Genomic DNA, 516019 nt, shown 5'->3' on the forward strand with positions numbered 1-516019 from the left:
TAAACGAGGATATCGACAGCACAGCAGATAACTGTGGCGAATGACAGTGGTGACCGAAACTTGCGAAGGGGACGAAGATATGATGCTGCGGAATAGTTGCGAGACTAAAATGAGAGCCGCACAGTTCCTTGGACTTCTTATCCTAGCGTCCCATCGTTCGTATCTACATACGGTGACCGCCAGAGTCGCAAGCTAGGTTAACCTAACCCTGAAACATTGAGTTTCCGCGGATCTGGCGGCGCTGACGTCCGCGTTCCTAGCTTTAACTATCTCATTCACTCCGTGCCAAAGTCTCCTCCGCCGTCGCAACGAGTCACCATCGCCGTGTCATTGGTACTGCAGTCAAGACGGAATCCGTTTCTTGCGTCGGTACTGCTAACCGCTGTGTCATCGTCGTCTGTTGCTTTGCGCGACCAAAGTAGTCAGGCGCCCGCCAAACCGCGAGTGGTCGGAAAACGTACGTGGGTAACTTACCACTAGACACCTCCGTGCTTTTTCTCGTATCAACCTCAGATTATTACCTCACCATCGTCTTTTCCAATGTCTTCGGCCAAAGGGAGTGATAGTTTGGACTGCAGACGCTAATTCTCGTTGCAGTACGGTCACATCCGGTTTTAGCCAACCGATCAGGTTAGCAAACAAATTTCTCACTTCCGGCACCTTGCAGGCCGGCACAACGTCCTATACCATCACTGTTTCCACCGCATCGCTTTTCGGCCCCTCATAAAAATGATGGAAGTCGTTCATTGTTCAAGAGATAGTAACTCCACCGACTGCGCTAGCATTTCTGACAACAGTGTGTCTCTATCGGGCAACGGATGTTACATACTGTAACATGTATAATATTATTTAAAAAAATAAAATTTAAATCACATAAGTAGGTATGTGACATGTTAACATAAAAATGATGTTAATATATAAATATTCGTTCTTATACACGTTCTGAAGTACGTTATGGTGTCTAATTTGTCGATTGTTTGCTAACTGAATTGAATACTGATATTTAGGGACGGAATTTAAATGCACAAAAAATCCTCAAAATATGCTTCTAAAAACCCTCTAATATGCTATAAAATATGCATATATTATTAAATATGCACTAAAAATTGAATCAAAAACATTTTATTAAAAATTATATAAAAAATAAATTTTTATTAACTAAATCTTAAAAATTTATAAAAAGGTTTTAAAAATATAAAAAAATATTTCACCATTTTCGTCATTTAACATTCTTTATCTTCAATCTATAAAATATTAGTCCAAATGAATGAAAAATTAAAACAAAAAATGATCTATATTAATATACTATATAAATTTTGCATGTGAATATGTCATCTTATCTTTGACAATAACGACCGGTCGTAATTTTATCGATATTATGTAGCTGTGAATGTAAAGATAAAACGAAAAACAAATATATGTGCTTTAAATAATAATATGCACTATAAAACTAGTAACATGCATTAAATATGCATTTTATAGATAAAACCGTTAAAATATGCAAAATATTCAAAATACAATTAGTGCTATTTTAATAAAAATGATCTTAATCAGAGGCAATTCTCATCAAATTTCAAAAACTTTATTCCAATATATATACGGGGCAGTATATTTGTTTTGCAACTTCTGATTATTGCTTTTGTAAGTAATTTCCATGAATCACATCATAATGATACAAACAGTAGTGATTTTATTTTACATATTTTAGCGTATATTGAACAAAATGCATATTATTGCATATTTTGAATAAAATTAATATTGTTGCATATTTCGACTATAAAAACGCGAAAATGCATATTTTGAGGTATATTTCATTACTAGACGTTTTTATCATGCGACAGTATGTATTAACGCTATTCAAAAATACCTATTTAAGGTACACCTATATTAAGGTCTAACAAAAGACCGATTAGTTTTGAATATTTAAAACACCGTGTAATTATTTTGTGTAATACATTTGAATAGCGTGAATAGTTAAGAATATTATTTAATTAATTTTAAATCGTATGACTTTTTTAAAGCGTATATTTTATATTTTTTGTTGTATATGATATTAATTGTATATTTTACAATTTTTTTTTTTTTTGCATATAAATTCTAGCCCTCATTATTACTAATTACTAATAAGTTATTAGTAATAACAATCCAAGTAGAGTTGTAATAATATTATGCGTGCAAGCATCAATATTGCATACTCGAAGTGCCTTATTACATTTTCGATATTATATTATATTTATTTGTCATTTTATAATATCATTATATATTAGATAATAATAACATTAGGTAACAAACTCCTATTTTATATAATCACATGCACTTTCATAGACTATATTAATAATATTTGTATAGAAATCATACTTTATTAAAATATTTAATTAATTAAATTATTTTCTTATTTTATACGTCATTTACAGCTATTGTCTAAAACAGAAAATTATTGAATATGATTAGCAGTAAATCCCATGACATAACAATTAAAAATTTTCAATTGATAATTAATTAGAACGATTACGGGATGTCTAATAAATATTTGACTATAACTGCTTGCCATAATACATTATAATATAATATATTAAAATATTTTATCTAACATGCAATTATAATAGATATGATTTAAATAATTTAGTTATACAACATAGCATATAAATAACATATTTAATATTCCACAAAACTTCGCTATGAAGGATTTTTATAATTTACTAGGTTTTTTAACAGAAAATCCTTTATAAAATTTGATTTCAAAAAAATATATAGGATGTAGTACATAATGCCAATGATATGATAACGCGCGTGATATGAATAGATATTATAATGCAAGGTCAGTAGATTATAAAGGTTGCCTCATTTCTGAATTTTTTAAAAACAAAAATAGGAATAAAACGGTCGTAAAATCATTGTAGAAACTAGGTTTCATAAAATAACTCGATACTTTCTGTGCAAGCAACTCCGTTATATATTATTTTAATAAATATCATACATTTATGTATAATGGAATTTCTCACCCACACGTCATCTCTAAAATGAATAATAAGTGTGTAAGTGCCAAATATTTTATGATGATTGTGATGAAAACCATTTCGTCCGATAATGTTGATTTAAAAAATAGAAAGGAATTTCAACGTTTTTCAGATAGACGATTACGCTTATTGTTTATTTTAGACTGAATTCGCGAGCGCGATATTTCAAAATTAACAACTGTATTTTATTTAATCGTACAATACAATTAATTCGCAACTGAATAATATTTGTGCATGGCTATACGTCGAAACCAACCGCAGCCGAAAACCTAAACACGAGTGTGAGAGTCGTTATGTTAGCAATTATGGACGAGCGACCGCGGCGTACAGAAAATGCAGATGAGACGACTGCCGACCGATCGGCTACGACCTGTGTGTAGCTAGTAACAGCGAACTGACCGCGGCTAATAACGACAAGGACATAAAATAAGTTCATTTGGTAACCTAACCAGTAACCGAGACTGGACTGCTTGATGAACTGTTGTACGGATTTACTGCAATAACCATTGACGTTAAAACGATGCGAAAAAGTCGTTGTGTTGAAATATATGTCTTGTATTTATTGGTTAGTCGTTCCTGAACAAATCCTGAATGGAAGAATGTGAAACACGAAAACACAGTGTTAAAAGAATAATCTTAACTATTATCATACTACATATAAGGTTTAACAGCTTAATTTTAAAGATTTCATTTTTTAATCCAAATTGATTTTGGAAAAATAAATTTGGAAACTTGTTTCTAGCAATCATCATTGCATTATAATTTTCAATCATATGCTAAAGGATTGCATGTTATACATTTGACGCTTAAAATTTAGAAAACCAATTGCGAAATCTGGCTTGCTTTTGATTTGAAAAAGCAACTATTTTGTTTGTAAGCGCTAAATTAAAAAAGAAGTTGACATGAAACGCGGGTTTTTCATATAAAAATATATTCGTATACTGTTTATTTTCTACTATAATATAATATATATGTGCGTGTGTGTGTGTGTGTATGCGTGTACAAACATTTTTTATTTTTATTTCCATTATAATATCATATTGATAGTATTCTTAGATTATTATTATGTCATTACAATAATAACAATTAACAGTAATATAATTTTAATAATTCGTTTTTAATATCATAACAATAATTCATTGAGAGTATTTTGTTACCTATTATTATTATTATTTTGTAATGTATTATTTTTTATTATACTTTAATGATAATTTAAACATAGGTACAGGAGTAATTTTGATAAGAAATATTTAAAAAATGCAAATTAATTATAGTAAAAATATGGATTATTAAACCTACTAATATAATATTATTTAAACAATTCATTTTTATAAAATAATATAATCAGAATATAATATTAATAATAACATATATAATAATAAGTTTGTAGTGAAAATTTGACATTTATAAAACATTATCAATGCAAAAAATGCTATCTGGATACTATTATTTGTCAAATAGTTATCCCGTCAAAGTACAGTCCACATCACATGTCAAAAATAATTATTTAAATATATATCAGTAGTAACAGATACCACTAACTACTGCTGTAAGTTCGTTAATCTACACTAGGGACCATATGTGTTACGAATTCGTAAATTACTGTTAGAGTAACATTAATTTACATAAAATACTTAATAATAATCTTAATTTAATAATATAATATATAATAAACCATAATAAATTAGATAGGTAAATATCATCACAGTAGTACTAGTTTTGCACGGTATGCGCATCTCCTTCACCCCTGGCCTATGTCGTAGTTCTTCACTTCTGATTGGTTTATTTTGTTTCCCATGTTATTATCATTACATATTATCAAATTTCAATTTTTTGTCAATTTTTCTTTTTAGTAAAAAACACTAACTGAAGCAAAGAATAGTCATATATTTTATTCAGTGACAGAAGTAACTAAGTAGGTACACAGAATAAATTAAGTAACAGTTTACGAATTACGATGATAAAAACATTTTGTATTTACGCAACAATAATAATGTCAGCCAATAAAATATGGAGAACTACGACATAGACGAAATGAAGAAATATTTGAGCGGGGACTGCGTATCAAAAAACCGTGATGATACCTTTCTAATTTGTCATTCAATAAACATAGCTATAATATCTAATAATATTACCTATTTTCATTCTTGTACAAAAAATTCTGCAGCCAAATCGAGTAACGACGTAAACATTTTAAATAATTGGTAAGTATCAAAATACTAATTTTAGAATTAGATACTAGATATGATTCAAACATTACCTATCTATGTTACCCACAGCATCAAAATTATATTTATAAAATTTAACTGAAAATTTTTTTATATTTTTGTACTGATTTTGTTATGTTATTTCTATTGTATAATATTAACAATAAAGGCCACACTTTACCATAATACAGACATATTATGTTAATTAATATTTTAGTTAACGATACGAAACAAGACATATTTTCAGCCGGTTTCGTAAGAGTGAAAGTTCTAAACGTATATAATGTGTTACGAATTCAAAATAATTTCTGTTTCAATGTTTAAATTAATTACAAAATATACTTTAAAATTTAGATTATTTTTATTTTATATTGATTCATATGGCGGACAAATAAAAAAATAATAAATTGACGAATTCAAGGAAAGTATGACATTTAAAAGATAATTATTGTCATATAATACATTATAATAAAATTTTATCATAGAATTGTTTATCTGAACACATATATAGTTTATTCGCTCTTTATAATTTTAGTATATAATATTAATAATTATGCTTAGATATTCATTGCTTGTACTGCACTCTGGCCGTAAAATACACATACCGGATTAATAATAAATTTTAAACATATAACTGTAAAAATTTGAAATTTTTAGTGTATAATCTATTTACAACTTTTTTTCAGTATTTTTATTCCGATCATATAAATTAGAAAAAAACTTCAAAAACGAACATCAAATAGGTAATTTAAATTTAAAAAAATACCATGGTTAAATTAACAACAACTTATGTTTACTGTTAAAATACTAAAAACGTTATTTAAAAAAGGAAAATAATGTTTTTATCTATCCCCTATTAAATTAAATTTAAATGTTTGTACATTTAATTTTCAACAATATTTTTATACTATACAAATTAACAAACAAATTATTAATGAAAAAAAAATTAGTAAATAATAGCTGTTTCATAGTTAAAGAATATATTTTAAAATATTCAAATATTATTATATTTTTGGTGCTTAAAAATATATTCTCTATAGAGTATCTTAACACATTTGAACATCAAAAAAACCGCACAGCTGAATCCGCCAACCAACCGATTAATTGCAAGGAGTGAAGGATGAATCTCAGAGAAAACGAGACCAATAGATGGAATTCTTCTTCTCACTTTCAACAACCGTCGTACAGACTCATCGACAGATTTATCTGTTTGAAAACTACTTATTGGAACAGAGAATATGCAATAATTTTACTTGGATTTATAGGTAAATTGTAGTATTTTTTCAATTAGAATTTTATAGTTTCTTGTTTATCATCTATCAATACTCCGGTGATGTTCACTCGTCTTCAATCGTCTATACTAGCATTCAAACATTAATATTTCAATTAAGGTGGCAATGTGTCTATATTCTATATGAAAAAAGCAAATTAGCAAAATTTCACAAATTATGTAGGTACTCTATGTTTTATAACCAAATCTTTAAGTTTATTTATATATTTAAATATTCTAATAATAATACTTTGTAATAATTAATTTATTAGAAGGTAAAGGGTACTTATAATTATCTTGTATTTATTATAGCTGAATTCTTGTTGATTAGTAATTGAAATTTATTAGATAGGTATCTCTGGTACTCTATTTTTAGTTAAACCTGTTAGACGGAAATATATAATTTAAAATATATATATATATAATATATTAAATAATATGTTTGTATAGTAAACTAATATTTTTTTTTATAGGTTTATCAATTTTGTCGTTTCAATGTTATTTACATTTTATGTATTTTGAGTTTTTGTCCGATCAAAATAAAGTAAGTGCCTGCCCATGCAAAATAACTGTTTTCAATTTTTTTATTTACCACAAATATACCGCTGAATATATCAAAAAGATTTGATAATACATTAATACCTATTTTTCAATTATCTATTTAAATAATAATGTATGATTACAGATTGACAATTCCCATTTTATTTACTTATATTTCTACGAGTATGGATATATTATCAGTTTGATACCTGTCGGTATCTTGGCCACCGTTTATCCAGCTCACAAGTAATTAATTAATATATTTAATAGACATAATATAAGGCCAGGATTTATAATATAAATATATATAATGTAAATTTAAATTTGATGAAATTTAAAATAAAAATGTATACTTGTTTTAACTTTAAATAGTTTCTGTAGCGACTTGCGTATTACGCGAATTTATTATTTGGGAAAACTTTATTCTAACATGCATATAAATCCTAGCCAAACCCTACGCCTCACCTAAAAGTGTATTACCATAATGCAGTATAGTTTTAAAATGGTGTTTTTAGTATTTTAGGGCTTTCCATCATCATATCGTCAATTGGTCATTTAATTGTAGTCATGAGTTTATGTTACATAAACACTTACACGCATTTTTTCTTACAATTTTGTTTGGGAATGGCCGAGGTAAAAATAAGATAATTAATTGTGAAGTTCGACTACATAACAAACATTTATAATTATGGTGTGTATTTATGCCCTAGGCCGCGGCGAGTTCAGCGTTTGATAGGGTTTGGACATATTGGATTCCGCTGAATATGCAGACAATACGTCACGCTCCAATAGTAATGTATGAGTTGATATATGGAAGCGAAAATTTCAAAGAGAGTATTATTAATAATCTCCACCATATATATTCGTCTTATACGTTAACTCTATCTATTGGTATACTTACATTTAAGTCGCGATACTCAACACACTTGAACACCAGAATAATAATCTAACACGATACAATGTATTTTATTAGGAGTAATCGGGTTGGCGTGGTACGTTTTGTGGTTGTACGTGATCAATGGTAATCAATTTCGAAACTTGAACCGTGATATTATATTGTTTGGAGGTTCAAACAACCCGCAATATTCTTTTGAAAAACCTGGTGTTTCATTAATCCATTCAATCGTATCGGACATACCATGGAAATCGTTGTTTACTTCTAAGCATGTCCTTGTGATTGCTTTATTATACGCGTGTAATGGTCAAGTTTTTACTAAAAAAATAAATGGTGAATTCTACGTAAAAGTAAGTAGTCTTTTATTAAACACCAAAACATTTAAATTTCTCTATAAACGAAATTAATATTTAACGTTTAACACATTATTTGACTACATAGGAATTATCAGAATGGCATTTGAGAACATACACTACCATTGTATTGTTTCTCATCATCGTCTTAGTCGAATTAGTTCCAGAAATTACCGTTTCCATTTCGACCACCAACATCAGAAAGTTTTGTAGTTGTTTATATTTTATTTCAATAAGCATATATTATTTTCTGGAAGCCAATATCGGTAACACTTTAGAAACCTATACAACTTACCATTTTGTACTTATAGAAATGGAATACATCAATATTTTCGGTAAGTATAAAATTATGTGAAATATATAATATTTAAAACTACTTTTGTAATGTTAGAAATCTAAATTATGTCAATTTTTACAGGATTTTACATAAACCATTTAGATATTGCACCAAACTATGCTAGTTTACTTTTTAGTATTCTGACCACCGTACATGTTATTTTCAATTCATTGTTGGACACACTCCTAAGTATGACATTTAATTTTAAGGTAATAAAATAAAAATATTTAAATATTATCAAACGAAATTAACTGTTGCAATTACGTTTTCACAAAGATACTTAACGATACCACAGCTGATATGCTTATGGCGATAGTATGTTTAGCGATGGCAATTTTATATGCTATTTTCGCTTCGGCGGAAATACAACCATGGGCAACAGATAAACCAGTAGAACAACAAAATATAATTGAAAACGACAATCTACCGTCTGTATAATATACTAATAAAATTCGTTTATTTCTGTTCACAATACTGAATACATGTTACTCGTAAATATGTCATATAGATAATAAAATTATTAATTATTAGTATTGTTATTTTTGTTTATTATCATCTATACGCAGAACGAACAATATATAATCAATAACCAAGGCCGTAATTGGAGGATAAGGATCGACCAACCCCAATAGCCAAGTTTTTAAAGTAAATAAATTTAATTTATGAAACTCAATTAACTTTAATAATTTTTCGTGTACGCAATAATAATAAGAATATGATTACTATTTACTACATTTTTAAAAACAACATTTTATATTCTTAAACAAATTTTATTAAACTATTATAATATAACCATGTAAATATAAATTCTATTAGAATTGTACGTACTTATATCATGTATTTTATGTATTATAGCCTATAGGAGTGTTTTTCTATGGATATAATTCATGTCATAAACTTTTGTTAGCGATGACTTAAGAGTTAAGATATCAAATATAGTTCCACCCATATTGTCGTCTGTTTATTCTCGAAATATGACAAGGAACTTTCAGTATATTAGTAATTTTATTTTTTTAATTTTTTTTATCGTACATTCGTACACTGTGTAATTAATTTAATAGACTCCTAATTGAAAAAAATCAATAATTTTTAGTCACAATACTTTTTATAAGCATTTAAAGTTAAATTTTGGCTACTAGTTAAAGTCTCAAAATTTACTAAATATATTTTATAATTAAAAATGTATAATAGATTTTCTGTACATATACCTACCTACCTAAAATTTGAAAATGTAATATATAGTTTTTTATTCATGTTGAGGCTTTTTTAAACAAAAATTTTTTTCGGAACGATAAATTAATTTCTAAAATGATATTTTATTACAATAGATCCTCAAACAATTTTTGCTATTCGCTGTTATTCAAAAAAAAAAAAAAAAAAAAAATAATTGAAAATTTGATACTTTCGCCAAATGTTTAAATTATCATTTTTTAAACATAATGTTATTTCAAAAATATTTTATTTTATTATAATTATTTTCTAAATCAAAATTCTTAAAAGCTTAATAGTTTAATACAATATCCCACATAAGTTTTTTTTATATCTGTATAAAATTTTTATAAATAAATAGGCACAATTTTTTTACATATATATTTTAAGTTCAAATAATGTTTACATAATTCATCAAAATAATACAAATTAACAAACTATGAATATTTTGTAATAAAAAAATGTATAAAATCTATAATATTTATAAATAAAATATGCAAGTTTAATATAATGTTATTCATAAGTAATTCCATTATCTATAATACGGCTTACTTCTCAACTTTAATATACATAACCAAACGGAAAACAGGTAAGAACTTCATAATCCTGGCCTTTAAAAAAATCTCTATACATCGTCGTTATAAATCATTTTTATAGTCCTATTATTAATTGTTCAAACCATTGTTTATTCCAAATAACATTTATTTCAACAAACATTTATTCAAAACTTTGATAATATATTATAGTGTACCTATGTAATAAAATGTTCAAAATGGTTATTTGCTACAAATGTAAATTGGAGTAGGTATCTAAACCAACATTGGAATAGGTAAAGTTTAGAACAATGAATCTTAGAACAAATTTATAATATACTTGAAATTTGGAAGTATTAGTTACACAGTGATATATTATCTACTCGTAAATAAAATTGTGGAACAATAAATTGATCATTGGAATAAATAAGTGTCGGAACAAAATATATTTCTCAAAACAAAATATATACTGTAACGAACGAATTGTCCGTGGTTCAAATAATCAAATGTGAATTTTATGATTTGCTCAAGTCGATTTAAGTCAAACAGGTTGTTTATTTTAGTATAACACAGGTTAGTAAATAAAAAATACAATTATTGTATGACTTGTGAAGCGTGCAGGTGCCGTAGACTCTATGGACTATGGTACATCTACAAATTCTGTATTGCGGACTTCTTCATATTATAAAATATTACCCTAATATACAGTGGCGTGCCCAATGGAGGAGGATAGGGGTTAAACTTTTTCGATTTCAATGACCATATATTTAAAACAATTATATTATTTAAAAATATAACGCGACCCACTAAAAATATGATCGTAACCCATAGTTTGGAAACTTCTAGTTTAGGACTTATAATAGTGTTAATCACTGACCTTATGTATGGTATTTCCGTCCCTTTTCTCCTAAACCAGAGACCTCATAATTTAACTACACTGCCACAACCTCACAGTTGCGTCTTTTAAATCATGTCACCGCTGTCAAATCATAGTTCATATTAGAAGTCATTCTAGTTAAGACTACTAATTGTATACCTATATATTATATACAGTATACACATACTTTGATGTGTAGAACTTAGAACCCAATTAGTACTTTAATAAATCACTCATTATATTGATCAATAGTGATAATATATTTGAAAAGATATCTCGGTGTTAATTTTTCAAGTACTAACGCTTATTGTGAAATAAAAATGTTACATGAATTATGAAAGTAGGTATTGAGCATATTACAATATATTTATTCAATTCGAACAAATTGCTTTTGGAACAACTGAATTGTGGAACAAAAGGTAAGTGATCCATAACCAGTAAATACCGTCAGTAATCACTGAATCATGTTTTTTAGATCAAAGTGGACTGATGATTTTGATAACGCCTTACGCGTAAACGCGTTCCTTTAGATATTTCTATTTTCTAATAGATATTTGAGAAAAACGTTGTGAATCTTTTAGTTAAGAAATCGTTTATCATCAGCCGATTCATTAACCAGTAAGCTTTTAATCTCAAGTCACGTCAGTCATCAATACATAATGCCTAAGAATAAAGGTAAGGAATTCGTTCATGCTTTTAGTGTTCAGTTACTTAATCCAGTGTTTTTGGTATTTATAATTATTTACACACCATATTTCATCTTACTTTTTAATATTATCTTTTATGCCCGTAGGAAAGGGAGGTAAAAATCGTAGGCGTGGTAAGAACGAAAATGAAACTGAAAAGCGAGAATTGGTGTTCAAAGAAGATGGCCAAGGTATTAATATTTTATTAAGTATTCAGTATATGCAGCATGTAATGATTTTGGAATGATTTAGCATTATAAGTAATTTAGAATAAATAGTGTGTAATAAAAGATTAGGATATAGTGTTAAAGCATTGTTTTTGTATGTATTTAAAGAATTATAAAAATATAAAAACAAATTGATAGATATTATTATAACCTTGGAATTGTGTATATATACACACATAGAACAATAAGATGAATAACTCTGATTTATAAAACGTATTAAATATTAATTAGAAATAAAATATATATTTATTAATCCAAGTTTAAATAGTGATTTTTCATTTGAGACATTTGTAACTATAACATTTTATGGGTCTCGTGTCTGAGCAGAAATATGTATGTGAATCTCATATAATATAATATTGTAAATTGCATAACAGAATAAAATCCTACATTTCCATTGCTACTTACCGAATTTAAACCATTTTTTACTGTTGAATGTTGTGTAATTTAGGTTTTCTTTCTAAAGAAAATAAATTTTAAATTACATTTCACAATTTTGGATTCACACTTTTGCAACGAAATGTATAGTAATTATTTATAATTATTTTAAGTATAAAATACATCTTAAATACTGTTTATATGTTTAATTAATTTCCTATAAACTCAAATTAGGGTATTGTACATTTATATTTAATTTTATAACTACACTTACTTATTAAATAAAAATCAAAGATAATTGTTCTATTACTTTTAATTTATTTATTTTTCAATTAAAAACATTATTATATTTACATTTTTTTGTACAGAATACGCTCAAGTTACCAAAATGTTGGGAAATGGTCGTTTAGAAGCTATGTGCTTTGATGGTGTTAAACGACTCTGTCACATACGAGGAAAACTTAGGAAAAAGGTACTCAATTTTTATTAATATTGTAAATGTTTGCATTATTTATAACTAAACCTCTTACATTTTGTTCAAAGTTAACTTACACTATTCTAATTAAATAATGAATTTATAAGTTATAACCCCTTATTTAATTTTGAATATAATGTTAAAATTGAAATTTGACAATATTCAAATTCTTAAGTGAATATGAGTGTATAAGATTATTGATTTTATTAAGATTAAGTGCTCATAACTCCCAAAAAATTTTAATTAAAAAAAACCCTAACATTTAAATACAGGTACTGTTTTTACCTTTAACATTTATAATAGATTAATTCTCATTTGTATTAAAACTAACAACCTACAAATGATTTACTGAATGAAACATTTTATATTTAGTTATCTTTAGGATGTAGACAAGATAATAAAAAATATACTTAATTTATATATTTATTTTGAAGTAAAGCTTTTCACTAATATTGTTTTATTTTGTTTAAATAAATATTAATTATAGTCTAATAAAAAATGGTTTATTTGTATAATAGATTTTTAATTTTAGGTGTGGATTAATCAAGCTGATATAGTATTAATAGGTTTACGTGAATATCAAGACACAAAAGCTGATGTCATTTTGAAGTATACACCAGATGAAGCTCGTAACTTAAAAACTTATGGAGAATTTCCAGAAACTGGTAATAACAATTTCATTAATTTATAAAGATATTTAAAATATAATTGACATATAAATTTATTATCCTTAGTTCGCATCAATGATACAGTCACATTTGTTGATGATGGATTGGATGAAGATATTGAGTTCGGAGATGATATTAGCGATGATGAAGAAGCAGACAATGCTGTTGATAATGTAAGATCAATAAAATCATAATAACATAATTATTCTGTTAAAAAAATAACTTTTTTTTTTTTTTTAAATTTTCAGATTTAAATTTATTTTAAATATGTTAGCAGTGCAGTGATGTCATTTGTTTAAAAATCAAATTATAATCAACAACAAATTTAAATAAATACATACTTACATGATGATTATTTTGTGTGTGTCTATATTATTCTGTGCATTTCTTTAAAATTTGATACAAATAGAATTTTATTTAATTGTAATAATTTTTTTAGAAACCAATTTTAATTTATCAGATACAGGTTCCTTTTTATTATAATTATTAATTTGCTATTTTTTATGTATATATATATATATATTTATACATATACATATAAAAGTATAATAAATAAGATAATTAATATTTTCTTTTATTTAGTTTTAAATTTTATAATTAGAATCAACAAATTATTCAAGATAAAAAATTATAAAAATTTCAGTACGCATTGTGTGTAATGTGTATTAATATAAAATATTAAAATAATTAAAAAATACAATTAGTTCTACCTTCTTTACAATCTATACTCATTGTCAAATATATCATTAATCTAATTATTTTTTTAATGGATCAGCTTTTTTCTCTGTAAACTTGTATAGTCACACAAAAATTTCATAAGAAATTTATATTAATAAATACAATGAACAAAAATATGATCAGTTGTATTCTAATATCATTTGCTACTTCATTTAAATGAAAAATTTGTGCAAATTAGATTCATTCTGAAAATTGCAAAACATTTTCACTTATCACTAAAAGATAAAATTACAATTTAACTATATTTTTTGTATATAATGTATGTATAATAGCCAATAGGCAATTGTATTGATTATGCTAAGTATACAGTAAACAAATCCAAATACATAGTACATTAGTATATTCAAAATCAATGTCAATAGTTATGGATAGCTGAATCGAATACAGTACTAAGCCCACAACCATTTTTTTTATTGCTTGTTTTTTAAATTATTTGATTAAATAATTTACTGTCCTGTACTACTGTTAACAAGTCAGTGGCGATTTTTAATTTATCATAACTTACATCATGTGTAATTTAAAATATTCAAGACAGATAGGTATTTACTATTTAATTTATGGTTTAAAAATTATAATTACTAATTGATAACAATAAATCAGTTGTATGGAACTACAGATCATGATTCGCGAATCAATGTTCTTTAGCCTTAACGTCGTGGTGGGAAAATATCGTATTCCCACTAACATCATGCAAGTTTCTTATTTCATTAGTATTAAGTAGTCAAGTAAATACCTAGAATATTTATTTTCTTTGACAAATTATAATATTCATGAACGGACTTTTTTATTTTCTAATTTTATGGCCAAAGCTTTAAAACTTTGAAGGCATTAACTAATAACTTATATAAAACGCCAAATGGTATCTACTGCACGTATCGTCATTTAAAATAACCTTAATATTCTAGTCCAACCAGTACATCATACAATTACACTTAGATTCACCACTAGCCGTGCTTAGATCATAATATTAGCATGACAAATTAAATTAAACGTGGCTGCATCAAACTTTGATGCCAACTCAATAATCACCAGCCTAGTACTCCCCGTATCGAGAGAAAGACGTGCGTCATCTGCATGCTATGTCACCATCTTACAAACGTGTAGAATAGCAAATTCTTCAATCTGAATAATCTATTTGACTCTATCGTGTTTAATATTACAGTGAATTTACCTATAATCAAATTTTAAATAAAGAATATAAACCAGTGAAATTCGGTCTTTTTTTATATATTTATTCTCAAGTAAGTTATGAGCAGCATTTTAAAACATAATAACAGTTTAGATTTTCAAAAAGCTTATAATTCATTTTAAAATAAAAATATAAAGAAGGCCTACGAGGTTCACAGGGTAATATTCTTACTTTTAAATTTGATAATTACGTAAATTCACTTTAATAATAACACGACAGTTAAATGGATTTTTCAGATCAAACAATTAACTATGCTATGCATTTGTAACACGAAGACCCCACATGCGGTCATGCGAGTGTAGCGTACTATTAAGTATTAAACAAACGCGTATATAATATTATGACCTAATTTCAAGAGTAATGCTAATTGAAATATTTGAAATTTAAAATTGAAGCACAATGGTACTAACTAAAGAACCCAAAAACATATTTTATTCTGTGATAGTGTGATAGTAGATGGATTCAACCAAGTTTTAAACATTTTTAATTTGTAGACATCACTGAATATCTTTTTCATCCATGACTAGCGGCATGTATTAACCTTAAAAAATGACGGGTGTTGAATACATTTCCCAGTTATTATATTCAATGTTGTTTAAAAACCGAAATTCGACACGTGCGTGTATCATGTCTGTTTTACTAGTTGAGTGTTGTGTTAATTGATTCAAATTTTCGTATTTAAATACAACTTTATTGTATTGTATGGTTTTCAACAGTTGACGATCCAAAACAACATCAAATATGTTGGTTCTATTCGAAACTTCTGCCGGTTACGCTATATTTAAGGTATATTGACGTTTTTATAAGCAATATTATTCATTACCACGTTTATGTTTGTCTACAATGTTAAAAATTATACGTGTAACGTTTCGTGTTTCAGTTACTGGACGAAAAAAAATTGAAAAATGTCAGTGATCTGTACAGCCACTTCGAGTCACCAGAAGCAACTTCAAAAATGTAACTAAATATTCCTTTTTATTTTTATTTAAATGTTACTGGGCTTATATATTAGGTATATTACAAAGTTGGAAGTGTTAATATCAACCCTAGATTAAATGCTGTTAATAGGCTAATTTTATTTTTATTATAGTTGACCATCTTTAAGCACAATTTAAAATTAAAACTAGGAATTGTTTTAAATTAGTTTGATAGTTTTAGCTATTTTTTGATGATTAATATATGTGCACATGTTAACTTTGATTGTTGTTCAACTATTAATTTTATTTTCCAGTTTCAATCACCAATCTAACCTGTTAATAAATTTGATTAATTGTTTGTAGTTAGGTCAACTCTTTAGATTTTAAGAACTGAATAAAATCTACAAGTCCCCATTATTCATTTTACCAAGATGATTTCATGCATTCAATTTTATTATGAAGAAAAAAAGGAGATCAAATTATAAATTACTATAATTATTTTTTATGTTGTTGTGCTATACAAACACAAACATCCTGGTCACTCCATAGCAGCAATTTATTAATAAATGATAGACACTATATTTTATTTAAATATTTTCATTGTAATAGTTTTAAGTCATAACAAATGTGATGAAAAATTAATATTCATGTTATTCTATTATAGTTGTCAGTACTAAATTTTAAATATATGTTTTAATTTTTATGACATGTTAATATTTATATTGCATTTTTTCACTAAGAAAATGTATACAATCATTGTTTTTCACTTACTTGTTTTATTAATGCACATTTAAAAACTTATTATTTATTAAATTAAATATTGAAAAACTAATTAATTACAGAATAAAGTTGAAACATTTTCAAAAATTTGATGACACTACAGAAGCTTTGGCGTCAGCTGCTTCCTTAATTGAAGGAAAATTATGCAAATCTTTGAAGAAAGTATGTTATTAAAACAAATTATAATTTTTTAGATTTTTTTTTATATTGTTTCAATTTTTAGGTTATTAAATCACATGTCAACAGTAGTGATTCGTTAATGGTTGCTGACCCTAAATTGGGTGCAGCTATTAAAGATAAATTTAATATCAGCTGTGTTTCAAGTTCTTCTGCAGCCGATTTGTTACGATGCATTCGGTCTCAGTTTGAAAATTTATTGGTTGGTCTTCCTAAAAAAGACTTAACTGCTATGTCCTTAGGTCTTGCTCATAGGTAATATATTTAATTTATTCATATATTAATTATTTTATTTATAAATCAGTTTTAAAATAAATTTATTTTTTATAGTTTGTCCCGATATAAGTTAAAATTTAGCCCAGACAAAATTGATACAATGATAGTTCAAGCAATTGGACTATTAGATGAACTTGATAAAGAAGTAAATAATTACATCATGCGATGCAGAGAATGGTATGGTTGGCATTTCCCAGAACTTGGAAAGATTCTTACAGACAATTTAGAATATGTTAAAACAATCAAAGTACTTGGTAAGCTGTAATAAACTATGGTGTTCTAAAAAAAAAAAAAATTTTAGTTGTTTAGGAACTATGTTCAGTATTTGCTCTTAATAATTTAATAATTGTTGTTTAGTATTCACTTACTTATTAGAGTATTTCCCTCTAGGAAATAACTATTCAACTTTCAAATTTTTTTTTTTTAAGTAAAAAACTTTCAAAGACTAATTTCCACGTTTCCAGGACTTTTCAAAAGATTATCAATTATTTGTCATTTCCATAAACTTGTGTCTATCAGAGTCTTAAACACAAATAGTAAAAATTGTAATAAATTGATTTATTTCATTTTTTTTCTTTTTTTTTTTTTTGTATATTGTGTTATTATTACTATTAAATAATTAAAATAAAAAATACATAGCTTGGGTTAGGTAATGTATAACTTTTTAAAAAAAATCGTTGGATGATGAATTAAGAATATAAACCTTAGCTACATGAGTTAAAGCTGGACTTATTTTTATTTTTGTACTTATATTATCATTTTATTTTGATTAGGTATGAGAGAAAATGCCAAATCAATAGATTTATCTTCTATTTTAAGTCCCTCTTTAGAGGATCAAGTTAAGACTGCTGCAGAAATATCTATGGGAACTGAGATTGCTGAAGACGATATACAGCATATAGTACAAATGTGTGATGAGGTAATTTTTATTATCATAAAATACATTGCAATTTTTTTTTTTTTTTTTTTGATTTTTTAGAGTAATAAATTATTATTGATTATAGATTTTAGATATATCTACTTACCGAACATCGCTATCTGATTATTTAAAATCTCGAATGATGGCCGTAGCACCAAATGTTACAGTACTTCTTGGCGATCTAGTTGGAGCTAGAATGTTAGCTCAAGGAGGTAATTATTTTTCTTCGATTCTATCAAAACTATATTTGTAATTTATTGTTTTAATTTACAGGATCTTTAGTAAACGTTGCTAAAATGCCTGCATCTACAATTCAACTTTGTGGAGCTGAAAAAGCATTATTTAGAGCTTTGAAAAAAAAACATGATACACCTAAATATGGTCTCATTTATCATTCCAGCTTGGTTGGTCGAGCAACTGCTAAAGTTAAAGGAAGGGTAAGTGTATTTAGAAAATAAAAAAAAGAATAGAAGATAAGGACTTTAATATTACCAGTGATTTTTTTCTGTTTTTATTTTGACGTATATATTAAATTTCTAGATGTCACGTATGTTAGCAGCAAAAGTTGCTCTTGCTGCACGTTTTGACGCATTTGGTGAATCTGAAACAATTAATTTAGATTTGGGCACTAATCATTTGGCCAATTTAGAATATAAACTTCGTTTAATGGAAGAAGGTTCAATGACAAGAATTAGTGGAACCGCTAAAGCTAAAGCTAAATTTGAAAAATATCAAGTTAAAAGGTAAATACTTTGTTAGTTTTTTTTATTTTTTTATAACTTACTCAATTTATACTATGATATATCCAGAGAAATAGTACAGTATTCAGCTGCAGCCGATTCTACTATTCCTAGCAATAAACGTAAAATAGAAGATACTGACATAAAAGAAGAATATTCAGAGGTAGCAATTAAAAAAGATATCAAACAAGAACCGGAAGGTACATTTTTTATAACTTTTTTATTTTACTTTTTTTTTAACAATCTTGTACATATCAACTATAGGCCAACAACCTCCAAAGAAAAAGAAGAAGAAGAATAAAGAACAAACTAATGGGGGGGATAAATCTATTAACAATGGTGCCGATATTTCAGTAAAAAGTGAACAAGAATCAATATTAACTGAAGGTAAATACAAAATTTAAATACTATACCATATATTAAATTATTTTTAGTATTATGGTTTTTTATAATTCATGCTATAAAATATCTTAAAATATGCATGCATTTATGTCCTTAAAGATATTTCATTTTTCATTATAAACCCAAAAATTACAAATTTATTCATCATTTAATTTTCATATGAATAAAACTGTACCTAGTCTAGAATATTATATATATTATAACGCCAAACAAAAACACATACAATACCAATAGACAAATTCACATCAACTGACTATATAAATATTCCTTATGACCTGGCTTAATGTTTTTCATGGCATAAATAATTGAGAAAATACGTGGTAGATGGATTATTTAATCATTTTAATCTATTTTTAACTTCTAGAAAATGTATATTAAACATTGTATAGCATGTAATAAATATTATTCTCCACATTACATATTGTTTTAAAAAATTTTTAGTAAAATGTATGAAAGATGTACTTAAATACAAATTAAACAAAATATGTGCTGAAATAGAAAAATAATTGCCTTAAACTTCTAGTACTATGAAACAAATGTTTATATTATTCAACTGTTTTAAATAATTATTAAAAAACGTGTTAAGGTCCTATAAGCCCCTAGCTGTATTGATAAGTAACTAAATCGCCTATGTTTTGTTTAAAAGAAATATTTACTATATGTTAAAAGTTGATTGCTGATATAAAAAATAAAAATATTATAGAGCAAACTCCAAAATCTAAGAAGAAAAAGAAGAGAGAACTTCAAGAAGAGCCAGTTGTAGAAGAGCCTGTAGTTGGTATGTAAGATTTATTCAATTATATTACTAAGTATGTTAATCAATGTGATAAATTTGGATAACAATTAATTTAAAATTTGTTATCTTTTTTTATAATTTTTTCCAGTTTAAATTTTAAATCATACATATTTTATAGATATTTAATATTTATTTTAAATATACAATCTGTTAATCTCTTAATCAATAAGTATAACATTTGAATTGGTCATTAATATGAACACAAAATACATATTAAATATTATTACCAAGCTGTGACATATTTTATACATAAAGTGTTAACTGTATATAATACTTAGTTAAGTAGCCAAAAGCAGCATAGCAATATTTAAATTCAACCTATTTAATCTTGTGTAGTTTGCTTTAATATTACTAAGAAATTTTCTTTTGTCAAAGTTTACTTAAAATTAAAAATCTGATATATATGTATGTTGGCTTAAGATTTTTAAAGTATTGTGCTATATATAAGCATTTTCAAAATTTAATATTTTACATATTCATAACTTATAATTTATAGATTGATATATTTTTTAAAAGTGATAAACAATTTAAAATAATATTCTTAACTGAAAGTTTGATAATTGGTTAATTCTTATAATGAAGCTAATATCACAAGAAGATTACTTCTACCAAATCCTTTTGCGCGTGGATTACAGAAAGAAATTAATTAAACTACTTTCATTGTCCTAATATTAAATATTAATCTTTCTCTTTTCTTTAGAAGAAAATGTACCTAAAAAGAAAAAGAAATCAGTTGTTGTTGATACTTCAGTTACTGAAGTAGTTAGTAAGTAGACACTGTGTACTTGATGATTTAAAGTTTTATTAATTATTAATTATCATTTTATTTCTAGCCGAATCAGGCAAAAAGAAAAAGAAAAATAAGAGTCAAGTTGAAGAAACTGAAGCTATTGGTATGATAAATTACTTAATTATTTACCCTACTCGTTTTCTATTAAATTTTATTATTAATTTTTTTTTTTTTTTTTACAATAGAAAATTCTCCCAAGAAAAAAAAGAAATCCGTTGTTGCAGATATTTCAGTAGATGAAGTAGTTAGTAAGTAGTACTCGAGTAAAAATTTGTTTAATTCGGCTTTTTATATTGTTATTAATGTATCGATTTTTTTATAGCTGAATCGGGTAAGAAGAAAAAGAAAAAGAAGAAAGATCAATCTATTTAATTTTTTATTACTGAATATAATTTTATCGCTTCCAACAATTATTACAATGATTCATCATGTTCAATTTTTAAGATATTATATTGTTATGAATATATACTTAACAAAATTGATACACAATTTAAATATGTGTAGTTATTTTTTTTTTACTGAGAACTTGAATATATTTACACTCAATTTTATATTAAAGTGCTAATGCGTGCTATTTACAAATGAAAATTATTTTAGCATTACTGTTGTATTTGTATATGGGGTTACTGTATAATTTACCAGGTGATCAATCTGATCATAGACGTGTGCAGAGTTACTGATCTGGTGCAGCACATATTTCTATTTTATTGATGTCTGTTGATAACTTTTATTTTTAGGAACATTTTCAGTAAATGTTTAACCAATAGGTATGTTGTATATTTATCAACACCAAAAATAAATATCTATTTTATGTGGTTCTAATTTTAAATATAGAGTATATACCTGCATTATCGTATCACAAACACGTAAAAAACTAAAAAACTAAAAAAAAATTGGCATTACAGAAAGAGCAGATGCAGCCTAAGCTATTTACTATACCCATACCTATGAATCCGAGTGTACTCATTATTGTGAGACGTCATAAATGTATTAAATCTTTTTACATAATTTGATGTCAATACACAGTTACATGTTCATTTTATTTATCGACAAAATAAATTTTTAGTTTAATTTCCTTAGACAAAATATACTTGGGAGTACTTTGATACTTAATTTTATATTATAAATATAAATTTTAACATTTCATCAGAGAAGTTAATGCATTATGAGGATTTAAGTTTCTGATAAGTGGAGTAGTAATTTTAGTGAAGTAACCTGGTGGTATTTCTGATTCCAACATCTTTTCCATTGATCATAATATTTATGCAATAAATAAATATATGTGTCATATAATTTAGAATTATATAAAATGTGTTGTCATGTTATATTTTATTTGAAAATTAATAAATATAATAGAGTTAACTCCCCTCCATTGAATTATTTACATGTATGACAAAATGCTTATAAACACTCATTTAAATGAGGATCTAGTATTTTTTTTTTTTAACAAGTCTATGGTAACAACTGACAATTGGTGAATGAGAATCACATGTATAATTACTACATTTAATGGTTATTACTATCAAAAATTTATTTAAAATTATATCTAATCAATGAACGATATGTCTAAAAAACATATTGCCATTTTATGGTATATTTCGTGTTTATTATTACTATGAATATTGAATAAAACAACCGAGTATGTGAATCCCCGCCCCCAAAGATATTTAAATATAATATCAAACCCTTCTCCCTAAAAATAATATCCTCGTTACATGACTGAGTAGGTAAGTAATTTATTTTTTTATTATAATTAATGCTTATTGTATAAACTATTAATAGGGCATAGGCAATAGCCTAAAATTGATTTGAATATTTTTTAAATGTCAATGAGTGTATAAAATATGAAAAAGTTTCAAATCACCATGAAAATTATTAATTTATATATACATATGTTAATAATTAAATATTACAACATAAAATAATAAATATTAACGCTATGCTTTTAATAAAACTTAGCGACAGCGGACAAGTTCTATAATAGATTGCTAATAATTAATGACTAACATTAAAATGAATTAGGTACCTACTAGTATTTAAATAGCAATATAAAAAAACATAATATCATAAAATGTAGGCACCTATACTTAGTGATATAGGCTAATAGTCCGTCTCCACTCGGAATCGTTTATCGTAATTCGTAAACAATAATGGCTGCATCCTAGTTGGGCTCTGAATTAAAAATTGCTATACTAGTTGGATCCACGATTTTTATAGGTACTACACTAGTTGGGTCCGTGATTTTTATAGGTACTATACTAGTTGGGTCCTTAATTTTTTTTTTTTTTTATATTAGTGAGTACTACATAATATCATTTTCCTTCCCATTTTAACAGACTTAGGACTGTCTATGATCTATTTAAACCAAAGGTATGGTTAAAAATGTTTTTTAGTTTATTTTATTTATATTTTTTGCCATTAAAAATATAAATTATTAGATTTTTTTTTTAATGGTAAATGGCAATTAAATACAGGTACTAAACAAAGAAATAATATTAAAAATACCAAAAAAGTAATAGCTAAAAATATATTGATTATAATCAATGTAAATAACAATTTTTTTTTTTCGTTTGGATTGTATATTTACTTTAAATAATCCCGGATCCAACTAGTGTAGTATGTACCTAAAAAATTAAATCCCGGACCCAACTAGTGTAGTACCTACGATTTAACCCTAGTACTCTGGAGACTCTGGAGACACACTAGTTGCCTCCCGAAGTCAAAAAGGTCAATCATTTTTATACGAATTGCCTCCCAACTATACCTATACGAGTTGCCTCCCGACGTACCCCAGACAGCAAATGTTTGTCTAAAAATACTATTATAACATTATTCTACATATTATTATACCTAAGACTGATGTTTTTAACTGCACTATATATTTTTAATAAGTAGTATAATATGTTTTATTTTTATTGATTATTTTTATATTATTATTGTTTTTAACCAACTCTGATATTTTTAATAATGAATAAACATTATCTATTTATGTGGAATTGTTTAGTGAAGTTTATGAACCACTACTTAATTCTATATGGGAGGCAACTCGTATATAATTATGAACTATCTGGTCATCGGAGGCAACTAGTGTAAATTAACCTTTTTATTTACGATAAGGATGGGAGGCAATTCGTATATTTTGAGAGGCAACTATATAGTATGCGCCGAGTACTCTGGACCCAACTCGGATGTACAGACAATAATGTATCATATTGTATCGTTAAATTAAATTTGTATCATATCATTAAATCATTTACAGTGATGTTCCACTCGAAACCTGCATGTACCTACAGCAGAATGGTATCCACTTTTTATTTATATTTTTCCTCGTTATTTTGTAAAAAATATATATTTTGACCTTTCAAAAATATGATATTAGATTCAATTTGCTATTAGTAACTATCATTAAAGTTATGAAGATCGAAACACTTTTTTCTACTATAAATATGGTATATACCTACAAATGAAAAATAATCATATCATTGTAAAATTTATAATGCTTTCAGCCCCCACTCAAAAAATGTATTACAATGTTCCGAATACTTTAAAGGTGCACACCTATAAAAGACAGTTATTCACAATAGTACCTATTGAATTAAAATATAAAACCTTTGTATAACTTTCTATAAGACATTATAATTCTCATTGGAATTTTAAGCGTTAAGCCCGAGTTACTTTAATATCTTACGATTCTGGTAGTCTAGTACTGCAGTTCTCAATCTTTTTGAGGCCGCGACCCCCAGTAATGTCACCTAGATTTTGAACGACCCTTTTAATTTTTTTCATGATAACATTAAAAAATAGCGATAAATTAATATGATTATTATTGCATTCAAATTAAAATAATAATAATAACTTGATAAATTCTTGGAACTAACATTTGAAATAATAATAATTAATAAGTTTATTTAAAATACATTATTTTTAAATAGTGATAAACATTATACCCATCTCCTATCTGTGTACCTACATATCAGTAGGTACATGGAAATATTTTTTATATATTTGCAACTCTCAGTTGGAGAATTGCTGGTCTGGTGACTAGTACACTGTTTTACTATTATTTAATGAAATTAATATTCTTTAGATGTACCCATAAGGCATAAGTACCTACCTGGCTACCTATATTAATAAACCATAACATTAGGTATTCATAATATGGAAAATAACAAGGTCTTCTCCCTGTCATGTATATGTATACCTAGCCTGATTTCGACAGTTAGGTGGTAAAGTAGGCAGTATACTAAATATTTTTATTGAATGTGAAATTAAAGACAAAATAGTCATGTCAAAACTAATTTGTTCACTGAGTTTTAGCTTCATTATGCTTCGACAATACATGGAATAACTTAGTACTTACCCTATTAAGTCGTGCCAAATGTCTTTTGTAATTTTGGAGTCAATACAATAATACATTTTCAGAAGTTTATAAACTCCAACTCAAATATTTAAGTGTTCCCATGACTTCTGTTCCTTCTGAACGGATATTTTCAAAGACTTATCAGTTGACAAATCACTACTGAAATAATATACTTCACAGTTCACCCTGATAATTTAGATCACATTATTTTTTTAAATATAGGTAGTAATTCAATTGTAATAGATTAACTTTTTAGTATTATTTAACATTGTACCTTGTAATTATACTAAGTCAGTAAGTTATTGTCTAATCGTCATACAATTTAGCTTAATCTTATTTTTATTTTAAAATATGATATTGTGTTAAATAATTGTATTTTATAGCTTATCTATTTTAGACTTCAGTTAAAAATTATAATAAAATTATTTATTTATTGTTACAAATTTTAAGTTAAATTATACATATAAATAATTAATACACATAATTATATAACTTTAGACATGACATACGTCAATCATCCAAGTATTTGCTTATCCGGACCACCCTTGAGATTAATTAATCCGGATAATTGGAGTTCTACTGTATCAATAAATAAAAATCAAGCCCGTCTTATTATACTTATTTATTTTTTGAAAATTTACACATTATTTACAATTTTGTTTTATTACTACACTTAAAAACTATGATTCTGCTATATGTTGTTTACATATATCTTCAAATGGTAAACGTGTTATGATTTTACCAATAGCTGGTCCACTTTTGAGCTTGATATCAACACAAAAATTATCTGAATCTATTTTAATTATTTCCGCTTCTCGTCCAACATGCATACCATTCACTACTATTACTCTGCCACCAACATTTGGTATAACAGTTTCAACATGATTTTGATCCAATTTCAATTTCACTTTTGGATCAAATAATTTTACCATGCAACCATATTTGTCGATTACTTTAAGAACGATTCCTTTTTTTCCTAAATATTCTAGACCTAAAGTTTTAGTGGTTACTTTTACAACAATATTTTCTAAAAGCCAATAATCTTTTCTCATATAATTCTTCTTTTTAGTCTCTTGTTGGATTATTTCTTCAAGAGCAGATATTTTTCGTTTCTCAGATTTACGACTGCTTGATTTAGATATCATAGACATGCGATCAGAACCAGCTGTACTTAAAACATTTTTGATTGGGGCAACAGTTGGTTTTTTGAAAGTATCAATTTTTAAATTCAAAGACAATTTTTCATCTTCTTCCCGAATAAGTTGTTTGGTATTGTCATCTTCAGTTTGTTTCTCGGTAGATTCTTTTTTTTGGCCTTCTCGAATTTGACGTTGCAAAAAGTCCATTTCACGTTCTTTGTCATCTTTTTCTGCTTTTTCTTTTCTTCTCATTTTTTCTTCAAGTTCGATTGTTGCTGGATCACGGTCAATGTACGTTATAAACCATCCTTCATCTGTCTCATCAACCACACATTTACCTAAAAATAAATGTAAAATACAATTAATGTAAGTAAATAATATGCTTATATTTTGAATAAAAAAAAAATTAAATAAAGGTATTGATTATTTTATATATTTTATAAGGAATAATTTTTATTTTGAATAGATTCACTCATTTGATCTAAAATATTTGACATTAAAACATGATTTATTTAAGTTTTTAGAAAGATAAGTTTGACTAAAATAGTCATTAGCTAATTTAAATAGGTAGGTATTATGGGTGAACTAAATTTAATAATAATAACTTAAATTCATACAAACAATGATTAATCAAAATAATTTAAAATAATATCCATATAAGATGTGTAGGTATCTAAATAGGTACTATTTAATTTTTTAACATATCAATTAAGTACCTGTTTTCCCAAGCCATTTGACAAATCCGGTTAGAGTTGTCCACTGAGTGGCATTCATGTGCAGATGGTTTCGATCTGAAATGTATTCCTGGTATACTTTGTTCGCTTTTACTCTTTTAGTACCAAATTGTCGTTTCAAAAGGAATAAAAATCCCTTGGAGAATTCATAACTAAATTCACTTAGGTAACGTCCGGCGTTGTCTGCAAATAATAACAGTTGCCGTTGATGTGATTCAGACATTGTATGACATTTGAAGCCATTTTCGTCCCGACACTGTTTGTTGCACATCTGACAAAACCATCTTAGTTTTTGTAATCCTTTAGACTTGATCTTGTTAGCTATATATTTTGGTGTTCCTGGTTCTGCTCGACCTTTACCCATTGTTAGTTCACAATAGTTATTACCACGTCCGATAGGAAACTACTAATTAAAGTACTATAATAATTATTAAAACAGTTAAAACTATAATATTTTTATATTTTCAGTTTTGCCACTGTTTGATCAGTAAACTCGTAGTATTAGAACTTGGAAGTTATAGTATCAACATCAACATTTTTATCATATTATTGATAAGTAAAACAATACCGTGAGTAGTTGATAACCATGGACATAATATTATTTTTAATTTTATGGCAGTAACAAAAGATAAGTGTTCTAATCGTAGACCTATATAATATTCTAGTATAAGGTCTATGGTTCTAATACTATACCAACATTTCCCGCATAAATTTAAACACAATTATTTTAGAATAAAATAATTTTATTATAGTAAGAAAGATATCGAAAAATGCATTATTAATAACTCTTGAATTTTATTTTTGTTTATCCAGACTTTTTTTCTAGTATCTAAACTAAATATTTCTGCTCTAGTAGTTTATGTAAAACATAAAGAAATGTACCTACCTATTGGCTTATGTATTAATATTATGTGCTTATTTACTAAAATTTATAAATATTAGTAAAAAATGAAGTTGAGGAGTCTAAAGTCTAAATATTATTTATAATTTAGCTTCAAAATATTCAAAAATATTCATTTAAATAATAAGTCATATCAAAAGAACTTGAAAGAAAGAATTTGAGAGTTATTCAATATTTTAACGTGGGCCACATCTAACGCAGTTAAACATTTTGCAGTATATTTATCAAACGATTTCCAATAAAGTAACCTTAGTGATTTGATTTTTCGGAAATATTAAATTTACCATTTACCAAACAAGTAGGTACCATTTATATCCTATTTCTATACATATTTTATTTAATTAATAGTAAAAATTTGATTAATTCTTTTTAAAACTAATTTTTATGAATAAGTATGAAAATATAAAGTTATACCTAAACATATTTTCAAAGTTTGAAGTACTGTGATGATTTGTTTAACTGTATAGGTATACAAATAATTGGCGATAAAATGGTTCTTTTTCTTTGTAACATTGCTGTTTTGACTTTGACTTTAATGTTATATATTATTGCATACATATCACTTGGCATACTTTTATGTTTGTCATTACACATTACATAATACAATAAGAAAATACTCATGAAATTATGAATACCATAATAAAAGATATCGATATAATAAATACAATAACATAATTTATTCATGTTTAAACATCTAAGTATAATTAATTAATATTCAGTCATCAGTAATAAACTAATAAATTCAAAACAAATTGTGTAATACATAACAATTAACTGAATTAACAGCATAAATATTAAATAGGTACACAATACATATAATATTATAATAATAATATTATTATTGACGATATTTATACTATATAGGACTTTATAGTGACGTCATTATTTCTTGGCATAAATGGCGAATTTTATTGTATTCCATGGATATTCGAAAATGGTTTATCTTTTTTAATCGTTCTCACTTCTCGTTACTACAAGGCAGCCTGGCGCCTGACCCAGTGCCCCTGCAATCTGCATTCTGCATCTGCAGTTGTTGGCGTCTGTCATAGTGACATTGCGAATTGTTATTTGTGATTAGCTGACTATTAACCGCTGCTAACGACATAAGCGCATAACTCTGTCACTGTAATGAGTCGACGAAATATGTCCACAAAGCATGTCGCATGACGTATTGACTTTGTTAATTCGTCTAGTTGTTAAGCATCAACCAAAAGACTCGGCATCCATTTTTAACTTCTAGTCTTAAAATAGTTTATTCTACGTATTTCGAAACCCAGCCACGACAACAGAACATATTTTGATAATATTATCTAGGTCTCTGGTTTTACGTGAACTCGTCGTAGTGTCGTGTTTAGCTCCATATATATTTTTATAACTCAATTTATGTGTAACAAGACGGTACCAATACGTAGTTATCTACGTAATGAACATGGGAACACGACAGGGTCTGGTGTTTGAAGTGAACCACTTATCATCTCGGTTCGCCATGGAAAGTGGAAACCCGGGTCTTACGATAAATCGAAACGTAACGTCGTAACGGAATCCTAGACCGTCAATGAGATCGATCGGTTTCACCCTACCCCCATTGTTAATCGCTATGGATATGGAGCCATTTTTAGTTCTGACCAGCGGGTACGAACCCGCATCGCAAACCACGTTACGGAATTCGAGAAAACGGGACGGCGGCAGTGCAGTTTTGAGTGCATTGAAATGCCGTTGCAGCCGCACGCCCGACGTTACCATTCTGTCGCGGTGTGCTGCCACTGTCTATCTGACAGACAGTAAATAACCCGCGGGCCATAATCGCCGCACGACTCAACGCTCTTAACAGTTAACTGTACACGGTCGACAGTCGGTGCCGTGTGTGCGCGCCCCCGTCGGAACCGCTGATCGTGCGTGCGCGAGATGACGGGAGGCGCGGCGCGCGCCGGCGCGGAGTGTGCGCGTGTGCGTACGCGCGTCCGTGTGTGAGGTGCGCGCGCGGCGTGTCCGTCCGACCGCACTACGACTACCTACCTACAATACTATACGTACACACACAGTGCTCGCCGCCAACCTATACAGTGTTATTATATGCTTATATCGGTCTGCCCACCGGTTATCGCGTATTACCCGCCGCGCGCAGACGGGTCGACTTTACGCGATCGCCGTCGCACCGAGTAAAGTTTTGCCGGTCGCGGACGGGCCACCGTGTGTGACATTAGAATGACCGGTTCGTCACCACCCGCCACCACCGCAACCGCCGCAGTAACGTCGCCGTCCCGCCGCCGTTCGCAGTCGCCGTGTCCGCCGTTCTTTGCCGCCGTACAGATGACGCGCACCGTAGCGTAAAAGCCGCCGCCTCGTCGGTTGCCCGACATCCGTCGTCGTCGTTCTCGTCGCCGTCGCAGTAATATATAAATGGCATCGTTGCCGCAACCCAAGTTTGAACCCAAAGCCCCGGACAAAAGCTCGTCGGCGGACGCGTGCGACGTTCACAAGAAAATCCTAGAATCCGCCGACTGTTCGAACGTGAGTAACAACAATACCGTTTTCGTACCATTTCACCATTAGTTTGTCTGTGTACTCTGAGTCCTCGGCACCAGCGGTTTTCCGCACGTTCCGTTCTACTCTCACGTCATCGCCATAACCCGTGCCCCCCGAGTCCCAATAATTGCATTGCACACAGCAGGGCGCGCACCTCTTGAGATGTTTTTCGTTTCCTCCCAGATAGTAATATTAATTCTGTACGAATAATATATAATATTATATTATTGTTATTATTATTATTATTATTATTATTTGTATTATGCACACATTGTAACAATTATATTATTATCCGTACGACTCGTGTACTGGTCGGTTTGCGTTTACTTGACTGTTTTTATTTTTGTGTTTTTTTTTCTCTATCTTCTTATTTATCGAATGTTCAAAAATAGGTATCTACCTATAACATTTCCAGAATTCTTACCTAACCTATTCCGGATTTTTGCGTCTGATGACGACCATGATAATGACGGCGACGACGACGACAGCGATGATAATAATAATGATAATAATAATAATAATAATAATAATAATAATAATGATAATAATAACGCATTTTACTGCAAAGCCTCAACACCACCCGACTTCTATACTTTAGTTTTATGTTTATATATATATATGCACGTATTTATATATATGAAATAATGAGTAATCAATTTTCTATATCAAAAACACTGCAGTGTGTGCGTCGGTGCGTTTATGCGTGTTAGTGCGCGAATGTACAGTGGTGATTGGCGAGGTATGTCCGTCGTGTGTTCTCCGGTACGTTTATGTATTGCCTTTGATTTTTTTCTATATTTTTATTGCCCTTTAAATCGAGAGCAATATCTCCGTATAGTACCTTTGTGTGGACACACTAATTATGTTACTCAACAGTTCTATACCTTATAGTATATTATATTAATATATACAGGTGTATAAATAATATTAAACATGTTTAATGCCCTTTTTTAAAATCATAAGGTCATGCATTTCTTATCTATGTATCTATCCATCCACGTTTAATATTAATAATGCCTTAGAATAATTTAATTTATTTGTTTATGTGTGTTACCTATATATTTATGTATTTTAGTTTTTTTTTAATTTTTTTATAGAACAACAAGTCCAAATCATTATCCTTGGATTTATCCAATTTGAACACTGCTAGTTTTAAGTCTTTATTAGAAGAAGTGGTCGCATATGATACAGCCAAACAGACTAAAAGTGAATTATATAATGTATGTATTATTTCAGATATCAATTTTAGTAATCTATTGTTTCAATATCATTAGCTTTTTGTTAATACTCTTGATGCATGTGTATCAAACCAAATTCGTTTTTATTTATATATTTGGGATAAATGATTTTTTTTTTTATTATTGCTTTTTAAATTGTGTATTAAAACCATGATAAATTAATTAAAACATTTACTAATAATTAGTTGAATACTTTTAAATTAAAAAATTAGAAACATTTCCATTTAAAAACATTCAATAGTTATAAATAAATTATAAGAAATAAAAAATACTTTCAATAAATAATTGTCAAAAACAAATTATTTACCATTTTGTTTTATAATCCAAGGCAATAACTGATTGCTCTCATACTTACCTAAATACTTCTATTTGTAACTTCAAATTATATTTTCTTATTTCATAGGTTCATGTTTTAAAATATTAAATGAAAGTATACTTAAGTATTTATGCATAGCTTGTATTAGTGCAATCACTATACAAAAGAGATAGTTGATTTATTTGTTAAAATTTAAAAATTATAAATCTATGAATAGGTACCTAAAAAAAATTAATAATAAAACTTTGAATGTTTTTTAGAAAAAAAAATCATGAAAAATAAGTTTAAATATATAAAAAAAAATTTCTAATCAATCATTTGCATATTTAAAATTAATAAGTTATGGATTAATGAGTATTTATATGGCCAGACACTGTTTATAATAGTATGTTTTTTTATTAAAATTATTATTTACTATTAATTACTTAATAATTAATTTTCTATAATTAGATATCTTATTTCTAAATTTTATAGGTATTTGTATATGTAGTTTATATTATTCTTTTATAATGTAAAAAAATTTTTTGAAATCGTATCTGGTTAAGTTTAAGTAATTACTTTTTTGCGCGTATAAATTAAATATAGAAAATAAATGGAAAGTAAGTATAAACTTAAATAAGAGTTTATTTAAAACTTCAACAATATTATAATAACACATTTTTGATTACTATTTTATAAATACCAATTACCTTATCATTTTCCAAGTTTAATATTTTATTTTCAATTAGAAACTGTATGTATGACATGTCTGTATATATTATAGGTAACTATATTATTGTTGAATGTTTATAACTCATATATAAATTTTAATTTGAAACAACATACCATAAGCTCTGTATTGTATATTATGTTTATTAATTTTAACTTCTTTAAAAAATTAAGTAATAAAATTACCTAATATGAACCATTATTTTAATCACGTTACTATTTTACATAATTAACAATAATAAATGCTACTTAAGTTGATAAAAAAAGTAATTATTTGATTGAGTACCAATTTTATTTATTTTAATATAATATTATCATAAATCATGATAAATATACCTATGATAAATGTATGTGATTTATAATAGAAGTAAATCATTTGTTTAGAAATTATGAATAATAATTTTATTTTAAGTTTTATTATTGAAAAATAAGTTAGATATTTAGTTAAAATTAGTAAATATTTGTAAGACATTGAAATAACACATACATGTTTAAAAATAGTAGATTTATATTTATTGTTTCATCAATGTTTTTATATATTGTCTATAATTATATAAACATCTTAGTAAAACTACGAAATCATTTTTAAATTAAACTAAATATTGTATAATTTATGTTGCAGAATTTGCTAGAAGATGTGACTCAAAACGGAGAAGATGATGTAAAGCGACCGTTGCATAATCAACGATTAGTTGATAGCCAGACTGATCTTGATAACTTATCATCTAAGGAACAACACATTAAAGAAAATTCTTCTCTTGAAGCTTTCGATTTAGCACCTGACTTCAAAAAACGGCTCTCAGGTGTCACTACCAAAGTTAGCGCCCGTCAATTAGAAGGAGGTTCATTGCCAAGTCATGTTAATCATGCACAAGCTATTTCTGTATTGATAAATAAAAAAAATACCCAAAATACTCGTAAGAGAATTGCAGAGTCATCGAAAATGGCTAAAAATGTAGATAAAGTGGTTGATCTTGGAGATTTTGGGTATGAAGAAATTCAGGTAAAAGATATGTCAAATTATACTAGTCATGCAAGTTTGGAAATCTGTCCTGCTAAAGATGAGACTAAAATAGATGAGCGATTCACTACACCATTACTGTGCAAGGTAAATATGTGTTAATAGCAAAATATGTTTTTGAATTATTCATTAGCTATACTATAATTACTCCTATAGGCACTGACAGTGCTACACTATTAAAAAAATGTAATTGCTTCATTTTCTATTTAATATTCAAAAACTAATCTAGATTTAGCTCTAGTATATACCAATATAGTCTGATTTTTATAACTTAAGTATTCAATAACATGTACAATTTTTTCTAGCTTATGCCCTACAAAAGTTAACACTTGAGTATAATATAGATAAATACAATTTAGAATTATCAACTATACAATATAATGGCAAGGATATCAAGTTATAATATAATAATAAATTGACTTATTAATAGGTGGCCAAACTAGTTTCTTATTTCAGTCAAATAATGTCGAAGAAAATATATTATATTGATGAAATGAAGTATACAAAATATTGGCATAGAAATGAAAGGTTTATTACATTTTGTAGATGATAATTGTTCTGGTTAATCATTAATCTTGTAATAAAATTCGTCTAGCTTAAATTGTTGTACAAAAATCTTACAGTAACACATTTTTTTAGAATTTTTAATTTTATTGGGTAATTTTAATCTTAATGTCTTCTATTTTTTTAATTTATATTTTTTAAACTCTTACAATACTTGAACTTCAATGTATTTCATATAATATTTAAGTATATAATTAAAATAAATGTTTATTAAATCAATTGAGTTATTAGAATTTTAAGCATAGATTATCATAACTCAAAATGAGTTTTAGTGGTCATTAATTAAAAGATGAAAATTTGGGGAACATTTAACCCTCAATGAATGGGTTTAATTGATAAAATTAATAAAACCTAAGAAAACTATTTGGTTAGGTTAAAATCGAGAAACAGTATAATATATTCTTTAAATAACAGATGCAATTATAATGATCAATTATTTTTATAGAAGCTATTAAATGAAACTGTGAACTTTCCTTAGTTTTTGAGTTTTATTGGGATTGGAGCTTCTCTAGTTAATACTAGACATAACACTTTAATTTCATATTGCACTAAATAAAAATATTTTTGTTATTTTTAATCCTGTTAATATACTTTTATATTACAGAAACAAACATTTATCCAACTTTGATTTTTTCTTTAATGATGTTGTAAGTTAAAAAATTAGTATTTGTCCATTGGTTTTATATTATCTGTTTTAATTATCTTCTGTTTTCTTTACTCTAACTGGTGTTAATATATAAGTATAAATAAATAAATAAATAAATTCTTGAAACTTAATGTTACATCTTAAATAGGTTTAACACATTTATATTATGACAAATACAAAATATTATCATTTCTATATTAAAATTATTGAATATATTATTCTACATAATTTATCTTTTTTATTGTATACTAAAATTTGTGATATACCATAATCTGCTTAATATTCCAATTTAAAATAGGTATCTTAATACATGTATACAACCCACATAAAATTCCAGATTGTTACTTCAAATTATTTGTTCTAATATTTATTATTATTATTTAACAGTTTTAATAGATACATTTTTTATTTTTAAGCTATTTTTTAATAAAAATATTTTAGTGGTGTCTTATTAATACTATGCTAATAGTCATACAATATCTGCAAACAGATAATTGTACATTATATATAAATTGATATATATTTATCATTTATTGAAAATAAAAATAGTTTTTTATAATTGTAATGAGTAATTACTTAATATTTATATCTAGTAAAAAATATCTTTTTATGATTTTAAATTAGTAAATAATTAATATGTATTATGTTATTTGGCAATAAATAATTATTTAAATTTATATATATATATATATATTTAATTTTAAATCATAAAATATGTGGAAAAAAGCTCAGTATTAATGATAGAATGAATTGGAAAAAACTAATTGTCTAACATTGTCAAATCATAGCTCCATAATTTTGTATAATATATAATAAAATTTGTTTTAATTAAATTTTAATCATTTATAAAATTTATTAGTTATAAATTATAGTTTTATAAGATGTAATCAAAGCTCAAAAGTTAAAGCACTTAAAATTAATAAGTGTGCAAAATAAAATTTGTAAACCAAATTTTTCATAAAATATGGTTGTAAGTATTTGGTCTGACTCTGCAAATACAACAAATCTGATTATTGCAGTACAATGCATCTGACATTATTTTAAAATTAACCAAATAATTGAAAATTAATGGAATAAATTTTTTGATGTAATCGGTGATGACATATAATGACAAACCGACTCTTTGAAAATAACAAGTGAAAACACTTGTTTTCGTTTGCATATTTATATATTTTTTTAGATATATTGTTAATTTCTTTTTTAATATAAAATATGCCTCTGAATAGCATTTAAAACTTTAAATTAACAAAATAGTACTAGAAACTGTAAATATTTATTAATTAGTAAACTAAAATTTCTTATTTAATATCAGAGAAGTGTGACACAAATTTGTAACTTTCGATGTTCTATGACTTTCCAAAAATATTATGCGTTTGCTAGAACTCTGGATATAACTTTTAATTATTTTTCATTTGGATGCTTACTTCATTAACATATTCTTTTATAAATGTATAAAAATCTTTATTTGATTATGTTAATTTAAAACAAATTTTTGAATAGTTTCATCAAACATGAAAAACTTGGTAAAAATATCATGATATATATGTAATCAATAATAATCACCTTTTTAATAAAACGGATGATTTTTTTATTTTTACAATCCAGAATTAAACATTTAAAAATATCCTACTATAGTAAACTAAGTTAGACCTGGATACGTTATCATTGCGTTAATATTTCTAATAATCAACCATTATACTGCTTTTAGATAAGCAAAACAAGATGAGTGTGCGATACCTTGTTTTTCTTAAAGTATTAATGTCATTCAAGTGTCTTTGATATATCCCAATACTATCTTCAAGTTGTTATAATTAAATATCAAATAGCTAACATTCCTACCAACTTAGATTTGATTTTTCATCACATTTTATTTCTATTTCAAGTTTCAATTACTTATTAATAAATAATCATTTAAATGAAAAATAATAACTATAATTTTTTTTTATATAAATCACAACTGGGTAAATATAAATGTACTGCTTTAGTTAGCTGCAAAATAGATTTAAATTTTTTTAGTTTTTAAAACCTAATCTCTATAGATACTACAGTACTTTATAAACATTTTTTATTTATATTTTTTCTATTTAATAATGCTTTTGTAATTATAATATATTATTTTTTCTTTTGAAGCAATCAAGTCAAAATTATGAAGACCATGATTCCTACATGGAAATAGATGCTTCACCATACATTAAAGATTCTAAAGACGGAATGACTAAAGGTAATATATTTTTAATTATTTGAAGGATAAAATACATTTTCAAATTTATTTTGCTTAAAAAGTTCTAGTTGGAAATTATAGTTCTTGCATTTATGCTTAAGTAGCTTTTTAAAAGTTTTAATAGATTTTCCACAGCAATTATAAAAAAATACACATTTTTTTTTGTTCGATATGTAATTAATTGTGCTTTTCTTTTTTGATCTGTGACTAGAAAAATAATTTATATTTGTAATTGATTTTGTAATATATTGGTTTAATAATTTATATTGAGTAGTCAATACATTTTAAAGTAACTTTAATATTATATATTTATTGTATATTAAATAAAATATTTATTTTATACTTTTTTTATTAAACTTTTTTTACTATATAAATTGTACTTATAATGCTTATTATAGTATATTTGTATTAAGAATTTATTTTAATTCAAATAAACTGCATGAAATATGTATTTAAATAAATTATTTAGATTATTTTTCATCTGTTTGGGTAAGTGATTGCCAATTCAATTAGTTACTTGCTTTTTTTCTGCAACACATTGATATTGACAAGCCTCATTTATTCTCTTGCTTGAGTAAGGAATTTGATTTTAAAGTATTACTTAAGCAATATTATTATAAAATAGTATATTTTGAGATAGAAATATATAATATCTACTTATAAGCATAAGATATTTTTTACAATATTTTTAATTTTTAGGCTTGTTAATATTATTTTTTTATTTATCTCAATCGCTTAATGTTGGAGAAAAAACAATTTATAATATTTTAGATTATATTTTTATATATTAACAAATTATTTAAATATTAAATTCATTGAATATCTAATTATTCAGACTTACAATTGATAGTTAATTTTAAAAACCTAACCATAACCTTAATTTTAAATACTAAAATATATCTAATTAACTTCAAAGGTAGAGGCACAATTAATTATAATTAAATTAATCTATAACTAATAAATCATATATTAATATAAGTGGTTCGATACTTAAAAAAAATATTGCTAACAATAATTGATTCCATTTAAAAAAAAATAATTGTTTTAAAATTAGAGTGTGTGGTGTTTTTCTTTGTTTAATTATCTAACTTTTTTCAAAAATGCAGAATATTTCTTGTTTTGTTTTTGTTTTTCATTTTTAATTGGCATGCTTTTTATATTCTATTTGGAAGTACTGCCACGGACTTCAGGTGAGGGCGATCAAGACGTGAAAAACTGTTTACATCAGCCAGCTACAGTGGTAACGGATTTTAATAAAGATGCACAAGTGATAGACCATCGTTTGTTACACCTATTTGGAGGCCAAATTAATTGCTATCAAAATCCTTATAACGGATTTTCACAACCAATGAGTTTGCATTTTTTAACACCAAATGGTAACTTGTTATTTACTATAATTACATTCATTCTAAGTATACTAATATTGCTAAACTCATTTATTTTTCTCTAAAATTGGTTGTAGGTAGTTGATGATAGGCATACTTTTAAAAAATTAATTAGAATCAGAACTATTACTTTTAAGACTTATAATTAAAAACTATATTATTATATTTTTATATCATAGTAACATAATATTATAGACAAAACAACTGACATTAAAATTCAATACTTTCTATTTTATTTTCTATGAGCTATAGTTTTATTATATTTTTTTTTATTAAGATTTCAGAATTATAGATTTAATAGGTATTTGTTTCATTTAATTCAGCATTAAAATGAATATTAGATTTTATATTATTTGTTTAATTTGTATGAGGTTCATTTATATTTTTGATCATTGTTTTAGACTTATTATTCTTTTTATGTAAAATAACAAAAACACTGATTTTTAACTTTTAATCTTTCCCCTCCATCCCAGATATGACTGCATATTATGCATATTTATTCAAGCTATTATAATGACATGCTATTCATGCCCACAATTATATAATTTTAATACACATTTAGTGTTTTATATCAATGTTTATCAATACTTAAATCTTAGGAACTGTTAATGTAAATATTTTTACTTCTAAATCGTACTCGAAAATGTGTCACATTTTATTATATTTTAGCTAAAAATGTTTCTATTTTTGTTATACATTTATAAGTAAAAATAAGAAAATTATAATTCATAAGTACATAGTATTATAATATCTTGTATCAATGAATTATGTATGAAACTGAAGGTGGTTTTCAAAATTTTCTTATTGTGACACTCTACTAAGAAAGTAGTATTTATAAATTTAAAATCTAAAACCAAATATTTGTATGCTTATTAAACTGTATGTTTATGAAATAAGAGATGCTCTTTAAAGGCTTTTACCCACTGTTTTGATAACAGTAAGACGCTACTGTTTAATATTTTTTGATAACATGGTGGCACCGACAAGACAAATATTTTATCCCAACCATTGCAGTGTGTGTTGCAGAGCTTAACTCAAAACGTATGCATATTTATTAATTCTGTTTGCAGAACGTGCAACTAGATTACTGATTACTGGATTATCAATTTTTTTAGTTAATGTTTTTAGTACATGCATAGTTAGACTTAATTTTTTTGTATGAGAATCCTTATTTTTAATAACACATTTTAAGTGTTCAAACTTTTTCAAATAATTTTATAATGCATCAACTTGTATTCTAAATTGAAAATTAACTGAATGTGAACTATTTAAAATTAGAAAAATATATATCTTAATGTATGTACTTTATAGTTTTGAACTATGATATAATAAACTTTAAAAATTCAATTAGATTGAATGTTATTAAAGTGATAGTATGCTTTTTGAAAATTCAGTCTTTATATGTGTTTAAAATAAAATTGAAATATCTTTAATTTCGTTAATTTCAAGTTTAAAAGTTAGAATTCCAAAATAACTTGAAAAAGTTTAATTTGTTATATGAGTTATTGATATATATATATATATTTGTATAATTTGTGTTGTGTGCCATGCATGAGTCAAAAATATTGTAAACCATAGAAATAGATGTGATATTAAAAAATATGTATAATGTATTGAGCTGTTTCTGTGAACACAGTATATCAAAATTAAAAGAAAACATGATATTTATAAGAAAAAAATGATAAAATTATATTTTCTTTAGTTAAAATTTACTTTACTTGAACCAACACTTAATCACAGAGCACACTTTAAAATTTACTGACATTACAGTTGATAAATTATTACTTATATTAAACAGTATTTAGTGTATATTGTTTATATATGTATGTTTTTGCTTTAATTCTATTGTACAAATTAAAAAAAGCTATCATTTGGTTTATAAAAATTTAAGTAAAAAGTAATAATACTTAAGTTATAAATTATATTGATTTAGTTAATTTTATAATTAATAACTATGTCATGTATTTTTTTTTTTTTTTTTTTTTTGTAATATAATATACATTTTAGCTGATTTGATGTCAATATTGCTGTGCACATATTTATAGGATTAACAAATCACGTATTCAAGAATTAAAACTATTTAATTGTGGCTTTAATTTTAATTGCTTAAAGTGGTTTTTGTTGGTTTTTTTTTTAAATGCAAGGAACTAAAATTATTTATAATTTTATTAATAAATTGTCTTATGCTGTGGTGTATGGTAAGGATTAAAATTAAATAACTTAAATTTATTTAATTTATACTTTAAAAGTAGTCTGTATAAAACTGTTTTTAATACAATTTTTAAATTTCCTTTTATTTAATAAAAATAGACAATATATTTTTTTAAACTCTTACTTAATTTCTATTTTTATTCACTTTCACAAATATTATTGGCTATCAAATAATTTTTTTTGAAAATTCTATAATTATTTTATTTTAAATAGCATTATGCAACAAATATTTATTATTATTTTTTTATAAAAATTGAACAATTGATATATAAAAAAAAAAAAAAGAAATATAAAAAGTATTTTTACTATATTTTTTTTTTGTTGTAGGAATATCTATTTTAAATAACGTATTAATATTTTTTTTTTTTTAGGTTTTGGACAGTTAGGAATATTTTTTTATAATTTTATTTTATCTTATATACTTTTTGGAAATTTTTTTCTTGTACTAATTTGTATTGTTTTATAATGTTTCAGATAACCTAGGATTACAGACTGCATATAATAATAATAATAATAATAATAATAGGGTATGTTTAATTTTAAAGTATATTACGTATATTCTTTTTAGTCTTAAATATTTTGAATTATTATTATTGTTCTAACATACAAATAAACTATATGTAATTTAACTTACTTACATTTAAGAGTAATATTTTTATTTTTTATTTTTATTTGATTTAAAAAAAAGTATAATAACAACAAATTAAATAATTTAATTATTAAGTCATACTAAGAATAATGACTTATAACTAAACCAATATTTCTGTCAAAATCTAATCGTTTTTGTTTTATTTCTTCTAGAGAAACAATACTGAAGATACTAGTAATACTGGACTTAAAAGAAATAAGCAGAAAAAGGAATTAAAAAAGGTTTGCCTAATAACTAATTTAATATTAAACTATTATTAAAATATTAATAATTTATCATTTTTAGAAAGATGAAGTTGTTCGCTCTGAAGATATTCAAGGATATCGAGGTGACAAAAATATTGATGAAATCTTAAAATTCATTGGAGATAAAAGTAGTGATTGTAAAAAAAATAAAGGTAGCAAGACTAAAAATAAAATAAAAAGCCGAAATGGAAAAGGTTCTGATGATGATTGTGGTAGGCCAAAAAATGGTAAAATGAAAATGACAAAGTACAATAGTGTTGAAGAAGTATCTACAACAGTCTTTCAACATATGGATAGTTCAGACGATGAATCCAAATCAATAAAAAATAGTAAAAAAAGTAAAAAAAAAGTACCAAAACAAAATCAATCTTCTAAAAAGTTTGCATCTACTGAACAGAGACTTGATATTTTATCATCAGAATCACAAGACACTGATTCTGCCGATTTTTTGTTAGTTACCAATAAACAGAGGAGAAAAAAACAAAAATCACAAAATAAATTAAATGCAACTACTAGTAATTTTCCTCCTCATGACTCATATTTATTGTCACAGTACACACAACCTAAAAGTGTAAAAAATAAAAAAAGAAGGAAATCCACGTCTTCAATGCCTCATTCTGACAAATCTGAAGATAACTCTGATTTAGATTCTGTACACTCTCTGCCTGCCTCATCTACGCCTTCTAAGCAGCCATCATACAAAGAAGCTCCTAAAACTGATTTGATTAAACCAGCCTGTGTAGTTACCACTTCTGAAGAGTCAATACCAACAGTTACTGTTGCATTACCACAACGAAATGCTGACAGTTTAGTGAGTAATGTACATTACGATAATGAATGTATCAATGGGGATGTGCATGTCACATATATAGTGCATGAACCCCAGAAAGCGGATATTGAGACCGCTAAAAAGACTGCCGTTTTAAACAAAGTTCCTGCAGCGATCCCCCCACAGAGCGCCTCGCTTACTGTGCGTGTACCGTCAAAGAAAAAACAAAGCCCAATTATGTATAATAAGTATGAGGTGGATACAAGCCTGTCTTTTGGATTTGAAATAGACCAAAATTTACTGTGTGATAGTGGTAATGATTATTCACCTCCAGTACCAATTCCTATGCCTATAGAGTACAACTATAAAGAAGTAATATTATTCATCAAACAAGGTAATTAATTTCAATAGCATTTTTAATTTATACATAATTTAGAAAAAAAAACCATATGGTACTTTGTAATACTCACTGCTTCTTTTTTAAAATAAAGATAAAAAATATTACAGCTAAAGGATTTTTAATTTTAATTTTCATTATTAGTATTAAATTTAAAGTTTCATGTAATTTAAACCTTATGTTTTTGAAAAATTATACACAATTTAATAATACGAGTATGTAACATTTATTTTCCAAAGATTATGTTGTATAGTTTTTTCATTTGAAAACTTTAAATTAAAGAAAAAATTTAAAATGTTTTTTTATTGTTGTTTACCAAATAACAATTGATAGACAATAGTACCGTAAACTGTAATAATATAATATTTATTTTACTTTTTATTTTATTCAGCTTGGCAAGATGTTGAAAAGGAGAAAATCAATGGTAGATCAAACATTTTGGAATACAAACGAGATAACAGTGGTGTTGTTGGGGACATATGAACATTTTGCCAAATAATGTCATGAATAAACATAATTTGTATTTGACAATTTATCATATTTTGTAATAAATAATGAATTTTTTTCATTCCATAGAAAAAAATTTTACAGAATTCGTTAATATTCTTCGATAAATTTTTATATATAGTAATTATTTATGTATGTAATTGTATATATATATATATATTAAGAAACAATGTTAAAAATTACTCTTCTCGAAAAACAAAACAAAATACTTTAATTTAAATAGTGACTATGTCACTTGAAATATTTCTTTTTCGGCAAATAATGTGTAAATGATTGTTAATTTAAAAAAGATCATTACATTTTTTCTTTTGTTAAGTTTGTACGTTCAAGTTTGTTTTGCTTATTTAAAAATGATAATTATATTTTGAGGGCAACTAAAAACCTGGCCACAAAGTTAAATTTGTGAGTTATTCAAGTTGGTGGTTAAACGCGTCAATATTAACATATATTTTTTTTTTTTTTTTTTTGATGTACTTACAATACTTATTTGTTTCAAAACTTTAAAATTGTATTTGTTTACCTTACAAAATATTTTGTACATCATGTGTTAGGTTTTTGTTTCAGTTATATTTATGTGTAACTCATCTGTAATAAACTGATTTGATAACAGATAATTTCACGAAACTATATAACCTAAATTGTTTTGTTATTTTCTTTACTTCATGTCCATTATAAGTTATAACTAACAAGTTTTGACAAATTAGTTAAAACAAAAATAATATTTTGTATTATTTTGCTAAACTGGTTTTAAGAAATTGAAAGATAAAGTGTATCTAGACTATTATTAAAAAAAAAAAAATTGTTGACTGTTTATTAAAATTTGCAAAAAAGTAAATTGTATCTGAAATAAATGCTTAATATTTCTAAGTATTTCAATTATAGTGTATAAAATGCATTGTACCTATATCATAAAAAGTCCTTAATTATATAGCTGATATTAAATTAAACCATTATAATTTAATTAGTGGTAACTTTAATAACAAAAATCTTTGTATACCTATCTAGTTCCTTGTAGGTTTCATTTTTTTATGTCACATCAAATTCATTTTATTTTTTTTATTAAATATATTTGTAATCTATTAAATTAATTTGATTGGGAAATATTTTTCATTTTATAAAAAAAAAACTTTTTTTGAATGTATTGATTTCACAATTGCCAATTGGTCCCCAAGTTTAAATTTAGTATATTGTCGTTTTTTGCATATTAATATTTCAAACTTGTTGCACTCAGTAATTTTTCATAGACGCTTCCTGTGCCCCTGTAAGAAATTGTAAGTACTCAGTGAAAGCCAGGTACGGCAGGTACCTACTATCTACTAGTTACTATATTTTACTGGTGATCAATCGATCGTTAAAAGCAACGAAGTTCTAAAAATAGTAAAATCAATACAATACGTTATAATAGTATCACAGAAAAAAATTTAATTTAAATTTTTACGTAGTATATAGCAGTGATACTATTTTCAATGATTAGGTATTTATCAATTTTTAAATGGTTAGGACCTTATACGGTCTATGTGTAAAAATATACATTTAGCCAGTGATAACAAATTGTACCCTATGCTTATTGCTTACTTCTATTGGCGGGAAACATGAGTTTTTGGGACATGGTTGTATTCAGATTACAAAAACAAGATTGGTCTTTGTTCAAGTGTCAGTGCCATGCTCCGTCTAGGATTGTGTTAGAGAGAAAGGGAAAACTTACGAATTGTCTTGTTTGCACACAAGTAAACAATTATTATCACTCATTAGTCATTATTTATATTCATTTATTTTTCGTAAAAACCATTGTGATATAGCTATGACAAAACAATATAGGTGCTATAATAATAAATAATTTAATATTGAATTTTTTTTTTTTGAGAGGTTTTCAGTCCTTATGCAGAGCCCCTCCTTCCTTAGGCGAACCGTTGGTAAGTACACATATGCTATTTATAAAATAATTTAGTAGGTATCAATTGTCATTGTGGCTATGAATTAGGCACGAGCTTATAATATAGATATAAGGCTATAATTCACCCAAGACCATAGACAATACTCGAGTGTGAAAGCTGGAGCTGTATACTCCACAGCTGACGTGTTTTCGTACGCTACGTTCTCCGTTGGATTCAATAATATTTGTTGTTTTATAAAAAAGTAACTGTAGTCGTAGGAAACGCTGTTTGTCGAGTTTTTATTCTTGACGAAAAACGCGTTCTGGCACTGGGGTTGCAATTGAATCCAATTGAAGTTACGACGCGTACGGAGCGTGTTGGAAAAAGCTGTATTCTGTTTAGTCCCGTACCAACATTTATTTTTACACTTGAATATTATTCGTGAAATTTATGTTGTGCTGTACCTAGAGGGAAAGAAATATTATGTGTCTTAATGTTATAATTTGCATGAAGATTATCCATACCACGTAAGTTTTTGAAGTATTTTATAGTTTAAAATATTTATAACGTGTTTAATTTTAATATCTAAAATTTACAAATTTAATACAAAATTCTTTATAATTCTTTTTAAATGGATTTTTTTTTAAATGTAGTGTAAAGTCATATTTATTTATTACGGATCTAGGATCAATTACAAAATAAAATGCTGTATAAGATTTACAAAACTTATAGAATTGTAATAACAGGTTGAACAAAGAAAAAATTAAAACATTACATGAGGATCAATAAAAAATAATAATAACAAAAATAACAAAATAAAAATAATGTGTAAGAGAGTATAATTAATATTTAACAATAAAATTTATGAAAAATAAAAAAATAAAATTAGTAGGTACCTATTGGTCTTATTAACAAAGTTACCATTAAGTAATAGATTATTAATAAGGGAGTTAAATAGGTATGTAATTGAGGGAAGAATTTTAGGTATCATATAAAATTTTGTATTATGGGTATTAATTTTAAAGTTTATTAAATTTAATAAATAAGAATTATCTATGTAATTGTTCAATAACATTTAAAAATGTACTTCTGTTATCGTAATCAGAATATAAGGTGTCCTCGAAATATTGGATTTAAGATTGGTAAAGCGAAAAATTTGTTTTAAATCGTTTTAACGTGATTAGAAATTAAAATACCATTGGAGTTCTAAATTATAGTATCATATTTTCAGACCTGACAATGAAGATGAAAAAACATTTAAAGATGAAAGAATCGTTAAAAAAAAATTTTGCATAATGTGACTTAAGCATAGATAATTTTTTATTTTTAATAAAAATAATATGAGGAGAGAATAATAGTTTACTGTCAAGATGAATGCTATATTTTTAAACTAGATTAGTGTCAGTAAGAATAATATAATTTAGATTTTAGATCATATAGTTAAAAATTAGGCTAGTCTGTTTCTTAGAGAAATAGGTAACTGTTTGACATTTATTTATATTTAAGAAAAGACCATTAAGTATATGCATCTAATTGCCATCTATAGTTATTAAAGTATATTGAATCAATCTGAAGATCATCGGCATCAAACAGTAAATTTATGACATTATATTATATTTTCGTATCGTCAGTAAAAATTAAAGTAGGTATTAAAATAGTTTATAGAATAAATAATATCATTTATAAATAAATTAAACAGAAAAGGAGAAAGATGATCACGTTGAGAAACATTCGAGGCGAGGTATTCACTTCAGATTCATAAGTTTTTATTTTCTCAAATTGCGATCGTTGAGAAATAAAGGAAGCAAAACAAGTCAAAAATAAATTGGAGAAGCCAATTTATTTCATATTTTATAGACTTTTGAAGTTCTAATTGGATATTTAAACATAAAATAATGTGGAGAGAAGACACCGAGTTACGTGTATATATTATAAATAATTTCAGTTTTTCTGTGAGGTATTTTAACGATTTCATAATTTTAGATTCTGAGACCTGAGTGATGAATATACTTATTTTATAACAACAGTTTAAAAGTAGTAGAAAAATTTTTTAATATTTTATTTTAAAAGTGGTTAGGTATTCATGGAAATTATTAGTACCTAAATTGAATCTATATTTGGTACGTTTGAGTTTTGAGCCTATCTACTTAGCTTACCTATTTATTTATTATTTATGTTTTGCTTCAGTTGAAATATTCTTAATTTTTTTTTAATCAAAGTTAGTATAGTATTTTTTCAGGATATCGAACTTAACCATATAATTTAACTTTTATATACAATAACTATTACATAATTTTATATTTATATAGAATATCTATTAGCCTAAATGAAAAATATAACACAGTCACATAGAAAATTATATCAAATTATAATAATTAATAACTGTTTTATTATTCATATTTAATGATAATCCTAAAGCATTAGATTTTTGTGAGTAGAAATAGAATTTTTGTTCTATTATATGCATTATGTATGACATAGAAAAAACCGTTAAAAAAACCTCAACTCATGGCAGGAAAAACGCTAAAAAGTTCAAACGTTCGGTTATTTTATTAGTACACTATTGGATGTAAAAAAAAATTATTCGGCGTAAACGATATTAAATCTGTTGATACACATTACACTAGTGTCTATAACGCCCAAACGTTGCACTTATAATACTGTAGTAACTATACCTATTCGGCTATTCCTATTAATTACGGGATGTACCGCATAGACGGTATCCGGAAATATGACTATAGAAATAAAATTCCGCGCGAGTGCCACTTATTTTTATTGATGGAAATTCAAAAATCTAGATCGATTTGAGTGGGATAGGCAAAGTTTATATCATTTATATCACTGATGCGGTTCCGTCGAAATTTCGTTACAAAAATTAACGAAACGGAGAACCGTATCGTTATGATCTTCGGCAGTTTTCACTGTGGGCTTATTTGTTGTAAAATGAATTTTTTTCATGGGACTTTTTTTCCCACGATCTGCCGCGTACAACTTTGCAAGTCTATACCGTTGCAGACGTTTCAGTGGCGTGGTCGTGTACGAATCGTATAAACACGTCGTGCATTGCCTATAGCGGTCAAGTGGCGTCTGTATGTAATTCAATTTTCTCGGATGTCCGAGGAAACGCGCATACCTCGCTAAATTATACCGATCACCTGACCGCCACCGCGATCGCCTACATTATAGTTGCACTTTCCGCCGCACGGCGCCGGGCCAACGCGCTTTGACGTCACGGACGCGCGCCGGCGGGGACGACGACGGGCATACGCGAAAGCGGTACCGGCGCGCGCGTCAGCCGGCCACCGCAGAGCACTGCCGGTGATCCGCCGCGCCTCAGCGCATTCATAATATCATTACGGTCCCGTCCTGGTCCCACCGCTGCCGCCGCCGCCGCCGCAACCGCCGCCGACGCTTTACACACCGGCCGCTCATGCCGGGCGACATTGTCGCAATCACGTCACATTAGAATAGCGTAATATCGTTACAATATCGTGTACAATATAGCGACTGCCGTCATGCGGATCGTGTCGGACTATCGCCGTAGCACCGGCGGTAGCAGTAGCGCCGCGTCGTCCGCGTCGCGTATTCCCGCGACCACCGGACGTTCGATTGCCGCCGTCCCCCGCAACGGGGCGACGTAATAACTGCTTCACCGCGGATCCACACCACCGGCCACCGGCGACACGCGACGATGGACTGCAAACCGGACACGATCGGGTTCTATACCATCGACCGGCGCATCGGCAAAGGCAACTTTGCCGAGGTCCGGTTGGCCACGCACCGGCTGGTCAGGAGCGAGGCAAGTGGACAATATAAGCACATCACTTTACACGCGCGTTTGTTCCGTACTCATGCGATACCGTTATAAGACGACGACGACGACGATGATGACGATAATGATGATGATGATGATGATAATAATAATAATAATAATAATAAATAATAATTATAACAAAATGTCACGATTAGGCGAGGTACTTACTCTACATTTCGACGGTTATCCGTACACCGTCGCAAATGTGTAGGTACATTTTTGATTTTTGAGTGGTGTTTTTTGTGGGGAGAGGGTCGAGGGAGACTGAGGGTTTTTGAATACATTTATGGCGAATTCAAAAATTAAAATTCTACGCACTATGTATTTCCGGTATTTTTCAAAACGTCGTTTTTACAATACTAAATATCTATGAATATTAAAAATTAAAAAATCGTATGTGTATTAAATGTAAAACCTAAAAGATAAAAAAAACTTTGTATACGTTTAAACCTTGAGGGGTATTGTGCATTATTTATAAAGTCATCCGGTCGTTAACAATAACACCAATAACATAATAATAATTAAACGTGTATTTTTTTGTCACATGCGTAAAAATAATATATGCTACTATGTAACAAGTATATTATTAATGTTAACAACATGTTTTATGGATAAAATGTGCTGGAGTTAGGAAAAATGTTGTTGAATACATATACGTAATGTATAATTTTTACAGAATGATTCACCAAACATGTCCATCCCCTTTTTTCTTCAATAATGTAGTTTTATTCATAAATTTAACCTTAGGAATTTTTAAGTACCTATACTTTAAAACTATATTTTCTAGTTTTTGAGATTTTTTTGTACGAGTACTACTTAAAAGTATCCTGTGGAGATAAAAACTTCTGTTTTTCAAATGAAAACTTCCTTTTTCTATTGTAAATTATTTAGCGGATATATTTTTTGAAAATTTTAACCTATCAAAATTAAAACTTAGATGAGTAGTTTTTGAGTTATTTAAGTTTGTATACTGAGAAAAATATGTTTATGATAATGGGTTTGAAGATATGTGGGCTACGATGATTTGTAAATTTTAGTAACTAATAACAATCTATTAACATACCTATTATTATTGTTATTTAAAAAAAATGGGGCAAAGTATTACAAATACTAGATTCAATATTATATCAACGGTTTTTTATAAAACCGTTTTTAGTTAGATACATCAAAATTTTCAAAAAATTATCCACTACAAAATGTACATAATAAAATAGGAGAGTTTTCATAAAAAAAAAAAAAAAAAAACAAAACAGAAGTTTGTATCATTATAGAACAATTAATTACCTACTGTATAAAAATCTCAAGGATTTTAAAACATGGTTCATAAGTACGTTTAAAAATTCTTAAGATCAGAATCTGAATAAATTTATTATTATATGAAAAAATGAGGGTGAGTATGCTCAGTGTTCATTCTGTATATAAGAGTTTTTACAGCTACTAGAATATGTAGTAGTAAGGATGATGCAGGAATTGAGGAGAAGCCCATTAGTAAAATTTAAATTACGTTTATGTATTAAGTACATCACCTAATATGCTATGTTACACATACCACACGCGCGAACGGATGATGATAGTTCTATTATTGTTTTATTCGCTCTATAATATATTTTTTACCATCATTAAACAGCTCATTTCCGTCATTATTATCATATAACACGCATATAGGTAGGTTGGTAGGTGGGTAAGTACGTCATGTGTATCTACCTATTTAGTCTATGGCATATAGTATAGAGAATAATATACTCAATGCTTACGTTTATTGTTCCTATTGTGGGTAGGGATTTAAATATGTGGGTGGTTGCTAAAGGTGCTTTAAAATAAAATTAGAGCATTATGCCATAGACACTCTATATATATATAAATAATATGTGAAATATGTCTAATTACAGTTTAATCTTAAAACTTTTAATATATTCTTCAACTTTTGTATGTTTAATCTAATTAAAATTAAATGCATACACGTTACACTTGATATACTTTAATAATAATAGTAAGTAATGAATACTTTAATAAAAAATAATAATAGAAATAAAATATAATAAATAATATCAATAATAGAGTTGTTGTTTTAAAAATAAATATTTAGCTAATCAAATCAATTTAATTATTTAAATGTATTTAATATTAAAAATAAATAAATAACTATCCTATTATTATATTATTCATGCATAATAATAGCTACAAATTATAGACATCTATTTATCATATTTTAAGCTCAACATATTGAAAAGTGTTATACATAATGAAAAAAAAAATGAACAATTGTTTTTTATTTTATTCACTACTTTTTCTCAAAGAATACTAATACATTATTTCAAGTAGTACGTGAAGATCGTGAAGTTACAAATTATTCATAAGTCATAATCAAAATTTAAATATTTTCCAATTTTGCAATATTCTCTATTGTAGTTTACAATTATGATATTAATGCATCATACGAGCATATAATGATATTTTCAAAACACTATAAAAAGTATGTTCAGAAAAAAAACCATATTTCATTGTATAACTAATAATAATTACATTTGCTATCGCATATAGGTAATCTAAAATGTAATTTGTTTGTTAGTCATTACTATAGAAGGAAATAAAGGTGGATAATGTAAATCTAATTATAATATGTAGGTATACAATTTATACTGTAACACATGAATTAGGTACACCATCCAATACAATTCACGTTTAAAAAATTAAATAAAAAATATTTGGTGAATCAATGTTCAACTTGTTTTTTAAAATTTGGTATTATTACGTTTTTATAGGTTACCTTTCTTGGTTATATGCCTATATTAATATCTACCTGAGAAATTATAATTTGAATATGCACTAGCTTATTAAAACTTATTTTTATTAATTTAACTTTGTTCTATACGAATTTATTTTATATCTATCTCTATGCATTTTATATAATAATATGATAATATATGACTTTCATTATAAAAGTTAATTATGAAGTGCCAAGTGCATTATTATGAAACTTATTTTTCATTCAAAATGTATGGAGGTAGGTAGCTTATAAATAGGTAGTACCTACTAAGTATTCGTATTATGCATGGGAATTTGTATTTATAGTATTATTTATAAATAGTTTTATTACTTAAAATGTCAATTATAAAATAAATTTCTTTCCTTCTATTTTAAAAAAAGAGTCCATATTAACGTTTTTTTTACGGTTAACGTGAATTTTTAATTTACTCAATTAATTTTGTATGCAGGTATAAATAGGGATTGAAATTTCTAGTACTTAATAAATTTTATTAAATAACATTGGTTGAATTTAAATGGCGATACTATTTTATTCTCACGAGTATTTAGTATTTACCCATATTAAAAAATAATTTATTATAAGAGTAAATATTTGTTATAAACTTTTATGGTCATATTACAAAATTGTCCCTAGAGGAAAATATTATTTATCACCGTTAATACTATTACTTGCATAATAGTATAAATTATAGATGAGTTGAGAAAAACTGTTTGGAGACGGCTACTAGTGAAGAATGTGTAGAATTTTATACACAGAATTTTGTTGTTTTTTAAATAGTGAAAATGTTATTTAAATATCATATATTACAGTAAATTTAAAAAAATATATTAAAAAAAAAAAAAAATAAATAAGTATTTTGAGAGTGATAAACTAGGTATGGTTGTAGGTACTTGGTGTATTTTTTATTATTTTTTTATTTTGTTACGCCTAAAAATATATTGAACGTACAATTAAACTGTTTACTTTTAATAATTGTTAAATTAAATTTTTTTATAATCAAAGTTCAAACCTATATAGTTATATAAAGACATTTAAAGCAAATAAAATATATGAAAGGTGCAGTGATTGTTTATCACGAACCATCGGGCTATAATGCAATATCATAGGAAATGAAGATATTTTTAAATTTTAATAATACAGGTATTGATAAAAGAAATTTTTTTAGTTTATTTAGTAAAACCATTAAACTTAAGTCTTATTAATTATTCAACATTATTTTATCAAGAAAAATGTCAAATACTAATAGTATATTTTAAAAATCATGTTTTCCTAAGATATTTAATGTTTGGTTTATGATTAAAAATTCATTTAGTATTCTAGTATATAAAGTATAACATTTCAGTTTATAATAAAAATGTAGTAAATAAAATTTTTCTCTAATGTATTTTAGACTTTAGTCCTATACGTTTTATTGTGTTTTATATTGTTAATTTTTTGTTTAAATGAGGAAGTAATATTTAATTTACATTTTAAAATTAATATTTGCATAAGCACACAGATCTGTTTAAGTTATTTAAGATAAAGCAAAATATCAAAGCATTATTTTTCTTTAAGCGCACGACGATTGCTTTTATATTTTATGAAAAATTTTTATTTTAATCTTAAATTTATATTTTGGGTGGAGATTTACAAAATTATGATAAAAGTATTAAATGAGGGGGCGTAAATTTATGTCGCCTCTTAGCTATACTTATGTTTTTTTCAGTAATATTTAAACAAGAGTTCCCCCAGTTTTATAACTAGAAGCATAATAAAAGCATACCACCCATGTAACTAGTATAGTTAATAGCAGTATTGAACAGAGATAAAGCACGGAATTAAAACAAGTTTTATTTTATATTTTTGGATAAAATAATTTTTTTAAAGATTTAAAAAAAAAGTTATAGAACTAATTTTTATTTACTGAGATTTAGAATTTTTTTTAAATCAAAAAAATTGATCATGAGCAAAAAAAAAAAAAATTATCATTATTGTTTATTGGATTAAATATGCTATTATACATTATTTATAGATTTGTATTAAAACTATTTTTTTTATGTAATATTTGAAATGTTGAACACGTCATGACATAGACTATAATATAATATTGCGTTAAATAAAAATCGTACCTAATAGGTAGGTATTTAAAGTAAGATCTATAGTTGGTTTTAATACTTTTTATTTTAATGTAGGTTTATTATGTACTTTGTTATTTAAATGTACTACTAATAGATATTTTTATGTATGATGTACAATAAATGATAAATGAAATTTCAATTATTTTCATGTTTCATTCAACAATAAATAAGACATTTGATATTTAATTTTAATTTTACATAATATAATTTCAACTAATAATAAATTATTTTGCTCAGTATTTGTAGAACACTATAATAATAGTACAACGTTCAAAATGTGCTGATTACTGGAAATAAAAATAAACAATTGTGATGACAAAAACTTGTGGTATAGGTACATGCTGGCAAAGGCAGCAGCAAGAATAGTGTGTTAGGAGAGGGGAGTCATAAAGAACTAGATCCTGTAAATTAGGATTACTTATTTTTGATATAAATGATAATATTTAATATATAAACATAATTTTTACTTTGACATTCAGTGGTAGAATATTTAATTTTTATAATTTGGTGAAATAAATTTTACCTGCAAATTATTTTTTTATAATTTACGATAATATTATATTTTTTATAGTTTGGTAAAACTCACAAAACGAATAAATCGAATCTATGTCATTGGTCGTTTTTGAATGCGAGACATTTGATCGAGTGACGTAAAAGCAACGATTGTGTACGTACGAGTGTGTATACTTGCGGTATGCGTGGCATAAAAACATTTCTAAATATATAATAACACTATGTAAATCGCCAAATCGCCACTATTTGCTTTTGAATATAGAACTTATGTGTGCGTATCGTTTATGTCTTTTACATTCCGCAGAATATAAAAGTTTTTAGTTAAGGGTTGTGAGTACGAAAGATTTCATTGAATTTTTTAGGCTTTTGGTTTTTAAATACCTAGGTATACCTACTTCTTATAATAAACGTAAATAAGTACGAGTATAACAGTTTTTTGAGTACTTATATCTATAGTTACTTTACAAAATTAAGTGATTTTAATCGACAAATGTATATAAGTTATAATTTATAATTAAGAAATGCATAACACTGTTTCATCGTGAGGTTAGGACGATATCATAAAATTAATTACCTATATGGTAAAAAATAAAAATAAAACATTAATAAAATAATTTGGTTTAACACCATATTTGAGATAATTTGGTATTATTATAGCTCAGTGGCTTTCAAGCTTTCAAACTTTTTTTTAAACACTGCATATTGTGCTCTTCATGAGAAATTTACCACGTACATCAATAATTTTTACGACCTTTTTTTTATTATTTAATTATTTTGAACAAAATCTCGCATCATTCCTAGAGACATCTAGTTTAAAAATCACTGAAATAGCTATTTAAATTACTCGTAATAACGGTTACGTAGGTAATAATTATAATTTAGGTACCTAATATATTCTTTTGGCTTGTCCAAGTCCAACACATTGTTTAAATTAAATCATAAGCTAATTAAACTTTATTTCGAATGTCTTGTTTATGATATTAAAGTTAAAAAATATATACTACATGTTTATTCTAAATGTAGTTTTGACTGAAGTACCTAATCATTTTTACAAATGTAAAACGTAGGTATTAAATATAAATTTACATTTATAACCACAATAACCGTTGTAATTTTAGTTTTAACTGTACTATACTGTAGTGGTGAAGAAAGTGTATGAATAAATTGAATTTGATTTTTAATTATAAAAATGTAAAATAAAATGTTGCCAGTTTTAAATTTTGGCGGTAAATTAATAATTTTATTTTTAGATTTTGATTCGTTTATGAATGTATTGAATATTACTTAAATTACATGTCATTTAAATTCGGGATTTGTTCAGTAACATTTTTATTTTTTAGGATTAAAAATATACACATATATTTTTTTTGTTACTATTTTATTTTGGTAATGATGCCAGAGTTTTCTTAAACATAGCATATTTATTTGGAATGTTGACGTACACTAACCGGGACCAGAGTGTATTATATGTATAGGTATGTGGGAATATTATTTCAACCCACACTAGGTATTTATTTATGAGGTTTGAACTACATTGAATCTAAAATTATCTATTATTATATTGTTCATATCTTTAGTGTACAGTCTAACCCCCAGATAGTATACCTATTGAGGATTTTAAGTAAATATTCAGTTTAAAATTGAATAAACTTTTTTTAAATTTTATCATTAAATAAATTATTAAATATATACTTTAGATAAATAATGAAACGAATGTTATAGTATTATAATGATAAAATTGATAAGGCTCAGAAGAGTCAAAACTTAAAAGTAAGATAACATAAGATACAATAAATATTAAAATGCATGCTATTTTTCTGTATGTAATATTCTCGCCGAACTTATATTTTAATTTTAAATGTATTAAGTATTAAAAGTTAAAACAGAATTGAATATTATTTCAATTAAATTTTGTTTTATAATTGTATATTATATTTAGTTACGGATAATTATAATAGTTTAGGTATACCTACAATGATAACAAATAATATAACATTACGTGCATACAAAAAAAAAAAAAAAAAATTGAGTATATCATAAATAAAATAAAATTTATTAAAATATATGAGTAAAAAATTAGTAGATTTTAAATTGATTTAAATGTATTATTAAAGTTTTTACAATGATACATTTTAATATATATTTTAGCAAATATATAAGTAATTAGATAATTAATAAAACACAAGATATTAAATATCAAATTATGAAACATCATTAAATAATTACATTTGTTGGTAGTAGAAAAGTAAAAAACAAAAAAAAAAACAAAAATATTCAAATAGTGAGTAATATAAAATAATAATTTAGCATATTCATTGCTTATATAATACTAACCTTTTCGTCTTCTTATTTTGTTTATATTATTGAAAAAAGAACATAAATTTGAAATTAAGATTAAGAATTTTATTAGCCATAAAACTATATACATAATAATTATTTTGTTTGAAAAGTGTTTGGATACAAATATAATATATATTTATATATACATAAATTTTAATGACTTATTTTATTTGGTTTTTTTCAGGTTGCTATAAAAATGATCGATAAAAGGAAATTGGATGCAGTTAATCTGGAAAAGGTTCATCGTGAAGTAGATATTATGAAACAGCTGGACCATCCTCACATCATTAAACTATATCAAGTGGGTAAAATAAATAGAAATATATTTTTTTAAATAATGTGAGGTTCAAAGATAAATGCCTTTGTTTTAGATTCTGTGCAGAGCGATAAATATATTGATTTTCCAATGTTTCTTTTTTGTGTACAAGTACGCGATAAGTTGTCGATAAAACTTTTCAATTTAAAATTTAAGGGTGGTTTTGGATAGAAAATTGCATCTAGTTTGTACTTTATTATAGAGGTCAAAATTAAAAATGTATCAGTAGTTTTTTTTTCATAATTAGGAAAACAAACAAATAATTAAGGTATTTTTACGCTAAACTAGAATTTGAATAAATTGATTTCTTAATTTTGTTATAATTCAAAAACGAATAATTATAGACTCTTAAAATATTATAATTTTTCTTATATGATAACATTTTTAAAATATTTTGAAATTTTCTTTTTTTTTTGTTAGTTTTTTTTTTTTTTTATAAATATCAAAACAAAAAATTTAAATAGGTAAAAATTCTTGAACATTTAATACAATGCTCTTGCTCCTATTAACTATTAAGTGATTAATTTCCTAACTGAGAAATATCGAATATTTTTGGCCACAATATTATTTTATAAGCATTTAAATTTAGATTTTTGGCAAAATTCGTTGAAAATCACAATAAGTAGAAGTTAATTTTATAATTAGAAATACATAGAACATTTTTTGTTTATACCTAAGACTAAAAAAAAGGATATAAGATTATTTATAAGCATGTCAAATTTTTAATTTTTTTTTATACAAAATAAATATTATTTATTGGGTCAACATTTTTAAACATTTAATACAAGATTTCTCATAAATACTTTTACTAAAACTTTAAAATCTAATAAATATATAAAGGCTATTATTTTTTTTAATCAAATTTGGATTTGATTACTTATTTAAAGATACATAGATACATAACGTTGTTAATTATTTTTTTTTATAATTTAAAAATGTTATTCGTGAGAAATTAAAATGTTTACGTTTATTACATTATTATGAATTTTAATATACGCAATGACATTTTTGATTCATTTTAAGATATTATCTAATGGTACTTAGAATTTATTTTTAATCTTTTAAGATATTTCCAAAAAAGTTTTCTAACATTTTATATAAGTTGATATAATAAACCATATTTATATATAATTATGATAATTCAATAATAATATAGTTAAATAAATACATTATTTTCGGAAAAAATTATATCAATAGCTACTGTAATACTAAAATTACAATAAATTATTTTTATATTTATATCAAAAAAACATATTATGAAGTATACTTAGTGATATAATAGATTGACAGACCGTTTGAGATCAGAATAATTTTTTGTAAACGTTGATATATTATTGAATTAAAATTTAACACATACAAAACAGTGACTCACTCGACACTTAATGTATAGCAGAGCGATACTCACTTGTCCATTTTTTTAATTTTTCTTTTACAAGAAAAATTATTCGTGTATAATTTAGTATGATTAAATTATAAAATAGTTATCTTACACAATAATATAATTTTTAGATAGAATTGTTATAACATAAAATATATGATGTTTAAATTATTTAACGTCTGTAATTCGGTTAATGCATAGGTACAAATTAAAATTATTATTGTTATTTCAAATTATAAACTACTAAATACCTATTTTTTTCTGAAATTATATTGTATCTAACTATATATAACCATATAAGTATCTATACAATCATTTAAATGTTAGTTACCTATAGTAGTATTGTACTTTTAATAGAGGGTTATATATTTACGTGAAGCGAAGTTTTTGGTGTAGTTAAATAATAAGATAGTTAGAATTGTGAAGTTTAAATAACTAATTATTATTAAGATTTAAGATAAATATAAATTTAAATCAAAATAATTTTTGTTATAAATAGGTTATGGAATCAAAAGATATGATATATATTATTTCAGAGTATGCCAGTCAAGGAGAAATATTTGGTAAGTAACTAAAATTTTGACATAATAAGACAGTACACATAAATATGCTATACATTACTTTCGATGAATAATTTATTATTATTTATTAGTTTTCAAATTTTAAGAATAATAGGGATAACTACTTATAATTATTTTTAAACGTTTTCTGGAATATAAGGATTTAAATTGATTTCGATTATTTAATATTTGTTTAAACATATTATAACATTAACATATTATAAATAATAAATTATAATAATATTTTATAAATATTTTCTAACTCATAAATAATTTATAATTAATTCGATAAAAGTATAGAGCTTTTTTACTTATTAGTACTATTTTACTTTATTAGGTCATATACTTTCTATGTCTATGACAATAATTCAAAAGTATGCGTTTTACATATTGATAAACAACAGGTGTATTTAACTACCCTGGTCAAATATGAGTATTCTATTTTCATTATACCATGACTCAAGTATTCATTACAGTGATCCATAATTAGCATACTGTTTTCAAATAACACTAATTCAAATTTACACTAAAAACAAACTCTTTATTGTTAATTAGTATTTGTAAAACAATCGTCAATGGCGAAAGCTTAAATAAAAACTAAAAGTTGTTATTGAACAGAACCTTGAATATTAAAAGGATTTATTTTCAATTTCTAATTATTTTCTGTATCTATTCTATCACAGGATGTAAATAACAACTATTCTTTGATATTATAATTATAGTATGATTTAATTATCGTTAAATTATTTTAGTTGAAATGTTAATCATGTTTAAAATGTTAATTTTTTTTTCATGGAAATATTAAAATGTACTTTTGAATTTTCTTGTACTTATAATGGTATAATACCCCGAGAGGTTAAAAATGTATGTTCTTCCCGGCAGTAATAATAATTTTTTAAATTTAAGATTTTATTTCAAGTATAATTTATGTACAATATATAATATTATTTTTTAAATTGCTACTTCTTTAACATTTATATGCACTTTAAAAACACTTTATACACTATTAAAAACTTTTACGTATGGGATAGTATATAGATTTATAATATTATGCTTCTAAAATATTGAAACCATACGCGCATTAATACCTAACAACATTATACATAGTTACGTTTGGAGTTTAAATAAGGTTGAATAAGATTTTAGTATTAATTTAGTTTCGGTTTTATCAAAAAAATTCTCTTTAAAATAAGTAGGTATCTCTACTTACCCAATTTTAAACTGGATGTTTTATCGTAAATCAAATAATATATTATAAAACATATGAAGTTTTTCATCGGTTGAAAAAGTATTAATTGAAAATAAAAACTGGTAGTACTTTTTTAAATGTATTTTATTCATTTAAAATTAATAGAAATGCATATCAAATATATATTATGTATATTTTTAAATAATGTTATCCAGTAAAAAAATATAAAATGTTAACTATAGTATAAAACACAAAACCAACGATTTTGTGGCTTCAATCATACCAACGTTTAAAAATAAATTGTTAAAACTATTGCAGAGAAATTCGTTTATTGTGATTCCTCGTGGATTTTAATGGAAAGACTAAATTATAAACACTAAAAAATATGGTATTATTTGGTTTATATACTACATAATATTAGAAAAATTCGTTATCTAAAAAAACATAAAAGTCAACGGTTTATCGTGTTGATACATAGTGTAAACTAAAGAAAAAATAAATAAATATATTTCAACGTTGGGAAAAAACTAACTCATTTTGCAAAACGATAAAAAAAATATTTTTATATTTACATATTCCTTGCTTCTCTAATAGTAAGTACGCCGTACGTGTATTGTGCGTGTGTTGCATGGCTTAACAACATACACAGGGTGATTTTATTACAGTGAATTACGTTTGTTTTTTCAAAGTATTGTGTTTTAAACAAATATTTTCGTACGATTTAGAGTAACCACAAGGTCTAAAATTTATTTATTTGTTTTTTTTTTAAATATTCTATAATCACGAATCTGGTGGGTTTTTAAGCGATATTTTTTAATAACAGCCTATAAATATTTATTAAAATGATAGTAAATAATTATACTATCGTGTATTAAATATATCCATGACACTAAATAACAAATATTGAATTTCAATACGATCATTTAAAGTTGTATGGAGGGCCGCTTGATGGTGCTTCGCGCCACCCCAATTTTTTTTTTTTGCTTACATTATATTATGGACTCGTGTTTAACTATTATAAAAAAAAAAAAAAAGGAAAAAGAAATCTACTGCTCAAACAATTTATAAAATTAAAATAATCGCTCTGTATAATGTAATTATACTACAGTATAATAATATGTCATAAATTGCATCACGGCGAAAGTATAAAACGCGCAGTGGGTGGTGATATGTGACGATAGAGGTGTAAGACGGGAGCTTTCGGTGCGGATAACGTTGGCTACAGCGGTGGTCGCAGTCGTCGTCGGATAAGGAACGGGAAGGTTGGGCACCAAGCCAACGATCGAGCGATCTAGCGACAATCGCAACACACACACACACACACACACACACACACACACACACAACTTACGCGCGCAAGCGCTCGCCCGCTTGTTTGTACAATAATATGAAACAGCAGCTGAAGAGAGCGCGTACTATAGAGAGCTTATTGATCGCGTGCGAGCGGTGGCGACCGGCTTCAAGGCACCTCCGCCGCAGCCGGTCTCTCTGCACACCCTCGCCTCCGCGGCACACAATGCGTCGACCCCGAAAGCGTAGCGTACAACAGCCGTCGGTGTGTTGCGTTTTTCCCGTCCCGCGCGCATCGTTGTCGACGACGGCCGATACGATATGAAATGCATCGTCGCGATTATGATATACCATAATATATATATATATATATATATTATAAAGTAGGGCTGTGGGTATTTTAAATTTTGATATCCGATATCCGGTATTTGTTTACTACCTGTATCAACGGCGGTATTGCCGATTATAAACGGTACCTATATAGAAAAAAAAATTATGTATATATATTATATATATAGCGTTTTCGGTGAATTTAAAACAGTTTTATGCGAACCCAGGAAAATGCTTGATATTTATTACTATATATATATACTATGTTAGTTATAATGTTGTTTAAAAAAAAAAATAAAATTTATTTACAAAACGTTTTTTAATGCCGTTGGGAAGGGGGTGTAAGTAAAAAGGGGCATTGAATAAAAAGGTTTTATAAACTGTTCTCGATCAGAATTTCATGACCTTTTTGCAGTCGTGGTCAACCACTTTATTGTTGTATTTTACAAAATAGTACTACGGATCCGTAAGTGGTTTAAACATTACACCAAAAATAGATTTTCGGGGTATAATACTGTCTTGTATGCTGCTTTAAATCGATGAGAGATTACATGAATTCGTTATTTTTGGCAATTACTTTAGCATGGAATACCATACCATAGTTGATAACAATGATAGTTACCGAATCGAGGTATTCTGGTATTTTTAAATATCGAAAATACCGGATACCGGTAATACCACTTGTTCTAAATACATATTGTATGAGTACACATTAAATGAATATTTTTATAGAGAACGTGTAAACAAAAAAAAAAGTATATTCTGCGTAAAAATAGTTATTCATAAAAAAATAGAAAAATATAAAAATCACGAGAAAATATTTTTTAACTCTCTCGAAACCTTGAAAAATATTACTAAGCCCCTTTTGCCGTATAACCATCGATATTACCTATTATTATCAGTAGCGTTTGTGTGTATATAATATATATTCTATGTATGTATAATGTATATGTATATTTATATTATACATTACACACTACTCGATACTACCGAAGACGTACGAGTTTTCAAGTAATGTGAGAGTATAATTTAATTACTTTTTGACTTGTATCCAAACTAACATTAATCACTATAAACACTACGAGTTATTTGATACTCTAAAACCTTATGAAACTACTAAACTTTTCTTTTAAACAATAATTTTAAGTATTAAATTTTATAATATAAAAATAATAATTATAGAGTATAAGTTACACCAATCACTGCTTGCTTTATGTATATGTACCCAATCACACATATCACTTGAAGGTTAAAGATGTGGAAAAGAAGATTTATATATATTATGTATATATACATATTTCGAATTACGTACGTCTCTTCTTTAAGGTTTTCCTGATGGGCGCTAAGAAATATTAAAATATATAAAAAACTTTTTAACTTTTAACTTTTTAATTAATAACGTTTAAGCTGTTGAATATAGCCTAAACGAATGACGGTATTAATGCTTAATGTGAAAATACCACGTTTAGAAACTGAATAACAGCATCTGAAAAAGTGCATGTACATCCTTTCCCGAATTTCGAAAGAATAAGAAATTATTTTTTTATTTTTGTACGGTTTATCGATTTTTTTACATAGGTTCAGTAGGTCAATATAGGAATGTTTTGGCACTATTGTACAGTAAGTAAGTGATGGAAAATGGTGACACATCGCACTAATGAAATGGCCACGCTGTTTGATTGTATATGAATATAATATATAATATAAATGCGAATTTTTAAATATACCTATGCAGATTGTTTAAAAATGTTCATCAACATTTATTTTTCTAATAGGTACTAACATTTAAAATGCGATTTTAGATGATATTAGTTTTCAATTTTTTAATTTTTTTATACTTTTGAATATTATTTTTTATTTAGGAAAACGCAACTATTATACTTCACATTTAGTAGTTTTTGATTTACTTAAACTCAAAATAATAAATTTAAAATATTTGTTTTCTTAAATTCTTGAGATAGACAATTTATAGAGCTAATTTATGTAAATATTTTAAAAGTTTACTAATTTTCATTAAGTATTTAAATAGTTGTAAAATACAAAAGACGAATTGATGAGAATATATGTATTAAGTTGAACAAACGCACGCAAGACAATCTGCAGTATTATATACTTCCTAGGTTAATTTCATGTATTTTACTTAAAATTTAGTACACCTACTTCAACTTTTTTGAAATATTAACTGAACGAAAAAAATGATAATATAGTCATCGATGGACAAGAAAATGTCTATATATATATATATATAATATAATATATAATTATCAATAGAAGGTCCACTATTAAAATTCTTACGTTATGTATATAATAATATGTAAATTATTTTCATACTTCTTGTTGTTACTAAAACGTGTATTACTAACAGTAAATACTAGATATTATACTATATTGTGTATAGTTATATAAGTTATACATTTTTCAACTAAATGACTAACTCATTAAAAAAAATTTTTCTCCAACACTTTTGTAAAAAATATATTTATGTTACACAACATAGTATGTTTCTAGATAATTTACTATTTACTTAAGACCGTTTTGGATTATTAAGTTGGAAGAAAAAATAAAAATATAATACGTTATAATGTTTTGAACCATAGAAATGAAATCATATTCAAATTATTTTAAATAACCATCAATATTAAAATACAATAGTCAATTGTATTCAAAACTACATTTTACCTACTATTTGTTCATTTATACTTTTTTTTTTGTATAAGTATGTGTGTAATCATAAATAAAAAAATAATAATATTTCTATAACCGTTTTATGGAGTCAAAAAACCGTAACATTTTGTTTTGTAAGATTGCTTATAGAATCTATAAGTGAAACGACTGGAACGAGGGATCATCTTGTTTACTATTAATATGTAATTGTATTTATATAATTTTATTAAAAAAAAAAAACTTATTGGGGAGAAAAAGTTTTGCACTTTGTTAATTAGGTCGTAGTCATTAGTAATAATTTAATGTCAGTATTGCTTTAATATTAGTTTGTTCTTATAATTTGTACTCAACATTGTTATACTTGTGTTGTGTAGTTTTAATAAAAAAAACAATGTTGATTCAACTAAAATTTAAAATTACAATTTCATTTTATATATTAATAAATCTTATTCCAACATTGAAAATTACGTAATTTTTGTATTGTTAATCATCATGATTATTAAAAGTAATTCGTTTTAATGTTATGTAAATGATGTTATATTGTTATAGTCATATCTTCTTTATAACTATAATTTATAGTGTATAGACTCTACATACTATTCAATACATTTAGAAAATCTTAACACATTATATAAATTTAAATGTTTATAAACAACTTTATTTTAAAAGTTCTATAAATATTTAACTTTGGTATAATACTAATATTGTAGTAAACCTAGTTTGGTTCAGCAGTTATTATATTTAACGCAATAGTTAATCATTGTTTACCACAGTATACAAACAGCGTTTTCAAAAAAAAAAAATAATAATATTAATATTAAATATAAAGGGAATACGTAAATTTGTTACGTATTTATTTATTTCTATTGATCGGGAATAGTCTAGCTAAGTTTTAAGCTTAATGTTATAACAAATTGATGATACAACTTTTTTATACTTTAGCTACGTCAATCTCATGTGGTCGCTCATGGCCTCACGTTATACAAAACTATCAATTATAGTGTATTCACTTTAATAATCAAATGTAATATTCATATTAATATGTTAATATATATACAATAATATGTATCTTACTATCACAATGAATAAATGTATGTTTGTAAAACAATAGTTACTAAAATAGTAAAATCTGGTAATAAAAGTACTATAAAATATGATACTAAAATTGCTTTTTTTTATGTGCGATTGTACACGGCACTTGGTCTCTATATAATGTCTTTACTGATATAGCTGTTATAACAATGGTTTTTTTATTATAAAATATAAACAATAAAGAAATAAGCTTATAAATGACATTTTTCAGCTGAATTAATAAATGATCCATAATTTAAATTTACCAACTTAACTTCTATTTTGTGTATAAACGTGTTATTGAAGCCAATAGTCATATTATATACTTATAGAGAATCTTAAAATAAGTTGTAACATTAAACATAGGTATATATATGGGCTCTATACTTTTTTTAGTTATTCGGTTATATTACAAATTAAATTAATATGGATATTTAATATTAGATAATTTTTATACTAATTTAAATAGTTTAAGAAATATAAAATCTTCATAGTTTTACTATAAATCAATTTGAAATTAATTAAATCTGTTTATAGTACATAATATATTTGTATTTGTATAGATTACATTGCGAAATACGGTCGAATGACTGAAGCAGCTGCAAGAAAAAAGTTTTGGCAAATACTCTCAGCGGTTGAGTATTGTCACAACAGACATGTTGTTCACAGAGATTTAAAAGTACGAAATTGTTTAATAAAAATAAACAAAAACAACTTTTAGGATAAATATTGATGAATACATTTTTGTATAGGCAGAAAATTTGCTACTTGATGCTAATATGAACATAAAAATCGCTGACTTTGGATTTAGTAATTATTTTACACCTGGCGAACAGTTGGCTACTTGGTGTGGATCACCCCCTTATGCTGCTCCTGAAGTTTTCGAAGGCAAAAAATATTATGGTCCCGAGATTGATGTTTGGGTAAATGTTTCGAATTATTTAAAATTATAGTGTATTATTAGACGGGTATCAAAAAATTCATGGTTTGGATTTTAGTTAAAAATGAATTACAACACTTTTATTACTTACTATTAATACTGCAATAATAATAATTATACAACTAATTTTATTTATATCAGATTAATGATTGTTATGGATTTTTTTTTAAAACTGTTTTGTTTTTGTTTCATTTGTAATTTTATTTTTATTAAAAATTATTTTTCAGAGTATGGGAGTAGTTTTGTACGTATTGGTTTGTGGAGCACTGCCATTCGATGGAAGCACGTTGCATTCACTGAGAGATAGAGTTTTGTCTGGACGATTTCGTATACCTTACTTCATGAGTACTGGTAAGTTACGTATAATATATTTAACAATATTTTATACTAAATATCTTGTAATTTTTTCCCGGAGAAATCCTTGGTTTTTTTAAAATTTTTATTCGTTCAGATTTGTGTATGATTAGTAATCATTGATTACATTTGTGGAGTGAGCGCGTGACGAAAATTTCAACTAACACTGTTAAATTGAACTTGATTCAAAAAATGCATGAGTAAAAAATCAATGAAACAAATTTAAGAAATATCATCGATATTGAACTAAAAATCACAAAACATAATATCTATATAATTTTCCACAACTAATTTTCAAATGGCTGTTTAACGCGTTGATTATTTTCAGTTTTACCGTATGGAATATAATATCTTTTGTACCTACCCATTGTTTATAAATTTTAAACATTTCAGTTTACTATACATATTTTATATCGTTACTTGTTAGCTATTAATGCTCCTTAGTTAATACTTGATAAGCATTTTAGGTGCTAATGTATGTATCTATTATTTTATGTATAATTTGATCCTATAATCATATAAGAGCAAATAGTATTAAATATTTAAATTTAGTTAAAATTGCCATCATGGTCTTACTATAATATAAAATGTTAAAGTTTGACTTTGCATAATAAAAAATATATAGGTAGACATAGAATAACCGCAGAATAAGTTAAAATCTTAAATAAATGTTTACACTGTAGGTACTCGCAATTAAAATTAAAATATCTCTTTACTTTTTTCGAGTGCATCCCGTTTTCAATATTTAGTAGGTACTTTCATCAAATATAAAACTTTTTCATAGTCCAAATTTGTCTACAATCTTATTGGTAAATTATATTCAAGCGCGTTTGTAATATTATTGACAAATTATATTGAATAGCTTGAATGCATTACTGTTATACAGCTGTAAATATTTAATTATAGTTAAAATTCAAAACCATAATATTATAAAAATAATTTTCACCATAAAGACTATGACATTGTGGGGAAACTGCATTTTATTATTTAACTAAGGATAAATTTGACTCATTTACAATTAAAAAGTGTAAGTGAAGACATTTTATTATAGGCAATTCATATTTTTAATTTCCAAATAAATCGTATTGCTAAATAACATACACGGTAAGTAAGATACTTTAATATTTTAACAAAACATTTTTAAAATAACAAAAAAAAATAAAAACATAAAAAAATAGTTTATACACCCAACATTTTAAAAATATGTGTAAGCCAAAATAATTAAATAAATATGCATCATGACCTCTGGGTAATTCTAAATGATCTGGGTCACCCTGGAATTACGTAGAATAAATGATATATTTTTTTTTGAGATGTGCTGTGTTGGTACTTTTTCCATACGCACTAGGGACATTAAATTAAGAGTCATTTCGGGACGTACTCGGTAAACTTCCTTAATTTTATTATTTTCATTGGTAGTAATTTGTTTAATATTTTTATTACATTTATAGACCTATGTAATGTATCTATTATCTAAACATTTTTATAGAATATATTATATTTTTTCTTAGCAATGGTTAATACTAAATTGAATTGATAATTTTGTTACACATATAAATTGATTAGGCAGTATGAAAACTATTAATATATTCAAGTGTGAATGAAAATGACCAATATATATATATGGATATATACTACAAAAACCATACTAAGCTCCCTATAAATATTTGTTTATTTGCTTTTATATAAAAATATTATATACGTATAATGTATATTTAAATAACAGATGATATATCATAAATGCTGTTCAGTATTTACGGGGGATCATTGGGAGATAAACTCACATTTTTATTTACAATTCTTGAAGGTTTTTTCTATTCATGAAATATATCCGAGTCAAAATTCTCATCTGTTGAACATTTTCATAGATAGTAGAAGTATTGGATTTTTTTTTTAAAGATTTAAATAATTAAACTGTAATGTGAGCAACGTGATAAATTGAAGGCAGTGGTCTCAGAAGAACATATAAAAGTGGACCGAGCATCAAATTTAATGATTGTAATGACGTAACTACGCGTTGGTTTGTCGTAAATTATCAAACAAAAAAATCCAGTGGTTTCGCCAGGTTTTATTTTCACTCCGTGCCGGGTCTGCCCGCGTGGTATGACGCACATGCAATGACGTCACTGCCATCAACGACGAAGCGATCAATTTTACAGTACTAACTGCTGAACCGCTTGGTTGGCGGAATAAAAACGAATACTAAATATGTCAACACGTGAAATGTGAATGTATAATAATACAATAAAATATTAATGTACTTTACAGGTTGTGAATCATTGATACGTAAAATGCTTATATTAGATCCGAATAAAAGGTATACGGTCGAACAGATAAAAAGACATCCTTGGATGTTAGAAGAAGCGCCAAGACTTCTACCGGGTACAATTGCAGAAATGCCCGCAGAACCTAATGATCAAGTGTTGCGATTCATGAGCAGTTTAGATATAAATACGACGAGAACTAGACAGGTTAGATTTTTTAGTTATAATTACCTATTTTAAAGGACATATTAATATTTAATATTTAAATAAACATTTTTATTCATCTATTAAAATATAATATTTATTTATTGTGTTTGTTAAAAATCTGTTATATAAAAACAATTTCGAAATAGCAAGGGATGTGAAATAAAACAACAACTTTGTTGTGTTAAAGATTTTTTTTATAGTATTTGGCAATAATTTTCTCTGTTAACAAGTCAAGCGTTAATGGAATCATTCAGCTATATAAATAATACATTTTTTTCATGAATTATACATCGATGAAATCACTAACCAACACTTAAGCGATTTCAAGATCAATGGGTTTGGTAGCAGTAACGATAATCAACAGTGACACACCCCGATTTAAACTATATGTATACTTACATTTATATTTTTGACAAATAAAAGAATAATAGTTTTCTTAAACTACAACGGCAATATAATTTATAGCAAAACAAAAATGTACTTAATTCTTCCACACCTACACATACAAATGCTTAAAATATGCGTATTGTTCTTGAATATTTCTGCAATTACTCAAATGACAATATATCGTTTCATTAATTTATAACCTAATTAATTTTAGCTGATGTGTGTACAATTGGGTATTATCTTTTGTGTCCGATCCAGTAGTCGAAAACCATTTTTGAAATTATGCATACCTTATAAGTAATCATATATAATAGAATTGACAATCTATCATCATACACAATATTATATGTTTGCGTCAAACATTTCAGTCGCTGAGGAATCGGACGTACGATCATTACGCGGCCATTTACTACTTGTTGCTGGAGAAACTCAAGCAGCAACAGTCGCAAGAGAACAGTAGTCACTATCTGCAGGATCGGCGGCTGTCGGAGAAACTATTCTCGTACGAACAGCCGCAGCTGTTCACCGGACACTCGAGCCCCAACAAGCGGGCGTTGATCGACTGTCCGGCCGGTCACCAGTACATGCAACCCGACCTGTGGAAGCAGCCCAAAACCAGTGCAGCCGTGCACCTGAACAGCGGCCACACGCCGTCCAACCGGCCGCGGTCGTACAGCCAGGGCCGGGCCGTGCAGCATTCCATCAACCTGGCCGACCTGTGCAAGTCGCCGCAACAACAGCACCCGCCGTTCAGAGAGTTGCCCCAGCTGCCCAAGTTCAAGGGCTGCAAACCGGACAAGATCGACATGGTGCCGCACGACGACGGCCCAAAAATGTGCTACCACAACCGGTTGGATCACATGACCATGATGGCGCCGCAGTACTCCACGTCGACGGACGAGGGCATCGAAACCGACCTGGAAGACGCGGCCGCGTCGTCTAGTAGCCCCACGCAACAGTCGCACCGGAATGCGGCTTACCCGTCCGCGGTTGGCGGCGGCCCGGTGATCAAGAGCCACAGCCAGAATCTTGCGGATCACCTGCAGTGCGCGGCCAACTTGCAGCAGTTCGAGTCGGAACTGCAGGTGTCCAGCCTACCGTCGTGCGCCAACGAAATGAAGTACGCAGCGGACTGCACGGCGATTTGCACGGCCGCGGCTGCAGCGGCGGCGACCAACGGCTGTCCGCCGCCGTCGTGGGACAGACGCGCCTCGTTCTTGGCGCACAACCACAACTCGGCCGGCGACGGCGTCCGACCGCGCGCCGACAACATGTCGCCGGCCAGCTTCCGGGAAGGCAGACGGGCGTCGGACGGGCTGATGAACCAGATCGACCCGGCGGTCATGGCCGCGGCCGTTGTGGCGGTGGCCAACGCCGTGCAGTCGTCGTCGCCCAGGTCGCCTCAGCTGCAGCAGCAGTACAACGGTGGTCGCATGCCGGTCGGCGGCAACGGGAAGTTGTTTCAGATGCAAGAATGCGGCGGCGTGCAGAAAGAACACGAGACGCTCAAGATGCTGTACCAGAGCTGCCTGCCCAACGACGAACAGGTGGCGCCGAACCGGAAACAGGCGGCCGGGGCCGAGTACCGATCCGGCAAGGACGTGCCGCCCAGGTCGCCGTCGGCAGCCATGGCCAAGCGGTTCAACTACACGGACAATTATGCGCTGGAAAAGTCCGGGCTCCAGCAGCAGTTGTTCCAACAGCGATTGCTCCAGCACAAGCGGACCGCGTTGCACAAGCAGGGCGCGGCCGCGTCGGCGGCGGCGTTCGGTCAGTGCGGCGTGACGGCCGCCGACTTGTCGGTCAACAAGCGGCAGCACCACGCTCACCGGCAGCCCTCGTTGCAGTATAACAACAAGACCGCAGTACAACTTTCGTCGCCCCAACACGGCGGTGGCGGCGGCGGTGGCGGCAGCGGTGGTGGTGGTGGCGGTGACGGCCACGGCCACGGCGCGATGCAATTCCAATCGGACGGCAGCTGGCAATCGTTGCCGCACACCATGGCCACGTGTCAAATCAACGACTTCGACAGTCAGGCTAATTGGCTGTCGGTGCCTGATCCGCAACATCATTGGTACTGCACGTCTGGGCAGCAGTACAACTTCTCTAAGAATTATTCACAGGTGACCGTTCATATATATATATAATATATACCTAATTGTTTTTTTATATCATAACAATAAAAGTATATACCTAACATAATATATATATATATATATATTATAAAGGCACAAAATATCTCGACCTAGGTTATAACCATATTAACTGAGATTTAACTCTTCCGGAAGTTAGCGAGAAACGATTTTTGTAGGAAAGGACAATGATTATTATAATTTATTATTCTTATATACACTTATACGTGATTGTTTTTCGATCGATCAGTAAGATACATAGTTATCTAGTTTGTGACCGTGGACGGTATTATATCTTAGAAAGTGTACGTGTTACTCAGGATTTCCTTATACGCCTCCGACTTATCTATATAGATAATCTATTTTTGGCCTTAAATAAAGGATGTACTTATATATTATGTTGTGTTACATCATCAACAAAAACTTGACCATTTATTTTTGGGTTATTTTTTTCTTAAAAATTTCCTGTAATCATTAAATTTAACCGCCCGACTACTAATTTTAATTGTGTAGTTTTCTGTAGCTAAAGCAGCACGCTCGAATCGTAGATTTGCTGCCACTGACTAATGAGTACAATAATCCTGTTGTAATAATATGATCTGACAAACTGTTTGTTTAGCCGCTTAACGTGATAACATTTGAATAGATTAATTAGACTTTAAATTTTTTGAACATTCATTTTATAAATATAATAGTCTTAAAAAGTTATCTCAAATTAAATCAGGTCATTCTACATTAAACAATATGATAAATATTATACATTGACGCTCCTGAGGTCATGACGCGTGTGCAGTAGGACTAATCCTTGTATATTGTCGACAATTCCAGGTAATGGGTATTATTTATTATTCATTCATTTTATTCTTTGAATTCGATTCAGAAATTATTCATTTCTTACACAATAGCTCACGAAGCTGTGTACTTGACATTTATTTTTAAAATTAATGAAGATAACTCTTCTAATATTGTCTAAAGAGTTAATTGCATCCTTACATAGTTACATAGATTAAAGTAGTAAATAAACTTACTCATTAGAGTAAAGAGGTTAACGGACTATATGTCATGTGAACTCAGATAATAAATATATATTTTTACTCACGTGGTTATATTGATTAGTTTATTTTTCTCTTTATAATGTGACCGATGGTCATTACAATTAAATTATCACTTATTATTAACAGACTTAGATTTTATTATTAACAGTTTTCAAAAAATCGAGTAATATTTTTTTAAATTTTATATTTTCTATTAAATATCTATACACATTTATGTATAAATAATACCCATATGTTTTATAAACTTTTATTTATTGGATAATATATAATATATTTATACATATTTAATAAAGCGAGAATGAAGAACCTTGACCGAAATTTAGTACTGATTATATCATAATTACATCTTATTCCAATATATGTGTTTAACTTATCTTTAAATATAACTATTAACGGCATTTAAAAAATTTACATGTATAACTAATTAACCATTTAATTACACAATTTCATTAACATACAATGATGCTAATAAAAAACTTTTGATTATTACGATTACAATTATAAATATTTCAATTTCTAGGTAAATCCAAGATATCTAAATTTAAATAGTGAAATAGTCATTTTTTAACAAGTTTATTAAAATAAATCCTTATCATAAAATTTTTTTTTTACTAATGTAATATTCAAAAAAATTCAAACACATGTATTTTTTTTCTAATTACATATACACTTTGGACATCAATTAATAAATATAATTATTCATACAAATCATATTCAAGGTTAGAAAATCAAGAAAATCACAAGAAATTTTAAATAAAATTTTTTAAATAGCTGAATTTGTGCAAAATATTTTAAATACCTTTAATTAAATATTAAAACTGGAAAATTAATCCACCTTATCGCTATAACTAACATATAATCCAATAATTTGTTACAGAAAAGTAAATATAATTTTGGAAAACAAATAATGCCATTACAGTGAGATTAAATGTTTAAAATTGATAAGTTTTTACTCGTATATATTTACATTATACACATTACACAGCTAGGATTTCGTTAATTTTAAGTGGTGGGGTATAACTATGTAGATAATAAATTTGTGAGTAATATTTATTCATGCAAAGGTATTAATTAAAGTAATTTATTTATTTTATTTATTTTAAATTAAATGTCAAGACGACAATATATAGTTTGTAAACAACTGTATTATAACTTAAAATAATTGTTTTAATTTAATCAAAAATCACATAATATTAAACAATATTTATTTCTGCATACTATAGTAGTATAACAATAACAATTATCGCACGTTTAATTATATTTATCCGTGTATTAACCTTTACAAAATATAACTTAAAGACATTAAGTCTTTAGGTATTCGTAATTTATTAGACCAAGATTTATTGCTTTTATTTTTTTTTTATATGATTGAATTCATTATCTAAATTTGTAAATAATTCTTAATATAAGCATAATGATGAAGTAAATTATAAAAAATAGGGTTTCCTTGTAGTAAATTATCTTATTTTATTATTTAAATGTATTTTCTTATTAAAAAAATGAAAATGAGTTAAATTTTATTTAAGACACGAAATCATTTATTAAAAGGAAACCCTATTTTTATAATTTTCTTAGTTATTATGGTTGTATTAGGTATTATTTACAAGTTTATATATACTAGTTATTACTTATTACTTTACAGTAATTGCTTTCTATTAGGTAAATGTAATAAAAAAAAAGATGGATAATTGAATATTTATAATTGTATTAGTAAAAATAACAACAAACAAATTTCATGTATCATAATTTATACAAGAATATTTTGTTATAATTTTATTGTTTATTCGATATTTAAGTTCAAAGTATTTGACATAGTATAAGCGCGTGGGCACTGAGCTAAGTCCTTCAATGTTATAGAAAACTGTAGTATAACGAGTATAGGTAATAGGTAGTTAACGTCGTGTGGGTAATAATTGAAGACTTACAAGATTGATTTTTTGGCGGTAAAAGTCAAAAATAAAAACGTTTCTTAATTATTATTACTCATTATTAAACTAAAATATGAATAAAGTTAATTAATTGTATGCACTTAAATACATTTTATTCTATTTATATATTATATTTAATGATAGTTTGAGTAGTTGTTTTTATCCAATAATTATTATGTTACCTTATTTTTGTAGAAATAATGATTTAAACTATACCTAATCTTGAAAGTTTTAATTGATTTTAGTGCAATATATAATACTATACTAGTAGGAACTATTTTTAGAAGATTATATTATAATATATAACCCTTTAATATTACTATAAATATTGAACAATAACATATACATACATTTTATTAACGCTTTTCATGCGGAATTCACGTTTTGTTTTATTTTATATTAGTAAGATGACAAAAACATCCCACTGCAGTTTGGACTCTAATTTGGAAATAAGATTAGACTGTATTATATGTTTATGTAACTAAGTTAGCTCATTATAGATAATGAAAATCACAACCAAAACGACAAAAAATTATTTTCAAATATTACAAAACAAATAAAAAATAACAACTATATGTTACGGTTATATTTAAAAAACTTGTAATGTTAAAAACTTTTTAACTGTAATTTTATGTTATAAAATAAAAGTAGTTGCTGATATGATAAAGTAGTATAGCTATTAGTATGATGAAATAAATTTATTAGTTTCCTGTAGATATTATTGTAAAAATAGATTAATGATAATTTAAAATTTGGTTTTCTTTTTTTTTAATAATATAATTTTTTTATTTTGTTTTTAATTTTTATTATATTCATATATTATGCTTGCTATATTTTATTATAAAATCAAACCATAAACATAATTATTATATTAAGTATACTAATCAAATCTACAATCCTATATACCAGCGGTTCTTAACCTTTTATAGATCGTGGACTCCTGATCAGAGGTTTTTGGAAATCCCCCTTAACAATTTTTTTGAATACTTTTTTTTTACATAATATCTCATGTTATCATAGCAAAATGTAGGTATAATACTTTTTATTACTCTTAATTTTTCATAAAAAAAAGTAATATAAATAAGATAAAATATGTCTAACTTTTTATTTATTAAGATTTATTATGTATGAAAAGAAAATAAGATTCCAATAATATTGTAATAATGCACTCGTGCTACGTATTGACGTATGTTATGTGTTAAGGTTGTCGTGGACCCCCCAACATGAGTATCACGGATCCCTAGGGGGCCACGGACCATATAGGTTAAGAATCACTGCTGTATATTATTATAATTTATAATTGTGTGCACTAGTCATATAGATTATCGGCTACACCTTGCATACGGTATATCTTCAGTTAAATTACATATTTTGTATATTACTTAATATATTATAGTATTTTTTTATAATTTCAAATAAACTATGGTAGGTACATTACTATTACTTGTTACTCTTGTTAGTACATAGTCTACGTATAGCCTATTATTATAATAGTAGACAAGAATAACACTAAAACAGTTATTACATACATAGGCGTGCGCAGATTTCTAAGTCAGATATGGTTAAATTCAATCTGACCACTCATCCTTCTCCTCGTCAAAATCACACAAGAAAAAATTATGCATATGGGCAATCAGTATATCTTTAATCGAGTAAATATCTATGATTTATTCTGTTATTGTTCTTAGGCTATAACGCCTTATTAGTTTTTTAAGTACCAAGTACCCTCCCCCGTAAAAAAAGATCAGAGGGGGGGGGGAGCTAAAGTCCAATTAATCCTACCGGTGCGCACGTCTATGAATACAAATAACCGTTACAGTCAAAGTATTGATGTAGCCTCTAATTGATTGTGTATTGATCGGACGTGGGCGTATAATATACGTACTTGATGCAATGCCAGATTTAGAAAAATGGAGGCTTTCCAGGACCCGTTCTTATTGCCGTGGTTCCATTTTCCATTGCATATGTATATTTAATATTGGTACAAATATGACTTATACAATATAATTAAAATAATATTAATATATTGCATCAAATAATAGATTACATTTAACTTTTGAAATGTAATTATTATATGTGATACTTACAGGCTAAATGAATAATATAGTAGGTATATATACATAAACTAAACTTAAAAAAATCCCATTGTCTGAATTTCCTCCTACTTTTCTCTAAATTTGGTCCTGAACTCACACACAAATAAATAATAATAATGATCATAATGATTGAGCCGGGTACACAAATACTCGATAAAAGCGATACTACCTGTAGGTATCATATATTTTATCATTCGAGTCGGTTTTATTCAGACTGTATAATATTATATTACGAACCATGATTATTACGAATAAACTTTTGACAGTCTAAAATCTACCCCTACGATGCTTTTTCGACGGAGTACGTTCTTATGCCACGCTATTCTGTAGCAATGCTATCATAACGATGATATAAATTACCTATACATTTGTAAGTAATAAAATGAATTATGACCAATGTTTATTTTCTGGCAATTTATTTTGAATCTGTGTATCTATACGAAATATATACGTGCAATTTATTTCATATGTCAAACGTGGTTAAATGTTGATCAATAAGATCAGTTTTAAAACTGAATTAGAAATTACGGGGGAAAATGATACAGTAAAATGATCAAATAATAAAAAACAAGTGTTTTAAATATTTGTTTATATCAATATTAAACAATATATATAGGTATCATAAAACCTTCATACAGTTATTTTAATCCTTCTGAATGACCTACAAAATAATACGTTTGGTTGTGTTAACAAGAGGCATTCTCATAATATTTATTATATCAAATCGTGTTATTCAATACCGATATGGCGGTATACACATAGATTAAATATAATAACGTAATACTAATTAATATGCTATAGTAGTTTTGTTATAAGTTTAAATTTGTAATTTCCAATGTATGTTACAGCTCAGCAGTACAGTAAACGTGCCAATGGGTAGTTCTTTGTTGGCGGCCAACGACGTGATGTGGACATCGCCAAGACTGCAATCGTTGTCGGAAAACACTATTTCGGAACTCGGAGAACAAATGGAATCCGGTTAAGTTCATGTTCTGTCAAGTTTGAGAGGTGTGTATAATTTAATATATTGATAGGTATTTGATATTTGTTGATTCTATTCTCTTTACATCAAATCGCTAACAGCTCTTAGTATCTAGTATTTGTAATCAAAAATTAAATATATGTTTTTTGAGTCTTATTAATATCAGACTAGTATTTATATATAATGATCTTTTATTTTAGGCTCTTTTCTGGATTTTTATTTACGATTTATATAGTGTGTTTAATGATAAAGGTACCTAACACGAAATATTTAGAGTGATAACTCTAAATATCTTTTTGGGGGTGTTTTTTTTTATCGCATAAAGGACTAAATATTAAATAGGTACCTAATTTATTTTTGAAAAAATTTAATTTTTTAAATGATTTCAATAAATGCGGGCCAACTTTTTTTTTATTTGTGCATTCCGCATTTTTTAATTAAAATTTAAATTAGGTAACATTGTTACATAACTTTGACTCATTGAGACTAATTTGATAGTGAGTTAGTGTCGATTTATGCATGTTGAATTTATGATATTTTTTAACAACCTATTTACAATTTTAAATTTCGTGTGACATATTTTTTTTAAGCTTAGATGTGATGTCATAAGTACGAAATCTCATAAGGAACTTTGTAAAATTTTAGATTGACTATTAATATATTCGATAAATATACATGTATAAATTGAAACTTTTGCAATAAGTAAATTTTTAAGATGAAAAGCTTTAAGTTAAAGTTGTTTAAAAAAATTTTAAAACTTAAACCTGAAGTAATAAAGGGAGGTAAAAACGTTTAGTTAAATCCAGGGTCATGCATGGCCCACGCATGCGTTCGAAATCGTTACCTTTATAATATTGAACACGCTGGATATTATTCTATGCATTATGTATACCTACTTAATTATGAGCTATGAATATTATGACTACATGACGTATATTGTGGTTTCCTTGATATTGTGATTTAAATACACTGAATATTGATGTATATATTATACATTTTTTTTTTTAGATCTCAGACTCGCAAACAAAATTATTATCACATAGATATTAAGCATATTTTATACAACACACACTCAACTACTCAAGTACTCAACATTCATTAGATGAGACATCATGTTTTTACTACAATATTAGACATATTTGAGTTGGTTATTTTTTTTTTTTTTTATATATATATATTCATAACTATGGTTTTTGTTTTAAGTACATCTTAGAATTCACCGATAAGTATATTTGTAATCGAAACAATCCAATTTGTGAAATAAATGGTTTTTAATCGTATTATTCTATGATGTTTTAAGGTACCTTGCAAGTCGTGTAATGGCTATTTGGCCTACTCAAGGTATTTGATTAAAATATTATATTGTTTCTAAAGACATGGGTACTGTGTTGCAAATTTTATTTTATGAAAGTCAACGTTGTAAGTGCATTTGAATTATTTTACACGTACCTACTTTGATGAAAACACCCTAGTTTTTCAATTAGACTTGTATGATTATTACTTACCTACTCGTCATTAGACCATGAACTAATGTCTAACACTCATCACCCATGTATTTGAACTTTATAAATTACGCCACATCACATTAGTTTTCATTGCTGCATCGATACGTTTTGATATATTCAAAGAAAATACCTACGATTACATGTAAACCAATATATTATTTTTCTTATAGGTACATCATTGTTTTAAATGAAATTAAATGACATGCAACTGCATAGGCGTAACTAGACCTTAAAGTTAAGGGGGGCTTCAGCCCTAGAATTTTTATTATAAGTAAATTAAGTGGGAGGCTCTGCCCCCCATACCCCCCCCCCCCAAACACCTTACATTCATTGATTATACAATATACATATAATATGAATGTAAATTAATATTTAATTATAAAACAAATAATAAGCCAAGTGGTATTGAGGTTAAATATATATATATTAACATATTATTAAGTATTATTTTAGATATAAAGAATTTAACGATTTTTAGTTTATTGACAACTTCTTAGTAGGGAGTATTTGTGTAGTAAAAATTACACAACGTTATACGTCTTACACTGCAGGATCATTACATACAATAATATAGTTTAAATTAATATTTTTCCAAGATATTAAATAAAAAAAATAAAACGATATTTTAAATTTAAGTTTAAAAATGTTACTAATATTGGCGGGAGTGTGGGACTAGGAATTATGACGGGGGGGGGGGGGCTAAAAATTATATTGGGGGGGACTAAGCCCCCCCAAGTCTCCCCTAGTTACGCCTATGTGCAACTGCAAATACTAAAAATGATCTTTAATAAGTTATGTGGAAATGTGGAATATCTATACGGGAAGCCGCAACCTTGTAATGACGGCTGAATTCAAAATCATGATATGTTAATGCGATAGAAAAACAATAACGGTTTATTTAAATCTTAAATCATCAAACTCAAAAATAAAGGTCTTGTATTAAAATGTATTTTATATTCGAATTATAACTAATGGTATGCAACCAGATTGTCCAACTTAATCGTTATGCAGTCCATAAAAGTATACTTACCTAAATGATTTCCGATTTATGATGAATGATCAGTATTACTTAACCCATTTTGTTGTACATCAAACATTGAAAATAAAATGTGCAGAAAAAGTTAAATATTAATTTCTAGTAATAGGTATTGGTAAACGGTAAACATTTAGAAAACTAGCCAGTAGCTATGCTGCACTCGTATAATGGAGTAGAATTTTTAACAAAAGCTACTAAAAACGAATATGAACTTAATTTTGTGATATATAAGGTAATATGAATATTGGGAAACCTTGAACATTGATTAAATATATAACTATTTAACAAATGTCTTAATATAGTCTGAACAATGGCGTGTCCAGAATTGTTTTTAGGGGGGAGGGCCACACTGTCTAAAATTTTACCGAATATAAAATAATATTGTACTACCAAAAAGAAAAAAATCAAGCAAGTCAAAGGCATAGAAAGCAAAAAATATAAAAAGGGTTCGTGAGCAGCTAGTTACTCAAGAGGCAATAGAAGTTAATACTCTCAATAATAAAAAAAAAAGTATAAAATACGGCGAATTAGGGGGGGGGGAGCACGGGCCCCATAAAAAAAAATCAATTTAATAATTAATAATATACTATAGTTTCATATCAAGTCAAAATGGTTGTCACTCTCATTTTTTAAAACAAAAAATTCTATTTAAATTATAAAAAAATTAAAATATTATCCAATTTTTAAACAAAACTAAGCACTTTCCATGTCAAGAAATTAAATTCTTTTGTATTTTACTTTAAGATAAACTCTAATTGTTGAACAAGTACTAATAAATTCCTTTAGACCCCAACAAATATATGTTTAAACTAATTTTTTTTTTTAAGTAATAAATAAAATAGAGTTGTTTTTTAATAAGTATTCTTCAACCTGGCATGAATAAACAAATTTGGAAATTATAAGTCAATTCCTCTATTAAGATATGTAAAAAAAATGTAGTTTAACGATCAATCACTATATGTATAGTAAAAAACCATAAAAAATCATATTACAACTAAATTTTTAATAAAAGAAAATAACATATTGTACACAAAAATCTACCTATAAACAAAGCATTTTAATTTATCTGCCTTGTGAAAACATATCACTGCCTGTTTGTCTCGCTTTAAGCTTAGCTTGTTCAGGTGTTAATGATTCTTCCTCACTGGGTTCTATAGGTTCAAAATTTTCTTTCAGCTTGTTGTTCTTAAAATCATCAACAATCTTTTTTCGATAAACAGCATTGAATAAATCTTTCGCTGTAAATTCAGATTGAGTAATTTCTGGAGCTCTATATGATACGTATGGTTTTAACTGAAAACAAAGTCATAATATGTAGTACAGAATTATTCTCCATTAACACTTATTCATGACTATATTCTGATACTTACATTGAAATCATCCAAATTCGGAACTATAATATCTGGAATTTTTTCTTGAACAGTTATTAGTTTACGGCCAACTCTGACAGTGGTGTCTCGTATTCCATAATCTATTTTTTTTTAAACAATAACATTAATTACTAATGAGTTATGATAAATATAATTCAAATATAAGTAGAACAATTTATTTGTTTTGTATAATTACTGGTTATTTGAAAATCCTTATTAGGGTTTTCTTCTTGTTGTTTTCTGAATTGATTTGTTCCTCGATTGTGCAGTATGAAATTTTTAAAATTTCGCTTTCCATATCGTACAGAGCAAGTGGAAAATGATCTAAAAAAGGTTTTCGCCGGGAGAGACATTTTGGAAAATATTTCTGAAAAATAAAAGTTCTATGTTCAATGTAGGGTTGTAAATTTTTAAGACAACAGTTAAAGACAAGTATTTTTTATTTTTTATACTTAGAGCAGGTAAAACAAAAACTAATGAGTAAATTTAACACTTTGTTGTTATCACTTATCAGTATTTAGTAAACATTATCAGATACCGGCTTATCATTATCAATTTGCAAGGATGTCATATAAAAATACTACTTAATTTTATTAAGTAAAAACCTTGGTAGCAATGGTACAATAAAATCATACCCTACACTACAGATTGAATTATGTTACAATTTATTTATTTATTCTATGGCTACACTGATAGATAGACCATTACTGATTTACATTTAAATTTCTGCGTCTTGCAGTTGTGTACTTGTGTCATAAACTCATAACTCATAATCCGATATTTGTGATATTACTAAATAATAATTGATTTGGTACATCTTCATTTATTTTCCGAATGCCTTTTTTTTTTTTAAATAGGCTTAATTAAACTATAAATAATTATCTAGCTTTAAAAATATTTCGTAATCTTCAATTAAATTATACCTTTTCTAATTTTTCCATTCTATTTTAAATAGTATATTATTATGGAATACAAACACAAATTACAAGTGTATTTACCTAATTCATTATACATAAATAATAATATACATTATACATATTATACACTTGTTTATTACAATCATAGACGCTTTAATGGTTGGGTAAGCGGACTGCATATTTTTACGTATAAAACTAGAAAATTTCGTTGGAAACTGGAAAGATAGCTGTTCACTCTGTTATTCTTATGGAAACGTTTGTGTACATAAATATATAATAATACTTAACTCCACATGATGTTGCCCGCGATAAATTGAATAATGTCAGTTGAAAAATACGTTCTAAAATGATACTAGCAGTTGTTTCATATTTGAGTGGTTTTATCGAAAATATATATTAATATACAGGTCCTAATTCCTAAAATTATTTATAATTAAAACGACTATTACAGAGTATATAATGCTGTTTCAAAAAAATCCGACCAAGAAATAACGATTTTTTATTTTTGCCCATTTTGACCACTTTAGGGGTTAAAATTTGAAAATATCCTTTTTAAGTGGGTTTTTATATTATAAAACAAAACTACTTTGAATTTCATACTCATAATTTTAGAGCGGTTTTGCCTAGATGATTATGAATCAGTGATTACTTAGTGTTATTTTATATAATATATTTTATTATATAGCGAAAACCTTCAGAACAAATGTATTTTATCATTAAAATATTTTTTTAAAATTGAAAATTATTATTTGTTTTTTTATAGTTTTTGAAATTTATTTCTAGTTTATTTAGTAACTATAAATTATTAATCTAATAGTCCACAAAAATCATGCAAATGCAACAACTTCCAAGTACTATAAATAATTCACTATTTGGTGATCATTATATGAGATATCCACATTCCCCAGAGCAATAATTAGAGGGTTTCTATTTTAATAATTGAATAATTACCATTATTATTATAACTCTGTGAAATAAAAACAAATACACAGTCATCAAAATTATATAGTAGGTACTTGAACTATTTTTTGTTTTTAAATAATTATTAGTTGTAAAAATGGAGATTATAATTTCAACTATTTTTATAAAATTGGTTATAAATTATGTTAAACTTACTTAAATTTTGTATTTAAAAAATATCATAATACAATTATTATATATTTTTATGTTACTTGCTTAGTGTTTTTTACAGGTATAGTTTTTTCTTGTTAATTTTGTAGGTGTTCTTATAGATCATCTATCTTGAAAACCATAACAAAATAAAAACAATGACTTGCCTACACATTATTTAGATATAGGTATTAGTATACCAGTACTATGGAAATATCTTTAATTATGTCCAAGCCCGTATCAAGAGCTTCAGGGGTCCAGGGACCAATACATGGTTGTGGGCCCCCGTCAATAAAAACAATTCTTTAAAATTATAAAATTATATAATAAAACAAATTTAAACATTTTTATTTAAGTATGATAACTATTGATGAGGATAAAAATATTAAAAAAATATTATATTTTTATTAAAATATATATTTACACATAAAATTAAGTTTTGTTTATGTAAACAGGTTTAGTCGGTAGGTATCTGAATTATGAGTATTCATGACCAAGACAGTCACATAAACAAATTTTTCCAATTCTATTTTTAAATACAGTAATATCAAAATATATGCCTATTCCCAACAAACACAAACATGGCTATGACGCTATGTTTCCCCACTTACCATACTATTGGTGGTAAACACGGTCGACGGGCCCCATCAACTGTTAGCTCAAACAAGAAAAAAATAAAAATATTTTTGTAGGTACTATAAAAAGTACAAATTATCACTTAATGTAATTTTAAACTGAGAAAACTATGGGCCCTTAACACACGTGGGCCCCGGGGACTTGGCCCCTCCTATCCCCCCCTTACTCCAGGCTTGGTTATGTCATTTAATGTGCATGATTTAAAAAAAAAAAAATATTCAGTTAATTATGCATTTAATATTTATTTATTGTAAGGACATGAGTCATAACATACACTTAAATTTATGTCAGCTTTGTATCTATTAATATATAAACTTATTAATTGTATTCTATATAGAATAAAATACATAATTAAGTTGTTTTGAAACGTATTAAGCAATTATAACGTTTGCTATCGTGTATAGTATATCATCATCTACGTGGAGCTTGTTGTATAAATTTTAAGAGAATATCTTTTGTAACAGGTGTTTCAATGCTGTGGCAAATAGCTGTAAACATTGGTTAATAATTTTGTGAAAAAAAAAAATTTATACTAATAAATACATACCTATTGCAGTTTTGAGAGCATTTGGAAATGATTTGTCAGTTCGCTCTCGCATAAATTTCCAATTTCCGTTTTCAAATTTGCATTCAATAATTTTTCCATCCATGTTTCTAAGTTCTTTATTATATTTTATTCGGGCAAAGGGATCAGATTTACCACCTACATATAAATATCCAACTTTCGATTCTAATATTCTAAACGTAAAAAAATCTGTTAGTATATTTTCAAATTATTTTTATATAGATTACACAATATATTAATACCCAGTTCCACCTTCTGTAACAATTTTAAGTCTAAAATCAACAGAATTCAGTTCCAATGGCTTCCATTTCAAAACTTCAGGACACGTACCAGCTACATAAGGCTGTGTAAAATTAAATATAAGTTATTGGCAATCAATGTATTGCTACCAAATGTGATAAATATAATAGTACGTCAGTGGATGGTTGGAATATGAGACCATCAGGTTCATGAGATAAATTTTTACTAAAATTTCCCAGCAGTTTATCTGAGGCATTAATGTCATAGAATTGTTTCAAACGAATACTAAATGGTTCTTGAGATTTGTCTAAACGACCACACATAATAGCCTGATGTCTGGGTTTAATTATATCAACCTGAAAATAAATTGTATTTTTTAATAATCATTACTTTTATTTTAGATATGCATTTTAGTATAGATCATAATTCTCAATAATGTGAACCCCGACAGCTCAAAATTTTAAATTATTAATAATATCTTAAAAAAATTGTAAAATAAATAAATCTTTCCATAAAATATTTGATTCACTTATAACTATTTACATTTATCATGAAAATTTATACTTCTTTAGTTTTAATTGAAATTAGAAAATTAAAGTCTACTAATATTTTGTATTATTATATTGTATAATTATTACTTACTTCAATTAGCATATACCTATTGGGATAAAATGGTTGTTTACCAACATCAAAACCTTCAAATGCAACAACATCATATACTAAATAGCGAGGTATATTTTGGTCATCAACTTTATCAATAATCATTTCCTAAAACATTACAAATTTTGGGATTTAGTTTTAAATTACACAAATATTACATAAGTACTTTGTTTAAAGTCTATTTACGCCATCTAATAAAGTGTCTTTCAAATGATGATCTAGATTTTTTCTGTGTAAAAACTTCAAGCCCTCTACTTCAAATACACTGTTATCTCTATCAATAAAATATATCTCATTTTCGCCTTGGATAAACATTAAATACCTATTAAGTATAACATATTTTAAACAAATATAAATTATAATACAAGTTATTTCATTTTTATTTAATAAGGTATTAAATTAAAAAAATGTGTGATGTTATATTACCTAGTACCATCAGCTTTCCATGTAACACGGTAAGGTTTTGTATGTAATAATTTCATATTCTGAATATCCATAGACACTGGCTGCGATCCAGGAAATCCAGATCTAAACGATTTTTAAAGTAAAAAACTGAGTATATTACAAATTTATATAAATATTATAGCCAATAATTGTAACAAAAATTGTAACATTTTATTTATTTAATTATAAAATAAATTGTTTAACATATGATTATGCAAGTATTATACAAGATTTGTAAATAACATAGAGATATTTGACAGTTTTCAATTTGTCAAAACTTCATAATATGATATTAATTAATACATGAATTATTTTATTTCAATGTATTTTTCATAAGTTTTAACTTATTAATTATTCTGCTAGGAGTATCAGTACTAAATATTTATGTATAATCAAATATAATAGAAAAATAATTTATTTATAACAAATAATTCTATCTCATATTAATATTAAATATAGTTATTTAAATGCATTCTTACTTTTTCCATTTGCATAAGTCTTGAGTTCTTCTTTGAATGCTGCTTAATCTGGGTTGATCAAAAATAGCAGTAACACCTGATACACCTTCCATAAATACAGGATTACGATTATTTATCTCATTTCTTGACCGTTTACTAGAACTAAAAAAAAAAAAAAAAAATAATTAATATGACTGTTATGCAGATTGATTCACCAAGAATATTCACAACTATCATGATGGCTTGAAACTTAAATTAATTTGCCAAAATCTATATTTAAAAGCATAACATTATAATATTTTGACACTTAACACAAAAGTAGGATAACTTATACAAGTATGTTAAATGGTTAAAGCTGGGTTGATTTAAAATATTCTTATTAATGATAAATCATTAGTTTATATACAATTTAATAATTGATTACATCAGTTATTTGTCACCACAAGAATTATTCATGTATTTTTATTTTTACTGTGCTTGCATAATAAATGAATTATTATAGATATTAGTTTTACAAATTTAATTAATATAAGTTTTCAAATACTTAATTTAAATAATTTTTTAAAAAAATATAAGATTTAAAATTTAAGAATGCTATCATAAATATTTTAAAATATAGTTAGGTCAAAATGTTTAAAATATATGTAAATAGAAGAAGGTTATAATCCAATAGAATTCTACAGAAGATTTGTAAAAATAATGACAGGTAAAGATAAAGTTATAGTTTACATTTTGAATTTTTAAGTATTCTTATAACAGCATGTTTAATAACTTATAAACAACTAATTATAATTTGTTTTAGCAACAAAGAAGTCTGTATTGCTAAGAATTTTTTTTAAATGACATAGGGCCAAAAAAAATATATTTGAGGTATTAAAAGTATTTAAAAATATGATTTCAAGTATACTTGAATTCCTAAAAATTAAATTTTGAATACATGTATAATGTATATATATAATTAAAGGAAAAACTAGAATATTCTTGGTGAATTATGATGTTTAATTGTTTAAATAAATATTACGGTTCATGTTCTCTTCTATCTTTAGAGTCATGATCTCTGAATTCACGTTTATTTCTCGAAGATGATTCATGTTTACTTGAATTATAATTATCTTCTTCGGATTCTAAAACAATCAATTATTTCCATTAATTTATTTATAAGTTGAACAAATAAAATTAATAGTTTTGAAATATTCTATATAATAATAGCAATACGCACCTAAACACCAATCTGGAAGTTCTGGAGCTAGTATAGGTTCTTCATCTGAATACCGTTGAAATAGCTCAACTATATAATCTTGTTTGTAAATTCCAGGAGGTCTAAAATACATATAATTTAAAATCGTATAAAAAAAACATTTATAATTTGTCTAACTATATTTAGATATTTTATTTTTTGAGAATAAGAAAAAATTTACTTAATACACAATTTATAATTTATAATAATTTTCTTATCTATATGGTTATGATAAGTTTAATAAAAATTATTAATTAGTAATGACTTATTATTAGAAAGTGGATTATTGAATGCATGCCATATAATTCATGTATATTTATTCAAATAAAGCACTTAATATAAACATTGTGTAACAAAAATATTAAAATGTTCAATTATAACTTAAAACAAAAATCTAAAAATGCTCTTTCTACTGACAATATATAGAGTGAATAGCCAAAAATTCTTACTTTCTTCTTTTCTTTAATAATACAGTTATTCAAAATCTGATTTTTGGAATTTTTAGATATGTTTAGACTTTATTATTAGATTATAGAGGTGTTTTTTTTTTTTTTTTTATCATTTTAAGGAGTGTTCTGAGGGAATACAAACTATTATTTTCAAATAAGAACCAACCTTTCTCTACTGTAAATTATTTAGTAGGAATATTTTTTTTAAATGTTGACATAATAAAATAAAAATTTAATTGAGTAGTTTTTGAGTTATTTAACTATGTGTACTGAGGAAAAAATGTTCATGATAATGGATTTATACATTATCAAAATACATATACATTAAGAATTATGTTTTTCTATTTCCAGTTATTAGTTTAAGGAATTTCAGTATTTAGTATATACTATAAATAAATTAAGTAATTTTAGAAATAATTAGAATAAATTATATTTTACCTAGCTGCTGCAAATTGAGCTAGGGCACTAGTTACATCAAAATCTAATGTTTCTATTAAATAAGTAGCTATCATAAATCCTGTTCGGTTAAAACCATGAGTGCAATGAACACCTAAAAAAAAAAGTAATAATGATTAATATAGGTTAAAGTAAAATAAATAAATAAATAAATTACAACTAACCAATGCATAATAAAGGATTTTTTGCGATAAATTTTGAACAAATATCTACAAATAATTGCGCTTGCTCTCGTGTAGGTGGTTGTTCATGACCAGCACATGGAATTTTTACATACTTACAATCTGAATCTTCAATTTCAGATTTATCATAAAAACGACTAGTTTTGGTCAGATCAATCCATAAACCTATACTCACCTAAAACAATTTAATATACTAAATAAAATATTAATTTATTGAACTTTACATAAAATAAGTAATTATACTAATTCAAATGTTGTAATTTGACATTTTATTATCATTCTAAAATTTTAAAATTTAAATTTAGAGCAAATGTAATGGCTATTGATTTAATAAGTATGTGTATTTTAACAAAAAACGTTGGAAGGGGAGAGCAGTAAAGACATTTTAAAAATAAATATTAAAAGATTAAACACAAATGTTTCTCCTTTTTAGTACCTTAAAAACATCAAGAAAAAAAATAGAACATTAGTTAAGATTTGATCAGAGTAGTTTCCTGAATTTTATGATTAATTATTGCTTTCTAATTAATAATAATGATACAATACTGAGTATATGACGTGTTATATTATTAAAAAAAAAAAAAAATAAAAAAATCAACTGTTTTTAAATAATTGAATTAATATTTAAGTTATTACTCATATATACATGGTATTATAGTAATAATATAATAATTATGTTTGTTTATTAGTAAAATAATTCTTTTAAGTATCAATGCTACTTTATGATTTAAGAGCCAGTTTGTTTCTTATTAATTTTCTTAAAAAGATTAAAGAGTATTACATAATACCTTCATATTAGACATTGATGAGAACAACATTTCTGTATTGAACCTATTCTGGATAGGTATTTGATCATCATATTTACTATCCAATGGTGTTTTGAATGCTACAAACTTTTCGGTAATAGTCGTGTAAGATTTACGAGGACATTTAAGCCACCGTTCAGGAATAGGGGGACTATGTGACGAATATGAAGAGCTAGATCCAAAACGCTTTGAACCTGCAAATTGTTTGTTTAAAATACATTTGGTTAACAAACAATAATGTTTTTGGGTTAGATATTTAAAGCTATTCTACTATACTGTTATATTTTCATATGTTTTTTGATTTACCCGACATAATTATTAATTTTTTCACAAATTCTAAGAAATCATCTTATTGTAAATTAAATGTGATGCGTCGACATGAATCATAATATGTATTTGGTTTTATTTAAAATTATAAATAAACAATATATAATTAAATAAATTAAATATTATGATAATTGAGCTTAATAGTTAATATTTAATAATAATAGAATAGGATTATGATAATAATTCGTAATGATATTAAACACAAAAACAGTAAAATACGTCAAAGAAGTTTCATCACGAAGATGTCGAGAATACTAAGTAGTAAATAGCCGTCTTTTCATTGACTCTTTACTCTTTACTCTTTAGTCGTTACCTGTCCTATATCAAGTATCAACGATGATAAATTGATAACGTTGTTTACTTCTTCGAAGATACAAACAGTATTTTTACTGTTCCATGATGTTCCGACAGCTTTTTTTCTCGTGCGAACGGTAAGTTTTTCGGTTCTAACTTCTGTACCAACAAACTTGTTAAAATCTCGTACGAATCAAATTTTTTCCGATTTTATAATTCGGCATCGGCTATCCGCTATCCGGCTTATTAGGTGTGCGTTTTGAACTGTTTTTTGCAAGTATTTATGATTTATATTTTTTTTTTTTTAAATTTTTTTTAGTTTGAACTTCGAACTATCGACATGGCCGAGTATCTGGCATCCATTTTTGGTACCGAAAAGGATAAGTAAGCAAAACAATACCAACTGGCTCGTTCGGTTGTTTTATATTTATTACAATACGATTTTAGAGTTAATTTAAAAAAGAAGAGCTATTTGTTTTGAATGCGGTTGTTGTAAAATAAAATCACCGACTTATGCATGGTTATAATTGTTAATTTTTTTCCTTTTAGGGTCAACTGTTCATTTTATTTTAAAATCGGTGCTTGCCGTCATGGTGATCGCTGTTCAAGAATTCATAATAAGCCCACTTTCAGTCAGGTGAGTTTTCATTTAAATATTCTCTAAAGTTTCACATTTAAATGTAAGTACTAAAATATTAATATCAAGTTTCCATTTAAAAATATAATTGTTACTTTATAAGTACATATTAAAAGCTAAATTGGCGTTGCTAATTATTTAAATTGTGTAAATTTTATTTTAAAAAGATTTATTAAAAGATTGGTATTTTAGTTAAAAAATGTTTGTTGCAATGTTAAGAATCCAAATGAAAATAGTAAATTGGATTACATAAACTTAAAGAAGAGTTCTTTTGTTAAATATGCCTCTAGATGTTTCCATTCATAAATTTATCTATTAAAAAGTAAAGAGTATATTATTTTTTTAAACAATTGGGTATTATGTATTATAGTAATACTCTGTCATATGGTTTTATTATATATTAAATATAATATATTATACAACTTTTTGTTTTAGATAATAATTATTATAATATATACTTTAACATACTATTTTAAATAAATATGAGTATATAATATGAGATATCTATTAAATATGGAATTAAATTCCTAGTTGACAATCTCTTGTGAGAATTGCAATTTTTTCAATGATATTGGTATAATAAGTAATCATAATTTTTTTAATTAATTTTTATTGAATTTCAGACATTTTATTGAAAACTAATAATATTTAATATAATTTTATTATAATTCACCTTACACCTTAGTTTTATTTATTCCAAAAAATATATATAAACCTTTATGCTAGGTGTTGTATTAATTCAATAATACTATATTATATTAGAATCATAGTTTTATAAATCTGATATAAACTTAAATCTAAAGTACTTAAAAATGCATTGGTTAGGTCATTCAAATTCAAACAATATATCTTAAAGAACCTCTAAAAAATTCTTCTAATATTATCTTTTAGTTAATTAGTCACAAGTATATTTAATCATAGTTAATATAATTTATGATTTTATTGTTAAAACTTTTATGATAAATTTTTTTTTTAGACTGTACTATTGCAAAATCTTTACGTAAATCCACAAAATTCTGCAAAGTCTGCTGATGGATCACATTGTAAGTAATAATGTTTAACTGAAATGCTATAGTTCCTGTCATATAAGTGAAATAATAAATATATTACTTTTTAATTTTAAGTAATAAATTAATATAGTATATTCTTTAAATGATAAGATTTTAAAACAATGTTTTTATAAACAGACTGATTAAATTGGTAATATAATTTAGTTATAACATATTTCTTTGAATAATATTAATATATTATTTTATTATTGATTGGTTGTGTTTCAAAATTAATTTTGATTTAAAAACATATTTTTATTTGGATAGAAATGTATAAAAAATTTTTTTTTGAATAAAACAACTTTATTAATAAATTATTGAAATTTATTCTTTTTAAAATACAATATCAACTGGTGAAAAATGTTTTTATTACAATTTATAATGTACTATTATAAATTTATAAATAAATAATAAATTTTCAATTAATATTAACTACATTGTATAGCTTTACTGAGTAGTTATTAGGTTTAATTTTTTACTTTTATGTTTACAGTCGTTGTCAAATATCTTGAAAGAGTGTACTCTTTCTTTGTAGTTTGAAGACTCTGCTCTAGCTTGAAGACTACGACTCGTCAGTGTTTTTAAAATTTAAATTAATTTTTTTTAATAGCCATTTTCATTCATTATTTATTTAAAATAAGAATAAACAAAATAATGAATTTTACTAAATCAATTCAGGTTGTCTGTTATAGGAGTGAATATGGATGTTTGCATCAATATGGAATTTTGACCAGTTTAAACAAAATATGTTGTTTTACTACTCCTTCAAGATATTTGATAGATGTTATCTTTATTTTTTAAATACCTATGGAGTTATACTATGGTAAATTATTTGTTTCAATTTAGAATCTGCCCCATAATTTGATCACCTTTAACATACCTTATTATTTATGTAAAAAAACATTTTTATAATTTTTAAATCTTCTTAATTTATAACTAATAATATCAGTTTTTGGTGGTTGTTTGCGTCCATTTATTAAATTATTTGAATAACTGATGTTCAATTTTAGATGGTGATTATCCACTACAGATAAAAACCTTCCGTGGATTCTGTAACCAACTTGAATGATTGTAGTCACTGTTTAATCAAGGATTTCTAATAATATAATCATCGGATATCTGGACAATAATAAATGGTAGTTGGTTGGTTTTATCATGCTACCAAAATTAAAATGTTTAGAGAATTCAAAGTTAGCATTGCATTTGAATTCTACCCCTCCATAAACTTGCTGATTGATAGGGGAGAAAGGTCAAATTCAAACCTTTTCTGCTTGAAGCATGCTTATTCTCATTCTATACAACAGAGCGACTTCTCCATTTTTTTATTTTACATAATTATTTTGTAAAAATAAATTCTATTATCATAATTGTGATAAATGTTTTACCTACACAAATGTTAGATTATGATAAAAAAAAAATTATGTGTGAGCCAAGTATTCTATGACACATTTCAATATTTCAGATGATAGAGATTGAGTATATCTATAGTATAATTATTAAATTACAAAATATCGCTTTATTAGGGAATGAAATACACAATAGTTGTAACTAATATAACAATTAAAAAAAAAAAAATTATGTTCCATATTAAATTATAATAACATAATTTATATTATGTTAATATTGCATCAATTATTGTGTTATACATAATATCAATCAATAATAGTTTTGTTCAGGATCACATATTTATTTATTTAAATGTATGTATATATTTTTTAAATTAATTTAAATTAAAAGAAAAAACTTTTATAAAATAAAGTAGCCTACAATTAAGAAAATAATTTTCTATTAAATATTTTGAAGCTAAATTATTTTAATTTTATAATATGAGGCTAAAATATAAAATTTGTGTAAAATATGATAGTCACTAGTTGAATATATGATTTAAATAATTCAATTATAGGAAAATATCTATAATTAATTGATTATTTTAATTATTATAAATTAATATCAAAAATCTGATTTCTTAGTCATTTTAGATAATTTTGCTTTACAATTTTATAATAGATGTTTTTACTGTAAAACTTTCTAGTGAACCATACTAAAAGTACAAAAGCATGTTTTTATGCTATATTTTTTTCACTTTTATGTCCTTTTAAAATATGTTTTTATTATAGAAATATTTTACTTTTTAATATATATTAGTTTAGTATATAGTTATTGTACATTTATACTATATTAATAATATATTTCTATTGTAAAAATATTACTATTCACTTAAATAGATACTTATTATTTAAACAATTTTTAATATTATGTTATAAAGGTTTTATTTAAATAATTTAGTGGGCTTTTTGAACAAATATCTGTTAGTTACTTATAAGTTACTATTTGTTAATCAAATATTTGTTTTAATATTATAAACCAATAAATTATGTATAAAAAATTTTAAAATGTAGAAAATTATATACCACATTTCAAATAAAATATACATTATTTATATGTGCATTTTTGCATGTAACTAATGTGATATTTTATAACTAGTATTCATTTTTTGTCTTTTAGTGGTTTCAAATGTAACTGATGAAGAAATGCAAGAACATTATGATAATTTCTTTGAAGATGTTTTCGTAGAATGTGAAGACAAGGTATAAATCTTAGTTTTAAACCTTATAGATTTGAATTCAAAATAAAGATAATTATTTAATAGATTTAAGTTCAAGTCAAAATTAATAAACTTGTTAATGTTCATTTATGTTTTTAGTTTTTACTTGAAATAATTGTATATTCTCAGACATTGAATTTAAACTATTGTACCTATTTTATTAATATGTATGTATTATTATGTTTATTTTTATTTATCATATTAAATTTAATTATTTATAACTTAGTATGGCGAAATCGAAGAAATGAATGTTTGTGACAACTTAGGGGATCATCTTGTTGGCAATGTTTATATTAAGGTAAAATATGTTCATGTATATACCGATTAATATTCATTTTTTATTTGCATATTATTTTTTTGAGCATGATAAACATAGTTAATGGTTTATCACATTATTTATGAATATATTCTTTTTTTTTTTTTTGAAAAATATTAGTTTCGTCGAGAAGAACATGCAGAAGCAGCTGTTAACGATTTAAATAACCGATGGTTTGGTGGACGTCCGGTTTATGCTGAATTGAGCCCTGTAACAGACTTTCGAGAGGCTTGTTGTCGTCAGTATGAAATGGGGTAAGAATAGATACCTTAAATAAAATAGTTAAATTAATTCATGTTTAATGCTATTCAAATATAATTTATAACCAATATTTTGGTATTCATAAAAACTATTTAGAATTTAATAAAGATTGAATAAACTCAAATTAAGTCATAAAAAATTTTCAATTTTTATATTTATTGTAATAGTTAGTAATAAATGTTAGTAAAATATTTATAATTTTTGATTTCTAGAGAGTGTACACGTAGTGGATTTTGCAATTTCATGCACTTGAAGCCAATATCACGAGAATTACGCAAATATCTTTACAGTCGTCGATCACGCAGACATCGTTCACGTAGTCGTTCACGTGACCATGTTGGAACTCGTAGAACCAGATCACCTTCTCCTAGACATGGTCATCATCGTGGAGGTGGTGGTGGTGGTGGTGGTGGCGGAGGTGGACGTAGAGATCGTAGATATTAATTATGTTTTTATTGCAGCAAATAATTTTTCTCGACATTAAACAGTGTACCATAAAACAATAACTTGATACTTTCATGTAATATGTGTTATAATTTTAAAGATAAGGCAAAGTAAAATAATAAGGACTTTATAACCAAAGTAGTTTGTTTATTTCCATCTTTTAATTATAATGGCTGATAATAGTGCATATTTTTTTTTCTGTTTTTATGTGTTACAATTTAATATAATGTCATACATTATTTATTCTAATAGTCATAAATGCCTTGTAGTTTATTACTTTTTTTTCTAAAAATAACTAAATGCTATGTGAACTTTAATTAAATAATACTGACAATAAGAAAAAATCATCTAGGTACATCATTACTAATTTTTTTTAATTATATTTATATTTATGCCAAGTTATTATTTAATATTTGTGTTCAAATAAAAATGCACTTTTAAAATCTTTTAATTATGTAAAAAAATAATGACTTAAACTTAATGTTTTTAATTTTTTTTTATTACTCAGCGAAACATGTGGTATTTATGCAAGTAAAATTTATTCAGTTTTTTACAATATTCCACTTCTTAATATTAGTAATTGTGTTAAAGGTTAAACTAAGTATGTTTATTTGTTAAAATAATAGTATCTAATTTACCAATCTATCGTCATAATATATGATTTAAATTATTTTTTTGATCATTAAAGGGATAATACACAGCTTTTGAATACTATACTTTTAACTTAAAGTGTATTATTTTTTATATCTGAAAATAAAATATCGTAATCAAAACTATAGTAATAATAAGTTGTATAGTTAAATTCTGTAATCCAATCTAATTAAGTTAAGAAGAAAGTACTAAGACTTAAAGTGTAGTTGATATGAGGTAAATATTATATTGTTTAGTTAAATTACTATAATTTTTTATGTTTCAAAACATTGACTGTAATAAATCAGTGGCAGATTTGGAAAGGAGAAATGTGGAAAATAATTACCCTTTTATTACTGTTCCAGCATATTACTCAGATAATAAAATTTAACCAGATTTGGTTTGTATTTTTGGTATTGCAAATTTTCTTTTCTATTATATTGATTATTTAAATCCTCTTTTGTCTCTTAATAGAACCAATCCTCTATTTTAATTATCTATATAAGAGGTCATCAAATTCTTTAAAAATTCAACAAAATATTGTTAAAGTGCTAAAACAAATCTGAACTGAATGTAAATAATACTAAAAAAAAACATTATATTCTCTTGTGTTTTCTCTGTTTTACAAACATACAACTTAGAAAATTGTTTTCCAGTAGAACGTAGAACTTATTGTGTGTTATTAACTTTAATATTAGAGCAAATTTACTAATAAAAATTGAAGAAGTCAAAGCCTTGAGCTTAATTACTTTATCACAGATAACATTTTTACCTTCAATTTTGATAATAGATCAATTCAATCTAATATTAATGTAACACTATATTTGGCTGTTCGGATATTACATCCTATTATTATGACTACCTAGGATTTTGTGTGATAATAATTTATTACGGTTTAAATGTATTTATTAATTTCCATTTTTTGATAAAAAAATACTACTTTAAGAAATACCTTCATGATTAAATTTATTAAACGCTGTCTTAATGATAGTTAATAATGGATGATTCATTTAGAGGTACTTTTTTCAAAAATAAAAAATTCAATTTTATTGGATAATCTTTATTATGATTAAAAATTATTAAATAAATTTATTTTTTAATTATTATGTTATTTAAATACTGGCCGTAACTGCGGTTAACACGGGTCATTATAAAATTCTAATTTTCAATGACCCATCTAAGCATTTCGACTGGTGTCTATTTGGCCAATGGCGTGTGCTTCCAAATAAGTTCCAATTAATTTATCGTAAACGGCTTAGCCTTGTAGACCCTGGACTTCACGTAGCCAAAAAGAAAAAAACCGAGAGATGTGAATGGTGTGACATTACATGATCTAGACGGCCAAATCGTGAAATTAATTGTTCGTCAAATCGTTTTCGCTATATATCAATGGTTTCACGTTCTGTATGGTAAGTAGCGTCATCTTGTTGAAATCAAATGTCTCTGAGATCACGTTCTTCAATTTCAGGCAAATTTTCCGTTATCGTGACGTTTTAACGGGCGCCATTCACAGTTACGTTCTGCCCGGCTTAATTATTGAAGAAATTCAAAATATGGACCGATAATTCTACCAGCGACCAGCCCTTAGATCACGCCAATCTGTTGTTTTTTCTGGATGCAATGGTAGCTCTTAAACTTCTTCGGGTTACTCTTTATCCAAAATGCGACAATTTTGCTTGTTGACATAGCCATTAAGCCAAAAATGGGTCTCATCGCCCAACAACATTTTTGTCGAAAATAGGGTGCTGCTCTCATATGCGGACTATAAATGCATGCGGTCTACTATCATAAATGTAGACCGCATATCGTAGCAGAAAAAAATAACTATTTAATAAATACGTACATCCACTAAGAGATAAAATAAAATTGGTCAGATAAAATGTTCTGTTATATAGGTATGTCATATCTTGTATTTTCCAACTATGTTTATTGTTATTAAAAAATAAGATTGTTGATATAGGTACCTAATCTACCTAAAATCTGCCCAACATAACGAATTTAATAAGTTTGTTAGTTACCTACGTATTGGTTGTCGATTGTGTTGTATTGCGTTTATATCTATTTGTGTCCGTTTTGTTTATCGTGTGCATTATGCAATTTAAAGATTTTTATTTGATTGTCGTAAAGAGTGAAGATAATGCCACTGTGTTTTTAAGGGAGCACGGTTTATTAGATAATGCCGAAGAAACATTGCTATGTCAAATGTGTGGTTCTGGAATGGTTAATACTAGAAAATGAAATCGAGGAGATGACTTTCGTCTTATTCTTCGGTGCAAAAAAAAGATGTCTGACCACGCTAGTACCTATACGACTGGGGAACAAGCTTTTTATTTCGAGGACTTGAACAATAGTTGTAATAGTAATCTCAAATTTACCGAAATTTTAGAATTGGTTTTTCTTGTATCGGATATTTCTTTGAGAACAACAGCCACTTTAACAAGAAGAGGACGAGGGAGAGTTGCCGACTGGTTTAATATGTGTCATGAAGTAGGTATGTTCAAATGTTTTTCACAAACGTCTAAAGATGTTGGGAACTGAGATTGATCCAAAACAGATTAACGAGGCTAGATTTGTCGGAAAGAGAAAATATAATCGAAGTAGGTTATTCAATGGTGATCAACCCTCTTCATCTGAACACAGTGATGTTGAAGTCCAGAACGGTAGAAACCATGGACAAAGAGTAGATGAACTTTGGGTATTTGGTTTAAAAAAAGGTTCTGACTGCCGATATTTTTATGTACCTACTTCGAAGAGACAAAAATACATTACTTCTAATTAGGTATACAGCGAGAGTGTGAAGCTAGCTTTGTTATTTACTCTGATGAGTGGGTGACTTATAGATGTTTAAATGGTAGTGGATATATTCATAAAACTTAAACAGTCAACTATCAGCAAACCTACGTGGTGGATCTTTCGATAGAGGCTCACACTCAAAGCATAGAGAGAAAATGGCTGGATGCAAAGACAAAGCTCATGAAAACAATGAGAGGTACCTACAACTAAAAAATTATGTCAATCCTATTTTAATCATTATTGTTGGAAGGTTGTTTGCAAAGACGAACCCGATATATTTATAACATTTCTGAGGGATATTAAAACAGTTTATCGTTAAAATTATTATTTATTATTTTTTATATTTATTTTTTGACTATGTGATTTTTATCATATCATTATTGAAAGTTTATCATACATTTTTTTAAATTATTTTTTCATTTATTTTATGTAAAAATATTATTATTATTACACTATATTTTTAAATTTAAGCTAATAAACATATATTATAATTATGAAAATATAAACATGGCGTATTACAATATAGGTGTCATGCGATTTACGTCTTACAAGGTAGACCGCGTACGTGAGCAGAAACATGTCGGTAGTCCGCATATGAGAGCAACACCAAAAATAGTGGATTTTCTTTAACGTTTCAAGAGCCCAAACACTGAATTTGTGATGATTTGGAATGTTAACTGGCTTCAATTCTTACGCGAGTTGGATTTTGTATGTTTTTAACCAAGGTCTTTACGTAAAATTTATCAAGCTGTTGAGAACGGTGTTGAATTGATTTAACACGGTCATCACGTACACTTCCAGCTACTGCCGCTGTATCTATTTTTTTCACTATGCGCTGAATGTGACCTATTTGGTTGCATATAATCTAATAATTAAAATTAAGTTTCAAATTGAACAACTGTTTAGCGAATTGTGCGTTCGGTATACCGATTTCGTGGACCCATAAGTTTTCCTAAGCTTTTGAAAAACACTCCCTGTAGAACGCTTATTTTCGTAGTACAGTTGAATTATTTGGGTAGGCTTTGTGCCGGGCTAAATCTTTTCATGACAAAATTTCAATTAACACTCAACAAAAATATTACAACAGTTTAATACGACTTACGTGTTATCTCTCATAAAAATGATTTATTCTGAATGAATCACCCGATATATATATATAAGATAAATAATTTATAAATATAATCAATTTTTATATCTAATTTAAAACATTTTTTCCTTGCATTTTGATTTGAAAAATTTCAATTATGTGATCAATATTTAATTCATTTGTTCGTGCTTTTTTAATGTTTAAAATGCTTATATTTGTAAGAAATTCTTGAGTAATTGAAATTAGTAAATAATTTTTTATTAACTTCAGAAAAGAGTTTTCTGCCGATTTACTTGTAACAGGTAGAGACAAACAAATAAAAAATATGCAGGTATTAAATATTTCACTAAAAAGTAATGACATATACTTTTTATTAATATACTAGGGTCAATAACAATTATTTTATTATTTTAATTTTAGTTTTTATTAGAAAATTTCTTGGTGATAAAACTTGCCTAGATAAATCAGATGAAAAATAAGTATTATAAAATAAAATGAAATCATACCATGACTTAGTTATATTCTTTCCATTGTACTTAATTAAATTTACTGGTTATAAAAGGTCAAATTTTCTTAGAACTGCTTCAAGTCCTTTGAAACGCTCTTGTAGGTAATTGAAATATAGCAGTATTAGTAAGGGGCAAAAAAACAGTGATACGAAAATTTTCTTTGATTGTGTTTAATCGTTTAATTCGTTTATCATTATTAAATAATATCAATACTATCTATTGCTTCTCTATAAATTTCTTGCATTTATTTTCTTTTGTTATTGATATTTGCCACTTTGATCGTAATTCTGTTATTGAAAAAACTAACTCTTCATAAGTATTCCTCATTTTAGATTCTGAACGGAGTGATGAATGTATTGATTTTACAATGTGTGTGTGTTTTTTTTTGTGTCTGTGTAAAGCAAAGTAGTCGAAATAATTCTTCAATTTCAAACTTCGGGGGTGGTTTCCGATAGCAAAGTAAATTAATTCATACATTTTTAAATAAATAATTTATCACTGTACATATTATTATTTTGATCAAAAATGTAAAAAAGGTATTTAAATAGTAATAATAATAATAAAAAAAAAATCTTTAAACTATTTAATTATTTATATGCAATATAAGAGTTAACTATTAACACTGTTGGTATAATGATCAAACATTTTTGCAACTTTAAAGATAAAAAATTCCCAAATTGTAGTATTATTATTTATTGTATAACACAATATAAACATTATTCTATTTTTCAATAAAATAAATAAATAGTAGTACCTAATATAATTTTGATAATTTCATATATTGTCATTCTCTTCAATTTATAAAATTTCATTGTAGTCTACATTCACTGCTAATCTTTTATATTTTAATAAAGTACTAACTTAAAACTTCTACACCAAAATATACTAATATTAATATTTTACATACACAACATTAAAATGTATTTATGCAAATAAATTACGAGTACAAATTAATTAATTTTTGAAAATTTCTACATAAACTATAATTAAGTTAATACTTACCTAAGTTTAAAATTATTATGTTTGATAAATTTTCAATTTATTAGTTAAAAATTAATTAAATAAATAAAAACGGATATAAACAATTTTAATAAAATTAGCTTGATATTTCTTTTCAAATAGAAGTTATTTCTATAAGTTTTAATAATATTATTATTTTTACTTATCTAATTAATTTACATACTATAATTGTTGCTGTCTCCAATGGTAATACACAGTTTTGTTCCTGTAAGTTTAGCTTAAATTTTGTCAAAATTGTAACAAGTCCATTTGGACCAATTTTTGCGATACTATCATGGACAATAATACTAATAATGTACTTATCATTAAATATTAATATATAAAAATACTAAGATTATGACAGTTTTTCAAAACTCGTCATCTGACATTTTGCATGCGTTCGTCCCTAATTTATACACTTTGAGTCGTTAAACATCAATTTTCACATGTTCCTCAACTTTAATTAAGTACAATTTATCACCTTAACATTGGAATTTGCAGTTTTAATTTCCGCTTGAGCTTAAATGCGCAGCTCATTGGTGTCCGCATGGAGTATGCAGCCACACGCTTGCACACTCTGGGGTTGACGCTTATTTTAAGTGCAAAATATGAACATTGAACATATATCCTTTTCTTTCATGAAAATTTGCATTTAACAAATATGAATAAAGTTTAAATTTTAAATTTGTTGAACGTGAGTACTTCAGAGGAAGTTTTCAAATAATAAGTGTCGTGTTTAACCAAGCAACTAGGCTAAATATTTCGAACTAATAATTATATTAAACAATCAGACTGTTGAACATTTATAAATGTAATTATAAATCACCAACAGGGGATAGACTATCATTTTGAAAATTAATTTAAGAGATGACCCTACAATGTAGCTGCACCATAGCCATAAGCGCGAGTAGACTTTGGTCGTAACGGGTATGTGGTTGATAAAATTCACTTCTCGAAAATATAATTAATGACCATGGTACTGTCAATGTTTATTATATCAATTTTTTATCATTGCTTTTTATTGTTTAGCAAATAATAGGGTTTTCAAAATTTTTTTTCTTGTTGAAAATTAAAAACATACATTTTTATAAAGACGTGTTTATTGAAAACAAAAAATGTATAATAATGTCATAATTCTTATTGCATAATTTTAAGTTGTAAACGTAAATTGTACCTACAAAATATGTTATTATTTTTCATTTACCAAAAGTGTTATTTAGCAGAAATTTGTTCACATTATGTCCTAAAAATAGCGTCTGCCTTAAAGTGTGTAAATGGATGGCTGTGAACTCCATGCGCACGTCAATAAGCTGCGCATTTGTGCACAAACGGAAATATAAAGCTGCAAATTTCAGTGTGGGGGTGATAAAATGTACTTGATTAAAATGAGGAATATATTAAAATTTATGTTTCACAATTCAAAGTGTGTCAATCAGAGACGAATGCATGCAAAATTTTGGATGACGAGGTTTGAAAAACTGTCATGGTATTAGAACTTAATAATAAGTATATATTATAAGTATAATTGATATTTCACGGGAAGGTTCTTTTTGCGGCGAATAGTCAGACGGAAAAATATTAAGAATCAAAGCTTAGTATTACAGCTGTGAAAATTATATCATTGGACTCCAGATGACTTACACTATAGTCTCATACTTAAATGGGAATTTTGGTTAGTATTACACGCCGTAATCCTGGGCTAGGTTAGGATTTCAAATAGATAGGATTAAATTGATATCAGGATTATTTTAGATACCAGGATTTTAAATAGATGAGATTACTTTTAGTTCAGAATTTCAATTAGACAGGATAACTTTTATATCAGGACTTCGTACCTAACAGGATTTAAAATAGACAGGATTACTTAGGTATAAAACTAATCCTGCCTATTTGAAATCCTGGTGTGTAAGTAACCCTGTCTAATTTAAATATTTTACGGCAAAACAGTCACGGTGAAGTGTCCTGGATCCGATTTGTTATTATCATCATTAGGCAAGCCCGGATTAGGCGGGCAGGAGGGGCCAAGTCCCCGGGGCCTACGTGTGTTAAGGGCCCATAGTTTTCTTGGTTTAAAATTACATTAAGTGATAATTTGTACTTTTTATAGTACCTAAATTAGTACCTACAAAAATATTTTTATTTTTTTCTTGTTTAAGCTAAAAGTTGATGGGGCCCGTCGACCGTGTTTACCACCAATAATATGGTAAGTGGGGACACATAGCGTCATAGCCAAGTTCGTGTTTGTTGGGAATAGGCATATATTTTGATATTACTGTATTTAAAAATAGAATTGGGAAAATTTGTTTATGTGACTGTCTCGGTCATGGATACTCATAATTCAGATACCTACCGACTAAACCTGTTTACATAAACAAAACTTAATTTTATGTGTAAATATATATATTAATAAAAATATAATATTTTTTTAATATTTTTATCCTCATCAATCATTATTATATTTAAATAATAATGTTTAAATTTGTTTTATTGTATAATTTTATAATTTTAAAGAATTGTTTTTATTGACGGGGGCCCACAACTATGTATTGGCCCCTGGGCCCCTGAAGCTCTTGATCCGGGCTTGTCATTAGGTATATATAATAATAATGTTTCTATAGCCTAAAAGGAACTTTTATTTTTCATTTTGATGAGACATTTTATAATATAAAAAAAAAAGTTCGAAATAGTTCGGTTACCGGTCTATTGTGATGTGATTTAATGGAGGTTTGGGTGTTCTTTGCTCCTCCGGTAGTTGCAGTACTGACAGAGACCCTATGTGTTTCAAAAACTTATCGTAACATACCTACTACAGCTTATGACTATAGTTGTCGATGCTTAAGATCAATTAAAAAAAAGATTATTTTTGGCTGGTACAAAAATATTATAGTTAAGCCAAAGTGTAATTTTGATAAATTTTAAGTACGCATAAATATAATATTTTCAATAAATAAATAAAAACAATTATAATATCATAATCATACATATATATTTTTTTTAACTTAAATAACAATAATATTTTAATCAACTTTTTTTTTTTCAAAGTAATAATATTCATAACAATTTGCCACTTTTTTACCATTTTAGTAAGTATAATTAAATTTTAGGTAAAAAAAAAAAGAAAATAAGATGATAACAATTTTATAACCAAATACAGTTGGTTTATGTACATAAATAATATTTAAAGATGTAGTATAAGTATTAAATTAATATTACATATAAAATATTTATTTATAACATTTTTGTATGAACTGTAATACACACTTTCTCCTTGATTTACTGATAGACATATGTCTGTCCGTTTATCTCCTCTCTGTCGTATATGTACTATTTAATCGTTATTTTATTTAGTTACAACCAACTATTTTAATTTTATATTCACAAAAGAGACAACCAAGATTATTAACATTCAAGTTGACAGCACTTAATGTAAGAAGAAAAATCAAAAAACCATGTTTCCTAAAGAGCATTTTTAATTGTATTTAAATATATACAATAAAATAATTTTATGAAACTAATGTAAAAAAAAATATATACATTTATAAATAAATAGGATTTAACTTAAATACCTACCTAAATATCATTAAATGAACTGTAGGTATAGATGTTAATAATTTTAGTTTATTCGAACATATTAATCTGCTCATCAAGAACTGGAATAAAATAATGTTTAATATGTGTTATTGTGAATTAAAACAAACTTTGGATATTAAGTAGCGATTAGGTTAGGATAAATACATAGAATAAGGTTTATACACATTTAATTAAATTAAAATAATATTTACATAATTTTACAACCAATTTTGTTAAAAATATTCATTATATTTATAGAATTAAAAAAAAAATTTTCACGAAAATTTGCAATACGATTATAATTAGGTAGGTATATAATATACGTATTATATATAATAATAATTATGACGAATCGGTAATACGATTTGTGTCATACTCTTATAGTTTATAATATTTTATTTTTTTCAGCGTACAATATATTATTAAACCTAGTTGAATATTATGAAATACGGTAATTATTAATGTATTACATTTATAATTACATAAGAATATAGGTAGAATATCAACAACATCAGATTATTAAAGTAGTCATAACGGATATTTTTTAGGATTTATATCAGATAGATACACTTTGAGGAAGACATCTATACCTACTAGAAATTGATAAATCGTATAAAGGATACTGTAAAACTTTGTAAACATATGGTAGGTACTTAAGTTGAAAATATTAAAAAGAGCACACTCAGGTGTATCTATGATAAACTTTAGTACTTCACCATTAAAATATAAAAATGATAGAATAGACCAATAACGAACGTCGAACATATCAAAATCGAATCCGTACTTTTTACCTGTTGATAACTACTAGTTAGGTACACATTTGGACCATATTATGGTGTCGATGTACCTTGTAATAAAAATTTGGGGAGTAGGTGCCAGGGTCTTTTCGATTTTGGTATCAGATGGTATACAAACTACGAGACAAATATTATTTCGTACGATGATTTTATAGAAAATGCTGTTGAATATTATTTAGTCTTTAAATTTTAGTCATTATTAAAATAAAAATGTCAAGTCTTTGTTTTTGAAATAGTAAAAATTTTCTAAAATTTTGTTTTTGGCTCATGTTTATGAAAAGTACTGATTATGACAATCATCAAGAATGCTATTTCTTACATGATGATAATTATTAAACAGACTTGAATATTATGTGTTTCAGATTCTTTTGGGAGAACTAAATTTTATATTATCAGTTACATGCGAAATCGAGTGTATGAGTATAATATACTATATACGCGAAATTGATCCTTTGACGTATGCGATAAACTGCACGTGAGCGTAGTTACAAGTTTTAAAGTCTACATAAATCGTCAAGTATTACTGTGAATCGAGATAAAATATATCATCGTCGTTGCATTTTAACGTGTACTACCTTTCTATCTAGGTAGGTACATTGGTAAATTTTATTGTTATCTCGTCTGAAATTTCATGCGTGAAATATTTTCGCTAACAAAAGCGATTAATAATTTGATAAAATACGATACTACGACAAATATCCTTCGATTTACATTTACAGGCGCCGAAACGTACATCGTTCGAAAGTTTTTTGACTATTGAATATAACTTGAGTATAGGTATTACATTTGTCATTTTGATTTATTTTTCACAATTTATAATTTACAGCACCTACGAACACTCTAACACGGTGTTTAGAAGTGTAATTATACTGTTGTAATTATATTACAGATTATAGAGTGACTGCAGAGTTGATATTATACAATATATATTTTATCATACAAATAAGTAGAGATAATTGTAATAATCACCGACGTGCAACAGTGTAAAAAAAAATAAATTCAACCCAATATCGCTAAAAACACGTTGTACGCAGTATAGTAGAACCTCATTAATCCAGACTAATTAGGGGGCTCTTGGTTGACCGGTTTAATGAAAATCCGGATTAAATAAAATGACCAAAATATGTCTATTATAGATTTAAGAATAAAATATACAAGATACATCATATAATTAGGCCCTATAAAACAATTATTTAGTATATACATGTCATATAATCATTATACTGATTTGAAAAACTGCTGATCTAAAGTTGTCTTCCTTTCTCATTAATTCTTTTATTAATTAACTCACACAATTATTATTTCAAATGTTTGTAATATACTGATATGTTTTTATTGTTGTTATCTTTAACTTATTTAATGACAATGTTTAGGTGACCTTTAATTTCACTAAGTTTTGGCTTTGTGTCTGCTTCATTTTAATCATACTCATCCGATTCTGCAGCAATCACGCTTTTAACGATATCCTCTGCTTTTAACCACAACACGATGTTTTTCAGTGTAGCTAAGTTTTCACTACCTTGGCGGAAAGTGTTGTGAAAATAATTTGTTTCTAACTCAGAAATATTAGGCTCAATCTATTTATTTATTAAAAGTTTCTTCCATGAGTTAATAAAATAGTTGATGATTTTGAATCTTTGACAGCAGATGTGAAATTGAATATTATCATGGTTTATTCTACAGTAAGCATGAAAACAGCTTTAAATAGTTTTCCGGATTAAGCGAGTTTCGATGTAACGGGGTTTGGATTATTGAGGTTCTATTGTACTTACAATATATCTATTGGGACACTCTAACATTTATCTACGTATACACATACACACAAACACACACACACACACACACACACAAACGCTCAACAATATAAAAGTATTTCGGAATTTCGTTTTTTGGCGTGTTGGCAAAACAGTCTGTGGTGTAAGTTGTCGATCTTACATCGGCATCCTGAACGATTCGTCGCAAAACAATCTTTATTCTGCGCAGGTAATAATGACTATTGTTGTTGCGCGATCGACGAGCATATACTCGTAAATATAATGAGGCGGCGTGATCGCTGTGCAGGTGTTTTGGACTCTGGTGTCACTGTTTACTGCACGGGACCGGGGAATCAACTGGACAGCACCAGACAGCACAGAGTCAGCAGCCACCAGCCGGCTACGCAGCACACCAGAGGACCCGAATTGCCGTCGTGCACCGCTGCCGGTTGTTCTCCTGTGAACACGCAAAAAACCATTAGTCAACGAGGGATCATATTGTTGTACGTCTTACGACAATATTATATTTTAATAATGTTCATAATTTGCTATAATATTATGCATGGCTATTGAGATTAAACAGAGCCGGATGAGGAAGAGACGACTTGATCGGTATTGAAGTCATTATATATGCCACAAGTATTATATTATATTATACGTGCACATCGTGGATTCTTCGAATAACCATCTATTTAACGGGTATATTTCACTAAGAAAACTCAAAATCTATATTAAACGTTAATATTAGAGTTTAAACATTGCAATTTGAAGAAAAGAATGTTTTCCAGGAAAAGTCACACATTATTTTTGTAAAATATTGTTTAAGAAAGAACTATTATGATAGTGCTTATAAAAAAAAAACGGGTTTTAAACTCCAATATTCTATAATGTACTTATATTAGATGCTAAAATTATGATTTTGAGTGGTTTTCATTTCGCTAAATTATTTATCACATGATTTTGATGGAAGGACAAGGTATATAAATACGCTGTACCTATTACATTTTCTCAAAATAAAATCATAATAATATTCTAAACGTAGATAGATTTACATGAAAATATATACGAATATATTGTCATTGACCACATTCAAGTCGACACAGTAAAAAAAAATATTTATTCTATAAATCACATACGTTATCGATAGGTACGTGAACAGTTTTTTGAATAGCACTTATATTGTCATACCTATCTAATAAAAAATGTTTTGAGCTCAAGTCCACACAGAAGTAACTGCTGTTATAACAATAAACGACAGTTGCATATTGTCCGGTGTCAACAATAGTAACACGTTTATGCCAATAAATAAGTGTCGTCATCATGTTTTGCTTAATATTATAAACAATATATTGTGTTCTATATTCGCTGAAACTTAAACTTGCGGGCGCCTAGGAATTTGGGTCACAATTAACGTTTTTTCAAAAAGTTTTACGGTAATCAAGCAATTATTATTATATATTTATGACAAGTAGGCTCGGTTATAAGGCCACTATATTTAACAATTTTTTATTTGGGTTACTATTAAATTTTAAATTTTAACAAAATAATAAATAATATAATACATCATGTATAAATTGTTATAATACTTGACACTGCAGTGCACTCAAAACTTTATTCGAATTGACTGCGTATCTTATCAAAAGGTAATAAATAATCCAATATTAAATGATATAGAACTAGCAGGGGCTGCCATCAAACTAAATGAATAAGAATAGCCAAAAGCGTAATTTACAAAGATTATAAAACATTGCGATCGTTCAGTTGATTGCAAACTGTGTGATCCACATTTGGTATTATATTTGTGTGATTCGGTATTATACAAATATAATGGAAGTTATAATGCTGAAAGAGGAAAATAAATTATTAATTTTTAATAATTATAAATTTTCTTTTGCTGATAAGAGTCGATGTGGCAAAACTCTTTGGCGGTATGCCAAGAAACATGTCCAGTAAAAATATATACGATTTAAATTAATTTACGAACGGGTACGTATATCAAAACTGTAAATACTTTTTATTGTTATATAGTTATAACTATTTTTAATTTAACAGATTAAACTGTTAATTTTTGTTATCTGATTGCTACTATTTTGTATTTAACACATGAATCAAACTTATAACATAATCACGATGAAGAGGTAAGACAAATTGAGCATTAAGTTATCCGGACTAACCGAGAAAAGAAAAACGACTGAAAATACGAGCACTTTGGTAAGACCATCCAAAATTGTTATACCAGAAATTGAGAACTGCAGCACATCAATAGATACTGATTTACTTTTATTACGCGATAATGTATGACAAGCTTGCCCACAAACACTCTAAATTTTTTGACAACAAATATTAATGAAATATATGACTATTTAAAAACAATTCAAAAAGGAAAACTTTTAATTAATTTACCATATTATTATTTTTTCTACAATTACAAATTTAAATTTCCTATGTTAGAATCTGTTAATGTTGATGGCACTTTTGGATACTGTGTAAAACATTTTTATCAATTATTTTAAATTCGTGGTTATAAAGATAATTCATATTTTCCTTTAGTATTTTGTCTACTTTAAAACAAATAAAAGAATACTTATTTTATACATAAACATTAAAATCAATCATCCTTTATTATTTTAATTATAGCCAACACGAGTTATTGTCGATTTTTGACGTGGACTTCAAGGTGGAATCAATTATATGTTAAATCATATAAAAATTGTAGAATGTAGATTTCACTTTGCGCAATTATGATGGTAGCGAAAAATTCAGGGAGTAAGTTTAAGGAAAAAATATAAAGATAAGACTTCTGAAATAGGTAAATGGTTAGAAAATATATTTAGAATGCCATTTTTATATACAGAAGAAATAATTAACTGCTTTGCAATGGATTTTATAAGTGAAAAGAAGCTTTAGAATAATAAATCAATAACATTTTTCGGTTATATTTTTGACATTTATATTTGTGACAGTGCTATTTTTTCTTCACTTATATTGGCATTACGTTTTGAATCTATAATTTGAACTACAAATGTCATCGAGTTTTTGCATTTGAATTTCAAAAATAACTTTTATATGTTATATCCTATTATTCATAATTTTTTAAATGTTTTATTGGGAGTTCAATCAGAAGTTTATATAAAAGCTAGGAAACGAACTTTAATTAAAAAAAAATATTTTTAATGAAATTGAAAAATAAAAAGGGAAAAAACAGAATTGAATTTATAAAATCAGTATCATAGTAGGTATTTAAAAAAGTAATTTTATTATTATGTATTAAGAAAAAAAATAGTTAATATGCCCGACTTGACTGGTAGGTAACTGTAAACTGGACAATCAAAACAAGTAGATAAGTTTATACGGGTATTTAGGTTTGTATATGACGTATACTTAGTCGTATAATTTCACAGATTATTAAATGAAATACATCATTATCTAAATTTATTCTAATTAAGAAAGTATTAAACGTGTCACTATGTTTATACTATTACAGTACGTGGTTTTTAATCCGAAATAAATGTATTGCTAAAAATTGGTTCCACCTTTATCAGATGGATTAAAAAAATTAAATTTTGTTTTCCAATTAATTTTAGAGAAAAAAGGTTTTACACGCTCGTACGATTAATTTTAAAAACCTGTAAAAAAAAAAACCATCAGCTTATATTATATTAATTTTGCACGGTTCAAACGATTAAACTTTTTTTGGATATTAAATGTAAAAAATAATAATGAATTACGATGGAATTTTTTGTACATGTGCTTACATGTCAAAGTTTTAAATACAAATTGTACGTTATAAAATATACATCTTTCTAATTATTATTGAATGTTAATTTACAATTACATAATTTGAATTAGATATATTGAGAGTATAAACTTAATTTGCAGAACTTTTAAATGTAATTTTAATTCACCATTCATTAATTTAGTATAAGTTTATTGCTGTCTTATAATTACTTTGATTCAAATAATATATATGTCTGTCACTACTCAACGATATCTATAGTATAACATGTAGTTAACATTTATTCTAAACGATACAATGAAGTTTTTGGTTTCGATATAAGTTGATATAAAAAAGAGTATTTTTGAAAGAATGAAAGTTTTATTTACTATAAATTGGACTTAAGTCGTATGGTTTTATACGATCATTAGCTATATAGGTTTAAATATGGATAATACTATGAACATCATTAAGCTTATAAATATAATAATATTTAGGTATGCATGATATACGAGTATACCAATTGTTCATATAATATGTAAAATAAATAAAAATGTTACGCTAACAGTAGATAAAAAAAATAATCGATTTTAGTATTGTATGAAACTAGATGACATGAAATTGAAATTGTCTGCGTGGGTACATATCTTATTTTTATTTTAAAGGGATCATATTATGGGATAAGCATATATGTTAAGGGAAATGGTTTAAATTTAACAAATCTCATCATCTAGATTCGATTAAATGTTCAATCTTCAAAATACTTTAAAATTAATTTTCTGAACTTAGCAAACGACATAGAAATATATAATTATGTTAAAAATTCTAAGAATGTATAAATTAAAATAATTTTATAAAATAAGATAGATTCAGAATTAATAGATAGATACGTAGCGTTTTAATTTTTAATCATGTTTTATACATTTAAGGAGTTTATTTGATTACGAAATGAATCACTGAGTTGGAAGTAAATAATTATCTTGTGTTCATTAAAACATTAAAAAATAAAAAACAATTTCAAAAATTTTAGCTTTTAAAATGAATAATTAATTAAAATCATTTATGCATTTAATTGTGTAATTAAATAAAATCCAACTTGCAGGAATATGTTTCTTTTTAATTTATTGTGGTTTTTTTTTTTATAATTTTCAAAATTATAATATATTTATTCCATCAACTTGACTTTTCATATTCTAGTATAAGAGTAATAATGAACTGTTATGAAAAATGAATTGTCACTAATCTTAACTAGTGGACAATTTTACATACAAATAACATAATATATAGATACTATCAATTATTAACAGTCAAAATACATTTGAATATTTGATTGGTCGTTATGTTTCTCTTCACCAAAAAAGTACAAAGGTAGGTACTTAGCTTGAAAGAAATAAGTGTACGGGTATTTTTTAAATAACATCATACATTATTGATCAAAATTTTAAAATGTCACAATTACAGATGTAATTAAGTTGATAAAATATCTATAAAATTTACCTGAACTTAAAACATCGTTTTGAATTGCTAGAAATTTAAATTAATGCGCGTAGAAATATATTTTTAAAATTGTCTTATTAAAATACATTTAAGATGTAATCCAAAGTTTTCTGTAAGCAATTAAGTACGAATACCATTTCACATTTTAAATAAAATACCACGTACTTTTGTGACAATAATTGTCAGTAGTTAGCGTGACTGTGTAAGTAATAATCACGCAAATAAAACACCGGTACAGTATTTTTTTCTAGATTAAAAAATATCTGAATTAGTACCAAATACCGTATAGCGCTGTAAGATACAGTAGATACCTACGCGTAGAATATTCAATAGCTCTGAACGCTTAATGGTTTTTTATTGTCAATAACAGTGAAATTATTCTTATTTATTTTTATTTTCTGTATTATTATTATTATTATTATTTTTTTTAACTTAGAAGAAATCATTTAAACGACATTTTTTAACTGAAATTACTTTTGACTATTCAAAGGTATTTATATTAATTCGGATGACATTTTGTATACAAAAAAATAAAAATACTGATATAAAATGAATTTCAAGAAAATATTGTGTTCTTTACAATATTATATTGTTGCGAAAAGTAAAATACATCTTATTAATTTACTACAAAATGGAAAAATATGAATGTGTATAATTGAAAGAAATAATAAGAAAGTAATATATTGTTGATTGGAAAAAAATCACATATTTTGTGAATCAGCTGAGGAAAAAGTCATTATTATGAATCATGATATACTTTTATTCTTGTTTTTATTTTGAACTATTTGCGCATTATAGTTCTGTAATAGGATTCGATTAGAAACGAAACGCATTTTATTAATCACTAATCAGCAATTTGAAATTTTGAACTGACATAATATTATTATTATAATATAAAGGTACATATTTAAGTGGAATTTTAGTGGAACTAAAAGTTTTGTTTTTCACTTTGACCTGGTTTAAAAATAATGATTAGTACATCGATCCGCCGGGCATTGTGATATTCGCATATAATGTATAATAATATACATCATAAAAAAAAATCAGTCATTAAAGAGGTTTTGTTTTAATTTGTTGTTAGTTTTTTTTCATATAGATAAAAATCCCGTCCAGTAATATTATTGTCGCCGTCCGAAGACATGGTAAATAAACTGCAGTGTAAACACTTTATTATTAATATACATTGACATTTCGCATATTATTGGTTTAACCGGGACCGGCCGATGGAACGCAGACAAATAATATTATACTGCGGTATTGTGACGACAGGCTTCGTTGTTAAAATATGATGCGGAAACCTCTGCTACTATTGCATAATATGTATTTTATAGTATTATTGTGAGTCTAAGGGCGGATAACAAATGAAAATGCAAAAAAAAAATAAAAATATGAAAACAGTTGACGTTCACGTGAATATTATTGTTAAAAAAAAAAAAAATCAACGATCGGATCATTGCGGTTTATAAGATATTATATTGTATCGTTGTGATTTTGCCACGTTTGACGTTCGGGGAGTTGAGTTTTATATTATATTTCATTTTTGACTGATCTGCAAAAACGGTATGACAACAATAATAATAATATATCTAAACAGACTTTCCACGTTTTGGTCATGTTGTAAATTCCATTGTGTTTCGACATTGTGTAGTCTAAATAAATAAATACATAAATATAGCTATCGTCGTGTCTAGAGTCTAGACGCCCTCGTGGCGACAAACGGTCTGCATCCACCGATTCTACAGTCCACACAATTTTTCAGTATCATTCATTTAACATTTCAAAAAGTATGAATATTTTTGAAAATATTTGTCTTACATTATTAAAATTCAATAAAAAACAATATTTTGAAAAAATTAACTTTTACTGTTTTTTTATCACAAACATTTTTTTAGTCGAGTTTGATTTTTGTGCGAAGTGTTGTATTGTGGCCACTCACAGGTCAGATGAGGATGTGTCCTGTAAAATGTTAGACCACTTATTTGTTCATCTAAACTTTAAATACTTGTAAATAATTAATAATGTATATAATTTTTACACAACAATATTCTCAGAAAATCTTCGGAACATGATACTTAAAGTTTAACGTTGTCGTTCAAAAAATTAAAACTTAAGAAATTTGCAACTAACGGTTTTAATTTTAAGTAGAGAGTAAATAATTGACTATAACAATTAATTATCTTGTTAGTCGTAACGATCAGTATACTTAGAGTAAAAATGGTGTGATGGCGGTGGAGACTCTGATTTAATAGGTAAGGAATATGAAATGTTTGACACAAAATCCGAGTTAAGAACCGTAGCTGTTAAATCTATTAAAATGTATAACTTTTGAAATATATAAATTTGAAAAAAATTTATATACTTGTATTAGTGTATATGTAAATTTAGCTTCTTCGTATTGGTAATTTACTTATATATTATTTTCTTACTTATACATACTATCTAAGAGCGTACGTGATGCGTTATTAATTTATTTTTTGAATTTTTCAATAATTATATATACGCTAGAAAGCATAACCAAACAAAATGGTACGATCGAATTTTAGTTGGAATAGTTGTTTTAACATTATCTTATATTTTATTGTTTGTAATACTTACGTCGAAATGATTTCAAGCCAAAATGTCCTTGACCAAATGCCATGCATAAATATCTCTATACAGAGTGGATCGTAGTAGATTTACGCGGATGATCTGCAGTGGTCCACTCTGTACTGTGTACTTGCACCTACGTGGCTATGTCGACTGCTTCATTCGCAATGACATCCAATTAGTATATTAATTACTAGTAAATGTTTATGTGCTATTCGAATGAGGTAATAATGCATTTTCCATTTGGCTGTGAACGTTTGTTACGCGATCGGTAATTTTTATGATGAGAATATTATTATATAATATCACCGTTGCTGTTATGGCTGTCTATTGAGTATTAACGGAAAATCATACATTTCGTTCCAAATGAGTGTAGTATTCGACATCTGTAAATATTTTTTTCCTTTAAATCGTCATTAGAAAATGTCTCGTGTGAATAATTACTAGTAGCTTCGCGAGGCATTTTTGTAAATTCTTGGAAAACTTTCAGAAACAATAATTTATTTCGAGCTTTTGCCACTGGAATAGAGAGAAGAAGAAGACGATATTTGTATTGTTTAGGTCATAATAACATTAGTAACTAAAAATCGAGTGCGTATGGAAATCACGATGCAGTCGATGCAGATAAATTTATCACTGATTTATATTAATTATATAATCTGTACATTTTGATCTCTTTGAAGCTGTCAATAATTTAATTTTAAAATGAACAAATATTATCGCATTGTTTTATTTTAATATTTTACATTCAATTATGATAATATGTTTTAAAACGACCGGGTTGTTCATTTTAAAGCTGCAGTACAACTACATCTAAAATAACAGACATGCTATAATGTTGTTTTTGTATCAAACTCGTTTTGTAGTGTATATTTTTTAATTAGAAAAACAAAATGTTCTCGGGTTTCGTACATAAAATCGATGATACCTATTGTTTTCCACCAAAACTTGTAATTAGATTCGAGGAACTCAATTTTCATCCGAATTTTATACGTGACGTACATCATTTGAACAGTTAAAAATTCGAATGCGTAGCGAATACGTTTCCCACTAGTGAGATCGTCGTGTATACATTAAGCGAGTTTTATAATTAATAGAATTAATGCTTTCTATATAATTAAAAGTTTGTGTTGTTCGTACACATATTCACAACAATGCATAATAATATTGCCCATAACGTGGTTTACTATAATTGTACCGACCGGTTGTTTAAGTGGTGGTAATAATAAACTTACAGGCGTTTTGTCGAAGACTAATTTTTGTTGTAACATTATAATATATAATTCATACGGGCACTAATCGTGTATATCGTTACTGAAAACCCATTGCCGTTTATACTGTTTATAGTGCCCTGCGTTAGTTATATTATGGTGTTGTACAACATCGTTATACCATACCGATGGTAGTTAAGTGCAAACACGTGTTATATGTAATTTTATTGTGTTTAGTTTACAAGAAGTTAAACTATTTTTGAAATATCTTAAGCGCGTTGCGTCCCAACTCGTCGATTCACACATCAACGTAGGAATGAAAACTTGATGTATTAAGTGTAGAAAACCCTTAATTTAATGTTAACTTAGAATAAAAAAAAAAAAAAAAAAAACCGATGTATAAGATATAAGATGATGAGCGGTGTCACGATGATTTAATTCCAAAATACTGATAAATAAGACCGTCAATAGTGTTACGACTCGCCTTTAAATATCTCAAGTATCCTCCTCAACCCACTAACCATCTGCCGAATTTTTGCCTCGATATCCTTCAAGCATAATCTGATCATAAAGAGTGGTGGTCGTGGTTGTGGCAACTTTATTGTCACAAGGGATCTTGTTGCATGATTTAGTATGCTTTTCGACTTCTATGCTTATCCGTGAGACATTGAGTTTTGACTTTTTCAAGAAAAGACATGTGATCATACTTAAATGGTTAAATTAAAATAATACAACGTTCACGCTCTTTGTTACAATCTCAAAATGCTTGTATTATTAATTATCTTTACAAAACGAGTCGCCACACTGTATAATAGGTGTATTATAGCATTTGATTTATATATAGATTATATGGTTCGTAACAAGTGTAATATTGTTTTGAATATTTAATATTACTTTCTCGTAAGTCATAACTACTTATTAGTGTGGTTCCAGAAAAAAAATATCATATGATTTATATGTATGCGCTTAATAATTATCGATTATCCCTGTCAATGCGTACGAAATCAAAAAATTTTAATTTTCTACCTAGCTTGAAAATGGTTTCAATTTTTTTCAAATTTTTGTTATCGGTTTTTCAACTGTACCGTTTCTAATACGGTTTTAGTAATAAAAGTCTTTAAGTATACCTATCTGTTGGGTTTAAAACCGATCGTAGTAGTGTCCTTTTTTCCACTTACGACTTTTCGCGGTGGTCTGATTTACGCTGCGTTATGTTCAACGAATATGTATAATAATAATGTTATACCGTAAATGACGTACATTATTATGATTTACGGATGTTCGTCGGCCGATTGGCTGAGGCTATTATTTTTGACAGGTGTCATCGGTGTCCTTTCCGTCATCCCACATCTTATAATAATATAATAATATTTTTCTGAGTCGGCGTGTTTGGTTAATGGCTAATGCGCTCAATAATAATAATATTTGCAATAATAATCGTGGCGTAACAATTTTCTCTGTTGATGCATTTGACACGGAGAGACGTCATAGTCGCAATGGAATCAATAAAAGGAAATGTACTAACGGTGTACAAATTTACTACGAAATCCTTACTTTAAGTATTATAGTAGATCCTATATAGGATACATGCACTATAGTATAAAATATACTATGCACAATATTGCACATAGTGTAATATACACGTCATACGCACGATTCTTCCATTAATAACAATATCGATCGTCGTATAGCTTAGGTTTTATAGAATACAATGTGTACCATATCACTGTATATAATATAATATAATATTATATACACCGGCACCTTGTAATCCGAAAGGCGACCTACAATAACAACACGACGGTTTTGTCAACGGATCTGGTCTCTAAAATAGCTTACGCCGTTTCGTAATTAATTTCGTTTTTACCTCTGCAGCCCTCTCCTCGAGGCAAAAAACAATAATGCGTAAGTAAATTTGTCATGAAACGAAAACGTCGTCGTCGAAATGTAAATATTTAGAAATATCTACATAATATTATTTATTATATACCTACGCGGTATATAGAAGCAACTGGAAACACAATTCAACAATCGTCGTACTCTCTGTACATGATGAATAATATAATATACAACGGTGTGATATATAATACAATATTATATAATGTTATATTAACAAAATTCAACGCGCGCCCGTTCACGCGTAAACGTACAACGATATAACTATTTTTCATATTATTAAAATTTTTTTACTTTTTAATAACAACACAAACATGCTATGCGAAATAATGCATTGCAGCTAAACATTGTCTATAAATAATAATAATCACATTACCAGAATATGTAATTATAAATGTACACGGTTAATACAGTTACCGTCGTCAAACTTTTATCGACGTCCCCTCGACGATATAATATCACGATTTCTCGTATACTGCAATCGCTATATGATTATTATTCGCGCATTGTTCGTTAAAACATCCGACAGAATCTCACAAAATTTTCTCCACCGAAATCCGCTTATGTCGTTCACAGATAGTAATAGTTGGGTACCTTATACTATTATACATTATATATCATCGTCAGGCTGCAGCCGTAGATTCATTATTCGTATTTTTACCTATACAGCTACTGACTCACCGCGCCGGTCCATATTATAATAATATATTAACTATAAATTAAAGTAATAGGCTTTGCGATCCTTTTGTCTCCGGTCCGTCTCATTTAATCGCGCCTGCTCCTCTCGTTCGTCTCGCGTAAATTTCCATCACAACAATGTACGTCGCTGGCGAACGGCGGTCGCGGTATGTATAATAGGTATATAATATATCATATATTATATATGTCTGCAGCTTTCCTTCTCGTTCCATTGTGCACTGCGGTGCGTATATATTGGTACGTTTATTTACACGCATATATATATATATAATAATAAAATAAAATTGTATATGTATAAAATATACCTATTATACGTATATACACACGTAGTTTAAGTCTCGTCCGCACACCCCGCAGCTGTAGTGGTCTATTACAAATATTTGAGTTGCGCAAAGTCATCGTCGCAGACGCTACCGATTATATTTTAATATAATATATGCCTATCGGTAGGTACTCTGCGAGTGTTGACGAGTTTGGATATATAAAATTATTACACATATACATTACAAACAATCCCCGTACACGGGAAGGGGCACAAGTATCTCGGATAGGTACGCCCCTATATGTATGTATAAATATATCGTATACACAACTATGACAATATAATATATATCTTTTGTACACGCCCATGAATTTAACAGCGGTAGTGTTAGCGGTGTTGCAGCAGAAGATATCTATGCAACCTAACCTAATACGCGAAAACAAATCAAATCGAACCACCGTTTTACCTATACACGTATATGTTTATTGTATATATATATATATATATATATATATATATATATATATATAATATATCATATACGCGGCTGCGACGATGAATAATTTGTCGGCAGCAGAGGTACACATCGTGTTTTATTCGCGATAACAATAATAGTAATAATACCAATTGTTGGAAGCGTGCGTGTTATCCACCCTCGAAAGTTACCGACTGCTGTAGATCGTTGGTGGTGTTATACGTCGGACTTCAAACAATGCAACCTCCCTTGGGTAACACCGGCCCATGGCACACAGTCATTACGTTTGTCGGATTTTACACTTCCTGTCTGGATTGTGGACCACGGCGGGAGGGGAGGGGGTGAAGATGATCAGACGTCTCCGAGATGTTCCGTGGAAATATGATATTACGTTATATTATAATATTATTACATCCTATACGCTAGCAAAGTTTACCGTAATTGGAGCCTCAGCTGCAGCGTCCGCTCTTCCGTATTAGTATCAAACGCCGCTCAACACGCTATACTTGGGCCTTCGGAAATACATTCATTTTTTTCGTTTGTTTAGTAAACAATTTCGTGTTTGAACGTTACGTCGTTATATTTATATTATTATGCCAGATTGTTTAAAACACTCAGAACGGAACGAGTAAACAACTAGATAGACCGCGTGTGTCAATAGAAAATTTTATACCAAGCGGAAGGATAATGATAATTAATTAATTGCCAAAGCGAATTTAATAATCGTAAGTTTTGTGTCGAAAGTATAAATAAAAACACTGGACTGTAGTGATTCCGGGTGTTGACCGTTCCTTTTTCACCAACAATTACTACACTAGTTATAGTATATTTTACCGAGATTGGACAAACAAGACGGGTAAACAAATTTTATACCAAAAACGTATCACAATTACTTGTTGTCATACCTTAGTAAGATATACCTACATATAACTTGTCTGTTCATGTACCAACAATTTGTATACACAAATATGAAATTTATGTCACTTATCAAAGATAATATTTCCATTGAAAACATAAAATTGTTTTGGTACAGACAAAATACTTTGCATCCAACAGTAGGCAATGTAAAAGTTACCTATAGTGAAATTTAATTGTATCGAACAAAAGGCACACAATATGCAAGAGACACTGTATATTAAATTATTTTTAGATACTGAACAGAGTGATGAATGTATTGATTTTACAATGATGTGCGTGTTTATTTATTTTTTTTTTGTGTGTCTGTGTACAGCATGAGTAATCGAAATAATGCTTCAATTTCAAACTTCGGGGGTGGTTTCCGATGGCAAAGTGAATATCCTTGGTGCATTATACAGGTAAAAAGTAAATATTTTCCAACAGTTTTCAAAAAATCGAGAAAAACAAAAAAAAAAAAAAATGACGGAAAAACGGGAATTTTTACGCAAAACCAGTTTTCAACCAAATCGATTTTTTTATATGGTTGTAATTCAAAAATTAATCACTGTAAATACTTGAAATTTTCACCAAATGTTTATGTTAGTGTTATCTATATACAGTTTAATTTTCAAAACATTTTGACTTTTTTTTTAAGTTATTTATAGACCACTGAAATTATCGATTTTTATGAGAATTTTTTTTTGAAGTGTCGATAAAAAAATGTTGGATGACCAAAAAATTTTGAAAAATTAATACAAGGTTCTTTATGAGTTGTTCTTATTGTAGCTAAAAAAAAATTAAAAATCGTTAGTCACAATTTTTTTTTATAAACGTTTATAGTTTACGCGAAAATTTGTATGTAATTTTGCAGTTGAAAAATCATAAAATTGTTTGTGTTTATAACTAAGAATTAAAAATACTACACTATGTTTTCCCTAAGTTGTACTTCAAGAAGCTATAGTAAAAACTCAAAACATTGTTATAGGAAAAATTTTAAGTGCGTTTGAATTTTAAATTTTTACGAAATAGCGATTTATCCTCAAACGATTTTAAATATTTGTTAATATTCAAAAAGTATAAGTCGTAGATACATGAAAATTTTACCAGTTATTTAGTTTTGGCATTTTATTTACATGATTTAATTTTAAAAATTTTTTGACTTTTTTTGAGCTATTTATAGATAACTGAAATTTTCAATTTTTTTGAAGTGTTGATAAAATTTTTTTGGCCCAATCAAAATACTTGAACATTTAATACAAAGTTCCTCATAAGTTATTCTCATAGTGATTAAAAATTTTTAAGAATACATTGGCACAATTTTTTTTTTATTAACATTTGAAGTTCAAATATCGACAAAAATTCGTCAAAATCATGAATATTTGCAAACTATTTTGTAGGTATTATTTATAAAAATTAATAATTAATTGATTAACCATGACTTTTGAAAATGCGCCTTAATTGAAAAATAAAATATTTGTTTCAAAATAGAATGTATGACAATATTTAAATATAATATATCCTAGACTGACAAATCATCTCCGTTCAGAATCGTTTTTCGTATACAATGATACCTATCATTGCATTCAAATTTAACCTACTCTAGTCCGAGGTTCACCCCACCCACTAATGTACAGCGGAGCGGTACCCACTTGCTCGCTTTTTTAATTTTAAAGTAAACATTTTTTTTCGAAGGAATGGAAATATATTATGCAACAGCACATCAACTATATAAGTACAGTTTTAAATATAAAATCGGTATTTTTAATAAACTTTCAATTTATACAATGTTACTTTTTTTACATTTAAATATAGGTAGATGCTCCCGTTTAGTTGTCTTCTATGACATCCCGAGAGTCATTGTCGTTGGAATAACGGTTGATTTACTTTTTGTAAAGAATATTACTCGCTGTGTTTAAACAAAAAATCCAAGGACCGAAAATTCAGTGTGTTGCGTTTTTTTCCTGATGCGTAATCAGTTTTGTGATTTTTTTTCTTGCAATGCTGAAAGATTTATTTGCACGATAATCGAATTTTTACAATTTCAAAACGGTATATTCTATCCTTATAATATTTCCATTCGGTTGCATACTATTATTTTATACTTGAATCCTTGAGATAATTTTAAATTACGTCTAGAAGGGGTTTCAAAAAGACTGCAAAAAATAATAAATTGGTATATATATTATATAGGCACACAGAAAGTTGTGTAAAGCTATAACTGATCTCTCGGCCAGATCTAAATCTAAAACTACTTGTAAATATAAAATCAGATTTTTGTACTGCTTTAGACGATATCGCATCTTGATATTATTATAACACTATACAAATGACGTTTAAATAATACATAACGCACCCGGATTGATAATATTTTTGAGTGTATTAGTCTATACTCTATAATATTAAAACACACAGACAAATATTTATCCATACCGTGTTAAACGTCTGTAAACGTTTAATACACCTAATGCTGTTTGGTGGTGTAAGACATAGTTCGCAAACTATATTATTATTTATATTCTCTGTTACCGATTTAAATAATCCTACTTATTAAGTACTTGGGGACACATGCGGCGGAAACTGAAGTACTCAATTTGCGTGCCGCGCGTACCAATCCTTTACAAACCGTATTTTCAAATTGTTCAACCGGTGTGGTTGACAGTTACATTGTGCACGCACAATAATTAATCCTCAGCATTTGCGTAGTAAAAGTAACTCTCCGACTATTGTTTGAAACATAACGCACACGTAGCTATATTGTATATATATATATAAGAATAATAAAAATAACGATAAGTTCAAAATAGAATACATCTGTCATCTGAGTATGTGTATATATATATATTATATATATTATACATACGTATATTATAATAAACAATAATAGTTATGTATATACACAAGTACATATAGTTACGGTTAAAACGAACGTTTAGTCACGTAACAATACGATATTACTTTTAACTAATTTTAGCGTTTAGTGGTTAGTATGTATGTGTATCTAGTATCTATGCATGTTGGATCGGAAAAGAAACGAGAGAATTGCTTTTATGATGTGATCCAGTGGCAAACTCAAGGGGATGGACACCGGTTCCGGATTCTCTCCCCTCTGGCTTATGTCATAGAATTTATTTTTAGTTTATAAAGTTATTCTGAAATTTTCATCAAATTTTATTGATTAGATTAATTATTAGATTTGGTATCAAATTGGCAGGTGATCCTAGAGTATTCAAATAATATTATACATAGGTAGTATAGAATCTTTACTATAGATGATGATTCACTTAAAATTCTCACTAAAATATCACCTTTTAATATTGCATTTGTTTAAATTTTGATAATAGGAATTTTTAAGTATACCTACCGTCTATCTATACCTAAAGACTAAATTTTTAACTATTTTCATCATATGTAATGCCCTGTCGTAGCGTTATTTATTTTTTTTTAAACGAGAACAATAATTTTTGATTGTAAACTGATGAATCGATGATTTAAATAAAATTTCTAACAATGAGTAGTTTCTATGTTATTGAAATGTTTTTATGGTATGAATTATAGTCCATTATAATCGATTTAAACGACATCTATTCAACAGCTTTGATGATGATTACTATTTATCTATTTTTATTTTTATGATTTGTAAAAGTAGTCCGAGAAAATGCTTGTTATACTATATTATATAATGATGTATATATTTTATCCATAGCCCTAATTATAAAAATCCTATTTGTTAATTAGGTTAGAGTAAAAAGGAAGATCCCAGAAGAATCCTTAAATTTCATACAAGTATCAAACAAATCAAAGTATATGAAAGTATGGTATGTACTCTTTGATTTTAAAAATCAGTAGAATTTGAATCAACACATGGTTAAAGACTAATTATGTTTGCAAATGTACAATCATATGATTACCCCTTGGCACAACGGTATTCAGTCATAATTACGTGTTTAATTACTTTGAATTCTTAGTATACGTTAAATCTATTACCTACATAATATGATTCATAATATAATATCGGGTGATGTGAAACGTGAATTAATTTAATAACAATTATAATATTATGAAACAGTTGAATTTTTGCCTATCATTTTCGGTTTGCTGGAATTGTCACTGTTATACGACCGTTGGCTGTTCCTTTTATACTTATTCGCTTTTAGCTGGCGATAAACCTACCTATAGATAATAATTTATGTTGTAGCAGTGCGTATTTTGCAGTTACTTGTACAGCTAGTAGACTGCAATTACTTTGTATTCCATTTCAACGATGGAATTAACTGTTACTCGAGACTTGGTCTCGACGCGAAGTTTCAAAGTCATAAATAGGACTTATTAGGACATTATTCATGAAAATAAAGCATATATGCTATAATATAATTTATGTATCTATGTATATTGTATATGCGTTTGTGAGCCGTATGTGCATGTTTTACATGGAGATTATTAATTTGGGTTTCTTTTACTCCGAGAGTTTTGTCGATTTTCCGCTCTCATACTGTCGGATTTGGTTGATTTATGGCAACTGGAGCAGTTCTCCGGTATCCACTGAATATAATAATACGAGTACGTATATAGTCTTCACCCTATTTATATTAACGGAATCGCAGTTCATCGCCGATTCTAGAATTTAAAAAAAGATTTTTCTACCCACCATCTATAATAGATATGCTGCACCATTAGTTTATTGGTGTTTTGCTCAAGTCGATAGTAAATCGGTAGGAATCGAAGAATAGACATCTTTATATTTTATTGAAATCCTTTATAACAACTAGAAAGCTTATTTTTAAACATAATTGAATATTTATAAATAAGTGTTATTATATCAACTGATCAAAACCGCATTATATTTAACCTTTTAAATTTTCATTTTTTTTTTTTTACTTTTTTTTATATTTATACATTCTAAAATATATTATGCAAATATTTTCTGGCTTCAATGTTTGAAATATTATTAATATTTATAAATGCATTTCCTACAAGTTGGGGACATAATTTTGAGCTATTATTCATTTGAAAAATAAAAAAATCATAACTATAATAAAGTTTTTAAAAACCGTTTAATCAATTAAATAACTATTAAAGCAATTTATAAAATGCAAACATATTAAGGTCGTCGAAATAAGAAATATTATTTGAACTATTTAGAAAATTAATGTTGTTTAAATAAATTTAATTTCATATTGAATTTTAAAATGAACATAGGTAGTTTATGTTATCGACAATGTATAATATAATACATGATATAATATTAATATTAACAATTTTATTATTATTTATTTTCATGATTGTTGTAAATTCTAAAATAAAATTAATATGAAATATTGAAAATTTTTTATTTTTAATACATTTTTTTTTAAAATAAGCTAGTCTTGATAAATTAAATATTTTTTAACTTTTAAAAGGTCAGAACTCGTTTTACATAAAAGTTATTAGCCATGTCGTAATTAAAAATAACTAAACCACACGAATTCCATTTACATTAGTGATAACTGATAAGGAAATATGATAATATTATCCTCAATATATTAGATAAAACTATTTGATACATGAAATATATTAAAACTTTTGTGTGGGATTCCAGAGCATAAGTATTATGATCAATGACGTTAAAGAGAAACAGAAAATGAACTTTGAAAATAAAGTTGCTGAACCTATTTTGTTATTACAAAATCTTATTGTTCGTATAATAGGAAACGAAGTTTACGCTATTACTAATAATATAAGGTTGTGTGTATTGTATTCTTAGGCCGTTTCCATAAAATATTTACAGGAATCTAAATTAATTTAATTGTACTGGCACTTGGAAGTGAAAGATTCTGAATGATTACACAGAATTAAGTTAAAAAAATACCCTTGCTTAGATTCCATAGCGATGAAGACATATACTGGAATAATGTTTAATATGATTAAAAAATTTTCTGTATTAAGTTTGTATGTAATCGTATAGAAGAATTTCCTTTGAAGTTTACCGATCTATTCGATTGAATCAAACTGTTTTGGGTAATTCGTTGTAGCAATTGATCTAAATTCTAAACCATATCGGAATACTGCATACGACTTTTAGATAGGACTATAGATGGAATTGTGTCATTGAAATTTCATTTTATATGTACTTCAATAAGTCTTTTAATTGCAACACAGCAGTGCAGGTAGTTTTTGTGTAGGCAATCCTCGAAAAATAGATTAGAAGCTAAAATCAAATCTCACAGATAATTAACTTAATCAAAAACTGTAAATGAACATAGTTATTATTTCGAGATAGACATATTATATAGAGCATATGTATTTCACCGAGTCTAAAATATTTAAGTTTAATATATCTAATTTAAAAATTTGCTTAACATTCCATATACTAACTAATATAACTATAACTATAACTATAACTAACTATAACTAATAAGTAGTTATGTAAACATCTATATGATGTAGTCTAGATGATTTGAATGATAAATAAAAAAAAAATAAAAATTATAACTCTTATTTTTGTAATTTTATTATATTAACATACATTCAGTATTTAACTGTAATAAAATTTTTAGGTATTATCGATACGGCTTGTAGGGATATCTGTGCTTCAATGTACTCAATTTAGATGTGAACTTACAATAAATTATACTTCTATGTTTAGAATTTTAATAGTCTTTAAAACTGAAATGTTATTCTCTCTCAAAAGTTAAAGCAATATTTTTTTAAATTTCATTTTAATACGGTTAGTAAAAAATAATAATGCAATTATGTAGTGTAACGGAAACGGTTTAAAATTAGAAGGGTGTAATAATACGAATATAATGTCTACCGAAACATTAACATAAAATAACATAAAATAAAATAAACGTTTTTGAACTTAAACAATGCGGATAGATGTACAAAATTTGAGTGCAAACACTTTACCGTTTTAATTGAGCGCTAAGGTTGAAATGTTATTTGAACGTGGGCAATTTAAGTAAGTACGTATAATTTGAATACGAGTGAAATGAAACGTGATAAAATAATTTTCAACTTTTACATTTATACTTGATTATTATTTTTTTTAACGTTCACCTAATAACTGTGCCGTATAATTATTATTTATTAATTTAAAATAAATTAATGGTTATTAATACATGATAATATCATTATTATTGTCGCTTTGAATAGTAGAAAGTTATCACACTATTAAATAAATAAAAATAATCTAATATATAGTATTATATATGTATATAATGAAATATTTGTTAATAATCAAATTTTTTTCTTATCACGTTTCAGTTAATATAAGTACATATTTTAAAATGGCGTATACTGCAGTAATAATTGCATCATCAAGTAGAATGCAATTTAATACTTACGATAAATATGTTAATTAATATTTAGTAATTAGAGAACGAATAGAAAATATACTATGTCTTTTCGACAATCAACTTGAATGTATTTACTATATTTATTGTATATACTGGATTATACTATGAAGTCTTATAATACCTATTATAAAATTAAAATTTAAATGTTTTTCATTGGCTTGTGGAAATAATAATTTGATCTGAAATTCATGAGCGTGAAGGAAACTAAATAGTGAATAATGTAATAGTAAGCTGAGGGATAAAATGTATCTTGAATAATTCAATTGCCGGGATTAAAGACTGGACGTCACCACGTGAGAAGGACACCAAATGACGCTTCCAAAGAGAAAGGTAATATTAAAGACTATCTATAAGCTATAGAACATCATCGTAGTTATATTTAAGTATAAAAACAGAAATAACATATTATGTGTTTCATTGTACGGGAACGAAAAATTAATAAAAAAAAAAAGTAATTTAATAATTTAAGTAATTTAATATAAGGATAATTTCAATTAATCAATATTTTGTTGTATTAGAATAAAATGGAAACTGGATGGAAATATTTAAAATTTAAAATTATTTTGTTTTTAATTTTTTATATTATTTACGAAAGTATATATTATAATATATTATGTTTTTTAAATTTTATATACAATTATCCAATAAAAAGTTTTTTATTGAGGTGGAAATATAGATGATTTTTTAATTTTTCCGATTTATTTGGTTAATATGTATACTGTACCTATTTTTAAAATGTATTAACAATTTTATTTTACAGTTATAACAAAAGTTTATGGTAGATTTAAAAAATGAAAACAACAGAGTTTATGTGTACCTTTAAGAATACGTCTTATGTAGTTGCAATATGTTTGAAGTCTATAAATTAGATTGTTGTTCAAAAATACAGCTTTGATCTAAGTGTACTGGATTGGAAAAATAATGTGGTCTCGACGAAGACAGTACCAAACCTGCAAACTAATTGAAACGAACCAAAAAACGTTTTTAAGGCACTACAAAGAAAATATAGCTCTAGAAACTTTTTTTAACAACGTCCAACAATATAATGTATTTTGCCGTATCGCATTTTGTACATGTATATATAATAATTAGCCAGACGGAAAGACCGCTTCCGATGTTAATCGTACCGAGAGCATTTAACTAAGAATTTTTTATTCCCCAGTGAGGCGTTTATATATATATATATATATATATACCTATTACCTATATATACTTTTTTTTGTTCTCTCTAACGTAGATATGGAAACAGCGGTCGATTAATAATGCATTATTAATAAACCACATGCATACGATATTGTATATTAGAAAACACGATAATTTAACACGTTAACCATTATTTGTTTAATCTAGTCAAATTTTGTCTTTTTATAGAATTTTAAGTATTTTATTATAGTATTATGATAGGCTTTAGAAAAAAATCAATTGTTTCTGATAACAATCAGAATAATTTTTAAGCTTAACTACTTGCAATACATTTTCAAAAAAATATTGAATTTAAAGTTAAGACGGGGATCTTTTATTTTTTTGGAACATTTTTATTTTATCTTATTTTTAAAATTATTTATTTTAATGTTTATTATATATTAAAAAATTATTTGTTCAATATTTGATGTTTATGAATGATAATAGTCAGAAAAATATTTTAGCTCCTATATAAGAGTTTGAAACAAATAAAAATCAAAAGTATTTTCAAAAAACCATTCTATATTGTATACTAATAATGACTTAAAATTATATACAAATCAAATGTAATAACTAATAACTAATGAGTAATGATATTATGGTTTATAGTTATTGTGCTGAAAAAATATCACTTTGTACACGTAGAAAACGCTCAAATTGTAATAGTGTTCGAAGTGCCTAGCTTAAAATAAATAAAACAATAGAAATGCATTTAATATCTATAATTCTTTTAAATTCATTAACAAACCACTTACAGCACTCTTTCAAAAAATTAGTTTTAAGTGTTTTCTGATGGAGTTTTATCTGGAGAAGATTCACGTCCTTTGGGATATTATAATCTATTAAATATATCTTTTTCACTATCAAAAAATTCTGTTTAGCAACATCTGTGGTATGTTCGGGGGCAATGACTTTTAATTTTTTCAGAGATTGGTAGGAAGTGATTTTGTATGTTGTTGTATTAAAGAAATGGAGGTCACGTTTTTGGTCTGTGGCACTGTTAAAACAATTTTCACGTTGTATGTTAAATATAAACATCTGTAACTAAAATTACACACAATTATTTTTTAATAGGAATATTATTATTACGCTTGTTTGTATACTTACTATGTACGAATAAGTAATAGTATTATGTAATAGAATAGTAAACGTATTAAATTTGACTGCACTGGATAATATATTTTTAGGTTGTTATATTATATAGATTATAGATCATAGAAAATGGGTTTGGTCGACAAAAGAAACTTCATATGCATATTATACTAATATAGATGCTGATGTAACTTGACTGAATTTAGGTGACAAAATAAAAAACTTTTTACAAACAAATTTAATCAAACAAAAATTAGAATTTCTTATTTTTTATTTTACCCCAATCGAAATAGAATTATCAAAATTATTATATTTTGATATTTAACTTAATATTTAAAATTATTCTTTGGGTTTATAATATATAGTATATTATTAAAAAGAAATCCACTGCCAGTTATTAAAAGATAATTTCTTATTGGTTTTCAAGAAACTGAGTAAGAATTTAGATTTTATTACTTTGATTTTCGAATTTTTTAGTGTAATACAAAATTAATATTATTATCATATAATAATGATAAAATTTTATCTTGTTTTATTACAAAATCAAAATTACTTAGAGATTTTAGTCATGGGATTTTATTTTCAGTTAGTTAATCTGTATAATCGTTTTATAAAATCGATATTTTTTTTTCTTCGAAAAGAACAAAAATTATCAAAGTTAATCAAGATATTTATTGCACGAACTGCCAAACCTGTGTCTCAAACAATGGGTCATCGATTCTTTACGAGTTAATAATCGCTTTTGTTTCTGTAATATTTTTCTGTACAATAATATGCATTATATTTTCTGTTAAAATCCTGTTGATTTCAGTTCTATACGAAATTGCAAGTATCACGTACGTGCATATTATTTAATGGTGGCTGCTGCAGAATGGAGATGGTGACGAAAACACTGCCAAGTGAATAATAATTATGTTGTAAATTATAATAGGCAATAATTCCGACTGAATCGTTGGAATAATTACTGCGTTTTAGTTGAGAGAGTGATTCGTCGCAAAACAGTAGGCGTGGAAACTAATATATTATTATACAATGGAGTAATTCGAAATAATATTGTGTTGTTTAAACATTTTTAATTATGCACACAACTTTTTCACTAGGATTTGACTTTTCTTGAGCAAAAAATAAACAAGATTAATCTATTAAACTGTTCCAAGAGTTTTTGTTTATACGATTTTCGTACTTAAATAGTGTAATAGTAATATGGTTAAAGCGTTCTGAGTTATTTTTGTTTATATCTGAACGATACATACACGAGATACACGGACTTTCATTAGTGCAGCAAAATGAAGAATCTAATATATCAAAATTTTAACGTGAAGATAAAATATTTCAAACATCTAACACTATTTATGTGAAGATTTAAAAAAACATGATCAGTCCTATTTTTCATTTAGTAATGAATTTATTTTAATTATTCTGATTTTTTAAACTTTTAGATATACTTTAAGACTCTTAATTCTTAAGATATTTTGTACTATGCAAGGAATTGCTTGCGGTAATACAAATTTTTATTTTTTTTTATTGAAAATCTACCCTTTTCTATTGTAAATATTCTTAAGTGAGTTTTTTCTGAAGATGTTGACTATCAAGTTCAAAATCGAACGTGTAGTTTTTTAGCCATCATTAAAATGTTTATATCAAAGATAATTAAAAGTATTTAAAAATGGATTTACAAAAATATGAAATAGATATAATACTGGGTATACGAATAATATTTATTATACTTGGATAATATTTTATAAATTGTAAATATTGATAGTTTAATATAAATTATTAAAATTTTAAAATTGCCATAGCTGCTATAACATTCATACCCATTTTAATGAAGTTATTATTCTTAATACACAAAGTTAAATTATACAAAAATTTAATTTTAGTTTTTTATGTCAATATTTTTCGATTAAATTTTTCATCAAATAATTTAACGTATATAAGGAAAAGAAGGGTAGAATTTCATTTAAAAAACAGAGAAATATGAACTATATAATATTATTATTTATTTGTTATATCATAAATATTTTTAAATAATGGTAATTGACTTAATTACATTTTATAATATAATGAAAATGTATAACAAATTATAATAATGATAATAAATATATACGAGTAGGTATATAAACTTAATATTTATGGCATAACGCCATGCAAAATAAATGAATACTTAAGTTATTATTTATTATCATATTGGAATTATTTATAGAATTTTATCTTTACATATTTATTTGTACACAATTTACTAGAACTGTAATCAAAATTATAAAGTTTATCTGATTTCCTATACTTAAATCTATTTTTTTTAAAGCAAGCTTATAATATTAGTGTATTTTTCATACATAAATAATATGTATAACATTATTATTATTAGGTAACTATTATAACTGTTTTAAAATATTCAGATTACAATAAAATTATAAATAATAATATATTAGTTATAGCCTTTTTTTTTGTTTCTTCATAAATATTATATAATTATTATTAATAATAAAGTTATTACAAGATAGTGCACAAAAAAATAATTCATTTGTATTCGCGATTCTATATTTTTCCCGAATAATGTACATCTTGCCTGATATTTCACATTGCCCATAATATATTATATCATATACTTACACTATATATACCTATACATATATATATTACCTATATATTAATTTTTTTATCGCTAATATACAAAGAATATGTCATAATCTCTATTACTTATTTTTAGATTTAATTGTCTAATATAGTATTATTGCACAATATGTAATCAAGTTTTATTATCGATTGCTCTACTAAACGACAGCGTGTGATGACTGATGAGCTATCTGTGTATTATATAATAGTATGATATATATGATATACAGTTCACATACACACATACATATATTATTGTATATGAGGTGACTTTATCATACGCATTAGAGCAAAAAACCTAAATTTATTTTGTAAAATATTTTTTACGACTGTTCGTTTATACATGATAGGTATATGTTATTTGTTTACATATATATCATGTTATATTATTATATGTTCGACAATTTTCCAGTGAAATATAAATCGCCACTACGTTAAACAATGGAGATAAATAATATATTTTCTGTATTTCGTTTATCAGTATTATTTTGTTGGATACGTATCGGCCGATTTCCATTATTCTCTTCTAACGTCGTTTAGAGAGTATTGAGTAATTTTTTGTCAAGAAAGATTTAATATGGACATATTGGCGGATTTTGAGAGTTAGGATCTTCGCCCCACCGCTCAAACAGCTAAATTTCTATCGAATAAAATACTAAAATATAATTGGTTTGAACATGTTAATAATTATTAGATATGATAAATTAAAATAAAACCTTATATATTACAGAATATGCAAAGTTATCGATAGTGTTATTATTTATTAGTGTTTGTTTTAGTATTTTCATAGCATACCTTACAACCTATATAATATGTTTATTATATAGAAATTTATAAATTATTTTAATTATTAATATTATGTAAAACAGTGTAATGTGTCATATAGATAATATTAAATTATGTATGTTTGTCTACATTTTCAATTAGAAATATTTTTTTATCAAGACACCACAGAATTCAATCCTAGATATGTCACTGCACAGACATGCCATATTAACGGTCGATTGTGTTTCTCGATAGAATTTAATTTGAAACTTATTCCGGTACTCAAGTAGTTACTTGTTAGCTTATTTGTCATGTGCGCATTATAAGTATGTAGCTTTTCATGTATCTATTATAAATTTCTACCTAATAAATCGTTCACACTAGATATTGGTATTTTGTATGACATTAAGAGGATATATTATTTAAAGCACATAACCGTCAGACATTAGGGTTTACCTAAATTTATCAGGCATTTTGAAATAACGATAATGCTATTTGATTACTTAGTGGAGATTTATTAATATCTATTTAATTATTATGGTTTGATTGGTTTTTCGGAAATTCGGTTAGTATAATAATAATTTATTTCAATGATGTTGTTATAGGTATCCAGTGCGTATTCTAAGGTCTCTATTTGTATCAACAAGTTTATCTTTGTATTACAATATTAATATTATGATTTTTTAATTCCTACAGAGGCGGGTATTAGAGTATTTATAATATTATATACCATGATATAATATACACATATCGATAGTTTAAATTTGAATCGAAACCTTGTTACCACCGTAAAATTACATTATAATTAGTATTATCCACTTTACAAATTTTTGTCGTAAACAAAGACTCATAGCTGTGACCGATTGCAAGTATTCCGTTATACATATCTATTATAATTTATAATATTATATAAGTCTAAATGTTTAATTTTGTTTTGAATTTATTCTAATATTAACAACTGAATATTCTGTGCGTGTCTTATATTTCTATTGTACATCGATAAAAGCATAAAAGCAAATAATTAATATTAATAGACAGATAAGATAAGTTGTAAAGTCGGCGTTATTTTTTTCGTTCTGTTTGGCACTGGAATAGGTTAAGTATAAAACAAAATATAAAAAATAGTATCCGTTTTGCGTAGGTAAACAATTTACCATTTGAAAAACAATATATTATTTTCTCATAATTAATTTAGGTATGTATGTGATATGCATATAAACTTGAAATTTAATAGGTATTTTATATGTTCTATATTAAACAAAAGTAATAATTTTCAACCATTTTTGTATTAATTAATATAATTATCAAACTTAAACTTGTTAACACACTGAAACATGCTTGCATGAATAATTAAGGTTCATGTTATTGTAAATATTTACAATAATACAGTTTGCACCTACCTATACATTATATAGTAAATAGTATTTATAGTATATTATTATAGTATTTTATAGTATTATTATTTTCTAAAACTCTTAAAAAAAAATATTAAATATAATAATATACATTATAAAATCAGTAAATAAATTAAAAATATTTCTGATTTATTAGTTAATAATAGCATTCCATAGTTTTTATCTGAGTGTTATAATAATATGTTCAATATTCATAGTAGAGTAGAATATTTTCAAAATATCATGCAGTCTCTCGTGTTTGATATTTGAATAGTATTACACCTAAATATTATACATCATACACATACCTGTCTAATATCAGCTAGGTTTATAATTTTAATGTAAGACTTATTTAACTTTAAAATTATATAGCTCGTAATTAAGAAATGTTTAACTTGTAAGACACAGAAACGATTTACCTAATTAAAGAATACAAATGATAAAATATTATAATATTATGTTGTATAATATTTGGTCGATGTGTTATATAAAATTAATGACTTGATTTAATTTCGGTCTGCAGATGTAGTGCTCAACCTAAAACCCGTAAACATACTTCTGGATATTATAATTTCTTAAAATGTTAACCTTTACAAATATTGTTCATAATTCATTACACTAAATACAAATATATATTTATGAACATGTGGTTATTATTAAAAAAAAAAACCAAACTAAAAAAAGCGAATCACGCGTGGAGTAAAATTTATATAAATATAGATAATCTCATCCAAAATATATTACTAGAGCCTCTATTGGTATGTAAACGTAGTTTTATCTATCTTTATTTTTAAATGAAGGGAAATGTTATCAACTGTATACAAAAATATAATTTTTTTTTGTATACGTACAGGTGGCGGAGTCGAAAGCGGATTGTTTTGAGATGGACTACGTATAAAAACTGCACAATGTTGACTGATTATCATAAGCAAGGTTTGTTAAAGTTTAAGTATAAAAAGGTAAATCTGTAACGATTACGCATCAATCAAATTTTTCTTTACGGGAATTACTATTTTTGACGTGACCACATTTTTCAGAAATGACATATGCATTGGAGCTTTGGACTACTAAAATAATAAGGGTGTGTTTATAATATAAAACAGACTTTGAAGAAACACATTCTGTCACTATTATTTAGATATAGAAAAGCAGACGGACACGAAAAAGTTATTCACGTACGCATAGTATGTAGATCGTTATAGCAAATAATTTGATTTACTGTAAGTACCGATCACGTGACTAGATGCTCCACTTTATTTATAGTATATTAGGACGCGATAAATAAACTCCAACAATATCCAAAAGACATACGAGTTATCTTTTAATGTACACAGTCGTCATCGTTGTCGTTAATTCGTTAATTTGCTATTATCGCCTGGTAATTTCGCTAGAAATTGTGTTTTTCGCCTCTGCAGAGTCTCAAGGGGGTGGTTTGAGATAAATGTCGTGTGCATCGCGCGTGTGCAGCAAAATCGTTACATAGTTGTAGCAGCGGAGCCAGTGGAAAACGGGTGAGGGGGATGAAAAATCGTACCGATTTATCAGCCGAATATATGAGCGGTCAAATCGACCGTGCAGATATGGAGCGTGGCAATGGAAGGCCGGAAGTCCGAAAGTCGTTGTTTCGCCGTTTATATCGCATTATATATGGCCGCCGCCGGGGTGAATCGAATGATATAATGACAGTTTTCTATATTATATGTATTGGTGTTTATTTGTGTATCTACATTGAGTGGTGTGTGTGTCAATGTGTGTACGCGTTAGTTTATATACGTACTTTTAGTCACTTCGTACACTGTCTCTCGTCCTCCCTGATGACAACTGCGTATGTTATTGACCAAACGTATTCCGAGTTAAAAAAAAAAAGATTATTGTATCGATGTACGTCAAACATAATATAACTGTATACAGTTTAAACAATTAATACTAACTATATATAGTACAACGTATTCGATATTATTATTAATATTGAACTAAGCTCATTCGCGTCATCGAGATGACCTATGCCGGTTCCGTAATACATACTTACACCTGCAGTCTTATAATATTTTTAGAAGTCATTTTAAGGTTATTTTAAACTCAATAAACAATCCTCTGAAAGTATACTATATAGTATGTATATATATTATACGTGTAAGTCTATACACCCAATCGAGTAAACAAATATGTTTATTTAATGCTATTGTTTATGATATTTTACTTATACATTGCGTATACTGAACTAAAATTCTACGATTTTTTTTTTCACCTAGTGTATTTTACCAAAGCCATGATTTTCAGAATATTATTGATCAGCAAGTCTATGCTATAAATTATTAATCAAATCGCGAAATGCAATGCAGATATCTTACATTTTTTAAGACATTCGAGTTCAAACAAATAACGATTTTTTGTATTTTTTTTTGTCTGTATTACTGTTTTATATTGTAATAATAATAATAATAATAATAATAATAATAAAAAAAAATGACTTTGATTCAATAAAGAATTTGATCAATTTAATGCAATCCGTCGTTGCGATTTTTTAGAGTATACATTTTTTAAAAGAAAAGAATACACTTTAAATTGAAAGTAATATATTATATATATTAAATTATAATCTATATACAATGCGATGTGAGATCATAATAACTAACAATTTAGTTGAGTTTGAACAAACGCGCTTAAGGTTTTATGTATTGTTAGCTTCTTAGAGTGCTGTGGCCACAATGTACATACTTATTTTTGTGTCCTCTTACTAATGATGTAGGTATGCTATTGGATCATAAATTATCATCAGGTAGTGATATAAAATTTAGTATACCATAAATTAGTTCAAATAAAAAATGTAGACTTTCTATATATAGTTAAAAATTTGCGTTTGAAAATCTCTAGTACATAGCAAACGTCAGTTTGTGGATAGTTAATATTTTTGTTTCAAGAAAATCTACTGTATAATTGTGTATAAATTATACACTACAGGCAAATTTATTTCTGATCAGAAAATGAATGTAGTTTTTATCTCTTGTTCGGAGACGATGAACGTAGCAATTTCCTCGCATAATACGGGAGAAAAAAAGGAGTATACTTACAATTATCGTTAAAATATTTATTCATATATAATCAATGAGCTCTCAACTACAGTGCCTAGTTTCAATATTGTTATTTATTACGAGAAAAAATTATTGGATTAAATTTTCACTACGCTGTCTCGACAGTTTCTCAACAACGACTGCGTATAATACGAGATTGGCAAATTAATGTTATTATTATTTTTTTTGTAATTAAATAAAAAATATACGCTATAAACTTTTTTGAGTGTATTTTTAGATATTACTGTCCACCAGATCTTTGAATCTCCGTGCGCCACAACGATAATATGAAAAGAAGGAAAAAACTTCAGTGAACGAGGCAATTAAAACTGAATAAAACACGTCCTTATTAAAAAAATAAATATATATATATATATCAAAATAAAATAATTCAATTTTTATTCATTTTGTGTATATGATAATTAATAACTCATGTCATCGGATTATTGAGATTGGTAGTAGTTTTTCGTTTCATCTAAATGATTTTTTTCCACACGACTGCGTGATTGCGTTAATTTTTTAAATCGATGATCAAACATATGCATAATTAAATATTAATTGATTGTATGTAGATATACATGATATGCATTTTACGTATTATTTATTTATTTTATTTCCATTAATTGGTTTATTTTTATTTTAACGAATTTTTAGTTTACAAGTTAATGCATATTTTTCATTTGGACCATTATTTTATATAAAGTAGTATTTGTGATTTCATTTACTTAGCACGTGCGTACGTTTGCGGTAAAATAATTAATTGTATGATAAAAGTAGATTTGTATTCTCCGTAATTAACGTGTACAAAAATAATATTATGATAATATTATACTGTTCTATTGAAAATGGTTTGTGCCTGCTGTATTGTAAGTTAAAATTTCACGCATGTTGTATTTTAATAACTCACAAACTCATAATAGTCACATTTGAAAAATAAATAAATTTATATATATATATATATATATATATATATGTATAGTATATATGTTTGTTTAGAATGTGATTAAAAGTTATACGTTGGATTATGTTAAAAAGGTAGAAATGCGCAAGTGCGGGTAGTGAACGAAATAACTGGAGTAGCAAGACTACAGACTACGGTTGCAGCGGTGAGCGTCGAGATCGGGACGAGGGAGACACTCACCATATAAAGTTTTCTTCTTTCGTTAGTGTATAATATTATGTGTACACTATACATATATTGGCGACCATAAACCATATCTGTACAACAGATCTCGTGCCGTGTTTCACGCTGACGATACATTTCGGGTAAATCCATCTACACGGGGGCAACAATAATGGTTATTGTTGTAAGTGGGATCAAGAAATTATTACGTTAAACTAGCTATATAATACGAAATAATAATAATTGTTATATATTAATTAAATACAGCATAAACGCACGCACAAAAGTACAGTTCTGTAATAAAGGTTTGTTATACTAAATGCGCTGAATAAATAAATTACGATTAATGTTTTGTAATTTTAGAAATAATTTTTAACCTTTGAACATGTAATGTACTATCAGTTATTATACTGCAGATGTAAAATAATTTTTCTGAGAAAAAGTTTGAGTTGAAAATTAATTGAAAAATATTAGTGCTAGTTAGAAGAGATGGTTTAATCAGAATATTTGAATGTCAAAGAGTTATTGTTTTTCTTGTTGAAAAGATTGAGTTTTAAATTCCAAAGATGTTGCAGTACGAATACATTGATGATAGTTTGAAATTCGTGGCATATAGTGGGAATGAACCGTACATTTTTCTCTTTAGGAAAAAATTGGTTTTTCCGGGGGGGGGGGGGGGTTGAGATTCAAATTTTAAAATTGCTATGCACATTTTTGTAAATGCATTGTAATATATTGGGCTGCAATGAAACGGAAACTTGATACTTCTCAGTTAAAATTAGGTTTTTTTTTTTGAGAGAGAGAGAGAGTGATAGAGAGAGAGTGGTATTGAGCATTTCAAAATTGGTGGTGCAAACTCGTAAATCATTTCAGTTGCAAGACATTGGAAGTAATGTAAAATCTATATAGTTTAAAGTGGGGGTGCCAAATTCATGGCTATCGAAATAGGCATATAATTTATGTTTTTTTTTTTATATTTTATATGTTTGTATGTTTTCAATTCAAGATAATATTAATATGATCGATTATTAAAGATTTATTATGTGATTACATCGTTTTTGACTTGTTCAATTTAGAACAATAATTTTTTTTTAAATAATAATTCAATTTAATAATTTCTTAGTTATAATTTAAATTATAAACATAATATTTAAAAGTGACAACGATATGGGGTTTCATGGAGTAAAAAAAAATACAGAGATGGAAATAAAATCGAAATTTAATTTAATTTTGGTATGCTTGTTACGTGGATAAATGGTTTTATTTAAAAAAATAAATTCACGGAGTACATTAAATATAGGTGCACACTTATAATAAACTTCAAATCAAAATTATCAATTTATTAAATTTTTTGAAATAAATAACTAATAAATTCTACTTATTAATTTTTTGTCATTTTACGTAACTGTAAAATGTCAATAAAAGAGAGCAGTTCTGAATTTTGAAAAATAAAATACATCATTATTATATTTAATTATAATTTATAATACTAGATGAGTTATAGTATATTATGTCTGTTGAATTACGATTTAAAAAGTTTTATCACTTACCTACCTCAAATAATATATATTTTGATTTCGGAACGTCAGATAAATGTTGAAACCATATAGAACATCGTTTTTGTAAAGCTTTACCCATTTTTTAAATTTATGTATTTATTTATTTTTATTAAATAAAATTATCAACATCACAGGTTATTAACTATAAAGTATTTAAGATATAAATAAATAAATAAATATAGAAAAATACCGTTTATGTTGGTTTTTAAAGATTAGGATATTAGATTTATATGTAAAATCTAAGAAATTATATTTTATAATATGGATTTTATTTAAGAATTTGATAATTTTGTGGCATTGTTTTCGTCGAGAGCTTGTTCAACATTCGTTTGTAAAGAGAGATCTGTTCATATGTTTTGGTCCTTCATAATTCATATACTTTTGAATTATGATTTGAATAGAAAGGTCAGTTTGAGATCTATCACATATGGTTGGAGGATTTTTGCTGGTGAGTAAAGAGTGAGTGTCCAAAGGTTTCTAGTTTTTATAATGAAACTTCCTGTTGTCTGCTGTGGAGGCGAGGAAAAACCATTTTTTGTATTTTTCTTAAGTTTTTTAAGTTGATTAGTAAGAGGAATGGTGTTTCAATAATTCTAAACTTATATATTTTGATTTTTAAATGTATTTATTTACAATAAATGTATTAAATAAAAGGGTTGATAATTAATAGAATAAAAGTAAAAATTAGTGTAATATAAAAACACCATATGGATATGGTGACGCTGACCCCCGGACGTCGAACATACAATATACTTTACACTTTTGTCGATCACAACATATTTAACTTGATACATACAAATTAACTACACGTGGTTAACACAACATATAAATATTAAATAAATTGTTATCCTAACGGCGTTATTGGTTAAGTAGCGCGTTTCAATTATGAGGACGTTATGTGAGGCGGAAGTTTAATTTACGGGAAATGGCCCGGAGTTAAATCCGGACCAAGCTCGGCCGGATATGAAAGACAATTGCACACACGTTGTATACTACAATAAATACCGCTATATCATCAGCGCTTCGACGAGCCCGCGACGACGTTATCACGACTATACTCTAATCTGCGCCGATAACTTGATAGTATTATATAGTATATATTACACAAGACTATCTAAGCTCCCAGCTGCTGTATGTTATTTGTCTCAGTAGATGTTTACGTATTTTCCCTGTTTTTCTTTCGTCGCAGTGATTTTTCACGTAAACATAATAACTTAAAACTAAGACATGCACAAATCGTGTGTATAGTCTATCACAATATCGAGTGTATTTCGTACAAATAAATATTGTAATATTATTTTTTAGAAATTCAGATTAATGCTTCAAATTAGTAAATTACCACGTGCAAATAGTAAAATAAATCATTTATTCAATTGGGTAGTGATTATATTTCTATAGATTAAACCCACGCATTGCAACCAGTTGTTAAAATATGATCACATAAATATATTTTTATATTTTTCTTTTAAGACACTACTAATTGTAGTCTACTCTAGTATATTTTTATACACAATATTTTTAGGTTGTACGATTCGGCTTAGTACGTACACATTTTCTCGTTTATAGTATTTTTAAAATAAAAATAATGTTTTCTTTATGTTTTTGGTATGGACCAGTAGCGGCTGTATTGTACTGCTCGTGAGTTATTACGAAAAACAATAGACCATATTATAGTGTAGTAATAACATTTTATAGCTATAACATTATTATTATTATTTCATACTTTAAAGTACCCGGCGACATTGTTATCGTGGTGTGTTTCAATGTTTGGTTGATGGCTGACAACAAATCGATTCATGTAGTGAAATTGCCTACACGTTGGTTGGAAAACTATAAAAATATTTTATCGTTCGGCGTAAGTATTATGATTCACCAACCAACAACCACAAAGACTTGTTATCTGACGGTCGTACCTGGCGTTAAGTTTATAATAGTAATAATAATACAAAATATTCAAACGAGGAATGTCTATATAAACACATGAATGCGTATCGATTACCATTTTCATATTATTATATTGATTTTTTTTTTTATATATTTCACTATTTCAGAGACAGTGTATTTGTTGTGATTAATTCACTATGCCTTGTGTAACGATATACGGCCATTTATTTTTTATTTTTTTGTAAGTTTTTTTGGAATTCATAAAAAAAAGTCGTTCAACAGCCTAATAATTGGATATACCACGTAAAATATATCAAATGACAAAATGTACAATTTTATTTGAAACATTGCACGTGATACGAATGAAAAATTGCAGGAAAGGTGTCGTCATTAGGTCTCTTGAATTATTTATTGCCAATAATTGACGTTTTTCTAAAATTTTGTTCACCAAACAATTTTAGCTTAGCATAAATATGTTGTTAGAATTTTGAAACTCATATTTGTATTCATTAACGTTAATTTCTTTAATGTTCGTAATACGATAAAATGCATAAACCGAAATTTAGACAACATTAATGATTAATTTTATCAAACTGTAGATGAGATTTCAAATTGTATGGTTGATGTTCTTTGTATTTTACTATACATTTGATGTTTTGATATTAATGGGATTATTGTGAGGGATTTATCTTAAGCTAGTATAAGGATAAGTACTTAGAATTAAAATTATTAAACTGTTAATTATGCCGTAATGAAAATATTGAAAATTAACCAGTATCTTACTGTATTTATAGAGTAGGTACTTATCATTATGTTAAAAATATTGAAAAACAAAAATTAAACTAAATTACGTTTCTAGGTATATAATGAAATAAAACGTTGTAAAATATTTTAATTTTGAATGATTCATTTGTGAATACGATATTAAAAATATGTAGAATATGTTTAATACCAATTTAAAATAATTGTAACTGAAAGCATTTCTATTTTTATTTTAAGCTATCTATGTTTGTATTATGAGGGTGTTCATTTATCACAAAACCTTTATTTTTAGTATAGTTTTAAATTTTAACTATAAAAATATTGAATAAAATTGCAAGCTCATCAATGACATTATTGAATTATATATCAACTAACAATTATTATAAGCATATAAGTTTATTAAATCAATTAAAATATTTGGTGACGTTAGCTTATATTAAGACTTTTTTGCATGTTTTCTATAATATACACTTTCCTTATCTGACAATAACTCGCTTATCTTTATTCTTATTTTATTATTGTTATACTTCCTGTTCAAAAAGGTTTTTTTTCATTTTCTTCTCTCAGGTCCCACACCGCACATAAATTTTGGTGGCAAAGTTGGTCTCTCGCTCGTTCGACTATATGCAGACCAGATAAGTTTTATATTTAAAAGCGTATCCGCTGGTGGAATATAGAAGGGCGCACATTTTTTTTTTACCACCACTCTTTTTTCCGAATTTTCCTTATAACATTTGGCTATGATCCCAAAAATAAAATATATCACTTTACGTTGTATTTTTCATCTACACACTCTTTAATACATACAACCGTTACCAATCTCTCACGACATGTCATGTTTTGCACGGTGTTATCATTATAATGTGTATTATTATTACTAAATCGTCGTAGTTATTGTTATTATTATGGTATTTTTAGATAAGATATTACGCTTTTTGAGTTATGATGTATATGGGTATATAGATGCAGGACAAAAATATAGATAGAAAATTACAATAATTAATATTTCATTAAGTTGACGATACAGAATATTTTTGGAATTAGTTTAAAATTTTTGGTAAGCAAACATGATTCATCAAAGGTATTTTTAAAATTTTATTTCCTAATTCTATATATTGACACTGTGTTGATGAAAAATAATTATTTTTAAAGTTATTTAATAGTGAAATGTATCATTAATAATCTGTAAATAAGTGGGATCCGATTTTTAAGTATGTATATAAAATTGTTATAATTCGTGAAAATTTTTATTAAAATTTTTGTTCCATTATAAATAGCATTTATTCATTTTAAATTCAAAGTTTTAAGTTTTAAATTTTAATTGGTACTTTCTTAATAATTGTCATTTTATTATACCAATTGATAAGTCAATAAATTCTATTTACAATACATTATAAAGTTATTTATAATTATAATTAGTATCGTTAAAATTAATACGAAATACACCAAATTGTGGTTGAGTTTAAAAATGTTTGTATATAAAATAATATATTTCTGTGTGTTAACATCAGTATATCATGTATTGCATAAACATTAAATGAGTATAAGAAAATGCAAAAATGTTCTTAAGTTAAAATAACATAGGTATTTAAGTTAAATAATTATACATATATTAATGAAATAATTCTGAGCTATTTTATTAAAAATTAATATAATTTTAAGGTGATGATTAAAAAATACTAATTTAAAAAAATAATGAAAATACATATTTTAAAATTCAATAACATTTTTAATTTATCATTTTCCGTTAAATGTTTAAAATGTTTATTTATTTACGTTGTCTTTTACTTTGTAAAAAAATAAAAGATAAAATATGACCCTATAACTTTTGAAATACCTATTCGAATTTTTTAATTATCATTTAAGGATTCAATTATAAAACATATAAATATTTTATAAAAATAAAATAAAAATAATAAACTTCTAAAAACTGGAAATTAGTTTTAATTTAATTTTTAAGTAATATCATGTTTGGAATCATTGTAAACAACATTTTGCTTTATTTGAGCTATTAAGTACAGATAGAATTTCCTTTGTGATCTAAACTTGATATACATTATATATCAAAAATATTAAATTTGAATACCATTTTACATTATAGATATATTGTAGAGAATTTAATTTAGTGTTGCACAATGGTATAGTTTATAGAAGTATAGTATTCACCTTTCTAATTATTAATGTATGCACATTTTTTCGAACTAAATATGTGGAATACAACTTTTTTTCTTATTTTGTTTTAGTATTACACATATTAAAGATAGATTATTAAATGTATTAACATTTGTAATCCACCAATATATACCAATATTTAATTTAAATATATTAATATTTCTTTCAAATAATTGAAATTATTTTTACTTGTGGATTACACAATATAGAGAATTATATAATAAAACATGTTTAATTTAAAATCTGATATGCCTATGCCTAATTTTCCTAATTTATTAATATTTTGTAATTAGTGCCTAAAAAAAAAAAAATAATAGTTAAAATTTGTATTATAAATTTTTTATTTTCATAATTTATGTTTAATCTGTATTTATTATATTAAAAACAGAGTTACATAATATATAATATAATCTAATTGGTTTGAACTTTATAAGGTGTATCAAAATACTCCAATATACATTACAAATATAATCAAATTGTCATATCTTTCTGGCAAACAGTGAAACTTTGTTCGATTATATTATAATATATGTATAATAATATTTAGTTAAATATTAGTTTATACTTTATATTAATAAAGACCGAACTTTTAACATAATTTTATATAGTGCATAATAAGATATGACTTATGAACGGTCGACGATAGAAAACATTATTTTAACACATAAAGTTGCTTACCATTAAGTATATGAATAGTCACAGCCGCTGATGCAGACGGTGATCCAACCAAGCACGTATAGTTGCCCGAATGTGTTTTCTGTACATGTTTGATTTTCAGAATGGACACGATTGTCGTATAACTAGAATCATTGCTGGTTCTACGTGGTACATAAAACAAACACAACATTATACAGGCGAACAGTGAAAAGACAATAAGAAAAAAATACGCAAAACACTTCTGTGCGTAAAAGATTATTGCAAACTGTTCAATACGTGAGCATAATATTACAATCGTGATCGAATGATTAAATTGACATATATAGGCATGTATTTTAATATAAGTATGAGGTTTTTATAATTTAAATTTTTATTCTGAGTGATAGTGGTTTCTGTGTATTATTTAAATTACGAATAATAAATAGAACAGTATTTTATATTTTATTTTTTAAGTTATCGGCATGGTTTTTATTATCTACAACTGTTATTTAAAAGTAAGATTTTCTTAAATCGGACTATACTTTTTAATTATTTTACCTAAAAATAACAATTATTTTTTTAAATAAAACTGATTATTCTTTCAGGTGTTTTTGGTGTTGTTATACAACAATTTTCAATTTTTAACGTAGTATTAATTTATTATGCAAGTAACGTTAAAAACTACACATACTAGTATAGTAATACATATGTGAATTATAATAAATTTGTTAATAATGTATTATATATTCAGATATATTAAAGGTTAAAACAAAAGTCAACAGCTTCGGTATAGAACATAAGAATATAAAGAGGTGGTACCAAGGAAGAAATAGTCCATTTAGAAAATTGGATTTGCCGGAAGTGGATGGTTTTCTTGTATTATCTTAGTCGTATTATTTTTTTTTCATTTATAATACACACAAAGAGAGAAATAAAGTGTATGTATGTATTAAAGAAAAAACGGAAATAACCGTGAGATCTCACACGGGCGTTTTACCGGAAGACAGCCGTTTGCACAGACTCTTGTCATCCGTAGTAAGCGTTCTTAAAGTATTTGATTAACGCTGTTCCGGCAGTCAACGAGTTTGAGCTTTGTTTTTACGACCACCAAGAACGTCAATTTAAATTCAATAGTTTAGAACTACCGCTTAAATAAAGGAATCTACTTCTAAACAAATAAGACGGGTAATTATTTATAACTATAAACAATAGTTTTAAAGGAATTATATAATATAACGATATATTATTAAAATTTTATTTTGAATCATTTGTATGTATTTCCAAAACCTGTCACAAAAAATACATTTGAGAATCGAGTATAATATAAAATTCATAACCTTTGCTTTGTATAACAGTTTATTAATTTATGTAAATCGTTTACATATTTTTTACCACGAAATAATTATTTGTTTTTAATAAACAAATTTTTATTTTATTTATGTTAATTTTATTCTCGCTTCACATAAACAAACAATTTTATTCGATATAATTAACTGATTTAAAGGCTTTTTAAATTATAGTTGTCACGTAAATTATTAAAATATGTAGAAAGTGAGTTTAATATTGTATTATAGTATGACTAGTGTGTTTGTTAAAGTTCTATAATGTGCGTTTAACCTTATAAATAACTTTGATCACAATTTAAATGAATCATTGAAAGTGCTATTTATTATGTGAAAACTTCGTAGCTCGGATAAATGTCTACGTTTATTATGATTAAATATATTTGATGTCGCAATAGCTAAGAAAATACAAGAAACGAATTCAAATTAAATTTTATAAAGATTAATGCTGACTGCTTTTTAATGTTTCAATTTTTTTTTTTTTTATTTAGATATACACTTTACAGTTATAATTTAAATATAAAAATTAATTTTTATAAATTTACAATACTTAAAAGTTTAAAATATTTGCATATTTTATGTAAATAACAAAAAAAATTAATTTAAAAATAAAATAAATATATTCCTATAAATATCATAAAACGGTTATATAATAAATGTAATTACGCATAAAAATATGAAAAATATAAAATAATAAATTGTATAACATTGATTATGCCAAGTAGTGTTTTCAAAATATATATTTTAATTAGGTGTTACTTAAAGTTCTAACGAGTAAACTCCTATCACATACTGATGTTCTAATCACTAAACTATCAACGAATCCATCACGATGAAAACTAATAAGGAAATTATGTTAAAACTTTTGGTTTTAGCATCTCTCAATAATTAATATACATGCTCGATGTTATCACTGGATAATTTACCAATTTATATTATTCACCGCTTATCAAATCTGATTGTTATACAAAAATATTGTATAGATTGTAGATTTTTTATTTAGTAATTAAAAAAAAAGTTCTAATGGAAATTAAGAATACTATATTTAATTTCAATTATCAACATGTATACAACCATTGTAAGCAAAAACGCTGTAAGTTTCTCCCCCCCCCCCAAAAAAAAAAAAAAAAAATGAGGTGATTATAAATAAATAATTGTGTAGATAAATATTCCGTATATTTGAAATACTTATTACTCCAAAAATATAATACAAGAAATAATCAAATAACTAAAACGCCGTAAATCATAGAAAAATTAGTGGGTACTGGGTACTAACACCGTAAGTGTATTGTTGAGGATACGGCATTTTATTTTAATCCATAGTAAAAATTATAATTATAAAAATGTTTTGGGAAAGTATTCCAACATTGACTTTCAAAGTTTTACTTTATGAATTCTTTAAAAATAATTATGTATCTATAAATTTAATAATTAAAATGTATAAATAATTTTATAATATTAGAAATTGTAACTTACTGCGTTATTGCTTAGGAACAAAGTATCAGAAATTTTTACTAATACTAAAGTGCAACGTGAAAAGTAAAATATCTTGTTGAAAATTCATTTAATCATGTATTTTATTATTATTTCATGGTATTTGTCTGGTAAAATTATATAGGAACACATACACCATATTTAAATAATTACAACATACAAGATGTTATGTGTTTAAGGAAATGCAAAATACAAAAACATGTTTTTTTCAAAGTCGTTCTACGGTGACTTACAGCGTTTTTGCTTAGGTTAGCAGTGTATGTAATAAGTATGATACAACGTATTATATATTAATAAAAATGTTTTCATTATATACTTAACTAGATAATCTAAAATAAATAGTAAGTAGAATACTTATTACTGTATTCACTTCTAATTCGAATAGTTAATTTGACGTTCTACTGATCTTTTAATTTTTATTTATTTTATCTTTTTTCTTTTTTTTTCAGAATCAATAAAATATATTTATTTATATAAAACACTTATGGCTTAGTAATTCAAATTTTGTTTGGCTCGTAAATTAAAAATGTATAATATTGAAGATTCCCGTAAGCAAATAAAAAGTATTTAATAACGAATATGAAATGGATTTACCTTTCGGTGATTCCGGTCGAAATCGTTTGAGGTCCCTTGTACCACGATACTTTAGACCCGTTGTTGCTACCAGCGTGGACGACTTTGCACACGATCTCTAGAGTGCTACCAGTCTTGTAGAAAACGTCACTACCGCCTCTTGTCACATCACCGGTACCGGTTACTGACATGCGTACCGTAGGCACTGTGGACAAACATAATTCTATAAATTAAACAGCTAGATAAAGTCGGTAAGGAATGTTGTAATGTTTTTATTAGTGGAGCTTTTAAGATGGAACAGGGCGGAAGAGAGACACAGAAGTTAGTTGAGGGACGAAAGATACGATACGATTCATTAAAGAATTATTTGTATAAAACCCCTGGAAATCAATTTTTTTTTTTATACTATTAATGTAACCTTTGAAAAGACTCAATAGAGGCGTCAAGCCACTGCAAGTAATCGGGGTAAACTTTATAGTATTATGTACTCTGGTAACTGGAAAACCGCGTTTGCCTAAATGATATAAGCGCGTACAGCATATGTTAACGAAAAAGGGTACATACCGGTCGGATAGTACGACAGTATATGTATATACGTGTATGTGTAGAGAATAAGCCTTTATTGGATCTCAGTGGAGGCGGCGGCTGACGCCGTTTCCAAACGACTGGTTTGGGAATATTCTAGGAGGTCACTCGTTTCCCGCATAAACGAGACCCAGGGGAAAATGAAAGGACCGAATTTAATATGCGCCTCTGGAATTATGTGTATACATATTATGTACATACATGCGTATATATATATATATATATATATGTATTTTGTTTCAATTGGCGACACCATAACCTTTTGTCATAACCTTGAAATATGCAACCAACGTTGTAACCATTTCAAATATAAAGAAATACGTTTTAATTAAAAAAAAAGACAAAACAAATCATACATCTTAATGTGGTTATGAGCTGGTAAACAAAGTACAGTACACCTGTTTATTATAATATTTTATGAAATATAGCTATAGCGTTACTGTTAGTTTTTATGAACAGAGTAAATATTTATAACCCAAACGCATTATTATGTTTAAGCAATTTTTTTCTTCCAGTTTTAGAAACTTTTTTTCTTATAACTGAAAATATGAAATACATTTTTAAAATTATATTTATTTTTAAATTATTTTAAACTTTTGAATAAAAATATAAATTATCAATTAAATTTTGTTTAATAGTTTTATGATTTTTCTTTAGACAGTTACAGTTTAGACCTGTAGAATATTTAAAAAACTATATTTGATATACCGTAACAAATATCGTTGAATTGAATGTTCTTATTATCCTTAAAGATTATTTTGAAGTGAATTCTTTATGTTATTTATAAATCAAAGAATCTTAATTACTATAAGTATTTTATATATAAATAATTGTTGATAATTAAAAGTTAGCATAGCAGGAAAAAATGTTTAAATTCAAAAATTCTATTTGTATGGCATGAAATAAGAAGTATAAAACTATTTAGGAAAATTAAAAAATTGTATTGACTTATAAAAATTTAAAATAGTTTAGTCCATTATTCCTTAAAAAAAAAAAAAAATTAAATATTAATTTTATAATATTTACGAGTAAAGAGTAATAAAGGATCAAATATTTTCTCAGACTATTTGATGACGTACAAGATTTTAATTTTTAAAAAGACAATTTTGTTTTTGATCGTAAATTATATTTAGTTTTATGAATAATTCGTATTACATTAAGTAATCAAAAATATATTGTATATCTATATCTGAAGTTTTCAAGGTTTAGCAACCGGTAAAAATAATAATAGTTTTCTTCATCAGTTAAACTCAGCATCTAGGTACACCTTTTGTATTAAAATTTAAATGGTAACAGCTCGTGAACCACTGATTAAACAATAAAACTTTACAATCAAAAAGTTTTATTTAAAAATATATAATGGTTATATTTTATCAATAAATAAAATAATTAATAAAAAAAAGAATCTTTTTCGTAACAATATTTTCTTTTTTCTTATCATAACTTTAAAAGAAAATCAAATATGTTAATATCATTTATAAATAATTTTGTGTTATATTATACATTGCATTTGATAAAAAGTGCTTGATTTCTATTATTGCATAATTTTATCATATTAATGCAAACAGTGAATTAAATATGGTTAAAATACTAACCACGTTGTCGTTTTTAATAATGAAAACCTTAGACATACGAGTACTATCTTATAACGTTTTTAATTGGTTTTACTTTAATGTGTGGAAAATGGTTTTAATTTTTTTTTCACATTGTTTATTATTAAGTTTATAAAGTTTTTATTCGTTTTATAAACGACACTAAAACACAGTACCATATTTGATAGACTTAAGGGAGAACGAAATCATGAAGTTCGGTATAATAATGCAATTTAGTCAATCAGAGAGTAAAGGCTAAAGTATATATAAGGAGCGGTGCAATATGAATAATTCATCATTGAACATTTTGAACAAAATTATAGAAGTTAAATAATACTTGATAAGAAACATTCTATGCAATTTATTTACAGTAAGTTGATTTCTTTCTTTTATCAAGGAAATATATTATTGTAGAAGAATTTATGAGCTTAAATAGACCAATCTAAATTTTTGATTTTCTCGGATTTAGAGATTATTAATTCCATATTTTTAATGACATACTAGTATTTAACGTTGACAAAACTAACATTAAACTATTAAAATTATTAAAAGATTTACATCAAATCATGTATACCAAAAACATTATTAAATGTGAATATTCAAATTTTTTTAAGAAGTGTGAAAAATATACCTATCTCATATTATATAATTAAATGAATTAAAATTAATAATATGATGTTAACATTATCTATAAGAATAAAATTAGCGTATAAAGAATAGGTCACAGATATATTGTGGGCTAGTTCAAATAAATATTAAATGTTTAAAATTATGTTTAAAGAGCCTATCAGCTATATTGTTGAAACCCTTACAAGTATCTAACAAAAATGGTACAAAAACAAATGGACCACTGTAGGGGATAATATAAAAATAAAATTTTATGAGAATGAATTAAATCTTAACACAAAATATATAAACGTAACCTTTTATTAAAATATTATTTCTATATTTAAATCTGACTTAATATATATCAAAATTTATTAGTACTGTTTTTAATGACCAGCGATACTGAACTTTTGTTAAGTGATGACTTCTAAATTAGGTATTTACTCAGTTTTTTATGACATTTATAAGTATTTTTCACGTTTACACGTAAAAATAATATTATGTGTTAGCGACCTTAAACAATTACTAATTAGTTGTCAACTCTCTAGATTGAGAATTACTGATATAGATGGAAAAGATTGGATTTATATTAAACAGCTTAACTTCTAAATTTATTAACAATAATATTATAGATCACAATATAAACAAAAAACTAAATTTATAAAATAATTGATTTAAATACTAATTTGTATTTGCAGATACAACATGATATTTGTATAAAAATATAGCACAGGGTTTTCATATACAAAATATTATTGTGAACCACCCACTGTCACTGCATATTGACGAAACGAGTAAAAACAGAGTTAAATCGATGGGATAAAACAATACGTCGGCATGACAATAGTAGGTAATACTTAAAGTTATAACAATAATAAATGCACAATTGGTGATGTTAAAGAAACAATGGTTATATGATGGGTCTCGTGTTCCCCTGTACGCTGCCTCACCTTCGCGTACATTAGCTTTGTAAATAAACGTCTTGTGAAGAAGAGTGCTCACAGTGACAGTGATCGGTAAAGCTGGGTACTGGACACCCTACAATATAATTTAGAGTCTAGACTACTTTTGTGCGCAAACTGAAACAGTTATATAATACAGCTAAATCAATTTTTTCTTGAGAGACAGATTCATGGAAATATAATATAGAGTATTATAATAATAATTATATCTATATAATATTTACATATTATGTAGATTCAGTTAATTTTAAAACTACAAAATATTTATTATAATGTTCAGGAATTTGTCAATGTATAAATACAAATAATTAATGCCACAAACGATAAATCATACAGTGACGACAACATATTTTTCGTTCAATTATTTTTGTCTTTTAGTATTTTTAAGATTTAAATTCTCTGTGAATAAGATAAAAAGTCTATGCAAACATATTTTAAACATTATATAAAAAAAAATTTAAAAATCACATTTTTTTAAAAAAACTTTTGCAAACATTTTTATATTCAATCGTCATTATTTTAATGGTCTTATAAAGTCATTATAAAGGCATTCTGGGATAGTGTTTGGTCATAAGTCGTGCACTAGTATAAATAGAGGTATAGGGTGAGACAGAGATGGGAAGAATTGCTTAACTCATAGTGAATTTTATATGATTTTACCGGTATAAAAAATATCCATATTTACAAATTATTGTGTTTGTTTAGGTACATACGTTATGATAAAGCCCTTGTATGTGAAAACATTGAAAAAGTAATGGTCTTAACCGACTTAACCACTACGTTAATTATTTTTAACGCATATCTAACGCATCGTGCTTTTAAAGATGTCATTTAATATGTATCTTATGAAGACAACGACAGCGTTACTAAGATTAAAAGCCGATTTTCCGATGGAGTGAGAGGCGTTTTTTTATGATGGTCGCTAGTAGAGGTTTTGTACGGCCGAGAGTAAACAATAATTGTTTTATTGAGGTTTTCGGTCTCCTCGTTTTCCCCAGTATGTATATTATACCAGCTATTACGCCATCACCGATACAATATTGATAAACACGACATTATACGCTTTCGAGTTGACCGAACATATATTTTATATTTAAAACGTGATCGACCGACGGTTGGTTTTATATCATAGTATTTAATCACATAAAATGAATTCGGAAACAGATGGCATGACCGCTAATAATATTAACACGTACGTACTTATCATATTATTTAATATGATATTATAATGAAATCATAGTATTATCGACGAGACGGGTTGGACTCAAATCACAACTACATCGAATTCTATACAAACGATCTCGAAACGCTATAAATATAAATATTTTATAGCTGATAACTGCATGGCTTTATAATAAATTGTATTATGTTTTTATAGTTTATTGTTCTCGTTTTTAGATATATTTAATAACGGCCTGATAATAAAATACGTTTAAACGTTTTGATTTGCAACTATTGGTATTTTAAATATTAATGACCAGATCGAGTATTAGTTTACAAATTTACTATCTATTTTGCTTCCTACTCTTGTATATTATATTTATGTATACGGGCGAAACGAGAAAAGTTATACAATTTTAAGAACTATTTTCAAATACAAATTATAACTCAATATAATAAAAATATATTGATAAATTATAACAAATTATAATTATGAATAACAACTAAGAATCATATTATTTAATATATCGTTATAGTTAAAAAAAACATTACTATACTTTGCAACATGAAATAAATAGATTTCTGAGAATATTCGTTTTTTAGACATGGTCATAGATAATAAGCTTTCATAAATTCTACATGTCAGTCTGCATCTTGGCACTAAGATAAATAAAATTATGTATTAATTATTAATTATAATATTAATTAAAATATTAATTTATTTATTTAATTAAATATTAATTATATTATTTATTAATTTGTATTTTACTTACTAATAAGTAAAATACAATATATTTTACCGAAAATTTTCATCGGTATTTAATTATTGCTCTATCATTACATTTTTATCTACAATTTTTTTTTAAGATTTTTGTACAAACGATAATCTTAGAAAGTAAGTGTTAAGAACAAACATTACACTACCTACTCAAACAAATAGCAATTTTTAGTGTAAAAAAAAGAAAAAGAAAAAAAGCTTTGTTTTCCGATTAACTTCATAATAATGTTGTACTACTTGTATTGACACATAAAACACAGAAAAATAATTTACTATAAATATATATATATATATTTATGGGATTTTATTGAGTTATTATTGTTATCATCATATAGGTGTCGTAGTTTTTGTAATTGAAATTGATACTATATATTAGCCGAGACTTACGGTAGATGATGATAGTAATGATTGCGAACTTGGTGAAATAAAGTTTGTTGTTCATTAACTACAGAAAATTTAAAGTTATCTTTAAGTATTAAATCTAAAGTTTTAAAATTTGAAATTGAAGTATATAAATTCTAAGACACTAAACTCTAATTCACAATATAACTTTCTGTTAAAAAAATATTTATGGAAAATAAATTTTTTATTTATTTTTTTAATGCAAGAATGTAAGTGACAAAGAAATGTTATTTAAACAAAAGAACAGTACCTTCAGCATAATTTAATTTCAAGTAAAAAAAATATAATATATATATATATATATATAAATATATTAAATATAAAAACAAATGTCTCTATAATTTCCTATTGTAACATTTGAAAGTTATTTTTTTTGTGAAATGTGAATTATGTTTGACATAATAATAACTGTCGATATAATGTTTCATACTCATCGATATGGATTTGTTATATTTCACTTTCAATAATATACTTTATTTAGGTACTTGCATATTATGCAATTTATTTATTTATTTTTGATTATATTTTCCAATTGCCTGTTTTCGGGTAATTTAATAAGATATATATTTTATAAGAAATCACTTATTTATTACCTGTATATTAAAATCATTATACCAACATTTTCTATTGTGAAATAGCTCGGATATATTATAACTTATTGTCATAATATTTTTATTGATGTTCATTTAATGGTGTATTATATATTTATCTAAATCAGTAGGGTATTTATATTTAAGGATTATTTAAATTTTAACTATTTATATTATAGAATATATTTTAATTTATTTTGTTTTTAATATAATGGATTATAACATGAATATAGTTTTTGACATATTAAACTTTATATTTTATATTTTACCTAAAAATAAAAAAATAATATGTTTAAAAAAGGACTTGATTTGGATTTTTAAGACATAATTAAGCGCATTTAATAAATATTTTTTTTAAGTTAATAAAATATTTTAATAATTCAATAAATTAATTTAAAAATTGTATTAGTGGTTTTTATTTTACTATTTAAATAATAATATTACATGCAAAAGAATTAAATTTAAAATATTTTTAAGGTCAATAAAGATTTAGTTTTAGTTTTTAGAATAAATTGTACCTGAATCATTATTTAAAAATGTTTATACTTTTAACTATGTTTATTATATACAATTAATGTTTATAATATATAAAAAAACATAAATAAAATGGTTAGATCAGCGTACAAGCCTTATTATAACTAACTTAACACCTTGCTTACTTAACTGAAGAGTTGCATAGTGTATCAGGTGTAGTGTAATATTAAATAAAAATATGCTGGTAAAAATTGTATGTGTATTATTTATAAAATATTTTAAAAAGAACTTACATTTATAAATTTAAATTTAAAAATGAAATAAATGCTCTAATAGTAGCTATATTGATAACTTTTTTCTATTCTTATGAAACGATAATACTACCAATGGTATTTAATAACGTTTATAAGACATACGTTGAATAAAAGAGTAGATTGTTTAGAGGAAATAATGTGCTGAACAATTTGGAAAGATATTGATATTAAATGATAATGCAATGTCTAAGAGCTCTTGATTTTTTTTCCATTTAATCGTTGCATATTCCTTAAATTGTTTTAATTGTGTGGTTTTGTATGACTTAAAAAATTATCTAATACGAGTAATTTATATATTTTGTTTTATTATAATATACATACCATCGACCCTAAGGTATGTTTTCTTGGTGGTTGGTGGGTGTGTTGCTACTTGACACTCGTACACCCCATCGTCTCTATCAGTTATATAGACGATTTGAAGTCTCCAGTTATTAGGATATCTGAAGCTCAATGATATCCTCTGGTCTGAGCTATGCACTTGACGGCCCACAGTAAGTAGCTGTATATCGTCTGATTTTCGATGAACCCATGTAACCTGTATAAAATATATGAAAAAATACATACTATTGTAAAAACTAAATAGGTACATATTTCGGCAACTTTTAAAGTTTTACTTTATTTACACTTATACAATAAAATTGCCAATTTTAGTTTTTTCCTTAATCTTTGCTAAGAAACATATTATAATTTATTATTAATAATATAAATGATTTATTTAAATAATAAAAAAAATGGTATTTTAAGTAAATTCTCGTTATTTAAATGGTTAAATAGAAAGTAACCTACTTGAAATAATAAGATAAAAATAAAAAAATATGGAAAGTAGGTAACCGTACTGTGCTGTTTAGTAGTGGTCAAGTATATCTCGTAATTAAGCAAATTGCTGTAAGGTATGCGTTGAATATGAAAACAATGATAATTAATTGCATACTAAAAATAATTCTAAGTGCAGAAGTGGTTTGTCGGTTAATATTATATTTTATCAAAACTATATACTGTGATAAATTATTATAATTTATTTTACTATAAGATATAAGTACCATTAATTAATTATAATTGTTTATTTTTTTTTCCTAAGATGATATGATATAAATTATAAATTGGCAAAAGCTTAAAAGTAATCTAATGTTTTATAGAAAATGTTAATATTTAAGAAGAATAAAAAATTCACACAATCTATAATCCCAAAATCATAATTTATCTATAAGTTCAGTCGTGTTTATACTTAAATAATTATCATAATTGGAAAATTTGTATAGTAATAAAAATATAAAATACACTAATACTGATATTCAGTTATCATATTACTAATGATAAATAAAATTATTTTCCAATTAAATTTAATAAATATAAAAAGTTAAATAAATCGTTTTTCTTATGTAAAAATTAACTTGAAAATAAATAGGTACTAAAAATATGTCATAATAGATTCAGATAGGTACATGAATAATTTTCTTCTTAAGTTCTTATTATGTTCTATACGTATTCGGTATAATTATTAGTGATGGTCATTATTTTTTTTTTTTTTTAAAAAGAGATATATTTTTTATCTAATATCTTATATATACGAATAATTTTTAAAATATTGAATAACCCATTGTTTTAATTATTTTATTTTTTATATTTTATTCATTATATCAAATTACTAAATAACGCAGTATACTATCCAATAGCCACCTACTCGTCAATGTACTGAAATTGCCTACACATTGCGCCGACCAGTTAATATAAATATTAAATAAGACTATTAGGTAAATTTAAAAGTATAATTATATTTTACGAAAATTATTTATTTTTTTCTAAAATAAATTAATTATTTGAACTAGTTTATTATTGATATACTTACTATTATTTTTTTCACAGTGAACTTTGAAGGTTTCTTACTATTAATAAAGTAACCAATAGTATAAAAAGATTCACTTAGTTTATACATTTTGCTTATCTTACATACTCAATTATTGTTTGTATTGTTAATAATAACTTTGATTTAATTTTTATGAATATCGTTTGAATATCTGATAAATATAAATACAAAGAAAGTTTGTTACCACTGGTCATTTTAAAGTTTGTAATATTTTTTTATTGACTTGATTTATTACTATTTTATATTTACTATTTTTTAGTATCCAGGTTAAATCTGACTAAGCCAAAATATAAGAAAATTTATTATGATACATTTTTTCTTTTTGGTTAATCCACAGCTATTCTTTTTTTTTTTTTTTTTTTTTTAAGCGTGGCATAAAAGTTTTAATACTTTGTAATAGTATTTGCGAAATAGTTAATTATTAAAAAAAACTCTATTCAGAATACAGAAAAAACTTTCGCTGAAGCAGTTTAATGTGTAGAGGTGTATAGTTAGTTGTACATTTAATAGCAATAATACATTTTCGCACTAGAAAAATGGTCTTACATGAAGCTAAAGCTATTAGTTATAATATTTTTTGTATTTCAATATGTTTATAAAATTAATTAATGGATGAGGATTTTCAAAATTAATAAATTATGATGAAAAGGTATATGTTTAAATGATTTAGAAGTCTCTACACTTTTAATGATATATTTTATTGAAAATCATATATGATCATATCGCTGTAAAAACAAATTCATAGTAATAATAAGTCATTGATTATAATAAGACCAATTTATTATACTTCAATAATAATTTGTTAATACATATATTGATCATAAATGGTTATGTTATGGTCTTTATTATATTTCAACAGTATTGAGTAATTTTGAGATAATATAAATTTACTGTTAGACTTCGGATATAGTATCGCTTGCAATATATATAATTTTAGGCTTTACATAGTGTGTAATCAATAACCTTTAATAACGTAGAAGAACATAATTACAATGGTTGTAAATAAAAAGCTTCTTGTCTGTAAGGTCGGTCTGTATTTTTGTAACGCCAAAATCTATGTATTACTGTTGACGTTTTAAATATGGGATGATATAAATTACACAGCAAACAGATGTCGAAATAGTTTTGAACATATTTTAGCAAAAATGTTCACCAGATGATACTATTTATGAGAATAATGATATACTTCTGTAATAGTAATATTTATAGTTTTCGAATTTGTGGGTCATTTGACGTCAAACAAAAATTTTTAATATGTGAGTAGTAATTAAATTTCGTTTTTGGTATATGTTTGAATACACTGTTATATATCAGCTTTAAAGTAATAGAATGATAAAAATAAAATAAACTACAGTAAATTTTGAAGTGATAAATACATAATACATATTTTGGAAACTATATAACCGTGTCTGTATAAAATATTGTATTATTTACAAGTGAAGTATTCTATGCACATTTGATTAACTCTTTTCGTAAAAATTGTCGATATATTTTGTGACATTTGATTGAAACAGTGTTAGACATATTTGTAATGAACTTGTCCAGGTATGCGGTCAGAAGGAATCTATTTACGGATGGTAAGTCAATGAGTTTTTGGACGTGATAAAGTTAAATTTTATTACAGTATGACGTTAGATTGAGTGATAATTGTCAATAGTTCATACTGTTCATAGGATAAACTTACTGCAGTGGACAACAAAATAAGCATGTGACAGATTTGACAAAACTTTTGTGGGATTTTTATGACTATAGGTGGAAGGAGAGCGTGGTGAAAGTTGACTAAGGCGTGACTCTACGTTTATCCATTAATTTCTTAAATCTATCCCGTTAAGGTAGTTGCAATGTTAATAGTTTTAGTATAAGAGCTTAAAACAATACTAAAATAACCCAACAAAGGTAGGATGCGTTATTGGCGGTGGTTGGAGTTCAAGGCGGCAAGTCACCTTGTCGACCATGGTCGGTGGTAGCATGCCAGAATCAGTGACTAGCGGAGACTGCGGGAAAAGATTAATAATTTTGGCGTCAACGTGATAGTTCTCGACAACCCCCCTCTCCTTCATCGATGACCCTCGCACACACACACGCACACAGAGCCACCATCCACAAATACAACAATGATTTTTGTGTAGCATGTGTACGCGCAGTTTGTGTGATTACGGTATAACTGATAACAACAAATGCACGTCAATTTAATAACAATAATATCGTATGTACCTACAGAGGGATTTCTATACTGGCGCGCAACACATTAGGTCATCGATTCTTGATATTTATGAAAAGTCAGTTAAAAAAATGTTTTACTCATGTGAGTACTCCAGTACATAACTAATAACATAATATATATTTGTTTTTGAAACCACAAAATTTGACTCTGGAAACGAGTGTCATCCTTACTATATATTATAATAACATATTATGATATACTCAAATAAAATACAACGCTGTTGCAGAGGTGGCGCACGCTGAGCTGTCGGATTGATGAATTGCACTGCCTTGTCAAAACGCCGCCGGAGGGGTGGAACACGCATACTGTCTTTATATGTGGGCGGATGGGGGGGGGGGTGGCACCGTTCGCCAATGAATTGATGGCGTTTTTGAAAATAATCCACGTGACGCACACACATATTATATACATAATACATATATACACATCTGCACGCCCCGTGGCCATGCAGTGAGCGAATGATGTATGCGCGAATTGGCCATAAATTGCGACGGCCGACCGACCGACCGACCCGGCTCACTAATTTTCCAGATTTCGGCCGTTTTTACGAGTAACGCCTCCCTACAACGTCCCGTCACGTTGCCGCACGTCGACTGTGAGTGCATGGGCGAGGGCGCTTTTCGGACAGCAATAGAAAAAAAATCCTGTGCTACAAATAATGTGGCAAGCACATGTATCGCGTAAAAGAGAAAAGGACAACTCGTATAATTAAAATAGTAAAAAAATAAATAATAACATTAAAAAAAAAAAAAAAAAGCCACTATACGTTGAACACAAAACAGGCGGATGAGACTGTTTAGAGATTTTTAATAGCGTTTTTTTCTGTATAATACTCGTTTATGTATTAATATTGCATGTCATTGTTTCATTTATTATGTACAAAATACGTGTGTTAAACGAGCAAATATCGCGGTGGTTATAATATAATATTATATAATTTATTACATTATAATAAGACCACTGACGTTGAGTGTCGGACTGTTTTATGAAACCAAATCAAAACGTCTCGGATTGTATAGATTTAATAACACATGCAGACATAGTTCGAGAACTGAGTATATTATTTTAACTTCAATATTATAGTTATTACACAAAAAGTAATTCAGCTCACGTGTTGGGAGCTTCGCTGTTTTATTGTAAATTACCTTAAACAATATTATGGTTCTTTTTTTTTTTTTTTAACTCCCTTTGTTTACGTTTTACAAACGTAAACAAACATTTTTAAATAATTTAAATATAATTTCGTATCATTTAATAAACTTGTTAACAATTATTAGAAATCAAGGTGTTAACCATAAGTTCATGGTAAATTACAGATTAATATTACAGCTATACTCGTAGAAAAAAAAATATAAAAACTCATCAAATATTGTAAGTTAATGTTATGAAATGAAGAATTTTTCACCAAACGAGATTTGCTATAAATTTAAATAGTATAAACGATGTTATCCATCAGTTATTAGTAATGACTCATTACATATTTTATAATTTATTATTTTTCATAAAAAATAACCCAACTGTCTTTTATTGTACTATTATTGGTACTTATATTATATTTTTATTGCGTTATGATATAAGAAATTTCCAAAGTCGTAAAAACAATACCGTTTTTGAAAATATACTAGCGTGATATTGAATATCCAAAAATAGAAATAGAACGAAAATATGAATTTTATCAAAGAGTGTTTTAAGGAATACGATTTTCTTTTATACCTTTTTGTATAATACTATTAATACAAAATAATACTAAAATTGTAATTTTACTGAAATTGTTTGATTGGTAATATTATTTTTATCGCTTTGATTTATAATATAAAATACTGGGAACAATAGTTGCTCCTTTTTTTTTTTTTAAAGGAAAGTTTTACCCGAATAATATGATTTCATAATATGCTTAATACAATTGTTCAAAAACAAAATAATTTTAGTTTCATTATTAGTTTTAATGTGTCATAAAAAATAATTCTTATTTTATAATTTTTAATTTAGCTCTTGGGCATTATTAACTTTAAAATTAAAAATTAAGCAATTTATAGAACTACTTGGATATTTAATACAAAATTTAAAAAAATAATTTAAAATATGGATTTAAATGTTACAATTTAATGTTTTTACATAATAGTTATACTATAAGTAAATAATAAAATAATGTATTTTAATATTTTTAAAATTAATTATAAGGCGTTTATAATTTATCTTAATACATTTTTTTCATTTTAAATGTATTTTAATTTAAGAATAAATATTACCGAATTTTGTAATAACTGTGTTATATATCTTACTTATATATTTTTTAAGTTAACGCTGATAAGAGCATAAAAAAAAAATGTCATTGATACATTAACAAAGTGGATTAAACTATATAAAAATAAAAAGTAACTGTATTTTCTTATGTTCAAATAAGCACGATGTTAAGAAAAAAATAATTCAATATTATTTCTTTTAGTTATTGAAATAATAATAATAATGATAATATAATACATACTTGTGCCTATAATATTTTATTGGTTTAACTTACGAATATAGTTCTTCACTAATGTTTACTAATAGATAAATAATTTGTGAAAAATACAATAAATATTTATTATTAACAAACTGTGCACTTTAATATGTTGGAAATGCGGAATGCTTTCTCTCGAAAACGTTTATCTTATTCCAGTCATCATCATTTATCATATTGCGCATCGTGCAGTTACAACACTCAAAGATAGTCCAACGCTTCTACAATTTCGGGAATGTTAATATAAAGACATGAACAACTGACTGTGATGTTCGAGTCTTAGAATAGGTATAGTGTTTTAATTTTAGCCACGTGCGTGTTGTGTAGTTAAGTTAGCGTCGTCTAACGTCGTATATATTATACAGCGCTTTCAAGTAATCTGAATAGGAAACCGACTGCTCCTGGCCTCGTTCGTCGATATTGCTCAGCAGTTAAGAGTGATGTCTTTATCGTCTTACTTACTACTAGATTCCTCGATAAGAAGTGGTCACAACAGTGGTAGTATCATGAGGGTTTCGGCGTGATGTATTCGTGTGAAAGTGATGTATATAATAGTTGTAATCCTTCTGAACGGCGCAATGGATTTAATAGTATTAAGTTGTTGTATTTTGTTTTTAAAATTATTATTATTTTTTGGTTTTGGGAGCCTTTATTCTGTGCTTTTTATACGCATTAGATATGAAAGTTTTCGTGACGTTGTACAAATATTTCGTTTGTTAATTCAGTATTTATTTCCGATTTTAATAAAAACTAATACTTGAACTTACACATTATGTTTATAGTTACTGATTTTATACTATGATTGCCGAGCCACCGGTGCTCATTTTACAATATCGACAGACATATATACGTCATACAGATCATAATAGCTAGTTGTATAGGTTATGTGTTATTAATGCGTTTACAATTATTATTGTGAGCAATAAAACGTTGATATAGCTACTTGTCGCTCAGCTGAACTGAATACAATGAAATGCTTCTATCGAAATGCAGTTTTGGAATACTATAGTAAACAATAGGGCCATCAGGAAACCGAAAACCCCACGGGTGTGTTTTTCAAGTAATTTCAAATCGAAAACATTGTTTGTCACTCTTCTTCCCCCTCTTCCTCCTCGAGATAGAAAGTACCCCTCGGATCGTTAAATACTAACGCCGCTCTTTGATCGTAATATTGTTAATACCGTACCAAAGATCAAGGCCAGTCACAATATTTGTTAAATACACCTATTGCGTACATTCTATTAATTATTATTGATGAGAACGAGACTGTTTCAAAAAAAAATTTCGTTTTCTTCTGATAAAAAAAATAAGTTAAATTATGAAGTATTCTTTTGTTAAAAATAAATTAATACTACTTTCACGCGAAGTCAACTAATTAAAACCAATGTTATGAATTAAAAAAGTAATAATAGTTACAACGTATATTATACTCATTTATATACATAATATACACGATCATAAACTATATGCAGCGTGATAGTTATTAGTTTTTACCAATTGAATTTAGGAAAAACAATTAATTGTGTGTAAAATAACATTTTAATTATTAAAATATGTTAGTCAATGATACGTTTTCTGAGGGAAATGAAGAATTTATATGAGAACATATAACAAAGTAAAAAATTAAAATAAAAAATTAAATATATGTTTTGTTCATACAGCGTATAGCTTATTAATATGGTTAAAAATGAGTTATAAACTATATAATAATTTATAAAATTACTTTAATTGAAAAAAATATTAAAAAAAAAAATTACAGAATCTACTTGTGTTGAACCATTTATGTTTTAGTTTTGGTAGAAAATTTAGAATAATAAAATTATCAATGATACAGTAGTCTTTGGATTTTATTCAATTATATTAATTTTTAATGTGTGTAAGCATCATTAAAACTTACGGTTAAGCTGAATAATTTCGCTGTTATTAACTTAATTTTAGTAAAGTGTTGTTATAATTATAGAAATATTCCTTACATGGACAATATTTTTTTTAAATTTGAAATTCCATGTAATGTTTTTAAACAAAAAAATTAACGACATTATGTTATACAAATTATGAATTGAAAAATGTATGATAATAATTATTATTTCAACCATTTACAGATTTTGTTTTACTTAACACACATATTAAAAGTAAAGCCAGGAGAGGATTGGAAGGAATTATCATTATAAAGGGAAAGCTGGAGGCAAATTTGTTGGACGGTATGGTTTTAAAGGCCGGTAACCACGAAAAAGAAGAGAAAGAATTATAATAGGAAAAAGTAAATTTAACTAACCTAATCTTTTAGTATGTGATACAAGTGTACGTAATAAAACATTTATTTCTAGCTTAGTGGTAATGATTAAAAGTTTTAGGCGGTTGTTAGCATCAAAAATTGATTAAATTTAACAACAGAAAAAAATGTGAACAATGAAAGTAATGACAGAATGAAACAATAGTTATATACAATAGTTTCTTAGTAATATTTTTTTCAATTAGTAAACCAAAATGTTTCATGATAAATAATTGTAATCCATCTGTGATTTTAAAGATAAAAGAACTAAAATTGTAAAACTATATAAATATGTTGGTCATTTAAATGTTTTTATCCTCTATACAGTTTTACTACTTTTATAAAGTTTAAAAAATACAAAATAATAATAATATTTTAAACAAAAAATTATTAAATAATAAATAAGACTTGCTATGATAGTAACTTGCCTTTTTTTACTTATAATAGTATGTCTATAATGTATTTTATTATTTTTAATTTTGAAAATAGTTAGACATCATCAAAAATAAGTACTTTCTCTAAATTTTATTTCTATAGTTTTTATGGTTATATTATTTTAAATATTCTTCAAAATTATTTTTAAATTCGAAAATGTATCTCTTTATGTAAAACTTTTTTTAATTTACTCTCCACTAAAGTGCTGCATAAGACTTTCTGTAATAGTTTTATCCAAAAAATTATTTATAACAAAACACATTTTTTGTCACATAAACCGTTAAACCAATAGCTGTTTATTAGTTTAATAGAGTAAAATTAAATTAACTCACTAGGCTAAATAGTAAATTAGTTTATGCATGCGAATATACAATTTTATAATGATAAAAAGCAACTCAATACTTCCTAGACTTTTTTTTTAAGAAAATAAATCTACCACGGACAGTTAATTATTACTCAAATTAATTAAGTGAACACAAGACCTTCTTTCCAGTCATTTGTTGACTCTGCTTTTAAACATATAATGTAGTAAAATAGTATTCAGCATAACCAATTGTAGACTATAGCTTAAATATTAAAATTTATTAAACTATATCATCAAAGTTAATGGTAAGGCCATTATCTATAAGTACTTAAGTTTTTTACAGTATTTAAATTTTTGATTAAATTATAACCATTTTTATAATATAATAATTTACATAGGTAGATTTAACTTGATAATGAACATAAAAAATTGACAATATTATGTTGATTCACTTTAATATTAAAGCTAAAAACACAAAATTGGTTCTGATAAATTTAAATTTGTAATATTGTTATGTTTTTAAGATGGAAGTAATATGCACGGGTATCTTGTTATATTTAACGATAAAATAATTCTAAGTATGCTTACCGTCACATAGATAAATATTAAATTAAAAATATATAATTCGTAAAAAATATATATGTAAATAAAATTCATATGCATTATGAGAACAAATGATACCTACTGTATTTACTACTACTACTAATACTACTTTTGACAGTATTAGAACTTTTAAATTTGAGTAAAGTATATAATTCAAGACATAAAATGGCTCATTTAAAATTATTTTGATCTTAAAGCTTATATTTATATACAATATTACATTCATTTGAAGTAATGTGTAAGATAAAATATTATTTTCATATAAGCTTTACAAGAAAAATTATGTACAGGTAGCAGTTTGTATTTTGAACTAAGTGTGGTGTGTTTTCTAAAAAATCGGTAAAATGACTAAATTCTGAAGTTTAACAAGATCCATTTTTGGTTAGTGTTTTTCATTCCAGTTAAACATTTGTTTAATATCAAGCCTAAATTTAAGATACTTGATGTCGATCATTATAATTTTGTTGCTTAGAATAATCGGAGATTATGTATAACATGAACTGATCCAAATACAAAAATAAATTTTTTTTTCAAAACTCTATAGAACGAAAATCTGTTTTATATGAATCAGTCATCGACTACATTATTATTATTTATATTTTATTAATACTACCAATATTGTTTATTTCAGAATATCTTTATGTGCTCACTTTGTTTTTCAAACGAAGTGAAACTATTTGATAGAATCAAATCAATAAGTGATTGCGGTCATTTTCAAAACGGTTGAACAGATTTGTCAATTGAGGTCAAAAACTCGTTATAGCTGCATTTAATATATCTAAATGTCACTCAATGTCATTTACCTACTATAGAGGTCACATTTCTCTTTTCTTTCTTATTCTATTAATGACATGGTTTTTCTTTACGCTGATTACAATTCAGTCTATTCGTTCCCTTCAATCGAATTCCCTATCAAAGTTGATATAATATTATTTAATATTACTAATACCTATTCTTATGTAGTTGTTACAAAATTCATTAATTATCAAATACCTAGGTATATTTTAAATAAATTTTGATTACAGCCAATTAGAGGTAATAACCAACTTAAAATATTGGCCAATTTATGTTAATGTAAAAATAATTCAACCATTAATGACAAAAACTATATTAAAAAGAATAATCTCAAGTATTATTTTGTACCAACATTGCATTTTCATAAACACGAATTTGGATTAAATAAATTTTAAATATATTATATAATATATATCGGTCTATATCTCTGTAGAATAATTATTTATTTCTATTTTATAATAAACCACCAATTTATTTAAATCCTATGTCAACCAAATTTTTTTTGTTATTTTTAACAATCATAATATAAATAACTCGTATATTTCATACAAACACTTAAGCCTAAAAATAAAATAATACCTTACTTGCAATATTTAGCATTTCTAGCTAATTTTAAGTGATTTTACGAATACCATTTACTTAGATATATTTTTCCTGAATTGTTAACTCAATAAATGTAATGATTATGATTTATAATTTCGTAATCTGTCACTCACAGCATAATCAGTCTTCAATGAAATTATCGTCGTATTCAATCAATTATGGTAAAAAAATTAAAAAAGTACTCGCTGTGAAGAATATTATATAGGTATTTCAAATTTAAAATGCATAACACAAATAACTGGGATTTTTTGAAAAAAAGTTCATCCACATAACTTTACATGATGTTCATACATATATATGCATATCATATAGCATATTTGTATATACATTAAACTCATTACGCCTACTGTGTAAAATACGTGCGTTTATTTTCTCACAAGCATGTCCATAAACCATATTGCGTTTGCGTTATTGAATTAAGTTATCTACATAACATTAGTGGAACATTTTCCAATAGATTTGGAACATTTAATCGCAAATGTCACGCATGTAAATGTGATATTGCGGGCCCTTTTGTTAATGAAAATGTGAATTCGATGAATAGGAAGATAATTAATATTTGGTAGTTTAATCTCGTTGTTTTAAAGCTTTTTTCTTGACGTTTAATGCATATTGGAATGATTAGGAATCGTAAGGATTTAATTTGTGAAATCATTTCAAATATATAGTTATTCACGCATAGTTTTTGTGATCAACGAGATATGTACATTAAATTGATTGATCAGAAATAATATTCAAATATATGGATTGAAATATTATTTTTAAACGTGTTTCTTTTATCATAGGTAGTATTTAAACGAGAAATAGCATAACCTTTTAACACGTAGCTATAATAATAGTTTGTCGTTAATAAGTAAAATAACAAAGTTTTTAATGACATCTTTAAATTATTTAAATAAGAATTTTTTAGGATTTTATTGACCTGATACGTTAAATTTAAATTACGGTTATATTTTCCTCTATATAATATAACGTTTTTATTAACGTGATTATTCATTAAATAGAATTTTTTTCAGAAAAGCAATGAAAATAGTTTATTAAGCAATTAACATAATAAGCGAAAATTTTACTTAAGGTTTTTGTACAGTTTAATTAGAATTTAATTTTTTTCGCACTACCCATTTTTACGACATGATGTAAATTATTGTGTACGGCAAAAAATAAAATTTTGTTGAATAAAGTACCATGTTAAATGTTAAATGTATTTTATTAATACAATTTTTAGTAATACATTTGAAATGTTTCAGTAACAATATATCACCAGTAAGTTAAACTGAAGTTCGAAAACAAACTGCAAAAGTTTTCAAATTAATGAAACTTAGATCGAATATTTCATCATGAAATCATATATTTTAGTTTGCTGTACGAAAAAATGATGAAAAATAATATTTAAAGATTTAAATTTTCTCAATCTACAGGTATAGACATTTTTTTTCATGTACTTCATGCACTGTGATTTAGTGAAATGATATTTTTAATACCGCTTTAAAATAATTTGGTAGTGATCAGAAGGTTATTTTATAAAACTTTTTGAATAGAAATGGTAAAAATACATAGGATTTTTGAATAAATTTAGTAATTATTTTCATAGGACACGATTTATTCTTGACGATAATGACTAATGATGATAACCATAATATAGTCCAGAATAATATATATATATATATATATATATATAACGTAACTTTTAAAAATTAAGCTATTAACCTAAAATATAATATTTAAAATAATATATATATATATATATAAAATAGTATGTTAAAAATTCTCATTAATTATATATTAACATGTTTATAAGCTAATAACAAACAGTATTGCATAATATATCAACCTAATTTTTTAAGTAATTTAAAAGGTTTCAATATATTAATAATGAAAAAAAAAAAAAAAACATAAATTGTATAATTTGATAACTCGTTTTTACTGCATATTATGTTACGTTTTGAGAATTCCTACATCAACAGCGTATATGATGGGATGTATAGAATTTGAATGATTTGAAATAAAAACTATATTATGTATGTAAAAAAAAAAAAAAATAGGTCAATTAAATGGATAGTTCAAAACTTATTTTTAATTGTTACAATACACTAGGAATGTCTAGTTCAACAAAAATAAAATTTAAAAAAAAATTATCGCTCTATAAAATACAATAAAAACTATTTGCTAAACTAATGTCAATAAAAAAACATATTTACAAATTCCAGAAATGCAGATAAATCATTATAGCAAATAATAGAGAACATAGAATAAGAGAACATTGTGAAATTTTCAGTCTTCTTGTTGTAGGTTCTAATACTCCAATAGTTTTTGAACCAACTATTGTTGTCGATATGTCTGGGTGCAAAAACTTTTCTTAAACTACGAAAATGTGGAGAATGTGAAATTATATACATATTGATATTTGTGTACGCTGAATTGCATTGAAAGACGTCAACTTTGGTCATTCTAGTGTGATGAATAGCATGGAAAATTATGTTCGATTTATGGTCATGCATCACCAATTGGATAGCTAGAAGTCAATTTGAGTTGAACTACGTGAGCTCTGTACATTAATAAGTTAATTGTTGAGGAACATTATGCATCATAGATAATCTTCTAGAAAAAAGATTCGGGTACTTGGAATTTTAAAATAAATATTTCTTAGGGTAGGAAAAAATATGTAATTAATATTTACTTCGATGAAATACTCGGTTCTTTTTTTTTTTTTTAGTAGCTATTAAGACTTCAATAACTATGGTTATTGTTTAGACTACTTTAAGCATAAATATATGAGTTTATAAACGAAACAAAAGGAAAATGATTTACATTGTTTAAATTTTTTGGCTTAAGTGAATACTATTGAAAAATAGGAAAATTGCTTGAGTGTTTTCTTCGTTCAGTACCATTCGAGGTGAAGTTGCGTCAGTGAAGTTTTTTCATATTTCAGTGTAATTTAGGTACTCAGTCACTATGTGGTAGATTGGCGGGTTTGCCTTGTTTGACGTATCTTATATTGAAGCTGATTCATTGGTTATGATGAAAAAGTCGGTTAGATGGTTATATCTTATTCTGGCCCGAGTGATGGTAACTTTGTTTCTTTTCTTAAGGCTGAGGAAGATTTTCTATTTTTGATTAGAAGGTTTTATATTTATTAGAGGTATTTTGTGATAATAGTTTTGCCATGTTTCATTGATTCTATTGGAGATAATGATATAAAGAGGTAAGTTTAATTTTCAAGGATTGATCGGATATGACAATTTTGTTGGCAATTTTGCCAGATTTTTCGTTTCCTGATCATGATATGAAAATAAATTCTGATGAATGCGATTGGCTTAGTGTTAGTTGATAACAGTTGTTGGATATATTGTACGAGTCTTATTAAACCTTTCTCTAGATTATAATAATATGTATCGTGCTGTAAATATGATTTTTAATTTTATAATATTTTCAAATATTCATTTAAATAACTATATATAAACTATACAGAAAATAGATTTCAAAGATTATTATTTTTAAGTATCAAGCATTTATAAAAATATTGGCGTTTTTTTTCAATTACTGCGATTTTAATATATATACTATTTAATTTGAATATAATTCTCGGAGTAGGATATAAATATAGGTTTTTTTTATTCAAAGCTGAAATTAACTCTGATATATAAAGAAGTGGGTACTCTGATTTTGAATGATGTAAAAGCTAATTTGTTTTCAGGAAGGCCTAATGATAACTTGGCGTACCGTTTCTATTATATTTATTATTGTGAATAATAGAATATTGTTGAACGAACATTCATTATTTTTGTTAATTCAAGAATGTAGAGATAATGTGGTGTATTTAGCACCTAATTTGTTTGAGTTATTAATGTTTCTTCATCTGTTTTATACATTAATAATAATTATTAGAAACGTTATAAATGTTGACGTAAAAATCGAGAATCAAAACTTACGTTAATTTATTTTAAATAGTTCAAAGTATATTATTTACTTAAAATATCGTGTTAGATTTTTAATTTAAAAATTACAATTCAAATGTAGTTTATCAGCTATATGAAATGTAATAATATTTAAAATATATCATGCAATTATTAAATGGAGTTAAAATAAAATTTAAAAATAACGATTTTTTTTTCTTAAAACACTGTGCTGAACATAAATTTATATTACTTTGAATTTTTTTTATAAAAAATGTATAAAAGGTTAGTAAAAAGCTATTTTGAAATAAATATATTCCAAAGCTTATCTTTGGAAAATAAATACTCGCATAGTCAATAATTTATAATCAATAATTATATAATTGTGGTCAAAAATGAAACTAAAAATACGTTTAAGTAGAAAGATTTTTAAAACACTTAAGTTAAATAGTCGTTAGTCAAAATATTTATATTTTTATATGATATTAATTTAGATTATGGCCTGATACATATTATGTATAATTGTATTGTTATTCGTTAGCTAATAATGTATAAACTGAAAGAAGAACCAGTAAATTACTATCATTTCTATTTCGATTCTAATACTCTGTACATATCAAAATTGAATCATGTTCGCAAAATAAAGTCTTACAACAATATAAATATAATAAAACTTATCCACTATGTATAGTATATATATGATATTGAATTGTAAACGCATGATGATACGAATAAGATTAATAATATTTTTAAAAGTTTGTTTTATTGAATGGTCTTTTTTTGATTTCTTTTTAAGCTTTAATTTTTTTTTTTTTATATAATAGCACATAAAATATATTATGAAACATCGCCAGTAATAAGTTACCATGAATCAAACATTTTGATTATGAATGTTTTGGTATCTTTGATTTCGTCTTAATTAATTTTAATAAGTTTTTGATATCTCTCACTCTTTTCTTGTGGTACTATGAATATTGAATGGTGGTTATTTTATTACACATTTCATATTAACTTTTAAGATAATTGAACATTTACCATTAAACAGAGATAACAACATCTACACTATAAATCTTAATATAGCCTTTTGTAAAATATATTTATTTGTTTAAAAATTATTATTTTTTAATATGATATAAAAACGGACATCTTTAAAATCATTTTAATGTTTTAAATTTTTATTTAAAGTATTAAGTTGATAATTTAAACGCATATAACGAAATTTGGGTGTACTTTTTTAAGTTTTTGGAAAACGTGAAGACTCTATTTTCAAAAATTTTAAAAAGAATACTCTATAAAGCATGAAATATTTTTCTGTCAATCTTTTATACATAATCTATTAATATAAATATAATAATAATAATATAGTAAATAGTAAATAAAAATTATAAAAATTTTAAAACGCTTTAATAAAAACTTCATACCAAAATTATAGTTATTTTTTATTAAAGGCAGTTTGATATGACTTGAAAAAAAAATAATTATATGCCTTTAGCTATAATATTATAATAACATGAGAAACCGTAAATGAGTTACATATATTCACAGTAGCAATTGAATAACTACCGGTGCTTGGATTGTTAGACAGAATTACCGGAAGGTTTGACAAACCAATAGCTGGTATGAGCAAACCAACGAACGAATATAATTGACATCTGAGAGAATACCAGCAAAGTGGTTTACATTACAATGAATGGTGGGTCAGCGTTCATTAAAGGTCACTAATGAGAGAACCACTGAATCGGGTTCGGTAACCAATTTTGATGTTCAAACACCGCACAACAGTGTCATTTATTTCGTTTGGTGAACTAACCTCCTCACGGTCGTCGAAATACCATTTGCGCGTTGAGTGTATTCAAATCTAAACCGTTATAATATAATTATACTGTCAAACTTCCGAAATTATGTTTGTCTAATAACAAAAGATGAATTATTTACAACTAAATTATTCAAAAAAATATTAAAAAAAAATCTATCGTTAATAATCTCGATAGTATATGAAATAAAATAGAAAAATGCTTGCAAAACGAATAAATAATTGTTCAATTATATTATTCTCATTGTTATATTTGCACGACCCCTATAAGTACTGTGGTTAATTAAATTACTTGAAAGATACATTTAATACTGTATTTTAAAGTAGTTACAAAATGTGTTTATTAATCAATGATATTAGCTCATTTTAAGATATCAAAAGCATAAAGAAAAACAAGTATGTAATATTGAGACTTTATTCTGTTATAATTCTCATTTGTTAGTTTATTTTATTTTCAAGTTAATTATTTATAACCTATGTATAATATCAGCATCAAGAGAAAAATATTAATAGCATCAAGTTAAGTGATTTTTATTTTTTCATAGCTAAATTATTAGAAATAATTATATAGATGAATTGTAATCTAAGCTAATATCAACTTATTAGTTATAAGTTAAACTTATCTTTAAAAAATAATAAAATTGATGTATTTTTTAATGTTTATTCCTCGAATAATTCTATTGTTTTAGGTTTTACATTTATTAGTAACTTTTTAGTAACTTGAATAACTATTTATTTACATATAAATAAAATATTCATTAAATCATTAAAATGTTGTGTATTATCAAAAAGGTGACCGTTGAAGTTCTTGATAATTTATTCTGAATCATTTTTAGTCTTTGATCATTTTGTTCCCTAGTTGTTGTTCGATCGCAAGAAACAGAGAAATCTGTACTTTCTATACAAATTAATTAGTGATTCTATTCACTTACTGGACATGCATTCTGAAATAAATATTTTTATCCCATCACGCTTCATTAATTAATAATAATCCTTTCTTACAGGAATTATGGTATTTATCAAAAGAGAATCCTGATTTTATGTATAAATTTTATATTATTGATTAGTTTTTACTTTTAATATAATTGTTTTATGTTTAATATGTTAAGAATTATACTATCTATGTTACCTATTATTCATTTTGGCTGAACTGTAATTTATTAAATAAATAAAATATAGTAAGTAAAAATGTATATGTAATTGCATGAAATAACAAATCAACTATATTATAAGTTTAACAAAAATCAAAACATAATAAGAAAAAATGTAACTTTTTTTTTATTTTTTAGTTTTTGATAATATGCAGTCCATTTAATTTTAAATTTCAATTTTTACAAATATACCTTATCAAAAAATATTTATAAGTTTTTATGGTTGATGTTTATTTTAAAATATTCATAAAAATATTTCGTTATGGAATACAAAAAAAATAATTGCTTAATACAAGAAATAAGGATAATATTGTTAGTATGATTGTCCGTAATCAAAAATGTTTCGTTAACTTTGATAATTACTATTATAAAAAATTTTGATGATACAAATTGTGAAAATACTTCTTAACTTAAATAAATTTTCTTCAAAAGTTTTATCAAGTAAATATGTTTATTAGATTTTCATGATTATTTCATTAGGTTATTAACTAGTTATTCTATATTTTTTGAATTAAAATATAAAATATGAATTAAAATATACAAATATAAACTTAAAAGTACTTTTAAGTTGAGCTTTCTATTATTAATTAGTTGAAAGTCTGATGCTGATAAATTAAAACTTGATACTCAAACGGGTTCTTAGTATAATGTAATAAGTTACGTATCTGAAAATAGACTTATGTAATATTATATTATTGCGAACATTATTTAATTCGAAATTTATACAAACATTTTTATATTTCTAAGAAAAAAAAACAATTTAGTTATAGTTTTTATTCAAATAACGAAATTCACGTGGGTCAGTATTATAAAAATTCCAAGAAATTGAAATCGTTTGTATATATAAATTTGTGAAATTTTAATAAGATTTACTCTTCACGTTACTTTATGACTTTTTGTGATACGTATTTTTTAGCTGATGCACAACTAATTTCAAGTTTAACCTATAGAAGTTATTGTACATACCTTTAATATAATATTATAATATTAATAATATTTTTAAATCGTAAAAAATAAATTTTATGCGTCGAAACATAAATTTATTTTATGGCTTTTAACAAACTACCATGCCGCTTATCATAAGATATTATCTGCATTTGTTTTTTCATCCAACATATTATTAAACTTAACCTAATAATATTAAACGCGCTATTATTTTTGTATTATACATTAGTTTTCGCGTCACCCATCATAACGTCGGGAGATTACGCCATCAGAATACGTGTCGTTTTAACGATGTGAACAATGTTTTATTTTACTCGAGACAATTTAATATTACAATATTCTACAGTTCATATCAAATACCTAACATGAATTCGATTAGTTTATATTGTTATCAGACGTGAACGTTCTCGCCGGAAACGGTGAAAGTTATGATTGCCGCGACACCGTTATCGCAACCGCCTGACAAATTTCGCGAATTAAAAAGTTTATACAACTTGTAATTTTACGCCGAAAACCACGAAAAACACGTGTATCTGACGTACATGACTTGGTGGTACGACAATACGTTAAAGGTTCGATGTTATTTTGTATATAGTATTGTATATTACATTATTGTATTATCAAAGAGTTTGAAAGGAAAAAAAAAAACTAAAATGAAAACGTTTACGTGTGTCGTCGATTCGATTGTAATATCGTTGTGTATAATAATCTTGTGCACGGAGATTAAGCCGCTCACACTCGGGGCATACAAAGAAGGCAAGGAAAGTTTCAGCAAAACTTCGAAAATACCTATGTGCTTTCGTCTTTGGAGTGTGCTGGGTTAGACTGGGTGGAGTTTGTACGCTATACGGATTAAATTGCACCAGGGACCAAAGTGCGCAAGGATTCAGCGAATCTTGAGGAATTCTCATGATTTTTAAGAAAAACGAACGGTGCGTATAGAATGATTCTTTTTTCAATAGTCAGCAAGTTTCTTAGTAAATTTATATTTTTTTTTCTCTTGCATAATTCACGATTATATGTCCTTGGATAAGACAAGCAAAACATACCTTCACCATGTATAACAATAAAAGTAACAAAATAAAAACATACATTTTTAAATACATTATATTATTCATTTAAATATATTATATATTTTTTATTGTATTCATTAGAATCAATACTTTTAATAAAACGGCAATAATTCTTAATCTAGTTTTGATTTTATATGATTTAGATTGATACATTAGACTTGATTGGCTTTTTGCTGCAAATTTATGAACATCTCGCGTATATTTACTACAACTAAATTGGAATGATCTGTTTTAAAACGATTATTTATTCATTGCAAATTGCTAACTAGGATTTTAGCTTACCGGACGTGTATTATTATGGCTCTTTTACAATTGTGAACAGCAAAATGGAAGGTCGAACGGAAACTTATTGTATTTACACATAGTCATTGTTCACATATCCAAGCAAATTCTTATGGTTAACACACACTCCCACAAGCAAAATACCCGACTCACGATTTATTGTTGAGCTCTAAGTTCGGGTCATGTATTTTTATTATGATTTAAATTTTCTTTGATATTGATTCAGTTATTCAGTTAAAAAAATGATAATTTTAACATGATTGAATAACAATCTAAAATAATAAAACAAATAACAACAACAATTAATGTGTTTAATAATCAAACGAGTATTGTTATAGTTTTCATGGTTCGAGTATATTAATATAATATTTTTACTATTATAACTTTTTTTTTTTTTCATTCGACTTATAGAAAGAAAATTCAATAAAAATTCATGAGATAAATCGTTAAAAATAATTTCACAAATAAATAATAATATTATGTTCTAATATTAGCAATAGTTTAAAGCCCGAGATCACAATAATGGTTATGACTTTTGCTATAGGTAGAAGTCAAGATAATATAAAAATGATGACATGTGAATTACAAAATAAATTCAAATTACAGATTTTAAACAGACAACGCCAATCTTAAATTTAATTGTAAGACAAGAATTTTAATTATTTTTTTTTGTTGAAACATAGGTAACTAAATATTTTTTATAGTTAAATTAATTATGCTGATTACTATTCCTTAAACGACTGGTATTGCTCATTTGAATAATTCATAAGATAAAAATTATTTTTAAAAGTCTTAAGAGATATTACTTAACATTAGAAATAAAATAAAATAATAGTTAAGTACATTTATAACATTATTTACTACTATATGGAATAATGTCGAAAAACTAACTTATTAAATATATTGAAGAGTAAACTATTCAGTTACTTTCAGCATTCGATTTAAAAAAATAATTAATAAAAATATTTAATTATTCAAACCATTAAATTTTAAAATCAAATAAACTAATAAATTCATTTGATAATTATAATGCTATATTAATTATATATATTAAGCGTATAATATTACATTTATATTATTGAAAATTTTAAATTTATTTAAATCGAAATATAATGCCAAAATTCATATAACCACGTAACTGTTATTTAAGTATTTCTAAAATGTATACGCATATAACAGTACAATAAAAGTACTTTTAATATATTTCTATAGTAGGTACTGAGTATAAGAGAAAAAACTGATAAATATATTTAACTATAACTATTAGTATATTACCTTAATTTAATTTAGATTTCATAATAGGTATGACAATTGTTAATTATTATATATTGGTAACTGATAACAAACCTATTTTATATAAGTATATTATTAGTTAAATACATTTGTCAGAAATTTCTGTAGCTCTGTATTTAAGTTTATATTTTATTTTCATAATGTATACTCGTACATTAGATTAGTATATAATTGAAAACGGTTATTTTACCACTCAAATCGGTATTTACTTTAGTATTCCCCATAGTTTAACTTAACATTTTCTATTCGTATGCATATCATTATTTATATATTGACGTTAAAGAGATTATAATTTATTTATTCTTTGTGTATATATTTATACTGGGCAGTAGTTATTCTATCGAACTACTCTCATTATTGCAAAATCCATTAATGTTTTTGAAAATATTTTTTCACATAAATTTTAGACTAAATAAAACAATATTTCTTAAAAAATTATAATTTTAAATAATTTTTATAAGTTTTTACTTTTTTGAATTACATTAACAACATACATTTTTTAATTTAATGTTCAATAGTAAAATATTTTTTGGATTATTTTGATATATAAACATCGAAATTTGTATGATTAAATTATGAGTTTTAGGTATTTAAAGTTAAGATTAGCCAAAAACTAGATCAGCATTTTGTGGGGTATTCGCGTACCACTGCACTCATACACTATAATTTTAAATATTCACTTATGATTTAAAAACTACTCGTTCGAATTTAGATTTCTATGTATCTAAATACTCCAACAAATATTTTAGAGTATAAAATAAAAATATATATTGTTATTGTAATTAAAATAAGTATCTGAATGTATCTAAATACTTCGAAAAATATTTTGCTTCAGAACATGCAATTAAAAATGAATGTCATCGTTCAAAAAAATAAAAACTTAAAAAATTAATCAAGCATTGATTAATAAATTAATCACTCAGTATATTAGAAGAATATTTTATGAGTTTTACTGTCGGAAACTATCTGATATATTCCATAAATAGATATTGCATACCCTAAATTTAATACTAATGTATTTGTTAGGTCTTGTTTTAATTAATACACCTATATATTGTCTGTAAACAAGAACATATTATCGGTAAACAAGAGTATATTATTATATATATTGTATAGAAGTTATGTCTGATAATATGAATTACAACAAAACACATATTAAGTTATCACCTAATACGTAGTACATATAATGTTTCTGAACTCTATAATATCGCCTTATTTAAATATTTAATCCCTTATTTATACTTGAACTATTTATTCAACTGATATAGGCTTATTTACCACGACAAATGAAAAACTGAAAAAAAAATATTTACAACAAGAATACGAAAACCACGATGGAATAACACCGCGTGAGCTATAAAACATTATCCCCGTCTAGCATACTAAGGTGATTATCGGGTCACGCGTAATTTGATACGAGCTTTTATCGTCTGGTGTACGAGGGTCAGGAGAAAAAAATTGTTTCACCAATGAAAATGGTTGAGGCGCGACGTTAAAATAAAAAAAATAATGATAATAATAAAAAAAAAAAAAATATTAAAAAAAAATTGAGGATAGAATGCGGAGTGAAAAAAACAACAATTATTCGTCCGGGATGCTTTGTACGGAAACAATAAAGGAAATAAAAGTTCAAAGTTCTAGCACAAAGTTGCGAGCACACTTTCTATTGTATAATACATGGACCAACGGGTAAGAATAGAAGTGGGAATGTTTGGGTGTGCGAAAAAAGTTTTTTTTTTTTAATTTCATCGTGGTCGTTATCACAACCGGGTTTGTGTCACCTCGATGAAATTGTTAAGAACCATTATTCGTCCCTCTTCTCGATATGGTTTGCTCAACAATTTTTTATGATTTTATAACATTAATACCGACCACTGGCCATGTTGTGATCGTAACACGCTGTTGTCTAAAAATAGTTAGGTATGGCATATAGTTTTAACTGTACAGCATATATATATTATATTATTATACTAAAATACTTTGAAATTTCGATAAACCAAAATGTAATTGTGAGTAAAGAAAAAAAAAAACTTAAATAAATGGTCTTACACGGATATTGGAACTTAACATATTTTGATATATTAACTTAATTGACACTGGCTGAGTTTTAAATTAGTGATTTTTATTTGTCATTAATTGTTTTGTTATCACTGAATCGAGGTATTTAAATATTGTTTTATTCCGATATCCACCAGTTAATGGCTTTTTCTCGTGAAAATACATTGATTAGATAGATAATGAGTTTACACAGTAATGTACCTCTTTATTAAATGGCGACCTAAACTATTACATATATTTATGAATTGTTGACTAAAACTAATAAAGTTGTTCAAAAAATGGCTATTCGTAAGAAAAGTTGATCTGTATTTGAACTTAAATATAACATAAAATACGAGTAATAATATCATAGAAATCTTTCTTTATTTTCATTATATCTATATAAAAGTATTCGTCTTAAATAGATGATGTAAAATTCTCAATATTAACTAAAAATACATCAACGAAATTTCATGAACGTTACTTTGAAACACTGTTGGTTAAATGTTTAGTAAATAGTGTAAGGGTCATGGAGTACTACTTTTAGTATATATTTTATATTTTATATATTTTGATTGAAAAAAAAACTCCGAATGCTCTGTTAGAATTTTACTGACGATATCCGGATTTGTCGTATTTTGATCATTATATTGATAACTTATATGGCATTATCTGTGTGAGCTTTTGTATGTGTATATATATATGTATTCATTATTTCGTACTCAGATTACACGAAATTGTAAAAGGAACATTTTTGATAATAACCCAGAGACATCTGTTTGGTCGTTTGAAATAGAAAGCGGTACGCATACAGCCAAATAGTAAAATGGTTGAACTAATAAAATCAAATTGATTTTGTAACAAAAACAAAACGTAACGACGGCCAAATGAAAGTAATCTGCGTGAAGCAACGAAGGTAAGTACTCGTATAAACAAATAAAATAAAAAATAAAGAGTCATTCACATAATAGTGTATTTTATGTGTGATATACACACACACGTATATATTATATATATGGATTAAGTAAATGAAAAAAAAAGTTTACTGTTATCATCAATTTAGGCGCTAAATGAGACAATATAATATAGTCACATATAAAATATGCAGTGCAATGAGCGTTTGCCAAGTAGAGGTATAAGTAGTTAACGAATAATGAAACGATAGCCTTAAAGTTCTAGCCACTAACATTGAGATTGATAAAGTTTTGGTCTTTAGAAAACTTTACTGTTGTTATTTAACTTCCACAGTGCTATAGAAAAACCCTATTGCAACAGCTCACTATATGTCCAAATCAAACGCCAAGGAGTTTTGCAATAGAATAGCAAAATATTTAATAAAAGTAGGAAAAAAATATAAAAGCGGTTAAACCGTAATTTCAACAGTAAAATAAACGTTTATTATTGTAAAATATACCGTTATGATATTTTTTATACATTCTAATGACGGTACTTTGGTTAATTTTACTAACTTATAGTTTATAAATTAATATTTGAATATAGAATTTAATTTTGTCAAGTTCTATTTGTACATTAGTTATGTTTTATATTTAGAAAGAAATTTATAAATGTGGTTCCAACCGATTTTGTTATATATTAAAATATTCGTGTATTCGTTCATTTATGTTATTTTAATTTTCACTCATAAATTAATCAAATTCATAATTTTCTTTAAAATTTACTTTGGTCATGTTAAAATTTTGTATTTTCATAAATTATAATGTGAGATAAACAGGGTACTGCTATGCTGTACATTAGGTATTATGCGTGTCTTTCTTCATTGAGTATGTCACTAAAGTGTATAGTGTATGTATTAAACTTGAATGTAATGATAAAACATTGCATACGAAGTCAATTTGTTAGCTTATTATTTATTTATTTGATACGTTTATATTACTATTAAAGTAATTTATTTTACTATTAGTAATACAATAAATTGAATTATTTGTTTTAGGAAAACGTGGCATTTATTATATTATTATTATAATAATATAAAATATAATCTTATTAGTTTTTAGTTAACACTGGATTTCTGAAGAACGGTATGAATAAGTTCAATATGTAAATAAGTAATAGTGAATCTAAATGTCTTAAAATTGTCATTATGTACCTGTATATAGAATTAAATTTTATATAGAATGTTAGTTTCAAGTCCCTATAAATAATTTCTATTTTTATTACTATGATTAGAATTAATTTTTATTTTCCTTACAGGTTATAAGATTTGTGATTAATTTACTCAATATCACAAACACAAATAAAATAAGTAATTATTAATTATTTAATTTTATAAATTTAATAAATTGTAATATATTCTATAATGGTTAAATATCATCGGCGGTGTTACAATTTTTTTGTTAGTTTATTTTAGAAACGATTTACTTAAGTTCAATTTATTTAAATTTTGCTATCTTATCATCTTATCTTAGTTTTATGAATTAGTATACTCATCAAAAATCACTCCTCAGTCAAAATTTATCCAATAATAAGAGATATATAAAAATACTAGACAGCTTACTTCCCAATCCTATTATATAAAACCATGAAACTAACAAAATGGCTAAAAATATATTATCTAAGAGATGAATGTTTACAAAAATAAGATATAAAAAAATAATTATTGTTCTTATAATATTTTATTAGTGTAATGCAAATGTAATTGATATCTATATTACATCTGTGTATAAATGTAAATATTAATGCCTTAATTAAGAATATTTTGGCTAATTTTTCGACTTTAAAACATTTCTAAGTCGGCCATCTAATATTTTTGTATACTTATGTTTCTATAATTCTTTTGTAAGTTATTAATTTATAGTTAATTCATGTTTGACATAATTTGAACCTCTTAAATACAATAATCCCAATAACATTGTAAATATTCAACTATTTTTTTTTTTTTTTTAAATTTAATTTGATTTCTTTTTTAAGCTGACGTCCAAAGAATTAAGATGATAGTCTAATTTTATAATTCATAATGTGTAATTATAAATATAAAATTTAAAATTGACTTAAGTGGATACATTTTTTTAGTTGGATTGGAATTTAATTTGTTCGCTTATACTGAATAGTCAAAATCGCAATAAAAAATTAAAACATACCTATCAAGTATTTCCTTAACTATTATTATGTTTCCAATTTACTAACACAATCTAAATATTACTGATAGTGATTTGAATTCAACTACTCATTATATTGAAAAAAAAATGTAATTTAACTAAAAAACATCCCAGCTAATCGAATAAATTTAAATTATTCATAATTGTATACACCTCTATTTAATGATAATTAAAATGGCATAATGGCAATTATGTTAGAAATCCATACCATACAGATATGATATACGACTTGAAATGATTTAATAGTTTTAGAGCTTACGCACGATTTTACTGTACGTGTTAAATGATTTATGCACGGGATTTACATACCGTTTTATCGTAAAGTAGTTGGATTTTACAGTTCAATTGCACTGTAGAACCAATACGGGCGGTGACGTTGACGGGCCCAGGACCATCCTCAAACAACGGCGACCATTTCGATCCAACTTCGTGTTGATGATGATTTTCATTGATTAAATTTACATCCATCGAAGTTTCTGTCGTCGTGATGTTTTCTGCAAAAATACGAAAAATAAAAATTTTACGTTGTCAAATTTTAAACTATATTTTACACAAAAACATAAATACACTTAGTACATAATACAACACAATAGCGTTCTTAAATCTGTAATGTTGGCTATTTTATCATATTTATAATGTTATAACTTATAATATTATCATCGGGGTTAAAATATTTGTTAGTAAGAGAAAGTCATATCAGTAAACATTTATTATAACGCATTCACCACGATGATACACGTAATAATAACGTAACACGCTGTAAATATTATACATGTTATATTTATACTATACATTCATAAGTGCCTACTGTGGTTTTGCACACCGTTCGCATGGGTGCATTTTGAGAGTTTATGCACGCGTTTCTACAATAGTTCACAGTGATAAACAAAATACTAAACAGTTAAACGAAAAAAAAAGTCCCTAACTCATAGTAGGATAACAAATACTAAAAATAAATCGACATAGAATGGCAAGCAAAGACAGAAAAAATGTCTGTCTAAAATAAACAATTGATTATCTACTTATCCCTAATACACAAAAAAACCATCACGATCAGAAAAAATGCCTTAAAAATGTATACCACAATAAAGATTTCATTAAAATAACCTAGCCCCTCTTTGCGACTTGTGTCACTTATTTACGCCTGTAGAATATCTAGTTTATAACCATTATATATTATAAAAGAATAACTCAATGTTGCAATATCAAATCATGAACTGGATACAGAAAATGAAAAATTAGAATTGTATATGAAACAAAGGTAGGATATAGTAAAAAATTAATCAAACAAAATAATATGTAAAAATTACTTAATGATTATTGATTTCTCTATATGATATAGATACGTCTATTAGTTTTTCCTACGCAGAACATAAGCAATACAATTACTAAATTTAAAAAAATCAATTCTTATTAAAGTGTCGACATATATTTGATGTAGTTTTATTAAATTTTATATATGAAATACTGATAGAATATAATATAATTACCATATCTTATCTATAATAATTTTAAAATTTATACCTAATCAATGTATCATTTGTATACTACTTATTTTTTGAATTTATGTCTTTGATAATTATTGAGATTTTATTCTTGTATGTAATTTATTATTAATAGTTAACCTAAAAGTTAAAAATATACACCTAATATATATAGTAATATAATATTATAAAATTTATAATTTTATATTAAACACATATTTATTAAAATATGCAATACATTTTACTTACTATATGTGTATTTTTTAATTTAATTTTTATATTATATACAATTTTGACCAGAAACAAGTAGTTATTAATAGATTTTTAACCCTTAATACTCTTTGTATGAATTATAGATTTTAGATTTAAATTTTATTTACAATAAAGATATATTTGTATACATTTTTTAAATAATATTCTATTAATTAAAATGACATAATTTTTCTAACCAAAATATATATTTAAGAGGATTATCAACAATTTTCTGGATTGGAAATGAAAATATTAGAGATGATCAAATATATAATACTCAGCTATTTTATTTAAATGAAAACAACCTGATACAATGTTTTGTCTTAATTTTCATTGTTCAATGGAAAGAATAAATTCAAAGTTTTTTTTTTTTACATTGATGTATCAAACTATTGTCTGATATAGTGAAATATGACGGACAAATTGTAGAAATAAAGTATAATATTATATATTTAGTAATATCAAAGAATATAAATGTATAGGTACTACCGTCATAACGCACCTAATATGCAATAACTTTCATTTAGAGTAACTCTTAATATTAATTTATATAATACACGTATTGGGCTCAACAATCGAGTTATAGTTTTAAACAAATATTACGCAGCTCTATGCGCATACTGTTTGCTGGGTAGTCATTATCATTAAATGATTGAAATCGATATGAATCAGTAATAAGATGCATAATATGAGCGATGATGGAATGTATGATTTTAATATGAACTAGATATGGTTTCGTATTCGATCAAACTCGTGTAAATAACTCAATACAATATTCGTGGAAATTAAGTGTTGACACTGATATTTTATCATAATATATATATATATATATATATAATACGGTATACTTATTAGGTTCAAACAAAATACGAAAGAAATTATACTTTTTTTAGATTTGATTTAGAAGGGCATGGTGGTATGGGAATAAATAGGTAATAATATGAGTTTCACAGCATACAGGTGTTCAAAAACCAGAGAGTCACTTTGTTATGTCATTGGTAGTTGTTAAATCTACATTGTCATTGAGTAGTTGGATGTATTGGATGTATTAAATTTGAATTTAACAATAAATATTATCATTTGAAAAATGATTCCTAGTGGAGACAGTTGCTGGTTGGACTATATTATTATAAAGGATATTATATTATACTATATTCAATATTCATATTATTGAGACTAGTAATCACATAATTTGTTATATGTATGTTATTACAATAAATATCTATTATAATATATTTTTTATCATATTATTATTAATTGTCATTAAAGTGTTATATAATATTTATTATTTATATCACATTATATTATTGTTATTAATTTTTAAGTTTATTATATAACCACTAATTTTTGATTTTAATTTGTAATAAAAAACTCATTTATATTTACAACTGGTTATTTGTAAAAATTTTATATTTTCTCTATTATCCTTCACCCGATTATTTTAAGACATTTTTAATAAACTCCCCAGTAATACCAACTAGATTCAATTTGCTACCAAAAACCAATTTCGAAGTTAAGAACCAAAGCATTTTTTTTTTACCATAAAAAGTGTCAACAGACACACACACACAAAATATACATCATTGTAAAACCAATATATTTATCGCTCTGCTTAGAATGACAACATCCAATAAAACCGTTAGGAAAATAAAATTTAAAATTATACAATATTATCATAATGCTATTATATTATACTTGGTACCGTAACGATATTTACATGACATTTATTGCTCAATGAATAGATGAATGACAGGTAGTTTTTGAATAAAGTTCGATTGTGCAGATAAGCGTTATGGCTTTAGAATTGACGAAAAATTATATAAACATTCGTTGCTAGAGAATTATTTTCAGCTGCCAGGCGCACAATTTATATAAACGTGTAGTGTACATATTCTGATATATCTGTGCTTTTTTGTCTATGGATGTTCATCCAGTCACAACCAATCATTTGGCAGTTGAAAAAAATGTTTGAAATCGGAAAATTGATTGTTAGATTATACTATAAAACTATTAAAAAAAAACCCGCGTAGGAGACGCCTACTTACCTACATATCCCGACATTTGACAGCGATAAAACTTAATTACACGATAAAGTTTAGTTTTCACACACATGCAAATACATGTATATGTCATAAACGCCGAGATAATAAGATCCTTTGAAGTGGTTAAGTCGGATATTGAATTAAAACCGTTTCCGTTCCACAGCTACGACGATAGTGACAACAGTGGTAATGTGGTGATAGCGATTGGAATATTATAAAGACGGTTATTAACTTACACGTTTCCGATAATTATCCGAGTTTAAACTATTATATGCCGCACTCACTCTGCAGAAATTTAACTGTCTACGATTACACACCAAATTACGTTTAATATAATAATATAATCTCTAATCGACACGACTAAGCAAACTGTAATAATTATCATTGAACATCAAATGTTCATATTACGACTAAGATATAAATTCAATTTTTTATTTATTACAAAAAAATAGAAAAAAAAATAAAATGTTTAAGAAATTTATAACATAATCACATCATACTTTGATGCGCCATGACTGTCAATCAAAAGACCATTGTGGCCATCATTTACGTCGCGTTTGCTATCTATACTGAATCTTTCATCACTTTCAACTGTATCAAATCTCATTATACTCCAGTGATTAATTTGTTGTGCTATATTGAATCTCCTACTCTGCTCGGCACAAAAAAACGTCGAATTTAAACATAACAAAATCTATTTTAATTTTATATTTTTATTGATTTATTATTATTATTATTATTATTATGTATTGACAATTTTGTGTTTCATAATTTTGGTTTTAAACAAAAAAAATAAAACATTTTCCATTGCCCAACTGCAATTACTACTCTTCTCGAATCCAAGTCCTTTTCAAAAGGATTTTGTTTTAAATGTAGAACATACGTTCTAATACTTAAAAAATATCAACTTCTTTATTTTTTGGCTTTATTGACAACTTAATCTTGAAAATAACAGTTTGAATAAAAATATTTTTTATTGACATTTCTGATCGACATAAAAAAAAATAAATATAATTAAGATAGTACAATACGTTTATACATTTTGGCAAAATTTACCATTATTACTAAAAGTGTTTTTTTTTATTTTCTCTTCACTATCAGTCTTATACCATAACCTAGACCAGGGATCGGCAATTAAATTTTATGGAAGTCCAGAAAATCAAAAAAAAAAAAAATTTCGAGGGCCAGTAAAAACTAAAAACTCAAATATTAATTAATAATTGTTGTGTTATCGCAGCTATTACTGTAAATCGCAATAAACGATAAACACCATCGTAATCTCTAAATACATCATAAAATAGATAAAATGTATATTATGTGTGGAAAACCAGCATTATTAAAAAAATAATATTTTTTGTGGTCCAATTATTTTTCTTTCACAGGCCGGATTTGGTCCACGGGCCGTCTATTGCCGACCACTGACCTAGACTAACAAATGTAATTGATAATGATTGTTTTATTAACACTATCCAAGAAATACGATAAGTGTATTTGTGATATACGTAATTTACACAATAGTCGTTTATTAAATTGTAAAACTCGATTTGAAAAAAAAAATCAACGGTTTTCGGCAAAGTTTTAGTATGGAATTATAATACTATATATAGTATAGTAATTGTTGCCGTAAGGCCAGTGTGCAGAATACACCCTTCATTTGTCGCGTCTATAGTTATTTCGCCACCCAGCTGTGAAAACAAGATTACACGACAAATTTCCATTGTCTGAGACACACACACGTGTGCATTTGTCATCAACACGGAGTTAATAAGAGCCTTTAGTAAGTTGGCAATCGAATTAAAAACTACCGTTGTCGTCTCCTAACAATACGAAACAGTCGGTAGTAGGTGCGACGACGATAGAACAGTGTTTCCTAACTTTTTTATTCTATTAGATAAAGAATGTATTACTATTCTAAATTGTAATAATTGTTACGTGATTAACCTATTGCAAGTATACCTCGCAGTGATTCATAGACACGTCTTTGTGGTCAGCTGTAAGTACTGCAGATTGTACTCGTATGTTCATTACGCATAATAGTGTGAAATTTAATAAATAATAATCAATACAGGCAATGTTAAAATCGATTATACAAACGCATTTTATAGTTTTACGGTTTTTTTTTTTTTTTTTTTTTTTTTTTATGTTGATTAGTAATTCTTTTTTTTTTGATCGCGTGAAGGTATAATTAATAAAACAGCGTAAGTATTGATTCTATAATGAACTTTATTTTATATTTTTTGCTAATACATTTTTTTTTTTAAATGATACGCATAATTAAAATATTTCCAGAAAAAAATATAAACATGATACAACATAAAGTTGAGTCAAAATAAATTATGATCAACCAGCGTGTTATTGATATAAGTTTGTATAATACCACATGTGCTTATGATAGCATGACAAGAAATTATCTTTTTTAGCACTGGTTTTTGTATTATATTTTGTATAGGATTTCACCTTCATATTTTGCACACGATTATAGTTTTGAAACTTTTGGCTTACAGAACATTTTAAAATTGTCATAATATCTGAAATGTTTGTCAATAATAAGCTGTATACATTTTAAATCAAAGTAATTTACTTTAATTTATATTCAAAAACAAGTGTTCAACTTTGGCATGGTATCTATTTGGAGAATTATTGTGGTAACTAACTTCTTAAAAAGTCACCAAATAAGTCCATTAAAGATTCTCGTGAACACAACTTTTATCAAGATTTATATTAAATATTCTAACAATTTATTATTACTCATAAACTTCGAATGATCTTATATACTTTGATTTTACTTAATAGTATTACAGTTATCGTGGCCAATAATGTATTTCTAAAGATTTATTTTTAATTTATACTATTTTCGAAATATTTTAAAAATATATTAAATGTTAGCCAAAAAATAAAATTTATCTTATTATACAAGTTTTAAATACAATCAGTTTTAAAAAAAATATACTTAATGTACTGGACCAAAATTATATATGAACTATACCTGATTATATATTAGTATGTTGATTTATAAACTTAAGTTTATTTTTTAATAAATAGCGAAATAGTGAGGCAAATATTTTTAAAATTAATGAGAAAAATGCTCTCAAAACTTTTAATTACAGATACAATTGCAAAGAATATTACCATCATTCATATGATTACATATTTTCTTTGTGATTTAAAACACTTAATCATAATGCTGAGATTTTAGGTTGATAAATCGATGAAATGAGAGATATTTTAATGTTTAATCGTTCAGTATCTTGCCATCAACTACTTAATACTTTAGTCGTAATTTGTATGACGTATTTATATATGAAAATAATATAATATAATAATAAATGATTAAATATAAAATGGTTAATCAATTGTATGATTACGTTTCAATTGTAGTATTTATTCATATAGATAATGAAAACCAGGATAATAATATAATATATTACGCGATACCTATATCACGTGAAATATATACATTGCACATATAAACGTATCGGATGATAGTTTAACTGAATATCACTAAGATGGGCGTATACTGTAGCACATGAGGCAAAACCAACAAGGACATACACCGCTAAAGTTTGTACACGAGCTAATTTATAATTTGTGTTGATTGTTCCGAACTTGTTGAGCACACAACGACTAAACCTTGGCCGTTTACGATAAAGTCTATGCCAGTTATTTCCACATGCAGTGAGATTTACGGGCTCCACCTGACCTTCTTATATGTATAATACCTATTATGACTACTACCTGTGTCACTGTATAATACTAATCAGGAATTTATGATATGAATATGGTAACCTGCTGTCGACAAATTTGAACATCTGATTTAAGTCTCAGTTTGAGTAGGGTCACTATATTAATAAAATATAAAAAAATGGATTAACTCTGAAAAAATCTCCAAAAATCATTTGATAATTTTTATATTTAAATAATATTTTGGAAATATCATGTACTCTAGACAAAGTGTGCTGTTGGAATGAGTAATAGTTAATACGAGTTCGTAATTAAATTGTGCGTCTTGTGCTTACTGCTAATAAATCATTGTTCGTAGCATTTAGTGATTATACCACAAAAATGGTTGTTTATTTATATGTATAATAAGGCTTTAATATAAAAATGTGGAAAATGTATTGTTTTGTTAGTTTTGTGTATTGTCTTTTTTTTTTTTTTACTTTTACGCACACATAACAATTATTAATGATAATAGCAATAATACGAGATCGTTTTCTAAATTCGTACAAAAAGTATCCTGATAGAAATATGTCAGAAAAATATGGGACAAGATTTTATTTTATACAGTCACCCTAAATAAATGGAATATTGGAAGGACTTTTTAATTTTCTTCCTTAGTATTGATATGTAAGTATAGATGTATTCTTTGAGTTTGTTGTTTTTGTTTTATTAAACAACATAATATATTTTTTATTTTTTATTTTGAAGTAGAATATTTAATCTATTTAAAAATGTCAAGGTATTTACTTTAAATATGGATTTTTTAACTAGTGTAAGTAATAGGTAATAAAGGTAATAAGTAATACTGTAGAATTTTGAATTCTCTAAATTTTAGTTTTGATGAGTTGAACAACATTTTGCGAAGTATTTTTTGTGCTATTCCACTCATATAAATGTTTATTACTTAAAAGTTAGGTATAATAAAAATTAACTAAACAATATAAATGAAACTAATCAATTTTAATAAAATTGTATAATAAATAATCTGCTCAGGAATATGTTATAAAATATACAATGTAATTATCTAATATTTAGAATAGTAAAAAATAATGATAACGATAAAATAAACATAATTTTTCAAAAATTGTATTTTTTAATTATTTAAAATTACCTTGAAAAAAAAAATATATTTTTATAAACATTAAAACTCTTTAATTAAGTGTTTGCTTTTAAGAGAATAATATTGTATCGATCAAACAATGTTTAACGATTCACAATATTACACAAGTAATATAAAGTTTCAACTTATATTTGCTCACTAATAGCTAATAATGATAACGTTAACTAATATCACAAATAAGTTGAACATACTAATTAGTTTAACTTTATTGAATAGTGTTATGAATGTTATGATTAATATACACAATTTACAGCTTACCGTAGAAATTAAATTATTATTATGATCAAAAATTATTGTTCAATTCATTTAACGTAAGACACTATTTATTAAAAAAAAAACACTAGTGCATTAGTAGATATTTATGTTTTGTAATCTTTAAAAAGTCAAAAAACAATATGTTTTGAAAAAATTATGTTACTTATTTTTTTACACAACCAACATTTTTAACTATTTATTTCAGTACAAAATATTATTTGGAGTATCTTCGATTTTATATAAATCAAATTTCAGACAAGTAGCTTATTAATAGTTATAAGAATCCGTTTTAAGTTTAGATGAGCAGAGTATTCGATAAATATTTTGAGTGGTACCTTTGTTCCATTCTACTTCAATCATAATAAAACATACAGCTCATGAACTACTCATACAATATTTAATTATTAAATAAAAAAGTGCTCCAAAAAAACTATTCTGCTTTGGAACAAGAAATTAAAAGTAATCATTAAAAAAAAAACTATAATTAAAATAGTAAAACTATAATTTTAATGATTTAAGACCAGAGCTTGCATTTGAAAAAAAAAAATGTTATACGTTATACACATTTTGAGTTTATCGTTATTCAGAATTTAAACCTTATTTTACTTTTGCGTTGATCGTTATTCAGAATTGAAATATTTATTATATTTTATAATTTATTAATTAAATAATTGAAATTATTATTTTTTTTTTTTTTTAATGTTTTACTATATAATAACGTTTTGCATTATGTTTGGTTTGATGTTATATCATATATTTAATCAATCATCGTTATGTTTTGTTTTGTGTTATTTAATTATTTATATTTATCGTTTTCCATTATAATTACATTTACAAATTTCAATCGTTTTCTGTCAAATTAAACGTAATAATCATAACGTTATAATAACGTTTACAAGCTCTCCTTAAAACTATGTAAAAAATATATTTTAAAAAAAATGTAATAGTTTTAAAAATTATGAGTATCTTTTGTCAAATGGATTATTTAGTATATGAGTATAGTATCATTTTATGCACAGTTAATGCACAATATTTTATCAATAGTTATGTATACAAGTATTGGATTAAAACATTATATGACTAGTCAATGATGATATTTTATAAGTATAATGCATATGATAAACTGATCATTTTCAATAAAAAAATATACTTTTTCTGTATGTAATTTTATTGATAATCAGTTAACATTATAGGATTGCGATGAAATCATATAATTGATGTTAAAACAATTAATACAATTTTATCACAAATATTATTGTATTTTAATTTATGAATTTAAAATTATAGATGCATTATCTATAAACTTTATAATCATAAATTAATCGTTTATTTTTTCCGAAACACTGCAAGCCGGTAAACAACCATAATATATTTGATCATAGTTTTGTAACAATATAATTCAAAGGTTATCAATTTGTGTATTGAAATACATTTTTCAGAATAGATAATACATTAATATAAAAATCATATTAAAACGTTGATAAGGTTTCGAGTCTTTGTCTGTTGTACGTAAATTGTTTCTACTTGACAAAACACACTTTGGTAAATTATTATTTCTAATTGACGTGTACTCAATATGCTGGCAGGCTTCATTTTATTAACAAATCAGATTATGCTCTGTCCATTTCAATAGCCGTCCTTCTAACTATCAGCTTTACATCGTTATCGAGTTTATTTAAAACAAAGGGATAAGTTTGACATGTCACAGTGTTATCTGTTGCCTATTGGTGGATGAAAAGTTTAGAAAGGAGGAGATCGAAAAGTGCCTCATCCCTCTTAAAATCTTATAAATCTAAAGAGTGTCTTGAGATTTTAGTGGCTTATTATAAAAATGATATACTGCAGACATTATTATTATTATTATATACGTGAGCGACTTTTATAAGTCCATCATGACGTAATTTCGAGGAAAACGAACCAAAATTCTGGTTTTACATTTGCGCATAATTTTTTTTTCCTCGCCGCATCAAAACGTATTTTTTTATTCTTAACTACTGAAAAAAATAGCGTAATTGGTCAATCAAAAAATGTTTATAAAGATAATGTAAATCACTTTATCATAATTTATATTAACAAAGTACGTCTTGATACGATTTTTTTTTTTAAATTAATAGTGTTATTTTTATAAAGCGGTTATTATGTATATGGTTTTCTTGTAATGCTAATTTTACTTCACCGATTTTTGAATTTGAATATGTCTCAAGTCATCGAAACATATCAAACTTTAAACTGCATTGCTCCTTCGCACGTTTTTATTGTCCCCAGAAGTTCTATTTGTACAAAATGCGTTAAATATTCCTGAAGAAATCTGACAAGAAATTTCTGAATATTTTTCACTTTTTTTAGTCACAAAAGTATTTTACTCTCACGTATACTCCGAATAATAAAAAAAATTGTAAAAGTATTGCGTTCATAAACCTTTTTTGAATCACGTCCGAGTCGTTTGTATACGCACTGTAAACGCACTTGGTTCGCAGTCATCCGGGAAAGTTTTCACTCGACGACGTCAGATCATTCGCGCATTGGTGAATATATTTCAATACATCAAAGACGTAATTCTTTTAAAATGCACAGACTCACATTTTATAAATTTTGGAGCCGAGAAAAAATGGAATTTATTTGATTTTATGTGGTTTTTCATGTACAATTACGTATATTACCATTCGATATATTTCTGGTGAATTCTGGTGTTTATTATTTTGTCGATAACGTGAAGCTATACAAAACCGTCATAAAAATTATGTTATGCTATAGAAAAAAAATATACGTTTTTTTGAAAAAAAAATTACACTTATTGATGCATTTCAGTCGATACAGGTCACATATTCTAGATACACTAAGTATTTATTTGATCGAGTGTATTGGATAATATAGTAATTTAGTGCCATTTGCACATTTGAGTCTTGCAGACTGTTTAAATGCTTTCTTCACACGATGATAATAAAAAAAAAAAACAACAAAGTTTGCTTATTGTTCTTTAATCCTTAGAGATTCGACAATTTTAACATAATAGTAGTAATCGTTTTAAAATTCGAAATATATTCAAATATGATAGAAAAAACTCTTCGTACGAAAAACTTTTTAAAGTATTCATCAAGCTCTTACATATAAGTAATGAAGATGTTTGATCGACTTAAACATTATTAAACTCTTCAATTTAGCTTAAATTTTTAATGCGATTAACAAAAAAGGATATATGCGTAGCTGGTAAAACGAAAATAGGTTTTAATCAAAAAGATAAAGCGTTGAACCATGCGCCCTTACCGTTTTCATAAAAATGTAATTTTATTGTCTGAAATATATCACCAAAAAATGAACAAAACCCAGCACGACTGTGCTGATTTGAATTCCTTCTTTTCTTCGAACACCATCTGTTATGATGCGAATATTAAATCGAAGTCACCCGTTTCTTTACCGTTTAATTAACATAACACGTTGAGTCGCATATCACGTATAAAATGACTTTCCTCCAGAAACGATGAAGATAAAGATTATTATTATCATCATCAGCATAATTATTATCGTTATTGTTGTGTCTGTCGTGCGGTGACGCGTGCGATCATCATAGGAACAGAATATCAACTCTAAAGCAGACTTACCAGAAAGCAAGCGCGTAGGTACGTAGGTAATAATAATATATTCTACTGATCCTTTGACTTTTCTATATGTTTGAGTCGTAGACACTCGACAATTCAAATAAGTCTCTCGCCATTAATCGGAACATCGAATGAAATGCACTCATAGATTACGAACAAATTAATTAGAATTGCGCATGTATTAATATCATTATGTTTTAACTTTAATGTTTCAAATTTGACGGTGTTTTCAAAATTTTCTATAAGTAGGTATTATTACTAATTTAATAACGCGTTTTTTTAAAGTAATTACACCATGGCCCGGATCTGAAAATTAAAAAAGTACATTTTTAGCGTTTTAATACGCACTTGAAAACATCAAATAAGAGCAATACATAACACTAAAACAATTGGTGAATAATATATAAAATAAAATTTCAACTATATTTTCTATTTTTTTTTTTTTTTAAATTTTACAAAATGTTGTACTTTTTTATAAAATAGAGTACTAGGTATTTAGGAACAACTTTATGGGTATTTGGACTGGCTCTAGAATATCAAAACGTTAAATCTGATAATAATTACAGCACAATGAGTGTTACATCATTTTAAAAATTAATAAAATAAATTATTCGATAAGATCGGTAAAAAAATATTTATAGTGTATTTACTATTTTAAAATAAAAATATAAGTTTTCGTTCGCATATTTGTATATTAGTTTCATATGATTCATGACAAATAAAACTGTTTTGTTATTTTATTTTACGTTATATCTAAATATTGGTTGTTATTTTTTTTTGTTTTTAATGAATATTTAATCTATGTTTAAAAAAATATATTTGTATAAAATATTAATAGAATAAGTTTTTTAAATTGAGTATTATTATAACAAAACAAAGTAAGTGTATTTTAAAAACATATTTTTTTTGTTACTTATATTAAAATAGTATACTATTTTTATTGTGCTTATATTTTTTTGATGTTTGGATGTTTATATCAGGTCAGGATATAAATATTTAGCTGTAATAAATGTGTAGAAACTATTACTCGATTCTCCTGAAATATTTTTTTATTTTTGTATTGTTTGTGTGTAAGTGGGCGCAGGAAAATAAATGTTTTATAATATAATCAAATACGAGCCACAAATTAAATAAATTCAAATACTATAGTCTACAACAATATAAGTACTTAATACTAATGGTATGAATGAACGTAAAAAGTTCATCATATAATGATTAAAAACAAAGACAAAATGTGAATAGTTTACATAGAGAGAGGGTAAAAAAAAAAGAAGCGCGTTTTGAAAACAAAATCTCGTATAATATCTAATAAATAATTTATCTAATTAATAAAAACATATTCAAATAATTTATTATATTTCATAATATTATTAATTTATGGAACATTTATTCGATAAATCACTATTTTATAAAACCGATTTTATTCATCTACACGTACATTAATAATATAGTACTTTAGAGTTTCAGTTACTTGTTCCTGCAGCGAGTTAATATATATATAATACAAACGACATACGTATCTTGTATTTAATATGGCAAATAGAAAACGTGTAATAGATCAAAAGAAAAATGTTTAAAATGTATTAGAATTTAAAAGTATTAGAAATTTAAATTAGTTAATAAAATAAATACAATCAGTAAATACAATCAATAACTGTGATGCCACAAAAAATTATAAAAAAACGAGAAAAAATAATTAAGGACAGGATACTTAAAAATTAAAACTAAATTATTTTTTTTATTTTATAAAATTATTTTTATATAATATGTATTTTATTTTATAAGAATTTATTGTTTTAATTTCGGTTTTTAACTGCAAACAGCAATACAGTATAGTTAGATCAATAACTTTTTGTGTGTCAGCATCGTGATTATAATATTATTATTTAATATTTTACAATAACTATAATGATTGAAAGGGTGCAAATTATTGACAAAACCTTAATTCTTACTGATTTTGATCAATAAAAATTTTTAATTAATAGCAAGCATATTTTTTTTTATATTAGTATTTAAAATTCCAATAGAAAAAAAATGTTTAGATTATCATTTAGTTTTTATTGCAAGTGCATTTTGTATTTATTTCCCAACCCTTCCTGCATATGAATACCTTTACTGTGTATAATTAACGACCGAATCGAACATAGAATGAACATTAGTCAAGATTAATCATAATACCTACTCTAAAATAGCCACTAAATAATTTCAACAATAATTATACACATTTAACGACATTAATTGGACCTATTTACGCATAACATACGTATTGTGTTTATATTATAGATATTTGCGAGGGTTATTGAATCGTGTGTAATATATCAAATTCATTGTTCGTTGTATCTTTTCACGGTTATTGACCGATTACTGTGACCAACAGAGGATTCTTCATTCATTTAAAAGAATTAGGAATTCAGAATACATTAGCCGATATTAAATTTGGATGTATTATTCGTGGAATTGGTATAAACACTATAAACATACACACACGTCATACACATTTCAATTTTCCTATTCAAATTCCGTACAGGGTCATGGTCTTTATTTTTTTTTGTTTATTCAGTTTTAGTGTAGGTACAGTTTACAATAATATACTGAAAACCTCTAAACGGCAAACGCATTTCCACAGTTTCTTTTTGAAACCAACGATGTCAAACATTTCAACCGCAAATAATCACTTAAAAAAGAAAAACACATTTATAATTTTAAAATTTATTTTAATAATTATATGTGATTTTTCACTTTTAACGTTAGGTAGTTCAAATTTATACTCGTAAGTATTGCGTTCTGATATGTATACAGTACATATACATTTTTAGTATTCGAGTATATAATTTTAAATATTTCAATTTTAAACTGTTATTTTTGTGTAATTTTACTGGGTCAAATCCAAACATCTAAAACTTTTGATTGTGATCGGTGTATCGAGTACTTATATTTGGATTGGTTTTTAGAATTTCTATTCGAAACGTTAAAGTAAAGATGTGCTACGTGAAAACTTCTTTGGTGGTGGGCCAAATTGAACATTTTTAACTTTGTCGTACACTGTGAATTGGCTGAAGGAAGACAATTAAAACGATTACGACTTTAAGTTTATGATACTTTGTCTTAAACATTTGATCTTTGAGTAAGAATAAAGGCGTTCTATTTACTGATTACAATACATATTATACTAAAAGTCTAGCAATATTATACATTGACAAGTATAGTGCAACTTATATATTATTTTATTTACATATTTTTTTTTTTTATTGTATTTTATTATTAGTATCTATGTGTTGTGTATGTATAATTATTGTTGTTATTTTTCTTTTTATATGTATTATCTATTTATAGTTTAATGATACAACGTTCTGGTATGTTATTATTATTAATGAAAATATAATGGAATTATTCTGATTATTGTTTAATTTAATTTATTCAAATAAGATATAAATGATTATTATTCTATGTAATAAAATATATAAATATCGTATCTTTTAACTGTCAGTTGATATCTATTTGGTACTTATGCTAACTAAAACAATAAATTACTCATTTCGATGTGTAAATTATTTAGTTAATATTATGGTAATGTACTTTTTAAACTTTATTTTCTTGACATTGTTTGAGATAAATCTTCACCATGATCGTATCCCTCCATATAAAATCTGGCCATAAATTATTATCATTCATTAAACTAGCTAAGTTACTTTATATTTTCTGTGTATCGATATTTTACATCCGATTATCCGATTATTATTATGTGTAGAATGATCAAATATTTAAATAAAACAAAATTATGGTGTGTTTTGTAGATTAAGAAATTAGGTTTAAGTTTTTAATTTCTTAATTTTATCACTTTTTTGCTCGGATAATTAAATATTTTTTAACTTACATTAGAAAGGTTTCTACATTAACTTGAATAAAGTATGTATATTAATTAAAATAAAAAAATAAACATTAAATACACTTCATTTTTGTTTATATATTAAATATCATTTTTGATTGAATTTATTTATTCTAAATTATTTTATGGGTATAACATTTGTTATAATTTATTTGATACAGACCGTTACTCATTATGATTGCACGTATACTAAATTGTAAGAAACAACGAATATCGACCAAACTAAATCTTAATATCGCTATCAGCTTATCGATGTATGGAACAGGTGGATTATTGATAACGACAAAATTATCGATTATACTTAGTAGTGACTAATCAGTAAACATGATATTATAATATTATTCTCATATATTCAAAGTTAATTATTATCCTATTAAATGATTTAAAAGTCGAGTAAAAACTCGATGATATAGAAATAAAAAAGGATTGATAATTAATTATTATTTTTACTAATAATTATTTGTTGATATATTACGAATTACAATAATTATATTAAGTATAATAAAGTTAAACATATAGTTAAAATTATCTAATAACCGATTAAGAAATTGTAATGCTTTAGCTAAATATTAGGTTATAATATTTTAATCATGTTTTTCAATTATTGATTGATATTTTTAAATATCACAATTTACACGATTATATAAATGAGTACTTATAGAGTTAAAGAGTATAAAGTATGTATTTTGGAATTTTTATTATTCTATTAAAATTTTTGTATAAAGCAATATCAGTTTAATATTTATTGTATATAATATAATATGTGTGGTTCAAACATGTACAATGTATACACATATATTTAGTATACGGACTGTATGAATAAAATAAAATTAAAAAAATATATTATTTAAAACATTTTAATAAGAATAAGAAAGAGAAAATAATTAAGATTCCTGTTTTTTAGAAATTAATAAAAACATTTAGGATGTGTTTTTTTCATTATGTACGTAGAATAAAAGTGTTAAGGTAAAATTTCAATTCACTTTCAGTATCCATAGAGACGACGCGCAGATTTTTTACGAAGAATGATTAGATTTCCTATTTCAAAGGAAACTTTAGTTTAATTAGATTGTGTTTTCTTCAGTAGCTCTACTACTAATTTGACCGTCTTATGGAGGTGAGTAATTTGTATGTGATTATAGGGCAGACATAATTTTTTTTTTTTTTGGTCTCCCAAAATAAGAATACATTTTGGTTTAAGCGTATAACATAATATGATATGTGTTTAAGCATATTAATTATTATATAAGCTCTATGAAATTATTTTTAATTTTTAAATCTGTTTTTAACTGAAACAACAATAAAATCTATGTCATTCATAAATAAAATGTTTTACCTAAGGATGAAAATTCGAAAATATTGATTATTATTTGAAAACAAAAAGTTTTCAGTTATTTCACTACAAATAGATGGATAAAAATAATAAGATACATTTAAAATGTTAGTAATGTGTGTATATTAAATTTTCCGAAGAGAAAATTTTTGAATAATGTGAACGCTAGCTGATAAAACGATCGCCCTATTTAAACACAAATTGATGGTGTTTTTTTTAGACGAATGAGGACAGCAACGTTGATATGTACGCTAATCTTAGGTAGTAATTTCTATCGTAAATCCTGAAATGGACACCGGAAGGATGTGAAATTACTTGGTCAGCTGGGAAATATACGTCCGGACAGGAACGCAATCGCGTTTTCGTGACCACGCAATTCGAAGAACCATCGCCTACACCACTTCCGGCAACGACAATATTTGAGTATACTTACTGGCAGCTCTCTTTCACTGACCACTACGAAGTTACCACAGTAAATTCCACTAGAATAATAATAATGATTGATCCCAGATATTGAGATATATTAAAAATTCAAATTAATATATACTAAAATAATACGAATTTATTGTACGATTTGAACGATATGAAATATACTTCATCAAAACAACGATCTGATTACTAGAAATTCTGGATATTAAAAAATATTGGGGTCTATCTTACATGGTTCGTAAAATATACCATTATAATAACGCTGTAGACGAATGTATTGTACGATTACCTACGATACGCATGGCGATAGCCTACCGCATAATTACATTTCAATTTAAAGAATATTATCTTTATTCGTTAACTGTATTATACAAATATTATGTGTTTAATTAGGTAGACTTGCATGTCTGTTATTTTATTATCAAGATAACTGAACTCTACTCATCTTTAATTTAAATTTAGAAAACAGATTTTCAATTAATAAACGGATCGACAGTCCGCAGGAGAGCGCGGATTCCACGCGCATGTTTCAGGATATAATAACTTAAATTTGAAAAACGCGCAACGTGCTTGTAAAACATTCAAAGCTTAAGATCGTCCTAAACCAGCAAGCGCTTTCTTCGGTGAGCCACCGCTACTCAATGCGTAACGCTGATATAAAGATCGTGACAATATTCGCGAGCGACGGCGATCGAACGTGTTGATGTCATGTTTAATACAAGATATATTATGTGCAGTACGCGTGATGGCACATAATAAAGGACTCAGTGTCATAATAAAACGCTTTTTGGTTCATCGGAAAAATAAACATTGTGCTTAATGCGTAGGTACTCATAATCGAAAATAGTCTTGCAGTTAACTCACGCGCGAAAATGCATTGTCGTGGTCGATGGATTTACGTATAAGTATATTTCGATACGATGTTTGAAAAATAGGTATAAACTGTGAAGATTGTGGAAAAATTTTGTTGGATAGTTGGATAGGTTGTACTATACTGAATATACGAAGTGTTTTATAAATTTTTTAACTATAAAATAATAATTTGCAAATGTTTATGATTTTCACAAATTTTGTCAACATTTTATTTTTAAACGCTTAAAAGAAAAAAAAAATCATGTTTATAATAGTAAGTAGCTATAAAAACATTTTATGTAGAATCAGGCATTAAATATTCAAGCTTTTTGTCCGATGCTAATTATTTTTACCAATACTTGAAAAAATTCGGAAATTTAAAATGTCTATAAGTAGCTTAAATTGGGTAGGTATACGTTTTTTGAAAGTTTCATAGAGTATAGATAATACTATTATCAGGAATATTAGCATACCTCAACTTAATATTAAATTTTGATAAAATTTTTACTATATACGTTAATATAAAAAACATTTGGAGCGTTTTATTTTATTTTATTATTTTTTTAACAACAATTTATGAGAAATCTTATACTATATTTTTAAGTATTTTGATTGAAAATATTTTAACCAACATCATAAATTAAAAAAATAAATATATTGAATTTTCATAAATAATTCAAACAGTGTCAAGATATTTTAAAAATTAAGTCATATATAAGATCTATTTTCAGTTTTAAAAAATATGCTAATATAATATAATATGAAAATATTTCAATAATAATCGTTTTTTAATTATAACAAAATAAGAAAATCGATATTGTTAAACACTCGTTTCGTATAAAAAAAAAATTTCCGTTTGATCCTAAAAAACACTAACCAGATTAATTTTTATTTCTAAAAACATATTTAATTTTCAAATTAAAGTAATTTAGTAAAAAAGTTTCTCTAGAAACACACACATCATTGTAAAATCAATACATTCATCGTTCCGCTCAGAATCTAAAAGGTAAAAATTACTATAGATTATAAAAGAGAGCAAAAGGATGGGTCTCTGCAATGCAAAACGATTAAAAAATGTATAAAAAAAAAAGGCATTGGAAAAATGAAGCATTTGTATTTGACCGTTCTATAATATCATGTTACATAATAGATGAGAATTGAAATAAAAAGGAAGGTGTACACGAGTAATTAATGGTTAGATGCAGAAGTAAAAAATAATAAAATAATTTAACACGAATGATATAAACGAAATCTGATTTATTGTCATCAATTATTTGTCACAATATTATTTCATTTAACAACGCTAAGCTAATATCTGAAAAACTCAATAAATTATGGTAATAAATAATATATTTAATTCACATTCATATATAATTGCGATATCGGATAACTACATACATATTATTTCAATGGTTATAAAAAACGTTAATTAATGAGCAAATGTTCTATGATAAGAAAAAAAAACCTTTTTATAATTATAATTTATACAGTTGCTGAAAATATAATATTAGACTAATTAACTGAGTAATAATAAGTTATTTGTTAATAACAAACGAAAAAAACAAGAGAACTGCAGTTTATAATGAATCACAATTAACTGTAGTTGGATATACACAAACTATAATAAATTTATTAAAAATTGTTGTATAACAGTGGGTACAAATTTAATGAAATTAAACATTTTAAAATAAATCTCGAAAAATAAAATCCTGTGTGGGCGGAGTTGAGGTGTTTACCGTATTATAATATTTTTTTTGTAGATACGAATGTGTAGTGTACGATATTTGAATAATATTATTTTGCATTCGATTATTGATTAGAATTTGGATCATCTGATCAAAACGTTGAGGACATTTCTGTGATTTGAACTTTATAGGAACATCAAAGTCACTAATAAGCTACAACTGGATCATTATTTAATAATCTCAAAGAACTTATAGACATTTGATGTTACATAGATATATTATAAAAGGTGATCACAGTAAGAACTATAATGATAAAAATCATAATTATGTATTTTTTGTAATATATTCTAGTATAGGTAGCGTCCGTTCTGACTTATCCATCCCGCTGTTCAACGATAAAAATTTGGGATTTTCCCAGATTCAAATAGCTACTGTTCTATGGGATACTAACTATAAAAGATTAATTAAATTATCATAATAACCTAGCCCCTAACCTGATTGTACTATTAAAGTGTATGTTTTTAATGCACTTTTTTTGTTAAAAGTAAAAATAAAACATACAACTAAAAGAAACATCATATGGGACGTTATCCACTTTTAATGATTGATGAGTTTTGAAACTCACGCTTTAAATTTATGAGAAATATTGTTGGTACGTAATTTATTAAACCAGAAGTTTGGAAACCATTTTCGCTCAAGTCTAATTGATTGGTTTGATTAATCAGATAGGTACAAACTTTGAACAGTATTTAATATGACGATACATTCATCTCGATAATTATTTAAATATATCCTGAGGTAAGATCATGAAGAAATATGTTTTTTATTTATCCAATCAACCGATATATAATAATTATCAATGCAAATGAATCATACTTTGTATAGAGTAGAATTTAAGAGTTGAGCAGTACCAAAAATATATAACATCTATTGTATCACTGTTAAGTAATTTCTTTTAATTTTGTATTTATGTTCACCTAAACCAATTTATTTAAATATAAAATATAAATTATGTTAAAATGATTTGCGGGAATACTATAATTATGTTTACAACTAGGTATATTTGAAACTTAAATTATATTATAAAAAAATAATGGAATACTGAAATGACTACCTATTGACTATTAATGGTTGATGAGTAATAAAAAAAAGTTAAGTTCAGAATATGTGTACTGCAACATGATTTATAGCGACGAGCGTTATTTACTCACTAAAACTAGCTTATCTCATATCTATAAGAAAAATAAACTGACAATAATAAAAAATAATTTAACCACATTTAAAAATATATGACTTTAAATAAAATCATCGCAATATCAAAAGGCTTAAATACTTTGTAAATGATCATTCATTGAAAAAAAAAAAAAAAACTATAGGTCAATTTGAGAACTACTACTAGACGTTATTATTAATATAACAATAACAATAGTAATAATATTTTTACTGTAAAATAATATTCTATGGTTTATACCATAATGCGAAATGTGTTGAGAATATACGTTCCATTAATCAACCACCGACCCCATTTTAAAAAATGAATAAGGTTAGCACTATAAATTGTCGACCAATGACGTACTGAATATGGAACAAACTTAAGTCATGTGACGGTGACATGCAATTGTTTTAACTATGATTTTTTAGTGATATAAATACATTTTAAGTGAAATTTATAAATAAAAACTCAAACCATCAATTGCGTTAAACAGTACCCCTCCCTCCTCATCAAGTTCATCGAACACGCTAAACGATTATTGTATGTTACATCAATATATGGGCACGATTTTCAGTGAAATTTTGACTATAATAACAATTATTACAAACCATATTAACATTATTTTTACATGTGATGATATGAAGTACTTTGTCAAGTCTTGTATAACTTGCATTTTTAAAATCTATTTTTTCCTTTTCGTCAAAGAAAACAACATCTTTGTACACTGACAAATATGATCGAGCAGACGTGTCGAGTAAGTCATATACTACGTAAAACAATATTTGAGATTATAACCACAAATGCAAATAGCACAATTAAGTAAATTAGAGAATTATTAACGTTGTAATTTTAGGGTACGAGTATTGTCGTTATACTGACCAAATGCCAGTATCTCATGATACATAAGTGTTATAGGGTTGAGTCATAACTTATAAGTTATAAGTATATTATGTGATATACATAATATTTACCGACAAGTGTATACCACACGGTTTTAACCTCTTAAAAAGTTACTTTATTTTTTTAATTTCATAAACACTGACACATAAATAATCGTGCAGAGCATAAATTTTCTGAAAAACAGAAATTTACGTTATTTATACCTAATAATGTTTTAATAATTGGTTTGGTATATTATAAATTAAGTCCACACACGTTAGCTACACAAACACTTAAATAGTATAATTATTTTGGACATAATAAAAAATAAGCATGACATAAATTTCACACAAGAATGACATTAATAGTTAAAAGGATTAAAGTATGTTTGCTTATTTATTTTATGACTTAATCCGGCGAATTTTAGGCGCAAAAGAACCGCGTATATTATAGCAATCGCAAATAATTTCATTGAAATACTTGAGAGCTGCTAAACACAAAAGTCTTAAACAATATATTAGTGGTTTTTTTAATTTTATTCAATATTTTTGAGAAACAGCTAGCAGAAGTTTCCATACCATTACTTGACAGAAAAGTGTATTATACAGCCTGTATATATTCGTGTAAACTTCTGAAAAGTCTTGAAACATTTTTTTACTCAGAATTGGGGCACTGCGTGCATAATGGGGGTCGGTCTAATGATTTTCGAATTATTCGTCATAATAAAAATGATTTTCCCTTACACCATCCTTTTGAACTCATTTTGTTTTCACATGAAAAATTACAAATTGATAATAAATTATTGTACATAACCCATTATGAAAATATAAACTATGTGTAGTGTAACTTCTATAAAAATCTACCCGCATGAGATGATCGATGAAAAAATAAATTCTATTTAAAGCAGTGTGAAGAATTAAAAACGTGTTCCGGGCCAAAACGATTTAAAATTATTATAATAATACCGTAAAATATTATTTGCTTAAAAAACATCATAGGTTATCGAAAATCACAAACGACTTGATATTAGTAAGAAACGTATGCATATTACGTGAGGTGTTTTAATAAAAATGTGTATAATAATATAGTTTATTCTCTACAATGTATATTTTTTTTTTAATTATTTTTTTTTATCATCAATAAACCTACAAATAAACGGAACATATTTAAAAAAATATAAATTATTTTTTTAGTTAGAAATAGATGAGATTAAAGTTTGTTTCCAAATGGAAACACTATGCATTTGAGGTACGAATTTACTTAAAATATCTTTTTTTTTTGGTAAAATAAGTATGACAATAAATAATATAGGTGCCTTAAATATAACACATTAGGTTTCTATCTATAATATAGATATGCATATAATTTATACACCTACACTATGTATATATATATATATACACATAATATATTTAATTATAAAAAAAAGTAAAGTAAAAAATTTAAATTTCAAATAACCAATTCTAGGTAAAACAATAAATAAATAACAATAAACCTGTCTTAATGATATAAATGAAATTCAAAATTACATCTTGTAAATTAACAAAATTTAAAAATTTAGAACCATTATATATATACAATAATCAGAACATAACGCATACGAGTATAAACCATATTGTATGCCACAATGTAAAGTACTCTAATTCTTTTCCACAACACAGACTAACATTACACTTTCCACATTTTGAAAATGTGAATCTTTTGTAACCAGATTTCTTGATCTAGTTTTTTTCTGATTAGTAATGGGCCAATGGGCATAGATCTTAATTTTTTTTAGTGGTGTCTTTTCCTTTTGTTTTCTACCTAATTTTCCTTTATTTATTAAACCTATGAAAATACGATAATTAATATTATGAGGTCATAATAATACATATTTTATATTTACTAATTCACAAAAATAAATTCCTATTTTAATATCAGTCGACAGGCGTCCTTATTTTGGCGTGTTATTTTCACAAAGTCAATGCAAATTACTCTCTTAATTCCATTAATGGTAAAACATTATCTAATTTTTTCTTTTGGATTCGTTTGTGTGATAGACAAGAATTTACGATGGTGATGTCTAGTAACTAGCAAGTAATGTAATACTCGAAAATACCTACCAGTTGTGACTTCGCATTTACATTGTTTGCCTCCCAAGTAAAACCATCCAGTTAATCAACATCTCCTATGAGAGTATTTTATAATTTTATAATATGGGGGTAATCCACTTCTACTCTTTTATTCAATTTTCTATCATATCAACTAACTTTCGTAATAGGCTCAATAGCAGCAAAATTTGATAATAAATTGACATTTTTCGTTTTTTACCATGTGATAGCGAGTAAATCTGTATTTCTAATATTAGTGACACAATGATTATAATGTTCCTTTAGGTTTTTTTAGCATCATTGAATCATCAGGTAACATTACATTCTTGAGTCTACTTCTTCGAACAGTACTGAGGAAGAGTGTATTTTTTTTTTCAAATAAACTAATAGTGATAAGGTTGTGTAATAGTTATCGAAAAACAATTTATTATTTTGATGTCTAGGCATAATTTTTCCTAGAAAAACTACTATATTAGCGCTGGAACCTAAATATGGTTCATTTATATTTCGTATCTCCGAATTGTTTTCTTGGTCGGTAAAAAGTTCAAAATTATAAGCAAAACCAGAGGCACCACTAAGAATGAACAATTTATTGCCCCATTTATGTGGTTTGTTATAGGCATAAAAACTTTTAATGAGCTTTTAGCTTTGGTGCTACACATTAGCTCGTCAACAGCTAAATTTTCTTCTGATGAAACACAATTAAAACTGTTTTTTAATGTTTCTATAATAGGTCTTATTTTGTGAGTTTTATTACGATTTGGTCCGTGTATCCCAAGTGTATTATCATTAAAATGTAAATTAATTCTAGTTTTTTTTTTTTTTTTTAAATATTCAGGTTCATTGTGTCTATGATAAATTGATAGCCCAATATTTTTAACGTTTGACATATTTACTATACTCATTAGAACAAGTACCCTAATATATTTTTGTAAATTAACTGTAGAGAATTTTAATTGATTAGATAAACTGTTTTGTAGACCATATTTATAAGTTCCATCACAAATATGTTGCATCAAGTCTGCGGTAAAAAGACATTTAAAAATTTGATAAGATGACTCTAATTCCATAATATTTGTAAGTCGGGTTTTCAAGAAAATTAATATTTACGGGTAGAATATTATCTTTTGACCATGTAACTTCTTTTATTTCAATCGGAATATGATTTTGAATAATAGATTGTACAGTATTATTACGTTTGGATCGATAACATTTTTTTTGGAAAGTTTTGGTAATGTACAAGTTATTTGTTGAACAGAAGATGTTGAAGGCAAAAATAAATCAGAGGTATTAGTTTCAATAGAAATTTGAGGCTCATTGTATTCGTACTCAAAAATTAGTAATTCATTCTATCATCTAAAATTGTCTCGTTGTCTCGGTATTAAATTGTTCAGCTAAATTTTTTTCAATTTACTCAATATTTGTTTCATATAATAAATGTCCATCCTCATTCCATAAATCAACCTTTTCATACTCAATATCATTCTCAATTTCAAACCCTTTTTCTGACCCAGAACGTATTTCAAGTAAATGAATAATTTCTTTATTAACCTTTTTTTTTTTTCATGGTGGATAATAAGGAACTATCACTTACAAGTTCCAGCATATCACTTGGGTATTGTCTTCTTTAGTTCTCTGTTTTCTAACTGCGTTGTTCGTTCAGTAAAAAAAAGTATAAGAATAAGTGAAATAAATTGATAACACAATATAAATGTGTTAACGATAAGATTCCCTGAATGCATAGAGTAAGTAAATTGCTATCTGGCAACAATATTAAAGACAGATATTTTACAATAATCCGAAATGACAACTGTTTTACAACCAAACCATTGTGTCAAATGTAACTAACATAAAAATATTATTTTAAATGTTACTAGGATAATTTACTTTGATATATCTTCATCATTGGAAGTGATTTCATGTTTTACATATATATATATATATATATATGTGTGTGTTGCACATGAAAATGTATACGTAAAATAAAACATACGTCTATATCAATTGTTCTACTTATATATTTTTAGTTTAATTGTTATTACTACTTTTCAAAGATATTCAAGCGTAAATCATACTATTTACTATTTACGTATACTATCTTATATCAATACAAACAGATTGTTGCCAGTGGGCAACACTATGCATTGTAGGGTTTTAAAGCAGAAATAAATAATCGTTAGCCAATTTCTTTGAAAAGATGGAATCAAGCTATTTATCGACAAATATTTGTGAGTACGTTAAAACAAAATGCCACCCTTTGGATAAAATATCTTTAGCTCTGAACTCTTACACCGATTCAATAAATTTCATTATCACCTCAAAACTTTTAAGCACATTTAATTACTATAGCTGTAGTGTATCTAAAACTATAACATGCAATCGTATTATTTTATTTATTTCTAAATTTTACTGTTTACTATTATCAATTAATTAATTATTATAAACAATATTATATAGTGCATGTGTTGATATATTTATTTTTTTGTTTTGCATAATATAATCGTGCCAATTACAGTGTATTGCGTAATTAATTTGAAACTCGTGACATTTTCTAACAAAGCGATCCCTTTGACGGGCACTACACTCTTGTGAAAATACTCACCCAATACCTACACGGTATTGGTACTACACAGCAGAAAATCATTTCGTTATTAATTAATTCGATACTGGAACAACTATACACGAGGAGTAGTATAATTTTATTCGTTGTACTCGTTGAATTTAATATATCTTGATATTGTACAGGATGATTTACTAAGCATTTACTTACTTCTTTAATATTATCTACGCATTTACTTAATAATAGTTATTAATTTTTTTTTTTTTTATACACTTAAAATACCATATTTTCAATCATGTTTAAATTTTTATTTGTACGATACCAATTTGTTTTTTGAATATTTAAACGTAGGTATCGTTTTTATTTTATATATGTAATATATTGAATTTAAATCGAAATTTAAACAAAAGAGAAAAAAATTTAACAACATTTTCAACGATATACGATTTAGAAAATATTAGTCATTATGGCGATTTTAAAATAATAGTTATCAGTTATTATCAGTCAATATTAATATAATACTATTTTTTTTTTTTTTTAAGCTCGATATAACTTAACATATAAATATATTTTTTTTGTTACCTCATAATATCATGACGTATTGTAGTCACTATATTTTCTAAACGTATTAGTATTCACTATTATTCCTAGTTCGCTATGTTTAATAACTCAAAATATTATCGTTAAAAATGAAATTTTAATACATAACTATATTCAAAGAAGTCATAATATAATGAATATAGTTTACAATATAAAGGATTGGATATCATATGAAAAAAAGTAGTAGTATCATTGTAAAAAAAACTCATTGTATTGCATGAAAATATCCATGTATTTTAAAATATAGTTTTAAAGTATACAAAAAATAAATAAATTAAAGAGTGATCATGGTCAGCTATTCACTCTGTTTAATGAATACGACTTTATAAAACTAGGCCCGCTTATTAGAGTGAGAGTTATTATCATGACTCTATACAATAATAGTAATCCGTTTAAGTGGAAAAAATGTTTACCCTTGTTGTATATACTTAATATGCACCAATAGTGTATTATAATAAGCCATTAATAGTGCTTATTATGTAGGTAGTCCATAATCGTCTTTACGCAAAACTTTTAAAACTCGTTTAATTTTTTCACGTTTCACAAAATTAACTAAAAAAAGTTTTTTTTTTTTTAATAAAGAGGTTACTTCATCAATTTAAACAAAAAACTTTATACTTAGCCACAGCTATAAGAAAATACAATTTAGGTATACGTACGCAAATGTATATCGTTTGATAATTAATAATTAACTAAAACTGTTATTTTTGAAGAAAAGACAACAAGTTGCAAATAACTTAAAGTTAAAAAAATAATTTTATAAAGACTTTTGCAATGAAACTCAAAGATATAATATTTATAGTGTTTTAAAATGTGTTTATAGGTAGGTATCGTGAATGTACCACGCGCGTGACATACATCATAAGTAATTGACATTTTTAGGGTTTTGTCATATTAAAGGATTAAGTCTTACTCACTAAAAGTGAATATCAATCTAATTATAATATTATCCTTAATGACGCCAAAAGATAATTACAACACATATTATTTTCGCCATAAAATTACGATAATGTATAATATAATGGTGGATATCATTTTTATATCCATCTATATCAATCTTAATTTCATTGGACGACAATAAATAACGAATAAATATTTTATAAGAATTGTTATTTTATGTTTAAATACAAAACTAGATATGTTAAGATTTAATTTTTAAAAGCTTTTATAAAACTAATGTAGCTTTTTGTTTATTTTTTTTTTATAATTTGCAAGTAGGTATGAGGTGTTTAAATTGAAAATGCTATGCATTTTTAGGCACAATATAATTTTCAATGTTCTATTATTTTAAATACCTATAAAATAAAAATTTATACATAAAAAGAATTTTATACCTATTATAATTTTTGTTTTTTAAGCTATTAGCTTAATTCTCTTCCCTTTCCTCTCCCAACTTCTTCCATCAATTTTATCAAATTTCCGATAACGGTTTTACTAATACGATGAAAATTTAATAATACGTACATTATGCAATAATAACGACGATAATTATTATGATCGGTACGATTTTCAAGTAAAACGTTTGAACACCATCGAAAGGGACTTTTCAATATTTATCTGACTCTATGGAACATCGATTGCACGATAATATTATAACTGTCGATTTTCGGAAATCGTCCTCACATTGATTTGGCGAATAATAACACGTCGACAAACACGTCGTTGGCACGAACTCAGATAAGTGTCGGACAAACGATTTTTCAACGGTGGATTTTGCAGCCCCGCTTATTCTTTCCATTAGCTATATGGGATCACAGGAGCACTCTAGTCATTAATTTATTTCGCCGGGCCCTGCTGCCTTTATCGGTCAACTCGAGATGTGCTTAGATATTATATATATATATATATAGCTTCTTACTGGCCGCATATTCTGTGTATACGCCGTGAGCTTTTCTTGTCCGTTACCACAATTAGTCCCCGGAACGTCTACGTGAGAATATAATAGATCATTCCGCGTAGAGGTACGTATCTATGGTTTTTTGGCAAACCGCACAACCCCAGAAGGCACTTCTTATCTTCGCGTCCGTAAAAAGGTAGATCAAAAGTATAATATTATTATCATTATTGTATAGGTATAGTATAATGACGCTGACCTTTTATACCCCATGGTTGTACTCGTTTCGAGATATACTGATATAAGCATCACCATAAGAAGTGTATGCCGATCGACTTTGGATTTCAGTTCCAAAATATTATTATATGACAGACTCATTTCAATGTATACGTTTCGAACCTGACCGATTAAATAACATACGTGTTTATAATATTATTAAGTTTACAATAATTTCGTGTGTACATAATATAATCGTTTTCTTGAGTACTTTGCCTGAGCCGATGTTAAATAATAGATCTGCGAAAAAAAAGTCCTGTATATGAAATAGACAAGTTAAAATGTAAATTAAAGTAATTGTACAATAAACAGTGAGTTTGGAGACAATACATTGTGTATGTATATATTACTTTTCTTTTTCTAATTTTAAATATTACTGTAAATGCATTATGTATTATGTACATCGAAGATAAATAATAAAATATTTAGATTTATATTTAGTGTAGTTATAATAGAAGTAATGATTGAAAATATTATTTTTAAATTATTAAATATAACATACGATATGTTATCCATAGTACATACATGAGTATTTGGACTTCAATCAAAACGTGTATGAAGTTGTAAGGTTCATGTAGTGGACACGTACTAGGTCCGCTTTACGATATGAAAGCAATTATTTTATACTCGCTTTATTTAATTTTTTTAAAATTTACATCGTCAAGATTTTTTTTATTTAAACCATCAGAAAAATGTTTGGTATGACGATCGATTATCTTTAACAATACATTACAAACGTGTACATAAATACTTATGGTAAGTGTATACAAAACACGTTTCGCTATATACTTTTAATAGAGAAGTTTTGGCATCAGTCTTAAGCATTTAAGATGCATTATCACTTGATAGTTGTCAAATAATTAGATTGCTGCTGAATTGATATTTCGATCTAGTTTTATATGGTATTTGTAGGTAAGCTTAGTTATCTCGTCTTAGAAGATAATTATCATAAAATCTGGGTGGATAATTTGTTTCTATCGTATTAGTATGATACAAAAAATGATGAAAATCAATGTTTTGACAACGTTGGATAGTCTCAATGTTGGACTTGCTAGCACAACCTAATGCTATTGGTCCATAATGGTTTTATTATCAATACGTACAATAGATATTTGTTTGTAAAACTTTAATTCAGAATGTCTTTCAACCAGCCGATAAAGTTTTCTAATTTTATACTTAATTTACAGTTTCTGCTATCGATCACGATGATTTCAGTTGAGTTGTAAGACAAGGTTCATACCTATAAATTTTACGACATAGTTTTCCTCTGTGGGAAGATCTATCGATCCAATAGTATTAAATTTTAGACTTTTTTACGTAAAATGTAATAATTTGCACCAATTTGTCATTGTTAATTTGATTTTCTAATATTTTGCCTAATTGGAAATATTATTGATCGCCCCTTGTAGTCGATTAATCATAGTTTGTTGGTTTTCATCAGTTTCTAATATTGCTATGCCATTTGTAAATATAGCTGTCATTGAATAATTATTATTAGTGGAAATATCAGATTTTTAGAGTAAGTAAAAAGTAGGTCTGAGGACACCTTGTTCCACACCAGCTGATATGTTTTCTAGTCAGTAATTACTTCTTTCTACATAACCTTGAACTAACGTTCACACAGGTATATGATTTAATGAATGTACATTACGTTTGTGGTATCTTATCATGTAGCTTAATAAATATTCCTTTGTGCTAGACTTTATTAAAAGCTTGTAAAACCTTAAGAAATACTCTACGATAATACATTTTTATTCTAGTGATTTACTTATTAGTTATTACATTTGAAACATGATGGACCTGATCAATGATTGAGAATCAATTCCGAAATCCAAACTGGAATTCAGGAACAAATTTTCTAATTTCTATAACGGTTTTAATCGCTTTGATAGTAGTTTTTCAAATAACTTTGATAAGCTCAAAATAAGAGACATCAGTCTGTATGAAGTTGCTTTTTGGGCGGTTAACATTAATTAATCAGTATGATAACTTGAGCTCGTTTCCATTGTTTAAGAACGTATATTCTGTGCATAGAACGGCATTGTAGATGTGATTTAAATGAATCATAACATTTGTATAAAACTTTTTCAGTATTTTCGGGTTTATTTGATCTTAACAAGGTGCCTTTTTTGGTTGGTATTCATGTATTTTGTGATTTAAATAGGAATGAGGTTTTTACTCTTTTTGTGTATTTCATTTAATGCTTGCAACTTTACTGTACTATATTAAGTTCAGAAGCTTGCTGTATTGATACTATTTGGCTGAAAAAAATGTTCCAGATGACTTGTATACATTTCAGTTTAATCTTAAGCGCTATGCCCATGATCCGCTTTCTTTACGAATTTTCGGTACATAAACTCTAGGCTTTTCTATTCGTATTGTAGCTTGTAATAATGGATAATTTGTCATTCATTGCAGAAAGATCACTTAAATAAAATCACATAGATAAGGTAAAATTTATCGGAGATGAATGTAATACATTTATTATTGTTATTTGTTCAATATACTGTACTACATAGTTATATTTTAATGTAAAGAAAAAATGTTGTTGTATGAACATAGATAACACTAAAAGAGACAAATAGATATTAATTTTATTAAAAAGTAAAATTATACTATATGGATGTATTGTGTATACTTATTATTAAAAAAAAAATGAAAAAAACATTCTTCAAGTAACTTATTTTGTTTATAAACTTAGACTTTTCAGCCATTTTAAAATTTTATTTTACATTCATATTATTCTTTATGTATTTCGATAGAAATAAAAATAAAAAAAATATTAAATTTTAATAAAACAATTAAATAACTTGTTTGTTGTATTGTTGCAACTGTGAAGTAAAATGCTCTTAATTGATAGTCTTCGTATAATATGTTGAACATTTGAGTTAATAATAAGTAATAATATAATATAAACAGTTTTTTAAATACTAAAACATTAAATATTTTGATTATATTTAAAAGAAAATATTGTTAAAAAAAATGTTGATATGTGCAGTATAAATGTTTAGAATTTTTAGTTGTTTTCAAAACGATCTTTTAAACTATTATTTTGGAATTTGGTTTTAGCGTAATGTAATTCTATCGTAAATCTATATTAAATTATATTATAACAGATATGTTGGATGTGATGTTGGTTTCGCGTGTAAAATAGAAATTGAGTGAGTTTAAATACAACTATATGTAATAATAAAGACATAATATTATTAACTGTCTACTAGGCCTGGATAATAATTGCTGTATTTTTTGAGTACATGTAACGGTGTATATAAAATGTATCAAACGATAAGATCTTCATGATAAGTAATTACTGTGATATCAATATTATCTATGATTTTTGTTAAACCAAAATGTATAAGAACATTTTTCTTTTCCTTTTGTTTAATAAAAATATTTGAAAATTCCCTGATGGTATGGATTAATAAAATATTTCTTAAAATCTTTAAAAACACATTATTTTAAATCAAATTTCATTACATATTTTTTTTCACGTTTCAAAAATATGAAATAATGTTATATTATATACTCGTTTAATAATACGTGAATTTTAAAAATGTGTTTTAAACTAAAAAATTCGGAGTTAAGGTCTAAAAAACCTGTTTAATGCTATTTAAAAAATAAAGATTTTCATGTGTGGGACCAGGTGCTTATTGCACATTTGATTTGTTAATTCGTCTCTGGTGGGTCATATTTTATTTTAAAGAAATTACATTTTTTAAAATTCAACGTAATATAGATATTTAAGCCTATATCCTATTATTTTAATATGTATTAATAATGTTTTAGTCAATAATCTTCTAATGATATTATACAGTATATAAATATTAGGGTATAAAATATAATTCAAGTTTCTATACTAATTATATATAAGTAGGTATATTTTTATGTAGGTTTAATTAAGAAAATAAAGATTATACTTCTTTTAAATTTTTTTAAAAGTTTAAATCTGCATTGAAAATGCATTATTAATAATTTTAATGTGTTTAAGTTTTTAAAAATTTAACGATAAGACTTTGAAAATCAAAAATCATAATGATTGATAAAAATAATATAATATTTTATTGTATTATTCAGTTAATTTTCTAACACTATATTTAATATTAGTATTTAGGTATCTATTTTTAAAATGTCTTAAATAAGTTCTTTATAAACTATCACAATTATAAAATTACTTTTTTAAACTAAAACTTTGAAATAACTATCCTTATTGAATTCGTAACTTAATTATTTTTTAAGTTAAAATAGAGATGTTTTATAAATTTAAAAATATAGTATACTCGATATATAAATTAAATATTTTCTTGTTTGGAGTTAATTAACAACTATAACGATTGTACAAATATTTAATAAATCTTTGGAACTCAAATGTTAAATACATTATTCATAATTCAATATAAAATTTGTTTGGTTTTCTGTTGAATATTAATTTATAAGAATTTGAAATATCAATGCTGCTATATTATAAGTATAAGTATGCAGATCGAAATTCATGCTATTATATGAAAATAACCAATAATAAATGTAATTGTTTTAAGCAAACTTTATATCCATAATACAATTTAAAAGTAAATGTTTATGAACAAAATAAAGAGTTTTATCATTTAATAGGCACTATCAATTAGTTTTAAACAAAATTAAATTTTATTTATTAATAAAATAATAATTAATATAATATATTTAATAATTTGTTTGATAATTAATTATTATGGTTTAATTAAGTAATATTTTTTATATATATTTTAACGTTCGATTAATATTTATTTTAATATATTACAGTCATTGGATATTCATATATTTTTTTTTTTTTTTTTTATTGAACTTAAGCCCGGCAACTAGTGCTATTAGCTGTTTGTAGGGGTTATGAACTATGGTTAGGAGTAAGGTTGGTACGGTAGGTTGTATTTTACGGTTGTTACAGTTGATAGCAAACACGTGTATGTGTGGCAAGATTTTTAACCATTATGATCCTAAGTGGTTACCCATTCGGGAGCTAGTAGCTGTGGCCGTTACTTACTCTCAGTCGCATTCCGCGACTGGTAGCAGCCAACGCGCCACGCCAAGCCACATATTCATATTATAATAATATATATTATGTATTATAAATTTTTCTTTATTTTTAAATATAATTTTAATTTTTTATACAATTAATTGTTTAGTAATGTATGATGTTAAAAAGAAAAAAATATGTTTATGATGTTAAAAAAAATGATTTATCAGTTGAAAATTAACAATACTATTATATTATAATACAAGTACATTAAGCGTGGAATAATATGGGTCATATCTGTATTTTTAAAATGTATCAACCAATCGGACAAAGCATTTTAGTATAGTAATTTTCTAAATAAACTGTACTATATAATGTTATTTAGTTTTCGTTACAATTTTATGTAAAATAGATATTTACTATTCAGTAAACTCATTGAAGTTTTATGGAAACGATTATAGTATTCTGGTTACGATCACTCTTTAGAAAGTTTGTCGGATTGTGCATCGCATGAATTGTTGTTGAGACACGTCATATTTATTCAGAACATGTCTTTGTCGTGTATGTTTTAAACGAAATTAGGTATTACCAGAATTCAAATTTAAAATTTAAAAAAGTAGAAATTAATGTAATTTTTTTTTCTTTATAGGTGACGTTGTCATGGTATGCGAGTTGAAATGATATTTTGATTTCTTTGCACTGATCAATAGTTTTTGGTTAATGGTATTTCAATTTTCTCGCAATTGTCAAAAATAATTGTTTTCAATTTAAGGAGGCGTGTGCTTTGTTAATAAACTACACCACGTGTTCTATAATAATAATTGTACGCACATGAATAGTAGTTTCGTTTAACATACAATATTTCGATAATAAATCATTACAACGTTGTTTATGATTAATTGCGTACATGTGTTTTTAGTAAAATTTAATATATTCATACGTTTTACTTACACACAGTATCATAGTATGTATAGATCATAATGTAAAATCATATGGTTTCTGCTAACAACATCGCTGTCAAGATTTACGTTGATAGTCTATTTGATAAATTATTTATATCTTGAGGGTATAGAAAAATGAATGGTAACAGAAAAAAAGTGGTTAACGAGTTAATCAAAATACTTAAAGTTTTTAGTAAGAATATTCAAAAAGTGCTTTAATATTAATTTAAAATATATATTATGTATTTACAATTTTAGTGCCTATGATTGAATACTAATATTATGATATAATACAATTCTTAAATTTAATGTAAAAATACATTCTATATAATCCTTAATCATAACATAATAAGGATTCAATATCGACCTTTTTAAAGGAGTTCAATGTAAACAGTTATCTTTGGTATATGCGTGTGTTTTCCTTTAATTATATAAAAGAGTTTTAAGAACTCAACCGCTTGTATAATATGACATCAATTTGTGTTCAAGGAGTAATATTTTTCACTAAAAACCATGTTTATATTGTACAACAACTATATTACCGATAGGTAACAAAACTCGATCAGGAATCAAGGAATCTAAAAATATACTTAAACTTGCTATTAATCTTACTCAAGGTAAACATCACAATTCTCTTTGGTGACCATCTAAAATTTAAGCTTTAGATGATTATTTTAGAGTAAGATAAGATTGTAATAGTAGTATGAAGTTTTTTAATAAATTATAGAAATTAACGAGTTCAAACGTGTTTTCGGCTTTTATATCACTTAATTTTATTTAAATACTTAGATATTACAGATATTATATTACATTATTTATTGTTTTATTGGTACAATGGAAAAGATATGGATTTGTTTTGGTCAATTATATGGTAGGTATCGCTGCGAATAATGCAAGATTAGGTATTAAAACATTTTATTTGAATATTGATTATTAGTGTACATTGTTCTTACACCGACTATAAGCATATTATTGTAATCAGTTGTATAGAATATATTATTTTAAAATTTACAGTGCGTGAAATAGACAGTGATAGAAACATTGGTTTCATTTTAAGACATAGGAACATAACAAATTACTATCATAAATTATTTCTTATGTAAATTATTATGAATTATTTCTCTATAATAAAAGCTATAATATTCATTGTTTAAGTTTTTACAAACACGTAAATTTACGATTTGAATCTTATTCTTAACACGTTATTTATTAATTTTTTTCTTCTTTGAAATAAATTATTTTTACGTAATACACATTTTAAATAAAATATTGAATTTCATATTTGTAAAATAATAATAAATATCCCAGTAATACGTCATTATAAAATCCTATACATTTTTTTATCAACTGTTCAACCATTTTGTTCAAATAAATTTAATAAATTGTTTTTATATGATAAATATAATAGATAAATCAAACTTATAAAAACTTTATATAACATATTTAAAGTATATATGAATTTTAAAAAATAATAGAACTAAAATATTTTGAAAATTATTTTATGTCTAGAAAATGCTATTAAAAATATTCTGTGAAAATGTTCAGTTTTGACTGTTATTCATTCATAATCTACAGCAAAAAAAAATAAATATATATTCTTCCAAAAACCGTGTTACATGACATATACTATGCATTGTATAACAATCATTATTGTTTATTTACTTTGAGTAGTCCTTGTGTATACTTTAGGATTATAATTAAAGTTCTTCTATGCATATATATATATATTGTATATTATGAATTTATGTTCATAAAATCCTTAATAATATATTTGAATATGTACCCTATGTGTAGGGACCCAGTAGAATATTATTTAAATAGGAATGTATACCAAAACAATTATATAAATAAAATATTGTTCAGATAATACTATTCTTCAGATACAATGCAGTAAATATATTGATGTTTTTTTTAATTAAAAAAAAAGAGAATAATTTACAATCGTTATAACAAATGACTAGCTAGTTTTCCTTTTATTCTTTTGTTATGTTTATAATATAAACATATTAACATAAATATTATCTAAAAATATTTGGTTTTTAGATCCAGTAAGAATGAATGAGTGATTTCTTTTAACTATTGTATTATATGTTTGTAAGGAAAATCAATATATATTTTCCAGCTACTATATAAATTTATCTTTTATCAATAATTTATTGAAACATATATTGGTAATTATATTATTTTCACGAAACATGATTAATAAATATTAAATCTTAAAAATATTTTTAAATTTCGTACTCATCATATTGTTTGTTAAATGATTCTAATTCCAACGTTGTTTTTTTTGTTTTGTTTTGTTTTTCGTTAAACATATTTTGAGACAATGTAAAAGATAAAATACATAAAGTGATCTACATAGTTAAGAATGAGCTGCTTGATGCTTTAAAAAAACCAATTAAAATATATCATACATAAATATTCAATACGTTACATTAAACATTTCTGAAGAGATATTATTAGGTTTTAGATATTTTGTTTTTTTTCACCCAATTAAGAACAAATTAATTTAAATAATAATTTTTAGTAAACAAAAACTGCTAAAATATAATAGGTATTTCAATATTATACCATTAACTGAGTGTTATATTTATGTAGGTATATAACTAATAAATAGTATACGTTTTAACTTTTAAATGAGACAAACATCAACGATAAATCTTAGTAAAAAATCTTAATGGTATACATATACAACAGTATCTAATTCCTATAATAATAAAAGTTTTTTTTTTTTATTTATTTATTTTCTTTTTTTTTAGAAAATATAAAACATAATTTATTTTAGGTTCTAAAGCTATAATTTGTTTTTAGTTGAATCAATAATTTATCAATACGATTAATTTAATAATTCCTTCAATTAAAAATGAGATAAATTTAAATTTATTTCAATAAATTAATAGTTTTGTTCCTTAACTAAAAAAAAAAAGGTATCTTGTATATTTGTTATAGTTTCAAACGCAAATAAAATATAATTTACTACTATACATAATACTAGGTAAAAATATATTTAAACTATGTATTATGTAACCCCATAATGTTTTTTTTACCCTAATCTCACATATACTTATTGTGCTTAATTGTATAGATTGTATATTTCTTGTAAAAATATATAAAAAAAAAAAAAAATTATGTATTAAATGACGTATTTATGATATTTTTTATACTGCATACAGTATTTTTAAATAAATAATCCCAAATTTCTAATAAAGTTTCAATAAAAATTACATAAATACCAAGTCATTAATTAATCGAAAAAAATGCAAAGAAATTCAAAAAACAAATTTGGTATAATATCGTTTTTTTAAATCGGCGCGTTTAAGTTACACAATTTAATAAAACAGCAATATCGTAAAGCAACTTCTACCTTCCATCTCAATGCTGAATTTGAAACCATACACAATTGTTTATTATATAAATTCAACTAATACAATTCAAATATAAATTACATATAATTTAATCGTTCAAGATTTGTGTGATGAAAAAAATTTTTATAAGCTTAGGTAAATAATATTATATGTACTCAAAACCTGTATTAGTTGATGCAAAAATGTCTTGGTAATATAATTTGTTAATCAGTTTTTGACAATTAACATGTAAAGATAGAACTAAATAAAAGTCGATTTCTTTAGAAATGTTAAAAATTCCAATATTATGAGGTTAGTGAAATGGACCTACTTAATACATATGTTATATAAATGGATTGCTTATTTATTACTCACTAACGCAAAATTTTACTTGTTTCTATTTTCTATAACACGGCGTAAAGTTATGATAACAGATGGTCTTTTGTATATAGTAAGATCGATTATTATTAGAATGAGTCTCAGAGTAACTAAACAGAAAAGTTAAGTAATTTGTTACTATTTTAGATGGTATACACTGCGTGATTTGACTTTTCAAAGTATCGATAAAGAAGAATTGTATGGTTTTCGACAAGAAATAATAATTAAAAAAAAAAAAAAAACATTAAATAAATAAATAATTATTATTTTTGAGTTTTAAAGAAAATAATTTTACAAGTATTTTTAGTATAATTTCCAAGGAAATTATAACCTTAAAGATAGTATGATAGTATTTTTTTCTTTTAATAAATAAGTTATTAATCAATAATATTTTTTTTTATACTTAAAATTTGTTATTTAAGAATTACTCAAGTTAGATATGCATAAAACTAAAAAAATATTTTTCGATTCAAATATTTAGTTATGTTCAATGGTTTTGTTAAGATGTATTTAATTAATTTTATCATATATTTAGATAATTATATAAGAAATGAAATCATCAGTGTTCTAAAGTTGAATTTCGCATCACAGAACAAACTTTAAAAAAAAAAAAACAAAAACCTAATTAATATTATTTTTGGGAACACAAGTTATGGCTATATATATATATATAAAACAGGGGAAAAATATAATTAAAATATTTTTCTTGGTCTTGGTCATAAAACATTTTAAATTTTAGAATGAATAATTAGATTTAGGCTTTTATATTTTATTTTTGAAAAACGTGACTTTTGTGACTATATTTATCACGAAGAAATTAGAATAAAAGTGTTAAAATACAAAAAGTTAATATCAATGTTATTCTTTATAAATAAAGGTTTGTTTAAATTTTATTTGAGAAAAAAAATTAAAATTACAATATGCTTAATATAATATGTTTGCATAAATATAATTTGCTTATGTGTGTAAAAAATAAAGTTTGTTTGGTGCAATTTTTGTATTACCATGAATTGCATGACATGAAACAACTTAAATAAACTTATAAATAAAATAATAGAGATTATAATGGATCTATAAGAAAAAAATCCTATACTTTTATTTATATATATACAAATTAAATTTAGTACGAAATTAAAAGTTTTATAAAAATGCTCCGATTGTTTTTTACAGATTTTCTGTTTCAAGAAAACTGTTTCTGCAGTATTTTAAATTATGACAGTGGATAACAATATGTTCATTTGTAGTTTGTTAAGTGTTTGTTAGCACGATGAAGGCTGAGTCTAAGTCATCGCCCATCAAGTATCTATGTGTCACGTGAGATTTTAATGTGATTAATTTTAAACTTATTTAGTGTTATTCTTTCCTTACGGGTTTAAACTTATGTGTTTTAGTGAAAGTTCAAAAGTGTTTTATTTATCTTAACTTGTTTTCCATAAAACTGTGTCATATATATTCCATATTACATGGGCGTTCCCAGAGGGGCAAGATAGGGCATTTCCCCCCTAGAATTTTAAATTTGTTACGTAACTGTAATTATTTAATGTAACAATGACGAAACATAATAATGTTCTATAAATCCCTTGTTTAGGTTACTAAATAAATATAAAAATAGTATTTATGATACATAATTAATAATAATTATTATTTTTATTTATAAATTATTATTTATAATTAGAGAGACATCAAAATATTTAGAATTAATTTTATTTTTCGGTTGCTTAACAATACGTATGATCCATGAAAAATGATATAATTTGATTTTGGTTCATCCCGGTCTCTACTTAATACAAATATATGAATACACACCGTAGGTACATTCTATTATACAAATTTAGGCATAAATCACGAAAAAAAGAATAACATTCATTATTACATAGATGAAAATTTAGCATAGATATATTTATTATAGAGCTCATTTTAATTAATAAGAAAAAAAATCATGACATATAAAAAATTACACCTCTAAAGTGTGGTAATATTATTGTTCAAAACGGAGAATTAAACTACATAAATAAAATAAAACAGTCAATACTTCCATAGCCCCCTCCCGTAGATAGTTCTAGAACAGTGATGCCCAACCTTTTTTGTTCGGCGTGCCACTTTGGTTAATAATTATCTTCGAGCGGGCCACTAAATATAAAAGTACGAATAATCCCAATCTTAATCTAATAATATAATTTTGTGATACATATGTGTACAAAATATATGGTGTATATCTTATCTTTTATTGATTGAAAAGATTATGGATTGAGGTATACATTGTAGATACATACGACGATCAGTCTACTCTTTTAAGTGCATAGGTAATAGCGATCGTAAAATTTTTATTTAAAAATGTCCGACAGAAAAAAGCGTAAATATAATGACGATTGCCGAATTTTTTTATTTTTACAATTACAAAATAAATTTATAAATATAATTTTACTTTTTTTTTGAATATTTTGTTTAAAACGTTTAAACATTTATTTTGATTTTATTATTATTATTATTACTTTTATAAAATAAATAAATATAATTTTACTTTTTTTAGAATATTTTGTTTTATTTAAAAATTTGTGACGGGCCACACAGAATACTTTCGCGGGCCACATGTGGCCCGCGGGCCGCGGGTTGGGCACCACTGTTCTAGAAGACAAGCAACCATACTAAATTGTCTCAAAATAGGACATATATTAGTGACATATCAATATCAAATGACTGAAGAAGAGCCACCCAAATATCCTACCTGTTGTGTTAAAATTACAGTGAAGCATATCCTCACCAAATACCGCAATTTCTATAGTGACTGCGAAGACATACTACCTATCTATACGAAATCCTCAAACCGGAGCCAAAGTCAACACAAAATCTATTAATATTCTTAAAAAATCCAATCTGTTTAAATATGTACCGTAAAGTCAGACCAATAACCACAGCCACCGCAAAGTCTTTAATTAATAAAAAAATATCATAAAATTGTGTAAAAAAAAAAAAAAAAGAAGCAAAATCAAAAATATTTTTATGATGATATTCAACATTTATATTATAATTTAAAATAATTTCAATCGATAACTTATACAAAAATAACTAAAATTTAATTATTTTTTATTTAAAAGTTGATTAAAATATTGTTCAATTTAAACTTAAAATTCAAAATTATTATTTATTGGTAAGTAATTTTGTTACCGTTTCACAGCCACACATAACGACCAGAATAATATGTACACATGGAACTCATCAAGAATAAACGATCCTTGCACACATGTAGCTTTTAAAAGTTAACTTCAAATTTAAAAATATAAAATTTAAAATCATTATTTTAAATTGAAAAAAATAAAAAATATCTAACTGCATATCAGAAAATGATAAAATCGATATTGAGGACAATAAAATTATCATAACATTTAAAAACCAATATATTATTTTTTATTGAAATTACTAATTAGTAAAAACTGATATCAATAAATAAAATAAAAAATAAAATCGAAAAATGTCTATCCGATTTCTAATCTTGATTTACGGCGTTGGAGGTATAAAAATGTTAAATACATACCTGCGACGAACGACAAACAGCAAACGACGTGGAAACACAAGATCCATAGCGCCTGACGGTGCACCGTACAGTGCACTCTTTCCATCCCTCAATTTCAGTTTTGTTTCGGCCCCGTCATTGTCCTGTAACAAAACAATTCACCCCGTCAAACAAATCGTGGAATGATCACATTGTATTTCACTATAGTTGGGAGCCGCCATCGCCACGGTGGTCGGAGAAAAATAACATCATTGTTGTAGATAAAATGTTATATTGCGATTCGTGTGTTGACGTGTTGTGTATATACTTAACTGTTGTTTTATTATATAGATATCAGCGCTAGCATATCTGTGGCTACTAAACGCACATACTATGATAGTAAAATATATTAAACTATAATTATAAAAAACACCAAATGAGGTGTTGTTGTTTCTATAAATTCAATAGGTTTCTTTTGTATACATCGAAATTTGGAAACACCAGATTTCAGAAGCAAACAAGATTTTGACCGTAAACAGTAATACTTAAAAACGTGATAGGGAAAAAATGAACAATATTTTGAAATAAAAATTTTTATGTTCATCATTTTTCTAGAGTAAATGACTGTTTTTATTATTTTTTATTGTATTATTATTTTATGTTGAAAATAATTATAATACTTTTATTTTTGTTGGTAATTTATGTACAGGCACGATTATCTGGAGTTTTATATTTTTAGCAAATCGATAAAATTTATGTTTTCAAAGTATAACACATAATATTAATATCTAAAATTTAGATAATACGATACGAGTAGTTATAATATTGTATTTGTTTAACTTCACAACAAAAGAATTATAACAGGAAAACAATCTAACGCATAGTGTACAATATACATTTTGGATTTGTTGATTTGGTTATGATAGTTACATAAACATATTACACAGTGTAAATTATTATTTATTTTTAAGTAGCATCAACAAAAATAAACAGTTGTTATAACTAACCAGTGTAACACATCACATTGTGAAATCTATAAAACAATTATTGTTTGTAGCAAAAACACACTTTCGTACTTCCAATTAATAAAACTAAAGACTCATTAATCATGGAAACGTCATTAATTTTTCATTATAAAAATGTAGATGTAGATAAAAAAAAAAAATGTTGCTTAGCTTGTTAATAAATTAATTTATGTACCTATTACCTATACAATGTACGTATGACTTTTATAAACTACAATGACACATAGTACAATCTGCTATAAAAATAAAAATTTAAAAAAAAAACTACGCTTTATTTTAGTAAAAAAATTAAGATTATTTTTTGGAAATTATAGCGTTTCTATTAACAAAGAAACTTAATTCTCTTCTTTTGGAAGACGGAAGCATAATTTTATGGTAAATTTTAGATAATGTAACAGCCTCTTAAATTTCAATAAAACGAAAAGAAATCAAAAACTCACTGCCAGTACTTTTTATTATGTCCTTATGGTTCATTTTATAATTATTATAATAGTTATTGTCCTACGTGGATAGATAAATACGATTCTCTGGTTTCAAATGCGACTATGGTTTATTATAAAGGTAGACTAATTTGGTTTGTAAAAATACGATAATTGCAAAATACGCATATTCAGATAAGATAACTTTGATATAATTGAAATCGCATACAATGGAACATCACACCAATGGTATTTTTCCGATAGTCATGGTTTTAACCACCAATACTTTGGTAACAACTAACAACCACAAAAAGGTTTATCTGTAAGTATAGTCACTCGAGACCGTGAGAAATTCAGGGCAAATGCCTTGACCACATACAGACAATTGATACAATAATATTATACTTTTTGGTCGTTTCAAATGAAAACTAACAATTTTTTTTTTTTCAAATCGTTATTAAAATGATTTCTTTTTTTTGAAAATATTTACACAGCTAAATCAAAATTCTATTGGAGTCTAACTTCTTTATATGGATGTATTCTTATAAAAAATTTTATAAAATTAAAGAAAAAAAATGGAGTCTAGTATGCTTGTTTAATAAAATTAGCATGTAGAACGTAGATTGTAACATTATAAAAACATGTATTAATGTACACTCAAAAGTGGTTAATTTAAAATTTTTTTTTAATCAATTTGATACACATAAAAATTAAACAAATTTAACATGGGTATACAATATGGTAGTTTTATAACCCACATTGATATATTTTAATACCATCGTATAATATTAATAACGTCAATATATTGTGATCAAGCTCCGTTAATAAAATTGTCGTAGTCGCATATCTAAATAAGAAGTATTATTAAAACACATTAGAATAATTGTAATGTGTTTATGTATTTATACTATTGTATTAAAACTATTACAACAGATTCTAGTTATATTATACGTTATTACGACAAACAATTCAGATTCATGTGTAATAAGTATATTTATGAAATTATTAATACGTATTATTTAAAGAATTTAATATTTGTGTTTAGTTCCGAGCCTCCGAATAAAACTAATTATAATAATACCCGTAATTTATTGCTTCAAGATTTTAATATCGTAACCTAATACGGGTTGAATCTAAATACAGCCACAATCGCATACGTAAAATGTTTCGAGAAGTTTATACCCAAAAGTTGAGCACTAAAAGTAGTCTTCCGAGTAGAGAAATGTAAACTGATTAAAACTGGTACCTAGGTAAAAGTACTTAAAAATTTTACCTCTGTCAGTTTATGATAAAATTAGACTTTGAATTTGACTTCAATAACACTGGAATATTAAACAAATTACAATTACTTTTTGTATAGTATGCTTTATTTATTTACTTATTTTTTTGTCTTTGAAATGAGAAGTCGTTAATGGAAATTTGCACTTGAATAAATTGTTATTTATTTTTGTACTAGCGTACATTTTGTTTTATAGAAACTTAAGATATTTCGTTATCTATTTTTAATAATTATGTTTTGATAGCAATTATTTATTACTTAAAAAGTTTAGAAAAAATGAAAAAAAATGAAATTGACTAAGTTTTGTTTAAGCTATTATAATACATAAAAAAAGTCTATATAAATTAAACTATTCAAGAAATATTTATATAATTTTAATTAGGCATACACATTTGCATTCATTTAAAAATAGATTTTACAGAAATCATGAGTTTTGTTTTAAAAAAACCGAGGAATTAACATTTCAGTAAACAGTGTGTATAGTTTATCTTTAAATAGATCACCGAAATAAGTGTATTAAATATTATTGAAATGCATTAATAAATCATTGCATACAGTTTATACATTTTTTACAATTCTATCAAAATGTGTATTTGTATCTAAACAAATAATTGTGCTTACGTATTTTCAATATTTTTAAATAATTATAAGAACAACTTCTTTAAAAATATCTTATATTGGATTTTTTAATAAAATAATAATACAAATCAGTTATTTGCAAAATAATGTTGAAATAAACAAAAATTTAATAATTTTATTGTTTGCAAGACATAAGAGTTCATTAAATTTGTAATAGGTATGACATAATCCACTATAAAGTTAAGTGACGTTAAGTTATTGTTTATTTTAATAGGAGGTGATAGTGGCAGTAAAGGGAATTTATCAATTTAGTGAAGCTTAGAATTTAACATTTTATATCTAATGGTAGAGTTTTAAATTATTTTTTAAACTTAAAAACATAAATTTATTTTTAAGTCAAAGAAACAAGTTTTTTGTTTAAAAATACTGCTTTGGGTTTGAGAATTATTAAAATAACACCATCTCAACTCTTGTTAAACAAACAATGTATCATAATAATACATACAGCAAATGTGTAAGGAAATATATTATTATCTGTATCATTACAACAGTGTAATAAATTTTCAGATATTTGGTAGATAAACGAAGCATCGTACTCCACTAGCTTATGCTTTCACTTTATTATTTGTCAGTATTTTGATTGCAGTTGTGTCACACCAACTATAAAAAATCGTTCAGATTTGACATATAGTGATTTTGAATCATTTTCAAATACTTTTGAATTACCAGGAAATATTGGAGAAATTTATAGGGATCAGACGAAGCATTATAAGGTTCCATACGAGTTTTAGGGGAAAAAAAAAGATAAAACAAGAGTTCTTTATGGAATCAACGTACAACTTATCTCACGTTTTCAAAAATGTAATATATTGAAGTCAATTCCATTATAAAATATAAAAATATTTTTTACCACTTATAATACATTTTTTTTATAAATAAATATTTATACAGTTTCGTTTTAACACATTTTTTTTTTTTTTTTTTTGAGAATCTTGTGTAAATATAAGTTAGCCATAGGAAAATCCAAATGATTATAATAATTTTAGAAAGTACTTTTAAATTTCAAAGGTTTTATGTTTTTAATTTATTTTTTATCACAAATATTAGAGGCAGAAATGAATATATTTGTTTATTGTATATAATTTATCATTAAGTTCATCTTAATTTATTGTAATTATTTTATAATTAAAATGAACGTTTTAATTATTCAAAAAGAGATTTTGCTTTGTTAATATCATAGACCAAACTTGAAACGTATTAAATAATAAATATTCGGAAGTTTTAAATCACTTTAGGTTTATTGCTAGTTAGAAATACAGTAAGCTATTGAGTGTAGTGGAATACTTATCATTTTTTTTTGCATTATCGAATAATATGTGGCTGATTTCAACTTTCATATTAAACTGTTGATTTTTCATGGATGTAAGACTATAAAATAGTTATTTTAATGCAAAAATATCATCAAAGGTTCCACAAATGAATATTAATCTAATCACTCATTCCAAAGTCACACATGCACTAGATTATTTTCCACTCTACTTATTCCTAATTATTCAAAACTTCTTCTAAGAGAATCTCTCGCAAACAGCCTATCCTATTTACCACTCGTCATAATATAAATAAGGTTGTGTATAAACAATGCTCCGCACTTCTTACCGAACCATCGCTATGTGTTCGTGTTATATTATGTAGGTTAATGAACCATTGTGATTAACAATGGTTTTTATCAGAAGTTTTGACTGTAAGTAAAACGACAATTATCATCTTGCTCCCGATGTATTGATTGATTTTCAAACGAAATGTATTGCGACACGAATTCAATTATCATTAATATATATCGGGTGATTTATTTAACGTAAGACCCATATCATTTAAATAAATTAAAAATTTTTTAAACTATTTGTTTAAGTAATTTTAAGTCGTTTAAAAAGCAACTGTATAAAAATATATGTATTTTTAACTGTTTTAACTTGTTTTAACAAAAACATTTTAATTCAATTTTTCAAAGCAGAATATTATTTAAAGTACTTAAGTACATAAAAATCGAACTTTGGATGAGTTGTTGATAGTAATAGTTTACTACTCATAAACTTATGAGTTTTAAGTATATTAAAAGTTAAGATTAGTGAAACACTTTAATTGTGGCTTTAGATACTTATAAAAGTAATAAAATAATATTTGAAAATTTGTTTTTTCAGATCTAAAGACTTTGAATTATATTTAAAATTACAAAGATGTAAAAAAAAAAAAAATAAAAAAAAAATATATTTTTCCTAAAACGTTTTTTAATAACGACTTAAAACTATTAAAAAAAAAAAAAATTCCAAACACGTAGATTGTTTTTGAAATAATAAGTGTCTTACGTTAAATTAATCATTCTATATAAACGTTATTACATTATATTTCTGTAGCAAACAGATACCGACATTCAAAATTAATTTAATTGCGACGTCAAACAAAAAATAAATTACAAATGCTTCTATTTCTATACTTTTTTTTTCTGTAAAACTGTATTGTCGTAAAAGATTCTCAAATTGAAATAAATTAATCGATTGTTTATTAGTACCAAAATTCATTATGACATATCAATCAATGAATTTATTCTTTGTAGAGTACCTAAGCGATTCATTTCAAGTAGAAAAAAAATACCCTTACGTATATTCTTTACTCCTCCGCACTATAATTTTGCGTAATTTTTTTAATGAAATAATATAATTTCACCTCTACTGAAAAAGGTCTACAAATATCTTACAACCCGTACGACCACTTGTTTTTAGTTGGTTTTTAACGTAATCAACACGATCAGTACACTTTTTTAAAGTAAATTAAAACGCAGTTTTTTGGAAATGTTTACACACAAGAAAATACACACGGATAAACACTAAATAATAACTTAACCGATGTATATGTATATATTATAACGTAGATATTTATAACCCCTTTATGTAAAGACTAACATTTAAACAACGGAATAAATATCATGGGAGACATATTCTTAGAGTAGTAGAAGAAGAAGTGGTTGTTAGCTGTAGAGGGATTTATATGCAGTCGTGTTGTGTGTCTATTGAAGTAAACCACCCACACGAAAATCGAAAAATAAAATAAAATCATACACACCCTACAAACATTAAATCGTGACGACGTTTTGATACATTTACATAAAGTATATAAATGTATGTACGACAATAATGTACTGGTTTATTGGTAGGTTATGTGGTGAGGCGTGATACATCTAATTTTTTTCTAATAGTTTTAACGATCAATTGCATACCATATGTCGTGACAGTACATTTACGAGCTGAAACATCTTTTGTATCCACTAAATGATTTTTGGAATGACCGGCACGATAATTGTTTTTCAAAATCGATTGTAATTGCAAACGTTTTGGTATAAAACCACGTTACTAAGCTATTTAGCTTTATCACTAAAAGTCTATAAATTGCGTTTTTCGCGTTTTTAACGAATATAATTAACGCTTGTACGTTTCCACATCGTATCATTTTTTTTTTTTTTTTAAATCCAATTGGAATATAAAATATGCGAAAAATGCAGATATAACTGCGACAACGGTTTGTCTTCGTAATGATGGTTGAAGAATTTTTCTAAGCCACAACGACAATGCGCAACATCACCGATATTATTGTAATAAAATTATTGCAAAGCATACTTACTACTTAAACTAATGCTACGATAATGTTAGATCGTGTTTTTCTCAAAAAAGACGTTCCGCCATTGCGTTAGTGATCGACGACGACATTGTTGACGGGTCTGATCCCGTGACCTCCGGATTATTTTGGTCATTGTTAGTGAATGTACGTATAATATATTACGGCTATATGTACTCCTTACAGTGAAAGCTATCTTTTAAGAGTTATTGTACTTGTGTAACAGAGAATCTAAAATATACGTGTATATTGCATAGACACGTGGAAATAGTATGTGAAAAACACTATTTTTTTTTTATTGATAATTATCTAATAATGGATCAATAACACAAAAGGTTACCGTTTATTAGAAAATAGTTTATCAAAAACAATTCATCAATAACATTTTTTGTCAAAGTAATTTTCATCGCAAATAAAAATATTTTATGCACTTAATAATGAACATTTTTTTTTTTTTTTTTGTTAATTACATTAAAATTAAATTACATTAATGTAGGATATAAAAAATATATATATTTTGTATTGATTAAAATTGATTTTAAAATCATAGACATTAACAACTTTTGTGTACAAGGCGATTTTTTATCGAACAATACTCATTATTTTTAATATATTAATGTTTTTGAAAATAATTTATTTTATTACTTTCTAGTCATAATAAAACAACTTTTTTTTTCAATATGTTTTCCTCGACAAGAGCTGAAGTATGAAAACAATGGATAAGATCACAGCTGGAATACTTCAAAAGTCTTCTACTTTCGTTTCATTATGGCAATGACCGGTCGGTAACTCGGAAGGCGTAAAACGTATTCATGTTCGAAAAATATATTTAATGTGAACACTTAATTTTTAATTTTATAAAAAATAAAAAGCAAGAATTATTTTTTGACTAACAGTATTTTTCACGAACTATAGATTGAATCAATTTTTAAGAATAGTTTTTTTTTAAATTTCTAAATATCAGTTGGTATAGATGACATGACATGTTTTTATTTAAATAAACGATAATTATTATATTTATATTTAAGTAAATATTGATATTACAAAACTTATTTTATTTTACTTGTTTTAAAGAGTTGTGTGGTTTCTGGAGTTAAAACGGAAATCATATTAATTTAACGAAAGATTCTGGCATTTAGTCTTCCGTTTATTAATCATAAACGAATACTTCGCCAGTAAACGAACGTTTCACAACAGACAAAGTGAATAGGCTAATAAGACTATACAAACTCAAATAAATACGACAGAAAGATAACCGTAGTTGTTTTATAACTTAACTTTTATACGTAAAAAAGTTTGAAATTTTCCGATTTTAAAAATCGTCACAATCCTGATAAATGCTATACGAATAATGATGTAAGTGTCAAAATTGATCTAAAAAGAGTACGATATAACATTACGAAACAAGTTTAATCATTGTAAGATTACCACTGGTTTTCATTCAAGTGCTATTAATAATCTCCATTAAAATACGCAATAAAAAATTTAGAAATTTAAATATTAATGCATTTAAATGCATGTTTGGTATACATTTTTTAATGCACAACGATACATTTCTCAACTAGATTATCATTAAGGTAAATATAATATATTTTAGATAGGTACTCTAATTTATATGTATCATGATGCCAAAAATGTGCTAACTTATAAAATTAAAAAATATATTCTATGTAGAGTTGGGTTGATCTAGCATTCCGAAATTTATAGTATTATACAGTCAAAATAAACCCAATTATAGAAAAATTAAAAAACAAAACCATTTTATGTATATTTAAGTTAAACTAATAATTTTTTTACGTTTCTAAACATTTTCTCAAATGTTCAAATGATTGATCCTTGACTGATTTTATTAAATGTCATTGTTAGTTATGTATAATATTTTTTTAACACAAAAATGTTAGTTTTGATGTTCTTTAAACAAAAGGCTTAAAGTAATTAACAAAAACTTACTAATAATTATAAGAATATTATAATCTGTACCTTAATTTTGAAACACTAATGTTATGGTTGAATTCATTACCCTATTCAATCAATATAAAAATAAAAAAATTGATGCAACATTTCTAAAAAGTAAAATATTAATTGAATCTCATTGGTTTTCTTAGTGTGAATTATAACACATATTACTTAAATTTCAAAAATTATACGTTTATTTTGTTATTGAAAAATTATTTTACAGTTTACACTCATTATATTAAATTTAAAGTTTCCAAATCTTAAACACAATAATAATTATATTGTATTCATTTACAAATAAAAACTTATGAAAAATATTTAAGCTTACGGATTTTTTAACAAATACTAAATTATTTATCACAAACAATTTGAAGTTCACCAGAGATAAGTGAGGTGAAATAAACATTTTCACTTAGGTTTATAACTTTAAACTTTGAAATGGTTATAAATAATAAGTTTCTGTTTAAATTATGTTATATTTTTTGTATGTATTACAAAATATTTTAAATTTGAGTATAATACATACCAGCGACTACATCGATTACATTATTTTTTGCCTTTAAAATATAAAATCAATATCTATACAATTTTCATGTAGACAAGTGAAAATACATTTTGGAATATCTATCAAAAGTAGATAGATAAATTAATATTTATTGATAAACAATAACGAAGAAACTTATTAAATTTTATTATTATTATTATTATTATTATGTTTCGAATAATTTGGTCATTGATGTTTTGTACATTAAGAAAACCTGGCATGTCAACATGTATATGAAGAAAAGTTTATTTCATTACAATAAAGTCTATTTTAATTATATTGTTTTAAATTTAATAAGTTTATTTTGTAATTAAAGTTTCAATATATTGATGGAATCTTATAATTAAAATCAATTTTTCCACCCCGTTATGAGTTTAATAAAATATAATATTATGATTTCTCAAATGCAATATTTTCAAAAATTAAAATACCTACTTTTACATTTTGTGACTATGCAATTTTCTGCAATACAACATAATCAAAGCAGCGAATATACTATGTTTAATGACGATGTAAATAACAATAAAGTTAAAATGTTGATGAAATTTTTTTAAATTATATAATATTTTGTTTTATATTTGTATACTAATTCTGAGAAATAACAGTTATTTTCAAAGATAAAAATTAATTGAAAAAAACAATAATTATTAAATATATTATAAAACAGATTTTTTTATTTTATGTAGAAATTATTAAATTTACGCATTGTACGCTGATAACTAAAACATGAAAAGTGAATTATTTTTTATTGAATTTTGAGAATATAATAATAAAAATTTAATTAATAATGATTTAAAATATTGAAGAATATCGGTAGCAAAAATATTTTAAAATAAGTATTAAAACTAAACACTATTTATTCTCGTAATATATTTAATAAGGTTCAAGTATTAGTCCAATTAATTTTTAGCATAGTGATCATAGTAAAATAAAAACCTATATATAAGGTATTGTATATTTGTCGTATAACATTAATATTATATCCATTTTGATAAACAAAAGTACACCAAATTGACAATGGGTTTAATTTAAAAGAAGTCAATATTTAAAAATAATCCAGAAAATATACAAAATTTTAAACCCGTTCTATTATAATTATGTTACAAATGGATTATGTTTTAAGGCCAAGTACATTATTGCACTAAGAATAATGTTCATTAATGCACACAATTTGCAATCGATATGTGACATATATAAATATAATTTCATAATATTATATTATATTATGACATATAACTGTAAACTACAATTAATTTAAATAAGTAAACACTTATTTTATCAAAAACTAAAATATATGTTCTCGGAAATATTTTTTTTAGATAATTTTATGTCATAATAAAGTTTATTTATTTACAATTTTTTTTTTTCTTTAAAAAATATCATTTATTTTCAAATATTTTGTTTTACAATAAGTAATAACACAATTTCTGTATATATTTTCAAAAATATACATAAGTTTCTAGAAAATTACTTATAATGGTCCTTATACATATATTAAATTATACCAAACGGACTGTGAAAAGCGATTTTTTTGGTAGTTTGCGAATTTTGTTCTAAAAACGAATTCTATAATTACGGTTTATAGTCTAGTCGTGTTTCTATGCAGTCTTAGAATTTGTTTCCGGAGGCGGTTCAAGTTTTCTTGATATATATATATATATATGTATATATATTCACCAAGAGACAGTCTGCGTGGGCCAAGCTGGTCTTATTGCAAGCCAACGTTTCCTGTCCTGATTGTTCGGATCGTCAGAAATTATGGGGTTTGCGTGTGGCACTACCGTTTGCGAGTTACTTAATTTTTCGCAGTCCTTTTCCATAGTACACTTTTGCACAACTATACAATTGTCTTCTTTTAATTTCTTATAAAGCCCCAAAAACTGTTTGATTTTGGCGTCTACTCCTCCTCTTTATCCTATAAACCATTGCAAATCGTTGATGCCCCTCGATTTCCGCATCCAATCGACTTAACTCAACAGAAAAATTTTGAAAAAAAACTTAAGGGTATGTACTTTTCAATTATTTTTTAATTATGTGGTTATTGTTTACTGTTATTATGCTAGTATATTATTCACACTTCCTTCGTCCATCAAATATGTCTCATTGAAAAATATTTTTCCACATTCATTGTATGGTTCGTAGTGTATGTAATATTTTTATTATTTATTTATTTATTTTTTAATACAATTTATTGAAATATTACGTGTGTGTAATATTACGGTTACAATACACTATAAGTTTTCGGTGCATCTCTAAACATTTATCGATTCACAAACAGAACGGAACGGTGCAGAAACTAATGTAAAGTTTGTTCGAGAATTGTGAGCAAATACTGCGCGCATAAACTCAGTTGTATCGTCAACATAAATGTAAATGTATTGAAAATTTTAAATTCAATTCCCCCCCCCCCCCGACGCTTGATACGATTATGTTGAGAATAATATTATTAAAATTTAGTTTTTCGAGAGACATGGTTGAGATAAAACTAAAACGCGATTACCGTCAATTGATCAGTAGAATAGCTACCACACACCGAGTTCGGAAGAAATTTAGCCTACACAAATCCTTAGAAATAATATGATATAATATATCAATTTGGATATCAACGTAAATACTGCAAATGACTTAGTTACCGTTCGTCTTGATTTTGGGACGTACAAATTACCATATTGTTTTATCAACATGTCGACAGTTCAACACACAATGTGTTATAATAATCTATTAAAATCATACCTAATTTAATATTTCATATTTCTATACCCTGCTATCTTAGCTTTTGAAGTTTTATAAGTTTCCAAACGCTATTACGAGTCGCACCTTCAAACTTCAGTGACATTACACCCACGGTACCTGGTACCTGTATAAAATAGTACCTCAAACCGATTGTTTTCTCGTCGATGATGAAATTTTCATGTGATATTTTGCTTATCGTTATGATATGCGTAATAACATACGGATTTAGACAAAACTGTAAGCTTTCCATTGCCTGCAAACCTTATAATCAAATAAATAAACCGTTTGCGCGCCCAGTAAACATTAGTATCTCGCAGCCAGTCCCTGCGCCGCCAATTCTCAGTATCTGGCGCCACGAACACTGCAAAACTACACATAAACAAAAAATCTACGATGGCGCGAGTGTATTTATATACTCTTTAAGATTAAATTTTATTACCGACCATAGTTACATTACATAGTGTTATTATTACCTTACTTTAACGTATACGTGTATAATATTATACTTAATTGCGCGCCTCATAATATTTTATGCAACAATATGCGATTTTCGCAACACAGGAATATATTTGATAAATAAAATTGTATTATATTGAAAAAATGGTTATTTTTTATTTTATAACTATTAAAATCTGTAGAAAAAAAAATAAAATATCATTTGATCAGCCATGCTTTATTATTTTATAGGTACCATTAACAACTTACTGTTCAAGGAGTATCGGGAACGTCCGAAACAAAATATAATTTATGTTAAGTCGTTACAAAATACTAATTAGAATGTTTGAATTTCAGTTTTCATAAAACATTTATTTTTAAGTTTATTATTTTATTGTACATAGTTTAAATATTTTTTTATTTTTTTTTTAACTGATTTACTATTTTTAATAATACATCGAACATTTAAGAATCTAGCAGATAATTGACTTTAATAAAAACACATTATATAATATATTATAGATTTAATCATATTGGTTAAGAATTCTATAGTGTCCTATAATGATGAATACGTTCATTCATTATTTAAGTACAAAATAAGTTATTTTTATAATTTCAAAAGTGAGTAATAACTGGAGTAAATTTAAGTACACTACATATTATATGGATATGTCTGTTAAAATAAAAATTATGTTGTTTAAATTAAAATATTGTGACATTTATACTCAGAAAAGACCTCAAATGTATATAGAGTGCATATTTAAAAAAAATAAATGATTTATAACGGATGTATACGGGTCAAGAGGCATCATGTTTCACAAAAATTATAGCTTCACCATTACCCTGTACATTAGATACAATAACGTTTGTAATTTATGCACACCAGTAACAAATTTTTAAATGAGCGAAATATAATTATTCTGGGTATAATCAATACAAATGTTCAGTCCAAGTATTCATACAACAAAGGTTCAAAAAAAAAAAAGTTATGGAATTATTTATTATATTTTATTATTGTTTACCCCTGATGCTCGCATATAAAATATATACACAACACATATATTAAATACGTGTATAATGTATATGTTATGAACTCGACTTGTCAACATTTAAGTAGAATGACGCATATACAAGCTAGGAAAATTTTATTTTCATCGGAATATTTAATTTTAATAAAAAAAAGTGTTATTTTAGACATGCGCTAAATTTGCGTGTTTGATGCGATGACTTATTATTAGATTTTGATTATTAGAAGATTGTTGCATATTTTAAACACGTTTGTTAGTCAAGTGCATAAACTGACATTGGATTAGATCAAATTACAATAGTAACCTAATGGTTTAATGATATGTTGATATTTATATTTTTTGACAGAATTAATTTTAATGTTAGTTAATTAGATATTATCGAAAAAAATTTAAAAACAAATTAAAATGTCTTATATATTTGTTTATTATACTGTTTACTAAGGTGTATTAAAACGTAAAAGTAAGACAACGTTCAACAACAATAGTCTTATTAATAATATAATTTAAGTTTACAATTTAGACTCAATTATCTTTATTTTCAATCAATAAATATATAAATTTATAAAGCACGCATATTATGGACGCTTTTGAGAATTCATTCACAATATAAAAAAAGTTTTCATAGATAAAGATAATAACAAAAATAGTAATAAAAATATTATTGAAAATGCAATGCTTAAAACAGTGTACACTTTTAGCGTGTAAGCGTTTCTAATAAAAAACTCAAGGTTTACTATAATATCACGTTGCCTTTTATTGTAATTTCTTTAAATTAAATATACAACAAAACTACAGAGAGGTCATACATGGTTAATGTAAAATTAAGCAATTACCAAAGTAGATGGTCCCGAAAGCCTAACCTATTATTTGTAACATTGAAGGGTTACTTATGTTTTGCTTTATAATAACCGGGATTGGATCTTCATACTCTCCATACTCGTTCATTTGGCTTGGGGACAAATACTTGAGCATGTATGTCGGAAAGATCAAGAGTTTGCGGCTCTGAAAAGAGCGCTTTTCATTTTTTGCGTGGATAGATCTCCATAGATGCAAATCACTTGGCCCCAGTGTTCGAAATTCTTTCTGTGTTGCATAGCTAATATGTACCAATCATGAAAACACGGTTTTATATACTACTTGTGATAAAACAGGGTAGCTACGTCCGGTCGGAGATATGCAATTAGTTGTTAGCTAGTACTAGGATTTTGTGATTATTTTGAGGAAAAATGTTTAGATTATTCGAATATATCTTTGGGTTAGGAGCCCTATAAGATGATTAGGCATATAGGCATACGATTTTCTATTAAGCCAAAACATCTGACCAATTGTACGTCAAATTATCGAGATGCCAGTTCACTTTTAAGCTCGTCGATTGAGATGTCTATTAAAATATCTTTAACAATCACTTTAAGTTGTAGTTGAGTGGCGAAAAAGAATGTGTGAAAATAAATGTAGTTTGTAAAGAGAATTTTTTTAATTAGACGGAATTGAATAGAGTTTAAGATTTTAAGATTGATTTTTCCGTCAAGTGAAGATTTGACGTTTAGACTATAGATCGACCAGAGAGGTATCTTGGTGTTCAAAAAGCTGTTCCGGATACAGTATGATGGGTAAAAAGGAAATATTTTACCAGACTAACAATAGTTGTAGAGGTGTTTTGAGTTCCAGTAGCTTATGAAGCAGCCCATAGTAAATTGTCGATGATTTTTTTTGAAGTCATGAAAACTGCAAACGTTTTTATAATTGGCTGAGTTTTTCAAGTGGTTAACTACTTTCATCAAGTATGTTTTTTCTTTAATGAGGCGGCCTGAATGTAATCAAAACAATAACAGTAGTTAGCATTATGTTTACAGGTATAAAGTTGCAGCACATGGGCGGCTGGTTCTGTGTTTTAATACATGATTTGATAGTTTGGTTAGCTACGCGTTTGAAACAGCGAACGGTAATAATAATATATTTGTATTATCAGTAAAAACAGAAAATTATTGTTGTTCACCTTGTATTATATTATTAAATATTTTAAATATTAAATGCATTTAAATATTTGTAATTTGATTATCAAATTATAGAAGTAAACATTCATGTGAATAGAATACCAATAAATACACGTATTTTTTGTTTTCAGTAATTCCATAACGGTTAGATATAACTTATTATGATTGTATTATCTCACTAAATTTTATTATGTAATCCATTGAAATATATAAATAATAGCAAATAAATAAATGCATACACAAATTTTTTAATAAATTATTATTGATTTTAGGATGGTACATCAAAACTACAATTCATTATACACTACGATTAAATATTAATTTATTCTGATATAAAAATAACTTTATGAATGTATGATAGTGGTAAAAAAGAATATTTCTAAATTCTCGCAATATAATTTTCAGCTATTTATTACTAACACAGATAATTTTCATTTTGAATTCAAGAACGTGAGTAACTTTGGAGACCATATTACCATTTAAGTTGAGAACTAAAAGTAAGAACATAAATCGTATTTGGCATTATATTATATAAAGCCCATGGTTATTGGTAAAGCTCATTTTATCCAATATACTTAAGACGTCAAATTTCTCATTTATGAATAAGTACCTGTAGACTAGTAGCCTCTACGTACCTACTTTTGAATAGAATTCATTTGATATTTTTCTCGTACAATAATATGAAATGAATAAAATAATTGTGGCGTGTCGTTACCTCAAAGAAAATAAAGAAAAGCGAAAATAACTCCCGTATGTAAAATGTGTTTGTACCTATTGAACGTAGCGTATGCATAAATATATTAAATAGTATTTCACGACAACAAAATAAAAAATAATATCAACCGAGAGAATATCATATGGTACGTATACAATACCATCGTCATTGAACGAAACCGCCAATAGACGTTGTCGTCGTAAAATAAATATAAGAGCGTACATATATTGCTATAATAAAACCCGGTGAAATTAACATTAAGTTAACGAGTGATTTTACATTATTCTCGTCGATACGAAGGTAGTATTCGTGCACAAACATCATCTCATATTATTTCATACACTGAACAGCATTCGTTATAACAGTAATTGTAATAAATAATGATATATTGTATTATTGTAATTTCCAACACGAACGGTAAATCGTCACTCTGCGTTAAAACATAATAACGTACCTTACAATAATATTATCGTTAGGACGGCGCACCATGTAGGCAATTTCGCTACGTCAGCGTGTAGAGAGACAACAGACGTCGTTCAGGATTAAAACACAATCAATTACGATATTATTATTATTATTTTGCAGTTAATACTTCGATCGCGGCGGATGCACGACCAGACGTAATAATACCGTTGATATAATTATTAAACAACTAGATAGAGGCGAGTGTCTAAATACGGGTTGGTAGGTGATGCGTTGTATATTTCTGTTTGAATACGAATGTACAACGTCTCGTTGAACGTTTTTCAACCACGTCCGATATAAGTATATAACTTTTAATAATATGATGTGTTCTTAGTTATTAATTATTATTTTAAAACTCTCACTTGTGATGACGTTTAAATACCGATAGCCGGTGGACGATGTTTAACAACAAAGATCACTAAATGAAATTATTTCGATCATTTGGTCTGTTGAGCCGTATGTGTCCGTATTCGACCAACGCCGAACTAAGTGCTTGTACATCAGATAATATTATAATAAGATAAGGACTTTGCTAGGCAACTATTATTTTTAGAGTAAAAACTGGTTCTATCGATATTGCTTTATGACGATGGAACAATTTTTTTTTATTTTTTAATAATTTGAATTCATAAAAACAATATTCTCGTAGTAAATACATTTCGTTAATATTCATATTTTTATAATTTTTGGTCACTTACGTCTTTTGAATGACGGCGTATATATTTTATCCAATAATTTTATAAAGCGTAGCATAGTTTTAGTATTATTAGTTTACTAAAATAAACAGACAATAACAAAACATTTTTATTTGTATTCGCATGTCTTAAAGACCGATTTGAGTAATATCGAGTTAGATCATAATTTCATAATGATCAGCATCTGTTTAAAAAAATAAAAAGCACTGTTTGTGTCCCTTTTAATTTTAAAGTAGTTAATAGACATTATGGTAATTAGTAATTGAGGAAACGTCGAAAAATCGTGATTAAAAAATAATATTTAATATTCAATTTTTGTACAATTTTTTTTATATTTAGTATTTATATAATAGGTATGATATGATACACAATTATAAACAATTGCATACTTAAATTAAAGAAAAAAAAATAACAAGTTGTACATTCAATAGACACAATTATATAATTATAGTACTTATTATTTATGTTTACTATTTGAATATTTAATGTATTGCACAATTGACGCAATAATTGTTAATGATATTAATGTATACATCCACACCATGTTTATTTAATTTTTTTTTAAATTTTAAGATAGGATAAGATGTACCTCTGCCTTGGCTATCTACATCTATTGATATTTACAATGGTACATTTTTTTTTTAACAATTTGAACATTATTATTAATATACATAGAAATTTGAACAGTAAGATAATTTGCTATCTAGTATACATGCATTAGTGATCGTTACATTAGTGATAGTTACTAAGACATAACTGACTATAATTTAAGTAATAGTGAACACATATAATAATAATTAATAATATAAAAGTATAAACAGATATAATACACAGCAAGTTATAAAGCTTATATTATGTAGACTACGAGTAAAATACAGTTGCTGTATATTGTGTGAAGTTGTTAAACCAGAAGGTCATGCGGACATCCACGTTTTAATCTACGTTGAGGCAGATGTATGTGGAGGTTATAGTGAAATGAGCCAGAAGAGTTGAGCAGTGAGGTATGGAAGTTTTTTGATGAGGTTTTTATGTGGTCAAAGATTCCCTGGATCTGAAGGTCTTTGTGTAGGTTTACGTTCCTTATAAACACAGGTGCATTTTCGATAATACGTACCTCTTTAATTTGAAAAATTTGAATTTTACTGATGTGAGTGGTCACGCATTTCTTCCAGACCAGTCATGCATAAGTGAGTAGTGGCCGTAAAATGTGTTTATATATAAGAAGAGAGCATTTTTTCTATTTAAAAATTTTTTTATTGAGATTAAAGTATAACATAGAAAGGCGCTGATATGCCGGTTGAAGTTTTGATGAAATATGGGGCTGCCATGTTAGCCGTTTATCCAATGTCAAGCCGAGGTACTTTACTGACGAGTTCCAAGGTGTATATACATTGTTAAATGTTAATTGTGCAAGGAGGTAGTAAGGATGAAGACTGAAAATAACACCTATGCTTTTTGACCCATTTATTATACCATGTTTAATTAATAAAATAATATGTATTTAATGTTTAATATTAGTTAAAATATATGTAATTTAAGAAAAATACATGAAATAAAAATATTTGAATTTTTGTTTTTTAAATTTAGATAACACACGTAGATAACGTGATATTCTCGGAAAATGAAGGAAAAAATAAATAAATATCAAATTGCGTTCGTAAAAAAAAAAAATATGTTAATATACTTTTGAAATTGAAGTTTGGACGATACAAGTAGTTTTGAAGTCCTTTTATGGTTTATATATCACGATAACGTTACACTGGGAATTGCTCCACTGGGATAATACATAAAATCAAGATTCGAATTTAAAGTATGAATTCGAGGCAGTATAGCATAACAACATAATGGAATTTATAATTTCCGTTTATAGAGCTATATTATAATATGCGTAACCACGTGCAGAGTTCGATATATTTTTTTTTTTTTAAATCATGTGTCGTGAATTTTTAAATGCACAGATTAAATGTATAATATATTTCAAACAGGTGTGTATTTGCTTTGGTCGGTAAGATATCAGATCGATTTCTGATGCAACGTAAAATTGTGAGTGCCGAAAAGGTTTTATTTTGGTACTCACGCGTTGATAATATATTAAAATGAAAATAAATTATGACTTTTAATACTCATATGGTTTGATTAATACTTCCTCTTATATTATTGTATTTTTCAATTATTACGGTTACGACCCATGTATGTATTAAAACTTTTATTCTGACAATACAGTTCATACAATTTATTAGAGACGCGGTAGAAAATAAAAACAAAAAATACCTAAACGTATATGTAGTCATATATGCGTATATATTATTATTGTATTTTATCGTCTCATCGTTTTCACTGTCATTTTACGGCTTAATAGTTTAACATACTTCCCCGGTCGTTGGTAAAAATAACTTTGGTTGTTTTGCATTAAAATATTTTCGGATTCTGAATTTTATAAACATTTATTACCCGGCATTAAGTAGGCCAATAACTATGGAGTAACTTCAAAATTTTAAATACTTTGGTACCTCTACGTAATGAATTCAATTAGTAAAGTTAATGATACCATAATATAAAAATACATTTGAATTATTGTTCGTAATTTTTTTTTTATTCATAATATAGTTATGTAAACCGTTTTAATGATGTTTAATAAAATACTTTGATAAGAAAAATGATTTAAGTTCATAATATGTAAATTTTATTTATACTAGTATATTATGCAAGCACTTTTTATTTTAAATATAATATTAATCATTTTATTATGGCTGTACGAGATTTATACATATTGCTATAAATGTGTTTTATACGTTTTTGATTAATTAAATAACTTATTTTGTTGATATTTATTGAACGTTATAAGAAAATAAAATATTTTCAGTTACGTTTATATGAAAATTGAATTAAATCAATTAAAAAAAAACAACTGTATAACAATTAATTTACATTGTTTTTAACTCTATCTTGTAATGATTACAATTTTATGATGATTTTTTTTTTTTTTTTTTTTAATTGAATTTATATTCTCATCAATATTAATTGTTTTAAGTTTAAAATCTTCGACTACTATATTCATTAAATTTGGATATATTTGAAATAAAACAGTTTTGACGTATTTATTCATAAAATACTTTTCTTATAGAATAATAAGACTAAACTGTAGCATAATGTTTAGTTGTCATGATTCACAACTATCATAGAATATAATAACCAAATTTTAATTATGAAACTTTAATAACGTGTTTAATAAATTATAAATTATAATGCATGTATTATTATTTTACAAAGACAATAACACTTTTAAATTAATATTTAATTTGAATCTTATTTACAAATAGATAAAAAAAATAATATTTTTAAAGATCGTGTTTGTATTCTATAATTCTTAAAATTTGATAAATAAAACACATTTAGTTTTTAATATTTTTTTATATAACAATTAAAACAAATATGTGTTTTATTATATCTGCTTATATTTTAATTATCTATCTTTTATGTTTTTTTTTGAAACCGTTACTTAAAATTTAAAAAAAAAAAAAAGGTTCAACCGTATATTTTATATAATAAATTAATATTTTCATTTTTTTATTGTTAACATGATATAAGTATATCACAATGATAGTTGTTTAATATTTATATTGCGTTTTTGATCACATCTATTCTATTTAAAGTTTTAGTTTAAAACTAAACTAATATATAAATAAACAAATATTATGTTTGAGTACATCGGAATAACACATGTCTAAATTATAAATAGAGAAATAATATACGATTTTTATCAAAAAAATATCTATCGATTGATAGTGCATATAAATCTCAGTTAAAATTAATGTTTGCTGTTATATTACTGTCAGTGTTATATTTTTAAAAATAATTTTTGAAAATTTAAGGTAATTGAAATATAGTTTTCAAATATTTTTATGATAATTAATAGGTTTTTTTTTTTTATACTTAAGTAATTTTAAGTATCAGTCGTTTATTTAGCTACCTAAATATATATTATTTTATATATGTTATTTATTATTAATTATCATTATTTAATCTATTCTTAATTTTGTTTAAAGTTTACAATAAATCTCACGATTTTTTATTTAATTTATTTGACAAAAAAAATTAAAAGTTGTTTTTTGTTCACATTAACAAGCTCACGATTCTCGGAACTTACTAATTATTATATTTTTAATAATAGGGCACCCAACTTCTTGATAAGTATTTTATCACAAATAACATGACACATAACAGGTAGTATAAACCGGTTTCAATCAATAAACATATATAATAGCAATTCTTAATTATAATGATTCGTGCACGAACTATAATCTATAATTATTTTTGATGGACGGCAATATCAACTTTTGAAGGACGCAATAGCAAGACCATGGCTGATTTATGGACTTCAGGTATAGTCGTAGCTGGTAGCTACATACAAGGAAACACTCAGCACATATTCAAATGTAACAGAGTCATTGAGTCTCCGGCACTTTCATATCTTACACTTTTTTGTGTACTTTATAAAACTAACTTGTATTAGTTAAATAAACAAACTATTTTCGATTACAATAATGACTAAAATAATAATTTTGAATCTTCAACTCAAAGAGATGGGAAGTAGAAACGCTACAATACTTTTAATATAAAAACACTATTGTAATAACAAATTTAAAAAAAATAATAAATAGCAAATATTACATCAATAATTCATAGAAAAAGTGAGGATTTATAATATAAGAAATTAGTCTTGAAATAGAACGCTACACGATATAAAATTTCATAAATTTCGATTAAAAAATTTCTCATCAAAATGTATGATCAAGAGTAGGTAATATTATTATTATTTTAATTGATGAAATCTGTTTAAATTCTACTACTTAATTAAATCATAAATAAAAGTATTTTATATTAAAATAAATATATATTAAAAGTTATAGATTTAGATAAAAAATACATTTTTCATTGTCCATACAACATTTTAATATTAAAATTTACTATTACTTAGCATATTTTTGTAATTATAGCGGACAAAGTAAATAAGTAATATTAAACCACGTTACCTGCAATACAGTTATATTAATTACCTACTATTTTTACATTTCAATAGAGATATACGAAATTCAAAAGAAAAATTTATTTTCATTTATTCCACTATATCTAACACAATCTTCAAGTGTATAAACTATTTAAAGTATTTTTTTTATTTTTTTATATTTTGAGTAATTTTGTTGGATTCTATTATGTTTATAACGCATATTTAAATGTGCGTAAGTAATTTATAATGCACACTATGCCGTATATTATTAAATAAATGCGTATCAATGAATGCATAATTAGTTGTAGGTCTATATTTATTAACTTAAGTGTTTAATTGAGTAGTTTACCCATTTAATCGATTCAACGGAACGAAAATTTGTAAAAATAAAAAAATTATTTCGTACTAAAATCAGTCACCTAATAATATAATATAACGCGTGCCGTCATGATATTATATTATAAAATACCTATAATCTTAAAAAACTTAATTTATACATTGGCTAATCATGCGGTTGTAAAAAATGAATTTTTTAATTATAACAATTATTATTTCTTGTTTTTAATATTTCTCTAGGCATTTAATGAAATTATTAACTGATAAATAATTTAAACGATTAAAACGTCGATTACAAGATTTAATTAAATATTATACTTTATACGTACACTATTAATAAAGGTCGGTTCACATAAGCTGACGCGCCATGACTTCCCGTTTCATTGCAATTATTGTCAAGTATGAAAATTGAAAAATACTAGGTCATTTAAGACAACACACTATAAAACCGAATTGTTGATACCTTTCGACGAATAAAATGATCAAATAACAATTAATATATTTTTAATTTTTGTGAAAAACATAAAAATTGTTTAACAACAATAATCAATTTATTCTAATGCGTTTTGGAAAAATACACCATTCTCGTCAAAATTGAGTTCGATTTGGTAACTAACGATTTTTTCTCAAGTTTTCAAATTTCTATACATCCAAAACGTCTAGCGATGTAAATCAACGCAAGAGATACAAGAAAAATCTAAGGAAATTAATGCTTTAGGTTTATTATAGTATATATTATATAATATATATAATAAAAATACATCGATAGTTCATTTTTTTTTTAATAGTTTACTAATCTTGTATCACAATTTATTAAAAAATTAAATGGAATTTTTAAAAATAACCCATTTTAAAGCTATTCAATTTTCAATATGTACCAAGTGCTTCATATAAAACAGCTTTAAGTGTTTTTACAATTCAACATACATATGTAGAACGAAGAAAATCAAGACATAGGATAAAAACACATAATTGTAAATATCAATGACTTGGCTGCACTTTTTTAGAAGCCAACAGACTCACGTATTAATTTAAATCTTAGCAATATTTTGCAGATAATTTATAACAATAGATATTTAGTTTCACAATTATTTTTGGTATCCTTATCTTAAGAAATGTTTATGATGTTTTATTGTTTATTATTATTATTATTATTTTTGTATGTTAATACTTAATATATAACATAAAAACTCAAAAGTGTAGAAAGAACAACAATGGTATACATGAGTAGATAAAAAAATAAAGCGAATTTTTGTATCTTTTTTTGGAAAATAACTGGAAAATCATAATTTATTTTAAGTGTCATGCCGTGTTTTTAAATATCGAAATTATATTGGTTAGCTAATATATAGACCAGCTACGACACAAAATTCCAAAATTCGATTTACCTACTAATGATTAATGAATACAGGCATAAATTAAACTTCATATAATAACTTTAAAAAACTATTTATAAATATTTTATTAACGACTTTTGCACACTTACTTATTACATTATACTCTAATCAGTTAAAATATACCCAATTCAGTCGAATGAAATACGTAATATCCGAACAACTAAATATACTAATAAAACATTGTATTATTATTATTTTTTTTTTCTTAGGTCTCTATTTAAAACGTACTGACGTATAGCTCTGAAGGTAAAGTATTTTATTTAATTATCGTTTTAAAAAACACTTGTCGCCGGGGGTACATTTGAGGTTGCAAAAAGTAATTTTTCTTTTTATGCGCTCATCTAATGCTACTACCACGCACCTATCTATTCAGCGGCAAAATCCCTCTTCATCTAGAGCACTCTACTCTATCTCTATCTCTCTTTTTCTCATCCTTTCACCTTCTCACCACAACGAATCTCTCATCCGCAGAGTACAAGCAGAAGCATATTACGATGACTAAGATATAGTGCTTATATATATATATACATAGTGAATAGCACATCAGTTGTTTTTGTATTGGGACTTTTGTATTATGTTTCTGTGTGTTATGTATACACCCTCATATTATATTATGTATACATATATATTATATATATATATAAACATTCAAAGAGAGGAAGACAGACATAGAGAGAAAGAAAGAGATTATAAGAAAGAAAGGCAGAGAGAGAGAGGCATGTTTATATTTTCAACGAATTCCGGTGCAGCGGTCTTTATTTTATTTTCCAAACCATTAAGTCACGGGGCGGTTTTAGCGACGATGACGACGACGACGACGACGACGACTATACTTGCACCCCGCGCGTCTCAGCCGTTTTTCGACCAGTCCCCAAAAAAACAAAAGACGGAAACCGTTTTCCTTCGCATTATGTTTTTGCTAAAAACATCTTGAACCGGCGATAATATTCATAAGTGACTGCCGGGCGCTTTGTCTTTGTGATTTGAATTACGAGCCTTTAACGTCGCTTCCATCGTTGCCTCCGCGTCTGACGGATAACAACATTTATATTATATTTATTATATTTACTATTATTGTTATTATAATAATACGCACAAGCCGGTGGTTGTTTGTGGACCAACGCAAGATGCGTGTACTGTCTACGCATGCGTTGTAACTATCGTTGCGAGACCAAACAAAATAATGACACAATGGTATTATTTATAAATACTATGAATAATATGAAATATAGTAGTGACAGAAAAATAAAAGTCATAAAAATACCCACTCAGAGTTGAGCGAAAATATTGTGAGAATAAGGAGAATGAGTTATGAAAATAAATATAAATTTGTTGAGACATAATATAATATTTAGCTTAGACATTTTACGGATAAGAATTATTTAAAAGTACTCAAAATAAAAATAATATAAAACTATAAGTATAATCAATCAATAAAATATATGACTAATAATTATAGGAAAATAATTAACTAATATAAATAATAGAATAAAAAAAATTTGTTTCAAGTTATTGATAACATTAAGATTAGCAGTATTAAACAAAAGGATACATAAATTGAATTAAGGAATTTTTATTTTTAAACAAGAACAAAAATATAATCATTATAAGCGTAAATATTTTAAGTTAATAATTCTTATGAACAAAAAATGTTGAGTATACATTTATTAAATACTCTGTGTAAAAAAATATTTGGAAATTAAGTATTTTCAGTTGAACATTATGATATGAAAATTATTTTAAAAACTAAAAAAAAAAAAAAAAATGTTTTTTTCTAATAATAGCTTAGACAAAACTTATAGCATTTCTTCTTAACATTAAAGTACAACATGGGTAAAAACAATATTATTTTTACAAACATACGCCGTATACCTATTATTGGTGAGTGTAAATAAATATAATTATTGTGTTCGATTGGTCAACCGTGTTTAAACACTGGACATATAAAAGCAAAAATATATTTCAAAATTATTTAATTTAGTTTTCTTGAAATACTGCAGGTCTTAATTTTTTTTTTTTTTTTTATCACATCACTTTTATCCTTAATAAACTTTTTGTTGACTATAAGTTTTGTTTTTTATGTAGAGAACACATTAATTTTATTCAGCCTTACTGAAATCTAATTTTAAACAACTTAATTATACTTGATTAAGCAATTTTTTTTCATCTGACTTGCAACGCACCTAAATCGTTTTTCTCTATTGTATAAACCGCAGATATTATTATAACAACTAGATAGATAATTAAATAAATTAATTAAGAATTCATAATTTAAAAGTTTTAATTCATAGTTAATTTAAAAAACAGAAACACCATTTAAACGTAATTGATTTAAAATTTTGCTTTTTGTATATACCAGCTGCAGTGAATCATACCAGCTGCAGTGAATCATCGCAACACTTCTGTACAAAATTAAAACGCAGATAATACATACTTATCATAAACGCGTACGCGCATAGATATCTCACACTTCAATATTAGTAATCTCAAAATACGTTTTGCCGTTTTTGAGTCCATCAAAATGTATTCAAGCTAACTATAATATGCATACATTACAGTAAGTTATCTTGTAGTTTTCGTGTAGATAATATAGTTTCTTGTCTTAATTTGCATGCATATGAATGACTAATGGATTTTTAATGTTTTATTCAATATGTTTAAACGTTTATTGTCGAAAGAAATTCACACGATACCAGATGATCGTTTACCTAGTACATAGGTGTTGGTTGAACCAATAACTACTAATGACCCGCAAAAAAAAAATATAGTGGCATATATATATTATCGGTTAATCGGTGTAACGTTACTACACAGTGAGCAAACAACATACATATCAATATATTTTGTACCTACTTACACCACTCGATAACAAAATAAGAGACAACTGAATAGGAAAAACGACGAGTAGGTTTATATAATCTATTGAAACTACTCAAGAATTATTGTCTAACTTAAATAATAGATCTGCGTATTGTAATAATTTAACGTCAATAATTATTTGCATCAATATGTGTTTCATTATTAGTTACGTTTATCTATGCGTTTTAATTAATACCGTTAAAAACGACTTCTTCGCTGTCTATAATATAATCATACAAACATTTTGTATATTAAAGCTTAAACATTGTTAGTTATGTTCAAAAAAACACTAAAGCTCCATAAACTAAGGTTATAAAATTATTTTCGGGCGTGAAGAACAGCTTTGGACAACATTTTTTAAAAACTAAAACTATAACCATTAGCAACGAAAACGTGACATTTTTAAATAAATTGTTCGAGTTATATAAAGCAATAATTTTCAAACAGATAAACAATTAAAACATTGTGTTTACTTCTGTAGACTTTGTTGTCATTGTTTTGTATCATTAAGTTAAAAGAAAATCATCTTTAATTTCTATGAAAATAAAGTTAATTAGTATATATTATACCTTGTCTATCGCCAAATAATGGCATGACTGATGTATTGTTTCATTATAAATTCATTAATTGCGTTTTAAAACTAAAACAAATTTAATGTTTTCATTATGATGTACTGAATAATGCGTAAACGATATTTTACAAATATTACAAATATTATCATTATTATGTTTGTTGCACGTTTTAATTATAATATTGTCGTATGATTTTTTTAACTTATCCAACATCATTTCATAAAAAGACTCTCCATTTTTATAAGTATTCCGTCCTTGTAAAATAATTATTCGACATCGGAATAAGAATATCATAACAATTATAATTTCATTTTTCCTAGTATCCCTTTTAAATTATTATTGAAAATAGTGTTTTACAGATATATGAACATTAAAACGTATTTATAATAAAATAAATATTATTAATTGTTGTATACATTATAAAACAATGTTATATGTTATATTACATATAACTAATAATGATAAAATAAATATTTCTTTCTGGTGTAGTTCTGTTAAAACAAATGGCAACGCAATGTAAAAGTATCTGTACTACACTACACCTTAAGAAGAAATCTAAATAATCTAATTAAATCATAAAAAAAACAAGAAAAATCAAGAAAAAAGATAGTATTGGTATTGATTAGTACATTTAATATATTTTCTTTAACCCATTGAAATTATTATAAGAGTTTAATTTGACTGCAGTATTGTCAAAAACTCAACGAAAAATATTTAAAATATACTACAAAAGAGAAATAATAAGTATTTATACTCAATTACAAATATATGAAAATTTTATGTCAAGCAAGTAAGTATGTGAATGGTTATTTAATAAGCTATAATATGTGTTAATATATCCAAATTGACGGAAACATAAATTAAATTAAGAAATTTGTACCATTCAATATTACGCTAGTTTTTACATAATATTCATTTAAATAACCCTTGGCTATAATATTAATTATTTTGTATTTGAATTACTCCTATCAACTACTCTGTATCATTATTTATGATATTACTTTTTTGATGATCTTGCAGATATTTCATGTAGTGTTTATGATAAAAAAAACTGTATAATTATTATCATAACTTCAATTTATTGTAATCAAAATACCTGCCTAAAGTTTCTATTATCATTATTTATTTTTATTAATAGATTCTTACGTTATTTTTTGAACACAATCCTCAATGGTATCAGCAGAAAATTATCAAAAATTATTTTTGTTATAATGATAGATATCTTATTAAAAAATGTACTCATGATTACGAATATCTATACGTAAAAATATTATTAATTTTGTTTTTTTATAAGATTTATGAACAAGAGACTTATGAGTCATATACTTATATAATATGTATAAGATAAATTAAGACTTATTAAAGTTTACTAGCATTGATTACTATATTTATGTTCCTATGACAATAATAGAAACTTTCATGATTTTTAATTCGTTATCATATCCAAAAATAGAAAGAATATTATATTTTATACCTAAACTAATGTCAAATTCTTAATTCAATAAAGATTTATAAATTCACTAGATAAACAAAATTATATAACGAAATATCGATTTATATTGAATGAGACCCATAATGAGTAGAGAGAATATCGTACTGAGATGACACAAATTATTTCAATCAATTCCCAAACTGGTTTCTTTAAAATAAGAAATTTATATAAAATTGGAATTTGGAGATTTTTCACAGCTTTAAATTAATTTTATCATACGTTAATAGAAATTCGAAATTTTATATAACTATTAGATATTTTTGGTTCATTGAAATGTGTTTTGCTTTGAGTAATGGTTGTTAATAGTTGTAAAACAACTACGCATTCTTTGAATTTAATAAATTTAATGATAAAAATCAATTTGACCACGAAAATATTCTTAATATGGCCATAAAATGTTTATCATAATATACATAGTGTACATACATTATTGAAAATAATATATTGTATAATACTACATAATATAATGTACAGTGTTAGATTAGGTCATGAAGCGCGCGTCAGATTTCGCGTAATTTATATCTTTTCTTCTGTACACGCGGGTTACATAATAATATACGATATAAAATATTATATTTTATACCAACCGCAGTTACAAGAGTAAAAAAAATAAAACACGATATTAATATGTACTCGCGTTTGCATGCACAATGAAGTATCGTATTTGGTGTCAAAAACATTAGACAATAAGTATTAAATAATAATAATTCAGTCTTAACTCAATAATCGTTTGAATTTATAATATACTATTATATTAATATACACCGCACAACCGTAATAATATTTAGGAATAAAAAAATAAAAATAAATAATTACACGAATTAAGAGTTTATGCGGTCACAACGTCCGTCCAAGAGTTGTTACTGTTATTGTTATTTTTTCTAACACGATATCGTAATACTATACGTTAAACGTATTTCATTTATAATTGGTTTTAAAACGATACTCGAAATGCTCCCACCGCAGCATCCCTCCAGGCAGGGGTAAAATGTAGATTAGAGGCGAACCGCAGTGATTTCAATCGACGTGAATAATGCTCCGGGAAAACCCACTCGCGCATCGTTCCTCAACCCTTCGCCGTATTTTCAACTATGGGTTCGGACAACAACGCAAAGCGCTGTTTGATTGATAACAAACTCGCGCCGCCACTGCCGGTCGATCCCGCCATACCGCCACTAACGCCACTGCCGACTCCGCCGCCGTCGCCGTCGCTCATACACCACCGCCGACACCTCCGGGAGTACATCACATGACGTTTTCGGTCGGACGTTATTAATCATCTAGGAGCCACCAAAACCGCTGTACCGTCAACCACCTTCCACATCCATAACCGTCTGCGTTGGTTTATGCTTTTGCAACAGTCTTACAATTACCACGTGTCGGGTCCCTTGACGATGACGACAATGACGAAGAAAACGACGACGACGGCGACCTACACGCAACCATCTGATAATTATATAATGATTCACGGCAAACGGACTTGCCGCCCACGTCATTACCGTCACGTAATGCGTAGTAAACTCATGCGTAAGTAAATACTATACGTGAGCATTTGTGCGAGAAGAAAAAGGCAAGTTACCCGTTCGCGAATAATAGGTGTCGAGGACATTTTCTCGGTAGATTTGCGTGGGAACTAGCCAAATGTCGCAATGTCCCGGTGTGTTGTATAAGCTTTTAGGTTAATTACTACGAAATATTATTTCGCAGTGCCATTATTGAATACATAAGACGGTTACACCATGCATAAAGTGCCCTCAAAGCTATTATAAATATGGCGTTTACGAGAAAAGAAATTATTTAAAAAAAAAAAATCTAATTTTTCAATCCATTGTATTCTTAATGCGAAAAAAACGACTGTTACAATAAAGAAAAATGCTGGCGAAAACCCTTCAAATAGTTTTTTTTTCTTTTTTAAATCGATAAAAACAGATGAAACTTGATTATTGATATATTTCAAATTACAATAGAAAAAAAAAAAAAAAAATGCCAGAAATTAAACAAAGATCAGGTGATAAGTTCTCGACTCTCTTTACACATATCTGCGCATATGCTTATGCCTTATACTGCTGAAATTTATTACGTTTTGATATTGGATATTCGAACATAACGATAAATCAAAAAGTATTAGAAATACATAGTTGATTCTTAACGGTACTTGGTCAAATCTACAATAAAATTGTTGGTGTTTCTTAAAAATGTTTCTATGGATATCAGTAGTGTTTCCTCATGCTTAAAGTGGAAAACAGAATATAAATTGCTCAAAATATAGACTATTATTTTGATATATGCAGGTAATACAAGTAGTTTTTTGTAAAATATTTATACTTTAACAATGTTATTAACAGAAAAATATATAACTACACATCTATTTATTTTTTTTTATTTTTTTTTTTTTTATAAAATAAACATAATTGCTTAAATTCAATTACAATCATTGATTCAGAATCTAAAACAAAACGATTTAGAATTTAATAAAAACTTTAATCTAAACAGTTTATACTTTTCGTTTTTCACTTCTATGAGCATTTATTATAATATTGAGTACGTACACATATTTTAAGAAATAAAAATAATATAATATTTTAATATTCACGTATGCTTAAAATTATAAAAATTAAATTTAAAATATTATAGTTGAATATTGTTATATTGAAGACTCCGAAACCTTCTTTATTGTAACTTTGTATAAATATTTATAGTTGCTGACCAAATAAAAATATGGATAATAGATTTTTGTATAGAGAGAATATCTCTCTTTCTTTTTTATTACAACTTGTATATTGTTCATACTTTATTCTCAAGTGTTTTTGTGTTAAGCCTTAAGGTCACCCGGGCCATCAGAAAAAAAAAACGACACCCGTTAATTTATGTTGTACATCGATGTGGTCTTTTATACATTAGAACAAAATTATTTGGAACAATTTTGTTTCTTATACTAGTGTTTAAACTTTTTTTAAATGTTAGTTCTACAGAAATAAATGAGCTTTAAAATGGTGATGCATTTTTTTTATTAGTTATCTCAAAAATGATCGAAAAAACTGATCATATTGAGCAATATATATAAATAAATATAAAAACCCAGAAAACATTTTTAATATTATTCAATGGTTTTATTGACAACTCAATAATTTATTGAATTGTTCATGTTTATAAATAATTAACGTTAAATATGGTATTAGATATCAAAGATGCTTAAATCACAATGTTACTCAACGATTACATTCATTTTTATGAACTCAAGTAATGTGTATACATACTACCATAGACCTTATACTAGTATAAGGTCTATACATACTACTAATAAATATTTAAAAATAATAATATAAATATTACTTTCTTTAATTCTAAATAAATTCTAAATTATTCAGTTTTTTGTTTTACTGAATGTGTCGTTTAACTGATTTATATTGTTACTATATCTTTCACATTAAGCATAGTATTATTTCAAACACAAATACTATTAATCAATAATAATCAAAAGTATTAATAAAATTCTCAATGTTAAATAAAACTATTACATTATAGACTTGTTTAACAAAGATAGAAATTCTTATGTAATAAAAAAAAGTATTACAATTAACTGATACAATATGATGGTGTATTAGTCTTAATACACTTTACCGTACCTATGATGGTGTTTTGAAAATGCAATTAATATTAATGAGCTACACTATTGTAAATAAATATCAAGTTTGAGTAATGTTACATAAATCAAATACAAATTTTGTAATCAACCAGCATTAATAATTGCAGGAAAATGAACATTCACTAATCAGATATATGTTTAGATATTTGATTTTCTATTACAGAATTTTGATTTATGTAGGTATACTTACAGTAATTTATGTATTTAAATGTCTCTTATGGTGTTACTAGAATAAAACTAATTTGATATATTTTATTGAACTAATCTAAATAGTACTATTTTATAAAAAACATATTATATATGAAATTTAACTATTTTAATATAATGTTTATATAGTTATATAAATTTATTGTTATAAAATAAAATTCCATTTGAATAATGAATAAAGTAAAATCTTGGCGTAATTCATAAAGAAAGATTGCATAGACGGAGATATGTTGGTTTTACAGTTTATTTTTAAAGAGGTTTAATAGTTTTATTTTTTCGAAATTAAGTTTGATAAATTTTATTAAATTTGACTAACAAACATAAAATATCATGGTGGGAAGGAGTTCATAACTAGTTGACCAGGGACCCCTAATGGTCTGTAAAGTGTCCCTTGAGTGTACATGAGTGACTCTCAATTTTTGTTCAAATAAGCCAAAAGGAAATTTTTTTTAAATCATTAAAATTATTTAATCAGTTAGGATCGCTAAATAAAATATAAATTTTTGTGATTATTTAACTTTTAAATTTATCTATAAAAAGTAGACATTTTTTATTTAAATTTTACATATTAAAATTCAGAAACATGGATACGTCTATCAATCTCGAATCAAATCTCGTTAAATATGATATAATTGATTTAAAATCAGAATAAGTAGAACACCAACATTTTGAATCAAAAATATAATCAAATTTAGACGTATATTGAAAATATGTACAATGTAATTTTTGAATGGTTTTACATTCATAAATCTGCCAATTCAAGATTTACTACGATGTTTATTAAATTTAATATATAATATTAAAAGAATAAAATCAAAATTATTTTTCTTTTATATAGGAGAGATTTGTTGATACACTTTATGAATTGAAAGGCTCATTTTTCAGAAAGGGTTAAAACATTTTCGGAAGGATAACAAACGTTTGAGTATATTTTAGAAAATAAATACTTCCTAAAATTTGATAAATCTTTTGCGCGATATGCCACTTGTACGCGGAGCTATATGGTTAAATACAACAAATCTTTTGTATGTTTACATAAAAAAAAATATTTTTCAAAACATCAGTGGATAATATATTATTGCCTAGACACATGGTATATAATTTTTTTTTTTAAAGTGTTGATCGTTTCTGAAAATAATATGACAATGGTCAAATCATCTGCGGTGAGAATTAAATGGTTATATTAGATATATTATCTAGTAAAAATTTGTGCATATTTAATAATATCTAACCGATGATAATGCAAAATATTACTTATTATGTAAATTATGTTATATCCAGTATAAAATATATAAAAATAAAAATCATCATATAGTACGCGTTACTCGAATATATTATCAAAGCTTTTCCTATAGGATATTCCAAACTTATACCTGTATTAAAATATGAATATATTAATATAAAAAAACAAAAAATACAATAAATTCTTGTTTATAAACAACAGCCGTAAAGGCATACGAAAGTTTTTATTTATTTAAAGAATTTGAAAATAATATAAGTGACTTTGTGTATCCGCTCGACACCCGACAATCCTCAGAAAACATGAGAAATGTATGGCCGAAGAACACTCGACTTTTCGATTACGTCTATCCGTGAATTTTAAATTTGGAGCGTAATTGGTATATAAAATAGTAATTCTTAAGCACAATTGATAAACTCTCCATTTATTCCCGGACAACGCCGGATCTTATAGCTAGTTTATTACCAAAAAAAACGACAGATTTCACGGGTATTATTTACCCATCTCTTACGAACTAAATGCTCTGACCACATATTATAACTGACGAGTGGGGAGGATATTATGATATCCTAACAGATGTTTATAGACAGCGGTGCGGCACAGATGATAGTTTTAATAGTTTTCATCTGTCTACGGCACTAGCTCATTACAGAGTCGGTTGCGTCTCTGCAGCGCGGTGGGTTGTAACGTGAATGAGCGGGCGAGGGAGAAGAAGGTATTTACAGATACGGAGATCACGCATACTTTCGGTTCTCGTTGAATACCCACGTATCGGTCGCTATCAGAGTGTTTATAACCCCAAAACTTTGGAGAATCTGTTCCGGAGAGACGAGGGTGTGGTATTAGAAGTGGTGGAGGGAAAACCACCACTCTCGCCGCACCAGTGAAGGAACGGATTCAATTCGCAAAATATACATATAGTATATAACGATACGTATATTATATATATATATATATATATATATATTATAATACTAATAACGCACATTATACATAATATAATAACGCGTAAAGCCGTGCGTATACTAATCGTATTACCATAACACTAGGTACGTAATAATATATACATATTGTGTATATATTGTGAACTCATACACCAATGGAGTGTTACTGATGGGTCGTGTTATTATTATCATTATTATTTTGTACCACTACCGGGGTTACAGTTATCGGGCGGGTTGTTGCAGGAGTCGTAATTTGCCGTGCATAATGGCCAAGTCGCATATTATATCGTATTATACACATAAATGTATGTATTTGTGTGTGGGTAATTCCGCGGGGCATCCTTTTCGAAACGCTCGCACGGAATCCTAGCCCTAGTCCGACGCACATACAATACAATATAAGCCTTTATATTTGTACGTAGGTACTTTACCCCTCTGTAAAAGACCCGGATACGATTGCAGTAGCAACGTAGGTCCAGGCCGTTAATAATTTATAATAATAATATATAAACATATACACACACGCACACATACCAATATATATATAATATAATATATATATTAATTCAGGATCGGCGTTCGCGGGCCCCCGCCGATATTAATTATACACTCGCCGCGACGACAATCATTATTCTATTAATGTAAATATATTATTATTTCTATTATGTGTACAACACGAGCGTATTGTTGTCTGGTTAAAGTATTATGGTCCGAGTGTAATTGTTTTTGTTACCATTGCGTTGTAAAACTTATATACATTATATAACTTTCTCACGCTCTCTCTCTCTCTCTGTCTCTCTGTTTCTATCTACATAATATTTGCAGCTGGGTTCAAGAGCATTCATTAGGACTCGGAGCATTTCCGTGATATTCTCTCTCTCTTACACACAAACACACACACTATCTCTATCTGTCTATCCGTTTGTTTCTTTCTATCTCTCTCTCACACACACATACATCACACTCATACACATTTTCTCGACGACATAGAAAACGACGAAAATATCAGTCGAATTGCCAAGTCGACCAACCGTTGTTTTACGCATTGCTCAGAAAGTTCTTTCTTTTGAAAAATCCATTTGTTCACGTTTACGTTCTGTGAGTTTAAAAAGTATATTTCACTGTTTGTGTTTATCACTTGAGAAATATGAAACTATCGTAAATTCATATGGTATGTTTTCTCAACCATTATTATTATTTTTTTTTAATCACAAACATCAAAAATAACATTACAACAAATATTTTAGTTTGATTTATTTATATTGTCTCAATCAATATAATTATTACTTCATCGTTACTTTATGTTATTATTTCAAAATTGAAAATATACTCAACATAAATTAAAATATTTTCATTGAAAAATAAATATTTCTCTTAATCTATTTTCGAACAAATATATAATAGGAATATTTAAATGTTCCTATTAAATACAATTTCATTCACTAATTACATTTGAATTTTTTTATAAAATGCTTTTATCCTGGAATTTACATTTTAGATTTTTTACTATTGTTATAGGTACCTACCTAAAGTAACTATTCATAGTAACTCAACTTAATTAATTGATTATTTAAATTCGCAATTGTTATGAATGAATTAATTTCAATAAATTGAAAAACAGTGTAAGTACTATTGATACACAAAAATAGTCCCAATAAATTTTTAATTATATGAATATTTCAGAAATAACTTAACGGATATAAATATTTTTCGATTAGAAATTTTAGGTTGAAAAGATATTATTATATTTTATTCAATCAAATTAATGCATTTTAAATGTACTAATATATTACAAAGAAACTTTGATTATTATTGTTGGTTTACCTTTTTATACCGATTTTTATCGTATAGATTATTTTGATTTTTGGGAATCAACGCGTTTTTCCGTGGTTCTCTTGAGACGGCGTTGAAAATATCAGTCGGAACGCCAATTTTGCTGCTCGATCATTATTTCACACATTCATCGCGTAAAGTTTTGATAAATCACACGCGTTCAGGAATTTACCACCTGCTGTCATATGAGTAATCTCACGCCGATCACGCAACAGTGATTTTACGTGGTTGACTTTATACATGTGTGAAAATATAAGAATATATATTATTCTACGTGCTGGAAACAACTACGCGATTTGATTATATTTTTTTTCGTTGTATTATTTTCAAAATGTTTAACTATATTGTTTGACGGTTCAATATTCGCTGTGAAAAACACAAAGATGTAACAATATAGTCATATGCATTTATATAATATAGAGCAACCACGTAAATTGGTAAATTGAAAATGTGTGTTAAACGAAGGTAAAATGCGTAAACATTAATCGACTTATTAAATCATCTGCGTGGATCGTTTTAAGTAAACGTACGATGTACAGGTAGACAAAGTATACAATAGTTATCTTTTAAATCCCCTAGACTAGACAAATGTAATAATATAGTTATATTGTTTTAGCTGGTTAAAATAATAAACTGATGTGTACAGCATCTAGACGTGTACTTTGAAATGTACGTGGTAGTTCGTGGCCAGTCCCTCATCATCCATTGTCCCATTTAAAATGCATATATATCGTGGAATCCTTTGATAATATGTTATTTTCTAATTGGATTAATGTAATATTTATGGTCGATAATGTTCATAAATGTTATGTTTCAATTTAACAATCACGTTTTCTCGAAATCATTTTAATTTTCAATTAATAATAATTTTGAATAAAATTATGTTTATTCGATTTTAATAAAGTAAGCTTCGATAAAAAATATTTAAAATCACGTATAAACCTGGTTAATTTAAGTAGCTAGAATAAAATTAAATATATTGATTAGAATAACACGTAAATAAAGCTGAAAATATTTGAAAAAATGGCGATGTTCGTCGTACGTTGGTAAGTACTTTAATAAATACCGCTCTTATTCCAAATGAACCATAGTTGTTATTTGTATAAAAGTGTTACTAGTATACTAACAAAGTGTATTGATAATGAATTAATAAACATAGAATGGAAGAATTAATTAGTACTTAGGTGTGAAAAACTCATATATTTCGATAAATTAGATTTAAATATTGTTTTGTTCGCATCTTTAATGGCAAGCTTAAAAATGTTCGTGATTTGTTATTATGTTTAACGGATGGTTGATCTAATAAAAAGATAGAATAGGTATTAAATTATATTTTAATGCATTTAAACATTTTCAATAAACCATAAAAAAAATACATACAATATTATTTTCGGTATTTGTAAAATATTTTATTATATATTTCAAAGACCCTAGCTATATTATTATAATATAATGATATGATATAGTCATATAATATTTATAGAGTTAATAATTTAAAAAATAATAGATTTAATTTTACAGATAATCAATTTTTCAAAATTATTTAGAATAGTGTACAGGTTTACCATAAAATATGATCACATGATAGTTACATTTTAGAATTTCAATGAAAAAAAAAAAAAACAATATAGAACAATAGTTATAATAACAATAATAACGTCGTCTATAGCTCACTGGACAACTACTGCTTTAGTTGAGCAGATATTTCACTCAAATTAATAAATCACATCAGCAAAGCGAGTTATAAATATCGCATGTTATTTTTAATGCAATTTAAAATTATGTAATCGGGTTTAAAATGCATTGAGTTTATTATAAAACAAAAAAAAATGTCTAATAAAAACACGACGACTTATCATAGTTGATTAGGACAAATTCCATTTTATTATGGAATATACTATAACAAATACCACTTCCATGTTTAGTATTATAGTTTAAATAAAATTATTTGGAGTATAACTTTACGGTTTAACAGATGGACAAAATCAAATATGATTTGAAAAATTCGGATTATCTAATATTGTGAAAATTGTTTGTAATGACTAATGTGTGTGTTGATAGTAGTTAACTGTAGTCCTATTTAATTTAAGATACACATAGTTACCATAATCATATCATATTATAATAAATTATTATAGCGTATTATATTATTATTGCATCATAGATAAAATAGATAAAGTTATGTTTATAATACGTATAAATATTAATACAGTCAAATTTGCTTATAATTATCTTCAAGGGACTTAGAAAATTTGATCGTTACAAGCGAACTTTGTTATATCCGGATTATGAAAAGTAACGACACATAAGATATAAGACCAACCAAATACATTGTTTGGAATCGTTTTACCTGGAATATCGTTATATACGGCATCGTAATAAGCAAATTCGACTGTATTAAATATTCATGTTAAAATTTTAAATATCAAAATAATGTAAGAATACTTATATAATATAAAGATTAGTTTAGATTAAACCGAAAATCACTATACTGCTTTCATATAAAATGGATACAGGGTATAGTATATATTAAAATACAAAAAAATGGATTATTATAATTATTTATAGAAATATGAAAATTATACCTATTGATATATATGTAGATATATGTTCACAAAAATCAGAAGATTAGAAGAATAGATGAAGGTAATTGACTGAGAAAAATGTAATAAGACACCATTGTAATATTATGTAGGATGTAGCAGAAAATTTATTTTCTGCTTTTCAGTACGAGTGGCTTACTATTGAGAAATTGGTTATAGGATTTAGTGGGTATTGCAAGACTCGTTTTTACAGTTTATTTTTATTTTTTCCTGTTAGTTGCTCAATAGTATTATTTTTTGTTATAAGTATTATTTTTTTTTCCTAAAAGTATCGCATTGTGGTTCAGAAGAAAGTAAAAATGGCTTTACAATATAAATCTAGTTAGAGTAAATAATTAAGTTATCCTTCGATTACTTCGTGTATTTTGATTGAGCCAGGCAAATATGGTTTCATGTAAAACATAGAAGGATAATGCATCATAAATGAAAAACATAATAATAACAAAGTACCTACTTCAAATATTAGGAAAAAGATAAAAAATTAAACTTATGTGTATTGGTTTCATGTCTCGGTCTGTAGTTTAAAATATTAATAAATAATTTGCTCAATTTTTGAAACTGAACAGATTTTCAGAAAGTTTTTACACAATGTTTATCAGTACACATATTAGCTAACCATAGTAATTATTGGTTTTTAAATATACATTACGTATATTTTATACATATTGTATAGCGTATAAATAAAAATATTACAATTTTAAATATTATTTTCAATTTTTTTGAGTGAATTAGTTTACTTCATATGAAACAAATTTGTTGTATTTATAAAAAAATTGAGCTTAAGGTATTTTTAAGTAAATATTTATTTATTTATTATTTTTTTTTTTTTTTTGAAATAACGGTATGTTAAATTTGTTTAACGCTTTTGAATTATTTTTTTTTTTTTTTTAAATAAACGATTAAAACTTTTTATGTTGATCTATGGCTTTTAATATCTCCAAAATAAATTAAAATCCTATTCTTTATATTTCTATAGTTAATTTAACTTAATAGCAATAAAAATATATAAAAACAATTTTTATATTTATTTATTTTTGTATTGTTTATAATATTTTTTTGTTAAAAACATGACGTTCTCCAAAGAGATGAAAATATTTACGGTAGTATATTAACTAACTGAATACACGCAGAAAAAAAATATGTGCCGATAAGAGAACTACTATTTTATTTCCGGACTATATTTATGACGGGGATAATAAATATATTTTTTTACAAAATAGTGATTTACTCATTTGATAATAATTTATATGCTCCGGAACTAGGAAGTAAAATGAAATCTACAAAAAAGAAACAACATTTCGCTTATATTATGCAAACAATACACAATACATGCGTATTTGGTTAATCGTTTTCGTTACAAGGTATAGATTTAAAAAAAAACAAATGTTCAATAATAATAAATATAAGATATAGCCGTAACCCACGGGCCTGAGGATTTAAATGAGTATTGAAGAATAGCTAGTTTCCAAAGTTGGTGATAAAAAGAAGGCTGAGCTTACCCATATATTACGAACGGAGTAATAATGCATCTTGTCTGGATTTCTTGCGATCAGAATGGTTATAACAATAAAATTGCCCTTTTGATAGACTGGCGAGAGTAGTCAGAAAGACGGTTATGTCCTTGGACTGCGCGTAGTACAAGAATTGACGTCACTTCTTTTGCGTGGGATGGCAAAGTATAAGGGTCCCACCGGACCGATCCGTACTCTGAGACCATATGGAAAAAAGGACACAAGAAGCTTTTTAATGGTTTTTGTAGCTTAAACTCTTGGGATGCCCTTTGAACGAAGCAATTTATATAGCCCCAAAGGTCTTACAAAAAATCTACCTGATGTATGATCCTAGACATATCATCGAAACGAATAAATATAGATAATCGAAATCACGAAAATCGCTGATTTATCGTGGCTGTAATAATACGAAAATGGCGCAAATTATGCGGTTGAAATGTATCATATTCATGGCCGTATCTGAGGAGGTCTAAAGAGCCTGGACCTCTTGCCACAAAATTTCTTAAGTAGTTTAAAAATGTGTAAAGTATCTATTTTTAATATCAACATAAATGGAAAAAATTACAATTTATTAAATTGATTATTAACTGTTTTGTATTGTAATATTATTTTAGCGTTTAATAATAAATTTGTATTAATCGACAAAAACCGCTATAGATGCCGGTCAATGTCTCGACGGTCGACGACGATGAATAACAACAATATTATATTTGTGTAAATTAAAAAAAATTATAATAATATTCATAACTATATACCACCGTCCCCCAGAGAGTGATTGTAAACACGTCGAATTGTTTTATTAAATTCGTTCTAATAAGTAAACGTGATTAGAAAAATGTTATATTAAATTATTTTTCTAAACTTCCAAAGGTACGTAATATTATTTCATATATTATGTGTATTGCTATATTAATAATTTAACATTGTTATAATTCATATAAATAAATTTTAACCAAATGTAAAAACCTAAAATTAGTAAATATATAATATACATTATATCGATTTTGAACTCCCACCAAAAAAAAAATTCTAGATACAGCCTTGATCATAATATATAATACATATATATTATCACAGTTGGGTCATCGATATCAGAATAATTTTCGAGAAGAATTCAGTTCAGTATTAGTCCAAAAGTTGTATTTTAAGAAAAATAAAATAGGAAAATTTATATTAAGATATTTTGGTAACTTGTTTACAGTATAATATGACAAGTAAATAAAATATATTAGTGTATGTGGCGCAAAGTATCAATAATTGTTATCAGTTATCGCCATTTAATAGAATAATTACCTAGTTTATTTTTAAAAACGGCGCAAATAAAAATACTCATCAGACGTACGGTTTAAGTATTATACTTGTGATATGACGATGATAAAATTGTTCAAGCCTTTCAAAACAATATAAAAGTATAATGTCAGCTAACAAACCTGTGGGCTTGTGCTTGACAGATTTGATTATTTTGATAATTGATAGCAATAGTATATCATGTTTTTACCGAATTTTGTTTATTTTTTTTTTGTAATTAGAAACTAAAATTTCAAAAAAAGTAAATATAGTACTTCTGTTTAAATATTTTATTATTATTAAAATTATAAACAGTTTTTGGAACAATAAAATCACTTCAATCGTATTCGAATTACTTATGCATACAATAATGAATCTAAATCCATAGTTAAATGCAGTGGCGTATTTTCAATTTTTTTGTGGTGGGGGGGGGTCTTAATATTAAATATAAGTTTATAACATTATGATAAAATACAAACGAGTTATGATTTAGTAATAATATTATTTATATTATATTATATTTCACTATTATTATGAAAATAAATGTCAATTAGTTAAACCCGAGTTATTTTTAAAAATATTGTAATACAAACATTAAAAACACATAATATCAAAAAATAAATAAAAATAATAATAATAATAATAATATTATTTTTTTCTCAATACCACATAGCAAGCTATTTATGATTTTTTCTGGGGTGTCGAAACCCGGGACCCCCACCCCCCGTAAATACGCCACTGGTTAAATGTATAATAGTATATCTTCAAGATACATATTGTTTTATCGGGCAATCGGGTGTAAATACCACTTTTCGTTCCACAATTGAAGTGTTGTTTAAATTGACACGTTGCAGTTGCAGTATCATGTGATTCGATAACGATACAATTTTAAAAAGTTCAGTTAAGGCCGTTTTCCAAATATTTACGTACTTGCGTGGCGTATGTGTGCATATTAAGTCATTATTACAGTTTATGTAAATGTATAATTATAGTGTAAAAGAGATTGACAACTGCTACGCAATCACAACCACGAGTTACCGATGTATGGTCGATGAGTCATATTTTTATATGCATTTGTCCATCGTATAAAAAATAGTAATAATGCGATAAAAATCAAAATCCTATTTAAATTAGTTGCAGAGTTAACTTAAGTTCAATCGTTCAACTTTTTTTATTTTATTCAATTCTTTTTTATCACTTGAGATCATTTTAAACAATTTTCAATGTTTACATTTTAAAATGAAATTTGAGAGTAAGAAGAGAGTCAACATTTGAAAAACTCAGATGATCGATAACGAATAAACATTATAACGAATTAAAATTATAGTTCAGATATTTTACCTTACAACTACATAGTTGTATCCATATCATGGACACAAGATTGGTATGATTTTGTAAATAATTTATTCTATGGAACTTTCTGAGTATTATAATGATATATAATTTCCTCTAATATACTGGTATTTTATCATTATGACGTCATAAAATTACCGCACGTTTTCTGAAACAAGAAATGCAATATAAAAACAATCGCAGAAAGCACGCCAGACGTATTTTTAACGATAAATAATATTCGTCGTTTTTTCATTTTATGGTATATAATATTATATTCCTACACAAAAACACACACACACTTTTGGAGTAATCGTGTGGAGGATTAGTACAATTCGTTATAACAAAATATATCGGTAAAACACCGAAAAATCTTGTGTTATTTTATGTACGTTATAATAATACAGCGTATAGTATTTTCAACATACGTTTGATGTATGATGAATGATTGAATTCGCGCTGTCACACATCACGCTCGAACTCAACAGGATGTACTATGATGCAAAGTCGGGTTTACCGCGGGTGGTGTTTGCAACCGGCCTTGTGTAAAACAAGCATTTCCACTCACACTTTTACGGAGAACAGACTTGAAGGGTCAAGCATAGTAAAATAATAATAATAATAATAATAATAATAATAATAATAATAATAATAATAATAATAATATAATACGCAGCTTATAGGGGCGGTTAGGTTAAGTTCGACTCCATTACGTGCGTACCACCGTGTCTGCCGATCAGACTCGCGAAGAGTGTCTTAAACGCAATTCGTGCGATTATTGTTAATGATCCATTTGTTTTTCATATAATGTGATCTATTATTTTCTATTACTACCCATATTGGGTGTAAGCTTTTATCGAAAGTGCATTTTTCAATTCTGTGGTTGGAGATACAATAGGTAAGTATGTACTTGTACGACGACCGCAAACGATCAGATAGCGGGAAATACGTGGATTAAATGCAAGAAGACGGGATGTTATGCCTTTTAAAAGAAATCGACCGAGGCCACAAAACTTTAAAGATAACAACCCGTCCGTTATATTGATGGATCTGCAGATAACTTGTTTTTCGAAAATAATATTGTATAAACATGGTGATTATCGCTGTAATACATACAATCAAAATGTTCAAAAACTGCGATTTAATGTAATATTATATAAAAATGGGAAACATGCATTAGTTAACAACAAGCTTTTGATTTACTTTCAATAATAATTTTATTTTTTTTTTTTATTATTGTTTTTACTTTACAGTCAATACATTAAATATGTCTTAAATGTGAGTGTACCGGTTAGGTTTTGAACTTAAATTCTAAAAATCCGCAATTCACTCTTGCAGGTCATCACCGCAGGTTGTTCGCCAATAATGATACATAATGATACAAGAGTGATTTTTTTTTTTACAGTCATAACAGTTGCAATATTTGTTTTTATCATCATACATGTATATTAGTCAACTACCGAGTTAGAATATATATTATTATATAGATGTGGCACTATTTTAATAAATAAAAAGCATACACAATTCGTATAATATATGTGTGTGTGGTGTGTGTGTGTATTTGTATATTATATGAGTGTGACATATAATAATAATGCTAATTAATTATTTTTTAATCGATCCCCGCGCACCCCAGCCAAGGCTTTGCCTGGGTCCGGAGTCTCACACTCGAGCCGAAAATAATTTATCATGCATCTCTCGAGTATAATTAATAAAATAACGCCACTACTTCTGCAGGACCGTGCAGAGCATTTTTACACGTTCTATCGTGCGCTTTGCTGAAAATATTGTCAACGAATAATTTATATGTGAACGCTCGTTATTAAACTTTTGGACACGCTGTTCTATTATTATTGCTATCATCGTCATCCGAACGAAATATTAATAACTTATTAGATTAAAAATAAGTATCCTGGGTCCACGAGCATAACAGAATACTGTACAATATAAAAACGTACTTCATGCGAAAAATAAACCATAACCACCAGCTACATAGGCAAAATAATAACAGTGGCATAATTTTATTAAATTAAATTCTTAAAAATCATTATATCCAAATCATATTCATCCCTGTGTTTTTTTTTTCTATGCATTTATTTAAATTCTAATTCCTGGTTCCTGGTAATTCTAATTCCAACTAGAATGTGAGTAGACTTGTGTACATATTAAAGGCTTATATATTATTTTTAAATGAGAATCTTTTTTTTATTATAAATTCGATGCTTATTTATTTTAATTGATGTAAAACTACGTCAAAGTTCTTTCGAATAGTTATTGTCGTTATTTACTTATTTAGTTTTATGTACTAAGGAATAAGTTCACTATCATAGGCCTGGAACGTATAGAGATAATAATGTGAAAATGATAGTAATCGATATATTATATCTGTCAACATATTAACATTTTATAGTTTTTGATAATTGTCTGAAAAAATAAACAATTGACAGTTAAAACGATAGTTTGGTAAATTATCTCTAATCATCAAAAATATTTATAAATAAAATATCTTCGATAAAAAATATGTAAATACCCTGCGTAAAGAAGTTTAACTTCAAAAAAATTACTGGAATTTCCATGTACTGTACTATACATAATATAAAATTATACAAATATTACATAAGTTTACATAGATAAAATACATTAAATTATAAAATCAGTCGACCAAAATAATCTGAGAAATGAATTCATTATTGTATCGATTGGTTATTAATTGGGTTCTTATCAAAATTAAATATTAATAGTTTTGATGACTATGAATAAAATATGGCATATTTATCAAATAATAATATTCGTATCATAATAATATGTTTTATATATTTGGTTACTTGTGCGATATTATTAACAGTTTTTTTTTCAAGTACATTGTTAATATTTATCAATAACTAATAAGTATTTTTTTTTTTATTTATAATATATAATTATATTTTAAAATTATTTAAAATATATGAATATGTTTAAATATTTATAAGATATACATAAATATATGTATCTATTTTTTTTTATTTTTTTTTTTTTTGAGGTGTATTGAATTAAGGTATTTTTGATAAATAATATATTATTACCAAGAAATATGTTTTCCTAAAATATTTTTACCAAGATATTTCGACCAAATATATTTTTTTCAGAAATATTTTTACTTATAACTCTTTACTGAGTATTACATAATATTATATTTTATTTTTATCTAAAACAATTTGCTATAGAAATATAATAATCTTTAATACTATATTTTATTTTTTTTTTCTAAATCCATGTTTCTTGTCTACTATATTTAGACTCAATAAGATGTAATATTTTGCTCAATTAATTTTTCAAAAAACTTAAGTAATATGCTTAATCTCAATATCGGTTGTATATGTAATCTAGACTCTAATTTATAAACTGGGCATAAATAATTAGATTTCCAAGAAATAAAAATATTCCTTATGATAAAGATAATTAAAGCTGGAAATTAATTTGGCACATAAAAAAGTAACAATCAATCAAATAAATTATATTCTTAAGACGACTAATGTGAGAAAGACAGTTTTTGAAGAAGAACTATAGCAATAGTCTGAACAATAACTGAGTAAATGCATTTAAAAAATAAGAAACTACTAGTTCTTATTTCAAATACATAAACTTTAAAAAAAAAAAATCTCTGTTTAACAACATACAATAAGAAAGGATAGTTTTTGTTTGAATAATAGAGTATTTTTACTGTTCAAAAATGTAATGGCATACACACAAATAAAAAACAAATTATACAAAAAAATATTAATAGTTTTAAAATCAATATACATTTGTTCATCGTTTTACTCAGAATTTAAAAATTATATTAGATTGTATGTCATTTAAACTTATATTAAATGATATACTTAAAATTTGAGCTTATTATCATTTTATAGAAAGCAATAATTGCTATAGAACTTTAAAATAAAATCTACTTCCGTGATATAAAAATATATATTTTTATTTAATGATTCACGAAGATATTATTATTTTAACACGTATCGATAGATTATATTATGTATACCTATTAAATTATATAAATGATTGAAACTAGAAATTTATATGATTTATAAAGGTTAGGTAACGTATCTTTTAACCATTTATATGTCAAATTTTACGAGTTAATGCGGTTGAAACTTTTCATATAAGATGTTATAGATATGCGATCAACTGAGAACCGAACTGGATGTGCTGTATTAAACGTATAACATATATGTAATATGAATGGCATTTCTGATTCATCAAAGTCGAAACACACTAGATGTTCTTTGAAAAAAAAAACCTCAAAAAAATAAAATGTTATAATAAATGTAAGATAAAATTATTATACAGACAAAATACATATATTATTTCGATTTCCAATATAATATTATGTTTTATAAATCAAACGTTGATGTACCTGCGTACTACACAAAACCTTGAAATGTATATATGATGGAGAATATTACTTTTATTATTATTTACATTCACGAAAATTTCTGCAGATAATTTTGTATTATATTACTTCCTCATAAATATTTTTGTTTTTATTAATGAATAACAAATGGGCTTATATGTCGACAAAATGTCTTTGTTCGGAATCGATATTCGTTTGCAATGATATATTATTGAATTAAAATAGAACACATACATTACAATGACTTAATGACTAAGTATACTCGAAACCTATAATACTACAAAATGGTTACTTACTTTCTTCTGCTTATTCATTTTCATCTTATTTTTTTTATTGATATTTAGGCATTTTTATTGTTTGTAAAATTCAATTTATTTATACTAATAATTGATTTTGAGAGCCAGACTTGAAAACTATATTAATCCTTTAACATAATAATTTATTCATTTCTTCATTAAAATTATAGACTTATTATTTATACATGACAGATATTATTAAATATTTTAATAATTTATTAAGTTAAAAATATATTATATGTTGACATTTGGATAATGTGTAATTTTTCGTTTATGAACGTAAAATATCAATATTATTCTGGTAATGTTAACGTTAACCAGTCAATATTAGATCAAATTAAAGTTTGTGTATTAAATAGAGAAAGAGTTTTTGTTGGTATTATGTATACTTAAATATAAAAATTCACAATAATAAATCGTTGGACTACCGACGTATAATAACTTATCTTAACTTATAATTATTTATCTTAACGATAAATTAAAAAAAAAAAAAAAAAATGAATGTGTCTAGTATTCCAGGTGGCAGATAGGTATAGTATTTTAATGTAATGATATTTCTGTTATAAAAATAATATTATTATATACTGGTATACTATACAATACACGACACCAATTTGTAGTTAGTTTGTTTTCACACGTAATATTCACAAGTCTAATGCCTTTTAGTTATTTTATTCAAACAAATTGGAAACAATAATATAATTGTATTATTTATTTAAAAAATATAAAACGATTAAATAATTTATTTTATTTATCAAATAAAAATAGCTTAAATATAATTAATAAATTAAAAAACAGCAATAAATCTCATCCTTTGAATAAATTTGAAACTACTAATTTCCATCTGAGTGTAAATCATTTAGCAATATATGTGCGATTCAAAATTTTATGGAACATATCATATATACTAATAAAGGATAACACATAATACTATACATAAAATATAAAATAGGTACTCAATATAATTTTGTATCATTAGTAAGTAATTTATTAAAGGAAAACTTATATTTTTTAATGATAATAATAAAATTATATTATTTTATATTATCAATTTCATGGTTTTAATAATAATTATTAATTGTATTTTAAATATATTTAATATTTATAATAATTTAAAATAATTTTATCACATGCGTGAAACATTTTTCTAGTTACTAGGACATTATTAAAAAATGTTTGACTAATATATTATTATCTGGCCAATGCTAATATTAGCCAACATTTTATAATATTCACGGTGGCTAATGATAATATATAGTTAATTTTGTATTTATTTATTTACTAAAAATTAACGGGCTTTGCCCTTTAAATACAAATGGGTAATACAAATAAAGTAGTAAATAGTAATGGTAGTGTAAATAATAATAGTAGTATTACTTGTATATCCAGTTAACTTCGACATTGATACATTACCTGTAACATATAAATGAATAAACATTATGAAATTAAAACTGCAATTATAATTAGATATATTATTATATATTATGATGACTTAAAATAATAAAAATAGGCACTTTTATGACTTTGATCAGATATTGAAAAAATATTGAATAAAACCACTGAGTAAAAATGCAATTTTAAAGTCTTCTCACGCATAATATTAACTATCGAGGTATGTAAGGATTTTTCTATAAGTTATATTTTGTCTAGAAAATAAATTATAACATATTCATCAATGGTGTCTTCATAAATTAGATGCCTTTAAATAGATAATTTTTCGATCTCATCGATACCTATAGTTTGACCGTGAATGTGAGAAAATTTACCAAACACCTTGAACAACGTTGATGAAACGTAAATAATAAATACTGTATTGATAAAATTGACACAGTCCATAATTTTATTTTGTTGTCATTTTAAAAATATAATAGTAATTTAAATCATTCAATACGTCTAATATTAACACAATGATATTATATTATAATAATGAGCCGAAATCCGTCCAAAATCTTGTTTGGACATTTGCAAACACGAAAATTTACTGTATATAATTTAAATATGTATACAGTAGCATTTATTCATTTCATTATTATAAACACCGCATTATACAACTTTTAAAAAGGTATATATTATTTATGTTAACAAATATAATTTTCGTTTGGTTATAAAATTCAATTAAGGAGAAAAAAATCTATAATTATGACGTTTTAAATTATATTAAAAAACCATATATATTTTACACAACGTTTATAGACAATTTTAAATTAAATTTATTATGTTTTATATTTTTTTAATCGGCACTTGATTAATTCAAAAGTTATTTTACAGCCATAATCATATTTAACTGTATATTTTTTTAGGATTCTTAATGAAAACGCCGTTTTCTTAATATGTGAATAACTAATAAGTAATAATTGTATTAATATTAATTCGATAAATGTTAATGTAATAAATATTATTACTATATCTTTTGATTTCATTTTCATGTTATGACATTTATGTTTGGTATTACAATTATTATTTTTAGATTTGATTTGATTTATTTGATTTGGAATTTATCTCAAAATTTAATATAAATAGTGAAGTATGAGAATGGGTTATTTCCCAAACAACACTCAGTAACCGAATAAATTTGAATAATTTTGTTTATAATATGGAACCTTTTTTATTTAAAACTGTGTATCATTATAATTATAATATTATTGTATGAAAGATATTCCTGATTATATATCATTGGAACAACGATACATGACGTATTTTGTATTAATTACTCAGACAATGTTTAGGGAATATGACACCATATGAAAAAAGTAATCAAATGGGTTACGATTTTCAAAAAAAAAAAATGAAACTTTGTAAAAGGAATTTATTTTTTTAAATGAAGAAGCGTAAAAAAAATTGCATATAATTCATAAACAAAGTATTGCAGCAGTTTTGTCTTTATGTCTATTACCTAAACATTATTATATTAGAATGTGTGGGTAGTTTAATTTTTTCCTTTAATATGTGGTCCGTTGAAAATCTTATTCTCATATCTTGTTTATATAGTTTATAATATTTCTATTTATTCAGTATAATTAATTTATATTACTTTAATCATAGAAAGTATAAATTATGCAATATATTATATAATAGACATGCACTTATAATACTCATAAAATATCATAATATTATTAATATTTAAGCAAATATATCAAGAATTTAAGTCTTACTGTTTAGTCTATGAAGTTAATTAAATATATTATATTAATTTAATGATGTAGTAACATAATTAATTTAGTCAACTATTTTATAAATTGCAAAATCTTCATGAATTATTATTATAATTTATGTTAAATTGTTTTGGTGATAAATAATAAATAACTGTGACGAAATTATATATTTTACACACCAACTGGGGGTGATTTTAGAAATAACAAATGTGGTTGGGCGAACACAAACTATGATACACTTATAAAAGTATTATAAATATAAATTAATTACTCATAGCTTTTAAAAATGATAATCAACAAACTTAAAATACATTGTAGGTATTTTTAAATACCTACTATAAAGTATTACATATTTTTATAAATTAAATTAATATAAACGAGAAAGAATCTTTAATTTAAGATTCCATAGCTTCTTCCCAATTGTTTTCATCCTAGCACCAATTATAACTACAAAAGGAAAATACCTCAATGAACGGTAATATTATATTCAATGTCTGCAGCATATAATCGTATGCATTACAATGTATTGTCGTTAAAAAGGTCAGCTAAAAACGTCTTTCAAACTCAAAATTGTGATTTTTTCTTTAATAGCTTTCTAGGCATAATTTTACCATAAATGAATTTTTCACGAACAACGTTAGGGTGGAATAGAACAGTTTACTATTTCTAGTGCCAATATCGCGCCAATAACAGAACACGTAACCGACAGGTAATATGATTGTTTATAAGAATATTATTAGAGGTTATCGTCATTTTTTTGGGACTTTTTAAAATATAAATGCCAGGTTATTGTATTAGTTAGTCAATAGTATAAAAAAGGGCTCGAAGTTTACATCAGAAAAAATATTATATAATTTACTTAAATGCAATACTCTAATATTTAAAAAAAAAAAGCGATTAGCTTATGTTAAAGAAATTTAATAATTATTGATCTTACGTTATGACTCTCTAAATGTATGGTAAAACAAAAATTGACTTAAACAAGTAGCATCAATATAAAAATAATGGTCTTTATGATATTCATCGTATATATTATTCTTTTTATGGAATGAAAATGGTACGAAAAAAAGGAAACGCTAAAATAAAATTACCGTCCGCGACGACTGATAATCGAATTCAAATGGTCGTTTTGATTGATTATCGAGTTAAAAAAAGTACTGAAGTTTTTGAAAATATTTTATAACATTATTTATATGTATTACGAAAAAAAAAAAATTTAAATGAAAAATGAAAAATGACATAATATAATTACACTTTTTTAATAATAATTATTGTTAACATAAACTTTTAATTCCTGTGTAATTCTAAGCAAACTATCTTCAAAAAAAAATCACAATTTGTATGAATAAAAATCTTATATAAATTAAGTATGTGAAACAGTGTGATGCAATGGTCACGCAGCCAACCATGACGCTCATAGTCATCGGTTTTAACTTCGATAAAATGCAAAAAATATTACTTAGTATTTTTAGAAAAGATAGTAGTATGTGTGTTAAACACACTTTATCCCTTTAAAGTGATAAGACTTTAACATAGACTAATAAAGTTGTTTCAATGAAAAAAAATGAAGTATTTAAAGTTTAAACGAGCAAAGAAATGAAAAAATATTTTTCGGGGTGCTTGTGACTTACAATACATTTTATTTTTCTCGTCTAAATTAAAAATACTTGGAATATTTATCGTTAAAAAAATCATTTTTATATTGAGATATTCGATGATGGTGATGTGATCGACTAAATTTAATCACATTCTCTGATGATATAAGACATAGATATATAAACCTAGTAAGGTTACTCAGTCAATTTAACGGATAAAATAAAATGTACGTACATTAAACAGACAATTTTTCTTACCATTATATCGAGTTATTTTAAATAATCCTACTACCGAATACTTTAAGCATTAAGGTACTAATATATAACTTCAGTCTAAACAACTATAATAGACACTAAAATACCTATATATACACACACATTTTCTAATTTATAAAATTTTAAATAAATTTAAGTAACAAATTTTAATAGAAAGCTTCGCATATATCATATAATTATTTGTAGGTATAGATCACAGATAGTAGACGTTTAAATAAGTACGATATATCATTGTCCTGCATAAATTTTGTTTAGTTAAAAATCTGGTTGAAATATAATCGCTAAGAAGATAAATTAAAACAACTAAAGCTCGTTGGCCAAAACCATCGGAAACGATATATTATTATACACGTGCACACGACAATTTCGGCACAAAACTGTTCGTCGATCTAACGAAACAAAAAATTTCGAGCTCTGGGCCTGGGATGTTTCATTTGTTCTCTAAACGAGCTCACGGAAACACGCACACATATGCAAGGCGGGCATTTTACTTTCATCGACCGATAGAAAGCTTTCTCTCTCACTTACACACACACAGCTACTAATATACAGCTGGTAATAACAATGCATTTGCACGCACGTGTCAAAAATAATAGTACCTGTTATTATCACGGTCACTCCGCTGGTGGGTGAAGAGTGCTAATTGGTACTGGTAATTATTATATGAATGGACGGATGGTTATAACTTTATCAACCATAATATTATTATTGATATTGCGTGCGGTATATTATACAACGGCTTAATAAGTTTGAAAGTATGTATCTTATTTAATATTTTGATATTATATGTGTACGTCTCCGGATTGTTTGATCGATAATTATCTCCGATATGGTCGAAAGTCGGGCAGATACTTTAGCTACACGCGCAAGTCTAACGCCAACAAAATTGGTTAAACTGGAAAGCCGGAAACGATATTGACCGTATGACTGCAACAACGACTCATTTGTGCCACAAAAAAACACAATTCGTTTTGACTCAGAGGATTCAATACCAACCATTGCAAGGGTGATCATTAGTGAATGATTCGCACAATATGTTGCCAAATCTGTGGTCAACGAATAATATAGTAATATGTCTCTAAGAAGCTTATATGTTATGTTCAACTTGCTAACGAAGCTAATAATGTCGTAAGAAATTTAAAAATATCATTCAATTTTTTATGACTTTATCAAGTTAACTTAAAGCTAATCAACTCGCTTTATTGATTTTTTTTTAGACCACTGTTTAAGAATTCTTTATTTTAAGATGTTCAAGACAAATTTTAAAAGCAAATATAATTATAAGTAGAAATAAATTTAAGAAAATATACTTAATTTCAGACTTACTATCGAAATTTAAATTTAAATTTTTATGCAAGACTACGATATATAAGTGCGTTTTTTGTCGATATTGAATACCTTTTGGAAAAAAAAAAAACAATAAAGAACTCAATAAATGATATACTCTATATGTTTCATCAATTGTAATTTTATAAAATAATTTTTAAAACTACTTATTTAATTATAATTGAGAAATAAATTTTGCATTTTGAGAAGTGTAACAAAACATTAAAAGCTTACTTCTAAATAAATAAAACAAATAATATTATTTTTTGATTTATTTTATTTATTTATTCACGACAAAAAAAAAAAAAATAATAAACATTTTATTACTTGTTTATGTTCTACTTCCGGCTAAAAATTCGAAGTGATTAATGTATACTATAAACATGTTCAATAGCTTCCACGAATTTTCAACGAGTAGTATCTATCTTTAGGCTTACAAAATCTTCAATCGGTCACTTTATCAACACGAATGGTTCGCTGAACTCGATGCTTCAAAGTGCAATTTCAATAAAATTCAAAATCCGTTTGTACGGTATTTTATATAAAACCACAAAACCATAGAATATACGTAGAAATTATATATAAACGAGTATCTTTTACTTATACAGTATACATTTTCTGTTAACAAAAAAAAATACTCGAATATGTCCGTCAGCTATAGCGTTAGTTTACTATATAGAACGCTATACATCTAATTCTACGACCAATAAAGATATTTTTTACGAATCTAAAAAAAGTTAATAGAAATAGTTATACACGTTAATAAAATACATTTAACTATTGAACGAAACGTTATAAAATGTTTTATTATAATCAGACACATTATATTATACTTAATTTATAGTAGGTAATTATAAAATATATTTTAATAGTGAATATTAGTTTAATAAATTATATCTTTGTCGTAAGTAATACTGCATGGTGGTCCGGTAGTGAGTGGAAGGAGTGGGATACAATATTTATTAATAAATAAATTAAGTATTAAATCTCTATTTTTAATGGTTTAGCACATTGTTATATTGTAATATGGATCAAACACTAATCATGAAATAATACAATTAATTATATTTATACGTAATAAAATATGACAAATGTGCGTCATAATATACAAAGTTGGTAAGTCACAAGCGACTTACACGGCTCTTTTGGTGCGGTTCGGCGAATACCGTATCACCATAACTCTTCTAGAATTGTATATATGTACTTGTAAGAGTAGATGTATGAAGTATCAAGTCAATATCAGTCGTTACAGACCGATGGTCATAGGGAAAATAAAGATGTAGGTCGGCGGTAGGTGTTTAATAACGATTGATAACAAACCGGAGCAATTTCATCTTCTCCTAACCTAGGTATGTATTTTAATTGTTATAAATTGAAGTCCAAGTAACTTCTCAAATGTATATTTTAATATGTAATCCAAATAAAAAATGTTTAGTTTATCTGAAGTAGATGATAATAATCGAGCATGCGCTGTCGAACGATCGAAAATATTTTGTTTGTCTTCTTTAATACAAAAATAATAATAATAATGAAATACGCATTCCTAGGTCCGATTGGAATTTAACACTAAAATAAAAGTCTTGACCGATTGCGTTCTAGAACCGACTAGGTAGTACGCACCATAATTCAATTAAACGGACGACTTGAAAAATACGTGCGCTGAATAATGAAATTACATGTCACCCGTCTTCAGGTGTTTTTGCGTCATGTTATAGTAATATATTTGTAGGAAAAAAAATGAAATAGTAACACGAAAAAATACTTAAAATATATCCACATTTATATAGTTAATACCCCACATCCGACAAATACATGCAGCGCATAAAGATCACATTACTGTTTTACAATACTGAAGCATTTGAAACATTATTATAAAATTCATATTACGTTTAGTAAAACATTTCAATAAATCTGAATTTGATCAAATATACATTACTAAAAAATAAATGTGTGGTGAACGACGTTTTTAGTGAATCACTCATCTGTCAAGCAAGGCCGAGAAATTCAATTATAGACCATCCATGTCAGAGTTTGGCGTATACTTGTCCAGCGTATCGTATTCGATCAAACTCACGTCTTGCGATTGTAACAATACCTTGAGACGTGTAGGTCGTATTTTAAGATATCATTTATCATTGCGTTTACAGACCACCACCACTATTACCACCATGATGTAGGAATCTCCAAGAACCGTGTGATATTATTTAAGTATATCACGCGCATCACGTGGATGAGTCGTCGAATTTTAATTTTCCTTCATTGCGGGTTCCAAGATTAACAAAAGGAACAAGACGTCTAATGAAGTGATGATATCGATATGAAAATCAATAAAAGCTCGATATTGCTGTGTACATTGCACGATTCGCGTGTAAATATTATATTATTACAAATTTAGAAAACCACTCGTCCGATGACAGTCGTCCCAGTAACCGTTCTCCAACATAACCGTACTATAAAACATACTCGTTCAATATTATCATCACGTACACGATATGTAGAATGATTCACAAACTTTAATAACGCATTATTTTAAGTATAGGTACACATAATATGTATTTTAATTCTGCTAATTATTAGGAATGTTTTAGTATTTTAACACTAAGATCATGTTTTGAAATTCTCAAAAGTCTTGTTGAATTCAAACAATGACGTTTGAAAATACAAACGCATTTTTTTAAATAAAAATCTAGCATGCTACCCCGTTTTGAAATGTACTTATATATACATTTTGTTTGTATGTCACATTCTGACGCCGTCATCTCTTTCCTCTCTTCACATTGGCAAATTTTGTGTTTTACATTTACATTATAATAGTGTACGACCAAAACCTAAGTGAAAACAATATAAAATTATGATTTTGGCATTTAAATAACGTTAATTTTTTTAATCCTTCTAAAACTTATTAACACAAAATAATGTTATTGAGCAAAAAAGTTACAAGCAACACAAAATATATAATAGCTTTTTTTTGACTCTCGGAAAGTAAGACAACTATAAACGCACATTAATTTTCCATTAGAAATTAACAAATAAAAATAATTATATGGTTATTTCAAAAATTGTGCAGTATTATAAAATTTGATTAATGCATACCTAAATATATAATATAATTATTTTATCAATCTCTTTTTTTCCTTTTTTTTTTTTTTGTTTACTGAAAGATATACAAAATATACAGTTCAAGGCTTCCTTGGTAGAACGCCACTGAAAATAAGTGATTTACTAGCCCGGGGAAATTGTAATTTGTAATACTTGAAACACTGTGGCCATAGTCCGATTATTGAATGTCTAAAATTAATTATCATCAAAGTTATTCTAAAGGTGTTTATGAAACTATTCTTTTTTTTCAGTTTGTATCTTTAAGACGTCATTAAGAATGAACAGAAAATATAATAAGATTAATATTTTTGTCAAATTCAAAAATCCCAATAGTGCTTATTATTGTATACCTCTGAGGTTCAAACTTTTACATTGAATTGCTCCCCTGTCTTTCCAGTTTCTACAATACTTTGATGGTTCCTAAATCATGAGTAAAAAATAAATATAACATTTAAAATGTACGTACATGAATAAATTTATTAAATTATGAATAATTTAAAATGTATATTTATTATATAATTTATCAGATTACAAATGTTATAGATAGGTCATAGACTGAAATGCTTTATGTCAAGTATAAAATGTTTAATTACTGTATAAAATCGCATTTGACCAACACTCACGATGTATCTTTAATAAAACGATGCTCAGTTTAAATATCTCTGGACAATACTTCAAGACACATCAATATTATTTTATCGATGAAGTGTAAATTATTTTACTATTATTATCATATCAATAATTGAATAATATACTTTAAATTATTGTAATGGCTATGGAAAAATCAATCGTTGTTTTTTAAATACATTTTATGTGATGGGTAATAAACTTTTACAAAACATTTGAGTTTAAGTTTTAGTTTTACAAACATTTTTTTTTTTTTTTTTTATTGAAAATGGAAATTGTACCTTTAACTTGTTGTAAATAACTGTTAAATTTGAATTTTTGGATTTCATACATCACAATATCTAATGTATTTATTTTTTTTTTTTTTGAAAACTTACAAAAAAATATGCTATACAACTTCATGTTTAATCATTGCATGTTAAATATTGTAATATATATTTGAACGAAAAACTATTTAATGTCCAATAATCATTACGTCATAAAAATTTGATACTTTAGATTTTAAACGAAGCGATAAACGTATTGATTTTACAATGTTTTGTGCTTTTTATATGTCTTTCGCCACCCTTTGATGTATTAAAAATACTTAATTGTTTATCTTGAAGATAATATTTCAAATGTCATTCAGCAATTAAAAAGTTTTTAAAAATACTTAGTAATTTTTTTTTTTTTTGTAAGTGTTTAAATTTAAAATACTTACGAGTTGCGATATTCTTTAAAACCACTAAAACGTGTAAATAATTAAATAATTTTGAAGTCAAAATAGAGCCAGTACATCGTTGTAATTTAGTCCAGTGTAGCAGTCTGGTAGGCAGATGTCCAACCTCTGCCAATTTACCTACTTTGTCATAATATTTAATCTCGTTTTAGCTACACTGGTTTTATTTTGCTGAATGTTTTTCAGATATTTTTGTGAAGATTTCCCTTGGGATTGCATCTCTGTTTGAGCGTACAAAATATGTATTATTCGACAGGCGTGTTTTGGGTTCAGATTTTCTAAGCTAAAATTCATATTAGCACATTCGCTGAACGTTAAATATATAGGTAAAACTTAATATATTATACCTTATGTGCTGCTAAATATATTTAATTGGGTTCATTTTGGAATACGTATGTAAACATCGGTCATTTTCGATACATTGTTTACATTTCCCTTAATAGTTTACGTGATATTCAAATGATCAATATTGATTCGAGTATTCTAATTTAATATATGACCTTCAACGAGCAAAAAAAAATGTTGAACGTATTTACATTGTCAAAAGTGACAAAAAAAAACATTTTTTGTATCTTTTAAGTATAAGACCATATTTTCATACACGTATTAGATTTATTTATGACATAACATAATTAATGTATTATTTTGAGAACACATTCTTAAATAAGAGCAAATATTAGTTTTATTTTATATACTGTTTATAAATGAGTTATTTTGATATTTATGTGTATAAATTAAAATTATGTAAATTTTGTATTATATCTTAAGTTTTTAATATACGAAATAAAATATATTATACTACTCTAACATTTATCTCGTAGTCGTAAAGCAAAACAATACTTTTTGGTCGCTGTTTATGTATACTATTTTAAACATAACTAAATACTCCCATTTAGCAAAAATATATACAATGTGAAACGATATTTAGGCGATTTATATTTTGGAAAAAATATGAATTCAATTTTCTAATTTAAAAAAAAAGTATTTAATTTATGGAGTTTCTTAGTAAACTCTATCCACAGTGAAGTAACAAATTAATTGTAAACCTAGTACAAAATCAAACCTAAAACCTCTAAAATCAAAATATATAATAACAGTATCATATTAGTTATACATGTATATACACTTGTTTTGTATTTTCGAAAGATACGCAAGATACGATAATGACACCATAGTCAAACGAAAAGGTGACTGAACGCGGATGTTGTACACATTGAGGTTGATGAAAACGTGGAAAGTCTCTTTAACGCCTTGTCACGTAAAATGGAAGAGAGGATTATATTCGTTAAGAGTGTAGCTCTCGCTCCCAACAATTCTTTGGATAGGATAAGCTTCTTAAACCAAAGGACAGTCCACATCTCCACAAACATCCTACACATATAACTTTTGTTGCAATAATAAGCCTGATAATCACTCTGTAAGCCATATTCGACAAGAAGTAAAATAAGGCAATTGATAGACCGAATTATCAAATAATGCGTTTAGCGGACTTATGATAAAGTTTAAAATTGCAGTTCTTACTACATTGAACATCTAACGTGACCCGTAACGGTTTGATGAGAAGTCCTTTGAGATTTATCGTATTCCATTTATTTTAACCGAAACAATTCACAATGTTTCCAGCAGCTTTAATACTAGGTTATGATATACAACATAACATTATATTATGTTATTCCTTATTTTTCTTATCACGATCCCACTAGATTTCACAGTTTAATATTTTTCATTTGACATTTTACTTGAGACAAACAATGTTTATCATCGTTACAGCGTACATTTTTAATATGATCGTATATAGAAGTTTAACAAGTTGGAAATATCACGCCTAATCAATTATTAGTATCAATAGCTATCAATTTAATATTAAAGTCAAATAATTATACAGAAGTCATCAAACGGCGGTCGGTAGGCAAGGAAAAAAATAAATCCGATAATAAAATACGCATAATAGAGTATAGTAATATTATTAATGTAATTTTTTTTTTTTTTTGTTCATTGTATTATACTGATTGCTAAGCATATCTAGTCGTTCGTATCTTAAAGTTAAAATTGGGCAACTATCTGCAGATAGTGTAGATTACACGTCGACGTCCAACGACAGTCCGTCAATTACCGCCGACTCGAGTTGACTTTATCTTCGTTTGTATTACGTTGTTATTTGTGTTTATTTTGTTTTTATTTGATTATGGATAAGAAAGGAAGAAAAGTTAAATTTTAAAACAGTCAGTTTTTGCATAAATAGATTAAATCATATTGTTTTATTTAAATATATTTTGTGTATTTATTAGAATATATTGAAGTATATCTCATAATAATTTTAAATAAAATGTATATTTTATTAATGATATAATTATGTACATATCATTAAATTAATTTATAATGTTTTCATACTATTGGATGTATTAAGCTAAAGCGTTCATTTTTTTTTTTTTTTTTTTTCAATAACTTATTTCTTAGATAATATGTGTTAAGTATTGCTTAAAAATATATATTTAATATATTTATATATATATCTATAATATTTATTATTTTTCAGTTGAGACAGGATCACAATGTTTATTAACTGATATCATTAAATATATGTAGACGTATTATTACTCGGTTGTATAACATGGTCAATAAAGTGTTAAGTCTGATTAGTATAAAACACAATTTTATGGAACATTTACTGTTTTGAGATGGATAATAGCAGTAATAAAATGGGCCTAATTAAAAATACGTGTTAATTGAACTGTGATACAATAAAATTATCACATTAAAAAAAGTAAATAACAATTACGTATTATTACTGGATACTCAAATAAGTTGGAAGACATTATATTATAAAATTGTTCATTAATATAATTTAAAGAATAATATTAAGAACAACACTGTTTCATTTTTAAAAATATTGTAGAATATAATTTAATAAAATGACTTAATTGTTATTTAGGTAAGCCTGTCATCGTCTTGTTGATTATGATTTAAAATAATATTATTTTACTTTAGGATTATTAAAAATACTTAATTATGCAATACATATTATATGCCTCACTTAAATTATATTATAAACTAATATTATCTACGATTTTTCTCATCTTTCGTATTAGGTACTCTTCAAATACTTTATTTAAACAAAAAAAATGTTGTTACATTTTTGAAGTTGAATTTTTATTAGAATGTCAAATTTATTTTTTTCTTGTAAAATATATTAATGCGTAATATTTTCTAATAACGAAAAAGTTAAAAATTAAAATAATGTTTGGTTTATGCTAAATAATAACAAAAAATAAATTTTATTTGTTACCAAACAATATTTTAGAATATCTTTTGAAAAAAAAAAATGGTAATAATAATAATATATCTTCATTTGTTTATTCTCTATTTATCGTTAATAACATAGTAATACAATCCGAACAATTTTAAAACCAAACCTTTGATTAGAAATATAAAAAACATTATAAAATCATAATCTATTGAAAAATTTCTCAAAAAAAAAAAAATGTTTTAAATGTTTTGAGTTTAATCAGATAATATATATATATTTTTTAAATTTAACTATATATTATTATATATTATTATCTTTAAAATAGATATTTAGCATTATAATGCCTAATGTGTAATGACTAACAATTGCAATAAATTATAAGGTTATACGTCGGACGTGCGTAAAAGGGTTTTTATTCACAGTATAGAAACCCCAAAACTAATAATTAATTTAATTTAGCATGCATAGATTTCAGTACCTGTCATGTAAAATTGTATCGTGTTATAGTAAAATCTATACTATTATACCACATAGATAAACTTTAAAATTATATTTACTGTAAGTTTAATTTAGTTTTTGTTGATGTTATTGTGGCATGAAATATTGTATAATATGGTAATATTGTGTTTTGTTAAGACGGCAAAAAAAAAAAACGATTTTCCTATCTCACTACAATACGGTTTGTAAAACAATCGTAAAACATAAACAGAACCATGGAGGTATAACGCACACAACATACAATATCGTATAATACCTATATAAGGAATCATCAGAAAGATAATGTTTAATTTGTCACGGACGATATTATGTTATCGGTATCTGCGAATCGCGCTCAAGGTCCAAAAGTTTTGCGTACTAGTGAACCACAGCTCGTTCGTATCGTCTATGTCTGTACACGCCCATTTGATTTAAACCCATTTCGCGGTCCATGATGAATGCGCAAAGCGTGCTATACAGCATTACACTTTGGCCGAAATTCAATCCGCTCTGCCAGTCGATGAGCACGTGTAATAATAATAATAATAATAATCATAATAATTATAATAATAATAATAATAATAATAATATAAAGCAGCAGTTGTTTTTACGACCGTCGTAAATCGCGTCATTTATTGTCTGAAATAGCGCGAAGTTCACTAAAACGCACACGTGGGCTGGACATATAACTGCGTTGCCACACATACTGCACAGGGTATCATCCCAGTACATTTGTATGCCGACCGGATACGGTTATCCGATACAGGTATTGTACGTGTATAATAATATTATGTGGGTATAGGATGCCCAGCATTACCAGACTTAACCTCCGCACAATAAACGCAGAATTTAGTGAGTTTTTCGTTTAAGATGAAAACAATGTTAACGAAAATCTACCTCGTGCTATTGATGCAACGTGGTACGTTGTTTTTCAGCTTTCCATATGTTATATATTATGATATAAGTTAACACAACAATATAGTATAATAAATTAATAAATAATATATGTATACAGGGTAATTCGCCAAACATTCTCATCTCCTATTTTCTTCAATAATTCAGTCATTAAAAATCTGATATTTGAAACTTTTGTTGCGTATATTTATGGAAACAATATTTTCAAATTGTTTTATATATAAATTCTTAGTAATTATTTTTATAATAAATTAATAAATACTAATACATAATTGTAATTAAATTTTAAAACAATAAGAAAATAAGTTTTTATCTACATAGTACACTACTATTTTATATAACAAAAAAATCTCAACAATTTCTTAAAGTGTGATTGAAAATTACAAAAATCAGGTTTTAAATAACTGCATTTTTTAAGAAAAGGAGAGAAAAAAAGGAGTAAACCTGGTTGGTAAATCAACCCATGTATCTCACATAAATATTTAATTGCTTTATTTTACCTAGTAGAAGAGCCTGTGTTTAAATTTCTCACCGTCGTTTTACACACAGGCCTATCTACTGTCCTCTAGTTTATTTTAATATTCTAGGCATGTCTTCTCAAAATATCTTTTCTGCGCCCTTTTACCCTCACGTGCTTTAACAATACATACATATATATATATATATATGTATTTAGATGTGCGTGTATATGTGTGTATATAAAAGATAAAACCCACAACGTCGAAAAACAAAAATAAAAACATAAGAAAGACCGACAACAATTTGTTATACTGATAAAATATATACCACCCCCATTCCGTGTCGACTGCTGTAGTATATGATTTGTATAGTTGGCGTTGTGCTCTTGTTTGCCATTTTTTCTTTTTTACATAATATCATGTACATGCACTTACCTATATCTAAGGAGAAGAACAACAAAAACGAACGCGTAACGTTTCCCACATTTATTCGAATTCGGTCGCTCGTGACCTAGATCGAAATTTTGATACTTCACCACTTTTACACATCATAATGCCGTCATAAGAATAATATTGTGGTGTCCTGGTTGCCGTCAAGTTACAAACTCTACTGCTCCTTAACTCGTCGGAAGCGGAATAAAAGTCCTAAGAATATTGAACAATCAGCGACACGTTGAGCGACGACATGCCACGTGATAACAGTATTATTATTTATGTAATTTCGATATATCACAACAACTCATTGCTTCCGCCTTCTGTGGTTAACAATTTTGCAGAGAAATGTTAATGAAATATAATATAAACTTGCCATATTCACATCATTATTATTACAATGATATTGTTTAGTACTCGCTAGTGTTTGATAAACGCATTGGATCGTACGGTATAATATTTTGATCATGTGATCATAATACACGAGTGGTCCCTAATAAACAAAAAAAAATTTATTGATAATGAATAATGATATTAAAAAAAAAGTTTATTTTATTTATTTATTTATTTATTTATTTATTTTTTTTTTAATCATAAATGTGGTAAATGTAGAAGTTTTCCAAAACCAAAACAATTGCGTGTTTGTGAAATTTCAGATTTTATATTATCAAAACTTTGTTTTCTCTTGTTAGGGATAATTTTTATATGGTAAATACACAAAAAAAAAAAAAAAAAAATTATAAGTGTCAAAATGTAATTTTATTTAAATGAATAACAATAAACTAAAGTATTAAAATTACATAAAATAAAATTATTGAAAAGTTTGTATTTAAAATAACAACAATAAAATGTGGTTTTTAGAAATATCGATCGTTTTGATTTCTAAACACAAAAATTACATGAAATTATTGCATATTTAATAGTATAAGGTACATTGAATTATTTATAATTTATTTATAATTTTTTTTTTTTTTTTGATATTAAAGTTATTTCATTTTTCCCAATACCTTATGCGAATTTAATTTAAAAAATACATACAAAGATTCAAAAAATAATTAAATTAAGTTAATCAGTTGTTAAAACTATTAAAATACAAAACTGAAACATTAATTTTTTACCCTAATGAGCTAGTTTTTTTTTTTTGTTTTGATTTTATAAACTTAACTTCATTGCATATAACAATAACTATTAAAATTCTTCATTACTTAAACCTTTACAACTTGTTTAAAAAAAAAATATGTAGGTTATCAATTTTAAACTTTTAACTTTACTGTGAATTATAATACAGGGACTTTCCCACTTGAATACAATGTATAGTATGACAGAGAAGAGGAGGGAGGGAGTAAAAAATATTCTGATTTTTGTTTTTATTGATGTTTTGGATCTGTGCCAATTAGTTCATGCCCACTCTGACCACGAACTAATTAAATCACTCTAACCGTAACTCGCCTCGGCATTGCCATATCTGATTGTAAAATCGTATTAAATCCACCGCCCTCGCAAACGCGACCACATAGCCTCGGGAAAAGTAGTTATTTTGTTTTACTACAAACTCGTGTTATACAGTGGTAACTGGTAAATACAACGAGTAGGATAAATAACTCTAAGAAGATTTTCAAAAACGAAACTCGCGAAAAGATATTGTCACAAATTTTAATGAACAAACAAAAACTTTGTCAAGAAAAAAAAAAAAAAACATGATTTATATTATGTATTGAACAGCTCTGTTGTCTATATGAATAAATATTGTTATACTATTTTTGTGATGAATGAGAGTTTATCTCAAATTAAATTATATTATAGACACTACAGTCGATAAACCAATAACTGACACCGATAGATTAAAGTCGATACGGTGGTCCAATGTTAAAAAAGTCCACTATATCTCGTAATAATTCACACTAACCATATAATATATTTTAATATTATATAAAACACATAACTTTAAATTTTGAATTTACCAACTTTATCGCAATAGTGAATTATTGCTATACTTAATTGCTTTAATTTTTTTATTGTACGCTGTAACTGTGAATATGATAAATATTTTTATTTTTTTTTTTTAATAATTTTTAATAAAAATCGGAATATTGCTTAAGTTAACAAATAAATAGAAAAAAATGTTTAAGTAATAAATTATAACATTTAAAAATTATTGATATAAATTAACGTGACTAACATTTTTAATTCAATGAATACAATTTATCTACTATACCTATTCAAAATTATGATAGTAAAGGTATTTTTAAATTTCAAATGGACGTAAATTCGGTTAATCGTTATTTAAATAAATGTAAAAAAAATAAAAAATATGTAAACGGATTGAAACTCACCACTTCGCTTATTTTTAAAATTATCCGAGTATTATGTTTGATGAAAATAGAATGTAGATTAACTTTAAGGATCGTTTTTTTCTACTTTGATTTCCCCTGCGTAAATCCGAAAAAATAATACTATGGTGGCAGGATAGTATGTTTTATACATGTTAGTAAAAAAACAAATAAGTAGTAACCTTTAAGTCTTAAGTATTTAAATTAAAAATACTATGATTTTTTAGCTATAAAATAATCAGTATTCTTGTGCGATTTTGCTAACTTTTGTTAACATTTTTGTTTCAAATCCTTGTATAAAAATAAAAATTATGACTATATTTGATATATTTTATCTAATATAAGGAAAACTCGTTAGTTTGTTTGTTGAGCAATCTTGTTTAAAATTAATATTGATTTACATTACTTTATAAATGCAGTATATTAAAAAATTTATTATTTTTGCTCAGTTTTTGCAAGTCTTAATCCTTTTGTTATTAGTTTATTAAAACTTTAAGATATATTAAATGCATAAAGAAATAAAATATATACCATTAGTAAAATATCTTATATTTTATTTACACATTACGTGGATCGAATTTATACATATATGTATTTTATTTTTCTAACTAAGAAGATTTGGAAATTTTTAAAAGTCCTTAATCAATTCTATGATACAAGACTGCAGTATTAATCGTCGATTTAACCACCTAATACAGAAATAAAAAGCTGCTATTATTATTCAAGGGAAAGTATTGTCACGGGAGGTTTTAAACGATGATTTTTGATTAGCCAATCATTATGTTATATACGCGTATTATTTCCAGAACACTTATCATCGTAATAATTCTTACTCTATTTATTTTTAAACATATTTCAATTTACTTAATCTGAGTAAGTGTTACCTAGAATTAAAGGAAATTAAAGATAGATTAACCTTAGCTCACAGAGTGTTAATTCGTCACCGGTTGTCTTCACAAATATTTTTCTATTTATTGTTTTCCAAATCCCAAAAAAATCTTTATTGATATTTTAATTTCATTTATTTTTTTTAACATTAAATATTTAATCAAAATATTATATTGAATACATTAACGAGGAAAATAATATAAACATATTTACAGAAATATTAATTGAAAACCCGATACCAGATAAAAAAATAAGTTAAATAAAAATTTGCTTAGTCGAGAGCAAAAACGATGTGACTTTGTATTACTGCGTATATATTACAAGAGAATAATATACAATACATATTTTATAGTTACGGGTAGTGCGTTCAAAATATATGCATTTCTTTTTAAAGTAAAAAAGTGTGTTACACATCGTATACGCTTGACGACGTCCGACGACAACTGTTTCGAGCTCTATTCGATTATAACTTGACACGAGCGTGGAACGATATACATATGTATATACCTACACCGATTTTTTTTTCTGTAAAAAAGCAACATAAGTAGTATTTCACGTGTAATAATAATGCTCTACATTCATGTGTAATAATAATAATAATAATAATCTTATATTCGTCTAAACTCTTCATTATTTAAACTCAGTTTGAAAGCATTTTTAAATAATAAATTACGATAACATAATATTATCGTGTCACTAATGTATAACAATTGGGTTAATTATATTATACATAATATATAAAACTCGCTTTAAAATGATAATAATAATAATATTGTATTGATCACATTATTTGCTATATAGATGGTCAAATATAATATAGTGTTTAGTGAAAGCAAAGTTCTAAAAGCTTTTTTTGAAATTTGAATTCAACATTTACAATATAAACTAAGTACACGCATTTTTTTTTTTAAAATCCGTATTACATAACGACATAATATAGAGGATGTTTCTTTACGAATGATTTATAGTTATATAATGTATGTTATTTATTATATAATATAGTATATTGTTCGGCGTAATGCCGATCTGCAGGAATGGATGGTTTTATCTGATAAGGCTTTTGGCCTTTGATAGACTAGCAAAACAAACGAAAAAGGCTCTGCTGGAGGAACAAAGAACCGTTTTTAATGGGGGATCTGGGGTTCCGGTCGGGAAACGTATACAATAGACGACTTCGCAAATATGACATGCAGAGTGTGGGGATATTCGTAAATAGACCATTCTTCCGAAAAAATATAAGAAAAGTCCTGTACACTAAATCAGAATTTTATGTTGACATTTAATTATTATATTTTTAATGATGCGAATGATTCTTACACAATGGCTTTTTATAGTAACTATGTTTAAAGATCTTCGGAGAGATCGTGGTAACTTTACTCAACAAGTAAAACAATAACTAAAAGACTCAAAATACAAATTAGATTATTATTATCAAAACACCTATGTACCCAAGCATCAATGATAAATAAAAAAATACTATTAAGTGTAGTATAAAAAAAGAAAAATTTAAATTGTAAATTTTATTTTACATCATTAATGCGTAAATGTTCATTGAATTTTAATATTTAAAAAAAAAAATTATTCTTTGCTTTAGTTAGATAATAAATTTGAAACTCATTAGGTTATTTTCAAGGTTTTAAAAAACAAAAATTTGACTTTTTAATTTTTGTTATTACTTGACTCAAAAATATAAAATTCCAAGCAAAACACTAATGGTATTTTATATTTTTTTAAAAAAAAAAAAAAAACAAAACACTTTTTGAGCATTAGAAGTTATACCATTAAACATAAAGTTTATATTTATAATTTCCCAGTGGCTTTCTAGAAAATTACGGAAAAAAATAACTACCAAAATACAACTGCCTTGTAATATATACACTGGATTAATTTTCTTTTGAAGATCAGAATTTTCAGAATTTTTTTTTTTTTGGACTATGAAAAAGTAATTTTTAAAAAATGATTATAGATTATTTGTTTGTGGATGAATTAAAAAAAAAAGTATAAATAATTATAATTCTGCCATTTTATATTAAATTAAATTTAGTTATTTCGTATTAATTTAGTAGGTAATTCACAATATTATATACAATTTATAATATGTTCGATTATTTATTGCTGAGTAAGTATAATAACAGACATTTCACAAGAAAGGTTTTAAAGAGTGTTTATATTTTGGTTTTAAAATAAATATTAAGAACTTTGCATGTTTAAATATTGATATGTCTGAAGTATAGTTTATTTAAGACTTAATACTAAAGTTATTTTTTAATTTATTTGTTGATTGTATTTAAAAATATAAATAGAATTATTGAAATTTTTTCATTTTAAAATTAAATATTTATTTTGATATTTTTCAAAACATCTATATAAATAAACATAATTTCACTAAATTTGATCACAAATACAATAAATTTCAAATTTAATAGTAACAATTGTACTTTTCTATTTAATATTTAGAATATTATTTATCATACACTTTCCAAATCATAGATAATATTGAGGTTTACTATGTTATTTTATATAATTTAATAAAATGTATGTTATTTAAATGTAATTAATTATGTTTAATGTTTTTCTGTTCTACTAAGATTATCAGTAATACTAAATCCTGTAGTATATAATATTTAAAATATTTAAAATATATATGTTTATATTATTTATAATTTTTGATACAATATAATGTATTGAATTATTTATTAGATCTTAGAAATGTACAATGAATAAAATTAAATTATGTTCATACAATATATTTTAAAATACGCCAACAGTTTTGATTAACAAACATTTATGTCTGATTATTGGAATTCTTCGATTAAAAATACTCTACTACTCTAATCAATAATTAAATAGTTAAATTTTCATCAAAAGCCGGTATACTAATCAAAAAGTCCTCAGCAGTTGTTTAGAAACGATAACGATGAATGGGTAATTATTTTCGAATTGGAGGTACCCATATTACGGTTCAAATAGGAATTTACAAAGGCATAAAATAACTACAGAAAATTAATAACACATTGTAATTCAATTACAATTATTCGCCATAAACGAACCATAAACATACCTAAATGGCTGATTTCACATCCACGAAAGTAAATTAAATCAATAATAGAATATATCCATTACCAATTGTTCTCCCATTAATGTAGTTCAGTTGCAGTGTTGGGAAACATCTAGATAAATTCATCTATATATAATTGATTTATCTTTTATCTTTTCTAGATAATTCTCAAATCATTTATAATTATCTTCGTCTTGATAAAATTATAGTTTTTATATCTAGATAATTAATTTTTATGGGCCAAAAATAAAATTAAAATAAAATATACTATTTTTTTTCAAATATAAATTGTTTTTGTTTTATTAACTCAGAAATTGACTTGTTATCTTTTTATTAAGTTTATTCAAAAATTAACATTTTTATTTATTTTTTTTTTTTAATTTAAACTTTTTTTGTATTGTTAAATCAGAGAATGACTTTTTATATGTTCTAAAGAATCAATAATTTTATTTTGTGTTATATTTTAAAATATTTTTAATGATATATTTATTATCTTAAACCCATATCACTGAATATTTGCAAAATCAATAAAAAATATTTAATATTTATCTAGATATTATTTTTTTTCTTTATCTAGATAAAATTTAGTGTAATAATTTTTATCATTATCTAGATAAAAATGTGTACAGTTATCTTCATCTTTATCTAGACAAATTATTAATTATCTATTTCCAACACTGTTCAGCTGGTGGTGATCAGTAGCTGTTATTTGAGTAAGGACAAACGAAATATATTTCAACGGGACGTTGATATTATTATTAACATAATAATATAGTATATAAAATACAACTATAATACAAATAGATTGAAATTATGTGATAATGATGATATATTTATTATTAAAATACAGTCTGTTTAAATGGATTTTGTCCCAAAAAAAAAAAAATAATATAAAACTAGCAAATTTAATCTATCATTAATTAAAACAAGATTCTCCTATTTAATACTTTGTGATATTTTTCAAAGTTCCGAATTACATTAATAAATGTAGTGACAAAAATCTTTATAAGTATCGCTAATTATCGAAACGTGATATTTATAAATACAGTTACATAATAGTTATCCACTAAGAATAAATTACGAAGAATTTGTTTTAAATTTTAACAAAATACATATACCTACAACTATAATATTCTAAAATTTAATTTAATATTAAAACGCTTTTTTCTTTAGAAATACGTTTGAATTAAAAATAATTCAAAATACCAGTACTGATTTCTTACATTGAGGTCGTCGAAGCAAAACAAGTGTCAATATGTAGTTCGATGGTAAATTTATTTCACGTTTTAATACTTTATGAACATACATAATATATTATAATATTAAATATTAAAAAGAAAGATCGTAGCTATACGAAATACATTTTTTTACTGATAAAGTTTTAGCTAACCGTTTAAAAAAGTCAGTACGTTTGGAGGGACATTAGTTTATATTTAAATTACTGAAAAAAAGTATAATTAAAATTATATATACATAAAATTATAAGTTTTTTATATTTAAAAAATACTCACTAAAAAAATTAGATGACAAAGAATTATTTTTATAATATTCCGTAGCAAAACATCATTAAAGTTGGTGTGATATGAGATTTATCAAACTATAAATGTTATAAAGATTTGCTAAACAGTCGATAATATCGTTTTAATTATTGTTGTGTATAAAATATTAAGTAAAATATTATTATAAAATATTAAAGTGCTACTGCACTACATTAAATATCAAATAGTACCTAGTAATAACAATTATTCAAGCACTCAATTAAACATGAAAGTTGTTGTTTTTTTTTTTTTTGATAGTGAATTATAGGACATTGTTTCCAACCTTAATATCTTGTCCAACTTTATTTTTTATTTCGCGTTTCCTAAACATTAATACATATACATACATTATTATATATATATATATATATATATATATATATATATATATATATATGCTATATTATGATATGGCAGAACTACTAAACAAAGATTACGTTGACGGAATGGAAGGTAAGTCTGGTTACTAAAAATCCCATACGATCTTCTAACCAAAATGAAGCAACATTTGGCGAGGATTTACTTGTCAGTGGTGAAGTAAAATAAGTTGACCACATTTCTATGTTTTTTTTTTTTCTAAGCACACAACTGAGAGAATTTTAAAGGTCTCTTAGGATAAAAATACTTTAAAAACTGCATCCAAAATGCCCGAAAAATATATTTAAAAGCTTTAATAATAGTTTAATAGAAAGTATTCAGTTACTCAAGTCTCTGTTTTTTTTTTTTTTTTTTTAGATGTTTTTTTTAATCGTTTAAATTTATAGGTATATTCAATTAATTACAAAAAAAATTAAATCAAAAATTAATATGTACATTTTCAGTATACTTTATTCTTATAATTTATAATCATCATTATATTTTAAAAATAAGTAGTGAGTATTGTATTATGTAAATGTATTCAGTTATTATGAATTCAGAAAAACAAACATAATTTTTTTCACATTGAAATTTACGTTTCTAATGTAATTTGTTTGATTTTGGTTTTAATATTATAACTATATTAGTCAGTTTTCGTCATGTTTATGCCGATTAATGTTATATCTGCAAATTGGGATTTTTAATGCAGCAATTATTGACTATATTATATACGTATTTTCAGTTGTTATCAGTAGAAAAACTGACATAAATCAATTATTTTTCAAATTATTCAATCAAAGTCCTTACCAATACCATTTATGTTCATTATTTTTGAAGAGTCACTAAATAATTAGTCAGTTAATTATGTATTTTCTTATATTTTATATTTATTTATTTTTCGTAGTGTATAAGATATATAATATAGATTCATACAATTTACAAAGATTAAAATGTATTTAATATTTTTAAATTATTTTAATTTCAGTATTTATTGATTTTTATTTCAATTACGCAAAAAATAACCAAAAAAAAACAAAAACTCTATTTTAAAATTCAACGAAAAAAAAGATCCTGGGAGGTGATGAATTTATCCACAAAATAGGAAAAATATTATTTTGTTTCTAAACCATTTGTCATCGTCATTTTTGAACGTCACAGTATGACCGAAATTAAATTTAACTAAAAAATAAAGAACAAACACGAAAGAACTTAGACTGGTGATAAAATGGTATATACGGAATTAGTAATAACTATTAACCAAGAACTCAAAATCCTGTCCAAAGAACAATAATAATAAGTAAGTCAAAATAAAACGAAGAATTGAAATTGATAATTTTCCATTGAATTCATCTCTGCAGAAACATAGGAACATGTTTTTATTCATACATATCGATTAAACCTGTAAATCGACAAGAATCCTAAACATTTTTTTTAAGTCTAATTAAGATTAACTCTCTCACATTTTTCTATTTAATTCTACTCAAGACTAAAAACGTTTGAATTCATAGTTAGAAATTTCAAATTAAATAAAGTGTCAAGATTCAATTTCTGAAGAAGAAAAAAAATCAAAAATTTGGGAAGATAGGTACTTTTAATATAATTTGTCAAAAATTGTTATTAGTTTTCAAAATGTCAATTACTTTACTAGATTCAAATATTGGAAAGAATACTTGTATAAATTCGTATATTATCGCGGGTTGATTGGACGGGCGTTTATCGATTCCGCGAATTTATATCGATTCCGCCGGTTATTGACTCCACCGACAACTCTTTATAATATCTACATATTGATTCTACTGTTTATAATATTTGCATAATGACTCCCCGGCTACTGTTTATCTCTTCTATGTAAATGTATACATGATTCGGAAATTTTCGGAAAGTTACTACATCCAGCAAACGTTTGTCCACATTGTTCTCATAAAGATTAAATATTAATATATTAATAGCTATTATTGTTATTTTTTTTATAAAAATTAAAAATTTTATAATACTTTAAATAGAAATTCGATAATATTTATTGTTGATTAATTTTATCATAACAATAAAAATATTTCTATAATTAAATACTATAAATTTGTTATTTATTTATTCGTAGGAGGCGCAATTTATTTTTTTATTTTTGAGGTGACATAAAGTAAAAAAGTTTGGGAATCGCTGCAATATATTTTAAATACATAAACAATGGTGGGGGGACAAACAGTGTCCGGCGGAATCGATGTGTAAATATTATTAACAGTAGTCATTAAAATTAATAGTCAACGGAAGCGATATAAACCTATTTCCTAAACAGATAGTTTTAGCGGAATCAATAATTCCCTGGTTAGACAATTAGTACGACTACCTAATCTTTTTCATTTAATTTGGTTCGTATTATTATTATTTTTAAATAATATTTTTTAAGTTATTCGTTTATTTAAAACAACACATTTTTTATATTAAACATTTTTTTTTTATTATACACTAAATAATTGATTATACAACAATTCGATACAGGACACATGTAACTGCTTAATACTATATTATTTATTTTGTGAATAACCGCTGATTTCTGTCTGCACTCTTTTTTATGCTTCAACACACGAAAATGACTACTAATAGGAATATAAGCGTTATTTTTTACTATTATATTTCTGAGAAAAAAAAAACATTAACTTTGTTTATTGTATGCTATATTATACTTTTATACTTTCATTGTACTAGTGTATTTCAGTTCTTAAGTGTCCGAAAATTCGATTATATTTTAAAATATAAGGTATATTAATTTATGAATACTTATATTTGGAATCTAATACAAATGTTTGTATCTTATCTACATAATTCTTTTAAAATTGTACGTAATTCATGCATTATTAATTTAAATATTTATCACGTTATCTTTCGATGTTTTAATTTTGTTTAATATTATTTATAGTTTAATTTTCAAATACTATAGTATTAGTGTACATATTTTCGAGTGACAACTGATATTAAAAAAAAATTGAATTGGCGATCACGACAAAGTCCCAGAAATATAAGATATTGACGGTATAAACGTTAAAAATATACTATAAAATATAAATTACAACGATTACATAAAGCCATTTATAAAAATTAAATTAAACGTTTTATGTCACTTGGCAAAACTTATTTTTTTGTGATTCAGAATTTAAATTAACTTTTTGATTTTTTGGAGAATAGTTTGAAAAAGAAGAGAAGATTTTCAGAAGAATTAATATTTTAACAAAGTTATTGGTCATAAATTATGATGTAGAATGATATGTCAAATTAATTTTTAGGGAAAAAAAATAATGGTATATTAACAAAAAAGGGTTTTTAAATACTATTTTGACCATGAGTTTTGAAAGATAATAGAACAAATTATTTGAATTGCTGTAAAAATAGGTACCTATCAATCATTTAATAAAATATAATTCATTATTTTTATTTGTTTAAATGACTTATTTTTAAAATAATTAATATAGTAAATAAATTATAATATAATTATATAAACATTTATATTATATATAATACATGTAAAATAATATTATAATCAAAGATATGGGTAAGTTTTAAATTAAAAACTGGAATTATTAATTTTTTTTTTATATAATTAGGTTTAAGTTTGAATAGGTAGTTAACATTTCACAAATTATTTTTATTTATATATTGTTTATAAAAATATTAGGACTATTTGGGTTAATAATCAAATTTATCTTACAGAAAATACTGTATGACATACTGTTTTACAAGATTTTTATTAATCTTATTTTAATAGAAAAATAGCTTTTTTTTAATGATTTTCCTTGTCAGCGTTAGCATTGTAAAATATTCTCGCTTCATAAATTTGAAACATTTATAATAATTTATTTAACATTCATTTTTTATTTTTAAATTCGGTTAAAATATTTTTTTTTTTTTACAGATAATAGTTAAAAAGTACAAACAAAAATTTAACATTAAATATTTAAAATTTATATATCTTCATATATAATATTATAATATGAGCATAAAGTTGACTTTTAGAAATATATGAAATCAAAATAGTAAACAATTGCAAATTATACATATGTAAATATATTTTTCAAATTGAAACGCACAATATAAGCATAATATAATTTAAATTTAAGCTTTGAGCTTTGAGCTTTTTAAATGTATTATTAAAATTAAAATATAAATATAATGATGATTTGATACTATATTAACATATTATAATTTCTTTAAAATAATTATGAATATTGTAAGATAACTGTATATAGTAAATGCACATAATATCATGCCATATTAATGTGCAAATAATTTGAATTTCATTATAAATAAAATGTAGGATGATTTAATTATAGGTCAATATTGCTAAATATGATTTTTTTTCGGAAAATAATACATAACTTCTAGTAATGATTGTTTTTTTTTTTTATAATATTTTTTTTTCATTTTTTTTTCAACATTACTTTGAATTATAAAATAATCAGAGTATAATATTTTAGGTATTTAAAATAATTTATTGAATATGAAAATAAATATAATAAATTATATTTTTTATTGTTAAAATTATAATACTATACAATAAATTAAACGTGTACATTATACAATTTATTATAAATATATATAATTTAGCAAAAATAATTTGAATAAATGTAACATAAATATTCATATCAAACATTCTAATAAATTATAATAATGATCCAAATAAGAAAATATGTTGATAAAATGTTTACCTACGTTTTAATTTTTTTTATAATAGGTACAGTAGGTACACTGTTTTTAATGATTGAAGTGCACAACCATAATAATATTTGGATTGCAATTATAGTTTATATTATTCGTGAGAGAGTAATTTGTATCAATAGCATAGCCAGGATTTTTTTTCGAGGTTGGGGAAGTCTGCAGCCTCTTCAACCCCCTCCCCCAGCTATGTCACTGATTTTTATGCAATAGTTCTCAAAATATTTGATAGTAAATGACATGGAAACTTTCAATTGTTCTTCAACTATATCTAAAAGGTTACGGGGTAATCTGAAAGAATTCTTTCTTAGAAAATATATTGTTATTAGAACCCAGTTTTTCAAAATATAGTATTACAAATTTAACGTATTTCCTCAAATTGATGATATAATATAGACATCTAATCGAGTCACTGATTTAATTAAAAATAATGTAATATATTTTTATGCTGGAAACTCGTAAATATTTAATTTTTAAAGTTAATTTATTATTTCTTTTCTTTTCAGTTGTACCAATTTATCGAATATTTGCTGACTAAGTAAATTAATCAATTGAAATATAAATTAAATTAAATTAAAAATATCTTTTAGATAATAATCTTAGATAAGATATATAATATTACCTATTGTGTAAAAGGTATTTCAAAGTCATAAACCTTTTAAATTATTATAGTAACCATTGTATTACATAATATTTTGATTTAACGTAAAAATGGATTCTCAGCATTTAAATATGCTTTGTTTTACAATTCACAAATACGACTGATGACATAAAAAAAAAAAATAAAATAAAAATAAAAATGTGTATAATATTATCTTTGTATTGTGAACTGTATCTGCATAGCTATTGTGAGGTTTTTAATTGAAAGAAATAAAAATTTATAATTTCTACTGTTAATCGGATGCAATTTTATCCAATTTTATTCAATTGAATATATTTTTTTGGTGTTTGCATTTATTTATGTATTCACGGTTAAATAATGATTTGTGTATTATATTTCATAAATGTGAATATACATAATAAAAATTTAAAATATTATTACGATACAATTTACTAAAATTTTAGTTTACAATAAAAACTTATGTTATTGACATGTACAAAAAAAAAGATGAATTGTAATGTAGAATAATATACAAAAAGTTAAAAAAAGATAAAATACAAAATCAAAGTATAAATCAAAATAATTTCGTAATGATGAATATTAATAAATTAATATTATTGTAATTAATTGTAATTTAACACCATGATTTTCAGAATAAAAAATAAAGTTATTGATTTTACAAGTTTTACCAATAGAATATCTGAAAGTACAGACTAGTGATATTTTTTTTCGCGAATATCAATTATAATCTCAAATAATTCCAAAATGTTTCAATTTTATTTTATTTATAATCAATAAAAAATCTAAAATCATTGATGTTGAGATAAAATATTAGACTTAGGTATATTTACATAGTAATATAGTACAGAAGAATATTATAAACCCAATATATGAAATTTAAATTAATTTTATATTAGGATGAAATAGATTAAAATATTATTTTGAATTAAGTTTATTATAAAATTACCTTTAATAGTACTATTAAAAAAATATAAAATAAAAACAATACTTTAATATTGCAGGTAGGAAGGTAGGTAGGTATACTTAATAAATGTTTAATATTTTTATTACGGTATTTTAGTCAGTTATCTGAAAACACATATTAACGAGCATAATATACCAGAGCTAGCGCTAAGAAAATTTTAGAACTGCCCAACATTTTAATATTTTTGTACATGCAGATTAACTAAATTTGCCGTTCGCTAAATTCGTTTAACAACCACTATTTACTATAAAATGACTACACATGTAAATTCTTTATTCAAAACTTTATTCATTACATTATTACAATTAATAATAATAACAAATTAAAACATTTTTTTTTTTTTAACAATATTTAAACATTGTGACAGTTATGTATTTAATATTTATCACAGATATCTTATACTATATAGAAATCAGCTGTGGTATTTATTACCCGTTATAACTTTTAGTTTTTACCAAGTATGTGATTCATATACTATATTATACTATATTGTTCTGTGTTATTGGTAATTATGGTCGGAGTTTAAATATTGAATGGTCACATTATTATCAGTACTGTATTGCTCGAATTGCTTCGTGTTATCATATAAATTATACAATCTTCTACATGTATATGATAATAAATGTTATGGAATGGATTCATGATTGATAACATTTGTGGTGATAAAACCAAACAAAAAATATTAAATAAAATACATATTATAATTAAATTAAACAATATTACATAATATGCCAATAATACAGAAAATTCACGATTTTTGGTAATGACCAAATTGGCTTTTAGAATTGCCCATTTTAATTTAGAACTACCCATATTGGTTAGAACTACCCATTAGCGCAAGCTCTGTAATATACATTATAATTACATTCATAAATCCTTAAAAATAACCCAATTTTTCTGTTTGGTCAATTAATCATATTATTTATGCACAAAAAAAAAAAAAAAAACTAGTTCATTTAAAGTTATGTTGATTTTTGTAATTCTAATTTCTAGAAATCTGTTGCAGTGTACTATGTTTGTTTGTTGATTAATTATTTAAATGACTATTTAAGAGGACTTTATTCTTTTATATTTGGCCATTTTATTACAAATGATCAACATCACGAATTCCCATTCAGAATTTATAATTATGATTATTATGTTGTTAGCTTTAGTATTAAAGTCAATTATAATCTAAAATTAAACATGAAGGAAAGAACATTATATATCTTCCTTCGTTAGAATTTTTAAAATTTTATGATTTGTAAGTAAATTCAGAAGATTTTCAAACTATAATATTTTATATTCATACTTATAACTGGCTTAAACAAAATAAAATATTATATAAATTCTATAAAAGAACATGGACGTTCTTATATACTTTAAAGTTTTATAATAGGTCAATGCACTCTAATACTAAAACTAACAATAATAACTGCTGAACATATAATTTGGTATGTTATACTTAGGAGTTACGTTAGTAAAACGTATACTGCAAATACAAGTAAGATTGTCTGTTAAAAATATACAAAAGTGCATTTAGTTTATTGGTAGTACATAAGATTCGGAAATTGATTAATTTCGCAATTTTTTTTTTTTTTTTGCAACTTATTAGACAATGTTCCCTCGACCAAAAATGTGTTCTATAAACATGTAAATTTAAATAATCTTTATTCTGCATTTTTTAGTTTTTTTTTTTTACCTTTTAAGTCATTTGGTGTCATTTTTAAGTCCTATTTTCCTTTTTAATTCAATTTCTTGAACTGAGTTAAGTTTTGTCAATTAACATATTCATACACATAGTGTTTATAAGTACCTACATTAAATTTATATTGTATAAGATAATATTTTACATAAATTATATACGGGTTAAGTAAAAATAAAGATTCGATAGAATAAGACAATAATTGCTAGCAGTCAATTCTACTTTTGACAATATAAAATATGCTTTAATAGTACAATGTAATAATTTTAAGTAATTTTTATTATTATTACTATTATTATAATTCTTTAAAAAAAAAAAAAAAAATGATGACGTGTTTTTCTAATTTGAAACAAATATTTATTACTTTTAGGTCATTTTTTGTGATTTTTAAGTCATATTTACATTTTTTTAGGTTATTTTTCAGTGATTTTAAAGTTATAAGTTCCAAGCCATAGTAATAAGTCACTGAACTTCAGATTTCAAGTATGATAAAAATAAACGAACATCAAGTAATTAAAAAAATTGTATCTATGTATTATTAAGTCTCGTGGACACAAAATAAGTACCTAATACAAAAAATTAAAATAAAACGTTTATCAATAATTAAGTATCTACAATTATAATAAAGTAAAATGTAATTATTATATGTTTGATTATATTTCATGGTTAAACGTACATAATAATACATTCAAACCAATGAATCTACATTCTTATTAAGCAATATAAAATTTAGAACTGTTAAATAGTATAAATGAATAAAAAGTTATGACGTGTCTAACCACCTACTATAAGGCATTTAAATATTTTACCGAAATAGTTTTTGATACAAGCTAAAAGTATGAAGGAAATATGACATCCATTATGTATTGTGTATTAATGTATTCCTAAGCGTAATTTAAGTGTAAGAATCCATTTTTTTCGAACCAACACCACGCAGTAATTTGTATATAATCAAATGGCTTAAAATGTATCATAAATAGAAGAAAATTTAAATTGTTTATCTACAGTTTTTATAGAGTAAATATACTATTATTATGTAATGTTATATGTCTTTAAATATTAATTAACAAATATATTGTTCATTTTTTATATTTTTATTTAAATGTATATAATTAGAATGGTAAGTAAATAAACAAATAAATTTAAAATAAATAAAATACATCGATAAAACTATTTCATTTGTTTATGTACAAATTTAACTTTAAAAATATATTGAATAATTCAAATAGTGTTTAATTAAGTTATTATTGCGTTAAATAACTTTTACGGAAATAGATTTTTTTAAATATTATTTAAGTATAATATCTTTTAATTTTTCTTAAAATATAAAATAATTGGTTGGTAGGATTTAATGGAATTACCTATAAAAACAACTTCCTTCTAAGGTTTTTTTTGGCTTTAGTAGAACGGAGTCCATTTGCTGTTTTATCGAGTATTTAAATTTAATTTTTAAAAATAAAATTTTCACCAACTATATTATTAAAGATATAGGGTAATAGTAACAGTTTTGTAAGAACACATACACTACTTTTATGACGACGTATAAGTTCATGTCACTTGTGACATATACCTATAGAAACACAACCGAGAGCTTTTAACCTCCCCCACTAGTTGATGTTAAATTATGTCAAGGGCCCATCTGTTAAATATTGCAATTGGTACATTAATAATTATTATTAACATTAAACCGTATCTAAGAACGAATATTAATATAATAAGCATTTCATAATGGCAACATAAAACGTAAAATTACCTTTTATTTTACCTTTTTAATTAAACAAATTGTATATAATATCCTATAATAAATATAAATATTTTTTTAAGCATTATATTATATACTTTAGGTTCTATACTATATGCGCCTCTATTGTTTAAATAAGTTTTGTATTTTTAGAATTTTATTATAAGCAATTATAGTTAGGTCAAATAAAATTTAATATTAAAATTACTAAATAATTAATGAAATAACCATTAAAAAAAAAAACAACCAGAATAACAACATAGGCGGAGAGTGGGAATTCATTCATTCATTAAATTTTATTAATATAATATAATATAGATAATTCTTCTAACTATTGTATTATAACAGCATCATGGATAGTAAATGATTACAGATATACTAAAATAATTATTTTCCATAAAATTATATAATAAAAATAATACATTAAAAAAAAAAATCATCTGTTTAATCATATCAAGGGGTTGCAAGAGCGTCCGATTTCAAGGAATTAACTACAGGCAATTTCCTAAGTGCAAACGAACGTTTTATGTGAATTTGTGCGAAGTAAATGAACGTTAGTACGTGTGACTGCAGTCGTAGTGTAAAAGAGATAGCGGAGAATTCCCGCACGTGCGCACGTTCATGTCAGCAATTTGTACATAATCGACAAGATATGTTTTAAGATTTCTTATCACATTACTAGGTACGTTTACTTAAAAAATAAGTCAGCTTAAAGGTAATTTACAAAACTATGAATTTTATAAATTTACCACAGATATAGAAAGTAATCAGTACGATTTTTGAGTGTGTCTCAGGATCAGAGACATGTTGCTATTAGTGTGTAATTAAAAACAAAAAAAACATGACAAGGTGTAGTTTTAACGATAATACGTATTTTATCGACATCAACAGTATAGTTCTAACTCCGAGACGATAATAATCGACGTCGTGGGGCAACCCCATCTGTTAATGCGTGTCCAATGTCCGTGCACATTAATTATCGTTAAACCGTTGTCGAGGATGGGTCGTTTAAATTTACGATTATACCGAATGGGGGAGGATAAGCGACGGGTATGGCTAGATGAAAAATCACTTCTCCGTGAGTTAGTCAAAAATTTCGAGGAAATTCCTAGACTGCAACAATGCGATGGAATCTCCACGGTCATATTATATTATAACTCTAAATCATTTAAAAAAAAGAAACACCATTTTTTACACTGCAAATTTGTTTTCACAATGTATAAAGAAGTTATATTTGTTAAACTACTTTTATACTATTAACGCACTATAAAACCCATAACTACAGTTTCACGTGAGATTACATACAAAAATTATTATTTTTCGTATTCGTGGGTTGAACCAAAGAATAGTTTCATAATACTACATATATGTATAAATTGCTGTGTAATGATATAGATTCGTGAATAATCGAGATAAAACAGTTTTTTGTCGTTGTTTTAAGAATATTTTAAGCAACTATAACAAGCATTTATTAATATTTGTAAAAACAATAGGTATTTAAAAATATATTCAAGATTTTAATATTTGTCTATTATTTAATCAAATTGATAGGTGCATTAAATTCAAAATATATATTAGTGTTAAGAAAAATAGGTAATGTATAACACTGTGCAATAGCAAAACTAATACATTTTAAAAATTAAATTAATTTATTAATTAATATCTACATTATTTATTAGACATTCATAAGATATACTTTATAGACGAAACACAATGAATTATAGCACATAAGCCATTTGGATTAATTAAAATTTGATTATTAATAGTTTTGAATTTTGTCTCATTGGAAAATTTTTTATATTTGTAATTAATTTATTATTTTTGTAGGTTCCGGTGGATATAATATTATTTTCAACTATGTTTTTAGTTTCATCTATTGGGATAGAATATCTAATTTTCTAGTGTTCTAGATATGTTTACAAAAATAGACTTATCTTATATTGTTAGAATACATTTTTTAAATAAATTAAAAGTACCTACTGGCATAACAAAAAATCTGTTTCAATCTTTGGTGTCTTACTTAACAATTTGTAACACATTTAAACATACATCATTTTTTTTTTCAAATTTACAGTGAAAAATATGTTGAAAAACATTGCAAAAATAAATAAAGGTTTGTCTGACTCAAAACATTCATGAATTTCAATAAAAAAACATTCGTAAATTTATTTTAATCATAAGTTTTCCCACGATTAGTAAAATGTTTCAAAAAAACACGTTGAACTATTGCAGATAATTTATCGCAAATGTCAAGTATTTATTCCATCAATCCTTCTACGAAATAAATGTACGGGTAAAATAATATTATACATTTATATAATGTATATTGTATAATGTACAATGAATATATCTGTTGAGACTTTTCGTTTGTTTTTGAATACAAAAATGAATGATTATAACAAATGAGTTTGAGCGAGGTATTTTATGTAATATACTAATATAGTTTTGGGCCTTGATGTTCGTAAATTTACAAATGTGTACAATGACTTCGTATTTTTTTTTTGCCGTTAAATGTTTCAACAAATCAACAAAATAAAATACAGACATAAAGTACACAACTATTTTGAAATAACCATTTTTCACAACCAATTTTCGTTTTGTTTTGAAACAAACGTGAGTATGATACTTCATTAAACACTCGAAAAAATAACAAATTCGTGACAATATTTTTAAATTAGATTTTTTTTTTTTTAGGAACTTGTCTCAAATAATTGGATTTTCCACTTTAAATGGTCGTACTTTTTCTACTTCGTCAAACGATACGTGCTTGAATTTAAAATCATTTATGAAATAAAAAGTATTGGTTTTTACTCTTGTCATAAATCATTATAAATGAATTTTCACGAAACAAATGACTATCTTGCCGAGTTGAGATTTTTTGCATTAATTCAATACATATGCATTTTTATCGTATTGTATATCTCATAAAATTAATAAGTTAATAGGGTTGAGAAAAATGGTCACTTATTTATATTAAATACACTTATTTGAAATACATTTCAAATAATAGCTATTAGTTTCAAATACGTCTCTACAATCAACTACAGTAGTGGTGAATATATATATATATATATATATTATAATGTATACTATCTGTGTTATAGATTGTAATAAAATATTATTTATTATTTTAATTTTCAATAGTGAGTATTAAAAAACATTAAACTTTATTAATAGTTATTTTTACAATTTTATTTACGTTTTAAATATTTAATATTAATATGCAAATATTATATAACTAATTGTAATACCAAATAATTATGTATATGCTTTATTTTGTAATTTGATTTTTAAATACATTAAAAAAAAATATTTATTTTATGTATAAATTTATTACAACAATACAACAAAAATTATAAATCTCTTTTGCATGCTACATTATAAATATAACATATAACCATTTTGACAAAACCTTAATTTTATAAGTAAGACATATTTTTCATTCTTTTTTTTTATTTTTTAGTTAGAATATTAATCAAAACTAGTAAGAAAAGAAACCTTAGTATTGTATTATAAAGAAACAAATGTGTAATGAATAAAAATTTTTATTTTTATTTGTTTTTATAATATAATTTTTAAATCAATATTATCTATATTTTGTATGTTCTTTTACGATAATAAATATCAAGTTAATTGATTATACAGTACATGAACTTCTTAAAATAAAAAAAATATTGCGTCGTTACGGTAAAATTCAAATGCCTTCTGTACTATAAATAACATTTTAATATTTACCAATTTAATGTTTTATTTTGATGGATATTTTAAACATCTTACCTGAAAAAAAAAACAGTTCAATTAATCAATTATTTAAATCGTATTAAAATATTTTAACCTTTTTCTAAGTATTTAAATATAATATGACTATTAACTTTATAAGATGTATGCTAACTTGTCTCCATTACCATTTTTATCATTTAATACTAAATCGACTTAATTATTATTTATTTTACATATTTTAAATTATAATGTTCTTATAATTTATTTACAATAAATTATTAATACTAGGCTATAATTTTTTTTTCGTAAGTTATAGATAACAATCAGTGAGTATTAAGTTATCACTTATAGTTTGCTTAAATTAATTATTTGAAAATAACTAAACTATACGAGTAGGTAATTTCAAATTGTATAATGTAACTTAGAATTAAAATAACTACTTAAAAATGTTTATAGTAATTTAACTGAAATGATATAAATATAAGACCATTTATAGTTATACAAATCCATCATCATATAATTTTGGGCTATGATGAAAATAATAATTAATTGATATATTTTATACATATATAATATTACCTCCATAAAATCCTTCTTTTTAACAAAAACTCATGAATTAATAGACAAGTATACTTTGTCTCCTTCATAAAAAATATAATTATTTAATGGTACGAAAAATATAATGGATCAATTATCGAACCATTGATTCATTAAAATGTATAAGTCATTGTTTATGCAACTGGACATTAATTTAGTATGACAATAAATAGTATTTTTTTTTGTTTATTGAAAATGATTTATACTAGCGAATACTAAAACGATTAATATCATTTTTTCTCTAAGTTCTGAATAAATTATAAAATGAAAAATGTTTCATTTTATTTGAGATCTTTTGAAACGATTACAAAATAAAATAATTTTAAATTTAAGAATATTTATGTCTTTGGTAATCAATATTTAGCATTTTCGTGATATTCTCCTAGGTTTTTTCTACCTTCAAGGTTAATTCTTCTTTAACCCCTATGTAATATGTGTTTCCCTTGAGTATAAAAAAAATCTAAGTGTTAATCTACATAGAGGGTATAAAAAGTTTCAGGATTGATCGCTCAAAAAAAAAAAAAAAAAGTAATTGGTTATGGGTTGAAACTTTCTCTCAACGTATCGTTCAACATTATATCCCTACATAGTGACACATTACAATTTTTTTCAACTAATTTATTTGAAAAATTTAACTAGTTATATTATTTTACCATACTGTAACATTTTAATAAATTGTAATGCAATGATTACATATCTCAGATTTCATAAAAATGTATTATACACATTTCCAATATTGAGAAATTTTAATGAAGAAAAATGAATACATAAATAAATATCGACGCTGATAGAACTGTTGAATATTGTACATAGAGTTAAAAACAGAGTTAAATTATTAGTTTAGCAGCTACATATAGACCACATGGTTTAAATGTTACCATTGTAATACTCCACTCCTCTTATTGAAACTTTAAAAACTAATTTAAAATCAGATAACTATAAATTAAATTTATAAAATATGAAAAGAAATTATTTTATACGGAGTATAAAGATACATGTTATTATTAAATACATTGCCATTCAAAAAAAATAAAATATTTAAAATAAAAAAATAACGTTAACATTTTTTTTTTCAAATCTGTTAATTGTACTTATATTATTTTACGGATATTAAACATGTATAATTAAAACAATTTACCTATATAACATATCATAATATGATACCATCATCATAGTAGATATTATTTTATTATTATATTACGTACGTAAATAAATTTGAAACAAAATAAATAATATATATATATATATACATTTAATGTATATTTTAAATTATAACTTTTTCTTGTACTTATAAAATCACGAAAAAACAAAAATACATTTATATATTTAAATTATGAATTGCATTGTTCATATACCATTATTCAAATAATAAATAATAATAATAATATTAATAAAAATAATTATATTATGATATTATTTATAGTATAGTTACACAATATATTAGAAATAAGTGAATTTTCTCTTAATTAAAAAAATATATATAATTATTATACACCAAACATTGACCTTATTGGTTGTAAGATACAATATTATTTAATAATTTATATAAACAAGTATTACATTTGTTCTTGATTAGTTTCAATCATGTCCAATAAACCCGAGGGATTTTAAGGAACAATATTTCCCAAAGTATAACAGCAATATAATTTATTGTGTCAAATCATTTTGTTGGATTGGGTTTTCTATGTGCTTGACGCTTGTTTAACCCAATAAAAGAAGCAGGCAAGTACAATGTTATTTAATCATATATAATAATATACATACTACATAGGTAGTATATTTATGCATTTTAAACTCTAAGTGAAGCAATAAATGTATTGATTTTAAAAAGATATGTTCGATTTTTGTGTGTCTGTATGTCCGTGTAAGCAATTGAAAAAAATGTTAGGTTAATGTTTTATTTTCAACTATGAGAGTGGTTTTGAATATAAAATTGAATCCAATTTGTAAATTAAATAAGTCACAGTTAAACATTCATAATATTTTATTAATAATAGGAAAAAAACAAAAATATAAGGAAAAACAGGTATTTGTATTACGTAACTCCACTATTAAAATAATCATTTTAAAACCATGATTACCTTAAAATGTGTGCATATTATTAATTATAATTATCATTATTATTATATGTAGATTAATTTTAAGATTTTATCTACCTATTTTAACCATGAACTTATTCATACTATTTTACAGTATTAATTCAAAAGTTAATAACAATAATATAATAATATGGTATATATATTACGATAATAATTAAATAGGTGTTAATAATATAATAATAGTACTAAGTTTTTTAGCAACAATTAAATTAATTTATCGTATTATAAAATAAATAATTTAAATAATTTAAAAAAATATATATATCATGAAATATATTCAATTAATTAGTAATGAATCAAAATACTGAAATATTTTTTTTCTTTATGAATTATAAATCATTATTTATTTAGATTGTATTTTATTATATTTATAACTGCAGAAGTTATCAAAAAATACTATACCTTATTATTCAAATAAGCTTACGACACAGAAAATAAGGAATTACAACTGGATTTTACGTTTCTAAATCCTGATACTAGGTACTTTTAAAATATGTTTCACTCACTGCAATTTTATAACTTATCTACTATTTAAACGTACATTTATGATGTTTTATTATTAACTTTTAAGTTGGGAAGTTTAAAAAAAAAAAACAATTAGATTTGTGTTCATTATATTCCAATATTATATGATGTAAATTTTCTTAAAATTATTATCAGTTTTTTGATTCTCTTCTCCAGTGAAAAGCTACTTCTTTTTGTCTTTTCTATCACTATTTTATTTTATTTTTCACTTAAGTCTATTGCTCAAAGTGTAATAAATGGCATAAATAAAATGTTGAGAAAAAAAATACAGCTTACACGAAGTTTATATAGACTCATGATTTTACTACACATTTAACATTATTTGAGTCCAATAAACTTATAAGAAAGCAACCAAAAGTAAGACGGATGTGAATTGTAACATTTTAAATAATTTAAAATTTACAGACTTCGATGTTTATCAGTAAAAATCAATAAGTTTTTACTTTAATTATACATTTTTTTCTTTTCTGCCTAATAATTATACTAAACTAATACAGAAAATTCCTCTTCATTTCTTTAAACTGTCACTTAACGATTCCCCTCTAGCACACTCTATAATGACCCAATGGTCTAAGACATTAGCCATTTACTTTTCATTTTTCCTAGCCAATCAACATATCGTGACACCTTTTGAACTCTTCCAACATCTCTTTCGATACAATAAACGTATTCTCAAACCAACAAAAACTTATCATATTGAATATATTATTATTTTATGAACCATACAGGTTTTTTATTTTAATGTTATATATTTACTCTTTTCTTTTTTTGTAAGCAACTTTTATTTTGTACCAACTATTTGTCGAAACTAATTGTAAACACAAAGTTTCAATAAAAAAAAAAAAAATGCATGTGCTATTTAGTTTGATATGCTATAAAAAAATGAAAATGTACAACATAATGAAAGATAATAATTTTATTAAACAATATATTATTATATCTGTTGATTTTTAAAACAACGCATCGCTGAACTGCAACCACGTAATTGCAATCTATCAATTTATCAAATAATAAGTTCTTATAGTAATAATACCTTATAAGTTAATCAGTTTTCTATGAAAGAATAATACCCAGAATCAACAAGAGGTGTTAATCATATTATATACTATTTTCTTCACTCTTACTATACTGATAATACCAAGGTTATTAATAATAGAATTATACTTGAAATATAAATTATTGTTGATTTAATTTGTTAATAATTGTCCATCATATTTATTATGTAAGTACAACCATAGGTATTAAAACTAAATTATATTTCTAAACGATATAAAAATAAAAAATAACATAAATTGATAAAATATTACTATAATAACGATTAATATCTGTTAATCAAAATAATAAATTGATCATCATTTTTATAAAAATACCAAAATAAACTCAAGTAAAAAAATTATAAATTTTTCATTTTTAATTGTTCCTCATCAAGAATAATATTACAGTAGGTATTGTCATTTAATTTTATATCGACCTAATCTAATCGAGCTTCTATAGATGTTTTCCAAAACTTAAACTCGGCTATCCATATCGTCAAACAGTAGAAATATTTGAGCTGTCAACAAGTTTTCTCGTAAATCACTATTTAACGTAGTTTATGTTTTAACACAAAACATTGTTTTTACCTCGTGGTAGTAGTCAGTTGCGATGACATATTTAAAATTGTGTTAAGAATAAAATAACGACAAATATTTTGCTATTGAATGACATACAAGTAGAAATTAGTGCAAAGTATTGAACGTTCTAGATTTATTTCAAATTTAATAATTGTTTGATAAACTAATATATTATTATAATATTGTATAGGTATAATATAGTTTGTAGTTTGGCAACCATATGCTGTGAATGGTAAGAATTAAAAATAAACTGAATGATAAGATTTTGACCATTTAAATTCTCATCACCGTTTTATGAAATACATTATACATAATATTATATACGAAAAAATAATAAATATTAAATACGGTAAAAACGATTGAAAAATAAAATTGAGGTTACGGTTAAAAATCAAAACTTGTTTTTGAATTTTAGAAAATTGAAAATCAAAATAGTAAATCTAATCCAATAAATGTAAAATTTAAATACTTGAATTTATAACTTTTAAAAATTTTATAAAATCTGTAAATATTTAAAAAAATGTATAATAGGTACGGTTCGTTTATAAAATAATTTAATACGATATTAGTTTATGTGGTCCCTATAAAAGCCTGGATTTGTGTGGGTCTAATTTAACACAATATGTAATATAATTATTGTAATACGTCAATATTTATTTTAAAATGGTACAAATTTACATACTTAAATAAAAATGTAGGTACTGCTACGAGTCAATAAATTATTATAATTTTTTTTTTTTATATTTTTTTATTATTTTATGTCTTTTATGTATCGTTGTATTAAATTATAGTTGACCGATCAATAATGACAGTTACAAATTGATAAATATTAATTTATAAAAATGTATCACAAATTTTTTTTTAGTTGCCATCATATTAGTCAAATATTTTAAATTACATGTAACAATAATTTAAAATAAAAATAACAAAACAGCGTTAATTTACAAACCTGTAGTAATAACACTACAGTCAGTCTGTGTAAAAATGAAAAATAAAATAAAATTCTAATGTAAGTAATAATATTACTTGTATTCATATTTTATACTTTTAATTAGTATGTAATTAGATTACTTTATCTGTCATCTTTAATTATTTCTAATGTCTATGTTGTTAATATTAATGTAAAAGGAGCGCGCTACTTCATTATGTGTACTTGAGATATTCTATTCTTAAACACGCCACTGCATCTATTACTGAATCAAGAAAACGTCTGAATACTGTGTGTTTTGGGCTCTTTGCTTATAAATGGTAACCGCTTTGTCTCTTGTGTCCTTAGATCGGTTAGTCATCTAGTGTAACTTCGTAATTTCTGTTTTTGCGTATATATTGATATTCACGAGTTAATTGTTCAGCATAATCTTATAACGTGCTGATTAAAATTTTTATAAATGTCTTGACTGTAAATCACAATTTATTATAATATTATTAATATTATAATTAATTATTTTTACTATTTCTTATTAAAATAAATGTGCGGTATTTGTATTAGAACATTTACCTTATTTGTATACCTAATGAATTGATATCATTCATAAAATCTGTTAGCTTACATTAAATTTAAAGCTAATCAATAATAAATAAACTCACATTTTATTTGTTAAATTTTAACACTAAATATGGGTTATATAGTTCTGTTAACATTTTAATGTCTGCAGATAATACTGTAATACATTCTGATTTGTTCACTTGATAAGTTTAATAGTTATCTAAATAATACTTACTAAATTTTAATTGTATAAAATGTTTACTTAAATAGGCGTACGTTACTTAATAATAAATTATATTATTTTATATTTTACTTTATATCATTTAAAAAAATAACATGTACATTTTCATCACTCTACAATCACTATACTTCACAAAATATTTGTAGGTAATTAGAATTTATTCCATTAATAAAGAATTATTATTATTACTCATAGTTCTGAATATCATCTATTTGATTTCAATTAACATAGGTATCATTATGGAAGTAAAAAACTAGACATTTATATCGTTTTCTGTTGGAAATACTATTTCAAATATAGAAGTTGTGTTAGACTATACTATATGAACGCTTGTGTATTGATTTATGACTTAAGACTTTTAAAAATATTGTTTTTTTATTTTGTTGTAATACAATTTTATTATGTAAATAATAAGAATACATTTATAGAAAAAACTTATCATCATAAATTGTAGCTAAAATTTATAGATAATTCGATCGGTGTGTTTTAAATTTAAACTATCAGAAAAGATTACAAACTCGTGAACATCTAATATATAATGACACACGATTTATTTTTTAAACTCAAAGTAATAATTTTGGTAATATTATAATATGTTTGTTTAAGTATTTATATTGGTTGTCATCTTCATAATATTTTATTTCTTTCATATTGTAATCTATAATTATTCTTTTGTAATTTTTAAAGTATTTATGTATAGTTTATAATAGGTATTTATTAGATGTAATATAATAGGTTTATGTCGCATTTCACAAATAGATATTTAAAATATATATTTTATTCTATTAGAAAATTAAATGTATTTTAATTATTATTTCTCACAAAAATACACAAAACGTAGAAATTGAAGGTTCTCTTCTATGGAGTATTTTCTCATTTCTTTGTTAATAAAATATAACACAGGAGATATCAGACATCAGCTAAATAATTATAAAGACAAGTGTAAATAAAAATAACATTTTTAATAGTAATAAAAAGTTTCTGTGTTAATTTTGATTGGAATTTTATGAATTTTAAATGATTGTGATTTCTAATGATTACCAATTCGAACATAGTAACTTGCATGACTACGTGTTTGGTTACGTTGATCGTATACTCGTATTTATAAAATTTAAAATTTATGTCAATATTTTATTTTATTTTTTTAATGTTGACGTAATTATATGATTTAATGCAACTACATTTTTAGAAAAATTAATAATAACAACTGAAATTAATTCGACGATGGCAGATATTTTGGAAATAAAAACTTAGGCAATTTAAAATGTCTATAAATAGTGCAATAAGAGCCAAAACATTTAAAAAATCATATTATTTCTTTAAAATACTAATAATCAATATATTATAAACGTTTAATAAATATTTCAATTCTTATAAGTTTTTATTAGAGCAATGAATATATTGATTTTACAATTTGTGTTTTTGACGAGAATTTAAATTTAATACATTCATAAAAGTGACCTACGTCCCACTAGACACTTAATATACAGCAGACAAATTCCTACTGACCTAACCTTTTTTTGAAATTACTCTCAATTTTTTTGAATTGGAAAATTTAAAAAATGATTTTTAATATTTTTGTTTGTTTCCTCTTAGTTATTTTGAAAACATTTTTTTTTTTTTTTTTTAACTTTTTATCATCTCCTTTTACCACCACCACAATTAACTATATTAATAAGTTAAATAAAAAAATTAAATTTATGACTAGAAAAAGTAATTGAATTTTTTTACGTTTGAAACCCCAAAGTTCCAACTAAATTCACTTTTGTATTAGAAAATATATTAAAGTTATAAAGCGTAAACATAAAAAAAATTCATAAAGCATTGTAAAATCAATAATATATTCATTCCTTTGCTTAGCATTTAAAATGTGTTCGTTACCAATTAATCAATTTTCTTATAATATTTTTTTGGATTTTTCATTAAAAGTACAATGCTTGCATGTTTATCAGCGTCATACGCTTTTTAAGATGTAACACATTTATATTATTCTTATTGAAACTATGAACCGTTACGTCAAAGAACTGTTATTTTTTTTTTTTTTTTAACAAAGAAAAAAATCAATATCTTTGTGAAACCAATATTATGTTATACATTATCGTAGATCCACATAGCTGAAATTCGAATTTAAGTAAATAATACCGATAAATAATTTATTCATGATAAAAAATGGAAATATAAATATACTAAGCCCGGTAAAATTTTATGGAAAATAAACATCAACTATCATTAAGATTAATGTTTTTATTTACAAACATTTAAATTTTTATTGGAGAATTCATTTCTGCCAAATATTGTATTTCGTTTACCTAATAAAAGTATTATTGTCATATAGAAAGATTCAAAAAGTTTATTCGTCCACGAATTTATCACGTTAGCAACAGAATCACTGATTATATATTTTATCGTGATGAATTCGGTAATATATTCTGTGCACTCGGTTCGCGTACTCGTTATTTCCATTTGAACTGGTATTTTTTGAACCCTTCTGGTCAAACATATTATTTCCTAGGAATATACTATACGCGTAAAATAGCAATTTAATATGTTCACATTTCAAAAGTCTTATGTTTGATTTGTCGACTACGTAAAAATTTGGTGCAAGTCCAATCAAAAAAAAAAAAAAAAAACCACTAATCTGTTGGAAATTATATGTTTGCAATCGGTTATTGGACCCAATTTCCTAATATTATGCTTATTTATTAATAATAAGTATAATCTACGCTTGGGTATTATACACTTTTCTTACTACGTGTTTATATTCTAAACATCAGTAAGTCGTCACTTTAACGTGATATTTCGGCCAAATGTCTATTAATATTACTAAAAATAATGGGTAGTGGATATTGCTAAAAAAAAAAAATTGATTTATTGAAATTTTCACCACTTTTATAATGTAAAAATTACTTAATTTCTTTAAAAAATCTTAATGCCATAAATTATAAAATTACAAACAATATGCCTAAATTGGAAGAAAATAATATACAATTATATAATAATTAAAACAGCTGAAATAGCTTCAAATTATTTAACTCCCTGCAGCATACTTACGTTTCAAACAAAATTATTTCGTGGGCGATTTTCCTCTTTATCAAAGGGACTATCTTACAATTCGGTTTATATTTTGGCATCAAATAACCTTCCCAATTCACCACGTCATATAAAAATTAAAGATCTCTTATAAAAAAAAAAAAACTGTTTTAATTAATAATTACTCCTATGGAGTATTATTTATATATCTTTTTAGTAAAAGTGAAGATAGATTTAAAATAAATATAACATTTCAGCTAGTAAAATCATGGTAAAATGTTCCTTTATGTTGTGTTACAAATATAAAAAATACATTATTTCTTCAAAGTCATGTCGATACACATAGTTTTAATTTATTATTTTTTATACTTAATAAAAGCAAAGGTGAAAACACAATACCCATGTACTCATTTCAGTTAAAATTATTAAATTATAGAATTAATTAGATCATCTGAAACTCAAATCGAAAATTACGTCACATTTCAAATTTTAAAACTGGTTTATATTTTACAAACTTTTAAGAGAAAAGTAGAGTAAGTTTAAACATATTTAAGAAGTTTTAACTTTTTAACTTGAAGTGTTTTTTTTTTTTTTTTTTAAGACACGTTAACTCAAAATAAGTTATTTTAATTAAAAACAACAATAAAATTAAAATGAGAATTGTATGTATATTTATGTAGATTATTAAACAATCAACTATATTTTTATTTTTATTCATGAAAAACACATAAATTAATAAAATTGTATACTTAAAATCACAATCGATGAATAAAATGAAAACATTTAAAACTCATTGGTATAAGCCATTTCATTAATGGAGTCCTATTATTTTTATTAAAATTACAGTTCAAAGACGACTTACCAATTCTATATCAATTTATTAAATATTAATTTAATCAATTGTGTGTAAACCTTAAATTGTAAGCTGTAATAATATGTATTATTAAAATATATTCATTTTCTCATGCATAGAAAATAAAACCAAGTTATTCATTATTATTTTCCCACTTTGCAAATCGACATCTCATGCATTTTTTGTTTTATTTCATTAATTTAGTTGTTTTTTAAAATACTAAAAATTCAAATATCTAACATTGAAACAAAATTGAGTTCCATAGTTAAGAAATACTATAAATAACAAGGTAAACATCATTCGTATCTGTCTATTTAATATATATGGGCAATACCAAAAATACCAACATGATTGTAGCGATCGCATGAGCGTTTTAAATCTCGGTCGATAAAATATATTTAAATAACTCGATAACAAAATACCTAAATTATTATACAGATGATAAACATTTTTGTAATAATAAAATTTTAAATAAATAAATTTTATTTAATACTGATGTCAACTTCAGAAATCTAAATAATAATGTGTAAAAATTATAATTTACAATATAAAAAGAAAAGTAATTTATTCAAAGCAAATTAATTAAGTCTTATTTCTTATTTTATCAGTAGTTATAAATAATTGAATTAGATTAACACGATATAATAGTCTTGGTATTCTAAAATTTAAAAATTATCAAATCTATTATTAAACTCAAAATATTTACCTAATATAATATTACATTGTACAATAATTATTATTGGATATATTTCATCCTAAAATAAACAATACTTATTTATACGTTATTCTTAAACTATATTATTAAATATGCATACATTATAAATATAAGGCAAATAAGGCGTAGGAAATAAAATTAAACGAAAAAACGTTGATGCGGGTCTAGGTCTACAATGAATAGAATTCGTGGAATAAATACACATCATATTTTTCTATTAATACAATGTGTTAAGTTCTGGAAATGTTGGGAGACTGATTTAAACATGTTTGGTATTTTTAAAACACATGAGATGACTACACCGTTCGAATTTGATTATATGAACCTAAATTATTCTAAATTATTTTGACATTTTGACTAGTGACGTAATAATTGTATAAAAACCTAAGGGATAAAATAATTTACAGTGAATTCCGCTTAATGTGGGCACGTTGGGACCAGCCCTGTTTGCCCATATTAAGCGGTTGCCCATAAAAACCGAAATTAGTAAAAAAAAAAAAAATTATAATAAAAAAATATATTTGTATTATCATATAATTGAAAAAATTTTTAAATAATTACTAGATATATAAATAAAACTAAATACATATAATATATTAAATAAAATTAATCTTTGGATGTAGAAGTTATACAAAACGTTGTAATTTTTCGTTGTCTAAGCTGTTTAGTATGGATCTGGTTGACAAAATAGGCACACGCTTCAATTTTTTCAGACGGACTATTTTCATTTCCCTCTTGCATGAAGAACTTCTGCAAGAAATCAATGCACTTTTTCGCCTCTCTTTGGCGAAATTTGTTTATTTGAATGGTAATGATTTTTATTACTTTCGATAAACACAATCTCATAGATACGACGGAACCCGATTAAATTAATCGTTTTTAAATACTTATGTGTATATTCTAACGCTATGATAAAAAAAAATTGCCCACATACACCGAATCGAGTGTCCATATTACGCGGTTTTATTTGACATTGTTAATATACATTTGTATTGAGACCAGACATGTTTGCCCACAATAAGCGAATGCCCATATTAACCGGTGGCCACATTAAGCGGAATCCACTGTATTCGCAAAATCAAAACTGTAACCTAATTGCTTAATCATACATAAGTTATAAAACTCATTTTATGTCTAAAAAATCAAATCATAGGTTGACGATATCGTTATATAATATTAAGTAATTAATAATTTGTTAATAAAATATTCTGTTTATTATTTATATTTATAGAATATTTTTTGTTATTGATCTTATGCCTGAAAACTAAGGCCATTAGCTGTGAAAAGGAACAGTAGGTTTTTTTGATGTGTAAAGTTTTTGTTTGTAAAGTTTATTTAGTAGAATTGGAACACGCGTGTGTATGTATGTGCACCATGGATTTGTCACTAAGAACTCGGATGATCACCCATCCAAGAGCTAGCGATGCCGCCTAGTGCTTAACTTCAGAACACATTAGTATCTGAGACAACCACTGCGTCACACCAGGTCACATTAATAGAATAATTTGTCATTTAAAAAACATGAAATTGATGCCATTTTGGTAATTTCATCGATAATGAGACCTTATTTTATTTTGTAGTATTCAGGCTAATCAGTAATCACCTAATTATAATTTTTTATATTTTCAGTCGTATTTTATGAACAAATTTTACATAAGAATGATTTTTGTAATAAAACAAAATTTTTAGTTATAAAAATATTATAAAATCATAAATTAGGATAAGTTAAATCTTATTATTTATTAATATTAATAATTATGTTTTAAATTATTTATTTTTTCTCCATTTAATACATTTTTTTGCATATTTTAGCATATTTAAGCACTTTTATCAATGTTTTTAAATGCATATTATTTTGCTTATTATGATCTTTTTTTAGAGCTACAAGCCCACGATTTCGTACCAATTCTATCGTAATGTTCTATTACTTTTCAATAGTTCACGTTTTAAATTTTGTCAAAGGTAATTAAATTGTAAACACACATTCAGTTATGCTATTGAATGCCAATATAATTTTTTTTTTTTTTTTAATAATTATGATTGAAGACAGTTGGTTTGATATTAAATGTTATTATTTTATCACTGTATGATTACATTGTACCTGTGAATGTTATTCGTACAGCATACTTAGTTCTGTACCAATCAATAATACAATATGGACTGTTAATTTTGGGTGGTCAATCAGCTATTTCTTTGAAACCTCTTCTAATACACTAAAGAAATAGAGTTCGTATATATTTGCATAGATCTTCTTTTGAAGGCTCAACTAGAATAAATTTCAAATCATTTAATTGTGTTGCCAGTGGACTTGTTATTCAAAACATTGCCATCTTATGGATTGAAAATAAATTAAATAACTGAATAAGTAGCTTATAATACTAAAGTAATTTATTTAAAAAAATCTTTCAGCCAAAGATTCGTGAGCTACCTAGGTCCTATTTATTTTAATTATATTCCTGTTATTATAAAAAATAAATGTTCTAATGCTAAAATGCCAGTTAATAAATGGGTATTAATGTCTCTAGACTAAATTTGGATCAGTTTATGATTTTTCCATATCCGATTTATTATTTTTTATAAATACATGTATAATATTATTTAATTATAAATATAATATAAAACTATTTACTTTCTTCCTTCAACATAAGTTATGCTTACAGAAGGAAGGTAATTTTAATCAATTCATGTATTTAAACTTTTTTGTGTGTAAATGAGAAAAATTAAATAAATAAAATTATCATTATTGTGGCTAAGTATTCAATGACAATAATTTATTAAATATTTTATTTAACAATTTTTACCAACTTATTAAAGTTATATATAATAAATTTATAAATTATTGATATTAAATAAAAAATAAATTATAATTATAATCAAAAAAATTACTGACGAATTCATAAACACTAGTATTATTTAGTAGGTTAGTTTAGTGTTTTGAATTTTTACATAACTCTGGATTATAAAAACTATATCGACTCTTTTTTTTCTTTTGTGTCTATAATTCAAGCAGTTTCTACGATAGAACATGTATTATTTTTTACTAACAATATATTTTACTTATATGACAACCCAGGACATATTAAATGACGCGAGCGGGATATAATCGTATCTGGATCATAAAGGCAATAACATTTTATTGACTTATTCTTTGTAACAATATAAGTGTCATGATCTATAGTTTTGTATATTATATTTAATATATATATAGGGGTGAACTTCACGCAGATAGTTTGTATCTGCCATTAAAGATCATTTGGCCTAATGTATAGGTGGCGATAATTTATTGCCAATACATTTAAAATTCCCATAAAAACTCATTGTACAAGCACGAAATAACTTAAGTCCTAATGCGATTTAAATTGATTAAATTATCGTAATAATGGAAGTAAAAAATTATTGAAATGGCAAAAATGTCATAGGTCATATTAACGATGGAAAAACAATAATTGAAGCATAAATAAGTATTTATGGTGGGTAATAATTTTCGCCAATATGACAATGATAGCATAAAACAAAAAAAGTTAATCGTAAAATATAATAACTTGTGCGTTTTCGCCCTGGTCATCGGAGCGGGTGGGGAAACTTTTAGATGACGACGCTACCGAATAAAATAGTTACGCATACTGAAAACGATTTCGGAACAGTTGTGTTATATACGAAAACCTATCCTCTGACTTATAACAATGACGCGGAGATGCGATATTACCAATTTAATCGCTCTAGCGAATATTTAAAAACCTCGTTTAATATCGGAGAAACTTCGGAGCGTCCGTAAAGTGTTATTAATATAATAGTGTAGAAGTGAGCTAAGACTTGGTGGCGATGAAGGGAGCAAGATGGTTAAGTAGAGTGGAAAGGTGAGGTGCAAAAATAATGGAAAGAAGCGACGGTTCGGGTTTTTGCGAGTAGAAAAAAATAATACGTCTCGTAGAAGGAGACCCGTTGCAGAAAATGCTTTTAGACTCGATGACATGAATTTTTTTTTTCAACCGCATCTCTCAGGCTCGGGTTATAATTTCGGATGAAGCTTCGGGTTCCCAGCTGGTGGAAAAAATCCCTCCTTACCCGACCATTCTGTCATTGAGAGAGACGCGAGTAACTTTATTAAAAAAACAGACAGACGGCAGAACGTTTTTTTTTTTTCATGCTGTAGCGATAGGGTCACAACCAGGGAAGGTGACTATATCTGAATATGTAATATATAGGTAGATATTATTTTACAGGTGAAAAAAACCCGAAGAAAATTAAATAATTTGTTCAATATTCAATTTCGATGGGGATCGTGGTAAAAGTTGAAAAACTACAGTGGGATACGGGGAAAAAACAATAATATAATAACGAGAAAATGACGAGTAAATTTATTATTATCATTATTATTATTGCGACATCCCTGCAGTGCAGACGAATTATGATTGTGTTTGTATTAATTAAATATAACGTCACTATAGCTGCTGCAAGAGTTTTTTACAAAAACAATTTGAATAACACAATAAAAATAATATTTTTATCGAATTATGTACGGTGTGGTTAGGTAGTTGATCGATCGAGCAATATTAAGCCCAGATAATCATATATATATAAAACAAAGATAAATTACTTTTTTGACAAGAAATGTTAATTTATTATTTTAAAATTACAATTAAACATAAAACTCAAATAAATAATGACACATATCAGTGCTCGTTCTATATATTTGGATAAATCAACCAATTAAATATATATTGTCGTATATTTAATAAAAAACTTTTAATATCAACATTTATTTTCAAAAAAAAGCATAATAGATAATGAGCACCAATTACTACTACATTCTTAACAATATTTTTTCTGATGATAGGTATACAAAATGAATCTTATAAAATGCAAAATAATAATAAAATTATTAAAATGAAAGATAATTAGAGAGTGTTTTAGATAAATACCTTATCTAATAGTTTGAATAACAGGTTTATATGTTATATAGTAATGGATACTGAACTTTATTAATTTGATGCAATAGTCATAACGAAATATGTATCCATTTATGCAATATAAATGTAAACAATACTACATTTTAGAAAATAAATCATATAATAAAATAAGTTCATAGTTATTTATACAGCTTGAAAGATATCAAAAAATGATTTGACAAAAATAATTAAGTTGCAGGTATTATATTACGAAGCGTAAATCACGAAGAAAAAAAATAGAAGGATATTAAAAAATAAAAATAAAATGTATGTAATGTAAAATTACTATAATTTTAAAATATCATATTCAAATGAAAAATAAATACTACGTATATAAGAAATTCAAATAGCAAATATTTATGTTTTCCTCTCAAACGTGCAATAAACATATGGAAATATAGTTTTACTAAATTGTGTTTTGAACTAACTCCTAAAATATACAAAGATATAAAATATACAATTTTCAGTTTAGAATAGTTAGAATATACCTAAGACAATGTATGTATTTTTTATTTTTTTTTTTTTTTGAATTAAGAAAGTGAAAAAATTCACAGTGCTGCGATTATCTAAGTAAAATATTTTTGTTAATATTAACTAGTGATTTATTTAACAAGTGTTAAGTATTTTAATTATAGACAACAATTCATGTAAACTTGCAAGTGCAAAAAATAATTTATTCGATGAGTTTGAGTTGACTTTACGTTTTTGATTTTCGTGAATTTGTATCATTAACTTAACTATTTATGTGTTGATACGTATGTGTGCATATATATACATATTTAAGACTCTGTATTTTAACATCAACAAGTAATGTATTTCCACAAAATAATATGTACATGTATAAATCTTTAATAACTGTATTTGTTAAACGGTTTATGAACGTGAACCACGAATTTGTCATACTTAATCGCTTATAATTCAGCACCTCAATAACCCCCGTAACGTGTTATGACGGTTTATAGATGAATAGATGCAATAATATTTAGAGATGGTGACTTGGTTTTTTTGTTGTGTTAATAATACTGGAAAAATTGTTTGATAAACGGTGCATTAAGTAATCAATATTAATACTATTAATTCTGTTATTGTTGTAATAAATAATACTGAGTGTCTAAAAGAAGCCTTCGTCATTGATAATATTTAGTGTTTATTTTTATTCTCATTCTTAATCAAGTTTGCAGTAAGTACGTCACTTGGTGGGTGTTGGTGTCAATTTATCTATTTTAGGTCCTGAGGAGATAAGAGATAATTACAGGATATTTTCAAAATATCAACTATTAAAAATACAAGATATCTTGTATGATTTAAAATATTAAATATTTGTTGGATGGACTGGTATTATTATGAACTTTTAATTAACACCGTGAAATATTTTATTGATTAGTATAGAATATACGTCTGAGTGCGTAACAGGAAAAAATAGCAATTTTTTTATTAATCGTAAATCTCCAATAAACGTATCGATTGCATGATCAAGATACAATGGGTGTTGTCTTCGGAACAACAATAGTAATACAATAAAAATATAATTTGCCACCGTCCTATTGGTTAATACAATACTTAGAATAATTAATTCGCTTTGTAATAGTTTGATAGCGCATTAATATCGTAGTAAAATATATGAAGAAAAGTATGCTTAAACATATCTTGAATAAGATTTCGACCTTGTCATTATTACATACCATACCCTCGATTGGCTAAAAATAACTTCCTATTAAAAGCAAACGCACACACGTTGATATTATTTCGGTTTTGAGCTGAAATCCTTTAGAATTTCAAAAAATAAAATCATAAGCTTAATAAAGTAATCACATCGCAGCAGTCACATTCGTTCTTATGTATTTACAGTAGACCGAGCTAATGCACTACCTAAATATAATAAAAACTCATGTTGACTCATATTTTTTCTCTTTCTTATCAAAAAAGTCTTTCAAACACAAAATTATTAAAATATTTTAATAATTGTCGTTTATTTAATATTTAAGTTTATCTTTATTTTCTTCCAAGTATAGCATATATGCACATTAAACGCGTTTAGAAAGAGCTTATAGTATTAACTATTGGAGAGCCATTTGGTTAGGATATTATTATTCAAAATTAATTAAGTGAAAAATTTGACTTACATAAAAAATATTAGGACATAGTATATTATTTTACATAAATATTTATATTACCCTTTATACTATAAAATAAAGCTATGTTAATGGTTATACAAATATTTTTTTTTTTAAATATTTTAGAACAATCTAAAAACTTGGAGGTACCTAATAATACGTTTAAAATTAAACTTAAAGGTATGATTTGCACTTTTCATATCACTATGCATATCAAGTATATATAAACCTGATTGAAATGACTGGTCACAGCTATCGAAAATATATCAGTTTACATTAGATTAGTTACATATTATATTAATAATATATAATATATTATGTTTAGCTTAGTGAATTTTTTCATGTTCTTGATCACGTTAGATATTTTTTTATTCGTTCATTTTTGGAAAGTATAAAAATTAAATTTTCCATTTATACAGTATTTTATTGCATATTAAGTAAAATTTACAATCGAAGTATAGCCATAGTATACACAATCTAGCTTAAGTAAATTTCGTTTTGTTTAACAACAACACAAACCATATGTATATTATCTTATTATTTTATAATTTTGAATTCCATAATTACATCAATAGTGGGGTATATAATCATAATGTACATTTATTTTCCATTTATTTATTACGATTTGCGATTTAGTAAATCACTATAGAACGACTTAAAGATATCGAAAATCATTAAAACTTAAAATAAAAATCGTAAAAGTTTTTAAATTAAAATAAACACCATACATTTTACAAAAAATCACGGGAAATAAGTTACTTATAAATTCGTTTTAAAATCTTTATTTAATCGGTTTCAGATTTTATTCAACTCAATGATTACAGCTTTAAATATTATGTCAATGCTTTAAGTTATTTTACTTTTAAAGTGATCACTTTGAACTTTTTATACAAATAAATTTATTTTAATTAAAATTTTTCACGTGTATTTGTTACTTTTTATCATAAAGTTATGAGTATTATTTATTTAATTTCGTACACTCCTGACATATTCAAACAAATAAATAAAATAATAATACAAAGCACATTAAAGAACTTTGAATATTTTTTTTTTTAGCAGGCTATCAAAGGATTATAAGATAATATTAGAGTTCAGATTTGCTTTTTTTCTATCGGTATAAAACGAAGCTACAACTGTTCCAGTGCTGCACAATCAAGGAACCAATTTGAATCAATTAGGTTCGAACCTTCTTAATTCCAGTAAATTTAACTTAAGTATTTAATAAAATGATAATTTTAATGAGTATTGATGTAAATTTTAACCATACTTAGTTATAAATTGGTATATAAAAAAAAAAAATATGTAATATGTAGACACCTTAGAAAATTATTAATTTGCTCTTGAGTAGAATAAGTAATAATACATTTTTATTTTTATTGATGTAATTAGTATGTTTTGCTATTATGGTAAGTTATTGGATTTAAATAACTTAAAAAAAAAATGATTTATATCCATATTTTGTTTGAAATACTATAAATTATTGTATAATCCTCTCTTGTGTCCTATAATAATACTAACTGTTTAATTATCTATAAATTTAAAATGTACTTGCTTACTATAAATAATTTATTGCAGTATAATTTTTGTTATATGTATGAAAAATAAACAAATTATAAATCTATAATTTTAGAATTTCTTCTAACTATAACCTGCTAATAGTAGCAGTTAATATTTATTAAACCAAAAAAGTAATTGGATATTTTTAAAGAAATTTCTAAACATTTTAATAATATAGTTTTACATAACACATATGTCGTACATTTATGATAAAATATGTATTATCATTATAGCCAACGCTTTATAGTTACCAAAATAACACACCACTTTCACGCAGTAGATAGACATTAGACAGGTAAATAATAAATAGTTTAAACTGAAGTTCCGTTCATGTATCAACATACTATTATAATAATAATATATTGTCGTTGTCAACTTCACAGATGCGTGGCATGCGACTGAGATAAAAAACAATATCTTTCCATAACATTGTATAATGTATGTGTCGTTCGTGATGGACGTGCTGACATTGTCCGCTGAAGCGTGTTCGCTGTAATTCCTATATATGACAGACTGTGTATTACAGGTCCAAAGGCTGCCTCCGCGTCATTGCATTAAGAACGTATATGAAATAACCGTCTTGCTCACTTCGGTCGGTGTTGACGTTTTCGATACGCCAAAAAGCGACGGTGGCGGCAGACCTTTATTTCGGGGTCAATGGTCTGCTAAATGGTTTGTTCATTATTTAATCCTAGTCTGAGCGTCGGGGTCCCGATTCAAGACCGTCTTTGGTCGGACAAATTCACATTAGGTTAGGTTCAAATTAACGAACGATTCGGTGGTGCGATTCATTCAATCCGAGTAAATATTTGCTTTATTTTTATTCGCTAATTAATAGTGATTGTTATTACCACCGTAACTTTTTGTATTTTTTTTAAGTATCTAAAATATATTTTTTTGTTATTTATTACACATTGATATCATAATATTAACGTAACATATTAATTAGGTATATCGTCATATTTAATTAAATTTGATAACCAAAAAGGTACAAAAACTATAAAAATAATATCGTTTTACTGGACTTTGGACCATGTACCGTATTAAAATAAAATAGTAAGCTATTGCGTCATAATTAACTTTAATATCGATGTGATTTCGATAAATGCATCAAATTGTCACAAATAACAGTAAATTTAATTTCGCTAAATGACAAATATTTGGGAAGACTACTGATATCTTCTTCATAGGTGAGTATATTATATATAAAAAATAAAAATTAAGAATAAACAAGACTTAATAACTAATTGATCACCTTTTTCTGAAAACGTCTATTTTAATATTAAAAAAAAAAATAAAAAAATAAAAACAATGTTATTCATTATCAGTTCTAATACTGATAATTCACCATTCAACAATAATGACATTTAATTTGCATAAAATCTAGCATAACTTTTATTAAAAAACATATTTTGATAGATTAGTGAAGGTATCTATAAATCACGTGACCCATTTAGAAAATTGCATTTTATCTATTTGATTACGCTCACACATTTAACTTATAATAAAATTACGCTGTAAAGCTCCCGTGAATAATAACAATGATGTGTACCGTTTAATACGCGCATGTGTAAAACGTTAAGACACGTGGCGCTGTTTCAACAATGGAATTTATTTTTTAAGTCGTCCGTTAAGTTTTTGGGCTTGTAATGAATTCTGAAATTAATAAAGATTAACAATGTCTAATATTTTAACCAAACACAATTCTTCACGGAATCTCCTGACCTTTTGTTCCAGCGTCCGTGCGGCTGCAGCGGCGGAATCGTCGACGTACTCGGCACCATTATCTGCCGACTTAACTAGATTACACCGCAACAACCGTCTGTTTTTACGCATTCCCGACATCCCTTTTAACTCGATTGCTCGTTACCCACCACTGGATAACCTACTCAGAACGATATCCGACTGTTTTATCAAATAAAGCGGCAATGCACCGTGGTCTTATAATAACACAGGCCTGATACAATCCTCCGTAATATAGACTATATTATATTAAAATGTCATTATATCTAAATAAACATGATAGTAGGACTTCCAAATTCAGGTATTCAGGTATTCGACTTTTGGAAATTTGTGGTATAATTACTTACTCTTCGTAGTTACTATAGTATGGTGTTGTTTAAGACTGTCCGATGTTTGTACAAACCGAAAAACGTAAAAAAAAATACGATACTAACAATATCTTATGTGTACTCACTCGATTAGAAAATGAATATCAATCGTTAATAACTGCATACATAGAAATCAAAGTAGTTTTTATCAGTAAAAAGTCTTACGATGGTATCATAAAAAAGTCCGTTCTGATAATGTCTGAATGAGAATCAATCATTGTTGTGTTCAACAAAAAGTGTCAAAAAATAAATTTTCCAAACATTTTTTATAAATATTAAAACAAGGTGCTGCGCATAAGCCCACATCACATTCTGTACACACGCATCTAGTGTCAGTTCTTTTATTATTCTTCTTGCATAGTTGGCATCTTCTTCTGGCAAGCCTTCCAGATTGTGTTGCTGGAACTTCTGATGGAAAATGCCTATCAATTAGTTTTGATGGTTGATCTTTAATCGGTTGTCTTGATTTTGTTACACGATCGGTATGATATTTTTCTATTATTTGTCTTATTAGTTCTATCTGAAACTGAGCTATTGGCATATGGTTTCCAGTAACTGTTTTATAAGATGAGTAAGCATTTAACAATGATAAATCTATCAAATGAAAAAAATATTTTTTTGTACCATTTTATTGTTTTTCTTACACACTACACTACTTAGTATCATATCAGTTTTATCCACAAATCCCATGTTTTCGTTGTATTTTTTAACACATTTAGGTTTCATTGTTATTTTACCATGTTTTTGAATTGGTAATTGTTCATCTTCGTGTATTGTGGTAAGCATATGCATCTCTCTCCGGTCCATCCATTTTATTGTTAACATTTTTCCAGTATGTTTACTTTCAGTTTGACCTGGTTGAAAATTAGTTTTTTTAAATGGTGGCATTTGACGATTGCATCTTACAGTTCCAAAATATTGGTATTTTTTTTTTATGCAAGAACATTGATAGTATTGGTGATGAATACCAGTTTATAAAATAAATAAAGGTCATACTCTATATACTGACAGATTATAACCTTTATTCAAATATATTTTCATCAATGTTTTTACAATAGCACCTGATTTCTCTAAGTTAGCATCACATGAAACAAGACGTGTAGTTTTTCCTGTGTACCTATATTATAAATCTAAAATAATCTGTTTCTACATCACATCAAATAAAAAAAAATTGATTCCAAAATGATGACGTTTAGTCCTTATGAATTGCTTGAATGAAAGTTTCCCTTTCCATAACATCAAACTCTCATCTATAACACGATTTTGAAATGGCACCATAGCATATCTGAAATTATTCTTTATGTCTTGTAATACCATATCAATTTTGAATAAGCGGTCATTTTTTATTTTATTGTTATTATTATAATAATTAATATAACGCAAAATTAATTGAAACCGATTTCTACTCATAGTTTTTTCCAAAAATAGGAGAATAAAGTAGTGGATCTTTAGACCAATAATCTGCAATTTCAAGTTTTTTATTCCTGGCCATAAGCATTTGTACTGAAGTGAATGAATATAACTCTTCTGATGTAGTGTCATACCAATTTAGAAATAATACAATACATAAGTATAACACTCAAATAATGAAATACATAAGTTTATAGGGTATACATTTTATATAATACCGTACTATAATTATTTAATAATAATAATTACCGAAAAAATCACTAATGAATTCGTCGTCTGACTCCTAATTTGCTATAATTGCATCCAAACTTGCCAATATACTTTCATTATATCATTATATGTGGCATGATAGTACTATCGGTAGAATAATACTGACAACAAATACACAAGTATAACAAAAATTAATACAAACGTAGTCACTCAGATGTACAGTTAATACTAAATACGTGATGACTGATGAACATTCAAACAAGACAGTCAAAAATTCAAAACATCAAATATTGATAACAAATTATCAAAAAATAACAACTGATAACAATATTTTGGAAAGCCTGGGACATAAGAAAATATTAAATTGCATGTAACTTCTTTGATAAGAACAGCACTAATTTTTGTTTACGTAGTTCAATTCGTCTTTGAAAATACTACAATTTAGCAGTTATCAGTTTTTCTATCAGATTATCTTATAAAATTATAAACGAGTGAACGCGCATATGCATCAATGGCCTATCAATGTAAATTGTCATTGATGTACATGTGCGTCAATGGTAGTGAAAGGACTAAGAACTCGATATTGTTTAAACTTTATAAAAATAAGATATCAAGCTGTTATAATTAATATCAGTCAGAAAAACAATATATCCTTAACCGTTATTATTGAAATAAATAATAATATTATTATACTTTTCATTTAAAAATCAAAATAACGGACAATTTGAATTTACTATTTTCGTTTTTTTGAAATTAGTATTTCATTCATTCTATTTTATAAATTGAAATCATTTCAGAACGCTTTTCATGTTCAACATAAAATAATAATAATACAAACAGTAAGTCGTTTATTGTGATAAAAATAAATAAATAAATATATAATTGACATAATTGACATTTGTGTAAACTCAAATCCTTCTATTGTTTGGTATTCAGAGTCTCATAAAAACCATAAATTAAATTGAATCCGATTTCAAAATATATAGAACAATTTTTTAGACGACGCGTTTTAATATCGGAAACAGTAAGCTCCAAAAGCATTTCAAATATTTAAGCTAAAAAGGATTTATTGGTTAACCATTTTATACAGTGAATTCTACTGTGAGAATTCGTCCGTCTGTTGTAACAATGACAATTATTATTTGTACGAGAATCCATGAATTCACGGGTATTTGGTCATCAGAAATACTTATCAAACTTAATTCAAATTATCTAACAAAAAAAAAAAAAAAATTGCTGATAGCTATTTTTGTCCTTGTTACAAAGTTTAAAAACCATAATGTCAAGATAGATTCGTACTTGAATTGTTTGGGCCGCATGTTGAATAATAATAATTAATTACATTAATATCGATAGATATTAGGTAGACACTAGATAATTAAATAGAAAAAAAAATTTCTCATTAAAATTACACTTGATTTTAGATATAAAATTTTAAATTGGTTTTATTAATCAACAAAATATATATAAATAATGTAATAATAATTTAGTTTAATTCATTTTTTTACTTATAGTTGTAGTTTTTATTATAATAAATATGTTGATAATTCTTCAATCAGCCTACGAAAATTTGAAAATGATTAAAGAACACAATATATTATAATATTTACTAAACGAGTTTGATGTACCGCCACTAGAGATAAACGTGAATATTTGGTTGACTGAATATTTGTAGTATGCAGTTTAAGTTTTAAAATCTATATCATGATACGGAAATAAAATATACTAATATTTGCTATTCTTTAGCATGGAGTATGGGCGTATAATTAGGTTTCCAAAAGAGAAGTCTTTCGGTGCTTTTATTTTGATAACTATTGGTTTTTACAAAATATAATCCGAATAACCCGAATTAATCTAATTTAAAGATTAAAACAATGGTATCATTAATTTACGAAGAAAATATTTATTTATAACTTTACTTAGATTAAACTATTGTCTGATATATAAAAGTTATAAAACATATTAGCAAATTCCTTTAGACAATTTTATGTAAATGTCAAGGGTTTTATATACAAAAATTTAACTTTTAAAATAACTATATAGTGTTATAAATTGATCACACTATAATAATATAAGCAAGTTTTATGTGTATGAAAAGTTAATGAAACTATGAATAGTTGTATAATTACAACTATTTAGTGTGGATTCTTAAATAAAAAATTAAAATTTTAATGTTTTAATTAAATTTTAAATTATACCCAGTTCAAGTAATATTGTTATAATGTATTATTTTATTTTAAATACATAAATTCAATTAATCAAGAAAAATTTTAATTTAAAAGTTAAAGTAACCGCATATTCATTTATTTTAATAAACAAATTATTAATTTTTTTTATAACCGAATCATTTCCTTCGATAAAGTTAACGACAATATTTATAAAATTGATCAGTCTTCACTTTTCAGCTATTGAATATTTTTTGATTTTTTTCAACTAAATTTAGAAATGTATTTACAGTTTGATTTTCGATAGAATTCCGACGGTCAAGTCAATTGAAAAACACTTATTTTATTAACATATCTGGTAGAGTTCAATTTTTGAAAAAAAAAAACATGTAAGTATTAACTACCCTAACATAATATAAGTCAACAAGCTGTGTACATTTTATTGTGTAAAATTAATCAATCATTTTACTTAAAAAAAATAAACTAATAAATAAATAAAAATAAATATTTTCTCATTGATTGTGGTCTTTTAAAATAAAATAAAAATATGTTATTTTCTATATAAATCATGTATAAACATAATTTATTTACGAGTATAATAATTAATAATGTAAGTTACTGAAATCGTGCAACAATGATTAAAATTTTTGAAAAATGATTTTTTTTTTTTAACTTTATTTACATTCTTATCAAACCAAATGTTATCATAGTTTATTATTGTTTTGTTAATGAATTACTCAACAAGTTAATTAAAAAAGGATTTAAAAAAAATAAAATACATTTTATTTTTTATTCAAATTACTTATTGGAAATAACACATTCAATCATAAAAAATTCACTATAAACACTTTATATATTATACAAAAAAATAAAATATAAAATTTTTATAAACTAATGTATAAACTATCTATGTATTAATGCTTGTTATTGTTATTTAGAAACAATAAATAACGTTAGTTTATATGTTGAATCATTCAAATGAAACTAAAAAAAAAAGTTGTTACTTAAAAATTATTAAGAAACCTTACTTTATAATTTCTTTCTTTCTTTTTTTTTTTTTTTTTTTTTTAACTTAATCCCGTCGACTAGGGCCATTAGCTGTTTTAGAGATTATAAACAATAGATAGGTGTAAGGTTGATACGATAAGTTGTTATTTACGATTTTTACGGTTGTTACGGTTGATAGCAAACACGTGTGTGTGTGGCAAGGTTTTTTAACCACTAAGAACCCGGATTGTCATCCATCCGGGAGTTAGTAGTTGTTGACTGTTACTTACTCCCAATCGCATTCTGCGACTGGTAGCAGCCAACGCGCTAAGCCAAGCCACCTTTATAATTTTCTTCTATTGTTAACATCATAAATATAAGATAATCTAATTTAAACCTAGAGTGGAAACAATCATGGTAATTTATTATTACTTAAATTTTCAAAATTCAATATATTTATTTAAATATCAACCTATAAAAATTCTGAACTTAATAGAAAAGAAAAATTCATAAAATCATAATTAACCGACTCTTAATTGGACACACTCATCTAACACACGGCTTTTTGATAAGTCAAGACAAACCCCATTATGTGATATATGTGGTGGTCAATCTCATCATTACCAAATGTCAAAAATCTAAACATTTTCGTAACAAATTCTAAATTTCTGAACAAATATACCAAGTTTGAATACATTGTGATACAAAGAAAATAATTTAATTTCTAAAAGAATTTAAATCGTATTATTTAATATAAATATAATATATAAAAAAAATATAAGAAATATAAATGTATGTATAATAATGGCCAAGTTGTAAATATTATTCATATAACAATCACAAGTTTTTAAATTATGTAAATTATAAAATAAAAAATTAGATAATTATCTATTATTTCAATAATTTAAAAATTCAAAAGAATATTTGTTTTTAATTGGTTAAAACCTGCTTTACACTATATAGTTTTCAGATCAAGAAAGTTTAATTCTGGGCTTTGATAAAATGATATTATATTTTACCTAACTCACCAGTTTGAATGAGTATTATATACCTATATAAATATAATATTATATATACTTATATTCTTACAATATTTATCAATTTAAGCGAAATACTGTAGTAAACAGTCTGAATGAATCAGAGTAATGTTTTTGAATTATATCACTATCATAAATTTGTTCAAATTATGATCTTAGAAATTTTTAGCATACCTACTGAAGATAAAAATATATGAAAATACCTAGTATTTTCATGTCATAAAATTAAAAAGACTATCATAGTGTGGTGATAAAAATTTATTTTTAAATTACGATCTTAATTTTTGTATCAAAAGTTGGTAATCTGATGATTTTTTTTAAATATTTATACATAAAAATTAAACTAACATTGTAAACGTACATAACATATGTTAAGGATAATTTAGTTTATTAAATGTTAAAATAAAATACTTAGGTATAAAATATTGTTATAGTATTAACATTATCATTAGTTATACCTAAAAACATAATATTCATATGATACTTTATCAATTCCTTATGCCTAACTATTCAGAAATATTTTTTATTATAAAAATCTTATACTTTTCTAATCATTTAAAATGTATATCATGTTATATCACATAACTGTTTATTTATTCAATCTACTAAATTATTATTAGTGCATAAAGTTTAATAACTTTAATTTAAATTAAAAAAATAATTTAACACATTTGAGTTTCTAAAAACTCGTCTGCTTAATGATTTTCCATGAAATGTATTCGAAAAATAAAAGTTTATATTGCCACATAACAGTGCTCAAACACATAAAAATCATAAGTATTTGAAAACACATGGTACTTCAATAAAATTTCAAAAATCATAATTTGGACAACTGCAGTGTCATTTGAGTACAAAAATTATAGGTCGAGCGTTTTCATTCGATTCGATTTTCTAGGACTTGTTTATATATTTTATAAATATTTTATCAATACAAAATTCCTATGTGTTTGTCAGTTATTACAACGTACCGTCATCTATATGGTACATACTCATAGTCTATATTAATGTTTACATGTCAATTACGATCATATGTATATGCGCAGCTCAATTTGGTCACAGAAGTATATCAAGTTTGGACTATAATAGTATAAACTTCAAAAGTTATCATAAAATGACTCAATTTTCGGACACGTATTATAGTGTATTTAAGGACATACAGTGTACTAATTGTTAAGTTGTTTTTTTCTATCCCCATTAGTTGAATATAACTGCACAGACAGCAAATTGGACCGCAGACGACATCGCACTAAAATCAATATAAGTGTATTGTCATGTTTCGTTCACTCGACCGTTCGAAAGCAGACTACTATTGAAAGATGACCAAACGTGCAAAATCGCGATCCTTGAATGACAGTTAATATAATAATATAATATGTACTTAAACTCAAGTGTTTTAGTTATACTCGTACTTCAAAATTTAACACATTTAATCCGATTCTCCGGAGCCGCGACGTTAAGATAAACTTATCTATTGTTGTTATTAAGTAATATTTACCTCCCTAAAGTTTAGTAACGACTTACAGGCAACAAAATATACTTTCCTTAATTTCATTATATCACATTCCCATAATATAATCACTCCAGTCATTAATTCATGAAAAAAAATGTATGTGTTTTCTTTAATCACAACGAGATGTTTTGCGCTGATTTTGTTGACTGTTACAATTTTTTTTTTTATTCAAGCTGTTTTATACATTATAGTTATATAAGTATAATACCTTATAGTTACAAAACTCTTACCTTTAAAATTTTATAAAAAATCATAAGAATAATATCATATTAGGTACACGTGCATAAGTGGTAGTCTGATATATTTTTTAAATACTATTTAAAATTATTTTGTTCGTTTAACTAAAAAAAATAAAATAAAATAATTAGTTAATATTTTTGAATCCAGTTTTGCTGAACATCAATTTCACGTTTCATTTAAGTTTGCCAAATTTACTAAAACTTTAAAAGGAGGTCGGTGATTAATGAACATGGATTTTAGCGTTGTTTGATATTACACTGAGTGGTGGAAATGGTCGTAAAGTAACTTTGTTATTTGTTAATAGTGTGAGTGTGTTTTTACTTTTTTTCAAGTTGAAAATGTATACTCATTGACTACAAGCCCCGCTGGGCATTAACGATGACTTTTTGTTTGTGATCGTGTCGATCTTACTTGAATGTCTTCACTTAAAATGTACAGATTACACAGATCAGGCTTTACACTAAAACTAATACTACAACGGGCACCTTTGTTGAACGATGACAGCTCAAAGTATAACAATGAAATAAGTTTATTTATTATTTTTCGTTTTGTTTCAAATATTCAATTTTCATTATCTCATTAAAAATATAAGAACCAACCTGTAAGCCGTTATAGTGTATATGGATTATTTTATTGATATCATACTTTATTAGACGATTAAAAATATGATCCTAATCGGATAAGATACAGCGAGACAAATGAGCATTTTTTTTTTTTAATTTTTACGTCGAGTTTTGTTTAATATCACATTGGTGAAATTAATTATTTATTTAACATATTTTAAAATTTAATGTAGATAAAAATATTATTTTTTTTATAATAACCTAAATGTACAACATTTTGTAATGTGTAATAATTAATAAGTAATTTTTTTTATAATATGATATTTGTGGAACAACTACAGAAAACATTTAATATGATAAAGTAAAGACAAAATTTACCTCATGAACGAAGGTTAAGTTTTAATTTTTGTCGGATTATTTAAAGCTTATTTTTAAAACTCAGTTTATTTTAATAATATATATATATATATACATTTTCAAAATATTTTTTCTTATTTTTGATTATAGCAATTTATTGGCTAACTAAAACTGAGCTATAGGCGATTTACTTAAATACATTTTATTTTGAAAAGTTAAGTGTCAATAAGATAATTTTTTATTGTTATTTATAACTAAAAAAAAATCAAATCTTAGTACTATGATTTGAAATTCACTATATTTATAAATAATTTAATTCATGCTAATAATAGTCTTCTTCGTAAGATAAGATAAATTGGAATGATCAGCTCAATATTGAAATGTAATGTCAATGCACTGTTATTATTATTTTCAATGGTCTATTCTTGATGGGAGAGGTAAACTTGAAACTTACTATACACCAGAGCGACTTCTTGTTATTTTTTCATTATTGTTATTATTATTGTGGTTTAAAACGTTCGAATACAAATGAATATTATAATAGAAAAAGTTATAGTCAATGTGCGTGTATTATATATAATATGTATAGTGCATACGTTATAACGTGAATAGAGCTATTTGAAAACAGCTACGCTTAAGCGAAACAATTGTTTATCAAACTTTGTTTGAATGATACAGTACATAACATTAACCTCGTATTTCATATATAAGTGGTCGATCGGTATGCATAAACGTTGAAAAAAAAAAACAATATTCATTCGAGCTTACTTAATTTATTGTTCACTCGTTGTTGCAGTATTTGAGTTTAAAAATGTGGTTAAGCTATTTTGAGAAGAAGGCAAATAACTAAAAATAAAATAAAACAAAAAAAAATCAGCAAATAAAAACCTTTTCTTCCGACGAACATTCTTTTACCAAAGACTAGCTTATACATACGTGTATACAACATGATGGTATATTGTTCGCTATTATAGATTTCTGTTCCGAAGTAGTGTCGTTGTAATGTACACTGTGTTTATTCTTGTACATGGCTGCCCATAAATTTATAGCAAAAACTTTTGTGCATTTGCATATTTTTTCAGTTCGATTTACTTTATGTTAGGTAAATAAAAAATAACAATTTAAAACATTTTTAAAATGTGTTTTTGTATATTTTTAATTTTAAGTGTATATTTTAGATTTTAAGTATACATTTTGACGTTATAGTGCAAATTTTGATACAATGTGTGAAATAACTTTGCAGAATATAATAAGACATTTGTTAGTTTGAATACAATTTTATTTTCAGTTAAAATAAATTTAATTAACCTATATCAAAAAATCCTGTTTGTACTTCATCCATTATACGGCTAAAATTGTGTACTCTAAATGTGGCTCTCTGTGGCTTTAAATCTGATAAAATGATGATGTATTCTACTTACTTAAGGTAAAATATGTAATTAGTCCGTAATGTAAGAAACATTTTCAACGATTTATGTTGTGACGTGTTATTATAATGATGCGAATTGTGTCGATATTTAAACTAAGTTATACATTATTGTATATTATTTTCGAAACTAAGTTAATGAAAGTAAAATATTTTCATATTTCACAATGTTTATATTATAAATAATTTAAAACAAACAGAGCTTATGATACAAAAATTAATGTTCTTTATACGATTTTAATAGTTGATAATGAGTTGGTTAAATTAGAAATATATGAATATAAAATAAATAATAACTCAATCAAAAAAATATTTATAATAATTATTATTTAAAAAAAAAAAAAATTAAATATCTGAATTATTTTAAATTGGATATAAAACATTTTAATGTTAATGTTTTTTTAAATTTAATTATTATTAAAAATACACGTTTTTTTTTTTTTGTTTTATATGTAATTATTAATGTTAAATATATATAGGTGTTCTATGTACATATAATTGCATATGTCTTATCCCGTATATCATTATAAACTTGATTTAAATGTTTCCACAAATTTAGATCGTGTATTTAGAAATTTACCAGTGACTGTCAGTATTCATCATACCATAGACATGTATTCAAAATTATTTATTATTAATAAATTTATTTTACATATAATAATCTTAACTAATTTTTTCAAGGCTAGAATAATTATCAATATATGTATAATAATATTGAATTGTCTCCAAATATATTGGCTGAGAAGGAGGTAAGAGTTCCACTAGTTATGGTACATTAGTTAATTAGTCATAATATTATTTATAATTTGTATAAAAAAACAATTTGATAAGTAATAAATAATAAATAATAGAACTAAGATGTTCAAGCGCATCAGATCGGTAATATATTAAGATTATAATCCATCAAAATAATATATAATAGTTTATTAATCATAATATACACAAAATAAATTCTAATAAACATTATTAGATTCCTTGAATCAAATTAATATACATATTTTATTAATTGTTTAAATAAATTAAATTGATTTGCATTTATTTTACGGCTAATATAAAATAAGGACTTGATTAGCTAAAAACTATTAAGGCAATAATGAATTACGTTTCAATCAGTGAGCTTGCTCATAGGGATAATAATATTAATACACAAAATGTGCATCCCTCATTATACCAGTCTATCCCGCTATAGATAACATAATATTATTAGGGAAAGATGGCTGATATCTGTGCATATTATATAACCTAAAGTGTATGGTATTATTTAAAAAAAAATATTTTACCTTAGATTTTCACGAATATAATATATACGTATATTATATTAAATCAAAAAAACTAAATTAAGTATGAAATGTAATTAAAACTCGACCATAGTGTTTTAGGTCGGAAAATTCTTATAAATATAAAAATTGAAAACTTTTTCAAAAATCTAGTTTTTTGTATAACTTAGGTTGTATGCTATCTTTATTCTAACAATATTTAATGCCAAACCTTAATCTCACTCACTCTTTCTCTCTTCCTCTATCTAGTCTTCTATCAGCTTATATATTTATGTTATAACTTAATAGCGTAATGAATTGTTTTAGTCATTTCTCATAAAGCATTTTGGTTTTATTTGTGATGCATATATTTTATAGTACGATATTGTCACTCAAACGAAATCGTGTACTGATCTACAGCTTAAATTATTTTAAATTATAATATGTTAAAAAGATCATATTAAAATTGCATCCAAAATATTATATTCAATTTACTATTGGAATTATGTTAATAATATTATTATGGATGTGTATTTAAGGATACTCAAACGTACTGTACTGATTAAACCAGGGGCCTCATAAAAGAGGGTACATTTAGACCCAGAGTTCAGTGGCTTGGTTTTTTAGGATTCTGCTGAAATAAATTTGTAATTTTTGATATTTTGATATATTTATTACCTATATATTTATATATTTTATATTATATATTTACATTTTTTTTTTTTTTTTTTTGCAGAAAATATCTAAAAATATCCGATATCTAGAAATTATCATGTACTCAGTACATTGTACTGGATGCAGTGTTATTATTATTTTTATACTTATTTTGGTTCTATTTTTATAGCTTCTTAACTAGATTTAATTAGTATTGTTCAATACACGAGCCACGCATATTGTACACCATTAATATAATTTGTCTTATTGTATTAAATTATTTTATTGCGTTCTTCATTCATTTATTTTTACATAAATAATGTATGAACATAAATCGAGTGTTCCGAAACATAGATAAAAACAGTAAGTAAACAAAGTACCACCGTTCTATTATAAAAAAATTTAAATCAAGTTTGGGAACTGACATGCTTGTAGTTAATAACGATTAAACTGTGCCAGATACAGATTCTGTGGTTATCGTGAACACGAATAAGACTGATATTGTTTCTCCAAGTAATATTAGTTCTAATTTACGTGGAAATGATGAAGAAACATCAATTGTACTGACATTGATGACATTCATAAATTTTAAGGACCCTGCTTTGTGGCCAATTTCCATTTCGAAGTCAGTTCGTGATACGATTATTTGTTGTTTATCAAAATTTCGTGAATTGGTTCATTATGTAAAATATTTGTCAAAATACGTTAACAGTTAATCTTTTACTAACTTAATGTATCATACAATATCATCAAATAATCACCAATTCTTGGGATTGGTTAATTTTAAGTGAAACAAATCAATCTTTACACTGTTTTCTTTGTAATATAATATTAATTGAATAAAAACAAATATATTATATTAATTATTCCATGAAGTCAAATCAGAGATTACTATTTTTCCTTTTTTATTAAAATAATGTTTTTATAGAAATTATATTAATATATGCTAATTATTTTTGACTTTTAATAATTTGTGGTCAATTTTATTTTTGGTAGTTAACTGTATAGAGCCTAAAAAAACATTTAGTACAGGGGTTTAAATTTTGATGGTGGGTGGGGGGACTTGGATGAAATTGTTTAATTGTTTAAGTACAACTAGTATCCTAAGAATAATAATAAAAATAAATAAATAATGTAAATGTAAATAAAGCTTTGTTTATACACTTAACATTATTCTTTCTAATTCTTATGTTTATTGTAATATGAAAATTAAATAAAATTATCTATTTCGTTGTTTATATTGTTTAAACTCAAGAAAAAAATGTTTATCTTTTTTAAACAATATATTAATAAGGTACAATATTACTAATATTTGTGTTCATACAATTTGTGAACATATTTTATAGTGTATTTTTATTTTAAAAACCCAAATAGGTATCTCAGTAAATCATTTTCATCTATATTTTAAAGTGTAGGAATAAAAACATACTGCCGAAAACGTCGACGTTGTCTTTAATATAATATCACGTATTAGAGTACATTTTGAATGATATGCTAATCGACGCACATTTGAAAGAATCTGAGTCACTGGTAGAAATTTTAAAAGGCAAATGTATTCAATTTTTTACATTAGTTACTAATATTTCCATTTTATTATTTTATTTTTTCATTCAATTTTCCGATCATGAAAAACAGTTTTCGTTTGTATACATCCAAACAATAGAGTCGTTATCGCATAAAAAACTACGCATTGGTATCATATAACATTGATATTTTCTTCGTATTATATCATTTTCAATGTATCTTTCATTTGTTTTTATTTTTCAACTAAAAAATCGACTAAGTGATGACTGATGACATGTCGTTTGTTCCACACACGCATGTGTGTGTCAGAGTTTGAGAAGCTTGCGGAAACTAACATAAACAATAATATAGTATTTATATAATAATAATAATAATATATATATATATATATATATATAAATAGAAAAATAATTACAATCTAAAGACGTGACGATCCATTTAATTTACGTTTTAAAACTTTAATTCTACAATAAAAAAAAAATATTATGAACATGTCGAGTTACCGAATCACAAATCATTTGAATTTTCTAATTGTATATGAACGACTTTATTTGTCAATTCTTACGAAGTTTGTTAGTCGATATCAATATTTATTTCCATGTAATATTATACATGAGAATTATTCTTATGGTGTGAATAATAACGTGAAAATTGTGTTAAATTTTAATATTGACGGAAAAAATGTCGAAATGAACATCTGCAATTGGGAAAAAATTGACCCATGAGCTCTAAATTTATTTCACTGGTACTAAAAAAAAAAAAAACAACACAGGTATATTATACATTATGGTCCACCAAGCATGTTCAGTGCTCATCCCATTTTATCTTTAGATCTTAATTTATTCTGATTCTTTTTTTAAAGTGTAAATAATACTTAGAGTTAGGATCATATTTTCAACAACTTGGAATTAATTATTTTATACTCTTAATTGAGTGATAAATATAATAATTTTATACTTTATAGCTATAAATGTTTCTGTTTTTTTTTAGTGCATGTATTGCCTATATCCAATATATTTTGAAGTAGAAAAATGAATCTATTTATCTACAGTTTCTTTTAATTTTAGCACAAATTTGAGATAAAAATCACAAAATTATATTATGTACTGGGAATATAAAGATAATTTTTTCTGTAGCATATACATGACACATTAAAACATTATAATTGCCGTTTATAAAATTACCTGTCTTTGTGATATCAGTAATAATCCTAAAAAGTTAGTAAAATCATATTTAATATTATATTATTATTTATAACAACAGAGGTTTGAATTTAAGAGTTACTTTTGTTCTATTACTGGTTTGACAATATTCGGAATTCAATAGCATTAATAACAATATTATATACCAAGGAAACAATTAGGTATAAATTGAGTTTACCTGCACTTGTCTATTAGTGAAATAATTATAATACATGTATTATTATATTATAATTTAATAGTGATCCACACAATCGCCTTCAGATGCATTAGGAGTTATATGAAATTTGATTTAACTACATCGCATGTCATTGTATGAAAATAATATAAAATTAACATAAACAACGATTGTCAACATAATATTATTATTTAAGTTTATAGGTACATCACAAAATCATAAATTGTGATGGAAATAAATCCAGATCATCAAATATTAATATGAATACTGGAAAATCCTAAGATGTGTCAAAAAAAATGTTACTTAGTTTGTTATATTAAAAAAGTTTTCATATGTAGTATAAGAAAATGTTTAAAGCTCATCAACTTCATATGTTTTTCTATAATTTTTTTTCGAGGTTTTAACTTTTACCATTCAACTTGGAATCCAATGATCAGTATTGAGAAGTCCAAGAAAATATAAGACGAAACTTCTATAAGTTCAAACGCTGTCCTTGTCCGATTTTATTTCAAAAGTTATTTTAAAATAACAATTGGAGATTATATAAATCGGATTGAGTGTTGAAACGAAAATTTAATTAATTTTTTAAGATTTTTCAAGTATTAAATGAATCAAAACACTATTTTTTTAGTATCATAACGCGTTACGTTTTCCTTAATATCATGTGTATTTTATGTATATATACATAATTTAACGTACAGACAAAACAAATATAATGTAATATATTGGGGAACAAACTTTATTGCGTTCGTGTGATTTTTTCCTCATAAGATTTATTGCTATGAAAGTAATAACAACTCAACGAATTTAACTGCATAATTGGAAATCTTTCTTAATATTTTATTGATGTGTTTCTTGATATTTTTGATTTGTAAAGGCGTAATGCATATTTAACGATCACGCGTATTTTACTAGTTATTTATTAATACTTGGATATTAAAAAAATTATTAATTAAAAATGATTAATGAAGCTATTGTAATAGTGGTAATTTTGTGGTTGAATTGTGAAATTATGGCTAATGGTAATTTTTATACTTCAAAGTCAGCATGTTTATTGTAATACAGAATACTATTTTAATAATTACTTATTGTACAAACATATTAGATGTAAATACGAGTAGATAATAATAATAATTATGCATGTGGTTTAAATGTAAAATAATGAATTCACTATTTTTTTTTCAATACAATACCCGCAAATCAAAAATAGTAAAAAATAAGTTCATCTTAATTACGTTTGGTATTTAAGTCTGCAGTTAAATACATATTTTGTGCACATTTTTAGTGTCTTAAACATCGGGGCGTTATATAGATGTATAATGCGTAACGCGTATTTGCTCCCACGAGGAAGTCGTACAGAATTCGTAAACTCATGTTGGCCCTCAACCGGAGAGTTCAAATAAATTTATCGTTATACCAAATTCAACTATTGGCGTAGTTTTACGTCAATATTTCTCGTACGAACGCAAAATCAATGGGATGCGGGAAAATTCGGAAAGAAATTTTATTGAACTACCCGGGCCGCACACGAGAAGCTTACGCGTCTACATTATATTTCGATTCAAGAGCTTATGTATATAAGGGAGTTATTAGAACAGATTGCTTCACTATCAGATTTTTGTGCATATTAAATTTTTTATCAGTAAATTATCGTTCCGAGATTTCCCCCTCCCCCCCCCCAAGATAACCATAGACTTATTGGCTTTCAAGTACGCTAATATAAATTTAATTAACATAGGCACAAAAATCCTAATAATAAAATTGAAACAATTACTTGATTGTCCTTGTCTGTATACAACAACCAGTGGCATTTATTTTATCATTAGTAAATTACATTAGCCGTTGTTATGCGTCCTGCGTATTATTATTATTAATTTATTTTAACGCGAAACGACATATCGTAAAAATGTATATTATACCTCTATTTGAATTAGATAATGTTAACACATAACACGTTATTATTTATTATAAATTGTTTTATACCATTCCTTATAATAGTGGTTTTACAGTATTATATAACACCAAAGCGAATGAATTATGAAAATATTTAAATTTTTTTTAATAACACCACAAACTTATAAAATTGTTTTGTGGTAAACCTACATCTACCCCTAAAATAGATGTAAAATCACCCTTAATCTTTCAACACTCATAATTTTGCTAATGCTTGAAACGCTTGAGTTATAATCGCAGTTTATTAACGGGTCCTTGGAGACTAGGATTTAGTAATTTAATATCTTTTAATTGAACTAGTAACCTAAAAATATAGAATTCATTAAGCTAACTTACCTGTATATATCAAATTAGTTTTACCACTATGGACTGATATGATATATTCATAATTTAAAATATATTGTAGAACTTATTCAAATAAATATAAACAAAATTAATCAAAACTAATTGTTGAATTATTTTTTGATAATTGTGGATTATGATAAATTTTTATTATTATTTTTATTTTGATGTGCAATTTTATTTATTTCGACATAAAAGCATCATCTTGGTACTTAATATGTTCTAATTAAACATTTTTAATCTGTGTAATTTAATCACCTCTTATTAATGTATTTTTTTCTAATACTAAACGATCTATAATTATTTGTTAATAAGTTGTAATATCCGTAGATGTATAAATAATATTACTATTTTATATTATTTTATTCGATCATAATAAAGATTTTACCAATACGAAATTAAATCTGTGCTTAAAAGCGGTAACTCTATAGTAGTAATCTAAACAATAATAATTTTTCTAAAATACTTATTATTCATGTCACAGGGCGACACGCATGCAATATATAAATTTAGCGTTAATTAAATTCCGTTTTTACACCATAATCTAGAGTAAATTAAAACGCTTTATTGATGATAGACCGATGCTACAGTCAATAATTGCAATTTGTAACTATTTTTTTTTCTTTGAGTAAAATTAACTTGATATATCTTTACATCTAAACACAAGGTAATGTATATTGTTTTGATATTCAATATAATAAAATGTTTATTAATATATTATGTATTTAAAAAACAATTATTGAACTATTTAAAAATTTTACAATTGTATACAATTATGGTTAGAGAAATGCGATAAAAGCTTAAAAAACTTAATCAGACTTTTAGCGTGATACTTATTTGTATCATTAATGAACCCTGAAACGAAAAAAGTAAATGTTAACTTTTTTAAATTGTTAACGTCTTTAGAAATTATTTGAATCAAAGTTAAAACAAAAGTTGTTTAGTGTTTCTTTAAAATTAAAATCAATTAAAAACAAACGATAAAAAAAAATATATCCTAATCAATCTTAATGATAGTATATAAACCAAACAAATGTAATACTGGCTATCCTTACGCACTTCGCTTTCCGTATAAAATGTATTTGTGTGGAATTTGATTGCCTAATAGTAACATTTAGTGTAACGTATATGGATAAATAATATTTTATGTTTTCTGATTTGGTGTATAAATAACATTTCTCACATATTAACTTAACAAATCTATTCCGCTCAATATTAAACTTTTTTTCTTTATATAGGTAACAATTTATTTAGCATGAATCAAACTCTGTAAACTGCGTTATAATAATAATTTTACACTTCGATATTAATTGTATTTTACATTACCTATTTTAGTATAAATAAACACGTTAATAAGAAACAACAATGTATAGTTCGCAATAGATTTTAAGCTACTAGACTCTTATATTTGGGTACTTATCTTATATTATAATATGTACCTAAGATAGTTTACATTTAATATTCATAGTTAGAACACTACCGTTAAATTATCCATATGACTTTAAGATGAAAATATATGTATTTGTTAGGTACAAGCCATAAAAACAATAAACCACCCGTATTTAGACTAGACGAACAAAAATATACAATGCAAGTATTAAACACATAAACTTAAACGGCGTTTAGAACATTTATATGACCTGATTAATGTGAAGTTTTTACGATTATATATTACGAACATATAGATGATGTCACTATACAAAGAAGAGTTGGTACATGGATTTCGATTAAAATTATATACATTAAAAATATTGGTGAATCATTTATAGATAAATCAAAGCGAGTATGATCGTACAGAACTGTGCTTTTAAATCATAAAATAAATAAAAGTTTAAACTCGAAAAATTATTAAATCTAATGGTATTTATTTATCGATAAATATAATGCACATAACCTTATGAGTTATGACTTTGTTGTATGAGTTTAATTCTGTCATATGAGATTACATATAGGTATAAAGTGAAACGGTGCGTATTTTTCGAGTATGCTACTGCCTTGTAAATGGCTTGAACTTGGTGTTTTTAACTGGTAAAATCACGTTCACTTTATTTCTATGTTAAAATAATATGTGATATATATATATATGATACAATTTAGGAGATAGTAAGAGAAACTGGATCAATCTGACGAAGCTTACGCTGATAGTTATCCCAGATTATCGACCATAAAGGTATGACAAACTATTTACATAATATCGGTTAATTTGCGATCTGACATTGAACAACCACACTTGTAAGCTGCAAATAACGGTTACCAGAGTATACAGCTAGACTTAAACCAATCCAGCCGTGAGCTGTGTAGTTTGGTTAAGAATATAGCAGGTATGTTAGGAATCCAGGGCTTTTCTTAATTAGTGTATGAGTATAATATAATAATAATAATCTCTCATCAAGTGTTACATTTTAGCCATTCATAACTTATTGTACAAAATAATATAATATTTATAGTATGAAAATAATTAAAATAAATCATTATTTTTTTATTATAACTTCTATCATAATAAAATATATAATTAAGATGTTTTTTTATATAATATGTTGTTATGATGTTTTAATAGTTAATACTTGTGTTGAACCTACGGATAAATAATAGATTTTGTATTATTATAACTTAAAAACATAACGCATATTAATTAAATTTCGTAAAAATATAATAAGTTATGGTGTTTAATTACTTCGTGAACATTTGTGATAACTAAACAGAAAATGTTATTCATTTAACTTTAATGAAGTACATATTTTTAACGATTAGTATTAAGCTTAATTTAGTTTTATCTATAATGCGTAAGATTATTGACTTTATTATTATGTTTGAGGAACGTTATCAAATATATGCATTTCGATATGTTGTATACGAGTAAACTAATTTAAGGGTCAAAATGTAATTTTTTAAATTATTATAATAATTAGTAATATACATTTATAAATTCAGATATTATAACATCTATTTGCCGGTCAAAGATAATTTACATAGTATGCTTCGGTTATTATTAATTATTATTCTATTATTTATGTCTTAAACGTTATGTAAGAGACCGATTTTTAAAATTTCTTAACCTGAAAACGAAATAAATTAAGTACAAACGTGAAGCTTAATAAATATTGTTTCGAACATCTTATGTTTGGGTTCGACTTGTACATTGTAAATATATTGTATATTCCGTTTGTAACATGGATTTTGTGTGTTTGTCGGGGGACCAACCAGCTTTAATACAAAGAGCAAATTCGATATGTTTAGCTCTAGACGTGCAGAAAAAAATAATTTTTCCCCTCCGAGCTAAAACTGAATGTTCGATTTATTTTTTTTCGAATCGTCGTAAGTGTCCTTGAGTCATTGCATTAAGCTGGAATTCTCAGGAAAATTCTGAGTACCTATATTATACGATTCCGAGGTTAGGGTTTGATAAATTTAACGCAATATAAAATGTTGAAATATTTAAAAAAAAGCCATTTTCACAAAATATTTCAATATATAATTTTTTTTTTTTTTTTTGGAAAATGCGTCAATTTATTTATTAAGGAGATTTATAGGTATTAGAAAATTCTAAGAAACTTTTTCATAGAAAACTATTTTATGGTTGACCATATTTTTTATTAGTAGTAAATAATCGTTAATAATTATTAAATTTAAATATATTGTAACCACCAAATACGGGTTTTTTACTCAAACATTTGTTAATAGTTTTCTGTGTTTAAATTTTGAGGGATTCGTTATTATTCCCATATAAAATAATGATTTCTCATAAAATAATTGTTTATGTTATTGTAATTCGTAAATTAATAACACATTAATAGACATTTAAAATTCTCACCGATTACTTATATTATTGTAATTGTCTATACGTGGTATAATTTTAACAATGGCATCATTAGACATTTCTATAAATTTTAATAAAAAATTGTTAAAAAAAGATTGAAAAATAGCTTGAAAAATTGAAAGAAGATTATTAAATAAATAAATCAATATTATGGTTTTGAATCATTTTTTTTATAACTATAATAGTTTAAATTTAACACGCATTTTATAATGACTTACTCGATGATGAGATACACTTTAATAATAACATATTATGTATAACAAAGCTGTTAACTACATCCCGTCTTTTTTTTTTTACTTATTAATTATTTATAGATTTATATAAAGCACACCATTTTCCATTTTGTCCATGGTATTCTACTGTTATTATTTTTTTTTTTTTTTTTTGACATGCCATTCATTCCTAACTATTAGTTATTATTGTCTTTATTGTGTCATATGTTTATTCCCAAAAATCAATCGTTATAAACAATTTGAAAATGTCAATGTTTTACGATAAAATTGTGAAATAATTAAAACCTAAAGAAATATAATATTCAGACACCAAACTTCAATATTGTATAGCCGGCGAAAGGAACTCAATTACATCCCTTACTCATCTTGCTGATTACTGAAATATTTCGTTCAGACTTAATATTGATACACGTCTCCTACGGATTAGAAAACGAATAGGCTTAGCTTTCCGGATAGCCGTTTAAAAGACGAAATAGTGTATTAGTGATACTTCTACAAAATGAAATTCATTAGTTGTTGGATGACAAAAAAAAAAAAAAAAAAAAAAAAAACTAAACGATTTTCTTTATCTATGTTTTTCTATCGCCACTTCGTGTTATATTTTTAACTTTTCAGTCAACATACAGAGCAATGGACTTGACAGTAGACCATAAATTCTGTCAATTTACCTTGGCATTATTACAACAATATAATTTAATATTATAATACCTGCTACAGTTATTTATATTGCTATTTTATTTATAGAGCTATCTGACAAATTATATTGTTACAGCTTAGGAACTGCAAATATAGCGTTATTATAATATCAGAGTAGGTAGATAATAAAATTAAAATAATAATAAATACATAGGTACTTACTTATTAAGTAATAGCATGATGAAAAATGGCTTAATGCAATCAAAACGAACACAAAAATTCAAGATGTTATTCATTTATTGTTATATTGAAATGGATTTTTAAGAAGGATTTTAATACAATTATTAATGGATTTATGATATTGATTTAAGTTTTAAGAAAACAAAATGGAATTATTATCGCTTGTAGAACGGTCGTGTAAATATTTAATATAAAATAAATAACTACATATTGTAGGATTTGTTACGATTAAAATAAAATAAAAATTACTCAGTTTCATCTCTAAATTATCGAAGCATCGGAATACAAATTAGAATTTTACAATAATACCTTAACTATTTTATATCACGTCAGTGTCGAATCAAAATATACAAACAAAACTCATATAATATAATTAATATTTAAAAAGTGTATGTTACTATATTATTATGTTTCACCATTTAACTTTATGGAAAGTTGTGAGAAAAAAAAAACTATTAAGTTACACAGAATACACAAAAAATTAAATCATTAAACTGGATTTTTGTTGGGACGAAAAAAAAATATACACTTAAATTGATCACTAGTATAATTAAACGCATTAGTAGTTAATTTATAGTAATAAATTCGAAGCAGTGGAATAGGAATAGTAAATCTAACAGATTCCTTGTTTAACTTAGTTGTGATATTTTGTCCGACAATTTTATCAGAAACTTTCATATGAAAGGACATGTATCATAAAAGGCTATAATTTTAAATTTCCCTGTCATTCACTGATCACTAAAATGTGTATGTTTTTAAGTCACTTTGGATTTAATTATCATTCAAGACGTCATTATAGTAATACGATTCAAGAGGACGAGAGAAATTCACATACATAAAAGTAAAATATTGGAGTAAAATAAATTAAAGACACTCACTATTTTAAAACTAAATATTTGAAAATATTGTTTATACACAAACTTATATTATTAAAAACAACAAAAAAACATTCCATATGACCATATTTGAATAAATTAGTAATTAAAAATTGTTTTTCATTCAAATATTTGAAAAAAATATGATAAAAACAATTAAAAATATTTATTTATAGAAAAAAACTTATATTACTTTTAAAAACAATTACAGTTTTTAAAATATCAATAGTGTTAAAAACACTATATTATTATCTACAGAAAAAATGTTTTATTTTTAAATTTCAATAAAAAAATTAAAACATATACTATTCAATATCACCTTAATCAGGAAACATGTAATGTACGTTTTATCATTATAGAAATTAGAATTATACTATTGGACTTAATCAGTTCTAGAATTAAGGCAAATTCGACTATTTTGCAACATAAAATTTTTAGTGGTCTTTAATTTATTGCTATTACCGAGTATACGTATTCATCATAATCGTAAGCATAATGGTAATATAATAATAGTTATTATTATTATATATTTAATAATATTAATGATAATTATAAGCGACCATGTTTCGGAGAACAACGATGATTATAATATAATATAATAGCTATATTAATAATTATAATAATAATATTATTATTTTCTGCTAAAGAGAAATAGTGTCGAAAGTCGTCGTGTCGGCAACCCTTTTGATTAATCATTGTAGTAAAATTTATATATATATATATTTATTATTTACAAAGTAGCTTATATATCACATATAAGTTGGTAAGTCGCCCAGTGTTTCAGGTGTACCGTTTAGCATGTAAACAACTATAATAATATAATTAACATCGTCCATATAATACAGGCTCCTAACAAATCAAATCTTGCGGAGAAGCAAATCGAATTTAACGTGTTAAGAGAATATTAAAAATTACATCTATTAAAGATTACAATTATATCACTGATATATACCTGATATTTATTATATTTAATGATATTTATTTATTTTCTTATATATACCGGTATCATTTTTATAATTTATGAAGTGGCATACGTGATAAGTGATAACTGTTCACTGGTTAATCGACGTCCAAAATTATATTGTTTGTTTTAAATTATTTTAAGTGTAACTTATAGGTGTTTTAAACAAATATAAAAATACCAGTCCCGCTATCTTGTTAAAAGGACAATAAATGGATATCGTGAAGAAAAAATCGTTTATATTTACGAACGGTTTTGTAGATCAATATTCTCTGGGTAGTTTGTAAACTTGCAGCTATCATTTTTTTAATATTACTGCAGATGAAATTTAACAGAATATGATGAAAGTTCTCATATATGTAATACTATTTATTTAAAAAATGTTAGCGCATTATTCATTCTGCCATAAGACATCTCTTGTGTGTCTTATTACATAAACTATATACATTTTAAATTTAAAGATGAGGAAATAGTTAGATAGCTCAAGAGAGTGAAAATGTCCTTCTTGCCCTCTCGCTGACGATATGGTCCTGACATAATACTAAGCTTTCGTCACATCTGCAACAATTGCTATAACTATCGTTAAGTACAGAGTAGTCTATTTTTAGCTTTTAAATATGCCGTATTAATATGTTATATTTTCTATATTGGAAAATGTATCTTACATTCTCGCCCTTTTGTTTTTAACAATGCATTTAATTGAATCCATATCGCTTCTTAAACAGTTTAAATAAAATTAATTATTTTAGAATAACACACTTGTCTACTAAAACTAAAAATTTCAAAGTGCAAACATTTAATAAATGCATTAATATAGAAAAACTGGAATGATCAGCAAGCACTGATGTATCGCCTTGTATATAACAATATATTACAGCTAAGGTTGTTCACGGTCTATAGGATCCAAATAAATTGAATAAAATGTGTCTAAATAGACAATATATATGAGTGTTTTTGTTTTATAAACGAAAAACCGATGAATTGTCATCAAGTCATATCCAAAAATTATTCAGATAACGATTTACATTATAATGTCTGTGTAAAGAGTTAATAGCGTTTACTTAGTAGTGAGTTGGGTAAAATGTCGACCTATATCATTTCAAAATAAACATTGTTTGAAAAATTATCTTAATAGTCTCAGTCATACATCACTGATCGTGACATATGGAACGTGACTCCGAGGCTAACTGATTTAATTAGATTCGTTTCATATTATGCATAGCAATAATATTTAATAAAGGTTAATTTAATAGATACGTAGTATATACCTACGTTACATATTATATCATTTTGACTTGACTTTATCTTAATACTGTGTATAGATATTTATAAATTTATAATACTTATAATATGCTTTAAAATTAAAATATCAAAAAAAAAACAAATTCTTCTAAAGTTAGATATATTTTCATGTTCTATGTTAGTTAGATAAATACAAAGCGTGTGGGTATACTGACTTTTTAAGCAATACAAATTAATGTTTAAAGGAAAAATCAAAAGTTAAAATATATTTTTCTTTATTTTTTTATAAAATATATTTATGATCTACATATAAAATAATACAATAAGTTTAGGGTGAATAATATTGGTGTTTGATTGAAGCAGAGGTCAGAAAATTTGGTGGTGGAGAATTTTATATAACTGAAAATAATTGTAATAAATAAATCTAACTCCGGGATGTATATTGGCATGTAAAGACTACTATATAGGGTTAAGATGAGATATTGTTTTAAAATTGTGGTTTAGTATAAGGTTTTTGAGAATTTTACTGCTATTGTTAGTAAGGCTAAAGCTCCAATGGGCTATTTAGAGTTGAAATCATCTGCTACAAGAAAGTGATTTCCAATAAAGTTAAAAATTGAAGGAAATCATCGTAATTTTATTCATTTTTATACTGGGGTGAAAGCAAGTTGATGAGATAGTGGTAGAGATTTGGCTCAGTTTTAGAAAAATCATTGTGGTGTGTATAGCATTTTTTGGTGGAAGTATGGTTTGTTTAATAAATAATAACTGATTTTATTAATATTGTAGAATTTGCGGGGGCTGAAACATCGAAATGGTTGAATGGTTACAGTGATAATGTATTAAATAGCCAGAAATGTGAAAGTAGGAGTTTGGTATTAGGTGAGCATCACTTATAACTTATTATAAGTTATAATAAGTAATACATCGATGTAATTTGTTGAGAGGAAGGCATACTATGTGTTTTGTTTTTTTGTGAGCTGATCCATTGGCGTTTTATTGGATGATTGAGAACTGATAAATGATATTAATTGGTCTATTTTTCATTCTTAGAGAACATTAATTTAGTTTCTTTATGAGATTAGTTAATAGAGAGATCGGGGGACATATAGTGACTTGAAAGTTGTTAAGAAAGAAGGCCATTTAATGAGATAGGTGTCCAGGGTTTTTATTGAGGAGGAAGGGGGTTGACTTAGCAGATGAGTTGTGCTTGAGCAAAAGATTTATTAGGTTGAGGGTTTATATTAGAAGTAGTGCTTACATTATATTTTTCATTAGAGTATACATGGCTAATTTGTTTTAATTTATGTTTATCTTATTGGAATGATGAAGGGAGGTTTAGATTTTTAATATGGCTTGGTGGATTAATTCATAATTGATTCGATTATCACAAGTTGATAAGACAATCGACTGGACCGGCCGTGCGAGGTCATCGTAAATAACGAGATATTAGCTAATTAATTATTTTTATGTTACTAGACATGAAAAAAGAAACAGCTTAAGATGAATAATGTTATACTTGATTTGTTTGAGCACAGCTTACTTTTATTGATAAACACGTTTTTAAATGAAAAAATCGGTGCACAATTGTATTTGTAATAATAAAAAATACAGAACAAGATAGCTGCGAATGATATTTCGTGGTTAACGGTCACCATGATAGCAAAAATATGCTTATAACTGTAGCATGCGATTTTAAATTGGGCTACAGAATGAAATCATTGGCAGACTATACGATGAAAATTCGAAAGATATAATAATAACAATAAATTATATTTATATGATGAATTAAGAACTTTGGAAAGAAAGGGAGATTATCGAAATTCTCACTTATAACAATGGAATTACTTATCTGTATATTACGACAATTTTAATATATATATGTATGGAATTTTAAACAAAAAAAATGTTGGGTTCTTAAGTAATATATGTATAACTTAAGCCAAGTTATTTCAAAGAAATTTAAGTTTAAAATAATGAACTCGCGGTTAACAGAAATATTATCATTTATAATTCCGTTTAAGTAGGTTGTTAAAAAATGTAATTATTCTCGAAATATTATATTTATATTTTCAATATAACTTGTTTCAAATAATAAAAATATTACCTTAGTTATTGAAAGTAATAATGTGAAATTCCGTTCTATTTAAAGAAACTATGCTGTATCATATACATATATTACAGATAGATTTTCAAAATATAACCGTGTTGTGATCTCATCATGAAACTTTAGTTAGGTTCTAATCATAATATTTATGTTGCAATGCGTGTTCTGGAACAATATCCAAAAATCTTATCTTTATCGGAGAGTGTATCCCCCACATAACTATATATATATTTATATATTATAAACGTTAAGATGTCCGTATTAAGTCTACCAAAATGACTTTTATTTCACTCTGGGCTCGAAGCCAACTTAGACTGTTAGAAAACCTACACCATTTGTGGGTGTTGTATTTTTTTCTGCTTTTCATTTTTACAGCTCTTAAGAGATTATTTGAGTTTACTTTCCGAAATATAAGGCACACGTTTTTTCCCTCTACGTTTTTCTAACGACAATTTAAAGATCTACACAGTCTCCCATTTTCTTGTACTCATAAAAGTCTGTAATACACCAATGACACTAATCATTAAGTGTAGTTCGATTCGCGTACAAGTCCCACAAATATATTAACCTATTTTTTTTTTTCAATCTATGAACATTCCACATTTCAGGTGTAGCAATCGCGACTCAAACAAAGTGTGGTACGTTGCTAAATATCGTCTAAAATAGCATCGATTATACCAGGAATTATCATACTGCCAAAAAGTTCATTTTCACAAGCGTTATTTTATGTCTACAAAATCACTCACACGTGCACGTCTATTCCGGATTCGTGTCCAAACACCTCAAATATTTCATACGGACACTGCACAAATACAAGTATTTCACGATTGGCCAAGAAAAAAAAATATGTTACACACAATTTTTGATCTATCAAATATATTTAGTTTTCTATTTAAAATAGTTACGAGGTAGAGCAAATTTAAAGAAACGTAAACTAAATGGTGAAAAAAACATAAAGAAAACAGAACTATACAGTTTTATTAAAACGATTAACCATTCCATAAATCTGTTCAAAGCATATAAATTATAAAAACTTATAAAAAAAATAAATTATTGAAAATATTAGGAAGTGTAACTTGTTTATTATTAATTTATTTTAATATACCATAGTATGATTACTATAATATAAGACAGGCTTGGGTAAATGTATATTATATTTCTCAAAAGTATTTTTACTTTTTTTTTTTTGTTATTTTAAGTCATCGCATTCAATGCGTTTTTGAAAATCAGTTGCAGATTTTTAAAAATTGTTATTATAAAATACAAACATAATTTAAATATTACATTAATATAACATTTTAATCAAACGAATAGTTAATATTAGATTTTGTTTTAACAATTTAAAATTATAATTTTTTTTGTAAGGTGTAATAATTGTGCACTAAAATTACACACCTATATAGATTGAATGAATAAACAAAAATTAAATTAAAAAAAAAAAAAAAGTAATAAAGAAAACAATGGTCCACGACTTCCACAATATTTTATAAGAATGATATTATTGACCCTGATTATTCAATCACTCAATTGGTTATATGATAATGTGAACAAAAATACATTTAACTATAAAACATACATACTTCAAACTTGTTCATAATAAATTCTCTTAACGTTTCCCAAATTGTTTGAACGCCACCTATATACTGGTATACTGAAATTACCTATTCGATGCGCGATCAACGGATACACACACCGTTAAACGAATGCGTAGCACACACTCTTGTGACTTGCTTACATAATAATATGCCGTGTAACGTTTTTATATTTTACTACTCTTAGTTATAATAATTCCACGCAAACATTTGTTGGTTTTACTATGACTTAATTGACATAATATCATCAAAACATATTTGTTTAATTGGCACACGAGTAGCCATATTATAGCATTTAAGATTGTTATGATGTACATTTATTTTTTTATGACTGCCACAGTATTTTCCGTGTTTTATATGATTTTTTATCATATATTTCCTTATTATAGTATTATTTATTTCATTATATTATGGTTTATAATACATTAAAGAATATATTTTATATTATTGGCACCCGTCCAACAATTCTTTAAAAAAAAAAAATTCTTCTCGAAGGTAAATTATCACAATATTAAATATTCATATTTTTATATTCTACACTCAATTTGTTTAATTATAATTTATGAATAGTTTATCAAAAATAAATTAATAAAGACTGTATAGAAGATTAAAAACGATTTATTATGTTGAAATTTCAATGAATTAAAAATATATATTACTTCTGTAAGTCTCCAAATTTTAGACTAAGCACCTCTCTTGTGAATTAGAAAATTGTATCAGATAAATTCATATTTTATAGTTATATTATACTCCTTTTCTTTGAATAAAAGTTTTGATATTGTACCTCGCATAAGTTTCCATATAGCTTATGTATGATTATCATTAATACGAAAATACTTATCATTTAGAAAGGTACATAATTTATACAATTTTGAAGCGTTTATAAACCTTTAACCTAAAGATATGATCAATATAAAATGTTTTTAAGGAGTTTAATATAAGCCACTTTCTTTAATGAATGAAAGAATATCATGTAAACGTGTGTGAATTATGATACAAAAGTAATTAATTCACTAAAACAATTTACATTTTTCCATCATATCAACTAAACTATAGGTATGCGATAAGAAATATTAAAAAATAAATAAAATTGCAATAAAGATAATAATTTATCTATTATATTACCATCTTTATTTATTTTTTTTTATTTATGTATTTATTATTACTCATTTATTAATATATTATTACAATTTAAAATTAAATTAAAGAAAATTATAAGAAATGGAATTTGATAGATTGGGGTGGCTAATCTCGTTTAAACTTTATAAATATTCCAAATATTTTTTTCAGATTTCTTATCGCCGTTGTTTTATTAGTACAATGAATAAAAAAACAGTAAATAGACACTTTGTACTGTCTATTGTTTGATTTACTTACTTCGGATACTTTTTACAGTAAAAATAAACAAGGAAATATATTTTAAAAGATGGGATCAGATAAAAATATTTAAAACTGTACTCTTTTAAAACATAATCTTAAAATGAATTATATTAAATCAAACTTTATAGCCTTCACATAAGATTAAAGAACTCAACCAAATTTTAATGAAATCAATAAATCACAATTTAAATTGTAAAATAAATAATTGTTTATGCAATGTTATTAATTGAACAGAATATACCAAATATCTAAGAATACCTAATTATTGACCAGTACTTAAAATGTACAGATGCGTACCATAATCATTAAATTACGAAAATTACACTATTTATATGTATGTCCTTAAAATAAATTATTAAGTATACAAACACTACGCATGATCTATATTTTTATAATCCAGACGATTCTTTAATATAGTATAACAGCTGTATAGGGAGGATTAGGTGCTGCTGTAAGAAATAAAATACTAAAAGCACAAAAGAAACATTATAAACATTATAGGTACTTAATAAATAAATCTAAAACACATCTTTCTGATTTCTAACTTTTTAAAGAATCTAATGCACTCTCTGTACAAAAATTATTTAAAAAAAAAAAAAAAAAACGCTTTTTATTATATAAATTTAATCTAATTAAATTAAAACCAGCATAGGTACTAAAATACACGAATAAACGATAGTAGAATGCTAAGATTAAACCTATGTTTTTACCAAAGTAGGTATTGAGCTATTAAATAGAGTCTTGTCTCATATCTTAAATTATGAATAAAATACAATAAGTGTGTTAAAATATGGTTAAATAATAATACGAACATTTAAGATCACTTTTTACATATTGTGAACTTCGTTGAAATGCATTTGATTTCTACTTAAATTATTATAATAACCTATTTTATTTTTATCTTTTGTTTTTGATGTTTATATTATTATCTTAATTATTTATTATTATTTTTATTAGTACCTAGTCCAATTCACTAATAAGAGATTTTTTTCAGAAGTGAGTTGGCCCGTTAAACTCGCTGTTATTTTATTGTAATTATACGTAAATATATCTACAGATGACCAATAAATATTAATTTTATTATTATATTAGGTAAAATAAAAATGCATGGTAATAATAAGCAAAGAAATGAAATAACATCGTTATTAGTTTTATATTATAACTCACAATTGTTCTTAGACATTCATAATCTCTAAAAACCAATAATTTTAAGTATTTTTAATAATATAATGTACTTATATTATGATATAAATAATTATTATTTATTTATTTATTTCTATAAGATAATTATAAAAAAATTACAAGATTACTTGTACTTACCTATTAGAATGTAGAATATTATAATTAAAATTTTTTTTTCTACATGAAATAATACTAATTGTTCGCTATAATGACTATATTGTTACTATCTACAATAGTACCAATTGTCCGTGGTTTAATTTTTTTTTCCATTTAAAAGTATAGAAAAAAAACTGTCAGTATCGAATTAAGCGTTTTTGGTGAATTTCCATAATCATTTGTTATTAATTATTATAATTGTCAACAAAGTATTTCATACTTGCATTTATTTTTTTATTTAAACCGATAAGTATATATTTAAGTATAAATGTAAGTTTTGTAATGACTCATAGGTTCGACACACAACGAATGATCGATCATGTATTAAGTAGTTATCAAACAATATAGAGGTTAAAATCTTAGGCATGTGAAAACTTTTGGATCACCAAGGATAATGCTCAAGAGTAATGTCTTAATATGGCAAATATACGTGTATAAATATACACACTTCCAATAGAATAATGCTAGGTAATTATAATGCGGTGTTTGATAAAGTATAATAATATGCATTTGAATTAGGTGCGTTTACTACACAAAACAAATCACATAATATACTAAGAATTTGAGTTTTTTTTTAAATTACGTTTTATAAAATAAAATTAGTGTATTATCATACAATTTATTTAAATTTGTATTATTGATCTACTTGTTTGTTTGACATCTGTTATACTGTGATGTACATTTGAGTGTCAAATTTAGCACATCGATATGTTGTTTTCAAAATTAGGTTCATATAGTAATATTGTAAAACAACCAAGATAGTATATTGTTCTAACACAATTCAAGATCGTTCTGCGCAAAAAATAATTTACAAAACGCATCGTAGATCTTTGGAATTTTTTCAGGAATAAAATATATCCTTAATCCTAGATAATTCGAACGAAATGATTAGTTTGAATCCAGATATCTAAAATATTTTCATCTTGGATTTTTGAAATAAATATTATGTAATAACTAATAATATATAATACCAGTAGATATAACAAACATTAATATTTAATGCATTTTATGCATTTGGACAGTTGTAACTTGTGGTCAATTATTTTAATAATAGGAACATCACTGTTTTTTTATCGACAGTACCTTATAATTTTTTAAAAGACAATTATTTTATCTTATAATCTGAATTTTAAATTCATGAATTGAGTAGTCTAAATTATGTATGTACTTATATATATATATATATATATTTTTCGGATTTACATTAACCCCAACATTGTTCTCTATAGCTTCTATTGCCATAAGCAACTCAAGATGCATTTTTTTACTCCTAACGCTGTATAGTTGTATGTCAACTCATACATCCCTTAATCCTACATTACTGTGCGATGTATGTACACACCACCCGCCATTTATTTAAATCTCGTAAATACAACGACTTCCGCGTGAATGAGAAAGTATGACATTTTAAAAATCTCGAAAAAGTTACAAACAAACAAAAAATAAAATAAAAATAAATACACACAAGTATGGCTTGTGAATATTTATTACATGCGTCCCATCACCGTTTGACAAAATTTATCAAACATTTAATGTTTTACTATGCTGATGAATACTTATTTACCAGATGTAAATATTCCAATTGAATTAAAACTATAATAATTGTCTACTGTATAATATGGCATGCATTATATTTGTGGATGGAAATAATTAACTAATATATAGTTTATTATTGAACAATATTTTCGCGAAAATTGAAGTAGATAATGAAGATTTGTAATATCGAGAAAATCATATAATTTAAAATATTATACCAACATAATGTATTCTAATAATTAACAATAGCTGCTTGTTTGGTTTTTATTTACATTTTTAATTGTTCTAATTACTGTTATTATATTATTATTATTATCATTATTTCTATATATTTAATATAATGCCGATAATGATGTATTCTTACCATTTAATTATTTTAATTGGTTTTTATTGGTCAACTAATCGACAACAATTGATATTTAATCATTAGTCAGTTATTGCTGTTTATACAATTAAAAATTATTCCTATTCCATAAACAATAAATATTGACCACATTAGCTAAGTTAATATAAAAAAATGTATATTAGTTTAAATGCGTTCAGTAAAAAATTAATTCCCATATTAAATAAATAATATGTGGTTGGGGATGTTAATGGAATTTGAAATTCGACAATTTTCAAGGTTCTACTAAATGGTTTGAACGGGTTTTTGAATTTATTTTAAGTTCTTTACAAATTTAAAATCTTAAACATATTAGCACGTTTATCCGTTGATTTTAAATTATTATTATAGTATTCTTTCGTATGATAATTTATTAATAGGTACACATTTCATTGTTATGCTTTTTTTTTTTAAGTTCCTGAAAGTTTTTGTTGAAAATGTTTGTTATTTAAATACAAAACTTTTAAAACCCTTCGTGTATTACATTAAAATGCAAATAAAAATAATTTATTTCTCTTTAATTTTAATTAATTTATCATAGTGAATACATGTTTTAACATTTTCTAGTCATATAACGTTAGATACGCACTTTCTAAATTATAAAATAGATTAATATATTTAAATTTAAAATATTTTAAAAAATGTTACATTTTAATATGATAATTTTTACTCATAAAAAAACAAAAACAAATTGGTCAATACATAAAAAATAAAATTATGAAAAAAAAAAATGTCATTAACAGTATAAATCAAAAACATTTTATTTAAAAGTTCCTACTAAAAGAATATTTTAAAACAAATATTGTTACATTTGTAAGACAATATCCTATTAAAACAACCACCAAATTTAAGCTTCAACAAGGTTGCAATAAAATTATAATCTATTATAATCATAATCATATTATTTTTACTTGATTTTGAATTATTATTTTTCTAGTTTAAACACTAACCTAACTAGATCAACGTTGTTGGTGTACACAGGGTAACTTTTTATGGTTGCTTACCTGTATTTTATTCACTAATAATGTATTTATTCAAAAAACAAAATTATTTTTTAATTTTTTAAATAGGTATACTTAATTATATTTTTAATTAGGTATTAAAAATTTCTTTTCATTCAATAAATATCCCTTTCCAATAAAATTACTTTTTTTTCTTAATATTTACTACTATTTTTGTTGTCAATTATTAATTAGGTTAGGTTAGGATTTTTGAGCTAAAAAATTCAAGACTATCTTTGCGAAAAACACAAAATCGAGTACCCCATGAATTTTAATTGATAGTGAAGGTTTCATGAGCTCAATATTATCTTCACAGGGTTCATTTTATGGGTGTTGAAGTGTATACACTATACCAGTAGTATTATCTACAGTGAGGCACTAATACATATTTTTCGTTGAAAATATACTTTTTGCTATCAATTTTGTGATATGATTTTCAGAATGCTTGTCAGATAAGTGACTCCTTTTATATCCGTGTTTACTAGAATTAATTCTAAAATTACCTGTATCTATTTCAATAGTACTATCGATAATATTATTTGATACAATTTTTATGTGACTAGATCCTGGATAAAGTGAAGTTTGTATTATTTTTCGTGTAAGTAGTGTTTATAATACTACAATGTATTGTGTATTACCGTTGTCGAAATTTGAGTCGAATTATAATAGATGGCTGCTACCAACTATGCTAGGAAGCGTAAACAATTATTATTGCAGACATCGTAAATAAATAATTCTAATTATTTACCCATTTTTTGTAGATTTGAGATTGAAAGATTTTTTTTGATTTCATTCACAATTTATTTAATTGAGTGATTCTTAAAAAAAAAAAAAATAGATAAGTGTTACTTACTTAACTTTTACGTGTGATTTGGACAACAGTCAAAGAGCAGATATTGTTTTTAAACCAAAACCACTTACTACTTAGAATTATATTAATAATGTTAAAAATCGTTATCGTTTAAACTTTTTAGTATACATACGTCAATAAAGATTTGACCAACTAGTTGGCCATAAATCACTAATTGTGATTTTTTTGTAAATTGTTTGTAAACTAATAATAATTATATGAGTGATGTTAATATACAATTATATTATAGTAATCTTATGAATTACGAGAAACTATATATAATATTTACGAATTTTGACCTCTTCAATTACAAGCGATATTTTGTTAAAACATATCATTTTCTATAAGTAACTGATAAATTTAAATTCAATATTAAAATAAATCTGTGGTAGTTTAGGACACAAACAATTGATTTTTTTTTTTTACCAAACAATTAATAGTTATATAGTTAAAAAAAAAAAAAAAAACATTTAATATGTTCTGTGTAGGTTGCTATTTTGATCGATTTTTTAGGTATGAGTAACTATACTTTGTTCTACATGTTTGGTCATATTTTTTTTTGCCCCAATTTGACCTACAAAATTTAAACGTAAAAATAAAAAAATAGAAGAACAGTGTTTGAGCGTATACAATTATACTGTTATTTTTATTTCTTAGATAAGTACGAATTAATATATACAGTGCTGCGCACATGTTCCAAATGTTACAATAAAACATCAAAATATAATATTGAAATTGCATTAAAGCCACAAAAAAAATATAGTAAATATCTTTGAAATGTTTTAAATTTTACGTTTGATATAAGTATGAGTAAGCTATTTTATTGTTTGAATTAAATATTATTTTCTTTTTCTTTTTTCGTTGATGGTTTTAAATTATAATTTTGAAAAATACTATAGATAAATAAATTGTGTTTTATGATTCACTTAAACTCAAACAATTTATGTAGACGATATTATTTCAAAGAAATATTGAAGTAATTGTATAGGTACAATTTAAATTGAAGAAATCGATAAAGCATGGACGTGTTAGATGGTATTTTTGTTATTTAACCACTAATAATGAATTAGGTTAAGTAATAATTTCTAGAATTTTAAAGTATACTATAATATAATATTTATACATACTTATTATACATATTTTTATCAAATAAAAAACACCTTTTTTTTAAAATAAACTTAAATTATCAAACAGATTTTTTTTTTTTGAAAAACTGTATATAGTATTTAAATTAAAATTATTCCAATAAGTATTTTTCTTGAATTGTAATACTTTATATATTATAGACAACATTTAAAATGATTTATTATTTAGTCTATTGTTTATAAGTTGTAATTATAATATTGTAGAACTTTTAAAAATTATTTATGTAATTATCTAATTAAATATGAGAATATTTAAACGTGATTAGTTCCAATATTTTTGAAATAATCAAAGCTTCTATATATTTATAAAATTTTATCATAGGACTAGATTCTTGTGTAATATCTAGTAAGAATGAAAATTTAAATTAGTCATAAATTATTGGTTTGGAATTCTAATTTAGATACACCATAATTAGTGAAGTATTAGTTGAAAAATTATATTTAATAATATCGTGAAAACCTAAATACTTCAAATGATGATCTTAAAAATAACAGATACTTACTTAAAAATCGAAATCAAAATTTAAATTAATTTATTGCTATAGAAGAAAAGTTGATCGTGAGCATACTTAGTAAATATAATTTTGTATATTATAACACAGCAATAATATTATACACCTGCTATATCCACACGGGTAGTAGAAACGCAGTGGAGAGACATCGCATGTATCGCTTATAGGTATTATGGATATTATGGTAAACTAAATTTGTTCGACCTCAACCAAGCGGTCGTGTAACGCAGAGATTATATTATTATTTAGGTACTTTGTAGATGGGTTCAATCCCACCTGAATAATATCTGCATATATCGGCCCGAAGACTCATGCACCCATAACCTACACACACGCCCTTAAAGTCGCTAGACTTATACACGTCACCCGAGAGTCTACACATAATATGAAATCTCAAAATTATTGTTTTAAAAAAATATTTTATCTATCTAATTTTTCAAGTTAATAATTGTCCAGCGCTAACAACGATCTGATAGTTGAAACCGGACAGTGTCGCACATCATAGATATCTTGTGTCACGTACAAATTATGATAATCGAACTTCCGTCCCGACTATAGTAGAATTACATAAAGGTCTCAGAAAAAATTGTAAGTTCAATCTCTAAATGCATTATCTTTAACTTACAATTTGTCTGTAAATTTTGTAGAAGGACTGCCTGCTTGAATCTAATTTCATAGATGACTTCGAAATGGTAAACTTAAAAAAATAGAGGTGAACTTACATACAAAATAGTACAACTTGCAATTTGTTTAAGAGGGTTTTTGTCAAAGAAGAGGGTAAAATTCACATTTAACATCGTGTAAGTGTGTAAGTTAAATTATGTATGTAGTAGTGCGTGTACGGTTATTTGTAAATTACAAGTACATTTACAATAATATTTTGAACCAAATTCTCGAATTCGAGTATGGAAAGAGCGACAGAGGACGTTTGGCCAAGGTTATGTTACACGATTTTAATTATTTAAATATTTCTTTTACTTATTTATATTTTAACTTAATAATCATTGTTATATAGATAAAAAAAGCGTAATTAAATTCACGTGTACATGCTAAATTGGAATTAAAGTTCACTTATTAATTTATTTCACGAACATTTTTTTTGTTAATTAATACACGTAGAACTTTATTTTCAATGAATGTATGATATTCCGATGGTATCTAGTTTCTACACAGCGGTGATCGGAAATCATTTATTTATTTTTGATACAAAGCATTTGCTTTATACATTCTGTTTTTTTACAATAAAACTGCTTATGAAAAATTAAATTTTAGAATAGTAGATATAGTTATTTTTAGCTTTTTACGAAAATTGCTAATACATATACATAGTTTTTAATATTAAATTACAATTATTACACAAGAACAAAAAACACGTGATCACGTGCATCTTAATTCATATTAAAATCTGAGAGTTTAAAAATAAAAACAACATATCGTATTACTGTATCAAATCTCATTAAAATATTTTCTTTTGAAATAAATATAATATAAATATGGCGTCAAATGTGAAGGTTATTTAATTTGTATTAGATAATTCCCAAACACTTTCACAACTTTTACCTAATTTTTGAAGTATTTATATCATAGGATGTCAATTAATGTAAGAACGCACTTAGCACAAAGTTTTTTTGGAAATGGCATTTTACTGAACCAAATTGATTTTTTCACTTTAATTGGTTTTAGTTATTTTTAAAATTTCATTCTATTCTACACATTCTTACACTTAATTTACGTTAAAACATACCACAAAAATTACTTATAAAATGAGCCATAAAAGCGTTTAATGTCTTATGCCAATTTAAACTCCTGTTTTATGGTAATGTAAAAATGTACAATTTTATTAAACTCTAATTGTTTTTCTAAACATAAATATTGTTAATTTTCTAAAAGTTTTATTTTATTTTGCGTGTTAGTAATATTATTTAATTGCATTATTTTTCATAATTTAACGGGTATATAATAATAAATAACTAATGTAAATCAGAAAAAAAACTGTATATTATTTATAACATTTTAGTTTAATTATATATTTGTATTTAAATGTTGACGGTTTATAGTAAAATGAATGATCTCTTTCACTCTTTTGGCAAGTTAATGTACTATATCTGCGATGACCACAGTGACAATGCTTAATAGTTGGTTGTCTATCATCCATCTTTGCAGTAATAAATTAACATAGGAACATCAAGGTACGATTCAATTACAAGTCTAGGAATCTTAAAAATAACTCCATTTTATGGTAAAACTTTTTACATTATTAACAGTTTTACTCGGCGCGGTTTTATGTTATGAAAAAAAAAAAAAAAACAATGGCGCAGCTATCAGCACAATTGAACAAATATTGTAAAATTACAAAACAAAATTTTGGTTAGACTATAGGTAAATTAAATCTAAATTCAATCAAACACATCGGTTCAGAATAAATGTTTGGTGTGTGTAAAAAAACATAATAAACAGACTACATACAAATTGCCTTCCCGATATAAAAATTGCGATTTCTAATATACTATTTGCGTCCTGATTATCTGATATACTTTTGATAATCTCAATCAATAATCGATATTTCTATAATATGAGTACTACGAGTACTAAAATAATAAATAGGCTTATTATATATCTTACACATTTAACTTATATTTTTACTAATTTTTTTATCTATTCTTTTATTTTTATATTTAACGACGAAAAAAAAATTATTTTTTAAGTACATAATTACAAAATGATAAAAAACAATATATTTAACTTACCTTTAGCAATATAATATTTATAATATTTATTTAATGTTGCTATTGACAGTCCTAAGTATGTATTAAATGGCGAGAAAAATAATTTATTTATATCGGACGCAATTGGCATGAAAAGGGGATTTTGGGATATAATTCGTTTGCACCGAATAAACTTACACTTAATTACAATAGACTACGATTTATCGGGACACATCGGAGCGCGAGTCAGTTTGTCCTGATTAAGTCACGGCAGTCTTAATTAACTGGTGTCTTCTATTTAAAATCTACATACAAATATAATTGTCTATTTGTTTATATAATTGTATATACCCATGGACAAAAAAAAAAAATGAATTCTCTTCATACCAATCAAGCGCTTTTTGTTATCTATATTACTTTAGTTTTTGAAATATTAACTATTGCTCTTCTAATATTTGTATTCTTTTAAAAAAATACAGTGATTTTTTTTTTTATTCTTTGACGAAAGATAGCAAGATATTGAAAACAAATAAATTTAGTTTATTAAACTATATCAACATCACAAACTTTAAATTATTTGTTAATAGTTATGTAACTGGAAAGTACCTTATATAGGTAACCTACACAAATGTTTTTGAAAATAATATTTTTAAGTTAGTTATACGTAACATCTGTATATTTTAAGACAAAACATTAATATATATATAAATAAAATAAATATTGTAACTGTTGTTTATTGGATAATATAATATAACTTAATTTTTAAACTCAGAACTATAGATAAGCTATAAACATAGTAATGGATATATTTTTCTACCGATAAAACCATTCATATCAAACTGTTCAAGAAAATTGGATGGGATAATTATTTGAACCTTTTTACAAAAAAAAAAAAATAAAAAAAATAATAAATATATATATATATTATTGTAGTGTATTATAACTGTAACATGTTATAAATATACTTAATGATATTTGTTTCATTTTATTTTTCTAAATAACTGTAATGTATTGGACATTTTTTGGGGTGATGTGAAGATAAATTTATGACGTATCATGTCTCTCTATATGTTATTGAATATTTATGCGATTCCTTTCATTTATACTAATATTTGACAGGATCTCTGATAATAGATATTTAATTTTAAAAGTTTAAAGTTAATATGACTAAAAATATTAACTTACTATTAATTATTATTTTATTAGCAATACTTGGATGACATAACACATAGTCATTTTGCAATTTCACTGTTTGCAAAATAATAACAAGCTGTTCTGTTAAAAAATAATCCTTTTACTTATTATAATTTATTTTGTATTGAACTTAAGCCCGGCGACTAGGGCTATTAGCTGTTGTAGGGGTTATGCACTGTTAGTAGAAGTAAAGTTGGTACAGGTAGGTTGTTTTTACGATTGTTATGGTTGTTACGGTTGATAGCAAACACGTGTATATGTGGCAAGGTTTTTAACCACTATGAACTCGGGTGGTCACCCATCCAGGAACTAGTAGCTGTGGCCGTTGCTTACTTTCAGTCTTATTCCGCGACTGGCAGCAGCCAACACGCCACACTAAGCCACTTATTTATTATTATTGCATACTGAAGTAGGAAATCACAGGTTTTTATTAACTAATTAAATAAAAATATATAATATATAATATTTTAGTACCTATATATATTTGAATGTTTATTTTTAATCATTTTAACCATTGTGTACTGCGTGATTAAACAAAAGTATTAGTTTGAATTAAAAATTTAACCACATCAATTATTATAGATACGTATAAACATGATTTTAACTTTACATACCTAAATTTTTCTAATTAACTAGATCAAGTTAAGTATTACACATTTTTAATGTATTGGACATTAACAAATTAAGTTAAAAAGTTTAAAACGAATTATTAAATTCTGTGTAATTGTATGGATTGTATGGTATTATCTAGTTGTATTTGCTCTAAACAACAACAATTAGTTTTAACCTATCTAAAAAATATATAAATAAATTCGTTGCCCAATACGCTTTGAGATGTTAAATATCTATTTCGCCTAAAAGCATCTAGTTCAAGGAAACATCAAACCTGTATTGTGTTTTATAATTATGAACACGTGTTTCCTTCTAGAAACTAGAACTTAAAAATGGATTTCACATCACAATATTATACGGATAGTGTTCCCGAACTCAGAACAACAAATATCTATTTCAGTAAAATATTGATTTCGCCAGACGAAAGGTTAAAAACGTCGCAGCCACGCATGATTCGAATTTCGCGGTGTGAGTGAAGTTTTTCAGCAGTGTATATTTTAAATTTGCAGGCAGTACCAATAGAAAGGCAGTAGAGAGACAAATTGAACAATAGCTTCGGGTAGAACATTTTTTCGAAATGTTTTTCTAACAGAAAGTGCTTTCTTATGTTGTACATAAGTTTTAGAAAACTGCAGGACTTATAAATAAAAACAGTCTATTTAGTTTTCAAATTGTATTTACTTTTTTTTTTTAAAAGAAGTGGGTATAATAAGTAAATTATGAATATTAATTCTTTCAGATTTTAACTACAACTGGCGCATTTAAATAAATTTGTTTACGAGCAATTTGATCCCGGATGATAAATTGGCTTATTATTGAAACTCCATAACAGGGGACGCAACGTGTTCTAAATTATTCACCCCCCTCCTCCCGGACCGAAGTCATAAATATCTCGTAAAACAACTTCTAAAACATTTATTAATTTCGATCATTTTAATAAGTTATATTTTTTATTAACCACATTTTTCATTTAACTTCATCGTAATTGAACTTTAATCGATTTATCCGTGCGGTGTCTGACTCTTTCCAAAACAATATATAACCAAACATAGGTACTTAATTTGTAATTTTTTTTGATGGACTTTTTGAAATTTAATCTCACCATGTCAAAATGCTGATCGATTTCCCAATATTTTACCACTATTAAAATTCTAAGTCAATTTTGTCTGGCGATCTTAGCGTTTCCGATTATTACATTGTTGACACGTTAAAGGGATAATATCATGGGATAAGAAGACACATAATAATTGGCATTAATAAATACTTTTAAAATAATAATAAATATAAACTTAATTATTGATTTTATGTTATAATATAGTAAGGAAATACAAATAAAATATATTTATAATTGATATGTACATTTAAGCCACTTGTACTACAAGTCCTTTAACGGCAGGCTACTGCAAAGAGGACAAATAATTATGAATACAGTATAGTACTATTATTTTCTTCTAGACTCTCATACTCTCAAAGAATTTCTCGGGTAAACAGACAATTTTAAAAGACTTCTAGGAATATGTTATTAATTTTATTCTACCAGAGTACACCGTCACGATACTTATGCTATATTTATATACATACATACATACATACATACATACATATATACATATATATATATATATATATATATATATATATATATATAGTACACTCTACCTTTACTCGCCCACGATACGTACAAATGAAATTTCTCGAATTCACATATGGAACACATAATATTATAACCGAGAGGCATGTAAGACTATATTATTATAATTATCACAAAGAATAACCTGCGGAAAAAATAATATTACAATTTATTTTTAGGTCATCGCAATACCATTATTTTTTCAACGAGCTGTCTTTAGATTAAAATACAAACGAGTTAAAAAATTATACTTTTATACGGTAATTCTATATGGTTTCAAACTTGAAGAAAATTTTTTACATAACACTCCGTATCTGTATATGATATATTATATTGTCTATAATTTAAATGAGACACAGCATAATATAATATTTATAATTAATAATATTATTTGGTTATAATTATTGTGGTCTGAAAGTGATTTTAAATACTTTTTTGGTTCATTTCATATACAAATGTATTGTTTCAAAGGTATAAAATATATTTATTATTTTAAAATTAATCAGATCATTTTATTTTATTTATTTATTCATTTATTTTTTTATAAAGTTTAGTAATTGTTTTGTTAGTTTATTCTAAATTACAAAAATACTAAGTTCTCGGCCGATTTTTAAAATTTCCCAGGGTGAAAAATGGAACGATTCCGTGACAGTTATTTTATATTGCACCTACTTCTTGTGGATACCTATATCTTTGCAAGTTCACCGGTGTTAATATAGACATATTTAACATCTATAACCATTCTTATTTCTTGAATAACTTCTCTCATGTAGTATTATGGTGTTTACTGCAATATTACGCCACTTATCTATGCACATCTCTTAATATGATATCATTCTAGGTATATATCATTCTTAGATCTTTCTCCCATATTGTCGTCTGATTCTCTATAATATCCTCCGACAAGACTGATCTTGACTATGACGGACTTTAAGACGTTCCACACAACTACACGATCTAGCTAATATTCAAGCTCAAGGATCTCGAAAACTGCTGCTTCTGGTAACTATTTCAAATGTTTAAATGATTTATACACAAATCACATCCTGTTTTAAAACGTGACTTGAGCGCCCGTCATATGATTGTTTACGCCTGGCACGTATCATATATCTGCAGGTACGGAGTAAAAGAGGTTCATTATTTGCTTCTATTGAACTAACCACCTTATATCACGCTACTCAAAGCGAATTTATATTATAATTAAAACTAGAGAGAATATTCTATAATATGATGGACGCGTGTCATACAACGATAACTGTGGTGAGGAGAATCGAATGTTCTTTTCGGGGAGTTCTTCATTTGATGTATCTGTAGGTACAAATGTACGATGAATTATTAACTGTTTGGGACGCGATCGAAAGCTGAAGCTTGAAATACCATGACGAATAATACCAACTAGGTATATACGTGGCACGCAATAGACACTCGAACGACTTAGTCGTAATAGTATTATATAATCATAAATTTGGGAAAATTATATTAATAAATATAAACACAGACATTGGTGCCCACATAGTATACTTAATGAACTGTTCAGCGCGCCCGGTACATGGCGTCCATTACTGCTAATAACATAATAAAATTTGGATTAAAGCAACAGTCTTTACAACATTATAGTTGCTGCGGTTTGAGTTCGGCAGCATTGAATTTATAATAATATGAAACCTTGAGTTATACATAACACTGGTAAAAACGTCGTTATTATAATATAATAGTATGTAGTCGTCGATGCATTTTTACCAAATATGGCTCGAAATACATTTTTAAGTTTAAGAAAAACAATATGTATATAACTACGCTTACATACAAAGCTAAAACTAATTTAACTCAATTCGAATTAGTTAACTCTTGGAGTTAAATGCACGCAAACGGCTGTTAATTCGGTTTACCTAAGACGGTTTAATTCACATTTGAAATGCACATTGGAAATAACTACTGGTGTACAAGATGCATGTAAACGTATCACACTACAGTATACATTATAACAACCAAATCAGGATTGCAACGTAGATATAATAAGAATAATTAATTATTAATTCGAATTAAGGTAAATCGGTTTAAACTGTGCATGTAAACGTTGCAACGTGAACTGGTTTGGTGGAAGTGTATTATACTAATATAGTATTAGACGTGCATCTATACTTGTACTTAAATACAAATTGATTCAATACGAATCAGGTTAATTCGAATTAATGAATGCACATAATCAAGATATAACATATTTTAAATATGATATAGCTAAGTGGTACCAATAAAAATAAGAATTGATTAAACTGATTGAAGATCGTTCAATTGCCGTGATTTATATGAATAATGTATTATTTTGCATGTTTTTTGAAGAAAATATTTAGACAATCTATATTGTTATAGTATACCTAAGTATTACAAATGCATTATAATAAAATGCATTTAATGGTGATTGACGCCGAACGGTGATCACCTTGAAGACAGCAGTAATGGTTCACCTAAACCTTTTTTTAATTTAATCAAATTCTGATTTTCAAAATTTCAATTAAATTTTAAAACCATAGTTATTATGGTTTTTTGTATCTAATTTAAAAATATTCTGTATAGATTAAAAATTTTTTTTCTAGTGAGTATTACGATTTTCGAATAAATATTTTTTAAGTAGAAAATATAACAGCATGTTTTTACATATTATGTAAAAATTATCTGATTATTTTAAGTATGAGACTAAATATTACGAGTATTATTTTAATATTTTATGTTGAACCATTATTAAGAATTCAGTTCTTTAGTTTTTAATAATATAAATAGTTTAATAATTTGATAACTATTCAATTTAATTTTAATTTAAATGCTTATTATATTGTTTTTAATTACATATTCAAAAAATTAAATTTTAAAATAAAAATAAGGTTTCATATTTAAAAAAAAAGGTGTTTATGTCATCACAAGTTACTTCTTTAATGTCTTAAAACAAATCCGAAATATCTAATTTTCAAGTATACGATATGGCAATTACATATTTACGTATATCAAATCATCAAATTAAGAAATATGTATTGATTTATCATTAATCAAAATAGTTTTACAAAAAGTGGTAACAATATTACACAAAACAAAAATTAAATTTTAATCATGGTGATAGATAATTTATTGTATATGTAAAAACATAAATATTTTAATTTAATGTATTATTTTTAATATCTAAGAGATATAATAAATTACTTCATTGGTATGAGTCACTTTTAAACGAGTCAAGTTGTTAAAATTTAAATAAGTAATTAATGCATCAATACTATACGAGTAGATGCAGAAATATTACGATACATAGATATTTGGCGAAATTCAAAATAACTTTCCGATATAACAAGTATTTAACACACTGCGAAGAACTAGTGATTATTATTATTGTTGTTGTTGTTGTTGTTGTTGTTGTTGTTGTTGTTGTTATTGTTGTTATTTTAATGATACAACCATGGAATTCCGCAAACTAAGAACACGTATTTAGGTGGTAGCGATGGTTGGAGGTTGTAGTACTGGCGGTGGCATAACTCCAAAAAGCCGATCTCCGGGGAAACGGTTGCGCATAACATCTGACGGTCATGCTAGGAAAAGCAAGTCCCGATATTATAATATATATATATATATAGTAAAATGATCAATACGTCGACATGGGCAGTACATTCAGCGAATTTGGCTATTATATATACAGAGGACATCGAAATCCATGGATCTTACGAAAAACGTACACACAGTGACCTATCAAAATGTGCGTAAATTCACGAACATGCCCCACACTCCACAACCACCATACACATCGCTAATATCATACAGTTGGAATTACACTAATGTACGACCTATTAAATGCACATTGTTACGTACAATTCAGTGTAAACATCAACTTATTGAAGTCAAGTATATTTTCAATTACTTTAATGCTGAGGTACTTAGCATGTCTTATACTATAATAATAATAATATAGATACACAGGTAAAATGTTAACTTCAAGAAATTTCGGAATCTTATGACGTTTATTAGCGTTTAGATAATTTGTCTGTGGTATACAACAATATTTAATAAATATAAATATTATCATTTTCGTTTCCTTTTTGATTACTGAAATTCGTGTTCTATCAACTTTTGAAAACACACGATCCCATGAACGATTTCATTCGGTGGACGTTATGTTAATATATTGATGTGTGGTACATTACTCCGGGACAAACATTTTTCTGTTTCGATGATATAATACTATAAACGACAATATTTACCTTTTTTTCTTTTCAATCGTTAAGAGATTTTCTATTGTTTTTTTTTTCTTTTCTCAATCATTCATTCTGAAACACATACAGACATAATATATTATAAACAGACAATGATCTACTTCCAATCAAACAATGATCATAATATTATTATTATTATTATTGTAGCTAGTAATACGATATGACGGCTTTGCGTCGAATCACAGCTGTAAGATTAAGGCACAATGACACAGATGAGTTAAAATTCATATTACCTTGCAAACATATGTGCATACATAATATGGGAAACGATTTAACTGGAAATTAAAGTTGGCTTTTTATTTTATTTTTTTTAGAAATTTAATGCTTTTATTCATTCAATTTTATTAAAGCGGAACTATTTTTTTTTCATAAAAAACAACATTAGACATTTGTTTATGTTTAGATTTTTGAACTGAATTTTGCTTTTTAACGTCACGCAAGTTCTAATGTACAATTGTAATAAGAATCTATAATAAACAACGCTATAGAATTACGTGTTATAAATTATAACAGTCAAAACAATAAATTTATTTCATACCGTGTACATAGAATTGTCGTCCTTGAGATTGCGGTTTCAGTTAAGACAAAAAGCAATAGTAGTTGTCAACTGCTTAAATATTTGGTCAGATGTTTTATGAATTTGCATATTATTATTATTTATATTAATAATTGATAAAGCCAATAGTTCAGCTATGAATTTAAATCTAAACCCAATATTTCTGTAGAAAAATTGTATTTTTCATATTTTTAATTGTAAAGCATAATACGTATATCTATTTTAAATGTTTTTCAAAAATTTATATATTTTATTGAAAACAAATTATGATTTTCTTAGTAAATATTTTCCTACACAATAACTGTATAGGTAGTATTAATCAACCAAAGTATTATCTCATTTAATTATTTTAAATTTATTTTAACTCGCATTCGACTTCGCTAATTAACAATAATTTGTTGATGAAATCTGTCTATAAGATAATTACTAATACCGTACCATTGATGTGAACTGCAACTTTGCAACCTAACCTCATATAAATAAAAATATTACTAAATACATTAGTCATAAGTAATAGTTGTTAAACTGTTTTTCAAGTATGTAAATCTTTATTATTTTTAGTGTTTACTAAAAAATAATAATGATTGAAAATAGAAAAAAATTAATTTTTTTTCAAAAATGTTTTAAAAATGACAATCTATAAAAAATGTTTCAAAAAATGGTAAACCATTTGTCAAAAAGTTAATTAAAAATTAATGTTAACCTATTGTATACTAATTGTAATTAGTACATAAAAGCATTTACTAAGCATCTATAAATTATATTATAGTGTGTAATGTGTACGTATTATTTCGGACCCTATTAATTACTACATTATTTTATTATTATCTCGTTCATAAAATTCAGTAGACCGGAGTACGAATTGGCATGTACTATAGCTATTATTGTAATATATACGGGCCGTGTGTAATAATCACCTAGTCAAATCTTGACCTTTATGCAATTCGCATATTGTACGACTATATAAGCCTTTGTCGACGGGTATCAGACAAACGATCCATTATTATAGTATTGTTAAAATATCACGTATTTGTGGTGAATAATATATATGTACTACCGACGTTCGATCAATAATAATAAAAAGATGAACTCGATTCACTTTAGTAATCTACGTAATGAGTATTGTTATTGTAATTTTGTATAATATATATATATATATATATATTTTTTTTGTTTGTTAGACAAAACGAAACTTTAATATTGAACCAAATGCGTTTCGTATTTCAATTTACTTTATATTGTTCAATTAGCCTGTGTTTGGATGAGTGCACGCGACAATAATAATAATAATAAAGAATACCAATAGTATACGTATACAAACATTAAATGAACGCAAAATATAATCGAATATCAAATATTATAGGAGAAAAAAATAAAAATAATATATACATCTCAAAGACAGAAACCGTTGCAATATTATATCGGAAAATGCGATAACAGCAATATTGCACACACACACACATACATATTTATGTATAAAAATTATTATATGTTTATAATTATATATATATATATATATATATATATATGTATTAATATTGCCAAAGTACTGTCAATAGGTAACATTTTTATTCAAAACCTATCAAACAGTATAGGTTACGCTCATTGTAAAAATAAAAATTGTTTTATAGATTGTGTAATAAAAATATTAATACAAAAAATAATATATATTAACATATTATTGTTCTTTAATCTACGTTTGATGATAATAATTAATTATGTAATATTAATTGTTAATGTAAATTATATTATAAACAACGTTATTATATTCAAATTAGATCCTTAACTTAAATATTATCAGATTAACTAATTAACGAAACTAAATGTCCCATATTACTGAACATATTATTATGATGTGGCTATATTTATTATGTTGTGCGTTTGTCATATAGAAACATCGATCAATGCAATATATGTTTAACAAAAATATTATGTTTAAATGTAACAAAAAAAAAAAAAAAAAAATCATAATTTTTTATTTTTCCGATTACAATTTATTACAATATTGTTATTATATCCTTGCCTGATGTAAAAATTGACGTGATAACCGAAATAAGATCGATCTGAATGAGGTAAAAACAATTATAATATTACGAGTATACCAGCTATGCAAGTTATAAAAATGCAAAATACACATTTCTACCTACCTGCACGTATTGCTTCGAAAAAGGAAAGCTCGTTAAAATAACAACAATAATATAAATAATAATAACAAGAATAATATATAATACTATTATATAAACACACAGATTGAATATTACGTTTCCATGAATGGTGATTAGTTATCAGAGTGGTCAGTGGGGTACGATAGCTTAATTCCATCCAATAATTCGCAAGAGATAAATGTTATAAATAATAAAAGCATGTACAATTAGAGCTATTTTTTATTATTTTAGGTCATTATTGGAATGGATTCTATTTACGTATACCTCCGTGGTCTTAACGATTGATAATTTGGCTAACCTACTTTTTTAAAATATATTGTATTTTTCAAAAAAAAAAAAAAAATTAAAAAAAAAGGAAATTAAAAAAACAGAATTTTTATTTTTTGCTGTCGAATTAGTTAAACCATTGGTTAGATAAGGTGATTACAATAGAATGATACATTTTTTAAATATCATAAATCGTAGTACTACTATGACTCCAAGTGTCACAAAAAATAAAAGCACTCATATTATTATATTTAAAGCTTTTAAAAAATATATATAAGTCAGATGCATCACTTAAATTTAGAGTTGAATTTGTTACAGTTCAATAACTGTACTCATCCGTAAGGTATTTCATTATTATCTCTTGATTTAGAATACTAATCGTTATATGAAAATCCAAAAATTCTTCTTAAACCTTTAACTTCCCAAAAATTGTAGTGATATTTAAACTTTCAACCATGGTTATATCATAATAGTTGTGATAAAATTCAATTATATATACTAAAAGGGTTTTAGGTGTAAAAAAGTAAGTACAAAAATCCGCAAGGACTGATAGTACCTATAGTAGTTTTATTGGTTTTAGTTGATCATAATATAAAAAATAATAAACCTTACAGAGTTTTAATTTTGGTCAATAATATAATATAAAGTATAAAATTATTAACCGGATCCCAACTAAACCAGGTTTTGTAATAGATTTAAGAATAGGTTCAATAAGATCGTTATAAATATTTTAAGGAATCAAAAGTAAAATCTCAATTGAAATTGTTTATATTAGCAATTAAAAATTAGATTGAAATCAAAATAAATAATAATCGATAATTTATGATACAATAATAATTGTTAATTTTAAAATTAAAATTTGATACGCAACAATAAATATTGTGTATCGGTAAGTAATAACACAAATAATTATAATATCTAATTTTCTTACTCAGCTATGTTTCGTAAGAACGACGGTAGATTTTTTTTTTTTTTTTGTAGGAAATATTCAAATCAAACAATTTCATTGTACTAAACAATTTAAATATTTATAAAATATCATATTTTAATGAATTATTATAAATTATTAGTGAATAATAACGACAGTATAACACAGTGACATGATAAAGACGTATTCATATGTTATAAACCAAATCATTCTTAGTTATACGTTAATCTCAATATTTGTAGAAGTAATTTATTGAAATGTAACTGTCATTAACCCATTTACTGCTATCGACGTGTTTATTGCCTTATTCATATTATAAAATTATTGGTGACATGTAATGTTCGGAGTTCAGACAACAGTGTCAAATACAAAAACATAATATTATCATTGCTTGAGTAACTCATTTTCTTTAAAGTTTTACCATCGGCGAAGGAAACACAATAAAACTGCTATTATTGCGCACATGTTAATTTATTAGATCGTTAACGTCAGTTTTATAGCGTTTAATAATAGGTTAGTGAATTTCTATTGAAACAAAAACAATGAAGCGTGTTTCTTTAGTTTGTTTGTGATTATTCAATTGTGTACATTAGATCTATACGATTTGTACAAATCGAGATATTTTCTGAATTATTTATGACTCGGAACAAACGGTACATTAAAATGTAGAGATATCGCGATTGGCGCGTGAACGTAAAATTAAATAGCTATTCGTAAACCTATAATCATTTAAACCCGTTGAGATTGAGTAATTTATTATTAAATTATTATTAAGTACCTACTACCTACCCATTCATTTATGTGACACAAAAACAAATGAGTGATGATATATATTTATGTGCATTTTAGTGAATAACGTATTTTTGTCGGTCGTTATGTATTATTACGTGTATTGCAATCATTTACGTTTATCAACTATAATTTTAAATATTAACTTGGTGTATAAAACATTGTTGGGATTAACTGAACAAATAATTCATTAAAATATATATATTTAAAATAATTTGTATACTATAACCTAGTTCAATTTAAAAGAGAAATAAAAATGAGAATTATAAATACAATATTAAAATTATTTTGTACGTTAAATAACCATAATACAATTATATTAAGAGTCACATTATGTAAAATAAATTTTACAAAAAAAAAAAATTATGCCTATATTGTATCTTAAATTTTAATTATTTTAACAACATAGAAAGCCCTAAAATTTTTCGAAAAATCCTTTGGGTTTTTCAATCATTTTAATTTCTATATAACTATATAACACTTATTACAATACGACAATGTTTTGAAAAATCCAGATCATTATATATAATACCACATTTTTAAAATTAATAAAAAAAAAAAAAAACATTAAAATTAAAATTAAAACCATGTCTCAAGAATCAATAATTTATTATTATTATTATTTTTTTTTTTTTTGAAAATAATTAGTTAAGTGATAAAGAAGATATTTTTCTTTATTTGTAATATTTTTAATGTAACATTATAAAAAAATTGAGTCTTATAATTTATGTGTTTATAATATGCTTACAGAATTAAATAAAATAATCATAACGAAAAGTTCAATAATAGTATTTTTAATTGTATCTCTACATAAATAATAAAAAATACTAAAAAAAATAAAACAATGTTTTTTTTCCTACAGAGTTGTATTGCGATTTTTCTTTATTTACAGACAAAAATATATTGGCTTCTGAGAATAGAGGTAAATAAATAAACGAAAATGGCTTGGAATGTCACCAAAACGAATATTATGGATGCGTGCTATATTTTGCTGCGTCAATTTAAATTTTAAATTGATAAACTTTTGTGTGAAAAGAGGTAAAAAAAAATAGTACGCTTCTTTAAAAAAAAAAAAAAACAAATGAGATAGGATTTTTTACGGTACTTTTCGGTAGTACTTCTCGTAGTTAATTTTTTCTCCAAGTATAATATTGCCCCCAACCCTCGTAACTTTAATAGGATAAATAATTTACCATCACACAAACGGATAACAAAAGCTACATTATGGTTATAATAAATTTGTTTTATGTAAATTTAACTTCAAACGCGTGTTCAGTAAACATTCTTCATCTGTTATTCATTGTGTTTAAGTATTCGAAAACGATTACTAAAATAATCTGACCACCATTAACAAGAATGCATGCCAACCAAAACCCTCTTTTCTGATCACAGTTATAATTTATAATAATTGACATAACAATAAAAGATTAAAAAAAAAAATCAAAACGTACTACAACATAGCGGCTCGGTTTTTCGATTTTTTTTCTTTAAGAAATTGCATTTTTGTGAGAAAAAAAACCAACTGAATATAATTCTTGTCAGTTCTCAATGTCCATTCTCGGCAAAACTTTTTGACAAGGTAATTCCGGTGGGAATTAATTTCAGAGATTTCAGGATTTTTTCAATGACGTTTCGATATCGTATATGACGAATATGCATGATAAGAATATAAAGCTCAAATTCATTTAATCTAAATAAGTTTTGAAATATATGATTATTGTAATATCATGATGTTTTTGTCTCATATCTATTACGTTTATAAAGGGTTTCTAGATTTTAATTACTATATTATAACCTCAGTGATTTTTTCATTAAAAAACATTGATCTAAACCTCATTATCAAAAATACATGTTGTGGTTAAAGTTGAATTTATAACCAACTTTTTTTATTCAAATAATTTATACACGTTACATATAGTCAATTTATATTTTAAATTCTCATTAATTCCCTGTTTTACTATTTTACGTATATATATATATAAAAAAAAAAAACAACATAACTTGTCAAAAAATTGTTGAGCTCATAATCTGAAACTTTATGAGCATAGATATAAATAAAACTAAGATTTATCTTAATGCTGTATCTTATCAAAAAATATACATTAATCTAAATAACGATTGAAAAAAAATTAAAATATAAATTTATTGCACTTATATTCACTCTAACTAAATCACTTTAATAACTTTGTGAAAAACATCGTAAAAAAAAAAAAAAAAAAAATAACCAAATTATAAAAGTTAGTTATCTATCCAACCTAAAGTGTCGTGTTATTTAAATATCATACAGTAGAATAGTCATATAATTAAAATAATAAATAAATATAAACATTAAAATAACAAAATATAATATCCATATAATGTTGTAATAGCTCATAGAATATTTTCAAATTTGCACTTAATTCTAATTACCCTAAGACTTTTACCTCATAAAAATGCAACATTATAATTGACCACATCCACGTGTAAATAATATATAGTATCTTAACATTTAAAAAATAATCCAACCCTCTCAATGTTTTGTCTCATGAGCTTATTTCATAGAGATTTTAATTTTTTGTTAACTGAATGATCCACAATACATCATCAAATTTCACTTTTTCATAATGATAAATTATTGATTCTTTGTTTTCACAAACATTACTATGCTTATTTTGGTTTTTCATATGCTAAATCTTGTGTATTGCCTTCAATTTTACATGGCCGAAAAATTTAATAAATATAATAAAATATTGTTATCTGAAATCACATCAGCATTCTAAGTATTAAAAAAGTGAAAGCAATTAAATAGAAACTTTGATACTTTGTCTACAATTTATATTAATTTAATTACCAACTCATAATACATTTTTTTGTTTTTGGATATGCATCATGTTCAGGGAGATTAACTTTTCCACGAATTCAACCAATGTTTGTAGATATCCCTTTTCCATTATTAAAAGCAAAATATCACATTAATGAACATTTTCTTTCATATTACCGATATCTAACAATTCAGGTTTATCTCTTTTTCTAATTTTTGTTTCTTTGATTTCTTATCATTGTACTTTTCGCGATTTTCTTTATTCTTTTCCTTGATATTTTACACTTAAATTTCTTATTTTCTATATAATGTGCTAATATCTGATACCTGAAAAACTTTTCTATCTATCTTAAAATATATAAAAAAAAATAATATTAGTTGTCATGGTAATTATTTGATCAAAATATTTTTAAAACTTTTTGATGTACTAACATATTTTATTTAATTTGTCAACTTAATGTCAATAATTTAGCTATTTTAGACATTGTGTTAGAGTAAGTGATGATTATAAGCTTATTTTAAATGAAGGAGTAAACAGGAAACCATAAATATGTGAAATTTGCCTCATAATATGCTTTAAATATTATTAAAATTCTTTAATTATCCATATGGTTACACGCTGGTTAAAAGGAATCAATCACAATTTTTGATTGACACTCATCAAATAGAAAACAAAAAAATTATCATTCCTGCGTTAGGTCGTCTATAGAAAGATAATAACAATTCCCCGTACCGATGTATCGTAGGAATGTACAATGTGTTCATATAACGTGAAACTTTAGCTCTTACTAAAATATTTCAAAACGTTGCGGCGGTCGTATACACATCCTTCCCGAGTCAGTCATCCGATTATGAAATCGGACTTTTGGCTGCGGAAACCGCGTGCTCTCGCTGCCCTCTGGCGCCCGTCCAAAAGACACCCTCCATCCATTAGTTATCACCTCTGACCTCCTTCACGAGTGAAGGTATTCATACAGTCTTCCTTAATACATTTACGTTTTTGAACCACACCCTCTCCTTTTCCCTTCATTCACTCCTTTCCTAACGGTTACGAAATAAGTATAAAATATATACACCTATAAACTTATAGGTATACTAGACCGTGACTTCCAAAAGTATTGCGATGCGTACGAATAGTTTGTTATCTGCAAGATGCGGTTACTGTATATATTTATATATACATACATATGTGTCTATGTGTGTGTTTGTGTGTTCGTGTGCGCGTGTGTGCACGTGCTGATTTTATTATACGTGAGTGGGCGGACAAGGTGAAGACGTGATCCGCGGCGACGAACTGTAGAGCTGTATAGCTGTATACGGAAAGGGATGAAACACGCCGATTTTATCGGACTACCGCAACCGTTATACCGCACCTATACACCAGCCACTATATATTATAAGCATATATACGACTATATATACTACGCATACCTATATAAAGACCGTGGAAAAATATATACACGGTTTTCCGTCGCTCGGACGACATTTGTTCGATTTATGGTCAGCTCTCACTGTCTCTCAATCTCTCCCTCTCTCATTCGTTCCCTTTCTTTCTCTTTGTATTTGTGTCCCTTTCGTCTCTGATGCAGCAGTCGTTTGCTCGTTATTTTTAAAGTATTTTTTTTCTTTTTTGTCTTCTTTTCACCAGCACATTTTATTATGCGTTCGTGAATTCTCGTTTTTTATTTACGTCCTCGGTGCTGTCGCTAAATAACCGTTGAGACGATGTACGTTTTTCGTCAGCTGCTCTAAAGTTGGCTTTTTGTGCGCGCTTGAGATGTATAATATCAAACAAACAGAGGTCTTGTATTGCTCTATATAAAGTCTAAAAAAATGTTAGCATGACACTAACGATGTATAACTCAAATTTTAAATTGTGAAAATCAGTGTTGGACAAAACAGACTGCCGATAATTAAAGTTTACAAGAAATACATCGGTCATAATTTAAAATGTATAGGTTATATTTATTTTAACATTGGTTTAAATATTTTAATAAGAATATGCATTTATCGAATATTACATTAAATTAAAAATTAAATATAATACACAAATGTTAAATACAAAAGTTACTGCAATAACATCATAACAGTTATAATATTTTATTATTTACCAAAATATAGGCACTTTATCCATATAAACATGTGAAATTTTAATTCCATTTATTATTTATAATATACTAGTCGAGAAAAAAGAAGTAAGAAGTATATGTTCTGTTTGCATGAAAAAACTTTAAGAACTTTGTTGAATAGAATTTATTTTTTAAAACGATTTTTAATTTATTAACAAGCTCGTACTATTATTCTTATAAAAGCAATGTATAATATTCAAAATATGTTAAAAAATAATGTATTATTTATTATATTATAATAATTTTTATTTTTTACTAACAATTTAAACGTCTTTTTATATTTTAATACATTATTGAAAAAAACAAAAACTATTGAAATACAATTAACTTGAATGTGAATCAAAATCTAAAATCTATTTAATCTAAGTCTCACTGTATGCTAAAATCATAATTTAATATTGTATTGAGTGGGTCAAAAATAGTTTAGGTTCCTAAAAGTTACGTAAGTGTATGGTAAAATATAGGTAATTTATTTATAATACATTATTTTTCACATTGCTATTATTTCAATTATCTCAATCGGATCATGTACCTATATATGAAATATTTTATAATTTTAAGCTATTTAGAATATACATTTTATACTATAGTTTAAAGTATGTTTTGAATTATTTTTTAGTACGAAACTATAATAACTGCATAATCAATAATTATAATTATGTTTATTTTTCTTAATATAACCATTTGTTTTCTGAATATTTTGCAAAAAATCTTAAATTATTATTAAGAACTGATGAGTATGTGGTTACATCGGTGTTTTGTAAGTACACTCGGAAATTAAGGTAAGACAATATTTATGTGAAACGACGGAAAACAGCAACTTTCGTTGAAAGTGAGACATACAAATACAATACACACACATTCCACACACACACACATTTCAGAAGGAGATCGGAGAAATCCTATCGAAATGTTTCGTCTTTGAATACCTAACTCTATATGACCGTACGCCATCTTTTTCCGGATTACTGTGGTTGGCCATTATCGATATTAACTTATTTCGGTTGACTGGATGACTACAAAAGTGACGTATCCTCGAAGGGCTTCTGTAAATACCTATAATATTATCGTGCTCTTCACAAAATGATCCAATTTCGGTGTGCCGAAAGTTCGAAGACAAAATTCGATAAACTTACCGCATATAATGTATAGCAGCACTTAATATCTACCAGACTTACGATATCGTATAAATAACCGATCTAATACCTAGGCCGAAAATCTTTTGGATCACATAAGGATAGAGTATACAAAATATCTTATTATCCATGATAACATGAGTAAATGCGTGGTCTGCTATGCTGACTGCTTTTAGAGTTGTTTTTTCGCTTCTTCGTAAATTGAATAATGCATTATACCTACTATGACGATAAAAATAATCACGCTAAATGGACGATAGTATAAAATACAAACAGTTGTAAAATAAAAACAATTACGATTTCAAGACCAGCGTTCGCTTTATACGAATATCGTCAGAAATCTTATAATAACATTACGGCTGTTTTCCAGCACTACAATATATATGATATATATTATCACTTCAATAGTTCAGACCACTGCGTGCCGTTCAAAGTACTAGAAACCCCAAGAAATGTCTCCTTGAAGTGCTTACGTAAGTGCTTGATTTTCAATCTTCAGGAGAAGTGCAGCGGTGAAACTTTCAAGATTTTGTTTAATGTCACCCCAAAAAGGGTTTTCCGATAATATGACTCATAAAACACAACGTAAGACTAACCACCTGAGAATTGGATTTAGCACAGCACTACAGATGTTTCATTATATATTTACTTTGAATATCAAACATGATTTTAATTTACGCAGAAAACTGAAAATTCTCAAACAAAATACATAATATTATTTACGGTTTCCCAAAAATATCACATTCATGAATGTGAAAGTAAGTTATTATTTCAAATAATTGCATTTTTACGTAATGTTAAGTGATTTACATAAAAGTATTGCTACTTAATATTAAAACGTTTTTCCAAGAAGTTAAAAAAGTGAATATTAAGGGTCTCAAAAATAATATATTTTAAACTTATTCTTATAGATGTCTTTATAATGCAATTAAGAATAATAATCAGTTGTATTTAATATGTAATATATTATTTAAGCTGCTTTCCTTAAAGTTCAACAGTGGAAGTTATCAAATTATACGACACGTCGTGCTTTTTTGAAACATTTTTCACGTTTATGTTTCATCGAAGTATGTAATAGTATAACGCAAAAAAAAAAATTGAAAAAGAATGTGTGTTAGTAATATTATGCACAAAAGGTACTACATGTAAAAATAGTTACCGAAATTCTCAATAAAAGTATTCAAAACTTTACTATTATCATAATAGTTTCCGTAGCAGATATGCACCAGAGTGGAAAAAAAAAATCTTAGAAAATATGATTTCTAACGAAGAAAACAATTTGATTTAAAAAATCTGTACGTGTAAGGTATAAACAGCTGAATATGAATCAAGGAGATATTATTTAGGCACGAGTATGCTTAAAAACTAGTAATACGTATGTATTACTTATGTCAAAAAAGTTAATTTTTTTTTTTTTTTTTAATATACACCATAGTTATCCGAATGCACATAATATGATTTTTAGGTACATCAATCGCTTGAGTAAACAATGTGCAATAATTTGCTGATCTCAATTAATGATATAGGTTCAAATTATATAGTTGTTTACAGTTCATTAATAATTTACCTAACTAAACCTGTATTTTAGTGTATATTTGTGTTCAGAAACGTTTTTTTAATAAATTAATTAACAAATTAATATAAAATTACGAAAAATATTAACAATCTAGTTCCGGTATTAAAAATTAATATTGCATAATAAGTAATAACTAATAAGTGTCATAGTATTTGTCTATATCAAAATAATACAAACATTACAAACTATATAACATAACTTATTAATATTATCTAAATACAAAGTTGATAAAAGTTTATAGTTATTTAAAAGAAATATTATTTTTTTATTAATATAAAATATTCATCTGCAATATAATAATTTTATTTATACAGATAGGTATATACATATATGCACTGATTAATATATTATGTTCAAATTATTCACTTTAGTTCAGTTAATATAACATAAAATATTTAATTACAAATTTCCAACTATAAAATTAGTAATTTATATTAATACTTCAAAGTTAGGGTGGGAGCATTAAGTTTAAATTAAAAAAAAATAAATAATAAATGAATTATAAAGATAATTTTATGTACACACGTTGTTTACCTACATCTTATTTAGTATAAAATAAACTTATAAAAAAATATTTAAAACAAAATTGTATTTCGTATATTTTTAGAACTGATGCTAATAAAGATTAAAAAGAAAAACTAAAATGAAATATGCTTATTGTTCACAGTAATAGCTGTATTATAATGATTGATATATAAAGTTTTTCATAAGGAGAAATAATAAATCATAGATAATGAAATAAATACCTACATAACTGCATTAAATCACTACACTTTATATACTTTATAGGTAACCGGTTAAATAACTGAAAACTGAAATCAGGTACCTATAAGTATAGCAAGTTGGGGTTTTCAACACCATTAATTTAAACCTATAGGTACATAATGTTTAAAATAAATAAAATTATCAATAGCTAGTATATCTTTTTTTTAGATATTTGATTTGTATCACGCAGTTATACACATATACATTTTTCAAGTAGTTTAAACTTATTTTTTATGAAAGTTAAATTTGTTCAGCATATGAAATTGCAGCTACGTATGTATAAATAAATATGTTCTAAAATGCAATCGAAGTTTTTTCACGCAAGCTGTCGAAAAAACCACTTTTTTATAAAATAAGTATATCTAACTACTTAAAAGGTTGCTGTACCCACATATGTTGTCTCCGTCTTATTAAGGTACAATATTGCAAAATTTCGTTAAGCAGAATCCTTTTTATGCTGTTAGATTTAATATTAGAGTCAAATTACCCTTTATCAAACATAAAGCAAGAATATTATCTAGGGCATCACTTAAGTTTTTATTGGTATTTTAATTTTAAAATGAATTATGAATATTTTAAAGTTTTAATATTTTACATAGCTATAACTCGGTTTAAAACTAAAATACTAAGTATCTACTGATGTCCTAGATAAAATTATTGCCTTTAAGTTTGATAATAGGTCATTTGACTCTAATATTAAAGTCAACAGTATAAAATGAATTCTGCTGAACGAAAATTTGCTAAATTATACGTTAGTAAAACAGAAACAACATGATATACGGGTACGGCGTTCTCTTAAGTTAGTACATTTATCAAATATAAGTTAGAATTTATTTGAATACATCTAATTATTTAAACGATACTATTTAAATTTAGTACGAAACTACGATAATACAATATCTACTAATATGTATCATACTTATAATTATATAATATAATAATTATGGTTCCATGTATGGTAGCATATTATACGATAATCAGAAGTAGAATAGTTTTCTGAAAAAATCATTACATATGAAAATTGAGTTTTAAACAAATTATTATGCGTAAAAATATTCTCAACATTTTTTTATTTTACTATTAAAATATGTAAAAACTTTAAAACAATAAAAAAATATACTTTTTTCAAAAGCCAACGCTATGCTTTTTAATTTTTCTTTTTTCAAAACGATAATACTCTTCAAGATAAACTTAAGAAAGAATCTCCATCACATGATGGACACTCCAATCTATCTTTTTAAATGAACTTCGCGTCTGCGGGATAATTTAACCGAAGCACCATGATGCCGACCACATGGTAACGATTAATGTTTACGGTGCGACAGTCTTTACCGACTTTCGTTCTCAACATATATGCCATGAATAATTGTCGATAAAATAAATTTATGTTCATTAAACTATTTGATTTCGCTTTGCTGTATTTGATTTTGTTAATTCTTATACGATACGTCTATGTATTTGATAACACTATACTTCTATAATTAGATAAATGATAACAATGTAAACAATATCAATGAAGTACCTATGAATTAGTTAAATAATTCTATCTATAAATTAATATTTGAATAAACAGATACTATAATGATTTTTTTTTTTAAGTATTGTTATTATTTTAATAACGAGTAAATCCTTTAACTTAGTTCAAAAATGAATACTATTAAATGTATATTGTAATATATTAAAATTAATCTAACAGTTATAAAATATTATAATATAAGTGTAATAGGAATAAAAAATGAAAAATAAAAGAAGAAGGAAAAGAGCTAAGGATTTGAAATATACACATGAGTTTGTTTAAAGTATTTTTGGTTTAAGTACATATAAAATTATTCAATGTGGATAGTGTGGTGTAATGGTCATTCAGCTGCTTATGACCCACACGGTGATAGGTTTGAATCTGGCACAGTGCAAAAACATACTACTTCATAGTAACTTCCCCCGCCCACGTTCGAATGTTCCATCATGCCACGCCGGCTATTCCACTGTGAGTGACGTTCACATAAATGAAAATTTTCTTCTTATAGAAGTGGATAACCTAACAGTGAGCTAGTAGATATATTCTACCGTCTCTACTCTTCCAAAGCGATAAAAACCAATAAGGTCGTTTCAATATATCAGTGAAAAAAAAGTCAACTTCGTAAATGGCATAAATAATAATACTACCTTACTAGTGTTACTTTATTGAAATAATATTATAATGATTTTATTGTATTATATTTATTGTGAAACATGATTCTGAAAATTAAATTTGTAATATATTATGTTACAATAACAGTATATATTTTATCTTTATACGGTTTTGGAATAGTAACGCTGCATTTAAAACTCTGCGGAATCATGTATATCAGAGGTTATTAAAATCTACACCAGGGATGGCCAAACTTGTTTAGGCCGTGATCTACTAAAAATATATTTCACCTCTGAGGATAAACTACAATAAAAAAGTTTTTATTATTATTAAGTTACTATACCACCATAACTAATTTTCGTGTGCGTAGCTTAAAAATAAATTCTAACATGATCGACTTTGAAATCGTTTACGATCGACTACTTGGTCACCCCAGATCAACACGATTTAAAAAATTAGTGGAATTGTACTTCACCGGTGTTAGGTCGCATATCAAATAAATATGATCAATAGTACAAGCAATAATACAGAATAGAACAAATCACTGATAAGGTGGCTGAGAGTTCAATAGTTTATTATGATGAGATAGTTTTTGTTTTATTTTCACAAGTGTGGAAGTATGTTTTCCGAGTGTTTGATGAAAAATATACTTATTATTTTATTTTAATTCTTAGAAATGGATTTATATTAATAGAGAATAACTTATAAGTTAAAAGAAAATAACTATTTGGAAATAAATGTAACTGCGAATGAATAAATGCGATTATTTAAAAGACAGACGGACTGACGGATTGACAGACTGAGAGACTGACGAACTGAAACACTAAAAATCTGAAGGATTGAGAGATTGACGGTCTGTCAGACTGAGAAAGTAAGGTACCAATGGATTTTTTTAGTTTGTAGAGCCTTTCTAAAGATAAGCAAAGTTTGAGGATAATTTCTGTTATTATCATTGTAAGCAAAAATGTTTTTAATTGTAAGCTTAGCGATTTATTCCACTACCTCTTTGCTATCTATAATCTATATTATTTAAAATAAATGTATTATATACCATCTTGGGTAATTAATTAAGATATACGTAACATTCATACGATATGATATCATACTATAATAGTTTTTTTTCTTCGTATGTATATTTATTTATTCGTTTGTAGCATAGGTTTAATACTTTGATTTATCTATATGACTAAAACTGCGAAAACACTTTAGTTAGCAAAAATATGAACTAAGAAAGGTCATTATTGAATCTATGCATATTTAAGACTAAATTGTGATTAAACATTTCGAGTTAAAACTAGCTTATGATTAGATAGTTTTAATAAATTGATAATTGACGTTCAATTGGAGAATATAAAGGCTCAGCTTCGCTTCACTCCGGTTATTCTAGATTAAACTTTACAAGAATGTTTTTGCGAAATGTTTTAAAAACTGATTAATATAATTTCATGAGTAAAAATAAAATTCCAAAGTAATATACTATGGAATTATAAATTTTGTAACCCAGTAATTTTATTAGAATATTGTAAGAGCATTAAACAATTTTGTTGAAACGAATATAAAATATTTTCATAAGACACATAAGAAAAATAATAATGATAATAATAAAAATAATGCTATAATTTTTTAATAAAAAAAAGATTATTGTATGGGATTTAATATAATGTGTGCAATATATAATTCCATAACATATGGTTTACAATAGTATCCCAACAAAAATACACCTTCGTTGTGACTCACGAAGACACGATGGTGCATATCTTGTAATTAAATTGTAAGATCATATTTCCACGTTTAGTTAGGGGCATCTTTGATTTTCCAATTAAATTTTTTCACGAGCTGGAACAGCTCCACAATAGAATTGATAGAATCGAGTTGACTGGACTATACAGGTATAAGATTACAAAACAATATTAAGTTTTAATGTATACGAGTATTATTTGATTATATCGTGCAGTATTTAAAGTATTTTAACTATCTACTAAGTGAGTTGTACTTGATGGGTAAATAAGTGCAGTTATGATAGTATGAAAATTCTAACCTATACGTACACGTTCAACCTGAAAAACGTATTTTGCAACAAAGTTTTTTTTCATTAAACAACCGACACTCCGCGTGTTAAGTAACTAAAGTACAAGCGCGTACATAGATACGGTATACCTAAATGAATTTGGTTAATTATTGTTAAGAACGGTAAAGTCCTCATTGTACTAGGATACACTCAGCATAACGATTGAGGATCTCAAAAGTGCACGTCATGTGTAAACTATTGGTGTTGTAATTATTCATAAGATACTCTATATAAGTCTACGACGTACTTATGTATATTTTTGCATAATTGCATGAAATTACACATGAATTCACGAAAAAATTTAAATTATTTATTGTGGATATGTTATTATCTAATATTTGTATCAGAAATCTCAAGTACCACATCACCAATTAGTGCGACTAGAAAAATTGTAAAAAATGCAACTAAATAAACCTCATTTCCAGTGTGTGATCATTTTCAGAATTTATATACGTTTTTAAAATACGTGTTTTATTTAACTGCTTATAAAATTGTATTATATTGTGCGCTGTTGAGATCTATATTTTTCACTAATATTAAATCACATTTTTTTTTATATACGAAATATCTCATAATTTGTGATATAAAAATAAAAAATAAAAACTAGATTATTAATATTAAATAATAAATATTTTTATTTATCATCACTTATATAATAATGAACATTAGAATTTATTTTATAGAGTAAAAACTTAAACAATCAAATTAAAAATTTTGAAAATAAAAATAATATAATCACTATAATAATAGTAATAATAATATTTACCACCTAGTAATGAATATAATCTGCAAGATGAACGGATATACACATACGTAGATCAACAAAACGGTCGCACCTATAAAATAATATTTGTTCCCAAAAAGCTAAAATATTGGTAACGTTATTATTAAATCGTAAAATCATGACTTTCGAAGAAATATTATTATTACACTATGTGTAATACGCGTGGTTTTTAGATATTGTAGGTTTTCATCGTGCACTATATTATTAAGCGTACGTCGTCTTGGCAGCGAAAATAAATATGTAATAAGGCATTGTTTATCACTCTTACTCACTTGCTACGATCGATGGAAAAAGTTTTGACATATGCAATATTTGACTACATTGGTGTTTCGTTATCGAAATGCATAATATATCAATACATGTAATATACAGGTAAAAATATAAATAATAAAGTAATAATATTACGATGGTGCTAATATAATAACTGTTGTCACTATATTGAGATAATGAACAGCTCCTTCGGACCATATAATAATATCCCTAATAATATGTCAGAGCGCGTATTTTGGATAAAGGTTTTTGTTTGGTTGAAAAATATCACAAAGTTTGGTTGATTCCGACCGTCATTGTCATAAGAGCAAGTATTTTGGCGATTTATATCCTACTGTATTCATATTATATAAGTTACATGGTTCATCCACACACATGTGCTTACATTTGTGTAGACAACATATTATTATATCATACGGTCGACCAGCGTTTAAAACTTTTAGGTTACCGTACATACCATTTGGATTTGCTTGTCAACAAAAAGAAAAATTTTGAGTTAATTGCGTCCAAGTCGTGAAAATCATAGATAAATTCAGAATGTTTTAACTGTTTTTTTTTTTCTTTTAATTTTTCTAACAGAGAACAAAACACTATAATAAGTATTGACATTAATTAATTATTATGTAATATAATCGAAGTTTTCACACCATATCTCAAAGTATTCCACTAACTTGTAATCATTCTAATACTCTTATAACCAACTATTTTCCACTAATCTCTATGTCAATCTACTTTGTTTGCGTAAATGACCATGAAATTTCATTAATAAATAAACCCATAATTTCTAGATAAAATTAGAAAATAATATTTTAAGTAATTTTAATGGATACTCTAAACTTCAGCTTTATAAATAATACAATACTGAAAAAATGTTTGTTTTTTCATTTCAAATATATTTCAAAAATATTTTTGTGTATAATATAATTGTGATGTATTGAAATACCACATTGGTGGCTATTAATATCAAAAAATATATTAAATAATTTTATACATTATTTTTTATTCTTGTTTACAATCTATTATGGTCGTTTTTCTTTCATCCTGAAATAAATATTTAACACTTTTTATTCCTCTCTAACCATGTACCGCCGTGACTTAGGGCCACGAGAAACAACCATATGTTCGTTTGTTGTCGCCTTTGCCACCCCGGTTCACAGCAAACGAATTAATGGTGAACCGTGTAAACGAAAGGGTGGCTGATGGTGTCACGAGGGCACGTTCCGGTCACGACAATCGAGTCGCTCATCTCATGTGTCCATACACGTGTGAATCCGCTTCTTTTGTGATGGATGGTGAGAGGGTGGTTGTTTGGGTTCCACGCAAAAGGCATACTTGGCGGATCGGAACGACGTACATTCATGTCCTCAGTATGTGTGTGCGCTCCCAAGTTATTTATTACACAAAACGTCCGTTTGAATCCAGACGACACACGCTGTCGAAAAAGTAATTCACCGTACACACAACACACATCTGAGAGTGTACTTACATAATGTACAGTGTCTATTGCGCGTGGTGGTTATAAATGAAAAAAAAATATAGTGATTGAGGAAAAATAAAACATTTTGTCTGAAGATATTGCGACGGAGTATTAAACTGTCGAGTGACATCGTATGGAAAATAATTGAGTATTCAGTGATAACACAATAATAATTTTGATGCTATAGATTATTAGTTGTTCGCTTGCAAAAAGAAAATATAACTATTTTAATCTATTTTTTTTTTTTTTAGTGAATGCATTATCATTCACTGTGTCGCGTGGTGGGCGTGACGTTATTGAAACCGGTATCAAACTGTACTTCGGATGTAAATTTAAAACTTTAAATATTTATAAAAAAATAAAATGTAGTATAAACCATGACTAAAATTGACTACCACTTTATTAGCTTTTCTAATATTAAAATACATATATGATTTAAAGATCCATACTATATCGTAAAATACTTTATTTTAGTTTTAAATGTAAATTTTTCTGTATTTGATTGTTTTTCTATTGTTGTTTGTGTAGATATAAATCTAATATACTACATATAAGGTTACATAAATAATATATTTCATTAAAATAAGGAAAAAATGCATAGAGAGTGAAAGCTTTATTTGAACTTTATTTGGTTTTTTAAGCAATAAAAATAAAAAGAAGCAATCAAAATTAAAAAAAATTTAGATTCATTAAAGTCAAAATAAGTTTGTAAGGTTTATAAAACCTCTAGTTCAAACTATAGGTTTTGATGTTGGATTCAGTTTCAATTCCTGTAGTTCTATAACAAATTTTAATTGTATGGAAATGTATTACTACACACCACATAATTGTCGTAGAATATGTATTTCATTTACAAGTGTATTTCTGTTTGCAGTAATTCAAATTTTTAAAACATGAATGAAATTTTGGATCACGTCCAATACATAAAAAAGTGTATTATGTAAAACATTGCCAACCAGAGCTACCAGGCTTTCGTTAACGTAGTTTACCGCAGATAAGTATTGTAATAATTTTAGAAATTACCTATATTTGGTTGGAAAACGGCCAAATAATAGTTTTGAATAAAAACCTACTTCTGACCATTGTTTTGTTTTTTTACACAAACAGGTTTACAATTATTTTCAAAATTATCAAATAGTTCTATTGCAGAAATAAAATTCCGAAATTTTGCAATAGGTAATATATATTATAGTGATTGTGCATCATTTGGTATTTGCGCAAAAGATCTAATTATCTTAAAACTATGTACTAAAAAAAAAAAATAACACCTTAAATTAGGTAATAGGTACTACTAATTTTAACATAATACGGGTTTTATACTTAAGAATTTTATGATAATCTTTAAGAAATTTAATTAATATATTACAGGGGTGAGCAACTGACGCTCACAAACCTTTTTTATTAGTCCGGGACTACATTTTTAAATTACATCATACAATTTTTTTAAGTTAAAATTCACATCATAAACAAAATAATTAAAATGCGTATTTTGAATGCCTTATTTTTTTTTTTTTTGCTTTCTATATGCCGTAGCCCGCTAGATTTAATTTTTTTTTTAAATTGGCTCTCTAATCATTTTGATTTACCTATCCCTGCTATACTACGTAATTCAATTTTTCTATTTCTAATACGATGAGAATGATTTAAAATTATTTAAAAAATGATAAATTTTATAATATTTCTTTTATATTATGCCCCATGCTGTATAGATATGATTTGATTTTAATGAAATAAAAATTATTGATAGAATTTACTTTACCATAATAGAATACATATCTATTAAAAATCCAATTAAGTATAATAAATACAAACTATTAACAACTTATTTTAAAAATGTTAACGTAAAAATACAATTAATTTAATATTTTAATAGTGTTGACTTTTATTTTTTGTCTTCAAACTGTTTCGTTTCGACGCTTCAGATTAAAGTGCCAGTTGGTCTATAGCTTAAGTTTTTTTTTTTTATTATGGTTCATCAATTTTGCTTGTTAAAAATTGACCTACAAACAGTATGAAGTTAGAATTAGTATGGTCTCAAAAATTTAAGATAAAGTAGAGATTAGGGAACAAGTAGGCTAAAAGACAGGTAAATGGCGATATTAAATTACGTACTGCGTCTTTCAAGTCATAACTTAATCATGAGTTTTTTTTGTACCAACAGATCTGTCGATTTTTTGGAAACGAAATAAAAATTTAAATTAATTTGCCATTCATTGCACGCGTTTATTGACGCTGGAAAAGCGTGTAAAAATATTGATAAGTTGATTTTATAATTTTAACATTTGTTTACTATAGAAAACATATACAACTAAAAAATTGGATTACAGTAAAATATTAAAATATTTGTCCGTTAAACAAAATATCCAAAATAATTCAACCAATAAAAAATACTCTAATATTTTGAAAACTATTTGAAAATAATTTAATTTAATTTTTAGAGTGTTGTAAATTTTAAAATAATATAATCATCTCAAAACAATTGTGATGGACCAGCTTTACGCAATCCCCCTACCCTCCAAAAAAATCTTTGTTTTTATAAATTTGTAAGACATACGATATTTTGAAACTCAATTTATTTTTGTGAATTCTACAAATTTTCTTTGTACAAGAAAATAAAAAATATTTGATTGCAAAAATAATATTATTAATATTTGCTTACATTTTTTTATTTAGTCAGGAAAATTTTAAAGGAGTAAGAATAAAGGAGAATTAATTTGCCGTACATAGTAACATTTTAATACATTTTTTTTTTCGTTTACGTGTATGGTACATGAAGAAATTTTAAACTTCAGAGTAAATGTTATGTTATTAATTCCCGAATATTTTATGTTTAAATTATGCTGTGTTAGATAATGTCAGGAATTATTCGCTGTATGTCGTCGGGAAACAGGAATTCGCTGTCGGAGCTTTTTTATTATAATACTCACAGAGTCCCACGGTACGTAGCAATAACAAGTCAGTTTATCGGTACGCCAAGTATCTTTAAGACATACAATTTTTAATATGATTAAATTGTTATGTACAATAAGTTTTTTTTTTTTAAATTTAAGTTGTGTTATTTATTTATGCCTAAATGATTGTATTAGTTCATAACAGTATACAAAATCAATTAAATTGCAAATCTGATAAAATTTTTATGACGGGTTTCACAAAATTTATGACAAGAGTTTAAAATATAAAAATTACAATTAATTTAATCAATTCACAAATTTAACTAAACGTAACCCAATATTTTTTTAGCGGTTCATTGGCTATTACACAAATACGTATGCAATTATATTCATAATAATAATATAAATAATATTTTATATTAATATACTATACCAATATATTGTGTAGGTACTAGGTATACACTTATTTGATTGAAATAAATTATTATATACCTATCTTCAGAAATATGTTTTGAGTAGATCAGAAATTAAATTCTATCGATAGACTTAAATACCTTATTTAATATTTATATGTTTTTCTTAATACATAATATTTAGTTTTTTTTTCTTTTGAAGAGAAATGAAAGATAAAATAAAAATAAAATATGCATAGATACATATTTTTTTTTTTAAATAATATCTGATAAGTAAAATTTTAAGTTGCGTTAAAAAAATGATTTTTGTTAAGTGCAATAGCATGAAATATACAAGTCATTCATTTCATTGGTTGTGTTATTAGAAAACAAAAAACTGAATTAAAAAAGAGATATTGATTATTATTGTTTCCGGTATACCACTTGGTGAATTTTCTATTACTTAAGTACTGAAAAATAAAAGTTATTCTTCTCAAACATACTTAGTATGTATTAGGATAATATTAGTGATACATTTACAAATGTTGGTTATCAATTTAACAATTTAACGACATATTTTAATCAATAAAATGCTATTAAAAAAAAAAAAATAATTTTAAAATTGAATATCCTAAGTATTACAGTAGTAATGAGAGGTACTATTTTAATGTTTTTTTTTTCAATCATATTATATTGGAATATTTTTGTGAACAACATCGTTAGAATGTAAAAATGTTTTTTTTTTTTTTTTGATAATTGTGGTGAATATCATTGTTAAAAAAACATTGGTAGTTGCATTCGTTTTTGTTTTTTTTTTGACAAACAAATTCAATTTAAGTTAAAAAATATAAAAACTTGTTCACTGATTATGTTAAATAAATTATAATAATTACAAACCAAAGTATTATATTATTTAATATCAACATAAAATATGATTATATCATTAAAAGTATTTAAATGGAATTTTTTCATTTAATTATTTGTAAAACAAAAAACAAACTTAAAACGTTGGTAGTTTTATATTTTATGCGCGTTGTTTGGATCACACTTCAATAATTTATTGTCTTTTATTGAAAATAGTAATTCATAATATTTTGGCTTACATGGCCGAAAATATATTTTTTTCATTTTATACGAACATAGCTGATCACTGATGTAGGCCGATAGTAATTTTTGAATAATGGTCGAAAAGGAGCGAATAACTAAATATATTATCATAATAAATAGATTTTAATATTTCGTAACTTTGCTTACAACGTGATTCTAAACTAACGGTAAATATAAAATTTCAAAATATTTTTACATTTATTGAAAAATTGTTTTTTTTTTTTTTTTTTACATATTTTGAAATGACTGTTTATTTTTTAATAATTTATTTCTTTAGAAAATTTAAATTATAAAATCGAAATGCTTAGTTAATTAATAATGGATACATAAGTTTATATGATTGGTTTTAAGTGCAAAAGAGTATACTTAAAACTACAAATCATTGATTTAAAAGTCCTCTTAGGTTAGGTTTACATTCATTTAATATTACTAGGATTAAATACTTATTTGAGATTCTATTCTAATTTATAAACATTTTCAAAAAAATAAACTACTATGTTTAATTTAATTAAATATATATATATACATGTTATCATCATTAAAAGAAGTAAAACTTGAACAAATATAACAATAAAAAATTATATATTAAAAATTTAGTTTTGCAATGATTTCAAAGTTTAAGCTATGTCAGAAAAAAAGTTCAAAAACGTTAATATTTTGTAATATTATGAGTATTTTCTATTAAATTAATCACCCTTAATAAATTGTTTTCAGTCATTAGTTCGACGAAGCGGATCGTCTTGTCCATCAACAAAACCAATCCGATTCACAGTGACTGCGTTATCCAAATTTCATTATATATTTCATAATTATATTTCACTATGTGATGACAGTATATTGCATAAATTAAATGTGTGTTAGGGGTATAGTAAAATAAATAAATTATAATATTTAAATCACTACATCAGAGTTGTGATCACTTATTGTTTTATTTTTATTACATGGTAAAATAATATTATTCATTTTTTTCTTTTCTCACTCATTTACTAAAATAACTAACTACTTTTAGTTTACTGTTAGTAAAATGAAACTCCGTTGATTGTAATTTGATTTAAGTCCAAAAGCGACAATAATGATAATAATAATAAGTAATGATATACAACAGATGATTTTGTATGCAATAAAATCTAGAAATTAAAATAATTTTTCTTCGATTTCAATTTTTCGTACATTTTTTATTTGCTTGGTTTTAAAAATGTTGCTATACATCGTTTATTGTCCAATTCTTGGATCGTAAACTTTCAACTTCTTTCAAACTTCTCTTTTAATCTGGTCCTGTACATGCTGTAATTTCAGCCTAAAAATAATATCTGAGTATTATTTGTTCATTTTCCAAATATTTACGTTATCCGTTGAAAATAATTTCGTGGTATTGAAAACCCATAGAATGTATCATAGCAATATAATATCATATAATATATCCATATTCTGCCAACTACTGCAGTTCAAATATTAATCGATATAATCAGATACAGAAATAGGTACTAGAAATTATAAATTACGATGTATTTTCAACAATTTATTCACTAAATATCCACCTATCGTACTAGAACCTTAATTCAACTAGTTCGTAATAATTGTGTGTCAATTGGTTGATCCTTCTCAAACATTTTAAACATTTAAAATACTTTATTATTATTAAAATAAATTATTTTTCTTAAACAGTTCATCTAAACTATAAAAAAGTTCATCTCCACCCACCATAAGAAAAAAAAATGTTGTTTTCCAAACGTTATGTCAAACTTTTATTTTATTATGTTAATATGATTATTGTGAACTAAATTAAAAATTAACTATAAGTTATAAATGTGTATTAAATTATTTTTAATAATTTATTATTTTATTTCTTAAAAATACTTAGTTTTATGATGTATTTACTATAATGTAGAATGTAGTAATTTATAAAGAAATATAAATAAGTATTTTATTTTAGTCTGATCGTTGTTGATTTTTTTTTTTTTAATAAAATAATAAACTAAAATACCTAAAAAAATTAAGCTATACAAAATGTATAATATTAAAAAATGCATAATGCAATATTAAAACATACATTAGAACAACTAATAAAATTTAATCACTGCTCTTTCGTGCAATGTTAACTATTACTGTATTTTAAAGAGTATTTTGACCAACTAATTTGTGCAAATACTTTGTGTTAAATTTCAACTTATAAATTTATTTTTCTAGTATACTATTCATAATAGTATATACAGCTGTCTAACTAAACTGATAACTATTTACCATTATCACGTATAAAAATATCTACAGAAAATATAGAAGTCTCTTAAATATATTTAACGCCTTATAGTACTTACTAAATATCTAAATATTAATTTAATATTTGTTTTTAAGATGGTCAGATACTTAGATTGAAAATTCGATGTTATAAAGTTTGATAGTTAAATCAATTTCAATTCAGTGAAACTTCTGAATACCATTGAACACTTTCGGTCTTTGGTGTTTCGTCCGTTACTTAAAAGTTTCATTAGAAGAGGATTTACTGTAATTATTATAATGTTAAAATAAATAGAACTTACCACTTAAATAAAAATAGCCAAAACCGAACATCTACAGGTTAGTTCTGTTGAGTACAGCTGCTACTGGATATAATATTGTGTGTCAGTAAGACTCTAATAAAATACGTATAATAGTAATTTTAGAAGATCTTTTGGTGTTAAATATTATCGTAAAATTCTTATAATAACTATGTGTTTTGATATTATACTTCTACGTTGATTAAAAACTATATATCTATATTTTATTTCGTTAGATATATTTCATATAAAAGCTAGCGTGATACAAAATGTTCATAACTACAAACAATATTACTTTATGCAGTTATAAAACGTTAGGTTCATACATTATATGGTCATCACGAGCGATTAACTTTGGTCTTGACACGAGGAAAAGGAGTTCCGTATGATAAATACATAAAGCATATCTGTTGTTATAATACTATATGTGACCAACAGTTAAAATAGGTGTTTTTGGTTTGGTGACTGTGTGCTACAATTCATTTTTTTTATGGACCTGAAACAAATGCGCAACCGGAAACACTATTCGGAGACCATACGAGTGAAACACTGTTGAGAGTTTTTGGACGTGTATATATACATATATTTACGGTTGAAAGGCAATTCAAAAGTTTAGCAATAACTTTATATACTAAACAATCCATGCGCATGTCATGTTCAAAAACATTATATCGCACATTTCTCAGTCGAACATTCAGGCCTTATGCGGTTTTCGTTTTGCACGCGATTCACAACATTGTTTATGCACCTGAATTTTAATATTGAATTTAATACTATTATATTGTATCATATTATTATCTTTGTGAGATCCGGTAGTGTTCGCTTCCACTCAACCAAACGATACGACGCACAGTATTGGTTAACACATCTTTAAAAACAAACACTGGGTTTTTGATGTAGATTTTCTAGAATTTAAGCTTTGACAGGTGAGATTTGAAAGTTGTAGATCTTCAGACTCACCTACATTACGAAATTATGATGTTTTTTTATTTTTATATAAAAACTCATTTTAGGATGCATTCGAATCATACGAGTATGCGGTTATAAAAATAATTGTCCACGAACTTTGTCCATGTCTTCTCTCTAAAATGGTTTGTCCAAATTCAAAGTATTATTAATATAAATAAGATCTATATTAAATACTCGTATAATATATTATTTACGTTTTGATCTAATGGAATTTTATTTATTCTGCAAACTATTAAACTCAAATTAAAATTAAAAATCTTTGATTTTTGTTACCCACCGTGATTATGCTAATGTCAAATGTGGGTAGTAAATGTTACTTTGATTACATTCAAATAGCTATTTAAAATACTTTTATGTTTTACGTTAAATTTATAATTATTATTACAAAGTATCATAAATCTTCTTTTTTTTTTTTTCTAAAAGAAATTAAAATGTTTGTTGTAAATAAGTTAACCTGAAGTTAATTAAATACAGTTTGAATTTTTCAAATTAGTTAAATAATTAAACCTAACCTTTGTGTATTTAAAAATAGAATTAAATAAAATTATGATAGTACAAAATAAATTGACGCCTTTGAGTCACGGAACATGGTTATCGGTTGGATACATTTGGACTATATTTTTCAAAAGGTAACATGTAATTTAAAAATGTATCTTTTTTTTGGGTATGTAATTCTAATCTCCATCACCTATTTACTCTATTCACTACTATAGAATCTCATTTATGATTAATAACCACGCAATAAGATAATATTTACTGTAGATGCTTGGATGAATTTATAATATATAAATTTGAAAATTGTTTTATTACCAGTGGTGCTTAATATCCATTTAAAATCTTTCAGCATAAATCAATTTAAATACTGAACATTTTAAATAACAATTTAATAGGAAAATATAATATACGTTATTCAATTATTTTAATTATTTTTTTTTACAGTAACAGATAACGAGATGAATAATATCCAATAATATTTAGTAGTTTCGTCGAAAGATAATTTAATTAGGACTCGAGTTTATGTAATTGACTGTAAGGTGTATTTCATCATTACGTGCATTATTTATAAAATTTAAGAATATCTTATTACTATTTATCATACAATTTTTTCAAACCAATATTTCATAACCGAATAAACAATTAAGAAAAATTTCTTAACCATGGCTGTCCAGTGTCCATACAATCATTTTATTATTCGTGATTCAATAGACTATTTTGTTTTGTTGCAATAGTTCAAAAAATCAGCGCGCTTTAGTTAGGCGTCCTTAACTTTTTAATACAAAAAATATTTGCATGATGCATCTCTGGTGTTAAATTGAGAGATGTCGGTCGGTACGATAACGCGCGTGGCACAAAAATCGTTTTTCTTCTCTCGTGTATATAATATATTTAATCCGGAAAAAGCGCGAAATTCCGATTAGTTTTCACGTTCAATTTAATAATCGGAACCCCGAAGCCCTGTCTGCGCCACATAAAAGCCTGTTTTCGTCCGACCAAGATAAATGCGTTTACGCAAAAGGAGACCACTCTCGTAAAACGCCGGCCGGCGACGGCAGCGTCGGCACTCGACAGTCTGGGCTACGGTTGGCGGGGGATGGTTGAAGCGGGCTTACCTGTAAATATTTTGCGCCCACGTCGCACGATATTTCCAAGCACATTTGCACCGGTAAACCATTGTGATAAGTGCTTTGAAGGGGGTTTCCTACGATTAATTTTTGCCACACTGACTCGCGTCCACTTTTTTTTTCCACGCGAAATCCTAAATAACATTAACCACCGTTATCGTGACCACGCACCTGCAAATGAAAATCCGTTCCATCGTCAAAAATCTAAAAGCTATATGGTTCTTGAAAATATATTGTTGAGCCCGATGATCGCTATTGTTAAAAAACATATAGGTATGATATTATGTATTGCGGAATAATGTCGATTGTTTACTTATTTTATATAATACATTAGTGGATCAGAATAATATCGAAATTTATAATTTAATATTTGGGAATCCCGTGCATCATTCATTATTAAATGAAATTTTTTTTTAATATTTAATTTTATTAGACTTTAAATGTTTTGCATCAACCACGTGTAAGTTTCGTTTATAGCATAATAAATTGGTTTGCAAAATAACATTTTACTAACATTTTGCTTATAATATTGCTATAATTAAGTTTTTTTACGATATCAATTTAATAATATAATATATTTCTCGACAAAAAAAAAAAATATATTATAATTTATAATTAGTACCTACAAACTATTTCAAATGAATTTAATTTAATTTTTAAGTAAATTGTAATATGGATACTGGATAGTACTTATAAATTTAAATTTAAAATCCTTTTTCGTTAAAAAACTTTATAATCTAAATAATATATATTATTATTTATTCAAAAATTAACAAATGCGCATTTTCAAAACTTGTATTTTTTTTTTTTTAAAGATTTACCATAATGAGTTGTTATCGTTAAAAAAAATATATATATATATATTATTAATTAAATAACAAAAATTATTAAAATACAGAGCTACGCATTGTCTATTTTCTCTATTTTGTATATATATTTTTGTGTCATAATTATTTGAGTTTATTTAATCATTAACGATATTTCTTTTATCAATAACGATATTTATATATTTTCATATTAGAAATTAAAAATATGTATATATATTACTATATTAGCCCAATCGTATTTGAATTGAAAAACTGGAATAATAAAAATTCAAACCAAATCTGATTAACTCTAATTAGTGATTACAGTAGATTCGAATTAAAATTGTATTTACTGTCCAACAATTATTATTATTTATTATTATTATTGTACCCGAAGGTGATAAAAATGCAATAATTGTTATATTTGTCGAAAAAATTACTGTTGGAAAATTATTATTGACTATAATTTTTCCATTCGGAATATATAATGCGTTTTATGATGTGTATACACTAAATAACAGTGACGTCAATACATTTATGACGATTCGAATTTCTTTTTCTATAATCGTAAGAATATTGTGTTGATATTTTGCAGTGAAGTAGAAAATGCTTTTATTCACGAAATCTTGGTCACCGACTTAAAATTAAGTATATTTTTCGGGATGGTTTTTTTTTTCAGTTTTATATTCTACCACGTATAACTAAAAATGTATTAGTTTTACAATAGCTATTTTTATCCTTCTTCTTTTATTTATTATATTTTCCATGAACATATTTTTGAGAAAAATGAACGATCAAATGTTTCAACTAGTACCTTTGTTATAGATACATATTCTTACCTAGACGGTATATGCCGTTGATTATGTTTAACAATTTTAGAAGTGTATAAACGAAACCGTTCACGTGCATTGTCAAAAACCCGAAAAATTTTAAAGAAACAGTAGATCACGAACTACAGTATAGGTTTTAAAATTATTTAATATCACAATATACATATTTTTTTTTCATGCTATTATGCTCTTCTATACCAGCATTTTTATATTTTTATACCCGACCATATTGATGAAATAATAAAAATATTAAAAAGAATCCAATCATAACATGTATACTATATGTTCGAGTTAATTGTTATTATAATCAAAAAACGTGAATCGTCAGAATGATTTGAAATTTAAATGTATAAGTATTAATTATTTAGAGCTGTGCATTTAATTCATTAAAACTGTTGAATAATAATGCCACGCATGCCACTCATGCACTAAAAAAATTGAATTAAAAAAGTTAATGAATGACTGTCATCGTAAATTTTATCAAATAAACCTTTTTTTTTTTGTTTTTAATATCTTTCTTGTAATATATATTTATTAAACTGACGATAAAAAAAAAAAAATATGTATACGAGTATACGAATTTTACAATCAAATAGCATATGACGTTCCTCAATCATTCTATGTTTCGTGCGTTAACAACAATCAGTCTGATCAATGATAATGTCGCATTATGCATGTGTATGTTTTATTTTAATTTATAATATTTTATTTGATACTTAAAGAATACAACACTTATTATTGACATAAAATGTAAAACCGTGGTAAAAGTGATGTAACTCTGACTCGAGAATAATAAATCTGATTTTTGGTGTAATTTTGAACTTCCTGGTATGTTCTGGATATTACCTTGTCAACAACCACTTCTCACATGTAATTTCACCAATCATTAACAATATTAATGCTATATCACTATAGTTATAATAACACTATATTATGATGTTTGATATTATAATATATGTATATATTATAATAATTGTTATTGCTATTAAATGGCATAGCGATACTGACCGAAAAATGCGCCAATATAACTATTTTATAATAATACAATATTTATTTTATATTATAATGGATTTAAATCATGACCCGCTATATTCCGTAACATCCCATTCGACTTAACGTATATATACTTATAAGATGAAAGGTACCACACCCGCACTCCTAACCTGCTGATAATTAGGTGTTATCGCCGTGTATATATATTGCGGCGTGACATAAGTACGTGTACATATTTTACAAGGAACAAACCATTTATTACTCAACGTGGTATTTTAGTATGTGTGTTTAATTACAGACTGAAGAAAGAAAGAAAGAGAGAGAGATAGAGAGAGAGAAAGATAAAGACAGAGAAATGGAGCGAGAGACAGTGATTCTACAGTATCTGGTATGTATAATATGTTGACATTTTGTAAGTAGCTTCGCAATACGCCAAAATCAAAGAACTTAACTCTTCAGTACGTTTCAAATTTCTACGATATATATATATATATATAATAATAGTGTGTAAGTGTGTGTACCGTTAAACGATTGCGCACACTTCAGCGAGTCAAAGTTAGTTATTTGGCGACACGCTATTAGCACTTAACCATAGAATATATTATATAATATAATATATTAAGTGATGTATGAGAGCAATTGTTTTATCTAACTATAACGTGTACTAGTAGTATCGCGAGTCGTACGGGTTGCGATGATATTTAATGCAAACCATTTTACTGGTAAACGTTACAAAACTTGAAAACTAGAAAACAAAATGATATTATAATATATTATTTTGATTGTTACCTATATCATACACAGACAGCAAACCGTTCATGATATTCTAACTTACGACAATTAATGCGCTCTATGAGTGGGGATAATACGTGAAATATCATATTTAAGTCGTATTAAATAATTATATTTCTAGTAGAACAGTATATATACGTTATTAATGCTTTGAGATGTAAAAAAGTAAACAATTTCTTAAGTATTTTACTTAATAATTAGGAAAAATGAAAAACAAATATTTTTTTTTTTTTTATGAGCCAGTTTAAATGTTGACAATATTATTCAAAATCATGAAAATTTAATAATTATTTATATTTTTATAATATAGCCAAGGTAAAGCAAATTAATGGCATTGTCATTAACAAAATTCAAATATTATAAACAATGAATTACAGTTTTAATTATTTTGTAATAATACAAAACAAAATTCTAGTGGCGATCTAAGACTTTTACGTATAGGTATAAATTATTATCAAAATCTATGTAGTACCTATACAAAATTACATTTTAAAAACATTTAAATTAATTTTAAGCTATTTTAGATTCGTACCGCAAATCTACTCATACCGATATTTAGTTTGGTGGATTAAGTCAAAAGTTAATTACAATAATCAACAATACATTATATAAATATGCATACATGTATAATGTATGAATTTATATATAAATATATATTACGTATTATAGATATATATATAATTCGTATATATTAATATAATAAGGGCAATGGTTTTTTAACGAAAATGTAGTTAGTCTACCGAAACACTTATAGTTTAATAAAATGCTTTAATAGTTATATAAAAAAAATTAGACAAGTAGGAACCACTTAACTGTAAATTAGATGTCAAGTGGATCACTATTATGGGTGAGTTAAATTTAAATTCAATGATATATAATTGTTTATGAAAAACGATTCTAATATTTCGTGATACGTTTTGTTGATATAAATAATTTATCACTGCAGTTATTTTAATATATGTGTTTTTATTAGGTATATTAAATTGTGATACAAAAATATCTTGTCTACAGCAGACTAGTGAGCTTAAATATATTTTATTATGTGAATGTGAAAAATACCACTTGTAATATTTATATTTTTAAAAATAAAAATTAACTTTTCGTGTTAAATAAAAAAATGTGTTTCTACATTCGTATGAGAAACTGATAAATTTATCGACACAAAGTAACTGCAGTTAATGAAATGTATTACTTAACGAATGAATCTACCTCTATTTTACTGATAACAACGTAAAAACGAATTTTCATGCAAATATGAGAGATATTTTAACACTTATTAAACTAAAAACAAATGGAAAATTATAGGACAAAAATGTTCCAGCAAAATTAGAAACTTAATGATTCGATTTTTTCTACCTTACCTAACCTAGAAAATAAACAAAAAAAAAAAAAAAAACACTTCTCAAATCTAAAATTGTGTCTTCAAGCATCTACTTCAAATATTTTGATTTTTATACATAGCAATATAATTATTATATCATATTTTCAGTATATGATATAATTATAAACATTAACATAATAATATCCACTGGTCTTTTTGTAAAAACCAAAACAAATATGATATCTAGTTCAATTCAGTTATTTATTACTGTATCATAAATTTTATTTTTTTTATTAGTTTACTGCATTAAGTTTAACAAGAATTTATAATCTTTTTTTTTCAAAGAAGTACCCATCATCGTAGGTTTGTGATTTCTAACATAATTTTTTTCCGTATAAATTTAACAGTGAAAAATGTTACTATTTGTTTTACAGTAAAGTACATTTGAAAACACCATGGACCTTTTTTTTTTTTGCATCCACATACTTGATTTTAATAAATATATTATGATTACATTATAAAAATAACAATAGGACAGTTAATGTAAAGTTATTGTTTTCTAAATTTAGTGCAATTACTTTAAAGTATTAATTACGTTTAACTGATATTTATTTATAGATAGTGAATACTTGTTTATTTAACAGAGTAAGAAAAAAAACTTTCCAATAATTTTACGATTTCAACAAAATTGTTGTCTTAAACTGAACAGGAACGTTTTATTTCTCGTGTTTGAGTAATTTGTATGGCAAAACTATTTATTTTACTCTAGATCTATAAACTATTTTATTTGTACTTATAATTTATTCTAATACATTATTTTATGTCATAAAAAGATTTATTTTAAATGTTGTTAATTTGTGACGGTATTGATAGCTCGTAGCTACGAGAATTCATCCTTCTGCGCTTCCCATAATATCGTTTGTTATAATATGTGGTGAGAATTATTGTTGTATACCGATATCGAATTATTGTATTTTTTTTTCTCAGTTCCTACTAACTTTTTTATATTATAATAATATTACCAACAGGCAACACTCAATATCGAGAACTAGCTATTAATTATTATTTAGAAACATATATTTATGATACAAATTTAACATGCCTCATATCAATAAATTTAATAAAAGTTTATATCATTAATGGTATAATTACTTTTTTTTAATTGGTAGACCCTAATGAAATTAAACTACAAAATCAATTAAGTCCATGTTTTTATAAATTGAACAGTCAAAATTTAGGTTATTGTCACAATGATGGATTTAACATATTATAATATTTCCATGACGTGACGAGACCTTTTATGAATCCGTTAATAGCAGAAAATCATTTTTGATATTTTTGCTGAAACCAGTGTTCTTAGAAAAACATGACAAGTATTTTAACAAAAACCGGAGAATTGCAAAACTTTTTAATTAATTTCAAGTACAATATTGCAGGTGGCATGTTTTTGTCGCGTTTATATTATGTTTAGTTGCTATGTTTGATTTTTGAAAAATTACAATGACGACTGCAGCTTTTGAAATGAAATCGTATGATTTTACTATATTATAACCACTTTTGATTAAAAAACTTGAGACTTGGGCAGTGTTTTGTAGTTTTGTATATTCAAAGTTTGGAGTGTGAATTTTCTGGGTATAATAATCAACATATTCGTGAAATATCCTGATAAGTTATATCTTGCCATCTTGGCAACAAAGAAGAAACACGATTTTCAGTAAACTATTGTTAAAGCTACAGATCAAAGCAGTATATTTAATTAGTTATAACTTATAAATTTAAAATATCTATGTGTTATAAAACAAGCAATACTAATGCACTAGTTAAGTCAGTATTGCTTTATATTATATAAGTTAGATTATAATGCAAAGGACTGTGAACGATTATATACACTTCGTTTATAATATGATATTTTATGACTGAACCATGCAACTCTAAGAAATATGAATAATATGACCCGCAATGTAGTCGAAAATCCAGCTCATTATTTGTTCGTATTAAAGTACAGTGTAATGGGCGGTAAATGTTGATGTATTTGTTTGCAAAAAATGTTCAAAAACGTTATGCATGTAAATGTTGGTTGCAAATAAATTATATAATATAATATATTGTACAAACAACAAAAAATCACTTAAAAAATACAAACGATTTCTGAAATCTTTATCATGCAGGCGGTAGGCCACAGATCAAACGTCAGTCTCAGTGATTACTTATAAACATAATTTAATTTTCTTTTCGTACTTAAAAATTGCATAACAGAAAATAAAGGAATGCATATTTATCAATTTTAAAATAGAACCTATCCGTTTTTAAAGTGTTTTATTTTTAATTCAGTCTACAAATACACACAAATTATTTTAATTTCATGATTTTTTATATAATTCATAAGATTATAATATATTAGCATGAAATAACACTATTTCTGTTGAGTACTCAAAAATAAAACTATACACGAAATTCGAAACACTTTAAGCGCCTCCATTAAAATATTGAGGGTTCATAACATGGTATCATAAATAGTAAAAACTATTAAGTCATATCGTAAAAAAATATTGTTATAATACTGGAGTTTTCAACCATATCATACCATTGCATTATTTTATACTCAAGCTTTTACCGACAAAATATAAAGAAATAAAGTTGAAAGTTATAACACTAAAACATCAAGTAGATAATCACAATATTAAATTTGTTTGATAAATCAACATGCACTTTCCAACTATCAGTTTATATTACAAATATACCTTACTATTCTTGTTCTGTGACTAAACACAATACTATTATTGAATATTATTTATGCGTACTGTTTGAAAAAATAAATAGGTAAAAAATGACCCAACCTTGGAAATTATTTTGGCATAATCGTAAATATAAAGATATATATATATATATATCAATTAATGTTAATTTCCTCTCCTTAATTAACAAAGTTAAACTAAACTTCTCGTGGTTTTAGGTTATAGGGACATGGTTTTTCGCAACGACGATAATAATAATAATAATTGCCTTGAATTCCGGTGGTTTAATTGATACAATTCTGAGTAAAAAAAAATGTTTACTTCCTGTGGTGACGGTTGGTATATGTGGTAAGTATAATATAATAATAATGGTATAATATACATGGCTAGGGTCCAAATAGTTACCGTCCCGCGGTAGCGGTCAACGACAAACGGTCGGTTTGGTTCGACTCGGCGCAGTACCACGATGCCAAAAACAAATAAATAAATTTTAAGTTAATAAAATGAAATGTATGAGAAAAAACGTTCGAATGAAATCAGCCAATTACATAATGAAATTTGTTCTGACCAATATGTATATAAAAAAATATTAATAAGAAAAAAAATCTGTTATTAATTATTTACAATTATTCAGTTTGATTAATTATTATAAGTGTCAGTTACGTTATTATTTCTGTTACCCTCCGTATAATGTCGAGTCCACGCTAATGATCCTGGTATCGGACAAGATGGGATATTTAATTTTTTTATTAGATACGCCAGTGTATATAATTCTAGTGTTGACATCATAATATTGTTATGTATTTATTTTTTTATAATAATAATAATATTATTTATATTCTAATCACGACGCTGCCGTGTAGCTGTTTACCATTTATCCAAGACGCCATGTTACGAAATCCAGTAATTACTTTGAAATGCACGTTAAAATCTCGGCATTAAAGATGGGTTTGTGAAAAACATAAATACGAGTTCAAGTGAGATATCGGTTCCTATTCTTGTGACATTTGACGTAATTCAAGAATAATAGACAACAGTAACAATACATAACAATCGTATTATCTATTTGTACGTCTAAGTTTACGTGATAATGTGTAGTATATCGTATTAGTTCGGGTACACCTATTAAATGCTATATACGTATTGGTTTTTATAAGATATTGATTCGACTGAATTCCATCCGGAAATGGTGTTCGTTATAGTATGAATAGTATGATAGGAGAACATTGTCGGTCGGCAGTATATAGTACGTAATATAGAGCCGCGAAACTTTTTAATTAGGTTTGGGGCGCCAAAATCTTGGAGTGGTCTCTGAAGACTTTGGATTCCGTTGGGGAACTATTTGTCAATCCCCTTCCCCCGAGGGACCGGAATTATTTCCGGACGACATGCGACGATTCGCGGGCCACTTTCTCTGGTCTAAAAAGAGGGAAAAACTCGTTTGACGGGTGCGGCGCGTTGGCTTGCCGGTCATTAGTCCGATTCGTCAGGGTCCGGACGTCCGTCACCGTCACCACTACACCGCCGTCGCGCAACTGATACGAGAAACACGTAAAACTTGAGGAAAATTTTAAAACTGCAATTTTTTTCTCGCGTGGGACTAACTTTCGGGCTGCAAGCCGGTATTTATACGAACATAATTTAATCCCCTTGCCACCATCGCCACAGACTCCACCAACCGTAGGTACACGTTATTCACATTAGATAGTATTATAATATAGACTATACGCATATGTTTGCACGGTATATACACATGCGCGAATGTGTGGTTTAAACCACGAAACGTATGATATAAATAATGCTAATAATGTTTTCTATCAACTGTATGCTGACGGTAAATTCTTAGTGCCGCAAATAACGGTAACACGCCGAAACAATTGCAGTGAGTGTAATATATTATATTCTTATATATCGTTAAATCATTTGCATACAGTCACAACTACAACTAAAACTATAGTTTTAATTATTTTTATTATTATTATAACAATCATTATTATTATGGTCGTTAATATGCACCGAAACGAAAGTTTATAACAAAAAACCATCGCAGGTTCCAGCTGCAAGTATGCGTTCGGTTTCATAATCCGTGCGCAAAAGGTACACAACTTGTCCGATTATTCGCTTCACGTTTTTACTGAAGAGGACCATGGAAAGTTTATCAGAACAAAAAATTAAATATGTATTTTATATTTAAAAAATGCGTATTAGATTATTTTGAAAACTCGACGGATATAATATTTTATATTTACAGTTATGACTGCTCAACTGCTCAGAATAATTATAACTGGAACGTTATCTTTAAAATAAATGTCATAATTTCACAAGATAATAGCTTGTTTATATATAAATAATTATATTTTATATAAATAATATTAGTCAACTATAAGATATTTATTATAATATTTTATAGTCGAGTTACATTTTTTTTAATGGATATTTTATTTATATTCAATCATTTAATAAAATTTTCAAAAACACTATTAAAAAGTGTTCGCAATAAATATACATACTCGTATAAATAATTCTAATCACTATTTTGGATTGTTATCTTTGAAATTAATATGTTTTGTTACGATAGCAATAAACATTTAAAATAGAAATTTATGATTTTTATTTACAATTCTTTATTATTTTAGAAGAAACTTTCTAGAAGATAGTTAAGTTAGATACCAATGTTTGTATAATTAATTACAATACTGTGTTTGTGAAATAAAATTTACATTGAATATATTTTTATTATTTATTTATATAATACACTTATAATGAAATATCTACTTATTTAAGCCGTAGCTTGTAGTCGAGTAGAAAGTTATATTTTTATTGTGAATCATGAAAAGAATAAATTAACGACAATTAGTGATTTACTGTTAGAGAATTAGACGGAATAAAAGTTATAGTGGAAATAATTATATAATTGCATAATTAATCAAAAATAATACAACTTAGTATCGATTTATTAAACAATTATATTATTTCAATTCTATTGATTGTTAAGAATATCGTATTTATGATGGTTGATGGTTATAACTCTGAAAATAGTCAGCTATACACTGTTTTCTCTCATTAAATTAATTATTATAACTTATTATTTTCTTATATATCTTAAAAAGAAAAGTTTGTTATTATAGATAAGGACTAAAGTTAGTCATATTGTTTTGATTTTTTTCATTAAATAGGGACTTAATAATAGCTAGTTTAAAATAATCTAAGAAATATGTAAAAGAGGTTTAACAATTGGTAATTCAAAGATAATTATTAAGATTTTCACCGTTATCCGATAGTATTCCGCAGCAGTACTTAATATTCTCTAAAAAGTTAAAATCATAAAAATCCGCATTATGAAGTTGGTAAACAAAGACTATCACTCAATCTTTTTGGTTTCATTTTGTAGAAAAGAAAAACAGATTACAACCAGTTATCTAGTAATGACACAAAACCGTGTCATGCCAAGTTCAAATAAAACTATGACATAAATTTGTTTATTTTAAACGTCATTCTCAAGAAATAATAAAATTATATTGCTTTAAAATTGATACTTCTCATATTCATATTATAATATGTAATATTAAAATAGTTACTATTTTTATAATAAATACTCGAAATAGTTTTTTCTATATTTTTGATTATTAATACGATTATTTAAATTAGTCATGCCGTCGAGTTTATAATACAAAATAAATATAGAATATAGTTAGTAATTGAAGTAAATATAAATAATATTATTTTCATTTTGAATTGATTTACAATTTTTGTTTTTTTTATACAAAATTTAAAATATTTAAACCATAAGAACATTGAACCAGCTTCTCAAGCATAAGTTAAAGTTTTAAAAACTTAAATTTCAAAGAAAAAATTTCAATTAAAATATATTAAAAATTATATACATGTATTGCATAATTTTCCCATTATTCGTGTACCATATTTCCACTTAGTTTTAATTTTCTTCAGTTAGTGATAACATTTTTTTTTTTTTTTTGAAATTAGAATAACTATTTTTCTTGATTTTTTCGTGATTTTAGATTATAAACGATATGCGTTTACAACAGTTGTCTTCACACAATTCACACATAATTTTTCAACAACTTTTTCAACTGTATTAGCATAGACTTCATCTTTAGTTTTTGGAATACTAATATTTTTGATAAAATAATCAATCATTTTTGTTCCAAGATATTGATGTAGTAACACAAAGACATAAGTCCACTTTTCAAATTTATATTCTGCTCTTTCAACACTTTATTTTCTTCTCTCATTTTTTTTATTAAAATGCTAATACATCACTGATTATTTTATCTAATTTATCAAAGTTGTTACTCATAAAATAAACGGAATCGGCTAGATTCTTAAAGTTGTTATTAGAAGAAGTTTATATAATATTCTTAGTTTGAATAATGTTATTAGGGTATTAAGATGCTACTTTTAAATCAAATTTACAATTGAACAATATCATTTTTGTTTTGTGGCTTTCAACATTTTGTAAAAGGTAACTTTTCTTAACGCAAATCGCAATACACATATAATGTTAAAACTTGTTTCATTCCGATAATTTTCAATGATGTCTTAAGTCTTTTATTACCTACACAAGTTACATAATATGATTAAGATGTCTAGAAATACGCAAATTACGATTCAATATATTTTAATACAGAAACGAAAACCCGCTAGGAGATAAGCAACCATAATTATCACACTGTCTGTATACATTCAAACTCATCAATAGTTGAAAAACAACTGAACTCTAAGATATTTTGTTCAATATATTATTTACAATAGTAATACGTTTTTTCTAGAGTACAAAATAAATGTTTCCACACAAATATTATTAACAGCAATGTAATTTGTAGAGTTTGTAGATTTTCGTTATTGATTATTATGAAAACCTGATGCAGATGCTGTTTTAGTAAAATAATTGTCAATTATCTGACCATGTAAACAGTACAATAAAAGTATTTTGGGTGAACAGATTTTATGCTACAAGATAATTATTTTAATATCAAGTGAAATTTGTCCGAAATGTTGTCTCCTAATCAATAGTACAAACAACGAAATACAAAGTCTACGATATTAACGATATCACTGTGATAACGTATTAAGTATCGCGATGCACAAGTATTAAAATGTAAAACGCTGCAGCATTCCGATTTGGCGGCGCATCGTAAAATTCAATTTGATATTTCACCAACTGTCGCGATGATAAAATACGCTCGATTCATATTTTTATATTTGACCAGAGTAAAGTTTCGCGCTTTGTTATAGTTTACGCCATTTGGAAAACATATCATTAGCCGACGCATTTTAATAATGTTTAGCTTTTTGTTATCCCGTCCGCGCCCGAAAATAATAACATAACTTACCGGCCAAAGTTTCCACGGCGCGACGAAATATGGAGTCGAATAAAATATGTCTCTTTGTTAATAATAAAAACAGACCAGCAAAGAACGTTATTTGTGTTGTTGCGTTGTTGCCGTTGTTGTTGTTGTTGTTATCTGTTGTTAATTATCTCATTTTTCACCGTTCGCGTCACGAGCGCGGTGTACAAATATAACGCATTTCGCTCCGTCGCTGCGCCAAGTGCTTTCCGCAAAATACCGCAAATACTATCCACTTAACCCTCGCACTCGACTGGTTTTGAAGTCAATTGGCGGTGTAATAATATTGGAGATTTGTGTTAGCCACCTGGTCTCGGAGACGCGTCCGTTTCCATGATATTGTTATATATATACTTATTATTACTATAATAATATACGGTTTCCAAAATCGCTCCAAACCCTTCTTTTTTTTTTTTTTGTTCTCTGACGATTTTTTCTTTTGGTTTTCGTTTACGCCACCGGTCGCTCACCAGTAGTTGTCGTTCGACGATCCGAGACGACTGACGATAAAACTTCGCGTGTGATACCCGGCTAAACACCAAACTATATGGTACACAAAGATATAATGTGTATAGGTATAGTGTTGCGATGGCGTCGTTATATACACCAAGTTTAGAACAATTCTGCCAACAGCAGCTAAACCCACTCGGAATTAATACCATCTGCAGACGAATCGTAACATTGTGTGCATGCATGCGTAATTACTTCAACAACGTTAACGTAGTCTCCCAAAAATCAGTTACAAATAATAATGGTTAAAGTTGCAACCACCATGATCCGCGTTTATAATTAATATTATACTTTCGATAAAATATGTGGTTCCGGTATATTAGCACGTTTTTAAAATACTAATATGATTTCGTCGACATTTCCGAACAACGTTATACGTTCTGATCCCATAAACATAACTTTATATAGTAAAATAGTAATGCACAGGCCTACCTCATAAGCGTGATTGGGGTTTTAAATGCTCTTATAAGTTTAAAGTATCTATACTTAATGTTTTGTTAGCACTGCTACTTTTAAATTTCGGTACCTAATTTTTGTTATTTAAATTTTGAAAAATTGTTGTTATTTTTTGGTTTAAAATTACGTAGATTACGTTTAAGTAAGGTTATGGATTTTACAGTTCTAGTGAAAAGAAAAAAAAAGATTTCAAAACATTTTACTCTGTACAAATAAAATGTAAGTAATGGTAAAATAAGAAAATGTCAAGAAAACTCATGTTTTAGTTCGATTCTCAGATGGTGGAAAAATCATCGGTCTTATTTTTTAGGTAAAATTCTTGTTAACTAAAAAAATATTGAAATTAAAAATATTTTTAGGTCGTTAGGGGAAAAAAAAAATTAGAATAGAGTCGTTTTTCAACATCAACGTGTTGTGTTTTTGATTTTACTGACGTTTCGTGACTACATTTTTAAACCAAGACTATACGTCAACCGAAATCTTTAAAAATAAAACAAGCTTACCGCTGGTTAATCATACAACTACATGTTGAAGTTAAATTCTTGTGAATTTGACATTTTTTTTTTTTTTTGTATTTTCATTATACTTTCTTTGTGTTCTCCATCTGCAGCAGATGTGTAATTTATTAGAAATAATAACGGTAGTCATAAAAATAACCGAAAAAACGATCAAAATAATATTGTTTGTTCTTTACATCGGTTTATTATTATTTTGAGTTGTTTTAGAACAGAAATAATAATATTTATATGATATAGAAATACGCTTTAGAGATAACCCGACACTGGTGACACTCTTTTCGTCAAAAATGTCATTTTGGAAAATGGGTGTGTGAGGACGATTAAATCGAATTACAACTGTTTAATGTTGAAGTAACAATACCATTCAACGCGTTATATTTCGCTTCGAGGTCGTAACAATAACACATGAAAGTTTTTGCTCAAATATAATATTTATTATATATATTTATACATTTTTTGACTATGAGTTAAATTTCATAATATTTTTCTGTTTTTTTTGCTGCAAACATTGCTGTGACCAATTTGATATTTTTGAATGTAGCAGAAAATAGCTCAAATTATAATATTATTATTTTATCGAATTTTATTAACCGTATATAATAATTATTAATTACAAACTATTTAAAATCAAGTTTGATAAAAATATGCTGAAAAATCTTAAATATAAAGGTTATCATGATTCATAAAAAATATAAAATACTTTGTCGAGATGATGAGATCTTTTATCTAAATTTCTCATAGTAATTATTCAATTTAATCCTTCATAAATAATATTATATACCTTGTTATTAATTTTGATTTCAGAATTTTTTTTAATCTTAAAAAAAAAAAAAAAAATAATAACAATGTATAAAATCGACCAAAACAACAAATATTTTATTAATGAAACATACATGTCTTATTTAGAATGTACAATTAAAAAGTACAACTTTTTTTCGTTGAAAATTATAATTTAGAATTGATTTTTTTCAAAACGGTTTTAATGTTTTATTTACCGAAACCATATTAAATGACGTTTATGGTATTGAAAATAAGAACATTTGGAATAACTTATTAAACGATTTATACGTACAATAAAAATGAATCGACAAACGATTAAAACAATGGAGCGAAAAATGACTATACCATATTGCTTTTCTGACCTACATTTGACTACACCACATTTAAAGACCAACGACAGTTATTGCTTCAAATATATTATAAAGTATTCAGACATTAATAAATTGTTCTTACATTTATTCTCGCTGTTATAGCAAACGTCGGTGAAAATAAATAAAAGTGAGCAATTATAGGTAACCACAACGTTGTATAGTAGGCGTTCAGTGTACCTCGTTATTGAGCAGGTCCCTGTAATGAAAATTTTAAATTTACATTACATTAATCATTGTAATCATTGTATATGAAAAACGATTCTGATCAAAAACGGTCTGTCAGCTTATAATACTACAAGCATTGATTTTAGATTATAATATTCTAGTTTATTCTAAAATTAATGCTATGAGTATATATTAGGGCTTGCATTTGAAAAAAAAATTGTTATACGTTATTTATAATTGAAACGTTACACAAATTTTGCATTTATCGTTATTCAGAATTAAAATTTTTAATATATTTCATAAACTATAACTATTAAACAATTGGAAATTAATTATTTTATTTAATGATATACTATATACCTATAACGTTTTGTGTTATGTTTTGTTTGACGATATATATATATATAGTTAATTATTATGTTTTGTTTTATGTTATTTAAATATTTATGTTTTTCGTTTTTTGTTAAAATTACGTTTACAAATTTCAATCGTTTTTTGTCAAATATAACGTTATAATAATTACGTTATTATAACGTTTGCAAGCCTTGGTATATATCATGATATTTGTAAACTCCCATCATGGAAATTAATTTTACTGTTAATAGCATGGTACATTAAATTAACTTTTGCCAATTACATAGCATTTATTATATCATTAATATTTAGTTATTATAATAGTATATAATATGTTTCATAATTGATAATCGTTATAAACATTTAAATTAATACTGTCATTCCGTAAAATAGAGAAAATAGGTTCGTGGTATAAATAAGAAATAACTTGACATTTTAAATAGTTTGTGTATAGAAAGTATAATAAAATACATAAAAGTTTTTAGTCCACACCATCAATATTTTTGAATTATAGAAGAATAATTAAAGTTATTTTACTTCGTTGAAATATCTAATTTTTTCGATGTTTAAACTTCAATTTTTATAAAACAAAATTGTATTTAAAATACACTAAAAAACAAATTGACAACCAATACAGATAACAATAAATTATAATACATTATTTATAGTTAATATGTTTAATGTTTAAATAATTATTAATTTCCATTGTTCTTTTAAATCATGGCGTAAATAAAAATACTTTTTTTTTATTTACAACAAACAACTTTACGATTTACAAAATTTAATAATTCACATAGGCAATAAAAAAAAAAAAAAAAAAAATTAGAAAAAGTTAGTAACCATTTTAATGTTCAGTAGAAGTTGAGTGTATCTCGTCATTAAGTAAACCATTCTAATATATTGTATATATTAAATTTAAATTCAATGATAAATAATTTCAAACAATAAACTTTCAAAAGAACTTCTTTCAATGTTAAAGTTCAAAGCGTTTTCATCGCTTCAAAAGGCTATGACACTGATCACTAATGACACACACAACACATAAAATAAACAAAATATATAAAAATTCACATCATTGTAAAATCAATCGTTTTAAAATCGTTAAATCGCTCCGCTAAAAATCTAAAATAATATTGAATAACTAAATATCAAATAGTAAATTTTAAGTAAAAACGGTGTAACGGGTTCGCTATCAAAGTCATGATCCACTACTCCATTCATTTCATACATTAGCATACCGGACAAGTTTTTATTTTTTTTTTCAAGATAAAAACCTAAAAAATTACGAGATAAAAATAAATCATAGGTGTTCCAAAGACTTTAAGAGATGTAGAAACATTATTATTATTAATATATATATATTTTTTTTTTTTTTTTTGTCAATAACACAAAAATTGGCTGACAATGATTAATTAGTCTATCTGGTTAAATAGATTATGCGTGTGTGTGTATACTGTACACACACACACACACACACATATATATATATATACATTTATTTATATACACGACATGTTCGGTATATATTCTACACGCTCGTGCACTGAAGCAACCAACCACACGGTGCAGGGACGACTGTACGCGAATTGTCGAGCTCACCGCACACGCTAACAAGCTCTTGTCAAAACATTTAGAGCCTCGTCAAAACCGGCGAGGTAGTCGGTAGATGTACAACTATACAACACACCGCCGTGCGCGACACGCGTCATCTCCGTGACAGTACATAATAATATGTTATAATGTAGTAGAACGTCAATTTTATTATTATTTTAATATTTTCATGCCGGAGCCCCGTTCATTTATCCGAAACGTTTGACGGTCGACTGCACATTATCATAATTTCCAAAGTGCGCGAGTGTGTCCGAGTTATGTGTATGGGGGAGCGCAGTACCGTAGTAGACGTACAATATACATTGTTATCATTAGTGTGTATAGGACATATGTCTTATAATTACACGAAATAAATAGGTGATGGGACGCTTTCGTACACGCACTTACGACCAGATTTCGATCGACTTGAGTGTTTTTCACTAAAAACCGTGAGTTTGCCGTACCGATCAAACCTATTATTATACGCGTAATAGAAATGGGATAAGAACCCTCGGGGAAAACAGTCGTTGCGAAACTCGTCCGAGATCACGCTCACTTTTTTTTTCTATTTTATATCACAGTAATCATCGTTTATAATTTTATATTCTTCGATATTTTACAATGACATCTAATTGGAAGGCAATGATGGTCGAAATCCGATAAATAACGGGTTAATCAATAACCAAACTCTGTGAACACAATAATTTACCAAAAAGAGTTATAGTTTTATAAAAAATAGTCATAGGCTGAATAATTGAGTTGCATCTATAGCTACTTTAATTTATCAAACATAAGAATTTATAACATTTTATTGAAAATTTACAATAGTTTTATATGTTGTATAAAATAAAAAGGTTTCAAAATATTATCAATAAGTATATTGATAATATATACTATATATATGTAAATGCATATAATATTTATAATTTTAATGTAATTATTATTTATAAGTTATAATTAATAAATTAATTATTCATTTATATTATTTAGTTTAGCTATGAATAGTTTGCTCCAAAAACAAAATAATATTATATTCCTCATATTTCCATTCTTTAACTGTATATTATTGTCATCAAATAATTGTTATTGTAGATAATTTATATTTCTTAAATTAAAATTCGAATTTCGTAAATTTAAAGTTAATTATAATTTTAGATACTAGTCAATAAAATAAAATTGAATTTTATAAATACAGTTTATCTACTTTTTGTTACATAGTTTTTTTCCTAAATACAATAATTTGTAAAATTGTAAACAACATCCAATAATCAAATTGTATTGATATAATTGTATTGCTTATCACTAAAACGGTTTCATATCCTTTAAATAATATTTACATTTCTGAAACTCGAATAAATGTTTTCTTAAACGTTGTTTTTCAATGATGTTAAAATAATAAGAGTTTTCATTGACTTGTCCAAATAAAGTAATCAGCAATTAATAAAACGTATATTTGTAGAAATTCGTCATTTAATAAGGGTTTATTACACTTTGCATAAAACGGTTAGTGACATGAAACTATAACCGTAAATGTATTTTATAACAAAGGTTATAACCCAAAAAACATTTGGAGAATTTAACTTTGTTTGACATTCATTTGTTTTTTGAAGGCGAATGAATCGTTTTTTTACTATAAGGTTATTTTAAACATAATTCTGCAAGTTTATGTTATTCAAATGACAAGACATTCTCTGTTAACAACTAATGAAATGTTTTTGAGCGAGTTGAAACACAAGTTGACAGATGTTCAGACTGTTTAGTATACGTTTATCATAATATAAATATTATTGTATATTATTACGTTGGTAAAATAATATAATGGTTTTTTTTTTAATTGCATCATGTGTAAATGTTTACTGCGTAATATATATTTTATTATGATTAATCGTGTGCGGAGTTATAAATGAATATAATATGTACGAGTTGAATTGAATACAATATTATAATTACTTTAATCACTAAAAAAATACCCTTAATTTAAAATGATTAATTTTATATGTATAGAAAAAACTGTAACACTATATGTTGGAATGAGCTGTGAACTTAATATAATTAGCGATAGGTGTGTTTATCATATAATATACACCACAAGAATGAAAACAAACTTAGACTAATTATCTATAAAAAAAACTTCGCCTTTAAACTTACTAACTCGACATGTTGGTTATTAATTTAAAGGTCAAATTACATTGGACTAAATTATATGTACCTACCTATAATGTACACACACAGCGCACCAAACAATATTTCCCTTAGCAGAACACAAACTATGAACTCAACTGAAACTTTCAAACAAGATTGAACCACTTGGGTATTTTTTTCGTTCTATCAAAACTAAAATGACCGTTATACGTAGTTAAAATTAACAGAGCATATTATTAATGATTTTTTTTTACAGTGTAAAAAATAGTTAACATATTGAAATGGCAACCGTATTTATTTGTATCAAGTCAATATTAATGTAGGTATATAAATACTTCAAATACATATCTGGCTTTGAAAAGAAAAATCGAAGAGAGATAATTCATAATGTTACCGCTTATCGTTAATTTTTTTGGATAATTTATGTGCTTTAATATAAAAAACAACAAAAAATTTGATAAAAACGTGTAGAACGTAAGCTATTCAATCACACGTTTCACAGAAGACAGACTCGACTGTATTTTAGTCTCTTATAATTCCTATAGATCTGTAAAAATACGAAAAAAAAAAACTCGTCATAATTTTATCGTCAGAGTAGTACGTGCATAATTCAAAACGAAAGTACAGTCACATAGCAATAATAATTTATATGGATGGGATTTCGACAGAGAGACGTTTGATAGTAGTTTTTTACATTTCAACGGCTGCTTGTCGTATCGGAGACATAAATATGTTTGTCCGTTTGATGCGGTAACGACATTGCAGTTGTACAGACGGACGTGAAATAGAGCAGATGGGTCGGGGTACTCGGTGCAGTAACGAAAAACGATTTACGACTGAGGTATTTTTTATATGCATACATAGATATTAGGTTACACGCAGTTGACGGGAGAGAACAGAGAGTTCGGTGGAAAAGCAAATTTTGGCCGATGTAGAAAAAACGTAAATAGCAAACTCGATTGGTATTGATTCGTTTGAATTATCGGGCATGTGTCTTCAGGTTATTGCAGGACGTTTGTGGGTGTCTAGAGAATGGCACGCGTGTGAGACGATGGAATTTCCGCGTCCGTCCTTCTGAAATTTACGATGAACAAAAAACTGAAAATTCGCCGGCATGACATCTGAACTAAATAATTTACGATGTAAATGCGTTTCATACACATAATATTATACACTATCCATATTTTCATTGTGATTCGTCCAGTATTCACATATGAGCATTATGATAATATAATGTTCGTTATCGTAATATAGTTCAGTACCTACAGTGCAATAATCCTTCAACCTTTTTGATAACAGCCGTTTTCTATAAACAATATCATCATCGTTTTAGATCGTTTATTGGTAGTTTTAAAATTGTTTCTTTTTTTTTTCAATTTCTTGAAACGTGGTTCAGTGAGATATTGATACATAAATATTATTTTTTGCTTAATAATATTATCAAACATAATGTTGGACATGGATTTGTGCGTGAAAAATAATAATAATTCGTTTTACGAAAATATGAACCTAGATATTTATAATATAACCATGCTTGCAATTAATATTTATTTAAATATTAGTATACAAATTAACCATTTTTTGTATTATTTATATGTACTATAGAAATCGTTTGATTTTTATATAATGTTTTCAATGGATAATTAATATTAAATTTAAATGTAGTAAAAAAAAAAAAAATAATAATAATAATAATATAAAAATAAAAATAAAAACTCACATTTTAGTGTAGAATCCTCATTTCTATTGCTCTGAAAATAAAATATAACCATATTAAATAATTTATTCAATGACATATTATAATTCATAATGCACACAATTATAAAAGTCTATTTAACTGATTAACAATTACTGTATAATTTATAACGTAATAACGTAATTATAAACGTAATATAATTTATACATTTTTAAATTTTTTATAAGTTTAGTGTTACCTACATTTTTAATATTTTGGATGTTCAGCTCGTTTAAAATTAAAAAAAAAATAATTAATTAAATCAATGTAATGGGCAAATGGTACAATTATAGTTCATTGATGTTTGGGTTTATGATTAAATGTTATTTAGACTGGTTTACAAACCATACATTATTAATTATTTTTAAAAATACATTTACGTACATTATAATATTATCATATAATATTTTTCATAAATATATAATGTTCATATATATAAAGAATATTACCATATTATTATTATTATTATTTATTTATATTTTTTTTTTTTGTTATATATAGGGATGTCTTTATGTCTACACCTATTTTTCTGTGGGATGAGACAATATTGTCAATTATATTATTACAATGGTACATTTTCAACAGTATAGCCTTAGGTGTGAAGTGAACCAATTAAGAAAATAACTAACAACACATATATTTTTTTTAAATATAATTTGAACACCGTTTTTTTTCCCCGAATTCCAAATGGAAACTTTCCGGAAAATGCTTGTTACTTGCAATAATTTTCACTGGGTAAATTAATTGAACAGCAAGATAAAAATTAACTTATGGTTTTCCAAAAACCGTATCACCGTGAATACTATTATTTATTGTAAGGCACCATAGATATTATCTATTCAAGCATAGACTTTATACTAATATAAATTCTATGATTACAACATTCATAGATAACCACGAATATAACCAAGTCTACACACAGCAAAAATAAACAAAATTGAACTATTAATTTAATGAACTTATAGCTGATATTTTAAAAATTACAAAAAAATTTGGTATGTATAAGTAAATAATTTTTTTTCAAATTTATAGTAGTATAAAGTGAATGGTTTTAATAAAGGCAATCATTTATTAATAATTAAAGAAACAGATATTATAATATTTAGTACCTATATCTTTTTTTACATTCATGTACATAACAATAAATAATCAAGAACAGACATACTAGACTAAAAATATGCTAAAAATATACGGATAAAAATAAATAATTATTTGATAATTACATCTAATATCAATTCATTTATAACATTTATTAATTACAGTTGTTATTTAAATCATGATATAAAATAATAAAACTTATTTGTTTACCTACTTATAGCAATCAACTTAAAAATAAAAATAAAAATTGCATTTTCTTTAATATTTTAAAATATATTTATAATAATGATTCAAAAAAAAATCCTGTATTATATTTTCGAGTTTTTTTATCGAGTGAAAAATATTCTTATCGACAATCATTGAAAAAATCTTAAACTTTTGCTTATAAATAGCTGAAAGGGAGTTAAAATAATGCCATGGATATAAAATGATAACTTATATATTCGGTGAAAAGTTTAAAGAATTTACGATTATTATTATTTTTTTTTTTTTTTGGATTACTACAAAATAAGTAAATTGATGTTGTCAAACAATGGTTTACCTATGTTAAAATTTTAGTTACCCTTCATTTTTATTTCCTATCACTTATCAGAAAAGGTATTAAAGTAGAACATAAAAAAATTTTGTCTAATACAATTTGTTTATACATAGTGATAATAATAAAAAAAATTATACATTTATCGGTTGTCTCAGTATCCAAATGTGTATACCTAATATTTAAGACCCCACAAATTTTTACTTCTTTTATATAGATTATCATCATTATTATTATTACTTACGAGTTATGATGTTATTATTGGTTTTGATTTTTTTTTTTTTTTTTTTTAATATAACTATTAGTTATTATTCTATTTAAAATAAATTTAATTCATACAAAATACATAAATTATAGAAATTATACCTCTTGATTATTATTGGGTTTATCTGGTTTAAATACACCCGTATATACATAAATATTATATAGACTAAATAATCAGTAATAATTTAAAATATTATAGATAAAGCTATATTATAATTATTATTTTTTTTTAATAATAAAATAATTGAATACTGAGATTTAAAAATTTTCTGAAGTGTTTAAATCAATATTTTCTGATTATTTTAGTTACTTTTAGATTTAAAACTCGAGGTACCCTCCAAACCTATTACGTAGCGTTACGACTTCCGGCCTTCTCGGTTAGGTTAAATGCGTTGATCTATTATTACTTTAGTTATAAATTAATTAATAACAGTAAAATAGTAATACCTACCCAAAGCAATTATCATTATACTTAATAATTAATAATATTATGTTAAATATGATCATAATAATTTTCTCGGACTTTCATAGTTTTTATTAGGTACCAGTCATTTGTATTAGCACAATAACCACCAGCTATTCTAATACGTATTATTTATATCAGTAATTAATAGTAGGGTAAGGTTAGGTTAAATTAGGGTTATGTTGGGTTAAGTTATAAAGAACAATTGTTTTTTCATTTTAAAGTAAAAATATTTCCACGAGAACAAAATAATACAATTTTTTTTTATAATTTTATTATGTTATTAAAGATACGTACCTACTTACAAAATACAGTAGTTTAATTCATGATCAAGAAAAATTATTTATTTTTTTTTGTTAACAGATTTACATTCGTGCGTATTTTTATTTAAGAGCCTATTATGGTTAAAGTAAAACATATACAACGTTCAAAAGATGGCGTTGAATTCCATCTTGCCGCCGTGGCGGTCGCCCACAATCACGCCCATTATCTCCATATCAGGGCTACTCTATATTCTCTAGAGAGGTATATTATGATTTAATATTTATTATTTTACAAATAGCCGTTAAGAACGTTTCTCATCAATGTTGTTGACTATTTTGTATTTATGTCATTTAAGTAATTTGAATATGATACGCGCGAATTCACAAACTAATTATTGATTGAAACTTCTGTTCCCCTAAAATATATAAGAAAACGGCGAAACGCATAAAGTAGAAACAATTTTTTGTAACATAATTTTATTTATACTTATTGCACTATTACTTAAGATATGATGTATACAATTATAAATATATTGAAATTATCTGAATTTATATTAGTTTTTCAGTAAACATGGAGCGCATTTACTTACTTCCTGCATATCCTATGTAGAAAATTAGGTAATATTAAAATGACAATAAAATATGTTACGTTTCCAACTTTATAGTAGTGTACTTTTGTAATAACACGATTTATTGAAACACACTATTTAGATTAAACACAATTTTTATAATTAGTAATTTAAACGAAAAAAATAATATTAAAATATATACTTTTATTTAATAAAATATAATATGTACAATATTAATGTAAAATGGTCATAATTATGTGCATTTTAATAAAATAAAATATTTTGTATAAAACAATAAAAGTATTTTACATATTTATTTAGTTGCCCTAATAAACAAGATGCAATCTCTATTCCCTTCCGCTTTTGTGGTGGAATTTCATTGGTACTCAAGAAATTAAAAGCCTCAATAATTTATTCCAAAGCTATTGCCTTCACCATTTCATTCAAGATTTTTACAAATACAAAAATGCTTGTTTTCATAGGTACAACTCTCCTAAATAGATCCAAGAAATAAAATGTCTGGAAAAAAATTCCATAACAACTTCAACCCTTCCTCGTCCATTACTTCACTTTAGTAAACTGCTAAACGTTTTCAAAAATTAATTTATTCTACCAACCTCCCTTTCATAACAATGAATGGTGAATAATTTTTGGGCAAAAATTGCACCTTTCTATGCTTTGAAATCGGAGGCTACTCTAATCTTTCAATCGTCTGCTCCTAACTATCTCCCGATCACTTTTAACTCCTGGTTAACTTAACACTAGATTTTTTCATGTAATCCGCTCTCACCGGTGTCGACTGCATACTTCCACTAATGTTAACCCACCAACGCCTTTGAACTTTTACTTTCAAACTGATTAGTTAAACCTAATCCCTAAGTCCTGGACTGTATATGTATAAAGTAATTCCTATACCAAAAGCTTACTCAACAATTTTTTTTAATCTGATTGCCTTATCTTCGCGCTTTACAAAGTAGTCATAATATCTTCAAAAATAAACTTTACTGATGGCTAGTGTCCGAAAACATGTTTTTCGTATTAGCTAATTTATTTATAAACTGCAAGTGGCTCAGCCGCGATATGAAAACCAGTTTTGATCTAAGGAGTAGTACGACTGAAATGTTCTTAGGGACCAAGGTGAACATTATTCTCGAACCGGTGCATTCGAATTTCGTCCATGAATTATATTTTGTTCGAGTTGCGTCCGCGGTTTTCTCGCGACATGTACAAATTGCGTCAATGCGTTTTTTAGCCATTACCTAACAATAATTTTTGGTGATAAACTCGTAGATAATTTCGATTATCGCTATCGTATCTATAAATACCACCTTGCAATTTCAATTAACATCAGTCAAATTTCGACATTCCATATCAAATCATCAAATTTTTATTTATATTTATTTAATTTTGCAATGGAAAATCTTGAAATAGTGAAAATGTTCAGTGAAAAAATGAACTATTATATTTCCATTTATACACCATTTATACAAATAACAGTCCTCAGTCTGTAAAATTGGAAAAAAAAATATGTATATTGTTAGCCAATTAATCAATTATTAACCGTGATGCAACTCGTACATGTAACAAGAAAATCACGGACACAACTCGGATGTATTGTGGACAAACCACGGACGCAACTCGGATATTACGATTCATATTTTTGTATTTTGGGACGCAATTCGTATGCAGCCTATCGAACACTGTCGCTATACTTTTCACAGTAGCACATGACAACTGTACATTTTAAATTTTTTTTACCAAAAACATTCTTTGGACCTTTTCGTTTTCCTAAACCCCCATTAGTCGTATAAACATGTTTTTTTTTATCATAATAAACTGGGAAAATTTGTATAGACAATAATAGCATTCCAGTTTTTTTCTATCTTTTTTTTTTTATATATTTTGTATGGCGTTTTAATAGTTTTAAAAATGTTGTGCAAATATAATTAGTTTAAAATAAAAACTCGAGAACCTGGTATGAAATTGTTTAGTAAAGCTTCTAAAGATTATTTTTGTGAAAAGTTATGTTTCTACGACTAACGAGGGTTAAGGCAAATGAAAAGTACGAAAACGTGTTTTTATGGTCGAATTTCGTTACCAGAACGGCCTCTTAATATAAATAATTAATGTGTTGTCTTAAAATAATAAATATTCATAATCATTAATGTTTTAAATATAATAAATTATGTTTTGTTTCCAATGTAACAGTGAAAAAATAGTCGGTAAAATAAAAAAAACGTGTTGTACTTAATACGCTATGATTTCACTTAAATATTTTATTGATTAAATATAAAGATAACTATAAAAAAGACTAGGTAATAAAGAAAATAAATATTTTAAAAAAACGTAAAAGTTAAAAGGTTAGACTGTTTATAGTATACCATACAAAGACCTATACAGATTTTTAGTATACTTTAAAAAATACATCGAAAAATATATCTGTCCAGCCCTACAGCATAATAAAAATCTTTAAGTTTGTTCCGTGAATTTTTGTAAACGAATCACCCGTTTGTTTATCATCTAATAAATTATTTATAACATTGATTTTGTTTCTATCTTCATTGTTCTCACATAATGACACAGGTACAGCTTATAGAATTTTATCGTTTTATTTTTTAACACATTTTAGTGGAATTTGCACAAATCAAAGTCCATAAGTGGTATTTGTACTTTATGATACGATCTGTGTGGAAATAAGTACGATCCTTCAAATTTTTGAACTACCATAAATAACAATTTTAGTAATTTTTTTTTTTTTTATTTAATTTTAAGACATTATTAATATATTATAAGAATGTAAATTTAATTTTAAGTTAGATATTATCGATTATATTGAATATAATAAAGCATACAATATTCATAATAAAGATGCATGCCATCTAACAAAATTTTATTTTTATGTTAGGAGAGAATTTAGCTAGATACTATTTTTAATCCGATGATTATTAAGGAGAACATTACGTGTGTTCAAAATGTATTTATTTTATTGATTTTATCTTGTTTATTAGACATTTATCAATTGGGACATGCTTCATTGCTGGATTCAAATTTGATTTTTTGTGGAATGAAGTGCGATTGCGGAGTGATCGTAAAGAATACCTATTTTTAAAGTAGTATAGACAAATTTAAATTAAAAAAAAAAAAGATGCCTAAACCAATTAAAGAAGATTGGGTGAATAAATCATATATATTTTAAAAGAAAACGAATTTCTAAAATAGTCTAGAAGCAATAGATGGAAAACATATTAAGTGTAATAATCTTAATAGCTTTAGTTCATCATTTTTTTTTTTTCATTGTAAGACGTATTTCTATTTATTTTCTCCATAGTTTTGATAACAGAACATTTTGATTAAAAAAAAAAAAAAAAAAAAAAAATGGTTGACAACATTGATCGTTGGACAAGTGTACAGACTACAGAAAACATATACGTCGTATTTGATAATAAATAATTTAAATACAATTGGCTGTTAAAGTATAATACATAACTATGAAAAGGATAATGATAAAAAACTTAACAGATAGAAATTTAACAACAATTCAAAACGAAAAGCTCAAGAAGTTCAAGAACGACCAACAAAAGTTATAATTATTTATTGTGAGTTGGCTAAATTCGAAATTTAAATCATAAATGATCCAGATTTATGTAAAATTAGAAAAAATATACATGCTAATCGGTGTAGTAAAGTACCAACGTTGCTCAAAATATTGAGCGAGACTCTTAATAATATATTAAATAATAATATTTTATTCATTAATTGGAGAGATTATTTTTTTTTTCAACATTACAGAAACCAATATTATTGGATTTTCATACGATAGAAATTTGAAAGTATTACATTAAATAAAAATTGTGTTTATTGATGGTACTTTTAAAAGTTGTTCCAAGAATTTTTATCAACTTTTTGAATTCACTTTTTCAAATAACTTCTATGTTATTCTAGTTTTTTTTTTTCCAAATAAAACTAATGATACGAATACAAAAACTTTTTTGCTTAATTCAAAATTATTTTAACCCAAACAAATACATATCGATTTTTAAAGAGCCCAAATAGCGATTTCTGAAGTATTGCTTTTAGCTCAATTAAAAGATTGTTAGTTTTACTTGATTCAAGTATGGTGAAAGAAGATACAACAATTAGAGCTTTTCTTTAAAAATAATGAATCTAAAATAAGATGAACATAAAAATAGATTTCTAGTTTATTCTTATAATCACTTGAAGGAGTTAACGATTATGATACTAATGATTTGATATCATTAAAACTGATTAATTAAATGCTTGAAAGACTCTTTAATTATATACTAGAAAATTATGATGAAAAAATAGTTAATTTTTACCAACAATGTGGGCTGAATATACTAGTATTATAAAACGAACAACTAATTGCTGTGAATTATTTTACAAGTCTAATAGTTGCTTCTATTTTGTATATTCCAACATATTTTAATTAATCAATAAAATAAGTTCAAATCGAAAAATAAGTAAAATTGCAAAGTGCAGACTAACTACAAAACCTTAAGTCTAAAATTAAGAAATTATTTTTAAGAACAAAAACGGACTAAGATGCAAATTCAAAAATTAATAGATTAGAATTTATAAAAAATGTCTGTTATAAATAGTTACCAAAGTATTACAGTAATACTCATAAAAAACAAAACTAGACCAATTAAGAAAAAAAAAGAAAGAATGATAATAATATTATGTTTATTTTTACTTATTTTATAAATTTTAATTAAAAATTATATTTATGACAAAAACCAAAATGTCTCACTACCTAGAAACCAATTGGGACGTTTCAGAGCTATTATCAACTTTAAAACTACAATAGATACGTCAATACAAAAATGCTGGTTTTTGTGTTAAACGATTATCTACATTATTTTGTGCTAAATTTTGTATCACCTCAATAAAAAAAAAAAAAACTTAAAATGTAATTCTAATTTCTTTTTTTTCACAGATATGTCTAAATTCCTACTCAGTATTCAAACACTTTAACTGATCATTATATTGGTTCTTAAACTTGAACCCATCATAAGATAGTTTAACCCAATGGGGATTTATTGTACAGTATGAAAAAAAAAATATATGAATTTGTTGAAAACAGACTAAAGACGTTATATTGATAATATAACATCGAACGTCTTATCGAGCTTTAACAAGTCAATATAAAAGGCGTAATAATAAATACGATATAAAAAACACTTTTAACTAAAATGTCAAAGAGTTTGTTATTTGTGTTGTTAATGGCAGTTATTATAACATCTCATTGAAATAATAAACATATTATAATATATACATTACTGTTATTTATTTCTCGATGAAAACCTTTTAGCTTTTATTTTACGTGTATTTTTCTTATTTTAAATAAAACATTACCGTAAAGAAACAATATAAAATGTATGAACGAAGAACGCATTTCTTTTATAGCCTATTGAATAGGATACAATAATCAATGATCAAAAAACAAAAAAAATATTGACAATATGGAAAAATTGACATTTGACATAGTTTTTTATTTTTATTTTTTAATAGCGTACTTTATTATATTTTTTCATTTTATCTGAGTGATTGAATAAACACTTCAACAATATATGTTATTTATTGTTTTAGTAAATATCTATGCAGAAATTTATTGTGTTAGATTAATAGAACATAAAAAAATTATTAATCTTAATTATAATTTAAATTGCCATAAAAATATAGTATAACTTCAAATTTTATTTTATTTTCATATGTATACGCTGATATTGCTACACATTCATCAAAAATATTTTTATTTGTCTTGTATATTCAAACAGAGCTAAATATAATTTAAAATCTTCAACCCGGTAAAAACAATAGCAAAATAGTCATTTTAACTTTTTGAAATGTTGTTTAAAAACAAAATTAATTTTTTAATTATAATTTCGTAATATTAAAATCATCAATTATACATGAAGTCTACGCACAATTGATTAAGTTAAGAAATATAATTTTCTTCCATCTGTTAAAAATATAAGAACCTAAATAATTGCATACAGTAGCACAAAATAAATAAATAATTTAAGTCGACCATGTTATTAAAATATGTCTTAAGAATTTCCAATAAAAATAATATTATAGATTACAATTTAACTATTAATAATATTGCTAATTTTCATATAATTATATGATGAATATAACTATTATTTAATACTAGGGCTTGTAGGTTAACGGGGCAAAAATAGGCAAAATATGCATAACTGATTTTAAAATATGCATCCAAATATTATTTAAAATTCAGAAAAAAAATATTTTTAAATTGGAAAAATACTGTAAAATATCAATAGTAAAAAACAAAATTTACTAGTGAACAGACAATATATAAATTTAAGATAGATTTAAACAATAACTTACTTATTGATGATAAAATAAGATTTCGGCATATTTGTGCGAAATAGTTAAAAAGTAAATGCATGTTGGACCGTTGTCGTCAAATTAATATTCAACTGCGACATAATGGTAAATACCTATATAAAATAATATTGGGTTTTATATTTAATATTATTTATAATATAAAAGTTTAGAAAAAAAATTCATTTTTAAAAAATGTTAAAAAATATTCTCAATATGCTTACGAAAATCAATAAAAATATGCAATTTTCCCCTAAGATTGAATATTATGCAAAATATATGCATTTAAATTTTCGATTTTTAAACTTACTATTGTACTGTTCAAATTTCCAGATTGATCTGTTATAAATCGAGAGCATATAGAAGTATAAAACATAGAACAATATGTAATTCCTACAACTTTCGAGCTCTAGTTAATAGTAATATCGAACTGATTAAACACCAACAATTTTGTAATAAACAAGTTTAGTAATAGTACAAAGTAGTAATTTAGAAATTATGTCATTAATAAAAGATAAAAAAGCACAACAATTATTAATTATACAATTCATATTTTTGTTTTAAATTTACTTTAAATTAATAATAAATTAAATTTTTACTTTTATAATTTTTTATTTTTTAATGGCATTTTTTGAGTTTTTACAATATTATAGTTTTTCCATGCTCTAGTGATTACAATAATATTACGGTTGCTACAGTGTTATCGTGACAGTTTACCTTGGTAAAAAATGACTAATTAATTTAATTTTTTAATTCCCAATTATAAGTTATTCTAAGTGTAAAATTACGACCCTTAACTTTCCTTTCTATATAGTTAAATCCCCCCACCAAGCAATTACTGCTTTAGCGTCCAAGCACGAATATAATTTAGATCTTAAAATTAACTATCAGACAGTGTAATCCACAAAACTACAAATGTTTACACATAAAACAAATTTAAATACAGTATTCTAGTTACTAATAATTATACAGAAAAGTTTAAAAAAATTTACAGATATCCATATTTTTCTGAAAAATTGTATTAAAAAAAAATATTTTTATTTTAAAATTTTAAGTTAAATACTATTTGTGATTATATATCTTATAAACTAATTTATTTGTTTGATAAATAACAAATTTTTTAATGTTTTAAGAGCTCTAAACATTAAAAATGTACACATAATAGATTGAGAATTTAAATATTGAAACAAATTTTTCAAAGGAAATTATTTTTGATAAAAAGTACCAAAAGCTATCAAAAAAAAAAAATAGTTAATTATTACTGAAAAAACTTTTAGATAAACATTTTATAATTAAGCTTAATTTTTTACTGCAAAATTTAAAATATTATCCAAACTAAATAATTATAGTTTTACAATCCATATTCTATTTTATTTATTTTTGTTGAAGTTTCTGATACGTTTTGTAATCAAAATTAATTAATGATACAAGATAAACATAAATTTTCAACACATATTCTCAGATAGCCATAGATATGAAGAAGTAAATCTAAATTGCATCATTAATTTAATCATATATAAGAAGAAATATACCAAGATATTCTATTTTTCAAATATATATTAGATTGAGTGTTAATTATAAAAATTGTATAATATAATTAAAAAGTAATAATAATAATAATAAAATAAATATTTTTTAGATTAAAATTTAAGATTGTTTAAATTTTCTTGGACTTAATATAATATTAAAATGAAAGATGATTTAACGGTTTATGTTTTAATATTCTCTTTTGAAGTTTTATCATTTTTAAAATGTTGATAATATTATTAAAAAAATATTTTATAATATTATGTACACCTATAATCATATTATTAATATATCAACAAATAATGATAATTAATTGTTTAAGGAATATATTAGCTTCAAAATTGTTTTGAAAATTAATTTTACAATGCATTTTAACTAACCATCTTAATGACGAAATTTTATTTAAAATGGTTTATTAGATGCATTAAATGAAATACAATCAGCTAAATATAATTTGATATTTTAAAGCAATAAAAAAAAAAAAAAAATAAATATATATTATAATAATGTTATTATCATAATACGTATATGTATTATATGTTTGTTATATTAATGTTTGTTCAACATTAACATATTATCAAACAAATACATAAATAATAAAAAATAAATAGAATTATTTAACTACTTAATATATATTATAATTTAACTAGCTTTAAATTCACAAAATTAATTGATGCTACTCTGATAATACTTAATATCTAAATTAAAGGATAAACAACAATATATAAGTAAAGTTGTAGATTTTAATCTTAAGAAATTATGTAGTTTCTAAATCTTACGCGATATTTTTCTAGGTCAGTACGAGTTCTTTAAAAGTATAGGGTAATTTAAATTCTAATTGATTCAGTATGAATATTAGTTTAGAATGAAAATGTTAAAATGAATAAATCTGAAATTTAAATTAATTTGGAAGTTGATTTGGTCATATAACATTAGGTACATCATAACGTTATAATTAATATTAAATAATAAAAATCAAACTATACTATATACAAAAATAAAACTAATAGACTTCAAAAATATTGATACAATATTTATTGATTAATAAAAAAATAAAAATTATTTGAAGATTTGATTTTTAGTGTAAGTTTGCAGTTAAAATTATTTATTATTCCAGGACGCTGCTGATACTAAGAGTAAAAACCTATATTCCATTATAAACTCATAAAAAGGATTAAAAACCTACAATATAATTTGGATTTTTACTTAAAGTTTATCAACAAATCAGTTATAATTATATATAACGTTTTTAAGTTATCTGGTGGGCGAAAACTACATCATTTTATAACGGATGGGTAAGAGCCTACACACTTTAAAAAGTTTCGCTTTTAAACTTTCTCTCATATCATATAAATGTAAAATTGTCGAAAAAATAACTCATGAAAAAAATATTATATTACACATAAAGTTTTTTTTTTTTTTCCTTAGCGATTTTTACTAAAAAATATCGAAATTCCATTTGTATAATAATAATACTTATCAATAAATCTATTTTCTATCATAATGATAAAGGTAACGCAATTACTAATAATATCATTAAGCATGCCTTTAAAGTACCTTTTGTTTATTAATTTATAGTTCAAATATCTGAATAGGTACTTCATAAAATTAAAATATGTTGGTTATAATAGATTATACCATAAGCAAGTGAGTAGGTAATCAAATTATCATTTTTAATAGTTTACGTTTTTTGAGCCTAGTAATTAAAATGTAAGTTATTACACTCGATTATAAAAATTTATTTAATAGTATTTTGTTCTTATATTGCTGCTACTCAGCGAAAATAAAATTACTAACTCGATGAAAATGGTATGCTGTTCAAGTGAATATTTTTTTTTTTTTTTTTTAAATTAAATAAATATTAAATTTAATTAAATTAAACGTTAAAATTAATCATCAGTTTGGAGCACGTAATAAGGACATTAGTCATCCGGCTGGACTTTTATTTTATTTTTTCATATTTTCATTATAACACACAGAAGAAACGATGTAGTTAAGTGCGAGGGACATCGACGCAAACGTGACTAGCATTTTTTGTGTGCAAAACCATTTTCTATTTTTATTTTTTTTTTCAGTATACGGACACACAAAATAAAAAAATAAAACTAAATTCTAAACAGATAAAAACTAATTAATATAAGATATGAACAATATTTGGGAATGAACTTTTCATGGAAATTTTTTACTATTATATTGCACCGTGGTTAATTTTTAATAATCACGTATATCTTCATTACTCGTTACGATCTTAGTTAAAATAAAATAAACATATATTTACAATATACTTATATGGGATTGTTCAATGATATAATTATATTTATTAGTGCCTTCTACAAAATCAAAGTTTCATCATATATTAATGATAAGTCTTTAATATTTTTTAACATAAATCGAACTTGATGTGATAATTTTAATATTTTAATAAATAATATGGTTATAACTCTAACCGTAAAAATAACTATAATAATAACAATAATTGAATATAAGAAAGAGGTGAATCGTAGTGAATTTGATAATTCTTTATGAACCTTAGGGCATTTAGACATATTCTCAAACATTTTTTTTGATTGAAAAATATGTTGCAGCCTTTTGATGATTTTATTTGGAGGGTTAATTTATTATTAACGAAGGGATAAAGCGTCTTCATTTTTGTACATTCTTCGATAAGATTTTTATTTAAATGAACGTTCAATATGAGTTTTTCACCTAAGAATACACCAAGGTACTTTACAGAGTTATCTTTATTATTAAATTATATTGCTTGGTTATTTAAGAGAATGAACTAGGAATATTTATATTATTTTAGAGTAAATGTTTTTGCTGCAATTTTTGTTAGCTTTTATATTATTAATATTAATTTACATAGCTATTTCAGTAATTTATACTATTTCAGTAATACAGTAGTCTGAATTAATTTTTTCCCAGAAGATTACACTTATTATTATTAACTTCATATAGAATGTTGTGAATAAATATGTGGCATACATAATCAATAATTCAAAATTAATACAAATATTTCAAAAATATTATTCTATATAGAAAATTTAAAATATACAATAAATACGATAATAAGTACATTATGCAAAAGTTCCAAGCACCCACCAATCATTTTTTTAATGACACAGTAAAAATCATTATTTTTCATTTAATTTCTTAATTTTATCAAAAAATTGAACTTTAAATATCTATAAAAAATTGTTACTATATATTTTTATATTTCTAGGTTTTAGTGAGAATAACGCATGACAAAATTTGTATCAAGTTAAAATAATCGTCATAATAATGAAAAATTTTATAAAATTCTCAGTTAAAAAATTATAAAGTTTTTTTTAATTTTTATAGTTATCGATACCGAATCAGCACTATAGAAATCTTAGCTATTTTCGTTACAAATTATTTATCAGATGATAAAAAAAATACAATAACTATTTTTGAATAGCATAAAATATCTTGTATTAACTAATTATTAAACATTTTAAAAAATTGGAATTTAAATACGGTAAACTATGAATATTTGGTCTTTATGATTGTGTAGTTTATTTAATAGTTATATCACTCATTATCTCGAAAAGTATTTAAATTTATATTATATTAGTTTTAAAACATTATAAAACACAATTTTTGAAATACATAGTTTTAAGTACCTATTCAAAGTTAAGATTATCATTTATTGGAGTGAATTACTTATACAACACAATTTTTGTCTACTTCTCCGCTCATCGGAAACTGTAAATACTTATAAACTTATAAGTCAAAACTAATTGACTAATTTTTCGGAATTTGATGTTAAGTATTGAAATTCTTGAAAAAATATTCTATTTTGGAATTAAAAGATATCTGTTATCGTTCAAAAAAGTAATAACTTAAAAAAAATAACAGCCAAGTTTAGTAAAATATATATATTGCTTATTTTAACGACTATAACTTCTTTTTTTTGTAAACAAAAATAACAAAAATATATTTTTAAATACATTAATATGCTTTCAGATTACGTGTGTTGGTTGTTATAAGAATCATCATTCATAATCTATCCGCAAAATAAAACGTTTCTTAATTAATATAAATATATAGCATATTATAGTGTTCGAAACGCATACGTTTAAGATGTAAAAATTGTTCACGAAAACAAAAAAGTTCATTTTTCTCCTCGGTTCGTAAAAAGGATTTTATTTTAATTGATATTTTGCCGTGAGACACGAGACTATTTTCCTTTTGAAAATAACAACAATATGATGGCTAATTTCCTAAGATTGAATTACTGACGAAAACACATCGTTTCAGAACCCTGGCAAATGCGAATTCAATTAATTTCGAATCAGCGTTAAACCCATTAATCAATGTCGGTTTTCGTATGTCCGCATAAAAATGAAAAATAAAAGAAAAAAAAATGTACACACGTAATATTATTATTACGGAACATCTTGTCCATGTGATTTTTGGGTGGTTTTTATGTTTTAGCTTTGTCGCTGGTAAATATTTTTCGCCCTTCATCATTGTTACAACGAGTTATTTCGCCGCCAACAAAAAATGCCATCAATTTTTGTATAACCACGCGCGTAATATTTATTCGTATCCATAGTCATCGCGTTGGTCAAAAACCAAAATAACAAATGTTTTCTGATGATTTTTCGTTAAAAAATCGAAAATCCGTAAGTGGCTTAGTACATTATAGTTTATAACGCTCGACCAAGTAGAAAAATAAATTATTAAATATCCTCCCTCCCACAACTACCCATCACTAAAGACAACTCGAGAACGCGTTACTGTACAATACGAAATCCGGCTAGCTGGACTAACAGATCGTAATATTGTTGTGTGTTTTTAATCCGAGAAATGCCGCAGCGAAGGAAATACGCGTACGTGCGACCGGAGAGCACACAATAACGAACTCATATGTATACAACTATTTCAACTTACTGTCATTGATGTAGCGAACAAAAAGTCGTGTGCGTTTGTTTTATGGCCAGTAACCTAACCGGGTACGCCCGAGAGATCCGATTTTATTGTATTATACGGTTATTAATGTTATTATTGCTATTACTATTATTATCATCATTTTTGAATCCGAATCATAATGCGTTTTTCTGCTCTTACTATTCTATATACGTGTATATTAGTAACATATACACCCTTGGTGTATTAGTGTTTGTATTGTAGCGCGTGTACGACGATTAAATTGCATGTCGTACGAGTTAGCGTGATATCGTCAGACGTAGACATTTATAAATTGTATGGGTCCGTATACGATCATACCATAACACCGTTACCAGAAACCTGGTCATCATTCCTACATACACAAGAACTATAAAGCAGAATTAACCGAATCGTTTACGGTTTATATTAAAAACGGTTGTCGGAGTTTATCCGACGAGTTGATACTCTTCATCAATCCATCATTCCTACACATAAAACGACACCTCATAAAGTTAAAAAAAAATTGACTGTAGAAATAAAATTTAAGGTGATAAAAAAAAAAAAAAAAAAAAAAACTGTCTGTTATTAGCCGTTTTTATAATATCTCACATTAGTGAGTGCATTATACTTTTATTATTTTTAATTGGTCTTAGACTTCTATGACAAGGTCCATTATATTTCATTTAAATTAGTAAATTATTAAAGGTATACTGGTCTATTTTAATATTATCTACCTAGTACCAGTAGCACTTGATCCATAATATTGTTTTTAGTAATTTTTTTTTATTGATGCTTATCCGGGTACTTTTACCAAAACATTATTATTCAGTATGAAAAAATGGAAGTTCAATTTTTATAAGTTTGAAATTTATTACCAACACAAAATAGTAATAATTGCTATACCAAAGTCCAAAATAATGAAGAGTGTTATGGCATATTAAAATAATATGAAACAAGAGTAAAAAACTAAACTCAGATGAAAGCTTTGTAAAAATTTAATATTTTTAGTGTTTGTAGTGTTTGAATGCCTATAAAAAAGTTCCGGAACACTGGTATTAAATAAGAGTAAACAGTGCGTCTACTTTATTATTAAGAGCTAATAAGTGTTTGATATATTTTGTTATGCAAATAACTCAACTATATAGTTAGATGAATTTTTAACAGACATTTAAGGTACTGACAACGTATAAATTGCTTGTAATTAATTTTGACATCTTAGATTATATTTGATAAAATGATGTGTAAAAGTATTTATTGTTAAGAATTTAGAGACAATAATAACTAAGCGTAGCTTACACGATGAACCAAAAAATATATTCGTATATCATTCGTAAGTCGTAAAGGCCTTTATATATTATTAATACAAGATTTATATTTTAGTAGTTTATAACAGAGGTCTATACCGATTTTTTTGGTTTTAGTTTCTAGATAAAACAAAAATTGATCAAAATAACGTTTTCGAAATACTTTCCGTTTTTTTCAATATAAGTATCGATTTAAATAAATGTTATTATAATTTATGTACGAATAAAACATTAACAAAACATTATGATCAAAAAAATATGTAAATATAACATTAATAGGTACTCCGAAAACTCAATTTTGGTTTCTAAAATATTTGAAAGAGGGTTTCGGTTCCAGATAATTTAATAAATAATTAAATTTTAAGTATCTAGTCATAACGTTAAATATTTTCCTGTTTAATACACAATTAAACAATTTCGTATGGTTATTTAAAAAAAAAAAATCTAATAACTCATTCTTTTGTTCTTTTTATTTTTTGAATTGATGGCCTTCGGTGAGTACATTTTGTGATTTCGAGTGATTCATGTTGTAATTACTTATAAGTCATAAAAAATGATTTTCCTTTATCATCAAATGTCCAACTAAAATATACATGCGATTGAAGAGCTATGCTAAAGTTGACTATCACAACTTAATATCGTACTTTCTTTTGTTATTAATTGAAAGCCATCTAAATTCATTCGTGATAAGATACACGTTAAACCTATACTCTAAAATATAATAATCGTTTAGAGTTTTTAAATAAGCTTTGTTTACGAATAAAACACGAGACGTGACTAAAACGTTTCACGTATTTAGTATAATATGTTATATTTTTAGCTCAATAAAGATTAAATGGCTGTATTGTTTGCATCAAATGAAATACCTATTTATTTAGGCGACTAACGGTTTTTAGTTACGTCATTCCAATTGATTACTATTGCTAGAATCAGCATTCTTTTGTAACATAAAAGGTCAAGGAGTATACTTTTTTTTTAAATTATTTTTTTTTTGTGTTAAATATTATGTTTATATTATATCTTTGAATACGAAAAAGGTTTTTTAGTTTCAACAATTCAATCATCTGTTGTTCATACATTAAATCTTTTTTTTTACCTTTTGCAAAAACACGTGCATATCATGCAATATTGTCCCAAGACTAATTCAGAAATTTCTATCTGCTAGCAATGATTGTTGGATTGGAATTTGAGATGCTTCCTTAACATTTGTGCCACGAAATGTCCTGGAAAAATAACCGATACAATGTCAATGCTCGAGGGATTGGTCGTCATAAGCTCGTTTATCGTACATCTAGTTTGGCGGACGTTTTTGGATTAAAGTGACCTAAAACCTAGGCTGCTTATTAAAACATTATTAGAATAAAATTACCGAAAATAAAACGGTTAAGTATTTCTTTATCTGCTGACAAACGTCACGAAATGTGAAACCACTTAAATTTTCGTTCGGTTTTTCGCAATTACAAAATAAAGATATATATTTAATATGTATGACATAAAACCTTAACTCTTAAGGGACAAACATTTAGAAGACAGGCACATATCAGACGTCATAGACCACCGATATGAACATTTTGAATTAAAACCACAACTTCCATAATATTATATATTGATTATTATTAGCGATGTTATTGTTTCTCCTATTCGTATCCTAATATTTTGGTTCATCTGTCCACATGGGTGGTAGCTTAAAACAAGTTATTGATTTATTGTTCAGTTTATGTAATATAGTATAATATTATAATACACGTTTTAATCAGAAAAACTCATCATAATTAAACATTGTTAAATGTTTATATTCAAAAATGTGTCAACACATATTTTGAATCGGAGAATTTTTTAAAGGAGTAATACTCAATAATTATGATTAAATGGTTTTTTTTTTTAGTAACTGATTAAAAAATGTCTTTATTTTTTTGATTTATTTATCTATGTTTGTTTAATAATTTATAATATAAGTTGAGAAAATTTGAATCAATTTGTCATTTTTGTCTATTTAACGCTTGACTGGAAAATCGATTAAAAACTTAAATCTCAAAGCTTTGGTATAATACGGGAATAATATAATATATTCATGTATATTTTTATTAAGTTTAGGGTAGGTCTATGTATTAATCCATAATTATCCACTCTATATATCTTGTATGCTATTTTATATACAAGATAGACATTTTTAAGATGTTTATTTTATAATTTGATTTAAAAATACAAAGATTTAAACTTATGTTGGCATATTATAAAAAAAAGTCTTTGTCCTCGGAAAAGTAGTTTTAATCATTAAACTAATAGATATTCAATTGAGTTTTCCAAAAATAATTCGAAAATTGAGTGTGTCAACAAAGTATAAAGCATATTTAATAAAAAAATGATTAATGAATTCCAACAATCTTTAGTTTTTTTTCGTAATATTATAACATTTCACTTTTTTTTTTAAATTTAAATTTGTACTTCAATCTAAAAATACCTAATAGATTTATAACGGTTTATACTAAAACTTCATAATTATAAAAATAATAAAACTATTCAACTATGATATACTTTTCTATGTATAAATTACTATTATTTGGTCAAACGTGAATGAAATTATTCATAATTAAACTATTAAGTGTTAATATATTATTATCTTATTATTATGTAGTTTGTGCTTATATAAGTACAGCAATATAAATTAATTAATGCATTGTATTGTGTATTATTTGTTTGATGTCTTATTTTATTTTTTTTTTTTTTTTTTAATAAAAATTTACAAAATCTCATCCAAAGATAATTCAAGCTCTTTTTTCTGTTCATTTTTTTTATTTTTTAAGAACGAATGAATATGACACTATGTAATCAGATTTTTTAAATATATAAAGTAAGCTTTCTGTGAACCTGGCTGATTAAAAAATCTCCAATGACATATTTTTACGATTTATAAGTCAACAAGAAAAAAAATTAATGAAATAATACTTTAATAAATTAAATGTTAAATTATCAAAATTCATTAACTTCAAGGAGAATAAAAAAAAAAATAGCTTCCACATATTCAATGGAAACATTTAGAATAATATACTTTTCTTCAATAATACCAACAATAACCTAGAAAAATAAATACAGGTAAAAGGCAACAGGCAACAGTGTCTCTGGTCGATACTAATAGGTACTGCTGAACTTCTTATCTATACACAAGGTATTATAAACGGCTGGTAATTATGAATAATAACTGCACAATGTTGAACTGTTAACTGTTGAATCCAAAATAATCCTATTCTGATTCGGTAAAGCATAATGAAGAAATGAGAATCATAAGTGTCGGATATGATAAAAATAATAAAAAAATCTGACAACTTAATTACTGAAGCGTCGAAATTATCAAAAATTAAAATTAAATGTACTAAAATACAAAAAAAAAAGGTTAAACAACTCTGATATCCAAAAATTTAATTTTGGTTTACGTGACAACATAATATTAAATTGGTTTTTACTAAACTCGATATTATCGATGATTTTTTCTTTTTTTTTTGTGTACGATTAAAACGGATGACCATTGATGCGTTTGTACGTGTGTTAAAATATAGTATAATGTATGACTGAGTATATGATTTACTTCTATTTACAGTTTTACTCTATACCCAATCATAATAAATTGGTAAAACACATCAAGAAATAGTTATCTCGTTTGTTGTATATCTTTCAGTAGCATTTCTGATAGTATATAATGCTAACAACTAAAAATTTCTTATTGATTTAAAGTTTATTTATTGACACAAGTAATGTTTATAAGAGATTTTATAATCTGGAATTTTCTGTGAACATCAATATATTACAAAAATGCTACTAGACTTGTATTTTCTCACGGGTAAAAAACTTTTACCAATGACTTATAAGTTCGTAATAATTCAGAGCCTTACTTGATATTTTTTTAAATTATTTATTCAAGATTTTGATGTCTAATACATATACTTTTTAATTGTTTTCAATGTTTCTCAGAAAAAGAATAACAGGAAGTTTGAAAAGGTAGCATTTTGGGCGTCACCGTTTTCCGCCAAAATCGACCTTTCCATTTACCGCCAAGTCCGTTTACCGCCAGTACAATAATATATATTTCCTTTATCCACCAACACAAATTTCAGTTTCTATATTTTGGTAACCCCTGATTGAAATGATTAAAATATTACATAATATACCTATATAATATAGTTTATCACAGATAATATGTTCACACCACGAAGCCAAATTTTAAAACGACAAAAAAAAAAACCAGTATTTAATTGATCAGTATAAAAGGGGAAAAATATGCCGATATACTTTTGTAAAATCAATAGCGTATAACTATAAGAAATAAATAAAATAAATAAATATTTAATTTTAATATTAAGTATCACTTGAATATGTTTTTGTAAAATCATATATTTAATTAAAATTTAATACCTAATTATTTTTTTTTATATAATATTTTATATTTATTATTTATTATAATTTTATAATTTTTATTTATATATTTGAAAAATCATTACCAATTATTAATAACTCCATTTGTTAATATGATAAGAGGTTACCAAAATATAGAAACTGAAATTTGTGGTGGCGGTAATCGGAAAGATCAATTTTGGCGGAAAAGTAGATCACCCAGCATTTTAAATGTAATATTTTTTTCATTTGTAAATTCCACCTTTTTACAGGTAGTCAAATTTTGATTTGAATTTAAAATATGTGAATTCCATCGATACTTACGAACTAGTAAACGTTTTATTAATCTTGATAACGATTGGTTCAAATAGTTTAAAAATAAAATAGATAATCATATCATATCTTTCATTAAATTACACAATTTAACTGAAAAAATGAATTACAGACCTTTGACCCAGATGTTGACAAACTAGCAAGTTGCCAGGGACTTGCTATATAAGGAACGGTATAACAATAAATTAGCGCTGGGATATTTTAAAGCCACGACACTCCACAATAATAATACAATATATTTTGCGCATCACAGGTATAATATCATTATAATAGTTTTGGTTCGTGACCGTATTTTCGAAGGAATATTAAAATTAAATTTTCTCATCTGGGCAATTAAAATAATGACAATAATAATAAAAAAAATCCCCTTATCAATATGGGAGGGGTTTGCGTATTATATTAATTGCCACTTGTTTGGGACTTACCAGAAAATCTGCGCAATTCGTTTGACCCTTCGTGCGAAATATAACCTATTAATTATGTAAATAATGACAGTGGGTGTTAAAAAAAAAAAAAATTAAATATATCGGCATTGCCTTTATTCATGAACGCATTTTTCATTTACAGAAACTATCAAATTAATAATTGGAAAAAAAAGCCATAAACAAAAATGTTCACAAAATAATATATTTTAAACGGTTCGCGTTGTGAAGTTAAAAAAAAAGCTAAATCATTTTCACCTAATTACTTTTTAAAATCAGAAATAAGAGAATAATTATATACTATTAAAGACGGGTATATAATTTTACATAATAAGTAATTTAAATGGGATAGATAAACAAAGTGATTTACCAAACATGTCAACCCTCATATTATCTTGCAATAATGTATTTATTTAACTTCCGATTTTCTTATAATTTTTAAATATATTTACAAAGATAATATTATTTCCGAAAATCGTGTTATTTTTACAATTAATTTGTATTTTAGCGTTTGAGAACAATATTATTTTTATAAATTGTTACCTATATTCATATGTGTTTTTTTTTTAAATGTAGATACATCTAAGTTTTAATTTGATCGTTACATTCTTTGTTATTTGCATTATAACAACAAGGATTTATTTTTTTTAAATGTTGATATTTTTTCAATTTATTCAATGAATTTCTTTTTATCGATAATTATTTGTAAAGATAAAACTAATAAGTTAATCAATTTTGCTAATTTTAATATTTTTTGAAATATTAAGTCATGGTTTATAAATCTTGTATATGTTTTTACCGATAAGTCCGATAAATAACACATATTTTATAAATAGCTTAAATTAACTATTTTATTTTTTTATAATCCAATACGTTATAAAAAAAAAATTACCCTGTGAATAACTAATATGTATATAAATAAAAAATCTGTGTTAGTAACGAACTACGATTATCATAATGATAACGACTAATAACAATATTCTTACGTATTATAGAAAACATTAAAACAAACGTTTATATATTATAAAATATTAAACCACGTTTTTTCATCTTTAGTAATACTTATAAATTAACTGTTCAAGATATCAGATTTTACTGTAAAATTTGTATCGTCAATACTTGTCAAACTTTGTAACGAGGCTGATTCGTGTCTACATAAAATTTATATTATCAACTAAAAACAATACAATAATATACTAATCGTAATTACTAATATTAAGACTTATTTTATTAACTAATAATTTTAAACATTGCAGTTTAGATAATAATATACATAATATTCAAAATTATTGTATTTTATTTAACACTAGTTCAAATAATTTAAATAATGCTAAATAAAAATAAAAATAATATTAAAAAAAAAAAAAATATGTTTTTACTTATTTTTATTGCTGTAATCTTTTAGAATATACTTAGAGAATTTTGAACCTACAGTAAAAAATTAAAACATAGGTTTGTATTTAAAATTTAGATAGGTAGGTAGTGGGTTAAAAGTTTTCGCTTGACTTGTAAACATTTTAAATACTTATAAATAAGTAATTACTAATTCAACATTTGCTGGTTATGTCAACGTTTTCAAAAAAAAAAAAAAAAAAATAAATAAATATTTTGTTTCAATTTCAAAAAATTAAAATTGCATATTTAATTAGAAAAAAAAATATTTTCAATTATGTTGTATTTTAATGACTTTAAATTATGTAAATAAATTTTAACGTAATAACTAAAGCATACATTTATTGATAAAAATAATTGTTTATCGATTATCTAAATACCGTGATTAATCATTGGTATTTTACATCGACCAATAAAATATAATAAATATTTAATAAACATTAAAAAACTAAACAATAGTTTCACGAACCTGAAACATTTTAACTTCGAAGTAAAATCAAAAAAAATCAAATTATATTGGAGGAAAAAACCACACGAAAATAAGAAAATGTAGACGAATAAGAAAATATTTAAAAAAAAAGTTTTTAAAGCAAGTGAAACCAAAAGTTTGTGATTACTCCGAATTACACTTTGCACGTGCTATAAAAACATTAATAAAATGCTAATGTTATGTGAATAAATTCTTTTTGTTGTTAAATTTTTTATTAAATCATTTGTCAAATTTTATATAAAATATAGTCCTTATTAATTATAGTCTTTTAATTCTTGTAACGAATAAATAAAAAATGTAAAACATACTTGATAGCATAAAATATTAACAGTAAGGTATGTTTTAATATCCAAGATAATTTTTTACAATAGTAGTATAAAATATTTAATAAATAGTAATCAAAGATAATTGAAACATAACAACTATTAATTAACAATTTTTTTTTTTTTTTTTTAAACAATAGTTGAATATGTGAACAGTAAAATATTGTAGATAATTATATTGTTTTATAAGTAATAATAGTATTTTATTAATAAATAAATCTGTTGTATTGTTATTTATACATTTATTGTTTTTTTTTATTTATTTTTTTTTTTTATCAATTTTAGAAAATAAACTGTTTTAATGATAAAATATACAACTTTAGATACAAAATGGAAATTTATTTGAAAATCTTATCATATTTTTTTTTTATTTTAGAAAAAAATGTGGAAACCATAGTTTTACAACTTAATATAGTTTTATTTTTCTTGTAGCTTAGATAGAAATATGAGCAAGTATGGTAATTTCAAGAATGTATAATTTCATACCTAACTTTTTTATGAATATTTTATGGCCCACACTCATTGGATTAATGTTGGAATATCTTTAGCTAAATCATTATTATAAAATTCAATAAACTACACGGTGTTAATCACCCCTGAAACATTAAAATATTTTAATAGAACTATCATATTTTGTAAAAGGCATAATAAGTTACATAATATTATATTGTTATATAAATTAGAGTTGTATACGTATAACGTCAGTGTTGTACATATTTTATATTGAGGATGACCGTAACCCATGTTCAATAAATGAGCTGTTATTTATTATATTTTAGTATACCTATTTATTACAATGATGCACAAAGTAAGCATATCAATACAACATCATATATCTAAATATTTCTGAAAATATTCCAGTACATTTTAATATATTTTGTTTCGGTCTTAAATAATAATTTTATATTTTAAATGACTAAATTTCAGATTTTTTTGTGTCATTCGTGTCGCATTTTATTAGGTCTAATATAACAATAAACGAAATAATAATTATTTATTTTCTCGTCAGGTACGTTCGAAATAGAATAATTTTTCCAACGATAATAATAATAAAATAATTGGACCGTTTGTAAAATATATTCATAAAAAAGTTATCGTTATTAAATTATTATATTATTTTTGTATCGCATATGCAACCCATTTTTTTATTGTGTTTTATTATAATAATAAGGATGATATTTTAATAAATTTACAGTATCAAACAAGATAAACCATTTTAGCTTACCTTCAACAAAGTAATTATATATTTAAAAATAAAGTTAGTACATTGTCTAAATTTGTTTCATAATAAACATTGTATTGTTTAAATTATCTACATTTTCCTGTAGAATTATATGTTATTTATTCTATTAAATATTTAGAATATTTTAAACTTGCTTCTAATAAATTGTTTATATATTTTGGCGGTATTATTTTTATTATTAATATTTTTTTTTTTTTTTTTTTTAAAAGAAATGTAATTTAACTATGCAATGTTTACAATCGGTTTAACTAAACCTTATAATAAGGTTTAAAAAAAAATTATATCTATAAAAAGACTAAGCAATAATTGCGTTGTTGAAATATAAAACGCGCGCGCAAATTTCAACAATGTGAGACCACATCAGCTATTTACGTGTTCATAATGGTCATTTTAAGCAAACAGCTTATCACAACAACGCCATGACTATGCAAAAGGACGTAGCTTTACATCCACGTACTACATATAATTAAATAATTTTGGTTTTATGTGTTAAGTTTGTACGATACGTGTCGCTTTAATATGGGTACGCGTCTTGTTCGGAGCATAACTACGGTATACCTATAACGCGCAGAACACAAGTTTCCCACATATTATTATGTAACGCAGCTAATGGACTTCATACACTCTGTATTTACAGCATCACAGTAGTGACTTGACATAGATATGAGGTATCAAAGAGCATAGATTGTCGAATCTTCGTACCACATGGTATATATATATATATGGGTGTGTGTGTGCGTGTGTATATAGGTATAATATCTATGCCTAAATACATATACGTTCATTGAGAATGTATACGTTTATGGTTAGAGTGATTAATACATCCTTAGTATTTTAATATTTTAAAGTTTCACACTAAATCACTAGATATTTTTGACAAGTGATTACAGGTAATGGCCCGGATTCGAAGCCATAAATACATTAATTTATTATCCAATTGACCTATATGGATTTTTAAATTAAATCAGCAAATATTTTTGATAAAAAATTGATGAGTTCATTGTATTTTTTTTTTTTTTTTTTTAGCGCAAGTACAAATATTTATAAAAAGTTTTTAACATAAAAAACACTAACTTTATCAATAAATCAATGTTTTTATCAATAATAAAACTAAAATATGTATTATGTAGTTTTAAGTAATCACTTACTCACTCAAGTAAAAAAATCAAGAGCTTTCAATATTTTATTTTTATCTAAACTTAAAATGATTATTAATTTAAATATACAGTTGTAGGTACAATGTTAGGTATCATTAAATAAAAATGTTTTATCAAAAAATGTTTTATTCAAGAATAATAAATTTAAACTAATTGTATTAGTTTTTAAATATATATTACACAATACATTTATTTAAAAATATAAACGAATGTAGTATTACATTATAATAGTAGACTCCGAGTTGTGCAGAAAAAAAATTAAATTGATTAAAATAGCGACGAGGGAAACAATAAGTGTATATACTACATAGTCCATATAAAACATAAAAAACAGTAGTCTTGTAAAATAGCCTTACTGCGAGTAGGATATGAAATACGCCCCCTTACTGAAATAATTATTTATAATTATTTTAATAGTTTATTCGGTTAATGAGTTCTCGGAGTTCGACATTAAAGATTTAACCACGGTAACTGTTCCTTAACAACAGTAGTTACAAGGGCAGGGTTGAGTTGTGAGATTCAAAAACACTGTTGATGCTATTATGTCGTATATACATAGTATAATACTTTTATATATTCTAGTGCGATAGAGTACTCAATATAATTTTTTATTATTATCATTCCGTATAAAACACAGTATTCATAATTTTTTTGTAAGTACGTATTTTGCTAAAGTTATTGATTAGAATAATTAGTGCAATGACAAAATAAACTACGTATTTACATAATAGAAATTGATTAAGATATATATAGTATTGGTAGTAGATACCGATATACTATATAGGTACACTATACCCATAAACATAATGTGTTATTTTGGTAGTGATGCTTGTTAGAAGAGTAAGTTTACATATTTTAAAAAAAAAGTATTAAAAAATAATATCATATTATAGGTACATACAAGAAAATTTTTAAATCAAGGTAATTTTTATAATTTCTGCTCACGTTCTGGTTTCAATTCCAAATAATTAATAAATTATTAATTTTTTAGTTTAATTAGTAGTTAACTAGTTTATAAACATAATACATTACTAAATTAAATTTCAAACAGTGTATGAGCGCCATTAATCATTATGAAACGCAAGTGAATAGTAAATTAGAAAGAAATAATAACTTTTTAAATTAAGTTAAAATAATAGCATAGTATAGTTTGTACTATAAATGTAAACTAATGACTAAAAATGTAAAGTATACTTTTCTATTAAAAATAATAACTCCAAGACATTATTATTTTTTTGTGTATTTCTATAATACTGTTTACGGATTCACTGGGTTCTTAAAAGGAAAATATCAATCTAGTCACACAATACTTCAATACATAGCAATATCCTAACCCTATGCAAATGTTGTTATATAGTACGATTAAAAAATGTCACTGAATATCGATTTTCTTTTAATATCCAACCCTCGTAGATACTTGTAATTTGTATTCTGCTATATTTAATAGTACTAGAATGACAGCATATATAATATATTTATATATTTTTAGGCTTGGTACTTGCCAATAACATATTTGCATTTGTGTACAACAAGTTATGAATGATATGTTTACAAATGAAAATGGTTTATCAGAATGTATTATAATCTTTGATTTTTATATTATTTTAAATCCGTTTTGATAATGTAGCATATACTATATTATATAATATTAAAAGTAATATAGGTATTTAAGCTTAGATTTTTACGGTGGAGTATTGATTTCAATCACTAAACATCGGTAGCATATAATACTGGAAAAAAATCGAAAATTGTATAAACTCGAATTGTCGTAAATGACTTAAACGATTTTGTTCTTTATTACACAATTTACGAGCCCGTAATAATTGGTGGATGAAGAGATTGGACTATCGATTATACAAGTAAAGAAACCTCAAGTACGGGCGTGGTAGTTGGACTGGATAATAATATTATAATAATATGTCTAGCCAAACAACTGTCAGCCGATTTGGTGAATTCAAGTTACAAAAATAGCCATCGAGTTTTCATTAAGGTTATATAGTAACATACGTATTCAATTTACGCAACTGGAATCCATATAATATAAATTCATTTAAGAAATCACAATAGACTCATAAAACCATGAATTTCGGTAAAAAAAAAAAAATAAATTAAAAACACTCCTAGTGGTTTATTCTTACTCGAGTATTCGAAATACTGCTCAGATATATATAAAAAAAAAAAAAAAAAAATATATTTAATATGAAGATACGTGAAATGTATATAACACATAAGAATTTGATTTCAAAGTATATAGGAAGAATACACTACCTACTTTTATATTTTATCGTACTCATATTCTACAATATAGTTACATCAAATAAAAAATTTTAAAATTATTTGTTTAAATATTAAGTCATATATTATAACATGATTAAATTATTAAATCTATGCATCGCTTTATAATTTTACTTTATTTAAGTATATTTCACGACGAGTATTCAATTATAACATACAGCGGAGTTAAATTCTGTGTCTTTTGGCCTTAAACAAAATCTGATATTTATCTGTCTTGGGGTAGAAAAACTTTTCTTAGCTAGATGTATTATTAATGTCCATGTTGAAAGAAGTTTAAATACTGTGGGGTATATCATATTTTGCTCATTTTAAGCTATTATTAATGTTGAATGTAAATAATTATAAGATATAAAATTATAAAATATTATCGTATTATATAAAACTTAGTGTAAAAACCAAGAAGTATTTGGATATTAAATATGTCTCGAAAAAAAATGATGTTTGTTAGCGGCGGTCCATGTAGAGGTCATTTACGGATGCGTTTCCGTGATATATAGAGTGATTAACAAACAACATTACATTTCATTATATTTTTCTTTTTCAATAACATAGACATTCAAAATCTGAATTTTTAGAAATTTAAAATATTCTTAAAGAATATAATATTTTCAAATTTTTAAGGATGATAGGTACATTAATATGGATTTGGAAATTTGGGAGCTACCTATAATATTTTTAATATATTGGTAATTTACATTTATCTATCAATATTTATAATTTATAAAAATGGTTCAAGTATAATAAACACCAGATCCGATATTACATACGTTTTATGTATTTTAAAACAGTTTTTAAGGACAAAAAAAAAAAATTACTTAAAAAAAAAGTATTTAAAATAATACTACAGTGTTTGAGTAAATTCATTATTAAATCAAAAAAAAAAAAAAAGCCGAGAATGAGCATGCTTGGTGAATCACTTTGTATATTATTATTGTGTAGAAATGCTTTAGAAGTGCACTCTTCGACCGTGTGCATGAACAACGACTAGACATTATACATTATTGTAAATTTTCAAGCGTAAAATATCCAATACAAATCGGCAACATCAGAAATGCGTTCCGGTCAGATAACACGTGCGCCGCTGAAGTCATTTTTGCCTGAAACCCTATTTACTGTGACAAATAAGAGATGCAATACCCTCATGTATTCGCTTGTTGAAAAAGTAAGAGAATAACAATGGTAATAATAATAATAAAAAAAAAACAACTTTTAAAATACAATTACCTTTTTTGATACGTTTATTGTTGCAACTGGGAAAATGTTCGGAAGCGTTTATTGGTATTGTCGGTGAGTTGGCGATCAATGACTATTATATTCTCTCAATAACGTTTTCATTAACGGCGATACCGCGCAGCCTGCCGGGACAAAATACACACACATACACACACACGACGTAAAATCAAAGTAAAGGCAATCAACAACTGGTGAGTTTCAATTTAAACGTACTTCCACCATTGTTTCCGACTTGTTGAAATTATTTTTTCAACCTTTCAACGTCGAGTTTTCGGATGCCTATACTCGAAACTTTTGATTTTATACAGTATATTAATGAAACCAACGTAGATATCGACAAACATAATAAATTGGAGGTACGTTTAATTTCGGATGAAAATTAAAACGGCGAATTTCTACTGGTACTCATAATATTATGATATGGAAAAAATCTTATAATGGATATTATTTCTACATTTTTACATATTTAGTTTCAACACGACAATGATATCGTGCAGCATTGGAAATCAGTGGATTTAATTCATATTACCATTTCACGTGCCCCGAAATCGTTTATTTGCTTTACCGCATTTAATAATCTAAAGCAATTATAATAAATAGTATCATATTTTTCTTGTAATGTAAACTGAATAGAATAATTGTTATCATCATTAAAAATCTGACGACATAAAACTTAAAAACGACTGAAGTTTTGTAAATATTGAAGCAGTTCACAATGTTCATTAATTTTATTGTCGTAAGTGTGGTACAAAACTTAGCAGTAAGAAATTCATGTATTTTATTTTATTTTATTTTTTATCTGTCAATAAAATACATTCTAAAGTATTAATTCATATAGTAAAACAAAAAGGTACAATGACTTTATAATATTATAAAAGTTTATTATACTTTGACTAGTTAATAATAATCATTCCGCTTCATCATAATTCACCTTCACTTATTTAATATTTCAGGTTAGTTCTTACAACAAATTTATTAGTGAAACTACATATTTAAGATATTATATTTTAATTGAAATAAAACAAGACTATTATACTTCGTTTACCATATTGTACTATACTGTGCAGCGTTTTTTAATTTAGTAATTTGTGACTGAACGAATAATTCTCGTATATATAATATACACACACATATTATATATATATTATTGTTATTAATTAGTATTATAATATAATTTACAACCAAATAAAAGTATGAATTACCTTTTATTCAATTACTCGAAGTTTAGTTTGAACCTAGTTCCTTTTTTTAATTAAATTCAACATCGAGGTTACAAACTAACTTTAAATTTTGAGTGGAGCAATAAATGTATTGATTTTATTGCAATGATTGGTGTATTTTTTTTTCAGTCTGTCATCACTTTTTGAGGAAGTAAAATTGGATCAATTTTCAACTTTGGGGATGGTTTAAGCTAAAAACGTGGGTGTAATTGGTACTCTCAAGAGTAAAATATAATAATTCTCAGTTTTTTTAAAGTAAAATTAAAATAAAACGAGATTTTTTACTAGTTTTTGATAGTTTTTTGGTTTAACTCAAAAATGAATAACTGTATATACTTAACATTTTTACCAAATATTTATATTAAAATTTCTTACAAATAGTTTATTTTTCTAAATATTTAACTCATTTTGAGTTATTTATAAATAATATATATTTTTTTTCTAAACATGAAGATAAAAGTATATTCGAATTGTCAAAGTTCTTGAAAATTTAATATAAAATCTTACTTAAATTTTTCTTATACATGTAACAATTATTAAAATTACATATTCATTTGAGGTTCAAATGCTTATGAAAGGTTTCAAAACTATGAACATTTACAAGCTAAAAATATTTTAAAGTAAAATTTAAAAATCATTAACTTTTATAGATCAGATTTTAAAATATAATACAATATTTCTTATAAATAGTTCATATATTATTATTAGAACTAAAAAAATCTAAAAAAATATAATAACACATTTTTTTTTTTTTTTATAGCTAAATTGATACAAAATTACATTTTGTAGGTAATGATAAATGACGATGTTAATTTTTTTTTTTTATGTTAGAAATATTATAAATTAGAATACAAAAATACTATTTGTGAACACTTAAAACTTTTAAGCTTATTATAAATTTACTAAACGTAATGATCTTTTTCAAAATATGTAAATTAATTTTAAAATATTTTATCATGAAAATGTTCACGCTGCTTTACGGTAAGGTGGAACTAAATTTTGAAAGTTAATAACAACAATATTATATGGTATAAATATATTATATTATTATAACAATTAATAACATATTAACCAATGTAATATTTTCGAAAAAAATAATTCATCTATCGTAAATTGAACGTAGTATTGATAGTAAATTTTAAGAAGGTATATTAAAAAACATATTATGTAATTTTCTTAATGATATAGTAATTTTTTTTTTTAATAGTTTTTTATATACAATGATAAATTATTAAATTAAAATTTCACATATTCATTACAATACCCCACTAGACACTTAATACACATCTGAGTAATAACCACCTGCCAATTTCTTGAATTTAAATTTAAAAAAATCTTGAGTGTAAACATTTAAGTATTGAATTTGTTCGACTTAACTTTAAACATAATTTGTATTTAAACTGATGTAACCTATATCAGCTTCTATAATATTAAAAAAAAAAAAAAAATATATCTAAAGAATAATTTTAATATAGTCGTTTATTTGTTTTGGAACCTAAGTTGAATAAATAGCTTAAAATCAGTTTTTATAATAATATACAAATTTAAAGCGTAAATAGCATATAATACATAATAGTTTATGAAATTATAAGATCCTTGTATAATGATATTAGATAAAATATATTTTAATTTTGATACCTATAACATTATTTTTTTAATTTGTAATATTTATGAAGCCTTCAATATTATGATATTATGTATACTAGAAAGTAAATACTCATATAATTAAAATCATAAATAATCTATGTTACTCTTACCTTTTAATCACAATAGAGTTATGGTGAAATAAATTCTTCTCAAAATCAAGTGTCATCATCGACATCACCTAAAATAATAATTTTATTATATGCGCGGAAAAGAAAAAAACAAATAGTAAACTAGTTTAGTGTATCTGTTTAACTTGATTGCATAAGCAATTATATTGACGATGCGCAGTGTGCACTGACTTATATAATAATAGTATAGACGTTTAATATCATAACGAAAGTCTAGAAACAGTAGAAACATAAAACAAACGGAAAAGTTTTGTTGTTATGTGTGTTTATTTCTATATTATGTATATCAAAGTACAAAACTAATTTATATTATGAAAAACATTATGTTTTTGAGTTTGTGAAGAGTCGAAGATTCATATTACAGAAAGTAGAAAAATGTAAATCAATAATAATAATAACAACAAAGCTTTAATTTAATATATTGTGAATGCAATGTACGAAAGTATACTGTTTTTTTTTTTTTTATAATATCATTCGTATCATGATAATAATTTTTTGTTTATAATGGACTATTTATGTAACATCAACTCATTTCACCTCAGCTAACCTTCAAATTCTGAGATCTACTAGTCAGTTATCTTTTGCATATGATTCGAAATATAATATGATTTATTTGAACATTAAGTAAATATGAATATATACATAATTTCAAACGAAGATTCATTCAAAAACACTCGTCTTAAGCATGACTCGTTTGTTTGCTTCTGACCAGAATATAGTAAAGATTTATGTTTTTAATTGCAAATATATGATTTTCAGAAACAGAAAATCATGATTCCGAAAACTGTTCGTTACTAATTTCTTCATTTCGTATATCAATCAATCGCGTGTGACTGATACTAAGACAATTGAATCCATTAGTTATATTTTCGTTATTATTGTTATTTTTTATTCCTGATCGGTTGATCGTTGTTTTCTACGTTAAAAATCGAGGTTGTAGTGATAAGGTATTTTTCAATAATTTAACTTTTGGATTATCATTTGTAAGATATTATACACTAAACAGTTGCTAAGATTGTTGAGTGATGTACTGTCTCATATCCCAAAAATAACCGAGTCGTATGAGTGGTGTAACAATCTTTTTTCACTAGCTAAAAAGCACTATGCGTGAAGCGTTTGTAGAACTTTTTTGTTATGTCGTCTGACAAATACTTCCATCAAATACTCTTATACATAATCATTCTGTGAATCAAGCTAAGACTGACTATTAAAGGAAAGAGTCAAACTGGTTTTATGTTGATACATATTATTTAGTATATTTATTGTTGTTCGGCACGTCAAAATACAATTTCTCCGTAAGAACAGTATATACGTAAATAGGTTATTGTCATTATGCAATCCTTTATTTTTGTTGTACAAATAACTCTGCACATACCTAGATGAAATATGAAAATAAAATTACAGAAAAAACGCCATTTATCTAGTGAAATATAACTAAAGAAATTAAAATATAACATTTGAAATCGGATAATACAGAGTGTAAAAATCAGAAACCTTATTGATTTATATATGTAATAAAAGTAAATATTACTTAACTATTGTTTTTTATTCAAATGAACATCAAACGTTGACGTAAATTTGTTTTTAATTTATGAACTTGACTAAAATATTAAATACTTGTTTTTCAAGTACAAAACGTGTATACGTATAAAAAGATAAGAAACACAAAAACTGATATTGAACTGTGGTTCGCTAAGAGCAATATTTTAGAGCCTATTTATTAACGAATTTCAATTAATAGACGATATTGATTGAATATTAACACCTGAAAATAGAAACTTATAAGATTATTCGATTCACAGGTGAAATCATATTATGATCTGTTTTATTAACATAAAACAAAATCCGTAACATCCACTCATGAGTTTAGGTGAAGAAAAGTGAAAGTAAAGTTAAACAACCTTGATCACCAAAAGGCTATATACTTGTCAAGAACGATATTATTGAGTACATTTTATAAAATGGTATATATTATAGTAACAGTTTTGTGGGATGGACGAGCACAGTGCATTTGAATATTTCGTTTTTTTCCGAAAAGGTCGTTTTTTTAAAATTTAGAGTTTATTGAGGTGAAGATCCTGTTGACTCGTTGTGTCGACTATTCCTGCATACCATATACCATGTACGTGCGGTTATTATGCAGCGTGATCATCGTACAAACTCGTTCAGTGCTCGGCGGCGCCATCCGTAATGAATTTCCATTACTTATAATTGAAACAATAAAAACGCCTGCCGCCAGGACAATGGCGATCAAAGGATGCGTGGGCGTGAGGACGACTGGCGCCACGGTTGTTGTCCTTATTTTCGCAGACTGGCGTGTGGCCAACGTCGACGACAACAACGACGATGGTACACTGTGGCAAAAGGCTTGAGGTTTTCGTGAAGTGTAAAGTACGTATCGTTTTTGTCATTTAAATAATTATCATTATCCTTATAGTTATTATTAAATTTAACGTTATCATAAAGTGTATGTTATCCTTATCCATACGGTTAATGATTATGTTAAAATTGAGGAACTTAAATGGTACCAATGGTACTGTTTTAATTGTTATAGAAGACTATTGGTCTAATAAAATCATAAAAGATAAGTTTAATACAAAGTATTATACAAATACAAAAAAGGTAAAATGATTAATGTGATTGCATTAATTTAAATTGTGTAAATTATAGGGGTGTTCTATGATTTCATAACAACTATATGAGAAAATTGTTTTAATTCGAATATAAAATGCTCATAATCCGAATTGGAAGAGAAATTATTTTCTTTAAAATATAGGTTTTGGATTCCTTTTTTTTTGTTATTGTTATCAGTTTACTTTGAGTAAAACTATACTATACTACTGTTGTTTATAGTTAAATTACTTAAATGTATAACTACGCATATTCGCAGTCAGATTTCCGTAGTGTCTTCATCTGTTTTATGTAATTATCATGTACGAGTATAATACTAATAAATCTTTTGACTGTCTCACTGCAGTAATGTGAAGTATACTGTCTACATTACCAATATATTTTATGTGTGTTTGCAAAGACATCAATATAAGAAAAGGACAGTTATTTTTTGATAAAAACGTTCAGCAAACATTAAAATCAGTACCATGGAAGATTAAGTGCGTTTTTCGTATAGTATTCAAAAAACGCATAAATTATTTAAAAAATTGGTAATTATACCTTTATGCTTATATCTTATATTTTTTGACCTAGCGTCACAAATAACATTTTTTTTGTTTCATTTAGGGCTCTTTGTTGACATGTCACTAAGTTCTGGTTGAAAACAATTACCTATCTGAAAAACAAAACTCAAAATTGACACAATTAATTTGACTTAATATTTTGAGGACTTTACAATATCAGAAAATGAAACGCTATTTCTACCTTAAAATCAATAGTCTAAGTAATATATGTTTAATTTTAATATATTTCTATTGAACATTTAAAAAAAAAGCTCCTATGTGTAATCAATTTAAAATACGTAACAGCTTAAAAATGAAACTTAAACATATACTTTTTCGATAAAGACTAAATTAATCTATTCGAATGCCATACACTGTATGAATAGTGTACTATATGGTACCTACCTTTATTAGGAACTGTTTAATATAGTAGTTTATATATAATTGAAATATCCTACTAACAACGTAACAGACAACGCGAAAATTGTACTAAGCGAATAAAAAGAGTAATAAATGCTATAAAGGCGTATTTAAAAGATACTGTAACATCCGTAAGTATGTACAGATAAGAATGGCGAAGAAATTATAATATTGTTTGGTTTTCTTTTCTTTTCTTAGACCAAGTGAAAGATTTCCCATCGTTTATTAGACGTAACACAGCCCAGTATGATACAATTAAACATTTATTTTTTCTAAAACGATTTCATTCACATATAACACATTATTTACGCCATAAATATAACGTTGTAACTACTTATTATGATGCTTGTTTGTTTTAATAATATATCTAACTGATTACCAGGTAGGAGTTTTCAAATTTAAATTGACAAATGGTTAAAGTTTATAAAGATTATATACGCAATATAAAATTGAAACATTTCAAAAAATAAATATTTATTAAATTATTTATTAATCAAAACAATATTATAATAACTAATATTGATGTTAATTAAATACAATTAAACCACGAAAAAAATAATTTCACTAAAATAATTTTAATAATTCTGTATAAACACATGACCACCCATGATTAATTTTATTTAGCTTTATTTTTATTAGAGATAAAATATATTTTATACAATTGAAATTAAATACAAATGTTGTAAGTTAGAAAAAAGTTAAAATACGCCGATAATATTATATAAATAATGTGAAAAATATGTTTTTTCACTCGAAAATAATTGATAACTATCAAAATATGATTTCATAAAAAATTTTAAAAAGATACTATTAGGTAAATAATATTCCAAAATTTAAATATATAAGTATTATTTTCTCACAACTGACAAAATATTTAAAAATATTATGTACAAAATAAGACTAAATATTCCTTAACCCCTAATATATTCTAAAATATAACAAGACAACTTTTTTCTGTTCACTTGATGTTGAACTAATTGTTCATAATTCTTACTTTTAAAAACTGCTATTATATTATATGCTCACTGCTCAGTATTATGATAATATTATAATAGGTAATGTTTAAAAATCCAGACCTTCATTAAAATAAAATGTTATCGAATTATACGACCTACACATGATGTTGTATATTACTTATCTATATATTATACTCATACTTTTATGATATTTATACATTTTAAGTTATATATATAACTCTTATACATTTGATCACTGATTAATCGTGGTTTTTTAATCCATTCTGGTCCAGAAAATACATGAAACGATAATAAAAATGAACCTTTGGACCTTAGACGCTTATTATAATGATATTGTATCCATCGTATCATAAAAATATTCATAATCACAGTTAGTTCCTCAATAGTCCCTTCTCAGCTTAGTGTTTGAGATTTTATAACGTTTAATGGCTCAAAATGGGTTTATGATGCTACGCGAATTTCCCGACTGACTGTACACACTATTAAAAATTAACGATGGCTATTCATAATTAGGTGGCAGAATAAAATACGTTTTGCGTCAAACTTAATTTAGCGATTAAATCTATTTAATCCATTTAATGAGGTTATAATTTTTTTTTCTTAATTTTTTGTGTATTTTATTTCCATAAGAAATTTGTTTACTTTCAATTTAGTGCAATATTATTTTCTTATATTAACTTTCTAACATTCACAATAATGTTATAAATTATAAATGATCATAACCATTGCAGGTTGATTATTGAAATTTATGATCATCAATATAATATATATATATATATATACGAGTATATAGGTATATTCTTTTTTTTTTATTTATTTACCTCGTAATAATATAATATGACTGAAATATTATTACATCATATTATTCTTAATCGATTCAAGCGTGAATAAAATAACTGTAAAACAAGTTGAAAACACGATGCTATATTTTACATATAATATTATACGTGTCGGTTGGAATTCATCATTTTACTATTTCCTGCTGAAACCATAACAATAAATCTTCAACATATTCTTTAGAAGGTTTTATCATTTACCTATAACATAAATATAAACGCTACATCTAGTATAGCAATATTTTTGAATCAGGCAACATACACTGTACATCGTTACCTTAAAATAATGTATATTGTTTGATTTTATTACATTACATAGAAGCTACATTATATATAAAAGTCGTTAGATCGCAGAAGAACTGAAAAAACTTACTACCATCTCGAAATATCGTTTCAGATTTTAGTCTCGATTTCGATTTTATAGTTTTTGAAAAGCACTAGACTTTGTTCATGATCATGGCAAAACGATTTCACCATTTTACGAAAAAAATTAATAATTGTCTAGTTACATTATTCTAATACGTGTTTCACTTTTTATAAATGTATTGATTATTAATGACGATGACTAAATATTACTTTAATATTTGTGGTTAGGTACTTCAGTACTTGTATGACACTGTCCGGACACGTTACACATATATTTACAAATTTAGTTTACTTTTGATATCATACTTAGGAAGCTCAAGTTTTAGACTGATATTTTTTTAATAGATATGGCTCTAAAATATAAATAATTTAAGATTAACCTATTCGTAATTTATTTTTTGTCTTTTCATTAACATTTTGACATGACTGTGGGGATACTTTTTAAAATTTTCAGTTTAAACTATAATTTTTTCACAAAAAAAAAAAAAAAAAAATCAATTTTAATAAAAATTAATTTAATTATTTTAATAAATCATAACAAAACAAAAAAAATCCAAATTTTTTTCTGATAAATATTAAATTGATCTTAATCAGTCAATTTTTATTTTAGATAGTTAAATGACATACCTAAAAATACTATTAAAATCAAAATTCTAGTTTTACTATACATGGGTGCTCTGGGGGAGTAAAAATCATTACTTAAATGACCAAGGTGTATATTATTATATAATACTTACATAAAATGATTTTTTTATGTGAATTTAAGTGGTTTTTTGAAAAAAAAATGTGTGATCTTTGTCATGGGAATAACTATAATATAATATTTTAATATTATTTTGACAACTATGATGAAAGCAATACCTATGTATAGATGACTGTATACTTAATGTTTTTTTAAATTATTTTATTCAAATAAAATTACTTATAACTAGTAATTAATATACCTACTGTTATATACATAAATGGATATATGTATTATATAACATTAAAATTAAAAGAATAAACATTTGAATTTAAAGGATAATGATAAATATTCTGTTACAAGGGTGTTCTATCCTCACGGGTGGTCGATAGTAGTCATACATTATTGTTGTAGTCGTTGGACATTCAGTTTGAAAGGTATGATAAATAATACCATAGAATTCAAATGCCGGTTTTGAACGGAACTCAGGTTTCGAGATCTTCAATCGTTTGGGTTTTTGCACTTCAATAGCTTTTCTTAATACTGCCGAGTAAAACCTATTGAGAAAATAGAAAATCGACCTATTCGGAGTATATACTAAGCGTATATGCGTACGGCGTTTAGAAAATGTATTTATAAAAATATCTATCATATTTCACGACTAAGACATTAATCACTCAAGTATATCAAACGAAAAAATTCGATCAATTACGACTGAAATCATATCATATCGCAAGCAAGTGGGAAGTAAAGTCAAAAAAAAAAAAATAAATAAATAAATAAATAAATAAAATAAAATAATTATGAAATTCATTTTGGTTATTATATTATTGTACCGTATAAGACTTTCTCGGCACATAGTCACTGTGTATAGCAATATAGCTCATAATAAAAATAATAATAAAAAATAATATATTAATATTATTTTTACCCTGCGTAAGGGTCATATCGTTTAATTTATCTTTATAGAGCCAAATAATTATAAACGAATTATACTGGTATTATAATAGCAAGCGACGGTCAGGTCTGTTTTTTTTTATTTATTTTTTTGAAAAGAATTCGTTTTCGTATTTTTACATTCGCGACTATAATGTACGTTGCGGTCAAAGTACACGAAATGATAAATGAGAACCCGGAACGTCAAAGTTTATGCAATACGTGCGTATATTAGCGTGTATAAAATCCACATTATATAAACGCTACTGCTGCGGTGGTGAAGTTATTTTTCGGAATTAACTGTCCACAAAACAAAAACGTAAAACAACAATAACGGTACGCATACATAATTTCATTTTCATTTTTTTGCTTTCGTTCTGAGACCGAGTGACAGTTATTATTGGCAAGAACAGATTGAGCTAAGCCAACCAGACGATTACTTATAGTTTTTTTCACTTTATACGTTGCGTTAGTTGAATATTTAAGTCATGCGTTCGTTATATTTTATACGATACTTTCGTCATATTTTTTACTACAGCAATAGAATATGGTTTACAAGATCGTATACAAGCAGGTGTGATTTTTCCGGTAGGTAGTGGTGGACAGTTGCCCGAATGCAATACCTTTAAAGGATGCCATTTTATATCACATGATATATTTACCATTAAACCATAGTTTGTTTATTAGTTTCAAAATTAACATATTTTGTGTAATTATGGTATTTTTTATTATAGTTAACAATTGAAAAAAAAACTTATGACAACAAGTCAATTTTTAAACACTTTAATTATACAAAAATTTATGAACTTAAACCTCCAGAATAATATGTAGAGATGCATACTAACATTCATAATAAAGTCATTTATACAACTTTAAAAAAAAAAACACAAATTTCTTGAATTATTATAAAACCTGCGTGTAATAGAAATCTTCTTAAAATATTGTTAAAATCTTAAAGATTAGAAGATGTACAAGTCAAAAGCAAATGGAAAATATTTTTTTTATAGTATTAAGCATATTTTTTTTTTTATTTTTTTGTAATTTAGCGTTAACTGTTCAACCGAAAGACAATTTCTCACATTTCTATGAATGAAATATAACCATTTAGGTTTTTATTTTCAGACTTTTTGACTTTCAGCATTATTTAGTAAAAAATAAAAAATTTAATTGTAAAATATTGTAATGATTGGATGATTTTTTTGTTGCTTTATAGTTCTGACGGTTAGTATACATATTACAAACTACCACAACGGAGTATATGTCATAGTCATCTTCAATTGCCGTATTTCGCGGGTAAAGAAAATAAACCGTCAGGAATTTAAATTCAATTCGATAGCTTTGGGATTTTGGAATACTTTCAGAAATCACAGTGATGCGCACTCATCCAACAAACTTTCGTACACTCAGCATGTATGTACAGCAAAAACGCGAACTGGGTTCGTTTGAAAAATCTTTTCAGGGTTTTACTATTTAACTACCTATATCTATACTTAGTAGATGTTTTAATGAATGGTTTTACGATATTTCAGCTATAAAAGCTATAAAAATTAAACTGTTTATTTTTTATTTTTTACTTCTCTACTGCTTCTCATTGGAAATTTTTAAACACAAAGCCGTCGTCCATTTGGCATGACGCTAGTAGTTCCAATAAAACGTGACGCACATTAATGTAGTGTAATATTTTTCTCTTCTAATATTATTGATACATCATTAAATCTATAAAATTGGTCATAAGCGAATATTTTGTTAGTTTTTTCATCTGTTTTTGTAAATTATTAATAAATTAATTATTTTACGTAATGAGTACTTACTAAGTACCTATTAGCGTTTAAATTAATTTGTTTTTGTATAAATTTAAATTGTTATCAACGTTTTTGATAATTTTAAATACCGCGATAAGAACCTTCGTAAATTTTTGTTAACGTTTTTAAAATATACTTTGGATTTCACTTAATTTACTATGATTAGTCATGTAGTTAAGTAACACTTATCATCACGATAAATAACAAAACGTTCAAAAAATAAAATATGATAAAAATAATAAAATTAATTTCAAAATTCATGATAACCGAAAATAAATCTAAACCTCTGGGCTCATTATCGGATATCATCGGATATAATATATCGATACACCCATTTAATTAAGGACATATTACAGAATAATAGAACCGGGTTTTCACTCAAAATTTTTAACATTTAATGTTCAAAATTTTTGTAATATTGTGGTAATATCAAAATACTGTTACTCACAAATAAATTAAACAAAACACAAGATAACACGGTTTCGTAAAAATCCGATTTAAAGTTGTTGATCGGATCCCAATTCCGAGATTTTCTAAATTTTTAAGGACAACATATAATAATCTGTTGACTCGAATATGTTCTAGGTATGACCATATTTTTATACTGAAAAGTTTTTTTTTTTTTTGAGACCATTTTGCAATACAATTAAATGTGTTTAATATGTAGAATCTACTATAGCCTATAGATGTAGAAAACAGCATGTCCGTAGTCATTGGCTACATTAAGATTTTATTATTAATTTATTCTCATCACACAATATTCATACACTTATCGGTCAAAACGTGTCCGAAATCGATTATTTGGTAATTATTGATAACTGGCAATATGATATCTTATCAAATAGAGTAAAAATATCTCAGAATGTGTTTCATTCAAAAATGTGTTGATGTAGTCTTAAAAATGTACTTATCCGATTGCACATTCACACGTGATATTATCTTAAATGTCCGGCTTTATGTTGAGTAATCAGTTAAATAGACATAGCATGTCTGCTTTCCACAGTAAAATTAGTAGCAATAAGTCTGAAAGTTTTTCAGTGCATTCAATTTTTTTCGTGTTATTGTGAAGTAGATAGTTTGACATTTTACGGTATTTTTATGTAATAATTTAACAACGCGAGAATAATAATATTAAAAAAAATTCGTTGTGTCGCCCTTCTATTTTTACTAAGATAAATATCGCAAACTTTATTCTTTCGTTATGTAGACAATGTTAGATAATTGAAATTTGTTTGAATATTTTTGCACGCTTAACATGCAAACAATCTATTTATCATAATTTTGCTAGTGTTTTTTTTTTTTTAAGTCTTATATTAACGTAAATAAAAATATAACTTACGAAATGCAAACAATTTATCGTAATAGCCAATAAAGAATTGCGTGAAGATGTGTCAATTTAGTTAAATTCAAATACATTATACAAATGTACTATTTAAAAATAAAAACGGTCAGTTGACTGTCAGCAATTTGTTTACATTAGATACCACGCGATCGTGGTCATGGAATATATTGTTATTTAAAACTCAACAGCAAAAATGGATTGAAAAAAACGAGAGTAAGAACAATACAAAATTAATTGTGTAACATCAGATCGATTAAAATAAATGTTTTTCCATTTTTGCTACAGTCATAATTTTGAAGGTACTTGGGAATTTTTAAGGGAGTTTATCATACATTAAACGTCACATAATAAATGCACAGTTCTTCAAAATTTAGGTCACATTAAATACGTTGGTATTAAGTAAACGAGTGGTTTGTAATTAAACACTTCAACCACATAAGAGGTAAACTTTAAGTTACAATGTATGTAACATATACACCATGAGGGAAATATATAAGGAGCAATACATTTAATTGGCTCCACTAATTTATTGTATCTATATACGTCTTGTAACACTAAAAGGAAAAATACACATTATCTATATAATTTTATCATTATTTTTTTTTTTTCATAATAGTTTATTTTATTTTTAAGATATTTTTTACGTTTAATTTTATAATTATGAAAAAAATATTTTTTTAAATATATTAATATAAAAATATCAAGCATTGATTAAATATTCTCAGATGAGTGGATTGAATTGGGATAGGATCTACCCCTACATCATGCATATACAATTTAAACCCCTCTTAAATAAACAACATATTAATTATTCAGTATTTAAATAAATTGAAAATATCGAGTATCATTAAAAAAAAAAAAAAAAATACATCGTGAATTCTCATCAGAAAAAAATTAAACATTTTTAAAATCATAAATTTCAAAAATCGGATCTCAATAACATGCATAATTAAACGGATAAAATGAGGAAATCGTAGTTGATAAATTAATCTGTATATAAATATATTTATGGTATATTTCTACCATGGTAATATATTGAATATCTTTTGTACGTAATACATTCTTATAGGTATACAATTAGTGAGTGAGTACTTCGAAGTAACTACAACCAAATGCATGTGATTATAATATATTTCTGTATTTATTTATTTTTTTTTTTTTTTTTGAATTAAGAAGTCTACGTAAATCCAATTTGTATACGCCAAACGTGAAAAAAAGAAAATATGATATACGTTTTGTTTTTAAATTGTATTTTCGCTAGCTCCGCCGCTGTCTTGGTTGCTTTATATATTTCGTGCTGACAATGCTGAGTTAATATTTCTAAGAATTTCCAAATTATTGATTTCGCATCAAATCTTATTACTATTTTTACAATGCGATGATCAAGCTTTGTACGTTCATGATTTGAACACATAAATTTATCCTTCTATGTCTGGAATTCAAACGAATTGGTAATACACAGCTGCATGCAACGGCATTGACGCGTTTGTTTGGGAAAAATTCGGATACAGAATGATAAATACCCGTTGCAGTGTTAGCCGGTCTTATTTATTTATTCCTAACTACACATAGTATCAGTGCTGGACTTGAGATGAAAATATTAAGGTGTATGAAATATTGAGTGAGTCGTAGGTGGGAGGTCGTGAAATTTATATGTTATACCCACGAAATGTTTTGTATGTATTATATTATTATGATCCATACACCGTGTCCGGAATAACAGTATCCGTTTTGCTATAAAATGTATTGTTTTCACCGAAAAATAGTGTTTCTGTTGTTCACACAAATCATTGTATGGCTGTTTGTTGGGATGCAGTGTTTGCCTCCTATTAGGGGAGAATAATTTAGGATATGTGAAGGCATTTTGGTGACTTGTCAGTATGTAAAATATAAACAAAATGATAAATTATCTGAGTGCATATCTGTGCACATCTTATTGATCATATCTAATCGAATGAATCGATTATTTTTAATTATTATTGGAAGATAAAATTATATTTCTGCGTGTTTCCACATGGAACAATACTTCATGATCACTATTTTAAAGCTTTTCAAAAAGATAATATACTAGTGTGGTGGTAGGTAGCGAAACTTTTATATTTATAGACTTAGATTCCTTAACGAGCTTGGTCAATATTTATCAATATTTTGATTTTAAATTGATATATCAATAGACTTGCGTGTGGTATTTATATAATATGTTGTTTATAAAAAAAAAAAAAACAGTTTTTCGAAATTAAAAAAAAATGGTTTTAAAGAAAATTAATTTTCTTTTTAAAATACGTTTCAAAAATTTAAATATAATTTATATATCTAATTCTAATAGAAATGATACAAATTCATATTAAAAAAAAAAAAAAAAAAACTATACAATTTACAAATATTTAAGTATTACAAATGTATTGGTGATCAAAATCTCTTACATTCTGTTTTATAAAGCAAAACTAAATTACTTATTTCATATTATTATGTAACAGACTTAGATAATACATGTTAATTGTAAATACATCGAATTCATTTTTCTATATTGTGTTTTGATCATAAATACTATTAATTACTATGATTCAATAAAAGCTAAATATATAAAATACAAGAACAAAAAGTCATGTTGGTATACAACAAGAAAAAATTAATACTTCCAAATAATAATAGCAGAGTTTATTATCTTGAAGTAAATGTATTGTTTACTTATATAATATAATTATATGTAACTATTAATACCTAAGTATTTACATTCGTGGCAGTTTCAGTGGTGTAATGAACGGAGTTCAAGAAGTACAACAGCAATATAACAAGTCATTTTAAAAGGTGAATTTGATAAAAACTTTTAAAAAAATAGTTGAAACGTAAATTATTGTTACCTCTATTAACTTAACACGATAGTTCATTATTTTAACCAAATTAATAAATTAACTAATCAGTTTTAATTACTTATACTTTAAAGTTTTATTTAAAAAATAAATAAATATTTTTGTGTGATTACACTGTACACAATTATTTTCATTAAAAACAAAAAAATAAGTATTTAGTGATTTAGTTTACAAAAAAGTGATATTTTAGATTCCGAGTAAAGCGATGAATGTATTGATCTTGAATTAATGTTTTTTTTTTTTTTCTTTTTTTTCAGGATGGTTAAACAAAAAATTATTAATAAATGCTTTGACTTTCAAAAATGGGGATAGTTTTGGGTTTAAAGTTTGAACCAGTTTGTACTTTTGAGAGGATTTAAAATTCCAAGTACTTATTATTATAATCAAGGAAAAAAAATTAAGCAAAAAAGGACGGAAATCATTATACAAATCCAATTTTCAATAAAATCAATTTCATTTTTTTTTTGTACCTCAAAACAATCAAAACCAATAAACTTAGATACTTGACAGTTGACATTTTTATCAAATTTGTATATTATTATTTTCATTAAACAATAATGCTTTTAAATTTTTTTATAACTCTTAAAGTTATTTATAGGCATGAGAAATTTTTAATTTGTATTAGTTATTCTTTTTATAAATGCCAGTGATAAATTATTTGCTAGATTATAATTCTTGAAATTCTTGAAAATTTAACACAAGAATCCAAAATATATATTCTTATGTCTGTATACAAATATTAAAAATACATAGGCTCAATTTTTTTTTTTTATTTACTTTGAAGTTTGAAATTACTTTGAAATTTTGTCAAAATCTCAAAAATATAATATAAACTATTTGGTAGTTAAAAATTCATAAAATGTTTTATTTTATAACTCTATTTTGAAAATTTAATACAATATTTTTTATAAGTAATTCATTCTTAGACTATAAAGTATAAAATATATAAAAGAACAATTATTTTTTAATTGCTACTTTAATTTGAAATTTGGTCGAAATTACTTTTTTTTATAATAACAACGATGTTAGTTTTTTAATTTTTATGATTTAAAAATATTTTCGGGAACTTAACACTTTTACGTGTATTATATTATTATGAATTTTACTATACATAGAGTAATTTTTGATTTATTCTGAAATATTAGCTATTCATGAATACTATAAATCTAAGTTTACTGTTTTACGATATATACAAAAATATGTTATTACATTTTGAGTTATATAAGTCGATATAATATGCTATAAATAAACATTACTTAATAACAATTTAATACTGATAATTTAATAAATGCAATACTTTGGAAAATATTATTTTACTTAGATACAATAATACTAAAAGTAAAATAAATTACTTGAATAATTGTATCAAAAAATATATAATGAAATAAACTTAGTGATATAAACTTGCAAACCGTTTCTGCTCAGAATCGTTTTTCTTATACAATGATATATCATTTAATTAAAATTTAACACACTCACAATAGTAATTTACTTGATACCTATTGTACAGCAGAGTGGTATTAACTTACCTATTTTTTTTAAAAGCTTAGGCTCTATAACACCGCAGTCAGTGAGTTATTCCTATTAGAATGAATGATAGGATAAATTTCTAAAAAAATAATTACCTACCTGAGTGTGTTAACTATAGTTGGTAATTAAAAAAATAAATAGACTATTTGTTCTATCAATTTTTAACGTACATACACATAACGTTCTGAATTCTGGTTTAATATCATTATTTATTTGAAGTTATTATTTCCTTTTTACTACTTGACCATTGAAAATGTCCGCTTTTAGTAGTTTTAAATTCTAATGAAAATTAATTTTAGTTTCTTAACTTCAGTTATCAGTAAAATATTGCTACTCACGCTATAGTATAATTTTTCAATTTTATTGCATAATCATTAATCATAATACGATGTAAATAACATTTTTCATCTGTAATATTTTATTAAAAAGCTTTTTTTTTTTCATCGAAGAATGTCGGATTTAAATGTTAAAAATAGTTATCTATTTAAAAAACAACCTCTATTCTGAAGTATCGTGTTTAATATTTTTTTTTTTTATAAATATTTATAGTCAAATAAATGCAAAACTTTATTTTTATGATAGTTTAGCGTCTAAAAAATAGCGTTCTCGAGGATCATGATAAAATACATTAATTGAGTAACGCACAGTGAAGCCTTTAACATTTCTTGTAATTTCGTTTAGTTGCATAATATATAATCAAATAACTTGTTTTGTAAACCGTTCTGTTTGACGACGATCGAATATGTAATAGTGCAACACTAAATACAAAATGTATGAAAATTAAAATTGACTATACGTGTGACTAGGATTTTTTTCTTGACAATACTAACCTTCAAAAGAGAAATATAAAAATCGTTTTACCTTTTTCAATTTTTCTTTACTTACTCCACATCTTTGTTTTTTTCGTCTTCTGTTGAAAAGTCACCAATCTAGATAAGTAAAGACATGTCCTCTATATCAGGTCATTTATTTACGTTTCGGGTTGTTCGTCTATTGTTCAAAAAACCTTTATTTTTTTTCGATTCATTAGTACCGTTAGTGTCTGTGCCAAAGGATTCTTCTGAATATTTTAAGATGGGACCCGGTTCCGTGTACCTTTATTTTCCTTCAGTTGCACGATCCTTCTAGTCATATTAGTCTTCTTCGTATTTTACTTTTTCTACAATCACAAACGTCTACAACATATACGCAGGCCCAGACAGATACATTTGTACGGACCGACATGACATCAAACAAATTACTACTGAAAAATAACGTAGAATGTATAAAAAAACATTGCTTTGCTGCACGAAACAAAAAACAAAATAGGTAACCAAAAAATAAGGTGGCCCAAAGTAAAATAATAAAATTATAGTATGCTATATTATGTATCTACTCTCTTGGTAAAATAAACCTTGTGCATATCATATTTAATAACGTTAAACTTAACATTCAGGACACATATTACGTTTTTGTTGTATATGCTACTGCTGTTGCTTCAACGAGGATGTTATATTATAAGGATTTAAGAGTGTGTCCAAATTTTTTTTGAGAAACAAAAACGAATCTAACCAATAGTAGGTACATGATTCGTTCGTTAAAATGGCTGAAAATTTAATAAATACTGTAATGCACATCACCGCTCACCGAAAAAAAAAACCAAAATATTAATAATAATACTTAATGACTGTGATCACCGTACAAATTATTCAACAAAACACATTTAACAAGATCAAACACAAAATGTAATTGTTTTGTACAATATTGCAACATCACGATTTTCAAAAAAGTATAATGAAAACCATTAAGTAATGCATTTATGTCATTTATAAAAAATAACACGGAAATTCAATATTTTACGATTACAGTTTTTGGTTTTTTGTAAATTATAAAAAATCCAGTCTCGCTATCAAAACAATCATACACTCTACAATCTCTGACATATTGGTTAGTGACATTAAAAATTTGATTAAACAAAAACAAATAAAGCATGGTAATTTTTTTTGGATTCTATTCGACTATTTAACAAATTTTATGAAAGTACGAATAAATGGTATATTATACATCATTTAAAAAGACGCCGATTTAGAAATCGTTATTACAAGAGCAAGAATCAAACATAACTTTCTTAACCTACTTATATCTTATAAATAAAAATCCAGCATCCACATGTAACAAATAACTAGTTGTTTTAACTATTTTACATATCATCCAAGAATGTCCAGAAAAGTACAATAAATACATTATCAATACCGGACAAACTAGAAGAAGCTCTCAATGAAGAAAAAATCTTAAAAATTCCAACATTTCTAACCAAAATTAATATAGTAAATAATTTTTAAAATCTCTATTATTAACAAATATATAAATGTTAAATTAAATTGCTTTAAGTTATATGTATAATGTATATAAGGCTAATAACGTTAGTCGTTGAAGCTTAAAATAATAATTATTATAAACAAATAAAAAAAGTTTCAGTAAACATTATTCAAACTATATATTTAGATTATTTGAAAAAAAAAATATATTTTTATTTTTTATTTTTTTTACACCTTATTAAAAACATTACGCGTATTGTAAATATTTAATTGTAGATAATTGATGGTGTGTTATAGATTTAAACACATTTGTGTGGTATTGAACTATTTCCGTTCATAGTATTTGTATATTGATGTAGTTGAATTCATGCAATACCTATCGAGTCATTTCTGTATAAATTGTATGCAGTAATTAAAAGCACTGAACTCACTGACTAAATACGTCATCTCTTATAAGTTATTATACAATAAATTATTACATTTTCGACGTATTTTTGAATAAAAAAATTGCGAAGTATCACCAAAAGAATTCGATGAGAACCAATGTAATCCGAACGTTTGGAAATATCGACATCGTTCTTTCAGTCGTTAATTTTGCATAGGAAACATTTACTATTGTGCTTATTTGACGATGAATTAGTTTTTTTTTTTTAATTATATATGAGAGAAGTTAAGGAAAAAATATGATTTGAAAAACAACTTGATTCGTTCAAAGCTCACGGTTTTCAACCATATAATTGTCAACACGTCATGTCTGTTCGACTTTGGATGCTCATTCCGGTGCTTATAAATTAAATATATCCTTTGGTTTGCCGTGGGGCTATCCTGTGCGATTTACCTCAGTGGTTTTATAATTATTGTACAGAATAATAAAGCTATAATTTATACAATGTTTCAATTCATATAATTATTATTAACGCGATACAATATTATCTTCTCCAGAATACATTTTTTACCTACTTTCATATTATACGTTGAATATATTATCGTATCGTCGTAAAACGTTAATACTGGCAAGCGTGGATAACTGTAGAAGTAGGATTATTTAATCATGAATATTTGAATTTTTACACACAATCGTTAATTTAATTAAATATTAAATAATATAAATAATATTATGAATAAAATCAGAAAACAATAATATTTATTAATATTTATCAGTATAATGATATAACACAATATGTTAAAATTGTGTGCTTTCGAGGAGATCACTTTGTTACACTATTTATTCGTAATTGTATGCCCGAATGTCTCTATGACACTGTTTGGTCAGATACTATATTTATAAATTGATTAATAAGTGTGTGTGTATGTGTATTATAATGTAATTCCTCGCATTATGTACGCATTTACGTATTATACATGTATAACGCGCATAGTGTGTTGACACTGAAGCGCGTGTATCGTTTAAACACACCAAATAAATCCTGTAAATTACTTCAAACTAAATTTTTATTAGACATATAAACTTTTCGTATACAACTCTATAACTTAATTATACGTTTGTGTATTATAAAATAAATCAAAAGCGCTTGCGAGATAAAAATTATTACCCAAGTAAAACCGTATTTTTCGCGCAGTGTCGTATTATATTTTAGATGCCTGTCGTTATAATCATATTTGGGGCTTCAAAGTTTTCAACGAATTAATGTTAAAACAACAATGATAATATGTATGATGGGTTTATACACGGCCTTCTAACGTCACATCCGCGAAGGACTTAAATTTTTCAGACTATGTACTTGAAAAATGTCATTATTCACGAATTAAATTTCTCTTTAAACTATGGACAGAAGAGCAGTCTATGACAACGCGAAAAGCAAGTATAGCTCAATACTTTATCCGGGTATTATATTATTATACCAATTGTGTACCCCATAACATCATGGTATTGGAAAAAAATAGATAAACATGGTCATGTTACAGTCATTCCTATTTATTTTAGGTATGTACAAATATTTTCTGGTAATATTAAACACGTTTAAAAGTATTTAGTAAATAAATCAAATAATAATTTTGTTGATGAGAGTTTTTTATAAATTAAATATCTTTTTATTCAAATTATTATAATTTTTTCCCCAAATTTATATTATAAGAGACTAGAAAAACTTATGAAATTTTAGTCTTATGTACTTTAAATGAGTAAAAATTATCAACGAATTATTTTTCTATTAGAGGAACTTGTAAAGTAAGAAAAAAATTAAAAAAACATTGGTGCTCGCACTTACTAGATCATAGATTGGTACGTGTATAATGCGTACAGTAAACTGTTGCTATATAAACATCGACGATACTTTTAAATTATTATGATAACATACAGTAGTATTTTGTTGTAAAAACATGTGTTGTACAATCCAAAAGTTATTTTTTATGTTTAAAACGATAGATTTTAAGCTTTGTAATATTACAGAATTCACTTAAGAAAATTAACCACCTAAAAACTCGTTCTGATCAATAATTAAAATAAAAGAATAATAATAACCCTCTTTTAAATAAAAAAATGTTAGTTTGATGTTTTACAATTTCCCGGTAATATATTTATATACGATACTGATGTATTTTTTTTATAATAAAAACATAATTTTTTAATTCTTCTGCATCTTCACGTCATGTAATTTTTTTCATAGAAACCACAATTTATTATGTATTGTATAATAATATAATATAAAATACATCATCTTTGTGCTTAATATAATACGTATTATTTTTGCGTTTTTAGGGTTAATTTGATATCATGAAAACTTTTAATTTTAAAAATGATTTTTATTTTTATAATACTTAATTTAAAATTATTTTTCATTTGATAATTTAGGTAGAAATATGAATTTTTAATACTACAATACTTGATCCATGATAGTTATAAGTTATCATACTTATTATATTTTCAAACAAATAACATGTCTTGCGTTAAAATGTGCCTGTTTGGTATGTAGTATGTATAGAGCTATTTTGTGTCAAATATTTACTTTTGATTTTTAATCTATTCGAATATTTCGACAAACTATTTTTCACTCGTACTTCACTAAGTCTAATAGTGACACAATACCATAATAGAGTAATATTCAATGATAAATGATTTCAATACGGTCACTGGGATATTACCAATTAACGTATAGAAATTACACAAGACGTAATAACTTATTTTATATCTTACGTTTTTAAGTATAAAATAAAAACAAAAATTATTCAAAACGTTTTACAAAACTTAAGAGTCCGTATATACATATAACATGCATGCTCTGCCATGCACATTACAAGATGACATTTAATGAAGTCGGTACTCTGTAGATAGGTAACTATTTATTGGAAACAATGAAAGAATATATTTTTATGAAACTTTTTTTTATATTATTATTTTAAACGAATGTGTCGTAAATGTAACTTTTTTAATGGTTTTTTCTTCGGCATCATATTAATGTCTCTCCCTGCAGTTTTAAATCTTATGATTTATTTGAAGCAATTCCTATGATTCTCTGACGCTGGTTTTCCTTTTTAATACTTAATATAAAGTACATTTTTTTATTTTAATATGAAATCAAAAAATCTACATCTAATTTGCTTTTATCGGGTAAAAATATCACAGACATAATTAAAAAAACTGTTAAAAACCAAATACAGGTTTTTGTAGAAATTTAATATTTGTTTTAAACATTTCGTATTATACATTTCTATTAAAAACCATAAATAAATAAAACAAATATTTCAAATAAAAATAAACGCTCTCATTGTAGTTTAGTCACTCTAGGTTTTCAATTATACATGTTCATCTCGTTAGGATAAAAAAAAAACCACGTGTAATACACATTATTATTTTAACAATAATATAAAATATAAATTAAAACATTTTTAACCTGTTGGGTGTTGGTTTTATTAAATTTTTATATTCACATCGCAATATTTTACAGAGCATTATGATAATACGATCTTTGGTGGTTGCGCAATTAAATAATATTATGGTATAAAAAAAAAAAGTGTTGGTTCAAAGTCAAACGTTTCAAAGTATTATAGTGGCATAATATATTTTATTTATCTCCTGCCACCCTCAAATTGAACCAGTCGACAATCACTCATAGATTTTGTAATTGTAATTTGTCATTCGTTTTTTCATTTTTGGTATTTTTGTCAATTTAAATAAGAATAAATTGAAACTGTATGGAAATAAATTATATATTATCTAAAGAAGTTTTTTATTTGAATTTCAAAGACCGTCATGAAAATTTTAATTTTAAAATTCAAATTTTAAAAACTGTGATTTAAAATTTATCAAATTTTGTCAACGGCTTTAAATAATCTCAGAAATATAAATCTGTTTCCAAATTTCTCATCAAATTATAAACTTTTGAAGTGAAAACAGTAGGTTTTTAAAGGAAAGCTGTGGGTTTTAGTTCTCTTATTATATTATTTTGTTTCATTTTTATTTTATTTTTAATGTGAAATAAGTATATTATTTTAATCGGAAAAAAATGCAACGACAATAATAATTGTTTTATCAAAATTCATTATAGTTTTATAATTATAAAATTATAAAATAATGCAATTATTTTGATAAATCATACGTATAAAATACTGAGACATGAGTCAACGATATTTTACAATACTATTCGTTAGTATAATATAATTATTTGTTTTTAAACTATACCATGGCAAAAAAAAAAAAAAACATCAACAAAGTTATAGATATCTACAATTATATGTGTATCACAGTTAAAATAGAATTGAATTAGACGAATCTCTTTCTATTAGCGTTTGTCAGTGTTCTGCTAATATCTAAGGACGGTATCTTGCAGTGATTTAAATTGAATTCGGCTGTTTGTACGGCTAAACAATTAAAAAGATTAGTGTAAGAATTATTATAGATTTTCAGTCGTAGGTATTTAGCGAAATTCCAATGTAGCTTCGATACTATATATATGTGTGTGTGTGTATTTATTACAGTTACAAATCACAACCCCTGTCATAGGCCGAATGTATTATATATTATCTTTATTTTTATTATTATCAGTATTAATATAATATAAGTAGTACATGTGATGCATTTTTATTTTATTTGTTTGTTAAGATAAAATTAATACAATATCATTTAATCCTCCATAACCGTAATTAACATTTTACTTCACGATTGTATTTTTTTATTTTTTTGTAACACCTTCAAAAGCAATCGGATAACTACACGTTTTCCATCTTTTTTTTCTTATCCATTTAAAATGAATGAATTTAACTGCTAGGTAAGTAATAAATTGTATTTAAATTTCTCAGAAATTTTTGTTTTAAGTAGCAGCCCCCTCGTAAAAACCTCATATACGCTTAAATTCGTGCACGCAGCGATTGTCTGTAACGCGCGAAATGCTTTAGACGGAAGACACCTGCTCTGGACCATTTGAAACGTGGATGCATTTTAGTCGGACCACGCACGGCCGTAAAGGTCTAAACACGACTTTTATTAACCGTAAACGCCTTCATAATAATACTCTCGCCATGGGTTCTTCATAAACGCTTTTAACGTAAAAGCGGTTATACCGCGTGTCCTATGCCGTCCCTCACGTTCCCGTTTAATGTTCACTTCATGCTGTGCATGTGTGGCGTAGGTCCGCACGTTTACATATTCCGGTCCATTTAAAAAATTGAATTGTCCAGCAGAATCCCATCGGTAGTATACCTAAATATATGTATGGAACCCGAGACGCACATATTATTAGAACGATTCTCGTATATATTATATATGTCGGAATTCACGTACAACATTTCAATGCAAATTCGAAGCTATTATAAATACAACTATATACGTGTTTTAATAATTCTTTAATTCACATAAAATCATTATATATTATAAGCTAGACATTTTCATTTGACTTAAGTTTTTCGACGATAACGATGAGTCTCGCATTACCTTTATTCTTAGGTTTAGGGAAACAGAATAAATAATTTACCTACTCGATATGTCGTTTAAAAATGATATGTTGATATGAATCATATTTGTTTTAGTAATAGAACTTTATTATAAAATAACATCAAGACTATTTTGTTCCACCTAATAGCTAAATGTAAACAATATAAGACAGTAGACGTAATCTTACGACGAAAAACTGTATAAACTATATATGTAACACGCCTCGATAAAATTGAAACAGACTTACATCCGAAGAATCCCCATAAAATGTGGCTTTTATGTGTAATAAATAAATATTTTTATTATTTAATATTTAACTAACCGATAAGCAATTGATCAATAAATTGATCGTTGTCTGGCAATAAGAGAACAACAAAAAGACAAGGATTTCAATTTATGAAATATTATATAAAAATTAACATTTTGTCATAAGACATGTCCACTTAGAATGAGTGTACTCGTATATTCATTGTGGCATTAAAAATTTATACAAAATGGGGAAATTTTTACTACACCTAAACTAAATATTATATTTTAAAAACGAATAAGGCTTTCTAGCTTCTTATACATTTCTGCAAATGCGTCAGTACGATCATTTTCTTATTTGAGTAAAGTAAAGCATTACAAAAAAGCGACCTACTTAGAAAAATCTTACATATCATTAACCATTTATAAATTTATCTTAACAGTGATTTTATATATTTATCATTAAAATTAAATTTGTTCGGCAGTAGGTAATGAATAACAATTATCCAAACATGATTTGTATTGTGAATATAATTGTAAACATATTGTTATGCATTTAGAATAAATATGTTTTTAACGTCTAAATGTTTCGGGATAGTTTTAATCATTAAAAATTAAATTGGAATAATCAATTATATGCAAACACGGTATACCATAAAAATAATTTATTTTGCAGTATTTCATTAGTTTACTGCATGTTTTGTGATTTGAATAATATAGAATTTAAAATTAAAATTGTCGAATAAATTATTGAAAATAATAAATAAATATAATTTAAAATGCTTCTAAAACGTATTTTATGTATATAGTCAATCATTTTGAATATATTTTAATGCACATTGAAATCTGATAGATTTTTTAAATGACAAACAAAATATTGTAATAATTCTATAAATATTTCAAATAATTTATAGATTTTATTTGATGGCTATTGAGGTATTTTTTTCATTCGATTTTTAGTTTTTTTAAATTATTATTATTTAGTATTATTATTATTAATACACTTCAATACATACTTAAACATAATTAATTTGCAATAGATGTTGTTTAAGATTATCATCAAGCGATTTTTAGTTCCGTTACCACAGCATTGCCATATTTGAAATTGAATTTCAAAATAATCTAGTAATATGTATTTTATTTTGTACAATTTTGTACAACTAAAAAAAAAATTGTAAAATTGTACAAACACTAGAAGACACTATTTCTATACTTTAAAGTTTAATTTTATTTACATTTTTAGAAAATGAATTGGTACCTATGTTAAAAATGTATGTATGATTAAAAAGGTAGGAATTCATAAAATTGTATGTATTATGAACATTATTTAAAAGTATATAATATATTATTAGGACTTCAACATTGTTTTTTGACGTTTTTGGTTGTGTAATGTTTTCTTTTAGGTCCGCATAAATTTTCCAGTATTGTTTACAGTATATTATTTTCTACAATTTTGTATAAACTTAAATACATGATAAAACACCATTTTAAAATCTCTTTTTAAAATATGATAAATGTTTAATTTAGGATATTATTCAAAAAGATGTTGTTTTTCTCATGTGTTAAGTATTTATTTTATAGATTAAGAACCAAAGAGTTGAGTTATTATTTCTATAACATTCACTAAAAAATATTATAATTACATCATAATAATATATCATACATAATATATATAATATGGTACTCATATATTGGAAGTTTCATCTCTGCTATACTACATTTATAGATTTTGAGTTTTTGGAAAAGTAATAAATCACATGTTGACCGTCGTTCTATATTTGAATTAAAAAATAATTATGTTTATGCCCTTCGTATTGAACAACCGTACAAAAAAGAATTTTATAATGTTATTAATACAGTGCACAATGTATTACATAGTTATTGGTGGCTAAAACTTGGCTCAGTGCCAATGCGTTATCGCTGGCGTATTAAGTGTAGTACATTATGCCGATTAAAATGCATACATTTTTTTATACTTCAAATTGACTGAAAATACAATTAAACGATAAATATTAATTGCTCAAAATTGATTTAATATTTATTTAAGCTAATAAAGGTAGCTGCCAGCTGGTTAGGTTATCGTTACTATTAAAAATTTCTGTTTTGCTATTTTAAAGAAACTCAATTACATGGTAGGTAATTAATGAGAAAAAAATCTGATGAAGCTACAGTACTATTATATAACAACTACTTTTGTTAAACATTTTTTACAAATATAATTTCTAATATTATCTAGAATATTGAATTGCTATGGATTGATTTTATTATATAAACTACAGGATAGATAAATTTGTTAAGCAGATCTATGTACCTAATCATTCAAAGTCAACATGTCACTCTCATATTTATCAGATAATTCGATTTGCGCTCGTCGATTGTATAGTAGATGGAATTTATTCAGAGCGTTCGTTTTCTGAATACGAATTTCCCAACATTTTACGTAACAAAGAGTTATTATTATTAAAAAAAAAAAAATTACTTTTGAGTGCTTAGAAGATAGTTTAGTACTTGAATTCAGATAATTCTCTTGAAATGCCTTATCGAGACTAAAATGATTTCAAAATGATTGCTAAAACAAAAATATTACTATTATTGTATTATACCTATAGATATGATGAATATCTAAAATTTAGTTATATATATACATGCCAGTTAAATAAATAAATTTTATAAAATTTACTATGCACAAAACATTTTAGTTGAAGAAGCGTTGAAGAAACGTCAAAGATCACAATGCCGGAATTTCATGACTAATTAGAATAGCCACGAGTTTAATACAATTTCAAAGTAATAACGCCTGCTGTATATCTGGCATAATTTTTTTATGATTATCGTAATGGATAATTAAGTTCTTAAGTTCTTATAAATATTTAATATACTTGTAAATCGCAAGTAAATCATTAATATCATTATTAATTGTATATGAAACAAAATATACATCTATTCAGCATTGTTTATCAAATTTTAAATTATATATAATATTATGATCAGTTTTACAATTAATGTGTGCCTCAATAGCTTTTAGATATTTAGACTCATTTCGTACAAATATAATACATTTATAATATTGTTATATAATTTAAGAATATTTAATTGTTTTTTTTTTTTTTTTTTAATTAACGCTTTATAAATCTATCAAAATAATAATATGTATTCTACTACTTAAAGATAAAAATAACAAACTAATATACATTATATTTAAATTGATTTTCTTTGGAATAATCTAACAAACTTCATAAATATATTATAAAGTTTTTGATTCGACATATTTATATATGTTCAATTTCTATATAATATATAGTTTTAAGTTCAAACACGAATCGTTTGTTTAATAGGTAAGAAGTGGTTATCCCAAGCAAACATAACTGACATAGGTATGCTCCAGGACCATTTCGAAATACTGAAATAGGTCAATACTAAAATAACGATAGTATAGTTATGTTTGTTACTAAAAACCAATATTCGCGTTTTCAAAATATTCTACGACCTTTTGATGTATTATATAGTCTGTACGCAAATCATTTTCAATTTAATGAATAGTGGTATTTGATTACATTTTATGTTAGATTAGTAGCCGCTATATTTAAAGTATTTCAAATAAATACGAACTAATATATTTGCATGATACGTGTGTATGTAATTTATTTTAAACTCGTAAATAGTATACAGTCGATGAACACACACACAAGCAAATACGTATTTTCAGCCGTACAGTTAAAATCAAAGGATCTCGCCGCCTCCAACCCATGCATTATTTCCAGCCAATGATAAATGATTAGTATAACATAATAATATACGTATTCTTGAATGTATGCGATTCAAAGTACTACCTCTCCTCTCTTCCGACGCGAATAGGCCGGGTTGTGGTGATTGTTCGGAAAACTTGTTAGCGATAAGCGCGTAGTATAATTATTGCAGTATACCATGTTGTTAGATTTTTATCGATTTTCCTCTGCCAGACGGAGATGCTGTCAATGATTTAACACGTTTTATAAACACACACACACAAACAAACACAATGACACGCAAGGATTAGAACGCTGAGGATTACCAGAACACAAAGGCTGATAAAATGTGGTGCGGGGTATAACCGCGAAGAGAAAAATGGAATGAATACGCGTACGAATGTACGTTTGAGGAAAAACATAATACAAATAATGGACTATAAACAATACGAATCGTAAACGAAATCGTTATTGACAATCGGTGCGTCTTTCTACTTGCGGTGCTTATTTAAAATAATTAACAATAAAAATGTTTAATATATTATACGTGTTTGGCGACCGCGATAACTGCAGATGACAGAATAATATTTATTGTGCACCTTCATTAGAGTTTGTTATTCTCTCTATTCAATGGTTGGTTTTCTTGGCATAATTTCTTTCATGTTTTCGGAGTCAGTGCAATAATAAATATTTCCTACTATAGTAAAATATATATTATAGCAGACGCATTTCTTCATTTTGATATTCATATCAATAAATTATTTCAAATACATTCGCTCGATGTTTATAATAATCGAAACACGAGATAGTCATGTGTTTTTCAACGAAAAGTGATCTATTTACACGGAAACCAAAATAATATAACAAAGATAAAATTAAAAATAAATAAATAAATACATTTTCTAAATTATATTTGATCTAAGACTTCAAAAAGTCAATCACATGAAACCGTGAAGATTTTTTTTTCACATATTATAGTCAATATTATATTGAAGTGTCTACGATTACAATTCAACGGTCTCACACGTGATCACGCGCATCCAAATTCTTGACAAACAAAACGTTTAAACAAAATATTCCACAACGATAAAAGGCATATAATTATATAAGCTGTTAATGCGCTAGTTTGTGTCGAGACAATGTATTCGAAGCGACAAATTTTTATTTTGTTTTACTGTTATCATTATTTATTTTTTATTTATATGCAATTTTCACCAATGGTAACTAATGTGAAGTGATCTTTTCCACTACTTTTTGGCTATTATAAAGATAGTATCTTGACAGGTCAATGATTTAACGAAAGCTGCTAATATTCTTAAACAGATGAATATAAACATATAAGTATTTACATAAAGGATATGGGAATACTGACAACCGGACTTCCTCGAGTATCATAATATTATAGTTATTTCCGAAAATAGGTATATTGTATTGATATAATGGTGGTTTATCTTAAATGTTCTTTTTGCGTTGATCGGATAAATTAACTTTGGAAAAGATAAATTCGATCACAGTGCTTCGTACTAATGCACTCACTTTGTGTTAAATATATCAAAATATTAGATGCTTAAAAATTAATATTCCAAATGAAAAATAATAACCTTTAGGAACAATATATGCATATAAATCCAGATTATGAATTTGACGTAACAATATATATATATATATCCAAACATTGTAGAGCAATATGGAAAATCACTTTGAAATTATTTATTAACTATAAATTAAGTGATGATCACAAAAAAAAAAAAAAATGAATTGTAATAAGCGAATATAAAAAAAAATAAAAAAATGTTTGTTTAAGAAGACGTCGTGTCCATATGTTTAATCATATGTTCTATCATAAGATCTCTATCTTATTAGCGCATACCATACCATAATATACGTACAGCAGTTTCAATTTTGTGTGTTTAGGTGAAATATTAAAATGAAATGATAAATAATAAAAACTAAAAAGTTAAAAAATGTTTTTAAGTAATGTCTGTGATCTCTCGTTGGTGTCTTACGATACTTTAAAGTGAATTATGATTATTTTTAAACATAATTATTTTGTATACCTTCTTATAAATTGCTTAAAAATTAAAATACCGTAAAAGCTAACGATAGAATACAATTGTTTTTATTAATTTTAAGTTTGATTATAAGTTATATTGCACTCTAATATTAAGATTAACCTATAATATTGAAACTGTTGAACGAATATTTTGATATGGAATGTGCACCTCATCATTCAAGAGGTCATTTTAGTGAATGTGTTAAAAAATTTTAATTTAATAGTAATTCATTGTATACGATAAAAAACGATTTTGAGTGTAGGCGGTCTTTCATCCTATATGGTAACAAAAATATAGATAAATAAATAAATAAAAAGTATCAATTTTGAAGAATTTTATCCACGATAAAGTTTTACTATTATCCATTTTTTGAATAATAATAATAATAATAAAAACAGATTTATATTTTATTTTTTTATATTTTGAGATATTTCTATTTTTAGAATTTCAAAGAACAAATTAGATTCAATTTTTTCTAGAAACCTACCTCTTTCGAAGTTGAATATAAAGTATTTTTTCTACGATAAAAAAGTGTTTTCAGAATCAAAAAAAAATATATATATATAAAACAATACACATCATTGTAAAACCAATACATACATTGCTTTGGTATCAAGAATCTAAAACTAACACATTATCTTTCGTTACATTGGCTACAGTTAAGTTTTTTTCTCACCTGTATACGAGTACGCAAATGTGTGTAATGTTTGTGCTCTCAACTTATGCTCTTGTTTGCTCAGTGAGATAATATATTAGTGGTAATATAACGCCATTTATTTATATTTGTTTTTATTTTCTCAAGTTTGTTTGTATTTAATAGTTATTCACAAGTTTCTTGTAATAAAATTTTGGTAGTATATATTGTATAACTTTCATAGAATCTGGACCTATATTTCCATTAATATATACAATACAACCAAAATATTGTATTCGAATGCAATTATAACAAAAAAATTTATTTTTTTATCATAATAACATGCTTAGTTACAAAAGTTAACATTTATTAATAAATAAAATAAATGCATGCATCTAATATATTGATAACAAATTATTCGTCATTATCATTTACTATTCTTTTTTTATATATTTCCAATACATCGTCTTTTTTCAGTAAAATAGATTAAATGTCTATCGATATTGAGAATATATATGTTAAAGAAAGTCTTATCATAGCATACTTCTTCTTATTTATTTGTCATTAAAAAAAAAAAATAATAAATATATATATATTTTTTTTGTGACTGACTATCCAATTTATATTTTTGAGGCTTTGCTGTTTACGATTACTAGTTAAATAACCCCTATGGTGTTGATGATTTGGCACTGTATTATGAAAATTATTCATAAATGACTAATTAAAAGTTCAATTTTAAAATTAAAAACGTTTCAATCCTCATAATTATCACAATGATTTATTTTTCATTTAAAGCGTAATTTAGTTTTTTTTTTATCTTATGTACAATATTATTGGTTCATTATTATCATAATTTTTATATTTAAATGTTTGTTTTATACGTAGTTGAAAAAATATTTTTTGTACTAGATGATGAAATTTGTTTAATTTTCGATAAGCACTATGCCAGATTAGTCGTAAACGATTTTTCACATCAATTAACTAAAAGCCTATGAAAAATTAATGTATTTTTTCTTCATTATAATAATTGTAAATTGGTTTTTATTCAAGCATCCGTAATCATGTTAAAAAATAACCTGTAAAATGTCACTAGATGCTAAAAAAAATGAAATAGTGTGATTACAAATTTTAAAATTATATAGGTACTATCTAATATACAGTTATTTATCATTAACTGTTTGATTAAACCGTATTTAGTTATTCCTGGTAGTAACATAACAAGTAAAATATATTATTCTTAATAATTTAAGTCTCTTATCATCGATATTAGTAAAAAAAAAAAAAAATCAAACTAATATGAAGTCTTATTATTATATAAAATGTTAATACAAAATAAAATATTTAATTTATATTCTAATACGAAAAAAAAAGTTGTTTATCAGCTAAAACTGTCTTACAACAGATATTTCACTAACCATTAGTCATCAGGATCTATTATTATAATAATATTATAAAAATCTTGGCTATTCGGGGGTTATCGTTTCGAGACGAAATCTCTGAGTTAATAATATATAAGTCACCGTTCATAATAATTACATCGTTTCACTTTTTTCTAAACTTCAAAAATATTGTAAGAGTTTTAAGCATTTTTAATCAAACGATGTTAGTTTTTCAGTATTTCTATCATCATGTATGATCACCAAACGGAAGGAATTCGTCATTTTTTAATCAGAATAATTAGACGATTTCACACTGAGAATATTGACAAGTAAACTTGTCGCGTAACAAATCCAATTGAGTTACGATTATGATGTTCGTATTATAATTATAATAATTTAGTCACCGTATAGGATTACCATAAATTTAATACTAGCTGTCATCGTAGAGTAGATAATTATACTAGTGTTGTGGTGTTCAAACGTAAACTAGATAGAAAAAAAAATTCGTTCACTATGTCTAATGAGAATCCACAACTCTAACATTTTAATGTTAGAAATGACGATTACCATTGAATATTTCACCACAACAATTTAAATAAATTATACTGTAATCATACATAGAAGGAGGATATACATATGTCTTGGACAATTTAAAACAAATAGCATTGCACCCAGCACAATCGTTTATTAAATTACCTGTATTGTGATCTTAAACAATTTATTATTGTCTATCACAATTTTGACAAGAAACCAATTTCTCGGAGCCGCGATTGCAGTAATTTTATAAAATAACACAAACAAAGGATGATAAAAAAAAAATATATATATATAATAATAAAAAATAAATGAAAAAGTGATATCCGTTTTACTTTTAAAAGCGTAAAAAAAATCAAAGTCATACGGGATACACCGACTTCAAAAACAATTATGAGCAAAATTCTATTAAGCCCAAGCTTATAGACATTTCCCTCCAACTTGCATCCAGATGGTTTACGGTAGATTTTCTTTGTGCTTACACAATTCACCGAGACAGTCGAGTAAGAAACACATTTTTGAACGTACCATGAGACACGCGTTGATAGTCGATGCACAAAAATGTGTACCTTCAACCCGAAAAAGTGCGTACGAGAAATAAATATTTGTAATAGAAAATATGTACCTAAGACAAATACATATCCTGTGTTTTGTTATACCTTATATCTTAAAAGTATCTAAAATAAATGATTCAATTATTTTCGTTCTAAAAAAGATTAAATAATAATGTTACGTACACCGATAGCATACAATTATTTTATACATAATTATATGTGCAACAGTTTTTAAGTTTAGTGATATATATTTTAACCATCCATTTTTAAAATAAAAACAATTTGTTCGTGTTCTCACCTCATGTCGCGTTCAGAAATTATTTTTTCTACGACCAACCGATCGAATAAACTGTGACATATTCCGACAGTCACGTTTATAATGGCGTAGATGATTTGGAATTATTTAATCATCATTGGTACATTCATAAAACGGTTCCGCGAAAAGGGAATTACAGCGAAATAGAAAGGAAACTCGTAATCCGTTAATTTTTAATTATACTTGTGTATAGTTGATCAATTTATTTTGATTGCACATCAACAATACGCCGCGTAAAAGCTGTTTTGATTTTGATTTTTTTTGTTGATAAAAGAAAACTCTCAAGTAATAAATAATATTCAATTAATTCATACAAATTATAACCAAAGTTCAATTCAATCAAATTTACGAGTAATAATTATTAGTATTAGTTATAATGAAATAATGTTACTATTTTTTTTTTTTTTTTTGCTAAAAGATTCAAAAAACGTTGCGTAGTTTGTGCAGATTTTTTTTTTCATTTTGATCTATAAATGACCCTCTATATTATACATACAGACATGCAAGTAAAATGAGAAAAATAATTTGATGACCTATGTTACGCTGTGGTGTATCTAGTACACATTATATCATTTAAAACCATAAAAATAATGAATAAATCATAATATTATATTTTTATATTTAATAAAACAACTTTTTTTTTTTTTTATAAATCTGACGAAAATTTACATAATTTTATGAAATTCTTTAATCTAAATGTTTAATTTCAAAACTTTATTAATTACATAATACAAAAAATGAATTTCGTTGTTAAAATTTCCATTCTAATCGAAAAACTGGGTAACGTTCCAAAATAATTATACAAAATCATTTAAATGAATAAAAAAATAAATAACTTTGTTGTTTACTTACCATGACCAGAACATAAATAACAATTAAGATAATTCTTTACACATTGTGATCTTAAAAGATTTAATTTTTTTTTATTAAATGGTGCAATGTAAGAAATTAAGGACATTTTTTTTTTAGTATTTATGTAATTTTACATAGACTTTTTTTTATTTATTATTAATATAATAAGCTGATGAATTATTCGATTATTTATACGATCAAACGATAAAATAAATATTAAATGTTTATCTTTCAATAAATACACCAACCTAAAATAGTATAATCAATTGTCTTAACATTCAAAAATTTACAGATTTATAATTTTATTAAAGTTGGTATTTTTCACTGAAGCTAACTACGAAATTTTGCTCGATCGAAGTTACCGCATGTTTTAATATATATATATATTTACTTAGAACATAAAACTAAGCACCCGTCGTCGCCTATGAAAATAAATTGACATACACCGCTTGTTGTTGTTATTGCCATTGTAAAAAATGAGTATATTTTTAAATTTATTATTAAAACACGCGAGTTCTCGTCAAAACGATGATTTTTTACACAGCTATAACACCATAACTGGTTGAATAACATTAACTCATTTTTATTCATTTGGCGCAAACCGTACACAGAAAATAGAGCGATTGGAAACACGTGTGATCAAAGTCGACGAAGACTTCGTGAGCACATTAAGAACCACCGTTCGCGACATGAATCCATTCTGATCATCCCGCGTATATAGTAGTATCAACGAAAGTACAAAATATTATGATTTTTATGATTAAATCCAACAGCTAACCTGACAACATTATTTCGTCGGGACTTTAAATGTTTATAGGATAGCTATACGTATAGCGATCGTGCACATCGTTTATTCTCGATCGTTTTAACGACCCAAATCGAAACTATCGTTGAAAGGACATAATAATAAAAATGACGACAACCGCACGATTTGAATCGATTTCCGCTTTTTGAGCCAGGAAGTTATTCTTGTATGCGATAATAATAATTATAAAATGAAACAGTAGTCGGGACCTATTATCTTATCGGAAATATTAATATCGGAATAAGGGTCTCTGCGTTAGCCATAAAAATGTGTCATCAAGAAAAATAAAAAAAACGCGTTTATAATAATAATTTACTGTATACGTCGTTGAATACTTACCGACTGGTACAAATTCAAAGGTCACGCGGAACACGGCGTACGCTTGTCAACACTATAGATCGGCGGCAGGAGTGGAGTGCAGTTGGCGAGTGCGATTAGTATAGTTGTGGCGAGAGAAAAATATGTGACGTGTCACGTCGAAGAGAGCACCGAAATCTCGGTCGGGCTCTAAGTGGAGATTTCAACGCGGACCACAGTTTTGCCCCATATATTTCGTGGACTTACGGGTGTGCTCCCGGTGTACACTCGTCGGAACCACCTGGACAACCGACGCCGAACGCTCACGGAGACGCCACTAATCAAGAGAGACGACCCTCCCCCCAGGGGCTAGCGATCCTGCAGTTTAGGGACGAGGATTGGCAGAGAGCTGTTCGGCAGACGATCGGAGACGAAAACGTGATAGCGAGAAAACGTGGACACGATCGCGATCGAATGTGCAAGAGGGGTGAGAGGGAGCGCGACGGCGACGGGCACGACCGAGCTACGTACGGTCACGATGAAACTGATGTACCGCCACCGGCGGAGCGGCAGTCGTCAGCGTCGTAGTCGGCGTCGGGCGGCGGCAAGCGACGCGACGAACTTAACGAAATCTGCACGCGGTTTCGCGTGTCGCCGACACCGCCGTGGATTTTCGGCGTACATAATGTGATGTTGTTGTGTGGGCGCACCGGGACGACCTACCCCACTGCGAATTAAACGCGCGTAAGTACGTGCCGCGTGCACGAGGGCACATAGCCGTTGACACGAACAAACCTCTCGTGTGCCGAAACCCGATTTTTCAGTGCACGGGTCCTGTCTGATCGGAATATTAAAACCCGGCATTAACTTCAGGATGCAATACTGTTTCTGCTAGATTTTGTCATAGGCATATTATACGTGTGTTTTTATTTAATTCGCCTTGCCGTATTAGTGAATATTTCTATCCATTTTGGCTAACGGAGATTGCAGAATAATATTATGTTTCGGCCCAATCGTTGTGAGACACGACGATAGGGCCGTATGCGTAATGGTATCGCGGCATGCGACGGCCGATAACGCGATTATCACAGCTGTGACGATCGTATATTTTTATAATAATTGTCTGGATTAATTTACAGTGTAAAAATAACGAAAAATGAAAATCTATGAATATAAATAGTAATTATTATAGAACGTTACGAGTACTTCAAAGTTCGTTGAGTTTGAAGAAATATTCAATAATTGAGAAATACATGTTTTTACATTATTTTTTTATTTGTATTCCCTTCGGTCTCATTATATCAGGGAAGCTGTATCTTACTTGCCCTCACTTGTCGTGCTTCCACTTTTGATTTGCGAAAAATCGAATTCACTTTTCTTTTTTTTTACAATTCCATTTCAAAAAATAAAAATAAAATTCTTGTATTCTTTAATTTTTCTTATTTTATTAAAATACTGCAATTACTTTTCGTTAGCTTTAGTGATATTACGAACGATTGTGACCTCGAAAATCCATTTACTACATGTCACATTATCTATAGTTAATGATTACGATGAGTTTTTTGTTTTTCATACTACGATCTTACACAAATTACAATCAGTTTGAGCTCAAATTTATGATTAAATATTGTTTTAAAATTTCACCAAAATCGAGAAAACTGTCAGAAATTCTAGACCTGTGCAGCGTGACTTATTTTCAAAACCTTTTTGATATTTGAAGGAGATGACGGCGCTAATCACTAATCACTACACTTATCCGACTGATCTATAAACTAAAACGAATGTGTATTTTGTACGAGTGATAATAATATAACATAATATTATATTGTATGTGGTGGGTCTCTCGACGGTCATTAAACAAAAAAAGGACAAAACCATAGTTGTGCTGGAAATTTAATTGCGTTAAAAACTTTTTCGTGATAATTTTCTAACTGGACACAATTTTTAATCCCACTGTAAAGTATTATATTACTGTATAAATAATTAATATCTAAGCCACGTCGTAAGACTAATGTTTTTTTTCGCACTATTAAAACTGCAACTACGAGTTTGAATATAAATCGTTAACTGTGGCGTAAAACTCATTAGTATGACATGGTGAAATTTCTACCAAAGTTAATGTTTTATTTGTGCGATGAAAACTGTAGAAAATCAGTAAAGCATTAATTTGTATTGCAGTTATTTAATTACACAATTGTCTTGTTCAAATTGTTGAAGATTAAAATAAAAATATTTAAAATTCCATAAAAGTCATACATTATGTACTTATGTCCAACACGAATGATAAAATAAATATCATTATTATGTATCGCGTACAAAAAATAAAAACTTTTTAATTTATTGATAATAGTGTCAATCATTGATATTACAAAACTTATAAATACCGATCTTTTTTTAGTAATATTATATTATAGTATTATACTACATTATATTACTACATTTAAAGATAATAGAAATTTTCAGAAAATAATAATATTATAATTGTTCATTACGTGATAAATTTTTTCAACATCTTTTTATTATGTTTGAGGTATTTATATAGGCATTATCATTTTTTTTTTTTCTATGAATATTGATAAAAAATTATTTACTTGGTAAAAATGTTTAAAAATTTAATACGCATAAGTTATTGATTTCTCAATTAAAAAATATTAAAAATCTATTGATATAATAATTTTTATAAGCATTTTAAAATTTTTCAAAATTTTAAAAATGTACTAATTATTTTGTTGTTAAAAATGCATTATATATTTTTTTCTAATCTAATTATAGAAAATGTAATAAAATATTTTTTATAAGTAAATCGTACTGAGACTATAAAATATAAAATATAAAAGTACAAACATTTTTTTATAGATATTATTGTTCAAATTTAGATAAAATTACACGAGAATAAAAATAACAATATTATTTTTTATTTTTATTTTTATGATTTAAAAACACTATTCACGAGAACTTAACACTTTTATGTATATTTATACTCGTATATCATATAACTATGAATTTTACTCTACATAATAAAATTTTTGATTTATTTTGAAATATTACCTATTTGTGCATACTATGAATCTAATTTCACGGTTTTACTATGTATACAAAAATATGTAATTTCATTTTAAGTTATACAAGTTGATATAATATGCTATAAATAAATACTATTGTTTAATAATTCAATTCTAATAATATAATAAATGTAATATTTTTGTAAAATATTAAATCATCTACAGTAAGACTAAAAATAAAATAAATTACTTAAATAATTGTATCAAAAAACATATGATAAAATTAACTTTGTGATATATACTGGCAAACCGATTCTGCTCAGAATCGTTTTTCTTATATAATGATACAATATCATTTAATTAAAATTTAACTTATTCACAATAGTTATTTTATTGATACCGATTTTACAGTAAAACGGTATTCACTTATCTAACTTGCCTACTTTTTAATTGTTTTTATTTAATTATTATTATGTTATAGCTATATATATCTTAATATAAATCCTTATGTTATATTTTGTCCAAAAGTCGTTTAACGTTTACTTTTAATAGAAAAAAAAAATGTGAGCGATTCGGTGCCGTTCTGCTATACAGTAGGTTAGGAACACTGTAAAAATGTGTTACATTTGAATTAAATGCGATATATTATCATTGTATACAAAAACGATACTCAGCGGGGAGAAGCTATATCAACTTAAACCACCAAGTATATTTTATTATTTTTATTTTTTTTTAGATATCTATTGCTACTACGTAAAGTAATTTATTTTATTAGTAGTAAGTAGTAAGTATAGTAATGCAGTAGATCTATTAATTTTTTGTGGAAACATTGTATTTTTAAATATTGTTGTGGGTATAAAACACATCAACATAATAATATATAACTGACCCTGAGAACAATTTTATTGAATAAAATCATTAATAATATAGTTATTTATAGTTTTAATACACAAATTTATAAACAATTGAATACATTTTAAGATTTTATGATTTCAATATAAATTACTTATAAACAAACTAACATTTAATTTTCAAATCAAATATTTCTTTTTGTTTTGCTCTTTATAATTAATATCGTCAAATACTTACAGAAAAATAAATTATGTTTATCTTTCAAATATTTTTTCATATCTCAATAAACAAATTATATAGTATATTGTATTAATATTTTTTTAAGTTTTTGACCTAGGAAAAATTGTTTTATTAATATATTTTATGAAAAAAATAAAAAAAATAAAATTGTGTAGAAAACGATCATTCAATCAATTAGTCAACACATTAATTTTAACGGATTTCCGTTTAAAAATTCTGCCAAAAAAAAAAAAAAAAAATAAGACCGATTTTGTTTAAAACTGAATTTGCGTAATAATTCCTATTTTTTTCTTATTTATTCTTTCGGTTAATCTGAAAAATATTGAAGCTTTTTAATTTTGATCTGTTTAAAATACAAACTAGTTCTTATTTTTTATTCAAACCATCTTTAAGTTGGAAATTTAAGCATGTTTTTGACTATTTTTGGGTATGTATATATATGTTAGCGGTAATGTATGTAATACGTTATTTTATTAAATAACTAGTTATTCTATAAAATTCCTAAATATGTTCGTTAATATATAAATTACACGGTTTTACTAGTTAATATATAAAATACCGATTGGGTTTTCGTTAATGTATGAAATTTATATCATTAGGTAGATATGACCGGGACTGGATTAGATAACATACAAAATTTGTTACCGTTGTTGTTATTAATAAAAATAATAAGATAAGATAGTATTGAACCACACCATTTGGAATAGACTAGACTTATTCGTGTGACAGTGTACTGCGAGTTTACTTACTAGTTAGTTTAATCATTTTTAGTGTTGTATAGTGTAATAACTAATAAGTGTGCTTTAAAATGAAAACCAAATTTGATACAATTATAAAAAATACAACAACAGAACGTAATAACAGCACGTTTTTGCTGAAAGAAAAATATGATTCCTTAATAAGTGAAGTGAAACGTATTAAAACAGGAAAAAAAGAATCGCCACGTGATTATTGGTTAGTACAACGGTATGATGTGATAGAAGTGCAAGGTAATGAAAAACTTATACGTCCAATGAAAGAAAATTCTGATATTATATTTTACGTCCACGACGAAGAATTATATGATATTTTACTTAACATTCACCTATCTATTGGACATGGTGGTAGAGACAGAATGATGTATGAACTCAAAAAAAAATATAAAAATATTACTCAATCAAACGTCAAAATTTTTTTAAATTTATGTGAATCATGTGTAAAAAAACAAAAAAGTGAAAAAAAAGGTATCGTGACAAATCCTATGATTTTTTCTGAATTAAATAGTAGATGTCAATTAGATCTTATTGATTATCAAAGTCAAGCTGATGGTGAATATAAATTTGTGTTGGTGTATCAAGATCATTTGACTAAATTTTGTATTATAAAACCATTAAAATCGAAAAGAGCTGAAGAAGTAGCATATTGTCTCATAGATATTTTTACGGTGTTCGGTGCTCCAAGTGTACTACAAAGTGACAACGGTCGTGAATTCAGAAACCAAACAATAGATTCATTAAAAGAAATGTGGCCTGAATTATCTATTATTCATGGCAAACCTCGCCACAGTCAGTCCCAAGGATCAGTGGAGAGGGCAAATCAAGATATAGAGAATATGATAATTACCTGGATGAAGGACAACAACACAACAAAATGGAGTGAAGGGCTAAGGTTTATTCAATTTATGAAAAATAAAGCTTTTCATAGGGGGATAGGACGAAGTCCTTATGAAGCTATGTTCGGATGTTCCCCAAAAGTAGGAATTTCTTCAAATACTCCAGACAATATTTTGAAAGTTTTGAATACAGACAAAAGTTTAAATAATAAAATTAACAAAGATTTAGAGAAAAATAACTGTAAAATATGCAAACATATATTTATGGAAAATGAAGGGAATACCGAGGAAGAATTGTGTCAACTTTGCATAAATAAAGAAAATATTTCCAATAAAAGAGAAGAAGCAAAAAAATGCTTAGAACGTCAAGCTAAAAGAATGAAACTACAATCAGATATGTCTCATCCACCTGCTCTTCAAGGATGTAACGTACGAATCAAAATTCCAGATGTTGACAGGTCAAAATGTGATCCACAATCTATAATTGCAATTGTATTAGAAAAAACAACCGACGGATTTTATCGCTTAGGTAATTTTTTTTTAATTTTTTTATTAATAATTCAAATAATTTTGTTTTAGGAACTAAATACGGTATACTAAAACAACATTACGCGAGGTCACAATTTAGTTTATGCACAGAAAAGTTTATTACGCTTAGTGACGTTCCAGATGTAGATATTTGCCTTCGAAAAGCATCCGAATCCCAATCACTTGGTAATGGACAAGGGTTTTTTAAATGTACATGCCAACAAAAGTGCACCACAAAACGGTGCATATGTTTAAAAAATAATTTACTTTGTAATTCTAAATGCCACCCAAAAAGTTCCTGTACTAATAAATAAATTGTAAATTTAAAAAAAAAATTAATATTAATATTTTATATAATAATAAAACTTTTATTCAATAATAGTTTTCAATACATTAACTAAACCATTATTGTTAGTTTATAAAATATCTAGTTGGTATGTAGAATAACTAGTTGAAGTATATATTTATGGATTCATTCAATACATTAACTGAAAGTACCCGTAATTCTATAAAATAACTAGTTATTCTATAGAATTACGGAATTTCATACATTAACGCTAACATATACAAATATAAAAAAACTCATTTTCGTAAAATCAATACATTCATTGCTTCGCTCAGAATCTAAAAAATAAATAAATAAAAGTTGATACCTCTAGAACTCCGTTATAAGTAGATTTATTGTAATATATATTCATGTCATATATAAACAACTTAGAAATTAGGTTTTTGTATTTTGAAAATAGAATAAATTATAGCAAATTATTACTGAACGTAGTTTTTACGTGGAAAGTAGCGTTTACCGTTTACTGATAAATAAGTTAAATAAAATATGTTCAGGCTGTTCAAAGTGTGTAATCATTTAGATAAATACCAGATATTATTTTATATTTATTTTATTCTAATACTTTATATTATTTTATGTATGTAATTATATAAGGAATAAAATCTAAATAAAATATTTATGATGATAAAAATTAAAGGAATATTAATACTAACAAAAAAAAAAAATAAATAATAAAAAAATATATTTTGCAATATGAAAAAATGATTAACTCGATGAACTTAAAATTTATAAAAGTTGTTATAATTTCAAACAACTTAATCAAACTTAATCAATTATTTAAATATTTTTTTATAGTCAAAATAAAATGATCTGCATTAAATAAATTTATGTTACACATTATTCGAAAGATTGGTGAGTTGGCAGAATAATTTATCTTAATACTTTGAGTATAAAAGGTATTAGTAGATCGAATAACTTTTACCGAAATCAGGAAAACAGTTTTAAAGTAAGTTTTGACATTCGAAAATTAAATAATACTTTATGTAAATATATATAATTTTTGTCTTCTCTTTTTAAGAAATATGAGATTTAAAAAATAAAGTAATAGTTCTTAAGAAAAATGTTAGCTACCTAGTAATACAACGTTTGATAAATAATAAAAAACTCATAAATGATTTTGAACACCTTTAAACATAATATTATGATCTTTGAGATAAAAAACTAAAACATAGATATATATTTTAAAATATACCTTACTTAAATTCAGTGGAAAAGACAGAAAGGCACCATCATTTTTAAATTTATTACAAGAACGTCTAATAAAACTTATCAACTGTATTTTTTTTTTACTTTTAGTGTTTGAAAAAAAATATTCTTTAAATTGTTTTATATTTTTATGTTAAGTACCATTTATTTGTTTTTGAAAGAGTTAGATTTACGCTTAATGGTAAATTATATTATTCTATAACAATTGACAAAAAATGTAGAATATACCAATTTAATATCATATCTAGATCAGATTTAAGTAATTTCACGTCTTTAAAAGACTTCTAGACCAGATAATTTTTTAAATCATTAGCTAATAATAACATATTTTAATCAGATGAAAGCAAATCATTAATAAATAAATTAAATAAGCACTATTAATTAACACCTTAAAGGACTGAAAAGAAAAATGTAGGTATGCTTTTCGAACATATAATTGTGATCTTTAACAAATTGTTATTTATGACTAGAGAGCTATGAAAAAAAGAAGTGAATTATTGATTTCCAACTGTTTAAACATTATTTTTAAGATTTATTGGTTTTATATACACTGCAATAGTTTTTGAAAGATCTGTATAAATAAAACATCTATTTGATGACTTGAAGAAAAATAATCAATTGTTTATTATTCTTAGGTTAGTAAATTACTAGTAGCACATCTGTGAAGAATAGAATAGACTCATTTCAAAAATTCAAAATAAAAGTATTTAGTATGGCATCTAATTTTTTTTTTTTTTTTTAATAATTAAGACTTATAAAAAAGTAAAAATATTGGTCAATATTTTTGACTATAGTGGTTTTCGACGCTTTTGAAATAGGATAAATAATGTTGAATATCCAAAAATATGACATAATAAAGGAGTAATTATAAAAAAAATAAAAATGTAGTTGTTATTAAATCAGGATACATTTTTATTTATAAATAAGCTTAAAACATTGTAAGCTTCTTTGATGGATATGGAATAAGATGAAATACGCATAAAAGTAGTTGCATTTCATGTATGTTTACTAAAAAAAATTCTTGCTACATAGATTTGACTAGAATTAATTTATTTTTTTGAATTCAAGTTATTTATTGAGTTTTTATTAACATTATTTCTGAAGTAATTTCAACGTTTAATTATTTTTTTTAAATGTCTAATTTTCTATATAGCAACAAGGAGATATTCACCTAACTACTTTATTGATGTTTTCACATAAACGGAACATGTAGGATGTCTACATTTTAAACAAAAAAATATAACATTTTTCTTTAGAGACAACAATATGAAAAAACTCTCAACTAACAATGTAATATATTTAGGTATACTTATTATTATAGGTTTAAAATAATAGATATAATTTATTATCATATTTATTATTTATGCAGTGAAAGCCATTTATGTTTTTTCATTAATATATTCAAAAATTATATTTTTATGGTATAAATTACTGTATGCATACCGTATGAATGAATAATATATAATAGATTAAATACGCGTAAAACATATTTTATTTAAATTAGTTATATTGTCAATTTTGCACAAAAAATATTTAATATGACGTACTCAATAAAAACAAAAAAATAATAAATATTAGATTAAGAATTTTTTAGTCAATATTATTTTATAATATAGTAATACATTTTGTTAGTTAATTACTATTTGAAAAAATCAAAAATTTTAATTATATTATTATAAATCTATGATCTAAATATAAATATATATATATATTTATCTTATTACCAATTTAAATTATTGTATAGAGCTGTAATAAACCGAAACTGGTACATTCGTTTCAATATTTAGTTGAAATTACATTTAGAATAAAAATACGTATAGCACAAAGTTTTGTTTAACAATTTCAATGTATTCGTTTGTGGATATAATATAATTATTAATATCGACATCAATATTATACCTGCCTTCATAATAATCATGTTATAATATAACTTTAGTAAATAAGTGCATTAGAACTGTGGAAACTATTCAAATATAATATATGCAATTCGATGATTGTACTTAAAGTTATTTAATTTAATTTAGAAAATTAAACGTGTTATTTACTTATTTATTGGCCTTTTTAAACAAAATATAAGGTTAAAATTACTATTACTATTTGCTTTTTGTTAGTCATTATATTTTAGAAAAGTTAATTATGGTTGAAGTAATTTTAATTTATAAAAGTTATAAATTGTTCAAATTTCACAAATTTATAATATTATCATACTTTATTTTATTAAATACAAAACAACAAAACTAACTTATATTTCAGATGAAATAAAAATTTTTAACAACACAGTTAATAAGAAAAATAAATAGGTTTGTAAAAATAATATATGGTAATTTCAACACAAACATGCAATAAGTTACCCACACTCTTAAATATATATAATATACATGATATGATAAACATTAATTATTTTAATTTACTCAGTTAAAATGTTTTAACTGTAAAAACTCAATACACTACTTACTTTTATGTTAAAGGATTCCAGTTTTGGGGTGAGCTATTTTCTAATGTCAATAATGAATTAAGAAGAACTCAATTATGATAAAGTGACAAAATTGGTTCTTTTACTTGGAAAATTCTTAAATTTTATTATTAATTTACCATTATAACAAGTACTTAAATATTAAAACAAATAATAATGTGTGTACAATAAAAGTATTCTTATGTACATGTATAAGTTTCATGAAAATAGTTAAGACTTGTAAATATATTATATATATGTATACTTTAATATGACCTTATTTTTAATGGAATAACCATATTTGTGACAAACCAATTAAGAAAAATATTATATGCTTTAGAAAATCTAATTAAAATTCAGCTCATTAAATTGATTCACATTATTCAACGATACATTTACGTTAACTGTTAAGTATCGTTGTGAAGGAGTTCATTGTAAACTCGAGTATGGTGAAAATGTAAAAACTTATTTATTTGTCACTCAATAAATCGAAGTTAGAAAAATAAAAAATTGATTTTATATTCAGATAACATCACTTATAAGTCTTTAATTGAAAAACAGAAATGAGTTACTAAATCATAATATTGTATATATATTTTTTTTTTTTTTTTTTATTAGAAATCAAAATAAATGGTTACAAATTAAACACATTTAACAAATAGGTACAGTTTTGATTACCTACCTCCTGTAAGCTAATAGCTTGTGTTGGAGGTAGGGAGTTATTACATTTACCAATAAAATAAAATAAAATAATTAGGTAATTTTTATAATATTACGTACATTGACTTATGAATATGAACACTTTAAAAAATATAATATAATAATAGAAAAGAAAAGACACAGTGATGTAAAGTTTTAACATAAATATATTAGTAATACATTTAGTTGATACAGCATTATAGCAATCAAAAAAAAAAAAAAAAAAAAAAAAACTGTTACATATATAAATTACATACAATTTAGCATTTATACACATCATAATTCAATTCTAAAAATATATATTTATATAATAATCCTTTAATATTAACTTTTTTACTTGTAATAATATTTCTTTTAAAGTCCAGAGGCATAGAATTGTAATAAGTCGGGCCTAGATAATCTACAAATGTTTGACCAAAGGATTTATAGGTATATTTAACTGGACAATCATATTTTCTAATTTCTCTTATATGACTATTATCACTATGTAACTGATCAAAACCAGGTTGTTTAAAAATGAACATAATTGCTATTTTTTTATATAATTGCCTTACTGGCAAGACCCCTAATTCCTTATAATTTTCAATTGTTGATCCTTTCAGTGAAAGCTTATTTAGGCAAATTCTAACAACGTTATTTTGATTTATTATTAGGTGATTTATAATATTGTCTCGAAGGCCACCCCATACTAATAAACCGTACTGGAAATTGGACTGGTATAGAGCAAAATAAACTAATCTCATAGTTTGCTTTGTAACTATTTTTTTTAGTTTGAACATATTATAAGTTATGAAGCGTAGTTTCCCTAATAGATTGTTAACATGTAAGTTCCATTTCAAGTGGTTATCAATAATTAATCCTAAATATCTTATTTTTATAACTTTATTAATTTGCTTACAGTTAATTGAGTTACAGTTATTGTTATTAGAACATTCGTGTATTGAAATGGAGCTAATAGTAGATTCGGATTTGTTAATAGAGAACGGAATAAATACTGTTTTTTCTATGTTTAAGGATAGATTTCTTTCTTTCAATGTTTTTAATATTTTACAAAAGCCATTTGCAGATTTTTCATAAACCCCTTCCCATGTATTATGTGAGAAAAGCAGACAGGTATCATCCGCATATGTTACTATTGAACCCTCAATGTTAAGATCACAAATTTCATTTATATATAAAATGAATAAGATAGGGCCCAATACACTACCCTGAGGTACTCCATATTTAATTTCATACATGTTACCATTAATTCCATTAATTTTAACTGTTTGCTTTCTATTAGTTAAATAGCTTTTGAACCAGGTTAGACTACATTTATTTATTCCAAAGCTGGGCAATATACTTAATAAAATTTCGTGATCAACCGTATCAAATGCCTTAGCTATATCTAAGAAGATAGCCAATGATTTTTTATTATTATCTAATGCGCTGTACAAATACTGGGTAACCTTATAAAGGGCATTATCAGTACTCAACCCTGGCCTAAAGCCAAATTGGTTTTTTGATAAAAGTTGATTTTTTTTTAAGAAAGATATTAGTCTTAATTTAATAATTTTTTCAAAAATTTTAGAATAATTACTTAACATGGATATTGGCCTATAGTTGTTCATATTTGTTTTATCCCCACTCTTGAATATAGGCTTAATATCCGCTATTTTTAGTTTATCCGGGAAAATGCATCGCTTTAGACTTAAATTATATATGAAAGCAAGGGGATCTACTATGTATTTGCTTATGTGCTTTAGGATTTTCACGGTCACTCCATCCAAACCCGCTGCCGTGTCATCTTTAAGACTATTTATAATAATAAGTATATCTGAAGATTCAATTGTATTAGAAAAAATTT

General features: G+C 25.5%; 12 protein-coding genes and 1 long non-coding RNA gene across 16 annotated transcripts; 7 read left to right on the forward strand and 6 right to left on the reverse strand.

Annotated features, from left to right (window-relative positions):
• Positions 1-4880: 4880 nt before the first annotated feature.
• Positions 4881-9149, forward strand: LOC112595217 (vesicular glutamate transporter 2-like). 2 transcript variants are annotated; one of them, XM_025340350.1, is made up of 10 exons: positions 4881-5221; positions 6265-6489; positions 6968-7038; positions 7180-7280; positions 7550-7667; positions 7745-7925; positions 8008-8279; positions 8371-8617; positions 8701-8828; positions 8896-9149. In XM_025340350.1, the coding sequence occupies exons 2-10, from the start codon at positions 6345-6347 to the stop codon at positions 9055-9057; spliced, it is 1425 nt and encodes a 474-aa protein (XP_025196135.1). In that variant the 5' UTR covers positions 4881-5221; positions 6265-6344; the 3' UTR covers positions 9058-9149. The 2 variants fall into 2 exon arrangements, with proteins under 2 accessions (XP_025196135.1, XP_025196134.1); XM_025340349.1 differs by lacking the exon at positions 4881-5221 and adding an exon at positions 5926-5967.
• A 2572-nt stretch (positions 9150-11721) lies between these two features.
• Positions 11722-13960, forward strand: LOC112595232 (eukaryotic translation initiation factor 1A, X-chromosomal-like). Its single transcript, XM_025340368.1, has 6 exons — positions 11722-11913; positions 12032-12115; positions 12898-13001; positions 13537-13669; positions 13739-13845; positions 13921-13960. Exons 1-6 carry the CDS (start codon positions 11898-11900, stop codon positions 13924-13926), a joined length of 450 nt encoding a protein of 149 aa, XP_025196153.1. The 5' UTR covers positions 11722-11897; the 3' UTR covers positions 13927-13960.
• Positions 13961-16180: 2220 nt separating this feature from the next.
• On the forward strand, positions 16181-21768 carry LOC112595247 (nucleolar protein 58). Its single transcript, XM_025340383.1, has 16 exons — positions 16181-16385; positions 16480-16556; positions 17359-17458; positions 17520-17728; positions 17804-18003; positions 18523-18668; positions 18754-18880; positions 18942-19105; positions 19209-19411; positions 19478-19608; positions 19673-19795; positions 20514-20588; positions 21310-21372; positions 21440-21499; positions 21582-21644; positions 21719-21768. The coding sequence occupies exons 1-16, from the start codon at positions 16341-16343 to the stop codon at positions 21766-21768; spliced, it is 1836 nt and encodes a 611-aa protein (XP_025196168.1). The 5' UTR covers positions 16181-16340.
• Positions 21769-26363: 4595 nt separating this feature from the next.
• LOC112595221 (DNA/RNA-binding protein KIN17) lies at positions 26364-28151 on the reverse strand. Its single transcript, XM_025340354.1, has 2 exons — positions 27612-28151; positions 26364-27233 (listed from the first exon to the last, which is right to left on the reverse strand). Exons 1-2 carry the CDS (start codon positions 27991-27993, stop codon positions 26437-26439), a joined length of 1179 nt encoding a protein of 392 aa, XP_025196139.1. The 5' UTR covers positions 27994-28151; the 3' UTR covers positions 26364-26436.
• A 2368-nt stretch (positions 28152-30519) lies between these two features.
• On the forward strand, positions 30520-44006 carry LOC112595211 (probable WRKY transcription factor protein 1). 3 transcript variants are annotated; one of them, XM_025340339.1, is made up of 9 exons: positions 30520-31041; positions 32154-32276; positions 33941-34426; positions 37680-37770; positions 38943-39146; positions 41841-41893; positions 42168-42236; positions 42301-43423; positions 43818-44006. In XM_025340339.1, the coding sequence occupies exons 1-9, from the start codon at positions 30931-30933 to the stop codon at positions 43907-43909; spliced, it is 2352 nt and encodes a 783-aa protein (XP_025196124.1). In that variant the 5' UTR covers positions 30520-30930; the 3' UTR covers positions 43910-44006. The 3 variants fall into 3 exon arrangements, with proteins under 3 accessions (XP_025196124.1, XP_025196126.1, XP_025196125.1); XM_025340340.1 differs by lacking the exon at positions 30520-31041 and adding an exon at positions 31650-31818; XM_025340341.1 differs by lacking the exon at positions 38943-39146 and having other exon boundaries at positions 30522-31041.
• Positions 44007-49090: 5084 nt separating this feature from the next.
• Positions 49091-79756, forward strand: LOC112595202 (serine/threonine-protein kinase SIK2-like). The gene is made up of 10 exons (XM_025340328.1): positions 49091-49606; positions 57543-57659; positions 59552-59615; positions 66720-66835; positions 66909-67079; positions 67324-67447; positions 69719-69921; positions 70677-72431; positions 78368-78527; positions 79510-79756. Exons 1-9 carry the CDS (start codon positions 49499-49501, stop codon positions 78500-78502), a joined length of 2793 nt encoding a protein of 930 aa, XP_025196113.1. The 5' UTR covers positions 49091-49498; the 3' UTR covers positions 78503-78527; positions 79510-79756.
• Positions 79757-82025: 2269 nt separating this feature from the next.
• On the reverse strand, positions 82026-82839 carry LOC112595240 (39S ribosomal protein L41, mitochondrial). The gene is made up of 3 exons (XM_025340377.1): positions 82609-82839; positions 82413-82513; positions 82026-82335 (listed from the first exon to the last, which is right to left on the reverse strand). Exons 1-3 carry the CDS (start codon positions 82763-82765, stop codon positions 82105-82107), a joined length of 489 nt encoding a protein of 162 aa, XP_025196162.1. The 5' UTR covers positions 82766-82839; the 3' UTR covers positions 82026-82104.
• A 2458-nt stretch (positions 82840-85297) lies between these two features.
• LOC112595212 (mRNA-capping enzyme) lies at positions 85298-90914 on the reverse strand. Its single transcript, XM_025340342.1, has 14 exons — positions 90879-90914; positions 90555-90766; positions 89749-89941; positions 89567-89678; positions 88662-88762; positions 88464-88566; positions 87464-87604; positions 86967-87068; positions 86727-86862; positions 86523-86648; positions 86054-86236; positions 85883-85983; positions 85623-85813; positions 85298-85563 (listed from the first exon to the last, which is right to left on the reverse strand). The coding sequence occupies exons 1-14, from the start codon at positions 90883-90885 to the stop codon at positions 85487-85489; spliced, it is 1785 nt and encodes a 594-aa protein (XP_025196127.1). The 5' UTR covers positions 90886-90914; the 3' UTR covers positions 85298-85486.
• Positions 90915-91339: 425 nt separating this feature from the next.
• LOC112595214 (splicing factor U2af 38 kDa subunit) lies at positions 91340-96710 on the forward strand. The gene is made up of 8 exons (XM_025340343.1): positions 91340-91443; positions 91513-91577; positions 91743-91830; positions 92807-92873; positions 95385-95467; positions 95711-95782; positions 95921-96054; positions 96274-96710. Exons 2-8 carry the CDS (start codon positions 91534-91536, stop codon positions 96503-96505), a joined length of 720 nt encoding a protein of 239 aa, XP_025196128.1. The 5' UTR covers positions 91340-91443; positions 91513-91533; the 3' UTR covers positions 96506-96710.
• A 9809-nt stretch (positions 96711-106519) lies between these two features.
• LOC112595241 (cell adhesion molecule 3-like) lies at positions 106520-365888 on the reverse strand. Its single transcript, XM_025340378.1, has 8 exons — positions 365799-365888; positions 278656-278691; positions 228838-228959; positions 185859-186043; positions 158668-158881; positions 150904-151087; positions 147515-147654; positions 106520-109101 (listed from the first exon to the last, which is right to left on the reverse strand). The coding sequence occupies exons 3-8, from the start codon at positions 228920-228922 to the stop codon at positions 108998-109000; spliced, it is 912 nt and encodes a 303-aa protein (XP_025196163.1). The 5' UTR covers positions 228923-228959; positions 278656-278691; positions 365799-365888; the 3' UTR covers positions 106520-108997.
• On the reverse strand, positions 336648-337984 carry LOC112595225 (piggyBac transposable element-derived protein 4-like). The gene is made up of 3 exons (XM_025340361.1): positions 337741-337984; positions 337406-337651; positions 336648-336784 (listed from the first exon to the last, which is right to left on the reverse strand). Exons 1-3 carry the CDS (start codon positions 337982-337984, stop codon positions 336648-336650), a joined length of 627 nt encoding a protein of 208 aa, XP_025196146.1.
• Positions 365889-415939: 50051 nt separating the features above from the next.
• LOC112595243 lies at positions 415940-503789 on the reverse strand. Its single transcript, XR_003114696.1, has 5 exons — positions 503300-503789; positions 468726-468793; positions 435151-435181; positions 430587-430590; positions 415940-415952 (listed from the first exon to the last, which is right to left on the reverse strand). It is a non-coding gene; the product is annotated as an uncharacterized LOC112595243 (long non-coding RNA).
• Positions 503790-508147: 4358 nt separating this feature from the next.
• Positions 508148-509784, forward strand: LOC112595226 (KRAB-A domain-containing protein 2-like). The gene is made up of 2 exons (XM_025340362.1): positions 508148-509471; positions 509522-509784. The coding sequence occupies exons 1-2, from the start codon at positions 508160-508162 to the stop codon at positions 509782-509784; spliced, it is 1575 nt and encodes a 524-aa protein (XP_025196147.1). The 5' UTR covers positions 508148-508159.
• Positions 509785-516019: the final 6235 nt, after the last annotated feature.

This window comes from Melanaphis sacchari, unplaced genomic scaffold (assembly GCF_002803265.2).
Source record: "Melanaphis sacchari strain LSU unplaced genomic scaffold, SCAv2.0 Contig261_pilon_pilon, whole genome shotgun sequence".
Lineage (NCBI taxonomy): Eukaryota > Metazoa > Arthropoda > Insecta > Hemiptera > Aphididae > Melanaphis > Melanaphis sacchari.

Coding starts and splice junctions, on each gene's coding strand:
- LOC112595217 (XM_025340350.1), top strand. CDS start 6,345: ATGAATCTCAGAGAAAACGAGACCAATAGATGGAATTCTTCTTCTCAC. Junction 7,039..7,179: donor TTTTGTCCGATCAAAATAAA/GTAAGTGCCTGC, acceptor GTATGATTACAG/ATTGACAATTCCCATTTTAT. Junction 8,280..8,370: donor ATGGTGAATTCTACGTAAAA/GTAAGTAGTCTT, acceptor TTGACTACATAG/GAATTATCAGAATGGCATTT.
- LOC112595232 (XM_025340368.1), top strand. Junction 12,116..12,897: donor GTTCAAAGAAGATGGCCAAG/GTATTAATATTT, acceptor TTTTTTGTACAG/AATACGCTCAAGTTACCAAA. Junction 13,002..13,536: donor GAGGAAAACTTAGGAAAAAG/GTACTCAATTTT, acceptor TTTTAATTTTAG/GTGTGGATTAATCAAGCTGA.
- LOC112595247 (XM_025340383.1), top strand. CDS start 16,341: ATGTTGGTTCTATTCGAAACTTCTGCCGGTTACGCTATATTTAAG. Junction 16,386..16,479: donor CCGGTTACGCTATATTTAAG/GTATATTGACGT, acceptor TTCGTGTTTCAG/TTACTGGACGAAAAAAAATT. Junction 19,412..19,477: donor GAAAAATATCAAGTTAAAAG/GTAAATACTTTG, acceptor TGATATATCCAG/AGAAATAGTACAGTATTCAG.
- LOC112595221 (XM_025340354.1), bottom strand. CDS start 27,993: ATGGGTAAAGGTCGAGCAGAACCAGGAACACCAAAATATATAGCTAAC. Junction 27,234..27,611: donor CAAATGGCTTGGGAAAACAG/GTACTTAATTGA, acceptor ATTTATTTTTAG/GTAAATGTGTGGTTGATGAG.
- LOC112595211 (XM_025340339.1), top strand. CDS start 30,931: ATGGCATCGTTGCCGCAACCCAAGTTTGAACCCAAAGCCCCGGACAAA. Junction 31,042..32,153: donor AATCCGCCGACTGTTCGAAC/GTGAGTAACAAC, acceptor ATTTTTTTATAG/AACAACAAGTCCAAATCATT. Junction 37,771..38,942: donor TAAAGACGGAATGACTAAAG/GTAATATATTTT, acceptor TCTATTTGGAAG/TACTGCCACGGACTTCAGGT.
- LOC112595202 (XM_025340328.1), top strand. CDS start 49,499: ATGGACTGCAAACCGGACACGATCGGGTTCTATACCATCGACCGGCGC. Junction 49,607..57,542: donor ACCGGCTGGTCAGGAGCGAG/GCAAGTGGACAA, acceptor GGTTTTTTTCAG/GTTGCTATAAAAATGATCGA. Junction 57,660..59,551: donor ACATCATTAAACTATATCAA/GTGGGTAAAATA, acceptor TGTTATAAATAG/GTTATGGAATCAAAAGATAT.
- LOC112595240 (XM_025340377.1), bottom strand. CDS start 82,765: ATGTCTCTCCCGGCGAAAACCTTTTTTAGATCATTTTCCACTTGCTCT. Junction 82,514..82,608: donor TAAGGATTTTCAAATAACCA/GTAATTATACAA, acceptor AAAAAAAAATAG/ATTATGGAATACGAGACACC. Junction 82,336..82,412: donor CGAATTTGGATGATTTCAAT/GTAAGTATCAGA, acceptor CTTTGTTTTCAG/TTAAAACCATACGTATCATA.
- LOC112595212 (XM_025340342.1), bottom strand. Junction 87,069..87,463: donor GACTTATGCAAATGGAAAAA/GTAAGAATGCAT, acceptor AAAATCGTTTAG/ATCTGGATTTCCTGGATCGC. Junction 85,984..86,053: donor TATTCCAACCATCCACTGAC/GTACTATTATAT, acceptor AATTTTACACAG/CCTTATGTAGCTGGTACGTG.
- LOC112595214 (XM_025340343.1), top strand. CDS start 91,534: ATGGCCGAGTATCTGGCATCCATTTTTGGTACCGAAAAGGATAA. Junction 95,783..95,920: donor TTGGCAATGTTTATATTAAG/GTAAAATATGTT, acceptor GAAAAATATTAG/TTTCGTCGAGAAGAACATGC. Junction 96,055..96,273: donor TGTCGTCAGTATGAAATGGG/GTAAGAATAGAT, acceptor TTTGATTTCTAG/AGAGTGTACACGTAGTGGAT.
- LOC112595241 (XM_025340378.1), bottom strand. CDS start 228,922: ATGGAAAGAGTGCACTGTACGGTGCACCGTCAGGCGCTATGGATCTTG. Junction 158,882..185,858: donor AACTACTTTACGATAAAACG/GTATGTAAATCC, acceptor TATTTTATACAG/GTTACATGGGTTCATCGAAA. Junction 151,088..158,667: donor AACATACCTTAGGGTCGATG/GTATGTATATTA, acceptor GTTTGTCCACAG/TGCCTACGGTACGCATGTCA.
- LOC112595225 (XM_025340361.1), bottom strand. CDS start 337,984: ATGCCACCATTTAAAAAAACTAATTTTCAACCAGGTCAAACTGAAAGT. Junction 337,652..337,740: donor GATACTAAGTAGTGTAGTGT/GTAAGAAAAACA, acceptor CTTATAAAACAG/TTACTGGAAACCATATGCCA. Junction 336,785..337,405: donor TAGATGCGTGTGTACAGAAT/GTGATGTGGGCT, acceptor GGTGTAATCTAG/TTAAGTCGGCAGATAATGGT.
- LOC112595226 (XM_025340362.1), top strand. CDS start 508,160: ATGAAAACCAAATTTGATACAATTATAAAAAATACAACAACAGAACGT. Junction 509,472..509,521: donor CGACGGATTTTATCGCTTAG/GTAATTTTTTTT, acceptor ATTTTGTTTTAG/GAACTAAATACGGTATACTA.